At 46.1% G+C, this 576,716-nt stretch overlaps 2 protein-coding genes and 1 pseudogene across 7 annotated transcripts; 2 read left to right on the top strand and 1 right to left on the bottom strand.

Annotated features, from left to right (window-relative positions):
* The first annotated feature begins 317 nt into the window (after positions 1 to 317).
* On the top strand, positions 318 to 313,827 carry LOC146861665 (uncharacterized). 6 transcript variants are annotated; one of them, XM_085646016.1, is made up of 7 exons: positions 318 to 620; positions 42,273 to 42,393; positions 107,530 to 107,640; positions 151,998 to 152,105; positions 181,893 to 182,006; positions 246,644 to 246,742; positions 311,775 to 313,827. In XM_085646016.1, the coding sequence occupies exons 1-7, from the start codon at positions 600 to 602 to the stop codon at positions 312,449 to 312,451; spliced, it is 1,251 nt and encodes a 416-aa protein (XP_085502142.1). In that variant the 5' UTR covers positions 318 to 599; the 3' UTR covers positions 312,452 to 313,827. The 6 variants fall into 6 exon arrangements, with proteins under 6 accessions (XP_085502142.1, XP_085502143.1, XP_085502144.1 ...); XM_085646017.1 differs by having other exon boundaries at positions 399 to 620; positions 311,778 to 313,827; XM_085646018.1 differs by lacking the exon at positions 246,644 to 246,742 and having other exon boundaries at positions 399 to 620.
* Positions 313,828 to 333,077: 19,250 nt separating this feature from the next.
* On the bottom strand, positions 333,078 to 334,593 carry LOC146861666 (E3 ubiquitin-protein ligase Hakai pseudogene; annotated as a pseudogene).
* A 42,501-nt stretch (positions 334,594 to 377,094) lies between these two features.
* Positions 377,095 to 402,197, top strand: LOC146861667 (uncharacterized). The gene is made up of 4 exons (XM_085646260.1): positions 377,095 to 377,878; positions 378,551 to 378,651; positions 381,247 to 381,740; positions 402,122 to 402,197. Exons 1-4 carry the CDS (start codon positions 377,095 to 377,097, stop codon positions 402,195 to 402,197), a joined length of 1,455 nt encoding a protein of 484 aa, XP_085502386.1.
* Positions 402,198 to 576,716: the final 174,519 nt, after the last annotated feature.

Genomic DNA, 576,716 nt, shown 5'->3' on the forward strand with positions numbered 1-576,716 from the left:
TCTCCTTTTCTTGTTCGTTCATTTCCCATTGAATTGTCGCCTTTGTCTCACCACTTCCCAGCATAAATACACACTTTTTACCTTTTCTGAGGCGGACAACGCATGATATAGTCAGAGGTAAACGTCAGGGAATACAAACCGAAACCGCACATCAGAGACCTGTCTTTTGTGATCCTATAAGAGAAGAGAAGGGTGTGTTTGCGAAGCTTCTCACGTGTTTTACATTTTCAGCAGCAACCAATGGACTGCAGGCTTTCAGCCAGTCCGAGCAGGCCCGTTTTATGAGGCTTCTTAATGCGCAAGTCTTCATGGCTAGTGTTTCTGTCTTGAGATAGCTTAGCGAGAGAGATGTGAGTTTACTGCTTGGTGACCTCTGTCTCCCTACTGAGCACGCTATTGGGGTTGTATAGGCGCATGGCTTGAAGGTCTGCGGCTGCCTATGGTTTATTTTTGTAGCGGTAGAAATATTTAGAGTTTATCCGTAGACTCAGGGGAGAGGCCTTACCTACATGAGATTTCAAACAGGCATCCTTTCTCGCAAGTTATTACGCATACCCTGAACAGTAATCTCAGCCGCAGCAACGCACATCAACAGAACCATGCGGGAGGATTCAGATACGGTGAGCCTTGGTTTAAGCGGTCTACAAGCAGGTAGCCCTTTAGCGTCCCTCATCCCATACTCTCCATCTCAGGTTCTTCCCGAAACACTCCACACACCCCTGCTTGTGATGAGGTTGAGTATTCTCGTACACTGCCTATACTCTCCGCCTCACATCACCCGCCCTTAGACGAGCTTCTGCTGGGCGCCAACTTGGAGGGCACAGGCTTGTAAGTAGGTACATTTGTTTCAGATACGTAGGGGACAACTTTGTGTTTATTTGCACCCTCTTGTTTTCTCTTTTATTGTGTTAGGATGCGAGGCCCTCAGCCCTTTTTAAGTCTGTAGGTAAATGGGAGGAAATATGATGGGGTGTTTATTACCTGGCCATTAGGGGCAGTGAAAACTGTTCAGTCTGTCGCTGTGGCGACGGAATACTCATTCATCCAAAATCTAAATCAACCCCTTGGTGGTCGCCATGATGTACTTTTGTCACAAAAACTTGTCAGAGGAAAAGTTTCTACCCCCATATATGACATGTTTGTGTGCTGTACAGCTTGTGCCTTGGTTTGAGTGCTTGGAATTGTGGGCCATAACATTGACTGACACTCCTGAGTCAGTGAGGGTGGTGACCATCGTCCCTTATCTGTATATATCGCTATGGTTATCGGTTGAGCCATCCCCCCCCGAATTGTTTATGTATGACGTGAAGATGTCCCCTTCTTCCACATCAAAATCACTACGAGCTATCAACATGCAAATTGATTCTTCTTGTTTCTCGGTTCTTAATAAGATGATCCGTAATGATGAGAATGTGAACACTCATACTGTTTGACCCCACCCTCGTCCTCTACTTTCTCAGATTCATGCGAATTGATTCATTTTCCTGTGCGTAGAGCATGACTTTCCTTAGGTGGGATATTTCAGGGGCAGGTGAGGTTTCTTGCACCACTTCCTGCAGGGCTGGCTTTAGAGTTGGTGGCACCCAGTGCGACAATGTTTGTTGGCGCCCTGTTGTATTCTTCCCCTCCCTTGGTACGTTCCTTCCACTCCCGCTCCCTTTGAAATACCCTTAGAATGTTGGTTTGAAGGCAGCCTTGGAATTTTGACAAGGTGGCCTGTCATATGTTTCCTAGCGACAGCAAGCTGAGGGTGCTTTCTTCTTGTATCATAAATAAACTACTTTAAGACTTACCTGCTTGGAGTTTATTTACTACAATTTTGGCGACGAGTTACGGGATGCTGTGACAGGGACAGCGCTTCACCCTCCCCTGTGTCTTTTTCATCTTGCTGGTCGCATGTTGGAACTTCTTCGGAGCTGAGCCTTGCTGGTGGTTTTCGTGATCGGACAACTTGAACTGGACTCCTCTCATGTTGTGAGGTTTCTCTATCAGATTGTGGAAGATGTCCGGTGGAACCAGCTATTGCCTTCATCGTTGTTCTGTGCTCCTGTAGATCGTGACCTGCCTTCACAAGTTTAAGGGGGTGGACGGCGTGTCTCCTGTAGCTCCTCAGGTACTTTAGATTATTCTGACGCTTTGCTGGATATAAGGAATTACTTGACGGGGGAGAGCCCATTAATGTGGCGTTCTCTTGCCAGCTTTGCTTTTCATCTGCCGTGTTTCACGCTTCGCTCTGGTCACGCTGAGACATTTTGTAGTCTGTTAGTTGGTGACCGCCTTCCTCTGGCACGGTTCACGGCTTGGTTGGAGTTCTTAAGTGGCTGAAGTATCTTGGGAGATTCCTTGCTCTTCCGTGTTTCCAGTCAAGGGCGGAGCGATCCGTGTTTTGAAGTCACCGGACGAAGCTCGTTTCTTCACACAGCGAGTGGACGTCACTTCGTTCCAGGCATACGTTCATGTGTGGAGCGGGAAGTTCCTAGATCTCGACGCTCGCTTCTTCTTCATCTTTCAACGTTTGTGGAAACACCGGAGGTTATCAGCGAGCGTCTTGTGTGTGCTCACAAAGACTCACGTTTTTTTTTTATCTTGTCTCCGCTGTAACGAGGAATCTTATTTGGTGAAACCTACGTTTTCTGCTGCCTCTCAGCGTTTTTCAACGGAAGTACTGCCTCCTTTGACTAGTCTGTTTTTCATAGTTTGTAACTTTCACAGTCATAAAAAGAGGACTGTTGCAATCCAATATTCAGGGTTTTAGCAGACCTTCAGGGATACTTGTTTTTGCTTTGTTTTTTTTTCAAGTGACATTTCACTTGGTCTGATTTCAATTTTGTATCATTAGTATTGCTCTTATTTTTTGTTATTCTCTGTGGTTCATATTGTTTGCACTTCATTGTTGACTGGTTTTAGTGCAGTGCTGTACTTTATATACAATTGACAAGAATGGCTGGTGCAGGCATGAGTCAGCCACCCCCCTTTTGGAAGGAGTTAGGTGAGCCAGATATACCCTGGAGGAGGTGGGAAGGTATTTTCAAATCTTACCTTCTAGCCATAGGGGGTGGTAATTTTTCTAATGTAAGGAAACAACATATACTGTTGCACAATTTGGGTATTCAGGGAAGAAAAGTTTTTGAGGATATAACCGGGAGACTAGTGGATGAGGAACCTTTGGAGGAGGAAGCTGGTGTTGATGTTTATGAATACAAATTAAGAAATTTTGAGGAACATTTCAGAGTTAAAGTGGTTTTTGAAAGACCTAAATTCTTCAAAAGATGCCAAAGGAAGGATGAGAAGGTTTCCTCTTATTGTAGCTGTGTCGAGAGGTATGTCTGCAACTTGTGAATTTGGTGCGCTGACAGACTCCCTTATCAGGGACCAATTAGTCAGGTGCACAAATGATGGGAAGGTTCAAGAGGAATTATTGACTACGAATCCTGACCTTAATGAAGCTATTAGTATAGCAAAGGGATTGGAACATACTGCGCTATGTATGAGAGAGATGAAAATTGCTGAGGGGTCAAAGGAGAAGAGTGAATCTAAGGCGTCCAATGGTGAGGAAGCTGTTTGCAGAGTTGGTAGTAAAAACAGAGAAGTGCCTAGCAAAAAATTGGAAAATGTACAGTGTTTCAGATGTGGTAGCCATAATCACTTGGCAAGTAACTGGAAATGCCCTGCTAGGAACATAATATGTAGAAAATGTAATAAGTGGGGTCATTTTTCGAAAGTTTGTAAAGCTTTTAGTCCCAATGTACATGTTATTGAACAGCAGGAGGTAGAGAATGATGGGGGAAAAACTTTTATCTTTCAAATTGAGGAAGAGAGTATGGAGGAGAAAACTCAGTATCCTACATGTGAAATTAGTCTTGATGGTGAAAAATTCATGGTCTACGCTGACTCATGTTCCACTTCTACCCTAGTGGAAAAGAGAGTTTTCAATGAGAAATTTTCTAAACATAACATCAAGTTAGAAAATGCTGATATAAATCCTTCAGGATACAATAGAGAGCTGATTCCCTTAGAAGGCATGGTGATAATGAGAATCTCTTTTAAAAACAGACACCCAATGGGGAAGGTTTATATTACCAAACAGGGCTCGAGTCTTTTAGGATGGAAAAATCAGAAAGAATTAGGGATTACTTTGATTCCCAAGGGTTAGTGACAATCTCACTAGAGAATTTCCTGAAGTTTTTAATGAAAAATTGGGTTTGTCGAAAAATTATATGCATAAAATTGTTCTCAACGAAGGTTCCGTCCCTGTTACTCACAAAACACATTCCATACCGTTGCTAATGAGAGAACCCTTCAGATTAGAATTGAAGAAACTGGTCAACCAAGGAGTCATCCAAGAAAGAGTCATCCAAGAAATTGATAGTTCTACATGGCACCCATTGTAATCCCAACCAAGGACAAGGGACAGAGTATTAGACTATGTGTGGACTTGAGAGCCTTGAATGCCAATATAGTAGTTGATAGACATCCTTTGCCGAGGATCCATGAGATGGTTAGCACTCTTCAAGGGGCTAAGTTTTTCATTGTACTCAATTTTTCCTCAGCATATTATCAGATTAAGTTACATCCAGAATCACAACCTTTGACAGCATTCACCACCCCTTTTGGCAAATTAAAATTTTTGAGGATGCCTTTTGGGTTGGCGTCTGTAGCCTCAGTATTTCAAAGAGCAATGCAACATGTTCTTAAAGATTGCCCCAAGACATTATGTTTTCAGGACGATATTTTGATCTATGGTTCAAGTGATTAAGAACACAATGTTAATGCTAGTTTCGTTCTCAAGAAACTAAGAGAAGTGGGGTTCACCACTAAAGAAAGCAAATGTAAGCTGGGCGTTACATCAGTTGATTACCTAGGTCACACTATCTCAGAGGAAGGCATTAAGCCTAAGATAGATCTCGTTGAAGCTGTGAGAAAGGCACCCACTCCAACGAGTAAAGAGGAAATTCTGTCTTTTTTAGGTTTGGCTGAATATATGGCTAAGTACATAAGAAATGTTGCCATGCTTGCACAACCCCTCCGAGACCTTGTAAAGAAAGACTCCACGTTCAGTTGGGGCAAAGATCAATTGGTAGCCTTTGAAAGCATCAAAGAAGGTATCATGTCCGCCCCATTCATTGGTAATTTTGATGTTGATAAAGACACTATCATTTCCACGGATGCCAGTGGGAGAGGAATAGGAGCCACCCTATCGCAAAGATCAGATGACAGAGTAAAGGTGGTGGCTTTTGCTTCTAGATCTCTGTCTAAGGCGGAGTCAAATTACTCAACTGTAGAAAAGGAGGCGTTAGCTGTGTTTTGGGCAATAAAACACTTCAGTTTCTATGTTTGTGGCCTACCTTTCGAAGTTTGTACTGATCACAAACCCTTATTGTCATTGTTCACTAAAAAGGACATTGAAAACATGACTCCTCGCATTGCAAAATGGGTAATGGGTCTTCAAGGATTCAATTTCAAAATGGTTCATGTTCCAGGTCAACTGTTGCTGACTTTTTATCTAGAGCACCAATGGTAACAGAAAGAGAGGAAGCTTCTGTGACTGAATGGGTTCTAGAGGTAAAGCTCCCTGCAGTAACTAAAGAGCAATGGAACGATTACATGGAGCAGAATGATATCATCAGCAAAGTTAAGAAACATGTAGCAAATGGATGGCCCAATAAGGTCAAAGATCTTCATGAAAATATACAACCTTACTGGAATGTAAGACATGACTTGTCAATTGAAGGGAATTTGCTTCTCAAGTCAGGGAAAATTGTTCCGCCAGAGGGGTTGAGAAATCAAATTATTGATCTCGCACATGAAGGACATTTAGGGAGGAGTCTACGCAAGGCAAGATTAAGATCTGAATATTGGTTTCACCGCAAGGATCAGTTAATGGAAGATAAAGTGAGGGACTGTTATGCTTGTGAGATGAGCGATAAATCCAGAAGTACCAGGCGTTCTCCTCTCAATCCTGTTGACATTCCTAAGTCTCCTTGGGACGAATTGGGTTTTGACATCACTGGTCCCATACGTGCAAGGGGACGACAGGACTGGTACCTCCTAGTTCTCATTGACTACTACTCGGACTGGATTTCATACAAATTTGTAAATTACATTAACACAAAACCCCTAATTGAGTTTTTGAGTGAAGTGTTTTCCAAAGAAGGTATCCCCTCCAAAATAATTACTGATAACGGAGTGCAGTTGGTTTCGGAGGAAATGAAGGAGTTTCTAAAGGACATGTCCATTGCCCACATTTGCACTCCTTTGTATTGTCCTAAGGTTAATGGTAAAGTGGAAAGGGCTAATCGCATGATTAAAGAGTGCATTCAACTGGCTGTTAAGTCGGGGAAACCCATTGAGTCAGCCATTAGAGATATGCTTTGGTCATACCATACTACACCTAGTCTCACCACTGCTCATAACGCCTTTTGAACTTTTGAGGGGGAGGAAAGCGGGCTCTAAGTTGTCTTCCAACTGGCTGTGCCATAAAGATAAGGTTGTGGTCAATCGGGAAGAGTTTTGGAAGAGGGTGGAATCCAGACAAAAGAAGTACAAGGAATGGTATGATAAGAAATGGGGAGTGAAGGACAGGTTTCTCAGTCCGGGTCAAAATGTTTTCATCAGAAAGGTAAAGGCGACAAATATTATTCTCCTGAGAAAATAAGAGAGGTTAAAAAAAATGTGGTCATTATGGAAGATGGGAGAAAATGGAGCATGGACCGTGTTGCCATAAGACCCAAAGTAGGGGGACACTGGGAGAACAGAATGCCCCTTGCCCAGTGCGCCAGGCCTGATGAGGTTCAAATAAGAAAAGGATCCAGACTCAGAAACCCTCCTGCTTGGCATGATGAGTACAGAATGGTCTGAGCATTAACTCGATGTTTCTTAAGGTTTTTCTTTTTTAGCTCTTTGTGCCAAAGTCAATGTTGTCATATTTCACTTTTTCCACATTTCTTCTTTTTCTTTATCTGTTTTTTTCTCTATCCTCTCCTCCACTTCACCCTGCTGTTTGACAGTTCTCCTCCACTCCACTCCTTCCCTCTCTTTCTTTTATCCTTTTCTTCCTTCTTTCTCTTTCTGTCTCGCTTTCTCTTCATTTTATCTCTTTTCCTTTCCTCTGTTCTCTTCTCTTCTCTTCTTTTCCTTCAGGGAGGAAGATGTGTTGTATTCTTCCCCTCCCTTGGTACGTTCCTTCCACCCCAGCCCCCCTTCCCTTTGGTATACAATTAGAATGTTGGTTTGAAGGCAGCCTTGGAATGTTGACAAGGTAGCCTGTCATATGTTTCCTAGCGACCGCAAGCTGAGGGTGCTTTCTTCTTGTATCATAAGTAAACTACTTAAAGACTTACCTGCTTGGAGTTTCTTTACTACACGCCCCCCAATGACCACCTCCACCACAGATTCACTCGCTACCAACCTTTAACGGTGCCCAAGTCTCCATAACCATTCTCTCTCAGATGCATATATAGCACCACTCATACCAGTGTAGGGTGTCAAGGCACTTTACATCACAAACACATTACACAGAGACAATCAATCATACGTGTGTAACTCAGTGTTTATAATAATAAACAAGTTTTTAAAGCGTATGGTTACACTAGCTGTTGTGTTTACATTCTTAGTGTGTTCTTAGTTCTTAATTCTGTATGATGACAGCTTAGTGTTCTTAGTAGAACGTGTTAGGTCATTACGGAATGTATCTTTTGTATTGTTAGACAGTTACTAGACTTGAGGAGGACTGTTTGTATGCTGGTCTGCTCTTCGAGTTATTAAAGGACATTGCTACCTTTATCCTGATTCCTGCATCTTCATTACACTAGCTAGTGTGTCCCTGCGCTGCGGCAGATTAGACCATGTTTGGGCAGTGCAGAGAAAGAGAGGGAGAGATTAGACGTGAGGGCTTAAAGATGGAAAGAGCCAGGTCTTTAGTTTTTTTCCAGAAAATTGTCTCCGAAGATTCCAGCCGGAGCCCCGAAGGGAGTTTATTCCAGTGTTTGGCCGCTAGAAAACGGAAGGAGCGGCCACCCATCCTTGCTCTTCTGATAATCGAGATGCTAACCTGCCCTGTCCCACTTGATCTGAATTGGCGGATGGAGAGTAGGGGGCGAGTAGGTTATGCAGATAGCTGGGCCCTTTCTCTGAAGAACGGGGTGGCTGACTCACAGGGCTTTAAAAATAATTTGTTCCCTTACCGGAAGCCAGTGAAGGGAAGCGAGGGAGCTCTCCTGGGTAACATTAGAACAAGACGAGCTGCTGCATTCTAAATGCGTTGGAGTCTTTGCACACATTTGAAATTTGCTCCCAAATAGAGGGTGTTCCCATAATCCACGCGTGACGTCACCAGAGCGTGGACCATAGTTTTCCTCGCTGTAACAGGAAATACATCAAGGGTCTTCCGAAGTCCTCGTAGTACCCCAAAACATTTTCTCACCACTCGCCTGGTGTGGTTCTCGAAGGATAATTTAGGAAATGTTACATTAGACAGAGGACTACAAAGTGTAGGAGTCACATGTCATCAATACTGGTAGGCAGTAGTTTAATAGTCTAGAGAAACACAAACCCTGAGTTTAAAAAGGAACCCCATAGTTGGGTGTTCTCTTTAATAATGAGAATAGATTTCTGCCCAAATTAATCCTTTGCAACATTAATCTTTGCTCAAATCTATACTTTGCAGCATGCATACAGTTCTTTGATAAAAGTTAATAGTTCAGTACAATTACAAAGTGCATAGAATGTAAATAGGTCAGTGGGATACTGCTGTTAAAAGAGACATCATTTTGTTACTTGCAATTTATAAGTGCAAATCCTATATTAGGATTTTAACTTATAAAATGCTAGTAACAAAATGTTGTTTCTTTTAAAAGCAGTAACCTACTAACCTATTTACATTCTATGCACTTGGAAATCTTCTTGGTGTTTGTTTTCTGCAACAGGCATATTAACCCTTTTCACTACTTTATAATGAGTCAAAACCCTAATTAAACAAAACTCCGATCTCTGTTGAGGAAGAACATTAATCACAGGATTCATCCTGACATTTTTTGTTGCTCGGAAATTGCTGGAGGAAATGAACGCAGCAGCAGGTGCTTTAAAATAATAATAAACTTGCAAACACGGTGACCCTCGTAAGCCAGAGCCGGCCCTGACTTCCTGCATATGTTGGTGGTGGGCTTTTCTCTTCTTGTATTCGTGGTGCTTTGTCTGGGCCCTGATAAAATAAACACTTTCGTTAGGGCTGTTTCTATTTGCTCTACTCATCTGTTTGAGAACCTGTGGGCTCTGACTAATATGAGCATGGCAACCGGCTTCATATTTGGTTCTCTTCTTAACAATGAGGATGTGCTCTCTTGAATTATCTGTGCTCGGATCTCCTTTGGTGGGTTGTCTTGAGTGCATGTACTGGCTAGTTTGGGAAGCTTTATTGAAAAGGTCAGTTAATCACATTGCTTTTTTGAAGTTTGAACTTCCCATAGTTGGGGTTTAATTAAGGGTTGAAGTAGGTTTTGAGGGCTTCTATGCCTGCATCATAATTAGGGCTCCCGGTTTTATGGTATTTATTTTTAAAACATTTCCATCTGTATTTATCCATATTTATTTTCTGTTTTGCGTATAAATGAAGTTGTAAAACTGCACATTTCCATATCTATTTAACTGATCGACGCGCACTCATACTTTAATGTCTCTTGTGTTTTAACTATTTAAGCTGCCAAATATTACATAACCATATATCCACTGGAAAATACTAGCATTATACGACAAATGTTTATTGCCACGGCCGTTATTTAAAGCAATTTCATCCTGTTTTTTTAAAATTTCCCATGATGTCCATTTGCTCAGCTGTTGGGCTATAATTCATAAAAGACAGTGCAGAGAGTCACTTAAAAAGCAACCCAATTTTCTGTCTTGATCCACTTTTAAAAATAAATGCAGGCAGAAAACACATTGTTTTCTGTCTGCCTTTATCTGTAAAAATCCGTAAAAATGGAAAACATTGAGCCTTAATCATAATCATGTTCACCTCCGGTGTTGGGCAAAGTTACTCTCCTGCAAAGTTAGGCAGCAGTGCCACCAGTCTCACAGGTGACTCGGAAGTAATTGTTTAATCTTCCGAGCCATGCTTTCCAGCTGAATGTTGCAGTGGCTGGGTCTCTCAATTCACGGAAAAGTGACAGAGTAGCCATTGACGAATGTTATCATCTATGGCTGGGATCCTATGTGGTTTTTGTTGCTGAGGCTCCATCATCTGTTTTTTTTGAGTCCGTTTCCCTTCTTTTTTGGTCATCCTCCATAGTTATCATCTTTTGCGCTCATTTACGCTCGCCTCTTTCCCCTTGTGTTTTGTGGGTGCTCTGTCGCGCACTACTTCTCTTTTCCCTATTTTTTTTTTGGAATCCTCTTTTTTCTTTTCTCTTGAAACGGTCCCCTTTTTTATGCTATTAAATTCCTTTCGTTTCTTTCTCTGCCCAAACGTTTCTACTGTTGCTGTTTCAAATTGAAGGCAGACCTATGGTGCTTTGTAGGAGGTGCTGGAGCACTGGAGCAGCTCTTTTTACTGGCTGTTGGTGCCATTGCTGCTGCACAGGTTGATGATCCACAGTGCCCTGTGAGCCTATCCTCCTTGCCACTGTAAGGACCGGCACATTGTGACCTGCAGAGACCATGGCGAGTGCAAAGTAACCGACATACACAAAATGATCATATGCTGGAGCAAAGCCCACAATCAGTGTTGGCTCCCTTTATTTATGACCTTGGCCGCAAGGTGTATGTGACATGGGTTGTGTTCCTCATAGTGGCTGGGTGGCTCACTGCACAATTGCAGACTGGGTTTGTGTAGGTCTTTGGTACTTTGTAGGGATGGACAGTTCTGTATAATTGTATAAAGGCCACGGCCGAAGTCGCTCCAGATCAAAGTTGAAAGCGAGTACCTGCTCCTGAAGAAGTTCCTATGCCAGATCTTCCTTGCAGTCAGTGTCTTCAGTTAAGTCAAAGAAGAAAAATAAGAAGTCTAACATGACTCTGCCTCTTCCCACCACTCTCAAGAGAAGTCGCGGGGACATCACTAACCTTCACGTCTCGCACCAATCCCCATCAGAGCCGATTCCATCCTGATCCAATGCATCCAGAATTCCCAGGCCCATTGCTGATGTCCCAGCAGCTCGAGGGCTGTAGAGGGGCCATGCTGTGCATCTTTGGTATGCTTCCGGCTTCCTCTAGTGCACCTTCAAGCCCCAAGGATCTGCAGGGACACCCAGTTGGGTTATTGCCAGCAGGTTAGTCCTCGGTACCGTCTGGGCCCCGCTTTCAGGTTGTATACCAGCTTTTTGACCGGTGTCGAAATCAGCACTGGTTCCTCGACTGACACCGGTGACGCTGGAGGAAGGCCAGCAACCCATCGTGGTGTCCATATCTGAACTGGCATAAACTCGACTGAGGCAAAAAGAACAATTGATGGACAGAATGCAGAACAATGTCATACATTCACCCCAGTACAGAGATCTGGGCCTATATATATCGTTTTTTGCTCCCCATGCCCTTCCAGTTTGAACCCAGTCATATGCAAATCAGTCTTGACCCTACACCCAATGGGAACAGTCCAGCCCAAACTGCCAGGCCAGGTCCTCCCTGGACTGTAAACAAGCATCCTAGGACCGGTTTTGGGGTTTCACCCCTCATCAGTCAGGATAGCTTGACTCCAGTGGCATGCAGAGCATGGGACCCACATCATGAGGCACAGGGTCAAGACAGATTTGCATATGGCTAGGTCTAAACTGGGGTGGCATGGTGAGCAAAAGAACTATGGATTTAACCCAGATCTATTGACTGGGGGAGAATGTTTGATTTGCTCTGCATTCCGTCCATCATCAGTGTGTCGTTTGCTTATAAACTCGACTGAGGCCATGATGTGCTACAGTCTCAACAGAATCCATCTGACTCGGATTTGATCCCACTGAGCTCAGTCAATCACAAACATTGCACCAACGTATTGGCTTGGATTCTGACCAGAGCCAGCCTTTTGAAGATGACCGTAATGGCGATGGGGAAGAGTTTACCTCACCCTATGATAAATTCAATTGGCACATGGACCTCAAGGATGGCAGTGGGCTGGGCACCTCACCTGGTACTGGGCTATTTTCCCCATTGGCCAACAACAATTGTTAGTTGCTACAGTTATTTGAAAAACTGCTGAGGTCCTTGACACCCCCCCACCCCCTCCTTCCCAATATGTATGAGAAAACAAATGTGTCGACAGAGATCCTACAGCCTGGCCAGGCACAGACCAAACCTCTTTTGCGCTTCAATTAAGCTCTGACTGACAATCTGCTGGACACTTTTGCAAAACAATATTCTGGTCCCTGAGTTAACAAACCTGTCGCCTGCCCCCATTCACCTGTTCCAGGAGACCCAGACTTCTTAAAACAGCATTTAGCTGCTAAACGTCTGGTGGTACAGGCATCCACCAGCAAAGTGAACAATAACACCTTTCCCCCATGCCCCCCTGACGTAGTTAAAACGAATGGCTACATTTGCCAAACATATGTTCTGCTTAGCCAGCCTTGCCTTGAGGTCGGTGAATGCAAGCTGTTTGCAAGGTCGATACACCCATGCTTTGAGGGGCATGGTGGGTGAGATCTTCCCTGCGGTCCTAGAAGACGTATGGGCTTTCTTAGCCCAAAGCATTAAGGATAGTCTGGATGTGGCCAAATTAATAAACCTTTTGGGCCTGAACACCTCAGATTGTCTAGGTAGGTCTATGGTAAACAGCGTGGTGCTTCAACACCTTGCAGATTTGAGGTCCACTGGCTTCTCCAGAGACATCCAGGTGTCCTTGATGGAAATGCCTTTCGATGGCTTACAGATTTTTGGTGAGAAGATGGATTCAGCCCCAGGAGGTTTTAAGGAGAGCTGAGCTAAGCATGCTTATTGGCCCTTTCAGCTCACCTGCATTACAGGCCTTTTAGTTCTTTTGGGGCCGTGGGCCCAACAGGCAATGACCTGGCCATCAGGGGTAGCAGTCATCTTAATCTTTAACCTTTCTGGCCATAACCTTGATTGGGGTTTCTGATTACCCACCTCAAGGAATAATCACAACCCTTGTCAGGATGAACTCTTTAAGTCAATAAATTAGCTTGAGCTCAGCCCCCTGCTAGTTATGGCAAAGAACAGACCGGTTTAACTTCGGACAATATGTAAGGTATTTATGCAGTACCAAGAGAGTAATAAGGTCAAAAATGCAGAACTATAAAAATCCCAAGCCAAATTACAATTTTTTTTAAATTAATAAACAAAATGACAAAAATCCAATAAGGGGAACTGGAAACATGAATTTTTAAAGTGGTAAGTAGGAATAGTGCCTAGAAGCATAAAGCGCCAATGATAGTTAATGGTTGCAGTAGGCCAGGACCGTGGCTTAGTTTGAAGCTGTTAGCAATGGATTGCGGGTCTGCTACGCCAACCACTTTTGTCCTGGTCAAAGATTTTACCTTTTTAGCGCTTTTGAGTCCTTATCCACCGCAGAAGTACTCTTCAAAAGCCCTCAGGAGGGAACTTAGAGACTCACAGGTTGTCTACAAGTAGAGGGCAAAAGGTCCAATCCTCCAGGGCTCCTCTCTGGTAATAGTTAACAGGTCCAGTCATCTTCTGTTCTTCCTCAGGCTTAGGAGTGTTCTGAATTGGTTGCCTGGAGAATCCACATCTATGCCTGGCATGAGCAAGTGGGTGGAAGGACTCCTGGGCACGCCCTATCCAGTGAGGTAAAAATACTTGGGGCTAGCCCTATCCACTTTGGGCATTTTCAAGTTGATGAAAGTCTTTGGCCTCACTAAACATAGGCTCTGACGGATGGGGGTGTGTATGGGGAGTGTACGGTGGACATCCTAGTGCCTTCCCATCTTTTGACACTAAAATCCAGTTTGAACCAGACATTTCAAACTTCAACTTCAGAAGTCTGATAGAGCATAAGAAAGGTTTTCCAGCAACCGGACAGTAGACACACAAGAAGTGTCTTAGCTTCCTGTTTCCCTTCCTTTCAAGTGCTTCCCCGGTGTTCTATGTAAATTGAGTAGGTCTATCAAGCAGGAGTTGACACTGTAATGTCAAAACGGATGCTAACAGTTCCCACCCTGTATATTCTGTGAGATCCAGAGGAGTCATCTTTGCCTATTGAGGCTAGCCTATTGTTTGCTCCTCGGAGGCATTTCACACCAATTCAAATGCTAAATACTGATTAGGAGAAGTTGCAGAGCAAATGCAAATGCAAATTTATCTTCCGGGAACTTCAGACAGGGTTAAAGTAGCTTTCTAAAAGTTCAGTTTTCCTAATATTTATTACAAATCTAACTTTACTATTACATTAAAATTTTAATACATTTTAAAAATAGTTGTTTTATTATTTTTCTAGCTAGTCCCATTCCAGAGATCCAGTATTGGGATTTTAATCTGTGCTCGTTTTCTACACAGGACAGCTAGACCCGCTACAGTGAAAAATAGTTTTAGGGGCTTGTCACAGTAAGGACATGTCAATACTACATTTCTAGATGTCCTACTTTTGAATACGATGAACCATGCTTTGTGAACTACAAGGCCTACATATGGTTAACATTAATATTTAAAAGGAAGATTTTAACCTGTCAAAATAGTTTATTTTGGCAGGTTGAAGTGCAGTTTTTAGACTTCTACAGTCATGGTACACTGGTAGCTGAAGCCATGTTTTACACTGTCGCAGTAGTTGATGGTTTTCTATGCATGGACGATACCGGATTGACAACGTGACGCTCCTGCACACCGAGAAACCCTAATTATAAAAGGGACCATTGAGGTTGCAACCGGAAATTAACGCGTTCAACCTAATCACGGAAGTTCCTAATAGGAAGAATTGCTGCACTTATTAGACTGGTGTCAACTACGCCTAAGATTTAAGCGAGTCTCACGTCAATCATCTAAATTCTGGGTCTGTACAGGGTATTATGAAGATATAGTCCACATTTCTAACCTGGACACTAGTACTGAGGACCGAGGTATATGCCCTAGACTGCCACTGCAACTTTATGTTCTAGAGGTCCTTGTACCCTCCTACAATTAATATGAGGTGTTTTAATGGTTCAGTTAAAACCTGTTTGTGAGAGTAAAAATTTCAGTCTTGATACAGATGGTATTATAAGGTCTCCATCGAAACACGGCGACGCTTTGTAATAGGAACATAATCCGTGAAGAGACTGGGACCACTGAGTACTTATCAACACTACAGTACCGGGTTTCAGCCCTAATATTAAGAGATCACAGATGTGGGCTATTCTATGACATATTTTCTTGTCTGTTGTATGTACTCTCTTTTTAATTTTTAATTTGTAATATGTTTTTAATGTGAATATGTACTAGCTTGAGGGGTTCATTATTTGTATACCTCTGTGAATCAATTTCTTGTGTTATTTGATGAAACAGTACAGCTGATTGTCTATACACTATTAGATCCGTGAATTTTATGATATTTCTGACCAATAAATACATTTGTATTTTTTTAAAGAAAATTACTGTTTACATTGTTAGCCTTGGGTATACGGGTATATTTCCCTTGCATGAGTGAAGTGAGCTTGAACGAGTGAGATTTAGGTGCATATTGATACACAGAGCGAATATCATTAGTCCTGAAGTACATTCTAAAGGAAACTTTTTTTTTGGATGCAGTTGTGGATGGCACAATAGGTGCTGAATTCCACTGGCCCCTGGGTATAGTTGGTACCATATATTGGGGACCTAAAGGCAAGTTAAATATACCAATTAGGAGTATTTCAATTTCATCATGTTGAAATGAAGAACACCGGCACTTTACCTGTGTTAGCAGGGGCAAAGTGTGCAGAGTTCAAAAGCCAGCAAAAATATAGGATCCAGCAAAAGATGACAAATCCAAGGTGACCATGTAGAAAAGACAGATTTCCTACACTGTTTCTGGTGGATACTCTATCTACCCACATATTTCACATCTCCCTCATAAATCCCTGTTCTGTTGAATGGTATCTTTCATCTAAAAAGATCCCACTCTTGGAATCTGCACGCTGATTTGTTCAATTTGCTGATGCTCTCAATGTCTGAAGACGCGAAAGAGTTAATGAAAGAAACTGAAATCAGAGTGCATGGGAGACTCTGATATACAGCTCGTCACTTCCTTAACAACCCCGCGTTGATGCGAAGTTTCATGGCACCACCGACCGACGTGCAGGAGCACTGATTTGAGTTTTCCAGGTTCCATCTGTTAACTGGAGGAATTTTCAAGCTGGGGAATCTGTGTTTAGATACCGTATCCACTAGAAAGAGCATTCCCTGCAACTGAAAGTGGAGGGAATAGAACAGTAGGCATTGGACATTTATGTAAGTGGAGAACAGATCCACCTAAGAGTTGCCTCATGGGGCAAAGATGTTCTGAACCATCCAAGTGGAGGCACCACTTGTGGTTTCCAAGAGGACGCTGACTCAGGCTGTTGGCTATATGATGCGATGAAAAGACACTCCATCACCTTCCAGATTTGTTGAATAGATAAAGTTTATTCGGAACAACAGCCTGACGTCAGCCCTCACAAGATGACAGGAGCAACTGACATACTTGGAATGCTGTGCGCCTTACAATTTAACATGGAATGAACTGACATCATAACACATCCCCATTCCTAAAAGAACAAGCAATGACATAAATAATAGAACGAAAAGAAATAAAATCCAAGCACCAATAAAACCCACAGCAACCACACAGATCACACCTCATAGTCTTTCAGATCTGTGGGTGGTCTCGGAGACCTGTTACTCTGCCTAGCATCCCCAGTACCCTCTCTCACACGACCACCAGAACCTCCTATACTTTTCACAACAGGACCAACCTCCACATCACAGGTTTCACCAGTCACCTCATGGTCATTCATAAATATAGCACCTGAGCGTTCCTCTTCCTCTTTCCTCATGCATTGTCCTCTTTTTATACAGGACAGCATTCCTACAATTCAATTTTTCTCAGTTTTCCAAAGTCACAGAGAACCTTCCGATTTTAACAATCCGCATAGTACCTTTACATTTATAAAGACCCTTCACTGTCCATCCTGACCGAACCTTGAACCAATCACCTACACCAAATCTGCAGCATATCACCCTCTCAGGTTGTACCTGACCATCATTATGAACCCACCCTCTCAACCAGGAGGGAACTGTTTTGGCCCTGTAAAGGTCCACGCATATCCTGATCAGAAATCCTTTGTTTGTGTTACACTATGACTATGTGCAGTGGTCCCAAACACCTGCACCATATTACTCCCCATGGTCCCCACATCCTTTTGATTGGCAATGGCCAATTGTATGGTACCCTTAACCAACCTGTTGACCTTCTCCGCTGAATCGTTCTTGTGGGGGTTATATTGTGAGGTGTGAGAATGTCTGATACCACACAGTTTAAGAAACATTGTCATCTCATGCAAAATTAACAGAGTGCGATTTCCAGTAACCAACACAAGTGGGACACCTTCTTCCTGAAAAATCTCCTTCAGCATTGAAATGGTGCTCCTTGTAGTAATGTCCTTCAAAAATGTAACAAAAAAAGTAGAATAAACGTTGACCACAATGGCAGCAAATCTCATCATCCCTAACAACTCCCCCATTGGACCAATGAGGTCCAAGCACACTGTATGCCACAGTTTACCAGAGTCATAAATATGCCCCTGCACACTTTTCCACCCCACCCCACCTTCAACTTCTTCTTCCTCTCCTTGCAACTGCCACAGCACTCCACCCACCTTTTCACCTGATCAATACTTGGCCACCAAAACTCATTCTTGAGCCTCCTGCTAGTCAAGCCTTGTCCCGAATGCCCCTCAGGTCAAATAACTTGTGCCTCAACCCAACAGGAGGAATAAAGCGATCCCCCTTCATGATGACACTAGAACCACACACCGACAACTCCTCCAGTACCATAATATAAGGCCACACAGACAGAGATAAGGTACACTTCCTTGTAGCTCCACCACACATCAAAGAAAACACCTCTTTCAACTCGTCCTCCCACTGAGCCATGGTGAACGCACCAAAACCACTCACCACCACATCTTACACAGAGGCCACCCCTCCTTCCACCTGAAAATTAAAGACAAACTCACAATCCACAGTCTCCCATGGCAAAGCGAGATTTGACAAACAGTCCGCTTGGACATTCCTCCACCCTTGCACAAATTCCACAGTGTAAGAATATTCCTGCCCTCGCCTCCCATTTTCAAAACTTGATCAAAGGTTTGTGATAAATTCGCATAATGAAAGATGGCCCCCACACATACACCCTAAAATATTCTGCCTCATGCAGCAGCTAAACGCCTCACGCTCTATCACCGATTAATTCTTCTCGGCTTGAGTCAGAGTGCATTAGGCAAAAGCCAACTTTCCTTCCTACCATGAATCTGCAAGGTACTACACCCAAACCAGTGGCACTGGCATCAACAGTGAGTATATATTTCAACCTGTTCTCAAAAAGCAACAAAATCCCTGCATCACATATAGCAGTCTTAAAGCTGTCAAAACACTTCTGTTGTTCACATCCCCACACAAATTTCTCACCTCTCCGCAGCAGTCTCCTCAAAACGTCTGGCCTGTCCGCAAAAATGTCTACAAATTTGCTATAGTAGTCAAGTAGCCCTAAAAAGGACCAGAGCTGATCTTTCTCAATGGTTACAGGTGCTCCCTTTATGGTTCCAACAGAGATCTCATAGGCCTCACCCCGCCATTGGATATGGCATATCCTAAATATTCCACTTGCTCACACAAGAACACACATTTATCTTTAGTCAAGGTAAGACCAAACTCCTCCAGTTTCTTCAACACTAATCTGAGCATAGATGTTGTTCTGAATATAAATGACGTCCTTCACTCACTCAAAAATCTTTGCCATCATACGCTAAAAGACCCTCATCGTCCATGCCAAAGCAAACCGCATGCGAGTGAACTGAAATGTGCCTTCAGTATTAATAAAAGCTGCCTAAGCCTTAGAACAGGGGTCTTCAAACTAGGGTGCGGGACCCCATAGGGGGGCCTCAAGTGATTCCAGGGGGAATGCCAGGCTCTGGCAAAAGAAAGCATTATGCTCATAACAGTAATTGTTTTAAGTGGAAAAAATGAGGGATAGTAAGCTGCTCTGTAATGGCCCATCACTAACACCTTTTCTCTTTCATATCCTAGCTGGGAGTATGTGTCAAAAGGGAAGTGACTCCAAATATGCTTCAAGCCCCTACCTCCATTTCTAGTAATCACACTGTGGATACCTTTGCACATTGATAAGGCCTGCCTGACCAGAATAGTGTATTTAGCAATATTATATTTAATTACATTTTTAAAACGGTAACAAAACTTAACTGCAATGTTTTAAGTAATTCTAGACATATTTAAACATTGCCAATTTTAATAGAATTGTGAAACATTCTAAGGGGAGGCCTGATCATCTTTTTTTTTTCCCACACTGGGAAAGGCGCAGCATGAAAATGTTTGAAGACCACTGCCTTAGAATCATCATGCAGCTTGATCTGATGCTAGGAACTGTTCAAATCCAATTTTGAGAAATACCTACGCGGGGATGCGTTCTTGGAAGGGGCCTGAACTCAATTGCCTTTCCTGTGATGCAAGGGTAACGAGAGACCTGCAGCCATTCCCAGAAGGGATCACAAGCAGGGGACACTTACCGGATAATCTCCAGGTCCGCCGTGAGGGGAAGGGCTTCACTTACAACAACTACAGTTCCCAGGCTCACCCGACCGGCGCTCGCAGGTGACGTCAGTGGCAGGCGTCACCTGCCTACATCAACGCTGCACGCCTCCCGCAGCGCGGGACGCGTTCTTGGAAGGGGCCTGAACTCAATTGCCTTTCCTGTGATGCAAGGGTAACGAGAGACCTGCAGCCATTCCCAGAAGGGATCACAAGCAGGGGACACTTACCGGATAATCTCCAGGTCCGCCGTGAGGGGAACGGCTTCACTTACAACAACTACAGTTCCCAGGCTCACCCGACCGGCGCTCGCAGGTGACGTCAGTGGCAGGCGTCACCTGCCTACATCAACGCTGCACGCCTCCCGCAGCGTGGGACGCGCGCGGGCAGCGCCCGGGCGAAGCCCGGGCCAAGGGCGGGCCCATCCTTGCCCGTCGAAGACCGGACAAGACTGGACTGGGCCACCCCCCTTACCTCCCAAGTAAGACCCTGTGTTAAACCAAACGCAGAATTGTGCAATTTCCATGTGTTCATGTATGCCATCGTCTATGACTATAATGGTTGTAGTGTCCTGAACTGCAAACTCAAGATAGCTACTATTTTGCAGGGGGTGTGCGCAATCTTGAGCCCTGATAAACTGACTGGACCCCCAATACCTGACCGGGACTTTCTTCCTATACTGCTATATAAGACATACTGATAGTCTAGTTTTTCTCCACACTCTTTGGTTTTATTCATTCTTTGGAAATTGGTTAAAGAGTTATTTTGGCTGTGGGGCAAACAGTGTTGCTCTATCGACGGGGCTGTGATGGGAAAGCGGAAAGCCACTGAACCCATGACTGGGAAGAAGAAATTAGCCAAAACGCAAAAACAAGTAAAAACAGTTGTAAATAATTGTACATTGGCTGAGATCGATAATTTAATAGAAGAAGTGGAGACTATGTTGTCTAGTGACAAGGGGGTTAACAATAAGGGTAATAAAATCTCATCTTACTACGGCAAAAGAGAGAAGGTGCCAAGGGTAAAGCCCCCAGAATCCATCGTCATAGTACACGAACCCCATTCACCTCCACAAATACAGACACAATCTCAATCCTTAATTCCCCTATCCCCAATGCAAAGAAGGGGGCCTACCACAAAGCCTCCCTCCGGCACAGAAACTTCTGATACCACGGAGGTAGTGGCTAGGCAGTCAGACAGTCCCAAATGTAGAGAGGTGACCACAGTTGAGTGCTCTAATAGATTTGCACCTCTGTGCGATAACTTAGTGCCGGACACTTGGATCTCCGCGAGAAGTAGTGACGAAATAACTTCTAAACATCTAGATGTGACGGGGGCTCATTCTCGGGTACAGCTACCAACCAATCCAGTAACATTTGATACTCACAGCTTAGTGACTACCCTAAACACCAAACTGGATGTTCTCCAAGAGGAGGTCAGGTCAATTAAAAAAATGCTTGAGACCTTAACGTCCTATTTACCGAATTACAAAGGGGCCTTATTCCCAAACATGGGAGAAACTGCTGCTCCCGAAATTAAACTAGTAGGTACGACCAGGGGTAGCCAAATGATAAAATCACTGCCTCGAGCACCCAATAGTTACCTTAAGCACCAGAAATTTACGCATTGTGAAAATCCAAGTACACACACATCTTCCCAGACCAACGAAGATAGAGCACAGCACAATAACATCAAAAATCTTATTCCCCAACACCAGGCCAGACATACTCCGGCAAACCCGAGTATCTACCATAAAGACAGACCTCCACGTTCCACCTCCTGGAGAGGGTCTATGGACAATGAGCCAGTGTATAATCGATATTTAGACCAGGCCAACTATCCTGTAACAAGGGAGGACCCAGAGCAATGTTGTTTATTCCTTACAAATGTCCCAAGACTGAAGGCGGGCAAAAGGGAAGACAAGGATTCCCTACTAAATAAAGTAGTCCACTGGATCAGAAAGGAAAGGCAGTGTCTATCCATAATAAGATCTGACTTAAAAAATGCTGAAAGGATCCAACAAGATATGGGTGACCTGGATGATATTAAGCTAATCTTCCACAATAAAAATATCGCAGACAATTTAATAACTATGAATCTGAGATCCCATTCTCTTTTTAATTCCAGCATTGGTATCAGACAGAATAGAACTTGTCTAGTTGGCAGGGACACAGCACATCATACCTCAGGGGGGTTCTCGAATTTAGCAGACCCAGACTGACTGATTCAAGAGTGGACTGATAACCTATTAATAAGGGTGAAACCTTCTATAGTCTTGGCACAACAAATTCCAACTGTATTTCCTCCCGTATCTGAGAATGATACACATTGTGAAAAATCTTATTCTGTGGAAGGATCAGGCTTAACTGTAGAGGAAGCGGGCAATGTGGATAACATCACTGAGACATCATCGTGCCATATCCAGTCAACCCAATCTGTAGTAGACTGTAACCCCTCCACTTATACTACTTTAAATGCCGTGAAGATGGTAAGCTGGAATATAGCCGGCCTCACAAGGAAGTTGCAGGAACCTGACTGGCATGAATACATAGACACTTTTGATCTTTGTTTATTCCAAGAAACGTGGGCCAGGGAACCTCTGTATAAGGCGGGCTATAGAACTTATAGTGTAGAGGCGCGGCAATCAGCCAAGGGTAGACCATCAGGAGGTCTCCTTATTTGGGTTGCAAATAGTATCAATGCCTCAATTGGAATAATACGATCAGACTCCGAGGATATTCTGGGCTTAAGCTTCAAATTTAAAAACGACTTGGGCTATCCTTATTTAATGTATATATTAGGCCCAGAGACAATTCTAAAGAATCAATGATAGTACAGTTATTGGAAGATGTCCTAGCTCCCATACTCCCTTCTGGTCCCATTCTAATTGCCGGTGATTTTAACTGTTGCTATGAACCCCTGCCAGGCCTGAAAGAAATTTTTGAAGATGAAGACACTGCTATGGGCATACCCCTTCTGGGAATAGTCAAATCCTGTAGAAGCTCGCAATCCGCACTACAGTTACTGAATTTTACCATAACAAATGGTTTGAGATCATGCAATGGTAGAACACCTTCGGACCCCCTTGGATCAAATACCTTTTCAAGGGGGTCCGCGACATCCAGGATCGATTACATTATGTTAAGTTCGGCTTATTGGGCTTACGTCAAAGACTTTAAAATAGACGCCAGAAGAGAAAGTGACCACTTCCCACTCTGCTTAGACCTTGCAGAAGAATCGTTTCAAAAACATCCAACGATCCATTTGGGATCTGGCCACGAAGCAATTCAGCCCATAGTGAGTAACAACAGAAGGGCGGTAAAATGGCCGTCTATAATGGGGAACATTGAATCACTTACTCACATTTATAACAGTTTCAGTGATCTTGTGTCGTTGCATCTAAACAAACCTCTAGGGTCTACTTTGATAACGCAGACCCACTTAAAACTGGTAAAGAGAATTGAACCAGATCTGACAAAACCTGGGCTTGCCAAGATAAAAAATTGTGTTAAGGCGGTGAAATCAAACCCCTGGTTTGATAAAGACTGTGTAGAGAAAAAACAACTTCTAATGAAGGCACTCCATGTAAAGGATCCTTTGCTCATCAGAGAAGCAAGGACATCATACAATAAAACTCTGAATGTAGCCCGTAGAAGTTGGGAAGACTCGAGCTGGGGAGAACTACTAAAGGCAGCAAAATTGGGCGACCAATTCTCATTTTGGCAGATCATCGCAAAGGGTAAGAATCCAGGCACCCCGGCCCCTGATTTTAACCTGGATCCAGGCACCTGGCATAGACACTTTACCCACCTATACGCCTCACAAGTCCCTACAACGGATGGCCACAGCAGTGCCACTGGTAGTCTTATATCACCAACTACGATTGCTCCATTGTGCTTCAGCATCGAAGATACTAGATTGGCCCTGGATTCAATAAAGCCTTCAAAAGCTCCGGGTCCTGACAAAATACCAGGCGACCTTTTTAAACACGCACCAGATGTATGGGTACCTTACATCAACCTGCTAAGTAACACAATTGCAGGAGGCGAGCCCATTCCCGATTCCTGGAAGGGAGCAGAGATTGTTCCAATATACAAAAAGGGTGGCAGAGATGACCCGGCTAATTACAGGCCTATTAGCTTGTTGGACATACTACAAAAACTCTACGCAAAACAAATTCTGGGAAATTTAAAAGATTGGATATTTGTAAATAACATTATTTCTCCCTACCAAGCAGGCTTCAGGGAACGGACAAGCACTATAGATCAGGTGTTTCGTCTGATAGTAATAGCCTGGAAATATACCAGGCTAAGAGATGGCCATTTATACGTGGCCTTTATAGATCTAAAGGCCGCTTTTGACTCAATCCCCAGAGAGCTTTTGTGGTCAAATTTGCTGCAACAGGGAGTTCCCAAAAACATCTTAATCCAGCTGGTCAGGCTCCATGAGAACAATTATGCTAGAGTACGTTGGGGTCAGGCGGGTGAACTCACCGAAGAAATACCAGTGAATAGAGGTGTGCGCCAGGGATGTGTCCTGGCGCCAACACTCTTTCTCCTTTATGTCAATGACATGGTTGAGTTCCTCCAAAGATCTAGCCACGATTCCCCGAAGCTGGGGGGGAACCACGTTTGTGCTCTAACATTTGCAGACGATACAATATTACTATCGCAAACACCAAAGGGCCTGCAAAACCTCCTGAATTCACTTAATGACTACTGCACTTTAAAGGGTCTGGAAATCAATCCCGCAAAGACCAAATACATGTCAATTAGACCCCATAAATGCTTTAAGCGTAATCTCAAATTGAACGGAATGAGTCTAGAGTGTGTCCCTAATTTTATTTATCTTGGTGTGAGCATTGACTCCAAACTTTCTTGGAATCCACAGATCATTAAATCAAGTACAATTTTAACGCAAAACTCAGCCCCAATTTAAAAAAAACTGCACGCAACCACGTCCAGGGCAATTACCCCAGCACTGGAAGTCTACAAGGCAAGGGCCCAATCTGCAGCGCTGTATGGCTCAGAGCTTTGGGGGGGGGGGGGCCTCGCTTAATGTCTTAATTAAGGGGGAAAATAAGATATTGAGGAGATTTGTCACACTTCCACAAAACACACCATTAACCCCCCTCATGATGGATCTAGGTATTAAACGTTTGGGCCACAGAGCTGTGTGGATGTCCCTGTCTTACTGGATAAGAATCTGGACGACAGAGGAACTCTACATGTATAGACAATCATTAATCGAACTTCTGGCCCTAGACACTAACCTTAGTTTACCGTGGTTGGCACACATTCGCAAATGGCTGCTGGATCTGGGTCTGAGCAGATTCTAGGTTAACCAGAATCTGCTCAATTTTGACTCCAAACAGGAAATAAAAAGTATCCATTGGAACTTTATCATGCACAATGTTGTCTTGAATTCCGATGCTGGTCCCCTTACCTCCCAATTTATGATGTTCAAAACAATCCCCCGTTTTGAGCAATTTCTGGACGAGATTGAGCCTCAGCTCGCTAATGTGTTATACCTTAAATTTAGGTACGGCACTCTCCAAATTAAGTCGTTCACATCTAAATGGGGGCCTGCCCAGAGAGAGAGAGGGGAAGCTGAAGACAGGTGTTCCCAATGCAACATAGGGACTAAAGAGGATGTCGCACATGTTTTATTTTTCTGCCCTCTCTACAGAGTACCTAGAAACAAATGGATAAAACCCCTGGCTAGGAAGTTATGTGTTGGAAAATACCTTGAAATGCTGTGCATCTTAAAAACCGACTCGTCAAGACTCATTGTGTTTGGTACTAGTAGATTTTTACTGTCAGCCTATTTTATTAGGATCAAAAAGGGACTTGGATTTTAAACTTATTTTATTGAGATCTGTGGGAATTTTAAAATTTGTAATTAGTGTGTATTTAAAATTTATGATTGAATGTAATTATTTTAGGGAAGTCATGTTCACACGTTTTTAAAATCTAGCACTTTATGATAAAGCACCTTGCACTTTGCATTCTGTACTCTATGAAAGTTAATCCTGTTCATATATGAATACTTAGTCTAGAAGTAGGTAACAAGCATCTTATATGTCATGCTAAGGACCAAATATGTTGCATCTTGTATTATCATGGGGTTTTAAATGCTGATAGGTGTATTTCCACGAAGGATCATCTCTATTATTGTAAATAGATCTCAGATATTTTATCTTTATTGTTGTGTAATGCTTTTATGATTCTGTGAATCGAATAAAGATCTATTGAAAAAAAGAAATACCTACCATCTTTCACCAAAGACAACAACTCATTAATATTTAGGAAGGGGAAAGACATCAGACACATTCTCTTGGTTGAGGGAACTTAGGTCCACACAGAATCTCAGGCGGCTGTCAGATTTCTGAGTAAGAACAACCAGTGAAATCCATGGTGAAACCTCTACTGATTCAAAGATCCCTTCTTTGAACATATCATCTAGCAAAGACTTAACACCTGCTCTCACAGCAAGTGGCACCCTCCTAAGTTTATGCTGCCCAGGTTCAGCACCCTCCTCCAACAAAATCTTATGCACATACCCCTTCAAACATCCAAGCGACCCTCCAAATACACTTTCGGCATACGCCAGCACATCCGCCAACACAGTATCATCAACTAGCATAATTTGGTGACCTGCTCTGAGATTGATCATAATATTCAAATCAAATTGGTGCATCCATCCAAGAAACGGTGGGCCATCCACCAACACATATACTTCGCCCCTCGTGCACCATTTGCCATATTGAATATTACCCTCCGTATGCCCAACTATATCAATGGGTTCGCTTTGGTACCCTCCCAGGTTGATATCTCTAGGCAACAACTCCACACCACCCCAATGCAATGTGAAGATTTTCTGGGGAATGATGGTATACATTGAACCAATATCAACCATCAATTAAGTCTATTTCCCGCTCACAGAAAACACAGCCATGGGTCTGCACATCCTTCTGCAGTCACTTGCTTGACCATCCACATTGGAACCATCAACCACAAGAACCTTGTCTCCCAACTCGTCTTCATAGACCTCCTCCACACTGCCCACCCTTGGGCTTGTTTTCCTTGCTCCCAGCATTGGTTACTTTACACATGCGGGCATATGAGCTTTACGCCCACACCTCATGCATTCTTTGCTCACTGCAAAACACCGTTTAGAATCTGAAGAAAGATACCTACTACCACACCATGTTAGCTCGCTCGCCTTATTTTTAGCACCAAATACAGTTACACCTGTGCCTTCTATTTTCTTTTTCTCACAATGCACACCTCATCCTCAGCACCCGGGTTGCTGTATTTCATGTTAGCAATATAATTCAATTTTTTAGTGAGTTCTTTCATGCACTTTTACAACTCTTAAATAACTTTAGCCATCTCTTTAGCACTTTTAAGCGATAGGCCCTTCGCTGCCCACAATCTCTCCTGGATTTTTTTTTATTCTTGCATTGGTCAAATCATCTCTCAGGTCATTGCGCCAAAACGACATTTGATGGAAAGTTCGCCGAGTCTTTCAACAAACTCATCAATTGATTATTGTTCAGATTGCGGTTGTGGATTGAATCTGTAGTGTACCATAATTAGATTGAGTTCCTTTGCAAGCCTATTCTGCAGGGATTTGATTGCTTAGTTTTAAACATCAGCAATAGGCTGACCATTCGGACCAATCGCTGGTGGTAAGTACTTGAATACCCTTAGACCCTCATTACCTAAAGCACTCAATAAGAACGCCTTCTTCTTAGCAGGTGCAAAACCCTGTCCATCCAATGCTGTGATATAGTTTTCTAACTTCTGTACCCAATCCGCCCCCAATATCGCCGAGGAACCAGGCTGAGAAAGAAAAGGTGGGTGAGTAATGCTATTGTGCGCTGTCGTTATCCCCACAAAAGCACTAACCACCGATCACCCCAAGCTCCAGGCTACACAATGCAGTTAAAAAGTACATAAATAGCATAGCTGAAGAATCTTTTACTGGTGTGCCAGTCACCTTTGAAGTGGTACTGGCGCCAGCACTGAATAACGCTCCTACCGAACTGCCGTCAAAATTCTTGAGTTGTAAACCTGACAAGGTATTGCACAACGTATCTCAATCACCAATGAAGAGCGCTGCCGCCAAAAACTGCGAGAGGCACAAGGCACCTCCGCTGCTCCGTTTTGCAGAGATATCCAAGACTGCCGCACCACGCACTCTGACGTTATCGTGTAGCTTAGCGTTCCAGTGCCTCTGTTGCCAGCAAGCATCGTGCTCGCCGGAATTACGTCAACGAGCACCACACAGAGATGCACAGGAACATTCACGATCATGAGGACCCCTCAATCCTAAAGTTCCACACGAGTGCTCTCACAGCAACTTACATCAGTAAGTCAAACACCCCCTAACTAACAGGTAGTCGGAGGGATTTCCTTTCCTGGCTTCCACAAAGGCTTCCCCAGTGACTCTCCACCAAGGCCCGAGGCTGCCAAAATCACGATCGGTCTCAAGAAGTCACACAAACCCCTCTCAGGGCTACCCAGGCTGCGTTCACATCTCTTCATAGTCGTAAATGAGCTGCAAGCTGTCGCCAAAATGATGTGATGAAAAGACACTTCGCCACCCTTCCAGATTTGTTGAATAGACAACGTTTATCCGGAACAACAGCCTGGCGTCCGCCCGCACCAATATACCAGGAGCAACAGACATAGTTGGAACGCTGTACGCCTTACAATCTAACATGGAATGTACGCCTTACAATCTAACATGGAATGAACTGACATCATAACACTATCCTTGTTCAGGAAACCTACAAGATGGTTGGCTAACACCCAGATCCCATGCGCCTAAGCCCAGACCCACAGAGTCAGAGCTTCTCAGTAGAGAAGATGAAACCCTATAACTCTCTGCTTGTTCACCTACCACATCATGGTTGTGTTGTTCATCAAGATCTGGACAGATGGACCACAAAGTGAAGGAAGGAAGGCATAAAAGGGCCAGGTGAATAGCTCAGAGTTCAGGCATGTTGATGTGCAAATGTTGCTCACCGGGAGGACAGAGTCCTCTGATGTCTAGTTCCTCCAGGTTAGCAACCCACCGTAAAACGTAGGCACTGATGGTGGTAGGTTAAAGAACTTCATGTACCAAAGTTTCTCCTCGACCCACTACCACTAAAAATCCATTGTGGTTTCTAGGAGGATCCTGATGATGTCTGCTAGATTGCTCAATGCTGTAACCATTGACGAGCGAGACACCATTAGTGAGCCTTTGTATATCCCTATATGTGGGGTCATTAGTATGCAGGAAGCCAACAGACTCAGTTGACGGAGGACCTTCAGGATTAGAATCCAACCACCCCTCCTTAAACATGATAATTGTTAGACCTGTCAGCCCTTTGGGTGGTCCCTCCTCATCATTATTTATTTTGTCCCACTTTTGCCTCATCCCTGTTATAATTTTTCCTTTTTGGGAACCACCAGACTTTTTAATGTTGATGCAGGGTCAGGGAGCCATTTTCCCTACCCCTGGAACTTCTGTCTGAGGGCCTGAGCCACAAAATGGTGGCCACCCATTGTCACCTGTGACATCACCAGAACCCACTGGAGGTTTCTAGAACCTTCTGTAACATTCCAGAACCCTGTGACAGTGGGAGGCAGTTTAGAATGTTGGGAGGCCATCTCAGAGTGGCAGTTGGCAACTGACTGGAGAAGAGAGAGGACAGATATAGAAGGAGGTCGGAGTAAGGCAGCAGGGGTGGAAACCAGTGCTTGGAGTGAGGTCCAGAAACCCACCCTTGATGCTAGTCCCTACTGACCAAGCCCAGCCTAAAGCCCTGTGTGGGACCAAGACCAGAAGAACCATCTTTAGGAACTGAACATTTGAAACAGGCCTTAAAGAGGAAGAACAGCAAGTTCCTGACCTGTTCAGTGGTGTCCTCCTAGAGTCCTGACGTCGAGAAGCCTGGAGACCTGGGGCCTGAGGTAGAGAAGCGGCGCTGACAGAAAGCAGACGTCGTACCCGGAGCCGCCAGAGGTCGAGTGAGGGCGCCGACGGAGGTCGTGGAGAGGCGCCGGAGGTCGAGTGGAGATTCACCCGAGGTCGAGGTGAGGGCGCCGACGGAGGTCGTGGAGAGGCGCCGGAGGTCGAGTGGAGATTCACCCGAGGTCAAGGTGAGGGAGCCGACGGAGGTCGTGGAGAGGCGCTGGAGGTCGAGTGGAGATTCACCCGAGGTCGAGGTGAGGCGTCGACGGGGGAGTGAAGTCCGCCCACCGGAGTCGCCGGAAACTGAGGTGAAGCGCGCCGGAGGTCGGGAGTGGAGATCGCACTCCGGAGACACCCGGAAGCAGGGAGACCGTGTCCCTGCGACGCCGGAAGGCGACATCGAGTCGAGACCGCCCAGCGACATCGAGTCGAGACCGCCCAGCGACATCGAGTCGAGACCGCCCAGCGACATCGAGTCGAGACCGCCCAGCGACATCGAGTCGAGGCCGCCCAGCGACATTGATCCGGAGCCGCCTCACGGCGTCGACACGGTGCCGAGCAGAGCCGATCATCGTGAAAAGGGCAGTAAGTGGTAGAGGGGGCGTCTGAGGCCCCGTGGAGCCCTAAAAGACCATTCTAGGGGCTAGAGGGGTGTTAGAACCAGCCTGGGAGTGCCAGGGGTGAACTAAGACTGGTGCAGTGACATCTGTGAGGGACTGTGTAGTTTGGAGGGCCAGATCTTTAGGTTACCCTTGTTCTGCCTCAGCTTAGGCCCCAGCCTTGACCAATCTAGGTGGGACACCCCCATGCCACCCAAATGACCACAAGCTGTGTATGGGCAAAGTAAGACCAAGTTACCTCATGAAAGTGATCTGATCTGTAACTGTCATTGATTGCTTTTCCTTATTTATTGAGGGTGCTTTATTTATTGTCTTCCACTAATTTATTCTTGCACTGTATTTATTGTCTGACTGTATTTATTTGCCGTCTGTATTTATTGCACATCTATTTATTCTTTGCTTAACGAGGACCTGAACCTATTTATTGAAATTCCAAAGTAGCATTATTTATTTGACCTGCTCTTTTGTAGAAAAATCCTATTGTATTGTATTTATGTTATGAAATCTGCAACTAAGAGAAAATAAGATAAAGACATATATATTTTCAACTCCCATAATTTTTACGGTGTAGTGTCGTTTTTGGAACGGATGAACGCATGGTTATTGTGAGGGTGTGACGTACGCTTAACACGGTGCCTGACCCCCAACCGCTCGAGCCAAGCTACCACGGTGCTGGGAACCTGGTGACTGCTAACCCGGTTGCCCGGTTTCCAACATAAAATTGGTGTTCAGCGGTGGGATAGAGCTGTGCTTGCGTCTACTCGACAATAACTTTGGGTAGTCCATAGGCCTACACCGGGAGTTTTCTCCAAGCGGACTTCCTAATTTTGAGTTTTGTTTTTTCCAAATTTGCTTCTGGTGGTGGGAGGAGGTATTACAAAAGGTACCCCCCTGCATAGCTTCTGTAAGCAACTGTCTTCTATCCTGAGTGGGCAAAATGGAGTTTGTGTTGGAAGATGTGGAACCTTACACTGTGGCCCAACTCAGAGAGTTTTGTCAGCGAGAGGGGGTGTATTGTCCCCAAGGTGCAAAGAAGGGTGAGCTCCAGACCAGCTTGAGGGCTTGGGGGGAGGCACGACGAGAAAGTAAGGTTGAGAAGGAGGACAGGGATGGAGAGACTGACAGCGAGGGGGCTGGTTTGTACCAACCTGAGGTGGGGAACCTATTAGCGGAGCCCAGAACACTTTCAAGGAAGGGCAGCAGTGTCTCTAGCAACGGCTTATCAGAAGCAGAATTAACTGACCGGAGGGAGAAAAGACAGCTCACATGGGAGTTGGCGAAGCTGGTTTAAGAAAAGGAGAAACAGAGGATGGTTCACGAGTTGAGGCTCAGGGAGATAGATCTCCAGATCCTACGGGTCGGGGCGCACACTGTTCCTAATGGTGGCAGCGAAAACAGAAATCACCAGGGAACCCAAACCCTACCTGCCAAAAGACATAGTAGCCAGCTATAGTGCGGGAGATGACATCGCCAAGTGGCTAGCGGCCTATGAGGTCTCTTTAAGAGCCCATGGGGTTCCAGAGAAATATTGGGGAGGGGGATTGTATAAATACATGCCTCCAGCTGGCAGGGATACATTATTGGCCCTGGAGCAGGATGAGCAGACCCACTACCCCACCATGAAAGTGGCGCTCGTGAGGAAGTTTGGACTAACACCCGAGAAGTACAGACAGAAGTTCCGGGGTAGCCACAAACTAGGCACACAGAATTGGGTGGATTTCCTGGACTATGCAAAGAAGGCATTAGAGGGTTGGATACAGGGCAGCGAGGTGAGGGACTACGAGGGGTTGTTTGATTTGATGTTGAAGGAACACCTGCTCGAAAAATGTTTCCCCGAACTGCGTCAACACCTGGTGGATAGCAAGCTGACCAATCCCCGGAAGCTTGCTGAGGAGGCGGACATTTGGGCTAGTACCCGGGTGTCCACTAGGGGGACTGGAGGGGACTCTCAAAAGACCGGACAGGGCGCCCCCCAGAAGAAAGAGGGAGGGGAAAAGAAAACGGAGTTCTCTAAAGGCCCCCAAAATAGTTTCCAAGGGAAGGGAACGGGATTCACCCCTAGGGCTAACCCACCTAGAAACCCTAATCCTGGCCAGAGTCAGCAGCCAAGGGTTGTCCATTGCTTCGAGTGCGGTGGTGTCGGACACTATAAGGGAGATGTGAAGTGCCCGAAAAGACCACCCCCTCCCATCGGAGGAAAGGCCCCTGGAGTAGCTAGTGTAGTGCTCGGGGAGGAGATGCCTTTAGATAAGGGAAGGGAGTGGGCGGGTGTCACTTTAGTGTCCCTGGGAGAACGGGAGATGGTTCCTAAGATCCAGGTGCCCGCAAATACCACAAAGTATGGGCAGTGGGTCACCATCAACGGCCAAAGAGGGGAGGCTTTGAGAGACACAGGAGCCAGTATGACTATGGTACGTAGCCAACTGGTGTCTCCAGAGCAGGTGATTCCCAATGTACTCCACCCTGCCGCGATGGCTGACGGCAGAATGGGCCACTATCCGGTGGCCGAGGTTCCATTTGAATGGGAAGGGGTTGCAGGTTTGCTTCGAGTTGCCGTAAGCCCTGCCGTGCCAGTCGATTGTCTGCTGGGGAATGACATGGAGCATAATGCTTGGAAGGAGGTGGAATACCGGACTCATGCTGAGATGCTGGGTACACCTGACTGGGCCCTTGTCAGCACAGGGTCTGCGACTACCCGGAGAGGGAGTTCGTTTAGGCTGGAGCCTGGAACAAAGGCACAGCCGGCAGCCGACCAAGGGAAGAACCGAGGACAGGAGGAGCCTGCCTCGGCATCTGCGCCCCGTGTGACGGATAGGCCACCGGAGGTGGTGGACCAGGAGTCCGCGGAGGGGGATGTTACCGAACTGGAGAACCTACCCATCCCGGCCGAGTGGCACGTGGAGGGAGGGCCGACCAGGGAGGAATTCTGCAAGGGCCAGAAGGAGTGTCCTACCCTTGAGGGACTGAGGCGACAGGCCGAAGCCCAGGCAGCAGGGAACGTTGAGGGGGAACTACCACATTTACTGGGAGGATGGCCTCCTCTACAGTGAACCCAAGGCACCCATGCACGGATCGTCACGAGCCTTGGTTGTCCCTCAACGTTACCGAGCCTTTCTCCTGGAATTGGCTCATGAAATCCCCTTGGCAGGACACCTGGGGCAAGACAAGACCTTTGCCCGGCTTGTCCCACACTTTTATTGGCCTCAAATGAAAGTGTCGTCCGACACCTACTGCCGGACGTGCGTGTCTTGTCAAGCCAGTGGGAAAACAGGGGTGAAGCTGAAAGCTCCCCTGGAACCACTTCCTGTCGTTAGCACCCCCTTTGAAAGGGTGGGCATCGACATTGTGGGTCCGTTAGATCCGCCTACTACAGCTGGTCACAGGTTTATCCTGGTTTTGGTGGATCATGCCACACGGTACCCAGAGGCTATACCTCTGAGGACCATTACTGCACCTGTTGTGGCTAGGGCCCTGATGGGAATCTTTACCCGAGTGGGTTTTCCCAAGGAAGTTGTGTCCGACAGGGGGACCAACTTCATGTCAGCATATATGCGGGCGATGTGGAAGGAGTGTGGAGTGACCTACCGGTTCACCACTCCTTACCACCCCCAGACCAATGGTCTGGTAGAGAGGTTCAATAAAACCTTGAAAGGCATGATCAGAAGTCTGCCTGAAAGCCTGCGGAGGAAATGGGACGTCCTCCTACCCTGTCTATTGCTTTCTTACAGAGAAGTGCCACAGAAGGGAGTGGGCTTCAGCCCCTTCGAGCTTTTGTATGGGCACCCTGTGCGTGGACCTCTCAGCCTGGTGAGAGACGGATGGGAAAGAACTCCCAGAAAGCTTCCCCAGGACGTGGTGAGCTACATGCTGGCCTTCCGGAGCCAAATGGCTAAGTTGTGGAAGCAAGCTTCTGACCACTTGGAAGCCAGCCAAGCAGTGATGAAGGCGTGGTATGACCACAATGCTCATCCGGTGGAATTGGAGCCTGGCCAGAAGGTGTGGGTGATCGAACCAGGAGAGCTTAGCGCCCTCCAGGATCGCTGGTCAGGACCCTTTGAGGTGTTGGAGAAGAAGGGTAAGGCTACCTACTTGGTGGATCTGAAGACCCCTCGCCAGCCCCTACGAGTGCTGCATGCCAACCGCCTCAAACCCCACCATGAGAGGCCCGAAGTCATATTGCTGATGGTGACTGACGGAGCAGAGGACGTGGAAAGCGAGCCTCTCCCCGACTTATTTGCGTCTCAAGAGAAGGATGGGTTGGTGGAGGGAGTGATTCTCTGCCCGTCCCTAACTCCTGAACAGCAGGAGGACTGCCGCCAGGTCCTGGGGCAGTACTCTTCGTTGTTCTCCCTTGTTCCGGGTAGGACTCACCTGTGCGTCCATGATGTGGACACAGGAGACAGCCCACCTGTGAAGTCAAAGATCTACCGGATGACAGACAAGGTGAAGGCCAGTATTCACAGTGAAGTCACTAAGATGCTGGAGCTAGGAGTGATTGAACCTTCTAGCAGCCCCTGGTCCAGTCCGGTGGTATTAGTATCAAAAGCTGTACCACCGGGTGCCCAACCGGAACTGAGGTTCTGTGTGGACTACCGGGGACTGAATTCAGTAACCAAGACTGATGCTCATCCGATCCCGAGGGCGGATGAACTGATTGACCTGCTGGGAGCTGCCCAATATCTGAGTACCTTTGACCTTACTTCCGGGTACTGGCAGATCTCTCTGACTGATGGAGCTAAGGAAAGGTCAGCCTTCTCCACGCCCAAGGGCCACTACCAGTTCTGCGTGATGCCCTTTGGGCTCAAGAACGCACCTGCCACGTTTCAGCGTCTGGTGAACCAGATCCTCACTGGAATGGAGAGTTTCTCTGCTGCTTATCTGGACGACATTGCCGTCTTCAGTAACAGCTGGGAGGATCACTTGCGTCACCTGCAAGCTGTTCTCCAGGCCCTGAAGCAAGCTGGTTTAATGATTAAGGCCAGTAAATGCCAGATCGGGCAGGGGTCGGTAGTGTACCTTGGACACTTGGTGGGTAGGGGAGCGGTGCAACCCCTCCAGGCGAAAATCGAGGCCATCATGGCCTGGGAAACCCCCAAGACTCAGACTGAGGTCCGAGCTTTTCTGGGCCTCACCGGATATTACCGCCGCTTCGTGAAGGGGTATGGTACCATTGTGGCCCCCCTCACGGAGCTTACGTCCAAGAAGCAACCTCGACGGGTAGTCTGGACGGAGGCTTGTCAGCAGGCCTTTGTGAAACTGAAGCAAGCCATGTGCGAGGCCCCGGTCTTAAGGGCCCCAGACTTTTCCAAGGAGTTCATTGTCCAGACGGATGCATCGGAACATGGCATTGGGGCAGTGTTATCGCAACTCAATGAAGAGGGTCTGGATCAACCCGTGGTCTTCCTATCCCGGAGACTACTTCCCAGGGAACAGAAGTGGAGTGCAATAGAGCGTGAAGCCTTTGCAGTGGTATGGGCTCTGAAGAAGTTGCGGCCATACCTGTTTGGCTCGCACTTCCTAGTTCAGACCGACCACAGACCCCTTCGGTGGCTGATGCAGATGAAGGGGGAGAATCCCAAGTTGCTAAGGTGGTCTATCTCCCTACAGGGAATGGACTTTCAGGTGGAACATCGGCCTGGAGTGGACCACGCCAATGCAGACGGTCTCTCAAGGTATTTCCGCCTTAGTGATGAGAACTCCCAAGGGGTTGGGTAGCTCTCCCCACTTTCAGCTGGGGGGGACGCGTGTTAGACCTGTCAGCCCTTTGGGTGGTCCCTCCTCATCATTATTTATTTTGTCCCACTTTTGCCTCATCCCTGTTATAATTTTTCCTTTTTGGGAACCACCAGACTTTTTAGTGTTGATGCAGGGTCAGGGAGCCATTTTCCCTACCCCTGGAACTTCTGTCTGAGGGCCTGAGCCACAAAATGGGGGCCACCCATTTTCACCTGTGACATCACCAGAACCCACTGGAGGTTTCTAGAACCTTCTGTAACATTCCAGAACCCTGTGACAGTGGGAGGCAGTTTAGAATGTTGGGAGGCCATCTAAGAGTGGCAGTTGGCAACTGACTGGAGAAGAGAGAGGACAGATATAGAAGGAGGTCGGAGTAAGGCAGCAGGGGTGGAAACCAGTGCTTGGAGTGGGGTCCAGAAACCCACCCTTGATGCTAGTCCTTACTGACCAAGCCCAGCCTAAAGCCCTGTGTGGGACCAAGACCAGAAGAACCATCTTTAGGAACTGAACATTTGAAACAGGCCTTAAAGAGGAAGAACAGCAAGTTCCTGACCTGTTCAGTGGTGTCCTCCTAGAGTCCTGACGTCGAGAAGCCTGGAGACCTGGGGCCTGAGGTAGAGAAGCGGCGCTGACAGAAAGCAGACGTCGTACCCGGAGCCGCCAGAGGTCGAGTGAGGGCGCCGACGGAGGTCGTGGAGAGGCGCCGGAGGTCGAGTGGAGATTCACCCGAGGTCGAGGTGAGGGCGCCGACGGAGGTCGTGGAGAGGCGCCGGAGGTCGAGTGGAGATTCACCCGAGGTCGAGGTGAGGCGTCGACGGGGGAGTGAAGTCCGCCCACTGGAGTCGCCGTAACCTGAGGTGAAGCGCGCCGGAGGTCGGGAGTGGAGATCGCACTCCTAGACACCCGGAAGCGGGGAGACCGTGTCCCTGCGACGCCGGAAGGCGACATCGAGTCGAGACCGCCCAGCGACATCGAGTCGAGACCGTCCAGCGACATCGAGTCGAGACCGCCCAGCGACATCGAGTCGAGGCCGCCCAGCGACATCGATCCGGAGCCGCCTCACGGCATCGACACGTTGCCGAGCGGAGCCGATCATCGTGAAAAGGGCAGTAAGTGGTAGAGGGGGCGTCTGAGGCCCCGTGGAGCCCTAAAAGACCATTCTAGGGGCTAGAGGGGTGTTAGAACCAGCCTGGGAGTGCCAGGGGTGAACTAAGACTGGTGCAGTGACATCTGTGAGGGGCTGTGTAGTTTGGAGGGCCAGATCTTTAGGTTACCCTTGTTCTGCCTCAGCTTAGGCCCCAGCCTTGACCAATCTAGGTGGGACACCCCCATGCCACCCAAATGACCACAAGCTGTGTATGGGCAAAGTAAGACCAAGTTACCTCATGAAAGTGATCTGATCTGTAACTGTCATTGATTGCTTTTCCTTATTTATTGAGGGTGCTTTATTTATTGTCTTCCACTAATTTATTCTTGCACTGTATTTATTGTCTGACTGTATTTATTTGCCGTCTGTATTTATTGCACATCTATTTATTCTTTGCTTAACGAGGACCTGAACCTATTTATTGAAATTCCAAAGTAGCATTATTTATTTGACCTGCTCTTTTGTAGAAAAATCCTATTGTATTGTATTTGTTATGAAATCTGCAACTAAGAGAAAATAAGATAAAGACATATATATTTTCAACTTGTCTCCCATAATTTTTACGGTGTAGTGTCGTTTTTGGAACGGATGAACGCATGGTTATTGTGAGGGTGTGACGTACGCTTAACACGGTGCCTGACCCCCAACCGCTCGAGCCAAGCTACCACGGTGCTGGGAACCTGGTGACTGCTAACCCGGTTGCCCGGTTTCCAACAATAATCATATCTCTAATGTCTTGAATTCTATGGGGAGGAGAGAAGCCACTGAGAAATGATGTGTCCGATGCTGCCCCTGTGAATGGGAGGTGCTTCACAAGCGACTTGGGGAGATTGAATTAAAAGCCTATATCGAATAGTAGAGATGCTGGGGCGTTTAGTTGGTCTTATGCCTGTGGTGATACGCCTTCAGCAGGCAGTTGTTTAAGTATTTGAATATTGACATCCTCCAATCTGTACAGCTGTTCCTCAAGCATTGCCATCACCCTGATGAAGACCCTGGGTGCTGATGTCTGTCTGTATAGAAGTACCGTGAACTGGCAGTAGATGGGATCGTCCACAAATTGCAGGTAGCTCCTGTGATGTTGCAGGATAGGTACATGTAATTATGTGTCCTGCAAATCGAGACATACCATCCATTCTTTCAGTTCTAGCACCAAAAGAACCTGAGCTCAGGACAGCATATTAAATTCTGTTAAGGAAGGTATTCAATACCCTTAGATCCAGGGGTGGATGCAAACCAATGTCCTTCTTTGGGACATGGAAGTACTGGAATTAACATGCCTGCACAGTTTCTTGCTCTGGGATCAACTCCAGCACCCTGTTTTGGCAGCAGTTCTGCTACCTCCTACTGGAAAATGCACATGTATTCCGATTGGGAAAAGTGGACCTGGTGATTGGGGGAGTGAGGGGTTTCTGTTGAAACGGTACTGCCTAGCCTCTCTGCTCTTTTAAAGACCCTCTGCCGTAATGGCCTACCAGGCATGTTTATGGAACAAAACCCTTCCCTGGTCACATGTATTCCTTCAAGGGAAAACTCAAGCGGTCTTCCAGGTGGCGCGGGGCATGAGGTGGAGGAAGGCCTTCTGGGCCTCCCTGCTTATACCTTGCTATGGGCTCTGTACTGTTGAAGAAGCTGATTTGGCTGCTGGATGGGCTGGGAAAGGTGGCATGAATGTAACGTCAGTCCATTGCAATAGCTGGGAAACCTATGATACTGCCTTTTGAAATCTTGAGTCAGTAACACCATCCCGAAGTACAGAGCCTCAGCCATCTCTTGTTTGAATCTTTCTATGGCCATGTCTGCTTTGTCCCCAAAAAGTCAAGCTCCATCAAACAGCAAATGCATTGCCTGTTCGACCTCTGAAAATCGCTTTGAACTGAGCCGTGAGCTCCCCATTGGAACACCCCTTTGGCACTGACCCCTGAATGCATGGTGTTCAGGCCCGCACAAAGGGTCTGTTGTGCTGCATCCTGTTAATCGCCAAGAGGCATGTGGCATTCATGGACCTCTGGGCCAAACTCCCTGATAATGAAGAAAACTTTCTTGCCTTCGACTAGAGCTTTTTTTTACTTCTGCTCTGGGGATGTGGTGGGAAAACATTCAGGGTTTTGTTTTGGAACAAGATCATGTCCATATCACCACGCTCTCTGACGAAAGATGGCAGGATAGAACAAGCATTGGAAAAGCCAGTAGGCCATTGCAAAGCCCGAGCTATTGGCGTTGTCAATGTGAATGTCTTTTAGCCTTATTTAGTCCCCTATCTGATGTTACTGTGACAGTGTTAGTGTGTTAGTGTTAATGTTCGTATGACAGTGACCACGAGCAAAAAACAAAAGAAAACGGGAGTGCAAAGTGAGAAAAGAAGGTGCGGCAAAATAAAAGAACGTTAACTATAGAAAAGAAATCGGTCTAGGTTCTTGGGCAGGGCTAAACACAAGAATAGGCATGATGCATGCCATGGACAAATGGAGAGAAAAAATAGGAGAGCAACGATGGAGCCAGCAAATGGGAAGCCTGTGGCGGGCTGAAGCCCACAAAGTATATGCAACAGTTCTTGAAGAGGCAGCGCAAGCACTGTCTAGCCGCGACCTAGAAAAATGGTCCTCCCTCATTTTCTTCAAAACCTTTGAATAACATGAGGTACATATAGTTTCCTGTATTGTATGGTATTCTTGCTCTTGTTTACATCATGAAGTATGTGCAGCCCCTGCATTCTCACTTATCATATTTTTGTTTGCAAAGCAACCGTTCATAACCATGTTTCAAGTGACACAAGTCTTGGTAATGTCACAAAAAACATAAGTGCGTGTGTGGTCAGATGGCAAGTCACCTTAAGGGCACTGCGTGAACCAATGGGAAATGTGGAAATGTATGAAAAACTGGGAGTGTCACAACCGAAGAGGGTGTTATTTTTTCTGATAAAGTATGGGTAGGGACTAGGAAGTGACAAATGTCTATGTTCCCAGTCCCTCTAGGCGGACATTCACCTGTCCCTAGAGGCACCTAGCTTTATGTTCTCACTCTCCCAAGCTCAGTATTATGGTTTTGCGACTCCTATGAACTGACCAAACAAACCAGTTGCAGATCAAGTCTGTACTGGGTTACCTATTGACGGTTTCTACCTTATTTTCACAGGGTGAGCGCCTTGTACCCTGCCAAGAGGTTGAGCTCCACAGAAATATGCTATACTTGTTCCGGTGTTATTTTCAGACACTGGGACAAATTTTGCACATTTCTGTGATGGCAGGATAGACTGTGTCCACCCTGTGAAAAGAATAGGTAGACGCCATCTACCTGCGTGTACCCTCTACTTGTTTGTGCCCTGCCTTTAGGGCAACTCCTTTTCAAAAGTTTAGTAGATGGAGTCAAGAATGTGAAGAAGTCTGCCAGGTACAGTGACTACAGGCATTTAGTACCTGAACACAGGGCACAAGTCGAGGGTACACGCATGTAGACGGCATCAACCCTCACTTTTTTCATGGGGTGGGCGCCGTGTACCCTTCCAAGAGGTTGATCTCCACAGAAATATGCTAAACTTGTTCCGGTGTTATTTTCAGACACTGGGACACATTCAGCAGCGCCTGCACGTCGTTTGCTTCCGATCCAAACAGTAACGTGCAGGCAGGGAGGGGGCACATCTGATCCCAGTGGGCCCTCAACAGAGGTCGAAGTTTAGGGGCAATCAGGCCTCCTTTTGCTGGAGTATACTGGCTGGGAGCTATCCGAAGCCTCACTCCTAAATGGAGTGGAGGGGAGGGGGGGGGGGGGGGGGGGAAGGCACGCAGCTTATCACTTGGCAGGTACTTAAAGAAGGCATGCTTTTGACTTTGTGTAGCCCCTTCATATAAAAGATATACATGCAATGTAGGAATGTTGGTCTGTCTCAGTATTTAAACAAATAATTTAAATGCCACTATTGTGTTTTATTTATTTTATATTGCTATACGGTACTTATCCCAGTGCAGGGTGCCAAAGCGCTTTACATCAAACATACACAATATACATTGACAGAACATCGCATGTGTGTAAATCATTGTGTAGGATATGCACATAAGAGAGTTCGGGTTACAAGGTGTAGGAGACACATGCTCACTGTGTAATATTAGAAGGATTACAGTTCATGAACTGGAAGTAGCAAAATGATCTGTGTTAAAGCAGTATCCCTCTTAACCATCTATATAAAATAATAATATATCATCTGCATGTTACATATTGTGCTTTGCAGGAGACCTAGTAGCCCTCTCTGCTACTTTGATTCAAAACTGTGACTAGACAAAACACTGGTCTCTCCAGCAAATACATTAAACTCCGGTCTTAACTTACTAGTATTATTATTATTCCCTAAGATTTAGTTGGCACGCAAAGATCTCTGTAGCAGGTTCCTTAATGCCATAAGATATTTTAACCCCTTCCATGCTCATGACGGAACGATTCCGTCATGAGCATCGGTTGAGCTGTGCTCATGACGGAACCGTTCCGTCATGGTCCCGCCCGCGCTCGAACCCTTCAGCACCGCGGGGGAATCCGCGCAGCGCTGAAGGGGTTAAAATGCAGACTTTGCAACCAATTAAGCAGAACAGATTTACTCCTTGTAAATTTTTTTGTGGCAGGGTTTTAAAAAGTGAATGTATAAGTTGATGCCCAGATTTTCTGTTGGGGTTGCAACACTTTTTGGGCACAACTCCGACGCAAAATCTAATTTGTTAAATATTGTAATGTGCTCAGATGTACTCTGACCTAAACATTTGTGTGAGGTCTTTTAAGATCTGATGTCACTTCTTGTGATGTCACATCCTGTGAGGTCATCGGTTGTGACTCCACTTCCTGTGATGCCACATGTATTGTCATACGCCTTGATACACACTGTGATGTAATGCACCATGTCACTTGCATACTGCCTAACTTGGTTAGTCCCCCCCCCCCCTCCCCCTTCTGTTTTTAAGATTTGCGTCTTGCCTGAACACAGATGATATCGGACTAAATGAGCAGAATTTCTGTAACTGTAGGCATGTTGTAGAAATATACTCGGATTCACTTGTAAATGTTATATACAATTAGATTATTTTCTTTGCACAATGTTCTTGTCCTTTCAGGTTGCATTCTGTGATGTTGCTGCTTATTTCTCACAAGAGGAGTGGAAGCTATTGCATGAATGGCAGAAGGTGCTTTATCGAAACGTGATGAAAGAAATTCACCAAGCTTTGATCTCACTAGGTAAGTTTGTTCTATCTATATTTAGTCATTTTCCACTCTGCGTAGTTCTTGATTCCTATATTTTTAAAATCTTTTGTTTCTGACACTTCTGAAAGAATCGTAAGGTATAATAAAAAGGAGAGACACTTCAATTAATCAAAAGCATCACAGTCAATGTAAATGAGTATATGTTTGCTTCAACTCGAGGCTACTGTTATATATTTCAAGAATAACAAAACATTTCACAGGTGTTTACTTTTTCGACACAAAGCTGTATCTCTCCTCCTGTCCTTGCAATTTATAAATAATGGTTTCAGTCAAGGAATGCTTTGCCTGTATAAGCGCATCAACAAAAATGAATTAGACAAAGCTGTCAAAGTAAGTTTATCGAAACTGTTAAACACAGAGTCCCGTTGTTTGTTTTTTTTATCTAAGTGAAGGCTTCCACTGTCCAGATTTCTACCCTGAATGAACTGCAGTCTGTACTCATTCAGATGAATAAGGTGTTCATTTTAATTTCATCATCCATTGTTTAAGCCTCTGGAAAAATGGTGGACCATCAGTTATCCGTTCCACTCATTGATCTTTTTCGTCAGTCCTACTTCAGTCCAAAGCTTTCTTAAGTTGAAGAGTGCTTGAGCCCATTACCATATGCAGATATCCGGAAAGGATGCTTGTGGCAATCTGAATGCACCATATGCTTCGAAATCAGGGCAGCAATTCACTACCTGAATTCTGGAGAACACACTCAACTGGTGCACAGTTTAGCAGCAAACTTGTACATGAAGTGAAACCCTAAAGTAGCTGATGTATGCAATACTTCATTCACAGTCTTCTGGGTAAAAAGTTCCTAATGAAGACGACCAGTAGACATAATATTAGGCAGTTACAAAAATAAATGTAAAAAAACTTTTCTCCATCTTAGTTCAATTTCCAACTTACTATACGCTCCTCCAAATTTATGCTTCAAATGTTGTAGCAGGAATAACTTGTGTTGTATGTGTGTGACTGAAACTATAAGACTCCCGAACTTTATTCTGAGCCGGATCGAAGAGAGGATTAATGTTCCTTAAGTCATTGTTTTTTTTTTTTAATTGCCCTATCATTATAGCCTTTACCTAAATAATTATGCACATTTCATTTCTAGTTCTAATACTGTCGAAAAACACTATAGAGATAGATGTAATGTTTGAATTAAGCACCAATTATTTGATTTTTTTTTTGTGCAGTATTATATAACCATTCTTCCAGGATTCATTTTTACTTAAAGTGGTTGGCAAGAACTGAAGACTACGGGATCTTATAGAAAGGATTACAATGATGGCAACAAACATGGGATAAGTATTTTGCACGAACTAAAACAAGAAAATCAGATTTCGCACATACTAATTCATTTGCCACATCATGTATATATGCTAAGCAAACCTCAAGGGAGAGCAGGTTGCTCCCTTGTTGAAACAGTTACTTAGGTTTCTTGGCATTTTAATTATTCTGCAGAATTCAAAGTCAGCACGTCCTGACGGCTACTAACCTCCAGTGGAAAGTTGCATTCATAGCGAAATATCATGATGTTCAGGAGAGTACTTCAGTGATAATGGAACTGTATTAATTGTTTAAATGAAAGGAGATTGCTACATTTAAAATTGTAAAATATTTCATGCTGAAACAAGGATTGGAAACCAAATTAAAAATTCAAAGGCGTCACCTAACACAATGCTTTGGGGCTTACTGAAGGCCCACACCTATGATAAGTGCTGTGCTACTTTATCCAAGTGCTACCACACTTTGTTGAAGTGCAATACAGCATTAGGACCATCACACATCTGTTAACGTCTTCATTAACTGAAAGCTGATCTGCCTCTGCCATGGAGTGTAGTGTAGAGGTGTAGCATACTGTCAGGGGTCAGCACTGTTTAAACTGTGTAACCAGAGAAAAAAATATTGAAGTTCAATCTCCCAAACGTTAGGTCAATGAGGCGATTGCACCAAAGTAGTTAATTAGGCTCCTAGGTTGTCATTAATAAGAAGTCAGCACTTTCTTCCCTTTCTGCAGCATTGTTGGGTGTGCGACTTTCATCAGGCCAAGGTGGACCACTATGATGTAAAAGCTACAGTCCTTATGCAGTCATTGCCACAACATACCAGTTTGGGTATTTGATCTGGTTCAGTTACTTGTGTTGTAAAAAAACATTCACATTGTAACTGGATACATTGGCATCTGTGTTGCAATAAAAAAATTAATATCAAGCTATTCCAGTGCATACTTTATTGTGTGCTTATGTCTCCTGGTAACTTAAACCACCACAGAAAGTCTCCACATGTGTATCGGCACTGCAAATGAATTAATTCGTCTTATGTCATGATTACAATTTTCATGTTGGGAAATGCTTGCGAGAGGAAATTTTGGTTAATGCCAAAAAAGGAGTCTGTCAGACACTCTAGTTTATCTCAGCATGGATTATCAAATTTAGGAGCACATAAACAAAAAAAATGTAGAGCACCGAATTTCGATTTTTGCAGCATTTTGGAGGGACTTTATTTTACTAACAGTCCGTTTCAGCCTTTAAACAATGAAATCTGTTCTGTCAGAGTATTGCAACTTCGCATAGGCATGTTTAAAGTAATAGAGTGTGATTTTGTGTTGCACATCAATTTTGGGAGAACATTGTAAAGTGGAGATCAAGCCAAGCACAACAGTACATTGCCCCTGCACCCCACCTCAACCCCACATACACACATCCTGCCGGGGAGAAAGTAGATGGCTGATAGGAGTATGCTCGCCCACCAGGAAGTGGTCGGCAACTGAGTCGGATTTCTGCCATGGATGTAGCACTTTTGAAAATTGTCTACAGTTGTTCATAAAGGCAAAGAGAGAGAATTGGGTGGAAAAAAGCTGCTCGCCTGCCCACATATATTAATTGGTGATGAAAAATGCATATTCCGTGCTGTTACTCAGGAAATAATGTTTATTTCAAATGAAAAAACATTGTATTCTGTGACTAGTTTGTGAACATTGTGGGCCTGAATTACAAAGGTATTTCCGATCAGAAACATACGTTTACAGCCAAAATATCTCCATTTACTCCGGCCAGATATCTACAAAAGGGTTACTGGCAGGTGTAACATTGCGGGCATAGCTTTCATTTGCTGATTTTGCTGATTGCAAAATCTTGGAGGCTCTTTACTGTGTTTAAAACTTGTCTCAGGAACAAAAATAGGTTATTGTAAAGTTTGGAATTTAAAACCAGATTAAAATTGCTAAATGCATTAAAAGCAATAGTTCTTCACTCTGTATCTGGGACATCTCCATAACCACTCTTTGGTGAGCTGGTAGAATGTTGACTTCTAACTAAAAGTCTGTAGAGAGCGCCGTAATCACAAGGACTTTTCCAGTGTGTGAGATTTAAAGTTTACTTACACGTGATGACATCACCTCACTAGATATGCCTCCTGGGACTTCTGGTTGTCCTTAGTTAGTGTGTGTATTCCAAGAGTGCCATAGTTCTGCCTTTTTGTATGTGTAACCTGCTTGCAAAAATAACAATATCATGGGGGCATTGACTTCTACAAGTCACACATACAAACAGCATTTGGCCTGCTCACCAAACAGTGGCTATGAAGAAGAAATCCTTCCCATTGCCCATTAATATGCATTTTACTCCTTCCCACCTTGGAAAGAGATTTACACCTGCCCTTGACAGCAAGAAGTAAACCTCTGACATGTACATGAGTAAATCTCTGACCTTTGCAAGGTGGAAAGTTGTCAGAAAATAATGTGAATTCTGATAAATGAAAGTTTGATGGGTATTTACACTTAAAGAGGGATTTGTGCCCTATAAGGCCTACTTCCCTTTACTTTTGCCCTGTTCCAGCTTTACTCTGAGATAATGGACATATTCAAAAACTAGAGTCTGTAAACACTCTGGTCTACCAAGTGTTCAGCGTAATTGGTGTGGATGTGAAACATCTCCTTGAGAGTAGGCTAGACAACACTTTTTGTGACTTTGGCACTGCAACATATTTCATGGTAGAATGCTTGCCACTTGGTAAGCAAAGAAATGCTGAGGAGCAAATTTTATTTTACAATGCATGAGAAATGACAATGATGCATAAAAAATTCCCTTTACCGACGATGGCATTTGAAGTCAATGAAGCTTCATTGTGGTACTCGTCCCAAGTTCTAGATCCTTTTCGTAAAGTGGAATTTTCTCTGGACTTTAAAAAGTACTGCTTCATTTTTGACCGCTTCAATAATTCTGAGGGCACATGCGCCCAGTTCAACGCATATGTCGCAGAACCCGTCCCAGAGAATCGCAATCTTCAGGTGCACCAGTATTGGCATGGAAAGCTATGTCAGTTGCCAGAGTTAGCAAATTGTGTACTGGCTGTTATGGCGTTGCCCATCTCAAGTGCCAATGTTGAGTGGGCCATTTCACAGATAATAGTTTAGATGAGAGGGAAAGAGCAAACCGTATGACGAAAGACTCACTGAAGAAGTATTGTATGGTGTACTACAATACGTTTGATTTGTCAAAATGTATTTGGACTTCATATGCACTGTACTTACACTGTCGTCATACCATGCACTATTGATGCAGGAAGCAAGCAATGATAAAAGCAAAACTTTCTATAAAAACTAGAAAAACACTGATTCTGTTTTTTTTAATGGTGCGAAAATGTGTAACCACTGATAAGCACAGTTTTTTTTAAAGTATTGAAATCACTGAAAAAACCCCGGCAGAATTTACCAAAAATAGAAACTGAAAACAGGAAAGCGTAATAATAACTGAAAGTTATTAGCATTTTATTTTTTCTTATGCAGGCACGGCACCTTTGCCAGGCGGGGCAGGGCTGCTCTGCTGATAGAGCAGGGTGGGGTAGGGGGGTTTGCACTCCCTAAAGTGCCCATGAATATTTGGTCGGCCACACATTAATTCGCTCCTAGCATGTTCTCCACCCAGGCTGCAATACAGCTTGGGTGGAGAACATGCCCAGACTCCCTATCCCTGTGGTTTAGCGCTCAGATAAATTGCAGTGTTGTGTTTGGCTCAGGGGAACTTCAGCTTGGGTGCTTCCAGTGCCTTGTTCCAGCCAGCAGAGAAGAGACGCGGCAAGGGAGGATGCCGCGAGGAGGTAAGTTTAATTTAATTTTTCGTTTTCTTAATTTACATCTTGTTCCTGCCTCACTGAGTCCCTCTGCTTGGGCTGCTGTCAGCTGAGGGACAGCCACCCAGGAAAATAATTCTTCCGCCCTGTGTTGCTCCCTGAGGTTGAGGCAGTATATACCCTGTTGAGATGATTATGCAAGAGCTGGGTAATAGCTGTTTGACCCATAACCAGTGCCCCATTGGGTCTCCGGTAGGTAAGAATTGTTGCTGGGGGATGTTCTCTTGTTAGTGGCCAAGTCAACATTTGTCCTGACTTATCACCATCTCTAGGGAGACCTTGCCTGTAGTCCTTTTGGACATGGCAATCCAGCCTGTCCCAGACATTTGCCACAGCCCTATAGGCTTCTGTCAGTGATATGTCTTCCTGCCCCTGCATCTGACTCTTCAGTTCTGCCAGCTGTTCTCGTTGCCTCCCAACTCCCATTCTAACTTTCTCCTAATACCATACATCTTACCAATGCTTGCCCCTCAATGACCACTTTTAATGCCTCCCATTCCGCGACTCGTGAAGCTGCAGATGTTCAGTTCGTGTTAAAGAAACCCTGGAGTGTGTCCTGCATATCAGTAGCATATTCCAGGTCCCCTAGGGCCTCGAGCCTGAACCTCCACAGGGGGATAATAGGTCAGTGATTTTTAACCCCACAGTCCAGAATCAGACAGCCATGATCCGAAAGGAATCGTACTTGATAGCACGCTTTCACAATATCGAGGACCCGGTCATTAGCGAGGAGAAAGTAGTCAAATCTACAATGTGTACCATGTGTGGGAGAGTAATACGAGTATTCCTGTGCCACAGGGTGGAGCTCCCGCCACATATACTCTAACTGAATCCAAGCCATACCCAGCCATAACCCTGTCGTATTGCAAGGCTTTATGCTCAGTTTGGGCGGTTGTCTATCCAGTTATGTTAGGTACGTTTTTTGGTAAAGGATACAAAACCTCAGGAGCGAAGAAGATTCTCACCACTCTCCCCAGAGCTAGCCCCGTCTCGACTAAATTCAAGAACCGAGCGCTAGCCCCAAGGGGAGGGAGGAGACAAGGAAGGACCACCAGGCGTCAAGGTTGAAAGGCAGAAGTCTCAACTCCCAGGGATGGGTAGGGGGCGATCAGGAAAGGTATGATGTCTAGGGAAAGAGAAAAGAAAACAATCTGTAAGTGGAATACTAAGGCCAGGATATCTATCCCCGCACCCACCTGTTTACACTAAGTCCTATCGTAACTACCTCCCCTCCACCCTAGGTTGTGTGCTCCCTCAGACTCACCATGATGCTTTACGCAGAGACTCCACGCTGAACACAGCAGGTGCCAGGTAACAGGCCGTAAAAGGAAGGTCTATCCACAGGGGCGGAAGCCACAATGTAATGAGGTAATTCCTTTGCTGGTGCGATCTAATAGGAAGTCGTAGTCCCGCAATCCGGGGGGAAATTGGCGCACCACACTACGTCCTGCCAACGAGCGTTATATGAGTCCTAGCACAGAATATCACAAGGAGAAAGTAGGGGTGTCTGCCATAGGCGTGGGAAGAGGGTAGAAAAAGAGCGGAGAGTCCCACGACGTGAACTGCAGCAGGGGGATTTAAATTCCAGTCTGTATTGAGACGCCCGCCTGATGCGTGAGGAATGTTACCGATGCACCAACGGGGGAGGCGGAAATGAATCCGTGCAATGGTTCCCTCGGAAAAGTTCGAAATGCCTCCAGACAAGCAAGGGATCTGAAGAAGGGGTAAGGAATGGAGCGAGACTGCAGAGAAACAGAACCCAGGAAAGGGAATACCAACGCGGGAACACCAACGGGTTCAAACAAGGAGATCCGCAGCAAACGTACAGCACGAAGCGTAACAGCCACTAACTATACACGGAACAGCTGCGGGAGGCGTGGTCCAACACAAGGAAGGATTGTCAAGCACCGCCGTAACGTCTCGCGACGGGATTTAACCGCCTTGACCATCAGGTGATCCGCTGCGAGTGCACACAACCCCGCCCTGCCCCACTACCTTCTGGGACCTGTAGTGTACTACTGAAAACTAGTTTACGTAGTGGGTCGCGACACTGCTCGTCATACTAGCAAATAGCCCCAAAGAATTCTGGATAATGTAGTGGCAGCGGTGAGTACGCCTATGCCACGAGTATGTGAAATAATGCCATCCCTGGACACGTGTTTCGAGGTAATTGCCTCTCGTCAGCAGGGAGCAGGTAGGTATGCGGGGTGCCAAGTAGACTGCCAAAATATATAGGTAAAGTACCTTTCAAGGCGCGCAGGTGCAGACACCAGGCTCGTCAGCCCAAAGTCGCTCGAAAGAGCTTTAAATAGTTTACGTAGTGGGTCGCGACACTGCTCGTCATACTAGCAAATAGCCCCAAAGAATTCTGGATAATGTAGTGGCAGCGGTGAGTACGCCTATGCCACGAGTATGTGAAATAATGCCATCCCTGGACACGTGTTTCGAGGTAATTGCCTCTCGTCAGCAGGGAGCAGGTAGGTATGCGGGGTGCCAAGTAGACTGCCAAAATATATAGGTAAAGTACCTTTCAAGGCGCGCAGGTGCAGACACCAGGCTCGTCAGCCCAAAGTCGCTCGAAAGAGCTTTAAATAGTTTACGTAGTGGGTCGCGACACTGCTCGTCATACTAGCAAATAGCCCCAAAGAATTCTGGATAATGTAGTGGCAGCGGTGAGTACGCCTATGCCACGAGTATGTGAAATAATGCCATCCCTGGACACGTGTTTCGAGGTAATTGCCTCTCGTCAGCAGGGAGCAGGTAGGTATGCGGGGTGCCAAGTAGACTGCCAAAATATATAGGTAAAGTACCTTTCAAGGCGCGCAGGTGCAGACACCAGGCTCGTCAGCCCAAAGTCGCTCGAAAGAGCTTTAAATAGTTTACGTAGTGGGTCGCGACACTGCTCGTCATACTAGCAAATAGCCCCAAAGAATTCTGGATAATGTAGTGGCAGCGGTGAGTACGCCTATGCCACGAGTATGTGAAATAATGCCATCCCTGGACACGTGTTTCGAGGTAATTGCCTCTCGTCAGCAGGGAGCAGGTAGGTATGCGGGGTGCCAAGTAGACTGCCAAAATATATAGGTAAAGTACCTTTCAAGGCGCGCAGGTGCAGACACCAGGCTCGTCAGCCCAAAGTCGCTCGAAAGAGCTTTAAATAGTTTACGTAGTGGGTCGCGACACTGCTCGTCATACTAGCAAATAGCCCCAAAGAATTCTGGATAATGTAGTGGCAGCGGTGAGTACGCCTATGCCACGAGTATGTGAAATAATGCCATCCCTGGACACGTGTTTCGAGGTAATTGCCTCTCGTCAGCAGGGAGCAGGTAGGTATGCGGGGTGCCAAGTAGACTGCCAAAATATATAGGTAAAGTACCTTTCAAGGCGCGCAGGTGCAGACACCAGGCTCGTCAGCCCAAAGTCGCTCGAAAGAGCTTTAAATAGTTTACGTAGTGGGTCGCGACACTGCTCGTCATACTAGCAAATAGCCCCAAAGAATTCTGGATAATGTAGTGGCAGCGGTGAGTACGCCTATGCCACGAGTATGTGAAATAATGCCATCCCTGGACACGTGTTTCGAGGTAATTGCCTCTCGTCAGCAGGGAGCAGGTAGGTATGCGGGGTGCCAAGTAGACTGCCAAAATATATAGGTAAAGTACCTTTCAAGGCGCGCAGGTGCAGACACCAGGCTCGTCAGCCCAAAGTCGCTCGAAAGAGCTTTAAATAGTTTACGTAGTGGGTCGCGACACTGCTCGTCATACTAGCAAATAGCCCCAAAGAATTCTGGATAATGTAGTGGCAGCGGTGAGTACGCCTATGCCACGAGTATGTGAAATAATGCCATCCCTGGACACGTGTTTCGAGGTAATTGCCTCTCGTCAGCAGGGAGCAGGTAGGTATGCGGGGTGCCAAGTAGACTGCCAAAATATATAGGTAAAGTACCTTTCAAGGCGCGCAGGTGCAGACACCAGGCTCGTCAGCCCAAAGTCGCTCGAAAGAGCTTTAAATAGTTTACGTAGTGGGTCGCGACACTGCTCGTCATACTAGCAAATAGCCCCAAAGAATTCTGGATAATGTAGTGGCAGCGGTGAGTACGCCTATGCCACGAGTATGTGAAATAATGCCATCCCTGGACACGTGTTTCGAGGTAATTGCCTCTCGTCAGCAGGGAGCAGGTAGGTATGCGGGGTGCCAAGTAGACTGCCAAAATATATAGGTAAAGTACCTTTCAAGGCGCGCAGGTGCAGACACCAGGCTCGTCAGCCCAAAGTCGCTCGAAAGAGCTTTAAATAGTTTACGTAGTGGGTCGCGACACTGCTCGTCATACTAGCAAATAGCCCCAAAGAATTCTGGATAATGTAGTGGCAGCGGTGAGTACGCCTATGCCACGAGTATGTGAAATAATGCCATCCCTGGACACGTGTTTCGAGGTAATTGCCTCTCGTCAGCAGGGAGCAGGTAGGTATGCGGGGTGCCAAGTAGACTGCCAAAATATATAGGTAAAGTACCTTTCAAGGCGCGCAGGTGCAGACACCAGGCTCGTCAGCCCAAAGTCGCTCGAAAGAGCTTTAAATAGTTTACGTAGTGGGTCGCGACACTGCTCGTCATACTAGCAAATAGCCCCAAAGAATTCTGGATAATGTAGTGGCAGCGGTGAGTACGCCTATGCCACGAGTATGTGAAATAATGCCATCCCTGGACACGTGTTTCGAGGTAATTGCCTCTCGTCAGCAGGGAGCAGGTAGGTATGCGGGGTGCCAAGTAGACTGCCAAAATATATAGGTAAAGTACCTTTCAAGGCGCGCAGGTGCAGACACCAGGCTCGTCAGCCCAAAGTCGCTCGAAAGAGCTTTAAATAGTTTACGTAGTGGGTCGCGACACTGCTCGTCATACTAGCAAATAGCCCCAAAGAATTCTGGATAATGTAGTGGCAGCGGTGAGTACGCCTATGCCACGAGTATGTGAAATAATGCCATCCCTGGACACGTGTTTCGAGGTAATTGCCTCTCGTCAGCAGGGAGCAGGTAGGTATGCGGGGTGCCAAGTAGACTGCCAAAATATATAGGTAAAGTACCTTTCAAGGCGCGCAGGTGCAGACACCAGGCTCGTCAGCCCAAAGTCGCTCGAAAGAGCTTTAAATAGTTTACGTAGTGGGTCGCGACACTGCTCGTCATACTAGCAAATAGCCCCAAAGAATTCTGGATAATGTAGTGGCAGCGGTGAGTACGCCTATGCCACGAGTATGTGAAATAATGCCATCCCTGGACACGTGTTTCGAGGTAATTGCCTCTCGTCAGCAGGGAGCAGGTAGGTATGCGGGGTGCCAAGTAGACTGCCAAAATATATAGGTAAAGTACCTTTCAAGGCGCGCAGGTGCAGACACCAGGCTCGTCAGCCCAAAGTCGCTCGAAAGAGCTTTAAATAGTTTACGTAGTGGGTCGCGACACTGCTCGTCATACTAGCAAATAGCCCCAAAGAATTCTGGATAATGTAGTGGCAGCGGTGAGTACGCCTATGCCACGAGTATGTGAAATAATGCCATCCCTGGACACGTGTTTCGAGGTAATTGCCTCTCGTCAGCAGGGAGCAGGTAGGTATGCGGGGTGCCAAGTAGACTGCCAAAATATATAGGTAAAGTACCTTTCAAGGCGCGCAGGTGCAGACACCAGGCTCGTCAGCCCAAAGTCGCTCGAAAGAGCTTTAAATAGTTTACGTAGTGGGTCGCGACACTGCTCGTCATACTAGCAAATAGCCCCAAAGAATTCTGGATAATGTAGTGGCAGCGGTGAGTACGCCTATGCCACGAGTATGTGAAATAATGCCATCCCTGGACACGTGTTTCGAGGTAATTGCCTCTCGTCAGCAGGGAGCAGGTAGGTATGCGGGGTGCCAAGTAGACTGCCAAAATATATAGGTAAAGTACCTTTCAAGGCGCGCAGGTGCAGACACCAGGCTCGTCAGCCCAAAGTCGCTCGAAAGAGCTTTAAATAGTTTACGTAGTGGGTCGCGACACTGCTCGTCATACTAGCAAATAGCCCCAAAGAATTCTGGATAATGTAGTGGCAGCGGTGAGTACGCCTATGCCACGAGTATGTGAAATAATGCCATCCCTGGACACGTGTTTCGAGGTAATTGCCTCTCGTCAGCAGGGAGCAGGTAGGTATGCGGGGTGCCAAGTAGACTGCCAAAATATATAGGTAAAGTACCTTTCAAGGCGCGCAGGTGCAGACACCAGGCTCGTCAGCCCAAAGTCGCTCGAAAGAGCTTTAAATAGTTTACGTAGTGGGTCGCGACACTGCTCGTCATACTAGCAAATAGCCCCAAAGAATTCTGGATAATGTAGTGGCAGCGGTGAGTACGCCTATGCCACGAGTATGTGAAATAATGCCATCCCTGGACACGTGTTTCGAGGTAATTGCCTCTCGTCAGCAGGGAGCAGGTAGGTATGCGGGGTGCCAAGTAGACTGCCAAAATATATAGGTAAAGTACCTTTCAAGGCGCGCAGGTGCAGACACCAGGCTCGTCAGCCCAAAGTCGCTCGAAAGAGCTTTAAATAGTTTACGTAGTGGGTCGCGACACTGCTCGTCATACTAGCAAATAGCCCCAAAGAATTCTGGATAATGTAGTGGCAGCGGTGAGTACGCCTATGCCACGAGTATGTGAAATAATGCCATCCCTGGACACGTGTTTCGAGGTAATTGCCTCTCGTCAGCAGGGAGCAGGTAGGTATGCGGGGTGCCAAGTAGACTGCCAAAATATATAGGTAAAGTACCTTTCAAGGCGCGCAGGTGCAGACACCAGGCTCGTCAGCCCAAAGTCGCTCGAAAGAGCTTTAAATAGTTTACGTAGTGGGTCGCGACACTGCTCGTCATACTAGCAAATAGCCCCAAAGAATTCTGGATAATGTAGTGGCAGCGGTGAGTACGCCTATGCCACGAGTATGTGAAATAATGCCATCCCTGGACACGTGTTTCGAGGTAATTGCCTCTCGTCAGCAGGGAGCAGGTAGGTATGCGGGGTGCCAAGTAGACTGCCAAAATATATAGGTAAAGTACCTTTCAAGGCGCGCAGGTGCAGACACCAGGCTCGTCAGCCCAAAGTCGCTCGAAAGAGCTTTAAATAGTTTACGTAGTGGGTCGCGACACTGCTCGTCATACTAGCAAATAGCCCCAAAGAATTCTGGATAATGTAGTGGCAGCGGTGAGTACGCCTATGCCACGAGTATGTGAAATAATGCCATCCCTGGACACGTGTTTCGAGGTAATTGCCTCTCGTCAGCAGGGAGCAGGTAGGTATGCGGGGTGCCAAGTAGACTGCCAAAATATATAGGTAAAGTACCTTTCAAGGCGCGCAGGTGCAGACACCAGGCTCGTCAGCCCAAAGTCGCTCGAAAGAGCTTTAAATAGTTTACGTAGTGGGTCGCGACACTGCTCGTCATACTAGCAAATAGCCCCAAAGAATTCTGGATAATGTAGTGGCAGCGACTTTGGGCTGACGAGCCTGGTGTCTGCACCTGCGCGCCTTGAAAGGTACTTTACCTATTATTTTGGCAGTCATCGGCACCCCGCATACCTACCTGCTCCCTGCTGACGAGAGGCAATTACCTCGAAACACGTGTCCAGGGATGGCATTACTTTTGTATACTCGTGGCGTAGGCGTACTCACCGTAGCCACTACACTGTCCAGAATCCTTTGGGGTTATTTGCAGTATGACGAGCAGTGTCGCGACCCACTACGTAAACTACTACTGAAAACTAGATCGGAAACGTGATCGGGAACGGGTTTTAAAAGGAAGGTTAATGGGGTAAGGGCAATAAAGGAGTTTAATGTGTAACAGTTCCCCTCCGTAAAGACCTCCTCACCGGTCTGGGTTTGTCAGGGTTTTGGAGGTGAAATCGCCGAATCAGAGTAGGTGCATGTACATGTGCCGCAGGTTCCCATGTTCGGTCCTCGGGGCTATAGCCTACCCAGTCGACTAAGTATTGTAGCTTACCCTGTACTCTTCTAGAGTCTACAATACGTCTGACTTCAAACTCTTCTTCCCCATTAATGATAAGTGGTGGAGGAGGTGGTTCTGTACAGGAAGGCACTAAATAAGGTTTAAGCAAGGAAGTGTGGAAAACAGGATGAATCTTCATGTCCTCAGGGAGGTCTAACTTGATGGCTACAGGATTGATGATCTGTTTCACCTTAAAAGGGCCAGTATATCGAGGTTGCAACTTACGGGGGCCAGACATTCTCAGATTTTTTGTGGTTAACCAAACCTGATCCCCTTCTTGGTACTCAGGAGCCGGTTTTCTGTGTATATCAGCCTGTCTCTTCATTCTGTCTTTAGCTACCTCGAGCTCATGTATTGCTTGCTCCCATATCTGAGTCAGTAACTCATGATGTTCTGTTACTGCCGGGAATTTAGCCACACTGGGGGGAAGAGACAGAGGCAGGAACCTGGGATGATAACCGTAGGCAAAAAAAAAAGGTGAGATCTTAGAGGCAGAGTGGTTTGCATTGTTGTAGGCAAATTCAGCCAATGGAAGTGCTTGTACCCAATTCTCTGTGACCGTACTCAACAGACACCGTAGATACTGTTCCAATGTCTGATTAGTACGTTCCGTTTGCCCGTCAGTTTGTGGGTGGTAAGCTGAAGACAGGCGATGATCTATCTGGAGGGCTGTACATACTCCCTGCCAGAATTTGGAAACAAACTGGGGACCTCTATCGGACACAATAACTGAAGGCAACCCATGCAACCTTATTACATGCATGATAAATGCCTCTATTAATTCCTTGGATGAAGGGAGTTTCTTAAGTGGTATAAAATGCGCCATCTTTGTTAGCATATCCACGACTACTAGTATTGTGGTACAACCCTGACAGTGCGGTAAGTCAGTGATGAAATCCATACTGATGGCTGACCATGGGCGTGAGGGTATAGGTAAGGGACAAAGCAACCCTGAGGGAACAGTGTGAAGAGATTTCTGTCGTGCACAAACAGGACAGGCTTTCACAAAGTTCTGAATACTCTGAGACATGTTAGGCCACCAAAACCATCTTTTACACAATAAGAGAGTCTTCTCACCCCCTGGATGTCCTGCAAGGGGAAGAGCATGGCACCACTGGGTTATTTCCTGTTGCAACTGTGTAGAAGGAATATACAGTACTCCATCATGAAAGTATAGGGAATCCTGGATCTTATTTAAAGGGTCTAGTAACCATTCCTCTTCTTTCAGGCCTTGATATGCCAGAATCAATCTCTCCAAAAAAGGAGATTCTGCTTCTTCTGATTTGACACCTACTGCTAGAATCTTGGAGGGGGGTATCAATGGTATAGGTTCTTCAGGAGTTTGTGTGGTGTCTTTACCTAACCTAGACAAGGCGTCAGCTCTGCCATGTCTTGCCCCAGGTTGGAAATTTATGACAAAGTCGTACTCACAAAAAAAAGACACCCATCGCATCTGGCGTGGTGTGAGTGCCTTTGCTGATCTAAAGAACTGCAGGTTCTTGTGATCTGAATAGATGGTGATTACATGAGGAGAACCCAATAAATAATGCCTCCACTCTTGAAAAGCCAATTTTATTGCTAAGAGTTCCCTCTCCCCTATAGTATAATTTCGCTCAGCGGGGGCGAGAGTTTTTGAAAAATAGGCCACAGGATGGAGGGTGCCTGTCAACTGGTCTCTCTGCAATAGTACACCACCTACTGCGTATTGAGAAGCATCTGCTTCCACATAATAGGGTTGAGTTTCATCTGCATGTCTCAGTATAGGGGCTGACACGAATTTGTCTTTTAAGGTTTGGAAAGAGTTTTCAGCCATATCATCCCACTTGAAGACTACTCCCTTTTTAAGTAGTCTGGTGATGGGGGAGATGAGATCCGAGAAATGATCTATAAAGCGCCTATAAAAATTGGCGAAGCCAAGGAAGGATTGTACCTCCTTGACAGATGAAGGACTGGCCCATTGTGTGATAGCGGAGATTTTAGCTGGATCCATATAAATGCCATCAGGGGAAATCACAAATCCTAAAAAATTTACTTTTTCCACGTGAAATAGGCATTTCTCCAGTTTAGCAAACAAATGGTTGTCTTGGAGTATCTGGAGAATTTTCTTTACATGAGAAACGTGTTCGTGTATGTCTTGGGAATAGACTAAAATGTCATCGATATATACGATGACACAGACATCCAAATACTCCCTCAGGATTTCGTTGATAAAATACTGGAATGCTGCAGGAGCATTACAGAGGCCAAACGGCATTACGCAGTATTCATAGAGTCCGAACTTTGTGCGGAATGCCGTTTTCCATTCATCTCCCTCTTTCACGCGAATGAGATGATATGCTCCGCGTAAGTCTAACTTAGTGAAGATCTTCGCTTTTCTGACTTGATCTAATAGTCCAGGAATCAAAGGGAGAGGGTATTTATTCTTTACCGTCACCTTGTTAAGTGCTCTATAATCTAGGCAAGCTCTCAAACCCCCTTCACGTTTTGGTATAAAGAAAAGTGGGGACGAGACTGGTGAGGTGGAATGGCGAATGAACCCCTTCTTTAACATATCATCCAAATATTCTTGCAAATATTTGCTCTCAGGTTCTGTCAGTGCATAGATTCGACTCACCGGTAAGTCAGCACCGGGTATTAAATCGATGCGACAATCGAATGTTCTATGTGGTGGCAGCGCCACTGCTTTGACTTCATCAAATACCGTAGCATATTCTTGATACTCCACAGGTAGAGTGGTGGAAATATCCTCTGTTAGTGCACAGGTAACAGAGGTGGTGGAAGGCGTAGTATCCTGGTAACAATGTTGTAAGCAATAGGGAGATCTAAAAGTAACCTTCCGTGTGACCCAATCAATGTGAGGGTTATGAGTCTGAAGCCAAGGCACTCCCACTATGGCACCGAAGTTTGGAGCTGCAATTAAGTCAAACTGGATCTGTTCAGTATGTCCGTTTTCACACACCATCACCATCACTGGTGTCTGATATGCGATCTTGCCTGACGTTAACTCAGTACCATCCACTGCTCTAACCGTTTCTAGATGTGGCTTGGGTAGGAATTTTATCCCTAATCTGTGGGCTAACGTAATGTCTAGAAAATTTCCAGTAGCCCCGGAATCCAACATGAGTGCCAGCGTGGTCTTATCAGTAGAGGACAAAAACAATACTACTGTTAAGGTCAAATGCTTGGGCATAGAAGAATAGGTATTGGCCAAACAACTAGAGACCAAAGAGATGAGCGGACTTGAAGAACTGGTCTCATATTTCTCCAAGTCAACTAGTTTTCCGACTGCACCGGGGTTCCCAGTTTACCCATTCCTGTCTTAGCGCTATGCTTGGGTTTAACCGAACACTCCTTGGCGTAATGACCTCCTTTCCCACAATATAAGCACAGATCTAATTTTCTGCGTTTTTCTTTTTCTTCTTTACTCAATGGTCCCCGGATGCCTCCGATTTGCATCGGTTCCACTCCATCTTTTTTGTCTTTTCTCTCTCTGGTGACCAGTAGGCGTGAAAAGTCACCTTTCGAGCGTTCTCCCTTCCTCTCGCTAAGTCGATGGTCCAGTTTCACTACCAAATCAATGAAAGAAGGACAATCTTCTGGCGGATCTACAATCTGCGAGAGTGTGTCCTTCAATTCATCTCTAAGTCCTCTATAAAATAAAGATGTCCGTTTTTCTTCGGGCCATTGAGTCTCGGCCACCAGCCGATTGAATGTAGTGATATACGTCACCAGATCTTTGGAGCCTTGTTTTAGCCCTAATAGCTCGTTATCACTCGCCTGCATATATGCGTGCCGAGCAAAAAGACTTTTCATCTTCTCTTGAAAAAGATGTAAATTGTACAAAACAGGGTCATCATTTTCTATTAGTGGTACTGCCCATAAAGCCGCATTGCCCGATAAATAAGATATGATAAACGCCACTTTAGACGCATCATCTGGGAAAGATGCCGACCTACATAGAAACTGTAAGTGGCATTGGTTCATAAACACGGCATATTTATTACTTTCTCCCGAGAACCGTTCGGGCATAGCAAGAGGGGTCTGTGGTGGGGTCAAGACCGTAACATTCACTGGCGTTGGATTGACCCCTCGGGCGGGGTCTACCGCCGGAGAAGGCATTTGAAACCGGGCAGGCTGAATATACGTCTTCTTTTGCCTGACTGCCCCCTCAGAGTCCCGGGCATGGGGCAAGGATTGACTTTTTACCGCGTCCAATTCCAGGTGGAGACGAGTATTTTCGTTTTTTACTTGCTGGAGCTCCTGTCGTAAAGAAGTGACTAACACTACTAACTCTGCGATATTGCCCTGATGACTGGGGTCATCCATGGCCCCAGCCATACCTATCATGTCCTTTTCCATCTTCGCTCAGGGGTTTTGAAAAGAACGTGGGCTTGACAATCTGTTAGGTACGTTTTTTGGTAAAGGATACAAAACCTCAGGAGCGAAGAAGATTCTCACCACTCTCCCCAGAGCTAGCCCCGTCTCGACTAAATTCAAGAACCGAGCGCTAGCCCCAAGGGGAGGGAGGAGACAAGGAAGGACCACCAGGCGTCAAGGTTGAAAGGCAGAAGTCTCAACTCCCAGGGATGGGTAGGGGGCGATCAGGAAAGGTACGATGTCTAGGGAAAGAGAAAAGAAAACAATCTGTAAGTGGAATACTAAGGCCAGGATATCTATCCCCGCACCCACCTGTTTACACTAAGTCCTATCGTAACTACCTTCCCTCCACCCTAGGTTGTGTGCTCCCTCAGACTCACCATGATGCTTTACGCAGAGACTCCACGCTGAACACAGCAGGTGCCAGGTAACAGGCCGTAAAAGGAAGGTCTATCCACAGGGGCGGAAGCCACAATGTAATGAGGTAATTCCTTTTCTGGTGCGATCCAATAGGAAGTCGTAGTCCCGCAATCCGGGGGGAAATTGGCGCACCACACTACGTCCTGCCAACGAGCGTTATATGAGTCCTAGCACAGAATATCACAAGGAGAAAGTAGGGGTGTCTGCCATAGGCGTGGGAAGAGGGTAGAAAAAGAGCGGAGAGTCCCACGACGTGAACTGCAGCAGGGGGATTTAAATTCCAGTCTGTATTGAGACGCCCGCCTGATGCGTGAGGAATGTTACCGATGCACCAACGGGGGAGGCGGAAATGAATCCGTGCAATGGTTCCCTCGGAAAAGTTCGAAATGCCTCCAGACAAGCAAGGGATCTGAAGAAGGGGTAAGGAATGGAGCGAGACTGCAGAGAAACAGAACCCAGGAAAGGGAATACCAACGCGGGAACACCAACGGGTTCAAACAAGGAGATCCGCAGCAAACGTACAGCACGAAGCGTAACAGCCACTAACTATACACGGAACAGCTGCGGGAGGCGTGGTCCAACACAAGGAAGGATTGTCAAGCACCGCCGTAACGTCTCGCGACGGGATTTAACCGCCTTGACCATCAGGTGATCCGCTGCGAGTGCACACAACCCCCCGCCCTGCCCCACTACCTTCTGGGACCTGTAGTGTACTACTGAAAACTAGATCGGAAACGTGATCGGGAACGGGTTTTAAAAGGAAGGTTAATGGGGTAAGGGCAATAAAGGAGTTTAATGTGTAACAGTTCCCCTCCGTAAAGACCTCCTCACCGGTCTGGGTTTGTCAGGGTTTTGGAGGTGAAATCGCCGAATCAGAGTAGGTGCATGTACATGTGCCGCAGGTTCCCATGTTCGGTCCTCGGGGCTATAGCCTACCCAGTCGACTAAGTATTGTAGCTTACCCTGTACTCTTCTAGAGTCTACAATACGTCTGACTTCAAACTCTTCTTCCCCATTAATGATAAGTGGTGGAGGAGGTGCTTCTGTACAGGAAGGCACTAAATAAGGTTTAAGCAAGGAAGTGTGGAAAACAGGATGAATCTTCATGTCCTCAGGGAGGTCTAACTTGATGGCTACAGGATTGATGATCTGTTTCACCTTAAAAGGGCCAGTATATCGAGGTTGCAACTTACGGGGGCCAGACATTCTCAGATTTTTTGTGGCTAACCAAACCTGATCCCCTTCTTGGTACTCAGGAGCCGGTTTTCTGTGTGTATCAGCCTGTCTCTTCATTCTGTCTTTAGCTACCTCGAGCTCATGTATTGCTTGCTCCCATATCTGAGTCAGTAACTCATGATGTTCTGTTACTGCCGGGAATTTAGCCACACTGGGGGGAAGAGACAGAGGCAGGAACCTGGGATGATAACCGTAGGCAAAAAAAAAAGGTGAGATCTTAGAGGCAGAGTGGTTTGCATTGTTGTAGGCAAATTCAGCCAATGGAAGTGCTTGTACCCAATTCTCTGTGACCGTACTCAACAGACACCGTAGATACTGTTCCAATGTCTGATTAGTACGTTCCGTTTGCCCGTCAGTTTGTGGGTGGTAAGCTAAAGACAGGCGATGATCTATCTGGAGGGCTGTACATACTCCCTGCCAGAATTTGGAAACAAACTGGGGACCTCTATCGGACACAATAACTGAAGGCAACCCATGCAACCTTATTACATGCATGATAAATGCCTCTATTAATTCCTTGGATGAAGAGAGTTTCTTAAGTGGTATAAAATGCGCCATCTTTGTTAGCATATCCACGACTACTAGTATTGTGGTATAACCCTGACAGTGCGGTAAGTCAGTGATGAAATCCATACTGATGGCTGACCATGGGCGTGAGGGTATAGGTAAGGGACAAAGCAACCCTGAGGGAACAGTGTGAAGAGATTTCTGTCGTGCACAAACAGGACAGGCTTTCACAAAGTTCTGAATACTCTGAGACATGTTAGGCCACCAAAACCATCTTTTACACAATAAGAGAGTCTTCTCACCCCCTGGATGTCCTGCAAGGGGAAGAGCATGGCACCACTGGGTTATTTCCTGTTGCAACTGTGTAGAAGGAATATACAGTACTCCATCATGAAAGTATAGGGAATCCTGGATCTTATTTAAAGGGTCTAGTAACCATTCCTCTTCTTTCAGGCCTTGATATGCCAGAATCAATCTCTCCAAAAAAGGAGATTCTGCTTCTTCTGATTTGACACCTACTGCTAGAATCTTGGAGGGGGGTATCAATGGTATAGGTTCTTCAGGAGTTTGTGTGGTGTCTTTACCTAACCTAGACAAGGCGTCAGCTCTGCCATGTCTTGCCCCAGGTTGGAAATTTATGACAAAGTCGTACTCACAAATAAAAGACACCCATCGCATCTGGCGTGGTGTGAGTGCCTTTGCTGATCTAAAGAACTGCAGGTTCTTGTGATCTGAATAGATGGTGATTACATGAGGAGAACCCAATAAATAATGCCTCCACTCTTGAAAAGCCAATTTTATTGCTAAGAGTTCCCTCTCCCCTATAGTATAATTTCGCTCAGCGGGGGCGAGAGTTTTTGAAAAATAGGCCACAGGATGGAGGGTGCCTGTCAACTGGTCTCTCTGCAATAGTACACCACCTACTGCGTATTGAGAAGCATCTGCTTCCACATAATAGGGTTGAGTTTCATCTGCATGTCTCAGTATAGGGGCTGACACGAATTTGTCTTTTAAGGTTTGGAAAGAGTTTTCAGCCATATCATCCCACTTGAAGACTACTCCCTTTTTAAGTAGTCTGGTGATGGGGGAGATGAGATCCGAGAAATGATCTATAAAGCGCCTATAAAAATTGGCGAAGCCAAGGAAGGATTGTACCTCCTTGACAGATGAAGGACTGGCCCATTGTGTGATAGCGGAGATTTTTACCTGGATCCATATAAATGCCATCAGGGGAAATCACAAATCCTAAAAAATTTACTTTTTCCACGTGAAATAGGCATTTCTCCAGTTTAGCAAACAAATGGTTGTCTTGGAGTATCTGGAGAATTTTCTTTACATGAGAAACGTGTTCGTGTATGTCTTGGGAATAGACTAAAATGTCATCGATATATACGATGACACAGACATCCAAATACTCCCTCAGGATTTCGTTGATAAAATACTGGAATGCTGCAGGAGCATTACAGAGGCCAAACGGAATTACGCAGTATTCATAGAGTCCGAACTTTGTGCGGAATGCCGTTTTCCATTCATCTCCCTCTTTCACGCGAATGAGATGATATGCTCCGCGTAAGTCTAACTTAGTGAAGATCTTCGCTTTTCTGACTTGATCTAATAGTCCAGGAATCAAAGGGAGAGGGTATTTATTCTTTACCGTCACCTTGTTAAGTGCTCTATAATCTAGGCAAGCTCTCAAACCCCCTTCACGTTTTGGTATAAAGAAAAGTGGGGACGAGACTGGTGAGGTGGAATGGCGAATGAACCCCTTCTTTAACATATCATCCAAATATTCTTGCAAATATTTGCTCTCAGGTTCTGTCAGTGCATAGATTCGACTCACCGGTAAGTCAGCACCGGGTATTAAATCGATGCGACAATAGAATGTTCTATGTGGTGGCAGCGCCACTGCTTTGACTTCATCAAATACCGTAGCATATTCTTGATACTCCACAGGTAGAGTGGTGGAAATATCCTCTGTTAGTGCACAGGTAACAGAGGTGGTGGAAGGCGTAGTATCCTGGTAACAATGTTGTAAGCAATAGGGAGATCTAAAAGTAACCTTCCGTGTGACCCAATCAATGTGAGGGTTATGAGTCTGAAGCCAAGGCACTCCCACTATGGCACCGAAGTTTGGAGCTGCAATTAAGTCAAACTGGATCTGTTCAGTATGTCCGTTTTCACACACCATCACCATCACTGGTGTCTGATATGCGATCTTGCCTGACGTTAACTCAGTACCATCCACTGCTCTAACCGTTTCTGGATGTGGCTTGGGTAGGAATTTTATCCCTAATCTGTGGGCTAACGTAATGTCTAGAAAATTTCCAGTAGCCCCGGAATCCAACATGAGTGCCAGCGTGGTCTTATCAGTAGAGGACAAAAACAATACTACTGTTAAGGTCAAATGCTTGGGCATAGAAGAATAGGTATTGGCCAAACAACTAGAGACCAAAGAGATGAGCGGACTTGAAGAACTGGTCTCATATTTCTCCAAGTCAACTAGTTTTCCGACTGCACCGGGGTTCCCAGTTTACCCATTCCTGTCTTAGCGCTATGCTTGGGTTTAACCGAACACTCCTTGGCGTAATGTCCTCCTTTCCCACAATATAAGCACAGATCTAATTTTCTGCGTTTTTCTTTTTCTTCTTTACTCAATGGTCCCCGGATGCCTCCGATTTGCATCGGTTCCACTCCATCTTTTGTGTCTTTTCTCTCTCTGGTGACCAGTAGGCGTGAAAAGTCACCTTTCGAGCGTTCTCCCTTCCTCTCGCTAAGTCGATGGTCCAGTTTCACTACCAAATCAATGAAAGAAGGACAATCTTCTGGCGGATCTACAATCTGCGAGAGTGTGTCCTTCAATTCATCTCTAAGTCCTCTATAAAATAAAGATGTCCGTTTTTCTTCGGGCCATTGAGTCTCGGCCACCAGCCGATTGAATGTAGTGATATACGTCACCAGATCTTTGGAGCCTTGTTTTAGCCCTAATAGCTTGTTATCACTCGCCTGCATATATGCGTGCCGAGCAAAAAGACTTTTCATCTTCTCTTGAAAAAGATGTAAATTGTACAAAACAGGGTCATCATTTTCTATTAGTGGTACTGCCCATAAAGCCGCATTGCCCGATAAATAAGATATGATAAACGCCACTTTAGACGCATCATCTGGGAAAGATGCCGACCTACATAGAAACTGTAAGTGGCATTGGTTCATAAACACGGCATATTTATTACTTTCTCCCGAGAACCGTTCGGGCATAGCAAGAGGGGTCTGTGGTGGGGTCAAGACCGTAACATTCACTGGCGTTGGATTGACCCCTCGGGCGGGGTCTACCGCCGGAGAAGGCATTTGAAACCGGGCAGGCTGAATATACGTCTTCTTTTGCCTGACTGCCCCCTCAGAGTCCCGGGCATGGGGCAAGGATTGACTTTTTACCGCGTCCAATTCCAGGTGGAGACGAGTATTTTCGTTTTTTACTTGCTGGAGCTCCTGTCGTAAAGAAGTGACTAACACTACTAACTCTGCGATATTGCCCTGATGACTGGGGTCATCCATGGCCCCAGCCATACCTATCATGTCCTTTTCCATCTTCGCTCAGGGGTTTTGAAAAGAACGTGGGCTTGACAATCTGTTAGGTACGTTTTTTGGTAAAGGATACAAAACCTCAGGAGCGAAGAAGATTCTCACCACTCTCCCCAGAGCTAGCCCCGTCTCGACTAAATTCAAGAACCGAGCGCTAGCCCCAAGGGGAGGGAGGAGACAAGGAAGGACCACCAGGCGTCAAGGTTGAAAGGCAGAAGTCTCAACTCCCAGGGATGGGTAGGGGGCGATCAGGAAAGGTACGATGTCTAGGGAAAGGGAAAAGAAAACAATCTGTAAGTGGAATACTAAGGCCAGGATATCTATCCCCGCACCCACCTGTTTACACTAAGTCCTATCGTAACTACCTCCCCTCCACCCTAGGTTGTGTGCTCCCTCAGACTCACCATGATGCTTTACGCAGAGACTCCACGCTGAACACAGCAGGTGCCAGGTAACAGGCCGTAAAAGGAAGGTCTATCCACAGGGGCGGAAGCCACAATGTAATGAGGTAATTCCTTTGCTGGTGCGATCTAATAGGAAGTCGTAGTCCCGCAATCCGGGGGGAAATTGGCGCACCACACTACGTCCTGCCAACGAGCGTTATATGAGTCCTAGCACAGAATATCACAAGGAGAAAGTAGGGGTGTCTGCCATAGGCGTGGGAAGAGGGTAGAAAAAGAGCGGAGAGTCCCACGACGTGAACTGCAGCAGGGGGATTTAAATTCCAGTCTGTATTGAGACGCCCGCCTGATGCGTGAGGAATGTTACCGATGCACCAACGGGGGAGGCGGAAATGAATCCGTGCAATGGTTCCCTCGGAAAAGTTCGAAATGCCTCCAGACAAGCAAGGGATCTGAAGAAGGGGTAAGGAATGGAGCGAGACTGCAGAGAAACAGAACCCAGGAAAGGGAATACCAACGCGGGAACACCAACGGGTTCAAACAAGGAGATCCGCAGCAAACGTACAGCACGAAGCGTAACAGCCACTAACTATACACGGAACAGCTGCGGGAGGCGTGGTCCAACACAAGGAAGGATTGTCAAGCACCGCCGTAACGTCTCGCGACGGGATTTAACCGCCTTGACCATCAGGTGATCCCAGTGCACACAACCCCGCCCTGCCCCACTACCTTCTGGGACCTGTAGTGTACTACTGAAAACTAGATCGGAAACGTGATCGGGAACGGGTTTTAAAAGGAAGGTTAATGGGGTAAGGGCAATAAAGGAGTTTAATGTGTAACAGTTCCCCTCCGTAAAGACCTCCTCACCGGTCTGGGTTTGTCAGGGTTTTGGAGGTGAAATCGCCGAATCAGAGTAGGTGCATGTACATGTGCCGCAGGTTCCCATGTTCGGTCCTCGGGGCTATAGCCTACCCAGTCGACTAAGTATTGTAGCTTACCCTGTACTCTTCTAGAGTCTACAATACGTCTGACTTCAAACTCTTCTTCCCCATTAATGATAAGTGGTGGAGGAGGTGGTTCTGTACAGGAAGGCACTAAATAAGGTTTAAGCAAGGAAGTGTGGAAAACAGGATGAATCTTCATGTCCTCAGGGAGGTCTAACTTGATGGCTACAGGATTGATGATCTGTTTCACCTTAAAAGGGCCAGTATATCGAGGTTGCAACTTACGGGGGCCAGACATTCTCAGATTTTTTGTGGCTAACCAAACCTGATCCCCTTCTTGGTACTCAGGAGCCGGTTTTCTGTGTGTATCAGCCTGTCTCTTCATTCTGTCTTTAGCTACCTCGAGCTCATGTATTGCTTGCTCCCATATCTGAGTCAGTAACTCATGATGTTCTGTTACTGCCGGGAATTTAGCCACACTGGGGGGAAGAGACAGAGGCAGGAACCTGGGATGATAACCGTAGGCAAAAAAAAAAGGTGAGATCTTAGAGGCAGAGTGGTTTGCATTGTTGTAGGCAAATTCCGCCAATGGAAGTGCTTGTACCCAATTCTCTGTGACCGTACTCAACAGACACCGTAGATACTGTTCCAATGTCTGATTAGTACGTTGCGTTTGCCCGTCAGTTTGTGGGTGGTAAGCTGAAGACAGGCGATGATCTATCTGGAGGGCTGTACATACTCCCTGCCAGAATTTGGAAACAAACTGGGGACCTCTATCGGACACAATAACTGAAGGCAACCCATGCAACCTTATTACATGCATGATAAATGCCTCTATTAATTCCTTGGATGAAGGGAGTTTCTTAAGTGGTATAAAATGCGCCATCTTTGTTAGCATATCCACGACTACTAGTATTGTGGTATAACCCTGACAGTGCGGTAAGTCAGTGATGAAATCCATACTGATGGCTGACCATGGGCGTGAGGGTATAGGTAAGGGACAAAGCAACCCTGAGGGAACAGTGTGAAGAGATTTCTGTCGTGCACAAACAGGACAGGCTTTCACAAAGTTCTGAATACTCTGAGACATGTTAGGCCACCAAAACCATCTTTTACACAATAAGAGAGTCTTCTCACCCCCTGGATGTCCTGCAAGGGGAAGAGCATGGCACCACTGGGTTATTTCCTGTTGCAACTGTGTAGAAGGAATATACAGTACTCCATCATGAAAGTATAGGGAATCCTGGATCTTATTTAAAGGGTCTAGTAACCATTCCTCTTCTTTCAGGCCTTGATATGCCAGAATCAATCTCTCCAAAAAAGGAGATTCTGCTTCTTCTGATTTGACACCTACTGCTAGAATCTTGGAGGGGGGTATCAATGGTATAGGTTCTTCAGGAGTTTGTGTGGTGTCTTTACCTAACCTAGACAAGGCGTCAGCTCTGCCATGTCTTGCCCCAGGTTGGAAATTTATGACAAAGTCGTACTCACAAAAAAAAGACACCCATCGCATCTGGCGTGGTGTGAGTGCCTTTGCTGATCTAAAGAACTGCAGGTTCTTGTGATCTGAATAGATGGTGATTACATGAGGAGAACCCAATAAATAATGCCTCCACTCTTGAAAAGCCAATTTTATTGCTAAGAGTTCCCTCTCCCCTATAGTATAATTTCGCTCAGCGGGGGCGAGAGTTTTTGAAAAATAGGCCACAGGATGGAGGGTGCCTGTCAACTGGTCTCTCTGCAATAGTACACCACCTACTGCGTATTGAGAAGCATCTGCTTCCACATAATAGGGTTGAGTTTCATCTGCATGTCTCAGTATAGGGGCTGACACGAATTTGTCTTTTAAGGTTTGGAAAGAGTTTTCAGCCATATCATCCCACTTGAAGACTACTCCCTTTTTAAGTAGTCTGGTGATGGGGGAGATGAGATCCGAGAAATGATCTATAAAGCGCCTATAAAAATTGGCGAAGCCAAGGAAGGATTGTACCTCCTTGACAGATGAAGGACTGGCCCATTGTGTGATAGCGGAGATTTTTACCTGGATCCATATAAATGCCATCAGGGGAAATCACAAATCCTAAAAAATTTACTTTTTCCACGTGAAATAGGCATTTCTCCAGTTTAGCAAACAAATGGTTGTCTTGGAGTATCTGGAGAATTTTCTTTACATGAGAAACGTGTTCGTGTATGTCTTGGGAATAGACTAAAATGTCATCGATATATACGATGACACAGACATCCAAATACTCCCTCAGGATTTCGTTGATAAAATACTGGAATGCTGCAGGAGCATTACAGAGGCCAAACGGAATTACGCAGTATTCATAGAGTCCGAACTTTGTGCGGAATGCCGTTTTCCATTCATCTCCCTCTTTCACGCGAATGAGATGATATGCTCCGCGTAAGTCTAACTTAGTGAAGATCTTCGCTTTTCTGACTTGATCTAATAGTCCAGGAATCAAAGGGAGAGGGTATTTATTCTTTACCGTCACCTTGTTAAGTGCTCTATAATCTAGGCAAGCTCTCAAACCCCCTTCACGTTTTGGTATAAAGAAAAGTGGGGACGAGACTGGTGAGGTGGAATGGCGAATGAACCCCTTCTTTAACATATCATCCAAATATTCTTGCAAATATTTGCTCTCAGGTTCTGTCAGTGCATAGATTCGACTCACCGGTAAGTCAGCACCGGGTATTAAATCGATGCGACAATAGAATGTTCTATGTGGTGGCAGCGCCACTGCTTTGACTTCATCAAATACCGTAGCATATTCTTGATACTCCACAGGTAGAGTGGTGGAAATATCCTCGGTTAGTGCACAGGTAACAGAGGTGGTGGAAGGCGTAGTATCCTGGTAACAATGTTGTAAGCAATAGGGAGATCTAAAAGTAACCTTCCGTGTGACCCAATCAATGTGAGGGTTATGAGTCTGAAGCCAAGGCACTCCCACTATGGCACCGAAGTTTGGAGCTGCAATTAAGTCAAACTGGATCTGTTCAGTATGTCCGTTTTCACACACCATCACCATCACTGGTGTCTGATATGCGATCTTGCCTGACGTTAACTCAGTACCATCCACTGCTCTAACCGTTTCTGGATGTGGCTTGGGTAGGAATTTTATCCCTAATCTGTGGGCTAACGTAATGTCTAGAAAATTTCCAGTAGCCCCGGAATCCAACATGAGTGCCAGCGTGGTCTTATCAGTAGAGGACAAAAACAATACTACTGTTAAGGTCAAATGCTTGGGCATAGAAGAATAGGTATTGGCCAAACAACTAGAGACCAAAGAGATGAGCGGACTTGAAGAACTGGTCTCATATTTCTCCAAGTCAACTAGTTTTCCGACTGCACCGGGGTTCCCAGTTTACCCATTCCTGTCTTAGCGCTATGCTTGGGTTTAACCGAACACTCCTTGGCGTAATGTCCTCCTTTCCCACAATATAAGCACAGATCTAATTTTCTGCGTTTTTCTTTTTCTTCTTTACTCAATGGTCCCCGGATGCCTCCGATTTGCATCGGTTCCACTCCATCTTTTGTGTCTTTTCTCTCTCTGGTGACCAGTAGGCGTGAAAAGTCACCTTTCGAGCGTTCTCCCTTCCTCTCGCTAAGTCGATGGTCCAGTTTCACTACCAAATCAATGAAAGAAGGACAATCTTCTGGCGGATCTACAATCTGCGAGAGTGTGTCCTTCAATTCATCTCTAAGTCCTCTATAAAATAAAGATGTCCGTTTTTCTTCGGGCCATTGAGTCTCGGCCACCAGCCGATTGAATGTAGTGATATACGTCACCAGATCTTTGGAGCCTTGTTTTAGCCCTAATAGCTCGTTATCACTCGCCTGCATATATGCGTGCCGAGCAAAAAGACTTTTCATCTTCTCTTGAAAAAGATGTAAATTGTACAAAACAGGGTCATCATTTTCTATTAGTGGTACTGCCCATAAAGCCGCATTGCCCGATAAATAAGATATGATAAACGCCACTTTAGACGCATCATCTGGGAAAGATGCCGACCTACATAGAAACTGTAAGTGGCATTGGTTCATAAACACGGCATATTTATTACTTTCTCCCGAGAACCGTTCGGGCATAGCAAGAGGGGTCTGTGGTGGGGTCAAGACCGTAACATTCACTGGCGTTGGATTGACCCCTCGGGCGGGGTCTACCGCCGGAGAAGGCATTTGAAACCGGGCAGGCTGAATATACGTCTTCTTTTGCCTGACTGCCCCCTCAGAGTCCCGGGCATGGGGCAAGGATTGACTTTTTACCGCGTCCAATTCCAGGTGGAGACGAGTATTTTCGTTTTTTACTTGCTGGAGCTCCTGTCGTAAAGAAGTGACTAACACTACTAACTCTGCGATATTGCCCTGATGACTGGGGTCATCCATGGCCCCAGCCATACCTATCATGTCCTTTTCCATCTTCGCTCAGGGGTTTTGAAAAGAACGTGGGCTTGACAATCTGTTAGGTACGTTTTTTGGTAAAGGATACAAAACCTCAGGAGCGAAGAAGATTCTCACCACTCTCCCCAGAGCTAGCCCCGTCTCGACTAAATTCAAGAACCGAGCGCTAGCCCCAAGGGGAGGGAGGAGACAAGGAAGGACCACCAGGCGTCAAGGTTGAAAGGCAGAAGTCTCAACTCCCAGGGATGGGTAGGGGGCGATCAGGAAAGGTACGATGTCTAGGGAAAGGGAAAAGAAAACAATCTGTAAGTGGAATACTAAGGCCAGGATATCTATCCCCGCACCCACCTGTTTACACTAAGTCCTATCGTAACTACCTCCCCTCCACCCTAGGTTGTGTGCTCCCTCAGACTCACCATGATGCTTTACGCAGAGACTCCACGCTGAACACAGCAGGTGCCAGGTAACAGGCCGTAAAAGGAAGGTCTATCCACAGGGGCGGAAGCCACAATGTAATGAGGTAATTCCTTTGCTGGTGCGATCTAATAGGAAGTCGTAGTCCCGCAATCCGGGGGGAAATTGGCGCACCACACTACGTCCTGCCAACGAGCGTTATATGAGTCCTAGCACAGAATATCACAAGGAGAAAGTAGGGGTGTCTGCCATAGGCGTGGGAAGAGGGTAGAAAAAGAGCGGAGAGTCCCACGACGTGAACTGCAGCAGGGGGATTTAAATTCCAGTCTGTATTGAGACGCCCGCCTGATGCGTGAGGAATGTTACCGATGCACCAACGGGGGAGGCGGAAATGAATCCGTGCAATGGTTCCCTCGGAAAAGTTCGAAATGCCTCCAGACAAGCAAGGGATCTGAAGAAGGGGTAAGGAATGGAGCGAGACTGCAGAGAAACAGAACCCAGGAAAGGGAATACCAACGCGGGAACACCAACGGGTTCAAACAAGGAGATCCGCAGCAAACGTACAGCACGAAGCGTAACAGCCACTAACTATACACGGAACAGCTGCGGGAGGCGTGGTCCAACACAAGGAAGGATTGTCAAGCACCGCCGTAACGTCTCGCGACGAGATTTAACCGCCTTGACCATCAGGTGATCCGCTGCGAGTGCACACAACCCCGCCCTGCCCCACTACCTTCTGGGACCTGTAGTGTACTACTGAAAACTAGATCGGAAACGTGATCGGGAACGGATTTTAAAAGGAAGGTTAATGGGGTAAGGGCAATAAAGGAGTTTAATGTGTAACAAGTTACCCATCCAGAATACAGTTAAAATCTCTCGCCCAAACAATCAGCAAGCCAGTATAAGGGATCAGCTTACCCTCTAGCAATTAAAAAAATCCTCCATCATCATTAGGAGCATAGGTATTAAGCATACATAACTTCAGTCCATCCGGTATACCATGCATACATAATATAGCGTCCTTCCACATCCGCTACCTGCCCTTTTAACTGGGAAGGCACTCCCGGGGCTTCTCATACAGATACTCCCCAGGCATAGGAGGAATAAGTAGAGGAGTACAACCATCCTTGCCGCTAAGTTTCTGAGCTTCAGCCTTCAGAGGATGTGTCTCCTGTAGGAATGCGATGCGCACTCTGAGCTGTCGGATGTAAGTTTGTGCCTATATCTTTTCAGAAATTAGGTGAGCCCTCGCACGTTCCATGTTAACCTTCGTATTATGTCAGCCATACCACTCCAAGCAGTCAGAAGAAAAGCAAACACTAAGAAAACAAAAACAGTCCTAAAAGGATGAAAGAGGGATAGACAGTGTCTGTGTCCCATGTAAATTAAGTGGTCACGTTCGTTCTTCTGCCCCATTTCCGCATAGAGTCCGGACGGCATCCCAGTGTCTCGAATTCAGAAGAGCTACACCATGTCCCTACAGGAGCCCCCTTGCCCAGCCCCCTGACTTGTGTCTTCAACAGCCACATCTGGTCACCCACAGTGTTCTTCCTAATCAAAAAGGGCCATTTTCAAGTGTTTGAGGACAATTTTATCTCGGAAAGAATGCCTGTGCGCTGTGGGGTTCCTCAGGGATCTTCTCTGAGCCTCACGCTTTTCAATGTGTATATGCGACCTTTGACAGAAGTGGTCAAGCCTTTTGGGGTCAAGATCGTCTCATACGCAGATGATACGCAGTTAATTGTGTCCCTCAATCAGATGAATGATAAGCAGTTTTGCCTGGCCAATTGCCTGGAGCAAGTGTCCGCTTGGATGAATAGCTCCTTTCTAAAATAAAATGCTGCAAAAACTAAACTGATGTTTTTGGGAAAACCCATTAATATCAACCCTGGTGTTTTTTGGTCTAAATGTCTTGGAACTATGCCCACACCCAAAGAACACATAAAAAGTCTTGGTTTGGTTCGATCACAAACTAGAGTTTAAGGAGCAGGCACGTAAGGTAGCTGCTACCTGCTTTGGAATCCTCAAAATGATTAGGAAAATCCTTCCATTGCTGGTGCAGGCCCTGATTTTGTCATGGCTCAACTACGCCAATGTGCTCTATCTTGGCTCCTCGGGTGCTACCATTAAAAAGCTTCAAATGGTGCAAAACTGTGCTGCATGCTTCCTCATGCAGACCCCTTATCGGGCATCGGCAAAGCCCTTGCTTATCTCTCTTTACTGGCTGCCAGTAGCAGAGAGAATTCAGTTCAAGGACCTGTCCATTGCTCACAGGGTTTTGTCCCCTATGGCACCTTCGATACTCAGGACTATCATTACCCCCTACCTCCCAAACAGAACTCTACGCTCAGGAAAGAAATGTCTTGCTACAGTCCAGAGAGTTAATCGAGCTCGGAGTGGTGGTAGGATGTTTTCTATTATATCATCGAAAAGCTGGAATCAACTTCCAGACCATGTTCGGCTTGAGACTACTCACCTTTCCTTTCGTAAATCTCTGAAGACTCTGCTGTTCCCCTGATGCTCCTTCTGTCGGTAATTGTTTTTTTGTCGTTAGCGCTGGGAGGCCTTTGGTAGCCATGCGCTTTACAAGTACTTTTTCATTTTTTTCATTCATTCATTATCTCTTACCATACCCTATTTAGGTGAGCTGTCGCTCACATGTTTCAAACACTACAGCCCCAGTTCTCTCATATTTCGGCAGTATTTGCCCGTAAGTCATCCTCCTCATCCTGTAGCTATGAGTCAACACTGGATCACACTACAGATGTGACTGTCTCCACCTGTGCCCTGGCCTCTGTTATCTACTGTTGCTGTGATTCCAGAGTGATGTTGCCATCCGTTACCACCACCACACTCCCACTTTACGGTGTTTTCCGTCTGTGTCTACTTATTTTCTGTGGCTGTGTACTCGTTTCCACCTGGCTCGTGAGATGCATCATGTCTCCCTCCAGATGATGTATCCTGCATGCGGTCGCCGCTCCAGACCTCCAGCCAGTCCCATGCTTCTTCCGGTTTCATAAAGAAGTAAGTGCAACTGTCGTGGATCACTTTTAACTTGGCAGGGTACAGCAACATATATTGCAATCCCATAGCAGCCAGTTTTGTGCTTTACACCTAGAAACAACTGCCTCCACAGTTGCACAGCTCTTGTGTAGTCCAGAAAGATGCGGATGACGATGTTATAAAATCATGGGCCTTCTTGCTTTCGAACCACCTGAATGATTTTGTCTCGATCCTTGTAGTTTAGGAATTTGGCGATCACTGTCATTTGAGGAGCACCAGATCGCTGGGCCGGAGCCAATGCTGTATGCACTCTCTTCATTGCATAGAAGTTGGAAAACTGTGTGATTTACTTAATCCATTCCTCCAGGAAGGGTTCTGGTCTGCCTTTCTTGACGTAATCTGGAAACCCCACAAAGCGGATGTTGGATCTACGTGAGCGCCCTTCTGCATCCCCCATTCTGGCCTCCATTTTAGTAGAGATTCAAGAACAGTGACAGTCTTCTTTAATTGTGACTTCTTCCCTCAGTTCAGTGACCTGGTTCTCCGTCTCTACCGATCTCTCCGCCACCTTACACAGGTCAACTCTCTGCTAACTCACATTGATCGGTCACATTCAGGGGTATAGCCCTTTACACTGACTGCTGTCCATTGTTTATGTCGGGCGGTGTACTGATCCATTTTCGTTTGTTGCGTGGTCCGGGCCGTCTGATCCTTACCCATGGTGCAAGTGGTGTAGGCACTGTTTAAGCAGCACAATGGCTTACTGCATATAGACACCCCTGTTATCAACGTTCAACCTATAAGAATATGCTGTGGTCAATTAATCTGCCTTGCTGTGCGTCCTTTGAGCAAAATCGTTCGCCTACCTGCACCGTCTCGTTCTCTGTGTCTCAGGGACATTACTTACTGCACACACCTCTAAGCGAGCTTGCACCAAACCACAAGAGAGGAGCAAGCTTCAGTTTGTGTAGTCCTAGAGGGAGACGCAGATGCAGAAGCAATAGTTAGGTGGCGGTGCAGCCAGCAACCCACAGGTCTATCAATGGTGCAGGTGGAGGTGAATTGTATATACTGGATGGTGCTGTGCAGATTCGTGGTCGCTCTCCGATTTTACTATGCAAAGTTACAAGGTGCCATGCGCCAGCGGGGTTGGACAGGGACCACCATTATGTAAGCCGTTGAGTCCACCCTGTTACACTCCCACCCCAGTCTCAGTAGGTCGTTGGGGGCCAGGTGGCTGCCAATACATCAATTCACTGTAGGCCAGTTAGAGTAAGCACTTCAGGCCTGTCGGGCCCCACTGTGGCAGCACAACTTGCTCATCAACACGGGGAGCGGAAAAGAGGTGTCCAAGGCACACCCAGTGTAGGGCCTCTAAGAGACCGTGGGGGTGGGGGGAGTGTGTCAATCCCCCCCGAAACATAAACAGATCAAGCCTCAGATCTTCAACTCAGGAGGCGCTGGCACCAACAGTTCATGGAGGAAGCTCCCACAGGATTTTAAAAACACACAAAGTCCTTAACCCAGAGCAAAGGCCCCGCAGGCTCCTCTTACACCAGTCAGCCGCCTTCAGCCTGGTGCCAGTGTGTGTTGCAGCCCCAGTGCACTGCAGGGCCTAGCAGGTGTTCTGCACCCTTCTGTCTTGGTGCCGCATTAGGCACCCTCTGTTGCTGCATCCTAAGCGGGAGGGGCCGAGGCGAGTAAGCCTCTGATTGTCCCCACTCTGGCCTCCTCCAGTTACAGCTGCTCCTCCGCGGCAGCACAGCACAGGGCCGCAACGGGCACCACCTTCTGCGTTGTCCCACAGGCCTCAGTGCTCGCCCATCGTGTGCCAGAGTGGCCGCAAATCTCAGGTCAGTTCTCCGCTGTCACATGAGGCCTCCAACCGGTGAAGAGGTCTCCCCTCTCTGTCCCAGCGAGCCCCACATCGCTCCATTCGCCACGGGGGAACATCAATCACTCACATGTCTGGTCTGGCAGGCACCGTTACTGGTGTGATTGGGGGCTCAAACAGTTCCGGGGGTCAGAGCGTGTTAGTTATGCCACTTGGCCATCTTGTTGGCCACGCCTCCAACAAGCAAAAGTTAACTTAAACACTGGTGATCCAGCACGTGGTCAATACCTGATCAGGGATCAGTATTCAATTCATACTATTACAATGGTCCATACACATTCACCCAGAATCCCTGATGCGCTGGGGTCAATTTATTCATGTTCAATACTTTCTTTTCTGTAGACCATGTATAACGTCATTAGAATGCCTACTAAGTTTATTAATCAACTTTCCTTCTACTTGGTCGATGGACCAATTAGTTCAATAGTTGATGATAATGATTATACTTATCTGACTCAACGCTTCAGTTAGCTAAATAACCACAGACACTCGGTATATTTTACAAAGTTTATCTCAATTATTATGTAATGCTCAATGCATACAGTCACAGATGCAAATAATGAACTCACAAAGGAGGGAAACATCAACAATTTCAAATGAATACAAGCTCATCTCTTAAACTAAGAGACAAGTTTCAGCAAAAAATATGTGCGAAACATAAGACACCTAACAGAGGGGATAGATGAAGAGACAATAGTTTCATCTAAAATAATATGTTAAATATAACAATAACAGAGTGGATAGGTGAAGAGACAAAAGTTTCAGAAATAAAATACATTTGCAAATACATTTGCATGTGTGAGTCAGAGACAGAATACAAACCTGTAGGAAAGCCACCCCCTCGGCCTAGGGGATGATGGTGGTTCCCGGAAATAGGATCAGGGAACAAAGATTAAAAGGACCGGAACAGAACAGGTGTGCAAATCGACGGACAGCGACGCATCTCCCCTCTTTCTCTCCTGCCAGCCTAAGCGTAATCCACACCCCTAAAGGCACCCCAATTATACCCTAAAACTGGCATGTCCATCTCACATTTGTTGCAAACTTTCATATAAATCGCAAGTGGATTGTTGGGCTTGGGAGGTGGCGTTGTCACTCCATGGTGACTTCATGTACAATTTAGTTAATTTATTGTTCTACATTCATTCCCAGGGTTTGGTTCATAGCTCGTTCTCACGATTTCTGGACATGTTACATTTAACAAATCTTTATTCATAAAATTAACATCACCCGCAGAACAATTCTCCGGTCCCATGACTGGTCATGGCACTTGGCAGTCAGTCGTCACCTCGTACTTCAACTTACACATTTTGTTTCTGCTGTGCACAGCACGTCTGTCTTGCCTCTGACAGATCGGACACACTCCTCAGCTGACCCCTCCCACTTCAGCCAACTTAATAAAGATGGAGGTTCATCCAGCACACTATAGTGAATGGTAAACAAACAATTATTAATGATATGACAATATAGGTTTCACTGTGTACCCCCCTCTTTTTCACTATTCTTATCAGTGTTACCTAGCATAATCTTTTAGCAGAAAGTAGCATTATTCTTTGTTTAAAGCAAGATGCAACATGCAACTATGGAATGCACATGCGGCCTAGTCATGCATTATTTTCATTTTTCTCCAAGCACATTATAAATACAGTTTTAGTTCTTTCTTATATTATTTCATATTAGTGCATTCATGCGCAAAACTATTTCCCATGTGTGTGTAAGGTGCAAGTTAGTTTATTTACTACTTATTATTATTACGTATTATGGGGGTATTTATTCGAGCAGTTTTCTTTTTCGAACTCCTGCCCCATCAATTCCCCCCTCTTATGGCTTTCAGGAGCCATTCTAAAATACCTACCATACCTAGTGCCATCTTCTTTTTATCTCATAACTCAGTACTCGTCTCTCTTTTTATGGCACCCTCATCTAAATCTTTCATCCTATCGTAGTATTTCCCTTTCGTATCTTCTAATTCTATTTCTTCTCTTTTTCTTGATCTCCGTTCATTCTTTGATTCTGTCCCTTCTCTTTTCCCACGTTTACCCTTACAACATTTATATGTTGTTTTTATAATTAAAGCTACTATGGCTACAGAAACTATTGGCATTATTATTTTCCCTAATAAGCTACTTCCCAAGGTAGAAAACAACTTACTCACAGAGGAGAAACCCTTAACAAGTTTCTCCCAAACACCATCAACCTCCAGTTGGGTCAAGTCCTCGTGCAATTTAGTAATATTCTTTATATATCCCTCAATTCCTTTACTTTTATCCGAAATATATGTACAGCAGTGTTGGATTTCCAACATGCCACAGACTCCACCCTCTTTAGCCAACAGGATATCAAGGGCAAGTCTATTTTGCAAAACCATTAAAACCATTGATCTGACCGCCACCATTTCGGTGTCAATCTTCAAGAATCCACCAGCAGTATCTGTTGATAAACGATCAACCACTGTGGACAACTTCCGAATTTTATGTGAATTCAGGACGACTCCAACTGAGGATATCAGTGCACCAAAAATATCACCCACTATTTCTAAGAAACTTGCTCTTCTATTGCGTGTTAGTCCTTGCTTTACTTCATTGAGTTGATTACTACTTCGGTCCATGTGGTAGACCTTAGGAAAGACAACAGCAAAATAACAACTTCCATACCAGTGTGCAGGTAATCTATAACAGGCCTTTCTACCACACACATAATAGACTCCTGGGAAGACAGGATCAGTTCCACCTTTCATTCCCCAACCTCCAGTAATTTGAAAAGTATGCCACATTTACTACTACCAATGAAGTAATTGTTTGAGTTTGTCTTTGTTCTAAGCAAACATATTTTCCTTTTCTGGGCCCAGTCCAGGGACATTGTAGCGTATGTTTCGCCCTTCTCATAATTTCCTTCTCTAAAAGCCCACGGCAGTACCTGTGACTTCTGTTCAGCAGCCTTTCTTTCTAAACTTTCTCTTCTACTTTCTACCATTTCTATGAAGACTTTTTCTTCTATCCTCAAACTACAAGTCAGGTTGTTTCTATAAGCATATTTTACGTCTAAAGTTTTAGTGATATGGAAGAACTCTCCCATACAGCGTGCATTTTTACTACTTAAAACCTTATTTAGTTCTTTAATAACAGGTATTTCTGAAAATACTAGATCTATATTGGAGAAGAAATATTTGAATTTCCCCGTCGCATAAAACAGGCTGGTTAGTATACTGCAAGACACACCATAGGTTAAAGGTAGGTGGTGGTAAGTCACCTCCTCTGAGACAGATTAATGTAATTTCATGCACACATAACAATCACTCACATTCATGGTTTCTATATACTTGTACAACAATTTATTAAACACATTTAACGAAAAATTAGTCATTGATTTATCATGATTGGGAATATTTCCATCAAATGGTTCTACTTTAGTATTAGGGGTTTCATTAGTGACATCACTCGTTCTTTCTCTTGTTACATCATTAGTATTATTTCCATCATTAGTTAACATTAGAATAGGTACAAGGACAGTTAGTAATATCCACATAAAAGTTAACAACAAGACACTACATAAGCAAGCTTTAATACATCGACATTTTAGAATAGATTTTGGATGTTCAGTCACTTCGGCTTTAGCCATTTTGGTTTCAATAAAAAATAAAAATCTATCTTACCCTAGGAATACTAAATAAAAAATTCAGGAAAAATAATAGTGTAATCCTACAACTACAGGCTTTCTGCTTTACCCCTTTCTTTTCTTATTCTTTTGATCTTCTGAGTCATTCAGTTTTTCTTTTCTTTTAGTCACCAATTTTCACCACTTAAAATTTTTCACAGTTCTTTAAGGTGGTCTCAATTTGCTTTCATCAACTTGCTCAGTGTCAGAACTGTCTTTTTCTTCACCTGGATCAGCGCTTTCGTTTTCTTCCAAATGACATAGGTCCATTCTGGTGCTTTGTATTTTCTGCTTGGAATTCTCACTCTCCTGGATTTTCGTACTAGTTCTTCTTCTTTTTTTTTTTTTTTTTTTTTTGTTCAAATCTGTTTTTATTAATTTTGTAACCATAGTTGCAAACTTACAGCACACTGGCATATGTATTCCGTAGTCGGAACTCTTAGTGTCAATAGCATTATACATCGCACGTGCCAGGAACGTGGTCATATAACAGCTCCTCGACTGATAGCTCTATCCAATTCCTCAGGACCCCTGTCACAGTTCAAACTTTAAACAGTACGATGCACAACCCACCATTCCTCTGCATTAGTCCATCGAATTGTCCCAGTAAGTCTCTCAACCAGATCCGCTAGTTCTTCTCTTGACTCTTCTTGTTCTGTTTTACTTGAGACCTCATTACTTTGTTCTGGTCTTCTTTTTGACTTTCTCCTCACTAAAGTATATTTGAGTCTTTTCACTCCACCTGGCCAATTATCACCTTTTCTTGGTTTCTTGTTTTGAACTACTTTTTCACCTTCTGTGTCTAGTTCATATGTTCTTTTATTTGCCCTTACTTTGATCTGCTCTTCTTCCTGATCTTTGGCAACTTCTGGTTCTGCTGTCTCAACAGTAACTTCTCTTTCAACTGTGAACTCACTTCCTTCTGGCTCAACAGCAGTTTCACTTGTTTCTGGTTCAGCTGTGAACTCACTTGATTCTTGATTGGCAGTGAACTCACTTTTTTCTGGCTCAACATCAGTCTTATGAGACATTGTATCTGGTGTCCACTTTACTTGACTGGTGCTCGGCTGTTCATCATCCGGTTGATTGTCAGAATCTGTCACTCTAGATTCATCAGCTTCACACACTTCAACCACTGGTCTTACTCTTGCTTTACCAGTTGCTGCACTCCTTGTCATTCAAGTGGACCTAGGACTCGTCTGGTATAGCTCGCATGGATCCAATTGGGCAAACCACCACACTTCACTGCCGTTGTCGTCACACGTATGACTTGATAGGGTCTGTTCCACCTGGGTTCTAAACACGATTTCCTTACGTGTTTCTTGACGAGAACCCATTCGCCTGGACTCAGATCATGAGCTTGTTTTGGTTGTGTTGTTGTGGCATCTTCTCAAGCCTGGTGAGACACAGAAAGTACCAGATCAGCCAATCCTCTGCAATAATCGAGTACCAGATTGTACTGCTCGATTTTCCCGGCCCTATTGTGTTGATGGGTGATTAGGGTGACTTCAGTCTCCCACCATTCAAGCCTAAGGGTTAGAGTAGTGAATGAAGTCTATTTACTAGGCACTTCGACATGATCCTGTGTTCTTCCCCATAGACTAGGGCTTGCACACATATCCTAGGGGATAGATTCGTTAGTATTAGGGATAACCTGCCCTGTAGTGAGGGTATTTCATGGAGCCGTGCTGAATTCAGGCCTGGTAGGCCTCAAACGGGAGAGACTCCATCTTTCTTTCTGCTCTGGCAGCTTGAGATGCTTCTAGGTTAAAGGGGATGTTTTAGTTATGAGGTGTTATTCGCTTGGAGAGAACCGGTTCAGACCGGCCCTTATCGAAGGATTGTATTTTTCTTCATGCCGAAGACACTACATCAGGCCGGCCGGCTGGGAAAGTGTCCTTGGTACGGGGAGGTACAAGAATTTGGTGGGCGGCAGGTTACGGGCCGGAATTTTCCATGAGGAAATGCACCTCTATATTAGTGAAAGTCTGAGGCAATTACGAGGCACTTACTTCAGTCCGTAGGCGGCATCTAGCCGTTAGCAGTAAAGCTACTACTTATTCCAGGGAAGACAGATGATAAACTTGAAGGCGGAGAAAAACCCAGAGACAGATACTGTTCTAGCAGAATTGCCAGAGAGGAGAGAGTAGCCGATGAGGAAGAGGTCCCAGTGACTCGGAGAAGGGAGCTGTGACTACGGAGGTGTGACCTCCAGGCGAGCCGAGGCACAGACGAGAAGGGAACCTAGATGACCACTGAGTGCAGGCTGCACACGACTAAGGTGATGTCGACCCCTTTCTTATCAGAGTGTACAACCTAATCTTTTACTTTTCTTTGCAGGTTATGTGTTACACAGTAATGTTATGTGATTGCGTATATAATAAATAATAAAGTATCCAGTTTGTAGTGAATCAACATGTGCTGCGTGTTCTTGTATAAGAGGGTAGCCTATTCTTCTAGTCAGCTGTGACTTGACATGAACAGATGTTAACCCTGATCAGGTAAGTGGTAACTGAATAAGGGAGAGAGGAACCCCTCGAACCAGAGAACAGGTTGTGCTCAAACTGGCAGTTCTTGTGTGATCTGATAAATAGTAAAACTGATTCCCCTGTTGTATGTTATGGTAATCATAGGATGAACTTGTATTGAGGCTGCCGTCTGGGTAGGAAGTCCTGGGTCCGTCTGGGACCGCGAGGCTAAGGCTGCCGTCTGGGTAGGAAGTCCTGGGTCCGTCTGGGACCGCGAGGCTAAGGCTGCCGTCTGGGTAGGAAGTCCTGGGGCCGTCTGGAACCGCGAGGCTAAGGCTGCCGTCTGGGTAGGAAGTCCTGGGTCCGTCTGGGACCGCGAGGCTAAGGCTGCCGTCTGGGTAGGAAGTCCTGGGTCCGTCTGGGACCGTGAGGCTAAGGCTGCCGTCTGGGTAGGAAGTCCTGGGTCTGTCTGGGACCGCGAGGCTAAGGCTGCCGCCTGGGTAGGAAGTCCTGGGTCCGTCTGGGACCGCGAGGCTAAGGCTGCCGTCTGGGTAGGAAGTCTTGGGTCCGTCTGGGACCGCGAGGCTAAGGCTGCCGTCTGGGTAGGAAGTCCTGGGTCCGTCTGGGACCGCGAGGCTAAGGCTGCCATCTGGGTAGGAAGTCCTGGGTCCGTCTGGGATCGCGAGGCCGCCACTTGTATTATAAGAGGTCTAGATATATATATATATATATATATATATATATATATATGCCGCTGAGTGGTAGTCCTTTCTTGAGTAGCACTCGAGAGAACGGCGGAGGTTACCAGCCTCAGTCAAGGGTATGGACAGCTTCGTATTGGCAGGTTGGTTAAAGCAGCCTTTGCAATGCCTGACGCGTTTCGCTGTATCGCTTCTTCGGAGGCTTCAAAGGAAGTGCAGCGGTGTGCCTGCTCCCCCATTAATTGGCCCACAATGACACGCCCCTGATTGGAGCATCAAATCAAATGCTGTTATAGGCATTATGGGGGATGTAGTGCAATTTATTTCACCATTTTAAAATTATCATTTGCACAATTACTGCCAGGGATAAAGTCCTTAGTGAACCCCTGCCATGAAGAAACGTCCTCAATCCCACGCCGCTCCTCCGTTTCAGGGCCGGTGTATCCGACCTCACGGCCCCCTTTCACACGGGGTGGTGCTCTCTCGACGGCCGGACCGCCGTCTTAGTATGCCGCTGAGTGGTAGTCCTTTCTTGAGTAGCACTCGAGAGAACGGCGGAGGTTACCAGCCTCAGTCAAGGGTATGGACAGCTTCGTATTGGCAGGTTGGTTAAAGCAGCCTTTGCAATGCCTGACGCGTTTCGCTGTATCGCTTCTTCGGAGGCTTCAAAGGAAGTGCAGCGGTGTGCCTGCTCCCCCATTAATTGGCCCACAATGACACGCCCCTGATTGGAGCATCAAATCAAATGCTGTTATAGGCATTATGGGGGATGTAGTGCAATTTATTTCACCATTTTAAAATTATCATTTGCACAATTACTGCCAGGGATAAAGTCCTTAGTGAACCCCTGCCATGAAGAAACGTCCTCAATCCCACGCCGCTCCTCCGTTTCAGGGCCGGTGTATCCGACCTCACGGCCCCCTTTCACACGGGGTGGTGCTCTCTCGACGGCCGGACCGCCGTCTTAGTATGCCGCTGAGTGGTAGTCCTTTCTTGAGTAGCACTCGAGAGAACGGCGGAGGTTACCAGCCTCAGTCAAGGGTATGGACAGCTTCGTATTGGCAGGTTGGTTAAAGCAGCCTTTGCAATGCCTGACGCGTTTCGCTGTATCGCTTCTTCGGAGGCTTCAAAGGAAGTGTAGCGGTGTGCCTGCTCCCCCATTAATTGGCCCACAATGACACGCCCCTGATTGGAGCATCAAATCAAATGCCGAAAACCCAAGCAGAACACAGATCTTCAGATAAACTCATCAATTTGTTTGCTGGTATGTATGCTTGTCCCATTGCTCTTCCCATGAAGATCTTGTGAGGACTCAATCCTTTCTTTTTGTCAGGAATACTTCTTAGACTCATCAGTACAAGGGGTAAAGCGTCAGGCCATTTTAGTGATGTGAGCGCACACACCTTCCCTAAACTGGATTTTATAGTGCCATTAATTTGCTCAACCACTCCAGATGCTTTGGGTTGATAGGCACAATGCAGCTTCTATTCAATTTTAAATGCTGCACAGATCAGCCAAATTATCTCACTATTAAAATGGGTTCCTCTTTCTGACTCTAAAGTGACTGGAATTCCAATACCTAGGAATTAGTTCTCTCAAAAGTAGTTTAGCTACTGTCAGGCTGTCATGTCTTCTCTTGGGATAGGCCTCTACCCAGCGAGAGAACATGCGGACAACAACTAGTAAATACTTCAGCTCATTACATGGGGGGAAGCTCGATAAAGTCAAGTTGGGAGTTGGGTAAACGGTCCTCCTCCTCTCCCAATTCATCCCCAACTAACAGCTGTCTTTCTGCCTGGATTTTGCTGCTGGAATGTAATGCACTTCTGGCAAAGGCTCTCTGCAATGACCCTGAACTTTGGGTTGTACCATGACTGCTTGAAGAGTCTGATCATTGCATCTCTTCCAATATGCACAATTCCATGGTAAATTCTGGCCATATGAGGAAGTAAAGAATCTGGTAAAACTAGTCTGTCATCATAATAGACCCACAATTCGTCCTCTGTTCTCTTTCTACGACCTGAATTACGCCAAATTTATTTTTCCTCATCACGTGTCTCTTCTTGCATCAGCCTAACTTCTTCCCATGTTCCAAGTGTTCTGGTTGTAAACATAAGATGGCATTCGGTATTTCCTCTTTCAATTGATTTATTCAAGGCCATTGTATTTTGTGCACAGAAACGCGCAATTTGGTCAGCATATCTGTTGCCCTTAGTCACATAATCATCTCCTGATTTATGTGCGGCACATTTGAATACTGCAATTCTTTTGGGCAATTGCAAAGCATCCAATAATTCTTTTACAGTTTTGCTTTTATGGATTGGGGAACCTGAAGAAGTCAGAAATCCCCTCTGCATCCATAGCTGTCCAAAATCGTGGACAACCCCGAATCCGTATTGGCTATCAGTGAATATGGTTACCTTCAGGCTTTTGGAAATTTTACACACTCTAATTAGCGCTATTAGTTCAGCAATTTGGGCGGGGTTTACCCCTTTTAAACAGGAAGCTTCAAGAACTCCCGCTATGGTGCAAACAGCATAGGTAGTACATAGTTCACCTTTTCCATTTCTCAGGCATGACCCATCCACAAATACCTCACAATCTGAGTCTTTCAACCGAACATCCTCTGCCAGGCCTGGGTTTGGCCACAGCTCTGTCACATCCAAACAATCATGATCCGCTTCTTCCCTCACTTCCTCACAGCGAGAATTTGGCAACAGGGTTGCCGGATTCACAGTAGTACATCTTACCACAGTCACATTTTCAGCACCCAGAATCACTCTCTCGTACTTAGTCAGCCGACTAGAAGTTAGATACTGTGTACGAGTCAGAATCAAAAGAATTTCAACAGAATGTGGCACATACACTTTGACTGGTTATCCCATCACAATCGGTTCACTTTGTTCCAGACTCATACAAGTGGCGGCTACTGCTTTCAAACATCCTGGTAATGCTGCAGCCACTGTATCCAAAGTTGCAGAAAAAATATGCTACTGGTCGTCGTGCCATTCCATGTTTCTGGGTTAGGACTGAAAGTGCACACCCATCTCTTTCACAACTGTACAACACAAATTCCTTGGTATAATCTGACATTTCCAATGCAGGTGCATGACAAAAACTACTTCTCAATTTTGTAAAAGCTCCCATACTTTCATCATCCAAAACAATTGGATCTTTTACATCCTTTCGGATCGACCTCTGTAGAGGTTTTGCAATTAGTGAGAAACCACTGATCCACTGTCGACCGTATCCAACCATTCCCAAAAACATTCGTACTTCTTTCTGAGTTTTGGGTGGACTCATCTGTTTGATCACTTTAATTCTTTCTGGGGTCACTTTCCTAACTCCTTTCTCTATTTTGTGTCCTAAGTACTGGACTTCTTGCTTCCAAAATTGTAGCTTTGCTGGGGACACTTTGTGTCCTCCCTCTGCTACATGGTTCAATAGGGTAGTTGTGTCTGTCACACATGCCTCTCGTGTCTTTGATGCTACTAATAGGTCATCAATATATTGAACCAAAACCGAATTTCCTGGCATGACTAAAGTCTCCAGACACTTTTTCAAGATTTGGTTGAAGATTGAGGGACTCTCTGTGTACCCTTGAGGAAATCTGCACCATGCCAAAACACGGTCTCTGAACCGGAACGCAAACAAATACTGGCTTTCCGGGTGTAATGGATTCGAGAAAAAGGCTTGGCACAAATCAATAACTGTGTACCATTCAGTGTCTCAGGGAATCTGATAGAGTATCACTGCTGGATTTGGTACTACCGGACAACAGGGTACTACTATTTTATTGATCTTTCCCAAATCCTGCACTATCCCGTATTTTCCACTGGGCTTTTTGATACCTATGATGGGCGAATTACAAGGACTACTCAGTATTTCTTTTCCAATTCTTTGTTTCAATCATCTGATCAATCACAGGAGCAACTTCTGCAATTACTTCGGGACTCATTTTGTACTGAGGCGTGCTTAGGTATACAGCACCATCCTTCACTGTAATCTGGATTGGATCTACGTTTGTCATTAGGCCAATTTCTTTTCCTGAAAAACCCAACACATCTGATCTCACTGTACTTTTGAATTCTTCAGGCAAATTCTCTTCTGTCAGAAGTGAAAACAACTCATCCACCTCTGTTCCTTGCTTTGCTAACATCATTTCAAATTCAACATCCTCATCAGGTGTCTGAAATGCAATTCCATCTGGCGTACAATAGATAAGTGTAATTAATCTTGCATTGTAAATCACTTCCCAAGAGATTTACTGGACTTGAGTCACACACCACAAACCGATGCATGTTTTTGAAGTTACCAATGTGAACTTCTATTGGATTTGTGACTGGCGTTCTAATATGCTTATTTTAGACTCCTACAACTTGGATTGTTTCTCCCGAGAGGGGTAGGTTTGGAATTTCTGCTGCTCTCAAGTAGAAAGGGTAGCACCAGTGTCCACTCAGAATGTAATGTCATTCCCTTCCACCTTTCTGTCAACAAATGGACCTAACTGATCTACTGTCAAGGATGCGCCAAGTACGCACTCCTCTCCCCTCAGGCCCCGTCATTGAGATGAGTCCAAATCATTCTCATTGCACTGCAACCAATATTGTGGAACCAATGTATAGTTTGATTCGTACGACCTTGGACACCTCCGTGAAATCCCGTATTCACACTGTACCTCTGCACTTCAGCATTCACTTTATTTAGCATGGGAGCTTGTGGCACCTGTGACTGTTGAGTAACTATCTGCTGCTGTTGATTTACACCCATCTCATTCTGCATCTGTGGAATTAAATTTTAATTTCCCCGTTAATCTTTTTAGCAGATCAACACTTGTTCTTCCAATGTCCAAGCTTTCCGCACGCATGACAAGGACATTTCTTCATAACTTCCTCTTTATTCATTATTCCCCTTCCTTTACCTACACTGAAATTCTGTCCATTTTGACTCTGACCACCCATCTGATTACCAGTTTGAGGACTATTATTCGCTTCTTGTGTTCTGCCACTTTCACCTGTGCCCACATCATTTTCTCTTTTAACTTTTTATGTCTTGATTCAATGTCATCACTACAATATTTGGCATACCTCCGAATTAAGTCTATCGTTTTGCTTTGCCATCAAATTAAATGCTGTTGTATCATATTACTAATTTCTGGTTTCAATCCAAATGCAAAACGATACACAAAAAGTCCAATATCCTTGTCTCCGATATTTTCAAATCCACCTCACAGCCTGCAACAACCTTTCATAGTCTGCATGTACTGACACTTTTGGATGCTGGGTAGTTCTGTCAATTTTAACCCAATCTGTTTCCTTAGGGGAAATCTTCCCCTTCAGAAACGTGATTACTTGATTGTATTTTTTCATCACTTCATCAGACGGTTCACCTGTTTTTGGGTCTCTAGGATATTCTTCTTTTGGTCAATCAACAGTGATCTTACACTCTGACCATAAATCTGCTGGAACAACAATCTCAAACAACCCATCTAAATCCTTTAGCAGTACTTTCGAGACCTTTACAAATCTTTCTACCTGTTTATACCATTCAACTGGTTTCTCTCTCAACCTGGGAAAATAGTTTGTGAAGGACAGTATATCCTGTCTTTCATGAACATATCCACCACCTGGTACTTCTCTCATCGGGCACACCCTTTCAACCTGTTCTGTCTCTTTTAACGGAAACATAGATGCTCCTTTACTTGCTGCTCCTTCCTTCCTTCTTTCTCGACCATCTTTTTTTCCATCGATCCACATCTTCCCATTTCTTCAAGATATTTATTAATTATTTTATTTGCAATCTTTTTCCTGACACATTCAAACTCTCTAGATCCTTGTCAGTGAAAGCTAATCTGTACGATTTATGCAACACTTTTGACTTTTCTATGTCTACCCCGTACTCACTAGCAGCTTTGGATATTTTCGCATGTAAATTCTTCGCTCTCCAGGTAATGCTTTTACACAAAAATAAGAGTTCGTCATCTCTGTAAGTCCCTAATCTGTCTGTATTTATGGTACCAATAATCCTCTCCTCCAAATTTACTTTCAACTGACTCACATTTATACTCTGTGGTTGAGGTTTTGGCTTTGTCATTTCTTTTATACAATTATTTAATTCTTCTGTTGAAGGACCTGCTGAACTCCCAGCTACTGGAGTGACATTCGGCCCTATTTTTTTTGGATCTTTTTGTATACCTCTTCAAAGAGTCTCGGTTATTAGCTCACAAATCGGAAGATCTAACAAAGTATTATTCACATTTGCCTGTCCATCCTCATTCGCTCCACTCCTGATACTGCTTCCTGGAACAGCTAACGCATGTACTTTTGACACAGTTTGCTTTTCTCCATATAATGGAACTACAGGACCGACTGTTACGGGTACCGTCAGTGCTTCTGCATTCAAACTCAACTGATTCAACTCCTGCATCTGCTCTAACTTTGCCTTATTCAACAGATTCAATGAATTTTCCCGCACTACTTTCACTATCTGGGACTTGTGGAGTTAACGGGGTTCCCATTTGTGGTGCACTTGGAGTCACTACCTCTAAATTCTCTTCATAAGGCGGAGGTCTTTTGTTCATAATGACTTCTAACAATTCATCATCATCAGAATCGTTCATATCACCATCTACACTCGGAGTCTCTATATTTTTGTTTTTCTCTTTACATTTGCCTTCAGTCTGTTCATCATTGGTTAAAACTGGATACAACCCTTCCGTTACCACGGCTCTCCTCCATCTTTTCAGCTTTTCTTCCCTACTCTCAAAAGGATAACCATGCCTCCAACTCCTATATCTTCTGTTCCCTCCTCTATATTTCTCTCTCTCAAATGCCTTAACCTCCCATTCTTCTAAGGCTTCGTACTGCGTCAATCTAGGATTTGGCTCTAATGCATTCATTCTATACCTCAAATTCTGCAATATCCTTACATTGAACGTACCATGCTGTGGAAGAGCTCTGACACCATCATCCTTTGTATACTCAACCCAATTCTCTAACCACATACACGTATGATATCCTCACTCCAACATCATATAAGAAGCAGGCGTTTTTGGGGGCGGAATGGGAATTCCCTCTCTTAGTCACAATCGGTTCATCCTTATTGAAAAAAAATCTTTATTTTCTTTTGCAGCTTCATCTTTCTGACCCTTTACGCTAATGTACCTCACCAAAACAAACAAAGAAAATCCTTTCTTAATTCTACGTATTCTATTTGTCAGCTTCCGTCCTATACCAGCACGACTCTCACTAACCAGCCAATCAGAGCACTGCTACGTAAGCAAAGTCTCAACCAATGCTAGCGTGGTTTACACCAACCAGCCAATGACATCTCAATACACGCCCGCTGTCTGACCAATGCCAGCGCTGCTTTTTCTGACTTCAGTATTACTCCTACTGACCCTCCCTTCACAAAAATGTTACGGCAAAACATTTTTAAAGTTTTTCTTAATCAAAAATTCTGTTAGTGACAACACACAATAATTGCTACCGTGTCTGTTCCTCTAAATAAAGAGATAGTTTTCACCCTTCAAGAGATTTTTCTCACTAGGAGTCCTAATAACGACCAGCGTTATTCTACCTTTCAAACCAGCTCAGGGAGGACCTATTAATGGTCTAGGGATAAGGCCAAGATTTCACAAGAGGACTTTTTGGTGTGAAAACGCGTCTTGTTACTCTCCTGGGGATAAGGCTAGAGTTTCGGAAGTTGACCCTTCGCTACTTCAGTCACTCCAGTTATATATGAAATTTCCTAAATATAACACCCACAGCCCTCCGTAGCTTTTATGTATTATTACAACAGACAAAGTACTTCTGCAGTGTGGCTTCGTTACCACACTCTTCTTCTGCCTATTTCAGGCTAAATTCCATTCCCTGGATCCCTCAGGTATCTCTGTACCTGTACTTCTAGACAACATAAAACAAGATATTAACTTTTCGTGTTAAGTACATATAATCAGTAACCACTACCAAACTAATCAATATTGAAACCGTCCTCTGCTGCCAAGAAACTGATCCAGCGCATGGTCAATACCTGATCAGGGATAAATACTCAGTTCATACTATTACAATGGCCCATACATATTCACCCAGAATCCCTGAGGCGCTGGGGTCAATTTATTCATGTTCAGTACTTTCTTTTCTGTAGACCATGTATAATGTCATTAGAATGCCTACTAAGTTAATTAATCAACTTTCCTTCTACTTGGTCGATGGACCAATTAGTTGATGTCAGGCTCACCTGAGGTCTCCGCAGGGACGAGAGGCAGGAGATTGATGAAAGGTCCCAACTTCCCTCCACCACCAGCCTTCCCAAATAAGTCAAAGCAGCACAGGTGAATAGGGGGAAGAGGGAAGACAAGAGAGGAAGGAGAGAGAGGCAGGTCCAACACACGTCTCACACCGCTGCAGAGTCACTGGGGTCCAGAGGAATTCCTGAAAACAGAAGGTTGAAACAATAATGGACTACGCTGTGTTTGACATAGTATATAACTGTGACTCTTCATAACATTCTACCTGTTAATCTCCCCTCTTCCGCGTGTATCCACAAAACATGCAGGGCGTAACCAGCTATGAACACTTCCTAAATACAGACAAAAAGAACAATTAGTATTGCTTGTACTGATTCAGGAGTATAATGCCTTTTAATGGCGTATTTTGAGTAGCTTACCTCAGACCTATGAGGAATTTGGTTATTAGGCAGCCTTTATAGGAAAAGAATACTGAAGTGGGTTGTTAACAGCACAACTCAAAGTAAAAGCAAATCCCAATGTGTGGCCACCTAAAATCTGTAGAGCCAAGCTAAAAAAGGAGTAGAGATTCCTGCTAGCTTGAATATTCCGAAACGACAGCTATACTCCTTGCCTCAGGAGTTGATATGGCTGACCTTACGTTGTGGAGATACATGCTACTATCAATACTGCCAACACTGAGAGTGATCACCTACTAGGAGATAATCATAAGGACAGTGCAGATTCTCAGCGCGCAAACCCGAATGCGCCCCTGCATAGCAAACAAAAGAACAAACTCTAGAAACTCACTGGTGCCAGCGCAAGCGCGTTACCGCCCAAACAATGGTATCTCAAAGGCAGGGGCCAAGAAGAGCAATCATAAGCCAAGGAAGATCCCCACACTGCCAACAGGAATGTGGATTGCAGGAGGACGCAGAATAACAGCAGTTTCCCCAGCGCGGCGACTTCGTGGACGCGACGCTCCCGAACCAGAATGTGGTTTGCAGGAGGACGAGGATCAACAGCAGTTTTCCCAGCGCGGCGACTTCGTGGAAGTGACGCGCCCGAACCGGAAACGAAGACCCGGAAGCACCTTAGCTGACGCGGGCGAACGAACTCTGGGAAACAACTAGAACGCGAAGCGACAGCGCTTTGCTAACGTCTTCTTTATACAGGCTGGGACTCCGCCCCCGCCACTTAGCCCACCACTGTGCCGGACTGGGCGCAGCCATGACAGTTGAATAGTTGATGATAATGATTATACTTATCTGACTCAACTCTTCAGTTAGCTAAATAACTACAGACTCTTGGTAAATTTTACAAAGTTTATCTCCATTATTACGTAATGCTCAATACATACAGTCACAGATGCAAATAATGAACTCACAGAGGAGGGACACATCAGCAATTTCAAATGAATACAAGCTCATCTCTTAAACAATGACATTATGCATGAGGGAGTGGATAGATTAAGAGACAAAAGTTTCAGCAAAAAATATGTGCGAAATATAATACACCTAATGGAGGGGATAGATAGAGAGACAATAGTTTCAACTAAAATAAAATATTCAATATAACAATAACGGAGTGTATAGGTGAAGAGACAAAAGTTTCAGAAATAAAATACATTTGCAAATAAATTTACATGTGTGAGTCTGAGACAGAATACAAACCTATTGGTCTGTAGGAAAACCACCCCCTCGGCCTCTCTCCTGCCAACCTAAGCGTAAACCACACCTCTAAAGGCACCCCAATAATACCCTAAAACTGGCATGTCCATCTCACATTTGTTGCAAACTTTCATATAACTTGCAAGTGGATTGGTGGGCTTGGGAGGTGGCGTTGTCACACCATGGTGACTTCACGCACATTTTAGTTGATTTATTGTTTTACATTCATTCCCAGGGTTTGGTTCATAGCTCATTCTCACATTTCTAGACATGTTACATTTAACAAATCTTTATTAATTAAATTAACATCATCCGCAGAACAGTTTTCTGGTCCCACGACTGATCATGGCACTAGGCTGTCATTCGTCACCTCGTCCTTCAACTCGCACCTTTTTTTTCTGCGGTGAACAGTGCGTCTGTCTTGCCTCTGACAGATCGGATTCACTCCTCAGCTCACCCCTCCCACTTTGGCCAACTTAATAAAGATGTAGGTTCATCCTGCACACTATAGTGAATGGGAAACGAACAATTATTAATTATATGACAATATAGGTTTCACTGTGGTTCTTATTAGAGTTATCTAGCGTAAGCTTTGAGCAGAAAGCCGCATTATTATTGGTTGAAAGCAAGATGCAACATTCAACTACGAAATGCACATGCGGTCTAGTCATGCATTATTTTAGTTTTTCTCCAAGCGCATTGCAAATACAGTTTTAGTTCTTTCTTATGTTATTTCATATTAGTGCTTCATGCGCAAAGCTATTTCCCACATGTGTGTGTATGGTGCAAGTTAGTTTATTTACTACTTATTATTGGTACATATTATGGGGGCATTAATTCGAACAGGTTTCTTTTTCAAACCCCTGCTCCATCACTGGTTCAATGAATGGCCGATCTAAGAGCAATATTGAACTCCATGATGGCAGGAGCATTTCCTTCTGAGGAGAAAGTTTCAGCTATCCAGGACAAATGCCACATCCTAAGATTAACCTCATAGCAACTGTCAGACAGATAGACTAACTACTAATCTCTATAGCTTCTTGTATACACATTGTCCAAATGCAAGGTTGCATATGAGACTTCTCCAACAATGTCTAGAGGACCAATGGTGTCAGACAGAAAACAACTTGATTCTGACTATAGCAGCAAAACAATCACTGGCACGATGGTGCGAAAGGCACAAGTTGCTCTTAGGGAGATAATTTCCATGTCAAAAGATAATAGGAATAGATGGCTTCTTTGCGGAATGGGGAGCTTATTTACAAGATCTGATAACTCTGGGGCAGTGGGCAATGGGGGAAAAGTTGTACGAAATAAACTACCTCAAACTCAGAGTGGTCTATCTAGGTCTCAAACCTTTCTCCCATCTTTTAGAGCATTGTCAACCATTCAGAGGCAAACAGATAACACCACCACCAGGCATTATTTAATCGTACAAGTAGGCATCGGATCTAGACCACTGATGCTGGCTCAGTTTATCAGGAATAGGTCTTTGACCAACAATCTCAACCTAACAGCAGTGCACATTCCAGGAAAAATGAATGGCCTTGCAGATTTTCTCTGTAAATTCTACAAAGAATCTCACAAATGTGTACTGCACAACAAAGTACTAAACAACATTTTCCAAGTCTAGGAAACACTTCCAATAGACCTCTTCCCAACAACAGAAAAATAAAAAATGCAGAAACTTCACGCCCAGACTAACAGAACAGGTTGTTTCAGGCAATGCTTTTTTGATCACATGGTGGAAGCCATTTCTTTTCGCGTTTCCAACGCTCCTATGAATTCCATCTGTGATAATGAAACTTTAAACATTTTCATTTAAAGTAATTCTGAAAGCTCCAGCTTTGCAGACACAGTGGTGTTACCAGAACGTACTTTAAACGATCATACAATCACTCAAGAGGCTGCTGTTGAGACCATACCTATTAATGAGACTTCAGGGTCAAATCCAACACCCAAGCCTTACGTCATTGATTTTTGCTACAGGGCACAGGAAGTCACAGTATCGCCACTTATCTCTCACAAGTCAGTGCGAAGATCTTGAAAGCAGGTAAATGTCCTTGTACAAGCCTGTGTTCTTCTTTAAAGTGGAGGAGATTCTGTGTTTGATGTCAAGAAAAGAGACAAGAAGGTCATATTTGTTTCATTTAGCTTCACACAAAGCTCCTATTGCCATCAATAAATATTCATCTGATAGGGATTACATCATACAGAAAGTCGATTGTCCTGTTTTTTGAACTACTAATCCTCAAAGATTTTTGGAAGGACTTAAATGCCTTTTCTTTGATAAGACACCTTTCTCTGCCCTGGGAGTTAAAACACTGTCCTATTAAAATTAATGGGATCGCTTTTGAGTCTATACACAAAACTACATTGCAGCGTTTGCAATGTAAAATACTCTTCTCAATAGCTCTCACCTCTGCTGGAAGGTTAAGTGAATTACAAGCCTTATCTGCAATAGAACCGTATACTATTTTCCACTCTTAAAGGGTATTAATAAGAGCCCATCCTTCATTCCCCCCTAAAGTAGTTTAGGAATTTCATGTTAACCAGACTATTACTTTTCCTACCTAATCCTATTACTCCTGCAGAATGTGGCCTATGCTCTCTAGATATCAGAAGGATTCTCAGTTTCTGCCTGGACAGAACTAAGGAAATAAGGTTGACAAATCAACGTTTCATTAATTATGGTCATATTAGATCATGCATGGTCATATTCAAACAATACATAGCTAGATGGATAGTTTCTTTTATCAAGTTATGCTATCCATTGGCAAACAACATGCTACCTGACCTACCTAGAGCTCATTCTACAATAGGGAAATCAGTTACTATTGCTTAGATTAGACATGTACCAATAGCTGACACATGTATCACAGCTACATGGAAGTCACTACATACATTCAGAAAACATTGCTTGTAACTGATGCCCAAGAGGATGCTAAAATGGGTCAAGAAAACCTAAGCAATCTCCTTAGAGTATGTTTTCACTGTATTATCTCTTATACACCACCTTCTACTATTGTTTCATGCGATTCTCTTTCTGCTACCCAACAGCCGCAATCTGATGAAAGTTTTAAGCTTCTTATTCAAATATAGCATTTATGACTATCCATGAATTTCCTACGATGCAGTAGAAAAAGTTACTAACTTGTAGCCCTCGTTCTGCATCCTAGGAATCTTCATTGAAAATAGAAGTAACCCACCTGCCTCCTCTGCTGAGTAAAGCTGGGCAAAAGGTAATAAAAAGTATAAAACCTTGTAGTGGTCAAGTCCACTCAGTTCAGGTGATTCAAAGAGGTTTATTACAAGATGGTACAAGATCACAGGGACACCATAAGTAGATCAGATAAAGACCCCACCAGGAGCAGCCAGCAGGCAGCTCAGCCAACTGTGACTCATTTGACTAACAACATTCCAAACCATGTCATCACTGTAAGATTCTACAGGCAGGGCATGCATAACAATGAAGTCAGGATATAACAAACCTCATCACCTACCTTATCTTAAAAAACAGAACTGTCTCTCTTAGGTAAATGCCTGTAGAGTGGTTTATGGGGAGAGAGGAACCTCCTGGACTCCTAAAGGGACAGGTTCTGTCTTTTTCTCATTCTACACACAAAGCCTATCGGGCTGCATTTTCTTTTTCTTCTTTTCATACATTTATACCTTTCTGCACGTGGAATGCATGCTGCAACGCAGGCTGGAAAATTAAATTCAGATTCATCATATTCTCTCATAACAAGGAATTAAGGCTCTGATAGGTTGTCACAGCGTGGACTCCTCCCAAAGAAAAATGAACATTAATATCTAGTGTGTTTTTTTTTTTTTTGTGCGGATTTTTTTGTTTTTGTTTTAAATGAAGAGTAAATATGTAAGGTTTATTATAGTGTTTATACCTTCCTTGAAAATTCCTACGATTCAGAACTGGTACTAAAATTAAGTAACCTTTTCTTTGATCCACGCAGCTTCAAATAATAAATGTATTTAAATAGGGAATATATAAAGCTACATGGCTACAACGTATTTCATGTTTGTGATGGATATCAGGAACAATTGAATGATTCTAGATCCAGAAATGTAATGGCTAGAGAGTCAAATAAAATATCTATCGACCATAGTCAAGGGGACACTGCACGGCCTAAGATTAGGATAAAAAGTGTGTTCTTCTTGCTCTCTATAGGGGCAGACAGGAACTCCTATAAAGCTGTGGATGACAGCAGGTGAGCGACCGACAATGTATCCGTACTGCGCTTAGAGGCCTACCATGATCTTAGTAGGTGCTCGACCCTCTAGTCATACTTAAGCAAGATTGCAGGCAGGGCTGCTCGGGACAACCTCCACGTGAACATACCAGTTATAGCTTGCGTTTGTCGTTCTCGGCCCTGGCCTGCCCCCCCCCCCCTTTTTTTTTTTTTTTGAGAAAGGGCGGTGCTTGTCCTCTTCCACAACAAGTTGCACCAGTTCCTAGACCTTGGCCTGGCTTTAAGTGGGAAACTGATAAAAACAAGCCATAACTACCAGAAAGCCATCAAGGGTACAGGTGGTTTGTGGAATTGTATTTTGACCGCGTTTATCGTCTTTCAGTGTGTCGTGTTTGCCTAAACTCTCTTGTAGCGCTTATGTTCATGATCTGTTTCTGACTGGACTAGAACGTCCATGCAGCACCTAGATTCACTTACTCTAAATAATCACCAAGCTGGCTTTATTTAGACTTGTTCTAATCCTCCTGTTTAGGAACCATCGTCTTAAAAAAAAAAAATCACAATGTTCCACTTTTTCCAAGGTAGATTACAGATGGTAGAGTTTTTCCAAGGTCACCATGTTTGTCCTAGGCCACACACAGCAACATTCAGAGTCATATGTTCCTGGCAAATGTCCCTCTGTCCTGGCATTTGATGTGAAGACCCAAAGGTAGCTGCATACTGGTTGTCACAGCCAGAATGTTCAATGACAACCTGAAGGAGAACCTATATTTTGTGAAAGAGTTACTCTGTCCTATATAGGACACCATTTACATCACAAAGCATGCTATTGCTTGGACCTGTATCTACAGACAGATGAGGACCTGGTGCTACTCATCATGAGAGCTGCGATAGCTCAGCTGCCTCAAGGCATGCAGTATCTTCTGCCTGATAAAAGGAATAGCCCACGAAAGAAGTGCTACTGCTGATGCCCAGCTCGATCCTTCATTTTTGCTTCTACTGCTATCAGTAGCAGCCACCATCCAGCCCAAAAAGGTAAGATTTTCATCCACAGCTCGAGTTTTATGAGTTGATATCTCCCCCTTTATTGGGGATCCAAAAGTAGACTGTGCTCCCTGCAGGGAGGTGGCCCTTTTACTGAACTCCTATCCGACATCAATGTATCCATGTGGATCTTGAATTTCCTTTCACCCGACACTCCTTCTGAAGAACACAAGATCTGAACACCATCACATTGAATGCCTTATCCTGCAATTCAGACCCCACAGCACTTGGTCCACAAAGCGAGACCTAACAAACAGGTGTTGCCTTTGCTCCTCTTTTTAACTCATATGCAACACAATTGCACTCGATGATATAAATCCAGATTTTTTTTTTTACTGCTCCAATTGCTTCGTCATTAAACTCTTGAGGCTAACAGTAAATAGAATTCTTATTCTTTTTTGTAAAGCTAACACTTACCGGGCAATACAGTAATTCACTGTTTGTGATGCCCCACGTGTATGTAGACCTGGTAACCATACATACGAAGAGCTGACTTTGACTGTACGACCTTCCCACCCTCTCTCAAAATTAAAGCCTAAAACTGAGGTTTTTGGAAGTTGAGCTTGCGCACTATTATCTAGTTGCTAGAGTTACAGAAGCAACAGACACAAGTAATGTTCACCAGGCCATTTGGTGTTAAAGCCAGTAGCTCCTTCAGCTCTAGAACTGTTATGTCGGACTGAGCTTTCAGACTAATGACCGTTTGCATGAGGGCACGAAAAGAAGTGATGTGCAATACACACGTCTGTCGTCGTTCTTCATACACAGCAGGTCTCAAAACATTTTTATCTATATGGGATTTCTTGCAGGCTATGACTAGCAATTGGATAATAAATCAGGGATTATTTATTCATTTAAACAGTTTCATATAGTGCTCTTGCACTACAGAGAGTATTAATGCACCTTTCATAGAACTCTTTAGATAACATCATAGTGCAAAGGATAACATTAGGGCAAGAATAGGCCGGAGCAACTGTAGTAAATAGTACCTTACATATGACTTTGGTTGAATATCAATCAGATACTGTATGAAACACAAATCGCACAAAATAAATAAAGCAATGTTCGATGAGAAAGATCGTTACTTAAGGAAGAGAATGGAAAGGTGTTTTTTGTATTTTCCTAAAAATGGAACGGGTAGGTTTCATTCTAACATTAGGGAGCAGAGAGTTACAGGGGGAGATTGAGGTGCCAGAGAATGTGTGTTTTGAGGTGCAAGATATTTGTTATTCATTTCTACATGTTTGGGGAAATGTAACCTCTGAGCCAAGAGTTTTAAAGGTGTAGCCTTCAGTTAGTTTGGCCACCTTCCACTGCCCACAATCTACAATCAATCTCCTCTAAATCCCCTCCCAGTGTCTACATTCCTTGTATGTGTTGTCAGGATTCTTTTCTCACCAGGCTGTTGATCTCTTAATAGTTTCCAGCCCTCGCTCTTTGTATGCCGGCAGCCACCAGAGATCTGTTAGGAGCCAGGTCACACTTGCCAGAATCCTTCCTCATTGTCCTCAAGCCATGTTGTTCCTTTTTCACCTGGTGTGCAGACTGCTTGGGGAACACAAGTATTACATCGAAGCACAAACGCCACATTGCATTCATTCTAGAAACTTGTCTTTTTGCCATCTTCACCACTCCATCTCTTGACCCTGTGCAGCCTTTCTCCCCAAATATTCCCACTTTCAAGAGTGTCTTCACTAGCTGCCCCTGCACTGGCCATGACAAAGTGGACAGGTCAAACTTGTCAGACTGCATGAGCAAGTAAGACCTAGAGAGGCACTTGTCGTGAAACATTTTTTGCTGGGAACCTGCGCCCACACTCTTCAAGGTCTAGCTTTGCTACTTAGGCCCCTTAAACATTTGCAGACAGCAGCTACCTCAAATTATATGTTGCTATAGCAGGGAGCAGTGGTTAAAGCATTTGGTTAAATCATCATCAAATCTTTATTTCGGCCACTAAGGACCATAAAAGAATGCATCATATATACATTTATGAGTTAGATAATAAAAGGTTACAATTTAATGATTAAAAAAGATCCATAAAACAGTCATGTAAAAAATCATTTCTAAATTATCATGTACAATTGTTGGACATAGAGAGTCGATTACGGATAAACCACATAGATGTTAGAAATTTGGCAACTGCAAATACAGTTGGGGCGGATAAATCTGACTTTAAAATTCTATATGCAGGATAATAATTTCTAAATCCTAAATTCCTAAGGAGTGGGACAAGCCAATAATTCCGGGGTGTATTATATGCTGGGCAGAAAAAAATAACATGCAAATCATTCTCTCGCGAGTGTGGGCATACTTGACAATTCACTGAGGAGTGTGTTTTAGACCAGTGTTTAGTATATGCCATCAAGGGGAGAGTTCCATAACGCCACTGCATATATAACTTCCTTGTTATTGGTGGACCCACGTCGTCAAAAACTGGTTCTAAATGATAGTGATCTTTAACAACGAGGAAGTGTTCGGATAAAGATTCCTGGCGTGTAGACTCAGTTGTAACCCGTAACTTGTGCTCATAGTACGCCTTTGCTAGGGATCTACGAGAGATCCTACTGCAAGCATTTTCCGGGTTGAACCACAATTCCGGCCTGCCCATAATTTCGAAAGTGTGCTTAATATATTTAAACCATGGTATTTGAAGAACTTTGGGAAGGCGCAAAATTTCTGCAAGTTCAGCCCTATAACTGGATAGCTCCGACGAGCTCCATAGTCTACGCCAGAAAGTCAATGGTTTAAGTCCCAACTCCTCGGTAATTGGCCTAAGGCCAAGGTCAAATCTTAGCGGGAGAAGTGGGGCACTAGATGGTAGTGCTGCCAATTGCCTTATGAAATTGTTCTCAGTTATCTGTAATTTCTGGCCGGCTGTATGCCCCCATATCTCACCCCCGTATATTACTGCCCCTCTTGCCTGAGTTTTGTAAATGTGGAGGGGTGGGTCAAGTGGTTTATAAGACGACCCGGATAGCATCCTGCATATGCCGCCCGTTAGCTGGACCAATTTCAGATTTGCCTTGATTGTGTGCGAATCCCAGGTCATAGATTGATTAAGGGTTACCCCCAAATATTCAAAGGTGGTAACCCGGTCTAATCTGACAGGCCCTATCACGGGGTTTGGGCGGGTTGAGAGGGGTGGATTGAAAATCATGTACTTAGTTTTAGTCGCATTGATTTCCAATCCACGCCGCTCACAAAAGATCGCAAACCCGTCCAACACCCGCTGTAGACCCATAGGGGATTTAGAGAGCAGCAGGGTGTCATCCGCAAACATAATTGCAGGCACCCTGCTGCCATTCAACTTCGGGGCATCGGTATTACTTAACCCTGTTAGAAAATTAATGACCCCGTCTACGAAGAGGCAGAACAAGGTCGGTGCGAGCACACAGCCTTGTCTGACCCCCGTGTCTACGGGGAAGCCATCAGAAAGGGCTCCCCCTCTGCCGCACCTCACCTTGGCAAAATTGCCCTGGTGTAATCTCATCAACATTGATAAGATGTCAACCCGGACACCTAAATCCTTTAGTACTATCCATAATTTGTCCCTTGGTACCAGGTCAAACGCCGCTCGTAAGTCCACGAAGACCGTGTACAAAGTGCCGCCCTCAATTAATACGGTCTTCCAATATAAAAGATTAAAACGGAAGATCTGGTCTATAGTTGAGACACCCTCTCTAAACCCAGCTTGATACGGGCTCAATATCTCCTGCTCCACAATCCAGGCGTGGAGACGATTTAATAACAGTCTACCGAAAAGTTTTTGGGAGACATCGATAAGACTGATAGGTCTATAATTGGATGGGAGCAGAGGAGATCCCTTTTTGAATATTGGGACAATCTCTGCGCCCAGCCAAGTTTTTGGAACCTCCATACCGCCAAGGATTTAGTTAAATAGGGTCAATAAGTAGGGAGCCCAAACAACAGGTTCATATTTAAATAGGTCACCCGGCAGACCATCTAGACCGGGAGCCTTGCCTGGTGCCAACCTTCCTATTGCATCTTGGACCTCAATAAGTGTAAATGGCGGACCATTCGATTCATCTCTATCTAGGTGAATGGGGTTAGATCGAACGCCATTGGATACACTGTACAAAGACTTAAAATGATTTTGCCATGCCGTGGCTGAAATGTTGGGCTCAATTGCACTAGTCTGTAATTCAGTTCCTGTATTCACAAGGCGCCAGAATACGCGAGAATCTCCTCGTGCCAGAGTGGTAGTGAGTTTCTCCCATTTGTCATATTCCCATTCCTTTTTTGCATGACCGGTCAAGTGTTTATAAGCGGATCTTATGGCCCTGATGTCCTCGATCCCCTTCCCCTCCTTTATTGCAGCCACGAGATCGGTTTTAGCCTTGCGGCATGTGTTGTTATACCAGGAGGGACAGGGAGGACGTCTATTAACCCCTTGTGGGGTAGAAAAGAGGATATCGGACACTGCTAGAATTAAATCCTCATGTAGCGTGCCCCAAGTTTTGGGAATGTCATGGATGCTATCTTCTTCTAATAATACGAGGGCTTTTGCGAGCATTGGAATAACCCGGGCGTAAAGCCTAGGTAAATTCTCTGGGTTGGAAACTAATCTCTCCCACTTCACTCTGCGTCTATTGCTCGTAAGGACTAAGCCCATCTCAGGAGTCAACCTCTGTTCACTCCTGGCCGCGTGAGCGGGGAGGTTGTATTCCAATTCCAAAGCATCATGGTCACTATCCAGCCTTGGGAGAACCCGAAAGTCTTTAATAAGTGGCCAGGATGCCAGGGGAACAAGGATATAATCCAATCTTGATTCCCTGCCACCTCTATTATATGTATGTCTTGGTGGAATGTCGGATTTGATCCGGCCGTTGCAGGCCCGGACACCAAATTTTAGAGTTAATGAAGTAATTTGGACAGCCAAAGGTGTCCATATTCTTGGGCCCGGTGCCTCCAAAGGGGGTATAGACCAGAGCGCGTCCTCCTCATAAGCCAAACCATCCAGTGAGCCGTAAAGTGGCTCGTAGTGGCAGTTTAGATCTCCACCAATTAAAAAAGGGGTACCTGCAGGGATTTCGCTTAGGACGTCCTCGAGTTCCTGTATAGTACGAGATTCATGCCCGGTGTTTACTGGACGAGAGTAAACGTTTACCAACAAAAGCCTATTTAAATTTGGCCATTCCAGTAAAACCAACGAGAATGTCCTCCTTGCTAAGTGGAAGTAGAGCAGCCCTGCATCCCAAATCTACCATCACCCAGGTTGCGAGTCCACCCGAAGGACGTCCCTTGCCCCCCCATTTCACGGGTATAGTAAATGTGGCGTAGCCTGAGTGAGTCAGCCCTGCACACGCCCAGGTTTCCTGGAACATACATATATCTTTGCCCTCGACATAAGTGTTCCATTCTGGGCAATCCAATTTGTTGCTCAGGCCCGCCACATTCCAAGATAATAATTTTAGTGGAGGGATAATGCCAATATCAGTAAATGCATTTGAGAACAAATCCCTACTTGATTGTGGGCCCGGGAGTGTGCTAGTATGTGTATTCGAGTTTTGGGAAATCTCCAGCTCCCCGACAGGTACTGGAAGGGGAGCAGGCCAGTTGGCTATGACATTAGTAGCGGCAATCTTCTCGGTATTGGGTTTAACTTCGACAAAAGGTATGCCGCTATTATCTCTGCTGCCCTTCCTGCACTGTCAATCTACCATGTCTAAGTTGCTGTATCTATTCTGAGTGGGGAAGTAGTCAAAATAGGGTGTTCTGGATGGACAAGGGATTCTCCTTTCTCTAATGCCCCGCTTGCTGCCTCTCCTCTGTACTAATTCCCAGCCGTCGTCATCCTGGTCTTGTATTAATGGTGGGTAGAAGAAGGATAATGGAAGGACTTGAATTAAAGTCCCCCTATCACGGTGTGGCCAATTGGATATATAAGAGACGGTCAGGGGGTCCCTGAAATTAACCAGGACACAATCTCCGTCGATGGATTTTCTAGTACCACCCAGCCACGGAGCTCTTCTAACCATCAGGACTTCACTCCTTATTCCTTCAGGGAGGGGTCTATTTATAGAAAGCCAGTTAATGACCTTATTTTTAAGGGCTTCCCCCGATTCTTGCATAGATTGTTTAAGTTCGGGGATGCCTGCCAAAATGATTATATATGGGCTAGCCTCCGGTGGTAAATTAATTATCCTATGCTTACTGCCATTATCATTACTCAGGCCCTCATTTGTGGTCGAGATCAATTTCTCCTTCACACTACTGTTTGCTGCCTGACTTAAGGCCGGTGGATGGGGTTGTAGGGAAGGGGGTTGAGTTTGTATAGACAAGACTCGTTTCTTTAGCTGGGGGGAGTGTTTTTGCCAACACACTACTATGGTTCAACCCTAAGCCTGATGATCCGATGTCTTTATTGCGGGCGGCTGATAAATAAGCCATTTCCTTTTCGATGTTCTGCAGGGAAATCTCGATCTTTCCTAACCGCGCTTCCAACGGTTTAAACATTGCCCTCATCAAGCTGCGAATGTCAGAAAAGGTAATGTCCTCCTCCCCAGAGTTTAAGCAAGTAGAGGGGGATTTCTCACTTGGTGCGTGGGATGGTGGTAACCTTTTTGTTTGTAATGGGGTTTGCCTTTTATTAATTATACAATTTTTACCCCCCTCAATTGGGATTTAATTTTTGGCAATTTTCCGCTTTTTCCCATGTGGACTCAGTACCCTCTTCTTACTTTTTTGAATGGCTCCTTCCCTCTCCCCTGGTTTATATAGTACAGACTTGTGAGCCCCGGTAGTGGTTTCCTCCCTATCGTGCAGGAAAGTGTTAGAGACAGTTTTGGGTTGGGAAGGCTTTAGTGGGGGTAGTGATATTATACTAAGATCTGCCGGGGAGAAGATTGCACAATCGACATCAGGTGCAGTAGAGCTACTTAAACCAACTATAACAGGCCTAACATCTGAGCTCCTACCCCCAACTGCTGGTGATCTACATTCCAGTCTTTGTTCAGGGGTAGTTGCAGTAGCCAGGGGACCCAGAGACGATCTCCTTACCCACTCGATTTCTTGGGAAATACGTCGTTCTAGTGTAGTAATGTCCTCGATAAGTAATGAGCCAGCCTTAGCAAAATAAGTGTCCAGAGTACATTGAGGCTTCCCAGCAGCCATCAGGGTCTTGCTTCTTGTCTCTCTCGAGGTCATTGTCCACGTGAAGTCTTTAAGTGGGAGAACACAACTAAGCGGGTGGCCCTAGCCCGATCTCGTCCGTTCTCGAACAGCCTCAAACGGCCCGCTCTTTGCCCGGTCTTCGCCCGCGCGCTTCCCGCTTACGCGTGGTCGACGGGTGGATTTAATAAGGAGCGGGCGCGGAGGAGGAGCTAGCGGGAAGAGGCCCCAGGTGCAGCGGTGAGTACCTCGCTGTGCACACTGGACCTCGCAGTCCCGCCGGCAGAGAGGGCACACACACGAGCTCCCAAGGTGTAGGCAAAGTCCGTTAACAGCTGGGTTGATGATCCCGAGGGGCTCCAAACAGCACAATCCTCAATGTAAGAGCGGCGAGCGGCAGTTCAGTTGTATTAACCGCAATGCCTTTGGACTATTCCTCCCAGAATGCACTGGATTGTAACAGAGCGCCTAGAAATGATTACCCTCCATCGGTTGGTCCAAATATACCGTAGTTTGTAGGTCAGTGCAGAGATGTTTGTTGACATGAAATAAACTTTAAAACTTTTTAACTTTAAAACAAAAACTTTAAAACAAACCCTATAATATAGTTATTAAAATCTGAAAGCAGCCCATGCGTCTAAATGCTATGTCCGAAATATGCACGCTGCGTAACCACCGCTTTTCAGAAAATGGAAAACCTAATTGCCTCTGAAAGGGTGAGACAGTCTCTTTTCACCCAGACGGCCCGGTGCTGCGTTGTGCCTTCTCCCTCGCGGTCTACCCGAGTTATCGCTCACTCACCGCTGTGCGCGTGGCTGTGGGCAAGTCCTCCGGCGCCGCTCTGAGCAAGCAGTCCCAGCACCACCGCACTCGCTGTTACACAGAGCGGCCTCACAGGTACGTGCGACCGCCCGCTCCCTCCGCTTTAACTTGCGGCTCTGCAGCGCATCCACACAGCGGGAGCCAGCACAGGTTCCCACACGTCCTCCAGGGTTTGTACACGTCTGTGTCTCGGGTCTCACCACCAATGTCTGGTCGCTCGGCGCCCAGTCCGCACGCCTATCTTCATCGAGCTCCACAGACGTGTCCGAGAGCTGATGTCTCTGTCTCTGCGGCTGGTTCCTCGCTGTGTTCGCTCACACCCAGGGGGCTGCCGTGGATTCCCGACCCGGAATCAATTTCGAGAACTTCCGTCAAAATCAGCAAATGAAATCTGGGAAATCCTATTTAAAAGAACCCAAAGAAAAAACATTTCTCAGTGTGATAATAAATCATTGCAACACAGTTTCCACTTATGTAGGACATTTATAATATTCAAAGCAATGGGTGTAGAAAAGCAAAAAGATAAATGACCAGTGGCCCTAGGTGAGTACTTAGATAGCAAGTAAGATCAGCTATGTATTTCAATGCAGTTTTTCGAGCAACTCCTAATTTAAGTATATCCAGTATAGTTTTATGTGCAGGACTCATACGACTCTGCCAATACTACGCAAGTTAGAGGATCAGATCTTTAAAAAAGACTATGCACCATTGGATCCTACGTCAGTGGCCTTATGTGCTTGTACTCAGATTGAACCCACAACTACTAACTTAACTAAATTAGTTGCAGTAGCTGTCTGTTTCCTCATCTCATGTATTGTATTTTGCTACATCTTATCATAACTTAAACATTTTTTAAACGGTTGTGTTTTTCTGTCTTCTTTTAAATATAGGACCTCTTATTACGAACACTGTCAACACATTAAGAGCCAAAGAAAAAGAAGAGCTGTTGTCTGTGGACAGTGACTACGCTAAAGCAAGACCCAGAGTACATCGTTTGCCACGTGAGTTTGAAGTGCTTGTCTACCACATAACCAATACACACTCGCTTACTTTCTGAAATAAGCACATATAGATGTACATATGGCATATATCTGCTTTTGAGGTAGTGATATTGGTAAGAGCGGGAGAATGAGGTAAGGTCCACCTGATCTCTTCTTGGGTCATATTCAAAATATAACGATCTAGTGGGAGATAGAACAAGACTTGTTTGTCCACAGAAGTCACAAGTTATAGCAGGGAAGTGGGCCTCTGTAATACCGCTTCTGATCTGACTAGGTAACAGTAAAATGACACAAAATGTGTAAGATGTGTCAGAGATTATGACTTCTTTAAATTCCAGCCTGGGTGCATACTGTTTAAAAGTAGGACATGTAAAAGCTTAATGTTGAACATATTGGTACAGTGAAAATGCCCTCAAAGTTATTTTCACTGTACCTGATTTGTCTGTTCCATAGTTAAACACTGGGATGCAATATTAAGTACTAATACTGTATCTCGAGAATGGAACTAGTTAGAAATGTAATTAAACATTTGTAATAGTTGTTAATACTCCAATTATATGGTGAAATCACATTTGTTCTAAATATTACCTTTAACATCATTTTTAAAAGCGGTCTTTTCCCTGCCTGAAGCCTCTGGAGGATAAATCTGCATTTTGTTGTACCACTTCAGACAGCCAGTAATTAACAGTTAAATACGCACAAATGAGGTGTGAACTTGCTTCTAGGAGAAAAATAATAAGCTGACCAGAAATGGTTCCTCTGACCCAGACAGAATGTGCATGGGGGCTGGGAGGATCCTTTTTGTCATTGAAGTGTGACGTTCTGCTCGAAAGTCACATCCTGGTTGCCAGGTCTTCTGTTGCATTTCATATGACACTTGGGGCTCACTTCAAAGATGCCTCCCCTCTCACAAACGAATGCTAGCTGTCACCTCAGCAGGGCCCTTCTGTTGTCTTATCAGCCAGTCAGGACTCAATCACCATGAACTTCTTTTGATATAACAGTATCACAGACTGTTTAATAGGTCTGCTAGCTTTACATATAACATTTGGGACACGCTTCAAAGAAGGAAAACAGAATGCCAATTTTTTTGTGTGTATCCACGGTCTAGTTGCTGAAAGCTCAGCCTTGTTATACCAGACTTCTGTCTCTGAGATAGTTGTGGTACTGGGACTGCATCAAACTGTATTTTTATGTTAGATGTGTGAGGGCACCGGAATAACTGTATTATACAACCCCTTCCTCCACATTCACTTGCATCCAGAGGCCAAGTTTAGTGTGGCCGAACACGGGGGTAAATGAGGACACGGCCTCCCATCCCAGTACTCAGTTTCTCTGTTTCATTATGGTAAATGGAGTGCATGGTAAAACTTACTGCAGTAAAAGTCTTCAGTTTTCAACATTGTTGATGCACCCAGGGATGTGTACATCTAAATGTGTTTCAGGATAATTGTCTTTCATCACTAGAGAGTAGCAAGTTGTTTTAGAGATGCTAGAAATTAAGTTCAGTCTTATGAGGTCTCTGAACCACTCACTGACCGCAGTTGTGTCAACCAGAGCTCATCCGCTGAAGGAAGTATGTGAGGAGCCAGTGCTAAGCATCTCTGGACCCTTGTTTCTGGATAATTGTCCTTCACAAGTAGAGAGTAACAAGTTGTTTTAGAGGTGCTAGAAATGCTGTTCATAGTCTCCTGAGGTCTCTGAACCACTCACAGAGCGCAGGTCCATCAACCATAACTCATCGGCTCTTGGGAGCCTTATCAGACACAGTGGTAAGGTAGCAAACTGCCTCACATTCCAGCACTCGGTCCCTGAGGTGCAAAATGGTAAATGAGTTCATGTTAACATTTCAGTAAAAATCTTTAGTTTTCACCATTATTGGTGTGTCCAGCATGAAAATGCCCAAAGTGGGTAGGGTTAGCCCTGGGAACCCTTCCTACATTAGTTAGGGTGTGTCTGCTGGTCATTTCCACCCACTAGCTTGTGCCAGGCATAAATGTTGCACCTCCAGGCACCCACTCCACTACACCCATGGACCGGAGGAAGATCAGAAGAGGACTGAACCTCCTGTCTGCAAACTGAAAAGAGCCCTCTCCCTTTCACCCAGAACAAATAAATGGACTGCAAGAGTCAGAGGCTGACCTGCTGCTAAAGCTTTAGGCGCATAACAAGCTACAAGAGTTCTTTTAATGCAACTGCCTCGCTGACCAGTGACAATTGGACCCGGACTCTCCTGTTGAGCTCAGCCTGCCACACTGTTAGTCTCTAAGGCCTTAGGGACTTTAGAAGTGTACTTGAACTGACCTCCTGGTCAGAGACCTGCTCTCTCCCCTAGCAGCTCTGCTGTTGTGCTGTTGACCCCGCCTCACCTCCGCTCGTAGGTTTGAAGCCTCTGTCTTTCTCTTTGCCCATTTACACTGGTTATTATTGTGCCCTACTATTATGCCAGTTTTACTGGTTGTTATTGTGCCTTTTCTCTGTTTTCCCTCTTATTAGGTCACGCCTGCGAACGCAGCGCGAAACGCTGCTGTCCGCAGCGAGATCTATTGTTGCTGACTTGCCTCGGAAGTGGGACAGGAGATGGGCACGCGCAAGGCTTTTGGCGGATTTGAGCCGGTGTACGCGCACGTGAACACGCACGTGCACACACGCAATGTGCACATCTCCTGTCCCGCTTCCGATAACATGCCAGCCCCGTTGGAGGCTCCGTGTGGGCTATTGTTGCCGTAAAGTGTAATTCTGAGCAACAATAGCCCACACGGAGCCCCCCAGCCCTTCTTTACTCACCGGGCTGCTCTTCTGGGGGGGGGGCTCCTCCTCACGGCTGCAGCACTTCTGTTGCGGGGCTTCCCTGCACTCCTGGGAGCCCACGCTGCTGTGGTCATCCTCGGCCGCCGCATTCTTCACCCGGGCCCCCTCCTGGGACCCGGGGCTTCTCTTCACTCTGGCCGCCACCGCGGGGCTCTGCCTTCAACATGGGAGCCCCGCGTTAGCACGGCACGCCGGTTTCTGTTTTTGCCGGAGCAGGCCCAGCCCACGTCCCGGGCAAAGGCGCCTGACTTCCGGCTTGTTTGCTTTTGTTAGAGAAAGTAAGCATTACTTATTAGGATGGGTACGTCATTGCTTAAGTAACTGCAGCAAAAGTAGCCACTTCCAGGGTGTGTAACCGAACATAACTTCTGTGCTCTGATCGCATCCTTCCTGTCCCGCCCAGCGCCGCCCGCCAGAGCTGGGTTACGTAAGAGCGTCAGCGCGCATTCACCTTCCGATTACATGATCTTGCGGGGCTAATCACCCTGGCTGCACGCGACGCCAGGGAGACCTGCTAAGCTTATAGTCCACCGTCGTCTCCTGCATTGTTCAAGCACTGAAGAAATGTGTCACGGTTCAGCCCGCATCACCCTGGAGGAGATGACTGCACTGTGAAATGTGAGAGATAATACCTTAAGAGACAAAAAGGGCGGCAGCAGAGGGGAGGACCAGGTTTCCTGCTGAAGATTAAATCTCAAGATTAGATGCCAAAAAAGTATTGTAACAAGGGAGGTCAAACGTGGTAAGATCTAGGGTACAGCTTGTCTGCTTCACATACGTCTGGGATGAGCAGTGGCCATTTCTACCAATGTAGTTGGTTGTTACACCGATCAAGCAGGTTGGTGGGAACAAAAGATCAACCATAACCTTTGTAGCAGGCGCGCAACACCCATTGGACTCAAAGGGCTTCAGCCCCCCCCCCCCCCCCCCCCGTCGTGTGTGGCCGCCTGGGATGAGACAGCTTCCCGGCGCACACACAGCCGCACCCGAGCACTTCACAGGTCTTTAAAAGACCATTTGCATGTTAATGAGGCCTCGCTGTTGTTTCACCCCTTCTAAGAGCCCCTGCAGTTCCACTCTGCCTATGGCTTAAAATATTCAGCCCCCCCCCCCCCCCCCCCCCCCCCCCGAAATTTTTTCTTAGACCCTCCCCCCCCTGAAATTTGGCTCTAGTTGCGCCTCTGCTTTGTAGTACATTTCGCTCTTCTACTTGTTCAGGCATTTCCGAATTTCAGAGGCATCTATGTGTTCCATGTGATTGACCAGAACCGCAGCGGTTCCATTCAGGGTATTGTGTCTTTTTTCAAAACCCGCCTTCAGTTTTTAAAGTGTTATAAAACGATGGTGGGGGGTTTCTGTAAAAGAGGCATGTTATCTTCACTTCACTAAGATAAAAAACAAGCATTTGCAATGCAATAGATCTCGCATTTACGCGAGTTTGAGCTATTGGCATTGTAAATGACAATGCCTTTTATTTATGTTTTGGTTTTTAAACCATAAATAAAAGGCATTGTCATTTACAATACTAATAGCTTAAACTCTCGCAAATGCGAGACCTATTGCATTGTAAATGCTTGTTCCTCTTGTTGCCTTTTCCTCTGTGCCAAGTTCTTTCCCCCTGCGCCGCTGCCCCTCCCCCCTGCCGATTCATACTCCCAGCTGTGCTTCCCTCCCCCTTCCCTATTTATTGGTGGCCGCTGCGCGGCCGTTGGCGCGCCAAAGGCAAACCCATCTGCGCCCGTCCGCAACCAGCGGCAGAGACCCTGGATCTCCCTCCACCCACTACTACGACACAGCTGCCCTCTTCGCACTCAACCCCGGAACTGACAGCTGGCCACGCCGAACACCACCTATGGCCAGTTCTCTTGCTGCCACTGCCACCAGACCTTCATCACCCTCCGCACCCCTACGGCCACCACACGCCAGCACCACCGAAGCCCTGAAATGCATCCTCCTCAACGTGCGCTCCCTGCACATACACGCCATAGATATCTAGGACCTCCTCGACACCCCCTTGCCAGAGGAGGCCTTCTTCACGGATACCTGGCCCAACGCCTCCTCTGCCCCTGACATCGCTACCGCCATCCCTGACGGATACAAGATCCAGAGGAAAGACCACCCTGACCGCCCAGAAGGAGAACTCGCCATCGCTCACAAGAGCTCCCTCCCAACTTACCACCTCCGCTACGAGCGCTCACCACAGAGCGGGTAATTATTTTAACGTTTTTGATTTTTATCAAGATTTCTACGATGCAGAACCCGGACTACAAGTAAATAACAATTTCTTATGTAGCAACCACCCTCTAATGCTTCTCACCATGATCTGTGATTTTGTGACCGGAATGAGACCAATATTTTTCAGAATGTTCTGCAATGGAGACAAATCCGTAACATTGGCAACTGAAAGACAATAGGGGCACCTTCACCTGCTTAGAATCTATTAGCTGGGACGTTCTAAAATGGAGTGCAGTTTAGACTCTGACAGATGATGGGAAAGAGCAGTAACAGGAGTACTCTGGTACTGTAGTGATTAGTGGAGCTAAAGAATATAATTGCCTCAATGTCAGGAAAAGCTGGCAGGAATTAGGGCAAGGAGAAAATCTGTAGAAAAGCTGATGTGATGCTGCAGTTATGATGCTGCCTGGGGTCGTTGGATTAGAAGATGCCGAAGACGAGGCAAAGAACTGCAATATACCGTCTAGCCAGAATTCTTCACCTTTGGATGCACATAGCAGGGTAGCGATAATGGAATCAAAGAAATTCAGTAGGGTAAATAGAAGAGAAGGTATGGTTTGTGTAATATCCACAGATCTGGAAAGTGCAAATAGTTACCAGTATGGGGCAGACAGGGATGGGATAATATTGTGTGAAAGAAACCAAAGGAAAAACTCATAGCCATTGTCAAAAGATGGAGGTGAAAATATGCAACAAGCTTACTTGACTTATGCCTACTACCCCTCCTGGAGTATAGGCCATCAACCAGGACTCTCCAGCTATCTCTTTCCTAGGCTTTTCTTTTAATATGACTCCAGGTGTAACCCATCTTCTTGCAGTTAGCCTAGAGTCCTTGGCGCCAGGAGTTTCTTGGCCTTCCTGTTTTACTTTTCCCTTGAGCGCTCCAGGTCAGGGCTTGTCTGGTGGTTTTCGATGCAGGCTTTTGGAGGTTGTGACTTATCTAGCCCCATTTTCTTTTCATGGTTTCTTCATAAGCAGGAATTTGGAAAGTCTGCTGCCATAAGTCATTGTTGCTGATAGGGTTTGTCCACCGGATTTGGAAGATTTTTCTCAGACCGTTGTTGATGAAGGTCTGGACTTTGGTGGTGGTGGTCACTGTTGTCGTCCAAGATTCTGCTCAATACAAAAGGACCAATTTTATATTGGTGTTAAAAAGGCTGATCTTAGTTTGCAGTGTTAGGTCCTTGGAGCTCCAGATTCAGATCTGAATGAAGGCATGCCTTGCTTGACGATTCTTGACTCGACATCCGTGTCTGTACTCACTGCTTGTCTGTGACACTGCCCATGTAGATGAAGTGCTCAACCTCTTCCAGTACCTTGCCTGCAATAGTGACTGCAATTATGCTGGCCGTATTAGCCTTCAGGATCTTGTTTTTTCCCCTGTGGATGTTGATGCCAAGTTGTGCTGGTGTGGCTGTCACATTGTCGGTCTTCTCCTGCATCTGCAGATGTGTATGGGAGAATAGGGCCATGTTGTCTGCAAAGTCCAGGTCTTCGAGCTGCGTCCACTGAATCTAATTTCTTCTCTTTGCTGTGGATGTCTTCATGATCCAGTTTATGGCCAGCAGGAAGAGAAAAGGCGAGAGCAAACAACCCTGACAGACTCTGGTCCTCACTTGGAAGGCTACTGTGAGTTGTCCTTTATGGATAATCTTGCAGGTCGTTCCCTTGTTAGAGATCCTGATGATTCTTAATAGTTTATCTGACACACCACAGTAGCAGAGAAAGGGTCTCTCTGCCCATGCTGTCAGATGCCTTCTCATAGTCAATGAAGTTGACACAGAGGGGGGAGTTCCATAAAATCGACTGCTCAATGATGATGCGCATTGTTGCCATCTGGTCTGTTCAGGATTTATTTTTGCACAAGCCAGCTTGCTGGTCTCACAACCGAACGTCTGCTTGTTTCTTCTTCTGTTCAACATGACTCTGTTGAAAACTCTGCTTGGGGATGATAGAAGAGTTATGCCTCTGTAGTTTGCGCAGTTAATGCAAGATGCTTGGGGAATAGTAAATGAGCAAAGGTCATTCCTCTCTGCCACATAATAAAATTCCTTCTTTGGTATCCAAGTTGATATTTGTTTTCCCTAGTCATTGATAGAGGTTTCAAGCAATGTCCCTTTCTCCAATAATGCCTTATCAGTTTTTAGTGCCTCAGTGGTGTCAACGTTCATAGACGGTGGCTTTTCAGTGGAGGAGGTCTTTAGAAGTGAGCTCCTACCCCTAATTCTATATCCGTGTTTTAGAATACTATCTACTGTCAGCTTGTTGTTTCAGTGGCATCTTGGTACTGTTTGCTCTCAGTAGTTTCATGTTTTTTAGCGGGGAAGTAAAGTGGGAGAGAGAAAATCCTAGTTTAGAAAGATAGACTGGCATCTACAGAAGCAGACCCAGAAGTACTCAGAAAATGCTACAGGGGCGTTACTCAATGATATAATGACATGTTTATGCAATTGGGGGAGGGTCTAGGTATTTATTGAGGAGAAATTTAAGTTTCTTCCTGAAGTGAGGGAATGACTGATTGTCACGTAGATCCTGAGGCAGAGAGTTCCAGATTGTGGGAGCGTTCCCGGAGAAGGAGTGATGCAAGATTTTTCGTTCTTAAATTTGGGCGGAATCAGCATTTGAAACGTTCTCTTTGTGTTGGCTTGTCATCGTTTTTTTTGTGAGGTAGACTGTTTTTATTGAGTAGTGAGCTTTGTAGAAGCTAGTTTTGAGTATACATCTTGCCTCGATTGGTAACTAGTTGAGTTTCTTGAAAGTGGAAGTGATGTGGTCAAAGCGACTCTCACCTAACAGTGATCTGGCCGCCACGTGGAGTGTAGCTTTTAAAGGGATGATGTGTGTCTGTGGGGCGCCCGTGATCGTTGCGTTACCGTAGTCCAGCTTGGAGAAGACTAAGGATTGTACCACATTCTTTAGGTCTTCGATGGGAATGAAGGGTTTGATTTGTAAAGATGTTTCAACATGTAGAATGCACTTTTACCTGAGGCATTGATGTGCTCTTTCATGTTCCGTTTTCTGTCAAGTGTAACCCCCATAGATTTGACGGAGTTAGAAAGGGATAGTTTGCAGTTTAAAGCAGTGTGGTTTTCGAGCCCGATATCTATTGTAACTAACTTTTCTTCTAGTTGGATGAAGAGTAGTTCGGTTTTGCTGGGACTGAGCTTAAGATGGTTGTTAGCCAGCTAGGATTAAACTATGGAGAGAGTGCTCTTTAGGTGCTGGATGTCTTTAGCTGACGACATTTTAAAGTAGAGTCATCTGCATAGAGATAATAGTCAATTTGCAGCTTGCTTTAGGATCATTGTAAGGAGTTCCAGATAGAGGTTGAATAGGCCAGGAGACAGAATTGACCCTTACAGGACTCCTTGTGAGACTGGTGTTGCTTTTGAGGTGGAGTTATTTAGTTCGATTTGCTGTGAGCGTGTGTTGATGATTTTGGTTCATGTAGGAGAGATGAGGTGATTGAGATTCTTGACAAGCGCAGCAGAGAGGGGATCGGAGATATGAAATGTTGGTTTCATGCAAACAAATCATTTGAGGAGTTCTTCAGGGGTATAGTCAAATGCAGTCCACCTTGCATATTTTTCAATTGGAAGGGGTTGAGGTTGTTGTTCTGGATTACTGAGAGGAGGAGTTTGGTGAGATAAGCATTAGTTGTGGGTAGGGCTTTGAGTTGACCTTTTTTGCTGGGTGGGGCATCTTTGGTGTAGGGTAGGGAGGTGGGTTGGTCAAGAAAGAGTTCGATTTTTTTTCGGAGAAGAATGTTCTTAACTATTCACAGTGCTTTGTAGTCATTGTGTGTTGAGGTAATTAGGAGGGTTACTGTTTGCTGATGATAAAAAGGTATTTAAGTCTGTTCCTATACCGGTCATGTTAGGCTGGGAAGAATGAGGATATTTCTGTAGGTTTGTATATTAGGCATTCAGCTCGCAGGATCGAGAGATGGGCTAACAAGGGTTGTTGTTGCCAGTTTTTATCCAGCCTGCTGTAGTTGGAGGAATGAGAGGATTCAGGTGTGATAGATAAGTCAGGTTGAGCAGTGGAGGTGTGCCATGGAGAGGAAGAAAGTAATTCTGGTAGCGAAACTGAAGCTTCATGGAGTCTGGGGATGGGAGAGGCTGTAGGGTGGTGGAGGTGGGGATAATGCGACGGGGATTGGTAGTAGAAGGTCCAGCTATTAAAGGAGGTGGTGCATGGCTGGGTATTCTGGGAGAGGGTGGAGGGGTGGTGGTGGGAGCTTATGGCATTGTGGCGCAGACAGCTGGGAAATGGCAATCAAAAAGGGATAGGTCTTGTTCAGTGGCTTGGATTAGGATGTTCCCATTTCTGTAAATGGTTGTGGGCAGTTCTCCTCTAAAGTTCTGGGATGGGGATATAGTGAGTTTAGATCGTTAACGTTAGTAGTATTAGTTACATGATGGTGTAGGAAGTTTTCCCTCCACTTGATAGGTTTCTTAGTGTAGAAGATAAACTCTGTTTTAAGGCATCCATATGTTGGACTGTAGAAGATGTCTGTTATTAGTGTCTCTGGAAGGTCTTTAAGGATTTTGGGCCAGATGTACGAAGCGTGCATTTTGCGACTCGCAAATTGCGGCGCTTTGCGAGTCGCAAAATGCAACATACAACAGTGTCATAGACACTGTTAGCGATTCCCAATAAGGTCGCAAATTGCATGCCTCATCAATATTCTTGAGGCAAGCACAATTTGCGACCCCATTGGGAATGGCTAGCACTCCCAGGGATGGTGGCCTGCTTGGGTCAGCAGACCACCATGTCTGGGACTGCTTTTTACTTCAAGCAGTTTGTTTTTTTAAATGCAGCCCGTTTTCCTTAAAGGCATTTAAAAAAGAAAAATGAAACTTTTCAGTTTCGTTTTTTAAGGGCAGCCAGTGATCCCTGGAAAGGAGCTGTTTTCAGTTCAGGTGGCAGACAGTTCCATTGTAGAGTGGTAGCTCTGAAAAAGCTTCTTTCACCCCAAGTGGCAGGTTTGAAAGAAGCAAACTTTATAAGTCTAGCTGCACTGGAATGGAGAGTTCCACCGGGTAAGTGCCACTCAAGGTTTTTCTTACATTAAGCTGGGGCTTACCCGTAGAGTGTCTTGTAGGCTAGACAAAGTGCCTTAAAGGTGTTGTGATGGCTAACCGGGAGCCAATGAAGGTGCCTAATGGCTGATCTAGTTGTTTGAGATTTTGGATTTTATTTTAAGGAATCGAGCGGCCATATTTTGAAGAGTTCGTAATTTCTTAAGTGGACATTTTGGAAGGTCCACATATAGATCATTACAGTAGTCCAGTTGCGATAAAACTAAAGCAATGATTACAGATTTCAAGAGATATGCAGAAAGAAATGTTTCCTTTTTTTGATAGTTCTAAGTAAGAAGAAGTGATGACCTTGTTGTAGTCTTTATATTTTAGCTCCCTATCCATCAGCATCCCTAAATTCTTTACTTTTGCTACTGGCATTGGTGAGTTGCCCAGATCAGATGGCCACAAGTTCTAAGACCAGAGGGATGGATCATTGCTGAACAGGATGACCTTTTTGTGGAATTGAGTTTCAAGCAATTACTAGCCATCCATTTGCTGACTGCTCTCATGCAGTTATTGACAGTGCTACCAGAAAAGTTTTTACTTTTTGCCAGTGAGACTATTGTTTGTGTCTCATTGGCGTATGACGCCAATTACCAGCCAAAGGATTTTATCAGGGAGGCAAGAGGTGTAACATAAAGATTAAATAGGATAGGGGATAGGGAAGAGCCCTGTGGAACCCCACAGGGTTAAAAGAATGGATCTGAATTAAATTCGCCCAGTGACACCACTTTTCGGCATCCCGTGAGGAAAGATTTTAGTAACGCCAGGACTGTATCTTTAATCCCAAGATCCTGCATACGGTCAACCAATATTTCATGGTTAACCGTATCGAAAGCTGCTGAAAGATCCAGCAGGATAAGGACCGCATTGCCCCCTCTGTCAAGGGACGCTCTGATTTCCTCTGTAGCTGTAATCAGAGCAGTTTCGGTACTATGATTTTCTCTCAAACTGAACTGCGTATCATCTGAAAGATGATTATTCTCAATAAAGGAGGGAAGTTGGAGATTCATGATGTTTTTCTGCTAGTTTGGCTGGGTATGGAAGCCGAGCTATAGGTCGATTCTTTTCGGGTCCAGAATATTAAGATTGGGCTTCTTTACAAGAAGAAGCACTGAGGCTGACTTCCAGGGTGTAGGGAAGATCCCTGTGTTAAACATGGTAGAGAAGATGACAGATAGATAACATGCTATGACTTCTGGAACCAAGTGAACACTCTTTTTGTGGGTCGTGGAGAGATCCTTCTTTGATCTTTGGAATAAGTTCTGTAATCTGCGCAGCTGGAAGGGCCGTGCAATGTCCAAAACTGATTGACTTGATTCTTAATTTTTTAGATAAGTTATCAGAACAGCTGCTGGTGAAATTTTTAAAGATGTTCATAACTTTTTCCTGGAAGAAACAAGCTAGTGAATCACAGAAATCTTTGTTATAAACTACTATATTATTTACCGTGGGGTTTATTAATTTTTTTATAGTTTGAAAAAGGGTTTTATTTACGTCATTAGCTATTTTTATTTGTTCTGTATATTATTTAGATTTAGCCACAAGGATTGATTTTCGTTTTTATAACTTCCTAAGCAGATTTTATATTTTTCCCTCTCCTCTACCGTATATTCCTTGCACCATTTGCGCTCTTGTCTTCGGCAGTCCTGTTTGATGGTTCTAAGAGATTTGTCAAACCAGAGTTGAGACATCTTTGTTTTATTTTTAGCCAGACCCTTAATAAGAACAATATCATTAAGGGCCCAGCTGATCCAGTTATAATAATCCTCTGCCATCTGATCCAAATTAGTGTCGTTTATAGAAAATGATTGTGATAATAGATAATCCAAGTCGGTAGCTTGGATTTTATGCCACGCACTGTTATCCTGGTGTGGATTGCGTGCTATTGGAAGAGAGCTACCTTGTAGTCTTAGGTTCCACATTAACTCATAGTGATCTGTCCAGCTTAGTGGCAGAATTAATGTTAGGGTTGTTGGTGAAAATCCACCTAGCAAATGACCTGCACGTGTGGGCCCCTTCACTATTTGAACGATGCCGAGACATGACAGAGGGCCCGATTCACAGAACTAACTTAAGACAAAATCCTAAACTTACTACCATTTTCGTATTCACAGAAGGCACTTACTCATTTTGGTATTCACAGAAGACACTTACTCACTTCGGTATTCACAGAAGTTAGGAGTCCTAACTTTAGGACTCCTAAATGCCTTCTGTGAATACCGAAACTCTTAAAGTTAGGATTTTTCTCAGTTTAGGAGTCCTAAAGTTGGGACTCCTAACTTTACTACTACTAAACTGAGAAAAATCCTAATTTTAAGGCTTTCAGTATTCACAAAAGGCATTTAGGAGTCCTAAAGTTAGGAGTCCTAACTTTACTACTACTAAATTGAGAAAAATCCTAATTTTAAGACTTTCGGTATTCACAGAAGGCATTTAGGAGTCCTAAAGTTAGGATTCCTAACTTCTGTGAATACCGAAATGAGTAAGTGCCTTCTGTGAATACCAAAATGAGTAAGTGCCTTCTGTGAGTACCAAAATGGTAGTAAGTTTAGGATTTTGTCTTAAGTTAGTTCTGTGAATCGGGCCCAGAGTGTCTAAAAGGTGTTCTGTATCGGCATCAGAGCCATTTTCCAAATGAAAATTAAAATCCCCAATAACCGTAAAGTCAGATTTCAATAAGAAGACTTCCAGTAACTGACTGAGGTTTATTGCAAATTTGCTCTTTGTCCAGGGGGATGACAAATGAGCATCCCATTAAACGATTGGGTCTTTGTGACTCCAATATTGAATATCACCCTCAACAGTGCCTAGGTTAAAGGCCACTAGCAAGTGCTTTCGATAAATGTCCCTGCTGCGGCAGGACATTGACCAAGCAGTAGGGTCCCGAACTTGATGTGATACTCTGAGTTGTTTCTGGGGATAACCAAAGTTAGACTTTAAGAGAAGCCTTCCTAGGCGTGCATAGGGGTCAAGAGGCAGGCTCCAACAGAGTTGAAGATGGCTTTATACACCTGGCAGAAGGACTTGAAAATGAATAGTTCACTCACTGGCATCCCCTGCAGAAATATCCCTTAATTCCAATCCCAGCACAAGCCTTCAGCAAAAGTTATAATGTGGTGCACTTTATTAATCTGCAACTTCAGCAGGTGAAGATACACAGCATTGTAGTAGTTTAGGTAAGTAGGTGCCAACTTGGTAAGCCAGAATGAAGGCTTTCAAAACATGGACTTTCTGTGTTTACGAGATCAGATGCAATATGTGTCAATATTTACCAAAGGCTAAGAGTTCATCAGACAGGGTCAGGACAGAATCAGTCTTGCTGTCTAAATTCTTTACTCCCAGCACCAAGGCAGAATTAGAACCTAATAAAGAACCCTAAAATGAAAATATAAAAAATGTGATAGTCTGCGAGTGGAAGAAAATCTCCTTTTATCACTGTTGAGCTTAAGATGGTTGTTGCTCCTCTAATGTACAACTTGAGAAAGGCATTTCTACACGTGGACATCAACACTTGTAGTTGTCAGAGACTCTTTCAAAGGTAGATGTATTGTCTGCATCGAGGAAAAGATTAAAACTAAAGGCCTGGATCAGGTGTGCAAAAAGGATAATATAAAGATTGAAAAGCAAACAATACAATATAGATCCCGGTCTTCCTTCAGGGCAATTGTAGGAATACAGCTCTCCGCCCTCCCCACCTTAGCTCCTACATGGATGGATGTTCCCAACCCAGTGGCTAGAGAATCACCTGAAAGAGAAGTGATGCGATTTTTGGGCAAAGATGTTGGGTAGGGTATCTGTGAGATTACTTTATTTAAATAACCATACATAGTTATGCAGAGTAAGGCAACGGATTCTACTCCTGCAAAAACTGGTATGAGTAGAATACAAAAAAATTTATTGCTGTGCCTATTAGGTGGAAACCGGGTTAGCTACATTTCTTCTTTTTTTAAACTTTTTTATTTATTTGCAACAAAATTGCATCGGTGCATAGCATTGTACAATCGTATTGGTATATCCAAAACAAAACACTGGCATCATCCCATTCCATACATTGGAGTACATCAGTTCACTGCCTCTGGAAGGCGCCCACTCCTCTATATAATACATCACTAAACCAGGCTGGTAAATACTATGATAAGATGAAATGATAGGGCCAAACAGACACAGTTGTATTAGCTTGCCAGTGGGGAGGATTCAACTTCATCTGCGAGCTGGGCCATCAGTGTTTGTCTCTCACACCGTAATTCTACAGTAAGGGAGATGCAGATGTCACCTCTATATTTGTTCCACTTTCCCCATTTATGATCCCATTTCCTGGGGCATCCTCGTCCCTTGAATACCGCTTTCTCTGGAATCAATGCGCTATCCATGTCTTTTGCCCAATCACTTACCAGGGGGATCGCGGCCACCCCCCATTTCTGTGAGATGTTGTGATAATCCAACCCATCGAGGCCCACGCCTGCTCAGCTTGGGAGAGGTCAGTAGCCTCCCATACATTGAGGAGGCAGAGTTTGGGAGAGGGCCTCAGGGGTTTGTCACATGTCCTGTCAATTAGGCGAGTCACTTTTTCCCAATAGTGCTGTATGTGTGGGCATTCCCAAAGTATGTGTGTAAAGGTGCCGGTTTGTTTGCAGCGTCGGAGACAGAGCGGATCAGGCTGCCTACCCAGTCGAAACAATAGTTTAGCGTCAAAGTAAACCCAGTGAAGGATTTTAAGCTGGATGAGGCGAAGGCGCATGTGAATTGCTACCTCTCTGGGAGAGGTCAGTGTTTTAAGTTTATTTTATTTTTGCATTGTTAATTAAAACCATTGCAATAAAACTATTCAAAAATTCATAAAACATCCATGTTTAAAACCAATAAAAACCAAAGAGTGAAAAATTAATTACCGTTTAAAATGATAGTTCAATTGCGCTAGTTAGAGATAAACATTAATTCACTGGATGCTGGAACGTGCGTATGTTAAATTTGCCTTGCTCTTGCCCAGCATAACCATTTGTCGTGTCTTCCACATGGACTCTGCTTGTTGGAAAATTTGTCCCTCTGCTGCTGGCAGTCATCCTTGATAAGGTTCCGCTAAGTCCTTTTGCCCGTCTACTGGTCAGCTTGGATCAGCGGGTTTTGTAGAGCATTTTTTGATATTTTTGGCATTCTCCGTTCAGCCACCATCAGAAATTGTACAAATCTGCAATTTAGTTTGATATTTGATGGGTTAAAGCAGGCCAGCACCGCTTGCCTTCTGGTGCGGATGCCTTTCTGCTTAAATGGCTCTTTAAGGAACTGCTGCCGTGCTTGGTGCAACTCTTCACATAGGCAGATTACGTGAAGGATGTCGCTGTTGTTGTTACACAGCCTGCAAGTATTTTATCCATTTGTCCACAGCCATGGTGGTTGGTGCTCAGTACATGGAAGAATCCCCAGTCTGTACCTTAAAAAGTTCATTTTTATGGCTTTGGGATAGCCCTGATTAAAGTATGTTTGTGGAGTTAGTGATTTGTAGGAGTCGAGGGTCATCCATGCGTGAGATCTTTTTGAGAAACTCGCCTTGTCCTCCAGTAAGGAGATTGATTTTACGTTTTTCCAGACTAATTTTTTGAAGTTGGGGTGACCAAGTTGTGCATTTCAGAGATCAGAGAGTTTGGTGGCTTCCAAGGCTAACTGAAGATGGCTTCTCGCCTCAGAGAAATCCCTGTGTTCTATGTTGCGCCACAGCAGATAGTTTAGCGTGTTTGTAGTGGCGCTTCTTATCTTGTGCCAACAGATGATATATGCCCCGTACCTGGCTAAAACTTGTTTTTGAAGGTCAAACTCGAGCCTTATTTGAGCCAATGATGTATAAAGCGGGAGGCAGAACATAGTTCTATAAGCTTTAACCTGCATACTATCCAGGTCTTTAGCGTCGCTTCACCGCATCGCCTCACTACCATAAGTGATCGAGGGGAGCAGTTTGGCCTGAACTACCTTCAGTAGCGGGGTCAAAGCAGGGCCCATCAGTTGGTTTGCAAGGTTTTTCATCGTCATGGCGATCAGTAGACCTCTCCTTCTTATTTCCTGTTTCTGACGCACAAACGACCCTTCCTTGTCGAATGTAACTCCCAAGTACTTATAGTCACAAGCTGGGTCAATTTTTGTGCCGCCGAGGAACCAGTTCCTCTGTGGGTTCTTTTTGTTATTTATTGACATTGTCTGTGTCTTGCTAAGATTTATGTTTAGGTTGAAGGCCGATGTGAGTGTGACTGAGCAGCACTATGTCATCTGCATACATGAATGGTCAGTGAGTCTCTCCAGTCTTCGTCATCCATATTACCCAGGTCAGCCTCCCAGCTCACACGTAATTTCTGCATCGGATCAACACGATTATTTACCAGTTTCTTATAGTTGAGGGAAATAGCTTTGTGGTCCATTGGAGCTAGTAACAGCCGATCCTCTAAGGGGGAAGAGTCAGGGCGAGGGATTACCTTTGGAAGGGCAGTAGAAATAGCGTGGCTGATTTGGAGATATCAAAAGGTTTCTGAAGGTTTAAATTGGTACCTAGTCTGGAGGTCTGCAAATGTGGCCAATTTCCCTTTCACCCACATGTCCCCAACTGTGGAAATCCCAATATTGTCCCATTTATCAAAACCGGGGCAGTTGAATAGTCAACCCAATATGTCAGGTTCCCAGAGAGGAGTTGCTTTATTTAGATGGTTGTGCCACCCCAGCTTTCTCGTGACTCCATGCCACACCTCAACCGTACGGGCCAGTCAAGTTAAGTTTACAGGGATTGGTATATAACGCCCTATTATAGCCACCCTGCCCCATGAGCCAGTGAGCAGTGCGGAAATTGGGATCGTCGTGTGGACCAAACACCCATCTATTAATCGCAGTCAGTTGGGAAGCTTGATAGTAGTCATATGTCTGGCAGCCCTCTACCCCTGTCGTACCATCCCATGATGAGTTTGTTCATAGCGATACCTGGCGGGCGGTCCTCCCATAATAATCCCCGCACCACGCCATCAATTTGAGAAAACTATTAGTCTGGGATAGGGTTAGGAGCATTTTGCAGTGCATAAAGGAAGCGCGAGCATCTTAAACAGGGACGCACGTCACAGGAGGGTGAGAGGGAGAGATCCCCAGTGTCGGGTGTCTGATTTTAAACGTTGAAGGGGCTCCAGCAAGTTCCACTCGAAGAAAGTATTAACATCTGTAGTGACAAAAACGCCCAGGTATCGAAAGCCTTGGGTTGTAACCGGGATCTCATAGCCCCGTGGATTGAATGGGGGCTCGCCCCACAGGACATAAATCTGGGATTTATGTCCTGTTTATCCAGTATCCCGAGTATGCACCAAATAAGTGGAATATATGGAGTACCCTCCTCAGCGAGCATGCTGGAGAGGCCAAGTAAAGAAGAATATCGTCCGTGTATAGTGAAATGCGGTCCTCATGGTCATTCGCCCATTTGAGTCCCCGTATACCTGGATCTCCCCTGATCCAAACGGCCAGTGGCTCCAATACCAGGGTGAAAAGAAGCGGGGACAACGGGCAACCCTTCCCCGTGCCCCGTCGGAGGGAGAAAGTGGCAGATCTATGATTGTTTACGGTTGTATATTTTTTTTATATAGCGCGAACTCGACCCGAAGGTATTGGAGCGCTTTACATGAGCACCGTATTTACATTACACATTCAAGCATGGGGAGATTAAGTGATTTGCCCTGAATCACAGGATGTGGACGCGACCTCGAGGTTTGAACCCTGGTTTCCTGCCCCAAAGTCGTCAGTTTAAGCCGACGGACCACATCCTCTCCCCTGGTGACGTGTGCTGTAGGTTGTGTGTACAGTAGCCTAATCCATCCAATCAAGTGGGGTCCAAATCCCATGCGAGTCAGCACGGCAAAGTGAAAATCCCATTTGATGGTGTCAAATGCCATGGTGGCATCTAGGGACAGTAGAATTGCTTCCACCTCGATGGTACTAAGTCTACCCAGGGCCCCATGCACCCGTCGCAGATTCCTGGCCGTATTTCTTCCTGGCATAAAGCCGGACTGGTCTGGATGGATCAGTTTGGTGATATAAGGAAGGAGTCGATTGGCCAGGAGCTTGGCAAAGATTTTAGCTTCAACTGTAAGAAGGGAGATAGGGCGGTACGATTTACATTCTTCTGCAGGCTTGTTAGATTTGTGAATGACTACTATAGCTGCAGTGCAGATATCAGCAGGGAGGAGTCCCGACTCGTACCATTCCTTATACAGGCCCAACAAGTAGGGCGCTAGTTTGGCTGCCATGGGTTTGAAGAGCTCAATGGGAAGTCCATTTGGACCCATCGCTTTGCCTGATCGGACATCATGTATGGCTTTTTGAATCTCCGCCTCAGTAATGTCCACCTCCAAGACTTCCCTATCGTGTGGGGAAATGCACATCACATTGATGGTGGCCAGGAGATCAGCCGACAGCGAGGCTTGAGAAGTCTCCGGGACCTTATAGACCTCCTCAAAATGAGATGCGAAGGTATCTGCAATTTCCTGGGGGTCAGTAAGAAGTGCACCATCTGGACCAACTATCGCATGGACCCATCGCGCTGCCTGCTCCTTGCGTTCCAGTCACGCCAGGAGTTTGCCTGTACGCTCGCCCTGTTCATAGATCCGATAGCAGGTAGATAGGGAACGCATCGTGGCCTCTTCCAAAAGGAGCTGTCTATAATCCTGTCGTTTAATTTTAAGATTGTGCTAAATAGTGGTATCGGGGGTTTGCGAGACGGCCTCCTCCATGGCCAATATGTCCACCTCCATTTCGACCACCCTCCGGGAGCGCTCGGTCCTATGTCCCACCATTAATGACAGCGCCCTGCCCTTTAAAACCGCTCCAAATACCTCCCACAGCGTCGCAGCCTAGGCAACCTGTCGTAAATAATTTATTACGCGTTCAGAATTTCTAGATATCAATATAATTATGCATGAAGCAAGAGGCTGAGTCCGTGGTGTCAGGTTCAAAAGGGCTTTATTCAAATAACTCGAGTTATAGGGAGAATAGTTCCATCACCACAAGGGATCAGGACCAGGATTCTCAAAAAGGTATATTCAAACTTTATTCACAGAGTACAGTATATATATTTTTGTAATAATATACGTAAGCAAGAGTGCTTCAGGCGGAGCAAGAGAAAATGAGATAAGAGCATGTGGGTGTGTAAGTGGGCGTCCACTCGATGATAAGAGGTGAGTGTCATAGGTGGGTGGATGCCTAGAGGGGGTTGCGTGATCAGCTGGAACTTTACTGGAACTTTGCCTTACTTGTGCTCAACTCGAGCGTGACGTGTAACTGACGTGTGAAAGGGTTGCTATGCAACCGGGGAGTCTGGAGTCTAGAAGTGAGGCCTTCAGTGTCAGGTCGACCAGCACATCTTGTATTATCTGGTATCTAAAGTCTGGAGCAGGGACTGATTCGTGACATAGGTTGCCCATCACCAAGGGCCAATGTGGCATTTATTTCTTCGTTTACTACTGAAGTCTTGCACGGGGGCTATGGGCTTTTCACTGACGTGAGCTTTGTAATCCCACAAAAAGAGACAGAAAGGCTGGGCTTTCTCCTTTGCAGATGGGTCATGTTTATCCCTCCTTCTCCAGGCAGGAATGTGGTTTCGGTAGGAGTAAGCAGATAACCGTGCTCAATACTGTCTCGGACAGGGCCCCTTTGGCTGAGGCCCAAGTGTGCAAGGCCAAGGATACGCAGCTACAGCTTTCAGAGCGTTCTGAGGCCTGAAGCCTCTTTTTGGATCTGGCTGGGCCACAATAATGGAAATGCGGGAAAACATGATGCAAAACGTGTAGGCCTCAGAGCAGATTTGTCGTTTCTCTCATGGGAGACTAGATTATGGCAGGCCACGTTATAGCATAAGCATCATGATAGACAGGCCATGGAGGGGAAATACATAGGTTACATGTATGTGCACAATATGTGGGGGAACACACGGGGACACATATGCCTCATGATATTTTATTTTCCTCATTCCCTCCTTGTCCCTTTAGTGGACCCTCATGTCATATCCATTCTCATGAGACAGTCAATCTGTTCTTGCAGCATTATTTTACCATTTTCAAAGCTCTGTAAATGGGGATGTGGAACACATGCAGTAGCACACAGGCCGCAAATGGCCGGGCCACACTGCAGACATAGGCAACAACTGAATATCATCAGTAGTATTAGTCCACAGACTGTCAACACTTTCCATCCCCATGCTGATATTATTTCCCAGAGCCAACTGGACCAAGTCCACGTGCCTGGGTCTTGGTGTATGCTTTGGGCAATCTTGTGGAGCCTTGTTATTGCTTTGTATACAGACGGTGCGTTATTAGGTATGAAAACGCAACAGCTGGAACCGATGACCCTACAGGCCCCGCCCCTATCCGCTAGGATGACGTCAAGAACAAGACGATTCTGAAGAACGACCATTCTCATAGCAGACTGTTCCTGGGTCAAGTTCCCCAGGGCTGATGCAGTCTCATTAGCAACTGTTTCTAGAATCCTTGTTAGTCTGCGGATAAGTTTACTATTCTGGACGGGACCTATGAAGAAAAAGAATCCTTTGTTGAAATCTGTATATTGCTCCCAAGCTGTTTCAGTCTGGTCAATGCCAGAGGCATCGAGTCCTCGTCTGTGTCTGATAAGTGCTAGTTGAAGATTTTGATGATAGTTCGATGGGGCCAAGAAAACGGGTGGTAGAAGAAATGATATATAGCACGTCCCACCCCAGTCTAAGGGCAGTTGTACATAGGCTGTCTGGCCACAAATAAAATAGGTGTGTCGTGATGCTCTGAAGTAAGACTTTCCTTTGTCTTTGAACACTAGTATAGTGTTACACTCGCTGTGCCCCAAATGTCCAGAGCCTTCTTTTCTGACACACAAGTTCCCTTTTACTGGCAGGACTGTGATTGAGGATGGACCTAAATTGTGTATGGGCTTGACATTCAACACTATAAAGTCGAGGGTCGCATTTCCTTGCAGATACTCTTCATTTTCTAGATCGGTACCTTTCCTTTGGGGAAGACCTTCTTCATCTGGGAAACATGCTTTATTGATGACTTTGTTCAAGTTACCCCATACCCAGTCGCCCCTACACTCCATATCTTGACATTCTTTGGCATCACCGTTGATGGATGTCATTAAGGCAAACCATGCTCCGCAAGAACCATTATGGGAGAATGGAAAAGGGAAAAGAGGCAACACTCCCTTCACCTTCTGATACGGGGGAAATCGGCCACTGACCCAGCAGTCTGTAGTATTGCTAGTCTGATGTGAATGGTGCAGCATCTGAATAAAAGTATTGTTGCGTAAGGCAAGTCGATAGCTCATGGGATGGCAGATCACTAAATGTGTGCTTTATGGTATCATTGGTAGAGTGTAAGAGGGAGGCAATAGGAGGAAAAATAGCATGTAGTATTAAGCTGATACATATTATCGTGATGCACAGAAGAAATAAAAATATCAGAGTCACTATACATCTACCACGTAATATTTTACAGTATTTGCTTTTCATCTTGCTCTTTTTCTCATCCGCGGTATCCAAGATCTTATGCGAGCCAGAATACATGTTCAACCGCTTCACCACCTAGTGGACTTAATTGATCAAACGGGTTCTGACTTGTTAGATCTAAGTTTGGTTTTGTACTTCTGCTGGGAAGTCTCCTCTAGTAAAGGGGGCTCAAAGTCTGAAGTCTTTATGTCTTTTTTAAACGAATCGTTATTTCCAAAGTAGCGTTTACAATGATGAAGATGAACCCATCCTTTCCGTCCTTCGACTTTAACAGCGGTCCTCGTAGTTAATAATACCAATTTAGGCGTCTTCCACCTTGGCTCAAGAGGGCTCGTTCTATCAAAGTTCCTTATGAGAACATAGTCCCCAGGAGCGAGGGAATGTTCCTTGACCTGGGTGTTGTCAGGGAAGGCGGCAGCAACCTGCGAACGACAAGAGAGTAGTGCAGACATCAAGGAAGCCAGGTAATCTGTCAGCATGTTACTATCAACATCAGTGATTTGTTTAGGCATTGGAGTGCCCCACATATTCGGTGGTCTACCAAAGACCACTTCATAGGGAGATAAGCCTGTTCTAGAATGGGCTACCATTCGCATGTAAAAGAGGGCAACCGGCAGGGCTACCATCCAATCTACACCTTTGTCTGCGCAAATCTTTGCTAGTTTTATCTTTAGGGTCTGATTATGTCTTTCTACAAGGCCTGCTGCCTCAGGATGTCGTACACAATGGAACTTCCAGGTATACCCTAACAGAAGGGACACCTGTTTCATGAGTTCAGAGGAGAAAGGCTGACCGTTGTCGGAATATACGACACGCGGTAATCCATAACGTGGGAAAAACTCTCGCACCAGTTGTCTGGCAGTAGTTACAGCAGTATAATCAGGGACTGGATAGGCCTCTGTCCATCTTGATAGGGAACATACTACTACTAGGACATATTTGTAACCTCTGCATCTGTCCATTTGGATATAATCCATTTGAAGGACTTCAAAAGGATGGTCAGGTGGATGGAAACCACCTTGTTCCATTGGAATGCCTTTACCTGGATTGAATTGGCAACAGATCATACATGTTCTGACCTTTTGTTTCGCTGCTGTACGCAGGTGCTTGTTGAACCATATATTCTGTAAGCTGTCTAGCATTGCTCTCTCTCCTAAGTGTGCAGGACTATGTGCGGTATTTATGATCACTTGTACCATCGAATCAGGAAGAAACCATGTTTCTTTGCCCTTAGACATCCAACCCTGATCAGTCAGTACCCCTCCTTGTTCCGACCATTTCTTTAATTCGTCTAGAGTAGCATGTGTCTGAATGTCTTGTACGTCCTTGGAAGGATCCCTAACTGTCATGGCTTTGGACATTAAAGGTACCTGTGATTTCGTCATGTCTAGTGGGGTCTGAGCTGTCTGTTTAGCTGTTCGGTCTGCCAGATCATTGCCTTGAGAAATGGTATGTGGCTTTAGTATGTGCTTTGCATTTCAGGATAGCTATGGCTGTTGGTAAATGTATAGCATCTAGAAGGGCTTGAATAAGGGGGCCATGCTGTATCTTGGCCCCGTGAGAAGTCAAGAAACCTCTTTCCCTCCATAGGACGCCGAAGTCATGAACTACCCCATATGCATATTGTGAGTCAGTGTAAATGTTTACTCTCAGGTGCTTAGCTCTTATGCACGCTCGGGTCAGAGCAATGAGCTCTGCTGCTTGTGCTGACAGTATGTCTATTCTTTTAGTCTCTATGATTTCAGTAGCAGTGGTCACTGCATATGCTGCCACTAATTCTCCCGCCCCCGTCCTCATACATGAACCGTCAACATAGAGAGTTAGGTCAGGGTCTGGGAGTGCAACATCTGTCAAGTCTTGTCTTGGTTTAGTCACGGTATGTATCACTTCAACACAGTCATGTGGGGAAACGTTTTCTGTACTGGAGGGCAAAAGAGTTGCAGGATTCAATATGTTGCATCGTCTGATCTCTATGTGTGGTTGAAATAACGTCAGCTCATAACCTGTCAGTCTCGCTACAGTCAGGTGTTGTGTTTGTGTTCGGTTCAAGAGAACCTCTACTGCGTGTGGTACTTGTACTGTCAGGGGGTGGCCCAGCACTATCGAGTCACTTTGTCTTATGGCTAAGGCTGTTGCTGCAACAGATTTTAGGCACGCAGGCAAAGCCTGTGCTACTGGGTCCAATGTACTAGAGAAATAAGCACAGGGCTTGTGTTTTACTGCATGATCTTGTGTTAGGACAGATAGTGCTGTTCCATCCCGCTCTGTCACAAAAAGCATAAAAGATTTGTTGTAATCAGGGATCGCTAAAACTGGTGCTTGACATAAAGCTCTTTTTAATTCTTCAAATGCCACAGTGTGTTCTTGTGTCCAAGGGAGGACTTTAGTAGAAGCTACCTCCTGTGTCGTCAACTGTATTAGGGGCTTGGCTATGTGAGCATACTGGGGAATTCACTGCCTGCAATATGAAGTGAGGCCAATGAATGCACGTACCTCCTTTTGTGTCTTGGGCTGTGAAAGGCCAGAAATCAATTGGATACGTTCTGGTGTCAGTCGCCTACCCTCCTTGGATAGCAAGTGCCCAAGGTACGCCACTTGCTGTTCACAGAATTGCAACTTTGAAGGGGACACTTTATGCCCCTTGTCAGCCAGGAAATGTAAAACAGTCAGTGATGCATTTTCACAGTCAGTTTCCGATCGTGCAGTAATGAGAATGTCATACTGTATCAGTGCTGTAGTGGTAGGCATATGAATACTGTCTAGTTGTCGTTTGAGTGCCTGACTGTAGATGCTAGGACTTTCCGTGAAGCCCTGTGGTGCTCTTGTGAATCTGAAGCTGCGGCCTTTTAAACTGAAACCAAAAAGATATTGGCTGTCCGGATGTATTGGGACACTGAAAAAGGCGTTCTTCAGGTCGATAACTGTAAAGAACGTAGCCTTCGCATCAATGGCAGTCAATAATGAAGAAATGTCCGGGACCACAGGGTACTGCGGCACCACACATTTGTTCAATTCTCGCAGGTCCACAACTAATCTATAGACAGGTGATGCATTGGGATCAGTTCTTTTAAGAATAGGAAGAACAGGTGAATTGCATATGTTTGACTCTGTCTCTATCACCACCCCTTGTGCAATGAGTTCATCGATAATTTTCAGCAACCCTACTTCAGCTTCAGGTGGGATTTTGTATTGTCTAATCCGTGGCAGCACCACGCCTTCCTTGAGGGTGACCTGGTATGGTGTAATGTTCATGAAACCTACGTCAGTCGGGCCTTGTGCCCATAGGTGCTGTGGTACATTTTGAAGCCTGATGTCAATATCTTTCATAACAAAATGTCCCTTGAAATCACGTAAATACAGTCGCACTCCTTCTGGCGAGCAACAGATGACTGCTCCCAGTTCCTTTAATGTTTTTATGCCAAGTAAGTTTTCTGGACATGATTTAGTAAGCAGTAAGTCTGTTGTATGTATTAGTGGACCAACTCCTAAAGAGACTGGTTCTGAAACCTCATTGATAATAGGCTTTCCTGAAAAGCCCAGGGATATACTCTTTGAGCCCGAGAGGGGTGCCCCTGGAACCTCAGAATGACTGATGGTAGTTCTACTTGCCCCGGTGTCAATCAAAAACTTTTTATTCTTTCCTAGTAAACGTGCATGCACATAGGGACCCGCTTGGTCCACAGGAACTGGAATAAGGGGCAAGTCGAATTCCCTCTCTGGGCTTCTTCACGAATATGCTTGGTATTCTGGGTAGTTAGTCTGAGCGTGCTCATACATTTGTGCTGTGGCGTGGGCTGGTGCAGGTGCATGGACAGGCGGCGGCGGCGGTGGAAATATATCTGATGTCTGATGTGTGTTATTTTCTTTGGGAGGATAAGGACGTGGCTTAGTTTTACCTATCGCTATATTGTGTTTCAGGACCGCACATTCATTTACGAAGTGGCCTGGCTTCTTGCAATAATTACAGGTCCCATTATTTTGTTTCGTGTTCCTCTCTAATTCTGTTCTGGTGGTATTGTAACATCTGTAACATTTGTGAAGGGCTGTTTGCTTGCCAAGTACTCTCAACCTTCAGTACCCTATACTTCACTTCTGGTAGGGAATTTTCTACTAGTTTGCTCACGAAAAGATGGGGATATGAATCACTACCGGGCTTAAGACCACTATTGATAGTGAAACATTTCTCAAACCTAGAGTAAAAATCGCTAGTGTCTTCGTCTGGTTTCTGTTTACAGGCCGAAATAGCATCCCAGTCTTCCTTCTTGGTAATTAGTAATCTGGGCAAAACTTGTACAAGGAGTTCAGGTAGTTCTTTAGCTCGGGGACCCAGACCAACCCCCGGGCCTCTTCCCACTTCCTTTCTTTCCAACAGATCCCAACTGAGCCTTTTCTCTCCCACCTCCCAGTCCTGTCCTTTCAGTTTCTCGTAAATACCAGCAGGCAATAGTACTTTTAATAACTTTAGAATGTCAGCATATGTATATTCTCCTAAGCGAAGAATGTCCTTTAGTTCTCGGCGAAAACCCCCCGGGTCTTTATCATGGGATGGTAACATTTTCTTCATTTCCAGTATCTCTAATTTCGACAAGGGGGTGTAGACATACACCCGTTGCAGGTCATTGTTTGCATCCTTTACAGGATGAACCTCTCGTAGGGGGTTCAGCTTGTCGTACGACTGTTCCTTAACCTGGGGTGGAGCGGGAAGCAGGGATCTAGTCACGTATACTATATACTTGTGTCGCTGATCCAGAATGACATTAATCAGTTCAGTACCCATGTTCATCCACCTGTCTAGTATGATGTCGTCCAGCAACTTATACAATAGACCAGGACCAGAATATTGACTCTCATATAACGTGATCAAATGTTGGACCATGTAAACACCAGCTATGCGCTGTTCGTTTGGTGGGAGGCTCAAGAACGTTTGGGCTACGATATCATTATTATATATATCATATTGGGATACCCACAGGGTGGCTGATCGTGCTAATTCATTTTCGGTCGGGGTGAGGGGCTGATCATTACCCAGCCATTTATTCACCTCTTTTTCAGTGATCTGGAACAAACTTTCTAGGGAATATCTTTCCTTTATGGCAGTCCCCTGTTTACGGTGATTGAGGCCCTTGGGCCTTTCGAATCGCCGGGCACGGCCCACATAATGTATTCTGTCTGTGTCCCCTGCTTCGTCATCAGATGATAACTCAGCTGTTTCGTTCGGGCCTCTTTCGTGTGATGCTATTATTGCCTTTCTGATTTTGGTCAACATGTTGTCTGTTTGGCCTGATTTATCATGCTGACCGGCATCTATGCGATCACTCCAACCAATATAACAACGGTCTACGTCTCCATCACCTTCGTCTTTTTCCCTGATCAGACAATTAATTAGGAAGCGAAGGATATAGTTCTTAATAATTACCTTTCTATTTTGTACGGCTTCTGCTATACACTCAGGACCTTCCCCTGTTCTTATGAATGTGTAAATTTTCTTTAAATGTTTATCCATATCTGGTAATTTTTCCAAATCTGCGACTGCTCGTCTAAGCCGTAATGAAAACACAAGCATTCTGCCCTTTCCTGGATCTGGGTCATATATACATTCAGAGATTTCTACTTTTACTGTCGGCCCCCCTCCTGATGTTGCCCTGGATCCTCCCTCCCCGCCGTCCTCGAGCTCCTGGAGCTGTTCTTGCGTTGGGGGTGCAGGGAATATTCCGTCCACGTATGATGGTGGGGGTTCCTCTAGGTAGTTGTTAATGAACGTGTCGGATACTGTTTGTTTTATTTTTCGGGGTACTGGCGGAGGCACTCTAACTAGTTTTTCTACTGGGGCCACTTTTGCTAGTTCCTCTGAAAGGACGGGATAAATACCAGCAACGGCAGTATTTCTTTCTCTTTCAGCCTGCTCTCTTTTTACCCGCTCCCCTTCTTCCTGTAATTTTTCTTCTTTAGCTTTTTCGGACTCCTGTCTACTTCTCTCTGCTTTGTGGAACTCTTTCTCTGTTCTTCTATGTGATTCCTTGCGCCATAACTCAATGGCATCCTTCTGAGCAGGTCTAGATTTTCTCTTCCATATCTCTTCCTCTACCTTCATGATGCATTCCGCATCCCACGTTCCCGTAATGGGCCATTTATACTTCGTCTCTAAATCCTTCGTGTAATCCACCCAAAGTTCTAAAAACAACACGGCATCTAAACCATGCTTACAGTACATGAAATGTCCAGGCGTGTCTCTAGGCGGAATGTTAACTGGTTCCTCTAGTACACCTTTCCTGGTACCTATCTTACGCAGTTTTGAAAATAACGGCATGTTGGAATGTAACCGAAAACAAAAATCACAATGAACAAAAAACCCAAAAAATCACAATGCAACAAACTTACACACAAACCTGACACATTCAAACCTAACTGAACCTAACTTAAGAAGATAACATTCATACAGTTATATCGGTGCACCTGAAAACTTGGCCTCTAAATCTTGAAACATTAATTCTTGAATGCATGCTCTTGAACATACCGGTCTCACAAGTGAGACACGTCTTTACCGTGTTCATTAAATGAACCCGTCATGATTGCAACCCCCATGAGAAACTCACCGGGAAGCAGAACTTGAACTTGAAGGCCTCGGACACTTGACGCTGCGCAGGGAATGGCGTATCTTAGGTGGATCTCTAGAAACCTCGGACACAGCTCTCTCGCAGGTGGGCTCTGGGTCGGGACGATCCGCAATCCTCACCGCCTCGTATGGATGCCTGGTCGCAGTCCGTCTCCTTCGTCGGCCTGAGGGAGTTGGCGGGAAAACCCGCGACGTGTACACTCGAAGTCCGTCACGGCTGTGGAAGGGGGCAAAACTGGACCTTCATCTCCGGCGCATGGGGAAAGATTTGTCCCTATTCGGGCGCCATTAATGTCGTAAATAATTTATTACGCGTTCAGAATTTCTAGATATCAATATAATTATGCATGAAGCAAGAGGCTGAGTCCGTGGTGTCAGGTTCAAAAGGGCTTTATTCAAATAACTCGAGTTATGGGGAGAATAGTTCCATCACCACAAGGGATCAGGACCAGGATTCTCAAAAAGGTATATTCAAACTTTATTCACAGAGTACAGTATATATATGTTTGTAATAATATACGTAAGCAAGAGTGCTTCAGGCGGAGCAAGAGAAAATCAGATAAGAGCATGTGGGTGTGTAAGTGGGCGTCCACTCGATGATAAGAGGTGAGTGTCATAGGTGGGTGGATGCCTAGAGGGGGTTGCGTGATCAGCTGGAACTTTACTGGAACTTTGCCTTACTTGTGCTCAACTCGAGCATGACGTGTAACTGACGTGTGAAAGGGTTGCTATGCAACCGGGGAGTCTGGAGTCTAGAAGTGAGGCCTTCAGTGTCAGGGCGACCAGCACATCTTGTATTATCTGGTATCTAAAGTCTGGAGCAGGGACTGATTCGTGACATAGGTTGCCCATCACCAAGGGCCAATTTGGCATTTATTTCTTCGTTTACTACTGAAGTCTTGCACGGGGGCTATGGGCTTTTCACTGACGTGAGCTTTGTAATCACACAAAAAGAAACAGAAAGGCTGGGCTTTCTCCTTTGCAGATGGGTCATGTTTATCCCTCCTTCTCCAGGCAGGAATGTGGTTTTGGTAGGAGTAAGCAGTGCCAATACTGTCTCGGACAGGGCCCCTTTGGCTGAGGCCCAAGTGTGCAAGGCCAAGGATACGCAGCTACAGCTTTCAGAGCGTTCTGAGGCCTGAAGCCTCTTTTCGGCTCTGGCTGGGCCACAATAATGGAAATGCGGGAAAATATGATGCAAAACGTGTAGGCCTCAGAGCAGATTTGTCGTTTCTCTCATGGGAGACTAGATTATGGCAGGCCACGTTATAGCATAAGCATCATGATAGACAGGCCATTGAGGGGAAATACATAGGTTACATGTATGTGCACAATATGTGGGGGAACACACGGGGACACATATGCCTCATGATATTTTATTTTCCTCAAACCGGCCCCACATTTTCCGCGAAATAATATTCAGTATCCTTCAGGAGATTCTCTTTGATGTGAGGTGTCTTTAGCGCCCACGGCTGTATCATTATTGAGCCGGTGCGTCTGGCGCGTTGTATGCCAAAAGTTGTAAGGATGGGGGAATGATTGGATATCCCTCGTGACAGACATTGGGAGTTAGTAAAAGCGTGTATATCTTGAGCATGAGTAAACATGTAGTCAATTCGAGATTGACTACCGTGTGCTCCCGATTGAAATGTGTAGTGTGTGTGCAAAGGGTTCAGCCACCTCCATATGTCAACCACACCCAGGGCATTGGCGAATTCTTGGAGTTGCGAGCCTCGTGGCGGTTCGTCTCGGGGTAGAAGTCGGTCCCGAGAACCATCCATCGTTAAATTAAAGTCACCCCCCAATATTAACGATCCCACGGGGAGTTCCATTAACAACGTCCCCACATCACGTAGTGTCAGTCGCTGTAACCGTCAGGGGGCATACACGGAGACTACATTGAGGACACATCCCCCCCAGGTGCCCGTGGCAGCTGAGTATCTGCCCTGAGCGTCTGTCCAGTTGTTGTGAACAATATAGGGACAGCCTTTATGGAGGAGAACTCCCACCCCCCTGGAGCCCGATGTGAATCCAGAGTGCACTATCATGCGATATCCCTTTCTGTTTAGAGCCATGCATGAGTTTCCTACCAAATGTGTCTCTTGAAGCATTACAATATCAAGTTCTTGCCTTTTGACATAGTGTAAAACAGTACCCCCCCCTTTATTCTTGTCCCCTAGACCATTGACATTCCAAGTGGACACTTTAAGTCTTAGACCAGTCGCCATCAAAACCTTTTGGTGGGAAAAACAAATCGTGGTTGGGCCTATCCATTGGGGGTTCCCGGAGTTCCCCCACATAGCAAAACATAGGTCAGTAAATTGCCAGAGACAGCTTAGATAGAGTTCACATGTACGAAAGACTTTAGGACCAAGCATGATACCAGAATACCAAGTGTTGCAACGCACCGATGCAAAGAACAAAAGCAACATACTTAACAAACCCCTCCCCCCTGACCAAACTGCATAATTCCCGTAGTCCGTAGGGCGAAACATAAATGATTAAGTGTTTTTAGGGTACACATATCAAATATGAAGCAAGAACCTTAAATATACCCGTATATCAGCAAGTCAAACTAAGAGAACATCAAAGTCCTTAGGCAGAACACAAATAAGAATAATTACAGCTGAAATATCACAATCATACCCAGTTGAGTATGAGAGGCCAAAGGATTACCAAACGGTCCCCCTCTATAGAGCGGTTTTCATAGTCACCCTGTGGGACCTTGAGAGTCTGAATCAGAGTGTGGAGGGGAGCGTCTCTGTTGCCGCCAGTCTCTGCTTCCATCTGCCCCGGATGTAGATTTAAGCGATTTCTTATCAACTGTACACCAGCCATCGAGCCAGTCCCAGGCATCCTCAGGCCTCGTGAAGAACCACAGTTTGCCGTCTGATTCCACTCGGAGTTTTGCTGGGAACAACATGGCGTCTTTGATCACCTGGTCTCTGAGGGCTCGTTTTACTTCCAGGAAACTACGGCGTTGTTTCTGGACCCTTAAGATGAAATCCGGGAAGAATGTGACCCTGCTATTTCAAATGTCAATGGGGGGACCGCTCCCGCAGTCTGAAGGATCAAGTTGCGGTCACGAAAGTTAAAAACTCGGTCCAGAAGTGGTCGGGGGGGAGCACCCGGCTTCGGCCTACCCCCAGGTACACGATGAGCTTGTTCAATGGAAAAATATTTAGACAGGCCTCGTGGTTGAAGGCGTTGTAGAATCAGCTCTCCAACGAACAGATCAGCTGCTTGCCCCTCCACTCGTTCCGGAACGGCAAGTATACAAACGTTATTTCGCCTCATCCTGCCTTCATATTCGTCCAGTTGTAGGGCCATTGCTTCGTGAGAGGTGTGCAGTTCGGTTACCTGTCTTTTAACGAGGGTGGTATCGGTCACAAGTTCTGTAGTAGTGTTCTCAACTGTACTCACACGATCCGCCATCTTCCTCATGTCCTCCTGAATTAAGGCCACTTCCGTGGCGACTGTGTCGATCCGGTTTTTGAGAGAGGTCAGTACTGTGGTGATCACCTCAAGGATATCTTTGTTCGTAGGGTCAGAGGTCTCGCTTTGGGCCGCGGCCACTCCCCGGTCCTCCTCCTGGTGTTTATGCCATGCAAATTTATCTAGTTTGGCCTGCGTTGCTGTTCGTCCGCTACAGCATGTCGTCATGTCGTCTCCGTTAAAGTGGCAGCGATGAAGGGTCTGGATGCAACCGCTACTCACCGCCGCCTACAGTGTTACCCTCCACCCGGCCTGTCGGCTTTAGCGAGTGGCACCCTAACCCCCGAGTCAATGCCGCACCAGTAGGTGCCCCACAGAGGGGCCCAAGACGCTCTCTACTTCGCAGTTTTTGAAGGACTTTGTCAGGAGCAGTGTGACCTGGACCAGATAGGTCTCCCTTCTGTCCGATCCAGGGGAGTTCCTGCGTTGTCTAGCCCCGGGACCGGTTACCGGCTGGGGCGTCAATCCATGACGTAACAGGAGGCCCCGGTGTCCTCGTAGTCGGTAGGCCACAGTATGTATTGTCCCCCTCTGGGATGCCCCAATGAATCCCTGTTAAGGCCAGCCCCAGGGCCGAGCATAGGCTAGAGCACTCCTCGTGCTCCTTCCAACTGAGGTCAGTAAGGGCCGCCCGCCAACCCCTCTTATCAGTTGACAAGGGCCCCAAGGTCCTCCGGGCCCCACGGATTACTCGCACAGAGGCAGGTGAATTGGTCTGGGCTGCACTCAGAGCAGCCTGGCTCCCCGGTATCATTGCGGCACCACTCCCTCCTCTGGGGGTCACACGCGCAAGCGGGTAAATTGTCGGCTGTTACAACGGCCCTCAGGTCCGCTCGCGAAATCGGAGGGGCAGGCGAGGGAAGGACCGCTACAGGGTCAATGGCCTCGGTGAAGTATGCCTCAGTTCAGGAGCCCCTGTCTCAATGCGGGCAATAATGGCGGATCGGGGGGTCGGCCTCAGCCAGTGCTAGACCTCCTCTATTCTCCCGGCATCCACCAACCTGCTGGGACACACCGATGGATGTCCTCTGTGTGCGTCGTCCCCAGGATGTTGGCGCCGCCCGCTCACCACTTTCGGATCCGGCCGCAGCCCAGGACGCAGCCGTGGCGTTGCGTGGAGCCCGCCTGAGCCAGAGCGTTCGACGGTAGCAGCCTCACCCGGACTCCTCAGATCTCGCTCAAACTTCGTCCGCTTCTTGGATAACAGCAGCCAGCTTCATTAGACCCCTTGGAAAGGAGTTTTGGCTGGGGCGGATGAGTTAAAGCGGATATTTCGGGAGTGGTGCAACGGAGCTCGGCTACCGTGCGGCGATTCCCGTCGGCAGTTGGCCACGCCCCCCATTTCTTCTTTTTTTAAATAATCTTTTTCTAGAGTATTTTGCATACGTTTACAAGAAAACAAATTACAGATTCCAGAGTAACTTGTAAAATATCAAATTAATACACAGATCAGGAGCACACACAGTCGTAGAAAACATCATGGTCTGGAAATAACAGCATATACATTCGAAAAAGAAATAATTGATGGACAGAATTCTGCACAATGCAAACATTCACCCCCAGTCACATGGATCTGGGTTTAATCCATCATTCTTTCGCTTGCCACACCACCCCAGTTTGACCCAGCCGTATGCAAATCAGTCTTGGCCCTGTTCGTTATGGGAACAGTCCAGCCCGAACTGCCAAGCCAGGTCCTCCCTGGACCGGAAACCAGCATCCTGGGACCGGTTTCAGGGCATCACCCTTCATCAGCCAGGCTAGCTTGAAACCAGTGGTGTAGTGAGCACGGGACCCACGTCTGGGCATACCCTTCCCACTTAGGGCAACATATGCAATAGAAACAATTGATGGACGGAATGCTGGACAATGCAAACATTCACCCCCAGTCACAAGGATCTGGGTTTAATACATCATTCTTTTGCTCACCACACCACCCCAGTTTGGACCCAGCCATATGCAAATCAGTCTTGACCCTGTTCCTTATGGGAACAGTCCAGCCCGAACTGCCAAGCCAGGTCTTCCCTGGACCGGAAACAAGCATCCTGGGACCGGTTTCAGGGCATCACCCTTCATCAGCCAGGCTAGCTTGAATCCAGTGGTGTAGTGAGCACGGGACCCATGTCTGGCCTGGCCAGGCAGTTCGGTCTGGACTGTTCCCATGGGGCACAGGGTCAAGACTGATTTGCTTATGGCTGGGTCCAAACTGGGGTGGCGTAGTGGGCAAAAGGACGATTGATTTTACCCAGATCTTTTGACTGGGGGAGAATGTCTGCATTGTCAGCATTCCGTCCACCATTTGTTTGCTGTAACATTTATACATTCGAGTCATCTGATAATCCATAATCACATGCATTCTCTGTGTCCAAATACCAACCTAGAAAGCATATCGTAAAATTACTCAAAAAATGTTCTATGAGTATTGCAATGTCTTTCACTGGATGCCGCTGTATGTTATGGTTTGTTTTTGAAAACTTCAGTAAACACATTTAACCCCTTCCCCGCTCATGACGGAACCATTCCGTCATGAGCCACGGTTGCGCTGTGCTCATGACGGAGTGGTTCCGTCATGCTGCGGCCATTGGCCGCCGCTCCGCCCACGCGGCGCTAATTCCCCGCCTGTGCGGGCGATTAGCGCAGTGGGCGGAGACGTGACGGAACCACTCCGTCATAAGCACAGCTCAATCGTGGCTCGTGACGGAGCGGTTCCGTCACGAGCACAGCGCCACCGCGCTGCCCCCAAACCCCCCCCAGCGCCGCGGCGGAATTCCTGCCGCGGCGAAGGGGTTAAATATAAAAAAATGTTCATGCCTCTCGGTGCACTTTATGTTGCTGTCTGATGTTGTGGGCCTAAGAAATCCTGGAGGTTTCTATTTATTTTCGAAAAGTTGGGATAAAATGCTCAGAGAATACAAAATAAACCTGCAGCAAAACAAGAAATGGATAGACAGACTGACTGAAGCTACACAAATATTTAACAGTTCAACATATATCAGCATTTTAAAAATATTACACAATAAATCAAGATAATCCGGATGAATAAATTATAAATACCGGAAAATTGATCTTTAAAGAAATCATATGTGTCTAAGGACTAGATGTCCGAAGCATTTTTGCAGTCACAAATGGCTGATTTACAGAATTGGGCCGTTTGTGACCTATAAAATGCTTTTTGGAATGTACAAAGGGGTTTTGTGATGCGGTATTTGGAAGGGGAGTGTTGATGTAGCCCATTCCTAATACCGAATTGAAATGGTATGTACGAATGATTTGCGGCCGAAATGCAGTCGTAAAACATTTGCAATTTCCTGCTATTTGAAAAATGGTAGTAACCCATTCGTCAATGGGAAAGGATCCCCAAGGTACCATTTCCGCTTTGAGAATGGTTGACAAAATAGGTTTTAAGAGCTTGCAGTGGTCCCACGTACCAATGCCTACTCTAAAAAATTTTTTACAAAAATACACTTCAAAGTCATTTTTTTCTTTTTAAACGCATCCCATTTGCCTTCAAGGAAAACGGGGTGCGTTAAAATAAAAAAAAGATTGCTTTATTTAAAAGCAATTACAGACATGGTAGTCTTCTGACCCCAGCAGACCATCATCCCTGTGATGACAGCAATTAGTAGTGGGTTGCAAATTGTGACCTATCTCATTAATTAAATATGGATGAGGTAAGTCTATAAGTGGAGTATGCAAGTGTCTGGAACGGCAAAACAGATTGATTCTGGGAAGTATGTTTTTCCAAAATTGACAGTGTTCTTTACAATAGGAAAACCAATGTGAGTAATCAATAACTTATTCTCCACATCTAATGCAAGAAAATGCAGGTGTAAATTGCCTTTGAATAAGCCAATGTGGAGTGTAGTAAATCCGAACAATTGCTCAAAAGCTCTGAATATAGACTTTCACTGGCTTAAAAAACAATAAATATTAATAGGTGCTTTGGAAATGATTGCCTGTTTAACATTGTTTTTTAATTCCTTTGACCAAGGTAAAGGTGGTCTATGTTGGCCTTATATGGTGTTATCTCATAGAACACAATAATAATTTGTAATAATATGAAATTCAGAAAAGACTTGCACTTCTGTGTTACCCTCTGTGCAAAACTAACCATTATATTGTTGTCGAAAGCAAGTTTTAAATCACAGACATTTAAACGATTAATCCGTGTTATAGTGTAGTCTTAATGCCTCGAAAGAGAGAAACCGATAAACTTCTGTCAGTCGACTACTCCAAAGGGCCCCTTTTTGATCCAACATGAAGAAGGCTTATACTTATTTATTTTTTTATTTGTTTTAACAAACTTTATTGAGCAATTAGTAAGAAGGCTTATACTTAATGTTAGCTGAAAAAGTGGATTGACCCTGATTGGAAATGAATGGCAATCCTTGCATTTTAGATATTTAAAGCCCAAGCTGTTTTTAAAAAAAAAAAAGTGATAGAGATTAATTTTACCCAGGGATCTAAATGTTACATACGAAGAAAAGAGAATTTTTTATAAAAGAGAATCATTTTCTTGGATTGTTGATATTTAATATTTTGTAAATCTAACTTCCTAATGACTGCCAGTAATCCCATTTAAAATTGGAAAAAATCAACCCACCCTCTAAAATTACGAGGCCTAATTTCTTCTAGGTATGTGGTGGTGTTCAGATTGCTAAATAGAAGATGTAATAATACTCTTTTTTTTAATGATGAAGGAATAGTGCAAGTCAAGGTATGAAAAAGATCAAGATACCCCAGGAGAGTAATCGTTTAGACTAAATAAACTCTCTCTAATAGGGAAATTAGTACATTATGCTACTTGTTTAAAAGTTGTTTAGTTTTCATGAACAAAGACTCAAAGTTAGTAGCCAAAAGGGGGCCGTAGCTACTAGCATCTTAAACACTAAATACTCCACTATGGTTTTAACTGGGAAAACTGCTGCTGTAACATTAGACAGTAAGATTGCATTTTATCAGAACTCATTTTGTAACCTGAACTCTGGTCATATTCTGCAGCCAAGAATTTAATTGTGAGCTGTTGCGATGGAAGTGTACTATGCATGGTATACAGGTGTGTATCCTTGCTCTAAATCTGCATGCATGAGAAACTGGGATTCTGTCTTCGTACTGGCGGGGCTAACCCTTTAAAGTTGTGTGGGCACTGAGGCGTTGACCTGCCCAAGGCAATGTCAGAGCATGCTCTGTGACCTTAAGGGATGCATTAAGTGTGCCCTCTTTTGTTGCTATAGGATTACCTGCTCATGATCTGTGTTGACATTAAGTGGCGGGTGCAACATACTAATTTTTATGAACTAATAGACTTGAACAGGCTTTTTTTCTTTGTTGTGGAGGAGTGCGGACTACCGGCTGCACTCATTCAAATTTCAGTTTCATGTACCATCCAAACCCTTGCACTTGCATTCAGTTTGAGGATTTTCTGACAGAATATCCAAAACAGAATTATTGTGTGGACATAATATTGTGTCAAAAATATCGAGGACCAACATATTGAAAAGGTAAGTGCAATTAGGTAAGTAAAGATTCACTATTCTTAACTCCACATCTGTGTACCTTGAAGATATATAAATCCTCAAGGTATATTTATTTATGGATTTATATATAGTAAAACATTCCTCACCTATAGAAAGTTACTTACATTATGTTTTTGTCCTCTGTATTCTGGTGTACTTTGTACCGCAATATTTCTGTTACCAATATTCTATCTGAATACCTTTGTGTGAATGTCTCATTAGCAGGTGCATGGTGAATGATTGACATACATATGTTAGCACATGTGGCTAGGTTCCATTTGAGATGTGAGTTTGTTTGTTGGGACTAGTGAGATCAATTTTCAAATTCCCTTGTTTTAACATAGCACAAGATGGAGGAAGGCTACAGCTTCCCCAGACCTTTGAAGTGTATTATCTACATTCATGTGGCTGATGGGTGGAGACCCAGACACTGAAATGAGGGAGGATGGCTAGAGAGAGGAATATCCTCCAAAAGTCTGTGAGTACCTTCCTTAGTAAAAGATTTCTGATTAGATTTTCTTGAGCAGTGCCATTTGCTAGATGTAATGGCAGAGTGGGTGAGTCAGCAGATTCTGGGCCTGATTCATAAAGGTATAAGTTTACTATTTTTTTGCTATTCACAAACTGCTCGTTAATAGTACGTTTAACACCGTAGAGCTCCGCAGTCTTGGCCGAGCACTCCACACGTAAAAAGATAGGTGAGGCTTATCCTTTTATGTACAGAATTCTACGCCCCGAGTGTGGAGTCTCTGCAGTAGTAAATTTACTTGTAGTTTGTAAATAGCTTAAAATAGTAAACTTACACTAAAGTGCACGTTTACATTTGTCAATCAGGCCCTCTGTTGTAAAGTGTGAAGATGTTTCTAGGCAGGGCCTGCTCTTTTATCTGTCTCTGATTGCTGCTTCAGGAATGATGATGACAGCCAATTGCAGACTTGCAGTTTAGCTCGGCCCATCTTATGATACTCCAGCTTGGAGCCAGCATCATGACTACCTGCTGTGAGACTGTCACCTTAAACAAATGTGTCTACAAAGCAGGCAAAAAAATTAATTTGAAAGGGAACCATACCAAACCGGATCCAGGAGCATACATTGGATCCCCATACCCCCATTTTAAAAATGAGTATACAGGAGGGATCCACACTGCCCCGCTGTGTTCCATTTTCAAATTCTTCTTGACCAAAGAAGGGAAGGAAGCACTCTGCAAGTACTCAGAGGGCTTCTGCGAGACCTGGGGTGGTGTCTGCATGACAGTCAGGCTCTGGGAAATATGGACTGAGTCAAGTTGTGGAGGGTCATCCAGTCTTCAAGAACAGGGTTCATATGGTGAACTGCTTGAAGAAACTAAAGCCAGACCAACAATATGCCATTCATCTCTCCTGCAGCAGGCCTGAATCAGTGTTGCTGCAGCAGCCTTACCTATACGTTGCACAGAGCTGGTATGGCTTCCAAAGCATAAAACATGCCCCATGGTGCAGGGCCTTAGCTTCCGAAAATGAGCATTTACCGATTAGTCCCGCAGTGGTGATCACTTCAGTGGCCTGAGGGAGGAGTGAGGCAGCTAGCTGTGGTCGGACACCCCCTGAGAAAACACCATAAGGGAGATTCTCACAAGCACACCATCCAGTGCTGCAGCTGACATATTACTGGTGAGCAGGTGACACAAGGCCTAAGCTCGAAAGGCTATGAGTCTAAGACTCGAATGCACAAAGATAATTATACTGGTAGGTGAAGTAAAATCTTTACTACCAAAACATGCAATTAAACCAGTTCCTCCATCTCACGAAGGAAATGGAATCTATTCCAAGTATTTTCTAGTTCCCAAGAAATACACTAAAAGAGCACTGAGGCTGATCCTCGTCCTAAGACAGCCCAACAAAGATCAAGAAGCAAACATTCAGGATGCTGGCCCTGCACCAGATATATCAACAGTTTATGTTGGGAGACTGGATGTGCTCTGTGAATCTACCGGATGGTTACTTTCACATACGAGTGGCACTAAATAAGTTTCTAAGATTCATAGTAAGCAAGGCTCATTATCTGTAGAGAGTTCTACGTCTTGGGCTAAAATCTGTCCAGAGGACATTCTCCAAATGTATGACTTTGGTCTGATGGAATAAGATCTACATTTCTACTCCTCTGTACGATAATGACAGTCTGCTTATCAGGTGAAGATGGACTTCCACAATCAATTTAATACGATGCCTGGTCTTTTGCATCATCCTACAGAAATCAAGGTCTTATCAGTACAGCTTTTAAACTATTTAGGAGCCACTGTAGACATTCAAAAGGGAGAAATGTGTCCTTCAGAGAAACAAGTGTGTATCATTTTGCAGAAATGTAACCGATTGCTGAAGACGCCACATCCAACTACTTAGCAGAATTAATCTCTGCTAAATCTATAGTGTAGGAATATCTCCCAAGCAGTGAAGTAATGAAAGAGTTCACAGTAAAGATGATGGAGGGTAGAGTAATTTATTCCAACGTAAGGAGAGGAAAACCCAGCCAGCTCCCAACAGCTTCTCTAGCCAACTGTCCCTCTCGCCCCTCAAGGTTCCAGTCTGACATCCATATCATTCCATGGTTTCCCTAGGCATGACATTACCATCCATGACTAAGATACCACATATAGCATAATTTATTTTTCTAGTTCCCAGTGCACATCTTTATATGAGGCCATTACAGCATTGCCTAAGATCAGTGGCCCTAGTTGAAAGATGACTGAGAGGACAGGTAAATTCTGACACCGCAAGTCAAACAGTCTTTGATTTGGTAGTGCAAGAAAAGCAGTCTACTAAACGGAATATCTTTCTAGCAGTGTCTACCAAGCTAGATGATTATGAGAGATACTTTCCTCACAGAACGGTGTGCTCATCTACAAGATCTTGTGGTGCAAGGACTATAGTCAGACACCCAACAGCTATACCACATAGAGGTCATGGAGTTGAAGGTAGTCCATCTAGCCTTGAGAGCGTTTCAAGATTTCTAACTTCAAACAGAATCTTTATACAAATGGACAATACAGCCATGATTCACTATTAAAACAACCAAGAGGGCACCAGATCAAGGACTCCTTAGTGTCTCAAGCATTTGGCATGGGCTACTGGTAAGGCACTTAACAATTCAAGGGATTTATTTGCCAGGTCTGCAAAACTGTCAAGCATATTTTCTAAGCAGATTCTTCGTAGATACCTACAAATGGTAATTGAATGATGCAGTCTTGCTGGATATTTTCCAAGACTGGGGTTTCCCGGTTCTAGACTTATTCGCCACAGGAGAAAACCCAAAATGCCAAACCAGGGTTGTTGGGCAGTGGCCTTTTGGTCAGAAAGTTTCTCTGTGCTTTCCCTCTAATTCCATTAATTCCATCCGTACTGTTCAAACTGAAACTTTCGAGTGGCAGAATAATTTTAGTATCACCAGAGTGCCCGGAACAGTGGTGGTATTTAGAGCTACTTCATCTCTCCATGAGACCTCACAAGAAGGTGCTGTGCAAACAGAACCTTCTATCGCAAGACAAAATCAATCACCCAACGCACAGTCATTGAATTCCATATGGACACTTAAAAACCTTCCACCAGAGTATGTGAACATTTGCAAAGAGGCCAAGCATCTTTTCACAAGGGCATCTTATTCATTTAAGCGGAAGAGATTTGTCATTTGGTTGAACAACAATCATAACCCTATAAACTCCCAGGAGAATGTAAGCATCCCTATTTTCTTGATTTGGCCGAATCAAGCCAGTAGTTTGCTTCAATTAAAGTTAATCTTCTGACTATTACAAAGTATTGGAAGGGTCAACACAAAGATCCTTCTTTACAATGCAAGTCATAAAAGACTTTATGGAAGGATTGAAAAAGACTTTTCCACCAGCTAGATGTCCTCCTCCCCATTGGAGTTGAATCTGGGCTTACCCAATGGCTCCACCATTTGAGCCCATACATAAGGCCTCATTGCAGTGCCTTTCATGGAAGTTAGTTTTTTATGGCAATTACCTTGGAGAGAATTGTCAGTGACCTGACATTTTTTTCCTCAATAGAACCATGCACAGTATTTTACAGCAATAGGTTGGTGTTTTTTTGGGGGGGGTTCATTGTTTTGTTTTTTTACCTTCAGTTGCCTGCAATTTTCATATAAACCAGACGGTCACTACCAGTATTTTTTAGTGATACTTTCTCTCCAGCAGAAAGAATGTTTCCTTCCTTAGATGTTAGTAGAGTTCCTAAATTTTATTTAGACTGAACTAAATATATCAATAAGACAAACCAGTTAATTTATTAACTATGGCACTCTCAGAACTGGTATGGCTTTCTCAAAACAAAATATAGCCTCTTCCTAGATCTCCCTTTCTACGAGGCAAGGCATTATCTGCTGACCGGTAAAGGAATGTATCTTTGACTGAAATTCATAAGACATCTGGAAATTAGTATGCACATTTTCCAAGCATTACTGCTTGGATGACAACTCGACTGCCGACACTTTAATATGTCAGACAACACTAAGGAATCCATTTAGCTGAAAAGGCTTTGAGATTACATATCTCTTGTTAAGTTAAGTGTCTGGTTGCTGCTTGTAGTTTTGTATTTGCAACAGCAGATTGGGGAGTCTTCTATGTCTGACCATCATTGAGGATTCTATGCTACAGAAGGAAATGTTGCTGATTTGTAATCTAGATCTGCATCATAGGAATGCTCATTAAAGTAAAAATAAAATCCTCCCTCCTCAATGGTTGTCAGTACTACTATTAGCATTTCCAGCTACTACACATTACTGATTGTCGTTCAAAAAGAACTGGGGCTCTGAGGCTAATTGGCAGTACTGTACATGCTGGGATGGAGAAGCTGCTGGCTTCTCTAAGAAACAGTGGAGATTGTTCTTCACCTTTAGCACTTTTATTCTAACAGACCCAGTTCCCTTCATTTTGCTCTCCCTCGGAGTGTAAATTGCAAGTTCTTTTGGTTAGTGTAGCAAATTTTCTTTAGTTAGGTGCTTGCTATGTGGTCATACTGCTATAAAGATGAACCTTTTTCTACTCAAGAAAAATACAGTAAACACAAACCATGTCCTGCTAATTATGGAGGTATGACCAGCCAATGAACACAGGGGTGTCTACCTCCAACTATAGATTGACTATTATACTGGTATATTATACAGGTGTCACAACGTTTATGACTTCAGTGAGGATTCCTGTGATGCAGAACTCTGATTACACTTAAGTAATATTTCTTTTTAAACAATGACAAATGGGATCTCACACTGTATATGTCAATTTGCTAAACCCTAGCAAGTTGAATGCACAGTCCAATTCTTTTTCCAAAGGCTATATCTCCTGTTTTTTTTACATCCTCTTGCAAAGGTCAAAATCTTTGTCCTACTGACGTGAACATCCATACTGTTCGCCATATTGTAGATATCAAACCCATCAAAAAGCACATAAAAGGATTTCAAGGGCTTCATCTAATACTAGTGTATCATTGGGACATTACAAGACTTCAGTCTGCACTGCCCCTAGTTTAGTCAGAAAAGACTTGACTTTCATCATAGCTTGGTCAAGATCTGCAATGGAACTCCATCAAAATGTATAGACTTCGGGCCTGATTTGGAGTTATTTCAAGTGCATTATATCCAAATGCACTTGTAATAAGGCAATCAGGATATCAGTTCGTTAGATAGAGTATCCGTCTGCCAAACTAAATCAGGCCCATAGAACTGACAATCTTAATTTCAAAAGGCTGGATAACCCTTCCCTTTGCAAAGTCCTCACCTTCTTCAACCCCAACAAGTGGTGCCACAGACCACAGGCCTCTCAGTTGAGGGTGGAAATTGTATTGCCTACACTTTCAGGTTTCTAAAAAAAAAAAAAGCAGTTGGCAACCTAGATGATTTTTCTCCAGCAAGGTCTTGTCTGACAGGCTTGATGGGGAACCTCACGGGTCATTTGTCTCATAGTTCGAGGGATATGCAGTGGCCAGTGCCTCACTTTAGGTTGAGTTTCTGCAGCCAATTCACCTCTCCAGAAGTGTATCAGCTATATAGTTGGGACCAGGCATGAGTAGAAGACAATCAGTATCTTCACCCAGAAGATCCTGTCTCCAACCTCCTTTTTGCCATCCCCTCCTGGAGACTGATATCCTCCCATCTAGTCCATAAGGTGGAGATAAAGCTCAATCCATTGAACATCATGGGGTCAGTCACTTCAGTTTCACTCCTAACACTTGACTTTGACACCAAGGGTGGTGACCCACTACCGCCCCTGTTACATAAAAGGGCTTACTTGAAATCTAACCTTGGTCCAAGCAAACCTTAAACCGGGAAAATAAATTGGCAAGTAGCATGCTCAATGAGCCTATCCTGGCAGGCTACAACCTCTCCTTTTTAGCAGGATCGCCAGGGCTCATTGCTTACCCTACCCTGAATTGGTTACACTGGAGAAGTGCAAAGATTCACAGTACTGGAGTGCAGATGTGCACTGTGGCTCCGTGGCTTGGTCTGTGGGGCCAAATAGCAGAAGAGACCCCCCAGAATCCTGATCCTATTCATTCATATTAAAACACCAACACTACTCTATCTCACACACACTTTCCCCTGCCCTCAACCTCATGTGAGGTGTCAGTGTCTTTTTAACATTCACTACAACTGACCGGGGCTGAGGCATGTCTACAGTGGCCGTTTTGGACCAACAAAGTAACGCCTCTCTTCAAGGGCTTAGTGAAGCCCTCCAGCCTCCACTAGGGACCTCGGTAGTACACTTAGGTGTCCCAGCAGCAGAACCAAAGAGGCAGATAGAGTTGCTCGCAGGCCCAGAAATCTCATCTAGGCCGATCCAGCACCAGGCCTGAAAAACTGAGTGTACCAAGAATCAGCCCCAGATGTCAGCCTTACGTGGCTTCTGCAGTGACATGGCAGGTGCTCCATTCTGAAGAGGAGAATAGGCCTGGTGTATTTGCATAGCTCCAAGTGTCAGTGGTGAAATATGCGGTTGCAAGTGTACTTTGCTTCCCCTCTGAATGGATATCAGCCCTATTTTGGAATAGGGCTGAAAGTGAATACATAAAATGACAGTGTATACATGATGCGTTTGTGTCCGTATTTTCCAGGTGACGTGGATGCAAATGACTTACTCCAGACAAGTGCAAATGAGAAAGAATATCTGAAGACTTCTCAGTACACAGAAGGAAAAGATCAGATTGACTGTCTCAGTGCAGGTGAGATGGAGGGGTGGTGTCGCTGTTACGCTTTATAAATACAATACCATCATACTACCCTCCTTAGCACCAATATCAAAAACATGCTTTCCTAAGAATAAATGGGGCCCAATTCTAAAATAAGCAAATAAATAAATAAAAATAATCAATCATCAAAGCAAGTTTATGCTTACAGTCAGAGTAGATTTATACATTTTTGTGAACAATTCAGAGTGTACATAGGTACAAAAAATTCCCACTAGACCTATATTTCATTTTTGTACGTTCGCTACAGCTCTATGGGGCTATTTGCAGTGACCACATGACAGCATAACAAACTTGCAGTTTCTGAAGCTCATGTTTTTTTAAATTTTTATAGAATTGAGTTTTATACATAGTAGTTAATCAAAAAATCATTATTTGTATTAAAAAAGAGTAAAAAAAACCATAGATTTTTTATATAAAACGTTTTCCTTTTTACATTTCTTTTGTATGCATATCCGATAATTTCATCTGTTGCAAGAAGTCTACATGTACATAATTCTTTGACATGGACAATATTATCTATTTAATTTCCTTACATTTGTGTGACCCCTGTTGATTGATCAAACTCTCATACTGGCCTCTCACACCAACAATCCTACTCTTTCAAGTGTACATCTTGGAAATAGTTGCGACTGTGGCAGCTTTCTTGGAGTTTCTAGGAGCTCTTGCATGATTACAGATTTATGCATGCGTAATGCTTAGCAGAAGTGCATTTGGACATGCTGTTAATTTTTCTCCACATATGTCGAACCCTGTCCCAGAGGCCACTGCATTTGCAGAGGATATTAGACCGCATTCGTGGCCCTTTGCTTCTGATGTTATGGGATCTGTTCTAGCGCACCCAATCTGCAGTTCGACTCTCAAGTTTTGCGAGGCTTAGTAGTCGGTTGTTTCTCAGGGAGGTACCGTGGGAGGCAGAGACTCTAAAGTCCGAGTCAATCATCAGATACAATAACTTATTGTCCAACCAAGAGATTGCCTTAATAAAAATAGAAGTACTTTAATATCACAGCAGAATGAAGTACTTTACATGTTAATGGGGGCTCAGCTATTGTGTTCTACAATCCCTTTTATGGGGCTCAAGCCCAATGACATTTCTCCCACCATCCACAGTGGGTCTAGTATAATTGCTACAGTTCTCACACCAGTATTGCATTCTAGTATCATTGCTACCGTTTCCACACCCATTCTAAGTACTAGCAGAAAATGAAAGCCCGGGTTCAAGAATCAGCACAGGGGCAAGTTCACTGTTTGGTGTATGCAGCCTATCGCCTGGTTTGGTAATTCATAGGTCATTTCAGTTCATATCTTGCGAAGCACTGATACTGGCATTTGTTATTTCGAACAACCCAAATCGATCTTTTTAGCACAAAACAGTCTCCCAGTCTTTCTACATGGCCTCATCTTAATTGTCTGTGGGACTCGGCTCGGCATAGAGGTTGTTGTGGTGCGCCCTTCGCAGTAGCCTGATCATCATTGGTTGGTGGGCCAGTGTTAGACCTGTCAGCCCTAGGTTGGTCTACCCCGTTTTTTGTGCCCTTGTCGCCTCACTTTTGCTGCCATCTTTTTGTTGGCCCTAGGTCTCTGGGCGCCTTACCACTGCTAAACAGTGCTGAGGTGCATGTGCTCTCTCCTAACAACATGGCTGCCACAGGCCCCTGCTACTGCGGAGTGGCCATTGCATACACACACTAGTGGTTAGGAGCAGACTGGGACATTTTGACACAGTATATTTTCTATCCCGCCTTTTTGTCCCATAGACAGCTATGTGGAAGCTCCTGGAACCTTCCAGCCCTGGGAGGGATTATGCTTTGCAGCCTTTGCAGGAGGGTCACCTGACCTGGGGGTATAAGAGGAAAGGAGGGAAACCTGACTAGTCAGTTGGGCCACCACTGGACCTGGGGGAACCTCTACTCTACTGGGACTGACTGAGTCTAGGCCCTGCTGTACCCAAGTTAAATGAGGGACTCTGCCTGCCTGCTGATCTTGCCTGGTGAGGGGGTAACCCAGGGGACCATCTCCAGTGTGCTGCAGGGACCCACCCTGCCTCTGATGCCTACTAACTCGACCCCCTTCTCCCCCTAATAGGCCTACCAGGGGGCCCTGCCATCACCTTTCCCCCTAAGACAAGTGCTGACCTGGTCTGTCTCTGCGGGCCCTACAAGAATTACAGGTAAAGCGCTGTGTCCCTTCCAAGCGCTGTGCCGCCAGAACTGGGCCTCTGCTGAAGAAGCTGTACCTGCCAAGCACCATATCTATCTAGCACCAAACCTGGCGAGCGCTGTGTCACCTCTCAGCGCTACTTCTCTGCCCCATCCCTGAGCTGCTGCTGTACCTCTCAAGCGCTGTACCTTTCCAGCACGGTGCCTTCGAGACGCTGTGCCCCCTAAGCGCTGCAAGCTTCCGAGATCACCGCCGCTGCCCAGAATGACCTGCTGCGGGGCCCCTGCTTGCCGTGGCCCCCAGAGTTCAATCGCCCCGTGAGGTCCCCTCCCCCTGGTGAGCGCTGGGCCAGCGTGCTCGCGGAGTGCCCAGCGGCGCTGTGGAATCGAGCGCGGGCTGGCCAAGATCACCGCCGCTGCCCGGGTACCTGAGGGTGGCGCTGGAACTGTTGGCCGTGCCACCGCCGGAGGCGCTGCGACCACATCCATTGCAGCGGTCCCAGGACTGCCACCAGTACAGACCCGGTGGTCCAGTTCACCGCTGCGGCCCCCGGAGGTTGGAGAGGGCCGCCGCAGCGCTTGAGAAGGCCGAGGAGCGCGCGTTTCGTGGTTCCCGGGGCCCCGGCCGCGTCATAGGCCGCGCCCCCGGAACGCCGCGACCCCATTGGTTGTTGCCCCCGGAGCTGCGGAAGAAGACCGGAGCCTGGCCGGGCTGCGCCGAAGATCGCGTGAGGAAGAGCGGTGCCCGGAACAGCCCCGGCCGGGCCCACCCCCCCGCGGGGCTACCCCGTCGGACTTCCACCAAGGAGCGGTGAGTACGGGGAGGCTGGGGCCTGCTTGGGTGCCCCCTCCCCGGTTGAGAATAAACACTGCTACCGGTCCTCACAGTAGACGGGGCCCCACGGGACAAGTTGCAATACCTGCCTCCCCAATACGCATCGTAAGAACTGCCTCCCCCTAGGGGAGGGGGGGAGTCCAAGAGTCAACAACCGGGTGGTGCCCCCTGAGGAGGGACGCCTTTATTGAGGGTGCGCCAGGAGAGTGCGCTGAAGTTCTTCTTACGCTAGAGTTGCTGAATGAATTAATTGATGCCCTCGCATGAATTTATGCCCGTTGTGAGCCAAAGTGAATGCCAAGTTGCCCTGAGGCTTCCTGCCCTACTCCCCTAAACGAAGTTGCGCACATGTTGGGGCTGGAATAAGTTGCTTGTGGCCAAGAGGTCAATGGTGATAATCACTTGAGGGAATTTCTACCTGGTTTCACCCTGAATTAATTGATTGTTGCCCAGAAATGCACTGATTTATTTACTGTGATGAATTGACTGTTGCCCTGCGGTTATCTGGGACATTTACTTGAATGAACTCATGGTTTTTTGTGATCGTATCTGCATTATTCCTGAAATGAATTGATTCTCCCCAACTTGAAGTAGATAAAGAATCTTGTTTTCATCAAACCACTTGGTGTCGTGTCCTTCATTGTGTGCGCCAGGCTGAATCCGTGAGAGTGAGTGCTGCACAACTGCTTTACACATTGCCTTCGGGTGCCTTCCTACCTCGCGCCAAGCTACCACGTCGAAATTGGTGACCCCAGTTCTAACATTGGTGTTCAGCGGTGGGATTGGGACTTGCGCTTGTACAGCACCCTACAGGGATTCAGTGTGCGCAGCAATTGGACACCGGTTGTGTCGCAAGCCTAACAATTTGCCTTCACTGTCTGCTTGAGTGTATAGGCTCCTGTTTCTGAACCTGTTGCCTACGTCCTAGTAATTGTTTTCTTTCTTCCTTGAATTGTCTGGGGCCTCACCTGTCAGGATGGAGTTCGAGCTGGCCAAACTAGAAATGTATACCGTGGCGCAGCTGAAGGAGTTCTGTCAGGGGATGGGGGTGTCCGTCAGGCGAGGCGCCAAGAGAGAGGAGCTTCAGAAAACCTTGAGGGCATGGGTAGTGGCCCGCCCGGGAGGGAGAGGGGACGAGGGACAGCGGGAGCCGGGCGCTCGAGGGCGAGCGGGCACTCCAGGAGAGTTGGTCCTACTGCAGGTTGACATGAGTGACAATGTTTTGCCAGGAAGACGTTCCAGGGCAGGCAGTAGTGTTTCAGCAGGGAGTGTGTCCGTAGAGGAGTACGAGGACAGGAGGGAGGAGAGGCAATTGAGATTGGAGCTTGCTAGGATGGAGAAGGAGAGAGAGGAGAAGAGGCTAGCCATGGAGGAGAGGAAGCTTGTGCATGAGCTCAGCCTAAAGGAGATAGAGTTGCGGGCATTGCAGCTAGGGGCGCAAGGCAAGAGGAATGGTGGCAGCGTACCTGCTGAGGCTCCACGAGAGCCTAAGTTCTATCTACCAAAGGAGGTGGTGGCCAGTTTTAGTGTCGGGATGACATAGATAAGTGGTTGGCGGCATATGAGGTGTCCTTGGTAGCCCATGGGGTGCCCAAGAGTTTTTTTAATTTTTTTTTATTTTTAAACATACTTTATTGGTTTCCTTAAGATTACAACTTCCGCCATCATCAGTATACAGCATAACATATCAATACCGACAGATTCATCAAAGAAGCTCCAAAATAGTAAGCAGTGAGACAGATAGCTATAAGTTACCAATGAAGGAATCCAACACGCGTCACCTGGAAGCGTCCAAGTTGTTGCAGCATCCATAATCCTGTTATTAGGTTGTCACCAATCTTGCCTCACACCTCTCAACCAACAGTTCCACATTTAGTCCACCTCTGCGGAGATCGAAGAACAACAATATGGGCGTTCAACACCTTGGAGAGTCCATTATCTGCAATGTTTTACATTCGATGTCTCGTTCAATTTGCATTATCCAAACCAACTTTAGAAAATTCCCCCCTCCCACCTCCCAGCCCCTTCCCCCATCACAACTCCACCCCCCCCCCCAGCCCTCCCCCCCCCCCCCCTCTGCCGGGTCAACGTAACTCAAGGTCTATGTATCTAAATACTCATACGGGGCTACCTTCAATCTCCCTCCCCTGACCTGGGGTCTCCCCCACTCTAATGGACATCTCAGCTGTACTGGATACCGTGACCTGGGAGGCCTGTCCCGCTATTTCCTGCATCATTTCCCCCCACGCTAGTAGCACCTCAGGCAGTTTGGCGTCCCTCCTGGTGCTCCGTATGTGCCCCTCCTCGGCTAGGGCCCACTCCTGTAAATCTGACCTCCACTTTTCCAATAGCGGTCCTTGCTGTGTTAACCAGTGGATTGCTATACGCCTCTTGGCTATAACTAGCCCCAGGACCAGAAACCGCCTGCTTATCTTGCGCTTCGGGTCTCGCGGAATCAAGCCCAGTAGACATACACGGGGATCCAATGCAATAGTCCATCCGGTTATCCGGGTCAGTTCCTCACTACGTCTGGATCGATGGGCATGTCCAGACCATATGCAGAAAATCTGCTGGATCATAACGACATCTGGGACATTGGGGGTCTCTGGCGCCATCAATGGCGTGCAACCTTCTAGGGGAGAGGTACGTCATATGTATTATGTTGTACTGGATTTGCTTAAAGCGATTGCTCACTGCCACCTTCCGCACACTTTCGTGTATTCGTACCCAGTCTCGCAGCGTAAGCTCCTGTGGACACACCTGCTGCCATTTTTCTTCTATTTTTAGGGGGCCGGTCTTTTTATCATCCCTTAACGCTCTATAGAGGTGAGTAACACATTTTCGCCCTCCCGCCATGGCAATCATAGTGACCAGAGTCTGGGTGTGCCCCGGGGCCTCCGGAAACGTAGGCCACAGTTGTCGTGCTGTTGCCGCTATTTTTGCATATTGCAGAAACTGCCCTGCCCCCAACTCAAAGGCGGTCACTGCCTCCTGACACGTGATAAATTTACCGTCCGGGTACAGGTCGGCCAATATCAGGCAGCCCCCTGACTTCCACGCCTCCGTTGACATTACTTGTTCAATCCGAGCAAAGGGCGGCAGCTGCCAGAGGTCCGCCTCCGGGGCAAAAGGTCTGTCCTGAATAATTTTGCGAACCACTAGAGTCCAAATTGCAGCCCCTAGCCGCACCAGAGGCGGACCGGGTGCCTCCAGCCCCCCAGCCCGCCACAACAAAGCCCCGAGTTGTCGGACCCCGTACGTACCTGCCTGCAGGGACCTCTCCCAAGAGGGATCTGCATCCAACCAGGATATGGCATGTTGCAATTGCGATGCAAAGGAGTAAAGTTCCAAATCCGGGATCACCAAACCCCAGCTACGTTTCAGGACTCCTAAACTGACCCTGCAGCGCTTCCTGTTCCATAACAGTTGGACCAGGAGTGAATCGAGTTCCCGAAAAACCCGGTGTGGAATTTCAAAAAAGGAACCTTGCATGGTATAGAGGCATGGGGGCAGGACTACCATCTTTACGAGTGCAATCTTTCCCATCAGGGAGAGGTTAAGAGAATTCCAAAAGGTAATACTACCCTGTAACCCACGGATTATCCTCCCCATATTACGCTGATAAAACCCCGCCTCGGATCTATCGAGCCATATCCCTAGGTATCGGATCGTGTCCTCTGCCCAAGGAAGTTCCAGCTCTGGTCGATGGTCCGCCTCCCAGTCAACCTTTGAGTCAATCGTGTAGAGCTGTGACTTCGTTCTGTTAATATAGAGTCCGGAGGCATCAGCGAATTGGGCCAGCGCTGTTAATAATCTCGGCAGTGATTGGGTCGATCGACTCAAGTATATTAACGCGTCGTCGGCATACAGTGACACCACATGCTCCGTATTCCCCACCCGGATGCCCTGTCTCATAAGTATCCTGCGCAAATGACACGCCAAAGGCTACATTGCCAGGGCGAACAGCAATGGGGAAAACGTGCAGCCCTGCCGCGTTCCCCTCGCTATGTTAAATACATCCGACACGTACCGACCCGTACGGACCCGTGCCATCGGCCGAGCATATAATAACATGATCCAATTAACAAACCCCTCCCCCAAACCCATTTTAAGCAGAACCTGCCAGAGGTAATCCAACCTGATTGAATCGAACGCCTGTTCGATATCAAGGAACACCAAAGTGCTCTGTTGGGCCCGTCCTTCCACAGATTGCATAATGTGCGCCAGGCGACGAATATTCCCCAGTGTATTTCTGCCCGGTATAAAGCCGGACTGATCATCATGGATCAGCCGCCGAAGATAAGGGAGGAGCCTAGACGCCAACACCTGACTGATAATTTTAAGATCCACATTCATCATGGAAATGGGCCTATAAGAGCCGGGGATCCCTCCCAGTTTTGGGGATCATCACAATCAATGCTTCCCTCATGGAGTCTGGGAGCATACCACGTGTCTCGGCCTCCATCGTGGTCTCTAGTAATTTGGGGACCAGCAGTCCACCGCACTCTTTATAAAGTTCAGCGGGTATGCCGTCCAAACCCGGGGATTTTGCAGTTTTTAGGTGGGCGATAGCTGCCCGTAGTTCTTCCCCCCCCCCCCTAAGGGGGCCTCCCAGGGCTTCCTGGTCATCTGCGTCTATGCTGGGCAGTTCCAACTCAACCAAATAGGCCTCCACCGCCTCAGGGGCCGAGGGAGACTGCATCTCAGAGTATATTTTACGTAGTTGGGCCACGAATACGCTATTTATTTCATGTTGGGTATACACCATCTGTCCCAGGTCATTTTTAAGTGCCCAAATCGGGCGCGGCTGAGTCTCCGTCCGAATCAGGCGCGCCAGCAGCCGTCCTGCCTTATCCCCTTCCGTGTACCAGCGACGCCTACTCGCAGTTCTAACATATTTGCCTAACGAGTCCCATAGGTCTCCTATCCGCCGCCGCACTTCGTCCCATTCAGCCGACCTCTTATTATTCGTGGGGAGTTCCTTTTCCAACTCCTCCAATCGTACCTCATGCCGCCGCAGTTCACGCTCCAACACTTTTTTGACCCCTACCTCCGTGGACCGACATATCCCCCGAACCACCACTTTCATGGCGTCCCACTCAGTCGCTCTGTTGCTAGCGGAGCCCCAGTTGATCTCCATATAGTCATTCAGCCCGGTCGAAATGGCGTCTTTGTAAACCGGGTCGCCTAAGGCTTCAATATTGAGCCTCCAAAGCAGTACCTTCGATCTTGGTCGGGCCAGCGAGTAAGCCATCAGGAGCGGGGAATGGTCCGACAGACATCGGGCTAGAGATTGAGTCTCCGTTTCCCGATAGATCGCCGTCTGTTGGATGAAGAAGTAGTCCAATCTGCTAAAGGTATTGGCAGCAGGTGTGTGGCACGAGTACACTCTACGACTAGGGTTACGGTGGCCCCACACGTTCAGTAGGCCATAATTAAGAAGCATTTGGCTCATTGCTTCTCTGACATGGGGCTTGGCATCCGGTTTGGGAGGGAATCTGTCGAGCTCCCCATCCAGGGCACAATTGAAGTCCCCTGCCACCACCAGTTCTGTATCAGGGTCTAGATCCAGCACTCCCAGTACACGGCTTAGAAACCCACCCTCGTCACTATTCGGGGCATAGACATTCACCAGGCAGATACTGCACCCATCAAGGGTCCCCTTCACCGCAACATATCTCCCCTCTGGATCCTGTTTAACATGCAGAGCCTGGAAGGGGACTCCCGGTGCCACCCATATTAGCGCACCCCGGGCAAACCCCGAGTAGGATGTGGCAAAGAACTGACCCCTCCACCTGCGTTGGACAAATTTAAGACAGTTTTCCCATAGGTGGTTTCCTGGAGTAGAGCTACACTGACCCCATATCGCCTTAGGTATGATGCTACCCGGATCCGTTTCACCCTGTTATTGAGCCCACGCACGTTCCAAGTAATTAGTTTGTAATTCTGATTATCCCCTGTCATGTGTGAACAGTTGTCGGCATCCCAGTTCCCCGCCTGTGGTGCGCGGACCCCCCATCAATGCCATACCTTGCCCCCGCCAGGGACCCAAGACTTCGATCCCCTGTGTGCCAACATGAAACAGACCCGGCAGCAACCCCAACAAACCCCCAACTGTAAACCCCAACTCCCCCCACCCACAGGCGGTAGCCCGTCATTCTCACAACCGGTCCCGGTCTGAGGACTCAGAACCCCGCACCAAAGCTCCTCCCACCCCTCAGGATACCCCTTTCAGCTTAAAAAAAAAGAGCAGTTACAACTTAACTTATCCACCCAAATCCTTATAACCTTCCCACCCTCCTACAACTCTGTGAATCAGCCGACTGCCGGGCACCGCGCAACCCCGCCTGACCAAAGTCTAGCCGGGCCGCCTCTGCACTCCACAGCCGGCACACCTAACCAGCGTGTAGGCGTAATAAAGTACCTTCTTCCAGCATGTCCTTAACCCCCCCCCCCCTCCCGCCAGTTCAGAGGGCTCAATGTTCGTGCACCATCGTCTCCCAGGAAAGTCAAGTGCCCAGTGGGCCAGACCCGGTACTCACAGTGTCTGTGGCGATCTATCCCTGAAGCACAGCATCAGGGCTCTCCCTCACTTGTTTTCGGAGCCTACCACATCCGGGCCGGTGGCACCCTCCAGGTCCGACTGTGTTTCCTGCACCAGACAGAGTGGGGAGAACTGGTTCTGCGTCTGGATACCCTCCCCCTCCGTGAGGAGCGTTCCATCCGGTCCCACCACGATACGCCCCTCATCTGCTCGATCTCGGTCGCGCCTCTGTCGTCCTTCATCGTGGCGCTGCCGGCTCCTCTGTCGATTGCTCCGACGTCTCTGCTCCTGCCATCCCTGGTTTTGGTCCGGGCCGGCCAGTCCCAACGAATCCATCCAGTCGGCTGCCTCCGACGGGGTACCAAAGAAGAGGACTTTGTCAGCGTGTTGCACTCGGAGCCTGGCTGGGAACATCAGGCTATATTTTATATTATGGCTACTCATCCGTCGTTTGACACCCAGGAAATCGGTCCGCAAGCCTTCCACTTTTTTAGTATAGTCAGGATAGATATGAATATCTTGGCCTTCAAATCGAGGAGGCCCTTTGGCCCGAATATACTGTAAGATCATGTCCCGGTCCCTAAAGTTGAACAGCCGGGCAATCAGGGCTCTAGGCGGGGATCCCGGTTTGGGCGGCGGCCCCAGCGACCTATGTGCCCTTTCCACCGCAAACATTTTGGATAGTCTCAGCTGGGGGAACGCTCTGCCAATCCAGTCCTCCAGAAAGAGGTCCGCTGCCGGGCACTCCGCCCTTTCCGGAAATCCCAAAAAACGGAGATTGTTTCGCCGAGAGCGTCCTTCGGCGTCTTCCGCCCTATCCTCCAGTCGGACAGTATGGTCCCGGAGGGCCGTTACCGTCTCCCGCAGCTGCCTGACCTCCGACTGCAGCGTGTTCAGATCTCCCTCCGTAGTGATGACCCTGTCCGCCACCTTCCTGAGATCCAGGCGTAGATGATTAATGTCCATGGCCATCCCATCCATTTTAGCTTCTAACGCCATCCTGGAGTCTCGAATCGCTGCCAGTATATCCGCTTTATCCCGTGCGGCCGAATCCTGGTGGGCTCCCTGTTCCATATCCGCCCGAAGGCGATCCGTCCCCGTCTGCCCCGGGACCGTGTATTGGACAATTTTGTTCGTCTGGGCGCATCTCAAGGCACGGTCCTTCCCCATCGTCCGCAGGGCCGTCTTCAGGGACACCGCAGTGGCCCCTCCGCCCAACCAAACCAGGGAAGGGGTTCCCTCTAGCAGTCCACCTTCTCAATGGGGGCTCAGTGTCGTCTACACCAAGCTGGCCATCCGTCCTCCGCTCGTAGCAGCTACCAGGCCATCCGCCTCCTTTCTCCAGGCACTCCGGGCTGGTCCAGTGGGGTATCCCCGTGAGCCCGACCTTTGTACACACCAATCGAAGGAAGGGGACCCCTCACCTCACCTCCTGGGCCACCACCTCCAAGCGCACAGCGCACCGCTGCCCAGCCCTCCGCGCCGTCTTCCAATCTTGGTACCGAGTTCCTCGTGGTAGTGGAGGTAGGCCGCACCTCGCCCCCTCCGCCTCAATCTGGGCGCATCTCTGGCCGCACGTTTCAGCGATGCCGGGCTTCCGAGAGGCAGGCCCCGCCCTGGACCTGTACGGGCAGCGCTCCTTCGCCGCCGCGACCGAGCTGGAGCCCTCAGATATCCGGAGCCCGCGACTCGGCCTTGCGTTGGTGACTTCGCCGTCCCGTGAGGTCCCGTCCCCTCCCTCCCGTCCTGCGGTTCTTCCTCACCGGGGGCTGTACTATAGGTGCCGTTGCGCAGCCCGCTGTCCAGAGCAGGAGCACTACCAGTCCTCGTCTACCTCTCCATCAGGGCCAAGCCAGCAGGCCGCACCTTCCCCCTAGGTAGATCAGGGCCCACACGCTACTTTTGAGGGATGCACCTGTAATTATCACCGTCGTTGCCGGCCACTTGTGTCCCAAAGCAGATCGTCTCGCCGGCAGCCATCCTCTCAGCATGAGGCTTGCCAGTATTCTCCCTGGGTCCCCGCTCGGAGCCAGCCATCCGTCCTCCTCATGCCTCTGGCCGGGCTCACCCCTACCGAACCTCGCAGGGAGAGCCCTGGCCGCCAGCCACTGCCGCAAAGCGACGGCCCAGCTCGCCGCGTCCGCTGGCCGCCCCCGGGGGTGGTTGGTACACCTCCAAACCGTGAGCCCAGGCCCACAGTCCAGACGCTGCCACACCGCTTGGCCGCCACACCGCCGCCACCCCGGGCGATTCCAAGCTCATGCAGCGGGATAGCGGGTGGGCCATTCACGGCGTATCTCCAGCACCGGGCTCGCGTAGAGCGCACCCCCGGTCTCCAAGTTCAAAGCGGCCAGCGGAGCCGCCGCATCTGCTCACCTCCGACTTCCACCTCCAGGAGGCCCCCGAGGATGATGGCTCTGTCCGGGTCCACAACTCGGGTCTCCACCCTGGAGCCCCTTAGAATCGGCCGCACTGAGACTTCCCCGATCCCCCGGCAAAGGCCGGCGCCGCCATCTTGGATTCAGGCAACCCGGCGCGTCTCCGGGTTTCTATAGACGATTCCCCCTACTGCGGACCGACTTCTCACACTTGGTCAGGGACCCTCAGGACAGGGGGGGGTACCGATGCCAGCGTTTGCAAACATAGTCAGATTCCACCAGGATTACTGCAGGATTTTGTCATACGGGGCAGGAGCTGCGCCGAGATGCGTCTAGCTGGCCATGCTGTCAGGCCACGCCCCCTGGGTGCCCAAGAGTTACTAGGGGGGTGGCCTATACCGGTACACGCCTCCCGTGGCAAGGGACACACTCTTGACCTTAGACAGAGAGGAGCGAACAGATTACCCTGTCATGAAGGGGGCCCTGCTTAGAAAGTTTGGTTCCGCAACAGCCATAAGCTTCCCACACAGAACTAGGTGGATTTTTGTGATTATGCACGTAAGGCCTTAGAGGGTTGGGTGCGTGGCAGCAAAGTGAGCGATTACGAGGGGCTGTACAACTTGTTTTTAAGAGAGCACCTCCTCGATAAGTGTTTTCCAGAGCTGCGTCAACACCTGGTGAACCGCAAGCTGACCGACCCTCGGAAGCTAGCGGAGGAGGCGGATACCTGGGTTAGCACTCGGGTGTCCCACAAGGGACCCGGGGGAGACACCCCGAAAGGCGGACAGGGCGCACCCCAGAAGAGAGAGGGGGGAGATAAAAAGAAGGAGCTCTTCAAAGGCTCCCAAAATAGACCGCAGGGGAAGGGGGTAGGTTCCCCACCCCAATCTGGATCACCGAGACCCACTTACCCTGACAAGAGTTAGCAGCCCAGAACTGTCCGTTGTTACGAATGTGGGGAGGTTGCGCACTACAAGGGGGATCTCCAGTGTCGCAAACGGACCCCAGCCCCCACAGGAGGTGGCTAGCGTAGCGCTGGGGGAGGAGTTGTCCCTAGATGAGGGGGGTGAGTTGACAGGCTTGACCCTGGTTTCACTGGGGGATAGGGAGATGGTCCCAGTGACGCAGTTGCCCTCGAACACCGGCAGAGGGTACAGGTTAACGGGGAGGAGGTGGAGGCTCTGAGGGACACGGGTGCCAGCATGACGATGGTAAGACGTCAGCTGGTGTCCACAGAGCAGGTGATTCTTGAAGTATTCCACCCGGTGGTAATGGCTGATAACAGCCAAAGTCATTACCCCGTGGCCCAAGTTCCCTTTGAGTGGGGAGGAGTCTCAGGCCAGTTGAGAGTCGCCGTAAGCCCTGCCTTGCCAGGGGACTGTCTGCTCGGAAACGACTTGGAAGGAAGTGGAGTTCAACGCTCATGCTGAGATGCTGGGGTTACCAGGGTGGACCTGCGTGGTAACGAGGTCCATGGCTGCCCGGCAAGGAACTCAACCCGGGTTGGAGCCTGGAACAATGGCCCAGCCCATTGCTGGTCAGGAGGACGTCATGGAGGACGCACCCTGCGAGATGGATGGGGAGCCCGTGGAGGTTACCCCGGAGTCCGCGGTTGGTGGATGTTGTTCCCGTGGGGGACTTGCCGACCTCTGCAGAGTGGCAGGTGGAAGGAGGGCCTACCTGGGAGGAATTTTGTCGGGCACAGAGAGAGTGCCCCACGCTTGAAGGTATGCGGCGGCAGGCCGAAGCCCAAGCGATGAACCAAGAGACCAGTAATTACCATATTTACTGGGAAGATGGCCTCCTCTACAGTGAGCCTAAGGCTCCGGTGCATGGGCCATCAAAGGCCTTAGTGGTCCCCCAATGCTACCGGGCCTTTCTGCTGGAATTGGCACATGAGATACCACTAGCAGGACACCTGGGCCAGGACAAAATCTTTGCTCGTTTGGTCCCACATTTTTACTGGCCCAGAATGCGAGTCGCCTCTGACACCGTTTGCAAGACCTGTAAGACTTGCCAGGCGAGTGGCAAGACTGGGACTAAGTTGAAGGTCCCTCTGGAACCGCTCCCAGTTGTCGGTACTCCTTTTGAGCGGGTAGGCATTGACATTGTCGGGCCGATGGACCCGCCGACTTCTTCGGGACACCGGTTCATCTTGGTGTTGGTGGACCACGCCACCCGGTACCCGGAGGCGATCCCACTGAGGACCATCACTGCACCTGCGGTGGCGCGGGCCTTGATGGGGATTTTTACCCGTGTGGGATTCCCTAAGGTCGTGGTGTCAGATAGGGGCACTAATTTCATGTCGGCCTACATGCAGGCTATGTGGAAGGAGTGCGGAGTGACCTACCGGTTCTCCACTCCTTACCACCCCCAGACTAACAGGCTCGTAGAGCGCTTCAATAAGACTCTGAAGGGGATGATCCGGAGTTTACCCGAGGACTTGAGACGGAAGTGGGACGTCCTCTTACTCTGTCTGCTATTTTCCTATCAAGAGGTGCCGCAGAAGGGAGTCGGGTTCAGCCCCTTTGAGCTGCTTTATGGCCACCCCGTTAGGGGGCCCCTCAGTCTTGTGAAGGAGGGGTGGGAGAAGACTTCTACAAAGCTTCCCCGTGACGTGGTCCGCTACATGCTGGCATTCCGCAGCCAGATGGCCAAGCTGTGGAAGGAAGCCTCAGACAACCTGGAGGCTAGTCAAGCCGTCATGAAGAAGTGGTATGACTGCAACGCTCGGACGGTGGAGTTGGATGTTGGACAGAAGGTGTGGGTCATGGAGCCCGGAGAGCTTAGCGCCCTTCAGGACCGGTGGGCTGGACCATACGACATTGTGGAGAAGAGAGGCCAGACCACTTACGTTGTCGACCTCAAGACCCCCCGACAACCCCATTGGGTGTTCCACATCAACAGCCTGAAGCCGCACCATGAGCGATCCGAGCTTGCTCTCCTTATGGTGACGGATGATAGCGAGGAGGAAGAGAGCGAGCCTCTTCCGGACCTTCTGCCGGCCCAAGAGAAGGATGGATCGGTGGAGGGAGTGGTCCTCTCCCCATCCTTGACCCCTGAGCAACAGAGGGACTGCCGCCAGGTCTTGGAGCAGTACGCCTCGTTATTCTCCCTCACTCCTGGAATCGCGCATCTGTGTACCCATGATGTGGACACAGGGGACAGCCGGCCTGTGAAAACCAAGTCTTACCGGCTGTCCGACAAGATCAAGACCAGCATCCAGAGTGAGGTGACCAAGATGTTGGAGCTGGGGGTGATTGAGCCTTCCAGCAGCCCTTGGGCTAGTCCAGTGGTGTTGGTGCCGAAAGCGGCCCCACCGGGCACCACACCGGAACTTAGGTTCTGTGTGGATTACCGTGGCTTGAACTCCGTAACCAAGACGGATGCTCACCCGATCCCTAGGGCAGATGAGCTTATCGACCGACTGGGAGCAGCCCGGTATCTAAGTACCATCGACCTGACGTCAGGATATTGGCAGATTGCCAAGGCAGACGGAGCCAAGGAGAAGACTGCGTTCTCCACCCCCGAGGGCCACTTTCAATTTCGGGTGATGCCCTTCGGCTAAAGAATGCTCCGGCCACTACCCAGCGGTTGGTGAACCAGGTGCTTTCTGGTCTAGAGGCCTTCTCAGCTGCCTACCTGGACGACATAGCTCTCTTCAGCAGCAGCTGGGAGGACCATCTGGAGCACCTCCAGGAGGTGCTACAGGCTCTACAACGGGCTGGCCTGACCATCAAGGCTAGCAAGTGCCAGATTGGACAGGGATCTGTCGTCTACCTGGAACACCTGGTTGGCGGGGGTAAGGTGCAACCCCTCCAGGCCAAAATCGAAACCATCTTGGCCTGGGAGCTCCCCAAAACCCAAACGGAGGTCCGGGCTTTTTCGGCCTCACTGGTTATTACCGCCAGTTTGTCAAGGGGTATGGAACCATCGTGGCCCCCCTGACTGAGTTGACCTCTAAAAAGCAACCCCGTAGAGTCATCTGGACGGCTGCCTGTCAAGAGGCCTTTGAAACCCTGAAGCACGCGTTGTGCACCACTCCGGTGCTTCGGACTCCAGATTTCAACAAGGAATTCTTCGTGCAGACAGACGCCTCCGAGCATGGCATTGGAGCTGTGCTCTCTCAACTGAATGAGGAAGGCCAAGACCAGCCAGTGGTCTTTATTTCCCGAAGACTGCTCCCCCGGGAACAGCGGTGGAGTACCATAGAACGCGAAGCTTTCGCCGTGGTTTGGGCCCTGAAGAAGCTGAGGCCATATCTTTTTGGCTTTCACTTCCTCATTCAGACCGACCACCGACCCCTTTGCTGGCTCATGCAAATGAGAGGCGAAAACCCCAAATTGCTGAGGTGGTCCATTTCCCTCCAGGGGATGGACTTTAGAGTGGAACATCGACCCGGAGTAGACCACGCCAACGCTGACGGCCTCTCGGTTCTTCCGCCTTAGTGATGAGAACTCCCTAGAGGTTGGGTAGCTCTCCTCACTTTCGGCTGGGGGGGACGCATGTTAGACCTGTCAGCCCTAGGGTGGTCTACCCCGTTTTTTTTGCCCTTGTCGCCTCTTTTTTGCTGCCATCTTTTTGCTGGCCCTAGGTCTATGGGCGTCTTACCACTGCTAAACAGTGTTGTTATGTTATGTTAGGGTGATTTATAAAGTGCACGATTACCCGAAGGTGTCCTGGCGCTGAAACACTTCTCTCAAGACAAGGCTGGGCCAGCGGGATTATTTATCAAAAAGCCAAGTCTTCAGGTCTTTTCTGAAGCTTAACAGATTCTTAGCATTTTTCAGATGGAATGGGAGCTCATTCCAGGCCTTAACGGCACAGAAGGTAAAACTTCGACCACCCCAGTGGGCTTTTTTTATTGGCGGAACAGCGATCAGTTTTGCTTTAGAAGATCGAAGTATGCGCATAGGCTTATACCATTGGAATTTGCTTTTGAGGTGGTCCGATCCTTCTCCATGCAATGCCTTGAACACTATACATAGTGATTTGAAGCGAACCCGATTTCTAACAGGGAGACAATGCGGTTTTTTTTTATCACACTAGAAATCGAGGCAAATTTTGGGGTACCTGTGAGGAGTATAGCCGCGGCATTTTGGAGCATCTGGAGCTTGTACAACAGCTTTTGTTGGATGTTCAAGTATAAACTGTTGTAATAGTCCAGTCTTGATAGCACCAAGGCCGTGACCACTGTTTTGCGACCGTCCAGCGGAAGGAGGCTTAATACTTTTCTCACTATTCTTAAAACGTACCTTGTTTTGGAAACAACCGTATTAACCTGAGCTCCCATAGTGAGTTTTTCATCTAACAGTATCCCCAGATTTGTAACTTTTTTTGCTGGAATGGGCAGAGACCCCATTGAGGACGGCCACCATGAAGGGGTCCAAAAACTGGGGTTGTTCCAAAACAGCATCACCTCGGTTTTATCCGAGTTCAGCCTCAGGCAGTTCCCTGCCATCCATCGTCCAACTTTTTCCATGCAAGACTGGAAACGGCTATCCAGCCCGGTTTCTTTCCCAGGTAGTAATGCTACCACAATTTGGGTATCTTCTGCGTACGAGGTGATCCCGAACCCAAATGCCCTAATGACTGATGCCAAGGATGAAACATATATATTAAAAGGAGTCGGGCTCAGGGATGACCCCTGCGGGACACCACATGGCAGTGAGAAGGGTTTAGATTGAGATTTCCTCAATGCTACTCTCTGGCTTCTATCAGTTAGAAAAGAACGCAGCAGCTCTCAGGCTTTGCCGATTACACCACATTGTTTTAAACGGTCCATCAACCTCCCATGATGGACAGTATCAAATGCGGCTGAGAGATCTAACAGGATCAGGGCTGCTCTACCTCCCTGATCCAGAGATGATCTGATATCCTCTGTGGCTTTTATCAAGGCCGACTCAGTACTATAACCCTCTCTAAAACCGTATTGGGAGGGGTCCAGCACTTTTGCATTCTTCAGGAATGAACTGAGTTGTCTATTCATGGCCTTTTCCACAATCTTCGCGGGAAGAGGGAGGCGGGATATTGGCCGAAAATTGTTGGGATCAAGTGGGTCAAGGCTGGGCTTTTTTTAAAAGAGGTAGAATGGAAGCTATCTTCCAAAGTTTAGAGAAGAGTCCTTCTTCATACATACCGTTAAAAGTAGCGGTAAGACAGCATGCAATGGGGACAGGGGCCAGTTTAATAATTTTCAAAGGGCATGGATCCAGAGGTGAGCCGGATTTTGCACCAGTTAGCAGGTTCAAGGTATCCTGCACCGTCATAGGTTTAAAAACCTTCATTGTTGCCACTGGAAAATGTGTATGTACCAAATCAGTATCTTCTGCCACGGCTGCCTTATTTTGATCAGCAAGGTCAGAAAAAATATTTGTGACCTTTGTTTGAAAGAACGTGGCGATCTCTTCACAGAGCTCGGGGCTAGACTGGATCATGGGAGATATCAGAGTCGCCAATTTGGAGACCGTATAAAAGAGCTCTCTGGGTGAGTTCTTTGCCGATTCTATTTGAGATGAGTAGTATGCCTGTTTGGCCAACCGGACCTCTAACTTATATCTTTGCAGGCTGGCTTTATATAGTTCTCTGTCAGTGTCTAGGTACCCTTTCCTCCAGTTCCGCTCCAGTCGTTTACACAAACACTTATGCTTTTTTATTTCCGCTGTGTACCAAGGGGCTGAGGGGAAAGCTCTTTTCATAATAATACATTTTCGAGGGGCTAGCTCCCCGCATACTTACGAGAGCAATTTTGTGTATGATGCTACCGCTTCTTCAGTGTCTGGTGCTACATGGCAGGCTGAAGTGGTCAGGGCTTCATGCCGGTTTCTCGCATCAACCCTACTACAAGCTCTAGTTTCGATTCGTTCTCTGGAGTCCCTGCCCTTAAGCATCTGACTCTCCAAACTCAACTCAAATATAGCCGCTGCATGATCAGACCAGACCAAGGGCAGTAGTTCCACAAACAACAGTCCTGGGTGATTAGAGAAAACACCGTCCAAAGTATGACCTGCTAGATGGGAGGGTCCTCTCACATACTTTGTGAGCTCTGCGGTGTCCATAAATTCCAAATTCTGGGTCATTAGAAAGTTCAAGATGGAAGTTAGTCACCCAGAATAGTATATGAATCACACAGAAGGGCCTCTTCCAGGAAATTTCCCAAGGAAGAAAAAAAAGCATATCTTGCTCCTGGAGGCCTATAGAGTAATGTGCCCTTGAAGGGGTGAGAATGAGTTAAACTAAGGTTAAAAGCAAGTGCTTCACACGTAGGCAAATTTAAAGGTTTAAAGATTCCATGAATAGAATCGTGGTAAATAATAGCCAGCCCGCCTTCCCTCCTGTTTAGTCTGTTAAGGACCTCGCACATAAATCCAGGTGGGGTCGCTTTCACCAGATCCGGACCGGAGGCCTCATCTGTCCATGTTTCATGAAAGCTACCTTAATAGCATTCTCCTCCATCAAGTTAGCACGTTCAATGCTATGTTTTACTAATGATCTTGCGTTCATCAGAATAAATTTAATAGTTGTTGCCAAACAGCCAACCCGAGTATTTTGGACCTTCTTGGTTTTGATCTGCTGATAGACAATGTTAGGGAGCATCCTGTTACAATTCAGACAGGGCCCCCTTGGCATGGGAAGCCCCGAATCCAAGGCCTAACCGAGGCAATCGGCATTATTACGTGACCCCTTCAGCTCCAATAATGCCTCTCTAGAGTAGGCGAACTCTGCATTCTTATGGATCATAACAGATCCAGGATTTGGGGCGCAGTGTTGAGGTGCAGGTGCTCTATCCTAACAACATGGCTGCCACAGGCCCCTGCTACTGCGGAGTGGCCATTGCATACACACACTAGTGGTTAGGAGCAGGCTGGGACATTTCTTTTCTATCCCGCCGTTTTGTCCCATAGACAGCTATGTGGAAGCTCCTGGAATCTTCCAGCCCTGGGAGGGATTATGCTATGCCGCCTTTGCAGGAGGGTCACCTGACCTGGGGGTATAAGAGGAAAGGAGGGAAACCTGACTAGTCAGTTGGGGCACCACTGGACCTGGGGGAACCTCTGTCGGAGCGTAGGCGGTTGGGCCTAGGGGAGAAACCTACACTACTGGGACTGACTGAGTCTAGGCCCTGCTGTACCCAAGTTAGATGAGGGACTCTGCCTACCTGCTGATCTTGCCTGGTGAGGGGGTAACCCAGGGGACCATCTCCAGTGTGCTGCAGGGACCCACCCTGCCTCTGATTCCTGCTAACTCGACCCCCTTCTCCCCCTAATAAGCCTACCAGGGGGCCCTGCCATCACCTTTCCCCATAAGACCAGTGCTGACCTGGACTGTCTCTGCGGGCCCTACAAGAATTACAGGTAAAGCGCTGTGTCCCTTCCAAGCGCTGTGCCGCCAGAACTGGGCCCCTGCTGAAGAAGCTGTACCTGCCAAGCACCATATCTATCTAGCGCCAAACCTGGCGAGCGCTGTGTCACCTCTCAGCACTACTTCTCTGTCCCATACCTGAGCTGCTGCTATACCTCTCAAGCGCTGTACCTTTTCAGCGCGGTGCCTTCGAGGCGCTGTGCCCCCTAAGCGCTGCAAGCTCCCGAGATCACCGTCGCTGCCCAGAAGAACCTGCTGCGGGGCCCCTGCTTGCCGTGGCCCTCAGAGTTCGATCGCCCCGTGAGGTCCCCTCCCCCTGGTGAGCGCTGGGCCAGCGATCTCGCGGAGTGCCCCGTGGCGCTGTGGAATCGAGCGCGGGCTGGCCAGGATCACCGCCGCTGCCCGGGTACCTGAGGGTGGCGCTGGAACTGTTGGGCGTGCCACTGCCGGAGGCGCTGCGACCACATCCATTGCCGCGGTCCCAGGACTGCCGCCAGTACAGACCCGGTGGTCCGGTTCACCGCTGCGGCCCCCGGAGGTTGGGGAGGGCCGCCGCAGCAGTTAAGAAGGCCGAGGAGCGCGCGTTGCCTGGTTCCCAGGGCGCCGGCCGCGTCATAGGCCCCGCACCCGGAACGCCGCAACCCCATTGGTTGTTGCCCCCGGAGCGGCGGAAGAAGACCGGAGCCTGGCCGGGCCGCGCTGAAGACCGCGTCAGGAAGAGCGGTGCCCGAACAGCCCCGGCCAGGCCCACCCCCCCTGCGGGGCCTACCCCGTCGGACTTCCACCAAGGAGCGTTGAGTGCGGGGAGGCTGGGGCCTGCTTGTGTGCCCCCTCCCCGGTTGAGAATAAACACTGCTACCGGCCCTCACAGTAGACAGTGCCCCACGGACAAGTTGCAATACCTGCCTCCCCAGTACGCATCGTAAGAACTGCCTCCCCCCAGGGGAGGGGGGAGCCAAAGAGTCAACAACCGGGTGGTGCCCCCTGAGGAAGGGCACCTTTATTGAGGGTGCGCCAGGAGAGTGCGCTGATGTTCTTCTTACGCTAGAGTTGCAGAATGAATTAATTGATGCCCTCGCATGAATTTACGCCCGTTGTGAGCCAAAGTGAATGCCAAGTTGCCCTGAGGCTTCCTGCCCTACTCCCCTAAACGAAGTTGCGCACATGTTGGGGCTGGAATAAGTTGCTCGTGATGGTGATAATCACTTGAGGGAATTTCTACCTGGTTTCACCCTGAATGAATTGATTGTTGCCCAGAAATGCACTGATTTATTTACTGTGGTGAATTGACTGTTGCCCTGCGGTTATCTGGGACATTTACTTGAATGAACTCATGGTTTTTGTGATCGTATCTGCATTATTCCTGAAATTAATTGATTCTCGACACCTTGAAGTAGATAAAGAATCTTGTTTTCATCAAACCACTTGGTGTCGTGTCCTTCATTGTGTGCGCCAGGCTGAATCCGTGAGAGTGAGTGCTGCACAACTGCTTTAAACATTGCCTTCGGGTGCCTTCCTACCTCGCGCCAAGCTACCACGTCGGAATTGGTGACCCCAGTTCTAACACCCAGCATCTTGGATCTTGCTGCTGAACATAAGCAGCATATTTTTAAAGAACAAGAGCAACCAATATGTCCATGTGAACTCTGTATTAAGCATTAGCTTTCAATAACTGTTCACATGGAACTCATTTGTAAAGACCAACTTCTGTTGTCACTGAAAGTTTCCTTGTGGATTTATACCAAAGCAAAAAGATTCAGAGTATAGAACAGTATTTGTCTGCCATAATATAAAATGAGAATGTATTTTTTTTTTTTTTTACAGTTCTGTGGTCTGATCCAAGTTGTCATAGCACTCAGTTCAGCTGAACTGAGTTATTTATTTTGTTATTACTCAAGAATTAAACACAAGTATCTACATATATACATATACATATACATAGTTGCACGTATTAATTCAATAATGGGTGTTTTAGGAAGTAAGTGATAAGAAGCCCCTGGTGAAGTGACCATAATCAAACATCTAGAAAAAGTGACGGGGAAGTGACTCATAAAAATACAGCAACTTCATAAGATTTTTGTACATTGAAGGATCTCTAATGCTTATTCAGACAATGGAGAAAGAGCTACCAGAACGTTTTTGGCTGCCTTCGCCTTAAGGCTGTCCTTTTCTTGGCATCTACAACGTTTCAACCCTGTTTGGAATAGGAGGGACTCACAAGGACTGTAATGTCCTGGGGCCTACCAAAGGCGCCATCTTAGATTGAATTAGAGCTTAAGGTCAGACTGGTATGGTGACAGTTTATTGCTGGGGAAAGGTATGCTTACCCAAGGATAGAAGGCAAACATAAGTTTCTTAGTATCTTCTGGGGAATTGCTGTTTTTTCCTGGATGAGCAGTGTCAGGAATCCTTTCTTATTTAGAATGATTCAATGAACTGGTCTTCCTTCTAAAAAGCCTGTGTATCTGAAATGGATAATTAGTGGCTGATATTGGCCATCATGTAAGCCATATTATTTGAAACGCTCGGCAGTGGGCCGTTTGTGATGGTGAAAATAGAAGTGAAACTCATTGTAATGGAAGTCGGCAATCTATACTCCCGAACTTCAAGGTAGCTCCGTGGATAAAGTTCTTCTAATCCGCAAGGCCTGGAAGTCTGAAAAGTATAAAGAAGGGCTGTGATTTCTCATCATGCCGGCTGCGCTTCTTGTTACTGCAGCACAGAGCACTATGAGGGTGAAAATAGAGGTAAAACTCTCTGTAATGGAGGGGAAATCTATACCGGCGAATTCAAGTAAACTCTGTGGGGAAGGTTCTTCTAATCAGTTCCAATCTCTCCAAAAACGCTAAGAAAAACTTTAAACACAAACTACTTATTGGTCATCAGGAAACCCTATTTGTCGATAACTACCTTAGCCTCTCCTCCATATTAAAAACCAACTACATTTTTTACTCCAAACGTCCCTCCAAATGGAAAAGCATCTTTCTCCGCCACCTCCCCATTACTAAATCATGCAAAATCCCGTATGGTTTCAAATTGTCCACCTCCCCTTCCCCTGCTTTCCTCGGTGAAATAGACATTTCCATCTTCAAATCCGGTAACTTCCTAATCCAAGCTTCTGAAAACCATCTCACCATCTTTGAACAACACTTCGGCACCCTATCCTACCTACTTTCCATCCCACCTACTAACACTTCACCCTCCCAACAGATTGACGTCCTCTCACCCTCCCCTTCCTTGTCCCCAACCCCTCACCCTACAGGCACTTATACTATGTGCGATGACTCTCAAACCCAATACTCCAATTACCCACCCTCGCTAGCAATCCTCCCTCATCCGAACACCTCAACAGCATGCCCAGTTTCCCAAACCCTTTCTCTCTCTTATGACTTCTCCCCACCTACCCCCTCCCTCACTTCCCCCTTCCAGCACCCTCCTCCCGATATTCCTATTATTCAACTGCCTGTACCTATTTCACCTTCTCCTAACTGCCTTCCCCCCTAGCCAAGATGTTATTAGCCAGGATGTTATTTCGCCTCTTCCTCCTCAAGACCCCTTACCATCTCAGGACACCTATTATGACTCCATGCACTCCCTCTCTGAATACACAGACCTCCCTCCGTCCACCAACCTGAGAACGCCTCTCCACCACCCCCCTGAGCTCCCAACCCAAACACTCCTCAGACCGCTCTCCCCGGATAACTGATCCAAATTTAGCACAGACCCTAGCTAACATTGAAAGCTATATTCTGACCTTGTAGTCTGAACTCTCACAGCTCAAAAAAGTTATTTCCTTGTCGTCTGAACTCTCTCACCTCAGGAAAGACTTTAACTCCCTCTCCTCTGAAATACTTCTTAACCGCGCGATTTCCCCAAACCCTGACGCACAAAGCAACTCCAACCCCCTACAGTGGAGAACATTCCCCCGCTGCATCTGTTCTCATCGCCCCCCCCCCCGTGCCCAGAGCCCTCTCTCCCCCTCTGATCTCCTCGACCTTTGTAACTCCTACCTCCCTAAATATCCAATTGACCCGCCCACACCCCACTCTACCATTCCCGTGATCCCAGGGACGAGCAGAATCCCTTCCTTCTCCCGTCTCCCCCAGGCCCCAACATAACTTACCACTATCCAAACATGCCTTCCCCCAATAAACAACCCAAAACCCCTCCCATGCATGCTGGTCAATTGCCGCTCAGCTGTCAGGCATGCGACTGAAATAGCTGAAACCATTCTCTGCAAAGACATTGATATTGCCTTCCTTGCGGAAACTTGGCTCAAGGCCCACTCTACATCTATCCTTGACCTACTATCCCCCCCCTCCGGTTACTCCATGCTTAGAAAAGATAGACTAGATAAAATTGGAGGTGGTTTAGCTATCATCTTTAAAAACAAACTTCAACTCTCGCTTGTCAAGAACTCTGACCCTGCCACCTTTGAATACCTCAGAGCTGAACTTAAAATTCAGAACGCCCCACCGATTCACCTACACAATATCTACCACCCTCCTGGCGAATCCCTTCCCTTCGCTGAGGAACTTTCCAACCTCCTCACCCAATCCTCACTTTCCAACTCTAAAAATCTCTTCCTTGGAGACTTCAACCTCCACTGGAATGATATCAAGACCCAGCTGTTAATCTCCTCAAGGATCTTCTGGAGATCAGTGACCTTAAACAAATTTGTCTCTCCCCAACTCACACCAAAGGGGCTACTCTTGAGGCCATCATCACTAATAATGATTTGGCCTCCCTTTCCAACATCATCCCCATTGACTGGTCCGACCATCACCTCATCCTCTTCACAATCACCACTACAGCCCCTCCCCTCCAAGCCAAAAACATCAAACTCAAGAAATTGACCAGAAACCATCTCATCCCCCCCCGGCGAGCTAGAAACGAAACTCAAAGCCCAATTCTTGCTAACTTCCCTCTCCCAAAATGCTAAAACCCTCACCGAGCACTACAATAAATCAGTTACTGAGGTCCTAGATCAAGTGGCACCTCCCAAACTAAAAACCCAATGAAACATACCTTCCAAATCCTGGTTCAACTCTGATCTTAACAACGAAAGACGCTCTCTTAGGCAGGCCGAAAGAACCTGGTGGCAACACCCTTCCCCCTCCCATCTAGCCCTCCTCCAATCCGCTAGTTCCAACTACAAAAAAACACATCCTCAATGAAATGGCCTCCTTCTTCCGCACACAGCTTGATAGGGCCAATAATAGACCTAGAGAACTATTCAGCATCATCAAAAACCAAACTTCTTCTGCCCCCCTTAAGCTGATAGCCACTAACGAGAAATGCGAAGTAATTTCAAATTTCTCCTCTGATAAAATCACCAAAATTGATCAATCCTTTCTCTTAAATTCCTCCCCCCCAACCCACTACTTTCTTATGACATTTCTCCTGAACCTCCATCCTCATCTAATCCTCCCCAGGTCCCCTCCCGTCTCTCATCCATCACCTTCTCACCTGAATCCAACCCTTTTCTTCCCCAGCAACAAAAAAACAATGGCTCCTGGCATCATTTTCACCCTTTCACAGAACATGAAGTCTATAACATCATCTCTAAGCTTAAACCATCCTCAAAGACCCTATGCCCTCTAACCTTGTCCTAGACCTTAAACATATCATTGCCCCTCTCTGGACCACCATTATAAACTCATCCCTGACAACCGTGTGTGTTCCCGCCTCCCTCCAACTGGGTCAAATCACACCCATCCCCAAAAATCCCATCGCAGATCCCAACGACCTAAATAACCTCCGACCTATCTCTAACCTCCCTCTTCTCTCCAAAGCCCTTGAAAAGTGCGCCCTGCTCCAACTGGATAATCACATCAACACATTCGACCTCTTTGACTCACTGCAATCCGGCTTCAGAAAAAGATGCAGCACAGAATCTGCCATGCTGAATATAGTGTACGACATTAATCACTCACTTGACAAAGGTGAGTCTTGCCTACTCATTCTCCTCGACCTCTCCGCTGCTTTCGATACTGTTAACCATTCTGCCTTACTTAACACTCTTAAAGTCCGCTTTGGCCTCAACGGCCATGTCCTCAACTGCTTCACCTCCTTTCTCCAACACAGAACCCAACAAATCAAAATTGAAAACTGTCTTTCCAACCCCACTCCAATCTCCCTCGGTGTCCCCCAGGGATCCATTCTCTCTCCAGCGCTCTTCAACCTCTTCATGGAGCCACTCACCCTCATTCTCAAACAAGCAGGAATCAATTACCACCTCAATGCCGACGACACTCAACTTTACTATAAAATTAAATCCCACTATGATGTCCTACACCTCAATGACACCCTGACCAAGATCCAAATATTGGTTCCACCACCATCATCTTAAACTCAACCCTAAAAAACCGAAATCATTCTCTTCGTCCCTAAAAACAACCCTCCCCCCATACAAGACTGGATATCCGACCTTAATGCACTCAACTGCTCTCTCACCACTTTCAATTCAGTTAAATCCCTAGGCATTACCATTGATTATAACCTTGTTCTTACCACCCACATAAAAACCACAGCCAAAGGACCGCTCTTCACTCTCTGCCATCTCAATAACAATTAAACCCTTCATTCCGGCCGATGACTTCAAAACTGTTGTCCAATCGCTGGTCCTGTCTAGAATAGACTATGGTAACGCTATCCTCTCTGGAACACCTAAAGTCCATCTTTTACCTCTCAAATCTGTGCTCAACCTAGCTGCAAGACTTATCTTTGACTACAAACAGTTCGACTACATCTCCCCCACACTTAAAACACTCAAATGGCTTCCCATCGAAGGCAGATCCACCTATAAGATTGCATGTATCACGCACAAAGCACTTCACCAAAACTTCCCACGTTACCTCTCAGACAAACTCCACAAAGCTGGCTGCACCCGACCAACAAGGAGTACCAACGCCCTCATACTTATTCCCCCATCTGTTAAAAAAAAAAAAGCACACAGGCTGGATCCTTCTCTGGAAATGCTCCTTCCATCTGGAACTCCCTGCCTAAAGACCTGTCCTACATCAACTTCAAAAGAGACCTCAAAGTGTACCTCCTCAAAAAATATTGGGGTCAATAATACCTACCTCAGACACCATCTCTCGCTCTTCGCCCCATCAGGCTCCCCTCTTTTGCCCTCCAACTCTCTCCCCTCCCCTTTCTCCCTCTTAGCTCCCTTCCCTCACGCTACTACTTCCCCTCCCCCTAACCACCCTCCCTGCCCCTACCTTTAAGCATGACATCTAGCCTCTAGCATGGCCTCACACTGATCTCCCATTCCCCTATTCCTCTAACTCCCACTCTCCGTATCTCCCTCCTTTATCTTCTCTTTTTCACCTCCTCACACCCACCCTAATCTAATCACCCTCTACCCACGTGAGCTTATCATTGTACTCTAGTAAATAGCACTCGTATTTATCTACCTTCCCTGTTATATTGGTTCGTATGGCAATGTTTTTGACCTAATGTATCAATTACTGTACGTCCTTGTACTCCTGTAATGCGCTCTGATACCTCTGGGTCTAGCCAGCGCTATATAAAACCTTTAAAATAAATAAATAAAACAGTTAGGCCTGGAAGTCTGAAAGGGATAAAAAGTGCTGTGGTTTGTCATCATGCCGACCGCGTTTTGTGTTACTACGACACAGAGCACTGGAAAGTATGTGTGGTCAAAACTCAGGCAATCTATTCATGCACCCGTAAGTAACGCAATCGCTTGTATGGGTACTCTCAAGGCGTACTCGCGATCGGAGAATCGCCCAATGTATTCAGAAGCGCCTCCCGCACTCGGTCATATATCTGGTGTTTAGTCTCAGTAATGCCGGGAATGCAACACTAGACCGGCTAGGCTGCATCCCCACGACAAATGCATGTTGTGCATGCGCTGGTTATGCGGCAATCTATCTCTGCTCGGGTGATCTAGTCTGTGACACTAGAGCAATAGAGTACAGTAAGGACTCCTCATTTCTTTTCCGTCTCATTATATCCAATGTTTATGCCTTTTTTTTTTATACATCAGTAAGCAACATGAATAATAAACATCTGCAATCAACAAATATGAGGACCATTTCTGCAGGAGAATTTTCTTTCCTGTGTTCATCATGGATTGTGTAGACACATACATTATAAAAAAAATAAAAAATGACAAAAGTATAATTTACATAAGGACACATACCAGAATTCTCAAGATTACATTTTTTCGTAGTGTAATGTAGAGTATACATTGTATACTCCGATTAAAAGGTGATCGGTTTCTCACATTTTATTTAATGCAATACATTTTTAGGAAAATACTTTTTTTGCATAGTTGGGCAGATGGGTTGGCACTCAGTCCGCTAGGGTTCCAAAATTGTGCTTTTCCTCCATTGTGTTTAATCCTTGTCTGATAGAGTTACATCTATCAATCCATTTGCATTCTAACCTCTATAAAATGGAAGTAACATCTCCACCTCTTTGCGGTTGGTTAGCCTTCTCAATGATCTGCCATCTTACATCATCTGATGTGTGTTGTTTCTCAGTGTAGTGTTGTACAAGGAGCGCAGTTTCAATGTGACAACGTATCCTGCTTCTGTGTTGTCCAATACTGGCCTTAATCGATTGTGTTGTCTGTCCAATATATATTAAATTACACGGACATCATATGCAGTAAATGGCGTTCTTTGAAGCACAGTTGGTCTGCTGCTATAAAGTCATTTTGACAAGTCATGCAGTTGCCACATTTGTAGTGTCCTTTGATGGGGGCAAAACCCCACACTTCTAGTATGGTATTTGAAGTTTTTGTCATATTTGTATATGAGTGTACTAGGTGATCTCTGATGTTTTTCCCTTTTCTACACGAGAACAGGGGAAGTTCCTTAGAGATGCTCATAGTGTGGATAACTGGCCAATGTCGTTTGATGTATACAATAAGTTGCCATCTCAGACGGATTTTTTTTTAGGTTCATGAAAAAAAAATGTAAGTTGCCCACTATGGTTGCAAGTGCACATATTGTGGATATTTTGTAGTTGTTTTTCTTGACATGGCCATAGTGCATGCACACTCGTACTCAGAGGCTATCTTTAATGATTTTTCTTTCTCTTTAAAAAAAATCATTTAACTATTGCTGCCGTACCTGCATCTTAATGCAAGTTTGGCAGAAATGTTAGGGTGAAAAACATTATCAAAACCAACACGTTTTACAGGTGTGTCCTAATGCCTTTTAAAATGCTTGTTGCAATTTGCAGAGATAACAGATTGTGTATTCTCGCAAGCAATCTATACTCTTCAACATCAAGATTCTGTATCTTTTTCATTGAAGCTTGAAGTGCACATAGCATTGAACCGGGTAGAATTGCAAGCCTTCATTACATATACAGTCTACCTTATTGAAAATGTAAAAAAATGATTTAGGAGTCACGATTGATGGATTTAAATTCATTTTGCAATATTTAAAATCCACTTCTCTTTATTTTCTGAAATATAACATTCAATAATTTGATTCACAGATTTTCAGATTCATGCTACTAATCCCAGCTTGGGGAAAGATGAAAAAAGTGTTTCAATTTTCATTGATCGTTTTGGTGTGGAGATTGAAGAAAACAGTTCTGACCCCAACCCGGGTAAGTTATAAATACTCCTGAGTTGCAGATATGGTCTAGAAGTAACTCCTTTCAGTGGAATATTGATGTCTCAGAGTTGTTGCATTACTTAAATATTAACTGATTCACCTCCGGCAGGAGTCTCACCAGTAAACGACCATACCACATTCAATGAGGTAGTGGTTAGAGAGGCTGCAAAATCAAATATCACAGTGCAAACTCAGACCACAACAACCTCAGTGATATTTGAAATGCTACATCAAAAAAGTACATCCAAACCTCTTCTTCCGCTGGGTCCTGGGTTACTTGAACGTTCTATGCAATTATTTTTTTAACACCTGCTTCAATGAAGTCTGCCCTATCTAGACTTTCAAAGAAGTACAAACCACCCTATCAAGACTCTCTCTTCCTAAGAACATACCCTTTTCCGGACTCTTTTTGCGGCAAAGAAGTTGCATATAATTGCCCCTTCTTCTGTTTCAGTCAGCAAAGAGAGTAAGATATTGTATTCCATTGGAAGAAAAAACATTGGCCACAATAGGGAAATCTGTCAGTGCCTCTGTACTTGTGGGGAGATCAGACTTATGCTCTGGGAGTTACCTAAGAGTCAGTGAGAAACTACCAAAGGAAGTCAGGCAGGATTGTCAAGAGATCCTTAATGAGGTTAGGCTTGTCTCCAATCAGATGAATGGTAGTGGCAGACACTTTGCACCTGGCTGCCCATGGATACTGCCACGACATCTGTCTCAGGAACATTTGATGGCTTTGACTCAACGGCTTAAACCTGAAGCTCAACAACAAATCCTGCGTTTATATTTGTAATGAATACTTCTAACTGAAGATTCCTCACCTTGTAAATATTCCCCAAGCGACAGACTGGATCTGGAAACCTTTAAAGCAGTACTCCTGCCCACAAGTAGGTGGCATCGTGCTGCTCTGTGCCAAAGTCATTCCACTCAGGAAGTGGCAAGCAGAGTGGCATATAAGCATCACCCATGCATGCTGATGTCAGATCCTGTCTTTCCCCACTTTTTTTTTGTAATCTCTTTTATTAGTTTTTACAATCAAACAATATTATAGAACGGCCACAATAATAACATCAGCATCAAGCAAGTAGACTACAGATGTTTAAGTCTGTGTTGCATCAGTGATGCTTATCAGTCTATTTTCAGAACCACTAGCGTCCATCCGGTTCCACCGGCTAATAGGCATATACATTATCTATGAAAGAAAAATAGAAGAAGGGGTCAGGCCAGTGGTGACATAATAACATAGATAGTGACACATTGTCTTCTCCTTGTACTGCAGTTTAAAAAAAGGGGAAAACAATAACCACAAAATGAAGGAAAAGAACAGAAGGAAAAACAGGGGAAATATCCTAAACCCAAAAAAAGGGGGGTGGTCCCGGTAGAGAGGGGGGTGTAAAGGGAGTAGTTCGCACACTGTCCTGTTTGGGGATGTCCCCCAACTCTGGCCTCAGGAGCAATGTTCCCTCTAATTGTTTTCTTCTGTGTGCAGCAGTATAAGGTCTCTGTGCCCTGCAGCCGAGGCAATATGCGCAAAGAACCCAACCGCGTGTGTGGGTGCAGCGAAAAATAGTCCAAATATCACTCAAACATTTGCCTAATAAAGTGAAAAGACAGTGTGTTTCTACACACACAGCACCACATGCAGGGTCTTAAGGTAGGTTTGCAATATACAACAAACATAAAAAGGATACAGTATTCAAAAGCATATTCTCCATTAAAAGTCTTTTAATGTAACAATATATCCCTTACTATCACTTTTGTCAAATATGAATGCTACATCCCTGAGAGGTGTCTGCGTTATTCAAGATTGCACCACAATGGAGTATGTGAAAATGCATTGTTGTGTCCTATCCTTAACCAACCACAGAACATTCCTTATATGCGTTTTATCTCCTGCTGCATTTCTTGCATGCCCTTTGCAGCCCTGCCAAGCACCATGCATCAGGCTTAGACTAACGCATTTTAGTGTGGTGGTCTGCATCACCACACTAAAATGCACTAATCACAAATTTGTAGCGCCTTGACAACACCTGCGTGCTGTGAGGGAGAAGCTGGATCTGCAGCTGCAAAGTGCATTGCATGTGAATTATTGCAGTAGATAACCGTGTTTTATTCAAGCTGCCAGTTTGTGGTCTCATTGTGCAATATACGTTTGATCATTCGGATATTCTTCTGCTTCCGACACTACTAGACCAGTAGGCATAATCGGGAACAATGAAACAAATGGTAGCCATATCTAACCACCAGCATACTTGCGTCTTTTTTCTAAATCGCTAAATCTAAGTACATACTGGCTGTTGGATTGCAGAAAATGCCGCTCAAATTAAGCGCTGGGGTGAAATTCGCAAACAAAGGAAGTGTTGCTGTAGAGAAGTAAGATGGTTGGTATGCGACGGCGAGGTTAAGACCCTAATCTCTTTCTGTTCTGGACGTGTGGGCAGCCGGGGCCTGGCTGTGTGCCTGGAGGACACTTGAGCCTGTCTGAAAGGGTAGTTAGTGCCCTGGTAGTGATGCCCCACTGGAAGCATAAATGCAGCAAATACATGATGGGTAGCACTGCAGGAAAGGGTCCCCTCTGCTGTGGGGGACGTGGTGGCCTGTCACTTGGGGGTGCTCAGTAAGGGAAGCATCCAGGGTCCACTGGGGCTTCCCCCGACCCCGCGCTTGGTGTGAGTTAGAATGGAAGGACCCATCAAATATTCCACTCAACTCCTGGGCGCAGTACCCAAATACAGCTTAGCTGTCTGCTCATTTCCAGCACCGCTGTTGCTGGGAACACTCCGCTGCGGAGCTCCACCTTGTTTGAGGACAATTTGTGTTGCCCATTGTCTGGACCACCTGGGGAACTGACAGTCTTTGGAATGAGTGAGTGCCTGATAGTCTCTTAGTGAGAGAGCAACAAGAAGTGCGGGCTATTTCCCACAGGAGTAAGAAAAGCCCACAAGGAAGAAAGTAAGGAGAGCTCAGTGGAGAGAGAGTTTAAAGGTAGGAGAAACACAGGAGTGAGAAAGCAGCATGGAGCAGTTGAGATTGCAGGGAAAAGCACAAGAGGGACAGAGAACATCACGGAGAGCAGGAGTGTTTTGCAGATGGAGAAACACACAGAGAGGAAAGCAACATGGAGCAGGAAAGCATACAAGGGAAAGAGCAACACAGAGTGCAGGAGGTAGTGCCTCAGTGACTCTGCTTTAAAATGTTATTAATAGATATAGCACGCCGCAGTGGTGCCGTTCCGACTACCTCATACCTAGATTTTGCTCGCGAGAAAGTGTCAGTCATAGTCATTGAAATGGCACTCATAATACACTGAAATTAAGAAAATGTTACACGTAGCACTCTGAAACCATGGGAGCTATGCATTTGTTAATAAAGCTAGGCAGATTGTGTACCTTTTTGAAAGTTTTCATGTTAATTTCAGCACCCGTCTTCCCTATACACAGCGCTGCAATTAACTTGAATACTTTAAAAAAAGACACCTAATCTATACCGATCTATCAATAGGTTGACCATACATCACGGATTTGCCAGGACAGTCCTGGTTTTTCACCATCTGTCCCAGTAGATTTCGGTAAATTTGGCTCATGTCCTGGTTTTTAGAGAGGGTCAACTGAAAACGGTGGGAGGTGCCTTTTTATGTTTTTCATAGCAGGGATAGTTAGCAGCTGTTATAAAAAATCAATTTAATTAACTGGCACGATACTGGCTTTAAAATCTTTATTCTATCAATATTTTTACTCCCTCTTCTGTTATTCTATGCTGATGAGCTCTAATATTCTGTGTGCTCCATTAAAGTAAAAATTGTAGTCAGCCCTGCCAAATACCACGCATCAAAATTGTAGTCAGCCCTGCCAAGTACCACGCATCAGGCATTACACTAACGCATTTCAGTGTGGTGATCCGCATCACTGCACTGAAATGCAAAGTCACTCGTTTATAAATCCTACTCCGATGTCAAGCCCAGTGCCAGCTGGTTAGTAGCACCACTTACAGAGAGCTGGCAGTGCGTGGTCAGCCCTGCTTGCGCAGACTTGGGGGTTAGCTCAGCTAGCTTTGGGCTGTCTTTAGGGGATACATTGTAACAACTTCACCTGTAGTGGGCTGGCACTGCATTCAGCCTTTCTGAACTCATGTGACAACGTGAGCAAATCAGTGTCTGCGTAATTTACCCTGCGCCCAAGGTCCAATACACTGAAACCGACTACGCACCTACCTATACGCGCCCTGCTGTCTCCGGTGCCAGCATGCGGCATGACAGTCAGTTTACATTTGGCAGTTGTGCAGACCCGCGTGGCCCTAATGTGCCTATAGTCGCCCACGACCCGACCCAGACTGCGGCCGCCGCGGAAGTGGTGCTACTTCATGTTTAGCAGACAGCCTGCACGAGTCGTCGCGTCCTGGACCGTGGCATCTGCCTGCAGCTTGGCCCGTGCAGGAGGAGTTGTCATGGCATGCTGCTGGCATCTTCAAAAGTCACAGGTGAGACACCGGGGTGCAACTAGCCTTGATTCTGGTATGTTGATAGTAAACCCTGCCCACCCATACGCATACCAGACATGGTATTGAAGCGGCATAAGGACGTCGGTCGTAACGCAGGCTGTAAACATCGAGGACCATGATAAAACCTTCCCAGCACTGTGACATTTGAATAAACAAAGCGCACTTATGAATGCTTTTTCCTGTGCAGCATTTCATTCCCGTCACTTGCAGGCCCTTGGTAGACTGTGCTGGAAACTGAGAAAGTGTGGCGCAGCCCAAGATGGCAGTCTGAGTGGGTCATAGCCTTGAGAGCCTGTGGTGGAAGTCCCAGAACCACAACCCTGGGAGTGTTCGAAATGGGAAACCCTATTACCTCTTTGATGTGACTCAGCATCTCTTTCCAAAAGATCATCAAGAGTAGGCATGACCACCATATTTGGATGAATGACTCCGTGTCTGCCCTACACCGCCAACACAGAGGTGTGGAAGTGGGGAACATTTTTTGGGGGTGAAGGGGGGTATAATACCAACGCGTCATCAATTTATAGGCCAACTTGTTGTGTAATACTTTTAAAAGTGTTGGGAATGTCTCTCCATAGCTGTTTCCAATGCTCGGGGGGGCATTCTCCACAATATCCATATGCCACTTCTGTTGATAAGAGTGGAGAGGTAGAGGACAAGAATGTTGCAAAACCTTGTATGTTCGGGAGACCAGGCCCCGCTATCCATCAAACGATCGTACTAGCAATTCAAAGGGGGTCAGTGGGCGCGTGGCTCCCAATGTGTTTTCAGTAGTACTGAAGGGGCGTCCTGGGCAGAAGATGGTAATCTTGTCTACATTGGACAGGTATTTTAAAAGTCTCTTCCACAAAGAGGTCCGCTATTGTGTGACATTCACCGGCCTCCCAGGCTTGAAAGGAGTTAGGCTGAAGGGCCGGGAGAAAGCCGGGGTTACGGGCCAACGGTGTGTTAGGGGAGGGGAATGAGATAAGTCATGACTGATAGCTATCTTGTCTCATACCTCCATGACCGTTTTTATGGGGGGTAGCGATACATGCACTGCGAGGACTCTCTCTTCTTGGTAGCCAGGCCAGGTCCCATAGGGGGCCGACAGGTCACCGCCCTGTCCATGTGAAACCAATGTTTTTCACTTACACAGACTACCCACTCCGCGATAAAACGCAGGTGTGATGCCCAGTAATACAACTAGAAGATTGGGGCATGCATGGCCCCAGATACATTTTTTTACCTCAGCCTGAAAGCTTAGAATGTCCCACTGGGGGATAGAAGTCAGGAGTGCCTTAAAGAGGTACAGTAGCTTAGGCAGAATAGACATTTTGACGACCCAACCACGATATGGGAATCGATTTCCATCGTCTAAGGTCCTCTCTGACAGAACTTCTATACTCTGGACATTTTGCCTGAGTCCAAGAGTCCAGTGTGGCTGTGAAGTTAATCCCTAAATATTGTATAGAATGAGGGGACCACTGGAACGGGGAATATATACCCAATTCTGCAATCTCCTGAGGGGAAAGGGTAAGGTTTAATGCCTGTGATTTGTTAATGTTAATTTTTAGCCCCGAGACCTTTTCGAATTGAGACAGTATGAGAAGCAGGGCAGGGAGAGAGCTCTAGGGGTCGGTGACAGTCCGGAGCAGGTCATTGGCAAAGAGAGCAGTCTTATGCTCAAGTCCCGCAAATGGGATGCCCCTAACCACCAAAGACTGGCGTATTGTAATTGCCATGGGTTCTATGGGCAGGGCAAGAGCAGGGGCGACAAAGGGCATCCTAGTGCGTTCCCCTGTGAATCTGGATTGAGGGGTCAAGTAGGCCATTAATTTGAATTTGTACAGAGGGCGGTGTGTAAGGAACCATTATGCGAGATATCATGACTGGTCCCAGCCCTATCCTCCGCAGTACTGCTCTGAGAAAGGTCCAATCAACCCTATCGAACGCTTTCTCAGCGTCGAAGGAGAGCAAGAGTACTGGAATATTTCACTGTTGGGCTTTCTCCACCAAGTGGGATATCAGCCAGATGTTATCTGCCCTGTCTTTGATGAATGAAGCCTGTCTGGTCTGGGTCCACCAAGCCAGGGAGGAACGGTGCCAGACGATGTGCCAACATTTTTGTAAATATTTTGACATCGACATTAAGGAGGGAAATAGGATGGTAGGATGCACAGGATGCCGGGTCTTTTCCCGGTTTGGGGATAAAGGCTATTTCCGCCTCGGCCATCGTAGGGGTGACGCTGGCAGTGTACCTCCTTCATAAAACTTCTGTTTCAACACAAGGAGTGAATGTTCGGGTTGGAGTGCTTTTAGTTGGCTCCGGAGCGAGGCTAAGCATTTGTAATGCTGTCTAGAGGGTGCAAAATGCTCCTGTCTCTTCAATGCCTTAATATCACGAGAGAGGCCAGTTTGGACCAGGCGAGATTCACCTGTTTGGGCGATTAAGATTGAGGTGATAACGCCTCTAATGGTTGCCTTAAAAGTGTCCCAGAGTACATGGCCCTTGGTGTCTGGGAGGTAATTTGTTTAAAAGTATGTTTGAATTGCCTGGCGAATTTCCGCTACGTTGACCTAGTCCCGTAGAATATGTGGGGGGAGCATCCAGCGAGGGATAGAGCGCACTGTCGGACCCAATCTTACCAGGGTAAATTCAAGATGGGCATGGTCCGAGATTGATATGTCTGATTTAATTGCGGACTCTAGCAAGCGAATAAGTGGTTGAGATAAGAAAAAGTGCTCTATACATGGGTATGATCGATGAACATGCGAATAAAAGGTGTAATCCTTTGTACCTGGTTCTGCATAACGCCACGCATCTAGAAGGCCCAGGGTCTTGAAGTCCTTCTTGAGCGCTGCAGACATAGCCCCTATACCTTGAAAAGAGAGCGAACTGCCATCTAGGTTTGGGTCCCTGACAAGGTTTAAGTCTCCCCCCCCCACCACCCCCACCTGAGAAGGATCGAACAAGTTTCCTGAGAAACCAGCTCCTTTAATTGGTTCCTAATGGTTGGGGGCATAAATATTGATCAATGTGAGGGTCCTGCTGTTGACTAATGCCCTAAGCTATAGGTACTACCCTCCTTATCTTGGACCACCCAGGCTCCCTGCATGCATATGCCTGATTTAAGGAGAATGGCCACACCTGCTGTTAAGGAGGCCCATGCTTGAGCAGGGTATTTAGGATGTGTCATGTGTTTTGTGTCTGCCTGGAGAAGGTGAGTTTCCTGCAAAAAAACATGATGTCCGGGTCTTGAATCAGAATGTAGCACCAGACCTGTCGCCGGTAAATAGGTGCGTTAAGCCCCATCACGTTAAGGGAGAGACATTTAATCTGCGCCATGGACATTCATGCGCGTATAAGAACACCATTCCAAATCAGTATCTCCTCCCATTGCTCCCAGGAACCCCCCCCCACCCCCACCCAGCCAGTAAAGCGCAACAGGGAGATGGAGACTAGGAGAGAGGTATGCCTACTAGTTTAGACCCCTGATCCCCATTCTCTCCGAGGCCAGGGATCATTGGCAGTAAGGAGGCCGGGATGTGGGGTGAATTACATGTATCCCCCTCACCCCCCCAAGAGACCCACAGGAAGAAGAGGGAGGAAGGGAAAGGAAAAGAGGAAAGAACAATTCAAACAAAGAGGCCAACTGGGCCATAGTAGACCATTCCAGTCCTGGAGAATCCCATTGGTATGGACTATGGCAACTGTGTGGAAGTCCCTCCTCATATGGACCAATTGAATGGCGGGGGGTGCCAGTAGGATCAAGTAGTTGGTCGTTACCGCTCCGTCTCGCGGCCGGCCCACTGTGTACTGACGGGGAATAAGACTTAGTGCCCCCCCCCCACCCTCCTCCCCGAGAAGTTCTGGGGATTCTCGTTACAGGGTCATGGCTGGAAGTGACTTTACACAAGCTCAAGAGGGTTCCTTGGTCGACCAACCACACCCACGACTGAAACCAATGTCCCATAAGAAGTCGTATACGTACAGAGTTAGGCACTCACTACTCTCCCAGCCGGGGGTTCCAAAGCATTCTAGAGACTGTGTTTCCCTGTTCAGGAGGCAGCTGGGGACAAGGGCACAGAAGCAGACCAGGGACTGCGCCCCACTCATGGATTGAAGATGGTGTATGATGTTCTGTTAAGTCTGCTGTTAAGTGTCACTTGGCCTCTGGGCTCGACCCCGAGGGGGTGCCACAGTAGACCACTCCGGGCGGAGGAGGGCCCTAAGGCGGGCAGAGGAGCGCCCTAAGGTGGGCAGCCCCCGTGGTTGAACTAGAGGGCCATTAATCTGACTGTAACTGGAGCAGTTTTTGAGCCTCCTTTAAGGATCTGAAAGATCGCCGTCTAACCTCCCACTTGAAAATCAGGGAGAAAGGGTGCCCCACTGATATTTGATTTTTAGTCCCTTCAATTTGTCTGTAACTAGCTTAAATTTCCTGCGTCGTCGCAGAGTGACTGGGTCTAAATCCTGGAAAATTTGAATTTCGTGCCCTCTGTAGGATAGGTCTGATTTTTCCCTGGATGCACGGAGGATTGCCTCCTTCTTGAAGAAGTGCAATCGGGTTAAAATATCAGGGATTAGATTCGGATTGGCTCAGGGGACTGGCACTTGGTGTGCTCTATCTAGTGTAGGTGGGGAGGCGCCTCGTCGCCCGATCTCCTGAGTCATTATGTCCTGGCTCTCCGCGCCCCTAGGGACCCCTCAAATGCGTAGGTTGTTCCTACGGCTCCTATTAAGTCCTCTTTTTTAATTTGAAGTTTAATGTGCTGGTCTTCGAGAGTTGCCATGCAGCGCCAGAGTTCCTCCTGATCTTCCGTCTGTGTGTCAAGTGTTCGTTCGAGGTCGTCGACTCTGGTTCCGTCACATCTCGCCGGAGGTCTTGCAGGCAGGACTTTTCCGCTTTTATCTCCTGACGGAAATTGGTCATGAAGGCTTGTGCGAGGGGGCTCTCCACAGTACTCGTCGAGGGGGCCGCCATCATGGGGGTCTGTTGGGACACTGCGGTAGCAGGTGGTTTTGCCCAGAGGGAGGCGACAGTTGGTTCTTTAGAAGCACCATGAGCAGTGTCCTTTCCCACTTTAGTGCGGGCATTCTTTGGCAGGGAATTCTGTGAGGCTGTATGGTCTGTCCTCTGGGGCAATTTTCACTTCATTAGTTCAGAGGAGGCAGAAGAACCTCCCCCGGAGCCACCCAGTCGAGGGTTATCAAGCAGAGCGCAAGGGGAGGCGGCAAGGAACCACCGCAAAGAGAGTGAGGCGCAGTCTAGAATCCAGAGGAAGGATATTGGGTGGTCACACTCCTGTCACCCAGTGCCACAGCCAGGTTTCATGTGGCGGGGGGGACCATCTCGAAAGCTGATCCCGCCACAGCCGCGACACCAGAGTACCTTCAGGTGATGGGGGAGGCAGCAGGGGCGACAGGGCATGGGCGGTGGCCAACACAGCCCAGATCTACAGGTCCAGATCCCGCTAGGGGTCAGGGGAGTAGAGAAACGCAGGGAGGCTCTAGTTCGCTGCCCGATTATGCAGCCGATCTCCTCCAATGTTCGTCCCAGGGTGATCAACCAAGTCTTAGTGGCAGAAGGATAGGGGCCATGGATCCCACCACACCACCAACAAAAGTCAAGATTAGGCCGAGAGGCGAAAGGGGGCTGAATTAGCTGGCCGGTAGCACAGCTGATCCTCTCCGCCCCGCAAGACACACCAGCGGTTCCCCTTCACCCAGGCCAAGGGCCCCAACCTCACCTCTGCTCCTACCCTCTGATGTCATCCAGGCGGGCCCGGAGATGACCTCTGCTCGCACCTCGTTCTCCGCCGCGGTGCTCGGGTCCCCTAGGTCCAAGGGCGGGGACACTGGAGGTGCTGCAGCCCAGTCCCAGCGACTGTTTAGCGGCGGTCTCGCCTCCCCTCGGAGTACAGGCGCACAAGATGGAAGCTCAATTGAGGGCCCGCCGGCCGCATACAAACGGCAAGTTTCCAGGAAGGGGCCCGGTGCCTCAGGGCCCCTCCCCCGATGCAGTGAGTCCGTGCGATGTACTCTGTCTGGGAACGCTGTAGCCCAGCCCCAGTCGCTGCCGTGTGGCAGGCTCTCCTCGCGGAGCCTGGGCCCACAAGATGGCTGCTCAATGAAGGCCCACCGGCTGCAGGAAAGCGTTTACCTGCCAGGGAGGAGCCCGATCCCTCAGGGCTCCCTCCTCGATTCCCTCAGTCCATAGGGCAATGAGGAGAGGGCCCGGTGCACGGTGATCTCGCCGGCTTCCAGCAGGGAGTTTCTGCCCCAGGGTGATCGTAGGACCAGCGGACCACCCCCAATGCCGCCGACTTGAGCAGGGTTGAGCGAGTAGTGTTCGGGGCCCAGTCCGCGGCCCCCTGCAGCCAGCCTCCGGGCGTCGGGCCAGGAATCTGGTCACTTCTGCGGAACTCCCAGGCAGCGGCAGGATTGTCTGGCTCCATCAAGGCCAGGGACAAGATGGCGAGCGAGGCAACACTCACCAGCGAGTTTCGCTCAAGAGCCCCTGGCACGGGACTGCATCCTGCCTCGGGACAGGCAGTTCGGTGCGGAGGGGTCTCTCGTGCCCCCAGATGGAGCCAGGCTGTGTCCCTGTGGCCGCGCAGCTGTTTCTTGCATTTGGTCGGCTGCCAGGAGACGGAGCAGACCCGAAGTGTGTCTTACTCCATCGGAATCTTGGCCACGCCCCCTTGCCCCACCTTTAGACATGGCTCTGGAGCTACTCCTTGGTCTTTTCAGACAATTTTCTTGTAATTTCAACACTGGTGTTGGAATGCGATTCCAGGGCCTGCGACAACTGCTTTCTGATGAATCCGAAGGCATTGGAAGACTCCACGTCGTGAGAAAGGAAAGGTCTAGTTCCTGTTCCCAAAGTCGTTCCTACGGTAGATCATTATCGCAGGCAAAGTCTTTGGGTAAGTCCAAAAAGAAACATAAGGAATCAAAGCTGGAATGTCCCACCTTCCCACTACTCCAAGTAGGCAGAGGGCGTCAGCGTGCCTCCTGGTCTCACACATGAGCTCCATCACAGCTGATTCTGAGTCTAGTACAAATGCACCCCAAATTCCCTGGTCCATTGGCAATGTTGCCGTAAGTGGAGGCCCTTAGGAAAGCCTTTTTTAGCACTTTACCTGTTCCGTCTGGCAGACCTTCTGGCCCCAGTGATCCGCAGAGGCCTCCAGTCAGGTTTCCCCTGGTTTGCCTGCCTTCTGCACCATCTGTGCCCCTCAGTAGGTGCACACTTTGGTTGTGATACCACATGCTATACCAGCTCTCTTTGCATCAACACCAAAGTTGGGGGAGGACTTGCAGTCCATTTTCCTTTCCGTTTTGGAGCAGATTCCTTCACAACCTCTACCAAGACTGTGCCTGGCTCTTACAGGAGTGCAGCTATCAGGCAATCCTCTGAGTCTGACCGCAAACCCTCTATTAAGATCTTTGCCCTCGTAACACCTTCTTGCGGAGGGAGAAATTCATGATGCTCACATTTGCTATGTTGCTGTTTGTCCTATACCTGGGAAACTGGATTGTGGCATTGGACATGCAGGACACTATCCGCGATTCACAGTGGACCAGAAGTATTTTCAGTTAGCAGTTCTCCCTTCCAGCCTTGCCAGTGCCCCTGGAGTGTTCACAAAGTGATGCCGGTGGTCGCAGCACACCTTCAGAAGTTGGACGGTACCAGTCTACTCCTACCTTGACGACTGACTGCTTGGGCAAGCCTATCTCCAAGAAGTGATCAGCTACCTCAGGACGATATTTAACCTCTTCATCTCATTGGGGTTCAATATCAACATACTAAAGTCACACTTGACTCCTTCGCAAATGCTCCATTTCATTGGAGCCGCCCTGGATACGCTACAGTTTTATGTTTTTCCTCACGGAGCGGATGTCCAAGGCATTCCAAGCTATGATTTCTGTCTGCTCCATTCTCTTTCCTGGATCTCAGTGTGGATGGCTCTGAGGTGGCTAGGTCTGTTGGACTCCTGAATCCTGATGGTGAGGCATGCCAGGTGGTATATGCAGGTTCTGCAGTGGAACCTGAAGCATCAGGGAATCTGTCAGATTGTATTCAGACTTGAGAGGAGGCTGCAAAAGATGTGTAGTGGTGGCTGCTTGACAGCAGTTAGGTCATTGGCAGACTCATTTCCTCACCCTACCCAGGATTGATAGTGGCAAGAGATGTATTGCTTCAAGACTGGGGAGGCCATCTTGAACAGGTGATCAGAGGTGTCCATCGAAAGCTCAAATTCCTGTCAATTTGTTGAAGTTGAGAGCTGTTGCTTGGCATTGAAGGCCTTACTGACCACCATCAGAATAAGGCTGGTGCAGGTACTCATGGACAACACCACCACCATGTGGTACTGCAACAAGCAGGGCAGGAAATAGTCTTCAGCAGAAATCATGCTGGTTGCTAGGAACACCATTTCACTCGGTCCCTCGCCCCTGCAGCATCCGCTTCCAAGCCGCTTTAGTTTGCCCTTATTGGCACACAGCTAGCCTATGGGAGACAGGATCGGACATTTTCTTCTAGGGTGGCAGGGCATCATTTCCAACTGATTGGTCCTCCAGATCGTCCAGCATGGCTGTATCCAACCATTGCTTTCTGACCCACCTCGGCTTCCTCCTACATTAGAATGACTTTCAGGGGATCTTCTCATCATCCTGCTGCAAGAGGTGCAGGCTCTACTTGCTTAAGTGACCATCAAGAGGGTGGCACCCTAGGAAGTAGGGATAGGCTGTGCCTCTGTCCCATCATTTCCTTGTGCAAAAGAAGGATGAAGGCCTTCGTCCTCTTTAGATCTTGGTCTTCTAAATGCCTTCTTATGGAAGAACAAATTCAAAATACCTAACTTCTGCCTGATCTGGGCTTTTGAATTGTGGCCTTGGACCTGATGGACACGTACTTCCAAGTGCCTGTCCTACAGTCCAACAAGCATCACCTGCAGTTCAAGGTTGGCCAGAAGCATTTTCAGTTTGCCGTACTCCCTTTCAGCCTTAACAGAGCCCCTCAAGTGTTCACAAAAGTGAATCTGGTGGTCGCTGCTCATCTTCAGAGGTTGGGGATACTAGTTTTCTAATGACTGACTGTTGAAGGCAGGCTCACCACAGTCAGCCGTTGACCCTCTCCAGATGATGGCAAATCTCCTGATATCGTTGAAGTTCTCGATCAACGAGCTGTAGCCACACCTGACCGTCACAGAGGCTGGTGAAGTTCAGGGCTTTTCTTATGTCACAGCGAGTTTTGGGCATTCAACCTATGATCCTGATGTTTCAGCCTCAGACCTGGATCTCAGTGAGAGCATCTGTCACACCTTTTGGCATAGTGATCATCTGCGTAATTCAACAGGTGGCATATGCAAGCTCTGCACAGGGATCTGCAGTCCCTTTGTGCCCAGCACCAATGATACCTGACAAATGGTGCTGAACTCCTTTGTGCTGTCAAACAGGGGGAATGGGAATGCCATGAGGTACTGCAACAAACAGGGCGGAGTGATGCCCTGGGTCAGGAGGCCCTGTGCCTCTGAAGTGTCAGGGCATTTCCCTGATCTTGAACCATCTTATGGGATTTTAAATGCCAGGGTGGACTAGCTCCGCCAGCAGCGCATTCGATCACAATTGTCAGTTGCACTTTAAGTGGTGGTTGTACTCAGAGGTGGGACTTCCAGCGTTTTTTGCTCTACCTCACCGCTTGAAAGAGAAGGAGAGACTCCATTGCTTGGATCCCAAGAGCGCTTTAATCCTTTATCTTGATCACACCAAAGAACATTAGGTAGACAAGCAGGTCTTTGTGGGATTCTCTAGTGAAAACAAAGATACGGTGGTACAGACTAAGACTGTCATGGTGGATAGTCCTCTGCATTAAGACCGTGTATGCAATGGGCAAGAAGCAGCATCCAGAAGGATTGAGGGCTCATTTCACCAGGGCCGTGGCTGCTGCCACTGTAGGGGCACATGGGAGTGTCTGTCCTTGACATATCGCTGGCCGTAACGTAGGCTTCAGTGAACACTTTCACAAAATACTCCTTCCTTGACAGTCAGGTCAGACGGGAAGGACATTTCGCTCAATCAGTCCTCCTGGCCTGGACTCTTTGGTCAGAGCCCACTCCACAGGCCCTCTACCTTGTGGAGTTACTACTTTGGTATCTATTCTAAACGTGAGGATTCTGCAGTTAGAATTATCCATCAGAAGAACAAGTTGCTTACTTTCAGTAACACTCTTTCATGTGGGTACTTTAACTAACCAGGGAATTCCTCACTGCCTGCCCACCTCCCTGTTCTTTGAAGTGCCCTCCTTTTATCTTCTCAAAAGATCCTGAGTTAGACATCTGCACACTGGTACCGCCAATTATCTGTCCTCCAATTATCTGTCCTTCGCTTCTGAGGATGGGGAAAGAATCAAACAAGAAACAGACTTTTATGTTCAGGGGTGGTTCTTATATGCAGCTGTTCTCCATAACTTTCAAGCTGGAACCACATGAGAGCAGAGCCACATTGGCGGCACCTATCACCATACGGGAGCACTACTGTGAAGATTTCTTGGTCCATTTGGCACTTAGGTTTAATATAAAGGTGAGAAATCTGTGGTTACAAAGAGTACCCTCCAGAAGAGCATTACCGAAGCTAAGTAACTTGCTCATCTTGATTTAGATTCTAGAAGAGATGAACAAGTAGGGCAGGCCTCCAAGATCCTCAGAAGGAGAAGAGACAGTTTCTCACCTGCAATCATAGTTCTCTTTCAGGGCAATCTCTATTGACATTATAAGCAACCCACTATCCTCCCCAGTGAAAGGGGAAAAGATGATTATTGTACTGTATGCAGCCTGATTCCTTGAGGCAACTGCCACCTACAGGGCCTGAGCCGTTAAAAATGCAGTGTCGCTTTCAGCTTAGCATTACTGCAGCCTATTTGGCAACATTGTCATTATTTTTTTCCCATCATTTACTTAAAAAAATAATTGTGAAAGAGGTTTTAAATGTCCCATCCTGTTCTAGGATGTAGATATAATTTGACAGCAAACGATCGGTATCGACAGTTACTTGTTAGTTTACTGACTTCAAAAACAACTTTTTCACATCATATCCGACCATCGACCCCACATCGACGATGGAATCGAGGACACCATTCAAGCGGTGTCCTGTTTGCAATGCGAAATATCCCCATGTCGACGTCCACCCGGTGTGCAACAAATGCCTTTCACCGGATCACGACGAATCCACATGTATAGCCTGTGCCCGATTCCGATCCAAAAAGACTCTCCGGAATCGACGAGCAGCGAGACTTGAAGCGCAGCAAGCGGCACCGGCCCGACCAACATCTTCAGCGCCGAGGACGAAGATGTGGAAGGCGTGGAGAACCTACCCTCCAGCCCCGCTTCCGAACACGATTCCGGATCGGAAGACATCGAAGAACAACTCTTTCACAGGGAAGAAGCCGACACCGAGGTAGGAGACTACGATGAGGCCTTAGGGGCCGAAGAAAGTAGCTCCGGTGACGAGCAAGGCCTACCCGTACAGACGGAGGATATCCCAGTGCGTCAGTCTATGGCTCCGGTCGAGGGATCGCCTTCGGGCCTTACCCAAGACCTATCCCGCAGTTCTTCGGCCCCGCCCTCTGGCCCGGCCTCGGACATTCAGCGACAGCCATTAGTACCCAAAACGACTGGTTTCCCTTCCTCGAAACCGAAACCAAAAGTCGTATCGGTTCCACAGAAACCGAAACTGAAACTGAAACTGACACTGGTCGGATCGAAGCCCACTACACCTTCGACGCCAGCCAAACCCGTCGGCACCGACCGCACCAAACGGGACTTCGGTGCCGAACTCGCAGCAGCCGACGTCGGCGCCGACACACGGAAAAAGGCCATCGGTACCGCCAAACCGCCTCGGCCCCCGGCACCGAAACAATCGGCTCCGGCCACGAAGGTCAAAATGGCCGCTGCGTCGCACACCACTTCGAAAGCAGCACCGAAGGCCCAATCATCGACGCCGTCGACAGCTACTACCTCTCCTCGACTCGATGACCCCGTGGCCCCAAAGAAGTCCACGCCTGCCTCTACAGAACCGCTCGGCGCCAAAGAACCGTCGGCGTTACAGGTGCGTCAAGTTGCAGCGTCCAAAGAAAAGGCAGCCCTCCAGGACACGTCGGGCTCCGAGCAGAATAAAGCTCAAAAAGCTTCTCCAGCAACACCCAACATCACTTTTGGACTGCCTCCATCCACGGCGCCCAAACTGTTTGAAATCAGGACACGTGTCACCCAAACTAGGATCACACCTGCCGAACGTTCTCCTACGGAGACGTCACCGTCCCACATCATCGATGCCGACACCGGCAGAATTATGCTCCACAAGCGGAGAATATCTTCCGAGCAGGCTTTGGACTCCTACCGGATCCCGCTAAAGAAAAAGCTGCCAGCGGATTCGGAACCAGTTCTTTACGAACGTCTCCATACCTCTTACCTAGATCCACAACCCTTCTCTCCGACACCCTCCGAAACCGACGCTTTGGAGGACTACATGGGTGACGACGTCCCCTACCCCAGAGAGATGGACCCTGAAGGCCAACAGGACCCTGACCAGGCTTGGGATGACCCTGTGGACCCGGGTGCACCTAGGGATACACAGGACACGCAGCTATATGGCGCGAAAACGTCTCCCACAGAGGACACTGCCGCATTCAACGCCCTCATTGAACGTGCTGCGGCCAATCATGGTGTGCAACTCCACTCTGACACAATCGAGGACGATTTTCTAATGGATACTTTCGCATCCTCAGAAAGGAATATCAAAACTCTACCCATGTTGAAAGGTGTCCTCAAACCAGCAAAGGACATTTTCAAAGAACCCACTAGGGCAAGAGTAATAAACCCCAGGATCGACAAAAAATCTAGGTCGGCGCCTGGGGACCCTACGTACATTAGAGGCCAGTTGCCCCTAGATTCCATCGTAGTCGCTAATGCTCGCAAACGGGCGCACTCGCAGACAACTGGGGACGCTCCTCCCCCGGACAAGGAGTCCAAGGTGCTAGAGACCTCCGGCAAACGGGTTGCAGCCCAGGCAGCTAACATATGGCGTATTGCCAATACCCAGGCGCTCCTAGCTCGCTACGATCGCGCACACTATGACACATTGGAAACCCTACTCCAACATCTCCTTGACCAATACAAAGAGGGAGCAGAGATCCTCATCAGGGAGGGACAACTCCTCACGAACGCATCCATTAAGTGTGCACTGGATGCCGCAGATACAGCTGCCAGAGCAATAAACACCAGCGTCATGTTACGACGACACGCCTGGTTACGAATCTCCGGATTCAAACCTGAGGTTCAAAATAACATCCTCAATCAGCCGGTCAACCCCGACTACTTGTTCGGACCAGAGGTTGACACCACCCTAGAAAAAATAAAAAAGGACACAGACACTGCAAAGTCCATGGGGGCTCTCCAAACGCAGACCTTTCGGAGTGGCTCCTTTCGTCGCCCCGGAAATAGAGGAGCCGGTAGAGGACAGGGGTCACAGCAAACCTACAACAAGGGCAACACACAAAGTACCTACGATAAAAACACCCGGGGTGGATATCGTGGCTCCAGCACAAAGGGCAGAGGACGCGGATAAGGCAATACCAGGTCCTCCCCCAAGAACAAACAGTGACGCCCTCTCCCTTCCTCCCGACCACATAACACCTGTCGGGGGAAGGCTACAAAGGTTCCTGTCCACGTGGAACTCCATCACCACGGACAGGTGGGTCGAAGATATTATCAAACACGGTTACTGCCTAGAATTAACCTCCACTCCACCCACAATACCGCCAAAACACCGTCCTATGTCCTCAGAGCACTTAGCGCTATTACAGCAGGAAGTGCTAAGTATGCTGAAAAAAGGCGCAATAGAGGTCGTACCCGTCCACGAGCAAGGTACGGGGGTGTACTCCCTGTACTTCTTAATACCAAAAAAGGACGGGTCACTCAGACCTATACTAGACCTGAGACCCCTCAACCGCTACATTCTCTCAGAGCATTTCCACATGCTCACCCTACAACAAGTCCTCCCGCTGCTCAAACAGGGAGACTTCCTGGCCACGCTAGACCTCAAAGATGCGTATTTCCACATACCCATTCACCCCTCACACAGAAAATATCTCCGGTTCACTATTCAAGGGCAGCACTACCAATTCAAGGTTCTTCCCTTCGGCGTGACAACAGCACCCAGAGTTTTCACAAAGTGCCTAGCTACTGTGGCTGCACATCTACGGAGGCAACACATTCACGTCTACCCTTACCTGGACGACTGGCTTGTTCAGGCAAAGTCAGCCCAGCAATGTGCCAGCCACATGTCCCACACCATTCACCTTCTTCACAGTCTGGGGTTCTCACTAAATTACCCGAAATCACATCTCCAACCCGCACACGTACAACAGTACCTAGGTGCGACCATAGACACTCTGGCAGCCACAGCTCAGCCAAATTTAGTGAGGATCAACAGCATGCAAATGCTGATTTCCAAGTTCAACCCCCAACACTCCCTTCCCGCGCGAGTGTTCATGCAGCTGATAGGCATGATGGCCTCCTGCATTTTCATAGTCCCACACGCGAGACTACATATGCGCCCGCTTCAGGAGTGCTTAGCACGTCAATGGAATCAGGCTCACGGGCAACTAAAAGACCTAGTGTTGGTGAGCGGTCGGGCATACAACTCTCTGCATTGGTGGAATCCACAAAACCTTTGCAAGGGCCGACCGTTCCAAGAGCCTGTTCCACAAATAATACTGACAGCGGACGCGTCTCTCCAGGGATGGGGAGCTCATGTACTCAATTACACAGTGCAGGGACTATGGACAATACAACAAAAGAAGATGCACATCAACCTTCTAGAACTGATGGCAATCTTCCTGGCAATGAAAGCATTCAAAGTACACTTGTGCAACAAAGTCGTGTTGATCCGGACGGACAACATGACTGCCATGTACTACATACAAAAGCAGGGAGGAACACACTCTCCACAGTTGTCTCATCTGGCTCAGAGCATGTGGAAGTGGGCCATTCAGAGGAACATGTTCCTCATGGCGGAACACCTCCCCGGCAAGGACAACCAGATGGCGGATCTGCTCAGCAGACACAGCCACCAGATGCACGAGTGGGAGTTACACCCATCAGTACTCCAACCGTACTTCCAGCAGTGGGGTCATCCAGAGATAGACCTATTCGCCACAAGCGAAAACGCAAAATGCCAAAGCTTTGCCGCCAGGTTCCCACATCCGCAGTCGCAGGGCAATGCGATATGGATGAACTGGTCCGGCAGATTTGCGTACGCTTTTCCCCCAGCACCATTGATACCGCTGGTGGCACGCAAACTCAGACAACACTCACTAACACTCGTCCTGGTTGCTCCAACATGTGCACGCCAACCATGGTACACCACCTTTCTCGAACTTTCTGTGGTGCCGCATCATAGGCTGCGGATCAAACCCGCGCATTTGACGCAGAACCATGGAGAGATTCAGCACCCAGATCCGCAACAGCTGAACCTGGCAATCTGGCTCCTGAAGTCCTAGAGTTTGGCTACCTAAACCTGCCACCTGACTGTATGGACATCATTAAGGAAGCTAGAAGACCCACTACCAGAGCTTGCTATGCAGCCAAATGGAAAAGGTTCGTCATTTATTGCAATAACAATGACATTAACCCGCTAGACGCGTCCATCCAAAACATAATTTGTTACCTCTTACACCTATACTGATGCAATCTGGCATACACCTCAATACGTGTCCATTTGACCGCAATATCAGCCTATCTCCAGAACAGGCAGCACCTCTCTTTATTCAGAGTGCCTGCCATCAAAGCATTCTTGGAAAGACTCAAACGAGTAATTCCTCCACGCCACCCACCAGCTCCAATGTGGAACCTCAACTTGGTCCTCACACGCCTGATGGGTCCACCCTTTGAACCTCTACACTCATGCGAGATTCAATTCCTCACCTGGAAAGTAGCTTTCCTAGTAGCAATCACTTCTTTGAGGAGAGTTAGTGAACTCCAGGCACTAACCGTTCAAGAGCCATTCATACAGGTTCACGCCAACAGGGTCGTACTACGTACCAACCCCAAATTCATGCCCAAGGTGATATCGCAGTTCCACATGAATCAAACTATTGAACTGCCTGTTTTCTTTCAAAACCCACAAACTGTCGCAGAAAGAGCACTCCATACACTGGATGTAAAGAGAGCCCTCATGTACTATATAGACAGGACTAAAGTCTTTAGGAAAACAAAACAACTTTTCGTTGCCTTTGCCCCACACCACAAAGGTAACGCCATCTCCAAAGCAGGTATAGCCAGATGGATCGTTAAATGTATTCAAATTTGCTATCAAAAAGCTAAACGCACATTAACGATTCCCCCACGAGCCCACTCAACACGTAAGTTAGGGGCCTCCATGGCTTTCCTAGGAAACATTCCTTTGCATGATATATGTAGAGCAGCCACCTGGTCCACTACACATACATTTACCAAACACTATTGTGTAGATGTGCAATCAAAACAGCAGGCAGCTGTAGGACAGGCTGTTCTCAAAACTTTTTCAGACCGCTGCAGCTGGCACTGGTAGCCGCCGCTAATAGAGGGTACTGCTATATATTCTATGCACAGATATGAATTCAGCAGCCCACATGCCTCGAACTGAATATGCTACTTACCAGTATGCATCTGTTCTTGGCATGTAGGGCTGCTGACATTCATATCGCCCACCCTCCTCCCCGGCGCCTGTAGCAGCTGCAGCTCTCAGAATTACTGTAAGCATGGTCATCACTTTCTGTATCTACTCCATCACTGCCACAATGGCGAAAAACAATCTGAGGATGGAGAGGATGCCCATGCGCACTGTGGTCCAGGGGAGGAGTCACCTATCTCAGGATACTTCGAAGACTCTTCCAGGACAACAACGTGCAAACATCCGGACCCAACACTAGGCGGCGATCTATGCACAGATATGAATGTCAGCAGCCCTACATGCCAAGAACAGATGCATACTGGTAAGTAGCATATTCATTACTGAGGGCTAGGATTACAGGCTAGAAACGGTTCTATCCACTTGCCTGCCTAGATAGCTGACCTGAATGTGTTTTCCATCCTATATGTGATTTACTCCATTGCCAGCTTGGTCAGGAAATTAAGCAGTGGATTATAGATGCTGAAGTTGGATGAAGACGCCTTTCCAAATATACAAGTGTGGGCAGATTGTGTAAGCAATCTTAGAAGTCCTGTACTTGCAGGGTTCCCTAGCACGCCTAATCAAGATCTTAGCATCTTCCAAAAAAAAGCTCTTGATTTCCTAGGTCAACTGAAATCCTTGCCTCAGATCCCCTATCTTGGAAAGTAGGACTGGTGAGTCCATAGAGAGTTCTAGAAAATCCAGAACCCAAACTTGAGCACTCCACATCAATGTAAACAGAAGCAAGTTGGTTTCCTGAACTGGCACAACATCCTGGATTTCTTTTTGAGTGGGATGAAAGCTCAAATCATCTGTTGACCCCACTCCTAAACAAATGCAGCTGTCTCAAACAATTGTAGGCCTGACCTCCAAATGAAGAACTCCCTCATGTACTTGTTCAATCTGGACACAGAAGAATCGGATAGCTGAGCCTGTAGGACTCCTGCAAAACTCTCACTACCATAGATTTAATCCTTCAGTGTCTGTAATGACAATCTTACTCTCTTGTTGTTCTACCACCACTTATATCATAAGTTTCATGCAGAGGTGCAGAAAACATTTTGTTAGCACTTCTAGCGCGAACAGTTTTGTTCTTCTCAATTGGCTGACATAGCTTACAGTGGAGCACAAAAGAGGGCGTTCTCCTTGGGGATAAAAATAAAAATGTATATTTTAGTCAACAGTATTATTAATTTATTGGACAGGCCATATTATTCGGCTGTAAATGTTATTTCCAGAAGCTAGTGCACACAATTCTTCACAAATAACCCTCCGTGCATCAATGTGTAAAATGTCCACAATGCATTTTTGTTACATTCAAAACCACTGCATTTTTATTCATTTCAACAAAACCTAATTTAACTTTGTAAAAGTCCAAAGAACACCTTTTTCTTACTTTTTAAAAAAAAAACTTTATTGTGCAAACTAGCATCGTTACAAATATGGGCCTACAACCACCAGGGCCGGCCGCTAGTATATGCATGTCAATTGCGTGACATCACGAAGCAGCGACTGATCCCCAGAGGCTCAGCAGGGTTACAGGAGATATTCTCGGTAACTCAGAAGCTAGGCAGGATACAAATATTTTAAATTTTAAAAGAAAAGAACAAACAAAGAAACAATAAAACAAAACTCAAGGCGATTAGCAGTCTAGATGGTGTCGAGCGCCGATGGGGGGGATCCCACCACACCAGGTAGAGAATCAGGAGGACAATAGAGATGACCGGGGGGGGGGGAGGTGGGGGGGGAGGCAGCGGGGAAGTCAGAACAATCAGCCAAAAGGGTACAGTATTCCAGGAACCTCAGGATCAGGGGGACAGAGAAATGTCCGGGGTATCTACAAAAGGGGGCGTACAGATGTTACCTCGGTAGGTGTTCCACTGACCCCAAATTCTACCCCACGCCCCAGGCTTGCCCCGAACCAGGTACACCGTCTTCTCTCTGAACATGCACCAGTCCATGTTCTCCTTCCACACTGACACGGTGGGAGGCCGTCGGGAACCCCAAAGCTGCGCAATATCCCTCTTTGCAATCATGTTCCCAAGCGCCGCCCACCGGGCCTGGGCGACGTTGTAGTCATTCGGCTCCCATACATTCAACAAACATCGACGAGCCTCAGGCAACAGAGCGACCCCAGTGACACACTCCATTACAGCATGCACACAGTGCCAATACGCCGCAACCTCACGGCACTCCCAAAGGATATGAAGGAAGGTGGCGCTCATTCCACAGCCGCGCTTACACAACCCGTCCGATGAGGACCCGTCACATAAACACGGTGAAGAATTTTGAGCTGGACGAGACGGAGACGGGCAGGAATGGCAACCTCTTTCGGGGAGGACAGTGCGGACTGCCAGTCTTCGTCATCCAACTCCAACCCGTCTCCGGTCCAGGCCTCCCTAAGACGCACAAGGAGGTCCGCCCGATTGTTGATTAATTTCTTATAGATCAAGGAAATCGTACTATCTGGCAGATGACCATCAAGTATACGGTCCTCGAGTGGTGAAGATGCAGGGACTGTGGTACCGGCCTCGAAGACCGACAGCAAAGCGTGGCGAACCTGGGCATATCTGAAGAACTCCCTCTCACTCAACTCATACTCACTCTGAAGCACCGCAAAGGATTTGACCGCACCTTTCACCCAGAGATCACCCACTCTGCTAATGCCAATCGTATCCCAGTTCTCAAAACCTTTCGTTTTCCAGAGGCATCCCAATCTGTCCGATGCAAACAAGGGGGTTGCTCGTGTCAGGCGATCATTCCATCCCACAGCCACATTGGCATCCTTCCACACACGTACTGCAATCTTAGTAGGTCCCGTTAGGTTCCTCCCCGCCGTCCGAGAGTAGAGCGCTCTGTTGAAGTTGCCACCAGGCAACTGATATTTATCCATCTCGAAAGCCGGATTTGGACCGGTTGCATACGTAGCATGGTTGATGGCGGACAACTGGGAGGCCCAATAATACCTCCTGATGTCCGGGAGCGCAATGCCCCCGTCATACCAGGGGAGAGTCAGTTTTGCAAGAGCGATGCGTGCGCGACCGTCTCAAACAAGTCTCCTCTGTAAACCCTCCACCTCCCGAAAGTAGGCCACCGGAATAATATCAAAGGAGTTCTGGAGTGCGTAGAGAAATCGGGGCAGGGACATCATTTTAAAAAGTGCCGCTCGACCGAGTGGCGACAACGGCAATCTACGCCACCGAGCAACGTCCAACTTCAATCGCCGGAGAGGGGGAAGGAGATTATGCTCGTGGCGGACTGCCGGGTCCAACGATACGTAGACCCCCAAGTACTTGAAACCGGAGTGCGAAATTTGAATGGAAACCTATTCGGTAAGGGGGGAAGGCCACCGGAGATAACATACACACGCGATTTAGACCAATTAATGATCAAACCGGAGTTTTTACCGAAGGAAGTGAGGAAGTCAAATAGGACGTTAAGGGATTCACGCAGGGAGGTGAGGTACAAAAGAATATCGTCTGCGTACAACGAAACCCGGTCTTCAAATTCAGGGGCCCACTGAATGCCCTTTATCGATGGTTCCCATCGGAGCCAGGCTGCAAGCGGTTCTAGAGCAAGAGCAAAGAGCAGGGGGGACAACGGACACCCCTGCCTAGTACCCCTCCCGAGAGCGAAGGGCTGGGACACCCTACCATTGACAACAACCTGAGCTAGCGGATCCGTATATAGAAGTCTCACCCAACTAATAAATCCCGCACCGAAACCGAACTTCGCCAGAGTGGCCCAAAGATATGGCCATTCTATCGTATCAAAGGCCATCGTGGCGTCCAAGGAAGCCAAGATGGCCGGATCGGAGAGAAACTCCGCCCTGGCGAGAACGCCGTGTAGGCGCCGCTAGTTGAGAGCAGTGTTCCGTGCGGAATGAAACCAGATTGATCCGGATGAATCAGGTCACAGATGACAGCGAGTAAGCGATTAGCAAGGACCTTGGCGAGAATCTTCGGTTCAGCATTCAATAGGGAAATAGGCCTGTATGAGGCACAACGATCACGAGGCTTGCCCTCCTTAGGAATCACAACTATAGTGGCCAGACGCTGGTCGCAAGGGAGGGAACCAAGCTCACGCGACTCCAGAAACATATCACGGAGAAACGGTGCGACTTTATCCGGGCGCAACTTGTACAATTCAATAGGCAATCCATTGGGGCCCATAGCTTTGCCAGAACGAAGGGAATGAATCGCGGTAGCAATCTCGTCGGCCGACAACGACGCCTCCATACGCTCTCGATCCTCTGCAGACAGGCAGGGCAGCGCAATATCCCTCAACAAGGAACGAGAGCGATCCTCATCTCTATCGGACACTGGGGAGTAGACCACACGAAAATAGTCAGCAAAACACTCCACAATCTCGCCAGGGTCAGTCACATGCACACCGTCAGAATTCTGAAGCACAGGGACCACACGGTTCGCTCTCTCCTTCTTATCAAGCCATGCAATCAATTTACCCGCCTTATCCCAGACATCATACAGTCTACCTTGCTGTTCCCTGTACATTGTCTTGGCCGCATCCGTAACAAGGGATTTATATTCAAACTGTTTCAAGCTAAGGGCGTGGAGCCTATCCTGGGTGACACCTAAGTCTAGATCAGCCTCCAACTCCAGTATTTCGGCCTCCAGCTTCACGACCTCCCCATTCCTAGCTTTCTTGGTCTCGACTATTAAAGATAGGGCCTGTCCACGAATAACGGTTTTGAAGGCTTCCCAAAGGGACACTGAGGACAAAACAGACCCCTCGTTCTCCAGGAAGTAGTGGTCGAGCGACTTAATGAGGCTGTTGCGAGTCTTGGGGTTGCGCAGATGCCAAGGGTTAATAGGGGCGATCCGCCCCGCGGCTTGAGTCCCCGTGTCGAAAAGAAGCCACACAGGGGAGTGATCTGAAATGCCCCGGGCCAAGTGTCTTACCTCCCCAATGTGGGGGGACTGGGCCGCGGGCATGAGGAAGTAATCAAGCCTGGAGAGACTCCCATGAGCCCCGGAGTGGAAGGTGTATTGACATTGCGTCGGATGCATTAACCTCCAGCAATCCACCAAACCAAAGGTGTCCAAGAACCCACCAAGCCATGATTGGGAAACGGGAAGGGCCCTGGGGGGGTAGCGATCCAGATCGCCGGACAGCACGGAGTTGAAGTCCCCACCCACAAGGAGAAGACTATCGGGGAGTTCCAGCAACATCCGACCAACATCAAAGAAAGTGGAGGTCTGGAGGAACATATATCGTGGCTAAGGAAAGAGTCTTACCCTCCCACCTACCGTTTTTTTTTCTTTCTTTTTAATCATGTTCCCACCGGACCTGCCCTGGACCCTGATGTTGACTTTTGCTTGAGTGAGTCCTGACATCGAAGTGCTTTTCCTGAGGCCCCGGAGCCCTTGGATGTATCTGGCTGGACTTCTCTTATCACCCCTGAAAACCCGGGACTTAAAAACATTTTCTACTTTAAGGACTGGGACAATGCTGCCAAGCTGATCCACTCGGGGTGTTTTGCAGCTGGGCTGAAGATTCCGGTTTCTCCCGCTCTGACCTTCTCTACAGGAGCTGATCTAATTCTGCGAAACCTCATGCTGAAGGTATTCAGTCTTGTGGAGCCCTCTTCAGCTAAAGCCTGCAGGCTTGCTGACCTCTGAAAACGAGACTAAATAGTATCTGTACGGTGGAGGACCCTCTGGGTCTGAAATTTGAATTTCTCCCACTTGGAACTTTAACATCAAACCAACTTAGGACCATGTCTAACAGTTATCCAAGCTTGTGGAGTCCTCCCTGGCTGTCACCTGCTGCCTTGCTCCATTGAAGACTTTGGACTTTTATTTTTGAGAATGTCACAAGTTAAAACCTCTGACTAAGGTGAACCTGGTGCTCCATTATGCTCGGCCACCAATTGCACGTAGGGTCCAGTCTACCCTGACCACTTGACTACAATTGGCGCTTAACTTTTTTTTTTTTTAACAAATTTTATTGAGGTCTATGTAGAGATTCTAACACGGCCAAAATGGCCCATAAAACAAAATCACAAGCGCAATAAAACTAACTTTGACATAAGATACAACAGTCTTGCTATTCTCTCCCCATCCACCTTCAAAAGGAATAACAGAATAAAAGCAAAATCGCTCGACAGCATAACCGATTATTGTCCATAGTTCAGTGTGATATGGTCTCTTTTTGACCTTGGAATGTCTTAATTTATTCTTCCAGGAGTTGGTAAATCTGATGGACTGGCACTAATTCAATTCCTCTATATTCCTCCCACCTTTTCCATATCTTTTGGAGTTTCTGGGGGCAACACCTAGCTTTATACACCACAATCTCCATTCCCATGCAGTGGTCCATTCCCTCCTTCCATACCGATCATGATGAAGGGACCAGTCTTCCACTCCTTGACGACATCATGCTTAGCAAGCGTCAGTCCTAGACTTAGTAGGGAGATTTTATATTTATTCCCACCCACTTCGTCCATAAGGTGTAACTGCGGGCTACATGGGATCTGCCAGGATAGGACTTTTGGGCAGCTCCACACCGTGTGGAAGACTATGCCTTCCTCTGTGCCGTAGCGGAGACGGGGCAGATGGGGGAGGTAATCACCCCATACGCCATAGCTGGTGATGCGTTAGGTAGACCCTGTGTCTAGGTATTTAAATTGAATCAGCTGGAGCTTTGCCACTATGCTCCTCTATGGGAACCTAGGACCTCAGTCCAGTCTTCATTCTCTAATGCACGCACATTAGTCTCCCATGCAGCGTGTAAGGCTCTAAAGGTATCAGGTTGGTTTGAGATTAGGGTCTGGTAGACTTTGGCAATTTTATGGTCACCCCAGTCTTCTACGAGAAGTTCACCTTCTAAGGGATTAATTCTGGATGGTCAGGCAGTTCCTTTGTATGGGGCCAGTGCCTGGAGGAACTTGTGGAACTGGCTGTGATGCAGCTGGGAATTGGTCTGAAGTGTCTGAAAGAACTTCAGGACCGTGCCTTGCATGACATCCCCTCATGTGGAGATCCCAATAAGATCCCATTGCCGTAATCCCTCTAATACGGCCACTTGTGGGAGCATGACTCCACACCATAGTGGCATCTGTTCTGTCAGTCTGCTCCACCATTTCAGTCATCGAAGTGTCGACCGCCACGAATCCAGGACCACTTCAGCTGCCGGAGGAAGAGTAGCGCCCCCCAACATACAATTGCACCCAACGCCATTTTGTCAAGAGCGTACGCGAGGTCTCCCTGTATATCAAACCACCTATCGTTTAATATCTACAGGTGTACCGCCTGGTAATATATGACTCGACATCTGTTGCTGCAATTCCCTCACAGAATGTTGATTGGAAGCATTTGTTGAGGGTCAGGTGGGGAATACCTCGGTCCCATGAAAAGGCATTGAGGATGGAGTTCAGTTCATGAAACCATTTTCGCTGGATATTTAACGGGAAATTTCATTCAAATCTTTCAAAAAAATCATATTTCGGATTCTCCTTATTGGATTTCTGCTGTTTTGGTGTAATTTTATTTATAAAAATTGCACTGTATGTTTCTAATTCGACTTGGGATTTTTATTGTGTTGTATTTTGACTTTACGCATTGCCATAAGTTAAACCTGTCTGCTCTGTGCCATGGATACCAAGGGGTTTTAGAGAAAACACATACACTCACCTACAACGCTTGGCCGGGGAGGGCAGTAAATAACAAAGAAGAGTAACTGAATGGGGAAATGCGAAGGAATGGAGGCGGGAGTGGGAAAGTGAGAGATGGGAGAGGAGAGGTGTGAAGGGGTGGGGCAGGAGGAAGGATAAGGAGGAGAGGTGATCAGGAGACAGAGCTGTGCCCATCAATTTCTCGAGGCAGGCCTATTAAAGAGGAGAGCAGTGAGGTTGTAATCATGTTATGATTGTGTTGGCAGCTCCTTGACTGTCAGTCTAAGCACCCTGAGATACATTGGGAAGGTGAACTCCCAAAAATCGTGGGTTTAGGAATTGGATGAAAGAGCTCCACATCTTATTTAACGGGGCAGTGTTCCTTCCATGAAGGCTGTGACCTTCTTCAATGCTAAGGTAACCCACAGTCTATGTAGCCAGTCTGAGTGCATTGGCACAGTATCCATCCCCCAGTTCCACAGAATTGCTTCTCTAGCTGCCCAGAGGGATTAAGGTGATTGTGTTGCCCCCAGTGAAATTAGGTGGATTGGTCAGTGGGTTAAGGAGCCCCAACAGAATGTAGCTAGGAAAGCTTGAAATGTCAGTGGTAAAAATCTCATCTATGTCTCTGAAGACCTCCTCCCAGTATCGCTGTAGTTTGGGGCAATGCCAATGAGGGTGGGTAAGGGATCCCACCTGCCCACAGTTGCGCCAACATAGAACTATGTCGTCGACCTTCCAGAGCGTTACTCTAGCTGGGGTATAATACAAAGTAGTGTACCGTTTTCAGCATGACTTTCTTCCCTGCCATGCTAATAGAGAAGGTTTGGGCTTTAAAGAGAATATCAGACCATTCCCTAAGTGTAAACATGCGCTCTAATTCGGCCTCCCATCGGGTCTGGCTGGGGACCTGTTGTCTGTGAGTGAGTTCAAAACTTTGTAAATGTTATAGAGCAGGTGTTTTAGTTTCGGTCTTGGTGAATAACCATTTTTCACATCTTGTAAGTGGTTTGCTCATGTGTGGTTGGATTGATGGTTGTGAGACCCAGTACTTAACTGCTGCGTAGTGCCCAAACTCACTGTCAGGATATCTGTAGTTTTTTTGGACCTGCAGAAAGTCTAGTGCCCCTGTATGATCATACAAGTCAGCAACGCTTTTGCAGTTGGCTGTTTGCCACACATGATAGTCTGTCGCTGTGAATGCGGACGGGAATGCCGGGGTTCCCTGTAATAGGAGTGAGCGGGCAAATTTAGGAGCACAGTCCTCTAATCGCCATCACCCTGTCCCACGCCAGCATGGCCAATCTAGTGATGGGGAGATGTATATTTCCGCTGGACGATGTTTTTTTGGGGAGCCAATGGACCTTCCAAATATGAATTCCCGCTATGGCTTCGTTGATAAAGTACTAATGCTCTTCAGTCAGGGAGGGGCCTGTTCCATTCGACCATGTATCTATGTTGGGTGGCTAGATAGTAATGTGTGAGCTGTGGCGTCCCAAGGCCACCATCTGTGACAGAACAATGGGCTTGTTTTCTTACCATGCAGGGTTTCTTACCATCTCAGATATATGCCTCTATTGTGTGCTGGAGCTTTGTTAGCGCATGTGATGGTGGGCTCAGAAGGGAGCGTCTGCATGACATATAGGAGCTTAAGTAGCATTGTAATTTTTACTGAAGCAAGTCTGCCCATCCAGGACAGGCTGCCTGCTTTCCAGCTCTAGAGGTCTTTGCGGGCTGTTTCCAAGATTGAACTATAGTTGCATTCTGTCATCTCCCGAAGAGAGGAGCATAAAGTAAGCCTCAGATAGGACAGTCTTTTACGGGCCCATTAACAGGACAAGCATTGTTCCAGCCTGGCTTGGTCAGGCCGTGGGACGGTTAGGCTAAGAACCTGAGTTTTTTTTAATGTTCACCCTTCCAAATGCCCTAAAGATATGTCATGAGCGGGGAGAGTGAGATATAGGGTTGAGTAAGTGAGATCATAACATAATCAGCATATAAGGCCAGTTTATGTTTTGCTTACCAAAGAGGATACCTTTAATCAATGGATTTGCCCGTATCTGATCTATGGGGGTCCATGTATAGCCCAAAAAGGATAGCGGACTCCAGGCAGCCTGCCTGGTTCCCGTGGTGATTGTAAAAGGCCAAGATAAGACACCGTTGATTCTCACCCAGAAGCTTACTGGTGTAATTACTCCACACCCATATCAAGAATTGCTGTCTTATTCCTGTCGTTTCCAGAACCAGTCGAAGCAATGACCAGTGCACCCAGTCAAATGCCTTTGCAGCGTCGATGGACAAAAGCAGTGCCGGGGCGCGTGATTGTGCTGCCTTATCCGTGAGATGGAGGAGGCGTTTAGTGTTATTGCTGCAACGTCTTTCAATAATAAAGTCGGTTTGATCCGATTCGATCAATCTCTGCATGTAGGGGTTCAACCAAACTGCCAGGATGCCCGTGAAGAGCTTAGCATCAACATTTAAGTGAGCAATGGGGCAGTAAGAGGCACATTGTGTGGGGGTCTTTCCCCGGTCTTGCTATGACCGTGATAAACGTCTCCCTCATGGAATGGGGCAGGTTGCCCAAGTCTCCTATGCAATTATAAAGTCGGACAGGTATCGGGGGCACGGTGAAGCCCAAAGAATTTGTAGAATTCCGGTGTGAAACCATCAGAGCTGGGGGCCTTATCAGGCTGGAGCTTGAATATTGCGGTAAGGACTTCTTCTATGCAGATATCTGCCTCAAGCGCGAGGTTGTGATCATCGGGAAGGCAGCATCAGAGGCAAGAACCCCTGACATTCCCCCATAGTCCTCTCCTCAGCTTTGTATAGGGTAGTGTGAAAAACCCTCTTAAGGTCTGAGCGATTTGCTATCCTGGCAGATTTTAGAGATCTGATTATTTGAGATTGTTCTCATAATTTGTAGGCCAGCAGCTGCCCTGTCTTATCACCCTCTGCAGAGTTTGTTTGTTTTGTTTGAAGGAGGGCATATTCTACCCTATCCCAGTTCAGAACTTTAAGTTGTCTCCTAGCCAAACTCCGTTGCCTCCGTAATCTATGGGCTTCCATGCATTTGTGAGCATCTTGTAGGTCTCTTAACCGCACTTCTAAGTCTCTCCTCTTTTCCCTTCACTCCTTATTGAGCTTTGCGGAGATGACAAGGAAGGCCTCCCTAACTACCACCTTCAGAGTATCCCAAAGGAGGGATACAGGCATGCCTGGTGTGTCAGTATCTCAGAGGAAGTGTCTTATTGTGTCCTGTTTCTCTTGTTTTCTTGAGTCGTAGGTAAGTATTTTTTCGTTGAGTCACCAGGTGTGGCCTTGGACCCCGCCACCAGAGAAATGTGAGTGTGATCGGGAAGTAGTCAGGTAATGCCACCACCTCAATGTCGGTCGGTCACAGGGTCATCAGAATATGCTGGGAGACTAGGGAATAGTCAATTCGGATATAGCTCTGGTGCATGGTTGAGAATTTCGTGTGCCTTCTCGAAGTGGGATGCGTAGTGCGCCACACATTTACTAGATCTCTATATTGATATGTCGAGGGCAGTGTCGTGGGCTAAATTGAAGTTGCCCCCATCACTATATTAGAACCAGAAGTAGCTGTTACTAGTCCCACAGCCTTAAGTGTAATCTGTTCTTGGTGGTCATTGGGAGTGTAGAGTGTGGCAAGGATGAAAGTGTAAGAGTTCACAGTTAGACAAATAGAAAGAAGCCTCCCCATAATCTCCACCTGTGTTTGGATGACTTGACCAGGAAAGTAAGTAGCAAGGAGTATTGCCACCTCTGCATTCTTACCGGGCCAGAAGAAAAGAGTTGTCTATCAAACCAGCGGGAACGGAGTCTCACCCAGTCCTTTTTAGGAAGGTGTGTCTCTTGCAGAAGGGCAATGTCACATTGGGAATCTTTGTGGAAGGCCAGAAGAGCCAGTCGGTTAGCTGGGGAACTGAGGCTCCTGATGTTGTAGCTTAGTAGCTTGATCATCAGGAGAAGGAAGGGGGAGGAAGTGTCATCGTAATCCTAGGGGTTGGTGTCCTATGCAGCTTATAACGGAGCCATTACCATTTCAAGCCAGCACAGACCACCGTGCATGGGATCTCCTTTTCAGGGAGGGTGACATCCTTTTGTGTAACACCAAAACAGCCACTCCCTGCATGGAAGTATCAATGGTCACGGCAGCGACTGCTTCACAATGTGTGGGGTGAACTGGGTGTGGTTGTTGCCCCACCATCCTGTTGCATGTCGTAAACAGCTATGTTGGCAGTGGCGGCCAATCTGCTGTGTTGTGGCAGCAAAACATTCCTGTGGGGGGGCCAAGTGCAGTCATAGTCAGGATGGAGGTGGGAGAGTGTCAGTATGATGTGGAGTCCTGGGTAGTGTCCTGATCCCGGAGCTGCTGCATAAGTACATTGGCTTTAGTCCAGTGTGGGTTTGGGTGTGGCTATCTGTGTGTGGCGCTGCTGCCTGTTTTTGGGGTGAGATGCTGCACTGGGAACTGTCACGGCTATCCTAGGGAAAGGCATCTCAGATGTCTGCAGTCCTAGGATCTCATTGGCCTCCTCCACCATGTGGACCATGTGTGTCTCGCTGTTCCAGACATAGATCAGGTGGAAATGGTTGCCCCATTTGTATTTGATGGCGTGGTTCCAGAGAAAAGCACCGATTGGCCTAAGGAGGCGACTTCGCTGTAGAGTAGTAGGGAACAAATCCTGATAGTCACGCTTTAGTTCCTTCGAACATAATGGGACTCTGGTCTGTGGCGGCTGCCATTATAACTTCTTTCACTTTGTAACTCTGAACGCATGTTAAAATGTCCTTAGGTTGCCCTGGTGTTGAAGCGGGGCAGTGCGCTCTGTGTACGCGGTCAAGCACGATCTCTTTCTCTGGCAGATCTGAGGTTCCATGGCAGAATGAGATAAGAACATAACCCTCTAGATCACAGCGTCTGCTTGTAAGGGAGCCCCCTTACTACGAATTTTGTATTGGCGCGATCTGTTCTCCAGACCCTCTACATGGAGCTGCAGGTCCAAATTCTGCTTGCGAAGGTTCATCTGTTCGCATCTGTGGTTCTCCAGTTTTTCATCCCCGGCATCCCCACCATTCCCCAGTGCTGCCACCAACTACCTAGGTCCCACACATCCTTCTTAACCACCTCCTTGATGTCCACTGCCACATCATCTCTGAACGCCGCCATGTCTTCATGGAGCCTGGTGAAGAGAGTCTCTATGAACAGCCTTGTGACTGGGGTTAGGAGGTCCTCCATGCTGGTCCCTGCCTGTGGGTCTGCTGGGAGGTCTGTTGTGAGCTCCTCTGCGCAGGGTTTGGTCTTCTTTGCAGCCACCTTTGAGAGCATGTCATTTAGCGTGTAATCCTTCTTTGCTGCCATATTGCTGTTGCTGGGGGTGAAAGTACACTTCAGATGTTCTCAGTGCTAGGGGCCTCCGTGACTGTACTCCACACCTAGCCCTGTATGTGAGAGTAGCTCACTCTGTTCTCTTTAGCCTGATGTCTTAATTTGGGCACCACGCGCAGAAGCGCACCCGGGCAACACAGTGCGTGGTCTCTCCCCCAAGCACAGGTGGAGGAAAAGGTGGGTGCCTCCACCGCTCCTTGCGAACATCCAGGGTCCCGGCAGACCGCAGGCCTCCAGGTAGTTCAGGCTGAGCTCCAACAGGGTCTGGTGTGCTGCTGCTGCTCGTCCTCCCCTTCAGGTTTCCCCAGTGGATCACCGTATCAGGTCCCACAAAGTAGGGCGCTTCTCCTTGCCCTAGACTCACCCATGTGCGAGCCCTGTCCTCAGTGCTGTCCACCGCTCAGTCCGGATAGCAGAGGGGGGGGGGCAGGTGCCCTCGACAGGCGGCTGCTTAGTGCGTGGTGGCATGCAGAGAGGGGATGATGGTTTTAGCAATGCAAGTTCTCCATAAGGCCCAGCGCTCTTGGTGTCCCGCGTTCCCTGACTGGGGGTTGGGGCTGCGGGAGTTAAGCCCCTACAGCAGCCTCCTCTGGCCCTGGAAATGGTCGCTGATGCACAGCAAAGTGGACGGGGACCAGGACGGCAGCAGCGCAGGGGGCTACTCACAAGCCTTCTATGCTCCGCAGGTCACTGCAATCCGGTCAAGCAGAATCCAAGATGGGGGCACCGCCTTGTGAAGAGAAAACTGTGGCCGCTGGTGGCAGCTTGGGGAGTTTAAGGTGTGCCCGCAACTCCTGGGGAGACTGGGGATGCGCAAGCCCACAACAGCGTTTCCGACCCGGTGGATGGGGTGTTTTCAGGCTGGGGAACTTCGTGGAAGAGCTCCTAGCAGTCCCCCGTTTTGGCCTAGCCCAATGGTTTCCTGAATTTTAGAGATATTATGAATTAATTATTTGATCTATTTCTTGGTTTGGCCATAGCAGGTCTTATAACGTATCCATCTTTCCAACATGAGATGTAGTCTCCATCAGAGGTGAGCACTTATTTCATAGGAACAAGGTAACGTGCTCCACCACTGGTCAATGTTTGTAACTGCGAAAACCGAGCATTTATTATGGAGATTATCCGAAATGTTGCAAGTATGTTCACTGTCTGGCTTGTTACAACAGTGCTGGGACGTGTTCAAGAGGGTAATCTACTCTAGGTAGAATCCCTTCCAAAGTTTCCAAACATAAACCACTATAAGGGAAATGAAAAAAAAAATGGACAACAAAATATACTATCTGAGTTGTTCAGGCTGGGGGAGGAACTATTGCAGTAGACACAGAACATTGACTATGAGTATGCTTGTTATATGTTAAAGTCAAAGAGGGATTTTGTGAAGTGCTTCTGTTCTACTCCCGTATATGATACTTAGATCTTTGGCGCAGGAGAGTAGTGGGGATTATCGGCATTGTATATTCTGATGTCATTGGCCATTTTAGAGGCGTTACCGGCCCTTAGTTATAGTACGAATTTTGTAGCATCAAATGTGGGTCCCTAGAAGTGAAGGACGTCGTTAAGCAATTCTACTGAGTCATGTTGGGACTGATTGCACTTTTTCCTTAAGATCTAACATACTTATCCTTGCTCGATGTGACCTGGCCATACGGCATGTGGAAAAAGGGTATTTTCTGGCATTTCAAGAGTTTAAGGAAGTCCTCCATAAGTTTTAAGAAGTCCTCAGGTGGTGGGACTTTCGTCAATGTTAGGACATTCCTCCCCTAAGTATATAGCTTGATAGATAGGTTTCAGCTCTTGGATGTGCCTTCTTTTAAGGCCATCCTTGCTTCCACTAAATCGGGGTTCCCAATGGATCTATGCCACCCAGCAATTCTGAGTAAGCTCTCCTACCCTATTTCTGGAGCACTTTCCCTATTTAATGAACTTAAGTCTGCCGGAGGGCATGGTTCCTAAAAACTGGAAGTCTTCTTTGGTCACCCCCGTACTGAATAAACTCAAACCTGCACTCTCTTACCTGGTCTAATTATAGACCCATGTCTTTCACCATTTTTCTAAGGTGTTGGTAAAACATGTTAACCAACAACTTACGCATAAGCTGAACTTAATGGTTCTTGCCTGGCGTTAGCAGCGCGCATGCGGTGCTCTCGCCATGACGAGGGCCTTTTGGAATCGATTCAGTTTGGAAGCTGACTTTAAGCCATGCCCTTCTTTTGAATTGGTTAGCGTCTGCGTTTATGTTAAACGCTGGCTCGTGATTGGCAATCGGGCTTTTGGGTTACCGCCTTTTCCACTTTTAGGACGGCCCATGTGGACAGCCTGGTGCCATCTTTGTTCCCGTGACGTGACCAGAGGAGAGCGCTGTGTGCCATTGTCGCTGCCGGTCCGGCGGCGGCCCAGAGTCCGCCGACATCAGAGCAGAGCTGCGCTGGGATTGTCGCGAGAACAGAGTGTCACCCGGCAACGAGGGGCTCTTTTATCAGAGGCTGCGCGATCCTCAGGCTCACCAAGCCCCGCAGAGAGGACCTCCATGCCAGCCTGTGCCGGGGACGAACGCTCCCCGCAGTCCAGGTGAGGCCTGGGGGAGGAGGTCACCCACTGTGGAAGGAGAGGTCAATGACAGGAGAGGTGCTCACTGGTGCCTATGAAACACGGGAGGGAGAAGGAGATGGTGGCTCTCCAGCATGGGATGCAGGAAGAGGATTGCTGAGGTCCTAGCCTAACCTTAAGAGGCTACAGCACTATGGGCCTGGGGTACTAATGTAGTTGGGTGAAAGAAGCTGCCATGTGGTGGCTGCAGCGTGGCATGGGTGATGCAATAATTCAACCACTCCTACCTGTTTGGACTACAACATGTTGATTTATGGGACTTGTAGTTTTTGCCTTTAACATTGAAAGTGTGTCGTGCAGAATACCACGTTGCGTAGTATTGTTTGTTGTTCAAAAAGGTAGGACATGTAAGAAGTATCTTACGTGCCGTGGTGCCACTTTGCAGTTTCTAGCCAGGTGCAGGTTACTAGGTAGTAGTAGGGGCACTAAGAGACATGCTGCAGTGGGTAGAGAGGCCTGGCTTTCTAAACCGGAGAAGTCGTACATCGGAGATGACAAGGAAGGCCTCCCTAACTACCACCTTCAGAGTATCCCAAAGGAGGGATACAGGCATGCCTGGTGTGTCAGTATCTCAGAGGAAGTGTCTTATTGTGTCCTGTTTCTCTTGTTTTCTTGAGTCGTAGGTAAGTATTTTTTCATTGAGTCACCAGCTGTGGCCTTGGACCCCGCCACCAGAGAAATGTGAGTGTGATCGGGAAGTAGTCAGGTAATGCCGCCACCTCAATGTCGGTCGGTCACAGGGTCATCAGAATATGCTGGGAGACTAGGGAATAGTCAATTCGGATATAGCTCTGGTGCATGGTTGAGAATTTCGTGTGCCTTCTCGAAGTGGGATGCGTAGTGCGCCACACATTTACTAGATCTCTATATTGATATGTCGAGGGCAGTGTCGTGGGCTAAATTGAAGTTGCCCCCATCACTATATTAGAACCAGAAGTAGCTGTTACTAGTCCCACAGCCTTAAGTGTAATCTGTTCTTGGTGGTCATTGGGAGTGTAGAGTGTGGCAAGGATGAAAGTGTAAGAGTTCACAGTTAGACAAATAGAAAGAAGCCTCCCCATAATCTCCACCTGTGTTTGGATGACTTGACCAGGAAAGTAAGTAGCAAGGAGTATTGCCACCTCTGCATTCTTACCGGGCCAGAAGAGAAGAGTTGTCTATCAAACCAGCGGGAACGGAGTCTCACCCAGTCCTTTTTAGGAAGGTGTGTCTCTTGCAGAAGGGCAATGTCACATTGGGAATCTTTGTGGAAGGCCAGAAGAGCCAGTCGGTTAGCTGGGGAACTGAGGCTCCTGATGTTGTAGCTTAGTAGCTTGATCATCAGGAGAAGGAAGGGGGAGGAAGTGTCATCGTAATCCTAGGGGTTGGTGTCCTATGCAGCTTATAACGGAGCCATTACCATTTCAAGCCAGCACAGACCACCGTGCATGGGATCTCCTTTTCAGGGAGGGTGACATCCTTTTGTGTAACACCAAAACAGCCACTCCCTGCATGAAAGTATCAATGGTCACGGCAGCGACTGCTTCACAATGTGTGGGGTGAACTGGGTGTGGTTGTTGCCCCACCATCCTGTTGCATGTCGTAAACAGCTATGTTGGCAGTGGCGGCCAATCTGCTGTGTTGTGGCAGCAAAACATTCCTGTGGGGGGGCCAAGTGCAGTCATAGTCAGGATGGAGGTGGGAGAGTGTCAGTATGATGTGGAGTCCTGGGTAGTGTCCTGATCCCGGAGCTGCTGCATAAGTACATTGGCTTTAGTCCAGTGTGGGTTTGGGTGTGGCTATCTGTGTGTGGCGCTGCTGCCTGTTTTTGGGGTGAGATGCTGCACTGGGAACTGTCACGGCTATCCTAGGGAAAGGCATCTCAGATGTCTGCAGTCCTAGGATCTCATTGGCCTCCTCCACCATGTGGACCATGTGCGTCTCGCTGTTCCAGACATAGATCAGGTGGAAATGGTTGCCCCATTTGTATTTGATGGCGTGGTTCCAGAGAAAAGCACCGATTGGCCTAAGGAGGCGACTTCGCTGTAGAGTAGTAGGGAACAAATCCTGATAGTCACGCTTTAGTTCCTTCGAACATAATGGGACTCTGGTCTGTGGCGGCTGCCATTATAACTTCTTTCACTTTGTAACTCTGAACGCATGTTAAAATGTCCTTAGGTTGCCCTGGTGTTGAAGCGGGGCAGTGCGCTCTGTGTACGCGGTCAAGCACGATCTCTTTCTCTGGCAGATCTGAGGTTCCATGGCAGAATGAGATAAGAACATAACCCTCTAGATCACAGCGTCTGCTTGTAAGGGAGCCCCCTTACTACGAATTTTGTATTGGCGCGATCTGTTCTCCAGACCCTCTACATGGAGCTGCAGGTCCAAATTCTGCTTGCGAAGGTTCATCTGTTCGCATCTGTGGTTCTCCAGTTTTTCATCCCCGGCATCCCCACCATTCCCCAGTGCTGCCACCAACTACCTAGGTCCCACACATCCTTCTTAACCACCTCCTTGATGTCCACTGCCACATCATCTCTGAACGCCGCCATGTCTTCATGGAGCCTGGTGAAGAGAGTCTCTATGAACAGCCTTGTGACTGGGGTTAGGAGGTCCTCCATGCTGGTCCCTGCCTGTGGGTCTGCTGGGAGGTCTGTTGTGAGCTCCTCTGCGCAGGGTTTGGTCTTCTTTGCAGCCACCTTTGAGAGCATGTCATTTAGCGTGTAATCCTTCTTTGCTGCCATATTGCTGTTGCTGGGGGTGAAAGTACACTTCAGATGTTCTCAGTGCTAGGGGCCTCCGTGACTGTACTCCACACCTAGCCCTGTATGTGAGAGTAGCTCACTCTGTTCTCTTTAGCCTGATGTCTTAATTTGGGCACCACGCGCAGAAGCGCACCCGGGCAACACAGTGCGTGGTCTCTCCCCCAAGCACAGGTGGAGGAAAAGGTGGGTGCCTCCACCGCTCCTTGCGAACATCCAGGGTCCCGGCAGACCGCAGGCCTCCAGGTAGTTCAGGCTGAGCTCCAACAGGGTCTGGTGTGCTGCTGCTGCTCGTCCTCCCCTTCAGGTTTCCCCAGTGGATCACCGTATCAGGTCCCACAAAGTAGGGCGCTTCTCCTTGCCCTAGACTCACCCATGTGCGAGCCCTGTCCTCAGTGCTGTCCACCGCTCAGTCCGGATAGCAGAGGGGGGGGGGCAGGTGCCCTCGACAGGCGGCTGCTTAGTGCGTGGTGGCATGCAGAGAGGGGCTGATGGTTTTAGCAATGCAAGTTCTCCATAAGGCCCAGCGCTCTTGGTGTCCCGCGTTCCCTGACTGGGGGTTGGGGCTGCGGGAGTTAAGCCCCTACAGCAGCCTCCTCTGGCCCTGGAAATGGTCGCTGATGCACAGCAAAGTGGACGGGGACCAGGACGGCAGCAGCGCAGGGGGCTACTCACAAGCCTTCTATGCTCCGCAGGTCACTGCAATCCGGTCAAGCAGAATCCAAGATGGGGGCACCGCCTTGTGAAGAGAAAACTGTGGCCGCTGGTGGCAGCTTGGGGAGTTTAAGGTGTGCCCGCAACTCCTGGGGAGACTGGGGATGCGCAAGCCCACAACAGCGTTTCCGACCCGGTGGATGGGGTGTTTTCAGGCTGGGGAACTTCGTGGAAGAGCTCCTAGCAGTCCCCCGTTTTGGCCTAGCCCAATGGTTTCCTGAATTTTAGAGATATTATGAATTAATTATTTGATCTATTTCTTGGTTTGGCCATAGCAGGTCTTATAACGTATCCATCTTTCCAACATGAGATGTAGTCTCCATCAGAGGTGAGCACTTATTTCATAGGAACAAGGTAACGTGCTCCACCACTGGTCAATGTTTGTAACTGCGAAAACCGAGCATTTATTATGGAGATTATCCGAAATGTTGCAAGTATGTTCACTGTCTGGCTTGTTACAACAGTGCTGGGACGTGTTCAAGAGGGTAATCTACTCTAGGTAGAATCCCTTCCAAAGTTTCCAAACATAAACCACTATAAGGGAAATGAAAAAAAAAATGGACAACAAAATATACTATCTGAGTTGTTCAGGCTGGGGGAGGAACTATTGCAGTAGACACAGAACATTGACTATGAGTATGCTTGTTATATGTTAAAGTCAAAGAGGGATTTTGTGAAGTGCTTCTGTTCTACTCCCGTATATGATACTTAGATCTTTGGCGCAAGAGAGTAGTGGGGATTATCGGCATTGTATATTCTGATGTCATTGGCCATTTTAGAGGCGTTACCGGCCCTTAGTTATAGTACGAATTTTGTAGCATCAAATGTGGGTCCCTAGAAGTGAAGGACGTCGTTAAGCAATTCTACTGAGTCATGTTGGGACTGATTGCACTTTTTCCTTAAGATCTAACATACTTATCCTTGCTCGATGTGACCTGGCCATACGGCATGTGGAAAAAGGGTATTTTCTGGCATTTCAAGAGTTTAAGGAAGTCCTCCATAAGTTTTAAGAAGTCCTCAGGTGGTGGGACTTTCGTCAATGTTAGGACATTCCTCCCCTAAGTATATAGCTTGATAGATAGGTTTCAGCTCTTGGATGTGCCTTCTTTTAAGGCCATCCTTGCTTCCACTAAATCGGGGTTCCCAATGGATCTATGCCACCCAGCAATTCTGAGTAAGCTCTCCTACCCTATTTCTGGAGCACTTTCCCTATTTAATGAACTTAAGTCTGCCGGAGGGCATGGTTCCTAAAAACTGGAAGTCTTCTTTGGTCACCCCCGTACTGAATAAACTCAAACCTGCACTCTCTTACCTGGTCTAATTATAGACCCATGTCTTTCACCATTTTTCTAAGGTGTTGGTAAAACATGTTAACCAACAACTTACGCATAAGCTGAACTTAATGGTTCTTGCCTGGCGTTAGCAGCGCGCATGCGGTGCTCTCGCCATGACGAGGGCCTTTTGGAATCGATTCAGTTTGGAAGCTGACTTTAAGCCATGCCCTTCTTTTGAATTGGTTAGCGTCTGCGTTTATGTTAAACGCTGGCTCGTGATTGGCAATCGGGCTTTTGGGTTACCGCCTTTTCCACTTTTAGGACGGCCCATGTGGACAGCCTGGTGCCATCTTTGTTCCCGTGACGTGACCAGAGGAGAGCGCTGTGTGCCATTGTCGCTGCCGGTCCGGTGGCGGCCCAGAGTCCGCCGACATCAGAGCAGAGCTGCGCTGGGATTGTCGCGAGAACAGAGTGTCACCCGGCAACGAGGGGCTCTTTTAGCAGAGGCTGCGCGATCCTCAGGCTCACCGAGCCCCGCAGAGAGGACCTCCATGCCAGCCTGTGCCGGGGACGAACGCTCCCCGCAGTCCAGGTGAGGCCTGGGGGAGGAGGTCACCCACTGTGGAAGGAGAGGTCAATGACAGGAGAGGTGCTCACTGGTGCCTATGAAACACGGGAGGGAGAAGGAGATGGTGGCTCTCCAGCATGGGATGCAGGAAGAGGATTGCTGAGGTCCTAGCCTAACCTTAAGAGGCTACAGCACTATGGGCCTGGGGTACTAATGTAGTTGGGTGAAAGAAGCTGCCATGTGGTGGCTGCAGCGTGGCATGGGTGATGCAATAATTCAACCACTCCTACCTGTTTGGACTACAACATGTTGATTTATGGGACTTGTAGTTTTTGCCTTTAACATTGAAAGTGTGTCGTGCAGAATACCACGTTGCGTAGTATTGTTTGTTGTTCAAAAAGGTAGGACATGTAAGAAGTATCTTACGTGCCGTGGTGCCACTTTGCAGTTTCTAGCCAGGTGCAGGTTACTAGGTAGTAGTAGGGGCACTAAGAGACATGCTGCAGTGGGTAGAGAGGCCTGGCTTTCTAAACCGGAGAAGTCGTACATCGGAGATGACAAGGAAGGCCTCCCTAACTACCACCTTCAGAGTATCCCAAAGGAGGGATACAGGCATGCCTGGTGTGTCAGTATCTCAGAGGAAGTGTCTTATTGTGTCCTGTTTCTCTTGTTTTCTTGAGTCGTAGGTAAGTATTTTTTCATTGAGTCACCAGCTGTGGCCTTGGACCCCGCCACCAGAGAAATGTGAGTGTGATCGGGAAGTAGTCAGGTAATGCCGCCACCTCAATGTCGGTCGGTCACAGGGTCATCAGAATATGCTGGGAGACTAGGGAATAGTCAATTCGGATATAGCTCTGGTGCATGGTTGAGAATTTCGTGTGCCTTCTCGAAGTGGGATGCGTAGTGCGCCACACATTTACTAGATCTCTATATTGATATGTCGAGGGCAGTGTCGTGGGCTAAATTGAAGTTGCCCCCATCACTATATTAGAACCAGAAGTAGCTGTTACTAGTCCCACAGCCTTAAGTGTAATCTGTTCTTGGTGGTCATTGGGAGTGTAGAGTGTGGCAAGGATGAAAGTGTAAGAGTTCACAGTTAGACAAATAGAAAGAAGCCTCCCCGTAATCTCCACTTGTGTTCAGATGACTTGACCAGGGAAGTAAGTAGCAAGGAGTATTGCCACCTCTGCATTCTTACCGGGCCAGAAGAAAAGAGTTGTCTATCAAACCAGCGGGAACGGAGTCTCACCCAGTCCTTTTTAGGAAGGTGTGTCTCTTGCAGAAGGGCAATGTCACATCGGGAATCTTTGTGGAAGGCCAGAAGAGCCAGTCGGTTAGCTGGGGAGCTGAGGCTCCTGATTTTGTAGCTTAGTAGCTTGATCATCAGGAGAAGGAAGGGGGAGGAAGTGTCATCGTAATCCTAGGGGTTGGTGTCCTATGCAGCTTATAACGGAGCCATTACAATTTCAAGCCAGCACAGACCACCGTGCATGGGATCTCCTTTTCAGGGAGGGTGACATCCTTTTGTGTAACACCAAAACAAACAACCACTCCCTGCATGGAAGTATCAATGGTCACGGCAGCGACTGCTTCATAATGTGTGGGGTGAACTGGGTGTGGTTGTTGCCCCACCATCCTGTTGCATGTCGTAAACAGCTATGTTGGCAGTGGCGGCCAATCTGCTGTGTTGTGGCAGCAAAACATTCCGGTGGGGGGGCCAAGTGCAGTCATAGTCAGGATGGAGGTGGGAGAGTGTCAGTATGATGTGGAGTCCTGGGTAGTGTCCTGATCCCGGAGCTGCGGCATAAGTACATTGGCTTTAGTCCAGTGTGGGTTTGGGTGTTGCTTTCTGTGTGTGGCGCTGCTGCCTGTTTTTGGGGTGAGATGCTGCACTGGGAACTGTCACGGCTATCCTAGGGAAAGGCATCTCAGATGTCTGCAGTCCTAGGATCTCATTGGCCTCCTCCACCATGTGGACCATGTGTGTCTCGCTGTTCCAGACAAAGATCAGGTGGAAATGGTTGCCCCATTTGTATTTGATGGCGTGGTTCCAGAGAAAAGCACCGATTGGCCTAAGGAGGCGACTTCGCTGTAGAGTAGTAGGGAACAACTCCTGATAGTCATGCTTTAGTTCCTTCGAACATAATGGGACTCTGGTCTGTGGCGGCTGCCATTATAACTTCTTTCATTTTGTAACTCTGAACGCATGTTAAAATGTCCTTAGGTTGCCCTGGTGTTGAAGCGGGGCAGTGCGCTCTGTGTACGCGGTCAAGCACGATCTCTTTCTCTGGCAGATCTGGGGTTCCATGGCAGAATGAGATAAGAACATAACCCTCTAGATCACAGCGTCTGCTTGTAAGGGAGCCCCCTTACTACGAATTTTGAATTGGCGCAATCTGTTCTCCAGACCCTCTACATGGAGCTGCAGGTCCAAATTCTGCTTGCGAAGGTTCATCTGTTCGCATCTGCGGTTCTCCAGTTCTTCATCCCCGGCATCCCCACCATTCTCCAGTGCTGCCACCAACTACCTAGGTCCCACACATCCTTCTTAACCACCTCCTTGATGTCCACTACCATATCATCTCTGAACGCCGCCATGTCTTCATGGAGCCTGGTGAAGAGAGTCTCTATGAACAGCCTTGTGACTGGGGTTAGGAGGTCCTCCATGCTGGTCCCTGCGTGTGGGTCCGCTGGGAGGTCTGTTGGGTGCTCCTCTGCGCAGGGTTTGGTCTTCTTTGCAGCCACCTTTGAGAGCATGTCATTTAGCGTGTAATCCTTCTTTACTATTTGTGCTGCCATATTGCTGTTGCTGGGGGTGAAAGTACACTTCAGACGTTCTCAGTGCTAGGGGCCTCCGTGACTGTACTCCACACCTAGCCCTGTATGTGAGAGTAGCTCACTCTGTTCTCTTTAGCCTGATGTCTTAATTTGGGCACCACGCGCAGAAGCGCACCCGGGCAACACAGTGCGTGGTCTCTTCCCCCAAGCACAGGTGGAGGAAAAGGTGGGTGCCTCCACCGCTCCTTGCGAACATCCAGGGTCCCGGCAGACCGCAGGCCTCCAGGTAGTTCAGGCTGAGCTCCAACAGGGTCTGGTGTGCTGCTGTTGCTCGTCCTCCCCTTCAGGTTTCCCCAGTGGATCACCGTATCAGGTCCCACAAAGTAGGGCGCTTCTCCTTGCCCTAGACTCACCCATGTGCGAGCCCTGTCCTCAGTGCTGTCCACCGCTCAGTCCGGATAGCAGAGGGGGGGGGGGGGGGCAGGTGCCCTCGACAGGCGGCTGCTTAGTGCGTGGTGGCATGCAGAGAGGGGCTGATGGTTTTAGCAATGCAAGTTCTCCATAAGGCCCAGCGCTCTTGGTATCCCGCGTTCCCTGACTGGGGGTTGGGGCTGCGGGAGTTAAGCCCCTACAGCAGCCTCCTCTGGCCCTGGAAATGGTCGCTGATGCACAGCAAAGTGGACGGGGACCAGGACGGCAGCAGCGCAGGGGGCTACTCACAAGCCTCCTATGCTCCGCAGGTCACTGCAATCCGGTCAAGCAGAATCCAAGATTGGGGCACCGCTTTGTGGAGAGAAAACTGTGGTCGCTGGTGGCAGCTTGGGGAGTTTAAGTTGTGCCCGCAACTCCTGGGTAGATTGGGGGTGCGCAAGCCCACAACAGCGTTTCCGCTCCGGTGGATGGGGTGTTTTCAGGCTGGGGAGCTTCGTGGAAAAGCTCCTAGCAGGCCCCCGTTTTGGCCTTGCCCAATGGTTTCCTGAATTTTAGAGATATTATGAATTAATTATTTGATCAATTTCTTGGTTTGGCCATAGCAGGTCTTATAACGTATCCATCTTTCCAACATGAGATGTAGTCTCTATGAGAGGTGAGCACTTCCTTCATAGGAACAAGGTGTTCGAGGCATGTGGGCTGCTGAATTCATATCTGTGCATAGATCGCCGCCTAGTGTTGGGTCCGGATGTTTGCACGTTGTTGTCCTGGAAGAGTCTTCGAAGTATCCTTGGATAGGTGACTCCTCCCCTGGACTACAGTGCGCATGGGCATCCTCTCCATCCTCAGATTGTTTTTTTCCGCCATTGGGTGCGGATGTGCTATCTTAGCTCAAGTTAGGAAAATATTTTGTCGAGGCCAAAAGGCCTTTAGTTTGCGTCGGTACTGTTTATCGATCGGGTTTCGATACAATCCTGTTAGTTTACTAACTTTCAGCACCGACTTTTTTCGCATTTACCTGTCCATCGACTACTTCGACGATGGAATCGAGGACGCCCTTCAAAAGGTGTCCGGTATGCAATGCGAAGTACCCACACATCGACGTCCATCCGGTGTGCAACAAATGCCTTTCGCCGGACCACGACGAATCGACATGCATGGCCTGTGCCCGGTTCCGTTCCAAGAAGACTCTGCGGAATCGACGAGCGGCGAGACTCGAGGCGCAGCACGCGGCACCGGCCCCAACGGACATCTTCGACGAGGCCGAAGACGTCGAGGAATTAGAAGTCTTGCCCTCCAGTCCCGTTTCCGAACACGAACCCGGATCGGATGAGGTAGACGAGTCACTCTTCCACAGAAGTGAAGACGACACCGAGGTAGGAGACGACGAAGAGGCCTTAGGGGCCGAAGAGAGTAGCTCCAATGATGAACAAGGCCTACCTGTTCAAACCGAAGAAACACCAGTGCCACAGCCTATGGCTCCGGTCGAGGGATCGCCTTCGGGCCTTACCCGAGACCCATCCCGCAGTTCTTCGGCCCCGCCTTCGGGCCCGGCCTCGGACGTTCAGCGGCAGCCATTACTGCATAAACAGGCTGGTTTCCCTACCACAAAACCGAAACCGAAAGCTGCTCCGGTTCCACCGAAACCGAAACTGAAAGTGGCGCTGGTCGGATCGAGGCCTTCGACGCCAGCGCAACGCGTCGGCACCGACCGCACCAAGAGAGACTTCGGTGCCGAACTTGAGGCGGGCGACGTTGGAGTCGACAAACGGAAAAAAGCCATCGGCACCGACAAACCTGCTCGGCTACCGGCACCAACGACACCAAGGGCCGTACCGCCTGCTGTGTCTCGCATCGCTCCCTCGACGACACCTAAGCCTCACGTATCGAAGACTTCGACGGTGATCTCCGCACCTCGAATCGATGAACCGCCGGCGCCGAAAAAATCCACGGCCGCCTCTACGAACCTGGCCGGTGCCAAAGCCTCAAAGGCGCCCCAAGTACGACCTGGTGCGACGCAAGGCAGCAAAACCACGGCTGTCCTCCAGGACACGCCGGGTTCCGGTTCGATCGGAGCTCCAGCAGCCTCTTCGGTGCCGGCCAACATTACCTTCGGCTTGCCTCCGTCAACAATCCCAAAAATGTTCCAACTCAGGACACGGGTCACCCAACCTACGGTCACACCTGCTGAGACGTCTCCGGCACGTATCATCGACGCCGACACTGGCAGGATGATTCTCCACGACCGAAGGATAACTTCGGAGCCGCCATTGGACCCTTTCAGGATCCCACTAAAAAGGAAGTTGCCTGTGGAATCGGAACCTCTCCTTTATGAACCCTTCCATTCATCCTACCAGGATCCACACCGGTTCTCCCCCACACGCTCCGATACGGATGCATTGGAGGACTACATGGATGACCAAGTCCCCTACCATGTAGACACGGACCCTGATGACCAGCAGGACCCTGATCAAACTTGGGGCGACCCTGCAGACCCCAGTGCACCTCTCGATGCACAGGACCAACAACTCTATGGGGCAAAAACATCTCCTACGGAGGATACTGCGGCGTTCAACGCTCTTATTGAACGTGCTGCAAATAACCATGGGGTACAGCTTCACTCTGATACCATCGAAGATGACTTTCTAATGGACACCTTTGCATCCTCAGAAAGACATGTAAAGACTCTGCCAATGTTGAAGGGGGTCCTCAAACCAGCCAAGGACATTTTCAAGGAACCCACCAGGGCACGAGTGATAAACCCCAGGATTGATAAAAAATACAGATCAGCACCTGGGGATCCTACTTACATCAGAGGACAATTACCACTCGACTCCATCGTCGTAGCGAATGCACGCAAGAGGGCACACTCGCAAACGACAGGTGACGCTCCTCCCCCGGACAAAGAGTCCAAGGTGCTAGAGACCTCTGGCAAGCGAGTTGCCGCCCAAGCTGCCAACATATGGCGCATAGCCAACACTCAAGCGCTCCTTGCTCGCTATGATAGAGCGCATTATGACACACTGGAGCAAATATTCCAACATCTCCCTGACCAGTTCAAGGAAGGCGCAGAAATGCTCATCAGAGAAGGACAGCTACTCACGAACGCTTCCATCAAATGTGCACTAGATGCTGCAGACACGGCTGCCAGAGCCATAAACACAAGCGTCATGCTGCGACGACATGCCTGGCTACGGATCTCAGGATTCAAGCCTGAGGTACAAAACAATATACTGAACCAGCCCGTCAACCCAGACTATTTATTCGGGCCAGAGGTTGACACCACCCTCGAAAAGATAAAAAAGGACACGGACACTGCAAAGTCCATGGGCGCCCTACAAACTCAGTCCTTTCGGAGCGGCTCCTTTCGTCGCCCCGGAAACAAGGGAGCAGGTAGAGGACGGGGTCACAACAAACATATAACAAAGGCAATACACAGACCACCTACGATAAAAACACCCGAGGTGGATATCGTGGCTCCAGTACAAAGGGCAGAGGACGTGGCTACGGCAACACCAGGTCCTCCCCCAAGAACAAGCAGTGACGCCCTCTCCCTTCCTCCCGACCACATAACACCTGTCGGGGGAAGGCTACAAAGGTTCCTGTCCACGTGGAATTCCATCACCACGGACAGGTGGGTCAAAGATATTGTAAAATACGGTTACTGTCTGGAGTTAACCTCCACTCCACCCACAATACCACCAAGAAGCCGTCCTATGTCCTCAGAGCACTTAATGCTCGTACAGCAAGAAGTGCAAAGTATGCTTCTAAAAGGCGCTATAGAGGTCGTACCCATCCACGAGCAGGGTACGGGAGTGTACTCCCTCTACTTCTTAATTCCAAAAAAGGACGGGTCGCTCAGACCTATATTAGACCTGAGACCCCTGAACCAGTACATTCTTTCAGAGCACTTTCACATGCTCACTCTACAGCAAGTCCTTCCGCTTCTCAAACAGGGAGACTTCCTAGCCACACTGGACCTCAAGGATGCGTACTTTCACATACCCATCCACCCCTCACACAAAAAATACCTCAGGTTCACTGTTCAGGGGCAGCACTATCAGTTCAAAGTCCTTCCCTTCGGCGTGACGACAGCGCCCAGGGTTTTCACGAAGTGCCTAGCTACGGTGGCAGCACATCTACGGAGGCAGCATATACACGTCTACCCCTACCTAGACGACTGGCTCGTTCAAGCGAAGTCAGCCCAGCAATGTGCAAGCCACATGTCCCGCACCATTCACCTTCTTCATAGTCTGGGATTCTCACTAAATTATCCAAAGTCCCATCTCCAGCCCGCACACGTACAACAGTACCTAGGTGCGACTATAGACACTCTGGCGGCCACAGCTCAGCCAAATTTAGTGAGGATCAACAGCATACAACTGCTGATCTCCAAGTTCAAACCCAATCACTCACTTCCAGCGCGAGTGTTTATGCAGTTGATAGGCATGATGGCCTCCTGCATCTTCATAGTCCCGCACGCGAGATTACATATGCGCCCACTTCAGGAGTGCCTAGCACGTCAGTGGAATCAGGCTCAAGGACAGTTGAAAGACCTAGTGTTGGTGAGCGGTCGGGCATACAACTCTCTGCATTGGTGGAATCCACAAAACCTTTGCAAGGGCCGACCATTCCAAGAGCCTGTCCCACAGATAGTACTGACAGCGGACGCGTCTCTCCAGGGATGGGGAGCTCATGTACTCCACTACACAGTGCAGGGACTATGGACAACACAACAAAAGAAGTTGCACATCAACCTTCTGGAACTGATGGCAATCTTCCTAGCCATGAAGGCATTCAAAGTACATCTATGCAACAAGGTCGTGTTGATCCGGACGGACAACATGACCGCAATGTACTACATACAGAAACAGGGAGGAACACACTCTCCACAGTTGTCTCATCTGGCTCAGAGCATGTGGAAGTGGGCCATTCAAAGGAACATGTTCCTCATGGCGGAACACCTCCCTGGCAAGGACAACCAGATGGCGGATCTGCTCAGCAGACACAGCCACCAGATGCACGAGTGGGAGTTACACCCATCAGTACTCCAACCGTACTTCCAGCAGTGGGGTCATCCGGAGATAGACCTATTCGCGACAAGCGAAAACGCAAAATGCCAAAGCTTCGCCGCCAGATTCCCACATCCGCAGTCGCAGGGCAATGCGATATGGATGAACTGGTCCGGCAGATTTGCGTACGCTTTTCCCCCAGCGCCATTGATACCGCTAGTGGCCCGCAAACTCCGACAACACTCCCTGACACTCGTCCTAGTTGCTCCCACGTGGGCACGCCAGCCGTGGTACACCACCTTCCTCGAACTTTCCGTGGTGCTGCATCAAAGGCTGCGGATCAAACCCGCGCATTTGACGCAGAACCATGGAGAGGTTCAGCACCCAGATCCGCAACAGCTGAACCTGGCGATCTGGCTCCTGAAGTCCTAGAGTTTGGCTATCTCAACCTGCCACCTGACTGTATGGACATCATCAAGGAGGCCAGGAGACCCACTACCAGAGCTTGCTATGCAGCCAAATGGAAAAGGTTCGTCATTTATTGCGGTAATAATGACATCAACCCGCTGGACGCATCCATCCAAAACATCATCTGTTACCTCTTACACCTATATCGATGCAATCTGGCGTACACCTCTATACGTGTCCATTTGACCGCAATCTCAGCCTATCTGCAAACCAGGCAGCACCTCTCTCTATTCAGAGTGCCTGCCATCAAAGCATTCTTGGAAGGACTCAAACGAGTCATTCCACCAAGCCACCCACCGGCTCCAATGTGGAACCTCAACTTGGTCCTCACACGCCTGATGGGTCCACCCTTTGAACCTCTACACTCATGCGAGATTCAATTCCTTACCTGGAAAGTGGCCTTCCTTGTAGCGATCACTTCCCTAAGAAGAGTTAGTGAACTCCAGGCACTAACCGTTCAAGAGCCATTTATACAGATTCACACCAACAGGGTCGTACTACGTACCAACCCCAAATTCATGCCCAAGGTAATATCGCAGTTCCACATGAATCAGACTATTGAACTGCCAGTTTTCTTCCAAAACCCACAAACTGTTGCAGAAAGGGCACTACATACACTAGATGTACGGAGGGCCCTCATGTACTACATCGATAGGACTAAACCCTTCAGGAAGACAAAACAACTGTTCGTTGCCTTTGCCCCACACCACAAAGGTAACGCCATCTCCAAAGCAGGGATAGCCAGATGGATAGTTAAGTGTATTCAAATCTGTTATCAAAAAGCAAAACGCACATTAACTATTCCACCACGAGCCCACTCAACACGTAAGTTGGGGGCTTCCATGGCCTTCCTAGGAAATATTCCCCTGCATGATATATGCAGAGCAGCCACATGGTCCACTACACACACATTTACAAAACACTATTGCGTAGATGTGCAGTCAAAACAGCAGGCAGCTGTAGGACAGGCTGTTCTCAAAACACTTTTTCAGACCGCTGCAGCTGGCACGGGTAGCCGCCGCCAATAGAGGGCACTGCTATGTATTCTATGCACAGATATGAATTCAGCAGCCCACATGCCTCGAACTGAATATGCTACTTACCAGTATGCATCTGTTCTTGGCATGTAGGGCTGCTGACATTCATATCGCCCTCCCTCCTCCCCGGCGCCTGTAGCAGCTGCAGCTCTCAGAATTACTGTAAGCATGGTCATCACTTTCTGTATCTACTCCATCACTGCCACAATGGCGAAAAACAATCTGAGGATGGAGAGGATGCCCATGCGCACTGTAGTCCAGGGGAGGAGTCACCTATCCAAGGATACTTCGAAGACTCTTCGAGGACAACAACGTGCAAACATCCGGACCCAACACTAGGCGGCGATCTATGCACAGATATGAATGTCAGCAGCCCTACATGCCAAGAACAGATGCATACTGGTAAGTAGCATATTCAAACGTTCTCCACCACTGGTCAATGTTTGTAACTGCGAAAACCGAGCATTTAGTATGGAGATTATCCGAAATGTTGCAAGTATGTTCACTGTCTGGCTTGTTACAACGGTGCTGGGACGTGTTCAAGAGGGTAATCTACTCTAGGTAGAATCCCTTCCAAAGTTTCCAAACATAAACCACTATAAGGGAAATTAAAAAATAAATGGACAACAAAATATACTATCTGAGTTGTTCAGGCTGGGGGAGGAACTATTGCAGTAGACACAGAACATTGACTAGGAGTATGCTTGTTATATGTTAAAGTCAAAGAGGGATTTTGTGAAGTGCTTCTGTTCTACTCCCGTATATGATACTTAGATCTTTGGCGCAGGAGAGTAGTGGGGATTATCGGCATTGTATATTCTGATGTCATTGGCCATTTTAGAGACGTTACCGGCCCTTAGTTGTAGTACGAATATTGTAGCATCAAATGTGGGTCCCTAGAAGTGAAGGACGTCGTTAAGCAATTCTACTGAGTCATGTTGGGACTGATTGCACTTTTTCCTTAAGATTTAACATACTTATCCTTGCTCGATGTGACCTGGCCATACGGCATGTGGAAAAAGGGTTTTTTCTGGCATTTCAAGAGTTTAAGGAAGTCCTCCATAAGTTTTAAGAAGTCCTCAGGTGGTGGGACTTTCGTCAATGTTAGGACATTCCTCCCCTACGTATATAGCTTGATGGATAGGTTTCAGCTCTTGGATGTGCCTTCTTTTAAGGCCATCCTTGCTTCCACTAAATCGGGGTGCCCAATGGATCTATGCCACCCAGCAATTCTGAGTAAGCTCTCCTACCCTATTTCTGGAGCACTTTCCCTATTTAATGAACTTAAGTCTGCCGGAGGGCATGGTTCCTAAAAACTGGAAGTCTGCTTTGTTCAAAAAGGTAGGACATGTAAGAAGTATCTTACGTGCCGTGGTGCCACTTTGCAGTTTCTAGCCAGGTGCAGGTTACTAGGTAGTAGTAGGGGCACTAAGAGACATGCTGCAGTGGGTAGAGAGGCCTGGCTTCCTAAACCGGAGAAGTCGTACACGGGAATCATTCTTAAGATAATGATACTGAAAGTTTGCGGACGAGGTCAGTGTCATCGAGGGCAGGCAGTAGGAATACTAAAAGTGGTTCTTTGGAACCTGGTATTCTAGAAAGGACAGACTGCATGAGATGGGTGTGTCGCTTTGGTTTTCAGACCACTTGTAATATTGCATGTTTTTTTTCGGCACCACAATCATATCAGGATAAGTTCCAAAAGGTTGCAATAGAGTCGATACTCTGAAGTTGGGCTGCCCGAATATGGGGATGTGATCGCTTGGGGCAGCATGTACAACATATTGATACCTCTTGATAAATCCGAAAGAATCTAATATCTAAAGAACACCGAAGCCTTGTGCCTTTGGCGGGACCTTTTTGTCAGCAAAGATAATATATAAATGGGGTCCAACATTGTCAAACGAGTATTTGCTATCAATGTTAGTTTACCATTCGAAATAAGTGCATGCTTGTCAGCGTCTCTGAGATGCATCGTAGAGGGACCGCTAACAATGAGTTAACCTAAAGATTGTTGGCCAGGGGCAGCTGCTTGTTACAAGGGATCACTGACATTAAGTTAACATGACTGTTTAAGGGGAGGCACTAGGTAAAGGGGAGCAGTAGCATTCGGTTACATTATATTTAGGTAAAGGGGAAGGAACTGGCACTATAATAACACAGACCTTGCTGAAGAATGTCACCAACATTGAACTGTTCTAAAGCTTGGTAGTGGAGGGCCCTGATATTAAGTTACCATGCATACTGTGACATCAAGTTATTTTAGAACTTATCAAAGGGGGTGCTGAAATTAAATTATCATACAGCTTTTTAAATCGCAACTTAGTTACTTTCTTGCTAACAACATCCCCCTGCCCCCGCTGTGCTTCCTTGGAACCTTGTGTAGCGCTGGATACCGCAGTGTTTGCACACTTTTAAATATTTTAATAAGTAAACTGCGGGTGGGAACATTGAATCGACAAGTACCTCATTAGCTTTAGTAGCTGAATAAAAAATATTTGCAAATGCTTGCTGTTTTCATGTCCGGGACCGACGAGACAGACCATAAAACAGGCCCATGAACAGCCAAAACAAGCATTGAAAATGCAATAGGTCTCGCCTTTAATTAAGTTAAAGCCATTTGCTTTGCTAATGGTATTGTATAGCAAAGCAAATGGCTTTAACTTAATAAAAGGCGAGACCTATTGCATCTTTAATGCTTATTTTGTTTACAGATGTTATGCAAATTGTGGTATCTCTGTCAACTAAGGACAATCATAACGTGAAGGCCCTGAACTTTGGTCTTAACCAAGTTTCATCATGGATGTGCAGCAACACCCTGAAATTAGACGGGTTCTGCTGATGGGTAATCCCCCTACCCCCTGGTGTTCGTACTTATGATCTTCAACTATGGGCAGTCCCCCTAGCCCGGTGCCGGTTGTGAAGAACCTGGAAGTGTGGCTTGATGACAACTCACTATGAGTCATAAGATTACTAAGGTGGCAGCCATCTGTTTCAGCAACCTGAATTGGTGCAGGAAGATTCTTTACTGTCTTCCCACCTCGGCCCAGAGAACCGTGGTCTAGGCCTTGGTCATCTCTAGACTGGAATATGGAAATATTTTATATCTGGGGTTGGCAAAAATATTACTAAAACTCCTCTGGATTGTTCAAAATGCTGTTGCACGGCTCTTGCTCCACTCTCCTAAGTTCACCTCCACAGCTAGTATGCTACAGACCTTACACTGGTTACCCTCGAGCAACGGGTACATTACAAGGCATTGTGCAATATGCGCAAATGCCTTTCTAACACCGGACCCATCTATCTTAGAACCTTGGTCTCTTGGTATGCTCCTGCGCGCTCATTGCACTCCAGTCATCAGAGGTTGGCCGTAATTCCTAGAATTAGGAAATCCAGCAAAGGAGGCCAAGCTTTCTTTTTCCTTGAACCTAGAGTCTGGGATGATCTACCTCCAACATTAAGGAAGTGCCAGTCTGTTTCTCTGTTTCGTAAATCCTAAAAAAACATGGCTGTTTCAACTTTCGGATTCTTCCTAATTCTGCTTCTCCTTTTATAGTACTTTGGTCGATCTATTTTCCGTAACCTAGCCCGACGCTGACAAACCTTTTTTAGGTAGCCATGCGCCCTACATTGCGCATAATATTATCCTGTACATAAAGAGGGCTGCCAGTAGTATTTCATGAATAGATGATCATTAGTTTCCAGGAACACAAAATCAGGTGCCTTCCAAGTGCAGCCAAAAAAGAAGAAACAGCAATTGCACCAGTAGAGAAAATTGTTACTGAAATGCGTAGATTGATTGTGTCAAGCAGGTTATTGACAAGGAGATTTGTGATCAGTATTAAATGTCTGCAGACAAAGGGGTTCACAGTAGATCTTCAAAATATTTTGCTGAGATTTTATTTCAGAATGTAGTGGCATATGCAACTGCCGTGTCTCCCTTTTCAAAAACTTTGTATTTGTTAATTGTTAAACAATTGGTCACATAAGGTCCGATTTATATTTTGGCGGACGAAGGTGTTGCAGACAGGGCCATCAAGGTGGTTCCTGATGGTGCTTTTTGCAGTTTGGTGCAGGGCTCCATCAACATGACAGGGCCTTGCACCAAACTTGATTTATTTTTTGTTTACAAAAAGAAAATCCTGAAGCAGGATTTTCTTTTTGAAGATAAAAAAGTAAATGTCCCACTCGCCTTGGGTGTTATCCCCTATGGCGAGGGATCGTAATTTTTGTTTTTTACTTCCTTTTAGTGCCAGGGTTTTCCTGGCGATGATGGGAAGTAAAAAACGGCTATATGTTCCCCCATCCTAATTAGGCGGAGCAGTTTGACCACATCGGAGATGGAGTAGTTTCTGCCGTGGTCAAACTATGGTCTGCCCCCGTTTAGTTATGGCAGGTGGACCAGAATGTTGGCAGTAACACACTCCGTAGCCGTTGTGATGGCGTATGCTTACTGCCAACATTTAAATCGGGCCCATAGTACAGCTTTTCTGAGATAAAGTTATCAAGGAGGATTATTTTAATTCCAACCTAAATGGAGCCTATTTCTCAAAACATTTGTGAAACTGAGTAAGGAAGGCAACAGAAGAATATGGCATTAAATATTTTAGAAGGCTGAGTTTAGAGAACTGATTGGTACAGACCATTACCGCTGCCGTGCTATAAATAGCCCTTTTTTAGAGACAATTGGGCCCCAACATTGGAGGCTGCTATTACTGAGAAAGTGGGTGGTTCATTTTTCAAACATTTATTCTAATCCTAGTTTATTGTTTTGGGCAGGAGGCCACCAAGCTAACTGACTCTATGGATCTTTTTTGCAGCATATCCAACCTCATATTTTCTGTAGACGAGGTAAACGGGGCCATTATGGCCAGTAAGGGTGGTAAGACCCCAGGCCCTGATGGCATTTTGATCGATCTTTTTAAAGCCAATTTACCATTAGGGGGTCCCGTTTTAACTATGGTTTTAAGGGCATGTTGTGGCTGAGGGTTTGTGAGTACCTGGTCTGATTTTTTAATTGTCCCCATTTACAAGAAAGGTGATTGCTCCAACCTAGCCTGCTATCACCCTATCTCCCTATTTAACTTTGGTGAAAGTCGTAGGGAGAATTATACTGAATAGGTTGGAGGAGTGGGCTGAAACCAATGAGATACTGTCTGATATTCAGCATGGTTTTCGGAGAGGTTTGGGGACGCTTGAGCAGGTCCTGAATCCTATTATGTTTATTGGAAAGTATACACTGGGCAAGAAGGGTAACATGTTTTTAGCTTTTGTCGACTTATCTAGTGCCTTTGATTGCATTAATCATGACAAATTGTGGTCAATTTTGGCGGAAATCTGAGTAGACCCATTCATAATAGCATTTCTTAGAGAATTGTATTCAGGGAGTAGGGCTAGAGTACGGTACAATTTTAGGGGCAAATGTACCCGCTCTTTTAGAGTGGAGCGGAAGGTCAGACAGGACTATTTGTTGGCCCAGTTCCTTTTTATCCTGTACATTATTAGATTGGCGAATGTTCTGGCACAATGTTGTAGGGATCTCCTTCAGATTGGTCAGCACCCAATTCCTCCCTTCTCTATGCAAAATATGCCATTCTCATGCCTTGGACCCCTATGGGTTTACAACGCTTACTTTCCTGCTATGCTAACCATATGCAGAATTTGGGCCTAACTATCAATCTGGGCAAGGCATTAATCATGAAATGCAGGAAGGGCAACGTGCGATGTCGCAATCTATTCGTCGATGATGCACAGCTAAGTTTTACCACTTCGTTTTCCTACCTGGGAATTTTGTTCTCAGATAATGGATCATGGAAACACTCTATCAACGCTATTCAGTTGAATTTCACAAAAGCCACTGCTGCACTGTTGAATTTCTCACGCAGGCTTGGGAACAAACCTGTGAGCAAAATGCTGACCATATATAAGGCAAAGTGCATCTCTACATCACTGTGCCTGGCAGGGATCTGAGGTCCCAGCAATATCAACCCATTTCAAGAAATAGAAGTGCTTTTCTTTTAGATTTTTATTAGCAATGCCACAGGGCTGTTCTTCTCAGGTCTGCCATGCAGAGCTCGAGGCTCCATTCATAACCGACTTAGCTTGAACTTACCCAATTCTTTTGTGGCACAAAGTGTGGTCTTGTGACGACACTCTCTTAAATCGTAAGGTGATCAATGATTGCCTTAAATTGTCGTCACCTCTCGGAATTCAATTGCTGAACTTTGTCAAACCGATCTGCTTCAATTTGGGGCATGCTGAGTTTGCTCCAATATTTTAGTCTTTCTCGAGGAAGGATCTAAAAAACTTGTGCCTATCGCTGTTTGAGGAAACGAGGTTGGCCACAGAATTGATAAAACCCAGTGTTGTTAAAAACCAACTGATCTTGGTTACTTTTGACTTGCAACCCTACCTTAAGTCTATGTATAATACTTACCATAGGTTTGTTTTGACCCGCTTCAGACTAGACATTTTCCACCATTTGGTAACTTTTCCCACCGTTAACCACTGGTGTATGTCTCAGCCAAATGTCTATGCAATAATTTGTCTGTTCAATCTACCTTACATATTCTTTTTTTTGTTGTATTTTTTAATAAGGACTTGAGAAAGCTTTTTATTTGCCGTATTCTGTGTGATTTAAATTTCAAGCAATGTCCCTGCTTATTTGTTCCAACAATTGTTACCGTACCTTTTGATCTGATGTTTGTGGACAGGTATTTGTGTAGTGTGTTACAACATAGGAAACAATTGAATGGTCCTATGGTGATTATTTGTATTTCCTTTTTAGTGGCATTTGCACTTTCCTATGACATTTAACACGTTTGGATGTTTGTTTATCCCTTATGCGTTTTGAATATGAAGCCTGATAAAGGATAATATTGTGTTTTTACTTCTGTATGTTTTTATGCTATTATCATTTTTAACATGAACTCGAATAAAGCAGCTTTGATATGAGTAAAGAAAGCAACAGTAGAATATGACCTAAAATATTGTAAAAGGCCGAGTTTAGAGGACTGAGTGGTAAAAAGAATTATGTGTAATGAAAAAACACCGCAACCATTTTCATGAATGACAACGGCAGAATTAAGATCTATAATTACAATTTTTGTATTCCAAATCACCTCTCTCCTGAGAGTAATGCTAGCTCTAGATTTCAACTTTTTATCGCTTCAGATGCTTAGCACCTCACAATACTGATTTCATGACCACTTACAGCAAAACGTTTAATGAAGGATGCTACATTAGTACCTTTATTGGTCATCTGTAGTTCTCAGTGATGTTGATCTTTGATGTTGATCTTTAGCTTGTGTGCACTGAGTGGTAGGTCTTAGATGGCTATAGTTAACAACATATAGGCCATTTTTAGGGGCGAGAGAATAGAGACCAGAGCCTGAAGGGATGGTGTTGCATTCTGTGGGCTTTCTGTGAACAGAGAAACCAATATTCTGCTTTGATTAGTATCCTCCCACTAGGAAATCATACATGTGCTTTGAGGCATAGTAAACAACACCCTAGGGCAGGACTAATTACTATTTCTGTGCAAAAGTTGTTAATTGGATCATCAATTTGTCAGTGCCAAGATTTGATTCCAGGTTGTTACTGTGGATGAATGTTTTACCATACATAAACATTATGGCATAAGCAGTAGTCAAACCCACTTCAGTTCCTGTAAGTTGCAAGCATACCATTTTTTTAAATGTGATACAGTTCCATGTACAAACAGCTGTAGTGATTGATTAAGAAATCTTTAATCAGGTGACATATCACATCCTTCCATAGCTGTCCTGAAAGCTTTGAGACTTCATCTTGACAGATGGATGTGAATACACTTGTGACATGAAAAGCTACAATGTTGTCAAATAGATCAGTGGGAACATTCTGTATTTATTTAACAACATATACGTTTTTTTGCCTGTAATTTAGTGTAGTTAATGAGAGTTGAGGATTAAGGCCCACATGTATCTACACAATGCACTGTAGACCTATAATGTGCAAAATCCTTTGATGCTTCAGGCCCCAAGATGTCAGATTTAAAAAGAAAGAAAAAAGAAACAGTTACTTAACTTTGGTAATGTTGTTTTGGTGTATGTTCGATCTAACATCAGATTCCTTGCTTTGTGACTCCCCAGGCACCAGGCTGGATGTGGAAAGTCTTGCAATATATTGCCTCATTATGCTTCAGACCCTAAGATATCAGATTTAAAAACAAAAAAAACAAAAAAAGTTGCTTAACTTTGGTAATGTTCTTTGGTGTATGCTCTATCTAACAGTAGATTCTCGCCTTGTGACTCCCCAGGCATCAGGGTGGATGTGGAAAGTCTTGCAATATATTGCTCCATGCGCCAGCAGGTGGCCTCATCAGTCTCTGTCTGTGCGACTCCGTCCGGCCTGAAAACAAGATGACTTAGAGCCGCAGTTTCTTCATTAGTCCCTTCCGCACCCTCAGACATAGAACATGGCTTGCATATAGGGAACATTGAGAGCATGCAAGCCTTTCTTGAACCTCATTCTCTTCCAAAAGTCAAACCCACAGAACGAGGAGTAGGGCGGGTGTTCCAGAAGGTAAGGAACTTTTCTTCTGATGGATACTTTCAACAGCAGATTCTTTACCTTGTGGATCAATACCACGGAGTTAGGTCTGAGAAGTGGACTTTAAACCAGGATGTTCCTACTGGATTGAGCCCCGAAGGCCGAGACATAAATGCCAGCTCCCTGCATCATCCAGTGTGCACATTGTTCAGTGGATGAGGAAGAAACCTCGTTGACTGGTTAATTTGTGACTGTCAACAGTTGGTCTATCCACTCAGGGTGAACTTCCCTAATCATGTCTTTGTTGAATTCTATGCATTTGACCACACAACGTTACGACATTCAGGAAAGCCAGATATGAGATGGTAGAGGTGTTGAAAGTAGTTCTTCTGTGATTGATACCCCATCCAGTATAAAAAAACCTTCCTGAAACAGCCAGTGCCTACACATCCAGCACCCTGCAAAAAGACACAAAGTAGAAGTGCATGGGTAAGTTAGGCTGAAAATGGAGGGTTTGAATATTTAGTTTTTCCCGGGACCAAATCTGAATTCCTTGCAGCAGCTTGCACACTATTGGGTGCTCCTGTGCAGTAATTCACTAACTTGCATATGGTCAACAGTCCTTCAATAGTCCCAGCTTACCCAATACTGAAAGAAATTTTAAGATGTGGATCCCTCGCCCACACGGAATCAAACCACAAACTGCAAGGCAGCATGACTACTATTACCTAGCTGAGCAGTAATGCTAGAATGGAAGATGAAAGTATCTGAGATGGTAAAAGATGTTGCTTAGGCTCATTAACGGAAATAGTTACCATACCGTAATCTGAGGATTGTCCAAGGTTAGCTGAGGAAACCCGCCTTCAACAGACAGTTGTCAAGGTAAGGGAATATGTGGATTCCTGACCTCCATAGATGGACTGTGACCACTGACTTGACCTTTTTAAAAACCAGAGGCTGGTGTTAGTTAAACCAAAGGGCAGAACGATCATGCTATTTTTTTAATTTATCAATGCATGTATACCAAGCCTTCTTAGCACTATTGAGGAACAACAGGTGATAGTAAGATATATAGATATATATGCTAAAACCAAAAAGCAATTGTGGTAGGAGATGAGAAAATATAGGTCTTTAGTTTCTTGCAAATATCATGCAAGGAGAAAACTGCCCACCAGGCCAAGGTAATGTTTTTCTGCTCCCTTTGTGATTCCACTAGCTAAATCTCATTAGGAGCTAGGCGGCCACTTCAGCACCATTTGAAGACATTGCAGCAATTTGTCAGAACAACCAAAGTAGACGGAGGTACTGAAGTTCAGTGTAAAGAAGAATTTGCTTAAAAAGGTTTAACTGCTAGAACTAAGAATTTGCTATTGTAGAAATCAGGGTCTCTAAAGAAAGATTAGGATCAATAAGTATCCCGAAGTTTGGAACCACTTTAACAGTAGTGGGAGAAGCACCTAAGGATTCAGGCAAGGGATTAGGTGTCCATTTAATCGATGTTCTTGGTTATCAAAAGCCTGTTTTATTTGGGTTTAGTTAAGAAAAAACTGAGGTCATCCTGTTTGAATGGTTGTTAAAATGGTGGGAAAAAAGTTATGGATGCTGGTAAAAGTGGAAGAAGATTTCCTAGTTTCTGATCGTTTAATAATCATCTGAGTGGTTGTCTTCATATGTATTAAAGTGAACTGCCCTGAACTGGAGGGCATGGGCTAACAGAAGCATATACATGTATGAAATTGTAGTAGGTAGAGTTTCAGTCCCTGTAAAGCACCACATATGACTGACTTTCTTGTAATTTGAAAGATAGAAGAAAGATTACCTGGTAACATTCTGGGAGTAAGGATCTAAACCACTCAGGCCAATCGCCTGGACCTTTTCAAGAGGTAGTGTTTGGTCAATAAAGTCAAAAGCTGCCTAGAGGTCTTGCAAGACCAATGCCCCAACACCACTTCCATCCACCAATCTTCAGTGAATTGCTAGTGTTGCAATCCCTTTACAAAGCAGAGATACTTCCTATGAGACTACAGGAATAGCACTTGAAAGTATGCAGGTCCAGGAACAACAAGAATTCCTTAGGGTTCAAGACCAGCAGAACATAAGTAAGTATGAGCCTTTTCAACTTCTTCTTGAGGAATGAGTTAAACACTGATGTCCAAAAATGTGTCTCAGGCCGCCTTCATCTTTGGGGACCAGGAAGTACCTAGAATATTAACCTAGGCCCCTCTCTGCCCTCAGGTATAAGTTGCCCCTGTGGCAAGTAGCATCATTACTTATTTTAAAAGAATAGCTCAGTCATCCATCAATGGCTTAACAAAAACTGGAGGAACGCTAAAGGGCGTGCTCAGGATCAGAAAGATATGACCTTTCTTAACAAGTTGGAGGACCCATTTTTCGAGTATAATGAATCAGCAGTGGTGTAGGTAGTGCTGGATGCGCCCACATACTTTCCCCATGTTGTCGAATGAGGGAACATGAAAGAGGCAGTGAACGAAGGGTAGGAACAGGGCAGCTTCTTCTGCTTTTGGGCACCTCGTATCCTATTGCTGCCCCTACCCTTGGAGTCACAAACATGATGCACTGGTTGCTGGCTAGGCTGTGGGGGTCACCTTTTGTGATAGGCTAGGCCTCTCAAGTACCTATAAGAAACAATCGGTGGACAGGGGAAAGCAACCCCAAGGATTTAACCTTAGCTCTGCTGTCTTTGAAGTGTTCTAATGCAGAATTATCATTTTTGCCAAACTATCCAGCTCCTTCAAAGGGCATAACCATGTGTGAGGCTAAGATGTTCCTGGAAAATCTAATGGCAAAAATCCAAGCTTTTCATCTGATTACAACAGTGATGGTCGTAGACAAACAGAAACTATTGTATCCAGGTCAGACTGTAAAATATATTTCACTGCATCCTGGCCACTCTCTAGCGACTGGGTAAAGGAACTATCTAAATCTTTAGACAAAGCAGTTAAAATTTCACTTTCCAATTCCAAGAGGGCTTGAGTGTAGCCGCCAGAAGTCAAAGTGCTAGGCTGGCCGATGAAAAGACCATTGTGCCCACAGACTCTAGTATTTGCATATCTCTATCTATTGGAGATGTGGAAATTAGTTTGGAGTTACTTTGCATGTAGAAGACTGTATTATACGGCTGAGAACGGCTTCGGACAGTCTGCTATGAGGAAAGAAGTCCGGGGTTTGTTAAAAGGCAGGAAAGACTTCAAAGTAGAAGGCCAGTGCTGGAAGCTTGGCCTTAGACTCCACTGTAGAAAACACCAAATTCCATGCGTACGCAACTCTATGAACCACAACTGCAAAATAATCACTTTCTTCTATTTGGGTCCCTAAGGGCTCCTTCTAGCCTGTCCCTTCTGAAGTGTCCATGTCATTGGCTTTTTGGAGACCGAAATACAAGCCGGCATCAGTATAATGAGGATGCTCATCCTCATTATCGTTTTCATTATGAGGAAGACACCAAAGGCATAGAGCATCAGAAACTACATCAAAGAGGACCCACGGAGTAAAGACTATGAGACCTCTCCTTGGAGCAGGAGCCTCGAGAACCTGAAGAGGTTCACTTGGACCTCTTGCGTTTGTGTTATTCTTGAGCTAGACTCTTGACTTAGTTTTCTTTTTTAATCCCTGAAGATGGTGAACTAGAAGGACCTCATGAATAGACACATTTCTTGTAATGGAAGATTATGAATTTAGCTTCTCTCACCCTGATGGCATTTTAAATCTTCAAGGAGCATTTGTCACAACATTTGGGGCCATGCTTGCTGCGAAGCCACCAAGACGGATAATGTGGGTCTATGACTAACGTATGTTTGTGACACATGTGGCAGTTTACACCCTGAGGTTTGTGTTGCGTTTTCATCCCTGTATACTGTAAAAAAAAAAATTGGAAAAAAAACCCAACATTTTCTGCAAGAACTGAAAGAATGGTAGGATTGGGTCTCTGTATCTGTGTACGAATGTTCTGGAAAAAGAGCAACTGATGCCAGTGTACGGGGCAACACCTGTATGCAGCTCCATATCATCATGTCCAAAGGCTTGACATAAGCTGATGTTACCACTTGATGGCATGCAGGAGCTATTGTTAAAGTTTCCAGATTGAGTCTGGCACAGGGAGAGATTCGCAAGGTGAGGAATCTTCTCTTAGAAGTATCCATCAGTAAAATATTTCTATGTCTTGCAATATATATATATATATATATATATTTGTATGTCTGACAGGCTTTGAGGATGTTTCATTCACAATAAAGGATGAGAATGACACCTACTGTATGGAGCATAAGGACAGAAAGAGAAGAGAACGTGTTCGCAGTCACACATGTGAGTAAATATATATATATATATAGTTGTTTTTTTTTTGCTACCTGTAATGGGACATTTTGAAAAATGTGTGAAATGTTACAAACGTCGTTATAGTATAGCACAGCAAATACTAACCTATAAGAACATGTGCAAAAAAAGTGTCTGCTCTTGCCGTTGTTATTATTCGCTTTATACGTCGAAGCCCCCCTGACCAGCTAGTTAAAGACACCAGCAATTTATCACAAACCATCACTGTGCACTTCCATATACACTAGAAATGTGCCCTGCCCCTGGCTTTAGCCTGTGAATGGCTTTATGAAGATTTATTGGTGATGATCTTTTTACTGTCTAATCTCATGCCTGAAAAGTTTATATATGCAGTCCTCAATGAAGATGTTAAGATATCAAGAGTGTGGTTCAGATTGAACACCACTGATTTAAAAAGATTATATAAAATAAAACAGATTATTTCACAGATTGATCTAAAGATAATAAGCTGAGAACTGCATATCTTTACACAATGACATAATGCTTATCTTCAGATCCCATGTCAATTAGACAATCTGCCTTAAGGTCTTCTAAATGAACTCTCTAAGATTGTGATGGGGACCAAGATTTTGGACAATAGCACACTCATTTTGTGGAGATTTATAAGTGTCTTTCGGCCCAGAACAAATCAGATTTTTGTTATGTGGTAGTAATTTAGCATAATTTATGAACCTTCAAGTAGATGTTTATACCTGAAAGATACGTTTGGTGGTTGTGTCCTTCTACTAACATATTACCACTGACAATAGGGAGAGGCTGAAAGGGAATTGCTAGAGAACACAGTGTATTTGACTTTGAAGTACTTTTTTCGTGTACTTCATAGGCTGTTGTGCAAACTCTGTGTGCTTGCTGTTTTTGCAGGACCTAAAAAATTAATTGACTGGAAACTGACCTTGGGATGCTGTTTCAAAATATGTCTTTTGGTGATCCACTTTATATAAAATGTGCCTTAGTTGTCTGCACTTTTGCATTTTTATGGATTTTATGTTGTCTTTAATATAATTAACAATCTGATTAATTTTTTTAAAGTATGTGTTGCTAACGATGTAACACCACATGAAAATCTATTTGAAAAGGTCCTAACAAAACTGGGTTAGATTGAGACTGAAAACATCCACTAGATAAAGTGGCCCTCAGTTTGCAAATGTATGCAACTTTTAGAGCATGTCTGAGGGTACGTGTTAGAAATGGAGCCTCTAGTTGGGAAAGGAATGCCCCCTGTCCAGTAGGGGCCACCACAGTAGTCCGTGTAAGCTAGATGCACACTAAAAGATAACCTGTTCTCACCTCTGTTGGCTTGTTACAAAGCAGTCAGGCTTATATAAAAAGGCAATGTGTATAGTATTTGTGCAACACACACACACAGTAACACATTGAAAACACCACAAAAATACTCCACACAGTATTAGAAGAATCGATAATTCTTAACATGACCAAAACACCCAAAATCCAATAAGAAGAACCGGAGTTATGAATTTTTAAAGATTAAATCAAATTATAGTGCTGAGCGTCATGAAGCGCTAACCGGGGACATCTGGCTGCGTTAGACCGGGGTAAATTCAAAGTTCTGGCCAACCACGATGGCGGGTAGGCCGGCTACAGGACTCACGTACGTTCCACTGAAAAAGTACCTTGTATAGAGGAAGCTTCGATATCGAAGACCTGATGCAAGGAGCAGATGTTACGATGCATCATTGTTGATCCGGTATATGGAGATGCGCTGGTTCAGATCCATGCAGTCTATGAAGGCTTTGTCAACGAACCCTTTTACAGTGCATGTGTTGCGTCATCATCAAGTCATGCAGTCCGTCATAGTCATGCAACTCAGTCTGTTGAAACGATGTCGTTGGGAAGCAGCTGCATCGAAGGGAGATGCGTCGGTTCCAATGGGCCCAAACTTGTCTATGCGGGTATTCTGCTGGATCAGTACAGAAAAAGACACTTCCAAGGGTCCAGGGCGGGATTGGTATCACTTGGCAAGACAGGACTCGCAGATGTCAGAGTCCAGGTGTTGTTGCAGGGTTGGAAGAAGTCTTTGAGGGCCTTGGGACTCCAGAACAGGGGGCAAGCCCTTGGAGTCACTCTGGGTTCAAGTGAGATGGGTCCAGTCCTTTTCCTCAGCAGGGCCGAAGGCAGCAAGTAGCAGACAACAGGCAGCACATCAGAGCAGAAAAGCAGTTCTTCTAGAGCAGCATTCCAGCAGAGTGGCAGTCCTTGTAGCAGAGGAAACACTAGGAGATGATGGCGGAGTGCTGAAACTTTTCAAACACTCACTCCCAGTCACAGATCTGGGTTGAATCCATCATCATTCTTTAGCTCACTTCGCCACCCCAGTTCAAACATAGCTATATAAAATATAAAAGTTTCAGCACTCCATCCATCATCTCCCTGTGTTTGCCTAGTCCTTGTAGCAGCACAACAGTCCTTCTTCCTGTTAGAGTTCTTAACAGGTCCAGTAGTGTTCTGTCTTGGTAGGGTCAGAGACCCAGTACTTATACCCAGTTGTGCATTTGAAGTGGGGGGGACATCAACGGAGGGTCTTTGAAGTGCACACAGGTCCTTTCTACCCAGCCCTGACTCCAGACTATCAGTAGGGGCTAATCAGCCCTTTGTGTGGGAACAGGAAACTGCCTATTCAGGTGTGTCCGCTCCTCCCTCCCTTCCTGCTCAGGAAGAGCCATCAGAATGCAGATGAGTATGCAGACACACCTAACCTTCATGTGTTTGTGGCTGCCTAGAGGGAATGCACAAAGTGAAGCTTTCACCCACCCAAGACGTGTATTGAAGACCAGCAGCAGGCACACAGAGCAGTAAGAGCAGTGAAATTCTCACTTTCTAAAAATTGGATTTCTAAAATAGTAATGTTAAATCCCACTTTACTAGTAAAGAGGATTTATCATTACCACTCCACTGATATAAAACATGACACAGCTACTCCTTTCTAATCAGGAATAACAGCTTTAATGTGTTTTAAGGAATTCTCAATGTTAACCTATGAGAGGAGTAGGCCTCACAGTAGTGATAAATGAATTTGGATGTTTGTTATTACCAGGATAAGTAAAATTTAAAAGCGCATGTCCTGCCTCTTACTTATGCAGCCCCCCACCCTATCGGCTAGATACGGCCTACCTTATGGGTGACTTATTTGTAATGAAAGGTCAGTTTAAGACTTGGCAAGGGGTTTTAAATGTCAAGATGATGTAGCAGTGAACTGCATATGCAGGCCTGAGACAGATTTATGTGGCTACTTGTGTGGGTGGCACCATCAGTGCTGCAGGTGCACTAGTCTTATTTAATTTTACTGGTCCTAGGTATATGGTATACCACTTTACAAGGGACTTTCAAGTACATTATACAAGTCAATTGTGTATACATCAGTGTTACCATAATAAGGAGGGAAGCACATTCACTTTAGCAGTAGTCAACTGTGGTAAAGTGCTCAGAGTACTATCGTCAGCAAAACGAATCAACAAAAATAGGAGGTAAACGGACAAAAAGTTTGGGGGAAGACCACCCTAGGGATGACAGGTCTAACAGTACGCATAGTATGAATGATTGATTTAAAAGAAAGAGTGATTTTGTTCAGGGTTTGGATTACGTTCTCAAACCATATTTGGACAAGTCTAATGTCTTTGTTTGAGAATTTTCAAGTTAAATTTAACCATCTTATTCAGGGGGTCAGCAATTATGGAGAGGGCCCAAACCATCCTTTAAGTTGTGAGAGAAGGGGAAAAAGTATCTGTTTTTGGTGTATTTTAGAACTCCTTTCTATAAAGAAGGCGATGCTCCAGTCCAATTAAAGTTCTTGGCTAAAGTCACTGTGAGGTGAGTCGCAGTTGGAGGAGAAAGGAGCTGGGCAGGAACACATATATCAGGCAGCTCATGTTGATTAATAATTTGCAATTCAGTGTGCTGCCCATTGTGGGCATGCAGCCTTGTGGGATGCGTCCACTATGTGCTTAGTGTTGAAAGGCCAGGCATGTGTGCCACTAGTGATAAATCAACCAAAATATACATTGATTTTAAATTATAAATACAGGTTGGGGTGAAAACTGCTTACTGACCTGCCACTGGTTGTGACCCTTGAGACATTGGCCTATTATGTAGTGAGTAGAGGCAGAAATATAGTGCATCAAGCAGTACATACAGCAGAGAAGCCAAGAAGTATCATTGGTTGACTGAATATTGGCCTGTGATAGCCACACTGTACTTTCCTATTTTCCAAAAATATTTTTATGATTTTCATGTAGGTGAGGACACAACAGTCATTGTCAGACATTTCAGAAATAAGCATCATTATTGGTGCAATAAGAACAGTACAGCAATTAAAAACCAATAAGTCCTCAAAGAGAATGCTCTTAAAACACCCCACGCCTGCATCCTCTCTACAGATAAGTGAAGTGTCCCGATTCGTCGCCTACTCATACTGTCCTTCGTCCACATTGTATTTTAGAAAATCTGTCCTTTTTAGTTTACCTATTTGTTAATTGTGTTTTGGAAGCTTTAATTGCATACTTCTGGCTAGACAACCAACGTCACAGTCCTAATAACACCACCTTGTCTTTCTTATGCTCAGTTCGATGAAGAAGTGCCTTCTCTGCATGAAAGGAGCCAAAACTGTAATTTTTGTAAAAGAGGGACGTGAGCTCATCCCACTATACTTTTAACTGGTCGCATGAATTCCGAACCCCCCTTTTAACTGCACCAAAAACCAGAATCCTGTGATTGGCTTGAACCCCATCTCCCAGTCCACTCCCTCCCCCCCCCACGGTCAGATTTACAGTCTCCCCACATTTACAAACCACCCATTGTGGTGAGATGTCCAAAGTTCTTGTCATAGCACTCCTGAGCTACTGTTAAATCATCTCCAGTAACCTAAATGCCATATTGTAAAGGCCACAGCTGTACGATGTTAATGCCTTATGTGCTCTTAAGTAATGGAATGGGAACAAGCTACACCTTATAAACCTCCTAAATAAATAGCTCCGATAATTTTCTTTAAACATATCTTTATTGCCATTTTATAATATACATTGCTATAATACGATTGTTTCACTGTACAAGGATTAATTCAACCAGGTGTTGACACTGTTACAAGTAGAGGAAGCGACCCTGCTGGGACCACCAACATGCATGTAAAGGAGGAACCTTACATTTCTCTATACTTCAAGCTATCAGTATATGATGTCAAAGCAGGTCTTCTGTACTAAAGGGGTCCGTTTATTCCCGCTTTACCTACTCAGTTGCGTTGCCGTCTATTATCTATTCCCCACTCCTTTTTGTTTTATAACATAGTTTCATTTTATATGCTGCATTGCAATAAAATGATCTCAACACTTTACAGTATCAGATTCAACCAGATCCTGACATTGTTACAAATGAAGAAAGTGACAACATTGAGGCCACAAATATATATCAGATAATTAAAGTTATATTCCTCTTTGCCCCAATTGACCACTACCTTATGTCTGAACAGGTCACCAGTATTGGAGGGGCCTATGTAACCTCTTGGATCACTTTACATTTCTATCTGATTAATGTCCCACTCTGTCACCTTGCCCTACTGTCAATTACACCCTCTAATGGTCCACCCCTGTTATACCCCTGCTGCCAGCATACAGTGCAGGGCCTTTCATAAATTTTCTGTGCTATATAGGAGCATTCAGAGAAACCACTGTAGTGGCCTTTGAAGATAAACAGAGAACAACAGCGGTAACATAATCAAATTGTCTTCGGGGGAGGCGTCACTTTGCAACATTTGGAGCTGGTGTAGGGACATAGCACCTGGCAACTTCAAAAAGAGAGGGACGTCTGTGTTGGGGCGCATACATAGAATATTAAGGCGTACCATCCATGCCTGTTGTCCTGGGCTTCAACTTAAGAGAAGGCGTGGGGTCTGTCCTCCCAAGTGCAGGTTTATAGAGTCTAGAACACCCAATTCCGAAGCTCTACGAATCTGTGTCTCCTGTATCTGGCGCATTCTTCAGAAGGTCTCCCCCCCACAATATCCCCTCTTTCATCTGCGGTTCTTTCAGCGTCCGCAGCTGGTCTTTTCCAATTCCCACGTTTTTCTGACCACAACCCTACAAATCGGCGCCTGCGTATACCCCTAGCATCCTCCTGAACGAGTGCTCTCTCTTCCGCCCTAACTCCGATCCTGACATCTCTTAGCCACATTTCTAACTTTCTGATTTCCGTAGTAGTGCTATGCATCATTTGGCTAGGGCCAGTGCTAAGTCCCAAAACTTGGTGACTACTTTCTTCACCTTAGGCCTAGGAAATAGCCCTAACAGACAGATATCTAATATTCATGGGAGTGTGTGGCCCAGTGTGTTGGCCAGCCTACGTACCACTCCCTCCCAAAACGGTCGTAGCCGGGGGCAACTCCAAGTCATATGTTTAAATCCTGCATTTTGTACATCTAGGAAATGGTCGTAGTTCCCCACCATAGATGACCTGAAGTCTAAGAGGTGTTAAATACGTCATGTGTACATAGTTGATTGGATAAAATTCAGTCTTGTATTCCTTGATATCCGTTTGGGGCACACCATAACCCTACTCCATTCCCAGTCCGACAAGTCACATCCCATCAAAGCTCCTTGTTTGCCCCGTAGAGCCGTAAGTGGCCGTTGTCATTCCCAGCAATGCTCTATAGAACCATTTCACTATTGCCGCAAGGTACCCATGGTCAGCAGGAGGTTGAGCACCGCATGGGTTTTGGGTTCCTATCTACCACTAACCAGAAATCCCAGAACAATAGCGATAGTGCTTCATAAGTCAGGAACTGACCTGAGGGTAGTTGATAGATAGTGTCAGTAAGTCTTCCAGTGAGATCTGTGTGCCCAACTTGAACCAGTTGACCACTGTAATTAATCCTGCCTTCGTCCATGATGCCCTCTGAGTGGCCGTATAGAATGTAATTGGGTCTCCCCACCAATGGTAATGCCGGGCAATGCAACGGGGTCCCTGCAGTTTTATGCAGACAGTTTTTTCAAATGTTCCAGTGCCACCGACAGCAGTACTCCCGGCCATGGAATCTCAACTTTCTGTGATCAGAGTTTTGCCATTAAAAACCCTGGTGAGCAGATCATATCACCCGGCCTAATTCCTCCTGGTTGGAACCATTCAGCCATTCCATCACCCACTGTAACCTTACACAAATAGTAAAGCTCAAAATCAGCAGCCCCTAGGCCTCCCTCGTCAGTGGGACGCTTGACATCCTCCAATGACACCCTGTGTCGGCCACCATCCCACACCAATTCCCTAAGCAGGGTGTCCAATTCTTTAAGCCAGGAACCGGTAATTTTGACCAAGAGGCTAGTAAATAAATTTAACAGTCGTAGCAACACAACCATTTTCGACAATTAAATTCATGCCATGATGTGTAACTTCAGAGAACGCCAAAAAGGCGCACTGGATTTAAGTGACCGGTGAGCATTCCCCAAGTTCCCTTCCCACAGAATAAAGTAGCGTGAGTGTGGGCCAGCACATCTAGGTGATACAAGACGTGATACAATCTTCGGAGGTTAAGGGAAGTACTCCTTGCCGGAATAAGTCAATTTTGATCACTATGTATCAGTGCTAGCATATGAGGCAGCAGTCGGCGTGCTGAGGACCTTGAAGTCTATATTTAACATGGATAATCAGAACGCAGAAACGGGGGCATTCAGTTTATTGGATTTGGGGAGGGGAATTACTATAGCTTCCCTGGTGAATTCAGGTAAGGAACCCCTACATAATGATTCGGTGTACAGGGCTTCCAGTCGAGGGGCCAAGGGTCCAGGAAAAGCAGAAAAAAACATTCTACTGGGAGACCATCAGACCCCGGGGGCTTCCCATTGACCACGTCTTTAATGGCAGCTCTAATTTCCTGGACTGACACAGGGCCTCCCAGATCTTCCCAGGCTTCAGGGCCCAGCTCCCTTAGTGGTACCCTGTCTAAAAAGGCAGACAAGTTCTCCAGGGCCACTGGCTCCGGTCATCCATAAAGGGATTCATAATATCTCGTAAATGCCATATTGATTGCACTTGGTGAATAACGTGGTGTGGCATCGCTTGAGCGGATCTGGGAGATAAGCGCCTCTCGAGATTCAGGTCTGATAAGCCACCCCAGAAGTTTGCCAGGTCTGCCTTCCTCATCGTCTTCCCTCACCATGTAATCTTTATAGTCATGACAACGTAAGCACTTGAGTGTTTCATTATAAAGTTCTCTGGCCTCCTTGAGTCTGGTCCGTGAGTGCTCATCTGCCCTGGTAGCATTATCTAGTTCATGGAGCCTGAAGTCCAGCCGGGGGAGCTCATATTGAGCTCCTTCCGTAATCCAGCTGTGACCCACACATAGTCCCTGTACTTCTACCTTTAACTCCTCCCACACCACTAACTGTGCTGGCAGAGCCCTGATTACATGTGAAGTAGTTAGTAATAGTGGTTGCTAAAATTTCCCTTAAGCATGTATCCTCCAGGGACAGGGGGGTTAAGTAGCCACGTGGGAATCACCGGGTGATCTTTGATTGGTCTCAACTTCAAGAGGAATGGGCTGTGAACAGGTAATATGCGTCCCAGGTTTTCAGTGTGTTGTCCATTGACTAAACCTATTGGAGCAAATAAACATGTCTAGTCTAGTATGTAAGTGTTATATATGACAGTGAGAAGTGTAGCCTCTTTCCAGTCCATGTTGTATCCACCAAACGTCTGTCACCTCCAAATGCTCCAGCGATTCTCTAAAGTCCTCAGAGGTGCTATGTGTTAGTGCTCTGGCAGAGGGGGAGTGGAGCAATCTAGTACAACATCAGTCACACAATTAAAGTCTCCTCCCAAGAGGAGATCATTCACTACCATTGGGGCCAGTTGGGTTGGCAGTGTCTGTTTAGAAAAAAAAACACCTGATCCTTGTTGGGGGCATATTGTAAGGATCTTACCAGGTATTGATTCTGCAGGAGCACCGTGGAGTTTGGCGAAGTCGTTGCTAGATTCCTACCTTCCACCACCACCACCTAATGCCTCTATCAAACCCTAGAGGGCACAGGTAATAGGGGAAAGCAGGGAAACAAAACAAGGAAGGAGGGGGAGAAATCTCTGGAGCTGCTGCCTGCTGCTTCTTCTGTATGTGGGAATGTAGATTGTGTCTCGTCTCTGCTGTATTCTCTGGAGAACTGGGGATAGTGTATCTGAAAAGAATATCAGAACAGGATGAGTGGACCGGGAGAGGAGAGATGAAGCACAGTGGTATCCACCAAGAAAATAGGGGTGCAAGTAATAATACCTAGCTTCTACATAAAGATGACAGTGAGAGATGCTCCATGCAACAAATCAGGAAGCGAATACAGAACTACTGGAGGTGAGATTTATGCAAGCCAGCCTTGGAGAAGTTCTTTTCTTCTACAATAAATGTATCCTAAACATAGAAGAAATATAAGGGTGAGATTATATTTTAATCACCTTCCCCCCTCCCTTTCTAAATCCCAATACCCCGTTACCGGCTCTTCATGCAGGAAAATGTCCACTGTTCAGTGTAGCATCGGAGTATCAACAGTCTGGTGGAAGAGTGCCTCCTGTTGTCTGCGTAAGGAAGCAGCAAACTGTACGTCCACACTTGATCAGTAACTCTGCCCGGCCGTCCCTCGGGAATATATCCGGAAAGGCAGGCGGAGCGCATCTTAACTGTTGAGGTGAGTTCCAGAGACGTTTAAAGGAGGGAACGAGAGGCCATGAAAAGAGGGCAAAGCACACTAAGACACCCGGCCGGCCCTCGGGAAATGTCCGGAAAAGGCGGGCGGAGCGCTCAATATGCGGTATTGGCCTCAGAGAAAGCTAAAACAGGTGCCGGAGCACCTGTGGAGGCGGGTGGAGCCCGCAAGGGTGCCTGGCCGGCCCACGGGAAACAATCCAGTAAGGCGGGCGGAGCACGGAACAGAAGCAGGGGTTGAAAGGGGTTCAAAAATACTATGCGAGTTGAACTACGCGGTCGGAAATCAACCGGGAAGATTCCCGCAAACAGAGCTCTTGGGAAGTGTCCAAGAGAACAACCAGGTCCCAAGCACGAAACGCCGAAAGGCGTCGGAGTCACTAAACGGAAACAGGAAACGCCAGACAAAGCTGCGGGGCAACACTAGAACGCGAAGCCCCGAGCTCATCGTACCTCAGGCTTTTCTACAGTGTTGACGCTATCGCGCATGCGCGATAGCGAGTCACCGATCTCGACATCCTGCGCTCGGCAATCATGACACATATATGCTCCCCAATGTAATATCTTGGACTAACAATCTACCTTTTAGCACAACATAGCGACCCTCGTTATCAATTTTGGAGTGTGTGTGTTCAAAAGGTGTCTCTCCCCTAATCAAGATGAGTGCACCTCTGCCATATGCCGAGTAAGTGGTTGCAAAGATTTGCCGTCGCCATCGACGCCTCATGCATTCCACTTTGCTCCAATAAGGTGTGTTTCTTGTACCATGGCTATTTGCACTCCCCACGTTTACAGATATTATGAATGTTGTGGCGTTTTGAGGCCGATCTCATCCCCCTAATATTCCAGGACATGAAATTGACAGTGAATGTAGGGTTCCCCACCTACATCAACATCTAGTGCTGTTTCCACACCCCTCCCCGAAACTCCCTACCACCCCCTCATCCAAAATAAATGACAGACAGTGCATTCCCCGAGACACATTAACAAAACCCCCAACTACAATGTCCCAAACCCAAGAGCAGCACAGCAACGGCTGACCTCCTAAACATGTAATTAAAAAACATTGTTAATAGTTTGCCACCCCCAGAGTTCTGGAAAGGGCTAAACTGAGTGGGGTGACCAGTGTAAAACGGACGGACTCAATACCACAACAGTCCAATGCTCAAGATGTGCCCAGACATTTAAATGCCAGTCACAATATTTAAATACATAATGTAACCCAAAGCAGGCCGTAATTTTCTACCCAATGATCCAGCAAACCCACAAGGGTAGGAGCACCCGGGTTGCAAAAAAATACTCAACTTGAAGACAAAAGGCTAGGGTTCATATCCTCCCCTCAGATTGCATCAAATCAAGTCCTTGGCAGTCTGAGGAGTAATTTGGGTGAAAGTGTCTGCATTGAGTATGGAGACCTCAGAATCCAAACCCATCAATTCATGAGTCCCGAGTTCCTCACTTTGCAATTTCAGCCACAGCAAGCAACACCACTGCCTGTTCCTGCTCCGCCTGAGATGGTGACAGTTTTAACAGAGTGTTGCCACTCAAAGGCCTTCTGGATCACTTCCTGATTCGCAGCCTTGTCGTGGAGGCCGTTGGCTTCGGCCTAGGGAGGGACGCTCCCGTTGTATATGCCTCCAGCCAAGTCCAGTCAGCCTTGGGATCATCGCAGAAGTGGGTTTTGCCATCCAATATAATTCGCAAGCTGGCAGAGAACATAAGGGAATATTGTTGTCTTGCCTCACAGAGGGCCTTCTTGACTTCCATGAAGGAGGCACTTTGTGCGTGAACCAGGGCCGTAAAATCCAGAAACACTGATACTTTGATATTATCAACAGCGAAGGGCCCCAGTCACCTAGCTTATTGTAGTATAGTGTCTCTGTCCTTATAATGAAGTAGCCTGGGCACCACTGTGACGAAAAGGACGGCCAGGAGCCAAGGGGCGTGCCGGCACTTTATGTTCTCTCTCCAGGGCCATTAAAGGGGTCAGATGGTTCGGAGCCTCCTCCGTCCGGTCCCAGGTCTCCAAGTACGACATGATGTCTGATCATTTTACACCTTCAGGTAGTCCTACCACCCTAATGGTATTATGGCGATTTTAGCCTCTGTGTCCTCAGCTTACGGTTCCAAGGTGCACACTCTATCCGGGAGATCCTTCATCTTGTGTGCCAACACCTTTTATTCGGTTGTAACTCGCTCTGGGATGTTTCGACCTCGCCCATACGGTCTGCCAGCTTGCTGTGTTATGCTCTTAGCTGCCTTAGCTCCACTGACACTGCACTCATTTCTTGTGAAGTGTAAGTTTGGTATCCGCAATAGCCACCAACACCCTATCAAAATGCAGCTGCATGGAGTGCGCCGGGAGGGACCCGGCCTACCTCGTCCTCAACCACTGGCGGGAGGGCTTCCATGTACAAGGCTGTGCCGTTGTTTGTTTGGCCTTTGCTTCCCCATCACAGCCCTGCAGCCAATCCCTGCAGGAAAATATTGAAACCCAGGTCTAACCGGTACTCCACCGGTGGACCAAGCAGGCTCTCGGCCACCCCCAGTCAGAACAAATAGAACAGGCCAGGAACGCAGAGAGCCTTCCCCGTAGCCCTCGGCTACTTGCCACCAGCTACTTGCCACCAGCGGGGGCCCTGGAGCACAAGACCCTCAGACAGCGCGCCGCTCAGTCTGGCTCAACCAACCAAATAGAAGGAGTGGCTCTCATTGTCCGCTTTATCCCCCAAGGTCCAACCAGGGGCTTCACCCCACAGAGAGGCCCTGCACTGCTCAGATATCACTTGTGGTGTATACCATCCCCAAATGTCCATGCTGTGTCTGGAAATAACATGTGTTAGAGACTTCACGAGCTTACAGGAGCTTATGGGATGTCGCCTGTGTGTGAGACTATGCCCCAGTGACCCCTCTGGTGTGAAGCCCGCCCCATAGACAGGGTGAGAGGCACACTCCCAGGTGGGTGAAAGGCACCTCCGGGGTCTGTCTGCAGTGCAGGGGTTCAGCCAGACCCAGTAATAGATAAGGAAAGTGTCCTTGGCGCCGGCTAACACTGAGCACTTGTATAAAGAGGCTTACACCTCTGGGTGCTCCGGGGAGGAGGAGGCCACCAGTATTGGTAGTTCCGAATGAGATAGAAGTGGTAGGCGAGAGCTTGTGGTTCATCATCTGGCTGGACGTTAACTGTCCTCCCAGCCCGCAATTCCCCCTGTTAGACGGACCGGGAGGGTCGGCCGAGGACAATGGGAGAGGTCTCCGGGGAGAGCCGTCTCCAGCGATCGTACAGATAAATAACTTCCCCCCCACAGACAGACACCACACAAGGAGAAGATTCAGCGTTCTTTATAGGTAATTTCTTACGGTACGATGAAATGGTACAAGGAGGTCTGGACTCAGGGGTCCCCTCGATTCAAGTCTCTCAAGGTGGGGAAAGGGGGTAGCGGGACAGTCTGGTTACCAGTCTGGTAGTTGAGGTGGTATGGTGGTTAGCTCACAATCCTCGAGCTCGGTGTTCTAGCTGGGACGGGCCGCGACAGCGCCAGCAGGTCCCGGTGAAGATGGTCGATACACGGTCCGCGGCAGCGCCAGCAGGTCCCGGTGAAGATGGTCGGTACACGGTCCGCGGCAGCGCCAGCAGGTCCCGGTGAAGATGGTCGTTACAACGGGCCGCGGCAGCGCCAGCAGGTCCCGACGAGGATGGATGTTGCAGAAGGCCGCGGCAGCGCCAGCAGGCAGGACGATAGTTCACAAGGTAGGGCTACGGTAGCGCCAGTAGTCCGTCAAGGCTGAGTTCTCTCGGTGTCTCTCGACTCCAGGATACAACTGTCGTCCTGCTCCGGAGCTGCCCTAGTTATAGGTCTGGCGCCCTTTGATGTCCGGACCCTCGCACTTGGAGGTCGGAGGGCCCGGGATGAAGGTGTCCAGACACCCAGCAGGGGGTGGAGCCAGTGCCTGGGGGAGCTGGAGGCGATCGGCACCTGGCGGGGGAGAGCCCTTGACGCTTCGTTCTCCCATTGACCTGCCAAGTGGTCCGCTCACCTCCTGGGTGGATGGTGGTGCCGGAATGTCGGGGCCGGCCAGGCCCAGGGTTAGGGTCGGGTGGAGGCCACGCGGCCTCGTGGTGCAGGGCCCAAGATGGCGGCTTGAGCCGGCCGGGGGAGCCGGTGGTGGCTCGGTCCCGTGATACATGGAGGTCCGGGGGCAGGAGCTCCGTCGGGGGACGGGGTGCGGGTGATTCTTGTGGGTCACGCCTGGCGGGCCGGGGCTTGGGCCCTGTCTTGCGGGGAGGGAGCAAGCCCTTCGGGTGGCCTGTCCAACATGCGTCCCCCCCAGCTGAAGGCGGGGAGAGTCACCCATCTTCCTGGGGACTCTCCTCGTCGAGGCGGAAAAAGCGTGACAGGCCATCGGCGTTGGCGTGGTCTTGGCCCGGTCGATGTTCCACGGTGAAGTCCATTCCCTGCAGGGAGATGGACCAGCGCAATAGTTTTGGGTTCTCCCCCCGCATCTGCATCAGCCACTGCAGGGGTCGATGGTCAGTTTGTACCCGGAAGTGGGTACCGAAGAGGTAGGGCCGGAGCTTTTTGAGGGCCCACACCACTGCGAAGGCCTCCCTCTCGATTGTGCTCCAGCGCTGTTCTCGGGCCAGGAGACGTCTGCTGATGAAGGCCACCGGCTGGTCATGACCCTCGGGGTTCAGCTGGGAAAGAACCGCTCCGATGCCGTGGTCGGAGGCGTCTGTCTGTACAATGAATTCCCGACTGTAATCGGGGGCCTGGAGCACAGGGGCAGTGCACAGGGCTGCCTTCAGCTTTTCGAAGGCCGCTTGACAGTCGGGGGTCCAGTTAATCCGCTTCGGCTGGTTTTTGGACGTGAGACCCGTGAGGGGCCCCACAATGCTGCCGTAGTCCCTCACGAACCGCCGGTAGTAGCCGGTGAGCCCCAAGAAGGCTCGGACCTCGGTCTGGGTGACGGGGGGCTGCCAGGACTGGATGGCAGTAATTTTAAGTTGCAGCGGGGCCACCAGCCCGCTTCCCACCTGGTGCCCGAGGTAGGTCACGGACCCTTGACCAATTTGGCATTTGCCGGCCTTAATCGTGAGGCCGGCCCGCTGGAGGGCCTGCAGGACCTCTTGGAGGTGGAGGAGGTGGTCGGACCAGTGGCGGCTGTACACAGCGATATCGTCCAGGTAGGCGGCGCTGAACTCTTCGAGCCCCGCCAAGACCTGGTTCACTAGACGTTGAAAAGTAGCGGGGGCATTCTTCATGCCGAAGGGCATGACCTTGAAGTGGTAGTGGCCATCGGGGGTAGAGAAGGCGGACCGTTCCTGAGCCCGGGGTGTGAGACCGATCTGCCAGTAGCCCGCTGTTAGGTCGAAGATGCTGAGGTAGCGGGCGGCCCCCAGCCGGTCGATCAATTCATCCGCTCGGGGGATAGGATGAGCGTCGGTCCGGGTGACAGCGTTCAAGCCCCGGTAGTCGACGCAGAATCTCAGTTCAGGTGTGGTGCCGGGGGCAGCGGCTTTGGGGACCAGTACAACCGGGCTGGCCCAGGGGTTGTCCGAGGGCTCGATGACCCCGATCGTGAGCATTTTGGCCACTTCCTCTTGGATGCAGGCCCGTACCCGATCTGGCACGCGGTAGGCCCGGTGTCGGATAGGGGGACTGTCCCCGGTGTCCACGTCGTGCACGCACCAAGGGGTGATCCCGGGGGTGAGGGAGAACAGTGTAGTGAACCGCAGCAGGAGGTCCCGGCAGCCCTGGCGTTGCTCTGGGGTGAGGGCATCGGAGAGCCTGACCCCGTTCACGGAGCCGTCGTTCTCCCCATGTCGATGAGGTAAGTGACGGGGCTTTTGCGCTCGACCACTTTGAAGGGCCCCGTCCACTTATCTTGTAAGGCACATGGTTCGGTGGGGGACATCACCCACACTTGTTGACCAGGTTCGAACTCGACGGAGGAGGCATTGTGATCGTACCATTTTTTCATGTCCTCCTGACTGGCCTCGAGGTTCGCCTTGGCCATCTCCTGGAAGCGCCGGGTCTGATTGCGTAGGGCCAGGAGGTACTTGAAGACGTCTGGAGGGGTCTTTAGGGGGGCCATCTCCCAACCTTCTTTGACCAGGCTGAGGGGCCCTCGCACAGGGTGCCCGTACAGGAGTTCGAAAGGGCTAAAGCCGAGGGACTTCTGGGGAACTTCTCGATAGGCGAAGAGGAGGCACGGGAGTAGTACATCCCACTGGCGACGGAGGGGCTCTTCCAATCCCCCAATCATCCCCTTGAGGGTGCGGTTGAATCGCTCCACTAGTCCGTTCCCTTGGGGGTGATAGGGGGTCGTGAATCGGTAGGTGACCCCGCACTGTTGCCAGAGGGACTTCATATATTTTGAGATAAAGTTCGTGCCTCGGTCGCTGACGACTTCTCGGGGGAAGCCCACCCGGGAGAAGATCCCCATTAGGGCCCGGCCAACCACCGGAGCTGTTACAGTTCGTAGGGGCACCGCCTCGGGGTAGCGGGTGACGTGGTCCACCAGTACCAGGATGAACCTATGTCCTTGTGCCGTGCGGGGGTCCAGGGGCCCCACAATGTCTATTCCTACCCTCTCGAAAGGGGTGGTGACCACTGGGAAGGGTTGCAGAGGGGCTTTCAGCTTACGGCCGCTCTTCCCACTGGCCTGGCACGTGGGGCAGGACCGGCAGTGGTTAAGGACGTCGTTCCGCATCTTCGGCCAGAAAAAGTGAGTCACCAGGCGACTGTAGGTTTTGTCCTGGCCCAGGTGTCCAGCCAGGGGGACATCGTGGGCCAGAGTTAGTAGGAAGTCTCTGAAGCGGAGAGGTACCACCAGCACTCGACTGGCCCCTAGCTCTGCGATTCTTTGTTCGCTGTATAGCAGGTCGTTATCCCAATAGACCCAATGAGTTCCGGTGGAGTCCCCTGCGCTCTGGGCGCTGGCTTGCCGGCGGAGTCCCTCGAGGGAGGGGCAGGTCTTTTGCTCCTGGCGGAACTGTTCTTGGGTGGGCCCCCCCTCTTGACGCCACTGAGCCAGGCCGGGAAGGTCCGGGGGTTGCGCGACCCCTTCGGCCGTTGGTTCTGGGGGGTTGGCCTCGTCGTTGTCCTCTACTGGGGCGACCGGGGGCGGAGGTGCTGGCCATTCGGGTTCTTCTGATCGGGGGACGGCACGGGCGGCCATGGACCGGGTGGTTACGCAGGCCCAGTCCGGGAGGCCCAGCATCCCCAGGTGCTCTCTTCTTTCGACGGTGGCCCACGGGGAACTCTCAAGGTCATTCCCCAGGAGGCAGTCTACGGGGGCATCATCCCGGACCGTCACCTTCAACAGGCCGGAGACCCCTCCCCATTCGAAGGGGACGCAGGCCATCTGACACAGACTTTCGGAATTGTCGGCGGAGCGGACGGGGCAGAGAATGTTCGGAATGATCTGCTCGGGCTTCACCAGGTGACAGCGGACGGCCGTCACACTGGCGCCTGTGTCACGTAAGGCCTCGGCCCGACGTCCATTAATGGTCACCCACTGGCCATATTTCCGGGTGTTGGCGGGTAGGGGAGCCCGCGGGACCATGTCTTTTCCCCCTAGGCACGCTAGGACCATGGCGGCCGGTTCCCACTCCTGCTGGGCCGGCTCATATTCTTCCTGTTCCTCTGATAGTCGTTCTCCCCCCAGGACGGCGGCAGCTACCTGGCGGGGCTTTGGTGTTTGGTTCTGCGGGCAGCTCGGGTCATTGGCGTAGTGGCCGACTCGCTGGCATCGGTGGCACGTGACGTTGGCTCGGAACCCCGGGCGCATCGGGGGGTTGCCCCGGCCGGCCGGGGGCGTGGTGCTGGCCACGGGGGTTGCCGGGATGGTGTCTCTCCCTCGCCCCTGGCCTCCTCCTCCTCCCCGGGGACGGTGCTGGCCTGGGTTGTTTCGGTTTTGCTCGTGTGGTCCTCTCCGGCCCACTCGGGTGCTTTCCCATCGGTCAGCTTCGGCGGCGAGTTGCCGGGGGTCAGTCAACTTACTGTCGAGGAGGTGCTGCCTGAGCTCGACGAAACAGTTGTTCGACAGGTGCTCCCACACCATAAGGTTAAAGAGTTGCTCGTAGGTCGTTACATGGCTCCCCTTGATCCAACCCTCGAAGGCTCGGCTGAAATAGTTGACGTACTCCACCCAAGTTGTACCCGGGATCCGGGTGCAGTCTCTGAACCTCTGGCGGTACATCTCGGGCGTGAGGCCGTAGCGGGTGAGGAGGGCAGCCTTCATGTGGTCGTAGGACGACATCTGGTGATCTGGGAGCTGCAATAGGGCATCGCGGCCTTCGTTGACGAACCTCCCCCATAGTCCGGCTCCCCAATCACTCCGGTCGATCCGGTGGGAGGTCATGGCGATCTCGTAGGCTTTGAACCACTGTTGTATGTCGTCTTCTCGGACATATTCTCGGACAACATCCTTGGGGATGTGGACTTTTTTCTCGGTTGCTCCCGGGGTGTGCGGTCGCTCAGGCACCCCCGGTTCTTTATTCTGTTTCCGAAGTTCTATTTCCGCCAGTTTGCGCTCGTGTTCGAGTGTTATTCTTTTTTCCTCGAGCTCTCTCTGTCTCTGTTTTTCTTCTCGTTCTTCTCGGAGCCGCAGATGTTCTAGATTTAGTTTCTGCTCGGCTAACTTTAGTTCACCGTCCATCTTGAGTCGTGCCATTTCCAACTCATGTAATCTGGTTCTTTCTCTTTCTTGGATCTCCTCCTGCGAGAGGCCCGTTCCCCGCTCCTCGGGAGCCGTGGCGTTCCCCTCTGGTGCGACACTGTTTTGGTCGGGTGATCCGGTGACCCCAGTTTCTGCCCACGACTCAAGGGCGCGCTTCAAATCGTCTTTGGTACTCAGGCCGGTGGTAGCAATGCCTAGTTCCATGCAGAATTGTTTAAGTTCGCGGTGGCTATATTCTTCCAACTTATCCATTTGGAACTTGTCAGTGGAACCGCTATCTTTGGCTGACATCGTGGTTTTGTTGTGGGGTGAGCTACTCTCTGTATGATTACGCGTTGATTCGGATCGCGCCGCTGGCCACCAATGTTAGACGGACCGGGAGGGTCGGCCGAGGACAATGGAAGAGGTCTCCGGGGAGAGCCGTCTCCAGCGATCGTACAGATAAATAACTTCCCCCCCACAGACAGACACCACACAAGGAGAAGATTCAGCGTTCTTTATAGGTAATTTCTTACGGTACGATGAAATGGTACAAGGAGGTCTGGACTCAGGGGTCCCCTCGATTCAAGTCTCTCAAGGTGGGGAAAGGGGGTAGCGGGACAGTCTGGTTACCAGTCTGGTAGTTGAGGTGGTATGGTGGTTAGCTCACAATCCTCGAGCTCGGTGTTCTAGCTGGGACGGGCCGCGGCAGCGCCAGCAGGTCCCGGTGAAGATGGTCGATACACGGTCCGCGGCAGCGCCAGCAGGTCCCGGTGAAGATGGTCGGTACACGGTCCGCGGCAGCGCCAGCAGGTCCCGGTGAAGATGGTCGTTACAACGGGCCGCGGCAGCGCCAGCAGGTCCCGACGAGGATGGATGTTGCAGAAGGCCGCGGCAGCGCCAGCAGGCAGGACGATAGTTCACAAGGTAGGGCTACGGCAGCGCCAGTAGTCCGTCAAGGCTGAGTTCTCTCGGTGTCTCTCGACTCCAGGATACAACTGTCGTCCTGCTCCGGAGCTGCCCTAGTTATAGGTCTGGCGCCCTTTGATGTCCGGACCCTCGCACTTGGAGGTCGGAGGGCCCGGGATGAAGGTGTCCAGACACCCAGCAGGGGGTGGAGCCAGTGCCTGGGGGAGCTGGAGGCGATCGGCACCTGGCGGGGGAGAGCCCTTGACGCTTCGTTCTCCCATTGACCTGCCAAGTGGTCCGCTCACCTCCTGGGTGGATGGTGGTGCCGGGATGTCGGGGCCGGCCAGGCCCAGGGTTAGGGTCGGGTGGAGGCCACGCGGCCTCGTGGTGCAGGGCCCAAGATGGCGGCTTGAGCCGGCCGGGGGAGCCGGTGGTGGCTCGGTCCCGTGATACATGGAGGTCCGGGGGCAGGAGCTCCGTCGGGGGACGGGGTGCGGGTGATTCTTGTGGGTCACGCCTGGCGGGCCGGGGCTTGGGCCCTGTCGTGCGGGGAGGGAGCAAGCCCTTCGGGTGGCCTGTCCAACACCCCCGAGTTCCAGCGAGCAAGTGTGGGCTCACTTAGCAGTCCAGCTGGTATCCAGGTGGTTGGGCCTATATGGAGGGAAGGGGGAGTGTGTGTGTCCAGTGTTCTGCAAGTCTCCTATGTGCTCCGGCGCGCTCTCTGACCTAGGGAGGAAGTGGCCGTTACGCATTGAGGGTCCCCTCCACCCCCGGGCTGCACAACCCTTAGGGCAAAGCAGGGAGAGGAAAGGCCCCCAAGCGCAGGGATAGGAAGAACGCCATGTCCCTCACCTCCGAGTAGCCGATCAGAGTTGAGTGTGTCCGCTGCCACACACACCTGCTGTCCCGCAGCAGTCAGTGGCCGCCGCGCTGAGGCCAAATGTTCACCACGTCTGCGCTCCACCTCCGTGCCTCAGACGGTGAGCAGAGTACGGCCGAGCTGCCCAGCTGCCTTCGGGTGGAGACATTCCCCTTTGGAGCCAAGCAGGGGATGAGGGACCCGCGGGTGTAGGGAAGAGGGGATCCTTTAAGTGCTTCACACCGGTGGGGGGGGGGTCTGGAGCAGGGCTGTAGCTTGCCGCAGGGCTCACCGGCTCGCTCTGGCACTTCCTAAATTCGGTTGCAACCCAGAGCTGCATCTGCACCATCAAGGGCCCTCCACGCTGGCAGGCATCCACCAGTCTCGGGAGTCAGTGGAGGCAGCGGAACCCCCTCAATTCTGAGGCAAATAGTACGCCCCTCTCGTTGTCGGCGCCTGGGTGTAGCAGGTCAGGTCCGTTGAGGAGGCGTAATGCAGGATTTTAATGGGCTGGTGGCAGAGCTTGTCTAAGCTGTGTCCAATAATGTCGCCATCTTGACCACACCCTCTAAATAGCTCCAATCATATTGCAGTTTCACATATATACTAATCCCAGATTTTGCTATAACATCAAATTGTTCACTTAAAAAGCAAAAAGAACAAATGATGGACGAAATGCTGAACAATGCAGAAATTCAACCCCAGTCACAAAGATCTGGGTTTAATCCATCGTTCTTTTGCTCACCACGCTACCCCAGTTTGGACCCAGCTATATGCAAATTAGTCTTGACCCTGCTCCTAATGGGAACAGTTCAACCCGAACTGCCAAGCCAGGTCCTCCCTGGACCATAAACAAGCGTCCTGGGACAGGTATCTGGGCATTACCCCTTATCAGCCAGGGTAGCTTGAATCCAGTGGCGAAGTGACCATGGGACACATGTCTCGGCATGCCCTTATCATTTGGCGACAAAAGCAGAAAGACCAAATTATGCATTCAGGCCCAAATCTCTGTACTGGGGTGAATGTTTGATATTGTTCAGCATTGTGTCTCTCAATTGTTCTTTTTGCATTTGTCACCCCCAGTGGGACCGGTATGCCCAGATGTGGGTCCTGTGCTCAATATGTCACTGCAGCGAGCAAGCCTGACTGATGGGGGGTGAAACCCCAAAACCGGTCCCAGGATGCTCGTTCCCGGTCCAGGGAGCACTTGACCTGACTGTTGGGACTAGACTGTTCCATGGGGAGCAGGGCCAAGATTGATTTGCATATGGCTGTGTTTAAACTGGAATAACTTGAGGAGTAAAAAAACGATGGATTTAGGCTCAGATCTCTGTACTGGGGTGAATGTTTGACATTGTTAAACATTCTGTCCATTAATTGTTCTTTATTGGATCAAATTGTTCACTAGCATACGTTGGGCTCTTTAATACCACATTTTACCAAACCTGAACTCATTTATCATAGATTGATGTCCTGCTTGGTCTAACGTATGGTATTTATGATGGGGTATATGTGTCTATCCATGCTTTTAAAGCACTTAATTAAGTGCAGTTTTTGCCGAACAGTTACTTGGTGCACATTGAACACAGCAAGATGGATAAGAAAGTGTTTGGAAAGTAAGAAACTTTTTTTCAGCAAATAAGGCTGTTTTGTGCTTATTCTGAACAATGGGAATGTATTACAGGAACCTGCTGAGAGATGAAGAGATGTCCATGACACAGGAGCCAGGACTTCGAAAGCCCTGCTCCTTTTCACATCTTTAGGGCCTAGGTGCCTGTAAGATGTGATGGTGGGCTAGCCTAGGAGCTTAGGATGCATGCTAAAGATCCAGTGACTCTGAATGGTCAGCGGAGCCTTTTGTGTCTAATTTGAAATCAATACCTAGACTCTTTAACTGACTTATGATCTGGACAGGAAACTTCTTCCAAATGCATACATCTCTGGAAATATTACATATGCACTGATGAATAACGCAAAAGTCATAAAACGTATCGGAATGAGAAGTATCGGACTGACATTAATTAGAGAAATGCTTTATTCACTTCCATTTACTTGTCTTCCTTATACGTATCAACAAGGCACATAACCTTTTCACATGCAGGGACATCAGTTAGGGATAGCTAGACGCAACTGTTGCTAGCCCTACCTTACCATTCTGTATCTCTGGCACTGCCCTTGCTCCTCCTGGTATCAAAGAATCAGAAGGAAATATATTTATAAGAACACTATTTACTTAGAAATTCCACACCTTGCCTTTCTCCTTGACGTCATTTGGATTACCTCTGAAAAACATTACGGTTATTCATTGCTAATAGTCTATGGGTCTGATGTACAAAGGCTATTTATTCTCAAGGTCACATTTTCCAATGCACAACGGAGTGCAATCCAGGAAAAGGAGAAGCAGAGTAAAGTTAGTAACTGTTTGGACTACAGTTCCTTAGTAATGACCGAAAAACTATTGCTTATTCTGTAGTAACCACAAAACCCTTTTGCGATTTGCTATTTACATGTACATTAAAAGGCTTACAGAGTGAAAATTGTTTAAAAAAAGGTACAGGCTTTGCACCAGGACAACCCAGGGTCAAAGAAAGTGAAAACACTAAAAGGAGGCCCTTTTATAGTTTGTAAATGGACAAAGTGGCTGCAACCTACTCTTCTCTTCCAGGGGATCTTCATCAATAGTTATAAGCTCTAAATTGTACAGCCCATGTGCAGGACCCAGAAGCACTTCACAAAATATATATCTATATATGCGCCAGCTCTTTTAGAAGACAAAAAGTGCATGTAAATTGTACACAATTGACATTGCAGCCTAAAAAGGGATAAAAATAGCCACATTTCATTTATGTTTCATTTTGAACAATAGCTTCAATTGTAACAATGCAGTCACTAAATCCAAAGTGACTAGAAATATCAGTCACAAACCTCTTTTTTAAAAGGAAAAATAAAGGGAATATAGGTCAATGCTATTACATAGGCTGCACAGCTAGGGCATTGATAACTGGCACTGCACCTTTACGGGCTTTACATTTACTTCAGTGTCCCGCTGTTCATATGAGATGTGTTAGAAATGGGGTCTCTAGTTGGCAGTGGTTTGCACCCTGTCCAAATTTGGACCCCCACTCTAGTCGGGGTCAGTGTAGTAAACACTGAACTTACCTGTGCTTGCCCTCTGGTAGCATGGCTCAGAGCAGTCAGGCCAAGCTAATGTGTAAAGTATTTGTGTGCCAACATAGTAACACAGTGAAAACACCACAAAGATACTCCACACCAGTTTTGAAAAATAGCCAATATTTATCTGAGTTAAACAAGGCCAAAACAATAAACATCCAACATTCACAAGTCAAGATATGAATCTTTAGAGGTTAAATGCAGTTATAGCGGTTACAAACACAATAGCTCCGGTCAGGGCTATCACGACATGCTTGACAGAGTTGAATCCACAAGTTCTGGCTGACCTCAATGGCGTGAGGGCCGGCTACGGAGTCAGGCAGACCTAGTGCAGTACTTTGGAGACGATGAGAATCAAAGACGGTGTGAGGCGCCGGTGAGGTGAGGCGAGGCGTTCGCTGAGGCAGTTACGGCGTCGGTTCCTCACTGCTATGCAGCTCATCGGCACTCGGGGGTAGTGCGTTGCACAACAGAGATGAGGCATCAGTTCTTGGAGGCGGTGCTGAGTCATTGAGCCGCTGATGCCTCGGACATTGCAAGACGCTGGGTAGGTGATGCGGCTGTTGCAGCAAGGCATAGGTGCCACTGGTGGTGTGGTGTCGAAGCGTTGAGGGTCAAGCCATGAGGTGTCGATATTGCGGCTTCTATGTCACACCACTGGACCACAGGTACTGCGGCACAGTCGGATGTCAAGTACTAAGGTGATGCAGTACACAGGACCCACACTGTGGTGGTTCTTCAGAGGTGCTGCAGCAGCATCGAGCCTGTGTTGCAAGTTGTGGTCGTTGAGTTGGACTGTGGCTTTGGTGCAGGCAGCGGCGCTGTGTTGGAGAGTGGTACCAGGTCCTTAGTCACACTGGAAGTCGATGGCGCGATTTCTTCCTTTTTGCACAGAAAACACACTTCCAAGGGCCCAAGGATTGGATTTGGCACCAATGGGCACAGTAGGGCTCTCAGGAGAGGAGCCCAGGTGCTGCAGGTGTAGTCTTTGTTGACCCTGAGACTTCTAACAGGAAGGAAGCTCAGCTCAAGCCCTTGGAACACTTGAGAAAGCAGAATGCAGATAACAAAGTCCAGTCCTCTCACTCCCAAGACAGAAGCAGCTGGCCAAAGTCCAACACAGCAAAGTGGCAGTCCCTCCGGGCAGCACAACAGCTCTTCTTCCTACCAGAATGTCCGCAGTCCAGAAGTGTTCTGAGTATATGGTGTCAGAGGTCCAGTAATTGTACACATTTTTAGACTTTGAAGTAGAGAGACTTCAAACAAAGGTCTTTGTAGTGCACAAGACCCTGCCCTTCCTAGCCCTGACTCCAGACACACTACAGGGGGCTGCAGCTCTTTGTGTGAGGACAGGCACAGCCCTATTCATGTGCAAGTGTCAACTCCTCGCACCACTCAAGTTCAAGAAGGCCCAACAGCCTGGTGATGGGCCATCAGGATATGCAGGGCACACCTCACCTCCCATTGTATGTGACTGTCTAGAGAGAATTCACAAAGCCCAGCGGTCACCCTGACCCAGACTTGTATTCTAGGGACTGGCAGAGTCACAGAATGGTTAAGAAAGAAAATGCCACCTTTTTAAAATGGGTCCCGTGCTCTCCATGCCACTGGAATCAAGCTATCCTGGCTGAAGAGGGGTGAAACCCCGAAACCGGTCCTAGGATGCTTGTTTCCAGTCCAGGGAGGACCTGGCTTGGCAGTTTGGGCTGGACTGTACCCATGAGGCACAGGGTCAAGACTGATTTGCATATGGCTGGGTTCAAACTGAAACGGCATGGTGAGCAAAAAAACGATGAATTTAGGCCCAGATCTCTGTACTGGGGTGAATGTATGACATTGTTCTGCATTCTGTCCATCAACTGTTGTTATTGCATGTGTCACCCCGAGTGGGAAGGGTATACCCAGACGTAGGTCCCGTGCTCTCCATGCCACTGGAATCAAGCTATCCTGGCTGAAGAGGGGTGAAACCCCGAAACCGGTCCTAGGATGCTTGTTTCCAGTCCAGGGAGGACCTGGCTTGGCAGTTCGGGCTGGACTGTACCCATGAGGCACAGGGTCAAGACTGATTTGCATATGGCTGGGTTCAAACTGGAACGGCATGGTGAGCAAAAAAACTATGGATTTAGGCCCAGATCTCTGTACTGGGGCGAATGTATGACATTGTTCTGCATTCTGTCAATCAACTGTTGTTATTACCTTTTTAAAGGATCATTTTCAGACCGGCAATCTAAAAACCCACTTCACTAAAAGATATGTTTTTAAATTGTGAGTCCAAAGACACCAAAGTCCAATTTTCTATCTCCTCCCAATTGGAAGATACACTTAAAGTGTTATAAGCCAGCTCCAATGTAACCGATCGGAGAGATAGGCCTTGCTGAAGTGAAAAACAAATGTTAAAGTTTTTCACCATCAGGACATGTAAAACTTAAGAGTACATGTCCTAACCTTTAAATTCATAGCACTCTGCTCATGGGGCTATATTGGGCCTACCTATGGGGTGACTTACATGCAAAAAAAGGGAAGGTTTGGGCCTTGAAAGTAGGCGAACTTCCTAGGTCAACATGGCAGTTTAAAACTCCGTGCACAGGCTCTAGGTGGCACAATCAGTGCTGCAGGCCCACTAGTAGCATTTGATTTACAGACCTTGGGCACATGTAGTGCTCTGTACTAGGGATTTACTAGTAAATCAAACAATTTTGATAGAGATTGTAAGAAATTGGGTTAATTGTATAGGGGGTGAAGCAAGCAAAAACAACAATCCTTGTCAGAGTGAACCACAAACGTCACTACATTAACCTGTTATGTTACCAAGTATTTCTATAGCGTGATTACACCAGAAAGGTTTCATGGCGCTGGGGCAGAGGAGGCAAAAGACTCGGAGCTTATACATAAGCCTGTCTAAAGAGCCATGTTTTTAGCGCGGTCCTAAAGCTCATATAGCAAGTTGTGGCTCTAATGTATTTGAGAAGAGAATTCATATGATTGGGGCAGTCATGGCAAATCTTGTGCTGCCCAGTCTCTTTTTATTATACTTGGGAACCACGGGCAGATATTGATGAGCTGATCTAAGGTTACTTTTGAGGGTTTCTGGAGTTCACAAAGGTAGGTTTCTTGCCATGGCAAGATTTAAAAACAATGCACCCAGTTTTCAATAAGGTTCTGCCGGCGTCAGGCAGCCAGTGTAATTTTGCCATCAAAGGTTTAGTGGAACAGTGTCTAGGGTGGCACCAGACTATACTGTGTTTGAACTAGCCACAACATCTGACTCAGTCCCTTAGCTGAGTAACGAAGAAGTAAAATGGGGCGGTGGTTTGTCAGGATGGAGGGATCTTCCCCAGCTTTTTTTTTTTTATTATGGGATGACTACTGCCTCCTTGAAGGTTTGGGGGACATTGCCCTGCCTTAGAGATAAGTTGAGCAGAGATATCACAGGATCAGGCAAATATGAGGAGATGCCTTTTAGGATCCATTGAGGACAGATGTCTTCCAGAGAGCCGGATTTGACCTTAGTCATCAATTTCAACAGGTCATCTTTAGTAATGGCCGTAAAAAACTGAAAGTTTTATAGGATTCGCATCTTCCGAGCCTGTATTGATAGTTAGAGGGCTGGGAGGAATACTGTCTTTAATCAACCGTATTTTTTAGATGGAAAAGAAGCTGTAGTCATCACACACATTTTGAGTGGGGACTAACGCCATACTTGAGCGATCAGGGTTTGAAAGTTATCTAATCAAATACACTATCAAATATTTCTTTAGTTTTGTTGCCAGAATTTAAAATTTTATTTTAGAAATAGGTAGATTTCGCCTCCTAAGTTTATTTCTTGTAAGCTTTTAGTCGCACAATGAAATGAAAATGTCCTTATTCTCTGGAGTGTATGTTTCCTACCGTTTTCACTCTGACTGGTGTAGCTCAAGGTTGGCTTTTTTTGGTTCCTCTGTGTACCATTTTGATGCTTCAGGCGGCGAATTGGTTTTGTTTTCTGTCTCGAGTGTATTCGTTACAGGCTTCTCTGAGCCAAGAGGTTATAGCCTTTTCCTAAAAGTCTGTTTTTTCCCTATATGTAGGTATAGTCGCTGCTAGAAAGTCACATAAATTGTTTAAGTTAACGTGGGTCCAATTCCTAGATTAAGTGCCAACGCCAGTAGGGGGGTTTCCTGGCAGTGATGATGATCTGACCAGGTACGTGGGGAAACCTTGAAGGTAGTAATGGTTAAATTCAATGACCAGACCTGATCTAGGGCATGGCATTTAATGTGTATAGCTGTGATTACCTTTTGGTCAAAGTTCATACTATGTAAAAAGTCGGAGAGATTTAAGGAGGTGGAGCCTCATTTGTCCTCATTCATCCAGTGGTTAAAGTCACTAAGGAGTAATATTTTAGCATGATCAATAACTAGGACGGATAGATGATCTGCTAGAAGTGAGGGGAATTGAGGCATGTGCCCTGGAGGTCTGTTCAAAAGAATGCAAATTAGGGGATAGATAAGTGAATCTAGTTTAATTATAATGTTCTCTACCATTGAAATTGGTAGGGGAGTAAAGTTTGTGAAAGAGAGGTGGTTTTTTTGATGATTGCAGCCACCCCTCCACCTTTTTTCCCGGGAAGTCTATTGGCATTTAGCATGTAGTAATTCTTCAGGAGTGCGCTAAAATATCTGGCATAGAGTCCTCTCTTAACCAGGTTTCTGTAAGGAACAGTATATCTGGGAACTCAGTATCTAGGCAACAGAATATCTCAAGTTGGTGTTTGACCAGCAATCTTGTGTTGTGATAGAAGAGGGTTAGATCTTTTACTATAGGTGTTAACCTTTCCTGCACACCCTTACCTATGGTGGGTTTAGGTGTCTGCAGACTGTCCATTTGTGGAGCGTCTAGCTGGCCAGACTTCAGTATCCCAGCCTGTCGTGTTTTTGTAAGAGAGGGGCATCTAAGTGGTAATAATTTGACAACCAGCTTTTAACAATATTTGTGGTGTGTGCTTGGATTTTACCATGGTGGCTGGCTTCTGGCCCCTCATAGATGCGAACGGGTGAAAATAGGCTTGCCTCCGGCTGCACATCTTTGATGCCGCCAGCTTTTGTCAGGTTTTCTGTGCTTAGCCCTCTGGTAGCTTGGCACAAAAGCAGTCAGGCGCAACGTAGAAGCAATGTGTAAGATATTTATGCAGTACAAAAACCGTAATAAAGTGAAAAAACAACACAATAAAAAACCTCAAACAAATTTAGAAAAATAGGACAAATTTTAATAAATAAAGTGCCACCTAAATGAATTAAATCCAGTCAGTACAATCTGAGGTAATCATCTTTAAAGTTTTTAGTGAAAAATAGTTTGTAAAAGATCAAAAGCACCAATCGTGGGTATTTGGTCTTGTGAGACCGGGGCAAAGTCAAAAGTTAAGACCCACCATGATGAAGCACAGGTGGAATATACGAGGTGGATTTGGTTCGTTCTTTGCTTACCTTCGCTGAAAGTCTGAAGAAATGTTCCGGCGAAGGTAGAGTTCAGCAGGGCAAAGCAGCAGACTGCGTCTGAGGAAGAGTTGCCAGAGAGCCCTGGACAAAGCCTCAGTGATGCTGTTGACAATGACGGGGAAAAAGCTCTGAGTGAGAGAAGCCATATATCCAGATCGAGGATGTCATCATCGTTGATTGGGAGCCTGTCACAGTCGAGCCCTGAGAGTTAGATAGCTTCTTGGGAGTCGAAAACAAAACTTCCAGCAGGATGAAGCTGCAAGCTGTAGCTGACAAGGGCTCCGCGCTGAATAGGATTTGCTGCTGCAAAGAACGTAACAGGAACTCCTTCAAAGTCAAACCGACCATAAATGAGCCTTTGCCAGATTGGCTGGCCAGTAGGTCCCTATGTTCTGTCCGCTCTTCTGGTAGTTTTTGCTGACATTTATTTAAGTCCCAACATTTAGGGTTAGGCAAGAGCAGCATATCTAACATGACTTCCAAGAGACAAGGACCTGTGGGGCACCACTTGGGGGGGGGGGTTAGGGGTCAGTGCCATCAGAGGCCAAGTCCAGGGTTCAAGGTCTCCAGAGCTTGTTATGTCCCTGTACCTCACACAGGGTGCTAGCCAACTAGACCCTTGAGTTACTCTGGTAGTCCTGGGTTCAAGCAGCAAAGCAGGACTTGAGCAGCAAAGTAATACTCTGGGGAGCAAGGCAGGCATCAAGCAAAAGGACAGTCTTCTGGGAGCAGCAAGGCAGTCCTTTGGGTAACAAGGCAGGCCTCAAGCAGCAGGGCAGCCTTCTGGGTTTTGGTCACGCCTTATAAAGTCTTCCACATGTTCAGGAGTGTAGTGGAGAGGTGTTCTGGGTGTTCAATATTTATACCTGGTGCCAGCCTTTGAAGTGAGGGGAGGAGAAACCCTGGCCTACCCCCACATCTAGTTCTGGAATGTTCCTTCTTTCCCCTTCCAAGGCTCCAAGAAGCCTGGAGTGACATAAATCCAGTGTCCGGTTCATTGTGTGTGTGCTGGAGGCAGAGTGTAAGTAAGGCAGAGAACAGCTCCATGCACAGCAATCCTGCAGGATGGAACATCCCACCAAATCCTCTTTTGTCTCACTGTCTTGGAGCAATACACAAATCACAACAGCTAATCCATTCACAGGCATGTGACCCAGGACCCTGGCAGCAGGCACCAAACGGTTAGGAAAAGTAACTAACAACTTCCTAAAAGTGGCAATTCAAGGATTTCGGGTTAAAATCATCTGACTTTACCATTAAAGAGTATTTTAAATTGCGATTCCTTTGAGTGCAAACTTGATACCCTATCTGTTACCAATCAAAGGTTAGCACTTAATAAATGTAATAAGGTAACCCATGTTATCCAATGGGAGAGATGGTGTTCTGCTCTGGGTTTTCGGATCAGATAGAACCCGCTCAACAGAGCCTCTCTAACCCAGCCAGAACTTTACCCCCTCCCTAGGGCCTATCCACACCTAAGAAACCACATATATATATACCACCTAAGGACAGGGAATTCCTAATATATAAAAATATATATATATATATATATATATATATATATATCTATATCAAGACCTCTTAGAATACAAGTGGCGGCCTCGCGGTCCCAAATGGACCCAGGACTTCCTGCCCAGACGGCAGCCTCAGCCTCGCGGTCCCAAACGGACCCAGGACTTCCTGCCCAGACGGCAGCCTCAGCCTCGCGGTCCCAAACGGACCCAGGACTTCCTACCCAGATGGCAGCCTTAGCCTCGCGGTCCCAAACGGACCCAGGACTTCCTGCCCAGACGGCAGCCTCAGCCTCGCGGTCCCAAACGGACCCAGGACTTCCTACCCAGACGGCAGCCTAAGCCTCGCGGTCCCAAACGGACCCAGGACTTCCTACCCAGACGGCAGCCTCAGCCTCGCGGTCCCAAACGGACCCAGGACTTCCTGCCCAGACGGCAGCCTAAGCCTCGCGGTCCCAAACGGACCCAGGACTTCCTACCCAGACGGCAGCCTCAGCCTCGCGGTCCCAAACGGACCCAGGACTTCCTGCCCAGACGGCAGCCTTAGCACAAGTTCATCCTATAATTACCACGACATACAACAAGGGAACCAGTGTTACTATGTATCAGATCACACAAAGACTGCTAGTTGAGCACAACCTGTTTCCCCAGTTCGAGGGGCTCCTTTCTCCCTTATTCAGCTACCACTTACCTGATCAGGATTAACATCTGTTCATATCAAGTCACAGCTGACTAGAAGAATAGGCTACCCTCTTATACAAGAACACGCAGCACATGTTGATTCACTACAAACTGGATACTTTATTTAGTCACTACATACACGCTCACAGAACATAATACATATTACATATGACCTGCAAAGAAAAGTGATAGATTAAGTTGTACACTCTAATAATAAAGGGGTTGACATCACCTTGGTCGTATGTAGCCTGCACTCAATGGTCATCTAGGTCCCCTTCTCGTCTGTGCCTCGGCTTCGCCTGGAAGTCACACCTCCGCAGTCACGGATCTACTCCCTTCTCCCTCTCCGAGTCACTGGGACCTCTTCCTCATCGGCTACTCTCTTTTCTTTGGCTATTCTGTTAGAAGAATATCTATCTCTCGGTTTTTCTCCACCTTCGAGTTTGTCATCTGTCTTCCCTGGAATAAGTAGTAGCTTTACTGCTTAACGGCCAGGTGCCGCCTACGAACTAAAAAGCAAGTGCCAGTATCTGCCTCAGACTTTCACTAATATAGAGGTGCATTTTCCCATGGAAAATTCCAGCCCGTAACCTGCCGCCCACCAAATTCTTGTACCTCCCCGTACCAAGGACACGTTCCCAGCCGGCCGGCCTGATGTAGTGTCTTCGGCATGAAGAAAAATACAATCCTTCGATAAGGGCCGGCCTGAACCGGTTCTCTCCAAGCGAATAACACCTCATAACTAAAACATCACCCTCGACCTAGAAACTTTCCAAGCTGCCGGAGAGGAAAGAAAGATGGAGTCTCTCCCGTTTAAGGCCTACCAGGCCTGGATTCAGCACGACTCCATGAAATACCCTCACTATAGAACAGATTACCCCTAATACTTAACGGATCTATCCTCTAGGATATATGTGCAAACCCTAATCTATGGGGAAGAACACAGGATCATGTCGAAGTGCCTAATAAATAGGCTCTATACACTACTCTAACCCTTAGACTTGGATGGAAAGAGACTGAAGTCACATTAGTCCCCTTAATCACAAGAGAGCCGGGAAAATCGAGCAGTACATTTCACCCTTGACTTCAGTCTATTATACATTCATTAAATGGAGCTAACATCTGTGGAAGAATAATATGAAACAAAGCTAACTGATCTATGTCTAGTACCGAGTGTACAGAATTGAAGCAGTGAAGGAATACACTGAATAAAGCAACAGATAGAAATCAAAACAGCAACAGCAATCAGAATACCACCTAATGTTTGACGTAGCATGTGTACGTCAGGCAACCAATTAAAGAGCCAGTCAAACCAGCCCTGGTCAACGTGTTTTCTAACTTCTTCCGTTAAATCACGCAACTTGTCAATGTGTGCATGAATGGATTGTGTATGATCGGACAAGTTAAAACAACAGAGACCTTCAAAATCGGAGCAATCATGTCCATGTTTAAGCAAAAGATAATCAATGGCCGCTCTGTTTTGCAAAATGGCCCTACGTTCACCCTGGGCATCTAGTAACATGTCGGACAGGACTGTAGAAGTATGATTAATGGATTTCACCATCCAACAGGCCATTTTCCCAATGGATTTGGCATTATAAACTGCCAGAGCAGGAACACCAATAATTGAAATAGCTAGGCTAAGGTATTCAGACTTGGAATATAAATGCAAAGATGAGTCACAATCCTCCTGTAACATCACAGTATCTCGAATCACACGAGAGTTGGCATTCGGATGTGATGAAAACATTAACAAACTGAGTCTCGTAATAGCACAAGGGCCTCCGGAAATGTTTGCAGGGACATATGGCCAGGAAGTATTACCACATGAGAAAAGCCATCCGGCAGGTAGTAACATCGTGCGATAATGACTGGGGGTAACTACCAAACTATTGCAAGTCATATTGTTCTGAACTGAAACACATGTGGTCGGTGTCCTTTGAAAGCACAAAGTCCGTTCATGAGCGGTAAATGAAGTGGCGCCTTTTAGTTTGAGGCGTAGACATTCAGAGATCGCACTAGGATTACACGTAAGAAAGAAGCATAAATCACCTTGTGTGATATTATAGGTAACTATTTGGGACTGGATGGGGGGTGGCTCGTTCGGCAGTTCAGTACATAAAGAGCAATATACATGGGTAGCAAAATCACCCAGGAGAACATTGGGACGAGCCTTTGAAACATTAAAAATGTGAATTAGGGTTTCCAACGAGGCAGGGACAGCAACCAGACAGGTCGCCAGAATATCATGTACAGATCTCATCGGTGTCAAACAGAAGTGAGGGGCATCAGTCACCCTCTTGGCCAATGATGTCCAAAAGTTCGATGATGAATCCCACGCAGCGAAGGAACGCAACACTCGGGTTCTCAGTTCATCCCGGGTTGACGGGATCCCTCCTTTCTCGTCGTGCCATCTCAAAAGGAGTCCAGTACCGACACATCCTGCAGCAACAGTCCAAAGAATGATCTGAAAGAGAATCAAATACAGGCATTAATCATTCTCGTAAATAACATTTGTCAGCCGGGACCGCCTCCCAGCTATCTTTCCCTGGTCTCATAACCAAAATGGTATTGTCCTGACCAGTGGCAATAACCTCTGCTTGTTCAGGGGGATTTTTAGGCGACTGCACCCAAACCCTAGCCCCAGGGTTATCCGTAGAGCCAAAACCTTTCTGGCCTCGTACAGTTAGCAAAGTTGGGGCAGTGCCTTTCATTAATGTACCACTGAAAACAGGCATAATGAGTAATTGAGCCACTCGGTCAGTGCGGTGTATCAGTAAGTCAACCTCACTGCTTTTCAGCAGGAGCACCTTAATCTCTCCCTGATAATCACTGTCAATTATTCCTCCAAGCACCTGAATGCCTTTTACAGCCAGCCCCGATCTAGGGGCGATTAATCCGAAATTCCCAGGTGGTATATGAATACCAACACCGGTAGCAATGATGACCCGATCCTTACTTTTTAAAACGGTGTCATCCATGGCATGCAAGTCTAAACCTGCCGACCCTGGAGTCGCTCTACATGGAGCCAAAGCTCCAGGAGTAATTTCCCAGTACATCACAGTCTCTCTTATTTCATTGAGCTTAGCATCAACATTCGGAGGAAACAAACGCATAAGTGGGGATTCAGCATTTAGGAAAGGACGGTTATTCAAAATCAATAACGCTTGAGGCAAAACGTCTCGCCAATTCTTATACTTGTCATTTGTTAACTTACGCAGCTGGTCCTTTAGCAGGCCATTCAATCTCTCCACCAGGCCCGAGGCCTGTGGATAGTAGGGTATATGGAATATCCATTCAATATTGTTTTCCGCACAGAATTCCTGTACCAATCTTCCACGAAAATGGGATGCATTATCAGATTGAATTTGGAATGGCACACCATAATACATCATAATCAATTCTAATGTTTTAATGGTATTCAATTGGGTAGCTTGCTTACAGGGAAGGGCCACCAGCAGGCCACTGTATGTATCAACAATAGTGCAAACATATTGACAATTCCTACTCATAGGAAGTGGACCAATGTAATCAATCTGCCAAATTTGAGCGGGCAGTTTTCCGCGATGTAAATGACCTTTAACAATTTGGGGCACTTTACGCTGTCTGATATGTTGACAAACGGGACAGTGTAAGATAACATTTTTAATTAAATCTAGGGGAATATAAATTCCTCGATCAGCAGCCCACCTGCTAGTGGCCTTCTCTCCAAAATGTCCTGCCTTCTGGTGTGCCCATTTCGCCAATCCCACAATGTCAGAATCTTGCCTGTCCACCACTGCCTCAGCAATTTTAGATTTCTCATCTGCAATGTTATGAAAAAATTTGTCAAGAGAATCTATCGGGGTGTGAGCATCCACATGGAAGATTGTAACAGTACTCTGTGGGAGCATCTCCCAAATCTCTTGCCATAACTCTTTTCCCCACAATTCCTTGGAATGTAACTTCCAATTATGGGAATGCCAAGTCGGCAACCAAACAGCCAGTCCATTGGCAGTAGACCAAGAATCAGTGAAAATATGACATGTACCAGGTAACTCTTGTTTCAAAACTTGATAAACAGCGTACAGCTCGGCAAATTGGCTGCTTTCACCTTCACCAGTTGTGCTCAACAATTTCTGTGTGACCGGATTATAGGACACCGCCTTCCAGTGCCGTGTCGTCCCTATAAACCTCGCTGAACCATCCGTGAACCAAACATGGTTTCTGTCCGCTGCGGACAAACCATCAAAAGGCTTACCCCACTTGACAGGAGACTCCTGTGCTAAAGGTACGGAACATTCACTCTCAGTCTCAGTCGACGGCGCTTGCGCCACCTGCTCATGTAAAGAAGCAACTCCTTTCGGGCCCACACGTGCCCTATCTTGTATATACCATTTCCATTTAATCACACTCGCCTCTTGAGCATGTCCAATTCGGTGAGTTTTCGGCGAACTCAGAACCCACTGCATGATGGGAATTTCAGGGCGCAAAACTATATCATGTCCCAAAGTCAATTGCTCGGTATTCACCAGAGCCCAATAACAAGCAAGTAACTGTTTCTCAAAGGGTGTATAACGCTCACCAGCATCAGGTAACTTTTTGGTCCAAAAACCTAACGGTACTCTACTCCTGCCTTGTTTCTGCCACAAACTCCAATTTGCATAAGGGCCCTGTACAGAAACATTCAAATCCACATCACCATCACGTACAGGCCATAAATCCAGAGCATGTTGAATTGCTTCTTTGGCCAGACTAAACGCATCTTGCTGTGGTTTATCCCATTCAAATGCATTCTTTTTACGCGTGACCCGGTACAAGGGGGCCAATATTTGACTCAAATGAGGAATATGCTGGCGCCAAAAACCAAACAGGCCAATGAAGCTCTGGGCTTCTTTCCTATTCCTCGGAACTGCAAAATCAAGAATCTTCTGTTTAACCTGAGGGATCACTTCACGGTGCCCTTCATGCCAATTAATACCCAAAAATTTTACAGACTGGGACGGACCTTGCAATTTATCTGGGTTGATTTCCCAACCTTTCCCACGCAGGCACTCAATGATCCTGTCCAATTGGGTCTGAACTTCCTCCTGTGTATCGCCTTGGATCAAAACATCATCAATATAATGACATATCTGAATTTGGGAATGAACCGGTACCTCAGCCAAATGCTCTGCCACCAGCCGGTGACATATTGTAGGACTATGCACATAGCCCTGAGGAAGACTCCTAAACGTCATCTGACGCCCGTTCCACGTAAAACTGAACTGTTCCTGACACTCAGGGGCAATTGGAATAGAGAAGAAAGCATTAGCAATATCAATGGACGCATACCATGTACCTGGATGCTTTTGGATTCTTTCAATTAGGGTAATAACATCCGGCACTGCAACAGTCAAAGAGGGCGTGTGTTTGTTCAATTCTCGATAATCAACAGTCATGCGCCAAGAATTATCACTCTTACGTACAGGCCAAACAGGATTATTCCAAGCAGAAGTAACCGGGGTTATAACACCTGCATCCACCAACTCCTGAATAGTGATACTAATCTCCTCATGGCCACCTGGAATACGATACTGCTTCTGACAAACCACTTTTGTCGCCTGGGGAACTTGTATGGGAGGCATTCTTAAACGACCAACCCGTATAGGTCTGGACGATATATAATGCGTGGTTCCAAATTGGTAACACCCATCATCTAGATGCAACGTCATTCCTTTCAAGATATCAATTCCAATTATGAATTCTAAGAGTGGCACCACTAGTACAGAATATTCTTTTCTAGGGATTCTACCTATTCTCATTTCAAGCAAAGTTTGAACTGCAGGGGTTTCTTTTCCACCTAATCCGGTAATAGTAAAAGGCTGACCTGTAAACTTCTTTGATTTTCCATGAATAAGAGTGGCCTCCACTCCTGTATCTACCAATGCTCGGGCCCTTTGGATATTACGATGTCTCCAATAAATATCAATATCTACATAGGGTCTATTATCTCTGTGAGCCCATCTGTGTACCGGAGCTTGACCTATTTCCTAGTCATTCTTACTGCATTCTGTGTACCAGGACAAATCAGGATAAAGGCTCTCACGTTTCTTAGGTATCGGTACCTCCTGTTCATATCCATTCCCCGTACGGAACGGACTCGAGTCTTCAGCATTGTACTGCGGGTTACGATCGACCAAACTGTGACGATCCTCTCTCCTCCTCAAGTCAGGGGATTGATCCCTATCATCTCTACGTCTGCTGTTAACATAATCATTTCTCCCCCTTTCTCTTTCCCCCTCTCTCTCCCTGTCTCTCTCTCGACGGGGGGACACATCACGTACATAACGTCGATCATCACGACGAACAGAGCGCCCACGGCGGTCGTCATCACCGCTACCGTCAGAACCACCACGATCACACTCAGTGGTCCGAACACGCCGGGCACCCTCCTTCCGATCCAAACCACGTTTGCGAAACAACTCCCACAAACGAGCGGTAGTCTCACCGTCAATGTCCTCCCTACGCACACCATCAGTTAGAAGACCAGAAAAGATATCACGCCTAGTAAGTTTATTTTCACCAGGAGTACGGGTGTCAGGCCGGGACTGACGTTCAGGTTTAAACCACTCACCCAACTCACCGAGTTGGCGTACCGACTCCAGTACCGTAGATAACACATTACCAGTCTGATTAATCAATAAAGTCATCATGACCTGCTTATAGGCAACAGGGGAAGACCGAATAATGCGATTCCGCACAGAAGATGTCAACAAACCATCAAGCAACCTGTCAGCAGTACCCAAAAAAATTGCCGTTTTCATCACCTCCTCTTTGAGACGTTGTGCAGCGTCGCGCAAAGTATACCACGGTTTGTCATTCACAGGCCAATCAGACTCAGTAGGATACTTTTGATTACAACCCTCAGTCGCCAATTGAAGTAAAGAAATTTGACCACCACCATTATAGTTACGAAAATGATCCTGTACAGTAGAATCCGAACTCAAGGAACAAAACTTCAAACAATCGCCAATATCTAACATAATGCCAGCAGCGCCCAGTTCATAAAGGCGCACCATCCATGTGAGCAAGGTCTCACCAGCTCGCTGCCGAAATCGCTGCAAAATGTCACTAATTTCCTGTTGAGTAAAGTCCTCTAAAGAGTCCAAAGAAATACCCTGCGGAGCAGCGGGAGACTGCTGCAACTTCCGACGAAAAACTGGATGCGCAGAGACCGCGGGACGAGCATCACAAGGAGCCCGATCAGTACTCGTAGAGGGATAATCAGTGTAAGAGGTATCGATCCCACCCGAAGAACGAGCGTAATCACGGGGTGCACCATCAGAGGTGCGAGAAGCAGACTTACAATCATGACGGGAACGAGAAGACTCGCGCTTGGCAGACTCCTCACCCGAGGAACAAGAATCACTCGAATTCCAGATATTACCATCCCATTCATCAGGATTCCAATCCAGTCCGGCTTTCGCCACGACCAGACGCACCTTTCGCGTCGAAACCCGACCACGCCGATTCTTGTATTTATAACGAGCAATTCGCACAGCCGCCCTTTCGGCAATAGTTTGGTAAGTCTCCAGTTTATCAGCAAGCAACTTATTTTGACACCGCAACAAAGTATGAGAATTCTGAATCTCAACAAAGTGCGCTTCCACATCTTTAAGAGATATCTGTAATTTCAACAATCTCTCATGTAGAATCCGATACGCAGACAGAACAATCCAACCTCTGCGCCCCAAAATAGGAATCTCTTCACCCTTCGATACGGGTGCCTTCTGCAAACAAGTAATCACATTAGCCGGCTCCGCCAGCTCCAAAGAAGAATTCCAATTCTCACTCAAACCAGTAGAATCAGCCCACTCACGGGCCAAGGCTTCATAAGGCGTTGAATCCCATCCGGGAATATCAACGGGCAACTTAAAAGTAGATTTAGATCTTCTAGAAAACATCGTGGAAAAGAAAAAGAAGAAAAAAAAGAAAGAAGAAAAATAAAAACTATATACACAAGTATACAAAAATAAAATGCAAACAAAACCACGCACGCGCCGAAAGCAAACACAAGACAACCACAACGCACACAGGTTTCGTAAACGGTTCGTGACGCCAAATGTTCTGCTCTGGGTTTTCGGATCAGATAGAACCCGCTCAACAGAGCCTCTCTAACCCAGCCAGAACTTTACCCCCTCCCTAGGGCCTATCCACACCTAAGAAACCACATATATATATACCACCTAAGGACAGGGAATTCCTAATATATATATATATATATATATATATATATATCAAAATCTCACAAGTCGGCGCTGGAAGCAACCAAACAATCGCCTTTCCCTTGCCTCTTACGATGGCGGTCCGTGGAGAGGAAGCGAACCTCAAAACATTCAACTCATGCTGATTTTCCCGTTCATGAGAAACCAAGACAGCAACCACGGACACTTTCGATCAAAATGCGCTATTTAATTGTGCAAAACAATGGCCACTCGACGCGTTTCGGGACCGATCCCTTGATCACGAGTGTGGCAGTCCTCTCATCACATTGTTTAAATAAAGTACATTGAATACAAACGTGTAAACACAAAAAGCAGACTGTGTGAGTTAGAGTTGACTCACTCCCTATTTTTACAGTCGCCATCTTGAAATGGTCAAGGAGTGTGGCTAAAAGCCTAAACATGGTAAATCTCCTGAATATGCTGTCATTATACGAATCATTAACGACCCAGCATTAAAACCCTCACCTGTATTAAATTAAATACAGTGTTATCTACAGCCTCATTCATGGCACATTTCCGTGCTAAAAATACTAATGAATTGTACCCAAGTGGGTCAAAAAATTAATTAAATGCTGCAATAAATATACAACGAGGGTGACGCTGGATCTCTAGGAAAATAATTTCGTGACATGCATAAGATACCTAATAACTTTACAGTATCAAAATACAACCCAAGTGGGTAAAGACTAATGACCCCGTCCTGACCAAACAGATACTTAATCATATTTGTGGCAACAATCCACCATTACTTCAGTTTTTTGAATTCTTCCAAGAGTCAATCAGTTTCTGTGAAAAAAGAACAGAAAAAAGAACATTCCTGTTACTAAAAAAATCTCTAGGACAAACATACTGATAACTACCACAATAAGACACATCATAGAAAATTGGATATGTACAATAAAATCATGAAGCATATTATACCGGATGGAAAGACGTTCAAAAAATCATTCTACAAAACATCTGTAAACATTGCAGGACAAAATACAGTAAAAGCTACCCCAAATGGACTTCCATTTCCTCATCACAATTGTGCCCGTTAGGCACTAAGGTTTTGTATTGAATGATAAGCTTTGATTCAAGGCGTCTAAGGTCTTGTACCCTATTCCCGCCCCTTTCGTTAAGTCTGACTGAATCAAGTACACAGAAACTGAGTAATGAATTATTCTGTTTATGTGTGCTCTGAAAATGTCTCGCCATGGGGTATTGTTTGTCGCCGTTCTTAATTGCACGAAGATGTTCTAATACCCTTTTCTTCGCCTTATGAATTGTGCTCCCAATGTACGCTTTGTTACACGGGCAAAAAAGGGCATATACTGCAAATTCTGTGTTACACGATGTGTGTTTAGTGATTTTGAATGGTCTACAATCAGCTGTTAAAACACATTCTTTCATGTGACGGCTATTTCTACACGCCTTGCAATTACGACAAGGATAGAACCCTTGGATCCCCAAACTCTTATTTTCCGTTGGTACCACTGCTCTACATAGAGTATCCTTTAGAGATCTGGCTTTTCGAAAAGTGATTTGTGGTAAAGTTCCAATGTTGTTTGTGAGGTCATTGTCTGTATGTAAAACGGGCCAGAATTTGATGATGCTTTTTCTAACCTCATGTGCCTGTTTACTGTAAGTAGTGATGAATCTGATTTCGGAATCTTCACTAATTTCTTGTGTTTCTTTTTCAATGAGTAATGAGGCTCTAGTTCTTTCTTGGACTTTAACTTTGGCTTTCTTAATCATCAGTCCCGAAACGCGTCGAGTGGCCATTGTTTTGCACAATTAAATAGCGCATTTTGATCGAAAGTGTCCGTGGTTGCTGTCTTGGTTTCTCATGAACGGGAAAATCAGCATGAGTTGAATATATATATATATATATATATATATATATATATATATATATATATATATATATATATATATATATCAAGACCTCTTAGAATACAAGTGGCGGCCTCGCGGTCCCAAATGGACCCAGGACTTCCTGCCCAGACGGCAGCCTCAGCCTCGCGGTCCCAAACGGACCCAGGACTTCCTGCCCAGACGGCAGCCTCAGCCTCGCGGTCCCAAATGGACCCAGGACTTCCTACCCAGATGGCAGCCTTAGCCTCGCGGTCCCAAACGGACCCAGGACTTCCTGCCCAGACGGCAGCCTCAGCCTCGCGGTCCCAAACAGACCCAGGACTTCCTACCCAGACGGCAGCCTAAGCCTCGCGGTCCCAAACGGACCCAGGACTTCCTACCCAGACGGCAGCCTCAGCCTCGCGGTCCCAAACGGACCCAGGACTTCCTGCCCAGACGGCAGCCTAAACCTCGCGGTCCCAAACGGACCCAGGACTTCCTACCCAGACGGCAGCCTCGCGGTCCCAAACGGACCCAGGACTTCCTGCCCAGACGGCAGCCTTAGCACAAGTTCATCCTATAATTACCACGACATACAACAAGGGAACCAGTGTTACTATGTATCAGATCACACAAAGACTGCTAGTTGAGCACAACCTGTTTCCCCAGTTCGAGGGGCTCCTTTCTCCCTTATTCAGCTACCACTTACCTGATCAGGATTAACATCTGTTCATATCAAGTTACAGCTGACTAGAAGAATAGGCTACCCTCTTATACAAGAACACGCAGCACATGTTGATTCACTACAAACTGGATACTTTATTTAGTCACTACATACACGCTCACAGAACATAATACATATTACATATGACCTGCAAAGAAAAGTGATAGATTAAGTTGTACACTCTAATAATAAAGGGGTTGACATCACCTTGGTCGTATGTAGCCTGCACTCAATGGTCATCTAGGTCCCCTTCTCGTCTGTGCCTCGGCTTCGCCTGGAAGTCACACCTCCGCAGTCACGGATCTACTCCCTTCTCCCTCTCCGAGTCACTGGGACCTCTTCCTCATCGGCTACTCTCTTTTCTTTGGCTATTCTGTTAGAAGAATATCTATCTCTCGGTTTTTCTCCACCTTCGAGTTTGTCATCTGTCTTCCCTGGAATAAGTAGTAGCTTTACTGCTTAACGGCCAGGTGCCGCCTACGAACTAAAAAGCAAGTGCCAGTATCTGCCTCAGACTTTCACTAATATAGAGGTGCATTTTCCCATGGAAAATTCCAGCCCGTAACCTGCCGCCCACCAAATTCTTGTACCTCCCCGTACCAAGGACACGTTCCCAGCCGGCCGGCCTGATGTAGTGTCTTCGGCATGAAGAAAAATACAATCCTTCGATAAGGGCCGGCCTGAACCGGTTCTCTCCAAGCGAATAACACCTCATAACTAAAACATCACCCTCGACCTAGAAACTTTCCAAGCTGCCGGAGAGGAAAGAAAGATGGAGTCTCTCCCATTTAAGGCCTACCAGGCCTGGATTCAGCACGACTCCATGAAATACCCTCACTATAGAACAGATTACCCCTAATACTTAACGGATCTATCCTCTAGGATATATGTGCAAACCCTAATCTATGGGGAAGAACACAGGATCATGTCGAAGTGCCTAATAAATAGGCTCTATACACTACTCTAACCCTTAGACTTGGATGGAAAGAGACTGAAGTCACATTAGTCCCCTTAATCACAAGAGAGCCGGGAAAATCGAGCAGTACATTTCACCCTTGACTTCAGTCTATTATACATTCATTAAATGGAGCTAACATCTGTGGAAGAATAATATGAAACAAAGCTAACTGATCTATGTCTAGTACCGAGTGTACAGAATTGAAGCAGTGAAGGAATACACTGAATAAAGCAACAGATAGAAATCAAAACAGCAACAGCAATCAGAATACCACCTAATGTTTGACGTAGCATGTGTACGTCAGGCAACCAATTAAAGAGCCAGTCAAACCAGCCCTGGTCAACGTGTTTTCTAACTTCTTCCGTTAAATCACGCAACTTGTCAATGTGTGCATGAATGGATTGTGTATGATCGGACAAGTTAAAACAACAGAGACCTTCAAAATCGGAGCAATCATGTCCATGTTTAAGCAAAAGATAATCAATGGCCGCTCTGTTTTGCAAAATGGCCCTACGTTCACCCTGGGCATCTAGTAACATGTCGGACAGGACTGTAGAAGTATGATTAATGGATTTCACCATCCAACAGGCCATTTTCCCAATGGATTTGGCATTATAAACTGCCAGAGCAGGAACACCAATAATTGAAATAGCTAGGCTAAGGTATTCAGACTTGGAATATAAATGCAAAGATGAGTCACAATCCTCCTGTAACATCACAGTATCTCGAATCACACGAGAGTTGGCATTCGGATGTGATGAAAACATTAACAAACTGAGTCTCGTAATAGCACAAGGGCCTCCGGAAATGTTTGCAGGGACATATGGCCAGGAAGTATTACCACATGAGAAAAGCCATCCGGCAGGTAGTAACATCGTGCGATAATGACTGGGGGTAACTACCAAACTATTGCAAGTCATATTGTTCTGAACTGAAACACATGTGGTCGGTGTCCTTTGAAAGCACAAAGTCCGTTCATGAGCGGTAAATGAAGTGGCGCCTTTTAGTTTGAGGCGTAGACATTCAGAGATCGCACTAGGATTACACGTAAGAAAGAAGCATAAATCACCTTGTGTGATATTATAGGTAACTATTTGGGACTGGATGGGGGGTGGCTCGTTCGGCAGTTCAGTACATAAAGGGCAATATACATGGGTAGCAAAATCACCCAGGAGAACATTGGGACGAGCCTTTGAAACATTAAAAATGTGAATTAGGGTTTCCAACGAGGCAGGGACAGCAACCAGACAGGTCGCCAGAATATCATGTACAGATCTCATCGGTGTCAAACAGAAGTGAGGGGCATCAGTCACCCTCTTGGCCAATGATGTCCAAAAGTTCGATGATGAATCCCACGCAGCGAAGGAACGCAACACTCGGGTTCTCAGTTCATCCCGGGTTGACGGGATCCCTCCTTTCTCGTCGTACCATCCCAAAAGGAGTCCAGTACCGACACATCCTGCAGCAACAGTCCAAAGAATGATCTGAAAGAGAATCAAATACAGGCATTAATCATTCTCGTAAATAACATTTGTCAGCCGGGACCGCCTCCCAGCTATCTTTCCCTGGTCTCATAACCAAAATGGTATTGTCCTGACCAGTGGCAATAACCTCTGCTTGTTCAGGGGGATTTTTAGGCGACTGCACCCAAACCCTAGCCCCAGGGTTATCCGTAGAGCCAAAACCTTTCTGGCCTCGTACAGTTAGCAAAGTTGGGGCAGTGCCTTTCATTAATGTACCACTGAAAACAGGCATAATGAGTAATTGAGCCACTCGGTCAGTGCGGTGTATCAGTAAGTCAACCTCACTGCTATTCAGCAGGAGCACCTTAATCTCTCCCTGATAATCACTGTCAATTATTCCTCCAAGCACCTGAATGCCTTTTACAGCCAGCCCCGATCTAGGGGCGATTAATCCGAAATTCCCAGGTGGTATATGAATACCAACACCGGTAGCAATGATGACCCGATCCTTACTTTTTAAAACGGTGTCATCCATGGCATGCAAGTCTAAACCTGCCGACCCTGGAGTCGCTCTACATGGAGCCAAAGCTCCAGGAGTAATTTCCCAGTACATCACAGTCTCTCTTATTTCATTGAGCTTAGCATCAACATTCGGAGGAAACAAACGCATAAGTGGGGATTCAGCATTTAGGAAAGGACGGTTATTCAAAATCAATAACGCTTGAGGCAAAACGTCTCGCCAATTCTTATACTTGTCATTTGTTAACTTACGCAGCTGGTCCTTTAGCAGGCCATTCAATCTCTCCACCAGGCCCGAGGCCTGTGGATAGTAGGGTATATGGAATATCCATTCAATATTGTTTTCCGCACAGAATTCCTGTACCAATCTTCCACGAAAATGGGATGCATTATCAGATTGAATTTGGAATGGCACACCATAATACATCATAATCAATTCTAATGTTTTAATGGTATTCAATTGGGTAGCTTGCTTACAGGGAAGGGCCACCAGCAGGCCACTGTATGTATCAACAATAGTGCAAACATATTGACAATTCCTACTCATAGGAAGTGGACCAATGTAATCAATCTGCCAAATTTGAGCGGGCAGTTTTCCGCGATGTAAATGACCTTTAACAATTTGGGGCACTTTACGCTGTCTGATATGTTGACAAACGGGACAGTGTAAGATAACATTTTTAATTAAATCTAGGGGAATATAAATTCCTCGATCAGCAGCCCACCTGCTAGTGGCCTTCTCTCCAAAATGTCCTGCCTTCTGGTGTGCCCATTTCGCCAATCCCGCAATGTCAGAATCTTGCCTGTCCACCACTGCCTCAGCAATTTTAGATTTCTCATCTGCAATGTTATGAAAAAATTTGTCAAGAGAATCTATCAGGGTGTGAGCATCCACATGGAAGATTGTAACAGTACTCTGTGGGAGCATCTCCCAAATCTCTTGCCATAACTCTTTTCCCCACAATTCCTTGGAATGTAACTTCCAATTATGGGAATGCCAAGTCGGCAACCAAACAGCCAGTCCATTGGCAGTAGACCAAGAATCAGTGAAAATATGACATGTACCAGGTAACTCTTGTTTCAAAACTTGATAAACAGCGTACAGCTCGGCAAATTGGCTGCTTTTACCTTCACCAGTTGTGCTCAACAATTTCTGTGTGACCGGATTATAGGACACCGCCTTCCAGTGCCGTGTCGTCCCTATAAACCTCGCTGAACCATCCGTGAACCAAACATGGTTTCTGTCCGCTGCGGACAAACCATCAAAAGGCTTACCCCACTTGACAGGAGACTCCTGTGCTAAAGGTACGGAACATTCACTCTCAGTCTCAGTCGACGGCGCTTGCGCCACCTGCTCATGTAAAGAAGCAACTCCTTTCGGGCCCACACGTGCCCTATCTTGTATATACCATTTCCATTTAATCACACTCGCCTCTTGAGCATGTCCAATTCGGTGAGTTTTCGGCGAACTCAGAACCCACTGCATGATGGGAATTTCAGGGCGCAAAACTATATCATGTCCCAAAGTCAATTGCTCGGTATCCACCAGAGCCCAATAACAAGCAAGTAACTGTTTCTCAAAGGGTGTATAACGCTCACCAGCATCAGGTAACTTTTTGGTCCAAAAACCTAACGGTACTCTACTCCTGCCTTGTTTCTGCCACAAACTCCAATTTGCATAAGGGCCCTGTACAGACACATTCAAATCCACATCACCATCACGTACAGGCCATAAATCCAGAGCATGTTGAATTGCTTCTTTTGTCAGACTAAACGCATCTTGCTGTGGTTTATCCCATTCAAATGCATTCTTTTTACGCGTGACCCGGTACAAGGGGGCCAATATTTGACTCAAATGAGGAATATGCTGGCGCCAAAAACCAAACAGGCCAATGAAGCTCTGGGCTTCTTTCCTATTCCTCGGAACTGCAAAATCAAGAATCTTCTGTTTAACCTGAGGGATCACTTCACGGTGCCCTTCATGCCAATTAATACCCAAAAATTTTACAGACTGGGACGGACCTTGCAATTTATCTGGGTTGATTTCCCAACCTTTCCCACGCAGGCACTCAATGATCCTGTCCAATTGGGTCTGAACTTCCTCCTGTGTATCGCCTTGGATCAAAACATCATCAATATAATGACATATCTGAATTTGGGAATGAACCGGTACCTCAGCCAAATGCTCTGCCACCAGCCGGTGACATATTGTAGGACTATGCACATAGCCCTGAGGAAGACTCCTAAACGTCATCTGACGCCCGTTCCACGTAAAACTGAACTGTTCCTGACACTCAGGGGCAATTGGAATAGAGAAGAAAGCATTAGCAATATCAATGGACGCATACCATGTACCTGGATGCTTTTGGATTCTTTCAATTAGGGTAATAACATCCGGCACTGCAACAGTCAAAGAGGGCGTGTGTTTGTTCAATTCTCGATAATCAACAGTCATGCGCCAAGAATTATCACTCTTACGTACAGGCCAAACAGGATTATTCCAAGCAGAAGTAACCGGGGTTATAACACCTGCATCCACCAACTCCTGAATAGTGGTACTAATCTCCTCATGGCCACCTGGAATACGATACTGCTTCTGACAAACCACTTTTGTCGCCTGGGGAACTTGTATGGGAGGCATTCTTAAACGACCAACCCGTATAGGTCTGGACGATATATAATGCGTGGTTCCAAATTGGTAACACCCATCATCTAGATGCAACGTCATTCCTTTCAAGATATCAATTCCAATTATGAATTCTAAGAGTGGCACCACTAGTACAGAATATTCTTTTCTAGGGATTCTACCTATTCTCATTTCAAGCAAAGTTTGAACTGCAGGGGTTTCTTTTCCACCTAATCCGGTAATAGTAAAAGGCTGACCTGTAAACTTCTTTGATTTTCCATGAATAAGAGTGGCCTCCACTCCTGTATCTACCAATGCTCGGGCCCTTTGGATATTACGATGTCTCCAATAAATATCAATATCTACATAGGGTCTATTATCTCTGTGAGCCCATCTGTGTACCGGAGCTTGACCTATTTCCTAGTCATTCTTACTGCATTCTGTGTACCAGGACAAATCAGGATAAAGGCTCTCACGTTTCTTAGGTATCGGTACCTCCTGTTCATATCCATTCCCCGTACGGAACGGACTCGAGTCTTCAGCATTGTACTGCGGGTTACGATCGACCAAACTGTGACGATCCTCTCTCCTCCTCAAGTCAGGGGATTGATCCCTATCATCTCTACGTCTGCTGTTAACATAATCATTTCTCCCCCTTTCTCTTTCCCCCTCTCTCTCCCTGTCTCTCTCTCGACGGGGGGACACATCACGTACATAACGTCGATCATCACGACGAACAGAGCGCCCACGGCGGTCGTCATCACCGCTACCGTCAGAACCACCACGATCACACTCAGTGGTCCGAACACGCCGGGCACCCTCCTTCCGATCCAAACCACGTTTGCGAAACAACTCCCACAAACGAGCGGTAGTCTCACCGTCAATGTCCTCCCTACGCACACCATCAGTTAGAAGACCAGAAAAGATATCACGCCTAGTAAGTTTATTTTCACCAGGAGTACGGGTGTCAGGCCGGGACTGACGTTCAGGTTTAAACCACTCACCCAACTCACCGAGTTGGCGTACCGACTCCAGTACCGTAGATAACACATTACCAGTCTGATTAATCAATAAAGTCATCATGACCTGCTTATAGGCAACAGGGGAAGACCGAATAATGTGATTCCGCACAGAAGATGTCAACAAACCATCAAGCAACCTGTCAGCAGTACCCAAAAAAATTGCCGTTTTCATCACCTCCTCTTTGAGACGTTGTGCAGCGTCGCGCAAAGTATACCACGGTTTGTCATTCACAGGCCAATCAGACTCAGTAGGATACTTTTGATTACAACCCTCAGTCGCCAATTGAAGTAAAGAAATTTGACCACCACCATTATAGTTACGAAAATGATCCTGTACAGTAGAATCCGAACTCAAGGAACAAAACTTCAAACAATCGCCAATATCTAACATAATGCCAGCAGCGCCCAGTTCATAAAGGCGCACCATCCATGTGAGCAAGGTCTCACCAGCTCGCTGCCGAAATCGCTGCAAAATGTCACTAATTTCCTGTTGAGTAAAGTCCTCTAAAGAGTCCAAAGAAATACTCTGCGGAGCAGCGGGAGACTGCTGCAACTTCCGACGAAAAACTGGATGCGCAGAGACCGCGGGACGAGCATCACAAGGAGCCCGATCAGTACTCGTAGAGGGATAATCAGTGTAAGAGGTATCGATCCCACCCGAAGAACGAGCGTAATCACGGGGTGCACCATCAGAGGTGCGAGAAGCAGACTTACAATCATGACGGGAACGAGAAGACTCGCGCTTGGCAGACTCCTCACCCGAGGAACAAGAATCACTCGAATTCCAGATATTACCATCCCATTCATCAGGATTCCAATCCAGTCCGGCTTTCGCCACGACCAGACGCACCTTTCGCGTCGAAACCCGACCACGCCGATTCTTGTATTTATAACGAGCAATTCGCACAGCCGCCCTTTCGGCAATAGTTTGGTAAGTCTCCAGCTTATCAGCAAGCAACTTATTTTGACACCGCAACAAAGTATGAGAATTCTGAACCTCAACAAAGTGCGCTTCCACATCTTTAAGAGATATCTGTAATTTCAACAATCTCTCATGTAGAATCCGATACGCAGACAGAACAATCCAACCTCTGCGCCCCAAAATAGGAATCTCTTCACCCTTCGATACGGGTGCCTTCTGCAAACAAGTAATCACATTAGCCGGCTCCGCCAGCTCCAAAGAAGAATTCCAATTCTCACTCAAACCAGTAGAATCAGCCCACTCACGGGCCAAGGCTTCATAAGGCGTTGAATCCCATCCGGGAATATCAACGGGCAACTTAAAAGTAGATTTAGATCTTCTAGAAAACATCGTGGAAAAGAAAAAGAAGAAAAAAAAGAAAGAAGAAAAATAAAAACTATATACACAAGTATACAAAAATAAAATGCAAACAAAACCACGCACGCGCCGAAAGCAAACACAAGACAACCACAACGCACACAGGTTTCGTAAACGGTTCGTGACGCCAAATGTTCTGCTCTGGGTTTTCGGATCAGATAGAACCCGCTCAACAGAGCCTCTCTAACCCAGCCAGAACTTTACCCCCTCCCTAGGGCCTATCCACACCTAAGAAACCACATATATATATACCACCTAAGGACAGGGAATTCCTACTATATATATATATATATATATATATATATCAAGACCTCTTAGAATACAAGTGGCGGCCTCGCGGTCCCAAATGGACCCAGGACTTCCTGCCCAGACGGCAGCCTCAGCCTCGCGGTCCCAAACGGACCCAGGACTTCCTGCCCAGACGGCAGCCTCAGCCTCGCGGTCCCAAACGGACCCAGGACTTCCTACCCAGATGGCAGCCTTAGCCTCGCGGTCCCAAACGGACCCAGGACTTCCTGCCCAGACGGCAGCCTCAGCCTCGCGGTCCCAAACGGACCCAGGACTTCCTATCCAGACGGCAGCCTAAGCCTCGCGGTCCCAAACGGACCCAGGACTTCCTACCCAGACGGCAGCCTCAGCCTCGCGGTCCCAAACGGACCCAGGACTTCCTGCCCAGACGGCAGCCTTAGCACAAGTTCATCCTATAATTACCACGACATACAACAAGGGAACCAGTGTTACTATGTATCAGATCACACAAAGACTGCTAGTTGAGCACAACCTGTTTCCCCAGTTCGAGGGGCTCCTTTCTCCCTTATTCAGCTACCCCTTACCTGATCAGGATTAACATCTGTTCATATCAAGTCACAGCTGACTAGAAGAATAGGCTACCCTCTTATACAAGAACACGCAGCACATGTTGATTCACTACAAACTGGATACTTTATTTAGTCACTACATACACGCTCACAGAACATAATACATATTACATATGACCTGCAAAGAAAAGTGATAGATTAAGTTGTACACTCTAATAATAAAGGGGTTGACATCACCTTGGTCGTATGTAGCCTGCACTCAATGGTCATCTAGGTCCCCTTCTCGTCTGTGCCTCGGCTTCGCCTGGAAGTCACACCTCCGCAGTCACGGATCTACTCCCTTCTCCCTCTCCGAGTCACTGGGACCTCTTCCTCATCGGCTACTCTCTTTTCTTTGGCTATTCTGTTAGAAGAATATCTATCTCTCGGTTTTTCTCCACCTTAGAGTTTGTCATCTGTCTTCCCTGGAATAAGTAGTAGCTTTACTGCTTAACGGCCAGGTGCCGCCTACGAACTAAAAAGCAAGTGCCAGTATCTGCCTCAGACTTTCACTAATATAGAGGTGCATTTTCCCATGGAAAATTCCAGCCCGTAACCTGCCGCCCACCAAATTCTTGTACCTCCCCGTACCAAGGACACGTTCCCAGCCGGCCGGCCTGATGTAGTGTCTTCGGCATGAAGAAAAATACAATCCTTCGATAAGGGCCGGCCTGAACCGGTTCTCTCCAAGCGAATAACACCTCATAACTAAAACATCACCCTCGACCTAGAAACTTTCCAAGCTGCCGGAGAGGAAAGAAAGATGGAGTCTCTCCCGTTTAAGGCCTACCAGGCCTGGATTCAGCACGACTCCATGAAATACCCTCACTATAGAACAGATTACCCCTAATACTTAACGGATCTATCCTCTAGGATATATGTGCAAACCCTAATCTATGGGGAAGAACACAGGATCATGTCGAAGTGCCTAATAAATAGGCTCTATACACTACTCTAACCCTTAGACTTGGATGGAAAGAGACTGAAGTCACATTAGTCCCCTTAATCACAAGAGAGCCGGGAAAATCGAGCAGTACAGATGGGCCTTAAATAGTGTGAAAAACAAATGTAGGAGTTTTTCACTACCAGGACTTGTGAAATTTAAAAACACATGTCCTAGTATTTAATTACAATTTTCCCTGCCATATGGGCTGTTTGGGGCCTACCTTAGAACTGACTTAAATGTATTAAAAAGGAAGATTTAGTTATGGCTAAAGGTTTTTTTGCCGTATGGAATTGGCAGTTTAAAACTGCACTACATGCTGCAATAGCAAGCCAGAAACATGTTTGAAAGTGCTACTTTAGGTGTTGGCATAATGAGTGCTGTGGCCCTACTAGTCAAGTCAAGTCAAAAAGGCTTTATTTCGATAAAAATTATCATAAAAGCATCACAATTTAAAAATTTACAGAGAAATTTGATTATACTAGCATTTACAGTACCTGGATACATGCAGTATCCCCATTGCCCCCCAAACTACGCCATACAATTAACTGCTCCATCAAGACCGCCACCTTCCCTGACAACTGTAAACATGTCGAGATCAACCCACTACTGGAGAAATTGTCCGCAGACCACACAGACCTCAAGAATTTCAGACCTATCTCCCTGCTCCCCTTCCCAGCTAAGGTCATCGAGCAGGCCCTCAACGCCTCAAGTTCATTGAAGCCCACTACATCCTGGACTCCTCTCAACCCGACTTCAGAAGCAACCACAGTTCAGAGACCACCCTCTTCACTCTCACTGTTGACATTGTCCCCACCTCGACTGGGGAGAAATAGGAGACCTCATCCTCTTCTACCTCTCAGCCGTCTTCGACAGTCTCCCACCACACCCTAATTACGAGACTCCACAATGCCGGCATCTGCAACAAAGCCCTATACTGGATCCGTTCCTTCCTCACCGGTAGAACACCGAGAGTCAGACTACCACCGCTCTTCCCTGAGCCCCACCCCTTCAACGTCTACATGGCCCGCTCGCTGCCGTAGTCAGGAACCACAGACTCAACTTTTGTCTCCTACTCTGACGACACCCGGCTGATCCTCTCCCTCACCAATGAGCCCACAATTGCCAGAAATAACATCCACGAAGGGGTGAAGGCCCTTGTCACTTGTATGAGAGACAGCTGCCACCTGTATGAGAGACAGCTTCCTCAAGCTCAACTCTGACCAAACTGAAGTCCTCATCCTGGGGCCCAACACCTCCGCTTGAGAAGACTCCTGGTGGCCCGCTGCGTTAAGAGCCCCCCCACGTACCACGCACGAAACCTCAGCATCATACTGGACTCTTCGCCTTCCATGAAACTCCAAATCAACGCATCTCCTTATCTTGCTTACACACTTTTTGCCTGCTTCTAAAGACCTTCAGATGGATCCCCACTGAGGCCAGAAAGACGGTCGACTAAATACTCATCAGCAGCAGACTTTACTGCGGCATCTCACTCTACTTGGGCGTCCCTCAGAAACTCCTCAGGAAACTACAGAATGTTCAAAACGTCGCAGCCAGACTGGTCCTCAACATCCCCCGCCCTCCGCCACATCTACGAACACCTACGAGAACTCCACTGGCTCCCAGTCAACAAAAGAGTCCCCTACAAAACCCTCCTCGACGCCAGACCAGCATACCTGAACCACCGCCTCTCATTTCACATACCCACCAGAGCGTTCCGCCCAACTGGCCCTTGCCACTGGCACTCGGACCCAAAAGACCAGGACCGGAGAAAGATCCTTTTCCTAACTCATCGCCGAAACCTGGAACACCTTCCTCTCCACCTCAGGCTATCCCTGTTGCTGACCCAATTCGGAAAGGATCACCAGACCGGCTATCCGACTGAACCGCAACGCCCAGGGGGGACCTGCAGCCCCAGCGTCCCCAGTGCCTTGAGACCCTCACGGGTGAGTAGTTGATCATAACAAGTACTGATTGATTGATTGAATAATAGGGCTTTACTAGTAAATTACATATGGCAATCAGGTGTAGGCCAATTTGACCTTGTTTCAGGGAGTGAGCACAAGCACTTTAGCAGTGTTTAGTAGTGGTAAAGTGCACCAAGTCTTAATGCCAACAAAAACAAATTCAAAAAGCAGGAGAAGGGAACATTTTGGGGAAGACCACACTAAGGATGCCAGGTCTAACTGAGATCATGGGCATAGAATAGAAACATCTGCTTTATACTCTTGTCTGGGGAGGTGGGAGGGATGCTTTTTACTTAGATAAGGATTCCCCAGTAAGAGAACTAGGATTACGGGTAAGAAACTCTTCCTTTACTTCCAAGTTATCATCATCGATAGTCAAAAGCAATGTGACTCATCTTACCTGATGGGTTGTGAGAGTTGGTGACTAGGGACTTGTACACTCTTGAAATGCTTTTGCTAAGATAATTTGGATTCCCGCGTGTTGAATTCTGATACCTTGTACAAGGTAAGCTTCTGTGAATTAAGGGCATAATGTAGTAGTAAAACATCTAAATACTGTGTGTGGTCCAGTTGAAATTTGTCAGCAAATTGTTCAAAGGATGTAAGATGTGAAAACATAACAGTTCAATATCTCAATCAGGTTCCAGCCCCTGTAGCCCAGAAGTTTGGACACATGCAGAAGCCATGACCCATACCAGAGGGCAATCTCTTTACTCGAAGTACCCAATAGTTGTATGCGATTAAGGCTTTGTGCTAGAATATGAAGGACAGCTTGAGGATCTTTAGCAACCTTTGTGGGTAACCTATACCATACAGTAGTGTGTCCCGGGATTGTCAAGTATTCTAAGTTCTAGCCAGATAAAGTCCTGAGGGTCAATAAAAAAGCCAGTCATTGATGGAGAGCACTTGGAAAGCTAGGTAATAAAATTGGTCATCTGCGGTGCTCAGCCTTCCATCATATTGTGGTTTGAGTGCACTACTTGAAGGCGATTGTAGGTATCTTGTCTGCCCATAAGAACCCCGTGACCATAGCGTGCAATTCAGTAAAGAAGGTATCTAGGATCATTTAGGTGTAATTTTTTAATACATGTAAGACTCTAGGAAGGAATATGAACTTGAACAGGGCAGACCTCCACATTATTGAGATCAGAAGGCAGGCCCATCTCTCCAAACCTTCTTAGTGCTTTTTAGAAGGGATGTGACATTCTGGTCCCAGCTACTCTACTGGCCCCTAGTTATCTTGATGCTCATGTAAGAGAAATCATCCCTGACAACTGTAGTTGGGTGTATGTTAAGCAGTTTGGGGGCTGCTACCACAATGTTCCATGAGGCGAACTGTTCCAGTTTTCCTACAGATCTGACAAGTCCTCTGAGATTATAAGTATCTGCATCAGCTTGGGAAGGATTTGTTTCGGCTTCTATATGTAGAACAGCATATCATCAGTGTATAGCATCACCCTTTCTTCAAATCTCTTGTCCCACGAGAAAACTATTATTTGGGCTTCCCTGCTCATCCACTCAGCCAGCGGCTTCACGGCTCAGGGCGAATAGCAATGAGGAAAGAGGGCATCCCTGGTGTGTACCTCTCCTAATAGGAAAGCAGTTAGATAACATTCCTTTTGCTAGCAACTGAGCCTAGGGGTATTCATATAATGTAGTAATGCATTTGAGGAATCAGTGGCCAAGGTTCATTTTTTGGACTATTTGGAACATGAAGGGCCAGTGGACCTATTCTAAGGCCTTCTCAAACTCTACAAAGACTAAAGTAGCTGGCCCCTTCAGTATAGTTACTCTTGCAAGAGCCACCTGTAGACGCCACAAACACTGTTGGGTGCTCCTGCCATGCATGAAACCATTTTCGTCATAATTTATCAAGAAACGTATGACATTCGCCAAACAGTTGATGAGGATTTTTGGGAGGATTTTAGCCTCTATATTGATTAAATAGATTTATTGATAAAAACACACTTGCTTGCTGGGTTACTGGGTTTCAAAAAAAGTGATATTGTTGCACCTCTGAGTTTGTAGGGGAGCAAAGACACGACAACATCCTCGTCAAACATCATTTGCTGGTTAGCACAATAAGTGAGCAATACTTTAAAAAGAATTCGGGAGGGAAACCATTTGGGCCTTGCATTTTGCTGGAGGCATGTTAGCATCCTGTATCTCTTCAACTGATATAGGGGGTTTGACTGGTTTGAATGTACCAGCAATCTCACAGGCAGGTCCGCTCCTATGGGTTGTACTAGTTGTAGGTGTGAAAGTTGGTTAGCCTTGTAGAGGTTCTGAAAATAAGTGACAAATTTGGCTGTGAATGCCCAGAGTCAGAGAAATTGCTACCATCTTCTACCTGCATTAAAGGAATGGTTCGGAGGCCAGCGCCCCTATTAATTATCCAGTGCAGGAGTTTGCCAGACTTCGGCTGTGATAAAGTTCACACTAGCTTAGTCGTGTCAAGTAATTTAGTTCTCTGCAATGCTTGAGCTAGCTTAGGCAGAGCATGTGTATCAGTGTTGAAAGAAAATAACAGTTAGCTTTCCAGCTGAGCAATATCTTCTTCTAAAGATAGGATGTCATATACCCTCTCCCTTTTCTTCCTCGCCAAAAGCAACCACCTTAAAAGCCTGCCAGAAGTTGTTAAAGGTTGTGCCTGATTTGGTATGAAGCCAGAAGTATTCCTCTGTGACCTCCTTTAAGTGGTCTGCAAACTGATCCTCCCTCAGCCACCATGCATTCAAGCGCCATATGCCTCTACATCCCAGCTCGGGCGGCCATTCATCATCATGTCCGGGTCGGAGAGCCAACAAAGTTGTATCTGGGTGTCCGTCACCGCCCCTAAATCGGCAGCTGTAAGAAACAGGTAGTCTAATCTGGAGGGACTGCGGTGGTGTATGGAGTGATTAGTGTACTGTCTGGCCATAGGGTGCAACCTATGGGCCCATATCACAGATACCCATCAAGTCTGCCCATTAGGCCAGAGTCCCGAACTTCAGGTCCAAGGATGTGGTATCAGTGTCCGAGAAGGGGTCATAACTGCATTGAAGTCCCCTTCCAACACTGTCTTGCCCGCTAGTGGGTCCAATAGCAGCTCAGTTAGTGCAGAAAGAGTACTGCCAGTATGGCATGGGTTGGGCTTTACTCATTTGTTATGGACCACACCATGCCCTCCATTGTACCTGTAATTATTACAAATGTCCCTACAATGTGGAGGTTTGATACCACCAATGGGAAGGATTGTGTAGAAGTATAGTAACCCCTTTGCAGCCCCTAGTGAAGCCTGCATAGGAACACCTTGGTGTATCCCTGTCTTCCTTTGAAGCCACACTGTGTCCCCTGTAAGTCCGTCTCCTGTGAGAGGAGGACATTGGGCGTGCCTTTTTGGCACATAATACATCAATGCACCTCTTTTATTATCGTTGTGAAGACCGTTGACATTTTGCGTCATGATATGCTTTTGATCATGTGATTGGTTGGGCATAAATGTGAAGGTCATAACACATCAAAAAAACATAACTCTTGCCTGCCCCCCAACTCTGCTCTCACTTTATACTTGAGAAGCATCTGTTGCTCTAAATAAGACTGTAGCTAAAACTCCTAAACTTTGTAAAGGGGGTGCCTGCAGAAACCTAAACCATAGAAGCACCCTTGCGCAAGCACCCGTCCCCTATAGTACCCACAAAGCTGAATGTCCCCAGTTGGAATCTAAGACCAGTGAGGGACACCTAACATGCCATTATGACTACCCCTCTCAAGTAGCACTTCAGGGAGCACAAGCACCTGCATTTCCAGGTGAAGTGTACGGAGCCGGAGTCAGGGCCTTGGATGTGTCCATGGCCGGCGATGCAGCCCGCTCATAATCAGTAAAGACAATTGAGGGGCAGGGCCTTTCTTCCTATTGGTCTAAATCATTCACATTTCACAATTGAGGTCCTCAAGGTGCCTCACTTTTGCCTGTATTATCAACATCTACATCAGGGCTCTTGTGGACATTATGAATATTTTGGAGTCAGAGCAGTTTCTTATGCTAATGATACGCAGATTATCCTGAGGCTTGACAAACCCCCATCAGATTATGCTGAGGCTTGATGAGCTTATCTCAGAGAGCCAAGAAACCTTGTCAATTTGTTTTTACCTTTCTGTGCTGGATTAGCAATAACTTTTTTTTTTTTTACAGCTAAACATCTAAACGGTTCTAAGGGCCAGATGTATGACCATTTTTTGCAGTCGCAAACAGGAAACAGGCCCATGTACAAACCCTATTTTGCCAGTCTGTAACCTATTACTGACTCGCAAAATAGGATTTGCGACTCGCTATTAGGAAGGGGCGTGCCAAAGGAGTCCCATCCTAATAGCGAGTCCCAATGGTCCGTACCATTGTTTTGCAACCGCAATTGCGGTCGCAAAACACTTGCAGTTTACCACCTACTTCAAGTAGGTGGTAAGCTGCTCTCAGACAGGAAGGGGTCTCCAGGGGACCCTTTCCGCTTTGTGAATGGATGCGAAAATATTTAAGAGCTGGCAGTGGCCTCATGGACCATTGCCTACTCTTAAAAAATTAAACAAACGTTTAATTTTTCTTTTTTAAATCCATCACGTTTTCCTTTAAGAAAAACGTGCTGCATTTACAAAAATATACAGCAAAAAGCCCCTACTTTATTTACAAAAACAGTCACAGACATGGTGGTCTGCTGACCCCAGCTGGCCACCATCCCTGGGAGTGCTAGCCATTCCCAATGGGGTCGCAAATTGCACCTGCCTCATGCATAGTAATGAGGCAGGCAATTTGTGACTCCATTTGTAATCGCAAACAGTGTCTGAGACACTGTTGTACATTCCTATTTGTGACTTCATTAGTGTTGTCAGAATCAGCTTTTAGCTCTGTTAACATAACATATTCATGTCTCTGTGGGGATAATTGAAGTACCTTTTATAATCTTCCTTATTTCCGGTGATTTCGTTGAGTGCGTTTGTTTCAGTCTTTCAGTTAACTAAAATAAAAATGTTTAGCGAATCGCTGCATTTTATGTTATCTGAAAATTATGTTCAAGGCATGTATGCTGTAGATCACATGCTGTCCATAAGTATGCCATCTAGTGTTGGGCCCTGACGTTTACACTTTGTTTTTGTTCGAAGAAGTCTTTTCCAGTACGAGGTAGGTGACTCCTCCTTTCGGAGATAGTGCGCATGGGCATCGACTCTATTGTTAGATTGTTTTTTTCCGCCATCGGGTTCGGATGTGAATTGCTGCGCTCCAGTTCGACACAGTTCTCGGTTTCCCCTCGGTGCGCAATCCACTACCCTCGACGGTATTGTTTCTCGATCGCGTATACCTGCCATCGAGTTTCGTTTCCATTTAAAAAAACTCATGCAAGGCCCTTGGCCCTTGGCCTTGACCAAGTTCGCAGTCAATGGAACGGGCTCCATTTCAATTCTGCCCCGGGTGCCACTCCAAGTACCCCCGAACCGATCTGGAGGGCGTGTGCAATTTGTGTTTATCACCCAAACACGACGAAGACAACTGCGAAGCCTGCCGATAGTTCCGATCGAAGATGACACTCCGTGACTGTCTGGCTCAACGTCACTAGATGCATCAACACAAGAACTACAAAGACTCTGTTCCAGACATCTACGGAGAAGATGTCGACCAAGAGCTCTTCGAAGCACATGAAGCTGAGGCAGAGGAGGAAGAGCAAATTTACGTGTCCAAGGAAGACTCTGACATCGAGGAAGACATCACATCCGGTCAGCGTACAGTGAGTAAAGATACACCCCTGCCCCAACAACTACCTGTTGAAAAGGCTCTGGTCCCTCCTCTGCCTTCGGGCCAAAGTCGGCACTGAGGTAAGGTTTCGAACGCCCCGCCTTCGGGCCCGGCACCAAAACAAGTTACAAAGCCTTCCGGCTCAGGATCGAGTTGACCTTCAGGGACCAAACCCAAGACTTTGGCACCGAAAGATAAGCCATGTAGCCTTTAAAGGCTTCGGCACCGAAACATACTTCAGCTCCGGAATCATAGGACCCCAAATTCGCGGTCCGAAATCCTCGGCTCTGAAAATTCTGGCCCCATAGGACAAAACTGCTCCTTCTCCATCCAAGGAGACTTGTTTGGAAGTTCCTACTAACACTGACCCCAAACAAAAGGAGCTGGTTATTAACCCTAACCCTGGACACCTTTATGCAAAGCTGCCAGGGAAAAGAAAGCCAGAATGTGAGGAATCTTACCATATCTCTTTAAAGAAAAAGAATATGGGGACTAATACTGCTTCTCCACCTTTTACCTTCCTCGCCTTCTCCACCTATTGATCCTAACCTTCTCATAACTCCCACAACTTCGCCTCAGCCACAATCTCCAGATCAGCAGGATGAGGGGGTTGGGGATCTAGATGAGGACACACATTGCCACAAGACGATACTCCAGACCCCTGGGTCGACTATAACACTCCTAATAATGACAACGATCCAGACCTATACCCATCTAGGCCTTCTCCTCCAGATGATTATGTGGGGTTTACTGAGTTGCTTAATAGAGCTGCACAGTATCATGGAGTGCAACTCCATAAGGAACCTCTTGAGGAAGATTTCCTATTTGAGACACTAAGTGCATCACAAAAGTCAACACATACACTACCTATGCTCAAAGGTATGTTAAAACATGCAGATGAGGTATTCAAAGATCCAGTGCGAGCTAGGGTAATCACACCTTGAGTGGACAAGAAATACAAAGTGGCACCTACAGACCCAATTTTTAAAATGGGTTAGGTTCCTCTAGGTTCGTTGGTAGTATCAAATGCTCGTAAACAAGCTAATTCTCAGTCAACAGGAAACGTTCCGCCTCCCAATAAAGAGTCCAAGTTAATTGATGCCTCAGGCAAAAGAGTGGTAGCGCAAGCAGCCAATCATTGGCGCATAGCTAATACGTAAGCACTCTTAGCAAGGTATGACAGAGCTCATTATGATGAGCTAGAATAACTGATGCAATATCTGCCCGATGAGCATAAATCCAGAGCTCATGACCTCATCCAGGAAGGGAAGCTTATTTCCAATGCTTCAATAAGGTGTGCTCTAGACGCAGTAGATACAGCTTCACGTGCTATTAACACCAGCATCCTTCTCAGACGGTACGCTTGGCTTAGGGTATCAGGTTTTAAGCCGGACGTTCAAGCATCTATTTTAAATTCACCTTTTAATAAGGAGCATTTATTTGGTCCTGCAGTGGACAATTCATTAGAAAAAATGAAGGACACTGAGGTAGCCAAATCTATGGGAGCGTTACAAACACCATCCGACCGTGGCTCCTTTTGCCGATCTTTTTACAGGGGAGGTTCAAACTCCATGACTACTGATGGGTCCTCTACCTCATATAGAGGCAATAGTCAATCGCCCTCTACCAGAGGTTATGTTCAAGGTGGATTTCGAGGAAACAATGGCAAAGGAAGAGGGAGAGGTAATACACCCGTACTTCCCCAGCCACAAATAAGCAGTGACTTGTTTCCCCTTCCTCCTGATCATTCAACATGTGTCGGGGTACGTCTCACTCAATTTCTCCCAGTCTGGAATTGAATCGCGTCAGACAAATGGGTTTTACAAACTATCCAATCTGGTTACTGCCTGGAGCTTACCAGCAACCCTCCAAACATTCCACCACAAACACACAAGCTATCTCCAGAACATCTCCACCTACTCAAACAAGAGGTCCAATCTTCTGTAAAAAGGAGCTATAGAACCAGTCCCACTACAATATCAGGGGACAGGGGTATACTCTCTGTATTTATTTTCTAATTCCCAAAAAGGACGGTTCTCTCAGGCCTATATTAGACCTCACAGAATTAAACCTATACATTCAATCAAATCACTTCCATATTGTCACTCTCCAACAGGTACTTCCTCTGTTACAACAAGGCGACTTTATGTCCACTCTGGACTTAAAGGACGCCTACTTCCATATTCCAATACATCGTGCTCATCGCAAATACCTCAGGTTTGTAATAGCGGTAAAACATTACCAATTCAAAGTGTTCCCATTCGGGGTCACCACTGCTCCCAGAGTATTCACCAAATGCCTAACAGTAGTCACTGTACATCTGCGAAGACAACATGTACACGTCTTCCCATATCTAGATGACTGGCTCATCAAATCCAGCTCTCTCACAAAGTGCCTACAGCACACTCAAACAACAGTACACCTAGTACACAACCGTGGATTTAAAGTAAATCTGTCAAAGTCCCATCTTCAACTCTCCAATACACAAACGTACTTGGGGGCCACTGTAGATACACAAAAAGCTCTAGCCTGTCCCAATCCAGTCAGAATTCACAATATTCAGGTTCACTCACTCACTACCAGCTCAGGTATTCATGCAACTACTAGGAATGATGTCATCTTGCATCACGATAGTTCCATATGCAAGACTTCAAATGCGTCCCCTTCAAGAATGTTCAGCACACCAGTGGAATCAGTCTCAGGGTCGATTGACAGATCTAGTGTTGGTAGACGGCTGCACTCATCGCTCTCTGCAGTGGTGGAATCCACAGAACCTTTCAAAAGGGCGGCCTTTCATCGACCCAGTTCCACAGACAGTCCTAACAGCAGATGCATCGCTCAATGGTTGGGGAGATTGCAGATCTCCTCAGCAGACACAGACAACAGATTCACGAGTGGGAACTTCACCCTCAAGCTCTCTTCTCGTTCTTTCAGATTTGGGGTTTTCCAGACATAGATCTGTTCGCCACACACCAAAACGCAAAATGCCCAAACCTTGCCTCCAGGTATCCACACCCATTGTCCAAAGGCAATGCTCAATGGATGAACTGGTCAGGGATATTTACTTACGCTTTTCCACCTCTCCCACTCATTCCACTAGTGGTTCAAAAGCTCAGGCAAACATCCCTCACACTAATCCTGGTAGCTCCAACTTGGGCTTGCCAGCCCTGGTTCACTACCCTGTTAGAGCTCTCAATAGTTTCTCATCAAAAGCTACATCTCACACCCAGACTCCTCACGCAGAGATAAGACATCCAGATCCCAAACCTCTCAACCTTGTGATCTGGCACCTGAAATCATAGAGTTTGGTTATTTGAATCTTCCACCAGACTGTATGAATATTATTAAAGAGGCCAGAAGACCTACTACAAGAGCTTGCTATGCAGAAAAATGCAAGTGGTTTGTTATTTATTGTAATACCAACCATATCAACCCATGTGATGCTTCCATTCAAAATATCATTTGTTATTTACTACATTTACAACGTTCAAATTTAGCGTACACATCTATACGCTTACATCTCGCTACAATAGCCGCTTATCTTCAAAACAGACAAGACCTATCCCTTTTCAGAGTGCCTGTTATTAAAGCCTTCATGGAAGGACTCAAAATAGTTATTCCTCCAAGACTTCCACCTGCCCCAGTGTGGAATCTTAATATTGTCCTTACTAGGATAATGGGTCCACCCTTCGAGCCTTTACATAAATGTGAACTACAATTTCTCACTTGGAAAGTTGCTTTCCTCATTGCTATCACATCACTCAGGAGAGTGGGTGAGCTTCAGGCATTAACCATTGAAGAACCATTTTTACAAGTACACCACAACAAAGTGGTTCTTCACACTAATCCTAAATTTTTACCTAAAGTAGTTTCTGCCTTCCACATCAACCAATCTGTTGAGTTGCCTGTGTTCTTTTCTCAACCAGATTCTGTGGCAGAACGTGCTCTACACACTTTAGATGTTAAGAGTATTGCTGTATTACATAGAAAGGACAAAACCTTTTCATAACACTAAATAACTTTTGTTGCTTTTGCACCACCACACAAAGGCAATCCCATTTCTAAATCGGGTATTGCACGGTGGATAGTTAAATGTATTCAAACATGTTATGCAAAAGCAAAAATAATTTTACTAATTCCCCCTACAGCACATTCCACTCGCAAACTGGGTGCTTCTATTGCTTTCTTAGGAAATATTCCCATAGCGGACATCCGTAAAGCTGCAACATGGTCTACACCACACACATTCACAAAACACCATTGTGTAGATGTGTTAGCCAGACAACAAGCTAATGTAGGCCAGGCAGTTTTACGTACACAATTTCAAACAACTGCAACAGCTACAGGTTAGCCACCACTTTGGGACAATACTGCTATATAGTCTATGCACAACATGTGATCTACTGCTTACATGCCTCGAACGGAAAATGCTACTTACCCAGTATGCATCTGTTCTTGGCATGTAGAGCTATAGATTCAAATGCGCCCACCCACCTCCCCGGTTACCTGTACCTGTTCCAGTACTATCTTACTTAGATACTTACACATGGACATCTCTATTCTACTCTTACTAACTCCATTCTCCCCATCTGCGGAAAAACAATCTAACAATGGAGTCGATGCCCGTGCTCACTATCATCGAAAGGAGGAGTCACCTACCTCGTGACTGGGAAAGACTTCTTCTAAGAAAAAAAAAGTGCAAACGTCCAGGCCCAACGCTAGATGGCATACTTATGCATAGCATGTGAATCTACAGCTCTACATGCCAAGAACAGATGCATACTGGGTAAGTAGCATTTTCCTTCTAGAGCGCATGTACACCGATTGGTTTCTTGGCACTAAGTATAGGAGTAGATGAGCCCTGGTGAGACAATTCATATGCCTGAACAAAGACCCATGTCTTAAGGAGTCTCCTGTATATAAAAAGGTCTGTACATGATCTAATACCATAGGGAAAGCCAACACCAAACCTGCTGCCACCTAGTCTCTTCCGTTTATGGGGTGGTATGACCAGTAGATTCATGTGGGCAGAATGCAAATTGCGAGTGGTTTTATGTCTCTTGATGTCTAATGATTTTGTTTCTTGGTCGCAAATCTGTATCATTTGTAGTTTGTCTAAAAATTGCTAATTTTGTGAGTCATGAACATTTTTACATATGGTTTGTTTTAATGTGAATTGCTGTCTAGAAAAATCGGAATCGTTTCTGCCAAGGAATTCATGCTTTCACTCCATGAATAAATGCATTGGACCTTCATGATTCGGCCTGTACATGTGGAGGGAGCAGTGCGTGGCCCTTTTACCCCCTACATTACCAGAATTATTTACACACCTATTGCAGCTCTTCATTTAGAGTGATAATAATGCACCAAGTAAATACCAGTACCTCTTATTTTCTAGGTGTTTTTTACCTATGCATTCAGAGTTCCCCACCTTGGAATGGGGTAAAATGGCATCAATCTGAATGTTTCCCTTCTCCCGAGCTGTAACACTCGGAACCGTGGTGTTTCCCTGCTCAAATGTAACCGATTTACCTGGTGATTTATGTGTAGTAAAAAGTGTGGTGTTAACAGCACCAGTTGTAGTTTCAATTCGAGTGCCAAATGTTGTTTGGGTTTTCGTTCCCATCAGAGTGAGGTCCTGCTTGGGCTTAGACAGCATCACAACTAAACCGCTTTTCAACCTTTTGCTATTCAACTAATACATTTATTGCAACTATTTAACTATAACTTTAATCTGTTTCTTGCATTTGGATCAGTTGTCGTTTGACACTTGTGTTCATTCAGCAGGTGGTGGACCCTTTAACAAAAGAAGCACACTGGAGAAGTCGGGAAAATGCGCAGGAAAAACATCATTCAAAACGACATTAGGAAAAGGAAACGCCCAGGTGTTTTGTGGCCCTCTGAAGGAAACCAAACATACTAGCAAGCTGTTGTCGGGAACTTCTCAGGAACAAGAATATTCTAACACATGTCCAAGCGAAAGTGTGTTCAGCCTATATCCAGAAAGTATAACAGTTGTGAGATCAGAAACATTTAATGAGTGGACGACTGCACAGAGTCCTTCGTCGCTTCTGTCATTGCAGCCTGGTCTGCAGCAGCACTCGGCTCCATACTCCTGCTTTGAAAGGGAGGAAAGTGGCGGTAAAAAGGATCATTTGATGCAACCAAAGATAGCGCACGTGGCAGCCAGACCGTACCAGTGTGCTGAATGTAAGAAAAGCTTCAGCACAGCAGGTACTCTCATCATACACAAGAGAACACATACAGGAGAGAGACCTTATTGCTGTGGTACATGTAAAAAAAGTTTCAGTCAGAAGGGAGTGCTCAATAGACACCTAAGAATACACCTGGGTGAAAGGCCGTACCAATGTACGGAATGTGAGAAAAGCTTCAGTCAAAAGGGGCATCTTAGTAAACACCTGCGAACACATAATCAAAACAGATTCTCATCACACATATAAAGATCACAGAAAAGCTGCTTGGGGAAAATACTTTAACTGTGCTTTCCTGCCCAGTACTAAATCGACTCACCAGTTTGATTGGAGCACTATGTACGTGTTTGTAACTTGACTTCACCAAAGAGCAGCCAGTGCAAAACATTTCCCATGTGGCTTATGGGCACCTATAGTTTAATATAGCTCTGCTAAGAAACATCTGAACGAGCAGTTGAAAGTTTCTTAATATTTCTCCGATTGCATCTCTGTAGCCTTATACCCTATTGCAGTCTGCAGTGGGCCCTAATAGCCCACCCCCACAAGTATTGGATCGCGTCACAGCAAGAGACAAACACCCACTGCCTTCACCTGCATAGGTCTCTGCTACGCTCTTTCCTCTATCAGAGGATGGCATAGAATGCAGGCAAACAATAAAGCACCATCATGCAGAGAAAGACATTCCTAGATTGTTTGTGTCTGAAGTGGGAAACCACAAGTTGTTTATGAGTGCTATAAAACATCTATTAACATATATTGCGTAATTCTATTTCAAATGAAAGTTTGCAAGAATGTTTATTTATTTTTTTAACTTTCTCTAGAACGTGCAGGCTAGACCACACTGTTCTGTACTGCATAGAAAGAAAAAGTAAGATATTGGCATCAAGATACAGTACATTAGATTAATTAGTGGAGAGGACAGATGAAGGTGGGTCGGTCATTAGAGAGTGGTGTCCAAAGTTTTCCATTTCATTTGAGATGCATAAGATTGCAAATACATTTTGTAATACATATAGGAGGGGTTGGGGAAAGGGAATGAATGGTACAACGCAGGAGAGAGTAGTGAGTGGAATGGAAGGCAAGAGTTGCTAGTGGGTGGGGTGAGGGAGTACTATAAGGCAATGCTCTGTTCACAGCTGTAAGGAAGATGAAATATGGTAAGGGACGATAAATGCAAGTAGTTTCTTCAGGCTCATGGGTTAAGGCGTTTTCCAATGAGCACACTTGTTTGTTATTTCTAAAGCCAGAGACAGAGGTGACATTTCTGGAAATGAACAGATGGACATTCCTTATTTTTGGTGCATTGCCAATTCGGGACCTAGCCAGAGTGCTCTGTTTTTCAGAGAGGGGTGTTGAGTAAGAATTTGTATTAGTTCCAGATATAGCTTTGGTGCAGATTTTTGTAGATTAGACAGCATCATGTTTTGTGCGGCCTATGAGACCATGAGCAATAAAGTGCTGAACAGACATGAACTTTTGATTGAAATGTTAATTGTTCGTGGTTTTTGTATCGTCTATTCTTTCTTTGCACACAATGTAACCTTAGCGACATTTAACATGTTAAAGTTTAAAACTGTTGTATCTTGTGCAAAATTATTATTAAAAAGAGAATTCCAAAGAGATAATAAGAGCTAAATATTATTATGAATTCAAGAGTTCGCTCACAAGTATCTACTTGATTCTCAAGAGACAATGCACCATGAAAACGGAACAAGCTAACAGAGCAGCATCAACGGAAGCAGGCATGAAAATCTAACAAATATTTTTACAGGATCTGTGTTCTACCGCTCCACACTATTATGATGAGTGTAAGTTCTTGGAAATGAATTAACATAAAGCTACTTCTGATTCAATTAAGACACCTCATCTGTAAACTGAGGTTTCCTAAGTTGCAGTAATGTTATGTTCTCTAGAGACTTCTAAAGTCCCAGGTTTCAGATTTCTGACCACTGGCATTAAGGTCTCAGTCACTCTGCCAACACAACTCTGACGTCTAGTTGAACTGCAAACCATACACAACCCGCTGAGCAATGTTTGTTTACGTAAGATGTTTTTCAGGTATTGTGCATTCTCTTGAGACTTGACAGGGTCATTTAGTGAAACATCAAATTCTCTTTCATAAATGAAAAGCATTCTCAAGCATCACTAGAAAACGGAATGTACATTTTAAAATATTTATTTTAAAACTGAAAACCTAATCTAGTGCACACTATAAGTTGTTACCATAATGAATAGACACATTAAGAGAGCCCTGAAGTTTGAGCAACCTGAACAATAAAAAGACTCCAACATTATTGTGTTGGATTCTGTAGCACTATCACCCTATTTTACTATTTCTAAGCACAATAGTAGCTCTAGCACATGAGTAGCACTTTATTAGGAAAGCCTTTTTTGAGGGTCAAAGATGTTTCACACCTGCGTACCTGACTCCAGAACAATAAGTTCTATTTTCAGCTCACAAAGGCAGCTGTGTGTGCTCATGAAGCACAATCAACAGCACTACCGACCAGACGGCTAGTGAAAGCCGACTGCCTCCCAGCTGTGGTTAAAGTGGGAGCGCAACTATCCTATTATCTTACGTGGAAGATCCTCTCGGACTTTTATCTCTATCTCTAGCTTTTATAAATTGATCCGGGATTTGTTGAAAACAGTCAGCATACACAAAATGGTGTAATGCCCTTTCAGCTATTTTCACTCTATCAAGCAATGTTCTTCTTAAAAAGACAACATACTGTAACACTTAGGTGTCAACTTCCTAAAACAATTTATCAATTCATGATAATAAAATATAAAAGTGCTCACAAGCAATGATTAAATACCACAAAAATATTTAATGGAAGTATAATTATCATATTTACAAGAACAGAACCTTTTGTGAATAAATGTGCACTTAATCTAATCACACAAATTCACTTTTGAATAATTAGTTAGCACATGTTGTTCTGTCGTGTAGTTCCCACTAATCAGTAGGATCTGCGCGTTTGTTGGACAACAAACTTTGGGTGTGGCGCTAGACTGATTCCAAGCACCCCGCAGTATATGTTGGCCTAGAGACCAGCTAGCTCACAGTGTCACCATAAGCCCCCCTAACCCTACCAGTAGGTGAATGGTTTCTGGCAACCAGTGATCATGACAACCCTGACTCCTCAGTGATCATGGTAACAGAACAAAACCTCTTGCTCAGTCACTCGTGCTCTTTTGTTCTCAAAGAAATATACAGAGAATACACAGTGGAACGTTTTCAATAGATTTATTGAACCAACGCTGTTCTTGTATAAAATACATGTTCTACGATAATCAGTAGACAGATGCAGTTGAAAGTGATGATAAGCACCAAAAGCGTAAATAGCAGCTATAGTTCTACCATGGTGCTAAAACAGTGTGCATATGCAGGCATACAAAACCAGGTCGTAATTGGGCCTTCTCCTACTATGCAAACCCTACTCTGTGTTTGTCTAAGAGTGTATGTAGGTGTAGAGCCAAGAAATCCCCCCACGGGACAATCCATACCCATTACCTGGCGGGAGAGAATGTAGGACCCCGTCTTGGTCAGGAACTGGAAACTCTTCACAGAGATGTCAGACCAGTGTGGTGAAGTCTCAGTATGCAGGGACCCTCTGTGTCAGCTGAAGTGGCTCCTCTACTAAACCTATGAGATGCTGATTATAATATAAAGCATCCTTACAATAAGCGTATATATTAGAAATTTTATGGATATGTAGATTTCCCTGTCGCCCCGTGAATGAAGATAGAACGACATTTGTACATTCGTTTGTAAAGGTCTTGTAATTGGTGTTTGAGGCAACATGTTAATGTTATGCAAAGCTAGATGTATAAACAGAAGTAGTTTCAGAGAAACAAATACAACATTGTCAGGCAGGCGATTATGTGCAAACGGTCACTGCAGTCATGTTATTGTGCAGAAAGAGGACAATGTAAGAAAATGTGCAGCTAAGTTATATGGGCCTAACCCGGGCACATAACCGTTCTCAGAAGGGAAATTCAGGCCTTAAAAGGGGAAGACAAAACCTGATTTTTACAACATTCCCAAAATGAAAAGAAAGATGTACAATGAATATATGTGTAAGATAATTTGTGCAATGATGAAGCTGAAAGAAACTAAACTAAGAATATTTTCTTTTTATTTATTTATTTATTTATTTATTTTAACTGACAACACATGATGACATACATAGCTGTGCGCCTACAACCCTGAGGCCGGCTGCGGTGTTACGAACGGTCACGCCTCATCACAGCTTATCCCACATCCCGGAGGCTGGGCATCACTGTGTTCAAAAGTTGCATTTCGATATATCTTCAAGGTTTGCATTCCTGTATGCTATTTCTTGTAGACTTTTCCCCCGTGTGGGGGCACAGATTTTCTACTAGAAACAAAATACCCAAAGAAACCTTACCCCCGCCCCACACCCCTACTCATAACTGTTGAGGTGTCCTATCAGCAACCCACCTAGAGTTTATCTGTGCACTCAGCGCCAGTCGTCACATCTCTTCCAAGAAGTGGCTTAAATGCCTATTACGCATCTCAGACCCAAGCACGTCAGTGAGTGGACTTTGTGCCTTCCTCACTACCATCCATCCCCGGTTAGTAAAGGGGGCTCCCCCCCCCCCCTCCCACTGCAATACGGTTCTACGAGCTCCTGCAGGGCTCCCCTCGGATCACTCAGGCAATGGCTGCGCTCGGGATCCCCGCATCATCCGTCCCCACCGCAGTCTCCGTAGCCCCACCACCCCTCCCGAGAAAGTCGGTGTATAGTCCCCAAAAATTCTTTGGTCTGCTGCGCGTAGGAAGCAGCTCGCTGAACCTCTCCGACTGCGTGCAGCAGTAGAGCACGTCTCGTGCCCACTGTGCTACTGTAGGCAAGGTGCCCCGCATCCAGCAAAGTGCTACCCTACACTTTGCTATGAGCAAACCCATGTCCACTAGCTGTCGTGCTGCCTTGGGTAGCACTCTAGAGTGTCCCAGCAGGGCCACTGCAGGATCTGGGGTAAGATCTCATTCTACCACTCCTCCTATCTGCTGATAGATCGCTTCCCAGAAGCTGCGGATACCATGCAAAAACAACAATCGATGGACAGAATGCAGAACAATGTCATACATTCACCCCAGTACAGAGATCTGGGCCTAAATCCATCGTTTTTTTGCTCACCATGCCATTTCAGTTTGAACCCAGCCATATGCAAATCAGTCTTGACCCTGTGCCTCATGGGAACAGTCCAGCCCGAACCTTTCGGATACCAGGGCAGTACCACGCTAAATGGATAAAGTCAGCCACTGGGTGGCTGTATCTCTCGCATGTAGCCCCCTCCCATAGGCCATACCGGTGCAATCTCACGGCGTGTAGTAGACTATATTTATGAACTTAAAATGAATCAGCCTGTGCTTGCCGTGTAAAGATATGCGACGAATACCAGAACAGCAGTACGTCCACATGGCATCGTCTATTGCGGTGTCAAGGTCCCTCTGCCAGGCTAATCTGGCCTTAGTATATTCCTGCGATCTCTGCGACATCGCCATGCCATATAGTTTAGACATTAGCTTATGGGGACTTTTGTGTTTGATGAGAAATGATAATTCCAGAACCTCAGGGTGTTCGGCCATGTCTCCCCCTAGGTGTTGCCGCCATGCCCTTCTCACCCTATGGAACTGGAAACGCTGCAGTTGTGTGGTGCTGTCCACTGTGACAGCGACCTCTTCCCATGTCTTAGCGACCCCGTCCGAAAACAGGTCCCCCATCGAGTGTATACCCAGCTCCCGCAGGGACCGCACCAACCCGCTATCCCTGCAGGGGGACAACCAGACCGCCCAGTCGAGTGGCATTGCTGGGGAGTATAATAATGCCCCCGCTGTTTGCTGCAATATGATATTCCATGCATGCCGGGTTGAGATTAGTGAGTCTAGGAATCCCGTTCTACGGTCCGGCGCCTCAAAAATAACCGCGGGAGTGGTGCAGCAAACAGTTTCTCTAACTTTAGATATGGGACTGATTCATCGCCATGAATCCAGCTGTGCGCCTGGGCGCCTTGTGCAATCTGGTAGTACAGCTCCAGATCAGGCGCCCCCAGGCCGCCCAGATGATAAGGCAACGTCAAGACGCGCCAACTAACACGTGCGTGCTTACCCGCCCATGCCAGCCGCAACAGGGATTTAGTAAGCCTAGCGAAAAAGGCGCGCGACAGCACAGTAGGGATGTTAGCAAACAGGAATAAAAATCTGGGAAGTACCACCATCTTCATAATGGATATCCGACCCACCAGTGACAGGGGTAGTCTGATCTAGGTCTCCACATCATCTTCAAGTTTATCAATGGCCCTACCGTAGTTCTCAGAGAGCACCACCTCGGAGTCCATATGCAGTTGAATCCCCAGGTATCTGACCAAGCCGTCCGACCACTGGAGCGGATACTCCATCTCAAATGGGGTAGTGATCGGGGTTAACGGAAAAGCGATGGACTTAGTCCAGTTGACCTTCAGGCCAGAGAGCGCCCCAAAATGCACCACCTCCCGCAGCACCGGCGCTAAGTTATTCCCCGGGTCCCTGACATACAGCAGGGTATCGTCTGCATATGTGGAGACCGTGATCTTGTATGTAGGGAAGCTTTCTCCTCTGAGGCTGTGGTATTCCCGAAGGGCGCACGCCAAAGGCTCCGCCACCAGGGCGTACAGTATAGGCGACAGAGGGCAACCCTGACACGTTCCCCTCGAGATGGGAATAGCATCCGTAACCAGGTCGCCCAGTCGTATCCTCGCAGTGGGTCCCCCATACAGCACCCCAACCATTTGCAGGAAGACTGGGCCCAGCCCCATTCTTGTCAGAACCTGTCGCATGAATGGCCATTCTACCGCATCAAAGGCCTTCTCCATGTCCAGGAAGACTGCAAGAGCCCGCGTGTCCCTACGTACATGCTGCATAGTGCCAAACACTGTTCTCAAATTATAAGTGAGGTTTCTGCCGGGCACAAACCCCGCCTGTTCCGGGGCAATTAGCTCCGAAGTGAGCAGGGCCAGGCACGTGGCTAAGACTTTCGCAAAAAGTTTGGTATCGACATTCAGCAGTGACAGCGGTCTATAAGAACTGCATTCCTCCGGCGCCTTACCTGGCTTGAGGATCGCCACTAAAATAGCCTCTCTCATAGACTGTGGCATGTGCCCCTTAACACACATATCATCAAACAGTGCCGATATATGTGGGAGTAGCAGGTCTATGAAGGTTCTGTAAAAGGAAACCGTAAGGCCATCCGCCCCCGGGGCGCTATGCGCCTTCATGCCCGCCAGTGCCTCAAGGATTTCATCTTTCTCTATGGGGAGGGCCAGAAATTCCCTATGCGCATTAGCGAGGAAAGGCAACTTAATGTAATCCAGATAGTCTCGAATGCTCTCTTCCATATCGGTCTGTTGGGAAGCGTAAAGAGTAGTGTAATACGACTGAAAACGTGCCGCAATGTCGGCCTCTTCCGTTAAGAGCACTCCTTCCTCCGATCGAATCTTGGTGATAGCGGCTCTACCCCTCCGAGCTTTTAGTATATTAGCAAGTACCGATCCAGGCCTGTCGCCCTCCCCATATACCCTGGCCGTGGCGTACTTCCCCAGGTGCAGCACTTCCGCATCTGCAGCCTCATGATATTCCGCCAACAGAACCTTCAGCTCCTCTGTGGTGTCTGCTGACGCCTCTGACTGCTGCCGAGACTCCAAGTCCCCCAACATGCGCTCCAGTGTCGAAAGTCTCTGCCGGATATCACGCAGCACTCCGGAATGTTTGGCCATTTCCTCCCCTCTAATATAAACCTTAAATGTTTCCCAGATCAACTGAAAGCAGTCCACGGAGCCCATATTGGTTTCGAAGAACAACGTGATCACCTCAGCTAGTTCTTCCTTAAAAAGGGGGTCTAGCAGTGAAAATGGGGGGAACCGCCACAGGAATGGTGGGATGGACTTTCTGGGTGTTGCCAAGATCAGCAATATGGGGGAATGATCAGAGAGTGCGCGCGGCAGCACCTGGCATGCCCGGACTTGTGGGATAAGAGACGTTGATGCGAGCCAGTAATCGATGCGCGTGTGTGAGTTGTGATAGGAAGAGTAGTGCGTGAAGCCCCCCAGAGTAGGATTAAGCATTCTCCATACATCAGCAAGAGCCATACAGAGCATTTCCCGTCCGATAACTTTAACTGCTGCTGACTGCGTTCTAGCCGGGCCTCCAGATCTGTCAAGCTCAGGGTTTAGGACCATGTTAAAGTCTCCTCCCCACAGCATATGCTGCACCCCGCATTCCCTCACCGTTTCTGCCAGCGCTGCATAAAATTCCGGCCAGTCATAGTTTGGGCCATAGACATTAACCAACAATAAGTCCAGTCCTCTGCCCTGACAGCGCGAGAGCACAAACCTGCCTCCATCGTCCGCAGCTAGCAAGTGCAACCTGTAGTCCGACTTAGGGTTGATCCAAGTCATCACCCCCCTGGTGTGGGTGGTGAAACCAGCTACGTGTGCATGACCCGCCAAGCCTCTAGAGCGCAGGATGGGACTATGGTTAGGGAGATGCGTTTCCTGTAAGAAAGCTATACTATAGCGTGCCTATTAAGGTAGTGCAGGACTTTGCGTAGCTTCCGATGGTCATTCAGGCCTCTGACGTTCCAGGTCAGCACTCTAACAGAATCAAGCGCCCCGCGTGTAGCTGTGTTACTAGGCATTGCTATTCCATCTGAAACACATAGCGTCTACCTCTGAGTGCCTCATGCAACATGTATGCTGAAGGATGCACCACATAGTATACCGACAGTCGAACTTCATAAAATGAAAAATGGAACCCACCACCCTCCCCCCACCCACAGCAGACCCCCGCAACTCGGCCCTGCCGTGTCCCCTGTAGGGACTACCCGCACCTCCTGCCACCCTGCCCCAAACAAATTAACCCCCCAAGTTGTGGTATTCACTCGCGGGCGAAGGTCACTCAGTTTTTAGTCTATAACGGGTTATCACCTAGTACCCAAGTGCGACCTCCAAGCGCAGCAAGTGAATGTCTGCCCCCACGCCATACCATGACCACATCACACCACTCCGCACACCACATAATCCCCAACTGCGCGACCAGCCCAAGTACCCCTCCTGCCGCCCCTAACAGGATATGTTGCCTGTCGGGATAAGTCCCATGGGCCAAAGCTCCCTACACCAGGTACAGTCTGTGAACGCTCCACGGGCCCGCAGCCCAGCAGCCTATTAGTGAGCGGCTATCCATTCCTACCTTTTTGCATCCCACCCCATCCACTCCCCCCAATACTTCAACCCACTCCAGGCTGCTGTGTACCCAATAAATGCGACACAGTCTTGCCGGTCAGCCAGGGTCAGTCCTGATCCTCCAACGAGCCATCCACTACTCCCCCGGCAGCTGCCTCTCTAGGCTCCGCTTCTGCTCCTTATTCCAGTCTTTCAACGCTTTCTGCAGAGTCTTAGGATCCAGGAAGATGTGAGATTTCCCTTGCCTGTTGACTCGCAACTTGGCCGGGTACAACATCGCGTAGTCCAGCCCCAGTTCCCGCAATTCTTTTTTAGCCGGGGCAAACTGCTGCCTGGCCTCCTGTACTCTGGCAGTGAAATCCGGATAGAGCGAGATGGTCGACCCTTCATACACCAAAGTCTTCTTCTCACGCGCCACACGATCCTGTCCCGGTAGTTCAACAATTTCGCTATAATCGGGCGCGGTGGTGCTCCTGGAGGGGACCTGGGTCCCAGGGATCTGTGCGCTCTCTCCACTACAAACATCCCTGAAAACACGTCTTTACCAAGCAGTTCTACCAGAAGCGACTCCACAAAACACTCCATTCTGCCAGTTGACGTCATCTCCGGCAGGCCTGTAATAAGCAAGTTGCACCGACGCGTACGCGCCTCAAGGTCCTCTGTTTTATCCTGCAACACCTGCATAAGTCGCCCAAGTTTCTTTTGGTCCGAATCCAACGAAGTCTGAGCCTCTTCAACTTCCGCAAGGCGTTGGTCCGACTGGTCCAGTCGCTCCGCATGCTTATCAATGCGCTCCCCCATACGATCCATCCTGTAGGAGAGAGCGTCAATCTTGACGCCCAAGGAGGTGATACTGTTTTGCAGTCCTCTCTCCATGGAAAGCAGCAGGCCCCGGATATCCTGTTCTTCTTCCGGCGGGACAGGGGTGCCACCGGCCGCCCCCTCCGCCGGGACCTGAGTTTTGGGGCGCTTCTGCTCAAATGTCAGTTTAGATTGGGACTTGTCGGACTTACCCATCGTGGGTACTGCCACCGCGTAGCTTCGTACACCACGACCCAAAAGTCAGCTAGCAGTGCCAACCAGGGCACACCTTCGTGCGAAGTATCCCACCTGGAGACGCTCCAGCCGGGCTCTTTACCTGGGACCCAGCTCCAATTTCAGGAGTATCGCCGTCGCCAGCAGTCCCCTCCACTGGTGTCTCCGCTCGGCTTCCCAAATCAGGCCCACCGTTCCGCCATGCGCGTAGCGACTCTTTTCCTTCACCGCGCCTCCAAGTTAGAGACAAATGTATCGGGCGGGGAGGCGGGGGAGGTCGCCACATTGTCTCACGCCAGCTCCCCGCACCTCGCAGCCCACTATTCAGCAGCACTGCGACAGAGACTGCACTCTATCCTCTTCCCCAGGATGTCGACTGAGGGCTGCACTCCAGGCCCCTGCTCACTGCACACCTCGCAACTTACTGCGGCCAGCGCCCCAGCGGTGGTCCCAGCTGCGGCCTCAGGCCGACACTCCAGCACCCAAGGCGCTCGCCGCTCAGCTGCTCCCTCTGGCTGGCGCGAACCTCCAGATAGCGCTCTAGTGTGTGCCACCACACTGCGGTCCACTGCCGTCTTCGCCGCGCTTAAGCCGGGCAACCTGCGGCTAGGAACCTCCTGCAATGAAATCACCGCCGTCTGCCGCTCAAGCGTGTTCACGCCTTGCCCCCATATATGGCCTCCAGAATTTAGTCTCTGCGGGTACAGCCCCATCCGCCGCGTCGCGCCTGTCAATGGCGATCGCAACTCCTACGATTTAGGCCCTTCGCGGCCCGAGTTTCTACATGCATTGGGGGAGCCCGCTGTCGAAATCGCCCCTCCCGTCATCTCCGTGGCTTGGGCTGCACTGCAGGTTACACTACACCGTGCCACTCCCGAGCCTGGGCTGCGAAAGCTGGGGTCATCAGGAACGGACCGCGTCCTCGCAGTCCCGCAGGCCGCACGCACAGCGACGCAAGTCCGTCTGTGCGCGCACCCGAGGTCGGGGATCAGCGGGCCAGCTCCACCTCCAGAGCCGCCGGCCACCGCACAGTACTTTCAGCGCACACCGGCGCAGGAGTCGCGCCGTCGGGCCGCACTCTGAGCACGGCGTCAAAGTCTCCGCGCTGGCTGCAGTCTCAAGGCGTGTGGGGCCGGATAATTGAAGGATTTGTATGCCGCTTGCCGGAGCTCAGGGCTCAAGCAGCCATCTTCGCTGCGAGCTAAGCTCTGCCCCCAACTAAGAATATTTTCTAAATATTACGGCTGGGTACAAAATATGTATTGCAAAATTGTTCGAACGGTCCCTTTGAAAAAGAAAAAAATAAACTTTTTCCTAATGTAATTTCCAAAAAAGCAAGAACAGCTCTTTGTAAAATGTGATGCAAATAAAAATGTGGAAGTTGAAGGCATGGAAGACTCATGAACTATTTCTTTTAAGGCTAGAGCTGTGATGCCTTGCAGAGCAGCATCAGCTGAATTTGAATTATTAAAACAGAAGATGAGTTATGCACATCATAATTCTCAATAAAAGCTCTGTGGGCTGACTCTTGCCAGAACTGGTGACAGATCAGGTGTTGAAATAGGTGTTGGATTAGGTGTTTTTGGTATTGATGTCCCATTATATTCTGCATAATTTAAGATGGGCTGTCGCAATTCAGTGCAATACTCCTTGTGCATTCTTAATGCATTAAAATATGCAGTGGGTGGCATTTGCAAGGGAACATTCAAGCAGATTGTTTCAAAAAAGATAGTGCACTAAAACGATGGTCTCACTTGAGGAGCTCACATCTTGCAAAATAGCAAATCCGAATATCCACTGATTCCTGACAACAAATTACAACAAAAGTAGAATACCATATTTTCTTGGCACTACTACTTTGTAGAATACTCACACAATCCTTTTGTGTTGGCGTTCATAACTATATTTCTTTACTAGAAGAAAAATGAGAATTCACAATCATCAGAACAGTAGTTGAAAATCTGCCAAATATCCTGGGGAACCATGAACTGATGAATGAAAGAATAGAGCTAACAAATTGTCGTAACACTAGTCAAGAAGCCAGTCCCAATCCTTTTGAATACATGTGTTATGCCTGTTGTGTTTGAAGAATGAAAGTTGGCTTTCAAAATACATTGAACATTTTGCATGATGGAGTCTGACAGAGCAGGGTGATGGTAAGGCAAAAGTTTCTGCAGGCAAAGCACTTTATTTTTAGTCAATACTATCGCAGCAAGCTTATTTAGTTTATCAAAGTGCATATTTATGATGTGTATTTTTAGCCATTGAACAGTTTCAAACAAGCTCCATGAAGGACCCAACAAAGTGATACCAAAACATTACACTTCTTTGTGCTGTTAACCTGAAGGTAAACCGAGCTGACATTCATGTTTGTTTGTTTGTAAAATATTTATTCAGTTATTAGCAGATAATCATAAAAGAGAAAAGCATGCAATCATTGAAAATATTGATGTTAAAAAAGAGCATAGAAAGGCTGGCCTTTGTTGACGTAAGCCACAGGTTCTAAGAATTGACAGCAAGTGTCTACGACAAAATGAAGCATAGTACACACAAAATAAAGTAAAATGCTCAAGTGATTGGAGAGAGAGATGCTATCACACAGACTGGGCTGGAAGGGGGTAAAATCATGTTGGTTAGCTGGAAAGCAGAGAACCTCTAAAAGAGCCTTTTGGAAGAACAGGGAACTTTCCCAGGGATTCCTTACAAAAGACTGGTAAGGCTCAGGCCTGGCACTAGTTCTAACTGTGAAGTAATCTCTCAGTATAACTTTACTCGGGGCCAACCTTTCTCTGGATTCCATTGCGCCCAGAACATATTTCTCCCTAAACTTAGCAGGCTCTCCCTTACTTATCACCTAGGGGGAGGAATATAATTCAGGCCTGCTCACTAAATCAGCCAGTCGCCTAACGTGGACAAGCCAAGGAATCTTGTGGCCTTGCTCACAATTTAGTTAATCCTCATTCACGCTGCGGATGAGTGAATCCTTTTCTGGATTCACATGCTGTGCATCATTCCGCCATCTAGTGGTCGCGTCCGGAATAGTCTTTGTGGTTTTTTTCTTTTCTTGTTACGACCACCATTTGGTGCCAGGTACGTGACGTCAGTGGTGGCCATCTTCAGATTTTTTTTTCCGCTGTTGGGTCTGGAATCAAGACTGGAAGCTCTGAAGAAAGTTTCGTTTTTTCCCAAAAAGCTTATGAAAAAAAGAAGATTAAGGAAGAAATTCATCGAACATTGACATCAACGAAGAAATACCATTGATCATCGTCCACAAATGGCGAGGTAGGGGCCATGGAGAACACACCCTTCAAGTTCTGCCCCAAGTACCATTACAAGTACGCTCAACGCGACTCACACAACGTTGTATCCAAAACAAAGTAAATGTCAGGAGGTCTGTCAGTCAATTTGACAGTCTGTATCAACATAGCATTGTGACATTTCAAAGAAACATTTGTAGTTATGCAGCTGGTAATCAGTCATTTGACATCTAACAGCATATGAAAGGTAAATCGCAAAATACTAAGAACCTCAGTGAATCTCAATACATTATGTGACAATCAAAGACAGCATATCAAAAATAAAAGCACTTCAAATAAGTGCATACAAAACCAGAACAGCACTTCAAATGAATGCATATAATGCAATACCAACCCCCTCCTTGTTGTGAGTAGGTGGACACCTATTCACATCTTGAGACCACCCTTGGTGTCCAGCAGGAGGCATTGTACCAGAGCCGACCGCTCTCTGGCTACACTAGTGTGGCTACCAGCTCCAACACCAAGGTTGTCACAAAAACCGATACCAAAGTACCTGTTACAACAAACAGGGGAAAGCACTACCTGCTAGCACTCCTATGATATCGTAATGCACTCGATACCAGTGCCAAACCGGGGAGCAATTCCTGCATCAACCCTAAACCTGGGAATCACTACCTGCTATCTCTACAACGCGAAGCAATACCTGCTACTACCCAAACATTGAGGAGGGGAAACCTCCTCCAGCACTTGCCTACTGACTTCCCGTCTGGGAATGCCCACCAACCTCTTGTGCTACTCACGACTGAAGCCTTCGGCCCCTGGCTGGGGAGTCTCCGCTGGCAAGACAGGGAACTGCAGTACTTCACTCTCTCTGACCCACCGTCAGTCAAAGGGCTGCTTTGAATCAGAGAGTCACCGCTGGCATGGGAAAATCCAGAATCGTTTGCCCTCTCCAGTGTTCAGGGGTGAAGGCAACAGCTCAGTGACTAAACTCCAAATTTAAACACACCTCATTAAATAAGGAAACAAATGGTCAGACAGCATAGACCGAGAGAACTGTACCAGTAGTGCAAAATCAATGGGTCCTGTGACCCAACGGTCGCCCAGCGTCAATGACAGCAGACAGAAAAAGAGAGGTAATAAAACAAAGGACAGCACATTCCGAGGATATGCATGGGAAAAATCCCAAAACCGAGACCAAAACAAACCTCCTTCCCCTTGTAACTGGCCCATTGCCAGGGACAACCGAAGGGAAACACTCAGGGACACGGCAACTGTGTCTGCCAGAGGCTAGAGGCAACAAAATGGTGCAGCACTGGCCCTGTGCCAGAAGTGCACACCAGAGAAGAAACAAGCCGGCGCACACAGCGCGAGGAGGCACAGTCACCAACAGAACAGTCATTGAAAGCGTGGCGTCAAACCCAAAAATAAAAAAACCTCAGACACCAATACACCCACCAGCAGGGCAACCACAGATATAACACAGTGCCCAAAAAAAAAGAGAACGAGCCCACGACAATAGGCACAACAGCCATCAAAGCAGGCTCACAAAAGCCATCATTATGTGCCGAGACAACCTGGGGAAACATGGAGCAAGAGCAGCCCAGAGATGTGACAACTACTCACGACTAGTGGCAACATCCAGCCCAGAGTGGAAGGAGAGAGCTAGACTTCGAAAGCAGGGAAGTGTCTTGGTCTGACCTCATACCTCCATTTGAAGGGGAAGGCAACAGCCTGCCATAGCAGAAGTCAGGCATTCTGGATTCGCATTCTCTCACCAAATGTAGAAACCTAAAACAAAGAATGAACAAATAATACCAACTCTGTCAGCACATAAGATGAATAGAATGTATTATACGTCAACAAAATAATACAAATACGTGCAGCATAGAGATAGTCAGCACAGCCACTAAGTGTCCAAAGAGGAGCCGATTCTAACAGGTTTTATTGATTCAAACCACAAAAGGAAAAGCGTCACTATCCATGCAAGAATATCAGTAAAAGTACAGGATTATGACACTTCTTGAGAAATTAAGCAAAGAGGCGGCTTCTGCCCATCAATAGCCTCAGCAAGTTACACAAGTATAGAATTCTAGGCCAATCAGAAGAGTCCAACACTGTGTGATAACTGCATAGTCTTCATCGTCTGAGGTGGTATGACTAGTTGCTGCTCACATGTCCTGAGTACGTGACAATTTTGGGACTTTCCATTCTAATGAAATGTATTAGCCTTAGTACTTTTACTTAGAAATAATTGCAATATCCAGCACGTAGCAGGGCTATTTCTAAATATGATGTGCTGAAACACTTGCAGCCAAGCTAGCATCCTATGCTGTTCTAATGTAATTCTTGAGCAAGCCTTGCGTTACGAGAGCAGCTTTACTTTGAGCCATGGAAAAGTACTAGCATTTGTCTAATGATTTTATGTAAACTTTGCGAGGGCCTAAAAAGAGAGACATTTGGTATCAACCCAAAAAGATGGTTTCCACAACCTCTGTTGCTTCCGTTAGCCTTAGCATATGCCAGTCAGCCATAGAAGAACTACTTATTACACCTAGTTGATCTGTACAGTACATGTCATTATAGTTCAGCATATATTGTAGAGAGGTGATTGGCAAGGACCTTCATGAATGATTGGTGTTGATATTAAGTAGGGAAATGGACATCAAAGATGTGCATGCCTCAGGTGGTTTCATCTGTTTACAATTAAGTACAATAGCTGCCCTTTGGAGCTTTGAAGGAAGACATTACTCTCCCCCTCTGCCTTTTGTATAGCATGAGAAACATGGTTTGAAAGAGTGCAAGATACCTTCAGTAACGATTTTCTGGTAGAGTCTATCTAACCCCAGATTCCGCAACTTTTGAATTTCATCAGGCGCCATACTGGATCCGGAGATTTTTTTTATAGCAATTTCCTTTTGCTTCAGTAGTTGGCATTGTTCATCTCCACGTTTGGTCCGTCCGGCCTCGGGTCGACATCTGGGCCACAGTATTTGTGCCACCTCAACATGCTGGCATCAGTTTCTGATCTCTGTATGTGCTCTCGGGTGCGGAACCCATAGTAATCGAATATATCAGTGTGCAGATTTCTAGGATAGGATCTTATTAATGGGCTATATGAGTCTGTTCCAAGGAATGGAGATTAGGGTGGTTTGGTGAGGAATCTGCGGTTAGTCTCTTCCAGAAAAGGCGTTACTGAAAGTAAGTACCTTGTTCTTGTGGTAGAGACTTCCAACCGCAGATTCTGCACCTTGTGAATAGGAACCAAAGCAGTAGCTCCCCAGGAGGTGGGTCTTTGGAATGGCTCAGACCAGGAAATCCTGCAGGGTAGATCAGACAAAATTCCCGTCCGGTCGGACCTGGCTAGTAGTAGCCACCTTTGCTCTGGTAGAATAAGCGCACAAGCCTTCTGGGGGCTGCTTTTTGGATAGCCTATAGCAGATATTAATGCATAAACCAATCCCATGAGAGATGGATCCCTTTTGTAATGCCTTCTCATTTTTGCTCCGGAGAAGCCTTGAAAACGTTGATCACTGAATCGCTGGTCCCTTGTCCGATCGATGTAAAAGCTAAGAGCCCTCTTTGGAGCAAGACTGTGGAGCTGGTCCTCCCCCCTTTGAGGATTGAAATGGAGAGCAAAAAGCCTGCAAACTGGTGGATTGCCCTATTTGGAAGGACGTGACTACCCTTGGCAGGAATACCCCTTTAATCCAAAGGACCAACTTGTCTGGCAAGACAGTTGCATGAGGTTGTTGCATGGACAAAGTCTGGATTTTGCTCACTCGCCTAGCAGATGTTATGGTGATGAGAAACACAGTTTGGTTGGTCAGCAGGTGAAGAAAGCAGCTTTCCATCTGTGGAAAGAGTGTGCACATCAGGTACATGAGAATCAAATTAAGGTCCCACTGTGGCATCACAAAAGCTGTTGGGAACACATTGATCGGCTCCTTCAAGAAACAAAGCAACATGTGATTTAAATAGGGTGGCTGATCTGGCAAAAGTAAGAAGTCCAAAAGATAATTGGTAGGCTAGAGAAAGGCAAATCATTAGGATGTGAAATGGCATGGTTTTGTGAGTGTTGAATGTCACTGGAGTAATAGCAGAAAACACACTTCTCCCAGTGCATGCATATACAGTTTTGGCTGCCAGGATGACATCAACCTCTTCAGTAGGAAGATTGAAAACCATCAATTGTCACTGCTCAGTCTCCATGCATGGAGGTGTAGTTTGTGCAAGCTTGGGTGCAAGGCTGGTTCCTGCTGTTGCAGGACAAGTGACCATGTACCACACTCCTCACCCAGTCCAGAGCTTCCAGAATGATTTGGGCATGGTCTTTCTTGATCTTTTCAGTACTGTGGGCAGGAGAGGGCTTAAAGGCATATAGGAGTCCTGAACCCTATTATTTCTGAAAGAATCTGTAAGGGAGAACCAACCTGGGAACTCCAGCATACAAACTTTTGGAGACTGTGCGCTCTCAGCGGTGGCAAATAGAATCAGGGTTCTCTCTTTTGCTACCACAGAGTCTAACCGTCATTCGTGATTCCCTAGGCATTGGAGGATGAGTTTGTCCCCCTGGAGTTTAAAGGTCCTGTCAGGTATTGGGCGACCAGGGAGATGGTTTGAGCATTCAGCCTGTTCCAGAGACGTAGCACTTTGTGGCACAGGACTCCCCTCCCACACCTCCCTGTTTGTTGTACTGCCACCTGTTGGTCATTTTGTCTGTGAGATCCTGTTCCCGTTCCTCCCTAATGGTTGAGAGAAACACCTTCAGGGCCAACCGAATTACTGGCAACTCCAGCAAGTTGATGTGGATGCGAGAATCTGCTGAATACCAGTGTGTTCTGATCGCCACCGCTCCCAGATGACCTCCCCAGCCCAGCAACGTTCCATTCATCACAACCATTACCTCTGGCTGGGAAAGAGAGTGGGGTCTGCCACTGATCCGAATTGCTGTCAAGCAGCCACCACCGCATGTCTCTTGCAGTCTCCGATGATATCTGGATTGACTCTGATAGGTTCCCTTGGTGTTGATCCCATTGAGACTCCAGATCCCTCTGCAGAGCCCTAGTGTGCCACCTGATGTAGTCCACAAGTAGGATGCAGGAGGCCAAGAAGCTTTAGAACTGTTTTCACTGAGATCCAGATCAAGGGCTGAATTAGAGCCTGAATGTTCTGGACCTGTTGAGGTGGAGGGAAGTCTTGGAGAAACACAGTGCTCAAGATGGCACAGTGAAGGGGAGCCATTATTAAAGTCAGGTTTCACTTTGGCACTTTCAAAGAAAAGCCCAACAATGTCAGCAGATTGTCCGTCACCTGGAGGTGGCTAACAGCTGTTTGAGGGGTATATGAAGGCTGGTATTCCTAACCTCTGCAGATTTTGCTGCTGGATACTTCTACCTGCAGATTCCTCAATTGCGACCAACACCATCACCTTTGTGAACATCCACGGTGCATGAGTAGGGCCAAAGGGGAGAACAAAGAAACAAAAATACACTTTCCCTACCTGAAACCACTGGTAATATTTGTGAGATTGCTAATTAGGAATGTGAAAATTTGCGTCCTGCAAATCCAATGCCACCATCTAGTCTCCTGATCCAGGGTAGACGGAACTCGGGCCAGGGTGAGCATTTTCAAATTGTCCATCCGGAGGAAGAAACTCAAAGGGCTCAAATTGAGCATTGGGTGAAGGTCTCCATTCTTTTTCTTTTTGCACCAGAAAGTAATGGAAGGAACAGCCTGTCCTGATCTCTATTGCTGGCAACTTCTCTCTAATTATATAGTGTATTGCTTGCATGGTTGTTGCAGTTTCTTGAGGGGTGATGATGGGCCATATGGTCAGGGTTGTCCTCTGACTGTTGGTAGAGATTGGCAGGAGGGCTGCGAGGGTGGAAGCATCTAGTTGGGGCTCGAAGTTTTCTCAGATGCCCAACAGTACATCAGTAAGCACCTTATTAAAAGGCAGAAGAGGTTCTTCGCATGTTTGTTCTGGATTAAGGACCTCAGTAACCACATTTTTCTGATGGATTCTTCTGCCTGCAGAATCCTCAACTGTTGAATAATGCTAGGCTGGATCCAGAAACCTTGAAGTTCTCACATCTCCGGTATGGGGTGCTGGCTTCGTGTTGACGCAGGAACTGGAGTCACAGAAGCCATATAGTGCTTGCTCTGGTACAACAAAGTCATTGTCCTTTTTTCTGCACCTTCCACGCAGATCCAGAGCTCACTCTCTCCTGACAGTTGTGAGTTTTCTTCACGGAAAGTTCATACTCGAGTGTAGTGCTATGTTGCCTCCGAAACGTTCAGGCTTTAACATTTGTAGGTAATGCGAGGGACTGTTGCCCTTTCACAGATCCACTCTCTATAGTCTTGTGGTGCATGGGATCGGACCACGATTCCCTTTTCTGAGACACATGCTGTAGTATGCATCCTAAGCCCATCGTAGAAAGGGAGGCAAAGTTCTTTATGGCCCGGGCCAGTGAGGACTTAGAGTCATCAATGCTTAAAGGCCTGTTCCTGATCTCCTGCCTCACAATCTTCAGGAATAAAATAGAAGCAGCATACGATGCGTAAGAAACAAACTGGAAAAGTCTCCCAAGTGACCGCATTCTTTCACAGGAGAGCCAGTATTAGTTGAGGTGTAGCCTTCTGACCCTGCTCCGGGCAGATCTGTGCCTGTCCTTCAACTGGACCTGACTCTCATGTTGGTCATCCTTTGCATTGAGAACTGCAATGCACTGGCCAGGAAGGATCTCCAGAATAAATCAGGGTGCATCATACCAGGGCCAAAGCAACCACTTCTGCTCTTGCAAGAGGAGTTCCAGTTGCAGAGATATGTAAGGCAGTCACATGGGCATCTGTGCACACGTTCTCCAAACTTTATATCCTGGATTCAGAGTTGCTCAGATGGGTCATCTTACCACATTGGTCTTGCAGGATTTTTTTCTTCTTTTTTTACATTTAAGAGTATTTAAATGTTATGATACACAGGTTACCAAGAGTATTACAAGTGAAACTAAACATTGCCTTTATTAATTACATTCAAGAAAGTGGTACTGTGCACTTAGTTTCTATTCCACAAATTAGGAATTTGCGCAGATCATAAACACTGAGGCAGTTGTTGCTCTAGAAAACTTAGTGACAGGTAAAAGTAAGCTGAAATTTTACTGCGCTACAAATCCTAAGACTGGGGTTTAAAATATTGGAGATTTCTGGCCCATGCGTGTCTAAGTCCTTTCAACTAGATTTGCAAAAAGTCACATTCCTTAAAAGAGAAAATATGTACTTCAAAAAATGTGCAGCTTCATATTTTCCACTTAGCATGGAATTGAAATATCCCATCACTGATAACCGGGTCAATATCTAGTTTGATCTGGGTGACTTGGTCCAGGAATAGTGGCTTTAGACGGAGGACCTTGCATTCTTGGAGGTGGCCCTCTTGGAGCAGGCCACATGCCTGGGCTCATTCTACTAGGCTGAGTAAACGGAGGGCTTAAAGTTCCTTGATCTTCATTTAAATGTGGCAAAGAACTGGGATTATAGTGGTGGGGAGGGGGTGTGTTTACAGGTGGACCGCTATGTTGAGGGGGAAGTCCAGGAGGTGGATGATTCATACACAGTGGCATTTGAGGAATAATATGTCCAGGAGGAGGGTTGATGGGTGGGGGAGCACTTGTCATTGGTAGAAGCTGAGCTTGGCTATAAACTAAATGAGAAGTGGCCGCTACCTGGCGAGGATGCTGCATTGGATGACTAATAGGTGGCGGTACATAATGTTATTGTGGAGGCATAGTGAGATGAGGCAGAGTTACCACCGGTTGACCTGGATATTCCAGATGATGATGAGGCAGAACAGGACTGTGTGGAAATGGTTCACGGGCGTTTAAACTTGAATGATCCTGAATAGGTAAAGTTATCAAATTGCTGTGTTTCCTTATCCGGTAAGGTCTTGACTAACAGAGCGAGGTCGTGGTGGAGCCATGGATATCTCGGTCAGGGGTGGCCGAATATCCTCTTGCTGCGGATTATTATGCTCATGTGGCACATGCTGTACAGGAGGTGGTGGCATCAAATTAGGTGGCTTTGTTGGAGTATGGTTCATGAGAAGGTTTTCTGGTGGCATTATGAAGAGATCAAGAATTGTGGTGGTAGCTGGGACTATTGGAGGATGAACAGGCTTAGGTGGAGGACGGCTCACTGGTTTTCCTGCTCTCATGTGACAGTGATTGATGTGAGCCTGCAAGTCCCTCTTAGACAGGTATGTTCTCTCGCATCCTTGAACAATGCTACACATGAAGATGGCCCCTCCTGTACACTGCTCAATTCACTGGACAGGGTCATTGCAGCTCTGGGTCTCCTTTGTCCCTTCCCCCCAAACCCTTCAGCGACTCCAAGGCAAACCTTGTCCCCTTTTGTCTCCTGCTGGATTGCACAGCCGAAGACTTGGTTGCATGGTATCATATGCCCATAAATTTTGATTGACAGCCTACACTGATCACAGAAATGCACAGGTGTGTCATCTTTTTCTCCAATCAGAATTATTTTATAATCCCCAAAAAGGTGTCCAGGAAATCTCTGATTCATAAACATGTCACCGACTTGCAATCATACATTTCCTCTTCACTGTAATCAAATCCTTCTTCGTCACCAGATTGCATCTTTGCAGCCACTCTGGGCATCTTCCTTGGAGAATGGACTAGAACTTTGCTTTTGTTATTCTTGTTAGCACTTGTGGTGGTGCTTACTGTATGTAGTCTGTTTGGAAATTAGCTTTATTGGAAATCGCCAATAAACATCAAGACCACCAAGCGATCCTGAACTGTTTGTGCCTTGCAAATCATTGTCACAGTGGTCCATGATTCAAAGCACCTATATAGCTATCCATCAACCCTCTTCTTAGGTGGATATGACTATGGAATCTTTTCTAAAGATGAGGAATCTGCAGCTTAAATTATCTATCAGAAGAAAAACGTATGTGTGATAACGATCAGATAACGATCTTTTTGGGGAATGCTCTATCTGTCTGCAGATTCCTCACCGATCGGCCCTCTTCCCTGTTTGATGGATAGTTATGTTATATAGAAAGTTAATTAGATCCGAAATATGCATATATTTTGTCACTGCACTACTCTATTGATCTCAATCCATCCTCTTGCCTCAAAGGCTGGGAAAAAATGGACGGACATTAGCATTGCACCGGAGCGAGGGCTATATGGTTTTAGTGACGTCAATTTGGACACCACTTCCAGTCTCGATAGAAAGCTTGCGCCCCCTACTGACTACATTAGAGCTTTGAAGTTTCTGGATTGTCTGGTGCCTGTAGTTATTTGTTATAGATTAAACATAGAAAGATGCTGTTCCTCCAGGGAAAAGAAATTAAGGAGGAGAAATGATTTGTCTTCTTTTGAAGTTCCACGATGACTAGTTTGGCTTCACAGCCACAAATGGCCTTGTGGTTCATTTTTGTGCAGCAATCATGTGACGTTGACTCTTGCTTTGAGTTAGGCACCAGAGTCCGACATCAAGGGTGTCTGTCAGAGAAGGCTGGAGATGGTAGTCCCTACAAGGTTTGAACCCTACAGTGTCCCTTGCACTCTGCATATGTTTTAGGGAACAATATCTGTCAAGTCAACAGCATTTGGAGGAGCTACAGATTTGCCCTGGTAGCTGCAGAAAGAGAGGAACTGACGTACGTGTGCAGAGATGTTGCCGATATAGTGGCACTGACATCAAATCCGAGGTGGATGGACCTAACCCGGAGTCATACAATTCCACCCACTGACGTGCAAGGAGGGGTTGCTAGCAAAAATTCTCCAGATCCAGTCTGGCACCTGGGGAAATTCAAAAGGTGAGGAATCTGTGGTTAGAAGTCTGTCATGGTATTTGAAAACTCTTCCAGGAAACATTGGAACTATGGGTCTTCTCTAATTCATCAGTGTCAATCTGCCTATAATCTCTTCCACCCTAATTTTTCAGTCTAGTGACTCCTCTTCTGTAAGAGATAATGTCCGATAAGAGTTTAACAAAGCAGGGGCCTGGCTTAGGGTGTCAAAATGGCAATTGCACTCTTAAGAGTGCTCCGGACCCCTCCGTCATTCACCGTCATCACCCACTATTATCAAGTTTATCCTACCTCTCCGACTTCTGCTTGAGATTGGTGTAACCCCAGGAGCCGTAACTGCAGCTGTTTGAGACCTGGGACGACCGTGAGGCAAGACTGGGGAGAGGATGTAGCCTTACGGCTAGAGCGGTCCACCCCGAAGACTGGGAAACGGGATTGAGTCTCTGCAATGGAGCTCAACATCCTGTGATTCTGGGCAAACCACTTAATCTCCCCGTGCCTAAAAAAAAAAATGAATGTGTGCATCTGTAACGAAACTGGTGCTCATGTAAAGCGCCCTGATATCTTCGGTCTAGTTTGCGCTATATAAAACAAACAAAAAAACTAAAAAAAGGCACAAGCTGAGCGGATGCTGGCCAACTTCATGATGGTGGGTCCTGCCAGGGAATGATGCCACTGTGAATTTGTCGACACGCGACTGGCCTACTGCGGATCAAGAGTAGTATTATTGTGAGTGGCCATCCCTGATGGCTGGGGATAGTCTGACGCCTGCCGGCTTTACCTTCACTGGGTGCTGGGGTGCAGGGGATGACCACAGCAGACCTGCCTGATGAGACCGCCAACGCTGGGTCACCTCCCAACAGTCTTGCTATGCATGCACAGAGTACTTTTAGCAATAGGAGATGCACCGAACACATCACATATAGTCCGTTGTTATTTCATCAATTACTTCTTTTATTTCAAAAATAGTTCATAAAATCAGCCAATGTGTTTCGTTGTCCAAAGATACAACCTTTTGGAACTTCATCATGGCTTATACAGCAAATTCTGAAATTCAAGATATATTAGAAAATGCTGTTCTGGGTTTAAAGATCCACCAAAATTGTAATACGGCAATGATACTCACCTTTTCAAATGGATTAATATCAAAACACCAAATAATGGAACACAATAGTCCTTTTGCATAGATTAAGTTTGTTCAGATTTTGATAGCAAATATAACTACCGTTATGTCGGATTGAAATTAAATATCAAAGGAAATGGCTCGGACACAATCCTTTTGGTAAGAGGTAAGAAATTCAACCACCGTAATACATGGCCGCCTCTTCTTCCCATAGTTATATTTGCTATCAAAATATGGTCTGTCTGAACAATGAAGTGAGTGCCAAACAAGTATGGCCTCAACTTCTTCAGAGCCCAAACCACAGCAAAGGCTTCCCTCTCAATAGCTGACCAAAGTTTTTCTGTGGGAGTCAGCCTTCTGCTTATAAAAGCTACTGGCTGATCCTGACCCTCTTCATTCAGTTGTGATAACACAGCCCCTACCCCCAACTCAGATGCATCAGTTTGAACAATGAATTGTTTGGATTAGTCAGGACTTTGCAGAATGGGAGCAGTGCACATGGCCTGCTTCAGGTCATCAAATGCCTTTTGACAGCTAACTGTCCACTGAACTTTCTTAGGCATTCTTATGGAAGTTAGATCATTCAAAGGGGTCACTATGGAGCCATAACCTTTGACAAACCTCCTGTAGTACCCAGTCAGGCCCAAGAAAACTCTGACCTGAGTCTGGGTGGTTGGAGCAACCCAATCCATGATGGTTTGGATTTTGCTCTGCAATGGTGGAACCTGTCCTCCACCCACAAGGTGGCCTGGGTACACAACCTTACTCTGCCCTATCTGCCACTTTGTGGCCTTGATAGTGAGGCCTGCCTTTTGCAGGACCTCCAGAACATTTCTCAGGTGGATGAGGTGATCCTCCCACGTGGAGCTAAAGACAGCAATATCATCTAGATAAACTGCACTGTAGGCTTCCAGACCTGTGAGAACTTTATTCACCAGCCTTTGAAATATGGCAGGTGCATTCTTCAAGCCAAAAGGCATCACCACAAATTAGTAGTGCCGACTAGGGCTTGAAAATGCTGTTTTTGGCTTTGCATCCTCAGCTAATCTGATTTGCCAGTAACAAGCTTTTAGGTCAAATGTACTTAAGAACTTGGCTGAGGCCAAAGTATCAATTAGTTCATATGCCCTAGGAATTGGATGAGCATCAGTCCTAGTGACTGTATTGAGTCCCCTGTAGTCAACACAGAACTGCATCTCTCTCTTACCACCCTGGGTGTGAGGGTTTGATACTAAGACTACTGTGTAGGAGAGTAGGGTCTGCTTTCTATGTTCACCCCCACTTTTTGCTTTTGCTTTACTGGTTTTCGACTTAGATGTGGCTGTGGGCCTGCTAATCAGACCCACAGCCCTGCTGCTCTCTCTCTAAATTGATACTATGTACTTTAGGTGCATAACCCATTTGGATAGGATCACCTTATTGGCCCCTGTACAGTGTACCTTAGGTACCCAGGGCATAGGTGTACCCTAGGCCTACCAGGGGCTGCAGCATGTATTATGCCACCCCTGGCCTGGCATTCCATTATGACACAACTGGCTGATCACTCAGCTGGGGCAAGGTCGTGTAATCACCCCTTGCTTAGGTGTAGTATTCCTATACCTATCTTACATATAGACACATGTGTACCTATCAGCCACTCCTATGGCAGGCCTTAACAATCCTGGAGGCAGAGTGCTTGGTAACATGTGAGATGGTGCTCTAGCATGAGCTGAGCCTGTCTGCAGCTTTCGGAACCATGTCCTTATAGCTGTTCTATGATATAGCCTACCATATACTCTTAAAGTGCCTTATAATCTTAAACGGTTATGGTAACTATGGTTTGGCTTTATCAAAACATGTCGTGTAAGGTGTCTAACACTTTGGAATAATACCCCCATCCCATTTCTGGGGATGAGGATATTATCCCTCCCTTGTAGAGGGAGAAGACATGTTGTAACCTACTTACCCGGTTAAAGTTAACCAGAGCCCCAGCATCACAAAATGGATGCTGCTGCCACGACACATGTCTGACCACCTGCTGCTGGGAGTGATCCCGGCAAGGGAGGCTTGGACAATAGGTTTCCTGCCTTGGGAGGTGCGAGCACCACCCCAGACAGGCCTTAGTGTATTGGGGCAGGGAGGGATGAATGAAACGAGACACTGCCTGGGGCACACAAGGTGCTCCATGCATAGTCCAGTTCAAACCGGTGCTGGGGCACTCCAGCCCCAGTCCTGGCGCGAAACTGGACAAAGGGAAGGGGGTGTAACCACCCCCCTCCCAGGTCCCACCCTTAAGGCGTGACCTAGCAGGCAACCCAGCCCCCCAGATTTGGATAAGAGTGGTAGCTGGGCCTCAGGAGATTGGATTATCCTGAACCTGCAACTTGAACAGAAACTCTGGACCTTCGACATTCGACGAAAGAAGAAGGCTGAAGAATCTCCCTTGTGGCCAAGGAGTGGCTACCCTGTGCAAACAGGCACCATCAAGAGACTACCCTTTGCTTTGCTGAAGTTCTACGAGGGACCGACTGCAGAGCCCGACCAGAGCCTTGACTTCCAGACTTCTCCGACCCACATCCACAGCCGTGCTGAGATCCGTGGAGGCGACGAGAGACTTGGGACCGGCTACCTGGGAAAAGTGGCGAGTATCTTCCAGCGCAGCTTCTGAGGTACCCTCGAAGTTGTGCACCGGGGATTGAGAAGCCCCAACCCCAAGCACCATCTGCACCGAAGATCAGCCCCCCACACTCCACAAGTCCTGCGTGGGGCCCTTCTGCATTTTCCTGCTTGCTGCGTCTGTCCGGTTGCTTGCCCGTTGACTAGCGGCCTCTGTGACGACACACCTTTGAATCTTCACTGCTGGTTTGGCTCCTCCAGACTGGCTCCCGCTTCTTTGCAAAAGAGAAGCACCCCAGACCTTCCTGGTCTGCACCAGAAGCAAGTCCTCCGTTCTTCGTGGGTTCCGCTTGCCAAGGCTTGGTGAGTCGTAGTTCGACTTCGAGGCCGCCGACAGCAAGAGCCTCCGTGGGACAGCTCGCCTCCTGGTCCTGGTCGTCCTCGACGTCTCCTGGTACCCGTGGCTGCAGCGACAAGCTTCACCCTTCCCCTGCAATCTTCACGACATCGCCTGGTTCCTTCCTGGTTCCACGTGGTCACTGGCTAGTGACCTTGACTCTGTCCCTTCTGCTTGCAGGTACCCTTCCTTCTTGATCCCAGCCTTGGGATCCACCGGACACTCTTCACTGACTGCCTGTCAGCAACTTTCCTTCAGGCATCCATAGAAGTCCACGACGAAACCAGACGCAAGTTCACACCTATGCACCCGCAGCCCGTGGGCTAGGTAACTTGGGTACTTCGGTGCTCACAAGGGTATTGACTAGCCTAGGGTCTAGTTTCCGAGTCTCGACTTTCTAGCTATACCAGAAGTGTCCTAAAACTGCTTATTTCTAACTGCTAGTGATTCTATTGACTTTTACGCGAGTGTTTCCACTCTGCACCTGAATCCCGTGGGCCTCTCACTTCCTAACTGTTGCTAGTGTAGTGTAGCCCCAGCGATTCCCTAGGCCTAGGCCTATTCTATTTCCGTGACAGTGGTCCTTATACCACTTCATTAGTATATGGTTTGCGTGGCCCCTAGGGCCTAACTGTATTACTTACCTGTGTGACTTAATGTATGCTTAAATAAGACTGTGTTGTACTTACCTCTAATCTCATAAAGAGTGCTGAGGGTTTGACTAGAATAAATACACTTTATTTTATATATATATCTGTTGTGGTGTCCTTTCATTTGGTATTCAAGGGATTATATATGGTATCACAGCTGGCTTCACATGCCATTCAGAGTTTAGCCTAAGACTGCTCTTGTCCATGCTACCACTAGGATAGCTGGTCTATAAGGTTGACTTTACAACCAATCACCATAAGGGTTGTTTGGACTGATATAAGGTGTAGACTAGAACTAGTGACATCATACATCAGGCCAACTTCTCACATACTGGACTAGTCCAAGGGCTATCTGAGGGCTCAATCACTCCCAGTTCCAACATCTTCTGGACTTCAGTCCTGATACAGTCCCTGACATGATCAGGTTGCCTGTAAATCCTATTTTTAACAGGCAGACTCTCACCTGTGTGCAACTCGTGTACACCAGGTAGTCTAACTTGGAGTCAGTGAAAACATATGTCTGTACTGATTGAGGACTTTCCTACAATCAGTCTGTTGCTGTTCAGTGAGGCTGCCTACCAAGGCTACACCATCAACTGAACCATCATCAGGGTTCTGTGAGAGGAAATCAGGGAGTGGATCACTCTCTTCCTCCTGTCCCTCATCAGTAGCCATAAGCAAGCCCATGTCTGCCCTGTCCACATATGGCTTGAGCCTGTTCACATGGAGCACCCTGTGGGGGCTCCTGGGAGTTCCAAGGTCCACCAGGTAGGTAACCTCTCCCTTTTGCTCAAGAATGGTATGGGGCCCACTCCATTTGTCTTGGAGAGCTGCTGGGGCACAGGCTCCAACACCCATAACTTCTGTCCTGGCTGATTATACAGTTAAAACAGGCTTTTGGTCATGCAAGGCCTTTTGAAATTTCTGGCTAGCCTCAAGGTTTTTGGATGCCTTCTTCATGTATTCAGCCATCCTGGAGCGGAGACCAAGTACATTGTTCCCTATGTCCTGTTTAGGTGGTTTGAGAGGTAACTCCCATCCCTCCTTAACCAAACACAAGGGACCCCTAACTGGATGTCCAAACAGAAGTTCAAACGGGCAGTAACCAACCCCCTTCTGAGGAACCTCTCTGTAGGCAAAGGGAAGGCAGGGCGAAAGGATTTCCCATCTGCGCCTAAGCTTTTCAGGGAGACCTTTTATCATGCCCTTGAGGGTTTTGTTGAATCTCTAAACTAACCCATCGCATTGTGGTAACCAGACATGAAGTTTGCCCCTCTGTCTGATACTACCTCCATAGAGAAACCCACTCTGGAAAAGATTCCCAGGAGAGCTCTAGCCACAGCAGGAGCTGTGGTAGTCCTACGGGGAATTGCCTCGTGGCATGGACCACCACCACTAGTATACATCTGTGCCCAGATGCAGTTGGAGGCTCCATGGGACCATCAATGTCAATCCCAACCCTCTCAAATGGAACCCCCACCACAGGTAGTGGTATCAGGGGGGGGGGGGGGGTTTGTAGTACCACCTGCCTTACCACTGGCTTGGCAAGTGATACAGGAGCAACAAAACTCCTTTGTGTCTTCTGACATGTGAGGCCAGTGAAAATGAGGGACAAGCCTGTCCCAGGTCTTGCTTTGGCCTAAGTGTCCTGCTAATGGGATATCATGTGCCAGTGTTAATAGGAAGCCTCTAAACGTCAGGTATAACCAACCTCCTGGTAGCACCAGGCTTGGGGTCTCTACCCTCTGAATATAGAAGTGTATCATCCCAGTAGATCCTGTGGCACCCACTGGCACTCCCAGCAGCCTCAGCAGCAGCTTGCTGTCTGAAGGGTTCAAGAGAGGGGCAGCTCAGCTGCTCCTGGCTCAGATCTGCCCTGGAAGGGCCCCCTGTCCCCAAGAACTAAACCTGGTCATGTTCAAGTTCCTCTGAGACAGTTCCTTTAGAGGGACTGAGGTCATCTCCCTCAAGAGACTGATCCACACTCTGAGGCAGGGGGGAAGACACTGCCTTACCCCTTCTGCTCCTTCTCTTGGAAGGCACCTGGTCCATCTTTTCAGGATCCAGGGCCTGTTCAGTGGAAGACATGTTTGCCTGTGACCTAGTCTTGGCAAACACATCTGCAGGGATGCCCAGCATTTCTGCATGTGTCATGAGTTCCACTTCAGCCCAAGCTTAAGTTTCCAAACCATTGCCCAATAAGCATTCTACAGGGAGGTCTGAGCTAACCACAACTTTCTTAGGACCAGTTACCCCTTCCCAGGTGAAATTCACAACTTCCAAGGAATGGTCTGTATTGATTTTGCTTGCATTGGTCACTTTGTACATCTCACCAAGTATGATCTGTTCAGGGTCCACAAGATCTGTTGTCACCATGGTGACTCTTGCACCTATGTCCCTGTATGCCATGGCCTCCTTACCATTGATCAAAGGCTGTTGATTGTACTTACCCAGATTATTGGGACTGACAAATAAGGAGGCAATATCCATGCCTCCATCACAGACCAAAACAGCCTGAGTTGGAATTCAGACTAGGCCAGAATCCATCTCAGATCCCAAGGTTAACCCTACTATACCCTTGTTATGTACACTACCACTTGGAACTGAGCTAGGGGGAACAGTTGCCTTAAGGGCAGTGGTGGCTGGAGTGGGAAACAGCGGTTTCAACGCGGTTGTTACCACGCAGGTAGGTAACAACGCGGTCATTACAACGACCACATTGTTACCACGCGTGGCTTTACCTCGCACAGCATTTATACGGCTTGCGCTAGGTGGCGTGCAATACCAGGGAATGTGTTGGATTTTAAATCCAACACATTCCCTGCTGTTGCACTAACTGGAGTAGGAATAGTAAATTATACTATTCCTAAGTCCAGGGCGCCATCTAGCGCAAGTCGTAGAAACGACTTGCAATGTAACGCCATGCGTGGTAACAACGCAGTTGTTGTAACAACCGCATTGTTAACTACCGCGTGGTAACACCACAGGTTGTAAAGAGACATATTCTGCTGGAGTAGATCCCTTGGACAACTGGCATATCTTGTTCAATGTGTCTTCTCCCTACAGTTATGACACCATGGTTTCTTTTTGCCTTTTCTTTTGTTAGACTGTAACCCCTCCCCCCCCAGATGCAGGTTTTTGGGTCCCTTGTGAAGACTTCTGGTCTTTACCCTTCTCCCCACCCTTATCTGAGGTTTTAGCATCTTGCTTCCTTTGGTCACCACCTGGATTCTGAGTTTTCTGCTTCACCCTGCTTCTGACCCATTTGTCTGCCTTCTTTCCCAATTCTTGGGAGAGGTCAGATCATAATCAATCAAGTGCTGATGCAACAACTGATTTTGGCAATTATTATGGATCTGCTCCCTCATAATTGTACAATCCTTTAAAATCACACACCTTACTTCCAAGTAACAAGCCTTCTAGAGCCTTAGTAGCACAATCCAAAAAATCAACCCAGTCCTGAGTCTGTGCCTTCTGGGTGTCTCTGAACTTAATCCTGTACTGTTCAGTGGTTAAGCCAAACAAATCAATCAGCGCACTCTTCAAGACTGAGTAATTATCTGCATCCTCTTCTCTAACAGTGAGGAGCTTAACTCTACCTTTGTCAGCAAAGGAGAGCCACAAGATAGCTGCCCACTGCTCCTGAGGGACCCTCCGTACCTTACAGGCCCTCTCTAGTGCAGTTATCCATTTGTGGATGCCATCCCCACTCTGATTGGGAGGGACTATCTTGATCAGCTTCCTATGATCATAAGAATACTCTCTAGCTCTAGGGACACTGTTGCTGCCACCATGGAACTCTAGTCCCAATCTTCTTGTTGCTCTTTGGAGCTCTAGGGATTCCCTGTCTAGGGCCAATTGCTCTTTCTTGATCCTGAGCTTGACTCTCTCAAGCTCCAGAAATTGGCATTGCTTATCATAAGAGGATTCCCTCTTGTTTGATATGGAAGTCCCTAGAGAAGTTCTTGAGTGATTAGACTCCACAGAGGGAGTTCTGGATCTCCTAGGTACACTTTGTACTCTTCCTGGTGGAGTAAAGAGAGGGCCACTGGAGCCTTCCCTCCACCTGCAGGAAGATATTGGTTGTCCAGGTTAGAATCATCTTGATTCTCCTGGTCAGGGTTTGATTCCAGGTCAAAGAAGGTTTCACTTCCTGCCCTTTCCTCATTCCCTGCCCCACCCACTCTGTCTACCTCATCAGACCCTGGGTCTTCCTAAGGTAATCTAAGAGCAAAATTTCAATGAGACGTTGGGTGTTTGCTATTCTCCCTGTCCTCAACTTCCTAGATGCACACATGGCCCTCAATTCTGGAAATGAGATGCCATTGTATCTAGTTAGCAGAGAGCCACTGGCTTCTCCTCTATAAGACATACTAGTGTTATGTGATGTAGGCACCTACCTAACCTAGCGGAGACTAAACTCTCTTGAGTTGGAGAAAGGGTGTGCTAGACCCTTGGCTTGCCCAACTCCAAGTTCAGTAGAACTTACTTTATTCTAATCTTGATTGTATTATATGTACCTAATACTTAGTGGTTTTCAGTTAATCATTCAATGAGATTTATCTGGTAAAACAATAGCAAGCTTGAATCCCAACTGCTGCACACCAATGTGAGAAGGTGGCCTTATATATGTGGTCCACTAATTAAAGTGGGCACACTGTACCAGTCCACACGACCCTTGTGATGTATGAGGTCAAAGATAACCTTATTAAAAGCTATCCTAGTGATAGCTATGGAGAGCAGCCTTCAAGCTTAATCTGGAAGGAATGTAAAGCAGCTTGTTTTACCAGAATATCACTTCCTAAATGGCTAAATGAAAGGAGAACCACACAGTGTATATTGAAAATATGTATTTATTAATATAACACTCTCTACTAGTCTCTATACGAGACTAGGGCACAAAGCACACAATACTTAATCAATAGAACATTCGTAAATAGCAGAATACACAGCGGGCTCCAGGGGGAGACTGAACCATATACAAAACAAGATGGGATAACGACTTAACTAGACACAGTGCCTAGAGCACGTAGAATCACTGGGACCCCAAGGAACCACCCAGAGGAGTGACACAGGGAGCCCATGGAGGACGGGTGCAGTGAGGAAACAGACGCGTGCTCCGTACATCTCTATGAGAAAGTCGCGGTTGGAAAATTACAAGTTAAGGACACTTCTAAGAGGGCTTCAAGCAAACCCTTTGGAATTTAGGAGCTTTTAAGGCCAACCCACCAGTGAGTACCAAAGTACCTGTAGAAAGGGGAATGGGACAAAAGAGAGGCTCCACTTCTGTGCCTTTTCCTAGGACTTCTTGCTAATCCTCTCGGCACCTATAATACAAAATGACAACATTAATACACCTAAAACTCGCCCTGATTTAAATACTCTCAGGAAATATATTTTTCTTTTAAACTATCTCATACCTGAGCTTAAACAGAGATTAGCCCCTTTCTTATATAGTAGCTGGTGTTTATTTAATATCTTTTCAATACTCTCTCTTATGATACTTTCTCTTGCACTTTGTTTCATTTGGCAGACGATGCAATGGGCGGTAAGTATAATATATATATATATATATATATATATATATATATTGCTACCTACTTATGACAACTGAAGATATTGAGTCTGCCAATTCAATTCTGAAAGTCTTTTTGTATCTCTGTGCAGAGAAACTACTGGTATTCCTCCTGATGGAAATAGTCTCTTCCTTGTAACATTTTATAAACTAGGAAAGCGCTAATTATCTGGCAAAAAATTAAACTCTCTCTCAATACTCCTGTTAGGCATCACAGGAAAGAAAAGAACACTGGGCCAAAAAAAAATATAAATAACTCTTTTACAAGGAACAACAGCTGCTTGAAAAGTCTCTGCAGAAAAACAGTAAGCTGCTGACTTGCCGGTAATTACTAAATAAGGACTGAGTCTGAGCGGAGCTGAGCGCTCGCAATTAATCTCTTGTTACTTCAAATGAGCCAACACTTCTCAAGGTAAATGTTCAAAGAACTTACTTTCAGAGAGAGGGGGAATAGCAACCCTCAACTCACAATACTGGTAGGCTTAGGTAACTGAAGATTTTCTTATTCTTCAGAGATGCTTCCGAAGATACTGTGCAGACGCACTGAAACTCCTCCGGAGCACACACTAATTCAGACCCGCTGCAGGACACCAGAGCTATTAATTTTCAAGCGGCGAACGAGCGCAAAGAAAATATGCTCCGTACGCCCTAAATTGACGGTCGAAGTGCACCGCACCTCCGGTGCGAGCGCACGAAGCAACAGAACCTTCCTGATTAGCCCAACACTAGAACGCCTACCTCCAGACACCGCCATCTTGGGGAACTAAGCACTACCTGAAATGAATTAAAAGAAGATTCGGCAAAGCTGATTCCAAGGGTAGCAAAGCACCTTCTTACGCCTATCACGGAATTGGGGCTAGGTTAGATTCCTCTTCAGGACAGTCTTAACAGTACCCCCTACCAAAACCCCTCCCCTCCTGGGTTTATGTGGATGAGCTTTATGGAATGCTTGAATCAATCTGGGAGCATGAATGTTCGAGTTGGGTTCCCAAGGTCTGTCTTCAGGACTGAAACCCTTCCAATCAACCAAATAGAAAATCTCCCCTCTCTTAATCTTGGAATCTAAAATGTATTTGACTTCAAACTCCTCTCCTGACAGACACTGAATTGGAGCTGGTGGTTGTGCCTTCCGCAAATTTATAAGATTTATTTTGACTAATGAAACCTGGAACACTGGATGAATCTTGACCTTTGAAGGAAACCTGATCTTAACACTGACTGGATTCACCATTTTGTCAACGTCCTAGGATCCCACAAATCTAGGTTGGAATTTTCAATTACCTTTTAATTTCATTGTCCTAGTGGAAATCCAAACCTTATCACCTGTTTCAAAAACTGGGTTTTCTCTTCTTGTTAACCTGCTTCTTGTAAGAATCCTTAAATCTCCCACCACCTCCTCTTCTGGGGGTACCTCACTCACTGTTTTACTCACCATTGTGTTTGGGTGCCTGCCTGCATTTAGAAAGAATGGGGGGTATCCAGTGGACGAGAGAACAGCGTTATTATACGCAAATTCAGCAGCCCAAATTAAGTCTGGCCAATCCCCTTCATGATCCATCAAATAAAGGCGGAAATATTATTCCAACTCTTGATTGACCCTTTCAGTCTGTCCATCAGTTTCTGGATGGAAGCTGAAAGACAATCGAGAATCCACTGCTAATCTCCCCAAAAAGGCCCTCAAAAACCGGGAAATGAATTGAGGTCCCGATCTGAGATCACCACCTTAGGAATGCCATGAGACTTCACTATGTGTTTTGTGAATAATGAGGCCAGTTGGGTAGAATTTGTAAGTAATTTTAATGGGACAAAATGCCTCATTTTGGAAAAATTATCTACCAAAACCCAAATGGTGGAATATCCCTGACTAGAGGGGAGATCTACAATGAAATCCATAGAAATAGTATGCCATGGATACGGGGCTATGGGCAGAGGCATGAGTAAACCTTGCGGGGCCTGTCGATTAGTCTTTCCTTTAATACATTGTTCACAAGAGGCTACATACTGTATCACCTGAGTCTCTAAATCGGGCCACCAAAATTCTCATTTGTTCAGTTCCAAAGTCTTCTTCTCTCCCTTGTGGCCTGCCAACAGATTATCATGACTGTGCTTCAGAATTTTAAGACGCAAATCCTTGTCAGGTACGTAAAGATTTCCGTGGTGGTAAGGTCTGCCATTTTTAATTTCTCTTCCAACTTTCTTCCTTCATCCACACCATCATTTCTTCAATGGAAAGAGACCCCTTAATCTTGTTCTCCACTTCAGAATACAAAATGGTGCTAATGATTTTCTCTTCTGGAATGATGTGACCTACTCTACTCCTTCTTGTTCTTCAGCATTGAAGTGAGACAGAGCATCGGCCTTTCCGTTTGCAGAACCAGGTTTATAGGTCAAGACAAACTCAATTCAATTCAATTCAAATTTTCTTTATTTCGGCCGATTAGGCCATAAAAGATACAATCATACAATATCATATAAAACAATCACTTAGAATAAAAACAATTAATAGAGTCAATAAAACCAGTGTACAGAGGATTACGGACATATAAGCAAATGGAATTTGTTAAACAGAACTATCATTAATTAATTTAGACCTTATCTGCCACATAGCCGTTAAAAATTTTGCAACTGCAAAGACTATGTGCGGAGCAGTGTTCGTTTTCAATATTCTGTACACCTGAAGATGACTCCTTATGCCCAAGTTTCTGCATAGCGGAACTAGCCAATATTTTCTTGGTCTATTATAAGCTGAGCAAAAAAACACAATGTGAGTTTCTTCCTCATCGTGAATACAGCAACCTGGACAGATTTTATCATTCTTTTTTGTCCAGTTGTGGGTAAAAATGTTAATAGGGAGAGTCCCTAGCCTCCATTGTATGAACAGTTTTCTAGATAAAATAGGGAAGATGATGTCCATAAAACCCTCAAACTGATAAGAGTCCTTGAAGATCAAGAATCGATCAGTCAGGGACCCTTTGTTAGGTGCAGAGACCAGGGAAGCAAAACGTTTCTCCCTGTATATACCCACGAGGCGTTTGCGAGAAACCCCGTGACAGCCTTGCTCGGGCGACTCCCATAATTCGGGGAGTCCCAGCCGATAAAGTTCTTTCTTTATAGAGGCTAGCCAGGGGATTTTGTCGCAAAGGTTCAGATTCATGACATGTACAAGCTCTTGTCTATAATGTGAGAGCTCAGCAGTAGACCAGAGCCTATGCCGGAACCTTAGTGGCATAAGTTCCAGGTCGTCTTTTATAGAGGGTAGGCCCATATCTAGTCTTGGGGGAAGAAGGGGTGTACCTCGGGGGAGGGCCAGGAGACGCCTTAAGAAATTATTTTCTACATTAATAATTCCTGTGCCCGCCTTGTATCCCCAGAGTTCTCCACCGTAGGATGCAGCTGCTTTGGCTTGAGACTTGTACATTTCAACTGCCGGGCTAATTGGTTTATAGGTAGAGGAATTTACCACCTTCAAAATTCCCCCCGACAGTTGAGAGAGCTTTAAGCGACTGGTTGCTACATGAGGTTCCCATGATAGGTTCTCATGCAGCGTTACCCCTAGGTACTGAAAGGTTTTTACTCTCTCCAGTGTTACTGAACTCAGGGATGGGTTTGGTCTAGTTTTAGCTGTGGGATTAAATATCATAAACTTGGTCTTCCCTGTATTTATTTCCAGGCCATGTTGGCTACAGAAAAGGCCAAAGCCATCTAAAATCCGTTGGATCCCCATCGGAGATTTGGACAGCAGGAGGGTATCGTCCGCAAACACAATAGCCGGTACCCTCCTGCCGGCCAGGGACGGGGCATCATTATCATGAACAGTGTCAAGATGTGCAATTACATTATTAACATAGAGGCAGAACAGGGTTGGGGCAAGGACACAGCCCTGTCGGACCCCTCTAAGAACTGGAAATTTAGATGTCAGCGCTCCCGTCCTTCCATACCTAACCTGTGCAAAATTGTTTTCATGGAGCCTAATAATGGCATTTAATAAATGGAGTGGGACTCCCAGCCCCATTAGCGTCTCCCATAATTTCTTCCTGGGGACCAGGTCAAAAGCTGACCTCAGGTCCACGAACACCATGTACAGCCTTCCCCTCTCAATACTCACAGTTTTCCAATATAGGAGAACGAGGCGGAAGATCTGGTCCATGGTGGACGTGTTTTTCCTGAAGCCAGCTTGTAGAGGGCTGAGAATTTTATTTTCCTCCATCCACTCCGTGAGGTGGTTTAGGAGTAGGCGAGAGTAAATTTTTTGGGGGACATCTATGAGACTTATTGGCCTGTAGTTGGCTGGGAGTAGAGGAGAGCCCCCAGCCAAGTACAAGGAATCTCCATCCCACCCAGAATGGCATTAAAAAGGGTGAGAAGATAAGGGCCCCATATCTCTGGGTGTAAACGAAAAAGATCGCCAGGCAACCTATCGAGAACAGGGGCCTTCCCCCTCGCCAGGGCTACAATGACACTGACCACCTCAGAAAGAGTGAATTCCAAGACTGGTGCTGGGGCAGGGGCAGCAGTAAAAACCATGTCCCCGCCACCGACATTTTGAGGTGGTTCCTGGTATAGTTGGCCGAAATGGGCCTCCCAGATAGATGCTGCAATGTTTGGCTCTATTGCAGCTTTGGGATCTGCCAGGCCAGTATTTACCAGGGACCAGAATTTCCTCAGATCTTTCGCTTCCAAGACAAACTGGTAATCAGCAAAAAATAGAGACCATCTCAATTGACGCGGCGTGAGACAGGCTGCTGACTTCAAAAATTGCACAATGCGGTGGTCAGTAAAATCGGTGACCACGCGCTTAGCACCTAATAAGTAATGCCCCAATCTTGAAAAGCATCCTTAACTGCAAGCAATTCCTTGTCTGCAATGGTGTAGTTAATTTCAGCTGCAGACACTTTTCGAGACCGATAGGCCACTGGATGGTGTTGCCTGTGATCTTGTTTCTTTGAGACAAAATTCCTCCAATTGCACCACGAAGAATGTTTCCTCAGGGGTTGGATGCTGCAAAATAGGGGTGGTAGTGAAAAGTTCTTTTAAATCTTGAAATGCCTTTTCCGTCTCCAAACCCCACAAAAACTTCTCTTTCTTCTTAAGGAGTCGAGTAATGGGGGCAACCTTTTCTGAAAAGTTGAAAATAAAACACCTATAAAAATTGGCGAACCCAATGAAACTTTGGATTTCTTTCACATTACGTGGAGGTGGCTAATCCTTGATTGCTTTCACCTTAGACTCATCCATTGACACACCATCGGGGGACAACACGAAGCCCAAGAATTCCACACGATCTGTGTGAAAAATACATTTCTCCAATTTCATAAATAGTTGGTGGTAAAGTAATTTCTGTAGGATTGCTCGCACATGCAGTACATGTTCTTTTAAACTGGATGAAAAAATGAGTATGTCATCTATGTAGACCACAGCAAAGCGATCCAATAGTTCACGTAGGACATCGTTGACAAAATGTTGGAAGGCAGCGGTGGCGTTACACAGCCAAAGGGCATGACCCGATACTCAAACAACCCAAAGCGAGTTCGAAATGCAGTCTTCCATTCTTCTCCTTCAGCCATTCTAACCAGGTGATAAGCAGCCCTTAAATCCAATTTGGTGTAAACTTTGGCCTCCTTCACTTGATCCAAAAGCTCTGAAATTAGCGGCAGTGGATAACGATTCTTCTTGGTTACTGCATTCAAAGCCCGATAATCTATGCAAGTCCTAAGTTTTCCATCTTTCCTCGGAATGAAAAGAGCGGGGAAGAAACTGGAAACTGCGAAGGCCGAATGAACGCATTGGTCAAATATTGATCTAAATACTCCTTAAGGTGACGGTTCTCGGTTTCAGAAAGAGCATAAATTTGACTGCAGGGTAATGAGGCTGCAGGTTCTATCTCAATCTTGCAATCATACTCCCGATGGGGAGGTAACTTCTGGGCCTCCTGCTCATTGAACACTGCCTTCAAATCTTGATAGTCCACTGGAATTTCTGGAGTTTCGACACCACAAATCACCAAAGAAGTTTCTGCCAGTAGAGATGATTGATTAGTCAGCGGATCAGATTTCCTAGAATGAAAGTAATTCTCCTTGCAATATTCTGAATTCAGTTTGAGAGTCCTTTGGGCCCAATCAATTTGAGGATTGTGTTCGGTCAACCACGGGAGACCTAAAATCAACTGGAATTGAGGGGAATCAATAATACTGAATTTTAAATAACGTTGGTGAGACCCTGGAACAATTACTACTAATTCTTCTGTATCAAAAATAATAGGTCCAGAAGACAAGTTAGTACCGTCGACTGCACGTACCGATTCAGGCTGGTCTTTCTTAAGAAATTCTATACTTAAAGACTGAGCGAACTTGATGTCGCAAACATTTCCAGTCGCCCCAGAATCTACCATGACGGAGATCCATCCACCTCTGAGGTACCAAACTTAATCACACTGGAAATAATAAGATGAAGGGCTGCTGATTGTAAAGTGTTTGCTACCAATTGAGAATTTGGAGTTGTCTTATCAGAAGCTCCCACTAGAGCAACTCCTCTTACTGATGGGGCTGGTCATTTACCCATGTACTGGTCTTGGGCTTCTTTGGGCACTCCTTGACAAAATGCCCCAGATTTCCACAATACATGCACAGCTTACCACTTCTGCGCTTCTCTCTCTCCTCCTTGGTAAGAGGGCCTCGCACAGAAACAATTTGCATGGGCTCCTCTCCAGCACGTGTCTCACTGGGTGTTACTGGTTCTGGTTTTATTCTGTCAAAATGTGGAGGGAAATTACGAACCTCTTTACGACGTTCACTCTACAGTTCATTCAGCCGTTGGTCAATCTGAAGCACCAAATCAATTAACTCAGAACCTTCGGTAGGTCTCCTGGGAATCTGAGCCAGACCATCTTTAAGTTTATATTTAAGGCCTCTATAGAAGATTGCTGCTCTCTTTACTTCAGGCCATTTGGTTTCAACAATTAATTTATTAAACTGAGCTAGGTAGGCCACCAACTCACGATTCCCTTGTTTGAGATCTAAACGTTTATTGTCAGTGGTCTGTGAGATGGATCTTCGATCGAATATCTGTAGAAACTCAGCTTTAAATTCTTCAAAATTGTAAAGTATGGAGTCACTACTATTCACCAAAGGCATAGACCACGCCACTGCATCACCACTCAGGTAAGACAGTAAAAAGGCCACCTTGGACTGATCCTCTTCAAAGATAATGGGTTTACATAAAAAGTGTAAGGAACATTGGGTAAGAAACACTTGGGCCTTGTGGGGGTCACCATTAAATCTCTCTGGGGCAGCTAATGGAATGGTGGGGGACATTGCATGTATGACTTGTGTGGTCAACTCTGTTGCTGAAGGAGAAGGGGAAAAAACTGGTGGTTTATGCTCTTTGTGCATAGGATTTGACCCAGAAACAAAGTCATCAATACGCTGCCTGAAAAAGCTATTTTCCTGACTAGATTTTCTAACCTCCTCCCGCAGATTTTTATTATCTTCCATGGTCTCACTAAGCTGCTTTTGTATCCCTTCTAAAACTGCTGCTAAAGCCTTGAGCTCTAATCCCGCCGCCATTCAGCCCAGATGGAAGTAGTGATTGGCACTTCAATCTATAAAGTACCACGCACCTGAACACCATAGACTTCCACAGGAGCAGATGACTATTTCTCCAATCCCCTACTCAACTAAAAGTGAATGATTACTTTCACTTCCAGCAAAGAGGGGAAGAGGGGAATGGGACAAAATAGAGACTCAACTGCTGTGCCTTTTCATAGGACTTCTTGCTAATCCTCTCGGCACCTATAATACAAAACGACCACATTAATACACCTAAAACTCACCCTGATTTAAATACTCTCGGGAAATATATTTTTCTTTTAAACTATCTCATACCTTAGCTTAAACAGCGATTAGCCCCTCTCTTATATAGTAGCTGGTGTTTATTTAATATCTTTTCAATACTCTCTCTTCTGATACTTTCTCTTGTTGTACTTTGTTTCAGGTGGCAGACGATGCAATTGGCGGTAAGTATTATATATATATATATATATTGCTACCTACTTATATGACAACTGAAGATACTGAGTCTGCCAATTCAATTCTGAAAGTCTTTTTGTATCTCTATGCAGAGAAACTACTGGTATTCTTCCTGAGGGAAATAGTCTCTTCCTTGTAACATTTTACAAACTAAGAAAGCGCTAATTATCTGGCAAAAAATTCAACTCTCTCTCAATACTCCTGTTAGACATCACAGGAAACAAAAAAAAGAAAACTGGGTCAAAAAAAATATAAATAAAGGTTTTACAAGGAACAACAGCTGCTTGAAAAGTCTCTGCAGAAAAACAGTAAGCTGCTGACTTGCCGGTAATTACTAAATAAGGACTGAGTCTGAGCAGAGCTGAGCGCTTGCAATTAATCTCTTGTTACTTCAAATGAGCCAAGACTTCTCAAGGTAAATGTTCAAAGAACTTACTTTCAGAGAGTGGGGGAATAGCAATCCTCAACTCACAATACTGGTAGGCTTAGGTGACTGAAGATTTTCTTATTCTTCAGAGATGCTTCCGAAGATACTGTGCAGATGCGCTGAAACTCCTCCGGAACACAAACGAATTCAGACACGCTGCAGGACACCAGAGCTATTAATTTTCAAGCGGCGAATGGGCGCGAAGAAAATACGCTCAGTATGCCCTGAATCGACGGTTGAAGTGAGACGCACCTCTGGTGCGAGCGCACGAAGCAACAGAACCTTCCTGATTAGCCTAACACTAAAACGCCTACCTCCAGACACCGCCATCTTGGAGATCTAAACACTACCTGAAATGAATTACAAGAAGAATCAGCGAAGCCGATTCCAAGGGTAGCAAAGCACCTTCTTCCACCTAGCACGGAATTGGGAACAGGTTAGATTCCTCTTCAGGGCAGTCTTGACATACAGCAAGTTTGCAAAGTACCAGCCCACAGGACACTCGAGGAGTGGAAGCCGGAAATCTTTGGTGCAAATACTGCTCGGGTCGGGACTACACGGAGTCCAATGCACAAGCTCGGGAATCGTCACTAAGCATATGCAACTGCAAATGTACGGTGTGCACAGGGGTCGGTCCCCGCGAGGGATACTGGTCTCAGAATTGCTGAGAGTGCAGATCGACCTCAGTGACCTTCGGGAAGCCACCTCCTGTTTTGCTGAAATCTTCGGAGTCCTCAGGAGCTCGGGAGAAGCAAACCGGTCAGATGCGTTTAGGTGCCTGCTTTTGCAGGGGAGTAACTCCTTTACTCCAAGGTAGATTCTTTAGTCGTCCAGCGTCATGCAGGCAGTTGAAGTACTTGGTTTCTTTTTAGCAGAATCTTGTCCAGGTAAAATCTAAAGTCCTGTAGCCAGGTTACCTACTTTATACCCATGGGAAGGGGTTGGAAAGATTCTCTGGACCCTCCTAGGGGAGGGGCAGGACAGAGGGGTGGCTACACCCATGTCTTTTGTCTAGGTTCGTGCCAGAGCAGAAGTAAATGGCTTCCAGAACTGGATTGAGCTGGACTATGCACAGGGACACCAAATGTGCCCCTAGTGCAGACTTTCTGGCACTCTCAGGGTGCAACCACCCAGCTCCAGTACACTAAACCCTGTCTGAGAGGTGGTCACACCTCCCTGTGACAGGATGCCTATTGTCATGCCTTCCTCTGCTCGAGCTTGGATCAGCAGCAGGAGAGCAGAATCGTGTCTGTGGCTGGCAGCGTCCATTGTGTGCTGCCCAGGTCGAGAAAGCTGGTACCGGGTAGACCGGTGACCCACGGATGTCCCTCTAGGAGGGTGGAATCATACCTCCCACACCAGCTACTGGTGTGAAGGTATGATTCCAAGGTGTTTGACACCAAACACGACATGTTTCTAAGCAGCCGTTTTAAAGTTAGCATTTACCGCGAGGTTTTAATGCACTTAAACATATAGGTCTGGCTGCATCACAGACAACCCCGAAGAATGGTCTCCGAAGGCTGCAGAGGGGCTTTGCTCATGCAGGGGCGCACTCTCACGTAAAACCCAGCACCCTGCCTTCAGGATTGTTAAGGCCTGTCATAGGGGTGACTGATAGGTATTTAAGTGTTGTGATTCAGATAGATATAGTGAACCTATATCTTAAGTAAGTGGTGCAAGCACCAGCTTACACAGTCTGCTGTAGCAGGCTTGTCGTGTCAATTTGAATGGCCTCTCAGGGGTGGCATTATACATGCTTCAGCCATGGGAGGCCTCTGGGGTTCCTATGCCCTGGGTACATGGTGTACCATATACTAGGGACTGATCAGGGTACCCCAGTATCCAATCTGGAGTGTACCTAAAGAATATGCATTGCATTTTAAGGGAGAAAGCAGATAGACTGGGGTCCTGAATAGCAGGATCACAGTCCCGATTAGGCCAAAAACAGTGTGACATCAGCAAACATTGGGGGTAATCATAAGAAGCAGATACTACTTTCTTACACCAATGTTGAGCTTTCTTCTAAGAAATAAAACTTTTGTACAGGGAGATATACTTTGGGTAATTAGGTGATTGTTAGTAACCAATGTTGAGCCTTCTTCTCTATCCAGCTGCATGATCACATTAAGGGAGAATTAAGTTTACTGGCCTGAGAAATGGAGATGACTCTGTGGTAAAATAAAAGACCAAAGTACATTGAAGCACAAGTATATGGGGATTCTTCATATTATGAAGAAGACCTCGAATGAACAAGAAGACACAGATGCTCATCATATCCTACTTCTCCACCTGGTGTGGGCTCAGGTAGAACTGCTGAAAAGAGCTGCTGTGCCTAGTGGATCCCATGCTCAGTGTCACTGGAACCAAGCTGTACCTGGCTGCTGGGCCAATAACTAGGGTGAAACCAGTCCTGGTTCCCTTGTGTTCCAGTTAAGGGAGGACCTAGCTTGGCAGTTTCGGGCTGGACTGTTCCTGTGATAAACCGAGTCAAGACTGATTTATATATGAATGGGCCCAAACTAAGGTGACCTGGTGAGCAAAAGAACGATGAGTTGGAGTGCTACCCGAGCTAGTAGCCTCCCATCACCTTTTGTGTGTTTCATGTACCACCCTAAGTGGCATGGGTATGCCCAGATGGGGGTCCCATGCACACTCTGTCACTGGAACTTAGCTGTACTCCGCTGATGAGCCCATAACTTGGGCGAAACCGATCCTGGTTAGCTTGTGTTCCGGTTCAGGCAGGACCTAGCTTGGCAGTTTCGGGCTGGACTGCTCCCGTGAGGAACAGGGTCAAGACTGATTTGTATATGGCTGAGCCCAGGAGGTGGGGGAGGAAAAGATGCCACAAAAGAAGGAATGAATCCTCTTACTTTTCCTGCTTGGCATCTCCAGAGGTAGGCCCAGCTTTTGGGGTAAATAAAATATGTTTTCTGAGAAGAGATGGGGCAGATCCTAGATCCTCTTTAAAGGAACTTGGGTTTTCTTCAGGCAGAACGAAATAGGAAATAAGCCTGAGCCTTGTTTCCTTAATGTGAGATAGATCATTAGGTCCATCACTTTCGCTGTATAAGAAACTAGATCACTGAATTTGCAGTAATGAAAAGGCTTGGACCATGTGGCTCTACCCTGGTTTATCAGAAAATAAATGTATTGGTGAATTCATAAGACAGCTTAACATATGCCTTGAAAATTGATGCCATGCTGGTGTCCCTGAATAGGAGAACTTATGTCTGGCTAGAGGATTACATTCCTGGGTATGCAGACAAAATGATTGGAAACTCCCTGAAGAAGTAGCCACACGTGAGCAATAACCAGGCAATAAGAGCAGGTACTTGTGCAGCATACATTCTTTTGTCCCTGGTTCGTGGTTTTGACATTCTGGGAGGGCAGTGCAGAAACAGGAGGACTCCTTTTTGCCTCGGATGGAACAACAGACCATATTTCTATCTGATGTGTTGTGTTATTGTCTAAGAACTACTGTCATGGCTTCTTCAGGGACAGTGATAGCATGCTGGCATATGTGGCTTAGGGACAAAAGGACAGAAAGTGCTGAGAAGATTTCATTTTTAAAGATCCCACTTTTGGGAGGAGTTGGGATCTGCTTTGAGGGGTTGGGGACGATTTACGAGTCCACCATGGCATCAATAGCAAAAAGTCTCAGGGTACTGACTCTAAACGTCAAGGGCTTAAACAATCCAGTTGAAAGGGGGGCAATACTTTCCCACCTGGAAGAGTCACAGGCAGATATCTGCCTTCTCCAGGAAATGCATCTGACATGCGGGATTGGAATAGACTAAAATCCTGGGCTTTCCCACAGCAATTTTTTTCCTCCTTACCACATTAGAGGGCAGGGTTGCATTGTTGTTCTGTCGCTCTTTTCGAGAGAAAGTTGGAATGGAGATAGAGGAGATTAAGGGACGTCTATCGGGGTATCGAGTCCAATTTGGGGCACATTCCATCGTCCTTGGTTAAGTATATGCTCCTAACGATGGGCAGGAAAAGTTCCTGCAGGAAGCGGTAGCAGACATCTTGGCCACGCAAGACAGATGAGTGGTCCTGGTGTGAGACCTGAACCTGGTATTTAAAAACGAACTAGACCGCTCAACCCAAGGGCAAGGAGCAACCGGAGAGGTCAGTCCAGGGGGAGCCCTCATATTGCAGGGACTGGGATTGAGGGATATATGGCGGGATCTACACCCAGATGCAAGGGATTATACATTCTACTTCCACACACACAAATCCTACGCCAGGATGGACCACTTCCTGGGTTCTAGAGAAATCCTGCAGCGACGCGGTCGGAGGAATTCGAACCCCGTTCCCTTTCTGACCACTCGGCAGTTCTTTTAGATCTCATCCTCCCCCTCCACGAACAAAAGCCTCATTCCCGGCGTCTGCAGGAAACCCTACTCTATAGGCCAGATATAGTAAAGTAGATAGACAATTCGATTAGAAGGTACTTGGAAGCCAATGACAACCCAGAGACCTTGATCGCAATGGTATGGGATGCATTGAAAGCAGTACTTAGGGGAGAGCTGATAGCCATATCTGCGGCAGATAATAGGGAAACTCGCCGAGCAACAACAACAACAAATGCGCAAATTAGAATGCATTCACCTCCAAACCTGGGTGCCCAGGGTGTGGCAACAACTAAAGGCGGCAAGGAAGCAGTTGGCTAGCCTAGATTTAGATCATGCGGAGTATTCACCACTGCACCTTAAACATGCGTTTCACGTGGGGAGGAACCAATGTAGGAGAATGTTAGCGAACAAGCTTAGGGGACAATGTCAGGCCAACGCTGTGAATGCCTTGCTCACCGAAGATGGGACAGTGTTAGAGGAAGATGAGGCGTGGCAGAAAGATTTGGAACCTTTAAAAAGGATCTATATTCGACGTAGGACCTTCCATCCCCTGCTATTGCTGAGTACTTGGGAAATGCAAAAGTGACCCACTTAACAGAGGAACAGGTGGATGGCCTGGATAACCGTATTAGGATAGAGGAAGTAATTTCTGCAATATCTAGATTGAAGCTACACAAATCTCCTGGCCCAATGGATTTCCGGCCAGCTGCTAAAAAACCATTTGCAATTTTTTCGCCCCTCTCCTCACTATAGTGTTTAACGCAATTACGAGTCCAGAGACACTCCCATCTTCAATGAGAGAGGCCTTGGTGGTGGTTATAGCAAAACCGGGGAAAGACAATAGACTGTGCGGGTCCTACCGACCTTTATTGCTTTTGAATATAGATGCTAAACTTTTTACAGGGATTCTAGCGACCCGCCTTGGTGCTTACATGCTTGGTTTAGTGGACCTGCATCAATCTTGATTTATCCTGGGCAGACAATGCTCAGATAACACCAAGCGGATCCTCCACTTTCTAGACAAAGAGAACCGCTCCCAATAGATGCGGAGAAGGCCTTCGACTGTGTGCACTGGCCTTATTTGGAAATGTTATTGAAACGCTTTGGTTTGTGGGACAGGTTCTGCTCGTGGGTGCTGGGCGGATATAGAGAGCTGAGGGCCATGGTCAGGGTGAATGGTAGATGATCAGGGAGCTTCCCCATACAATGTGGAACACGACACGGATGCCCACTATCTCTGCTTTTGTTTGCGTTCTATATGGAGCCGTTTTGTGCAGCGCGACCGGTATGACCCAAAGATCACGGGCATTAGATTTGGGGAGAGGAACATCTAATAACTTTATACGCGGATTATGTTATAGTGTCCATAGACAGCCTTCGAGAGGCTGTACCAGAGTTTGGGACAGAAATAGAGAGGTTTGGGCTGTGTTGGGATTTCAGATTAATCTTGCTAAATCACAGGCACTCAACCTAACAGTTACGCGAGACTCAAAGGAATTCCTCACTCAGGCTCACTTCATTCGATGGGAGAGGAGCATATCATATTTAGGCACCCTTCTCATATTGACTTTTCAGAATGTGGTAGAGATTAATTATCGAGGGTTGGTCAAAAGAGTACAGACCAACTTGGATAAATGGCGACTCTACCCATTTTCATGGTTCTGAAGAATTGCTGCTCTGAAGATGGCAGTCCTCCCCAGAATTCTATACACCTTTTTGACTCTACCTCTGTGGCCCCCTTCGGAGAGCTTCAGACCATACAAAGAGCCATTCAAAACTATGTGGGGGTTGACTAGCACTCCTGCATGCCCCGGGATCTTAGCTGGCAGGCCCCGGCGAATGGGGGCCTGGGTATCCCATGTATCCAGCAGTACTTTCAGGCAGCGCAGATTAGGTTCTTGGTGGAGTGGTCGTGCCCGGGATAAGAAAGTGAGATGGCTTTTTATGGACAGGGCACTGGCTGGAACGTCCCTGTGGAAGGTTCCCTTTCTGGGCAGACCGCATTCCCCCCCTCCCAGTCTCTACTTGTCTGCGATCATGGTGCCTACCCTCCAAGTCTGTGATGCAGTAGCCAAGAGGCAGGGCCTATCGTCGTTCTCCTCCCCGCTCTCACCGGTGGTGGAGAACCCGAACTTCATGCCAAGACTAAATGAAGTGGCTTTTAGGGAATGGCTGAAGTCAGCATGTATATTAATAGGCCATTTCTTTGACTAAGAAGGCCCCATACTTTTTTACACCCTAAGGGCAGACAATGCCATCCCTGAAAGAGATTTTGTTATACACAGATTAGACATTGGTTGATGCAGTCAGAGATAATAGAGGCAGCACAACGTCCCTTGACTAAATTTGAGAGATGGCTTTTTAGCAAATAATCAGTCGAGCATTTAGTATAGGATTTATATAAGATGATGATAAACAAGGCCTCCGACACTAGGTCCCCAGCTCAATTGCGATGGGAGCGGTAACTTTCAACCCAGGAAGGGAGAGATATCTATTATCAGGCAAGGCACACAGCGTCTAACACATCGAGCATAGAAACTGCAACAAAAATTGTTACTTACTGGTATCTCACACCGGCTCACCTTCACAGAGGAAATCCGGATCGGAGTGAGTGGTGTTGGAGATGTTGTGATATCCCTGGGACACTAATACACATTTTATGGGAGTGTCCTAAATTGGTCCAATTTTGGGATGAAACTCTGACAGAAATCTATCAGCACTTTCGCACTTAACTCCGCCAATACGTGATCCTGGGTTTCAGTTGACCTTCCCACGTAAATCCAGAAGAGGCAGACAAATTGCATTAGCACTATGGGCGGAGCACCAATCAATACTGGCACTTTGAGGCACTGATAAAATCCCAACCTGACTGGGTTGGCTTCATCGTATTTGGCACGTATTGGGGATGGAGAGGCTTACGTCTACACTCATACCACAGGGGGATACATTCATGGATTTTTGGCACCCATTTATTACCCTCCTCTCCCGGGCATTCACAGAGCTCACTTGCCCTAAGTATTTAAAACTACAACGCCTCACACTTGGACTTCGCCTGGAACTGAGACTGCTTCAAGGAAGACTCCTACTGCTCCTGGTGTCGCCGTTCTGCAAGTCTTCTTCTCGTCTGTTCCTGTGCTTCTTCTAGGATCTTCAACAGACCTGTGGGCATCAAGGACACCTGAAGTAATCTCCCTTGGAGTGAAGGAGTCACTCCCCTGCACCTGTAGGCACCGCAACGAAGCTGACCGGTCTGCTGCTCCTGACGTCCCAGGGACTTTGAAAGGCTCAGCAACACAGGTGTTGGTTCTGCAACTCCCTTAAGGCCTGACCTGTCCTCTATTCAATTTTGAGGCCAGTATCTCTCTTCAAGACCTCTGGGACCGAACTCCTGTGTACCGGTCGACTTGCCATAGCCAAGGCTTGTTGGCTGTGCACTCCAAACATCTTCGGGCTACAAGAACTCCAGCCTTCAGCATCTCTTCCTGCTAATATCTTCGACCTCACCACATCCTCTACACCTTGGCCCTTCATCTTTGGGGAGCTGCTTTGGCCTGTGGGTCCTCCTGAGGGTCTTCTCTTGCTTCCGTGGGCTCCCTTGTATGATCGGGGTCTACTCTAACTCTCTTGCACATGGTGAGTCCCTTGGACCTTGCTGGTCCCAACGTTGCTCCTTCTTCGCTTTCCACACTTGTTGCAGCTCCCAAGGCTTGTTGCTTGTTGGTGCTCCCGCTGGACATCAATCCCCTTGTTCTCGATTTCAGACATAGGACAGCTCAAGTACGGCTCCTGGTCTTCCTCAGCGTCCCCTGGTCATCACTTCTGCATCAACCGACATCGGTGGGCACTACTCTTCCGTGCCTCTTGGTCACCTCTGAGTGGCATAGACTCTGTCCCGTCGGCTTGCAGGTTCTTCAATAATCCACCTTTGGATTCCACAGGACTCTGTCACAGTCTACGCCAGCGACATCTTTACTGATCTACGGCCGATTCTGAAATCACTTCGCACCTATGTACCCGGCTTCCCTGGTGTAGGTATCCTGGTTCCTTTGGCATCCATGGGCGGGTTGACTCTCCAACTTTCTGTCTTCCACAGGGTTTCTTCAGGGTTCACTGGGAAGAGTTCTTCTTCAAAAGAACAACCGCTACTTTCTCGTTGACATCTATTAAGTACATGGCTATGTTTCAACTTTGCTCACAGCCTCCGTGGGTTTCCTGGGTACTTACCTTGGGTGGTTCCTTGTGTCCCCAGCTCTTCTGAGTCTCCTGGTCTACGTTCCGACTTCAGTCGCAGTTCGCATTCCACTTTCTTAGTATATGGTTTGATCTCCCCCTGGAGACCACTGTGTATTGTGCTTACTTACCTCTTACAATTGAAGTATTCTTGTGTATTTGTGTTGATATCTCTGGGTAGAAAATATATACCTGTGTGTTAGTGAGTGTTGTGTAATACAGAGACATATTTTTACAACTACACCCTGTGGTTCTTTTTCATTTAAGCTACACTACATTGTATTGTAATTGCATTTATATAGCGCTTACTACCCCATGCGAGGTATCAAAGCGCTTTTTCGGTGAGTAGCACTCTACTTTGTAACCCAGAGAGGATTAGTGGTTAATTAGTATAGTGAAAATATGATAGTTATTTGAGTGGTGGATATGTTAGTCAGTTATTTGGGTTGAGAAGGATAGTGGAGGGATACAGAAGGGAAAAAGGTTATGCATTTATATAGCGCTTGCTACCCTTGATGGGGTGTTGAAGTGCTTTTTAGGCGAGTAGTACGCTACTTCATAAACCATAAAGGATTAGTATAGTACAATAGGAAATTAATTTGTGTGGTGGACATGTTAGTCTGTTATTTGGATTAAAAAGGATAGTGGAGGGATTGAAGGGTGAACAATGATAATGCTTAGAAAAATCTCCCACCTGCGCCAGGTAAGATACAAGAATGAACCCATCAGGCTATTGTACTATGACAAATAGAGTGGACTACTGCAATATTTATTATATTGAGCACACAATAAAGATATCCTCAAATTACAGAAGATGTAAGTAAAACCTTTGTTTTAGCTGGAAGTGATCGGATCCCAGAGCCTAAAGCAGCCCTGGCAAATTTTGTCGGACCAGCCCCCTCACTGCATAGTCAGTCTCAGGCAGCTCCATTCGGCTGCACTGAGGCTTGTATTTTCATTGCACTGCACTGCTAGAATTACTGTGTCCCGAATAAGCCTACAGTGAGAGCCGCCCATAAAGGTGAAAATCAGCCAACCTTAAGTGAAATTCGGCCTTCTGGCCTTCAGCCTACCCAATGCCCAGTATGGCTAGTCCGGCCCTATCTGACCACAGGCCCGGTTCTAGCGGGTGGGCCGGGTGGGCCAGGCCCATCCAAACATGAGCCTAGCCCACCCAAATATGAACCTTGACCCTCGCAGTGACGTAAGAAAGGGCAACAGAAAAGGGCCACTGCAATTTAAAACGTTCCTCTGAACGTTATTTTTCTTATTAGGTCTCACCTGGCGAAAGCAGCGCATGCGCTGCACTCGTCAGTGAGAACTTTTCGAATCGATTCTCCCCAACGCTTGCATGCACGCATCTGCATGGACAAAGATGGCTGCTCTTGCCATCTGTCTAATGCAGACAGCATGCGGGTGTCTGTGGGAGAGTGGACAGTCCCACGCCATTTTGACTTCCCGTCGCACACGCGCGCGCGCATGGCAGCGTGCACTCACGCGCGCATGGCGGCGTGCTTTTAAATAGCGTGGCCTTAGCGCGATAGCTTTCACTTTCGCGTGGTTGCCACTTAGGATTTTTACCCCGGAAACTTCCACCTCAAAGTGCAGCAAAACCCAGCATCATACCTTAAACTCGGCCAAGGTGAGTCCTCGGTTGAAGCGCTTCTCGGAGCTCTATGGGTTCAAGGTGCTGCTGACCGGCACTGTCACCGTGGGTGCAGAGTGCACGACTGGCCCACTCATGGTGTCGAAGCCTGTTACTACAGGTGAATGGACGATGAATGCAAATGGGGCTCTTCAGCTTGGGTGGTATAAGAGCAGGATCCTAATGTCTCAGCCGGTGTTTCAATAACATGTAGGTGAGCTCGGAAGGCTCTTCCGATACTTTCTTCAGTGCATGCTGTGGTCTTTGAGTCAGCTTCTACTAGCCTCGCCCAGTTCTACCAAAAGCAGAATCTGAAATAAGCGCAATCGTCGGTCAATATAAACTGAATCCTTAAAACAACTACAAGCGACTACAAAAGGCAGAGCTCAAAATATGCATAACTAGTGATAATATTGTATTTGAGTTGTTTTCTTTCACGCAGATCTCAGGTAGGTCATCTATATGGAGAGTGTATGGAGTGCTTGTGTTAAGCTTGTCATTCACTCTGGAACCTCTTACTTCACAGTTCATTGTGTGCTCGCTTTAATGTTTTTGCATATTTTCGATTTTCTTTTAAGTTGTATATAGCGTGAACTCGACCCGAAGGTATTGGAGCGCGTTACAGGAGCACCAGTTACATTACACAACAACTTATTCATTTGTTTTTTCATTGTCTAAAGCACGGGAGATTAAGTGAAGTGCCCAGAATCACAGGATGTTGAGTTTATGCCGGGATTAGAACCTGGCTCCCCAGCTCCAAATGGGGCAGCTCTGGCCGTATTCTGTTACGTTGCCTATGTTGATGCTCACTGGACATGCGATTGCCTATTTGCATGTTGCATGTTTTTTCTTTGTACTTTGGTGTTCATTTCGCTTTTCTTTGTTTTGTTGTTCATGGTTGCTGCGATACCTTTTCTGCTACCTTCGTATCTGTCTCATGTATCGTTGCCTATCTTGTATACTCTGCTTCCCTTTTACATTTGAAGCGCTTTTTGCAATGCCATTCTTGCACTCTACCTTTTCTACTAGGTTACAACGTTTGATACTATTCCTTTCTTGCATTAGTTTCCATTTGAACATTTGTTCTTTTCTATTGTTGCCCTTTTGGGTGTACTTGTTTTATCAAGAGATATAATTATTAATCAATTTTATTTCGTGTCTGATAGAACAAGTAATATTTCAAGAAGCTTAACATGCTTCATAACATTCATCGGAGGACTCTGTGAACACTGTTTTGGTATTGAGTCTGCAATATTTATTATGCTTAGCTACGAGCCTAAAGTAAAACAAAACTGCCCGAGGTGAAAATCTTGTTAAGATGGATATGTGAAAACACTTCAAGAAAACTCACTTATATTTTTGTAATTTTCATTCTACTGACCCGCATGAACTGAGACGTTTTTAATAACTTCCCCTATTTTCAGATCAGCTGTGAAACTGTCAAAACAGCGCTATGCAAGCTAATACTTGCAGACACATCTTTGAGTGACTTGCTGTGAACCCTACTTAATGGAAAAATTCCAGCGCTACCTGCTGAACATTAACATTAACTTTTACAACACTGCAAACAGCGTTCAGATTGTGACCCAGTGCAGCAAATCCAACGTGCATCACTCACAGAAGCTTAAAAACAAATATGTTGCCATTAGTGGCATAAAACAAAATGATGACCTCCTTCCCACTCCCCCCGGCAGAATATCTGACAGACTGTGCTGCAGGAAGCCTAAGGAGGGCCTGACTCCTCTTCAGGCTGCAGTGGTACATCTGATACTGCTTCCTACCTCCTGCCACCTACAAGGTCACCTACAAGTCTCCTTTTCCAAACCTTCTTGCATTTCTGATACCCATCACATCTTCATCTGCTGGTTAACTTCAGTGAGAGACTGCGTGATTTTCCATTTTATTAGCACCCTGTGTTTGGAGAGGGGTTGAGGAGCTCTGTGGGAAACGTGCCCATTTGACCGAGTAAGGGAGGCAGAGAAGGAGGACTGTGCCTGAAACGTATATGCCATTTTGTTTATAGTTGGACCTGATTACTTCATGGGCACTACAGAAGTGTGCTCATCCCAGGAAGCAGCTTATATCTGGTTTTGAACGCTGGAAGCTGCCACTAGAATCAGAGATTGCCATTCAGACTGGCACCAGCTCCCTCGTTACCATCACCCTAGAGGTTTGGGTAGTGTGCTGAAGCCTGTTTTGGCAGTCTCCCATGGTTCACCTCTCGAGCTGTGATGGTGCTTTTTGTCTCACCTGTGACAGGTATTGTATGGAACAAGGGGCTTGAAGCCCACCCATTGCTTACAATGTGTTGGTTTCATTGTTACTTTAATTTTCTGCCTCCTAATTGGGCAGCATGTATCAGCTTCACTTTCCCTTCTTTCCCCAGGAGCATGGACCAAGTACAGATATATGTCTTTGAATAACGTCCTTCCACTGCTACTCACACTGGGATTGGGGTACTTTTTTCTCTTGTTCCCCCATTGTTGCTTGTGCATTGTTGATTGTCCCCATTGTCTGTGTTTCTTTTTCCTTTCCATCCCCCAATTTTCCGTGTTGCTTTTTCCACCTCCAATCTTCCATTGTCTATGACGCTTTTACCCGCTCCCACCCTCCATGGTGTGTGTAGCATTTACCCCCTCCCACACCTCATTGTCCTAGTTGCTTTTAGGCCCTCCTACCGCTGTTGCCTGTGTTGCTTTGACCCCTTTCCACCCATTGTTGTCTGCGTTGCTTTTACATCCTCCCCCCTTTGTCCATGCTACTTTTTTCCCTTCCCACTTCCCCGTTGTATGTGTCGCATTTTCCCCTCTCCCGCTCTCCCCTTGGTTTGCCCTGTCCTCACCTGCCGTAAGAAAAACAAGCATTGAAAATGCAATAGGTCTCGCCGTTGATTAAGTTAAAGCCATTTGCTTTGCTAATGGTATTGTATAGTAAAGAAAATGGCTTTAACTTAATAAAAGGCGAGGCCTATTGCATTTTCAATGCTTGTTTTTCTAGGATTTGCGTGATTGGGCCTGTGCTCTTTCTCACAGGCACCCCCAATCACGCATCTCCTTTTAGAAAGGTGGGTTCTGTCCCCGCCCACTCGTGCAGGTACAGGGGTATGGTGAACAGGAGAAATCCTATTTGGCATCGGGTAATCTGTGCATACTGTCCCGCTGCGTGGATATATCCTTCCTTTCAGCGATGGAGAAAAGGAGTTTGTTGATCCTGATTCATCTTTCCCGACCCCTTCAGCTGTTTATGAGATCCGGCTGTGACACAGAGTTTGAACGGAGCAGGTAAGAGTATGTGTGGCTATTGTTCCGTTTTTTAAATTCTGCAAAGGCCCAGCTAGATACATACTTCGTGTATGCTTCGAGGATGTGTGTATATTAGTTATTATTTTAAAAATCTGTGAGGCCCCACCAAGACACATACTTCGTGTATGCTGTGTAAATTTAATTTATATCGTTGTATCGTTATCATGGCTGATGCAAGACACAACTACTAAAATGTCCAGAAAACTCTGGTGATTAATGATCCTGCTGGAGAGCAATATTTTGTCTGTGCGTAATTTTTAAATGCGGATAAACTGTGTTTTATGTGGATAGCTCAGTGGTTTACTTGCAGCACAGAAGTTACAATCCTTTGTAACAATTCTTCATGCTTTCTGATCATGTCCATTGAACTGCCTTCAGTTGGTTGTGATTTTTTTTTCGATATTGCTCTGATCATTACTTTCAGTGTTTTCACATTGGTCTTTGCATGATCCTCGTCATCTTGTAAAAAAGCAATGGTGATTTTATATGTGATTAAAACAAAAAAAAAAGGTGTGACCACTTGCCATGGTTTCCTTTTAATAGTCTTAATTAAAGTCTGGATGGATTTAAAAAACAAAAAACAAAAGTTACAATCCTAAAATAGGACAGTGACCTATGAACTGACATCAAAGAGCTGCATACAAACCTGAATGGTATAATTAGAACTTATTTTTTTTTGTGTGTTATAATACAGTTAGAATTTCCCCAGTCTTTCATTACTCTAATGTTACTATTGAGAGTTTTTTTGGGCAGATATATATTTTAAATAGTAAAGCCAACCCCGCAACCACTGGGGTATGCTTTAAATCCTGCGTTTGTGCATCTCCAGACCAAACCCACTTAGAACATACTGCCCACCAGTATGGATGACATGTGATTCCTACACCTTGTAATCCTCATTGGCCTATGTGACATTTCCTATAGGCTGATTTACATACTTGTATGATTCATTGTCCCTGCATAATGTGTGCATGATGTAAAGTATTGTGACATCCTACATTATGAGTAGCGCTATACAACAAATGAAATCGAATATGAGAGAGCGGCTACAGAGAGATGAAGGACACTGTTGGAGGGTTGCAATTAGGGAATCCGAGAAGGAGGTCATGGGGGGGCTATGGAAAGATGAAGTGCACTGTTGGAGGGTAGTAATGAGGGAGTCTGAGGAGGAGGTGTAGAGGGGGAGAGGCTATGGAGGGATGAGGGTCACTGTTGGAGGGTGACAATTAGGCAATCCGAGGAGGAGGTCATGGGGGAGAGGCTATGGAGCGATGAGGGGCAGTGGTGGAGGGTGGCAATTAGGGAATCAGAGGAGGAGGTCATGGGGGAGGGTGGGAGATACGGAGAGATGAGGGGCACTGGTGGAGGGTGGTAGTGAGGGAGTCTGAGGAGGAGGTTAGGAGGGGGAGGGGCTATGGGGAGATTGTGAGGGGCACTGTTGGAGGGGTTGGCGGGTGGCAGTGAGGGCATCCAAGGGAGGTCATGAAGGGGAGGGGCTTTGGAGCGAAGAGGGGCACTGTTGGAGGGTGGCAGTGAGGGAATCCAAGAAGGAGGTCATTGGGGGAGGGGCTACAGAGGGATGAGGGGCACTGTTGGAGGGTGGCAATGAGGGAATCTGAGGAGGAGGTCAATAGGGGGAGAGGCTATGGGGCGATGAGGGGCACTGGTGGAGGGTGGCAATGAGAGAATCCGAGGGGAAGAGGCTATGGAGAGATTAGGGGCACTGATGGAGGGTGGCAGTGAGGGAATCTGAGGAGAAGGGCATGAGGAGGAGGGGCTTTGGAGAGATGAAAGGCACTGTTGGGTGGTGGCAGTGAGGGAATCCGAGTAGGAGGTCATGGGGGGAGGGTGGAGCTACGGAGAGATGAGGGGCACTTGTGGAGGGTGGCAATTAGGAAATTCGAAGAGGAGGTCATGGGGAGGGGCTTTGGAGTGATGAGGGGCACTGGTGGAGCGTTGCAATCAGGGAGTCTGAGGAGGAGGTCATGAGGGGGAGGGGCTATGGAGAGATTGTGAGCGCCACTGTTGGAGGGTGGCAGTGAGGGCATCCGAAGGAGGGGTCATGAGGGGGAGGAGCTTTGTAGCGATGAGAGGCACTGTTGGATGGTGGCAGTGAGTGAATCCAAGAAGGAGGTAATTGGGGGAGGGGCTATGGAGCGATGAGGGGCACTGGTGGAGGGTGGCAATGAGGGAATCCAAGGAGGAGGTCATGAGGAGGAGGGCCTTTGAGGGTGGCAGTGAGGGAATCTGAGGAGGAGGTCGTGGGGGGAGGGTGGGAGATACGGAGAGATGAGGGGCACTGGTGGAGGGTGGTGGTGAGGGAGTCTGAGGAGGAGGTCATGAGGGGGAGGGGCTAAGGAGAGATGGAGTGCACTGTTGGAGGGTGGTAGTAAAGGTATCTACAGAAAAGGTCAGTGGTGGGGTACCAATAAATAAATCTCCACATGCTCTGTATACACACGGAAGCAATAGTGACTGTTTGCAAATAGATATGATGTAATCTATGGCTTTTAGACTACCTCCAGAAGCAACCAATTGGGCCGGTAGTGGCCTACCCGAACACACCCTTGACCCACCCAAATAAAAATTCCTGGAGCTGGGCCTGTCTGACCACATGAAGCCAGCTCCCAAAAAACTTCACTGACTCCCTCTGCTCCGGAGATTCACTTTAAAACTCCTCTACGGTAAGGTTAACCCTGCAATACATGCACAGCCGCATCCCAATATTTGAGAAAAAAAATCTGATTGTTGAGTCCAAGCTCACTCAGAAGATACTACTAGAATCCTAGGGGTCCATCCCCGAATTCACTTAGCCTGGACATGGGAAACCAACAAAATTCACAATCAGGCAAAAGATGTCTGAAAACGACGTTTTTTAGAGTCTTTTTCTGTCTCCGCATATATCACAGGGATCACTTTCCCACCTGATAGAGGTCAGGGCTTCAAGAAGGACAAGACAATCTGCCACAGAGCTCAGCAACATATAGACATGGGTGTTCAACTCGCCGAAGCTACTGAAGTTTCGATCCCTGTAGTCTCAGGGATTAGACCAGGAAACGTAATCCATGGCTTGAAAAGACCCAGATCTACGAAGTGGCGTTTGTATCACAACCAAGTGCCATAAAATCAACAGTATGAATAAATAAATAGGAGCTGGTATTTTTGAAGGTACTATGTCTCCTCCTTTCAAGAAGTCCCCACCGGAACTGAATATTTTGTGTTCTGAAACAAAGAACAGGCACAATCGGCTGAAGACACACCACACCGTACATGTGGGAACTGCCGAAGCTGCGGTCCCGGTCGGTGTCACTTCTCCGCTCACCCCATTCCTTTCAAGCTATTCTTCATCTGCCCTGCATTCTGTCCTGTTCTTATGAATTACTCTGACTGATAAACAGATTGTGATCGCCCCAGGCACAAGTGCATGTTAGCAGTGTCAGGGTGGTTAGCAGATAACTCCTTAACATTTACTCCGAGAAGTTGGAAATGATGATTGTCTGTGACCGGAAATCTTTCCTGTCTCCTGGACTGTTTCTGACCCAGTGCCTTGTGGACGAATCCGAGTTGGCTTTAAATGACGAGGTCCATCATCTGTCTTCGACATATTGTCGCTTCTTGAGGCATTTGAGAAAAATTCTCTCATATCTTCTAACCAATACTCGCCCTTGACTGGCACAGCCAACGTTCTTAGTTGCTTGAAACTATGGCAGTTACTTTTCTCTGGGATGTACAGTGGTACAGATGAAGCAGCACTGTGTCCATATGAAGGCAGCTAGACTGGCCCTTCAGCTTCCCAGACACTCTTATGCAACATTCAACTCTGTGCATTGGTTGTCAAACCCTCAAAAAGATGGTACTCAATGTGTTTAGTTTTTACAGCATTTTAAAAACCAGGCCCCACCTATGTGCAAGATAGGTTTAGTCATTATTTACCATGCTACCACTTCGGTCTAGATTTGCCAACTTTCTTGTGATTCCTGGAGTCAAAAAGACTACAATCAGGGGCGTATGAAGGTGGGTGCCAGCCGCCCCGGGTGTCATCACTGAGGGGGTTACAAAATGGCAAAAATATGTGTTTTAAACACATATTTTTGCCATTTTGTCAAGCCAGGAGTGACAAGAAATTTTCCTCACCGGGTACTACCTGACCTTGCTATGCCACTGTCTACAATGAGGGGCTGAACTTATTCAGTCAAGGCTACAAGAGGCTCGAATTTCTTACTGCCAAATTTGCATTCCATGCCACAGGTTGTCTCTTTCTCAAAGGCCCTGAAAACATGGCTCTATAGATGCAATTGAAACTTTGATTAATCTATCAATCAATCAAAACATTTGTAAAGCGCACTACTCACCCGTGAGGGTCTCAAGGTGCTGAGGGGGGGTGGGGGTGCTGCTCCTGCTCGAATAGCCAGACCTTGAGAAGCTTTCTGAAGGTTAGTAGGTCCTGGGTCTGCCGTAGGAGGATGGGGAGGGTGTTCCAGGTCTTGGCGGTGAGGTGGGAGAACGATCTGCCGCCGGTGGTTGCTCTTCGGATGCGGGGGACAGTGGCGAGGTCGGCGGAGCGGAGCTGTTTGTTCAGGGTGTAGAAGGTGAGTCGTCTGTTGAGTTATGCCGGTCTGGTGTTGTGGAGCGCTTTGTGTGGGTGGATGAGGAGCTTGAAGGTGATCCACTTGTTGACGTGCAGGTCTCTTAGGTGGGCAGTGATGTGGCTGTGGCAGGAGATGTCGATGACGAGGCGTGCGGAGGCGTTCTGTATGCGTTGGAGTCTTTTCTGAAGTTTGGCTGTCGTTCCCGCGTAGAGGGCGTTGCCGTAGTCCAGTCTGCTGCTGACGAGGGCCTCGGTGAGCGTTTTTCTTGATTCGGTGGGGATCCACCTGTAGATCTTGCGGAGCATGCGGAGGGTGTTGAAGCAGGAGGACGAGCGTTTACTTGCTTGGTCATGGAGAGTGTTGAGTCGAGGATGAACCCCAGGTTGCGTGCGTGGTCGGTGGGAGTCGGTGCTGCTCCCAGTGCGGTCGGCCACCAGGAGTCGTCCCAGGCTGAGGGGGTGGAGCCGAGGATGAGGACCTCTGTCTTGTCCGAGTTCAGATTCATACGGCTGTTCTTCATCCACTCGGCGACAGCTTTCATTCCTGCGTGGAGGTTGGTTTTGGTGGTGAGGGGGTCCTTGGTGAGGGAGAGGATCAGCTGGGTGTCGTCGGCGTAGGAGATGATGTTGAGGTCGTACAGTCGGGCGACGTGGGCGAGCGGTGCCTTGTAGACGTTGAACAATGTCGGGCTGAGGGGTGATCTTTGTGGTACGCCGCAGGTGATCTCGGAGGCTTCGGAGCAGAACGGGGGAGGCGGACGCTCTGGGTTCTGCCGGAGAGGAAGGAGGTGGTCCATTCCAGGGCCTTGTCTCGGATCCCTGCGTTGTGGAGGTGTGTGCGAAGGGTGCGGTGGCAGGCAGTGTCGAAGGCGGCTGATAGGTCCAGGAGGATGAGGGCCGCGGTTTCGCCGTTGTCCAGCAAGGCCCTGATATCATCGGTGGCGGCGATGAGGGCCGTCTCGGTACTGTGGTTGCTGCGAAACCCAGACTGGGACGGGTCCAGGATGTTGTTCTCCTCGAGGTAGCGGGTCAGCTGTCTGTTGATGGTCTTCTCAATGACCTTCGCCGGGAACGGGAGCACTGAGATGGGCCAGAAGTTCTCGAGGTCCTTCGGATTTGCCTTGGGTTTCTTCAGTAAGGCGTTGATCTCAGCGTGCTTCCAGCTCTCCGGTAAGGTCGCGGTCTCGAAGGAGATGTTGATGGTCTTGCGGAGATGGGGTGCGATGGTGGCGCTAGCTTTGTTGAAGATGTAGTGTGGGCATGGGTCTGATGGAGTGCCGGCGTGGATGGTGTTCATGATTTTGATGGTGTCGTCATCGTCGTTTATGTTGGTCCAGGTGAGCAGGGGATCGATTGTGGGTGGTGGCTGCGGGGTCTGAGGTGTCGGTGGCTGCCGGGGCAGTCAGGTTGTTGAAGTTGTCATGGATGTCTACGATCTTGCGATGGAAGAAGGTGGCAAGGGAGTCGCACAGGTCTTGCGATGGTGGGATGTCGTTGGTGTTGGAGCTGGGGTTGGAGAGTTCCTTCACGATGTTGAAGAGCTCTTTGCTGTTGTGCGTGTTGTTGTCGAGTCGGTCCTTGAAGGAGGCTCTTTTGACGGATCTGATGAGGTGATGGTGCGGATGGCGTTCTTGTGGGCTGCGTAGCTGTCTGGTGTTTGTTCGCGGTGCCATTTCTTCTCTAGTGTACGGCAGGTTTGCTTGGAAGCCTGAAGGTCTGCGGTGAACCAGCTGGCTTTCTTGTTGGTGTGTCTGTTGGAGGGTTTCTTGATCGGGGCGAGAGTGTTGGCACAGTTGTCGATACAATGTCTGAGGTTGCGGGCGGCGGTGTCAGCGGCGGTGGGGTCGGTGGGTGAGCTTCGGGCAAGGGTGGTGTTTAGCTGGTCTTCGGTGATTTTGCTCCAGCTGCGGCGGGGGATCTGTTGCGTGCGGTGGTGCGTGGTGGGTTTCCGGTAGGTGAAGTGGATGCAGCGATGGTCGGTCCAGTGGAGTTCGGTGGTGTGGCTGAAGGTGACGTGGGGGCTTGCGGAGTAGATGGGATCGAGCGTGTGGCCGGCGGAGTGGGTGGGCGTTGTGACGAGCTATCTGAGACCGAGTTTGGCAAGGTTGTCAATCAGGGTGGTGGAGTTGATGTCGTTGTTGTTCTCGAGGTGGAAGTTCAGGTCTCCGAGAAGGATGTAGTCTGCGGAGGCCAGGGCGTGCGTGCGTGCTGACTAAGTCGGCGATGGAGTCGCTGAACTGAGGCCGGGGTCCGGGGGGTCTGTAGACGAGAGTTCCTCTGAGGGTGGTGTTGGGATCGGTGTGGATCTGGAAGTGCAGGTGTTCGGCGGTGCTGAGGGTGTCGTCGGTGCTGGTTGAGACGCTGAGGGTGTTCTTGTGATGATGGCGATTCCCCCTCCTACTCCGTTGGTGCGATCCCTGCGGGTGATCTTGTAGCCGTCTGGGATGGGTATGGCGATGTCGGGTGCCGAGGAGGCGTTCATCCAGGTCTCTGTCAGGAAGGCGACATCCGGGGAGGATGTGTCGAGCAGGTCCCAGAGTTCGACGGCGTGTTTGCGTGCGGAGCGGGTGTTCAGTAGAATGCATCTGAGGTGGTTGCGTCCTGTCACGGTGGGCGTTTGGTGGCTCGGAGGCTGGTGAAGCTGCAGCCCCGGCAGGAGAAGGGTCCGCGTGTTGAGCACGTGGAGGGAGTTGGCGTCGTAGCGGCGTCGGGTGTCGTGGTGTTCGCAGGGGCCAGGGGGTCTGGCGCTTGGCACGGTGCAGGGCAGACGGGCTTGCCTTAGGCGCGCCTTTGGCGCACCTGCTGCACGCATCCGCTGCGCGTCCGCGCAGCGGCCACCATAAGTAGGGGAGGGGGGCTGGACAGTAGGTAGGGAGGCGGGAAACTGGGTGGGGCCGCAGGGAATAGTGGCGGTCGAGGGTAGAGGGGAGAATTAGCACGAAGCCCAAGTGGCAGGGCACTAACAAACAAGTAAGAAAACAGTACAATATAGGCAGAGATAGTTAAATTAAAAAGGGGTACTAGAGGCAGAAATAGATTAAATTAGAAGGGGCTCTAGAGGCAAAAACACGGGGCACTGAGGGAAGGGTACAGCTGGGTGCGAGCTGCAGGCGCGAACACCAGGCTGCAGGAGGGCTCAGGACGCTGCCCTACCACGTGGAGCTGCTGGGGAGAGTGCTGACCTGGACCAAAGTGTCCTCACAGTTTCAAACACTTAATCAGGATTAGATCTGGTAAAACAAGCTGCTTAACACACAATGGCTGGACTAAGCCTGAACGCTGCTCTCCACAGCTACCACTTAGAAAGCCTTCTAAGCTTATCTAAGACCACTAAAACCACCATAAGGGTTGTCTGGATTAATGCAAGGTGCTTCGCTTAAATACGTGTGCACCATCTGCTAAGCCAGTCTCCTACAAGGACATTAGTGCATTTCCACCCTCAGGTTCTCAGGAGTCCAATAGGTATCCACATTAGGCATCCACATCGAAGAAGGGGTTTTAACCACGTCCAAGGAACAAAGGGCCAGATGTACAACCCATTTTTGCATGCGCAAACGGGTTTGTGACCCGTTTGCACATTTGAAAATACCAATGGGTCATGTACAAACCCTATTTAGCGAGTCGCAATTTATTTGCGAATCGCTAAATAGGATTTGCGACTCGCTATCAGGAAGGGGCCTGTGATACGGACAGTGCCGGAAACGCCTTTCCCGTGCCCTTCAAGATGGCGACGTCCAAATTCCAAGCGGAGGACGGTGGCGGTCTAGTCTTCCGGGTAGGGGCGGATGTGACGTCCCGCACGAAGACGAGAGACGCGAGGGAGGCGGAGACAAAAGGGGAGGAAGAGGAAGCGAAGAGGAGGTTGGAGACGACGGAGGAGAGTGAAGGAGTGACGGATCCAGAACTGGTACCAGGGAGAGAACAAAGGACCGAACAGCAGAGCCGGAGTAGCAGAGAAGAAGACGCGACGGGCGGCGAGGCCCCAGCTGGTACCGCTACCGTGTCCAGTCGTCCCCCGGAGAGCCAGGACGCCGAGACACCCAATGCTACGGTCCTGGAGGACTGTAGCTCCAGGTCAGTGTCTTTCTTGAACTCTTTAAAACGCTGGACTGGGAGGGCGAAAGCGGGGAGAGCAAGTAAAAGCGGGCACTAGTTAGGTCCGTCCTGCTCCTCACATTTCCCTTCCTCACAAACCCTGGTGAATAGATGCATAGGTGGTGGGTGAATCACACAGTCACGAGAGTCAAGACTTTGTTACTGACGGGTGGTTCTTTCTGTGTTTCCTTTATCTCCCGGGGACGCCAAAACAAACCTGAGGACCTCTCAAGGAACTGACCTGAAGTTGCTCACACCAGAGGGACCTGCAGAAGCGGCTACCGGACCTGTTGCTTTGTCTTTATATATTCACGAACTTCTGTTTCCCCTTTCTTTTGATGGACTTTATCAGTTACCCCTAAACAACCATACCCTTTACCTGCAATAAACAACCAGCATAATAACTTCCGTGTCGTTAGCTCTTGTCCTAAAAGGGTCGATCATAGGTCAGGGTGGCCAAACAACTTACAGTGGTGTCAGAAGTGGGATTTCATCTGAGGCTTGAAGATGACACAACCCGTGACCCTACAGGACATTATCACACAGCTAGCTGAGGGTCAGCGACACTTGCAACTAGTCCTGGAACAACAAAATCTAAATGCACAGAAGGAAAGGGAGTCATTTCAGAAGGCCATGACCGACCAGGCGTCGCTATTAACAAACAACCAACAGGTGCAAGACACAGCTATACTAAGACTTACGGATGTGATAGCCCACACCAGGGTGCATCCGCACGTCCCTGGGAGTGTACTACAGAAATTCCAAGAAGGGGAGGACCCTGACTATTTCTTTACGAACTTTGAAAGAGTAGCTACTACTGCTGCTTGGCCCCCAGAGCGGTGGGGTCAGTACATCGCCCCACTGTTGTCAGGCGAATTGCAGGCAGCCTACCAAGCGGCCAACCCTGCTGGTGTGACCCCCTATCAAGACATAAAAAGGGCCATTTTGGAACGACTGGGATGTGATCACGAATATTATAGAGCCCGGTTTCGCAAAGAAAAATGGGTGACTGGTGACAATCCCCGAGCCTTATTCTACCGCATTAAAGATTTGGGGACACGATGGCTTCAACCCAGCACGGCCTCAGTAGAGGAGGTGGTAGAGAAAGTGTTCTTAGAACAATACTTGGAAGCTCTACCATATAATACGAGAGCCTGGCTGAAACAGCATTCGGCCTTGACTCAACAAACAGCCATTGAACTTGCGTGTGCATACCACAGATCACCGGACTTTAAAGCTCAAAACCCTAGAGTCCCGATGACTTCCCTCAAAACCGCTACCAAATCCACCAGTGAAGGAGACAGACGACCCTTGTCCATTACAAAACCAGTTCCCAAATCCACTCCAAAACCAACGTCAGCACATCTAGGCCCTCAGTGTTTTCGGTGTGCTGAGTGGGGGCACATAGCTCGGAATTGTCCCTTGAACACCGATCACCCCGAGCCCATGGAGGTCGGGTGGTCCCGAGGAAGGGTGTTACTAACAGGAGGCACTAGACAGAGATACAAGAAAGGTGTTAGGATAAATGGGAGACCTAGTGACGCTTTATTAGATACGGGTTGTCACCATACAGTCGTGGCCAAAGAAATCCTTCAGGGAGCAAAAGAGTGTGAGGGAGAAACGGTATTAGTCTCCTGTGTTCATGGTGATGTACGGTCCTATCCCTTAGCTGAAGTCTTACTAGAAATAGACGGATACCCCCAAGTGAGAAAAGTGGGAATAGTACCTGGGTTACCCGAAAAAGTATTGTTAGGTACCGACCTTCCCCTTTTCCATGAATATTTAGCCGGGCTCATGCAATCGGGAGACGAACAGGACTGGCTACACAAAGCCCCGTTCCGTACCGAACCTATATCCCAGCCCCAAGACAGAGAAAAAAAATCCCGTAGCGAGAAAAGAAGGGACAGAGAAAACTACGCTCTGACCAATCCTGGTATGTTTTCATGTATGCTTTCTTCCCCAGATGACATCAATACTCCTGCCCGCAGCTTTCGAGCGGCACAGAAAGATGACAGCACCTTGGTACAAGCCTGGAAGCACGTTCAGGAAGTTGACCCCAACAAGGTAGGCCCATATTTTTTTATAAAAAAAGGTCTGCTTTATAGAGCCGTTGGTGGTCCTGGACGGAGGTGTGATCAATTGTTGATACCGATAGCATTTAGAGAACAGGCCCTACAGTTAGCACACAGCCAGACGGGAGGGGGTCATTATGGCCAAGAACACACCCTGAAATACCTGTTAGAACGGTTTTATTGGCCAGGGGTATATCAAGAAACCGCTCGATTTTGTGCAGCTTGTCCCAAATGCCAAATGATCAACCCTTCCAAAGACAAAAAGGTACCTCTGTGTCCGTTACCCATCATTGACATTCCCTTCCAGCGGGTAGGCATGGATCTAGTGGGTCCCCTTATTAGATCAGCAAGGGGACACCAGTATATTTTAGTCTTGGTGGACTATGCAACTCGCTACCCCGAGGCTATACCCCTCACCAGCATGACCACTACAGCCGTAGCCCAGGCCATGGTATCATTCTTTTCTCGAGTAGGTTTCCCGTTAGAACTGTTAACAGACCAGGGAACCCCTTTTATGGCCAGATTGATGAAAGACATCTGTAAAATACTAGGGGTACGCCAAATCCGAACCTCAGTGTACCACCCACAAACGGATGGTCTGGTGGAACGGTACAACCGAACCATCAAGACTATCCTAAAGAAACTAATTGGGGACACCGGAAGGGACTGGGACCGGAAGTTACCTTTGGTACTATTTGCCATCAGAACACACGTACAAAAATCCACAGGATTCAGTCCTTTCGAACTCCTGTTTGGACGTACACCTCGCACTCTATTAGACATGGCCGCGGAACAGTGGACGGAAGAGGAGGACGAAGGGAAACCTGTGTTAAGTTATGTACACACCTTGAAGGAAACCTTAGCGACTCTATGGGACACTGTCCATCTAAATATGAGAAAGCACAGGCTAACCAAAAAGAACAGTATGATCGTGCCAGCCGAATGAGGGAGTTGAAAGTGGGAGATAAGGTGTTGATTCTGTTGCCCTCTTCAGATAAGAAACTGTTGGCAACATGGCAAGGCCCCTATAGCGTGACCCAGAGGGTCACTCCGGTTTCTTACAGAATAGCGATACCCCACACTAACAACCAAGGGCAAACATACCATATAAACCTTTTAAAGAAGTGGGAGGAGAAGCAGGCCTGTACCGGAGAGGATAAAGGGATACAACCGGTGTGTCAAGTGACCCTCAATAAACCATTGGAAATATGCATGGAAAGGGAGGGGATGTCCAGAGAAGACATGCCCCAGATGGGATCTAAAACAACTTCCAAACAAAGAGCACAAGTATGTGATCTGTTGAGTCAACACCCAGGGTTAAGTTCGGGGAGCCCAGGACGTACCTCAATAGTATCACATGACATTGTTACACAGGAAGGAATAGTGGTGAACCTCAAACCATACAGGATACCACAGGCTAGGAGAGAAGCCGTAGAAGTAGAAGTAGAGTCCATGCTCCAGGCGGACATAATCGAACCGTCTCACAGTCCATGGCGGTCACCCATTGTATTAGTGCCCAAACCGGACGGAAGTCTTCGCTTTTGCATAGACTTCCGCCAGGTGAACGCCCACTCCAAATTCGACAATTACCCAATGCCCCGGGTGGACGAATTAATCGAGAGGTTGGGTGGGGCACGAGTCATGTCCACCATCGACCTGACAAAAGGTTATTGGCAGATTCCGTTAACAGAATCAGCCAAGGAAAAGACTGCATTTTCAACCCCGTCCGGACTCTATCAATTTAAGGTGATGCCGTTTGGTCTCCACGGAGCACCTGCAACGTTTCAGAGGCTTATGGACGTTCTATTGAGAACACACCGGGACTACGCTGTCGCCTATTTAGACGACATAGTGGTGTATAGCCCCGACTGGGACACACATTTAGCTCATCTCAATAACGTTTTTAAAACCTTGAGGCAAGCGGGTCTTACTCTAAATCCAAAGAAGACCACTCTAGGAACACACCAAATCGAATACTTGGGCTACACTATCAGAGAGGGCTCGATTCTACCACAACACAACAAATTAGAAGCTATACAGAAGATTCCCCGCCCTTCTACAAAAAAAAGAAGTTAGAGCTTTTTTGGGACTGGCGGGTTACTATCGCAGGTTCGTCCCACAATTCTCCGAGCTGGCGAGCCCCCTCACGGACCTCCTGCAGAACAAAAACAGCAAGACCAAAATAGAATGGGGAAGGAGGCAGGAAGACAGTTTCAGCGCACTAAAGACTGCCCTGTGTAGTGCCCCGGTTCTGTCCTGTCCGGACTTCAATAAGTCCTTTGTACTACAAACCGACGCCTCGGATAGAGGGATAGGGGCTGTACTTTCTCAACCAAATACTCAAGGGTTCTTACAACCCATATTATTTTTGAGTCGGAAATTATTCCCCAGGGAAACCCGATATGCCACCATGGAGAAAGAATGCTTGGCCATTAAGTGGGCCATAGAATCACTACAATATTACCTGTCGGGAAGACATTTCTTTCTCCTAACGGACCATGCACCCCTGACCTGGTTAGCCACCAATAAGGACACCAATGCCAAAATACTGAGATGGTTCTTAGCATTACAACCTTTTTCGTTTCAGACTATACATATTCCCGGGCGTTTGCAAGGCAATGCGGACTACCTCTCCCGATTTCCTGTAACTGAATGGCCCGATCGGCCATCCCGGGGAGAAAGGCAGTGTGATACGGACAGTGCCGGAAACGCCTTTCCCGTGCCCTTCAAGATGGCGACGTCCAAATTCCAAGCGGAGGACGGTGGCGGTCTAGTCTTCCGGGTAGGGGCGGATGTGACGTCCCGCACGAAGACGAGAGACGCGAGGGAGGCGGAGACAAAAGGGGAGGAAGAGGAAGCGAAGAGGAGGTTGGAGACGACGGAGGAGAGTGAAGGAGTGACGGATCCAGAACTGGTACCAGGGAGAGAACAAAGGACCGAACAGCAGAGCCGGAGTAGCAGAGAAGAAGACGCGACGGGCGGCGAGGCCCCAGCTGGTACCGCTACCGTGTCCAGTCGTCCCCCGGAGAGCCAGGACGCCGAGACACCCAATGCTACGGTCCTGGAGGACTGTAGCTCCAGGTCAGTGTCTTTCTTGAACTCTTTAAAACGCTGGACTGGGAGGGCGAAAGCGGGGAGAGCAAGTAAAAGCGGGCACTAGTTAGGTCCGTCCTGCTCCTCACATTTCCCTTCCTCACAAACCCTGGTGAATAGATGCATAGGTGGTGGGTGAATCACACAGTCACGAGAGTCAAGACTTTGTTACTGACGGGTGGTTCTTTCTGTGTTTCCTTTATCTCCCGGGGACGCCAAAACAAACCTGAGGACCTCTCAAGGAACTGACCTGAAGTTGCTCACACCAGAGGGACCTGCAGAAGCGGCTACCGGACCTGTTGCTTTGTCTTTATATATTCACGAACTTCTGTTTCCCCTTTCTTTTGATGGACTTTATCAGTTACCCCTAAACAACCATACCCTTTACCTGCAATAAACAACCAGCATAATAACTCCCGTGTCGTTAGCTCTTGTCCTAAAAGGGTCGATCATAAGTCAGGGTGGCCAAACAACTTACAGGGCCTTCCAAGGGCGTTCCTTCCTAATAGCGACTCGCTATCCTATGTAAGAATGTTTTGCAACCCCAATTTCGGTCGCAAGAAACTCGCAATTTACCGCCCTCTTCAAGAGGGTGGTGAAGCACTCGCAAAAGGTAAGGGGTCCCCAGGACCTCCAGGATTCTTTTTACATATTACAATGATTTCTCTGGTCTGTGGTAGCTGAGCATCCTTTCTAATTCTGTGTTCTCCTCTTTGTGCTGCAGTGAACACCAAGACTCTTGCTTCTCTTGTAGGTCCACTTCAGAATCATGGAATTCCTCTCCATCATTATCTAGATGATTGGTTGGCCTACTACCATTAGAGTGATCGGACTATTCAGAATATGTGAATAGTGGTTTACCTGCTTCAGATGCATGGCTTTCTAATCAACTGGGAAAAATCATCACCAGATCAAATGCATGACATTGAGATCATAGAGACCAAATTGTGTACCGGACTGCAAGATATAAAAGCTTTATAGTCTAATATATTTCCAACTGCATCAAGATCGATCCTAGATACTATTATGGTTGAAGGCGCAGGGCAACATTACAGCAACCTTGGTAATGATTGCTAGGGCCTGATTTCATCTAGGTCTGGTGGTTTGCCATGCAATAGAGTTTTTGAAACTCAGCTCACATGATTTCAAGATATGCTTTAGACTAGATCTAGTCTTTTGAAAGGAATGTCTCTGGTGGTTAGAACCCCAATTTCATCAATGAGGAATGCCTTTATATTCTTTTTGCTTCACAGATGATGACAATTGATGCCAGTTGTCGGGATGGGGAGACAGTCTGGAGTCCATATCTTTGCAGGCATGTCGGTCTTCTATAGATTTGAGACACTCTTAGAAATGGATATAGTTGAAAGCCATTTGGAAAATTATTTTGAGTTTTGCATTAATGATGTTCAGAATGGACAATATTACAGTAGTGACAGTTATAAACAGCTGGGGTAGACTAATTTCAGGATTCTATTAGGCATTGCCCTTCAATATTTTGCAGGGTGCTGTGCAGCATATGATGTTCCTCAAGGTGATTTACATTAGGGGGTACACGAAACAGTGGACGAACTAAGCAAAGTCCTTCCATCGTCTCAAGGCTGTTGTTGGAGTCTGGACGTTTTCAAGGTAACTTGCAAGAGATGGGTAGTACCAGGAAAGGACTTAATTTGCAGATCATGACAATGTTCTTGCCCCCCTCTTTTGTTTCTGATTTCAAGTGTAGGGAGCTTGGGGGCAGGTGTCCTGGTCAGCCCTAAGCTGGAGGGTCTCCCTTATGCCTATGACCCTTTTTTCTCTGATTACAAAGGTGTTGACAAAGACCAGAAGGGAAAGGGCCTTTGTCATCCTGATTGTTCCATCTTGCTCTCAACTGGTTTCTTCTTTATTGTCTGATGGTGAAGGGAACGGAGTGGATATTTCCAGCTATACCCTTCTCCTCTCCTCCTCCCATCCTGATTCACCTCCTCTATCTGCTTAGAAGTTGAAGGAGTAGGACTGAAGAAGAAGTGTTTACCTAAGGAATTGATTATTACATATTATTTAGGGTCAATGAATGGATTGACGAGTTTCAGGTATTATCTATCTATCAAGCTGGCTTTCGGTCACATGTAAGCACAATTGACCAGGTATTCAGGTTTATAATGATTTATTGGAGAACGGTCATTTTATCGGGGGGGACTCTGTTTGCAGCTTTTGTAGATTTAAAATCTGCTTTTGATTTAGTGCCCCGTAGCAAGTTGTGTGGGATTTTCTCAAGGAGGTAGGTATGCCTTTGGCGCTCCTATCCCTCATCGTCAAACTTCATACCTCTAACTATGCACAAGTTAGATGGGGACAACAGGGTGAGTTAACCGATAAATTCCCTGTAGATAGGGGCGTAAGGCAGGGGTGCGTTTTAGCACCGACACTGTTCTCCTTGTTCATTAATAGGGTATTTCCTACTTTGCAAACTATCCAACCGATGCTCCTTCATTAGATGGCTCTAAGGTCCCACTTCTTATGTTTGCAGATGATACGCTTATATTGTCTAAAACACAATCAGGTCTGCAGCGGGCCATAGATAGATTTATGGTCTTTTGTAATAATCATGACCTGGCTATTAATGTTGACAAGACTAAGTATATGGTGATGCATAAAAACAAAACAATTAAGAGTAAAATGTCAATGAATGATATACCCCTAGAACAAACTGACACATTTACATATTTGGGGATCACCGTGGGCAGAAGGTTGACTTGGAAGTCACAAATAGATTTACTTGTTCTCAAACATAACCAACTAGCTGGTGCCTTACTGAAAGAACATAGAGCTTCGTATACAAAACCGGTGGGGCCTGCCATTGCCCTGTATAAAGGGAAAATAAGAGCATCAATTATTTATGGGGCAGAGATATGGGGTTTCGATAATTTATCCCCCTTAGTCATAGCCCAAAATAAGTTTTTGCGCTCATTGACCGCCCTTCCTCAGTCAACACCCATTCAGCCTTTATTGTTAGACTTGGGCTGTAGGGCGTTTGACGATGATGCTGGATTTAGACCTCTCTCCTATTGGAGAAGACTGTGGACTACACCTGAGCTTCTATCTTATACTAACGCAATCTGGTATATTAAAGACCTAGATAAGCATAGGAGAATATCCTGGCTCCAATACATAAAAAGTGGTTTGCATGATATGGGACTGGGCCACCTGTGGTTAGATTCTAGGGGCAACCAATTTCCTAACAAATTGGATTTCAAAGTCTTATATTGGGAATCCAGGCTTAGGAAATCATGGTCAGTGACAAACAGCAGTTCACTATCTGGCCTCTTTATGGATCACAAGTACATAAGTAGTTTTGAACCTTACTGGAATTTTATCTCCAGACCAGATGATCGCACACTATATCATCAATTTAGAGTGGGGTCTCTCCCTCTCAACTCTTATAGGTATAAATGGAAGGGTGGTCATGATAGGTTTTGTCCCACATGTTTAACACAGGAAGAGTCAATTACTCATGTTCTGTTTGTGTGCCCTGCCTTTGTCCATCCCAGGCGTAAATGGCTTAAGCCGATTTGTTCTAATTTAGGCACTAGATCGCATAAAACAGCATTGCGTATTTTGAGAACTAATACTCGAGAGGACATAGTTATTGCAATGGCCAAATTTTTGAGCTGGTCATGGGTCATTCGCAGATCTATTGAGAAGAGGATTATTCCTCCAGAACTCCCTATTCTTGATATTTAATTGTATAAGCGGCCCAGTCATTTTTAGTTATTATTAATTTTATTATGCAAGGAAAAATCGCTATGCTGGTTTATTTATGCTCTAGTAGTGCTCTCTTGGGCTGGACCCAGATAGAGATATTCTATATTTACAAGGACTTTAGACATTGTGTCTTTTTTATCTTAAATTTACATTTGTATTTGCATTGGCACTACTTCTTATTTTTCCTTTTATTCTGTCGCAGTGTATCTTTCATGATGTAATAATCGAATAAAGATTCTTTGATGATGATGATGAAAACACAATATCACCTGCAAGGGTATCCTGGCGCAGAGCAGGTGTGTGTGTCTCTAGCCCTGCCTATGGTAGGTTGGATAATTGAAAATCCAGGTCTTCAGCTTCTTGCGGAGTCCGAGAAATGAGGAAGAAGCCCTTATGTGGCATGGGACACCGTTCTAGGCTTTAGGAGCAATGTAACAGAAAACCTGTCCTGCTGAGCAGAGATATTTAAGTGGTTGATGGAAGGAGATGCGGCTGTTATGGTAGGTGGGGGATAGGTTGTGTAGTGCCTTCAATGTGTGTGCAAGGAGTTTGTATTAGGATCTAGGGGAGCTTCAGAGGTGTAGTGTGATGTGAATTCTATGTGGGAGGTTGAGGATGTGTCTGTCTTCCAAGTTCTGGATGGGTTGTAGTCCTCTAGTGAGTTGGTTGGTGATCCCAACATAGAGGGTGTTCCCATAATCCAACTTACTGGTGGTTAAGGCGTGACAATTTTTCCAGTGGTGCTTGAAAGATCTTCTTCAGCATCTTCAGGGTGGGGAAGCAGGATACAGTGATTACATTGACTTGAATGGCCATGTCAAGTTGGCTGTCAGTGATTATTCTGAGGTTCTTGGTGTGGGTGGGGTTCCAAGTTCAGCCAGCCACCAGTTGGAGTCCTAAGGCGACGTGTTCTTGCTGATTCCGAAAATCACTACTGTCTTGTTGGCGTTGAGCTTGAGGCAGTTGGCTTTCCTACAGTTAGTGACTTTGATCATGCTGGTGTTGAACTTGTTTCTTGTGTTGGGGCTCTTGTCCGGTATGGGAAGAGTATGAGTTCCACTTCACCAGCATAGTAGAGGATGTTGACGTCATGTGTGTGAATGACATTGGCCAGAGGGATAACTTACATGTTGAAGAGAGTGTGGCAGAGAGAAGAATCTTGAGCTACTATGCAGATTAGTTTGCGGGCTTCCGAGAAGAAAGGTGCTAGGCTAACAGTTTTTGGTCTACACGTTAAGAAGGAGCAGATCCTATTTAGAATGGGTCTTTGGATGTCTGTCTTGTGCAGGTGCTTGATGAGAATGGGGTGTGAGACGGTTTAAAATGCTGTAAAGAGTTACAGGAGAATGAATGTTGCCTTGTCTCCTTTGTCAAGGATTATGGGGATATCTTTTTTTAACACAAACTTTATTGCATTTTTGTTATGGTAAACAGTTGACATTACAGGAGAATGCTGTCCATCACATGAGCATATACAGTATAATGCAATGTATAACAATAATTATCGTATTGTAGATGTTGGCCTCCAGGCTGACTCGTATCAGAACATATACAGTAAGAAACAAAGGACAAACAAATTATGTAATCAAAACACCCCCACACCCAGATCCCAAACCAAATAAAACTCCTAGGTGTCACCTGAGTGCCATCACTACAAACAAGAAGTGGGGGAGTGCCAAAGTGGGTGTAGTGCAATATATTCATGGACTTAGTGAATGTCCGTGTTGATGGGCCTTTTATATACTGAATCCCCCAGGGTATTATCTCTTCTGGACAAATGGATACATTCTCATTGGAAGTCTGTAACACCTCCAGGATCTGGATCTTGTGCCTTAAAGCTCTCTAATAGCATATCACATTCCATAGAAATTGGTGATTTGCAGCGTTCCCTATACTCCCGCCAGAGGGCTAAGCTTTCGGCAAGGCCCCACTGATGAAGTTCCTCCTGCCGTTCTTGTGGCCATACAGGACTTCAAGCATCTGGTGAGAAGGCGCTTCGCCAGCAATAGTGCCAAGTTTGTCATTGCACCCCTACTTTGAAACCTCTAGGGCTCATGGGCAACCCAAGTATGCAGCATTCCATAATATCCCATTGGGCATGGCCTGTGACTTCACCCAACGCAGTGGCTACTCCTGCACAGAATTCTGATAGTTGTGGGCAGGCCTATAGTATGTGGAGCAAGTCCACCCCCCTCTACCCGGCAACGGGGGCATATCGAGTATGCAGCAGAGTATATGCGGTTGATTTTATGAGGCGGTAAGTATGCCCGGTGTAGAATGTCAAGACACTTTTTTAGGGTATTCTAGCAGAATCCCTCATTCCATGTCAGAGACTGCCCTGCCTAAGTCCATCTCCCATCTCTCCCTTAGTGTTGTAAGTGGTGTCATAAGTTGGTCTTGGAGGCCTCACACCGAGTTTCGACCATGCCCCATTGTGTGCAACGCCCACAGTAGCTCATGATCATCTGCTTCCCAAAGTTTACGTACGTATCACAAGAGACTGGCATGAGTTAGGAAGAGGGTGTCTGGGAGGTTGTATGTGTATGAAGTCTTCGTGTGTCATAAGAGAGCTTTCTGCAAACAGGTCACCCACCGTGGTGATCCCTTCTCATTTCCAGAGTGCAAGCCCCTTACTCGTTAAGGTGTCAAAGGCCTCTCAGGGGTACGTTGAGTGCATAAGGCGCCTGAACCCAGTTATACCTCATTGCTATTTTCTAGTACGTCATTTGCAATGTGTAACAGTAATTTATGTGTGGGCAGTGTCGGGACGCCAGGGCACAGCAGGCAGTGCAGCTGGTCACGCTCTAATTGTGCCGCTGTAAAATCAATTTCCAACAGATTATGGCCAGTGAGCCAGTATGACAACCACTGCAGTTGCCCGGCTATACAGTACGCTTTAAAGTTGGGAGCCCCTAGTCCTCCTTTATCTGTTGGAAGTTGTTGGAAGAATCATGTAGGGATTACAAATGGTAAATTCACAAAATGGTATAGAAGGCGTTGCAACATAACCATTTTGGCCAGTGCCAGCCGTCCAGCCACGGACAGGGGCAGTGCATTCCAAAAGGCCACCTGTGATCTGAGCACAGCAATTGTGCATTAAAGGTTGCCTTCTAACGAGTCAGGGCCATCTTTGTATATATGAATTTTGAGGTACTGGAAGGTTGCAGGAGCTACTGGTATTGTGTATTCCCCAAGGTACAGGGTAGGCTCTGCAAACATGCCCGTTAAGGAGTACACATACGATTGACCCAAAGGTAGATAGCATTTGGGCCATTTCTATCTGCACTTCTCGGATGTCATTGAAATACACAACCCTTTTGTCTGCATATAGCTAAATTGTATAGACTCTGTTGTCCACTGCAATCCCTCTATGCCCCACTTCCTGTCTAATTCTTTAAAAAATAAAATGTATAACTCTTTCTTGCAATGTGCTCAGCATACATTACCAATCCAAAATACTTTATTGCGATTGTTTAAAATCATAAAAGTACAATCATAAAACAGAATTCATTTAGAGTACATATTCCAATTAATACAAAAGGCCAGTGTCAGAGGTCAGGATATCAAGGTAATTTATCAGTAGGCTGACCCCTTTTAAAACCAATAAATCAATCAGTATTATTGCTTATTAATTTCCTACGAATTATCCACATTGCAAACAAAAACTTAGAAACTGCAACCACAACAAGTGGATTTGTATCGCTTCTCAGAATCCTAAAGAAGTCATGGTAACTCCTAATACCCAAGTTTAAACATAACTGTATGATCCATTTTTTTCCGAATACCGACATATGCTGGGCAGAAAAGCACGACATGGATCATAGTTTCCAGTTCGGTTGAACAACCAGGGCAAGTGTGCTGGAAACCGCCCACCCATCGATCGGTAAATGAATAAAGAGGGAGGGTTCCATATGTAAACTGTAGATATAGCTTCTTTGCTAGAATTGGCTGGATAACATCAAGGTCGGGTACAAAGGCGTAGTATGATTTAACATCTAAGAAAGCATCAGTCAGACTAGATGGTTTAACTGAACTATAAACTTTCATTAAAAAGTAATCTTTAAATGTTAAGGCAAGAGATTTTTGGGAGATGCCTAAAGTAGAATTCTCTGGGTTAACCCAGAGATAAGCAAGGTCAATGTGAGTTAGTGTCTGCCTAACATACTGGAGCCAAGGGATCTTATCGGCCCCAAGTGAACCCAGGATTACTTTCAATTCGTCTCTGTAGCACGCCAGCTCAGGTGTACTCCAGAGCCTTCTCCAGTACATCACCGGCCTGGCGGCAACGACCTCTGAGATGGAACGGATGTTGAGATCCAACCTCAGTGGCATAAGCGGCGTGTTGTTTGGAAGGGTTAAGAGTTTCCTGATAAAATTGTTTTCTGTACTGACCAGGTCTTTTGCACGGGTATGGCCCCATAATTCAGCCCCGTACAGTGTAGAGGACCTAGATTGCACACAGTAGATTTCAAGAGGGGCACTTATGATTTTTGAACGACATTTCTTGTAAACTTTGAGGATGCCCCCCGCAGCCTGATTAAGTTTTAGATTAGCTTTACGCATTTGGGGGGACCATCCCATTTTATCGTTCAGGGTCAGACCTAGGTACTCGAATATGGAAACCCGATCCAGGGCGATACCTTCCATTTTGGGGTGTGGATAATTGGAGGATTTTACGTTAAAAGCCATATACTTTGTTTTACCTATATTGACCACCAGGTTCCTTTTTTTACAGAAATTGGTAAACTGGTCCAACACCCGCTGCATACCCATTGGGGATTTTGACAGCAGCAGGCTGTCGTCTGCAAACATAAGGGCAGGATATTTTCTAGAGGCCAATTTTGGTGCGTCAATATCAGTAGTGTCCAAAAGGTCGTCAATGAGCCCATTAAGAAAAAGAGAAAACAGGGTTGGGGCAAGGACACAGCCCTGTCATACTCCCTTTTCAACTGGGAATGGGCCAGTCAGGTTGCCGTATTTTCCATAGCGGACTCTAGCGTAGGTCCCATCGTGGAGAATCTTCAATTGGTAGCATAAGTATGGTGGGGCCCCCATGGCTAGCAGTAGGTTCCATAGCTGATTACGATCCACCATGTCGAATGCAGATTTCAAATCCACGAAGGTCATATATAGACTACCCCCATCCAATATGACATGTTTCCAATAAAGGATCTGGGGCCTAAATAATTGGTCCATGGTTGATATTTTGGACCTGAATCCCGCTTGAAGTGGGGTTAGGGTATTATTCTCTTCTATCCAATTCTGTAGCCGTTGCAAGAGGAGCCTAGAATAAATTTTCTGGCTCACATCTATAAGGCTTATAGGCCTATAATTACCTGGATCAAGGGGGGATCCCTTTTTGAAAATGGGGATAATTTCCGCACCCTTCCAGGTTGATGGTACCGGTAAGCCTTGCAAGATGGCGTTAAAAAGGATTTGAAGGTAGGGGGCCCAGACCTTCCGTTCGTCTTTATAAAGGTCCCCGGGAATCCGGTCTAACCCGGGGGCCTTGTTCACTTGGAGCTGATCCAGTGCCAAGATCCACTTCTGATAGCGTCCAAGGGGGAACAAGCCAAGATGGATCCATGGCCATTAAGATAGCGGGGGGATCATCTCTCCTAGTTGTATTAATGGAATACAAATTTTTAAGATGAGAAGCCCAAGCGTCTTCAGAAACATTGGGATCAATCAAAGTGTTGCCCTCCGGTTTCCTGAAGTGGACAAGGTTCCAAAAGGATCTTGAATCTTTTGCCACAAGAGCTGATCTCATAGCAACCCATCTTTCCTCTTCCCACTCGGTTTTAGCAGTAAGAATTATCTTTCTATATGCCCGCCTTGCTTCCAGGATGAGTGGGAGGTTGCCTACCCTAATGGCCTGTAATAGGTCCTGTTTGGCTAGCCTGCAGCCCTTTGTGAACCAGGGATTTTTATTACCCGGCTTCTTTACATTGACTGCGCCTATAGTGTAGAAAAATCCACGCAGTGTTTCAACAAGATCCTTGTGTATTTTAACCAAATCCATGGTTCCATCAGCTACAGAATTATAACCATCCATTTTAAACACCTTTTCAAGTAGAGGGAGTATTTTTAGATACAAGCTGGCAATTTGCCATATCGGACTGTTTTATAGTAAGCCAGCGAATCCTCTTCCCCCCTTGAATGACTCTTAGGTTTCCTGCTGGGAGGGGGTCTATAGCTGACCCTATGTTCAGTAATTGAAAATTTAAAGCAACTGTCAAGGGATCATGGTCACTCTCAGTTCGTCTAGTTATCTTAAAATCCAACACTTTGGGCCACAGATCTAGACTGACCAAGACGTAATCAATCACAGATTCGTGACCCATTCCCCTGTAGGTTGACTGCCCCGGTATATCCCCGTTAAAACGTCCATTACACGCTCTCAAAGAGAATGAGTAAATAAGGGAGGTAAGCTGAAGGACCAAGGGGGTCCAACGTTTGACTGCATACATACTAGTGGGTGGTATAGATCTAACCTCATCTTCCTCGAGTGAAATTGGGGTTTCTCCAGACAGGGGCTCGAAGTGACAGTTAAAGTCTCCTCCGATCATCAACATAACATCGTCTGGGAAGGATTCCAAGAGGATTGACAAAGAATCGAGAGTAGATGATGTACCACCCCCACGAGTAGGGCGCGAATAAATGTTAATAAGTGCAATCTTTGGGGTCTTTCTCCCAATTCTCCCAATTTTGAGTCAGTATGATTGTATTACTGGGCAATCTCACAACAGGTGGTAGAAAGTCCCTTCCCACCCACACCCACAGAGAGCGCTATCAGTGTGGCCCAGTTGGTGTAGCACTGTCCTAGCGTAGTAGGTCCGGTGTAAGACCTTATTGCTACCTCTCTCAGGCCCCGTATCACCTCCACCCAGTCTTCATCGTCTAGACGGCCCAAGTCGCCCTCCCATGCAATCCTCAATGGTCCCAGGAGGTCTGGGGAGTTATTTGTTATAATCCTATAAATTAACCATATCGCTTTTTCAGCTAATGGGTCTGTCAACAGGTGGTCTTCTAAGGGGGATGTCTCTTTCAGTTCTTACCCCTCTCTAATATGTCCCCGAAGGGCGTGCCCCAGTTGTAATTATTTCAACCAATCACCCTTCCCCATATCATATTCTTGTTATAAGGTGTTAAATGTGATATATGCCAGCACGTGCCACATGTCACCGAGACATTCCAGGCCCAGCAATTTCCATTTACAGAAACTGCACAATTCTTCACTTTTCAAAGTTGATCATAGTCCCATAGCAGGGTCATCTTTGTTAATTTCTTCTATCCTAGCCCAGGAAATTTGTTTGCCACGTGCCATACTCTTACCACTATCTGTCTGTGAATCGGGAGCCCCTGGGTCGTATCCCCATTTTATAAAAGGGGGAGGTACCTCCCGGCTCGCATAGCCTCTCTATCCAGTCTCCATGCTGGGTCTGCTCGATCTCCAAATGCCCAATCATTTACCGAGACTAGTTGGGAGCACTGTTCCCGTTAAGGTGCGCGCACGCACCTCTGTTAACGTGAGCGCGCACTGCCGTATGTGCAGCGCGCACACACCCACGACATCCCGCGAGTGAATCGCGCTGCTGCTTTAAAAAAGCGAGCAGCGCGAAAATCACTCACTTCCTGGATGCGGTGTCGGGAGTGAAGGTAAGGCGGGGGTTGGGGGCTTGCGGCTGTCGGCACCTGCGGGGCAGATTGTGGGCTTTTAAGTATTCATGTTAATCACAGCCCCATCACGAGCTGTGATTAACATAAATACTTAAACAAAAGCCCACACTCTTCCCCACCAGGCCCGGTTCCAGCCAAACAGGAGCCTTGGCCCTCGCAGTAAGGGCTTGACGGCATGCGCGCAACGCCATGGGGCTCAAAGTGCTGCAACCCCCCCTCGTGTGTGTCAGCCCGGGACGAGACAGCTTCCCGGGCGCACACAGACAGCTTTAGAGATTATCGCAGCCACACCCGAGTACTTAACAGGTCTTTAAAAGACTATTTACATGTTAACCTGGCTTTATTTATTGTTTCACCCCTTCATCTCCACATGGCGAAAGGCGACAAATCCTTTCTTTGACAATGGTAACCATTGCCTACTGTTCTGCTGCGTGGATTTTTCTTTTTCTATGCAGCGCAGGAGAGAAGAAGTTTATTTATACCTATTTACCTTTCCTGACCCCTGCAGCGGCTTATCACATCAGGCTGTGACACAAAGTTTGACTAATAGAGTAGGTACGAGAATGTGTTACTACATTTATTTTCTTTTTAAAATCTGCACAGTGTGTGCTTCATTTAAACAGTTTTTATCATTATCATGGCCGATGCAAGACAACAATAAGACAGTACACAATGCCCAGATAACACTGGTGATCCTGCTGGAGAGCAATCATTTGTCTGTCTGATGAACTGTATTTATGGGGATAGCTCGGTGGGTTACTGCCTTTGTCACAGAGACCCTTGTGTTACTTGCAGTTCAGAAGTTACAATCCTAACATAGGACAGTGACCAATGAACTGTCATCAAAGAGCTGCAGACAAACATGAATGGTTTAGTTAGAACTTGGCTTTCTTTTGTTTTGTGATATAGTTAGAACTTCCGCAGTCTTTCATTATTCTAATGTTGCTAAAATGAGTATGTTCGGGCAGATATACATTTTTATCAGTAAAGCTGACCCCCATGGAATACTCTTTAAATCCTAAGGTTGTGTTTCCCCAGACCAAACCCTCTTAAAATATACTGCCCACCAGTATGGATGACATGTGATTCCTACACCTTGTAATCCTCATTGGCTTATGTGACATTCCCTGTAGACTGATTTACATACTTGTATGATTCATTGTCTCTGTATAATGTGTGCGTGGTGTAAAGTACTGACACACACTACACTGATATGAGTAGCGCTATACAACAAATGAAATGCATATGAGAGAGGGGCTAAGTAAAGATGAGGGGCACTGTTGGAGGGTGGCAGTGAGGGAATCCGAGGAGGAGGTCATAAGGGGTAGGGGCTATGGGGAGATGAGGGGCACTTGTGGAATGTGGCAGTGAGGGAATCCGAGGAGGAGGTCAATAGAGGGGGCCATGGAGGGATGAGGGGCACTGTTGGAAGGTGGTAGTAAAGGTATTTACGGAGAAAGAGGTTATTGGTGTGGCACCAAAAAATACTTTCGTATCAGCGCTGAAGCCGGCCCTGTCATGGCCTTTCTGTTTTTGTTTATTTAATTAGCAGTCGGGTCATAAGGGCTACTGTGGAACATACTTTAAAGTGTGTGCTAATTATATTTACTGCTATATTCAATGTTTTAAGTTTGTAGGCGATTTTTACTAATGTTTTTACCGGGAAAAATGAAAGTGGAGTCCTATGGTGCCTGATATGGGGCCAAGGTCAGCTGTGAGATAAGGTGCACTGGAGAGGAGTAGTGGATAATCAAGCCTGTATGGAGTGCGTTGCATAGTCTGGGGTCAGGCGGAGGTAGTAATGAAGAGTGATTCTCTCTGAAGGCTCGCACAGAGGGAGCCCGAGAAGTGTCACTTGCCTGATACTCCCACCTCAGAAACCTCCTCTTCCCAATAAAGAAACATTACATGGAAAAAGCACTTTTTGAGAGTGATAATATTTAGAAATTGATTTGGAAAAAAGTGCGTTATACTGGGCCTTGTAAGACTAAGGAGGGGCCGGAAGCAGGCCTGCCTAGACATATATGCGACAAATCAAGCCCGCAGTGGCCCACCCAAATGCACCCTTGGCCCACCCAAATAAAAATTCCTGGAGCCGGGCCTGTTCCCCACTTGGCGCTTTACAAACAAAAGAGTAGAGCAAGTTTAAAAACCCAGCATGTACTTTCAGAAAGTACACGTTGTGTTTTTAAACTTGCTCTTCTCTTTGCAAGCTGCAGCCCCTCTCCCCTGTGGTACCTACAGCATAGCAGGAGGTATGGGGTCGAAAATGCAGAGCTTGAATTCTAGCTAGTCACTTTGTGGTTTGAGACGTACAGAGGTTGGCTGTTATTTAGGCATCTATTTTAGTATTTGAGGAACTCCCTTGAATCGGCTGCCCTACTGTTCCTTGTTCTGTGTTTTGTTTAAACTTATCTTCAATTAAAGCATGATTGAAGGTTATTCCTCTTGATGCTGATTTTTAAATTTCAGGCTGAATTTTTCTATTTACTGTTCAAAAACACCCTTACGTTCTTACAATCAAAAGCTATGTTACTCTTCCGCTCGAATGGTCTGTCGCAGGTTTTCTGCCATTGCAATGAATGGAAATGCAGCTCTTTGATAGTTAATAGCTTACTGTTCTATATTAGGATTCAAACTTCTAAACTGCAAGTAACAAAAGGGGCAACATTTCCCCACCCAATGAACAGTGCTCCAGTTAAGAATCTTTAATAAAATCTTATGATGGTACCACCGTTGGGGGCATATTATCAAGAATGGCGTTAAAATTATCGCCGCTTTAGCAGCAGGAAACTACCGCTAAAGCGGCGATAATGGGCTTGAAATTATGCCCTTGAGCATTCCAATAGAAGCCCAGGTTCACACCAGAACATGGGCTTCTATTGGAATTCTCAAGGGCATATTATCAAGCCCATTATCGCCGCTTTAGCGGCAGTTTCCTGCCGCTAAAGTGGCGATTATTTTAACGCCGTTCTTGATAATATGCCCCTTGGAGTCTTGTGCTTTTCTAAACCTGAAGTGTCCTTGCCTGTGTAACCAATTAATGTCATGGAGTGTTTATCTAATTTGCAAACCGACCTTAAGACCCTTAACATGGTGCTGTATGTGTAAAAATGCATCATCTTTTCACTTTTTAAAGTAAACGTCTGGAGTGACATTTGGCGCTGCACACGCGCGCGGTCTGGTTCCTGGCGCACATAGCCAAGGTTGCAGCGCACAGAGACCCTCCACTGCCGCACACAGAGGAAAAAAATTAGAGGGAACATTGGTTGGGAGGCCCGGTAATAAACTCTAATATCAGGAACTGCTAGCCCCTCTTCATTAACCCCTCTCAATAATTTAAAGTAGTGCTATGCGTGGGGCTCCTCTGCACCACGGCAAGGATCGAAGTTCAGCTTCCACCCATTGAAAAAAGGTGCGTGGATCTCATAAGGTGTGTTTTGTAGAATATATAGCAGAAACTGGAGTACCATCATTTTAAATAGGCCTGACCAACCCATTAGTGTAAGTGGTAATGTCTGCCAGCGCTTTACATCTCCTATGAATCTGTCTAGTTGTATCTGTATGTAAAACTCCTGGGTGTCCCTAGATATTTGAAGCTCTGTGTCTCAACTGAAACCTTGCATCTAGATGTCTTATCAGGAACTCCCCCTACCAGCAGGAAAAGCAGGGATTTATCCCAATTTATGAGGTATTCCGAGTAGTCCCCATAGATATGGAAAATCTGGAGGATCCTATCGATGAACTGTCTTGGTTTTGTTCTATAGAGTAAAATATCGTTTCATATAAGGAGATGTGTTCATCCCACCCCCACCCCCCCCCCCCACCCCGACCGGGATGCCCCATATGAAGGGATCCTGCCATGTCCAGGCTGCCAGTAAGTCCAGTGCCAGGGCAAACAGTATAAGAGACAGGGGGCATCTCTGCCTCATCCCTTTCTGTGGAGAAAATATCCTAGACAGTGTGGCGTTAACACATACTCTTGCCAGTGGTTGGTGGTAAAGAAGTTTAACCCAAACGATGAAATTCCGTTAGAAGTCCTTGCAGCCCAACACAGCAAAGTAATTCCACTACACACTATCAAAAAGCCATTCTGGCGTCCAAGGATAAGACGGCTGCCGGGTCAGGGAGACCTGGGTCTATCATTTGAAGGACCCCGAACAGTCGTCATGAGTTCAGTCTAGTGCCTCTATGAAGCATAAATCCGGATGTATGAGGGAGGTAAGCACTTTGCATAAATGTATGGATAGGACCTTAGCTACCACTTTGTCCTCGTAATTAAGTAGGGGGATTGGTTGTTAGGACCCACAATCTAACAGGGATTTAGCTTCTTTGGGAATTACCACCATGACAGCCGTCCTTTGGTCCTCGGGTAGGATACCTTTAGTTCTGGACTCTGTGTACATACCAAGGAGATGTTCCGCTGTTTTATTCAGCATTCATTTAAATAACTCTATCAGCAAGCCCGTTGGTCCCAACGCTTTTCCTGATTGTAGGGAATGTGTCGCAGCTTTAACTCCCTCAACTGTCTAGTCACCCTCCAGCATTCCCATTTCCTTGGTGGACAGGTGTGGTAGGTCTATATCCCACAGAAAGTCTCTACAGTCCCCTTCTGTCTTTCCCGATGAGGAGGTCTACAGTGATTCATATTATGTGGCAAATGCCTCTGCTATCTCTTTCCCAGTCTGGTAGCTTCGTCCAATACTATCTCAGGGAACTTTTTGCCACTCGTCTTCATCTTGTCTAACCACAGCAGTAGTTTGCTGGCTTATCCCACATGTCATATAATCTATGCTGGGTAGCCAATGCCTGCTCTTTGGAGCTTTCCTCCAGCAAGTCTCGTAATTCCAGCTGATGCAGTTTTAACTGATGTCTCACTTCTGATGACGTCGCCCCTCTCTCTCCCACCCGGGTCTCTAAGTTGGATATGGTGACATCTAGGGTTAGGCACTGTAGGGCCTGGGCTTGCCCCTAATCACTGTTTTAAACGCCTCCTAAAGCGTCACTTTTGAGTCCACAGAACCCACATTGTCTACAAAGAAGTGCTCAGCACCTTTTCTAATTGCGGATTTAAATGTATTGTCTAGTGGTGGGATGATGACGTCTCCAGATGTTGCACAGACCCAAGGTCACGAGAAAGTCTCCCAGTGGGCCCACACTCCTCCCCAATGCTGCTCCCCCCAGAACATCCATCTCAACTGACAATATATTGTTAATGTCTCCCCCTACAATCAGTGGGTCACCGGGAATTTAAGGAGCCAGGGACCCAGCACGTCCAGTGTGGAAGTCTGTAAATCTAGTGGGATGTATACCGAAGACAAATTAAGCTTCCGCCACTTCCACTGGCCACTCACTGCTGCAAACCTACCTAGGGGGTCTGTACACGTCTTTATCAGGATGAAAGGGAGTGCTGTCTTACACAGTATTCCCACTCCTCTGGAGGGTGTTATAAAAGAATGGGACAGATTAGCTCCGGATCTAGCCCTTGTGCTCCGTGACAACTCAGCAGGTTGTGCCCGAATGTATGTACCCCACAAACCAGGAACCAACACGGCAATTAAAGAAAGCGCCCGAAAACTAAACGCCTTACGTAGAACACACAGAAAAACCGGCTCTGACCAAGACAAAAGGCGATTAAAAACAGCCGCAAAAAATCACTCAAAAATGGTGTGGGCTGCTAAGCGCGAACACTTAGATGCTCAATGGCTGCGGATTTTTGATCTGTTAAGTCCTTGTAAAACCCAAGAGTTCTGGAGCTATTTAAACACCCTTGCTCAAGGTCATAATCACAGAGAAAACTCTCTTGATGCACGTTCTTGGATCAGTCACGTACAGACATTATATCAAGACGACCAACATAGTCTCCACTCAAATAATGACCATGCTGGGACTGGCGAACCAGACTCTTCCGCCAAATTTAAAGTTGACCTTGAGACAGCTTCAGTCACCAGAATTTTAAAAAAATCAGACACAACGGAGCTTCGGGTCCCAACGGCTTGCCCGGCTCTCTGTTTAGGGCACACATAGAATTCTGGTCCGCGACTCTGACGCTTCTCTATGCAGAATGCCGGCTTCTAGGGGATGTGCCAGACTCCTGGAGAGGGTCGCTCCTTCACCCAATCCAATAAGAAAGGCCCAAAATCCAACCCGAACAATTATCGCATGATCGCTCTTCTGGACATCGAGGGCAAGGCCTACGCCAGTTCCATCTTGGTAGAGTTAACCCACTGGGCAAGTTCCGAAGGTCTTTTACCATTCTTTCAAACAGGGTTTAGATCTGGGGCATCGACGATTGATAACATAATAGCCCTTTCTTACCTGGCCCATCAAGCAGTTATTCGCAAAGGCCTCCCTCTTTTCGCATGCTTTATTGATTACTCAGCAGCGTTTGATGGTGTAGACCGAACAATCCTTTGGAAGAAGCTGGCACTTTGGAACATTAAACCTGTGCTGTTGAAAGCTATACAATCATTATACCATAAAACGTGGGTCAGAATTAAACTCTCCAATACCTCAGCAACAGAGAAAATAAAAACAGACCGGGGTTTAAAGCAAGGGTGCGTCTTAGCTCCGCTCTTGTTTAATTTGTATACCGCCGACATGGGCCAAGCCTTGACAGGAGCAGCACTTGCCACGCAGAGGATCGGGGACACCAAGATACAGCTCATCCAATATGCCGACGACCTGGTACTTTTAGACCACACCAAAATAGGTCTACAAAAAGCTCTGTCGGCCTTGGCAATCTACAACGCGGCCCACAAACTGGTGGCCAACCAATCCAAATCTAAAGTTGTCATCTTCGGCCATCACCCGAAAAAGAAATTAGCAAGATGGAGCCTTGGCCAGCTGACTCTGGAAAGCGCACAAAAATACAACTACCTGGGCGTTTGGCTCACCGAATCCGGGCGTCCGTGTGCTCAACTGCACAAAATTCAAACAAAAGGGAAATGTATTACTTACGCTCTCTGCAAATTACAAGCTACTTTGCACAGCCCAACCACGACGGCCATCCGAAGAGTCCTACGCGCAAAATTAATGCCCGCTCTCACTTACGCTCAACTAGCATTCCCTGGAAAACTAACGAAAGAACTAGAAAAAATTCATTGCATTGCTCACAAAAGGTTGTTTCACCTACCTGCGTGCACCCGAAACACATTGGTGCGCCTAGAATTCTCTTTGAACCATCAAATGCTGGAAGAGACGGCCTCTCTGTGTAAATACTACTTTCTTACTATTGCGGCCCAAGAGAAATCTATGAAGGCAGTTTTAAAACATATCTTCTGCGAACCTGGGAACCCATGGTCAACTGCCCTCGCAGCCGAAGCAGTCCAGCTCAAATTAGCCTTGGAGAATTGGAACCCTAAGATCATTATGTACTCCGCCATCAAATGCACACTTAAAAAACAAGTTCGCATCCTCTCTCGCGCTCTAGACCTGGAACTGTTGGACAAAAAAGGCCTCCATGAAAGTCAAACCCTGCCACAAAAAGGGTTCAACTCCAAACACCATCTCACGCAGGCCGTGGGCAGAGCAGCCTTACTTAGGATCTTGGCATCCAGATTACATCCTCTGCCACTTCAAGAAATATACAATACCAAACGGAGAAAAACGGCGACCAAGGGCTGCCGGCTCTGCAATTACAAACACGAGTCTTTGGCCCATCTTTTATTTTGTTGCCCGGCCTTGCACACAGCCCGCAGTCTCTATCTACGGCCAATTCTATTACAACTGGGCACCCGTACAGCCAAGGAGGCGATCTCTCAATTGTACACATTGAACACAGTAAAACACATGACTTCGTTTGGCAAATTCATCAAACAGACTCGATTATTGCTTACGGCTCCACCACTTAGAGACCCAGTCAATTGCAAGCCTGCTTGACGTCCACGGATTTTAATTATTGCCTTCTTTTAAATGCTGCTATCTTTTTTACAACTTTGTTATATGCTAAAGTTTTATGTTATGGTTTTAAGTAACCAGCAATAAAATATTCATTCATTCATTCATTCATTCACTCCTCTGGAGCGCGCCAACAGTGTATAGCCAAATCTATCCAGTGCTCCACAACGATTACCTCGTAGATGGGTTTCTTGCAGCAAAATATTATCTGGTGCGTGTCTCCTAATAAATTGCATTACCACTGTCTGTTTGATCCTGCCATTAAGGCCATTGACGTTCCCGGACCACGTTTTTATCATGTTTACTTGGGTTTCAGGGATCCTCTGAGTCCATGGTAGCCCCATCTCTATCGAGCCCTCTTTGTATTGTGGTATAACTGTTTCCCCTTAGTCCCTCTCTGAGCACTTAACTTTCTCTTTTTCATATCACAGTAACAACGCAAACTAACCCAACAGTCCCCCCCACACCCCACCAAGCTGCCCTGATAAATTGTCTGTGAATTCCCCAACTTCCCAACCTACAGAGTGCCTGTCGCCCAACCAACAACATACTCCAAGTACAATAAGGGGTGTCTCGGCCACGCCAAAAATCATCTAAAACAGTTACATGTGTTATGCCCCTGTTGAATCAATCATCATTTTGCAGTCTCCCTGGTACAGGGTTTAACACTTCCCCAGTCATGTAACTGCTTACAGTACCAGTGTCCCTGTTATTGCCCTTACTTCGCTCCAACCCCAGTTCTGGGCACTCTTACCTGCTGGACGGGCATGTTGGTCAGTTCGTGTGATCCCCACCTGTACTCTGATGAGTCTCTGGAGCATGCGCCGCCTCTTGCTGTTCCGACTGCACCCCGATCTTCCTGCTTTAATCAGGTTCTCCTCCGAAGCGTTTTGGTCCCTTGCCTCTTGTCAACTGACTGTACGCCACCCCTCCAGCCACACCCAAGCCTCCTGTGGAGAGACGAAATGTCAGGTTTTATCCTCGGCGATTATACGGAGTGTCACCAGAAAAAGCATCATGTATTTGATTTCTTGTTTTCGAAGTTCCCTCTTCACCGCCTTGAAACTCCTCCACTTTCATTGGACCTGCAAGGTGAAGTCTGGAAAGAAACTGATCTGAGTGTTCTCAAAGTGTATGTCTTCCTTAGCTCTGGCTGCCTGGAGGATTGCATCGCGATCACAATAGTTGAAGATCTTCGCGATTATTGTTGTTGTTGGGGGAGCTCCTGGTTTTGGCGGGGGGAAAAGGGCCCGATGCCTCCTCTCGACCGAGAAGAATTTGGACAGTCTCTTAGGCCACAGCGTGTTCAGTATGCAGTCCTAAAGGAAGAGGTCCACACTTGGGCCTTCCGCCTCCTCCGGGACCCCACCACCCTGATAATGTTCCTTCTCGCCCTCCCTTCCTGATCTTTGAGCTTGAGTGCCATGGTCTTACTCTGTTGAGTCAGAGTTTGAACTTGCGTTTCTTGGCGTTTTGTCGAAGACTGGAGCTGGATTATCTGGGTCTCGAATATTGCGACCTTCTTGCTTAATTTCTGAAGGTCCGTTCTAATCAACTTTACCTCAATGGTCACAGTGTCTATCTTGGGCTCTAGTGTGCCTTTCAAGTCTACTATGGCTGCCATGATAGCTCCCAGGGAGGTTTCCGCTTCTGCTTTCCCTTGTACTGCTTATAGGGGCCTCATGATTGCATAATTTTCATTTTATTTGTTTGAGTGGCTCCCGACCCCTTTAGGTTTCACCATCTTTTTTGTGCATAGCTTTTGACCTACTCACCTTGTTGGGCCTGGAAGGTGCGTGTCTCTGTCCTCGTCCCGCCGAAAGACGTTCTATGCTGGTGGAGAACCGGAGTCAGCGGCCAGGCTCACTCTTTCCGCCTCAATGGAGGGCCCTCCTTCAGAATAGTTCTGGACTCATCTAGACCCCCAACTGGCTCCAGACCACTCACCCGCCATGCACGGCCCCCCCGCCCTCTCCTCCAGGCTCCTTCGGGTCTCCTCTGTGTCTCCTCTGCCCTTATGGGTCTCCACATGGAGAGCCAGGGTCTTGATCTATGGCTGTTCCACCATGGGTAGGGCACCTGCAGCCTTAGCTCTCCGGACCCGGAAAGTGTTGAGGTCCCTCCCCTGGGGCCCAAGGCCCTATTGAAATTTACCGCCGTGAAGGAGAGGAGTGGGAGGGGGGAGCCTATACCTCACGGATCCTTGGGAGGGGGGGGGGGGTCAGTCCATTGCACGGCAATGCCGGCTCCCTCCTCAGTGCATTTGGCAGATCTACAAAGCCATCTGCGTGCCTTGCTCCTTTCCGGGCCACAACTCGGCAGTCGGCCGCCTCTCCCAGCCTAGAGCCAGCGCAGTGGTGGGGCCTAGAGCCAGCGCAGTGGTGGGGCTACCTCCATTGCCGCCTCATGTCTAGCGGGCGGCCCAGTCCTCCTTTGTCGCTGCCGTGAGCACCTCCACCCTGGTTGACATGACCAGCAAGGGCCTCAGGCTCCTCATGTCGTCGCGGGGGATCCCTCTCCACCACCGCTTACTCCACGTCCTGATCCACACAGGGCCGGTCAGGTATGTTACTCGCTTCCCGCCACCAATCACGGTTATTCTATGGAGTCTGAAGAGGCCCCGGGACCCCTTCGGCCTCTCAGCCCCTTGTCCCAGCCGTCACCCAGCCACCGGCTCCAACAGCCACCGTTGCCTTCGAGTTTCTCCAACGTCATTGTGGGGTTGATTATGGAAACAGGGACAAGTCGTCCTGATCCTACTCTATTCCAATGCACGTTCCCATCTCTGGGATTTTCTCCTGATCTCGAATAGAGGGACGGATTTCGGGGTCTGCTTCGTTAAGACTGGAGCTTTGTTTAGGGGCGGCAATTTTCGATTGTGGCTAAGCCACTCCTCCCTATCTAATTCTGTATGCTATGGGTTCAATTGTGAGGTAAAGAGGAGCAGGGAAAGGGGGTAACCCTGCCTGGTGCTGTGCCATACCGGGTAGGATTGGGATATATGGGGACCTGTTCTAGCCTGAGCTGTGGAAGCAGTATAGAGTAACTGGTCCCATCGGATGTAGGCCTGAGGTGTCCCGAATCGAGTCAAGGTGGCAAGCATAAAGTCCCAATCTAAGGAATAACCCCTGGCCAATGTCCTATGAGAGACAACCGGCATGGGGTTAAAGGTCTCGGCTGAAATCCATGTTCTGGAACAACTGCCAGATATATAATGAGGTATTGCAGCAAGGTCCAAACCCACACTGATCAGGGTGTATCATTAGAGGGCGCACCAGAAGCCGTTTGCAAGCAAGAATCTTACGAAGTATCTGGTACTTTGTGTTTAATATCATTAGCAGGCGGGTTGAGGATAACTCCTGTGGGGGCCTTCCTGGGTTTCAGTAAGGATGTGACCAGGGCTTCCCTGGTGGAGGAAGGAAGGAGGCCTGTGTCTAGGGATGTATTGTACAATTTTTCTAACCGTGGAATAATCTGAGTAGAGTAAGTAGAGTAGAATTCCACTGGGAGTCCATCAGATCCCAGCGTTTTATTATGTGGCAATTCCTTCAGGGCCTCTCTAATTCAATTCACCGTAATAGGAGCAGAAACGTCTTCCCTATCTGCTGCCTGCACCCTGGGAAAGCGCACCCCGCCAAGGATCTCTAGCTGCTCTGTAAGGTTAGGAGTGGGGTGTGCAGGGTATAATTTTGTTTAGTAATCCGGAAATGCTGTATTAATCTCAAGCTGTGTGACCACCGTTCCCTGGGCCAGGGTATATAGTCCTAGGATTGGTGTGATAGAGAGGTCTAGACATATCATATGCGCCAAGAGCGTACCCGATCGGTTCGCCTCTGCGTATGCCCTCTTTGTATACTGGCAATAGTCCACCACCCGGGAGCGTTCCATCAGCTTGGCATACTGCACCTTGGCCTCCTGTAATCAAGATGCTGCATCTGTGTTTTCTGACGCTGCCTTCTCAAGGGGCCCCAGTGAGTCTTCTACTTTTTTGAGATCCCAGAGAATCACCTTCCTACCACCGAATTATTAGCAGTGCCACGAATCACTACCTTAAATACTTCCCATTCTATGATGGGTGAGGAAGCAGTGCCAGTGTTTGTTGTACAATATGCATCAAGGGCAGGTGCCAGGGTGTTGCGAAAGAGTGTCTTCCAATAGGCCAGGCTGGAGCCGCCATGTGGGGATAGGAGCTGGTACCCGGCCCCATGCTAGTGAAATCACCAGGGGGTTATGATCTGATATGGGCTTGCCTAAGTAAATAGCAAGGGTGATATTCGGTTGGTGGTGCGCTGGGCATAGGAAGTGATCCACCATGTGTGCAAGGCATGTGGATGCGAGTAGAAAGAATGTTCTCTCATACCTTTGTTGCGACCACGCCACATATAGAAACAATTCCCAGTCTTACACCCATGGATAGAGCATTCCGGCCCTGCAGGCCGGAATGGCCCCAGGCAGCGGGGGATTTGATCTATCAAGCTTAACATTTAGTCCCACATTAAAGTCTCTCCTAGCACCCATTGGTAAGGAGCCCAGTCAGCTAGTACAGCTGACAGGTGTGTATAGAAGGCATCCTGCTCTGTATTACGTGAATATATACATCCTAATACTATCATGTCCCCGATCTAGAGTGCCTATCACCAACACAACGGCCCAGTGTGTCCACCCACGAGTAATGAAGCCTAAACAACACCCCGGCTCAAGCCAGACTGCTGCCCCAAATGAGTAGACTGAGTAGGACGTGTGGAATAGTTGGCCTTGCCAACGCTTGTGTAATTTGGAGGCCTCTGCAGCATCCTAGTGTGTTTCTTGGAGAAAGGTAATATGGGCCTGGTGCCCATGTAGCTGGGCTAATATTCTATGCCTTTTTTGTATGGATCCCTTACCGCGTACATTACAGGTTACCAAATTGTATTGCTTTGTCACAGATGCCATCTGTATATATGTAAAATTGAATGCACACCTGGGCGCAGTGCACCTTTGAACAGCCTCCCGTCCCCAACGATGGAGGTGGCCCAATTAAACATATTAAAACTGTCTCCCAATACTTGGTCCAGTGATTGTAGATCGTTTGACCAAACCTGTAAAAAAAAAAAAAGGTTGACAATACAAACAATATGAACCAGATGCACCTGCTATAGGGGTGCCAACAGTCCAACCGGTTAGACATGTTATAGTGGCTCAGCACAGTGCGGAAAGCAATTGAAGACTACCTAGTACCCGGGCCCTGAACCCGCACCAAGTAGGGGTATGTAGTATTTCAGTGCCATCTCAAGTTGCCTCTCACAGTTCATCATGGGGAACAATGCAGTAGTATTAGTAGGCAGCATCTAGCCCCAACTTGTGGGAATGTCCGTTCACCTGGCAATCAAGAAAATATGCATAAAGATGTGGTTTTTGATATCAGTGTAGGGCACTGCCTCGTGCATTGAGCTTCGTGTGGCATTTGTTGCAAGGTCTTCCCCTACAAGTCATCTGCAGTTTATGGAGTAACTGTCGGAAACAGCACCAAACTTCCTGTTGTATCGGAGTCAGAGGCACTATTCTAGGACATGCTGGAGCTGATGAATAGATGCCGTGTCCACAGGGTGGTCGCAGACCGAATATCTGCTTGTTGTCCCTCCAGTGCCTGCTGTGGGGAGGGAGTCCCTCGGTCACTGCTGCCCCCCTGAGTATTAGGTTCCCTCCACCTCCTTTTCATCCTACGTTTCGCCTCAATGACGCTGCACCTGTCCGTTCCGCCTTTGGGAATCAGAGAAGTGTTGGCCAACCCATTCCAGGACCTGTTCCGAGGCATCGAAGAAGTGCGCCTGTTCATCACTCAGTACTTTGAGTTTGTCTGGAAAGAGGAGGTCGTTTGTTGGGCCCTCGTCTCAGAGCCACCTTTTGGCTTGCTGAAAGGAAGCTCGCCTCCGCTGGATAGCAACGGTGTAATCTGGGAAGAGAGAGACACTCGCATTGTCTACCAGAATGGGTGCTCGGTCCCTGGCTGCCTGCAACAGGGCATTCCGGTCTCAATAATTAAGGATGTTGGCCACAATTGGCCTCAGAGGCGCACCGGGGATAGTTTTCTTGGTAGGGACCCCATGGGTCCCCTCAATCACAAACATTTCCGAGAGCCCCGTAGGAGATGCAGCAGTTCAGAGCCATTCCACTATGAACTGGGTGGCGCATGCCCGCTCCATGAACATTATTGTCGCAAGCCCTCCCCTCCGCGTCCTCCACCCGGTCCTGTAGAAGACCCACTCGATGCTGCAGTTGGGCCACTTGGGTAGTAAGTTGTTCATGACCTGAAGACAATGTCGAGAGTGTCAGTTCATTTGCTTTAACCCTATTGGATAATTTGCAATGGCCGTCTTTTAACAGTGAGCCTGTTAAAAGATGGCCAAGGTAAATCATCCTATAGGGTTAAAGCAAAAGAGTCTTTGGTGATGGACCCCAGGCATTGCTCCATCACCTGACACAATTCCCTGCAGGATTAAGTCCAATTTGTCCACTGGAGGTGTCGCCTCCGAATTGACCACGTTGGTGTCCAAAGCCTTGGCTTAGGAGCCATCCAATGGAGATGATAGGGAGCGAGCTGGTAATACTGGCTTATCTGTTTTAGTCGGAGTGCGCCTCATGTTGGCGTGGAGGAAACTCACCCAGTCACTGGGGTAATCCCTCCTTAACATGAGTACATCTGAGAGCACCGCCTGAGAAGCCCAAATCATAACAGCAGGGAGTCAATATACTGTCAGGGTGCCAACAAGGCTCTGACACCACCCCAGACGAGACTGGCGGGTTCCACTCCCAGCTGACCAGCCCACCAGGTTGTAAAGTAGGGGGGTGGCTCTCCTGTTCACCACCAGCCTGCCGCCGACCAGGCCCTACCCCTTTGCCCAGCAAATAGTCATGTTCACCAAGGCCAGTAATCTTACCGTACTGCTGGGGCCACCAAACCATCCAATTGCAATAGTGTTGTAGCCAGAGGACTCCCTCTAGGGACCACCCCCAGTCTTTGTGCCCCCAATGGGTTCTCAGATAGAGGACTGCGGGCCCGGGCTGTTCAGGCCACTACTCTAGGGGCACCAGGGCCCCCTCACCAGTCAGTCGAACTCGGGCAGTGCCTCCAGGCCCATCTACCTTGGGCTGTGGCCTCTCAATTGCTATTGCTCTGCCAATCACTGTTGGTGCCCTCTTGGGTCTCGAGTCATGGTGCTCCCCGTCCCTCTCAAGGCTCCCCCCCTCCTCAACCACAGTCACAGTATCTGGGGAGAAGTTGATCCCCAGTGATAAGCCGGCAGGGGAAAGGAGGCGATAAGCAGTGGGGGACCGCTGGGACACAGGAAGGGCTGCTTCCTCCACTTGCAGTTCACCCTCAGGCTCTCCCCCTCACTTCTCAGGCTTCAGGGGTAATGGAGCGAGATGGGCGCTTCTCATCTCAAGGCCCAGTGAGGACACCTGGTTGGTGTGAATCGCCGGTAGCCACCTCATCCACCATGCCGCCAGTCTGGCTCGCCACCCAGGGGGCCAGGAGCTTGTCACATGTCTCTCCCTGTGGCCGACTGTCCATCAGGGAACTCAGCCCCCATCTTGTTTTCTCTGCGCGGTGGCCTGGGCGGGGACAACCAGCCTCCTTAGCGCCCAGGCCACCGGCCGCCTGGTCCCCCTTACCATCATAGTCGGCCAGCAGCAGAGGGTCTGGCAGCTTCAACTCTTTTCCAGGGTTGCAGGCAGTCACCATTTTGCAAGGTCAGCCAACGTCTGCCATTTTGTCAGCATGGTGCGTGCCGCTGACCAGCTCGTCCTGGGAGCCGCAACTACACCCCTCATCTCAACATCGGGGTGTTACTGCATAGTACCATGTCCCCTGGTGCTGCTGCTTCAGAGCAGGCTGCTGATGGTACTGGTCAGGGTGAGATTAAGGCCGGATTACAGGTCCCGGGCACAGGAGCTCTCTGGCTAAGTGTCTGCCATGCTCAGGTGGTGGCCCTGCCTCCATCATGCTGATATCTTTGATGGCGATGAGTGCTGTTTCTATACTGTTGTGTTTTGAATCCAAACTGTGTGGCTTCAAAGAGCTGGTGGTGGCTGAGATGGTCAGTGAGGCATTAATTGATTCATTTCTCTAAGACCTTTGCCGGTATGGCAGAGGGAGGGTCTGTAGTTGGAAAGCGTGGCAGCATTAGCAGATGGTGTCAGATGGTGGCATGTTTCCAGGTGTCCGGGAATGTGGCTGAGTCTGTTGAGGCATTGAGGATGGATATTAGTGGCGGCTCAGTAGGTGACCTTTGGAGAAGGCATGTTGAAGGCAAGGGTCAGATAGGGCCCTGAGTGGAAGGTCTTCATTGTAACAGCAATTTCAATGGTGGTGACAGTGGGCCATGAGGTCAGGGTTCATTCTTCAACTATAATGGGAAGCTGAGTTGCAACAGTGACAAGGTCTAGTTGAGCATGGAAGTTGATGGATCTGGAGGTGATTTTGTTACAGAACAATTCCAAGAGCTTGCTGCAAAGTTCTTGTGCTGGAGTGATGTTGCAGGAGGTGACAGAAGGTAACTGAAAATCTTCAATGATGGCAAAAATGTCCTTGCTGCTGTTAGTGCCAGTGTCAATGTGATCAGCAAGAGCTGTGCACTTGGTGTTCTGAATCTGCTGGTGGTAGTGTCTTAGGACTGATTTGAAGATTCCTTTATCTGTAGTGCCTTGAATTTTATCCATTTGCGCTTCAGTTGCTTGCAGTGGCGTTTCGTCAGCCTGAGTTCCTCTGTGTACCAGCTGGCTTGTGGCATGTCTTCTGCCATTGGGTTACTATTTAAGGCAATCAGTGTTGGTGCAGGCAGTGATCCAGCTGTTGAGGTTCTTGATGGCTTTCAGCAAGTTGTTGGTGGGCTTGGGCCGGTGCATGGCGAGAACGGGACTCGCTCCTCTTCTGTGATGCTTTTGCAGCTGCAGTGGGTGGTTTAATTGGTGGTAGGTCTGTGTTAGTGCGAGATGGGTATGCTTAAACTGACAAGGGCATGGTCTGTCCAGTTCATAATTAGTAGCTTGCTGACTGTGATGTTGCTGATTGAGGAGAAAAGCGGGCCAAATAGGTGTCTGGCTGCGTGGGTGGGTTTGGTAACCTGCTGGGTGAGGCCTAGGTTTCCGAGGTTTTCTAGAACAGCTGTAGAGTTCGGTTTGGTGCGGTCTTATAGGGGAAAGTTAAGGTGTTGGAGGAAGATGAATATGCTGGTGTTGATGATGGGGGTGCAACAAAATCCATTATGTCGCTAGCGAAATTGGTGTGGGGTCCTTGTGGTCTGTATATGAGTGTTACGCCCAGGGAGAAGTTGGCTGTGATGCGTATCCTGAGCGCGAGGTGTTCTATGTAGCTGGTGAGGAGGTCCTTGTAGTGGTGCAGCCAATATTAAATGTAATAGCGACTCCACCTCTGGGCTTATTCTAAAAGTCTTGCCTGGTAATCTTGTAGCTGGATGGGATGGCTGTAGCAGTCTCTGGTGCAGAGGTTGGCTTTAGTCATTTTTTTCAGTGAGGAAGAGCAGGTCCAGAGCATGGTAGTGAAGAAGGCCCCATTTTTAGGTCTCGCCTAGGCAGCGCGCATGTGCTGCTCTAGGAGATGACCTTTAGAAATTGGTCCGCTCTTTTCAAGCACTCGTGCTTGTGCTGGCATCCACATTGCGGGAGCGAGCAGCGGCGCGAGTGCTAATTAAAAACAGATGGCCTGCGTGCCACTGCTCGCTCTCGTGGATGCCAGCACGAGTGCTTGACTAGTCTTGTCATCTCTGCACGGCTGTCCTTGCCCTCACTTCATCTGCCTCCCAATGTCCGTAAATCCTCACCAATAGCGCGCACAAGCTAATATGCATGGCCATCCCCTCACTTCAACGCACTAATCTATCTAGTCTGGCAGTTAATCCCCCGCTCTCTCACCAGTCCCCCTTTCCATCGCTCCTTCCTTACACAAATATTTACACCCTTTCCCCTCCCTTTCTCTCCATTTAGTCACCCTTTTTGCTTTCTTAAATTTTATATTTAGTCACTGTAAAACGCTGGCGCTTCACTCTTTCTGCGGCAAAGCAAAGCCTGCACCAGCCGTCACCCTCTGATGCAGCGCCAGTCCCCGCACCTCTAAACCTTCGGGACACGTGTGTGCCCTCCCGCGCGGCTCCCTCTCCAGCATGGCTCGCTCTGTACCTCCCCTGGTTGGCCCCTGCATTCATTAATGTTACTGGTGCTGCTCCTCTGAGGCTGAACTGAAACTGTCCAGCGCCAAGAGCCAGGCGGGCAGACTTCAAGGCGCATGGTTTTGGCGTTTACAAGACCTCCTATCAAGAAGCTGCTTGGGGGAGGGGCTCACACAGCCCAACGGGTCAGGCTGCACATGTCTTCCGTCTCGTTTCCTGTATTCTGCGATAGCGAAGTAGTTTTATTTTTTATTTTATTCAGTTCTCCCTCCTCTCTGATAAATCTTTTTTCTCTCTCTGTGATCCTACGCCCTATTGCTTCGCTCGCTCGACATTGTCATGTCTATTTCTTGCTGCCATCTCTTCCGTTCTCACTTATAATCCCTCTCTTTCTTTTCTTTTTTTTTTTTTTTAATTTTATTAGTCCTCATCTCACCAGTAAACACTTGCGGATCTTATGAAGCCGCTTAAACGATCTATGGGGGAGGAGGCCCACGGCTTACCACATATGTTTCCGTTGGTTAACCAGTCCCTTGTTTGTATGGGTAACTTGTGTAATCATTGTACAAAGGTGTTTAGTCGTAGATTATGACCCCAGTTCATAAAGGGATGCCAGAGATTAGTAGACGCATCCCCTATTCCATCATATTCCAGATGGGCCATGGCGAAGGAAACCTTAAGCCAGTCTTCTCTGTTGGGTGGTTGATGATCTTTCCATCTCTTACATATTTCCCTTCTTGCAAGCAAAACCAAGTATAACAATAGACCTCGTTGCTGTTGTGACGCCTTGATGCAAAATAGGCCATCGTCCCCAAAGAAAATCAGTGACATATTGACCTCGATGGTAGAGTTAAACACATCTTTGAGAGTGTCTCCGATTTCTTTCCAGAAGGTCTTAACTTCTGGGCACTCAAAAAATATATGTAGATCATTTGCTAGGGGAAGCTTGCACCTATAGCATTTCGGAGTTGGTGCTGGGGCAAATTTCGCAATTCTAGCTGGTGTATAGTAAAGTCTATTGACAACAAAAAAGTGGTTCTTTTTTAGAGCTGCAGGTTTGATAAATTTATACAGCAGCTTCAGTGATGGTTCAAACAATGCTTCTATTGTTGGCTCAAAGGGGGACTGCTCCCATATTTTGATCGATGAGGGTGTTTCCGGGTCTACGGCTTAGAGGGCTAGGTTGTACCACACTGATACCTCTTTTTTTAGGGCCTGGGCAGAGCTATCTCCCAGTTTCCTTTTACTTGCTCTTTCTCTGCCTCATACCACGAGGCAAGCTGTAAGTATTTCAACCTGGAGAAACCTGTGCCAATCCTGGCCCTCAAGACCTCTCACGGAAGGACCCCCTCGGTGTCCCCCAGTTCCGACCAGATTGTAATTCCAGCCCTCTTAATGGGTAAAGCCAGCCCGTCCTTTAGACAATGAGGTGTCCCCGGGGAGTCCCAAATGGGGGCATGGTGTGAATAATACCCTATCCCCCATATAGTTCTTACTTTAAGCCAAAGAACTAAAGCTGCCCCTAGAACCTTCAAGTGTACTTTTTTGAAGTACTTTGTAGCACCAAACTTATGCAAAAATGCCTCTACACTTCCTCCCTCATCTACTGTACTTGTCATTTCATACAGCAGTTTCCCCCACGCCGAGTCTTCAGGTCTCTTCAGTAGCGATCGAATAGCTTTTAACTGGAAAGCCACTGCGTACCAGCATATATCCGGGAGTGCCAGACCCCCCTTGGCGAGTCTACGCCTAAGTTTTTTCCAAGATAATCGGGTACCTTTATCTCCCCAGATAAAACTCCCGATCTTACTCTGAACTTTGCTTATTAAGTTTTGGGGGAAAGAAAGAGGAATAGCAGAGAAGACATAGGATAGCTTGGGGAGAATGATCATCTTCACCAGATTAACTTTCCCGTATATGGTCAAAGGGAGATTCCTCCATCTAGAGAAGAGGCGATCGATTTCCTTAATTACTCTGGACAGATTTACAGAGGGGACTCTAGCAAGATCTTTGACTATGTAGATACCCAAGTACTTTAGTTCTACTGAGTCAACTGCTCCCCATTGTTCGACATTCCAGCCCATCACCTCCGTCTTAGATTTATTTACCAGATAGCCTGACAAAGCCCCAAATTCCTCCGTAATAGACTCTAAACGGGAGAGCGCAACACCAGGATTGTTCGTAAATACAGTCAGGCCATCAGCATACAGTGCTAATTTGCAACTGTAAGATAGAGGTTTGAAGGGATGAATATCATTATCTAGCCTGATGGCTTGGGCTAGAGGTTCAATGTAGAAATTAAACAAAAGTGGGGAGATCGGGCAACCTTGCCGAGTCCCTCTCTGAATGCTAAAACCTGGTGTAAGAGTCCCGTTCAGTAGGATACGAGCAGTTGAGCCTTGATAGCAATTTCTCAGAGTTTGGATGAAGATTGGGCCAAACCCTAATGTTGCCAATACCTCCCATAGGTAGACCCAGCAAACTCTGTCAAATGCTTTGGCCGCATCCAAGGCTATTATAGCCAAAGGGTCAGATCTTATAGTGGCCAAATCGATGTTACCTATCATTAACTGAGTTTGCTCTTGGATCTGCCTGCCTTCTACGAACCCCTTTTGGTCTGGGTGGATCAACTTGGGGATCAGCTTCGCCAGTCTCCCTGCCAACACGCCCATAAAGATCTTATAATCGGCGTTAAGCAGGGAGATAGTACGATACGAATCAGCGCTTAGTGGATCTTTACCTGGTTTGAGGATCAAGACTATAGTTGCCTCTTTCCAAGACTCTGGGACCCTACCAGCAGGGCTATAGACCGCATTAAACAGGGAACACAGGGCAGGAGTCAGTTCTTCCGCCAGAAGTTTATATACTTCGTTTGGGAGTGAGTCTGTACCGGCAGCTTTTTTATTCTTGCTTTTATTGATTTGCCCACTTATTTCTTCCATCCTAATGGGGGCCTCTAATTCCTTTCTGCATTCCTCTGTTATAGAGGGAAGAGATTTAGTGCTTAACCAGGCTTGAACTGAGCGTGGGGAGGGCTCCAAAACCTCTTTATACAGATCTGAAAAGAGGGAAAGTAAGCAGGATTGGAGATCTTCAAATCTGCTTGAGGTGTCCCCCGTACTGTTTATTGTCAGTCTATTAATGTTATTTTTCGCTCTATCTGTTTTGGCCTTCCATGCAAGTAGAGCCCCAGCTTTTTCGCCGTACTCAAAATTCTGCATGTTCCTTGCATGCCATTGTGCCCTGCACTTTGATTCTAACTTCCCTCTGTATTCCTGTCTTACATCTTCCAGATCTTTTAAGACTTGCAGTAGTTGCTCCAAATCTCCCTGGGGAAGCCTGTTCCTATCCCTCTCCAACTGACTGATTTTTGCCTCAGCAGATTTCAAGGCACTAGCTTCAATTCTGTTTTTAAAACAGATGAGGCTATGAAAATTACCTCTCAAGTTAGCCTTATATGCATCCCAAATAAAATCCTATGACGTTGAACCCCCATTTAACTCAAAGAAGTAATTAGAGGAAAGCTTAACAGCCTTAATGATCTCAAGATCGGACAACATCGCTCTATTTAGTGTCAATCTTGGCTGTAATGCCGTCTCTTTGGCTCTATAGACAATCTGAATTGGCGCATGATCGGAGAGGTGACTAGGTTTAACTAATATATCCTCGATGTTATTGAGGGATGGTAAATCTGCCAGAACATAATCGATTCGGGAGGAATGTCCGTACTTTTTGCTATAGAATGTGAATTCTTGCAAATCACATTTCTTTGCCCTCCAGACGTCTGCCAAGTCTAAGTCATTTAATAAATTGATAAAGGCCCGACGGGATTTTGGGGCACCGATGTAATAGCTCAGATTGGATCTATCCCTAACTGGGTCGAGGAGAAGGTTAAAGTCACCACCTATGATAAAAGGAGGCGTTGCCAGAGTTAAAATCAACTGAAGTTTACCGATGTAGGAGGGGTCGTCAGTGTTAGGACCGTAATATGACACACAGGTTAAATTAGTGTCATCAATGGACAGATTGGCCACCAACCACCTCCCGGATGTATCAGACTGGGTATTTGTTATAGAGCAATGTAGGCCCTTTTTAACCAAAATTGCCACCCCTCTGTTGTGTGCTGACTGCTGAGAGGTACAAAAACAATCTATCCAGGAAGCCCTGGAGAAAAGGAGAGAACTTTCCGTTTGACTCAGGTGAGTTTCCTGTAAAATACAGACCTGGGCTGAGGAAATCTCAAGATATTTTAAAATCAACCTTTGCCTACGGGGGCACCTTAACCCATTGACATTCCAGGAAGTGAAGATGACCCTTCTCCCCCCCCATAATCCCTCTCTTTCTAACCACGTACCATTTATTCCTCTTTCAGTTTCAATAGCAGTTCTTTCTCAGCCGCACTCCTCCTCTGCTGCCCGCATCTCTCTCTTGCCCTTCACCCTCACCCCAGTCGCCCCCTGCACTTTCACAGCATCTCTTCCCTCACTCGCCATATCTCCTTTTTAAAGTCTTTGAAGCCCAATCTTGCTGTATTCGTTCCTTGTAGCCCATGCTCTCGCATCCCAGCTCTAAGCACACCCTCCTTTATTGTACCTTCTACTTCCGCCCTATCCCTCTGAATGATGCTTCTGGCTCTTACACTTCAATGCCCTCCCTTCTTCATTTTATTGCCCTCCCCCAGTCTACCTCTCTCCCTCTGGTCTCTCTTTAAGGCCCCTCTCCCAGCCAGCCCCCTCCACCTTTATACATATGGTTTTGCCTTTTATCCTCACTGCCAGTGCTCACCTCCCACCACATTTTCTTCCTCCTCCCCCCTGGCAGTCCCCACTCTCTCCCATTCCACCCAAGGCCCCTCGCTGTCCTCACTCACTCTCTCGGATCAGTTTCTTCCTATGGTCTTCTCTCTGCTCCTTTCTCTCAGTCCCATTCTCTTCCTGCCCTCTTGTATCTCATCCTCGGACCTATGCTCTCCTTTCCTAGCTCCCCACACTTCACCTCAACTTAGTGCTCCCCTTTACCAGTCCCCCTCCACTGTCCTTCCATGCTCGCTCCTCTGTCCTTCTCTTTCTACTGACCCCCTTCCCATGCCTCCTTCTGTGTTGCACATTTGACTGTATTTTCATATATGGGATTCGTAGCTACATTTCCGTGGGTTTTCGTACATTTTCATGTTTTGTGAATACATTTTATAACTTTTTTAGCACATATGACGTCATGTATTGTCTGTACAACATTGCTGCGTGCTCCAGACACATTTGGTATTTTATATTGGAGATTGCTCAAGGAAAACATAACCATGGCAGGTTTATATATTATAACTTTACAACATGCTGTACAACAGCCACACTACTCTACAACATAGCTTAAATTCAGTGGCAAAGCCAATAGCTCTGACTAAACACTTATAAGATCCCAAAGGCGAGACCTATTGGCTATGCCAATGCTCGTTCTCTGGTGTGTTTGATGAGTGAGCGGGTGTTGAGGAGCATGCATAAAAGCATGGCAGGTTGTGTTGGTGATGTTTGCCTGTGTGAGCATGCTCCTTCCAAGTTGTGTGGTGTGGCATGGTAGTAGTGCTGCGAGTGGCAGCCAGGGTTGGGGGCACAGGAGCATGGTAAGAGAGCGGTGGAGAAGTAGGGTTTCGGGTGCTGGCCATGGTAGGCACGGACGGATGCAGGCAGGCTTTGCCTATTGTTTGCCAGTAGCGCATCCACACTGCAGCGCAATTAAGTAGGCATGAGAAAGCAGGCCTGAGCCCCCCTACTAATCACATGAATGTACCCGAGTCCATATCGCTGACAAAGCTGGAACACCTGTAATAGAAAGAGAGAAAGGGCTTAATCAGGAAGAAACCAACGACTAACGACCCTAACAAAGGAACTGTAGTTTTGGACAGGGAGGCAGTGTTGCCAGATTGGGCTATTTCCCGCACAATTGGGCGACTTTTTTCCCAGTTGTGCGGGAAAAACCCATGCCTGGCGGGGGCTACTTTTTGGGCTAGAATTAAAAGGGTGTGCGCAATTATACTGGCCTGGACGGGCACCAACCACGAGGAGTCCGTGGCGCTATGGTGGCAGTCACTGTCAGTGCTACTGCTACTCATTGGAGGTTCGATCCTGGGCCTGCCTGTGTGCACATGATGACCCCACCCACCCTAGAGCAGCAGCCAGCCAGCAGGCATGCATCATGACCATGACGGCGCAGGTGATATTGTGCAGAACGCTAACTTGTTACGTTTTGTACTGTAGGTGCACTCACTCTTATTTTGCACATGCGTGCTGCACCACTGCACGCACCACCCAGAGGGGTCACCTAGCTTTTTTGTTGTGTCAACTTGTGTGTGTGCGGGCACTGCGGGCAAATGTGGGGGTCCCCCAGGGCCGTCAATCCTGTAGCGCGCGAAAATGCTACCAATGACGGCCCTGGGTATCATTTTTTGGCCAGCCCCTGTGGTTCTCATATAATGCTGGGACTGAGTGACGTGAGTGAGCTTTCTTTTTCGGCGTGGCGCTCTGCTCAACGGTGGACGCCTGATCATCATCGTCGTCGTGAGGAGTCGGATGCACGTGGTGTCACTGCTGCTGCCGCCCACTGTGGTCCACTGGTCACCTAGGCCACAGTCAGCGGGCGGTGCTCGCAGGCAGCGCTCTCTGCGCAGCGCAGGCTAGCCAGCCCAGTGACAGTAAGCCCACCACCAGTCGACAACACAGCCTGGAGTCACGCAGCACAGCAGCAGGCCGCGCGGCGGCGCCCGCAGTTGCTGAGTCCGGACTTCGACGCCCGACCTCAGGTGAGTGAGAGTGAGTCAGAGGCGCAACTAGAGCCTAATTTCGGGGGGGGGGGGGTGAGAAAAAATTTCGAGGGTGTGCTGAATCTTTAAGCAATAGACAGAATGGAGATTGGGGCAGGGAATTAAGGGCGCGTGCATTTGTAGGAAGTGATGAATATTGAGAGATGCCAGGAAGTTGACGTAGGTAAAGAGAGTGTTTTAACACCCAAACCAAAACAGACCACATCGGTTGTTCGTAGGCCAGCCCAGCTTCGAAAACGGTTGTGCCGTGGCCACCCAACCTCGCACGCACCTGATGGCAGCACCGCGTGCGTCTATTTACCACTGTCCTGGCATGGATCTGACACTCCGTGCTTCACCACGTTGCTGATACCAAGGCGCGCACTGACGCACTCTGTTTGCCGCTCGAACTGGAGCTGATTTTGGGGGGGGGGGGCTGAATCTTTAAGCAATAGGCAGAGTGGAGCTGCAGGGGCTCTTAGAAGTCACAGTGAGAACTGGTCTTAAAAATTAATAGCATTAAGGCAGGTGCCCAATTAACACCCTCCCACCATCTGTATATTGAATAGAATGTATATTTGCCGTTAAAATTGTTTCTGATGACAATTTGTGCATAATTGGAGACTTGCTAATTTGGGCTTGTTTTTGGCCTGAAACTGGTCTGATTGGGCTTATTTTGGGCTTATTTTTGAGCGGCTTGGGACGGGTCGAAAAATCTGGCAACACTGCAGGGAGGCAGAACTACCACAGGCAGGAGCCAATTCCTGGGATGAGGAGGAGAAAAGGACGCTACCGCAAGAGGGAGGGAGAAAGAGAGAGAAACCGGAAAGGAGGAAGAAGGAGGAAATGAAGTGCGACCGAGGAAGAAGCTGTCCAATGAAGCAGGTGTGTCAGAAGACGCAGCCGGTCTGGACCAGAGTAATGAATTCTTGAGTGAGGATTGGTGAACTCCGCCAGGGGACACTGGAGAGCTCTCCTGAGTTGCGGTGTAGCGGGTGAGTGTTGAAGCGGAGGGTGTGTGATTGCTTGGGGAAGGAGGGGGAGAGATCACGGTGTGGGATTGTGTTTGGGGTCGCACAGACTTTTGTTTCCTTTTGTATACCTATATTTTACCTGCACACCGGACCTTTTATTCCTAAAAGCACTGGCACATAGCAATAAGGGAAATGAGTCCTGTGATCCGGATGAGGGTAATCTGGCACAAATTCTAAACACTGTGACATTAAAAAGTAAGGGGGGGAACCCGAGGCCTGTAGGAACAGGCGCAATTACAAGCCAAACAACCCCAAACACCCGCAAATACGAGTGTGGTGAAGGATAAAAACGGAAAGGATCATTTCCAACTATTTACTTACCGCTGTTTTTTTTCTTTGAGACCCCAGGTGGCGCCCTCCTGGAGACCTTGTGGAAGGAAAGGTGACCAACCACATTTCAGTATTGAATACAGACTGACAACTGTGTTGTCTATTGGCTGCCGTCCTCCTTATTAAAACTTTTGTTTCTTTACCTAGTTTTACAAATAAAGATCAACATTCAGAAGCCTACCCAGCCTCCACATTTGCATAACCGCCAAGCCTTCCCACAGTAGGTCCTCTGAGGGTAGGAGGAGCGCAGGGTGCTGTGGGCAGGAAACCAGTGATGTTGCTTCCTGTGCACATAGATGACAGGACACCCAGTGGTGTCAATTCCTGTGCAGATGAGTGTAAGGAAATTAAGTCCTCTTGTTTGGTTTCTACTTTTAAAGACAGTTTTGGCAGGAATTAAGTGATGCCAATTCCTGTGCGATGGTTGATGGTAAATCCAGTGATGTCACTTCCTGTGCAGAAGGATGATGGGAAATGTAGCCTATTCTCACCTCTGCATTTCTTTTCAGAGGTAGTGTGACAGACAAGTCAGTGCTTAATTTATAAAAGAATAAGTGCCAGGGCCAAAAGCTCTGCTCAGAAGTTCGTGGCAGGTGGCACCGAAAGTCAGGGTACTGAATATCAATAATGTGCAGTTTTTGATTCCGCATCACACCTCATGAAGGATTTAATCTCACCAACAACGGCCTCAAACTTGATTAGCCCCTCACAGGACCCCTCCAACAATTTCTCTCTATTCAGCAACAAAATCATCTCCATTTATAGGAACTTTAACCTGCAACAACTAGACCTAACAGACCTTTTGAAACACCTCCCGATCTTATCCAAAGAACCAATGCTAACCACATAGCCCATCATCACCCACGAAGAAACCGCAGCTACCATGAAGTCCATCCACTCAGGGGACCCATTGGACCCCTGTACCCTGAACTTCCCAGACACTTGGAAACAGGGAGTTGCTCTCCCATTGCTGAAGACACCCTCCGCAGACCCTGCAATGCTCATTAACAGGCCAAGCTCCCTGCTACCATTCGCGATCAAAGTCTTCAACAGACACATCACTGATTACTCCGATGACCACCAACTCCTTGCCACCACTCAATCTAGTTTCTGATGCAATCATAGCACAAAAACTGCCCTCATCACCACCACATATGACATCTGCATTACTCTGGCAGAGTAGACAGCGGCCCTCATCCTCCTGGACCTCTCCACAGTATTTGACACGGTCTCCCGGCCTATCGTCATCCAACGCCTACATGACATTGGAACCCTAGGACATGCACTCAGATAGATCTGCTTGTTCCTGACTGGAAAGACCCAGTCAGTCAGCATGGTACCTTACATCTCAGACACCCGAAACCTCGTCTCTAAAGTTCTGCAAGAATCCTCCCTGAACCCAACTCCCTCTTCAATATATAAATGATCCCTCTATCCGGCATCATCCTTTTTCACAATATCAACATCCTCTTCTACGCCGACAACATGCAACTCATTCTCTCCCTCACAGACAAGATCGGATCAAGTTCAATACCTGCATGACTGAAATCACCCACTGGATGAAGACCAACTGACCGAAGCTGAACATCGACAAGACCAAAATTGGGATCTTTGGTAAGAGCACTTAATTGTGGGACTCCCCCAGATTGCTAACAGAGCTAGGAAAGTCACTCACGACAAGAACTACTTGATCAACATTGACAGCAAACTCAACATGACCAGCCAAGTCAGCCTTGTCACCTCCTCATGCTTCCAAACCTTGAAGATGCTGAGGAAGAATTTCAAATGGCTCCCAGTTAGCATCCGGAAAACAGTCACACAAGCTGCACAATGAGAACACCTATGCTGGGGTAAACAAATAACTCACCTGAAGCCCATTCAGAACTCGGCAGCCAGAATTACTTTCAACCTCCTACACCGAACTCAAATCACACCACACCTGAAGGACCTCCACTAGCTCTCCATTCACAAAAGAGCACAATTCATACTCCTCACCCACACTTTCAAGGCACTACATTACGCTAGTCTAGCATATCTCAACAATCGCATCTGCTTTCACAAACCTTCTAATCACCTCCGCTCTTCTGGACTTCTGCTTGCGAATATCCCAACCCTACGAAACACCACATCGAGCAGTTCAGCCTTCTACATGGCTCCAAAAGTTTGGAACGACCTTCTACAACACATAAGAACCCCCTCCTCACTTCTTGAATTTGGCAAGAATTTGAAGGCCTGACATTTCAAGTAGTCCAACTAGGCCCTAGGTTTGGCTAGACTCACACCTGTTTAGCTCTAGGGTGATAGTGTGCTCTACAAGTCTGCATAACATAACACATGCCTCTAATCCACTATCGGACACTTCCTGCACTTCCTTCCAGGTTCTTGCATTCTCCCTGTGTGATGATTTTTCCATCTTTCTCTTCCTACTCCTTTCCCCTTTGTGTATTTCCATTGTTTGCTCTCAGTAACTTATTAGGAAAAATAGGTGTGGTTTCACAAAAATTTGTGCTGGTGAGCCCCACAGGCAATCACGGCTCAAATTAAGCACTGAGAGGAGTTGATAGTGCTGGAGAGGGTAGTACAAAATTTTGTATACCCCCCCCCATTTTGCATGTTTATATTAATCTGAATAATCAACTAATAGTAATTTATTAATTTGTTTGCAGTGAAAGACCAATTATATTAACAAAAGAATTACACGTGGGAATTGCACTTTGCATGGCTAAACTAATTGTAAACGAACATATGTACGCATACTAATAGTAGAAAATTAGAATATTGCATGATATATGTTGCTTTTGTGATGTAATTGTAAGGTGCGCATCATTGAGTGAGTATAAACGCTTTGAATGTTGCAATTCTGCTAGATAATTACTTACACATAAGGGAATTAGTGAGGGTTTAACATTTTATTAGCCAGTTCTATGTTTTAATTACGTTTTTGTGTTTGTTATGCTTAAGTTGACCATTTCGGCCTAATCCAAGATGGCTGAACGAGACGTATAACGTGACTGCTCCTGACACATGAGGTTCTGGGTGAAGTGCGCATGCGTCACCGCCAGCAACAATGGCCTAGTCCTGACCCCAGGAGAAGATGTTCTTATCAAGGACACTCTGGGAGCTTCGCCAACGATAATACAATGAACTGTCTTAAAACCGGAACCAGCAAGTGCGATGACTTCATTTTGCGGACTATGTGAGAACTTTACCGGACGACCCCAAGTCCACCAATGAGAACTTTCTAAAACCCCAATCTTGATACATTTTGACATTAATTTCATTATAAAAGTAGGTAGGGAAATGAACTAAAAAAACTCTTCTTCTTTGACGAACTCGATTTCCTGACGTTATGCTGACGGAGAGGACGGTGACACTGCTGGACAGCTGTTATCCTGAATCTTTGAGAGACTGAATTGCGGCCTGACTTTGATGAACTTTAAAGGTTTTTCCACGACTTGACTGACTTAGAGGACGACTCTTAGCCAGATTAGGTAAATATAATGTTCTATGGTTTGGATGATGATTCTAATAATTTGCAATTTTCTTAGATAAACAATATTTGATTAATTGATAAATGTGTTGTGTCGATTATTTGAAGAAGAAAACTAGGATAAAGAGTAGAGTATAGATAAATGAATGGTTTCGCTAAACTACAAAACAACTAAATGATTCATCTCCCAATGAGGGGAATATCACAAGGTTGGAGTCAATGCATTCAGGGTTAGGTAAAGATATTCCTTTCATGTCAGCGTTTGGAAGCCTATTCCTCTAGGGAAGCAGATCAATGAAGTATGAGTGTTGGTGTTATGGGCCCACCAATGAATGTATTTGAGTGAATTTGCTATTGAGGTATTTGGTCTGCGACAAAGGGGGAATTCGATGTTCCACGCTGCAACAGTTTTTCTGGTAGCAGAGTTATGGTTTTTATTGTTTTGGTTTGGTGAATATAGCTTGTAAATTGCTTATTGATTATTGGTTATTGGTTTATGTACTAACACTCTATGTGAGTCGTGTTGAGTTTTATGTTGTTGCACGGCTTCTGGGATGTAGGAAGTCGGACGTTTGTAACGGTTCCGTAGTAGAGCAGAGGTAAGCGCTGCTCTCAGGAAATACGGAATTGTTGTTACCCTGTAGGTACACAGGGAGAAACGTGTAACGATTGAAGTTGCATGACGCATTGTCTGGGTTCGATTCAGTGACATCGTCGTGTGTTACCATTAGAGACATTTTCTGTGTGAGAGAAGTGTGTATGATAGCGAAGGTCACCTGTGAAATTTTGGTCTTAGGTACCAGGAGTCCAAATGGCATTCCAATAACGCTTATCACTGGAAAGGTAACAGGTGTTCTCTGAGCTTGCTAGAAGGACAAAGTAGAGGGAAGCGCTGCTTTGTTAACGTATGTCATAATTCTGTAGTAGGACAGACTGTTCGCTGTTCTCGGGAAAGACAGGATTCTGTGTGAATGTACTGCATTTTTCTCGTATGAAAGTGCGTGAATGTAAAGGCATTCGGGTTAATTGTGAAACTCTAGATTTATTTCTCAGGAGCATTGGGTCTCCAACTATGTGTCTTAATTCTGGAGAAACGGTTAGCTAATGCCTGCTAGAAGGGTAAGGTAGAGGGATGTGCTACTTTATCAACGGAAGTAACGATTCCGTAGGAGGGCAGAATTAAGCGCTGCTCTCGGGAAAGACGAATTCTCGTGAGAAAGGTCTATTGCGATTCTTTGGTTAGCGAAGCGGACAATGGTGGTGTTTTTATGTTGTTACTAACAGAATTGTAAATTTGAAACAAAAACTTACTGAGTGGATTTTGTAAAGGAGGGTTAGACAGGAGCAGGACCTGCGGCAGCGGCTGCTGACGTCAGAACGACCGCGCTGGGATTGGACAGTTGGTCAGAAACGTAAAACGCTCCAGATTGGTGCGTTAGTGTGCGCCGCGCTGGGAGTGGAGAAGTACAGGGTGACGTAGACGCTCCGTATTGGTGCGTTAGTGTGAGTTGCGCTGCGATTGGACAGAATAGTGGTACAGTTGTAAGAAGAAACTAGTGACACACACGAAAGACAGGAAAATGTATTAAGATCCACCAGAAAAGGAGAAAAAGTTTTGGTTTGGTAGAATTAAGAAGTGGTTTAAGAAGGACAAACCGATTGTAACTAGGGATCCCTCGACCACTCGCAATCCGGTTTCCGAGCCAACCACAGCACCGAGACCGCCCTCATCGCAGCCACAGATGACATCAGATCCATGCTCGACAACGGGGAAACAGCGGCCCTCATCCTCCTGGACCTCTCCGCAGCGTTCGACACTGTCTGTCACCGCACCCTAGTGCAGCGCCTCAGCAACATCGGAATCCAAGACAGGGCACTGGAGTGGATCATCTCGTTCCTCACCGGAAGAACCCAGAGAGTCCGCCTCCCCCCATTCGTATCCGAGGCCACCAAAGTCATCTGCGGCGTACCACAGGGATCTTCACTCAGCCCCACCCTCTTCAACGTCTACATGAGCCCCCTCGCAGCCATCGCATGCCAACACAACCTCAACATCATCTCCTACGCCGACGACACCCAGCTGATCCCCTCCCTCACCAACGACCCCGCCACCGCCAGAACCAGCCTACACGATGGGATGAGAGACATCGCTGAGTGGATGAAGAACAGCCGCCTGAAACTGAACTCAGACAAAACGGAAGTCCTCATCCTGGGATCATCGCCCTCCACCTGGGACGACTCCTGGTGGCCCCCTGCCCGGGGCACCACTCCCAAACCAACGGACCACGCACGCAACCTGGGCTTCATCCTGGACTCCTCCCTCTCGATGACCAGACAAGTCAACGCCGTCTCATCATCGTGCTTCAACACCCTGCGCATGCTCCGAAACCAGGAGGACGGTCACCCAGGCTCTCGTCACCAGCCGCCTGAACTACGGAAACATCCTCTACGCCGGAACCACAGCCAAACTTCAGAAAAGACTCCAAAGCATCCAGAACGCCTCCGCACATCTCATCCTGGACATCCCCCGTCACAGCCACATCTCCGGCCACCTGAGAGACCTGCACTGGCTCCCCGTCAGCAAGAGGATCACGTTCAGACTCCTCACCCACGCACACAAGGCCCTCCACGACCTGGGCCCCAAGTACCTCAACAACCGCCTGAACTTCTACACTCCCACCCGCCAGCTACGATCAACCAGCCTCGCCCTCGCTGACATTCCACGCATCCGCAGAGCCACCACCGGAGGAAGATCCTTCTCCTATCTGGCAGCCAAGACATGGAACTCCCTCCCCATCCACCTTCGGCTAACCCAGGACCATCTCTCCTTCAGGAAGCAACTCAAGACCTGGCTTTTCGAGCAGTAACGTTCCCCTCTCCCCCAGTGCCTTGAGACCCCTCCGGGTGAGTAGCGCGCTATACAAATGTTATGATTGATTGATTGATTGACAGTTACTTCCTCCACCAAAAACCCCTGCATCCTTTATGGTTGCAAAATATGGATATCACACCTTTATTTGGTTAGACAATTGGGTCAAGTATACCGAAAAGGACGGAGTGTTGGCTTTTCCAGAACATGGTTCATTTAATTTGGCAGTTTTGAGAAATTTAAGAGAGAAAATGATGAATTTAGAACCAAGACCTAGACCGACCCAATTCGAAGCCTTGACGGAGTGCGAAGATGAGATGCATGACCGAGAAAGACAGAGAAATGGTAGAGGATATTGGTACATGTTTGGTAGGTCATACGGACATGAGACTCATGATGATCGAATGAGACGGTGGCGGAATGCGAGTATGACTGAGGGTTTGTTTCCCGTAAGAACTGCAGGAGAGAATGAAGGAAGAAAGTGTGTAGAAAAGAGGCATAATGTGGAATCGAGAGGATATGGAGTGAATAAATCAGAGGATGATGTTCTTGATGACATGTTCTATAAAAACCACCCCCATATCGACCAGAACCAGAAATATTAACCCCAAGTGCCCCAGTGAAAGAAACAGTACGAATCATAAAATCTGAGCCAGAGTTCCAAGATTTGGGAAGAAACAATTCCATTAGAGAGGTAGAGAAGAAGTCTGGAGGTAAAATAAACGATGAAAATTCAGCAGAACTAGCAAAAACGACCCTAGAATTGACAGAGAAAATAAGAGAATTGACTAAAAATCTGGAAGCGGCAACAGTTCCAGTAACGATAGGTCCAGTAATGCCTATTTTTGATAAACAGAAAGATAGCAAACATAGTTTGACGATCCCTTATAAAAGTAATAAACCGGTTGAACAACCAAGAATGAGTCAGAATGATAATCCATGGAGACAGACTATGAGTATGATTGAACCGAATTTTTCAAATAACCCGTTTGTAGGCCAAAACTTTTCAGAAAGGTGTATGGCAATAGTGGAGTCAATATCAGAAACACAAAAGAATTTTGGACAAGGAAATGTAGAGAAGCCAGTAGGACCATCTACAGAGGAATTGAGTGAATGGTTGAGAAGCTTGCAGAAGAAAGACAAAGAATCTCAGTCTATAGATGTGGCTAAGCTACGAATGGTACTGGAAGAATTAATAGTAGGAACTATCCCTACGGAAAAATTAAAAACTTACCAAGATGAGGAGTTGTTATTTCTGTGTAAAAGCGTAACATGGAGAGCAAAAAGTCTCCATGAAAGATTAGAAGAAGTGGCAAATGAAATGGGTATTGATATTGAAAAGGTAAAAGCTAGGGGTGGGCGGAATTTGCGAAATTAACTTTCGCAAATTATCGTGAAAATGCTTAAAATTATCGCAAACAAGCGGAAATATCGCGAAGATGCGGAAGTTTTTTTCCGGCATGTTCGCGAGATTTTCTGCATGGTTGCGGGTCGCCAACTTACCCATGTGGTGCTTGCGGGCGCGGCCATCTTGTTTTGAGTTTTCTCGCGGTGCATGATCACGAGAAGAAAGACGTGATCGCGCGACGCATGACGTCACTGCGGGCGCGAACTGTCGCGAGACAGCGCAAATGGCTAAAAACAATACAACATCTCATGGAGAACGCGACCGGATGAAGAAAACTTGTCGGCGAACGTAGGGATTCAGGTAAGGCGATCGCGCGCGCGCGAGAATGTATTATTTTATAGCGCGAGCAAGAAACAAATTATCGCCAAGCTGCGGAAACCAGAATTTTTGACATTTTCGTGCTCTCCGCGGAACGCGAAAATGTCAAATTATCGCAATTTCCGCGAACGGAACGAAATTTTCCCCCAGGCCTAGTAAAAGCTCTACAGAAACCCTATCGGGTAGACTTCACTGAAAAAGACATTACAACATGAATACCACAGGACGAATAGGACAGATTAAAGAGATAATTATTTTGTTGAGAAAATGGGGAGATGTGGACAAATGGAAAAGTAGATGGTATCGTAAACGAGATGAAGTTTCAGATAAGACTTTTTCAGCTTTCCCTGTCAGAGAGAAAGAGAAGGTTGTGACAGAATGCCCTATGAGAGAGATTCCAGCAGGAGGATATGTACATGTCCCATGGACTAGACAGGATATTTTGTCATTCACAAATGACTTCCCTCGACTACGTGAAATACCCGTCGAATGGTATAGACAGGTGGACAGATTTGTAAAATTATCCAAAGTATTGAGGATTGATCTAAATAGCTTGTTTGACATAATAGTACCAGCAGATCTATGGACAGAGTGTAAAATCATGATAGATTGGCCGACACAGGAATACCCAAGGGATCCAAAAACAGGGGCTCCAGACCCCGAGGTAATGAAGACATACGAACAGGTCATAGCATTTTTGAAAAACAAGGTACCTCCTAAAGAGACAAACTGGGTAAAAATTGACAGAACACATCAGGAAAGCAAAGAGTCAGTACATGCCTATTATGAGAGATTAATTTTGGCCTTTAAACAATTTAGTGGAGATGAAAATCTAAGTGACAAGGATTTGAGTCATTTTGTATACAGATTTGTATATGGTCTTCGTCAAGAAATTAGTGAGATGATAAAACAGCATACCGTAGACTGGCAAAATAAGAAAATAGACGAAGTATTAGGACATACTAAATATTTCAGTGATGAAAATGAAGCAAAACAGCGAAAATTGAAAGAAAAGACAATGTGGGCACAAGTAAAGGTAGCAGAGAGACAGGAAGCTCAATTAGCAGAACAAGCAGGGTCAAGACAAAATTTAATCCTGGGAAAGGTAAAGGAAATATCGAGGAAGCTAAATGGAAATTTCCGTGTCATAATTGCGGTAGGATAGGGCATTGGAAATCCGAGTGTAAATTTCCTCCGAGTACTAACGATGAAAATGCATCATTGAATACACAGGTGCAGAATGAGGTGAGTGGTCAACAGCAACGACAACAACAGGCTGTAACACAACAGAATCAGGTGCCAAAACCACCTTTTCCACAGAACAAAAATTGCCAGAAGTAAAGTAAAGAGAATGGATTCTACAACGAAGAACAGGTAAATAAGCCGCCACGCGCTAGCTCTGCTTCACAGTATTGGCTGCAACGCAATGAAAGAGATTCAGAAGAGGGTTATTGACGGTGCCGAAGGGAGGAAGAAGAGTGCCTGCTTGGCGCAACTCTAGATGTAGACCAGACAGGCCCATTTGTAGATGGAAAAGTTAATAATGAAAATATTACTTTCCTAGTTGATACTGGTGCTACTTGATCAACTGTTAGATCAGCTGGTGTCAAGAATCTTCCTCTCTCGGATGAAACGATCCAAGTAGTTGGTTTATCCAACAGACAGATTAAAACTTACCTTACAGAACCAGTGAAAGTTAGCATAGGGAAATTCTCTGAAATGCACCGATTTGTCGTGTGCGACACCAGTCCTGTGAACTTGTTATTTATTGTGCAAGATGAACTGCACTATATTTTGTACTCCAGATGGAATAGCCTTTGAAACCCCAGATGATGATGTGCTGTATAAAATGACAATGGCAAACAGGGAGAAAGAGGTTACTGGAACCTATGCTGTATTTAACCCTGACGAATTACCAAAAGAATTAAAACAATCTGTTAAAGCAGAAGTTTGGGATTTCACAGGAGAAGACGTAGGATTGATGAGAAATGTAGACCCAGTAAAAATAACTGTAAAAGAAGGAGTAAGTTACCCAAATGTCCCACAATATAAATTGACACCTGAAATAATCGAAGGAGGTACTCCTGTGATTGAGAAAATGATAAAACAGGGAATTTTGAGAGAAATAATGAGTAGCCCATGTAATTCACCAATAATGGGATTGAAAAAGCCTAGTGGGAAGTTCAGGATAGTGCAAGATCTGAGAAAGATAAACAAAATGGTTGTACCATGTTGTCCCATTGTACCGAATCCATCTGTGATTTTATATCAGATCCCTCATGACGCAGAATGGTATACAGTGATTGATCTGTGCCATGCTTTCTTTTCCATCCCTTTGCATCATGACAGTCAGCAAATTTTTGCATTTCGTTTCGGTGAGCGTATTTTGGCATGGTGCCGAATTCCACAGGGGTATACAGAAAGCCTCTCAATATTTAATCAGCTATTGAAGAAGTCTTTGGAAAGTCTAGAAATGCCTGAAAATTCTGTATTGGTTCAATACATCTATGACCTGCTTGTGGCATCGAAAACTCGTGAAGCCTGTGAGGTAGACACGGTAGCCTTGCTGAATCATTTGGCAGATGGAGGACTAAAAGTGTCACCATCAACATTACAATTTTGTAAGAAGGAAGTACAATATTTAGGACATAACATTGAAAAAGGACTGAGAAGAATAACCATAGACAGAATCAGGATCATAAAGAGAATGAGTCCACCAATGACCCAAAGAGAAGTGAGAATGTTTCTGGGAATGGTTGGATATTGTCATCAGTGGATTAGCAATTTTTCATTGATTGCAAAACCTTTGGTACGATTGACAAGAAGTGATGTGAGAGATCCAATTGATTTGAACAAAGAGGAATTGACAGCATTCAAAAGATTGAGAGAAGGATTGTGTGAAGCACCTGCATTGGGAATGCCTGATTATGAGAAGGAGTTTGAGTTGTATTGCAGTGAGAGAAATGGATGTGCACTCTCTGTTCTACTACAGAAGCATGGAAAACTGAGGAAACCAATTGCATATTTTTCATCCATGTTGGACCCAGTAGCTGTAGCCCTTCCTGGGTGTTTGAAAGCAGTAGCTGCTACATGTCGAAGTTTGGAACAGAGTGAGGGAATTGTGATGGGATATCCTGTGAAAGTGTTTGTACCTCATGATGTGGCGATCCTTTTAACAAGGAGTCGTACTCAGTATATGATGCACAGCCGACTGACTAAGTATGAAAAGGTCATATTGGGTGCAACAAATGTAAGTCTAGTGAGATGTGTGAATGTGAATCCTTCAACACTGTTGCCAGACGTAGAGAATGTGGAAGTAAGAGATGAAGCAGATCATGACTGTTTGGATGTACTTGATTTCTGTACAAAACCACGACCTGACATAAAAGATGAACCCTTACCAGAAAGTGATTATGTTATGTTTGTTGATGGATCCTGTTTGAGGACAGATGATGGAGTGTTGAGTGCAGCATATGCGGTATGTACAGTTGCAGTAGTGATGGAAGCATCCTATTTGAAAGGAGTAAGATCAGCCCAAGTAGCTGAACTTGTTGCCTTGACAAGAACATGCAAGATTGGGAAAAGTGTGAGTGACTGTGATAACTGATAGCCAGTATGGCTATGGAGTGGTCCATGACTGCGGCCAAATATGGCTGCAGAGAGGTTTCCTAACTTCGAGTGGAACTCCCATTAAGGATGCTGAAGTGGTTGGAAAGTTGCTTGAGGCGATACAGCTGCCTAGGCAATTGGCTGTGGTAAAATGTGCTGCCCATAGTCGCAGTGGTGATTATATTGCCACTGGTAACAAATTTGCAAATGACATGGCGCAATACTGTGCACGAAATCAGAATTCTATCAATCGGGCAAAGGAAAAGGAGTTGATTTCTTGTTTCCCAATGTTTACTAACACAGTGGGAACATGGGAAGAAGTAAGACAATTGCAGGAAGAAGCAGGAGAGGAAGAAATAAAACAGTGGGTAAAAGCAGGATGTGCACCAAGAGAGAAGGATCATGTGTGGGTCTATAGAGATGGAAGACCAGTTATGCCTGATAGCATGATGTCTGCCATGGCACGGATGTATCATGGGCAGGGACATATAGGGAGAGACGCTATGATTAGGTCCTTTAAACAGACTTGGTATAATGCAAAATTCAGACTTGTAGCAGAAAGTCTTTGTAAAAGATGTCTAATTTGTCAGCAATACAATCCAGGAAAAAAAACAGTAGTGAGTCTAGGAACAATAGGTCGAGAAGGAGGGCCTTTTACCAGAATGCAAGTGGATTTTATTGAAATGCCTCCATGTAACAGGTTGAGGTAGGTTTTGGTCATGGTATGTCTGTTTTCCAGGTGGGTAGAGGCGTTCCCAACAAGGAGAAATGATGGGATGACAGTGGCAAAATTACTTTTGAGGGAATTTATCCCTAGATTTGGGTTCCCAGTGACAATTGAGTCAGACTGAGGAAGACATTTTCATAATGAGATCATAAAACTGATTTGTGAAGCATTGAATGTACGACAAAAACTACATTGTGCCTACCGACCAGAGGCTTCTGGTGTAGTAGAACAAATGAATGGCACTATCAAAAACAGAATAGTGAAAATGTGTTTAGCCACAGGTATGAAATGACCTGATGTCTTGTCTCTAGTACTCATGACTATTAGACCAATTCCAGACAGAACTACAGGGTTGAGTCCACATGAAATCATCATGGGACGAGCCATGCGCCACGTTTTTATACCAGTCAACAAGCTGATGACTATAACTGATGACATGGTGTTGGAATACTGTAAAAGCCTGGCTGACGCAGTTCATTCTCTGTTTCATCAGGTTGGGTGGATGCCACCACCCTTGAAAAGAAGCCAGTCCATGATCTAAGCCCAGGGGACTGGGTAAGGATAAAAGTCCACAGAAGAAGAAACTGTTTGGTTTCCAGGTGGGGAAAACCAAGACAAGTCATCTTAACCACAACAACAGCTGTGAAGTGTGCTGGATTGGATTGAAGAACTGGATCCATGCAAGCCACACTTTGAGAATTCCAAATCCAGTTGAAAGCAAAGAAAAGGAGTATTTTGATGAATCAGAATCCAGTACTGAGTCTGATGACGGAAAGCCAAAAGACAAAGAAAACCCTGAAAGGGGGGAAACAGAGCCGAGTCTAACTTTTGTCCCCAGAAGTAATTCCCGGGGGAGAAGGTTACAGATTTCTGATACCAGTTCAGACTCAGAGACAGAACAAAGAGCACATTCTTCCAGCAAAGAACAAGGGAAGAACAAAGAGAAGGACAGTGGAGAGACGATGAAAGAAATTCACGAGAAAGAAGTACAAGATGAAAGATTGAGAGAAATTCCACCTGAAACAACACATTTAGATGAACAGGTGCCAGATACAGAGCGAGAGGGAAAGATTATTTCGGAAGACCCCCGAGGAGGTGTAGGTGTAACGCCCTGAACGTCTCAGGATAGTTTAACAGACACGATAATGAGAACACAACCACTTGTGAAGGTTTAGTTATTTTAATGAAGGCAAAAATAATACAAGGAATAAACAAAGGTTATAGTCACTGGTATCCTCCAGGCTAAGTACGTTACCAGCCCACAGCACGGATGGTCCTAACCGTCCTCTGCATATACGCCGATCCCGGCGTATGCCAACAGAGGGCAGAAATGAAATGGCCGACAATGCCAATCGGTAGGCTGTGAGGGGCACGAAGAGTGTTGGGGAGAATCGAGGAGTCAGGGAAACACCCAGCCGGGGTCTCTACCTGAAGGGAGCAGCCGCTCAACCTCTTCCTCAGACTGCACCGGGACGCGGAGTCACCTCCTGGTGATGCGTCACCGATACCCCAATCACAAGCAAAGAAGACTGAACCGAGAGCAGCCGCTCGATCGATCCCGTGGACTTCCGAGTCTGTAACGCGGCAAACACCTCCTGGTGTGCGTTACAGCTGGCAGTCCCTGTATCTCTGGTCGGGCTGGGAGTTACGACTCCAACCAGCAAAAGCGCCACTGCGCTTTGACTCAGCCGAGTCAAAAAGGGAAGCTCAATGGTTATCCGGTAGAGCTTCCGGGTCCTTCACAGGTGACGATGGGGCAAGACACGGCCCAGGGAGTAACGACTCGACCTACCTCCGTTCTTGCCTTACTGGAGCACCACTCCAGAACACTGCTCTTCACTAAGCAGGTACGTCGGTGTAAACACAATATCCGACAGCGTTGTACCTCCCGGTTCCTCCCTTTATAGGGCGTGTTTTCCTTGAGTTATGTAACAGTTCTCCTGTTTACATAAGGGCGTGTTTTCCTTGAGTTATGTAACAGCTCTCCTGTTTACATAAGGGCGTGTTTTCCTTGAGTTATGTAACAGCTCTCCTGTTTACATAAGGGCGTGTTTTCCTTGAGTTATGTAACAGCTCTCCTGTTTACATAACCTCTCAACCGCTAAGCATCCTGGGAGATGTAGTCCGTTTGCGCTGGTTACCGTTTTCCTCCCCTCGCATGACAGTAATTCTTGACAGTAGGGAACTCCAACATCCAGTTAGAAGCAGGGACAAGTAGTCAGCAGGAAGATTGCGTGCCGGAGATTCGAGGAGGGACAGAAGTAGGTAAAACAAAAGAAGTGGTGGAAAAAAAAACTGTTGAGAGTAAAAAGCAAGTTGAAACAGAGTCAGAGGAAAGCGAAGATGAAGTTCTGAGAAAGAGAGCTTGGAGGACTGAAAAGAACGATAAAGGGAATAAATTGAAAAGAGCGGCAAAAGACAATGTTTGGCCAAATAAAATAAAAAGATTGAGATATCGATTGACACGAGTAAATTCGCCAAGGGCTGAACAGGTGAATGAGGTAACGAGTCAGGTGAAATCAAAAGAAGAGGAAACAATTGTGGTTAAAGAAAGCAAAAGAACAAGGAAGCCTAACCAGAAGTATAAATCACCGGAATGGACATATGTGGCCCTGCCTGAAGTAAAAGAAGAGGCGGATAGCCAATGAAACCCAGAGGTGGTTGTACCGGAAGTGGTTGAGGAAGACAAAGAATCAGAAATCCTGAGAGTTATCTTGTCCGAAATTGGAGAAGAAGCGGATGTTCAGGACATTCTGTATCCTGAAAACAAAGGAAAAGTGAAAGATGATGAGATGCCAAACTGAATGAGACAAGAAAACTACTGATGGAAAGACAATAAAATACTGAAAAAGACAAAAACTGGTAGAACCACGTAGGCGCTTAGAGCCTTGGGTTAGAAAACTAGTTGTGAAGTAGAAGAGGCTAAGTCAAAAGACACGGTCCATTTTAGCTAAGATGGCAAACATAGATAGTAGCAAAGGTAGATGTACATTCTTTAGAAGATGGTGTAAAATGTGTTGTTGTTGTACAGGATTATTAATGCTTCTTTGGAGTATACTTGCTCTACTAATCTCATTTAAAGTTACTATAGATACATTAGAAGGACATAGTGATAACATAACTAATATAGGGAAGATTCAAAAGGTAGTTCCGACTAGAATAGATAAAAATTATTTGCATAAAGACAGATCTATAACAGATTTTTCTCATAAAGTGTTTTCAAAATTATTGTATGAATATGTAAAAACAATGGACGTAAGGGATTGCTACGTATGTATGCAGTTACCTGCATCTGTATCTGAAGGAGTGACTTATCATCACCTTCCAGTAACATATGGAATAACATGTAGTGTACTAGCTAGTTTATTTTATCAAACAGGTAAATTAGAGTATTATTTTTCAGATGTAGCTACTATATTTTCACAAGTACCGGCAATTAACAAACTAAACAAGGTAAAACCTGCAAAGGTATTAGGTGAATTTTTCTTAGAGACTAAAGAACTAACATTAGAATACATATTTAGAAATAACTTGACTTGCAGTTTAAAGAAAGAAGAGAAGACATTTTTAGATATGGTTGAAGAAAGAAGATTGAAAATGCAAAGAAAGGCTTCAGAAGGGAAAGTGGAGAATACAGTTTGGGATGTAGAAATGGAGAAACACTTGAAAGGGGAAACAATTCCAACTATGGCTTTACATTGGCCTCAGAAAGGGAAATTGTGTATAAGAAGGAATCAAACAGCGTATGATAATTATTTTGTAGGGAATAGTGAGTGCTATGATACATACCGAATCATGGGAGGATGGGGATTTAAAGGTGGAAGAGATCCAGTCTTTCCAGGACTGTATTTCATTTGTGGGAACAGGGCATATGTTATGTTGGCCTGGTTTTTCCAAAGATTTTTCATATGGATAGAGGAGAAGACGGTGTACATAGTTTAGGTAGTTAGCACGTAGTAAGAGAGAATCTTGGACAGAAATTGTGGGTGACATTTTTGGAGCACTGATACCCGCCATGGAAATGTCTCTGAATGCAAACAAAATTAGAAGACTTTCAACAGTAGTGGATCGCTTGTCAACAAGCACCGCTGGAGGATTCTTATTGGTAAATACTGAAATGGTTGCTATGCGTGCTATGGTAATGCAAAATCGACTTGCCCTTGATATATTATTGGCAAAAGAGGGTGGAGTCTGTGGAATGCTGAAAGTTCAACATTGTTGTACTTACATTCCTGACGAAAGTAGAGATTTGAAAATTTATATTAAGAATATTACAGAATTGCATCACAAAATTGCACCACTGGAGGTTGAACGTGTTTGGGAGAAGATTGGAAAGAAAATATCAGCTATTAAAGATTTTGTAGTTAAACTAGGTAGTACATTTTTAGGTAAGATATTATTTCCATTAACCTGTGTGATTTTCTTAGTATTAATAATTGGACTAGGATGTATTTGTCGTAGAAAAGATAAAAATCAGAAAAGATTAAAAAGAGAAAACTTAAGGAGAAGAGATAAGAAACAAGAAAGAGAATTTGAAGAAATAGAATTGGAAGATATCAAGGAGAGTATGTATAAAACAGCAAAAAGAGAAGAAACAGGGGAAACTGAAATATGAATAAAACAAGAAATCACTTTGAAATTCCATAGAAGGGAATACAAAATTTTTGTTGGTATGGTGATATAATCACCAAAGGGGGGGTTGCTGGAGCGGGTAGTACAAAATTTTGTATACCCCTCCCATTTTGCATGTTTATATTAATCTGAATAATCAATTAATAGTAATTTATTAATTTGTTTGCCGTGAAAGACTTACCAATTATATTAACAAAAGAATTACACGTGGGAATTGCACTTTGCATGGCTAAACTAATTGTAAACTAACATATGTACGCATACTAATAGTAGAAAATTAGAATATTGCATGATATATGTTGCTTTTGTGATGTAATTGTAAGTTGCGCATCATTGAGTGAGTATAAACGCTTTGAATGTTGCTATTCTGCTAGATAATTACTTACACATAAGGGAATTAGTGAGGGTTTAACATTTTATTAGCCATTTCTATGTTTTAATTACGTTTTTGTGTTTGTTTTGCTTAAGTTGACCATTTCGGCCTAATCCAAGATGGCTGAACGAGACGTATAACGTGACTGCTCCTGACACATGAGGTTCTGGGTGAAGTGCGCATGCGTCACCGCCAGCAACAATGGCCTAGTCCTGACCCTAGGAGAAGATGTTCTTATCAAGGACACTCTGGGAGCTTCGCCAACGATAATACAATGAACTGTCTTAAAACCGGAAACAGCAAGTGCGATGACTTCATTTTGCAGACTATGTGAGAACTTTACCGGACGACCCCAAGTCCACCAATGAGAACTTTCTAAAACCCCAATCTTGATACATTTTGACATTAATTTCATTGTAAAAGTAGATAGGGAAATGAAGTAAAAAACTCTTCTTCTTTGACAAACTCGATTTCCTGACTTTATGCTGACGGAGAGGACGGTGACACTGCTGGACAGCTGTTATCCTGAATCTTTGAGAGACTGAATTGCGGCCTGACTTTGATGAATTTAAAGGTTTTTCCACGACTTGACTGACTTAGAGGACGACTATTAGCCAGATTAGGTAAATATGATGTTCTGCGGTTTTGATGATGATTTCTAACAATTTGCGATTTTCTTAGATAAACAATATTTGATTAATTGATAAATGTGTTGTGTCGATTATTTGAAGAAGAAAACTAGGATAAAGAGTAGAGTATAGATAAATGATTGGTTTCGCTGAACTACAAAACAACTAAATGATTCATCTCCCAATGAGGGGAATATCGCAAGGTTGGAGTCAACGCATTTAGGGTTAGGTAAAGATATTCCTTTCATGTCAGCGTTTGGAAGCCTATTCCTCTAGGGAAGCAGATCAATGAAGTATGAGTGTTGGTGTTATGGGCCCTACCAATGAATGTATTTGAGTGAATTTGCTATTGAGGTATTTGGTCTGCGACGAAGGGGGTATTTGATGTTCCACGCTGCAACAATAGCAAGTGAGTGAAAGAGGTTCATAGCTTACGTTTGCTTCAGGAAGGGTTTCATTTTTGTTTATCTGTAGCTACCCTTAAGCTGCAGCAGGTTTCTCATAAACTTTTCGGCAACCATGGCGAGGAATGAAGGCTTTTGAGCCCTATGCTATAGGCCACTTGAAAGGGTTTGCAATTTGCTATCATTCTAGAAAGATTCCAGGTCTAAATTGAGACATAATTAATTATGGTCATATAGGCATTGAAGTATGATCGCTTTGAAACTTTTGAGTCAGCGGGCCTTCCGTTTATTGGATGGCAAGTGTTTTGCCTTCTGGAAATTACTTCAGCCAGGAGACTTGATGACATTGGTTCTTTGTTTTGGAGGCTCATGTTCCTGAGGTTTTATTTCCTGACAGATTTGTGTTGAGGTTGTGTTAGACTTTCTTTCAGTTCCAAGGTGGGCTGAGCGTTTCATTTTGAGCAAAAGATGTTCTTCCTTTATTCTTCTCGATCCTTTCATTTCCAGAATACATTTTGGTAGATGCCCTTGATGTTATAAGAGCCGTGATGATTTATTTGAAGAGTGTGTCTTTTCAAAGAGCTGTTTTGTTGTTTTTGAATTTTGGTCCTGCTAGGAAGTGCTGCAGCTTTCCACAATCAGGTGGGTTCATTCCACCATTTTTAGCAGCCCTTAATGATAGGTTATGTGGCCAGAGGAGGGTGCAAGGACAATTTACAAAATGCTTTCTGGAAGAAGGCCAATGGCAGCCACTAGAACAGTCATTTTCTCTTTTGTCAACCATTATACCATCTGTTGTTAATATAGTGATTGTGGGGATTTTGGCAATATAAGTTCTCTCTGCTATGATGTACATATGCTAGAGAATTATCTGACTATATGAAACTTTAATAAAATTCTGCATAGGGTTCGATCATTTCTCCGTTTTGGTCTTTGTTGGATTCAGAAGAAAGACTATACCAGCCGTATACTGTTTTGGCTTGGGTTTTATTAAATCTCTAGTAATCCCATTACTCTTGTTCTCTCATCCTAAATCCAGTCATTCGAAAGGATCACTCACTGAGGTGATCCGGATAGAGTGTGATTGAGGACTTTCAAGTTGTCCTAGAGAAGTGGAGTTTTTTTTGTAGAGATAAAGAAAAGTCTGTCTGCATCAGGGCGTCTACCTTCGTCATAGTATACTGGTCCAAGTAAGAAAGAAGAGTAGTGGACCTTTTGGTAAATAAATTAAAATATTAGATCAATGTTCTCTAATTATTCTTCAACAGCAATAGACTGTTATGCACACTTTTTTCTTTTGTGTACAGCCGAGTGATGAGATGTGCAAACATGCAAATCAACTAACTACTATTTCTATGTAGGAAAGCAGGATGTTCTAGATTCTATTTTATCCAAATTTTCTTTCATCTGTAAAGATCTATATACTGACAGAGGCACAAAAATGTGTCAATCTGAAAGAAAAATGCCAAAGCACAAATATTGACCATTCAAATCTATCTGCCAGGATAAATAGCAAGTATCATCCGTATCTTATGACAAAATGTGCAATTATCATCATACTATACCCCTGTATATCCATGTAAAATATGGCAAATTGCTATGTTTCCTCTATGCACATCAAAGTGCATGTGTGAAATACTTGTTACACCATTTGCTGGCGTGGTAGTATATACAAAATGTAAATATCCATCTAAGAATGCCTTAACAAAGATTCCCTCTTGATACCCGTAGCCCAGTAAACAAGCATAACAGTTTCTGTGCTTGTCTACTAGCTATTTGGTTACAAAAAATACGGCCTTCTGATATTCTGAAACAATTCTGCGTATACCACTTAACTGTTCCAGTTTATTTGTGCCGCGAAAGGCCTGTCCCACTTGTTACTGGGCCGCATAATATCTGATCACCAAGCTCAAGGCCACATTAGTGCCATCTGGTATTAGCCCATCATGAAGTAGCCTGTCATCTATTACGGGGCTGCATGATGCTTGCCTATCAGTCAAAGGCTACAGAATGCCTGAAACAACCAGTTACTGGGGGGGTGGGGGGGGGGGGCTAGCAGCGGAGGGGTTAATTACCAATATACATTTCATTTTACATTTTGTTTGAAACACTTTCAAATCGGCAAATATGAGGTGTTAGGGGAGAGATTAGTTCACAAAACCGGAAGAGTCCTGAAGAAGGCTGGCGTGACCTCTATCGTAGGGGACAGACACATGGCCGAAACATGTCGACTATCTGGCAGTAAGGAGGGGTGTAAGGAGCACATATATCTCCCTATCACCACCATCCTTCAAGTTCTTAATCCTGGCCGGAGGATCTAGAAATAAAGTATAGGTATAGAGACACCCCTGAGGTAGTTTTAAACCCACATCACTCTGCACTTTCCCTTCCGGCGCTCCCAGTCACTATTGAAAGCATTGTTTTCTCTCTTTTGTGCTGTGTTTGTCTTCCCCCACCCTATTGCTCATCCCCAGGCATTGGCTGCGCCGGGGTGTATTGTAAGCAGCCCTATGATGAAGCATGCCACACACCTGTGTGAGTGAGGGCAGTATTGGGACACACAGCACGTGCCACCACTAGACCACTACACCACGATTTTACTCCCTACTCCTTTTGGTGTGTATAAATATTTGACAGGGGTTCGGAGTAGGGGAGTCCCGTACCAACTCCCCTTCCATTTTGTGTTTAACAACCTGGATGTGGCCTGAATGGGTGTGAAATAGGTATGAAAACTGCTCGCAGAGCAGGGACCATGGCCTGGGAGTGTGGAGGTGTTTGTCTTCTGTTGGAACGAAGAGCACCAGCATTGGGACTAGTCATAAGTAAATCTCAGGTTACACCTAGAAAGGCCCCAGCCATTGGTCCCCTGGTCAGGCTGGCATCAAACCTAGGAGCATATTTACAAGCATATTTACAAGCATATTTACAAGTAAGTGACCGAGCGTGGCGTTAGCCTTCCTGGCTTAACGCCACACTCCGCCACTTCTGAAAAGCAGGGCTGCAGCGTATTTACAACAATACAGTGCAGTCCTGCATTTCAGTGTGCGCTGCAGCTAAATTCTGCTGCCTAGCACCAACGTAGACACTCTTGCACCATTGTGCAAGTGTGCCTGCATTGCATGGTAAGATTGTTTATGTGCAGGAAGGTGTCCCAAGGCAAAATGAGCCTTTGTTAATTGTTAAGAAAAAAATACTTTCCTAGTAGACTGCTACCGAAATTGTTACTTTCTGAGAAGAAAAATCCTCCCCAGTGGGCCACCGCTGAAATTGTCTTAATCAAGTCAATTTAATGTCAAAGACGTGATTCTTGTCAGAAAGTTTTCACATGAAGGCTAGTATTAACATTCTTTTAAGACTAGCTGTGTGGTACATACCAATGCATTTCGGGCTATAACAGTAGCCCTTCATCAGGGGTATCTATAATTAAAAACATATATATGAATATTCTATAAACATTGAGCACCTACAAATATTGTGTATTAAACTTCATGCCATGACAATTCTCAATATGTGTGGATGGAGAAGACCGCCAACCATCACCAAAATGAAATGTGTGTTCCAGGTGACAATTCATAACTGTATTGATTGCTTGTAAAGCAACGGTGTGCTCTGGAAATCAGCTCATTAAAAATAAACAAAGAGGACACAATGTGACAAAAAGTGTCAGTGCACCATAGATATGGCTATAAGTGATCCTCCTGTGACCCACCTAAAAAGACACTGAGAGTTGAATTTTAGGATAACATGGGTCAATCTAAAAGCATTAATCAATCTGAAAGACAGTCGTGCATATTCATGCAAGAATGTGTGAGCAAGAAAAAGGGAAGGAAGCCACCAATTCCAGCTTAATTTTCATGCATTCTAATCCAGTGGTGCTGAATCATGCTACCTCGTAAATATTCAATCGCTGCTGCAAAAGCAGTGATTCAAATCATCGTCAAAAATTGGTAGCTCGCAAAGTCTGTCCCTGCTTCTACACAAAACATGTTGAAAAGGTTATGGAGTAACGAAAGTTCCGACCACCTCTTAGCCCCAAGAAAAAAAACCTTACCTTAATCGGGTGTGGTCTGCAAGACGATATATGTTTAAAGCCTAAGTTCAACTACTGGAAAGCAAAGAAAAACAGAAAAACAAGCCGCTTAGGACTACACCCAACATAACAGTAAGGATGGAAAATAAAGCATAATGCATGCAAACTAATTTCCTATAAAAAAACCACACCCGAATGCTTAAAAAAAAAATGGGTCAGAAGAAACTGTACCATTGGAAATTACTAAAAATAACGTGTTGGGTACATATATCCAGTGCACAAAAAAAGGTCATAGAAACCAAGTAAAATGCTTGGTAGAGGAGTCCAGTAATGCAACTCAATGAAGTGTTTCTTCTGACACCGCATTAAACTAACTTTATTGATCGCTTCTCCGGTCAGTTTCACAATATGGAGGTCTATTCTCTCTTTCCGATGCATGGTTTCACTTAAACACGCTACTCGCCACACGTTTTTCACGTCTTATTAGCAACACCGCGGTTCACACAAGACTTCTTCAGGAGGACCTGTTTTTGAAAGCATTCCAGTAAGATTTTTGCTAGGAAATTAGCTGAAGTTCACATATTCATGTTCTAATTAGATTATATCCCTGCTATGAGAAATTGTATTGCACACTGTGTCTAAAGCACTCGTTCTAGGTACTTTCTTGACTTCTATTCGGGGACAAGGGTGGAACCCCCTCACAGTGTGCACACAGAGCTTTTCTAATTAGTTGACTAGTGTCTAAGCCAGCACAGCATTTTGAATCATTTGGGAGTGCAACACAATGTTCCCTTTTTTCCATTTTTTTAACCTACAAAAACTGCCAGGAAAATGCTGGACTATGGAGACCCCCCATACAACACATGCAAAAGACTATTACTGGTGATTAGAAAAGGTTACAGAAACACTGTAAAGAATGATTTAAGGCAAACCAGAGACACACATACCATTGGCCACAGGAAGGGACATTTGATAAGATATAAGAACATACTGCCAAACACTCCAAAAGCATATATACAGAAGTTAAGTTGCAGAAGTGAGAGGCTACCTTAACCTTGTGGCGGGTCTTTTGCGAGAAATCTAAAGACTCTTCAAGTACTGGCACATCTTGTACCCCAACTGCTCTCCCGCCTCCATATGACACTACAAATAACTCTCCCAAGGCGCTCAGCATCTATTCACTGGTGCAGTTACAGAACTGCGGTGGGGTTTGAGAATCCTGAGGTTGTGACCCCTCAACCATCTCTGAAGGGACCCCCCTAGTGTTGCCCTAAAGATACCAAGGCCAAAACACACAAGTAGTTCCAAACAGCAAACAAGGATGGGAGACCCACGGTGCTCATGACATTTGGAAGCACAGTTCACGTTACATTTAGATCTGGTCTCTCCCCAGGAGGTCAGAGATGAAGGGCAGGGTACAGGGGAAAATGATGATCAGTCATTTATCTCCTCATCAACGTCACACTTAATATAAAAAAGAGACATAACAGGGAGGGTGGTCAAGGAGCGGGTGCTCACCCCACAACAGAGAGATGAAGACAATGCACGGTAGAATGATTATGTAAATAGGGCCGTTAGTATGACCCAATGGCCAGTACCTCGAGAACAAAATGAGGACCCTAAAAAGACTGAGAATAATTTGCCACCATGGCAGAGGGAGAAGAGAATTGTTATAGTTCCACCAGAGAGCATTCAGGAATGGTTGTAACGAAGTGGCGACTGAAGAGATGTGAGGGACTCTGTGAGAGAAGGACATTGCGATCATATATCAGGACAAATTCAGGAAGTTTTGGGAGGATGGCAGACAGAATAGAATCAATACATAGGCAAGTAGATAATATGGGTCAAATACTTCAATCACCAGAGGCTAGATGCCCCACTTACATCAATGCAAACACAAGGATATGATGGACGGAGCGCTGAAACTTTTCAGACACTCACCCCCAGTTACAGATCAGGGTTGAATTCATCATCCTTCTTTAGCTCACTTTGCCACCTCAGTTCATACCCAGCTATATGCAAATCAGTCTTGACCCTGTGCCTCATGGGAACAGTCCAGCCGGAACTGCCAAGCCAGGTCTTCCCTGAACCAGAAACAAGCATCCTGGTACCGGTTTCTGGGTAACACCCTTCATCAGTCAGGCTAGCTTGAATCCAGTGGCAAAGTGAGCAAGGGACCCACGTCTGGGCATACCCTTCCAACTTAGGGCGAACAAAGCAAACACAATGAGATGATGGACAGAGCGCTGAAACTATTCAGACACTCATCCCCAGTCACAGATCTGGGTTGAATCCATCATCATTCTTTAGCTCACTTCGCCACCTCAGTTCAGACCCGGCTATATGCAAATCAGTCTTGACCCTGTGCCTCATGGGAACAGTCCAGCCAGAACTGCCAAGCCAGGTCTTCCCTGAACTGGAAACAAGCATCCTGGGACCGGTTTCTGGGTAACACCCTTCATCAGCCAGGCTAGCTTGAATCCAGTGGCAAAGTGAGCAAGAGACCCACGTTTGGGCATACCCTGCCAACTTAGGGCGAACAAAACAAACACAAGGAGATGATGGATGGAGCTCTGAAACTTTTCAGACACTCACCCCCAGTCACAGATATGGGTTGAATCCATCATCATTCTTTAGCTCACTTCGCCACCTCAGTTCAGACCCAGATCAATAGCAGATCAATAGCACCTGAGAGAGGCCCCTCATCGACCTTGACCATGGGGATAGGTTAATGGGATCGCTCTGCCACACTAATATGTTTATAAAAAACACTAGAGAAGGAGAGCAGGGCACTTTCTCCAATACTAGGAGACCCTGTGTGCCAGAGTTCAAACAATTATGGTTCCAGGGAACACATGGTCAGCCATATCCCAAAATGGGATCTTATGAGGCCACCAGGAGATTGCCTCTATGTGACTGACCAATACAACAGTGTTCATTCGACTCCATACGCCAACGACCTCACCTCAAATAAGATAGTTGCCCAAGGGGAAACTGTAGGTATAACATCGTACCTTATACAGACAATTTAGCAGAGTGAACTGAAGGTTTAGCCTCGCAGATGATGTCAGAACCATACTGAATTCCCATGCCGAAGCCTGTTCCATTTGCTCAATGTATGTAAATAATAAAGTACATAGAGAGCGAGGTTCTTATGTTTCCCGGATCTTAAAACAAAGAAAAAGGTCCAAGATGGCCGTTGAAGGTCAGCGGACTAGGGTCTCTGAGCAGAGAAGCAATCATGTATTTCCAGGTAAAGTGCCCGCTGAAGTGCGCACTTCACCTGAAGACATGACAGAAGAATGTTTGACGGTTTGGAGCGGTGCGAAGTTTAGTCAGGGGCTTTCGTTGCGCTAACCTTCGTCGTGTCACCAGTTTTGGAAGCAGTTCTCGGTCATTCGTTCAAGCGCTTGGTTAGCGCTAGCAGTAAGCCTGATATCGAATGAAATTTATAGTTGTTTAGGAGCGGTATTCTCGCTTGTGTTATATTGAAAGTATAGTTGTTATTCTCAGGCGCTGTAAGCGTTTTATCTGTCATACCAATTCAAGTGTATAATTCTTTGACAATTGCATTTATAATGCAAGTTATTTACGGAGTGCATTCTGGAAACTCCTAGTCTTCAGGTACGGGTTATTATAGTGTTAAACAATGTTGCAACATATTTTTTCCAGAGGGTCAGGCGAAGCATCAGGGGGTGACCCGGAAGGTAGTGGCTTAGGTATTTCCCAACCAAGGGTGGTGGGAAAGGTTTGTGGTAGCCCAGATAGGCCCCGATGTCATGGGAAGGGTGTAGGGACTCACATCCTGTCTCCGCGGAGAAGAAGTGGGAAGGGGCTGAGGCCCAAGGTGCCCGAAACCCGGTCCCAGAGCCTGGGTGGTCCCATGAGGGAACACCAGGTGGGGAGCCTAGGCGGTACTGGAAGGCCACCCATTGAGGGGGATTCCCTAGTGTCTGGGGTACTGGGGGGACTGCTGTAACCAGCATCCCACCGGTTCTGGTGTCTGGCAGCACTGCTCCAGGTGAAATGAAATGAAATTTTGTACTTGTATAGCGCACTGCTGCCCCAGCAATGGGGCGTCCTGGCGCTGTGGAACCCTTCCTGGCTTTCCCTGTGAAATGTCTACTCCTGGGCACCCCCAAGGTGAAGCCAGGCATCCCCAGCGCTGTTGGGGCCGTTGTGGAGATTAAGCAAACTATTGCCCAGAGTTGCAGAGTGGGACACAGGATTAGAGTAGGCACCGAGGCGAGAATTGTCAGGTCCGAGGAAATTGAGCCCAAGACCCGCCGAGGCGGGAATTGAACCCTGGTCCCGGACCAGATCTCTGCATCAGGGTCTGCCGCTCTAACCATTGAGCCACACTTCTCCACAGGGTGCATGAGTCCAGACCAAAGGGTGGGGGGGACGCCGTCCCCAGTAGAAGGACCAGTGGGTTAGGGGTTGCCAGCCCTGAGGTCAGAGCACCCCAGGACTGACCCTGGTGAGGCCTCTTCTGGTCTGGGGGGTCTTCATGCTCTCTCAGGTGGACAGGAGGCTGGAGACATGCGCCAGGCAGACTCTCGCACAACTCATGAGGAGTGTTTTTCCTTTGGAGGGGGTTTGTGTACTCCGACGGAAGTCCTGAGTTGCCAGGCACAGGTCCAGCCTAAGGGCACAGACCCTGGGTTGGAGGGCCAGGTTCAGGGTGTCCCCTCTGACCTGGGGGGAGGGGTGACTGCTAACAGTCCCCCTACCAGTTTGTCTTCTGGGGGTGCCGCTCCAGGTGGGAGGGTACAGAGCCCCAAGGAGGAGGACTGGGTGTGGGAGAGTCCACCCCAGTCCCTGGTTGAGTTCAAGGGGGAATTAAAAAATGTCTTTTAAATCAAGCAGCAAAAATAGAAATAAAACGTAACTGGTCAATTGCACTTGAATGTAAACCAGGCAACAACACATCTGTGGGATAAGTATACTCAGTATCTTCAACTGGACCACCAGCCAGTGGAGGCAATAAAGGATTAGTAACTGTATGCATCTCGATGGCAATGTCAGGCATGTTGGTTGTTGCCGGAGCCAAAACAGAATTTCTCAGCATTGCTGGACAAGAGATCGCTGGAGTCATACTAAGAAGAATCGGCCACTGGTTATAGTTTGACATTGTCAATGGAGATGTACCTGTTATTCTTGTGACCAGGAAGTGGAGGTAAAATGACTGTTCTTGTACCCTGCACGCCAAGCACTGGTACTGGAGTACGATAAGAGGGGCCAAACTCCTTCTTGTTCTCCACCTTCTCACGGACCAGGTCACCAACTCGAGGTAGCCAGCCAACTACCGGAATCTGAAGCGCAGCATCAGTTGTGGAGGGCAAGTGTTCCTTTGCAAGACTGTCTCTTGTATATTCTGTAATACAGCAGAGTGATCATCTACGTCAAAGGGTACGGCCGACGCCGCCATGTCTAGACCACAAGGTCCGGGACAAACATCTTTATGCCAAAGAGCATTTCGTATGGGGTCTGCCCACCCAGAGACCTTCTAGGAAGATTATTAAGTGCACGTTGAATGCTATACAAATGGGCCAACAAGTTCCTGCCAGTACCTAAAACCCTAGCTGTCAGGGATTGCTTTAAGTCACGGTTCATTCACTCCACAACACTATTGCCCTCAGGCCGGTATGGAGACGAAAATTTGACTTGGACCCCCAAAGATCTCATGGCATCTTTGTACGCCTTAGAGGCGAACGCTGGACCTTGGTCAGAATGAAGGGTACCACATGCAAAAATTCCCACAAAGCCACTCAAATCCCTGATGACAGTTCGAGCATCAGCACTTCGTTGTTGCCAGACCCAAAGAAAACGTGTGCATGAATCCACTGCACCTAAGATGTACTTATACGCAGTATCCGAGGAGAAAGGACCGCAGTGATCCAAATAAACGCACCCAAGTGGTTTATTAGATATGTACAACTGGGTTTAAGGTGGGCGCGCAGCAGTCGAAGGCTTTATCTGCTGGCAGATGTCACAATTAAGAACATAGGCACAAGTCTGTTTATACAATCCGCGCCACCAGTAACGTTGTTGTAAGAGAGTAACAGTCGCCGAAATGCCGGCATGGGCAGAAGCCATACCTTCGTGGGCCGCTGTTATCAAAGAAAGTCTGTAGTCCGCGTTGGGAATCAATCTGTCACCAACGTCGGTAATTCTCACATAGGGAACTTTATAAGGACTTAAATGATAAGAGTATTTAGAAGGGAAACCCCAAGGGTAATTATCACACTTCTCTGTCGCAGCAATAGCTGCCAAGATGTCATCATCAATCTTACTTTTGAATCTTGTAACTGCTGCTACGAGAGATGTTGCCACTGCTGTTTTCGCTGCTTCGTCAGCTAAGTTGTTTCCGACAGCGTGGACACCTACTCGCTGGTGCCCAAGAGTATGAATTACATTCACTAGCGGCAGACGTTGTTTAAGGTCTGTGACTCGAACCCAAAGCATTTTATGCTTGATTGTGCTACCTTTGGAATCACGATATTCATTTTGAGACCGAAAACAAGAAATTGTGGTTGAAAGACTGAACACAGTAAAAAGAGTCACTAATTAAGAGTAGTAACTTGAGGATCAGCAAACTCCAGTGCAAGCACCAGAGCACGTAGCTCTGCCAACTGGGCGGTTCAATCACCCAATGTCTGTGTGTGCATGACATTAGATTTGAATTCACCATTAACGAAAGTACCAGCCACTATTGCGCAGGCTGCCGAATAGTCATACTTAGATTCCGTCGCCGGTTGCGCTGAACCATCAGTGTAAATGATACAATGGTAATCCTCAAGCGGGCACAAGGACAGAGGAGCTGGATGAACAAATTCATACTGCAAGTACTTCTGAGTCTGCAATGAGGCATCAAAGATATAAGTGTCATCCGGTGATGTCAAAGAAGTGGCCCATTGTTTCCAATGTGGATGCAAATCTTTAGAATTAGGTACACTGGCTTACGTTACTGCCTCCAGGGCAGGATATGGTGTAACAACCAACATGTGTTTCCCTTGCGACAGCGCTCTCTCCTTCAGAATCGCCATCTGCACTGCAGTCAAAACTTTTTCGACAGTGGAAAAGGGCATTTCTTCCAATGTGTACAAGTGCGATTTGTAGGCAATGGGGACTGTGTCGCCCTCATTGAACGTTAAGTACGTGAAACCCACTGCACCAGGCACAATTCTTGCAGGTTAGTGTGGTTATTACGCGTCAGTAAGTATTTTGAAGCAAGAAGATCAGCCTGCCAAGACTGCAGCATAGCCGAATGTTCTGGCAGCCAGCTCGATTTGTAAAATGTAGGTTGTACCTAGGCATATAGGGGCTTGATACGCTGGGCATAATCGGGAATGTAAGTATGCCCAAAATAAAAAAAAAACAGCAAAGATTGTAATTTTTTCAGAGTTGTTTGAGCACGCAAACATGCACACGTCTCCAGGAAGTGAGGTGCTAAACCTCGTCCTTCGTTGTTGAGTTTATAGTCCAAAAACATCACTGTATACTCTGCAATGTGTGACTTTGCAAAGTTGAATTTCTTAACCGAAGTCCGCAAACATGACAATGATGTGGTCAACGCGACACAGATGCGGCCATAATTAGTCGTCTGTGAGATAGATATCTTCAACATACGAGTACGCATCAGGGTCAATGCTCTCTAACAGAGAGACTACACGAGCGGCAAAGACACCTGGACTATTTTTATAGCCCATGGCTAATCTTTTAAACTGTTTTTGTTAGCCGCCAGAAGTAAAGGCTGTCCATTGACTACTAATAGAGGACAGATTATGGCTATAAAAGCCATTGGAGATGTCAAGTGTGGTCTTAAACCTTTTTCTCACGAGACTATCCACCAGGGCAGAACTGTGGGTATTCTGTACTGTGCACGTCCGACAATGAGAGTTCAAATGCCGGTAATCCAAAACTAGGCGTACGACCTATCAGGTTTGGTTACAGTGAATAGAGGATTATTCATGGGTGACACACATGTTTCAATAATACCTTGATATTCCAATTGTTCAAGGATTTCAGCGACGTGAGATCTAGCTTCGCGGCGCATGGGATATTGGGGTTGTGGCTGGTGCATAGACCTTAATCGAATCTCATGGTTTGGCGACAATTTATCCCACCCAACCTGAGTACGGTACAACGCCGGAGCAAGCACCTGAGCCCACTCTTCTGCAAAGTTCTGAGCCTGATCCTTCAGCACAGTGTGTGCGATAGATGGGAGGATTACCTCCTCCCCTCTAGGAGCGGCCAAAATGAAAGCTGGGGGCAAGTCTGCCTCTGCTAACAGAATGTCATATGTAGAGGTCAGATTTTTCCCAAAAATCCCTTTTATGGTATGTTGTACGTCACCTTCAATTAAAAGGACTATGTCATATAGTCTGTCAGGGGGAGCCACTCTAGTATCAGCAGTTTCTACATTAATAAATATGTCAGTTGCTGTCGCCTTCAGATATGGACGCAGTGCTTGCCGTACTACTGTAACCTCTGCTGCGCTTTCTAGCAGTGTTAGGGCCATGTCAGGTTCCGAAGCTGCGTTCTCACTATCTGTGGCATACCTCGCTATTAGTGCAGCAACTTTCTTCTTTTGAAACGGGGGTCGTTGTCGTGCAAATTCGTCCGGCTTGCCTTTACCGTCAGCCTGACGGGGCTTCTCACGTCCTTGTTGGGCACCCCGACCTTTGCCACATTCTCCTCCAAGGGACTGTGAGACTGATATTTCCTGTGAAGAACGAGGAGACCTAATCCTAGTGCGATCACGCAAATCATATGTGCGTTCAGTAGTCGCTTGAACTGGCGACGCGGTACGAGACCCCTGTTTCTGCAGCTGCTTCTCCTGTTTTTTAGCTTTCCAATTTTGTTTAGGAAAAGCTGGACGGTCGTCTTTAGAAGACATCCCCGTCTTAGTTTGCGGTTGCGTTGTTGTTTGAACAAAAGGCTTAACCGCTAAACTATTGTGGCCGATGGTCTTATAAGCCTCCGCAATAATCTTTGGTAACTGCCGGGGTTTATCGATGTCGGCGACGAGGTGCAGCTCATTCGACACTTGAAAGTTTACCGCATCTCCCTTGACGTTAGCAAGGATGAGTGTGGCCACTACGTCGAACACGCCGACAAGCCTCATCCCTAACTCGACCGCTGCCTCCGGACCGTGTTGATTCTGAACATGCTTGATCACGGAGGGCAGTACAGCCATAGACGGTGTGCCGAAGCACTTCGAGTAGACTGCCGCAAACACTTTACCCCAGTTATCACAATCAGCTACCTCCGGGACTAAGTCTTTCTGCAAACTAATGGTGAGGATCCTGTGTGTTTTCACAGGAGTAGAATTCGGAAATACTGCTTGCAGCTGGTCAAATTACTCAGCAAGCCAATAAGGCATATCGTCCTTATTCTGGGGGCGCTTGCCCATTACTGAATTAACCATGACGAGACTAATAGTAATCCCGGCCGGGCCAGCTGGTTGCACCGCAACTCTGGGTGCCCCCACCTGGACATTGCGTGAGATGTATTGCACTAAAGCCCTATGTACCGTAATTAAGGCGGTATGGAGCTGACGTAAGTCATCCATCGGGGCTTGCAAATAACGTGGATGTGGTGTAAACCCGGCCAAGACTGGCCAAGTGGCCCCTGGAATGGACAAGGGACCCAAACGCACCGGTGTAACCGTATGGGGAGGGCGCCATTGAACCAAATACGATGCTGCCAAGCAGAAATTGGAATTTCCTGCGTCCTATATGGCGTGTAATTAGCCAGGACTGCCGTAGGAGTGTAAGTGTGAAACGTATCATCATCCGCATTCACCGCCGGCAAAGTAACCCAAGAGTAAAATAGCTCATAGGGATGCGATGCATCGGCACTCACTACAAAGATAATAGACATCCCATCGTCAGGCACCCCGAACTGCGTCAAATGACGCCGGAGAGGTGCGCGACTATGCGCTGCAGCCATAAAGACACAGAGAAGAAAAACAATCTATATAAATAGTAGCACAAAAAGGGTATAATATAAAATGAAACCTTTTTAATTGTCAAGCTTGAGAGAACCTAGATAACTATTTAGGTAGGTTTAAACCGTCACTCTAGTCAACCGGAAACAAGAGTGAGGGTATTGTGGACTAATATAAGCACTACTAAGGCGTCTCAATCATAAGACCAAACGGTTAGGTGCACCATGTTGCAGGGATTCTGCTCATGCACAGAACTATGTGCAGGAAACCAGGACCTCAGTGAATTGTGGTGTACCAAAAACTCACCTCAGTACCCAGAACCCCTATCCGACTAGCATCAGTGTCTCATTCGTTCTCCGTATCATCTCGAAGCTACCAATGATTAGACAACCCAGAACAAGCGACTTAGAGTACTCTCAGGAATGGTGGGAATCAGGAACACCTTTTCGTTATTATTCTCATATCAGTCCACAACAAGAGCAATTAGAGACACGGTAAAGTTTAAAATGTTTATTTTTTAACTACGTGCTCTAAGGTGCAGTACTTTGGCCAACATAAGCAGACAAATGATTAAAAACAAAAATCAGCATTGTTACAATACCATAGAAAATGAAGGCAGAAATCATATTACAAATGATAGTGGAAAACAACCACCCTCCCTTCGCTAGTAAACAGATCGTCTCTAGGCTTGAATGGGGAACCCCATACCGTAAATATCAGCTTAGGTGAATCACATCACAGGATCAGCTCTGTTCTCTGTGTCTGGAAAGGTTTTCTCCAAGTGTCTGAATCATGCATGCAAATGCAATATTAAAGGCACCCGAGTTTCAGATATTTGCAGCTGTGTGCGTGTTATGTCTAGAGCGTGGGCCGATCAACCTGAATTCAAAAGCATATTTTGACCTTGACGGCTTCTTCACACAGTGTTCAGACTAAGGTTGCGGTGCACGCCTAGGGATGTGAACAACAGACCGTTCTCATGTGAAGAAAAAGCAAGCAAGCAGTTTTTCTTGTAATAACAGCTACCTGCAGTGTCGTGTGCAAAAGCAGCAAAGTGGCAAGATGGCGTTTTACATTTAATGCATTTATGCTAACATAGTAATGTGTGCACATAGACCCCGTCTCCACTACATTACGTTTCCGACTGGCTCCTCTTTTATTTTACCAATAACCATCACCACAAGTTTTCCAATAGCGCCACATTTATTTCACTAGGTTGAATGTATATATTATAAATTCAAAGACAGTGAATATTTTATGCCACAAAGTAAGTGGCAATCACGATGGTGCTGATCATATTTGAGCGAATATGTGTATGGTAATTGGTGAGCCATTATGATGTCACATAGTTCTTGGGCATATGTAGTTTTACTTTTTTACTGGCTGCTATGAAAATCGAAAGAAAGAGAGCCTATGTGTCCTAAATAGAATTGAAAATTCTTGACAAAATGACTAGAATTATTTTTATTCCCTTTAAAAGAGTCACAAATTAAATTCTACAAATCTCATATTGGATCTGAGGGGCAAGTTACTGATATGATGATCGATTGCAGCTATATCGGGGTTAATGAGGTATCAAAGCATGACATATTAACCTACAAAGTTGCAAATTCCCATTACAGTTTCTTAATTTATAATGATTCTAACTAAAACAAGTCACAGTGGGTTTGAGCGGATCCTGTAGGATCCAGCATCCTGTAAGTCAGAGAAAACAGACTTTTCCTATATATGAAATTGTGGGCGAGAAAGGTAGTGTTTCTGTTATCTCCAATAAGATGCCTATAAAGCTAAAATGTCCCCAATATTTTATGAGTATACTCACGACAGTTCATGAGGAGTAGTTGTGAATTGAATTGTAATAGGACTTAATTACTAAAATTCAATTACATGTGTGAACAAAAAGCAGCTGAGTCTGAGAGAAAATAACTTTTTATGATCATTCTCATAAGAAACAGAGTTTATCTTTCGGTATCAATGGGGTTCTGTGAAGTGAAAGGTCTACCATCATGATATGGCCCACTTCAGCTTACATAGAGAAGTAATGGCTTCTAACACAAGCCCTAGTTCCCTTGGTGTGCTAGTTTAATGGTACGAAATAGAGGCCTATCCTTGGACTAGCTCCTCCCTGAGGCTACCCTTGAGAGAGATTTAATCGCTGGTGACTCTCTCTAGACGCCTGGGATCTATCTCTATCCTTCTGAGCAGTGCATCATACTGGAGCTCGACTCTGCCCTCCCTTTTTTTACCTGAACTGTAAAAGAACTTGTATATTTATTGGGCAAATACCAAAACGTCTGTCCGTGACCAACAAAATATTTCAATGTACTTCTTTTTTGTATATTCATGTGTGTAACATATTGCTATCCTTCTTTAGAGGAACACCTGAATAAATACTCATTTATTTAGTGCCCATCATTGTGACCTTACTATCATTGTGAGCCTTAGGGAAGACGATGTGAAGATGTATTGGGAAAGCCAATAGATCTAACATCGTCTGCCAGCTCTTTAGCTTTGCCAATGCCTGTTTTTTGTCACTCTTTTTAAAAAACTTTATTGCCGGGGAAGAGGTTGGCCATTATCAATCCAAACAGCCTGACCCGTTGCCACATGGTGTATGCTATTTTGGGCAGAAGATAAATGTGCATCACAGAATAATATACCAATTGATGAAGGGGCCTCGCTGAAAGCTCCTTTAGGTAAGTTTATTATATATAGGGCTCCCGGGTGTATGGTATTTATATTTCTGGCATTTCCATCTTTATTTATCTATATTCATTATATTTAACCGATAAATATGCACTCATGCTTCATTGTCTACTAGGTTTCAATTCTGTAAACACCCACAAAAAATAAATCAATGTACTCATAAGAAAATATGCATATTTCAGTGTCAACTTTATGCATATGTACTGGTGTCTAAGCCTCTTTACTGAAGTTCCCTTTTTTTACCCCCCCTTACCTATCAATCCACACAGCTATTGGCCTGGCAGTCATGGCAGACAGTATTTAGAATTAATGAAAAAGCAACCCACTTTCCGTTTTTATCCACATTTAAAAATAAATACATACAAGAAAATAAATGTTTTCTGTCTGTAATTATCTGTAAAAATCAGTAAAAACGGAAAAAACAGGGAGCCTTAATTATATATATATATCATTTTTGTAAAATCAAAAGATCTTGTCTAATGCCAGACCTAAAAATAGTATAGGTCCGCTAAAGAAAGGAAAATATTGTCTATTTATCAATACCATTTTTATTCTAGAACATAGTAAATATAATTTCCTACTCCCATATCAAATGCTTTTGCCAATATATATGTATGTGCTGTGCACCATTACAGTCCAAGGTTGCCCCCAGCAGTTGGAAATTGTAGTTCTGTTCAACCCTAATTCATATAGAGTAAATAATCAAGCAACAGCTGGAAAAAAGCCAAGGTATATATATCAACAGTAGAGTTTGTTAACACATTGTATCTGTACAACCACTGTTTTATATATTTTTTTCATGTTTAAAATAATAGGAAAAGGGAACGGCGCACGATGTGACCCAAGATGGCCGCCTGGCTGCCTAGCTCCGCATCGCGTCAAGAACCGCCGATGTAATTCCTGCGTTTAAAAAGTGATTTTCGGCTGCCTGCGGGCATTTTCAGCTATCGGAATACCTACTCCTCAAGATGTTGCCTTCAACGTCCAATTACTCCCTTGATGGGCTACCTTATCACAGGTGATGTATTTTTGTTAATGCAGCAGCCACAATTTTTTATTTTAATCGGTGCATTTTTCACCTCAAGAACACTATACTCTATTCAGGAATGCCGTTTTCTACAGTTTTTTAAGCCTCAATTCCTATTCATCTTTTTTTCTTTTTTCATATTGCTGTATGACATTTTCTGCCTGCTGAGTGATACTGCAGTCTGCATAGATTTTGCTACTAGTGTGCTGTTTTGCAACTTTCTTGAACTTTCTCCTAATCTGTTACTACTGAGTGATATTCTAGATTAAAAGTAGCATCTACCTGTGGAGATTTCATCTTTGACGCAGTGTCCTTCACTATTTGCTTTAAACTGCGACATAAGGAATTCCTGTCAGTTTACTGCGCTAGCTCATGGGAAGAAGCAAAAGTCCATTACGTTCTGCCAACGGCCATTCTCCCAATAAACCAGCCTCTCGCTCTACCCCGAATATACCCTTACATAGTTCCTCACAGTAATTTTAGGAAATGGCGCAGTCGGCATCTTCTCGTTCTATGTCTCCGCCTGCTTCTGCTTCTAAGGCACAATTGCCTTCATCTACAAATAAAAGTCAAACAAGAGCCACCATCTCCCCCTAAGTCAATGTCCCCTATCTCGTTGGAAACTGTACTGGAAGAGATACGGGCATTGCGACCTTTCATTGAGGACACTAATTCTTGCTTACAGACTTTGGATAATAAATGGTCAGATATGGACTCTCGTCTGTCTTATGTGGAACAACAGATAAGTGACATAGAGGATTCATCGATTAGAATTTTCCATTTGGAGAAAGAGGTGTGGCAACTTAAAAAATCATCTGAGGGCCTAAAAAATAGAAACCGACGTAATAATCTTCATTTGTATGGTCTTCCTGAAGGTCTTGAAGGAGATGACCCTGTTGCTTTTTTCATCACTTTCTTACCACAGCTCCTTGATCTCTCCACATCAACCAAGTTGAATGTCCAGCACGCACACCGATTAGGTCCACGCTTGTCCTCCTCCTCTGCTCCTTCTAAACCTCATGGAGTAATTCTTCTATTTTTGGAATTCACTGATCTTTTAAAAGTCTTAAATGTGGATAAACTCAAAAAACTGTTTTTCTGGACTGGTACCAGACTGTTCATCTCTCAAGATGTCTCGTCAGTTACCGCCAAACGTTGCAAGGAATTTCTGGATCTTCACCCTTCTCTTCATTCTCTTGGTGCACGATATGGATCATTTTACTCTTGCCTGTTTAAGGTCACATTCTTGAATAAGACTTCTTCGTTTGAAAGTCCCATTGATCTCAGAAAATTGATTCACTCTCATTCTCCATCTTCAATGGAGATTGCTGGTCCTTCATCTCCAAATTGAGTTTTGTTATCTTGTTTATTGTATTTGTTCCTTTTTTTTTTTTTTTTTTTTTTGGAAAACCTTTATTGAAACATTACGGTACACAGCAGAGAGCCTACAACCCAGCGGGCAGGCCGCGAGAAACACATTTGGGTGTATATCTGATCACACAGCCCCATGCCGTCAACCCGGAGGCACGGCGGCGTTAAGGAGTGTACACGTACCGTGAGGTAGAAGAGAATGTCACTTGTCTCAGACTTAAGCAAACAATCACCAATTAGGTCAGGTTGCCCAGGATGCATAAAGTGCCGAAACTTCCAACTCCCCCCCCCCTCCCCCTCCCGAAACATCGGTCAGCACTGCGTTGTCATGTGTGCCCTTGGCTAGCGAGCACCCTCCTATCCCTCTCCCAGCTCCCCGAGTCGCGATAACACGGGTCTAATCATCTCCGGGTTCATCTTGCACAGTGGAAGGAGGTTCGCAGATTCCCCCCCTAAAGTCATTCCACTTGGACCACACCTCAACCCACTTGCGCGGGCACCCTCTGGCCACATATACTGTCTTTTCCTGCAGCATGCACCAGTCCATGTCGCTGGTCCAGTCTGAGAGTTTCGGTGGAACAGCGCTGCCCCAGAGCCTGGCAATGTTCCTTTTTGCTACCATTTGCCCGAGTGTCACCCAGATCCTCCCTTTTGGCGGCAGGTCAGTTGGTTCCCATATGTTGAGGAGGCACCTCTTGGCTTCCAGGCGAATCTCCACCTCCCATACCTCTTCCATCTCCCGCACCACCCTCCTCCAGTACCTCTGAACCTTCGGGCAGTCCCACAGCACGTGAAAAAAGGTTCCCTCACCTCCGCACCCTCTCCTACATAACGTTGTGTCAGCCCTACCCATCATATGTAATCTTGTGCAGGAAATATAAACTCTGTGTAGGATCTTCAATTGGATGAGCCGCAATCTGGCCGATATCGCGACCTCACGTGGAGAAGCCAAAGCGTGCATCCACTCCTCGTCATCTATTTCCAGCCCTTCGGCGACCCACTTGTCTCTGAGGGGAAGGAGCAAGTCTGGGGGGTTGTTAACAAGTTTTTTGTAGGTGAGGGATATGGCATGTTCCGCGAGGAGTCCGTCAAGCAGTCTATCCTCGAGCGGGGAGGCTGTCGGCAACTTGACCTCCGGTGGGATGTTCGCCTGCAAGGAGTGGCGCACCTGCAAGTATCTATAATATTCGGCATCTGCCAGTTCGTAGGCTTCCTGCATTTGGGAGAATGAGCGGACCCCGGCAGTTCCCCACATGTCTTTGATTTGAGAGATGCCGATAAGATCCCAATTACGGAATCCTTTGGTGCGTCGCAGATTTCCCAACGCTTCTGAGGCCCATAGTGGCGTGGCCATCGTGAGGACTCCGGACCATCCGAGCTTTTTCTGTGCGATGTGCCACAGCTGTACCGAATGCAGTGTCGGGCCAGTGAGTTTGCGCGCCCCCCGTCTAGAGTAGAGTGCTATTTCATAGTTCCCTCCGGGCAGCAGCCATCTATCCATGCCGTAAGCCGGGTCATTCCCGTCCCCGTATGTCCCTTGGTTGATTGCGGATAGGTGGGCCGCCCAGTAGTACTTGCGGATATCGGGGAGAGCGATTCCGCCATCGTACCACCCCAGTGTTAGTTTGGCCAGTGAGATTCGGGGCTGTCCGGCCCAGAGGAGGTCGCGTAGCGCAGCTTCGATTGCTAGGAAGTAGCTGTTTGGGACCAGGTGCGGGTAGTTTTGAAGTGCGTAGAGAAACCGCGGGAGCGAGAGCATCTTAAATAGGGCTGCCCTGCCCAGCAATGACAGGGGCAGATGCTGCCAGGATTTCGCCTCCCGTTGAAGCCGAAGGAGCGGCGGCTTGAGATTGTGCTCGTATAGCAGAGCCTTATCAACAGTAATATACACTCCGAGGTATTTAAACCCGTCCTCTGCCACCCGAATAGGGCAGGAATCAGGGAGCCTGGGAGGGTCCCCACGGAGGACGTATAGATGCGATTTGGCCCAGTTGACTCGGAAGCCAGAATTGCGACCGAAACTGTCCAATATATTCAGCGCCGCGATCAGTGACCCACGCGGCTTCGAGAGGTAGAGAAGTATGTCGTCGGCATATAAAGATATCTTATCCTCCCATCCCTCCGCCCATGTTATGCCCTGCACGGTGGCCACCTGTCTTATCCAGGCCGCGAGCGGTTCGAGGGAAAGGGCGAATAGAAGGGGGGACAGGGGACAGCCCTGTCGAGTTCCCCTGGCCAGCGTGAATACTTCAGACACTTTATTATTTACCAGCACCTGCGCCAGGGGTTCCGCGTACAGTAATCGCACCCAAGCGATAAACTGGGGTCCAAAGCCCAGCTTGCGCAGGACAGCGAACATGTAGGGCCACTCTAGGGTGTCGAAGGCCATGGTGGCATCCAACGAGACCACCACCGCGTCCTCTTGAAGACTGTGGCACTGCCCTAGCACCCCATGCAATCTCCTAATATTGAGGGCCGTGTTGCGGTGGGGCATAAATCCCGATTGGTCAGGGTGGATTAGCGACGAGAGCACCGGCTTAAGCCGATTGGCCAGCGTCTTGGCAAGTATTTTAGGTTCCGCGTTTAGAAGCGAGATGGGTCTGTATGATGCGCAAGCGTCTTTGGGTTTACCTTCTTTCGGAATCGCCACTATAGTCGCCAACCGCTGGTCCCGGGGCAGCCGCCCTATTGTTTTACTGCACTCGAACATAAGTTTGAGGTGCTTACTGGTGACGTCTGGCTGGAGTTTGTAGATCTCTATGGGTATGCCGTTCGGACCGAGCGCTTTACCAGGACGGAGGTCCCCTATCGCCTGCTGGAGCTCAGTCTCGGTGAGCGGGCTGTCAAGAGCCTCTCGATCTGTGTCCGAGAGAGTAGGCAGTCGTATGTCCGCGAGGAGGTCCATGGAGTCCTCCTCCGGCCTGTCCGACTCTCGCCTGTAAACCTGCCGGTAATAGTCAGCAAACTGTTGTACTATTTCCCGGGGTTCCGTGAGCACTCTCCCCGATTCAGTGTGCAACTCCGGCACCACCCTGCTGGCCTGTTGTTTCCGCTCAAGCCAGGCTATAAGTTTCCCGGCTTTGTCACCCTGATCATATATCCTGCCCAGTCTATGCCGGGCCATCGTCTGGGCCTCCTGGGACACCAGCGCTCTGTACTCTGCCGCCTTAAGCTGCATCGCGTGCCTGAGCTCCCGGTCGCCGCTGGTCGGTGCCTCCCTTTCTAGTTCCCCAAGTTGCTCCTCTAGCGCTACGGTCTGTTGGGTACGTTCCCGTCGCCGAGCCGCGATAGCCGACTGAGCCTCGCCTCGCACCACAGTCTTAAACGCCTCCCACAGGGTGGCAGGGGAGGCGACCGATCCTTCGTTCTCTGTGAAGTAGCGCGTGATTGAAGTGGATATGTGTTTTCTAGTGGCCTCGTGTTTCAAGTGCCAGGGATTAATTGGCGCAGTGCAGCCCTCCCGTCTACTTCCGAATATAATCTGTGCAAGGAGCGGTGAATGGTCGGAGATACCCCTGGGGAGGAATTCGGCCTCCAATACCGTCATGTCGTGCTGGAGCAGGGTGAGGATGTAGTCCAGCCGGGAGAAGGAGTGGTGTGCCCCGGAGAAGAAACTAAAGCTACTTTCAGTGGGGTGGAGTAGGCGCCAAACGTCCGTCAGCCCGAAGGACTCGAGGAAGTCCGGCAGCCACCGTTGCCCTTGGGGCAGGTCTCTAGATGGTAATCTGTCTTGGGCTCCCGACGCCACAGCGTTCAAGTCCCCTCCCAGAACGAGGCGACCCTCAGGTAGCGATAGTAGGAATGAGCCCAGGTCTGCGAAGGCCCGGGCCTGTAGGCCTGGGGGGACATAGACTGAAAGAAGATTAAGCGCCTGGCCCTCCCAGCACCCCGACACAGCCGTGAAGCGGCCCTGCGGGTCGGTCTTGGTGGTGTCTACATGAAGGGCCAGCGAGCGGCGCAGGAGTATACCTACTCCTCTCGATCCAGTGGTAAAACCTGAGTGCGCTGCTAGAGTGTACCCATATCTATTGAGGGCGCAACAGACATTCCCCAATAAGTGCGTTTCCTGCAGAAGCACCACATCTGGCTGGTGCCGTTTGAGGAACTGCAAAACTATAGTACGCTTGAGTCTGTCCCCTAGACCGTTGACGTTCCAGCTGAGAATCTTCAGGCTTTTTTCCCACCGTCTAGCCATTGCTGTGTCGTAAGAGGGTGTCTTGTCCCACCACCCGGGCATCAGTTGTGTGAGAATAATGTGCGTGACCGTAAAGAATCCCCAACTCCCACCCCTCCCTGAGTCCCACCCCACAATGATAAATCATACAAATGACAACAATCCCAACAGGCCGGACGTTCAACTCCCTCCCTCCCGGAGCTGGCCCTGACCTCCCGGCCCCCCCATCCCAAAACAACTCCCCCCACCCTGCCCCCTGCTCCGTGGGTCTAGAACTGCCCACCACCCCAATTAGCAGAGCGCCTGTCGCCCCACCCCCCCCCCGGTGAACCCACCGAGAAACTCAACTTGGGAAGTTCGTGGGCTAGTCCCCTTTGGTCGCCCGCCCGCGGTGTCCCAGTTCGTTCATCCCCCTCGTCACGGAGTCACCCATAGAGGGAAGCCACCCATGGAGGCAGCGAGGCGGCCAGGGTACCCCGGAATTAACAAGTCTCAAAGAAAGGCACGTGAGGTATACGTTACTGTCTGATGTCTTCTAGCGCTATTGCTCGTGGTCTCAGCGTGGCGTCCCTTCTCTGGACGAGCCCCAGCGGGGGCTGTTGGACCTGGAACGCCAGGACCGCTGACTCGGTGCGCCACCCGCAGGGCGGCCTGACGCCGACTCCGTGGCAGGCAGGCCCGCATCTTGCCGCTGTACTTCACCACTCCGGGAGTCCTGCGTCGCCTCTCCCCCATCCATCCACTCCTGCACCGCTTCCGGCGTGGTGAAGAAGAGGGATCGCCCATCGGCGATGATCTTCAATTTGGCGGGAAAGAACATCATATATTTGATCCCACGCTCGCGGAGCGCCGCCTTGACCCCTTGGAAGGAGCGCCTTTCCCGTTGGACCTGGAGCGTGAAGTCGGGAAAGAACCGGATTGTGGCCCCCTCATATCGTAGGTCACCGTGCTGTCTTGCCGCCTGAAGAATTGCATCCCGGTCCCGGAAGTTCAGAATTTTGGCTATGATCGTCCGTGGCATGGCTCCAGGCTTGGGTCGTGGGATAGGGGCCCTGTGCGCCCGCTCAACGGTGAAGAGATTCGAGAGACGCTTGGGTTTAAGGTGTCGTAGGATCAGGTCCTCCAAGAAAAGCTCCACACTGTCTCCTTCAAGTCCTTCCGCCACCCCCACGACTCGGATATTACTTCTCCGAGCCCTTCCTTCTTGATCATCGAGCCGCAGGGCCATTAGGCGGTGCTGGTGTACTAGTTCATTCACCCTGCCCTCAAGCCGCTTCTCCGAGTCCTGTAGGGCCTTAATATCGACTTCATTAGTCTTGGACCGGTCAGTGGTTTTCCCTAGGTCAGCTCGGAGCAGGGCCATTTCAATAGTGATCTTGTCCATCTATTTGTTCCTTTTTGTCTTTACTGTAACATGATTCCTCGTTAACTGGACCTCTCTTCTTATTCTGTTTTTCCCATTATGTTGTATTATTATTATTGTCTGTGTCAGGATTGCCAGGTCTCACTACACTAAAAGACACACAATCAGCACCTTGGTGAGGAAATGTAAGTTTAAGATCCAAGGAGAGCAAGGGCGGCACAAAACATGGTCTAACGTATTTCCTAAGATGGCCGCCAAGAGTCGACTGTTGGGACAATAGGTTAGCGTTCTAGCTACCAAGAAATTTCGCCTTGATTCAGGTGGGGCGCCCGTTCTGTGGCGCACTTCACCTGAAATCCCCGGAGTGTGAAGTATCGTTCAGGAAGCGTCACGAAGTTAGAACAGGGTTGAAACTTCGTCGCGCTTCAAAATTGCCACAGAAGGAGGAGTACAAGTTCGAGGAACTGCTGAGCCTTAGTAAGAATTTTCCATTATTTAAAGTCGGAGCAAGCGCAACACTGAGGACTATTAGGAGAAATGCATGCGCATTGAGTTCATTCGTACTGGGCATGTGCAAGCAGTTGCCGCTACTTCATGTTGAGGAGAAGTAGAGTCAGCACAAGTATCGTCACCTTTTTTCTGTGAGAGAAAAAACGCGCTCAGTTCTTTTCATTAAAAAATCTAAGACTGTACGTAATGTTGGGTTCCTGAGAGAATTTATCTAAAAGATTCAACCTTAATAGTTATAGTAACTCATACAAGAATATCTACACGACAAAGATAAGAGTGAGCAAGAAACAAATACAACATACTTACCAGTAAAGATTTTGAGTACTTCTGCTGTGACAGGAATAGGTGAGAAGTCTGTGGAAGAAATAAAAGGAAAGGTTAGAGAGTTGGTAGGAGGAGCCTTTTGTGAAAAAATTAATGATTGATTGATTTTAGTTGCAGCATAAGAAGACATCACTACACATATAAGAAGAGAGGCAATGGACACACCAAGACGGGGTAGGTGAGCAAGAGAGAGATTACATTTAGACATCTAGGATTAATAGTTATGTTAATTAATGTGTTTCTTTAAAGTAAGCTTACACCCGCATTAGCCAGAAGAAGGCAAGAAGAATTCGACAGCTGAAGAAAGAATCAGACGTGGTGCGACTGTCTCTTCTCTGTCCCATCCCCTTTCCCCCCCTGGGGTTCTTAGGCATGCATGCTAAGATTGTGTGACGCTGAGGAATCTAGGAGGGGCGTTGGGAACTTGCGACATTCTGCTCCTGTGCATTGGAAAGGACGCACGCTCTGACAGTCTGTTTACAGATTTCATGGAATTTGGTTTATATTCGCCTCATGTTCCTGATCCTATTGGTGTTACGGATGGCGCTCTGATGTGGTGCGTTGCCCTCCCTGTTGGGTGTGCTCTCTGTGTTTTGTCCGTTGCCACCCCCCATTTTATCCTTGTTCCTCTGTAAAGGTACGTATTGCAGTCATCAGACTTCTGACATGTACTGTCTCTTCTTGTTTTTACTTTTTTCTCCTCTTTTCCTCGTTCCTTGCAGTGATGCTTTCCCTTCCCTTTCCCTTATGTTATTCCATTATTTCTCTATTCTATCTCTCGCTCAACGATTATGCTCCTTTCTTAGCATGTTCTTTAAGCTCATATATTATTGTTAACTACATGGAATGTAAAAGGTTTTAATAATCCTATAAAAAGGCAGAGAATTATTTCCCATTTGGCCTCCTACAACCCTGATTTAGTTTTGTTACAAGAGACCCATTTAACGGATATTGAGGCACTTAAACTTAAACGTAATTGGGTTGATTCAGTTTTTGTTTCTCCCACAAATATAAAAAAGAATGGTGTCATTTTTTTATGTCAAAAAAATTGAAATGCTCTATTATTGCACAAGAAATAGATACTGAAGGAAGATGGATTCTGGTTAAATTACTTGTTAATAACATTCCTTTAACTGTATTTAATGTTTATGGTCCAACACAACCAGACAATACTTTTTGGCCTACTATTACAAGTAAATGTATTTAACATAAAGATGACTTTTTTTATAATTGTAGGCGATTATAATCAGATTATAGACCCCACAAGACCCACAAGCAATTTCAGAGTACAATCACACAGACACACCTTGTGGATGCTTGGAAACTCAGTAACCCTAATCAGACAGAGTTTTCTTTCTTCTCCCCTCCACATGGCTCCTTAACTCGTCTAAACCTTTAGTTCAAAATCGTATTTCTTCTTCGATTGAACCCATTTTGATTTCTGATCATGCTCCTGTGACTTTGATCTGCTCCGTTCGCAATCCAAGTCCTCTAGATGGAGATTCAATAATTTCATTCTACAAGACCCGGCTTTTTCCTCCTCCTTCACTTCAGTTTTAAAGCTACTGCTCGTGGGTATATCATTGATTTTGTTTCCAGGAAAAAGAAGCAGATTCTTAGTCAACATAAAGCCCTGTTAACCAATATAAAACATTTGGAACATCAATTCTATATTTCTTCCTCAGATTCAACGCTGCAACATCTTGTCTGTGCTAAACTAAACTTTAATAAAATTTCCACAGATAATGCTTCTTCTACTTTACTTTGAAGTAGTGCCCGGTATTACGGTGGACGGAATAAGGTTGGTTCATTCCTCGCTAATTATCTTAAATCTAGGAAAGAAAGGGTATTGATAGACTCTATCCAATCAGCTGATGGTAAACATTTATTTAAAGATCAGGACATTTTAGATGAGTGTAAAAATGTTTATGAGAATGTATATACTCCAGAAGTATCAGTCTTGGATGCTTCCATTGATACGTACCTTAGCAATATTCCCCCTCCTTCTTCTACGGATCTTGACTTTTCTTCCCTAGACACTGATCTATCACTTCAGGAAGTTTCTACCTCCCTTAATTCTCTAAAGAAAAATTAATCCCCTGGCCCAGATGGTTTTTCGGTTGAGTTTTACCAACATTTTTCCAATTTGCTATTCCCAAAACTTTTTAAACTTCTCCAGTATTTTTACATGACTGGTAGGGTGAGCGGTACCTTCTTAGATGCTTCCATATGTCTTATCCATAAAGAAGGAAAAGACCCCAAATTCTGTAAGAATTATCGCCTTATATCTTTGATAAATGTTGACTATAAAACTTTTGCTAAACATTTAGCTTTACGTCTTGACTCCTTCCTTCCACATTTAATTGGTCCAGAACAGTGCAGTTTTGTCAAAGGCAGATTAACTACTGATAATTCCCGACTATTTTTTAATGTTTTGAACAAGGCTTCTTCATTATCTTATCCCTTAACCGCGATATCTTTAGACGCGGAAAAGGCCTTTGATAGGGTTGATTGGTCTTTTCTTTTCAAATCACTTAGTTGGCATGGCCTAAGTTCATTCCTCTTGTCTCCTTACTTTATTCCGCACCTATGGCTTCCACTATAGTTAATGGTCTTGTTTCCAGTCGTTTTTCACTTCATCGTGGTGTCCGTTGGGGTTGTCCCCTATATCCCCTTTTATTCATTTTATCTCTTGAACCTTTTTTATGTCGGATCTGCCACAACACTTCTATTTCTGGTTTTCTTTATGGGGATCATCACTTGAAACTTTCTGCTTATGCAGATGATATTCTATTTTTTATTTCAAACCCAGAGACCTCTCTTCCTTCGTTACTACAAGAAATCTCAGATTTTTTTGTAGTATCAGGATTCAAAATAAATTCAGACAAAACCAAGATTCTTCCTATTTCTAAGTTCTGTCTTAAAGAGCAATTTGATATAACCGGTTTTCATTGGAATAGTTCCAGAATCAAATACCTTGGTATTTGGTGTACGAATTCCATTTTCGATTCAGTTAAAATAAACATGAAGGATGCTCTTGACCGTATTTCCAAACTTCTTTCTTCTTGGAATCCTCTTTTTCTTTCCTTGTGGGGTCGTCTCGATTCTATTAAAATTATGATTATTCCAATCTTAGTGTATTTCTTTTCAATGATTCCAGTTCATTTTCCTTTTATCTATTTTAAGAAAATAGACTCTATAATATCCAGATTTTTAGGGAACAACAAAAAACCTAGGATTTCTCTATCTCATCTTAAAAAGCCTAAATCTTCTGGTGGTGTGAACTTCCCAGATTTTCGTTTTTATCATAAAGCCTTCTGCCTTAAACAAGCTTCTTTTTGGCTCCTTGCAGAAACCCCTCCTACTGCTCCATTATGGGTTAATATTGAAAGGTGGTTGTTAACCCCCTTTTTTTTAAAAGAGATTCTCGTATTTACTACTAAGGTTACTCTCACATCTCTTCCACTATTTAAGCATACATGTTCTCTATTAAGTGACCATTATCAACCAAATTTTGTATCTAGAAACATGTTCTTACGCTGCCCTATCTGCTACAATCGTCTTTTAACTACCAATAATAGACCCTTGTTTTGGGCTTCCTGGAGAGATAGAAACATTATTTGGGTTCAAGACTTGTTTGATGGTATGTCTCCTTGCTCCTTTCCTCAATTCCAAGCTACTTTTAATTGCCCTCATTCATTTTTGCGGAAATTTTTAATTCTTATGGAAGTGATTCTAGATGTTTTCTATTCTCTTCCTCCTGAAAACTCTCTGTTTACACAAAATCCACTCCTTAAACTTTTACGGGCACTTCCAAAAGCTTCCTTGATTTATAAATATTTTTATACCGTCGATCCAAAAAGATCCAAGACTAAAATGGAGACTGCTTGGGAGATGGATTTGGGTTGTGAATGGTGCGTTGATTTATGGAATAAGATCTGGGCTAGATCCTTAAAAATATCTAGATCAGCTTCTACCACTCAATCTATGTTTTATCTCTATCACAGACTATTTTATACTCCCATCTCCATAGCTAATTTTACGCACACTAACAATAAGACTTGTTGGTCTTGTGATTCTCCTCTAGCTGATTTATTTCACCTTTTGTTCTTATGCCCTCCTGTAGCTTCCTTTTGGCTACAAATCTGATCCCGCATGTCAACCATTTTTAATTTACATCATCCTATATCAAATACTCTTCTTTTTATGGGGAGCTTATCCGATTCTTTAAGTTTATCATCTCACGAAAAAGGATTGTTTGATTTGATGTTATCTTTAGCTTTTCAACATATTACAATGAATTGGAAATGTTCAAAAAACCTTTCTATCAAAACCTGGTGGAACATAGTTTCTCACTATCACAGATTGGATACTGCTTTTGCCTTCCATTGTAATCCACATGTAAATAGAGACCTATTTTGGTTACCAAATATCTCGCAGTTGTTGTGAAAATTTCCATCCTCCATGATTTCGTTTTTACTCTCTGCCTTTTTCTCTTTATTTGCTTACCTTTAAGATTGTTGCATTAATATACAATTAGGATATTATAGCTGTTTTGATTCTTTAGAGTTTTATTACTATTTATTCTCTTGCTGCAAAGTATTTTCTTTTTGATATCTCTCTCTTTCCCTCCTTTCTTTCCCCCCTGCTCCTATGTAATCTTTAAAATGGAAACAGCTTTCTACTATATTTTATTGCCTCTTTGTGTCTCATATGTTAATTATTAAGTTGTTGGCTTCTGGCCTATATTTTATGTATAACATTTATTCAATAAAGCTTGTTAAACATAAAATAATAGGAAAATCATCCACTTAAATTTTAACATTGTAAATCCTGTTGAAAGAGACAGAATGATCCCTGGCACATATTTTATGTTTAACATGAGGTAAAATAAGTGTGAAGTGTGCATGAGAGAGCCACAGGCCGAAATCATGGGGTTGACTGGAGGGCAAATAAAGGGTTGTGCACAGTGAGAGTAGCATACGTGATGAAACCCCTAGTTCTGCATAACCCCCTGACCAAGATGGCACTGATTTGCCTTTTAAGGGCTTGATTCACAAAGGTAAACTCACATCTTTGTGTAAGTTTGCGATTGTTTACTTTTCACTAAGGTATTTTAGAGACTTTGCAGTCACACAGCCGCGGTGCGTCCATTGGGGCGTAGGGGCGTAGCCCCACCAGCCGCGGCTGCCGAAATGTACGTGCTATTAATTAAAATAAATGTACGTGCGTGCTTTGTACGTGCTTAGCACGATATTTTTCCGGCGCGCACCCGACTGAATCGGGAGTGTGCGGGGGGCGGTAGTTGGTTTCCCGCATGTATGCTTCGGGCAGCAACTTGCCCGAGCATGCGCATTAAAATCGGCCCCATTACATAGCTAGTAGGGGGGGGGGTGCAGGTTATGCTGGCGGCAGCCCCTGGCAGCAAAAGGGTGACAGGGCGAGCAGTTAGTGTGCCCTCCAAGCCAATCCTGGCGCTGCATGCAGCGCCAGGATTGGCCGGTCACCGCGCAGCACAGCAGGGGCAATCCATATTGGATACCGAGCGTGGGTGGTTCAGCCGCCCTGCACAATGGCCAATCACTGTCTCTGACTTAATGTAGTCATGCAGTGATTGGCCATTTGTGGCGCGCGGCGCTGTTGGGATCCGGTTCTGCCTGGTTACAGGTAACGGTCGGGTTCACTCCTTGCCTGAGTCGCCTCGTGGATTGAAGTCCTTCGATTCTGCCAGCAAGCGAAGGTAAGTAAGTCACTGCATACTCCTAAGTTTAGTGACAGCAAAAATAGAAATAAAGTACCTTTTCCAGAGAGGAAAATCAGATCAAATCTTAGGAAACAGGTCAACTTAAAGTACAACATATCAATGTTCTGCGTGGTCGGTCTGTTTACCTTCAAATAATAAGATGCGGTTTTGATATTTCTGGAAGCTCCCTGTAATGTATTTTCCATTTCCTCATTCATTGCCAATACTTACAAACAGTACTCTTGGGACTGTTGCTGGTCCTTAATGATGGCTGTGTTCTCATTCCTTCCGCCCAGCCTCACTAATCAAACCAAAAATATGTTTTTGAATTTCTTTGCTGTGCTACCGCCAGGTATCGCGAAATAAATCTGTGGCCTCATGCGAAACTCTTCCTCCGCTGTGCTTGACAGGCCTTTGCAATGTGCTTCAGAGGTACCTGCCTTAGTGACGGCCATTTCAGGCGCACGTCACAGTGAGTGGAGTCATTTGGAATGATGACCTGAAAACTAACTCCATTACTGCATGGCCTGCAGAGAAGTGCATGCAGAGATAAAAGAAGGGGCAGCGCTATCTTCCAAGGGGTCTCTAAATCACCCACCGTATGCGTGAGGGGCGGCGGGAGGTTCGTTTAATCAGTCGAAATGGGGCCGGTAGTATGACACCTGTGCAGATGGCTAAGGGCCTGAAAGTCACTTGAACCCTGATTCGAAGTCACCAAGGAGATTGTTTTCACCATGCCCTATTTAATTTAGTAGATTGCATAACTACTCTCTACGGCGGGGCCAGAAACGTGATCAAATTATTTAGGTCTTTAAAGTTTCAAGGTTTATAACCAATTGCGATTCATGATCATGATTGTGTTGAAAAATGATTTGCATTTGTGTATTCATAACGCCTGTACTATGTGTAGACATCCCCAAATTGTGGTCTATTAGCAATCCGATTTTGGGGGAACACAGGAGTTTGTGCCACAGGCGAGATTCATAGTCAAATCGTGATCAGAGCTCTAACATTATATATAACCTTATACACAAAGCAATCTATGAAATAACAATGCGTGGGCTATACTTTTATATTTTTGGTTGACTGAGATGAGTAGTATTTGCTAATTTCGGAATTTAAATTGGAAATCTTAAATTTGCGAGTATTAAATGGTTGATTTGTCAAATGTTCAAAATGAGGTCCCCATTGGGTAGGTCAGGAGCGAAATAGCAGATAGCATTCAGCCCCCCCTTCAAACGGTGGTCACTGATAAAATGCTCAGAAAGGAGGACTCTTGAGGGCATTGAAAGCACTACATCCACTTAGAACTGTACAATACCTTTCATTACATCTGTTATTCAGCGCCAAGATACCCGTAGTGGTGAACGTGCGCTTTACAAATACTTATGTTATGTTATATTGGCTTCTACTGCGCATAATCTGGGAGCTGTTCTGCACATGGTCACTCATTTATTCTGCTGGGACACCCTGCACTGCTAATCCGAAGTGTATGTTAATTGGTGGTTTCTTTTTATCCTTTTTTGACACATCGTGACCTGATGGGTCGATATGTATCGTGATACCTGTGCAGTATTGAATAACAACAAGTTTAAAAAAACGGTACATTACCAATAAAAATCGGTTCATTCTTCCGTTCTCTGCATCTACACTGCTCACTCCATACGTTATCACAATTAGATTATTGTTGCTCTTTATATGTAAGTGTTCCTTAATATGCTTATGCTTTGATTCCATTTCAGTCTTTTCTTTATTCTTCTCTGCGAATCCTTTTTTTTCTCTCTAAGCGCACACTCTGCCTCTTAGCTAGTTGGTCATTCATTTTTTGTTTCTTGGAAAGATACTATAGTTTTTCAGTCGTCAACTACAGTCTATTGCATGCCTCTGGCCTTCTTGGTTCTTTTCTTTTTAGTCTATTGCACTGCCTTCATTTCAGGTTTCTCAGCTGGCACAGGTCAGAAAACACATCCTCTCAGTCAGTAAATAGAAACATAATTAATAGCAGATGCACAAGAGCCACGTGAACAGGGAGACGGCGCCGTTGAGCACTGAAGTGTGAGAATCGCAGCTCCAAGGCGGACAGAGGCTGCCGAGGTGCAGCCGTCTGAGGAGATGTGTGGAATCAATAGCCATCTGTTCTTCTGGGAATGCCCTATCTCAGAGTGCGCTCCCTGTATGTACATCATGTTTGGGGGCATCCCAGGAAGCGCGAGGAGTAGGAAGCAGAGTGGAAATAATCACGGTAATGGAATGGATGCCGACTCCATGCTCGGCTCACTTTGCAGTTATTTAAAGCAGGGAGATGAGCCGCAAAGGGCTGTCGTTTAAATAAGGTTTTGATTGTGATATACAATATGTGTTGGGAGTCATGGGTGAGAGAATTCATTTTCCTAGCTCCTGGGTGACACGGCGTCTTGCCAGTGGCTAACACAGTCTGCTGCATCCCCCCCCCCCACACCCCCCCTCACACCCTCCCCATGCCAACCATTCAGGGGCCCACTCAGTCTGAGATCTACGGAAGTTTCGGAGGTGGGGGCGGTAGAGGCAGTATTTTGAATTACGCCTCGTGTTCTGTGTGACACATTCGGCCAATCCCGACTATGAAACCAGCATCACGTTGCATTAGATGAGCGCCCGGAGTCATCAGGAGAAAGTTGGGCCAACTAGTTGGGAAGGAGGAACGCACCTATGCTAATTTTAGGGGGGCTCTCACTGAACTCAACGACCGGAACTGAAAGTGGTAGGGTCTCCTATAATTAGGAAATGCGAAGAGGGTGCGAATATTTCAGTACTGCAGGCGAAAGCCCCTGCCTTGATTTTCCACTTGTGCTCGAGGACTCCTGGTTGAAAGTCCATTCGGTGTCATACCCACATTCCATTGAATAGAAGCCATGGTGAATGATGCGCGGTGGAGGGCTTGTGTGGGTGGTGGGGGGGGGGGGAACTTGAGTCTTACCCACCCCCGTCTGGCAACACTGCTATTAGGAACGATGGGTCCTATATCACACAGTCGGAAGTGAAGGGACCAGTGGGGTGGGTGTAGGAGCAAGGCTGCAGCTTCCACATGCTGCTGTCAAGTCCATAGTGCTTAGGGCTGGTCATAGAAGCGCATCTCTCCAACTGCGTAATACTAATATCCACATCGATCTGTGTATGTGCCCTCAGCACCTTTCCACCTAACATTTCAATCAAGCCGTATACTAGAAATCACCTGTCCTTAACCCACCCTTCATATCCAGTTTGTCAAATCGCCACCTTAAACCGTTCCACGTCAGTTTTTTTAACGCCTAACACTAGTTATTTAAAAGTTGTACGTCATTGGCACTCCTTTCATTCAAATAGTGAAACAGATCGCTCGGTTGCTGATGACATACATTATTTTTTCCCAGAGCCGCAAGTAAATCTAAACTTAAATGATTTCCTGTGCCCTACTCTGTACCTTAGACTAACACTCTTCCATCCCCTTTTCACTTTGCTTAACGTTTCTTTCTTGAGTTAAACTCCCTTTCGGAAGCCATGCCACATTTGCACCGCTGCACCGTGAGACACAGGCTGTCTTCGCGCTAATATATATCACTTTGATTCTGTTTCATTTTGCAACTGGCGGCTAAATGACCATCAAGCAGAACACGCCACACTTAGGTTAGAGTCCCAGGTAAAACAAAATGCTTTATATTTTTAGCTTCTGCTTCAGCATGGGTCTTTGAGCTGCAATGACTCGCAAGTTGGGTTTCATGCGTGTGTGGCGCGGGCTTAGCTTCTGGTTTGGTTTCTTCTGCACTGTTTGTGAAGTGAAAAATGACTGCTCTGTGTTGAATTGCGGGGTTGAACTGAGCTCTTGAACACTTGCCACGAGTTAGAAGCTTCGGTCATGTGGAAAAACGCGGCTGTGTTTTGGCTCGTGGTCAATGAACTCCCCCAAACACCTTCTGCGGCTGAACGCAACCTCTAAGGGAGGTGGAAGCTGAGAGACAGGGGAACACACCTGAGGATTTATCAAACGAGACCATACGGTCTCGTTTCCGTTCTGTGACAGAGTGGCAAGACACAATAAACGAAAAAAAAAAACGGCAGTATTGTTGGTAGTTTTATAGAAGCATGTGTAGTGTGGGACATTGCGTAAACCACATGGTTGCAGGAAAGAAGCTGCAGTCTGGGGGGTTACAGAGGAGAGGACACAGCATGTAAGAGTTACTGCCATTGAATGGGATTTTGCCAAAATAGTGTTTCCCCTCCTAAAAGAGGAGGATTTCTGGAGATTTAAAGATGGGCGGTGTAAGCTCGGGCCAATCCTGTTTGGAAATCAGTCAAAAATAATTTCTTCGCTATATAAAACAAAAAGTAGAAACATCAGTTGTTGGCCTATATATGTAGGAGCCTTCTACATATATAGGCCATCAATAGGAGCGTTGGCAGTCTGCCAGACTATGTTTGTGGTCCCAGTAGTGAACTAGCAGCAGGCGGCAGCGCAGAAGCTTAATGTGCCTGCTGCAAAGAACATATATACCTGATGCAGATCACAAAATGCATATGATGTAAATAGGTCAGTGAAGCACTGCTTTTGTCAGAGAGATCCTTTTGTTACTTGCAGTTTCTAAGTTAAAATCCTAACATACAACAGGCAGCTATTAACTGTCATCTAAGAGCTGGATGCAAACTGCAAGGAAAGAATTGGAACGTTATGTTTTTTCCCCACAGTCTTTGTTTCATTACCCTACTGTTTCAAAAATAAATTGTTATCTTTTCATTTTCAGCACCTGACAACCTGAAACATTACCGCATTTTGGGGCAATTTTCCAGCAAACAACAAGAGGACCCCAACCTCCTTTGCTGCTCTCTCACCCGACCCCGGCTACAACCCAGCAAACACCAGTGTTAAAGGTAAGGAAACTGATGCTATATATTTTTTTACATGGGAGTTAGGGCTATGTATGTATGTGGTCACTCTCAAGGCCCTCAAGCAGTGTCTTTCAGTGCCTCCAGCAACCACTATGGCACAGAGAGGCAGGAGGCAGTACGGCTCTATTTTTAGCAGTCATTTGAGATGTATTAGGATAATGCACAAGATATATGTATAATGTATTTATACTGAAATTTCATATTATTGCACTGCACCTTATACGTTGTACTTTGATTATTGACAGGTTTCTTTAATATATATATATATATTGGTAAGGCCAGCAACACCCCATCATGAATACAGTACAAGAGCTGATTACAAAGTCATTCCAGTCACGGCCACTTGAACAAAAACTACAGTTAAAACAATTGGGAACTCAGCCTGAAATAAACCTACAGCAAACTAACCAGGACAGAGGAAAAATGTCAAAACGTACATTCTCAAATGCCTGGTACACAAAAGCTGATTGGCTTACAGGGTGCCCTATAAGAAATTCTCTGTTCTGCTTCCCCTGCTTGCTGTTTGGCGGTGACTTTTCTTGGACACGGCAAGGAATGGTCGACCTGAAGCACATCGCTGAAAAAATAAAGAAGCATGCGCTCACAAGAAATCATCTGGAAAACCTGACAAGACTGGGAATGTTGGGGGAAGACGCACCAATTGAGCAGCAGATAAATGATGCGTATCGCAAATCCATTCAAAAATACAATGAAGCTGTTGATAAGAACAGACAAAATCTATCCAAGATCATTGATTGCATTCGTTTCTGTGGTGCTTTTGAACTGGCATTGCGAGGCCATGACGAATCAGAAACTTCCTCAAAACCTGGGATCTTCCGAGGCCTAGTGGATTTAATGTCAACCATAGACCAGGATTTGGAAAGACATTTAGCACATGCTACAGTCTTTAAGGGCACCTCTAATACAATACAAAATGAATTCCTTGACTGTATGCTTGAAATTATAAGAAGCCATATTGTGCAAGAGTTGCGAAACACAGACTTTGTGGCTATTCAGGCTGATGACACCACTGATGTGTCCACTCAAACACAGTCTGTGTTAGTGTTTCGGTACCTTGACAGTGACAGAAACATTGTGGAAAGATTTTATGGCTTCACGCATTTAAGTGACTCTAGTGCAGCAACCATCACTGAAGCAATACTGTGTCAACTGGACTTAATTTTCCCGGACCTGCCTCAAAAACAAAAGCTTATCGCACAAAGCTATGACGGTGCATCCGTAATGAGTGGGAGCCTTAGTGGAGTTCAGAAGAGAATTCGAGATGTGTACCCTAATGCTCATTTTGGGCACTGTTACGCCCACCAACTCAATCTTATTATGCAACAGGCGGTATCAAAGATCAGAGAGACACGAGTTTTCTTTCAGGATATCGGAGGCATAGCAGCATTCTTCACACGTTCCCCCAAAAGAACAGAAGCCCTTCATGAGATTGTGGACAAAAGCGTACCAAGGGGATCCTCAACTCATTGGAACTTTCACATTCGTACAGTCAACTTAAGCTTTGAACAGAGGGAGGGCCTTGAGAAATGCTTTGTCGCCATAGCATCCAGAGCAGACTTTGATCACACAAGTCAGAATGAAGCCCATGGCTTTATTAGAACACTACAAGACAAAGAGTTTCAGTTCTTACTGTTTTTATTTCATGACATAATGATTCCTGTTGATGTGTTATACGATCAGTTGCAAAGAAAAGACCTAGATACTGTCTCTGTGAAAGCCAATACATCTGCATTTGTACAACAGATTATGAAAGTGAGAGATGGGGTTGAAGATTTAGAGAGCAAACTGCCGCAGCATTCTGTTTTTGCAAACCGCAGACAAAACATCACCTCTCTGGTTCGAATTGGAAAGGAGATATGTGACATTGTAATTGTGCAGGCGAATGAACGTTTTTCGTTCACAAAACATTTGGTGAGTGCGACTTTATTGCAAAGTAAAGAGTTTGCACAATATGATGAATCCTTCCCTGAGCGTGCTCTGAATCAGGCTGTGGAAGCATATCCTATGCTCAAAAAAGAGCAGCTGAGAACTGAGTTAACTGTACTCTACGGAATGCCTGTGTACCGGAAGGCCACAAGCGCCTTGACTTTGCTGAGTTTAATTCATAAACTGCATATGGAAAACTCACTTACAGAGACAGTGACTTTACTAAAAATTGTGATTACGACTCCAATGACAACAGTAGAAGCTGAACGATGTTTTTCAGCCTTAAAGCGCATAAAGACATTCCTCAGGAACACCATGCTAGAGGAAAGACTAAATGCTTTGGCGATGCTATCTGTAGAGAGCAAGCTAGTCCAAAAGATACCGGACTTCAACATGAAAGTAATTGACAAGTTTGCTACACTGAAAGACAGACGTGCGGATTTCATCTACAAAAAGTGAATGCTGCTACTTGTTTGAATACAAAAAATTCTGATTGAGGTAAGAAATGCATTGTTATCTCTGTTTTTAAAAGTTTTGTAGTGTTTGTTCTATTTGGAGACTACACAGATTTGCTCACCTTTGTTCACTTTCCGGACCTGTCTCCCGCAGGGTGAACGATTCGTTGCTTGTGTTGCCTATCAAACCTTTCCCCTTGGCAAATTGCGAAAACCTTTATACCATTTATATTTGGGGTACTTGCGTGGACCTATGTGAAGTGTGTGTACAAAGTTCAGCTCAACCAGAATCACGGTAACAGCGCATTGCGCTGCCTCTTTTATATTCAGTATATTGTAAGACTGTTTTTCTTCCCCCGCCTTTCCTTGTTTTGTTTCCCTGTTTTCCCCTTGCTTGCCATTCGTTACTCTAGAGTCTAATATTCAGTATGTTGTAAGACTGTTTTTCTTCCCCCGCCTTTCCTTGTTTTGTTTCCCTGTTTTCCCCTTGCGTGCCATTCGTTACTCTAGAGTCTAATAGAGTCGGAAGGCCGTAGGGGAAGACTGTGGACTTTTCTTCAAGTTCCTGACGCTCCTGCGGGACGAGCCTGGCATCCATTACACTGCTGTGCAACTTCTTCTACTCTTAGAGCTGAGATTTCCATGAGTCTTATAGTCTGAATTCAGCACCTGAGCATAATAGGACAGAATGTATGAAGCTCTGTGGTAATACTGAATAAGCAGCTACCTATGTTATGCCATCTATTAATGTAATAACTGCACTTTCACAATTGCTTTATTAACCTTCCTGCTTTCTCAAATTTGCTTGAAAATGCACGATTTTTCTTCTTTTTTTTCAAAATTTTCTTGGGGGGGGTAACCTCCCCAAAACCCCCTTTTGGGGTTCGGGCTCGCTCGCTGCGCTCGCTCGCTACGGTGCTGTATGCTAATTCGTTTGCGCCCCACCACTTTAAAATCTCACCCACCGCCCCTGAGTCACAACTATAGTACTGGTAAAATATCATTGTGACTAGTAAGTAATCGTAAACTCACACAAAAGTGTAAGCTTGCCTTTGTGAATCAGGCCCAAATGTCCTGGTGGAAATATCACTAAGATTACGATAATACTTCGAGTCAGATATCTCATTTAATATTTCATGCTTCTGTTTCTACTGTACAAATTTAGCACCTGGTGTGTGCTCTGCCTTCACAGAGCTGGACCTGTAGGTTTCTAATGGCTTTGAAGTCACCAAAGCTAATGAAGTTCTGCATTCTGGAGTTTTCTTAATGTTCTTAACCAGACTCATGAAACTGTATGAACAGTTTCCTTCTAGGAGGAAAGAACTAACTGAAGTAAACGTTTCCAAGTATTCAACCTATGGCTATCTATGGTAGTAAGCTACTTTAGAAACCATATTTATTACGAACCTGGTGCTGTGTGTTCATTACTCTAAAAGTGCAGTTTTCACTATTGTCTCTGTGACCTATCCCAGTGCCTGGCTCAACCAATTCATCCTGTCCATTATCTGAGAGCATCACTTTCTTGTTCCTTTTGAAAGCTCGATTGTGCCAAAGGAATATGATGACACAATTCACAGAGGTGTTATGCTCAGGGTGTTACTCTTGCCTAATATGATATAGTAACGTGTTAATGAAGGACACAAATGTATACCGCACGCACTTCTCCCTAACACAACACAGTTTTGTGCAGAGGGGATATTATCTTCCATCTAAAACCAAATATTTGTGTGCAGGAATGAGTGCAGTTTCAATGAGAGAAAATGGTTTTACAACAATTACGATATTTGTGATATTATACAAACCCACAAAAGAGAACGCATTAATATTTACTTTTTACAAAGCAATTTGAATGGGAAGAATGAATGCTAATTTGTAGGTTTACCTGCTCCTAAGAAAGTGTTTATAGAATTATTAATCTAAAATCATATGACATCACATAACTAGGCCACTTGATACATATTTAAGAGTGATATTCGTGAATCTAGTGTTGCTACATTGATATTCTAGGGTCATTTTGTGATAGAAAGTAATTGCTAAGTGTTTTTGTGGTCATTATAATACATTAAATGTTGGTAATTGCCTAATGATATTCAGGGGCAGATTTACTAAGGACTTGGTAGTCCTTGTGTGACATGACTCGCAAGGAAATGTAGTTCCTTAACTGGAACTTCCTATGAAACGCAAAGCCACTTTTCTTGGTTTAGTGAATACAGAGTAACACAGCACAGCGCATAGCACTGCCTTGTGTAACTATGCGTCAGGTAGGCATTACAGGGATGGAGCATGGGTTTTCTCATGCATCTGCCTATGTATTTTGATGCAAACACTGATCTACAAAGACTGATAAACCTGGGCATGGGGCAAAATGCTCCATATCTTTGAAAATATGAATCATTTCTGCTCTCTCCCCTTCATACAACACAGCGCAGGAAGCTGCCTGCATTGCGTTGCATGAAAGAATGGTCATCGGAACCTCTGTTTTTAGGTCTCGCCTGACCCAGCGCATGCGCTGGTCTGGCGAGACTTATTGTGAGGGCTTCAAAAAGTGCTACCAGGCCAGCCTAGAGCTACAGTGCATGTGCGGGGGCGCGCGCGCCTCTTTTACCACGATTACTTTCACTTTCGCGGCCGCAGGGCCGCTTTGATGTTTGCTCGCGATCGTGATCACTTTCGCGGCTGCACGGCCGCTTGGCATAGCCTATAGGTCTCGCCTTTGGGACCTTATAAGTATTTAGTTATGCAACTGTTGCATGGCTAAACACTTATAAGGTCCCAAAGGCGAGACCTATTGGCTATGCCAATGCTTGTTTATTTATAGTGATGGAATCACTAGTCAGGACTGGGTATTTGCATTTGACAAACTGTTCTTCCTTTCCAAAAAATGTCTGAATCAATTATGATGTGTAAAAGTGGTGTCTTATTGGTAACGTTTTGCTAAACGTAGTTTTGTTATACCTTCATAGGGCTATTTGGAAACCTTTAAATAAAGTAACGAAAACATGCAAGCTATAAAGAGCATAAAACAATCCATATAGGTCAATCTATAGGCGCTGTGTCAGGAGCCATTCTGAAGCAGCACTTTACATGCAGTAAGGCTTCGCCCAAACCCTTCTTGAGCCTGGGACTACCTATGATTAGGATCACTGAATTAAGGGATGGAAAGATGGAGACTAAACAAGTACATACTATGTATGCATTCTCTCCTCTTTTCACAACTCGCAATATTAAGAAACTCTGACACAGGTAAAACAAAGCGCAAAGGATGAGGAGCGACGTAACTGTTTTGAGAGCGCCCACATGTGCATCCTGACGGGGCCTCCTGAAGCCATCAGCGTTCTCCGCCATCTTCTTCATGTGTCTGCTGAGTGAGGTGATAATCATAAGCGCTGAGAGCACCATGAAGGCGAAGGCGAGGACGAAAACGGAGACATATGTTACAACAAGCATTGTCATAGCCAATAGGTCTCGCCTTTGGGACCTTATAAGTCTGTGTTTAGCCATGCAACAGTTAATGTTGTTGCACCAAGGATATTGTGCTGGAAAACTAAACACTTATAAGGTCCCAAAGGCAAGACCTATTGGCTATGCCAATGCTTGTTAGTATAGCAAGGCTCAGCGGATTTCAAAGCCATTACACTAGTACCTAGTGTTCAAAATGGGGGCAAAAAGTAGGGGTAAACCTGAAAAAAGCCTGTTGCTTTGCATGATTCTAAGTTCTTTGAATCATCCCCATGCCAACCATTCAGGGGCCCACTCAGTCTGAGATCTACGGAAGTTTCGGAGGTGGGGGCGGTAGAGGCAGTATTTTGAATTACGCCTCGTGTTCTGTGTGACACATTCGGCCAATCCCGACTATGAAACCAGCATCACGTTGCATTAGATGAGCGCCCGGAGTCATCAGGAGAAAGTTGGGCCAACTAGTTGGGAAGGAGGAACGCACCTATGCTAATTTTAGGGGGGCTCTCACTGAACTCAACGACCGGAACTGAAAGTGGTAGGGTCTCCTATAATTAGGAAATGCGAAGAGGGTGCGAATATTTCAGTACTGCAGGCGAAAGCCCCCGCCTTGATTTTCCACTTGTGCTCGAGGACTCCTGGTTGAAAGTCCATTTGGTGTCATACCCACATTCCATTGAATAGAAGCCATGGTGAATGATGCGCGGTGGAGGGCTTGTGTGGGTGGTGGGGGGGGGGAACTTGAGTCTTACCCACCCCCGTCTGGCAACACTGCTATTAGGAACGATGGGTCCTATATCACACAGTCGGAAGTGAAGGGACCAGTGGGGTGGGTGTAGGAGCAAGGCTGCAGCTTCCACATGCTGCTGTCAAGTCCATAGTGCTTAGGGCTGGTCATAGAAGCGCATCTCTCCAACTGCGTAATACTAATATCCACATCGATCTGTGTATGTGCCCTCAGCACCTTTCCACCTAACATTTCAATCAAGCCGTATACTAGAAATCACCTGTCCTTAACCCACCCTTCATATCCAGTTTGTCAAATCGCCACCTTAAACCGTTCCACGTCAGTTTTTTTAACGCCTAACACTAGTTATTTAAAAGTTGTACGTCATTGGCACTCCTTTCATTCAAATAGTGAAACAGATCGCTCGGTTGCTGATGACATACATTATTTTTTCCCAGAGCCGCAAGTAAATCTAAACTTAAATGATTTCCTGTGCCCTACTCTGTACCTTAGACTAACACTCTTCCATCCCCTTTTCACTTTGCTTAACGTTTCTTTCTTGAGTTAAACTCCCTTTCGGAAGCCATGCCACATTTGCACCGCTGCACCGTGAGACACAGGCTGTCTTCGCGCTAATATATATCACTTTGATTCTGTTTCATTTTGCAACTGGCGGCTAAATGACCATCAAGCAGAACACGCCACACTTAGGTTAGAGTCCCAGGTAAAACAAAATGCTTTATATTTTTAGCTTCTGCTTCAGCATGGGTCTTTGAGCTACAATGACTCGCAAGTTGGGTTGCATGCGTGTGTGGCGCGGGCTTAGCTTCTGGTTTGGTTTCTTCTGCACTGTTTGTGAAGTGAAAAATGACTGCTCTGTGTTGAATTGCGGGGTTGAACTGAGCTCTTGAACACTTGCCACGAGTTAGAAGCTTCGGTCATGTGGAAAAACGCGGCTGTGTTTTGGCTCGTGGTCAATGAACTCCCCCAAACACCTTCTGCGGCTGAACGCGACCTCTAAGGGAGGTGGAAGCTGAGAGACAGGGGAACACACCTGAGGATTTATCAAACGAGACCATACGGTCTCGTTTCCGTTCTGTGACAGAGTGGCAAGACACAATAAACGAAAAAAAAAACGGCAGTATTGTTGGTAGTTTTATAGAAGCATGTGTAGTGTGGGACATTGCGTAAACCACATGGTTGCAGGAAAGAAGCTGCAGTCTGGGGGGTTACAGAGCAGAGGACACAGCATGTAAGAGTTACTGCCATTGAATGGGATTTTGCCAAAATAGTGTTTCCCCTCCTAAAAGAGGAGGATTTCTGGAGATTTAAAGATGGGCGGTGTAAGCTCGGGCCAATCCTGTTTGGAAATCAGTCAAAAATAATTTCTTCGCTATATAAAACAAAAAGTAGAAACATCAGTTGTTGGCCTATATATGTAGGAGCCTCCTACATATATAGGCCATCAATAGGAGCGTTGGCAGTCTGCCAGACTATGTTTGTGGTCCCAGTAGTGAACTAGCAGCAGGCGGCAGCGCAGAAGCTTAATGTGCCTGCTGCAAAGAACATATATACCTGATGCAGATCACAAAATGCATATGATGTAAATAGGTCAGTGAGGCACTGCTTTTGTCAGAGAGATCCTTTTGTTACTTGCAGTTTCTAAGTTAAAATCCTAACATACAACAGACAGCTATTAACTGTCATCTAAGAGCTGGATGCAAACTGCAAGGAAAGAATTGTAGCGTTATGTTTTTTCCCCACAGTCTTTGTTTCATTACCCTACTGTTTCAAAAATAAGTTGTTATCTTTTCATTTTCAGCACCTGACAACCTGAAACATTACCGCATTTTGGGGCAATTTTCCAGCAAACAACAAGAGGACCCCAACCTCCTTTGCTGCTCTCTCACCCGACCCCGGCTACAACCCAGCAAACACCAGTGTTAAAGGTAAGGAAACTGATGCTATATATTTTTTTACATGGGAGTTAGGGCTATGTATGTATGTGGTCACTCTCAAGGCCCTCAAGCAGTGTCTTTCAGTGCCTCCAGCAACCACTATGGCACAGAGAGGCAGGAGGCAGTACGGCTCTATTTTTAGCAGTCATTTGAGATGTATTAGGATAATGCACAAGATATATGTATAATGTATTTATACTGAAATTTCATATTATTGCACTGCACCTTATACGTTGTACTTTGATTATTGACAGGTTTCTTTAATATATATATATATATTGGTAAGGCCAGCAACACCCCATCATGAATACAGTACAAGAGCTGATTACAAAGTCATTCCAGTCACGGCCACTTGAACAAAAACTACAGTTAAAACAATTGGGAACTCAGCCTGAAATAAACCTACAGCAAACTAACCAGGACAGAGGAAAAATGTCAAAACGTACATTCTCAAATGCCTGGTACACAAAAGCTGATTGGCTTACAGGGTGCCCTATAAGAAATTCTCTGTTCTGCTTCCCCTGCTTGCTGTTTGGCGGTGACTTTTCTTGGACACGGCAAGGAATGGTCGACCTGAAGCACATCGCTGAAAAAATAAAGAAGCATGCGCTCACAAGAAATCATCTGGAAAACCTGACAAGACTGGGAATGTTGGGGGAAGACGCACCAATTGAGCAGCAGATAAATGATGCGTATCGCAAATCCATTCAAAAATACAATGAAGCTGTTGATAAGAACAGACAAAATCTATCCAAGATCATTGATTGCATTCGTTTCTGTGGTGCTTTTGAACTGGCATTGCGAGGCCATGACGAATCAGAAACTTCCTCAAAACCTGGGATCTTCCGAGGCCTAGTGGATTTAATGTCAACCATAGACCAGGATTTGGAAAGACATTTAGCACATGCTACAGTCTTTAAGGGCACCTCTAATACAATACAAAATGAACTCCTTGACTGTATGCTTGAAATTATAAGAAGCCATATTGTGCAAGAGTTGCGAAACACAGACTTTGTGGCTATTCAGGCTGATGACACCACTGATGTGTCCACTCAAACACAGTCCGTGTTAGTGTTTCGGTACCTTGACAGTGACAGAAACATTGTGGAAAGATTTTATGGCTTCACGCATTTAAGTGACTCTAGTGCAGCAACCATCACTGAAGCAATACTGTGTCAACTGGACTTAATTTTCCCGGACCTGCCTCAAAAACAAAAGCTTATCGCACAAAGCTATGACGGTGCATCCGTAATGAGTGGGAGCCTTAGTGGAGTTCAGAAGAGAATTCGAGATGTGTACCCTAATGCTTATTTTGTGCACTGTTACGCCCACCAACTCAATCTTATTATGCAACAGGCGGTATCAAAGATCAGAGAGACACGAGTTTTCTTTCAGGATATCGGAGGCATAGCAGCATTCTTCACACGTTCCCCCAAAAGAACAGAAGCCCTTCATGAGATTGTGGACAAAAGCGTACCAAGGGGATCCTCAACTAATTGGAACTTTCACATTCGTACAGTCAACTTAAGCTTTGAACAGAGGGAGGGCCTTGAGAAATGTTTTGTCGCCATAGCATCCAGAGCAGACTTTGATCACACAAGTCAGAATGAAGCCCATGGCTTTATTAGAACACTACAAGACAAAGAGTTTCAGTTCTTACTGTTTTTATTTCATGACATAATGATTCCTGTTGATGTGTTATACGATCAGTTGCAAAGAAAAGACCTAGATACTGTCTCTGTGAAAGCCAATACATCTGCATTTGTACAACAGATTATGAAAGTGAGAGATGGGGTTGAAGATTTAGAGAGCAAACTGCCGCAGCATTCTGTTTTTGCAAACCGCAGACAAAACATCACCTCTCTGGTTCGAATTGGAAAGGAGATATGTGACATTGTAATTGTGCAGGCGAATGAACGTTTTTCGTTCACAAAACATTTGGTGAGTGCGACTTTATTGCAAAGTAAAGAGTTTGCACAATATGATGAATCCTTCCCTGAGCGTGCTCTGAATCAGGCTGTGGAAGCATATCCTATGCTCAAAAAAGAGCAGCTGAGAACTGAGTTAACTGTACTCTACGGAATGCCTGTGTACCGGAAGGCCACAAGCGCCTTGACTTTGCTGAGTTTAATTCATAAACTGCATATGGAAAACTCACTTACAGAGACAGTGACTTTACTAAAAATTGTGATTACGACTCCAATGACAACAGTAGAAGCTGAACGATGTTTTTCAGCCTTAAAGCGCATAAAGACATTCCTCAGGAACACCATGCTAGAGGAAAGACTAAATGCTTTGGCGATGCTATCTGTAGAGAGCAAGCTAGTCCAAAAGATACCGGACTTCAACATGAAAGTAATTGACAAGTTTGCTACACTGAAAGACAGACGTGCGGATTTCATCTACAAAAAGTGAATGCTGCTACTTGTTTGAATACAAAAAATTCTGATTGAGGTAAGAAATGCATTGTTATCTCTGTTTTTAAAAGTTTTGTAGTGTTTGTTCTATTTGGAGACTACACAGATTTGCTCACCTTTGTTCACTTTCCGGACCTGTCTCCCGCAGGGTGAACGATTCGTTGCTTGTGTTGCCTATCAAACCTTTCCCCTTGGCAAATTGCGAAAACCTTTATACCATTTATATTTGGGGTACTTGCGTGGACCTATGTGAAGTGTGTGTACAAAGTTCAGCTCAACCAGAATCACGGTAACAGCGCATTGCGCTGCCTCTTTTATATTCAGTATATTGTAAGACTGTTTTTCTTCCCCCGCCTTTCCTTGTTTTGTTTCCCTGTTTTCCCCTTGCTTGCCATTCGTTACTCTAGAGTCTAATATTCAGTATGTTGTAAGACTGTTTTTCTTCCCCCGCCTTTCCTTGTTTTGTTTCCCTGTTTTCCCCTTGCGTGCCATTCGTTACTCTAGAGTCTAATAGAGTCGGAAGGCCGTAGGGGAAGACTGTGGACTTTTCTTCAAGTTCCTGACGCTCCTGCGGGACGAGCCTGGCATCCATTACACTGCTGTGCAACTTCTTCTACTCTTAGAGCTGAGATTTCCATGAGTCTTATAGTCTGAATTCAGCACCTGAGCATAATAGGACAGAATGTATGAAGCTCTGTGGTAATACTGAATAAGCAGCTACCTATGTTATGCCATCTATTAATGTAATAACTGCACTTTCACAATTGCTTTATTAACCTTCCTGCTTTCTCAAATTTGCTTGAAAATGCACGATTTTTCTTGTTTTTTTTCAAAATTTTCTTGGGGGGGGGGTAACCCCCCCAAAACCCCCTTTTGGGGTTTGGGATCGCTCGCTGCGCTCGCTCGCTACTGTGCTGTATGCTAATTCGTTTGCGCCCCACCACTTTAAAATCTCACCCACCGCCCCTGAGTCACAACTATAGTACTGGTAAAATATCATTGTGACTAGTAAGTAATCGTAAACTCACACAAAAGTGTAAGCTTGCCTTTGTGAATCAGGCCCAAATGTCCTGGTGGAAATATCACTAAGATTACGATAATACTTCGAGTCAGATATCTCATTTAATATTTCATGCTTCTGTTTCTACTGTACAAATTTAGCACCTGGTGTGTGCTCTGCCTTCACAGAGCTGGACCTGTAGGTTTCTAATGGCTTTGAAGTCACCAAAGCTAATGAAGTTCTGCATTCTGGAGTTTTCTTAATGTTCTTAACCAGACTCATGAAACTGTATGAACAGTTTCCTTCTAGGAGGAAAGAACTAACTGAAGTAAACGTTTCCAAGTATTCAACCTATGGCTATCTATGGTAGTAAGCTACTTTAGAAACCATGTTTATTACGAACCTGGTGCTGTGTGTTCATTACTCTAAAAGTGCAGTTTTCACTATTGTCTCTGTGACCTATCCCAGTGCCTGGCTCAACCAATTCATCCTGTTCATTATCTGAGAGCATCACTTTCTTGTTCCTTTATGAAAGCTCGTTTGTGCCAAAGGAATATGATGACACAATTCACAGAGGTGTTATGCTCAGGGTGTTACTCTTGCCTAATATGATATAGTAACGTGTTAATGAAGGACACAAATGTATATCGCACGTACTTCACCGTAACACACCACAGTTTTGTGCAGAGGGGATATTATCTTCCATCTAAAACCAAATATTTGTGTGCAGGAATTAGTGCAGTTTCAATGAGAGAAAATGGTTTTACAACAAGTACGATATTTGTGATATTATACAAACCCACAAAAGAGAAACGCATTAATATTTACTTTTTACAAAGCAATTTGTATGGGAAGAATGAATGCTAATTTGTAGGTTTACCTGCTCCTAAGAAAGTGTTTATAGAATTATTAATCTAAAATCATATGACATCACATAACTAGGCCACTTGATACATATTTAAGAGTGATATTCGTGTTGCTACATTGATATTCTAGGGCCATTTTGTGATAGAAAGTAATTGCTAAGTGTTTTTGTGGTCATTATAATACATTAAATGTTGGTACTTGCCTAATGATATTCAGGGGCAGATTTACTAAGGACTTGGTAGTCCTTGTGTGACATGACTCGCGAGGAAATGTAGATCCTTAACTGGAACTTCCTAAGAAACGCAAAGCCACTTTTCCTGGTTTAGTGAATACAGAGTAACACAGCACAGCGCATAGCACTGCCTTGTGTTACTATGTGTCAGGTAGGCATTACAGGGATGGAGCATGGGCTTTCTCATGCATCTACCTATGTATTTTGATGCAAACACTGATCTACAAAGACTTATAAACCTGGGCTTGGGGCAAAATGGTGCGCCTATTCCACAGAGATGTAACGAGGAGAAATATTTGTATTTCTCTTTGTTACTTCCTCTTTACATGTGTGATCCATTGTTGCAGCATGCAAAACAATTGGAATATGCGTCTAAGGATTGTTTTGTGCAGGAAGGTGTCGCTTCCCGCACCAATAAATTCCTGCCTGTATTGCAGCCAGACTTGCACTACGGTGCAAGAGTGCCTGTGTTAGAGCTGACAGCACACAGTCCGCCAGCGCAAGGAGAGGGAAGAAATGCTCCACATCTTTGAAAATATGAATAATTTCTGCTCTCTCCCCTTCATACAACACAGCGCAGCAAGCTGCCTGCATTGCGTTGCATGAAAGAATGGTCATCGGAACCTCAGTTTTCTATTTATAGTGATGGAATCACTAGTCAGGACTGGGTATTTGCATATGACAAACTGTTCTTCCTTTTCAAAAAATGTCTGAATCAATTATGATGTGTAAAAGTGTTGTCTTATCGGTAACGTTTTGCTAAACGTAGTTTTGTTATACCTTCATAGGGCTATTTGGAAACCTTTAAATAAAGTAACAAAAACATATGCAAGCTATAAAGAGCATAAAACAATCCATATAGGTCAATCTATAGGCGCTGTGTCAGGATCCATTCTGAAGCAGCACTTTACATGCAGTAAGGCTTCGCCCAAACCCTTCTTGAGCCTGGAACTACCCATGATTAGGATCACTGAATTAAGGGATGGAAAAATGGAGACTAAACAAGTACATATTATGTATGCATTCTCTCCTCTTTTCACAACTCGCAATATTAAGAAACTCTGACACGGGTAAAACAAAGCGCAAAGGATGAGGAGCGACGTAACTGTTTTGAGAGCACCCAAATGTGCATCCTGACGGGGCCTCAGTACTCTCCGCCATCTTCTTAATGTGTCTGCTGAGTGAGGTGATAATCATAAACGCTGAGAGCACCATGATGGCGAAGGCGAGGATGAAAACTGAGACATATGTTACAACAAGCATTGTCATAGCCAATAGGTCTCGCCTTTGGGACCTTATAAGTGTTTAGCCATGCAACAGTTAATGTTGTTGCACCAAGGATATTGTGCTGGAAAACTAAACACTTATAAGGTCCCAAAGGCGAGACCTATTGGCTATGCCAATGCTTGTTAGTATAGCAAGGCTCAGGGGATTTCAAAGCCATTACACCAGTACCTAGTGTTCAAAATGGGGGCAAAAAGTAGGGATAAACCTGAAAAAAGCCTGTTTCCTTACACTTAATACAAGTGCTTTGCATAATTCTAAGTTCTTCGAATCATTGCAACAACAAACAAGCGTTGGCATAGCCAATAGGTCTCGCCTTTGTGACCTTATAAGCGGACTACTGGTAACAACATTTGCAAAAAACTAGAGCAGTAGAGACCTACCTTTCTAGGTAGAGAAAAGACATTCCAAGCATACGAAAATACAGACTGAAATGACACGACCTAATCCCTGAGTGCAAGGAAGGATATGGACCCCCTGTCTGCTGTTTGAAGGCTAAAACACAGCAATAAATAGGGTTCAGTGGTGGGCCCCTCAGGCCTTTCTGTCCCGGTGCAACTGCTCCACCATTGAAAGCTACGTACTTGGCATTACCCCCATACGTTCCATGGTTTCTGCCAAGCTGTAATGTAACTTATTAACATACTGTTATCTCAAGATTAATAATTACTCTTATACTCAAAAATCCAAAAGCATGTCCTCTGGTGATGCCCAGAGTACATTTCTAACTGCACTGCTGAATGCAGATGGCACCCTTAAACTAGTGCCTCGGGGCATCACAGGGCATTCTATGAGGGCACAAGTTGTGACAAGCTATCTGCGTACTTTGAGGGAAGTCAGGGGGTATAGGTGGTCATCTGACAACATTCGTCTACACGTATTCACTAGTTTAGTGATGGGTACGGGGCCAGCACCCCTACAGCAGCTGCTAGAACAGATTAGAATGTGTCTGCCAGGGCTGTGAGCCAAGGCAGCGGCGTGCTGGGCGACCCACAGCACAGGAGGTGGGGTGGGGGGGAGACGAGGGGGTGGAGAGAGCCTGAGGGGAGAGCGGAGAGTGAAGAGGTGTGGGGCAGGTTGTAAGAGGGAGCGAGGAATGGCCAGAGAGAGAGAACGATGACACGTGAGGCGGAGGGAGGTAAGTGGGCGAAATGTGAGGGAGGGAATTGAGGCGGACAAAAATTGCTGGAAAATAAAAGGGTGCCAGGTAGGGGAGAAGGGGGGGGGGTCGTATTTGAAAGGGGGAGCGGGATAAGGAGGCTAAAAAGCGAAGGGCAAAGCATAGAGGTGAGGGAAGAAGGTGTGAGGGGCTGGGAGCTGAGGGAAGCACGGAAGTTAAGTGAAGCAATGAAGATAAGGATCAAAGATCAGTGGGAGAAGTAAGATGAAGGCGTAATAAGAAAGTGGAGGGGCAAAAGAGGCATGGAGAAGCAGAGGAAGTAAGTTCAAGGAAGCAAACAAAGGAAGAGAGGCGAGAACGACTTAAATGCAGTCACGGGAGAGAAGGAAGAAACTAAGAAAGAGGGAAGTGGAAAAGCAGAGTGGAGAGATGGTGGAAAATAATGGGGGAGAGGCAGAGTGTGGGAAGGGAGAAAAGTGGGGAGGGAAGAGATACGTCAGGACCTGGAGGTGAGATGGAGTAGTGAGTGATGAGAGAAATTGCACGGGAAAGAGAAGAGGGATGTGGAGATGATGGAAGGAGGGAGGGTAGAAGCGATGGAGAAAAATGGAGTGCTGAGGCAGAGAAACAAGTAACAGGTGAAAAACCAGAGCGTGAAATGGCAAACTACGGGAGAGAGAATGAACCTGAGAAAGAGAAAAACAGAAACGGGGGACGCAAGAGAGAGTAGGACGTAATTAGCTGGGATAATTAAGTTCTGATTTTACAGCCATTTTTCGCCTAATTCAATTATCGCCATACATATTGTATATACATATTTATGCGTTTTCAGACGTCTCTGGGGTTCTCTTCGCCATATGTCTCTGTTGGAATAGAGCATGTCGAAGAGTGGAGCGGAAGACCAGCGGATCCCACAGCTACAGCGCCGCCTACAGGCCGACCAGTGCCAGCTGACGAGGAACCTCCAGCCGGCCTCATTCACATTAGGGAAATGGCCCCACACGAGTGCACACCCTTGCAGGGTCCCAATGTTTGTGTGCTTGTTAATTCTGTACTGGAAGCCCCGGCTAATTTTTCAGTTTCTTCGTTGTTCATTTGGAAGGGGGGAGGGGAATGATGCAATAGCCAGCTCCGAAAGGCCAGTGTCCTGAACCTGGAATTGCTGGGTTCAGGAGCTCCAGGTTCAGGGTGCGAACATATGCACTATATAGACATGGAGGCTCTTTGGCTGGCAGTAAGTGAAGTCCGTGTCACCCTCTCTTGAACTGCGGAGGGGTGAGGGAGGGGTGATATGCAATGCTTCCTCCCCAACCCATGATCTTGTCCTGCCCACGTTTACCTCACACCCCGCTCCCCACCCCCACCCCCACCCCGCCCCAATTTGCATCTGCTTGGAGCAGGTGAGAAATGGGAGTGTTAAACACCCTGCAATGGTGGTTTGGGGGGGGGGGGGGGTGTGGTACTTTAAAATTTGGGACCGCGTAGGAGGCAGGGCCCTACCCCTGTCTATCCCGGTATTAGTGAACCGCGAATGGTCAATGCGGTATGTACAAGTGCTTTTTGTAACGTTTTAGCTGTGAATGCACTGTGTATACGATATTATACATCAATACGTGGGTTCCATCTTAGAGCGGTGGCCATCCTATAGTTGCCCTCACATAGGCTACACTTTATGAAGCAAATACGGGCCTTTAGAGCACATGTGTCTTCCTTTGACTTCTCTGTGACCTGGGCAGCTTGGCTCTGCTGCCCCAGGTCAGTCCGGTCTCACGAGCTCCCCGTCCTCTGGCCACCTGTGATTAGCATCAGGGTTTGACACACCATAAAGCCTTTTCATCCCACACAAGCCTCCGGCTAATCTCTTTCACACCTGACTGTTCCTGCTTTATGGCCTGTTTTGCAAACAGGAGCTGCCCGTGTTTATTGGGGTCTGCTGATATCTGATGAGGGATCTGAGCCTCGCTGGGTAAATAATTGTGGGCTGGTTGAACAGGAATGTGGGATTGTCACCATGACTCTGCCTTTTCTTTGAAGCCAAAATATGTGAATGACCACTTGTAAAACAGGGGCGGTGTTGCCCAAAGCGCAATATTCTGTATAAAATAGAAGACTGGTTTTTGTTCTGGAGACTGCCTCATTCAGTTGCTAAGGCTTCTGTGCGACGTAGTCTCACTCATTTGAGTTTAATAAAGATGTCTTTTTCATATTTCAACAAGGGATTTTGTTCTAGCGAGATTCAGTTCAATTATACAGTACAAAGTAATCTTTACATGAGTTCTAGATAGAAACTCAACCAAACGTTATTCAATTGAATTCAGTCAATGATATATAGCAACACACACGGGGTATTTTTTAAAGTGAAATAAATCACTAGTTTTTTATGTAGAAACAATTCATAAAAAGGAGTACAGAAAACAGGTAAATGTATAATGTAACATGAAGGGAAAAACAACTTAATATTATCCACAAATCATGACATTACAGATATCCAATCCAATAAAGTAAACAGAGATCTATGTCATATTTAGAGAACAATCAACTGTGCAGGTATGCTGTGGAAATGGAAAATACAGTCGACGTTTCGGTCTGTTGGGGCGTCAGTCGGTCAGACCATCTTCAGGACAGTTGAGCAATACAAAAAGACTCCTGCATAAATATGGTATCAATTAATTACAATGAAAAAACCATAAAATTCTCTTCATAATTGATAGAGAAATTAAAGGGATAGCCCGTGTGTGAGAAAACAATCTTGTCTAAAAAACATTGTGGAAGAAACACCTTATACCAAAGAAGAATAGCGTTGTTGCATTACTGTATAATTCAGTGGAAAGGGGTGAAAGAATACGTTGATAATGGTGTGCGCTCAAATGAGACTGACAGAAGGAAATTGCGCTTACTCATAATTTGTTGTACGAATTTAGAGGAGTAATCACTTCCTCATTGGAGATAGATTGTACTTCATCTAAAAAGCGGAAAACAATGGTCACGGTGTGTCTTTAAATAAAACGTGTGATAGTGTATTTTTCTATCAATTTATATAGCATACCCGGTCTTAGTTGGATGGGTGTATACCATGCGAGTGCCCGTAGCAGGATGGGCAACAATGGAATTCAGAATGCTGACTATTCTGATTTTGTATAGCAAAAGAAGGCCAGTTGGTCCTTCGTTGACAAATTTCTTCACTCAGGGAAATCTGAAAGATGAAAGTTAGGCATGCTGTGGTTTAAATAATAAATGGTTGTCTTATATGGTCAAAGGTAAGTTAGACGCACATGATGTGCATTGAACCATTTACACTAAGAGGTGTACTAACCAGGGTTAAAGCCTATTCCAAAGTTAGAGACGGGCAGGTTTACGAAAAAACCGCCGACTGACAAGACAATAAATGTACAGAACCACCCACATTTAAAGAGGTGCTTACGAGGGAAGGCAGTCTATTTAAAAACTGACGTGTTTGTAAAAACAAACAACCTACTGAAAAATAGGGAGCCGGCAGCTATTTGTACAACACCGCGGCTAAGCTTAACACTACGTGGTGAAATGGTAAGGTCTGTTACTCACGATTTTAGTCTCTCGAAGCCGTAGGGAGTCAAGGTACCTTCCGTCGATAGGAACTCGAGCAATTTGCAGAGTTCAGCGGCGTGTATTTAAAGGTGGTTCGGTGGCCACAGCTGTTCGAGATTAAGGTACGAACCGGGCAAGACAAAAACTACTAAAAATGTGGCGGACATCTTATAGTGTGTTTTTTTGTGTACAGATGAATGTCTCAGTAGCAAATTTCTACACATTGCCGGGAATTAATGCCCTCGTCGAGAATGGCGACTACAATGACTCACATGGTCGTGGACTCACCCGATCGTTGACGGTCAAAATGTGGAACGTTAAGTTTAGTGATTGCCGAAAAGAGGCGGACATCTTGAAGAGGTGTAAATCTACAACTTGGAATTACTTAAGAGAAGCGCCGAAAACGGCAGACATCTTAGAACGATGACAATGTCACGATTTAAGGTTGGATTATTGTATAAGTATGACTCAGGATGTTTGAATCATCAATTGCATGTTGTTAAGAGTTGTAATGTTCGCTTTAGATCACAGTGCAGATTGCAGTGCAGATTGCCGAAAAGAGGCGGACATCTTGAAGAGGTGTAAATCTACAACTTGGAATGACTTAAAAGAGGCGCCGAAAACGGCAGACATCTTAGAACGATGACAATGTCACGATTTAAGGTTGGATAATTGTATAAGTATGACTCAGGATGTTTGAATCATCAAGTGCATGTTGTTAAGAGTTGTAATGTTCGCTTTAGATCACAGTGCAGAGCAGCAGAACTAGTCAGTGAGAAAGAATAACAAAGTACACATTAACAACAACACAAAACAATTCTACTAACAATCACAATACTGACCTATTAGATAATACTGTGTGGTAAATCGAGATGTTGCAAATTAAACATCTTATGGCAGGTCAACAAATTGTCAAAGGAAAGTCTAAATAGTTATACATAGATGAACAATATATCTAAAAGAATACAAAATGTTGCGACAAATACAGGCATTTTACAGATAATTGTCCAAGGTAGTTAATGACAATATTGTCTTATGTTCAGAGAAATGTGCCATATTGTATAGAGTTACTGGACACTGGACTGTTAAACACCTCATATATACATAAAAACATAAATCAGGTTCAGTTAGATTTTCGGTTTTTACAGAAAAAGAATCAGAGTAGAGACTTTATGAAAGAAGATCTAAGTGAGACATGCCAAGGTATGCCACTCTGTTGCCGTGTTAAGACCCTTCTTGATATTATCACTCTTACAAATCCATTGATTCTCTTTGATCGTCAATATGCGATCAACGTTAGCCTGTCTGATAGTGGGTTTTACCACTTCAATGATTAACCATAGCATCTCTTTCTCCGTATGTCGAAATCGTGTATAATGCTCCACAAGTGGGGCATTCTCGACTTTGCATCTAATTCTAGATTGATGTTGTAGGATGCGTGTTTTGGCCATCTGGGTTGTCTTTCCTATGTAGTTTAAACCACATGGGCATTGGATGCAATAAACCACGTTTCTGGTGTTACAGTTGGAGAAAGATTTGAGTACTATAGAAGATCCATTGAGATCAAAAGATTTCAATTTCATGGTGCTAGGACATGCTGCACAGTTGCCACATTTATGGTGTCCGACTAGAGGTATTATTTGTTGCATACCATCGACAAGATGTTGTTGCGGTGTGATATACGTGTGGACTAGTCGATCTTCGATATTAGGCCCTCTTTTAAACGAAAAGAGTGGTTGGTCTGACAGCTCAGGTAAGGATGACAAAAGTGTCCAGTGTTTTTTTACAATTTTCTTTATTTTGTTTGTGGCAGTCCCAAACGTGGTTACACAAACTAACATTGGGTCCGGTGTCTTTTGTTTGACTTCAAGAAGGGCATTGCGGTCATTATACCAGGCTCTCTTAAGGGATTTCTTAAGCAGTTTGTTTGGATACCCTCTTGAGTGCAGTTTTTCTTTAAGTTTCCTGGCCTCAAGGAAGTCATCTTCCCTTTTGGAGCAATTTCTCCGTAACCGGAGAAACTGTCCAAATGGGAGTCCATCCTTCAATGACTGTGGGTGGTGACTGTCATATTTTAAAAGCGTGTTGCGTGCCGTAGGCTTGGTGAATAGAGTAGTATAGAGCATGTTGTCTTCACCTGCCTTGATCGAGATGTCTAGAAAATTCATGCTTCGATTGTTGGAATCAATTGTGAATTGCAGGTTTGGATTTCTGGAGTTTAACCAGTCATGGAATTCAGTGAGTAGCTCTTCGCTGCCTTTCCAGATTAAAAAGACATCATCTATATATCGCAACCAACTGGTTATGTTGGCTGCAAAAGGATTGAGTGGGTTATAGATGTGTCTTCGTTCAAAATCAGAGACATAGATGTTAGCTATGTCAGGGGCATAAACTGCCCCCATCGCGACACCTTTGAGTTGTTGGTAGAATGTACGTTCGTACAGAAAGAAATTTTCACATAGTGAAATTCTAATACATTCGACAATGAATTCAGTTGGAACCGCATGTGGCCTGGGTCTGTTGTTGAGTAGGTCTTCAATGATCTCCAAGATCTCTATCTGCGGAATGTTAGTATACAAGCTCTCGATATCCATGGATACCAAGAGCTCGCATTTGGGATCAAAGCTGTGTTTATCCACTACATTGATGACTGCAGTGGTGTCCCTGATATACGTATTCGTTTCTGTGGCAAAGGGTCGAATGAAGAAGTCAGCATACTGGGCCAGAGGTTTTAAAATTGAGTTGCAGCCCGATACAATTGGTCTACCGGGGGGTATCGTGGTGTTCTTATGGATCTTTGGTAATATATATATTACCGGAACCGTGGGGGATTTGTTTATTAAGAATGCTGCTTCCTTTTCACTAAGCCAACCTCCTTCCAGACCCATTTTGCTAAGTTCTGAGATCATTTTCTCAAGGCGAGGAGTGGGGTTGCTAGACAGTTTTTTGTAGTTAGACTCAACCGAAAGTTGTTTAGTTATTTCGGTTTTATATGCTTGTGAGTCCCAGAGGACAATGCCTCCGCCTTTATCGGCCGGTTTTATGATGGTGTCAGGCAGTGCCTGGAGATTCCTCAATGCCAAATGTTCATCTTTAGTGAGGTTGTATTTAACCCGAGTTGGTGTGTTAAAAAGGTTATCGATTTCTGTGAGGATGGCATTTTCGAAGGTGATAATTTCTTTGGCTATCAGTGTATTTGGCGGGAAGAAAGTGGACCGATTGTGCAGTCCAGTTGTATCAGAATCACGTGGTATAGTTTTGTTGGCAAAAAAATTCTTTAGTCTAACTGAGCGAAAGAATTTAAATAGCTCAAGTTTGGTTTGGAAAAGATTGTTTTTGTTGGTGGGGACAAAAGAAAGTCCTGCTGAGAGAACTGATATTTGTACCTCAGATAGTTGGTGTTTGGATAAATTGAAGATGGGTATTGTTTGAGTAGGGTTTACCACTCGTAAAATTGATTCCGGGTTTGACGATAACCTGGTGTATACTGGTTCCGGAACCATCCTCTCCTGGTTGCTCGTGTTCTCCGTGGGTAAGGAGATCCTCTCCGATCCTGTCCTAAAAAAGGCTGTCGTGATGTGGAGGGTTGTTGGTCATGAAAATGTCTGTGGGTGTTATCTGACGCCTGATCGCTATCGGTATCAGAAGTGGTGTCAGAAAAAGTCACTTTCTTCCGTTGTTGGTTTTTAGGTCCCAGATCGGACCCCTGTGTTTGATAAAAATCTTTGTTTAAATATGGATAAGTTTTTTCCTTGCTATATTTCCTTATGTCTTTCTGTAGTTTATCTGTTTTCTTGTGGGAGTTAAATTCTTCGAAGTCTTTTATGGTTAAGGCAATTTTATCAAGTAGTGCTTTCGCATTAGTGATATTGGAGTCGGTGTTAATCTTGTTCTCCAAGCTTTCTATTTCCTTGGTTAGTGATTTAATATGTTTTATTGCCGTTTCTATGCTAAGGACCATCCAAGTGCGGGAGCATTTATTGGATGCAAAACTGAAACTTATTTTGAAATCTTCATCTTCAATGAAGATAATAGGGATGTTTTTAATCTGAAGTCCTGTTGGAATTATGTTTGCATTTAGGCAGTCGGTGAGGAACTTCGCATGTAGTTCAGTACGAACTAATTTCTTTTTCAAACGTTCTAGGTGATTGAGATCAGTTTCAAATGGTGAAGATGTAAGGGGACCTCGGGTGCCTAGCAGCGAAGGACCCGCAGCTATTTTTAACATATATTCATCGGTGTATGATAGGGTTTCAGCTTCAGACATGGATAAGGCTGGAAACACTATTGTTTGGGAATATGTGATCTTAAACACTATTCTGAAATACCACTTAAAAAAGTGACCCGAAGCAGACAGTCGTCTGCGCTTAAAATATTTGAATTCAGGGGTAGCACCCAATATACCCTTGAGGGCTTGGGCAAGTAGAATGTAATAGTGGAAGGCCAACAAGGGATTTTGTTCTAGCGAGATTCAGTTCAATTATACAGTACAAAGTAATCTTTACATGAGTTCTAGATAGAAACTCAACCAAACGTTATTCAATTGAATTCAGTCAATGATATATAGCAACACACACGGGGTATTTTTTAAAGTGAAATAAATCACTAGTTTTTTATGTAGAAACAATTCATAAAAAGGAGTACAGAAAACAGGTAAATGTATAATGTAACATGAAGGGAAAAACAACTTAATATTATCCACAAATCATGACATTACAGATATCCAATCCAATAAAGTAAACAGAGATCTATCTCATATTTAGAGAACAATCAACTGTGCAGGTATGCTGTGGAAATGGAAAATACAGTCGACGTTTCGGTCTGTTGGGGCGTCAGTCGGTCAGACCATCTTCAGGACAGTTGAGCAATACAAAAAGACTCCTGCATAAATATGGTATCAATTAATTACAATGAAAAAACCATAAAATTCTCTTCATAATTGATAGAGAAATTAAAGGGATAGCCCGTGTGTGAGAAAACAATCTTGTCTAAAAAACATTGTGGAAGAAACACCTTATACCAAAGAAGAATAGCGTTGTTGCATTACTGTATAATTCAGTGGAAAGGGGTGAAAGAATACGTTGATAATGGTGTGCGCTCAAATGAGACTGACAGAAGGAAATTGCGCTTACTCATAATTTGTTGTACGAATTTAGAGGAGTAATCACTTCCTCATTGGAGATAGATTGTACTTCATCTAAAAAGCGGAAAACAATGGTCACGGTGTGCCTTTAAATAAAACGTGTGATAGTGTATTTTTCTATCAATTTATATAGCATACCCGGTCTTAGTTGGATGGGTGTATACCATGAGAGTGCCCGTAGCAGGATGGGCAACAATGGAATTCAGAATGCTGACTATTCTGATTTTGTATAGCAAAAGAAGGCCAGTTGGTCCTTCGTTGACAAATTTCTTCACTCAGGGAAATCTGAAAGATGAAAGTTAGGCATGCTGTGGTTTAAATAATAAATGGTTGTCTTATATGGTCAAAGGTAAGTTAGACGCACATGATGTGCATTGAACCATTTACACTAAGAGGTGTACTAACCAGGGTTAAAGCCTATTCCAAAGTTAGAGACGGGCAGGTTTACGAAAAAACCGCCGACTGACAAGACAATAAATGTACAGAACCACCCACATTTAAAGAGGTGCTTACGAGGGAAGGCAGTCTATTTAAAAACTGACGTGTTTGTAAAAACAAACAACCTACTGAAAAATAGGGAGCCGGCAGCTATTTGTACAACACCGCGGCTAAGCTTAACACTACGTGGTGAAATGGTAAGGTCTGTTACTCACGATTTTAGTCTCTCGAAGCCGTAGGGAGTCAAGGTACCTTCCGTCGATAGGAACTCGAGCAATTTGCAGAGTTCAGCGGCGTGTATTTAAAGGTGGTTCGGTGGCCACAGCTTGTGGAGCATTATACACGATTTCGACATACGGAGAAAGAGATGCTATGGTTAATCATTGAAGTGGTAAAACCCACTATCCGGAACCAGTATACACCAGGTTATCGTCAAACCCGGAATCAATTTTACGAGTGGTAAACCCTACTCAAACAATACCCATCTTCAATTTATCCAAACACCAACTATCTGAGGTACAAATATCAGTTCTCTCAGCAGGACTTTCTTTTGTCCCCACCAACAAAAACAATCTTTTCCAAACCAAACTTGAGCTATTTAAATTCTTTCGCTCAGTTAGACTAAAGAATTTTTTTGCCAACAAAACTATACCACGTGATTCTGATACAACTGGACTGCACAATCGGTCCACTTTCTTCCCGCCAAATACACTGATAGCCAAAGAAATTATCACCTTCGAAAATGCCATCCTCACAGAAATCGATAACCTTTTTAACACACCAACTCGGGTTAAATACAACCTCACTAAAGATGAACATTTGGCATTGAGGAATCTCCAGGCACTGCCTGACACCATCATAAAACCGGCCGATAAAGGCGGAGGCATTGTCCTCTGGGACTCACAAGCATATAAAACCGAAATAACTAAACAACTTTCGGTTGAGTCTAACTACAAAAAACTGTCTAGCAACCCCACTCCTCGCCTTGAGAAAATGATCTCAGAACTTAGCAAAATGGGTCTGGAAGGAGGTTGGCTTAGTGAAAAGGAAGCAGCATTCTTAATAAACAAATCCCCCACGGTTCCGGTAATATATATATTACCAAAGATCCATAAGAACACCACGATACCCCCCGGTAGACCAATTGTATCGGGCTGCAACTCAATTTTAAAACCTCTGGCCCAGTATGCTGACTTCTTCATTCGACCCTTTGCCACAGAAACGAATACGTATATCAGGGACACCACTGCAGTCATCAATGTAGTGGATAAACACAGCTTTGATCCCAAATGCGAGCTCTTGGTATCCATGGATATCGAGAGCTTGTATACTAACATTCCGCAGATAGAGATCTTGGAGATCATTGAAGACCTACTCAACAACAGACCCAGGCCACATGCGGTTCCAACTGAATTCATTGTCGAATGTATTAGAATTTCACTATGTGAAAATTTCTTTCTGTACGAACGTACATTCTGCCAACAACTCAAAGGTGTCGCGATGGGGGCAGTATATGCCCCTGACATAGCTCACATCTATGTCTCTGATTTTGAACGAAGACACATCTATAACCCACTCAATCCTTTTGCAGCCAACATAACCAGTTGGTTGCGATATATAGATGATGTCTTTTTAATCTGGAAAGGCAGCGAAGAGCTACTCACTGAATTCCATGACTGGTTAAACTCCAGAAATCCAAACCTGCAATTCACAATTGATTCCAACAATCGAAGCATGAATTTTCTAGACATCTCGATCAAGGCAGGTGAAGACAACAAGCTCTATACTACTCTATTCACCAAGCCTACGGCACGCAACACGCTTTTAAAATATGACAGTCACCACCCACAGTCATTGAAGGATGGACTCCCATTTGGACAGTTTCTCCGGTTACGGAGAAATTGCTCCAAAAGGGAAGATTACTTCCTTGAGGCCAGGAAACTTAAAGAAAAACTGCACTCAAGAGGGTATCCAAACAAACTGCTTAAGAAATCCCTTAAGAGAGCCTGGTATAATGACCGCAATGCCCTTCTTGAAGTCAAACAAAAGACACCGGACCCAATGTTAGTTTGTGTAACCACGTTTGGGACTGCCACAAACAAAATAAAGAAAATTGTAAAAAAACACTGGACACTTTTGTCATCCTTACCTGAGCTGTCAGACCAACCACTCTTTTCGTTTAAAAGAGGGCCTAATATCGAAGATCGACTAGTCCACACGTATATCACACCGCAACAACATCTTGTCGATGGTATGCAACAAATAATACCTCTAGTCGGACACCATAAATGTGGCAACTGTGCAGCATGTCCTAGCACCATGAAATTGAAATCTTTTGATCTCAATGGAACTTCTATAGTACTCAAATCTTTCTCCAACTGTAACACCAGAAACGTGGTTTATTGCATCCAATGCCCATGTGGTTTAAACTACATAGGAAAGACAACCCAGATGGCCAAAACACGCATCCTACAACATCAATCTAGAATTAGATGCAAAGTCGAGAATGCCCCACTTGTGGAGCATTATACACGATTTCGACATACGGAGAAAGAGATGCTATGGTTAATCATTGAAGTGGTAAAACCCACTATCAGACAGGCTAACGTTGATCGCATATTGACGATCAAAGAGAATCAATGGATTTGTAAGAGTGATAATATCAAGAAGGGTCTTAACACGGCAACAGAGTGGCATACCTTGGCATGTCTCACTTAGATCTTCTTTCATAAAGTCTCTACTCTGATTCTTTTTCTGTAAAAACCGAAAATCTAACTGAACCTGATTTATGTTTTTATGTATATATGAGGTGTTTAACAGTCCAGTGTCCAGTAACTCTATACAATATGGCACATTTCTCTGAACATAAGACAATATTGTCATTAACTACCTTGGACAATTATCTGTAAAATGCCTGTATTTGTCGCAACATTTTGTATTCTTTTAGATATATTGTTCATCTATGTATAACTATTTAGACTTTCCTTTGACAATTTGTTGACCTGCCATAAGATGTTTAATTTGCAACATCTCGATTTACCACACAGTATTATCTAATAGGTCAGTATTGTGATTGTTAGTAGAATTGTTTTGTGTTGTTGTTAATGTGTACTTTGTTATTCTTTCTCACTGACTAGTTCTGCTGCTCTGCACTGTGATCTAAAGCGAACATTACAACTCTTAACAACATGCACTTGATGATTCAAACATCCTGAGTCATACTTATACAATTATCCAACCTTAAATCGTGACATTGTCATCGTTCTAAGATGTCTGCCGTTTTCGGCGCCTCTTTTAAGTCATTCCAAGTTGTAGATTTACACCTCTTCAAGATGTCCGCCTCTTTTCGGCAATCTGCACTGCAATCTGCACTGTGATCTAAAGCGAACATTACAACTCTTAACAACATGAAATTGATGATTCAAACATCCTGAGTCATACTTATACAATAATCCAACCTTAAATCGTGACATTGTCATCGTTCTAAGATGTCTGCCGTTTTCGGCGCTTCTCTTAAGTAATTCCAAGTTGTAGATTTACACCTCTTCAAGATGTCCGCCTCTTTTCGGCAATCACTAAACTTAACGTTCCACATTTTGACCGTCAACGATCGGGTGAGTCCACGACCATGTGAGTCATTGTAGTCGCCATTCTCGACGAGGGCATTAATTCCCGCCAATGTGTAGAAATTTGCTACTGAGACATTCATCTGTACACAAAAAAACACACTATAAGATGTCCGCCACATTTTTAGTAGTTTTTGTCTTGCCCGGTTCGTACCTTAATCTCGAACAGCTGTGGCCACCGAACCACCTTTAAATACACGCCGCTGAACTCTGCAAATTGCTCGAGTTCCTATCGACGGAAGGTACCTTGACTCCCTACGGCTTCGAGAGACTAAAATCGTGAGTAACAGACCTTACCATTTCACCACGTAGTGTTAAGCTTAGCCGCGGTGTTGTACAAATAGCTGCCGGCTCCCTATTTTTCAGTAGGTTGTTTGTTTTTACAAACACGTCAGTTTTTAAATAGACTGCCTTCCCTCGTAAGCACCTCTTTAAATGTGGGTGGTTCTGTACATTTATTGTCTTGTCAGTCGGCGTTTTTTTCGTAAACCTGCCCGTCTCTAACTTTGGAATAGGCTTTAACCCTGGTTAGTACACCTCTTAGTGTAAATGGTTCAATGCACATCATGTGCGTCTAACTTACCTTTGACCATATAAGACAACCATTTATTATTTAAACCACAGCATGCCTAACTTTCATCTTTCAGATTTCCCTGAGTGAAGAAATTTGTCAACGAAGGACCAACTGGCCTTCTTTTGCTATACAAAATCAGAATAGTCAGCATTCTGAATTCCATTGTTGCCCATCCTGCTACGGGCACTCGCATGGTATACACCCATCCAACTAAGACCGGGTATGCTATATAAATTGATAGAAAAATACACTATCACACGTTTTATTTAAAGGCACACCGTGACCATTGTTTTCCGCTTTTTAGATGAAGTACAATCTATCTCCAATGAGGAAGTGATTACTCCTCTAAATTCGTACAACAAATTATGAGTAAGCGCAATTTCCTTCTGTCAGTCCCATTTGAGCGCACACCATTATCAACGTATTCTTTCACCTCTTTCCACTGAATTATACAGTAATGCAACAACGCTATTCTTCTTTGGTATAAGGTGTTTCTTCCACAATGTTTTTTAGACAAGATTGTTTTCTCACACACGGGCTATCCCTTTAATTTCTCTATCAATTATGAAGAGAATTTTATGGTTTTTTCATTGTAATTAATTGATACCATATTTATGCAGGAGTCTTTTTGTATTGCTCAACTGTCCTGAAGATGGTCTGACCGACTGACGCCCCAACAGACCGAAACGTCGACTGTATTTTCCATTTCCACAGCATACCTGCACAGTTGATTGTTCTCTAAATATGAGATAGATCTCTGTTTACTTTATTGGATTGGATATCTGTAATGTCATGATTTGTGGATAATATTAAGTTGTTTTTCCCTTCATGTTACATTATACATTTACCTGTTTTCTGTACTCCTTTTTATGAATTGTTTCTACATAAAAGTCTAGTGATTTATTTCACTTTAAAAAATACCCCGTGTGTGTTGCTATATATCATTGACTGAATTCAATTGAATAACGTTTGGTTGAGTTTCTATCTAGAACTCATGTAAAGATTACTTTGTACTGTATAATTGAACTGAATCTCGCTAGAACAAAATCCCTTGTTGGCCTTCCACTATTACATTCTACTTGCCCAAGCCCTCAAGGGTATATTGGGTGCTACCCCTGAATTCAAATATTTTTCATATTTCAGCTTCTTCTGCCAAGTTCTTTGTTACATTACCATGAGAGCGTCTTTCATAATACTACAGCAACAGGATAACCCGAAGTCATAGGGTGCTACCCCTGGCACCGCTGGGGTCCTAAAATCCCCGGTACTTCAGTTGGCGCCCGACAGCGCGGCATCAATACAAGTGACTATCTGGAGGAGCGATCTTGTCAGAGGACAGAAATCTACTGGGGAGAACAGGACAGAAATCCACTAAGCAGGTACAGAGGTTCTGGGGGATTCTTTGTCTCTGCAGCCCAGTATATACCTTTGATCTTTCCGACTTTGACTCTCCAAAAGATGTCTCTCCCGATTAGAACCCTTTTTGGCGTGAGTATTATAAAAGACGTTTTGTTATGAAGAACTTGACAGTTAGAATTTGGATAACCTTTTGATTAATAAAAGTAAGAGTTAAGTATAAGTGGGTCGCTCCCACTCCTTTGGTTCTTTGGGTCTTTGATTTGGTTATCGCAATTACCAAAGCCGAGGGGTTGGTTTCTTGGTTTTTAATTTGGTCATTGCAATTACCATAGCCAAGGGTCTCGTATATTTGCGAGTGTATTGATAGAGATAACCCCTTGAAGTTTGAAGTTAGATTAGTGAGCTATAAGATGCCTGATCTTAGCAAGTTTGAAATGTAGAAATTTGTGTTGGCCAACTTTTGGTTTGTATAGGTTTGGATATGCGAATTGCAATTTGTGTAGGCAGGTAATGAGGAGATATTTCTCCATTTGGTTTAGTTGCATGCCTGTTTGTAAGCTCACATGGAAAAATGTGTTGCTTTTTTGGACGGTACCATAGTTAAAATCGGTTAGATTTGAAAACATATTTCTTCCTTGGTGATTTTGTATCCCCAGGGAATTAAAATATGACATAATACAAAACAAGGATCCTTCGTTCTGCGCAGTTTCATGAATAAAGATATGCAGAACGATTTTGTGTGGTGTTCTGCTAGGCAAAGCTAGTGAATTGAGCGCACTCACTACTTCTTGGACATACATCTGTCTGTTGGGCTGTTTATGCAGCCTTTTGGAATACTATTGAGAAGCGTTTCTTGTAAATATGACTTACAACTAGTATTTGCAAATGGTTTGGTTCAAGTATAGTCTGTGAGCTGTTCTTTCTTTCTGTCATGCGTATTGATTTGCAAGTCAACTGTGTGTTTAAATGTCTATGTGGTTTTCTCATTAGTGCAACTTCCGTAAGTAAATTGCGACGGCGCTATTTATGAAAAATGGCTAAAGCACGCTGTATTCCGTTTATGTCTGAAATGAGCTCAATATGTGTTTGTGGGTCTTCTGATGTGTTCAGTCTGTTAAGCAAAATGTTGGTTAATTAATGTTAAGTAGAAACTTAGGAAAAATCCAGAAATGAACAATGTGATGTGCTAAAATAGCTATGTGTTGCTATTTAATTTATAGAATGAGCAGTTGTGCACATATACAAAACTGCCGTTAAATGCTTCAAGGATAAAATTAGAACCACATTCAATAGATATAAATAAGGCCCCAAAAACGAAATTATCTATTTTTGCAAAAGTAAATAAATTTACAGCATTTTCCTTAGATGCATTGTATTAGATGTTCACAGGCAAACTTTTCAGCTGCAGTATATTTGATAGGAATGTTCATTCAGCCAGCACTTTCCCAGTTAAACACGGGTGGAATTTTGCATAACCGTCCTTTTAAATGAAAGTGGCGCAAAAATGTGACGCGTTTCAAATTGGGCTTATGCGCTTAGGCTTGTGAGTTAAATGTGTCCAAAATGATAGGCAAGGGATGCAGCTTGTTTTTTATACATGGAATTATCACAAAAACGAATAATTGGGATTTTTTTTTAAAGAAAATTATTAATCATGGAAAAATTATTTTAAAAAAATAAGTGCTTTTCAAAATCGTTTTTTGATATTTATAAAGCTTAATACTCATACTATGGCCTCCTAGCATTAAAATTTGATTTGAGTTGTGTTGCATCACTAAAATGGCAAGCATTCGTGTGTACAATTTTCCCTTGGCGCAGGCGCAAACAAGCTCATTTTTATAAAGTATAAGTTATTATTTCCAATGCCTGACTCATGGGTTATGTAATGGACATTCTGGTAATGCATATTATGTAGGATACTCATTTTTTAATGCCTAAAATATCAAAGTCGAATTTGGGTAAAAGCGCTGTTTTAACTGCATTTTCTTTCATTCAGAGTACTTTTTAAAGTGTCTCAGGCTTCAGTAAATGCATACATTTAGGTTTGATATATATATATTTGCAGGTTGTACCTTCTTATGATTCAATGAGTTAATATGCCAGTACAACGGCTTGTTTTAATATCAGGGTTGAAGGTTCTAACTTCATCTGGGCCTACCGAGACGTTCATTCATTTAAGATTGATGAAATGTGTACCATTGCATAGGATTGCAACAAGCATTTATTCTAAAAACTGGTATGCGTGTTATTAAGTTTTGTGAATTATTCACAGTACATGTAGTTTAACAATCTGGGAATAGGGATAATTTTTTTAGCGCCTAAAAAGGAGAAATTATTTTTCAAAATAGAGTGAATTATTGCAAGTTAGGAGGAATTACGAAGGCCTTCTGGCTTTGACAAATTCAGAGTGGCAGAAGCTGGGGGCTGGGAGAGCTGCAGAGGCTGGCTCGGTCACGCTGCTGAGATGCTATCTTTCCCGTAAACAATGGAGTTGACATTTATGACCTTTTAAATTAGGGCCTTGCCTCTGTGGAATGCAGAATGACCTTGCTACACGAGCCTCTGAAGGTGGGGTTTCTGGTTTCTCCATGGCAACATCACTAAAACTAAAGAACTTAATTCCAAAGGGAAAATATAGAAAAGGGGTTTTCTTTGAAAGCCTAAACATCATGTTAAATGCTTTGCAGAACTACACAGTGGAAATTGTAGGTGCCAAATTAATATGGAGTGTCATGTAACGATTTTTACTTTCAGAAAGGTAAAACTACGGTGGCTTGATGAGGATAACAGTTAAGTAATGGAAATTTATTTTTGTATATTTGGTCCTATCATGAATTGTTCTGGCTGGTCTTGTACGTTAGAAGAGAGACAGTAAAGTTATGTTTGACAGCAGATTTCCATTGACTGGGGATCTACTGTCAAAAAGGAGGGTAAGGATTTTAAACCTGACAAATTAAACAGGCCCAAATATTGGGTTTTGGGCTGCAGTTTTACAGTGCATAAAGTACATGACATGGTGTCTGTGTGTCACCGCTTACTCACATATGCTATTGAAATTTGCCTATGCTTTTTGTGCTTGATATACAGCAAGTATATCTGATGGCTTGACGTTTTGTGCGTTTTTTATTTTTTTTTGCATGTTTTCGTTGTTTTTGTTGCTGCTTTTGATACTATTACAAGTTTACCTGTGTTGTGAGGGGATGGTCATGACGATGCCCATCGCTACGCAACAATTGGTTGAACTTGTTCTGGTTACTAAATTCCACAGCTAATGATATTTCATGCTGTGAACATGAGACAAAACACTTTACCAGTGCATGTCTATTTGGCTATAATTGTATTGAAGGGAAATAAAAGAGATATACAGGATCAAAGTGTGTCACCTGTAGTTAGTCACGTTACTGCCCCTTCCCTTAAAGGAACAGGCAGCCTTACATTTATGTATCCTTGATTGGACCTAAGGATGAAATTATAGATCTGTGACTCAAGGTGGCCTAATTTCTATATTACATTAGTTTATGATGTTCTGTTTCCTAAGTAGCATATGGCTCTTGTTCCTAAAAAAAAAACAGGTTTTCATTTTTTCCTGAAGAAGGAACTGGAATATTACCTAGGAGTAACGTATATGGTGTAGTCGCCAGCGATAGAGTTAAAATTTGTGTAACTTTGGCCTTTTGTGAATCACCCGCACTCTTGGTGTTGTGTCACATGCCTGACTATCACCCAAGTAAATTCTTGTCCTTGATGCTTCTCCCCTGACCGATGTCGCATCATGCTTAGTTATTGTGGATTTTAGTTGTGTCCTAGTTCCAATTCCCTTTTCCGTATTCCTTTCACCAGTCAGCCCATTTATTATTGTAGGTGTATTGTTCAGGTACACACTTCCAGACTACAGTGATGTACCAGGGACCCCCATATTATGTATAATTCCCTATTGTATGACCAGACTGGTTTTCAAGAATTTTCCTTAGGCCTGCTTCAATGTTTTCCAGCCTGACTGTCAGAGTAGCGATAGACTGGTTAACTGACTCAATATTATAGTAAGACAAGTTTTCCATCTCAAAAGGAGATATCTTACGTTTACTTTTTGAACATGACGAATTTTCAATGTCTATTTTTAATGTGGGTTTTTACCCTTTTGTTCCTGCTGCTTTAATTTTTGGTGGGATCAGATGTGTTCTAATCATGCAAATATCAGGACCCTCTAGTTCTTGTCTTTTGTTTGCATATTTGACTATTAGCCTGTGTATTGCATATTGCACCTGATGTGAAAGTTTTCTACATGCCCATGATAATCTGTACCATGTGATTTCTCTATTGAGATGTTCTAGATAAGGAATTTAGGAACACCTAATCATTGAAAAAAAAATGTGTTTGCCCCATTACACAATGCCACCATATGTGAAGACATCCATGTAGACAGAATTCTCGTGTAGTTATCTACCCTTAAATGATGGAGGCTCTCACACGGAAACCCAATTGAAAAGATTAGAGACGCTGTTTTACCTACTGCCTTTATATTTGTATTGCTTTTTGAGAATGACAGTGTATTCTAGACCAAAATTGTCCCATGGCGTGTGGCCACTCCTTAGAAAGACCGCAGGCCACCTGTTTGCAGTCCCCTTGTTATACAATGAACTGTTTAAAGCATTGCACTTGCTTCATCAGAAGGCGTTCAACATCAGAAAAGATGGAGGAGCTGGTTTTGCCAAAGAACTAGAATTTCAGTGCACAAGAGTGCCTGTCATGTGCTGGTAACCTCTGACAGTGTGCAGTCCCTTGAGCCCCTGGGCCTGAGTTTTTGGCCACACCCCCCCCCTTTCCTTTGCTCCAATGGAAGTGCAGTGCACCAGCGGATCCAAGATTGACAAAAGGCACTAATTCTAGGGCCCATGGAAGAACAGCCCGAGCGTCCTCTGACACTGAATGATGAGTGTTGAAGCCTGAGGATGGTCCCGGGTCTGTACGAGATGACCTATGCCCTTGATCAATGGAGAGCACACTACCTGTAGTGCCTGCCGCAAAGGAAAGATACTGGCGCACTGCCTTGAGACATTGAGACTTTCGTGTGAGCTGTGGGTGTTTGCCAGGAGGGCACTCCAACTAAATAGTATTTCTCTCATGAAAGGCTTGAATGAAGAGGCCCATGAGAAAGAAAACAACAAAAGAAGATTTGATGGACAATAGAAGCCTGCCAGAGAGGCTTTTTGAACGGACTCTGGGCATAGGTGGTTTCACAAGAGGTTTCCGTGTGATTGTATAGAGTAGGTGTTAAGGAGACTGATTGTTTTGCTGGCATTGTTTTAAAGTACTATTCTGTTTAGTATAAGCAGAATAAAGTCCATTTTCTGTGGAAAGAGTACCCCCTTTTCACCTTAGAGCATTGATGAGGGTCACCACTGTTTCACCTGAACAAACAAGAATTACTGAAATTACTGAGCCCTAAAAATGTTACTAGATAATTTTGGGATTTGCTTTTTGCTTAGGGTTGTGAAAAACTATTATTTCATTTGCAATAGTGGTTACTACTTTCTCCCGTTGTTTAAATGTTCTTAATAACGTGTTTTCTAGTGTCTTTTCAAGCATGACATTGTCATTTATGGGTGGGATCGTTTTTCTCTACTCAATTGACTTCTGCACCCGCTTCCCAACCTATGTCTTTTCCTACCACTGCTTCTTTGTACTCTTTTCACCCTATCCTGAACATGGGCAGGTTAAAAGATTAGAATTCGTAAGCAATTCTTTTGTACAGCTTCTGCATCAACACTAGTTAGTAATGACCATCACTAATTATTGGGTGTGTGATCTTATGCCGCCTACTACAGACAGAGGTATTCCTTATTTTGTCCTGCCATATGTGGCCTTTGTGCTACTACATGTGTAAGGAGACGTGTCCCGTGAGAGTCGCTAAGTAATAGGATGATGCTACAGCAACATCTCCATGACTTCATGAATGTAGACCTGGACTCGGATTGATATGAGTATAGTTATTGCCTATGTAAGGGCAAAAGGAGGGTCTGTGGTACTTTAAAATTTGGGACCGCGTAGGAGGCAGGGCCCTACCCCTGTCTATCCCGGTATTAGTGAACCGCGAATGGTCAATGCGGTATGTACAAGTGCTTTTTGTAACGTTTTAGCTGTGAATGCACTGTGTATACGATATTATACATCACTACGTGGGTTCCATCTTAGAGCGGTGGCCATCTTATAGTTGCCCTCAAATAGGCTACACTTTATGAAGCAAATACGGGCCTTTAGAGCACATGTGCCTTCCTTTGACTTCTCTGTGACCTGGGCAGCTTGGCTCTGCTGCCCCAGGTCAGTCCGGTCTCACGAGCTCCCCGTCCTCTGGCCACCTGTGATTAGCATCAGGGTTTGACACACCATAAAGCCTTTTCATCCCACACAAGCCTCCGGCTAATCTCTTTCACACCTGACTGTTCCTGCTTTATGGCCTGTTTTGCAAACAGGAGCTGCCCGTGTTTATTGGGGTCTGCTGATATCTGATGAGGGATCTGAGCCTCGCTGGGTAAATAATTGTGGGCTGGTTGAACAGGAATGTGGGATTGTCACCATGACTCTGCCTTTTCTTTGAAGCCAAAATATGTGAATGACAACTTGTAAAACAGAGGCGGTGTTGCCCAAAGCGCAATATTCTGTATAAAATAGAAGACTGGTTTTTGTTCTGGAGACTGCCTCATTCAGTTGCTAAGGCTTCTGTGCGACGTAGTCTCACTCATTTGAGTTTAATAAAGATGTCTTTTTCATATTTCAGCTTCTTCTGCCAAGTTCTTTGTTACATTACCATGAGAGCGTCTTTTATAATACTACAGCAACAGGATAACCCGAAGTCATAGGGTGCTACCCCTGGCACCGCTGGGGTCCTAAAATCCCCGGTACTTCAGGGGTGCTGCAGACTGCATAAAAGGCCAGGGGAATCCTGGGTGTGCAGGTTATTCTCCATCCCAGGCACTTTAACGCATGACCCGTGTCCCCTGTTAAATCCTGGGGAGTCACCTGCTGGTATCGCCCTCGAAGTTAACGAGGACCTCTTAATGAGGCCCTTATTTTGGCAGAATGCAATATTGCGTAAGTTATAATAAACCTTGTAAAGTTGATATCGGATTTAAACTAGTTCAGTTTCATGTTTTGCCCAGGACTCAACTCTCCTTGCCCTCAGTGAATTCTACCCTGATCACGCTGCAACGTGTCTAAGATGCAGATTGTCAAGGGTTTCTTTTTCCTTATGATGCAGCCAAATTTACAAATTGTGAGTTGGGTAACAGAAACGCCTGATACCTCAGTGAGTGTTATCCAACATTATGGGATTGGAATAGTGGAGAGATTGCTTTGTGTCGACTTAGCTTTTCATTCTTCTGAGTTCGATACAATGAGTACAATTGAGTTGGGTAACAGTAAACATCTGATATTCAGTGCCAAGATACACTTGAGTGTATGTGCGCTTTACAAATGCACGTTATGTTAGTGTGTCGGATCATGCACTTGAGTGTGACCCCGTGACATGTTAGCTGGGTCTGCTTTCACAACGAAGGTGGTGGAAAGTTAAACATAAAGTGAGAAAGCGCACTCTGCTTTTCGTTGTGTACATTGGAGACGAACGTGTAAAAGACCAAATGATAAAAACAAGCGCGCTGAAAGTAAAAAGGAGCAGGGGAGGGGATAGAGGAGGGAGCCTGGGCCTGTTTCCCTTGCGGGAGCGAGCGAGTTAAGTACAAACATATGGTTTGAAAGCTCGCTCCCGCAAGGGAATCGCCAAACGTGCACGCGTTGCCATTCAAAGCAAAGCAACACGTGCACGTTTTTGCCCGCAAAGCTGTGCTGATTACTAAAGCTCTTTTTCCTATGCAGCGCATGCGCGCTGAGTAGGCGAGACCTAAAAACAGGAACTGAGGAAAAAGTTCAAAATGTGATTGCCTAAGACCACGCAGTTTGGTCACATGGTGAATCTAGGATTAGATATCAAATCCGCAAATATTAGGGCTTGAAGTTAGAACCTACCTACTCGACTGCATCTTGGTGGGACTGGGGTTGTAGTCACTGCATTCCTTTGAATTGCCCACCATGTTGGGTGTCCTGCCTGTGTGTTTTCATAGCACTCAATAACCTAATTGCATGTGTATCCAAGCACGTCTAGTGTTTCAGAGAAAGGAAAATAAAGGTGTTTGCAAGGCTTTTTGTCTGGGGCAGTAGGTGGTTCATGGACGGCAAGAGTAACATTCCGCCAGACTTGGTATCCAATCTCCAGTCATGGGGTCTGTTTATATTGTCAGTTGGGTGAAGGCTGTGACGTGTGCGGGAGAGGAGGGCCGAGCAGGTGCCTGCAGTCAGTCACACGAGCGCCACAGCTCCCACACCCCGCAGGGCTCCACTCAAGGGGGTTGCTACGCAGCCGTGTTTGTGCACCGTGTGTGACACGGCTGCCTTTACGGCACAACAACCAGTCCTACCTGCGCTGCGTGTCACTCGCACTCCCTTTCCGCGCCAGGGAGATGCTTCCGGCAGCCGCGAAACGAGCTCCCTGGTCCGGGTCGAGGCGAAACAGAGAGAACTCCGCGCTTGCGACCACCTGTGCCGGCCTCTAGGCACTAGATAAACAATGCGACGCGGCAACCACAGCCAAGGGAGAAGTGCTCTGAGTTAAGGTCAGTCTCTGCTTGGCATTTAGGGCACTCATTTTGTGGAGGAAAAGTGTGCACTTGAAACCAATTTGATATGGCAGTTTCGTGTTAAGTCTTTATTAGGCTTTCTAATAGGGCTCGCAGATATATTTAATAAATGCCTTTATTTTCTGTGTAGCGCCATTTAACTTGCGAGGTGTATTGACATATATTTCAAACAAGAGGTGCTGGTGTGGACGATGCATGTCTATTGTTTCTGGTAGTGGGGCAGTGTAAAGATAAAGCGACGCACTTGTTTTCCTTCCCAGTAGCAGTAATAATGAGGTTGACGTGGAGCGGGGCCGGAAGTCCATGGACAGCCTTTCCCTTGCGGGAACGAGCAGCGCCAGGAGCGATAATTGCTAACACATGGCGCCAAAGCTCACTCCCGCAAGGGAATCGCCAAACGTGCACGCGTTGCCATTGAAAGCAATGCAACACGTGTACGTTTTTGGGGACAAAAGGGGATTGATTCCAAAAGGTCCCCCCTATGTAGCGCATGCGCGCTGTGTAGGCGAGACCTAAAAAGGAAAGCAGAACTGCTGTCGGTTATAGGTTTACTTGTGGCACCGTTACCAGAGACAGTGAGCGTTGTGTTGGCCTTGGACGCTCTGCGAAAATCCCATAGTCGTGGAAGACTGATAAACAGAGATAAGCACTGAATAAAGAATCAGCCAGGGCACCATTCTGGGGAATTTCATCTTTAGCTGAAGGAACAACGGTCGGTTGCAGTTCACGATCTTGACACAGTAGTGCATACACAGCCACGGGGAGGACAAGACGCTGAGCGAATCAAAGATACATTTAATGGTGAGAAAATATTGGAGTGCTGGAGTAAGGAGAAAGTCTAGATTGATTGTGGAGCACAAATAACTTGAAAAGAAAGCACACTGAAGGCAAATGTTAGAAGCTGCCAGGCTGGAGATGATCAGGTCACAGGAGGTTAGATTGGTGCTCTTGATCCAGTCCACAACATTCTTAGCCAAGATGCAGGAGTTTCCCAGCAGACCGGTCTCAAAGGTTATCATGAAGAGAACTAGCAGTACTATGTCTGCTGGTGAGAGCATATTGCCTTCTGCACTAAGCCGTGACAGTAACTCTATGAGTTATAAACTTCTCTTTGCGTATAAGAGAGAGCTGATTGAGTAATTCCACCTTCTTTCTCTCTGTTTCAATCATGGCATTTGATGCCAGAGCTTCAGTATGCAACATAGGTTCCCTGTATGGAAAATCTCATATATTAATGGTAAAGATGCAAATGTGAATGACCTCACAGGGATCATGTTACTAGTTCGGAGAGCAGATGTTGAGATCTATATGCATAAAAGAATATTTGCATCCTAGTTGCACCTGCTAATGCGGTCCTCTTAGAAGCAGTATTTCCTCATAAATTGGCTTCCTTGTACTCCCACACCAAAAGCCCATGCCTCTTACATTGGTGTTTCCTTCTGTTCTATATTCAAATTTATATATAAATGCACACACGAAGAGATTTCTAAACCACATAATGTCTGTCTGTAATCTTTTTAGGTCTCGCAGACCTAGCGCTGGAGCGAGCATGCGCTTCTCGCTCTGCGAGGCTTATTGTAGTCGAGAGGATTTCAGAAGGGGACTTGAAGCCCCGCCCATCATTCCCATTGGCTGGCGTCATCATTTATGCTAAACGTTGGTCTCCAATTGAAAACAAGGCTTTTTTTGTTACCGCCCTGTCTCCTTCTTGGCCAGCCCATCCGGACTGGATTGTTTGCTTGCGGTGTTACACGATCTACCTTAATTAGTCAGTACGCACTTTTTTTTTTCATTCGGCTTTTGCCGAATGAAGTTCACAAACTTGTCCTATGTCATCATCATGAGCCGTGCTCCTGAAGGGGGTGAAATGAGCAGGAAAATAGTGTCTCCAATTTTGCTCTAATGAACGCCGTGATTCAGCTCCCGGTTGGGCCGTTCAGGCTCTTATCCTGCTAGGGTCAATAGAAGCTACCCCAATGAGTCGGGGAAGAGCAGCATTCATAAGAAACTTCCTGGAGATAAGTGTCAGATGTGCGCGGTCATCTTTCTGGGGTCCGCAACAAGCGCTGAAATGCACGACAGTTACCAAAGGCCGCATAGTAAAATGTTCTGTTAACCATACATTGTCATTAATAAATCACCTTGAAAAGTCCGGTCAATCATCTTCAGTCGCCATAAAGTTTTCCGTAATAAACTAGCATTCACGAGCTCTATGAAAATTCCATCTTGAAGTCACAGTAAGACGTCTATCAAAATCACCACGAAATGCCTTTATGTCGTAACGGCAAAGCACCTCAAGCACTCAGTGTAACCGTTGTGCGCCCTCCCTCGACAACCTTTACACGTTCTATAAAATGGTTTAAAATGCAGTCACTTAGAACTGCTGTCCTGTAAAACACCACGCAATGCCCTACATTGTGACTGCAGTAGAGCCCAGTGTGAATGCCCCCTCATACACACACACGTGCACTTAGACGTTCGACTCGAGGACCGTTATATGTCCACCCAGAGAGTGAGAAATACACCTGTTTATACACAGGGCTGGCTTTAGCACTGGTGGCGCCCTGTGCGACAATGTTTGTTGGCGCCCCCCCCATGACCACCTTCGCCACGGATTCCCTTTCTACCACCATTTGACAGTGCCCCTCAATTCTCCATAACCACTGTCTCTTAGATTAATTTAGTTGTATAGCACCACTCATACCAGTTTAAGATGTTAGAACACTTTACATCACACATGCATTGCACAGAGACAATCTTACATGTGTAAATCAGTGTATAGGAAATGTTACATAAGACAGAGGCCTACAAGAAGTAGGAGTCACATTTCATCCATACTGATAGGTCGTATAATTTAAGAGTCCTTGGCCTGGAAAAGCACAATGTAATACCATTGTTAGGGGTTTTCTTCAATAATAAGAATTGATTTCTACTCAAATGAACTCCTTTTGCAATATTGGGACAACGAAAGACTGGGCAAAAAATATATAGTTTTGATATGCTCCTTGCAGTTTGCATGCAGCTCTTTGATGGCTGTTAATAGCTCACTGCTCTATATCAGAATTTTAACTTATAAACTGCAAGTAACAAAAGGATCTCTGATGAAAGCAGTAACCCATTGATATATTTATATTAAATGCACTTTGTGATGTGAAAGGGACACGTTCTTCGCAGCAGGCATGTTAACCCTCTGTGCTATGATGAGTCAAAACGTTCACTAGTCTAAGCTCCGCTCCCTCACCAGGAAAAAACATTAATCACCGGAGCTGTCATTTTTATTTATGGCCGAATATTGCTGGGACAATGTACCTGGCATCAGGTCTTTTAAAACGATGAATACGGTGCCCCCACCCCAAGTCAGCGCCCGGTGCGATCGCACCGATTGCACTGCCCTAGAGCCGGCCCTGTTTATACACCATGGAATACCCACGTGCAAACACCATTGAATGCCCCGTGAACTGTTTGCAGGCTTGCTCTGTCCTGCCAGTGTAGGCCACGTGCTGTGTCCGTGCTCGAACACAGTGAAATAGCTCTTGCCTCTAACTCACCCTCAGCATCAGTTTGTTGCACTACTGTGCACTCTCAAATTGCACTACCTGTGGTGCTCACCTCCTTGCCGGAAGAGTATGTCCTGTCGATGACCTTTGTTGCTTTGTAACATGCCCAGTTGCCACGTTTTCTTCGCTTTCAGTGGTTGGCCATTTTAAGTGTGCTTTGAACTCCGTATATTAGTAAGTAACAAAGTAGCATCAGATGAAAGGCTGAGCCAGCCCTTCTAGGAATCCAACCTGTCATGTGCCAGTTACTCAAGATCTATGGAGCAGGCATGCAAACCCACTGAGCTATCTTAGTGAAGGGTGACATTCCGTAGCCTACAACAAGCATTGGCAAATCCAGAAGGCCTCTCCGAAGGGGCCTATTGGCTTTGGCAATGTTTTTTAGCCATGCTGTACACAGTATTGCGGCTGCTGTGTGATGACGCAGCTGCTCCTTCATTTTGTAGGCGCATGCATGGCTTTAGAATGCATGCACGCGCTTGCAAAAGGACACTGGCTTCTTTTTAGGTCTCGCGCCTAGCGTTGCAGTGCAGAGCACTGCGCGCGCAGCGAGATACCTCTTGTACGGGGTTTTAAAATCGCCCTAGGAATCGCACATGCTTGTGTGTGTGCTTTTCCTTTTGGCTTCCGCGATTGGCCTTTGCGTGCATGTTTTTCACTAAGACGGCACGCAATAGGCCAAAGGCGGGCGAATTGCTCCGCCCATGGCCTATTGATGTTTATTACGTGCACCAAAGGCCACGTGGTTTCAATTATCATGCCCAGACACGGGCGCGATAATTGAAAACACATGTTTCGCTGTGGGGCACGCGCACCACTTGCGGGCGTGTTTTTTTTTTTTTTACAATAGCGATCGCTTTCGCGATTGCTTTCAGTGCCGCTTGTTCTATTTTTAATAACAGTCTTGACGGTGCTGCAAGGGATATTAAAAACCTTTGAAACAGTTATATCCATCCCTTGAACTGGTCCTTTCTCCAAACTTTGTCCTGTACTAAACCTGAAATCTCTTTAAGTCCTCACGAGTGAGGCTTTTCTTTGCTTTCAAACACACTACCCAGCTGGGAAACCACAATGTTGAATATATTCTGAAACCATGCCAATCACTACAGTCTAACAAAGGTAGACGCCAGTTAACATGGCCATATACTTTCTGTAATACGTTTTCACTTGGGAATCGTGTGGCAAGTGTAGAAAAATATCTGAATGTATTTTCGTTTCAGGATATAAGGCAACAAAAGGTAATTTTGAAAGTGGATCTAGACTCTCTATAGGTACTGTATCTGTAAACCTGGGTAAACATGCATGATTGGCTTCAGTAAATAAATATTTAAATCCATATATAAGCGCAAGGTCTCAAAGATGTCCTCTTGTCAAGGACCCCATGCCATCTCTTTCGGGTCTCAGTTATCATTGGTCATAGAAAATGCAAAAAGGTTACCCTTCCCAGGCTTTGGGACGGATCTGAATTTCAGAAACTTCAGAGAAGCCTACTACATACAAGTAGGCACGTGCTACGTAAGAGTATACTTTTTTAAAACACTACAAGAGTTACTGGATCTATAAGTATTAACTCAGGACAAATCAGTGTAGCATTTTTAACACGTTGACCTAACTGCCAGTAAGCTACAAAATGTATTTGTGATGTGTAAATGCATTCAGATGGTCACACGTTAAATCTGTCTTTAACAGAACAGTGACTTTTTTATGTCAGAACTCAACTGTAATAAGTTATTACAGTTAAGTTCTGACAATTTCTTTAAAATCAGCGACTAGGTGCGTCACAAGTTACCGACTGTAAAGGAATGCGAGGCAGGTTTCATACGGACACTGCAGAGTCCCACGCATCACAGTAAAATAGAGTCATCTCTGGAGAGTTTCAGACACCTACAAAAGGCAGGGTATGCAGAAGACATTTGCAGGGTCGCACACTCACCCAAGATCATCATGAAGTCCGTTGGAGCGCCGGTGATCCAACTTCTTATATAAGGGGAAACAACGGTTCCTGTGGACTCATAAAAAATGATTCAAGCAATATAATTTGCACAATCGCAATAAAAAGAGGGTAGAATAATGTCAGAGGGCAAGGAACCACCAACACATTTGTACAATTATGACTTGTTTTTATAAACACAACAGACTTATTATATACATTGTTCACGGTACATGAATCCAGTATAGCATTTCTAGACTTAAATATCAACCATGACAGTGGCACACTTTACACCTCCCTCCACAGAAAGACTACTGAAAGAAACACCCTTCTATCTTATCGCAGCCAACACCCCCGTGCCTTAAGAGATGGCTTACCATTTGGCTAATTTTTGAGGATGCGGCGTAACTGCACATATAAAGCTGACTATATGCGAGAAGCTAAAATATTAAGAATGAAACTAGTCAAGAGAGGCTATCCAAATAGACTAGTGAAGAAGTCACTTAAACGGGCTTGGCATTGCCCTAGAGAGGAACTGCTAAAAACAAAAACCAAACCAAATCTTGAAAAGATTGTATGCGTTACGACCTTTGGCACTCACACCAATCAGGTGCGCAACCCGTTCACAAAAAATTGGAACATAATCCAAAGTGTTGACCCCACAATAGAGACACCACTATTTGCATACAAGAGAGGGAAAAATATCAAAGATCATCTTGTCAGATCTGCCACAGATATCAAGATTAACAATACCAATACACTTATCAGCGCTTGGGGCCTTCCCAAAATCAAAGGGCATCACAAATGCGGCAATTGTGTCTCCTGTGATCTCACGTTTAACACTGCCACATTTGAACATGGCAATGTGAAGCATGATCTATTAACCTTTTCCAACTGTAACACACAAAATGTAGTGTACTGTATTTGGTGTCCCTGCGGACTCCCATACATTGGACAAACGCAACAACCGGTCAAAGCACGTATTAGTCAACACCGTAGTCGCATACGTAGATCGGTTCCCAATGCCCCTCTGGTGTCGCACTACAATGAGAAAAATCACTCTGCAGACGAACTAAGATGGCAAGTAATTGATGTCGCCACTCTACCAGAGAGGGGAGGTGACATTACACACATACTACAACGCAATGAGTGTCGTTGGATTGACAGGGTCAACTCAATAGATGATGGTCTTAACTCTGCTGAGGAATGGAGGGGATATGTCACCACCCTCCAATAAGAACTTAATATTGATTATTAGTGTACTAATCCGAGACCAAAGGTGAAATGCCATTTTGGTATGAAATATGAGGTATTTTAATGTTCACTGTTTAATTTTTATCTCTCACACTATTCCTAACAAATGGTTTTACTTATACCAAATCATATGTGATGTAATATGAAGTTCTCTCAAAAATATGATTTTTGTAAATGATGACTAATAATTATGATACTGTCCTTGATCAGGATCAAAATTCCTGTATCTGTTCCCTTTGCATACAAATTTAGTTAATGCCTCACAATATTACATGCCTCACAATATCACTTGCATTTAACAGCAGCGCAGCATTTACACTTGTGCCACAAGAACACAGAGGTCTTTCTTTACTTTCTATCCTTCACGGATACCGAGCACCGGATTGAATGGTGTTTTCCACTATCCCCAGCAAGGCCTGCCAGATCTCAATGCAAAAAGACGGGAAACACTGCATAAAGGAGCAGTCTTCCAAAGCAATCACTGTCATTCTACCGTCCTTGAAGCTGACTCACGCAGCTTGGGAATACCGATGCTGTGATTCTTCGCCCACAGAATATCATCCAGGTAAGAATAACTATAACTGAAGAGCGCAATACCTTACGCTCACCGCCTTCTCTAGAAACCAACCTCCCCTTTTATTAAATCCATAGACCTACACAGTGCATTGTCACTGTTTCCAGAACTTACCAGGCATTGACCATACCGCTATGGCTATAGCAAGTTGATGTAAAGAGCCGGTTGGCCAAACCGTACCCCTGACTGCCAGCCTTTCCTCACACTGAGGTGAGAGCACCTTTTGAATCAAAGTGCATCACATATCCTGCCCTATCTCACCGCTTTCCCTTAACCACACTCTCCTTCTTTCCCATTTGCCCCCGGCAGTACCCGGACGGGTCCTCTTGTGAGTAATACCCTTTCACTTCTGGCACATCACTAGTTCACAAGGCTGCGCATTAAGCAATCAAGGTAATTCACACTCCATGTCCCCCCTTTTTTATTTCTCGCATTTGTGCCGGTACATGGGCCTTATGCTCTTATTATTTCATTATAGATGTCCCTGCATCACTAGTCCTGAGGTGACCCCGTACTGATAGAGGGTCGAAACGCTGTCGACAAGCTGAAAGAGCGAATCATTGCCCAGCGCGTATTATTATATACAGTTGCTATTTACAAAGAAATTATACAAGAATGGTCGCCTTTTAAGATTTATGGAAACCTTGTATATAAATATACACCCTGTCACTTACGATTAGGTTCCATTTTTCACTTTGGGACACAGTGCACAAATATCTGTTCTATTGTGAATTTAAACAATGTATAGAATAAGTCTGTTGTGTTTATAAAACAAGTCATAATTGTACAAATGTGTTGGTGATTCCTTGCCCTCTGACATTATTCTACCCTCTTTTTATTGCAATTGTGCAAATTATATTGCTTGAATCATTTTTTATGAGTCCACAGGAACCGTTGTTTCCCCTTATATAACCATTACCCTGGTTCCGTTAGTTAGTAGGGTTCCCCTGTCCTTTCTCTGGTGATCCAACTTCTGGCCCTTCACTACTTAGCGCCAAACTCTAGAGAGGAAGCCCCCTGTATCCAGAGCCTGCCGGCAGGCTCCTTCCAGAACAGGCAGCGGAGCTCTCAGCGAGAGCCAGCAGCACTGCGCGCCCAGCAGCACAGCACAGATTCCTTCCAGGAAGGGTTGCCTTCTCGCATCCGAGCCCTCCCTACCCCGTCCTTATGTGCTTATTAGAGGTGTGGGGGCTGTGCAGGTCTGCACTGATCGGAGACGCTGGCCGCAGATGTCCCTGCTGTCACCACAAGGCCCTCCTGCGAAGAGAACAGTTGAGAAGAACGATTGTCAAAAAGGCAAAAAAGCAGCGCCTTGCAGGTTGGAGGGCTCCGCTTCTGCCCCCTTCCTCGCGCGGGAAGAGGCAGGGCACCAGAGACACTTATGCCAGCGCATTGGCCATTGGCTGCATGTGCGAGCCAGGGAATCCAATCAAACGGGACTGAAATAACCACCGCAAACCACACATAAAACTGAAGAGGTTGGAACAAAAATTCCTCGTGTTACCTGGACTGCCCACCTTCGGGGAGGGGACGTAGCTTCCAGGCTACCTGAGAGGTGCGCTGGATCGCGTGTCGAGCCACGGCCGAGCCTCTTCGGCCCCCAGTGGGCCTGGGGGGTGCCTGCAGGAGACGCTTTGAAGGTCACCCCGCGGGAAACAGAAGGCTTCAGTCCTTCACCTCAGCATGGAACCGGTGTAGCTTGCGCACATTGCTTGCAGCTGGTGCCTGGAACCTAGGGTAGGACCCCCAAATAGACAGCTGGTTCTTGGGGTCGGGAGGACCCGTCTTTGGGCATCTATGTGTTCAGATACCCACTGCACTCCATTGTTGTTACTATATGTTTTTTTAAGGTTGTCTACAGCGCTCCTGTTATCTTAACTGCATTGCATGGCTGGACACGTCAAAACGGGTCTTTGAATATTTAATACATCTGACAGAGACTGGCCGTCAGTGGCACACTGGCAGATGCTGAGTTCATTATTAGAGCAATTCAATATACAAGATATAATCACCGTGATAGAACGAGTGCCTGCCCGCAGCACCTGTTCGTGCCTCAATTCTGGGGTGAAATCCCACGATAAGGAGCTGTGCGGCAGCCAATGTCAAGGAGACCGTGCCCTTTCACTGGAAGTCGAGGGGCTGCGAGTCTGGCGGGTACTGCTGTGCTCCCCCAGAGAGAGAAGGGGCTCCCAAACTTGTCTCTGGGAAGCCGGGGGCAGAGGGAGGTGTGAAGGAATCTCTCTACTAATCCGCCACGGAGCCCCATTCCCCCCTCCCCCGCCCTTCCTTTCTACAACAAGCATTTGCAATGCAATAGGTCTCACATTTGCAGGAGTTTGAGTTATTGGCATTGTAAATGACAATGACTTATTTCTGTGTTTTCAAAACCTGGAAGCAGTGTGTAAACAAGCACTTTAAACTTATAGTCCTTGCTTATGAGAAGCAAGGCTGGCAGTAAAAGAGGTGCAGTTACTGGCAGCATTGCTTCTCCTAAGCAACGACTATATGTACAAAGTGTGTGTTTAGGTCTCGCATTTGCAAGAGTTTGAGCTATTGGCATTGTAAATGAAAATGCCATTAATGTATGTGTTTTTAAAACCTGCAAGTGATGCGTGAACACCCACTTTGTTCTTATAGTCCTTATTTAGGAGAAGCAAGACTGGCAGTAAAAGAGGCGCAGTTACTGCCAGTCTTGCTTTTTGTAAGCAACAACTATAAGTACAAAGTGTGTATTTTCGCACAGCTTGCAGGTTTTTAAAACACATAAATCAAAGGCATTGTCATTTACAATGCTAATTGCTCAAACTCTTGCAAATGCGAGACCAATTACATTGCAAATGCTTGTTTAGATTTTGGGTCAGAGACTTGTATGCAGACACAAGCCTGCGTAAGGTATTGGTGCTCGTGTAATTTACATGAAACACTAAGGCTCCTGTTTGGACTGATATTTATTACACCTGATGAAATTAAACACTGCTGTGTTGAGATTATTTGCATGTGATAAATAGCACCAAATTTACAGTAAGTCTTCAATAATGGGGAATAACTTGCAGAATCTGGTTCCTACCGCACCAACATCCGCATGTCCCAGGAATCATCTTGAATTTTTTTTCCCTGATTAAATTCTGCATGTTTGACCTTCCAAGCTTATGATTTTAATATGTGGAGTAACAATAGTTGCCGCACAAGCCCGAATGATCCTAGTCACTTGTAATGAGGGACTTAGGGTCAAATGTACGACTGTTTTTTGAGGTCGCAAATGGGAAATGGGCCTGTTTGCGACCGCAAAAAAGGGTCCTGGCATGTACAAAGGCTATTTTGCGAGTAGGTGACTTGCAAAATAGCGCTTGCGACTCTCGCTATCAGGGAGGGGCGTCCCTTCCTAATAGCGATTCACAATGGAATGTACCATTGTTTTGCAACTGCATTTATGGCCGCAAATAACTTGCAGTTTTCCACCTACTTCAAGTATGTGGTAAGTCACTCACAATTGGGAAGGGTTCCCCTTTGTGAATGGATGCGAAAATATTTTTTACGAGCAGACGGTGGTCCCAGGGACCACTGCCTGCCCTTAAAAATGAAACAGAAACGTTTAATTCTTCTTTTTTAAGTGCAGCCCGTTTTCCTTACAGGAAAACAGGCTGCATTTAAAAACAAAAAAAAGTGCTTTATTTAAAAAACAAAGCGGTACAAAAGGGGGTGGTGATGGACAGAGCATCAAAACCAATCAAACACTCACACACAGTCAACAGATCTGGGTTTGATCCATCACCGTTCTTTAGCCCACTCTGCCACCCCAGTTCAGACATGGCCATATGCAAATCAGTCTGACCCTGTGCCTCATGGGAACAGTCCAGCCCGAACTGCCAAGCCATGCCTTCCCTGGACCGGAAACAAGCTTCCTAGGACCGGTTACTGGCATTTCAGCCGTCTTCAGCCAGGCTTGCTTGCATCCAGTGGCAAAGTGAGCAAGGGACTCACGTCTGAGCATACCCTGCCAACTTATGGCAAACAAAGCGGTCTGCTGACCTCAGCAGGCCACTATCCCTGGAAGTGCTAGCCATTTCTAATTGGGTCGCAAATTGCACCTGCCTCATGAATATTAATGAGGATTGCAATTTGTGACCCCATTATGAATCACAAACAGTGTCTGAGACACTGTTGTACATTCTAATTTGTGAGTCGCAAGTTGCGAATCGCAAAACAACGCAATTTGCGACTGGCAAATTTGTAGGATCGTACATCTGGCCCTTAATGGACAAAAAAACATAAGTGTCAACTCAACTAGAAAGCAGGGGTTTGTTACTGAAAAGCCAAAAATAATGTCCCTGACTCGAAGAGATTTTTTAGGTCTCGCCTGAGAGCGAATGCACTGTTGCTTGCAAGGGATTTTGTTTACTTTTTATTTATAAAGGGCTTGGAGCCATACGTTGTCCTTGATACAAATTCAGTCCGCCTATAAACAATTCATCATCTCTTTAATTAATGAAATGAGAAAGAGAGTGAAATGTTTTTGAGATGAAACAAACGTATCAATTGTTAAGATTTTATTATAGATAATGTTGTTCCTGACTGCACTCATACCTGGTTGATTGACCAAATTGATTTGAACATGTGAGGGTAGCGCCAGGAGATTATAACTAATAACAAGGCGGATCACTAAGTAGGTTTTTGTTTTCTAGGTATGAAGAGCCTGCGCTGCTACATACAAAGGTTACAGATTTTTGTCATTGGGCGTCAACATCAAGTTTGTTCTATTTTTTTTATTTATCAATTGTACTTTTTTTTACTGTGTACTTTATGATTTTCTATATCTAAACCGAATAAGGAAACAAAATGAAAATCCTGACCGCATCCCAGGCCACAGAATTCTTAGGTTTCCAGATAGATTCCCTTCAACATTAGCTGTGTTTCCCATCTGTCAAAATAAAGAGGATCAGGAAGGAGTTGTAATTGTTCTTGTCCAGACTGTATCCTTGAGACTGTTGGCCTGGATTGTCCGCCTGTTGGCATCATCAGTCCAAGTGATATTTTCGAGATCCCTGCATTATCATACGCTGCAGTGCAAGAAAATTCAACATCTATGCAGGGCCCTGTCGTACGCAGATTAAGTCACTCTGTTGGCAGAAGAAAGTGCAGAGCTAACTTGGGCACATGAATGCCTGGAACAGCAGAGCCATGTTTGGATGTTGGCCAGAGACTACAATTTTATCTGATGCCAGCAGAAGGGGCTAAGTGCCCGCTGCGGGTCAATCTCTATAGGCGGCAGATGGTCAACAGAGGAGTAAAAATCTCCACATCAACTGTTTCAAACTCTTAAAGGGTTTGTTAGCCATAGGACCTACTCCCTCAGAGACCCAGTTGCTGCATCTTACTGATAGTCAACATATCAGTGGTCCAACAAGTTGGGCGGCACAAGATCACAGATGTTATTGGGATTGCCACTGACATTTGGCATTACTGTTTTCAGCACCACATCTCAGAGATAGCAGAATTTCTTCCCGGAATATAGAATACTATTGCGGATTGGAATTCTAGACATTAGACAGACAACAGTGACTGGAAGTTGCATGTCATGATCTTTCAGACTCTGGACCATATGTTGGGCCCTTGCAGTTGGGATCTGTTTGCATCCAGACTGAGCAGTCAACCGGCTGGTTTCTACAGCTGTAGTCTGGATCCAGCCAGCGGTCATAGCGCAAATGGCGTTCCTGCAAGACTGAAGTGAGATGCTCTGTTACACTTTCCCTCCCGTCATGATGATATCGAGGGTAATAGCTCAGGTATGGCATCAGGAAGGGGAGGTGACTCCAATTTGGAAGTCTCAATCTTGGTTCCTGGTCCTTCTACAGCTCTTGTGGGATCTCCTGTTGCAACTTCCCATTTTTCTCACACTACTGCTGCTCCCAGTAGGGTGTCCACATCCTCTAATCCTCACAGGCATTCTCAAGTTAATGACTTGGAGGGTTTAAAGAGTCACTGGCAGACTTTTTCCTTCATTCAGCAGGAATGGTCAGTCGGTACATATTAAAAATATTCTTCGACCTGGGGTAGATGGTTATCTCGGTGTAATGAATGGAGTTTTCATCCCCTGGCAGTTGAACTGCCAATGGTTGTATATGTATTGTTTGAAGTGGCAACCACTGATCTGGTGTACAGATTGATTCATAATTTTCAGTCTGCAATTTAAGCTGGGCATTATCAGATGGATGGTAATCCAATTGGTTAGTATTCTCTCGTGTCTGAGCTCATGAGGGGTATTAGATACGCCAAGCCTCCTTTACCACAATATACCACTTTATGGGATGTGAACATTGATTTGAGATTCTTGGTGCGATGGCCAGGTACTTCTGACATTTTGAGAAAGGAACTTTTGGAAAACGAGAATATTTTAATGTTTGATCACTTGCAAACAAGTGTTTTTATGTGCATGGTCTGAACCTTCCATGTAGAGTTTTTTCCCTTGAGGGAGTTTTCTTTCATATTTGGAAATGCACAAAAATGAATACTGAATCTATTGTATTTCTGGCTTTTCCTAAATAACGACAAATTGTTTGCGGTTTGCTGTTTGAAGGAGCATGAAAGCGTAATTACAGAATTCCGCTAGGATTCTGTAGGGCAATTTCTTATTGCTCTCCAGAAGCATTTCAAGCTGGTGTCAACAGCCACCCTCTCTATTTGGCTTCAAAGTATTTTATCCAAGGCTGACATTGATGTTGTCACTTTTGGAGCACATTCAGTAAGGGGTGCTGTGACTTCCAAAGCATATGCTTTAGGTTAAAGACTGGAAGATATTATGAAGGCAGGGGATTGGTCCTCAAGAAGACTCAACATTTAAAATGTATTGTAAACCAATTGGTGATTTAACATCTATTGTTGTAGGACAGCTTTGTTCAAGCATAATCGGTGCCTCCGTACCTCACATAGTGTAGGAGATTGGCATCGACTGCATAGTTGCCCCCAACTTTTTGCTGATGTTTTGACTGTTTTTTTACTCTAGCCAGTCTGTGGCCCTGCTATCCAGGACCCCAGCCTATCTGCTTCCTCTCTAAACTAATGTGAGTACCCTAGGTACATACCAATTGGATACTGAGGACACCCTATGAGCCCCTTGTAGATGGTACCCTAGGTACCCAGGGTATGGGTCCCTCAGAGGCCTTTCAAACAACAAGGTAACAGTTCCTATAGCGGGCAGTCCCAGTAAGGTATACTGCCTAAAGGGTGGAGAAAAAGTGGTCGAGGAGGTTCGTGGTGATGTCTGAGATGTAGGCCAGATACTCCTGGGTGGTGTTCCAAGTGCCCTCACACACCCTTGCGGGTGCAAAGCATCATCATAGGGCGTTGCTCCTCGTGGGGGTGGCGCTGCAGTCCCTCACGGGCCCTTCAAGAGGGCTCTCTGTCGGAGATCTTTTTGTTGGAGTAGCCGTAGTTGTGCGTGCGGGTGTGTGGGGATAGTGGGTGATGTGGTGAGACTAAAAAGACCCTCAGGTACCCCAAACGGTTTATTAATGAGTCCGTAGGGTCTGGTTAAAATCTAACGGGGAGTGGTGCCTGAATAGCACTCTAAAAAGTAGGGGAAAGGTAGGTAGTTCTGCTACTCTCAACCCGTGTGTGAAAAAATTAGAGTGAGAGTGAGAACGTGAGGTGGGTGGTCAACATGTTTCGCGCTGCCCGTGGTCCCTAATGGATCCGTAGCGCTTCGTCAGGACCAAAAGTGAGAAATTATAACAAATTACTGAGATATAGGAGCAAATGTATCCTATAGTCCCATCTTAGAGGGAACACGTATTGTTCGTGTCCCAAGGAGCGAACCCAATATTAAGTGGGTCCAGACTGTACCGGATAGAGATCAGCTGGGGCGGGGGCGCCAGTTAAGCCCCGGGTAAACTATTCGGAAAACCTACGTGCCTCCAGGATCGCCGGATCCCTCAGAGGCCTACCAGGGGCTGACGCACTCATTGTGCCACCCCTGGGACAGCCATACAAACTGACACCACCAGACCACTACTGTAGTCTGGGTAAGGTGGTGCTTGCACCCCTTATAGGGATATAGGTATCCTGTATCCCACTTAAATACAACACAGGTATCCTCATAAGTCACCCCTAAGGCAGGCCTTGCGAATCCTACAAGGCAGGGTGCTGAGATATGTGTGAGGGGGAACCCCTACCTGAGTAGGGCCCCTCTGCAACTTTCATGAAAACGAATGCGAGGTTGTTTGTAGTGCAGCCATACCATATACTCTTAAGCGCATTATAATCAATCGCGATAGGATGCTAACTTGAGAATGGCTGCACAGAACCATGTCGTGTTTGGTGTCAAACATCTTGGAATCATACCCCCAATCCAGTCATTGGAGAGAGGGCATGATTCCACCCTGCTAGTAGGGTGATATGGTAAAAGCGGTTGATTTTAGACACCAATTTAAAAGAGCACACGTAGTACAAAATGGATGCTACCCGCCACCCACATGCTTCTGGCTGCCTGTTGCTGGGCAGAACTCCAGCCACGGCAACTGGAAAATAGGCATCTTGTTGCAGGGAGGTGTCCTCACCTCCCCAGACAGACTATGTGGATTGGAACTGGGTGGGTGCACCTTAGGATGTCTTATAAACTTGCACGTAGGCTCCTCCAGTGACTACTTCTGCATACACCGGCTCAGACCAGTTCAGGGGCATCCTGTCCCCTGCCCTGGTGGGAAACACACAAAGGGGAGAGGGTGTAGCCACCCTTTCCCGCCTGAACTCCCATTGGTGGGCTCTGATTTAGACACTCCCCAGAGCCTCAGATTAATCTTGGACGAGAACTCTGCTTCAAAGACGGGAAACTTCGACGAGCTGCCGCTCAGCTGACGGAAGAAATCTCCCTTGGGTTAAAGGAGTTACCCCCCTGCTTGGCAGGCACCTGAAACACTGCAAGTGACCCGGTTGGAACTCCGCTGCTCCTACGGACATCGAAGACTCCTGCCTACCCTGAGGTGGGTTCTCAAGCATCCCAGAGGCCAGTGAGTGTGCACACAGCAAAGCTGAGCACCGTGGACCCTGTGGGTGCCGAGATACCCAATACCCCAGGACACCGGCCACCTCTTGCCCAGCACACGATCCCGACAAGTGGGGAAGTTGTGCTTTGGTCCATCATTGAGCCAATCTCTCAGCATCACCTGTGCCAAAGGACGACGCCCCAGCCCGCTCCGGCAACCCGTGGGCACATCTTTACGCACTCCAAATTGCTGCCTCCCGCGGTCCCTTGTCTCTCGATTGGTGGGTCCTAGCGGAGGTCAAACTTTACTTTCAAGGGCTTCCCTGGTTGCTCCAGGCCTGCTCTACAGTGTCCTCACTGGGGACCTCGCTCAGACCTCGTGGGTCTGCACCGTAGCTGTTTCTTGATCCTTGCGTGGGTTGCAGTTGCCAAGGCTTGGTGGATCCAATCCGATCACTAACACTGCTGCGGCCTTCATCCTTCGTGGGACAGTCGCCCTCCAGCAACTGGCCTTCCTTGAAGCCTCCTGGACCCCGTGGCTGCTGATCCAAGCTACTCGTCTTCAACCTGGAAACACCCGACATTGAAGGGCGCTTTCTCTGAGTCCCCTGGTCACTGGCTAGTGACCCAGACTCTGTCCCCTCTGCTTTCAGGTCCTTTACTTCAAGATCTACATCTTCAATCTGCACGACATCAACGACGCTCCTCGCCAGCAGCAGTTCTTTACGTTTTTCCATAGAAAACGAGACATCGACCCGACACCGAAAACGACCTATGCACCCGGCTTCCCTGGGGCAGGTAACAATGGTACCTCGGTACTATCGTGGGTGTGGGCCCTCCAAGAGCTTAACTTAAGACTCCTGAACTTGAACTCCTGCTAGAAGTGTTTAGATTCTTGCATTTTCCAACCGCGACATTTCCCATAGGGTTTAATAGGGATCCCGACTGTAGTTTCAACACTGCACATGCTCCCCGTGGGTCCCCTTCCTCACTACCTTGGGTGGTTTTGTAAGGGGTCAGCGATCCCAAGTGCCCTAGGCACTGTCTGCAGAACTGTCGTGGTTCTTATACCACTTTTTTAATATATGGTTTGGTCCCCCCCGGGGCCCTGTGATTCCAGTGCTATTTATTGTGATTATAATTGCTTTATTGAAATTGTATCTTTACCTCCAGCCTCTCAAGAGACTAGTGGGATTTGTTCTTGGAATAAATACATATATTTTGAATATATACCTGTGTGGACTACTCTTTCAGTTGGTCATTCAAGAGGTTATCCATGGTAAAACAATAAGCTTAACACTCCTTCAAGACTTAGCCTGAAGGCTGCTCTCCACAGCTAACACTAGGATAGCTTTCTTTAAAGGTTGTCTTTTTAACCTATCACCTTAAGAGTCAAATTTGACTGGTGCAAGTGGTCTCATATAACTAGTGGACAGCATATGCAAGGCCATCTTCTCACATTGGTGTGCAGCGGTTGGATTCAAGCTTGCCATTGTTTTACCAGATAACAAATTGAATTTCTAAAGTGAAAGCCACTTTGGTACTAGAGGTACATATAAATTCAGCATAGAATACAATAAGTTCTACTGAACTTGGAGTTGTGTGTAGAGGGCTTAGCACACCTTGACTTACAACTCAAGAAAGGGTTCAGTAGGCCACACCTAGTGCAGGTAGATGCAACAATCCACTAAACTAGAAATGTCTTCAGGATCAGGAGCCCATAAGGCCCTGGAAGGACCTCAAACCCTTTGAGAGGTATGACAATCTCACTTTTGCTGAGCTAAGGGAGATGTGCACTGCTAGACATTTGAAGACAACCAAAGGTGCCAACACACAACGTCCCAGAGAAATTCTGCTCATTGCAGACTTCAAGCAGACTCTAGTGTCTGATGGGGTAGACAGGTTGGGTGGGCATCCCACAGAAGAGGACACCCAGGTGGTGGACTCTGATGAGGACCAGGAATAGGACAATGAACTCGACCTGGAAGAACAAGACCACTCCCTACATGGAGGTGGGGACCCAAGGGGCACCCCCTCCATCCCTAATGGGAGAGTGGTGGATCCATACAGGAGGAACAGATCACCCTCATGGGGGGTCTGCCCATTCTGGGAGATCCAAAAGGACCTCTGCCTCTTCTCAGAGAAGAGACTCCTCTGAAGAGAGGAAATGCAGACTGATCCAGTTTGAGCAAGCCAAGATTGTGCCCCCCTATCAGACAGGGGATGACATCCATAAATGGATCACTGCACTTGAAAGGGCCTGTAAGGTTCAAAGGGTCCCAGTAGAGTAGTGTGCAGCAATCTTATGGCTCTCCTATGCTGACAAAGGAAGAGACAAGCTCCTCTCTGTTAGAGAAGAGGATGCTGATGATTATTATATCTTGAGGAGTGATTTAATAGATGGGTTTGGTCTAACCACTGATCAATACAGGTTAAAGTTCAGAGATACCCATAAAGCACAGAATCAAGATTGGGTAGACTTTGTAGATTGTGCTTCCGAGGCTCTGGAGGGTTGGTTAAATGGCAGTAAAGTAAATGATTATCAAGGATTATACAATCTCATCATGAGGGAGCAGATCCTTAATAACTGTCAGAATCGGCTATTGCATCAGCACCTAGTGGACTCAGATCTGACCTTTCCCCAAGAATTGGGAAAGAAGGCAGACAAATGGGTCAGAACCAGGATCAAGCAAAAGGTCCAGCCCTTGGGGGGTACAACTAAAAAGGAAGATGCCAAAAACTCTGAGAAGGGTGGGGAAAAGGGAAAAGACCAGCAGTCTTCAACAGGCCCCCAAAAAGCAGCATCTGAAAACTCCCAATCTAACAAAGCTAAACAGCCAAGGAAGCCATGGTGTAAAAACTGTAAGCAGAAAACCCATTGGACTTCAGACTGTAACAAGGCCAAAGACTCCACAGCTACCACTACACCTGCCCCTAAGGCACCTGTTCCCCCTAGTCCAGCTATAGGTGGTGGTACACAGAATAAGGGTTTAGTAGGGTTGACCCTGGGATCTGGAGAGGACTCTGGCCTAGTCAGAACGCCTACTCAGGCTGTGCTAGTTTGTGATGGGGACCTGTCCCTATTTGTGAGTCTCGGTGGTCTGGGCAAATACAAACAACAGCCTAGGATAAATGGAAGGGAGTCTCTAACATACAGGGACACAGGGGCTAGTGTCACCATGGTGACTAAGGACCTTGTGAATCCTAGCCAAATCATACTTGGGGAAACTTACCAAGTGACCAATGCGAGCAATGTCAGTACTAACCATGCTCTGGCAGTTGTTAACTTCTCTTGGGGAGGGGTAACTGGCCTAAAGAAGGTTGTGGTAAGTGCAGACCTACCAGTAGAATGTTTGCTAGGAAATGATTTGGAGACCTCAGCATGGGCTGCGGTGGAGCTAACTACCCATGCAGCAATGCTGGGTATCCCTGGAGAAGTGTTTGCCCTGACAAGGTCTAAAGCTAAGCTGACAGAAACTGAACAGGCCTTGGATCCTGGAAAAATGGACCAAGGACTTTCCAAGAGGAGGAGTAGCAGGGGAAGGCAGTGTCTTCCCCCCAGGATCAGTCTGAAGAAACTCTTGTAGCAGAAGAGGATCTGACCCCTGAAGAAGGAACTGTCTCAGATGAACTTGAGCCTGATCAGGTTGAGTTCTTGGGGGCAGGGGGACCTTCTAGGGCAGACTTGAGCCTGGAGCAGCAAAGCTGCCCCACTCTTGAACCCCTCAGACAGCAGGCTGCTGCTGAGGCTGCTGGGAAAGCTAGTGGAACCCATAAAATATATTGGGATGATGGGCTACTTTACTCTGAGGGTCGAGACCCCAAGCCTGGTGCAGCCAGGAGGTTGGTCATACCTCAGAGGTTTAGGGGTTTCCTGCTCACACTAGCCCATGATATTCCCTTAGCAGGACACCTAGGCCAAAATAAGACTTGGGACAGACTTGTCCCTCACTTTCATTGGCCTCAAATGAGTGAGGACTGCAAGAGTTTTTGTAGCTCTTGTATTACCTGCCAAGCCAGTGGCAAGGCAGGTAAGTCCACAACGGCCCCCCTGATACCACTACCTGTGGTGGGGGTTCCCTTTGAAAGGGTAGGGATTGACATTGTTGGTCCCCTTGACCCACCAACAGCATCTGGGCACAGGTTTATTCTGGTGGTAGTGGATCATGCCACCAGGTACCCAGAAGCTATTCCCCTTAGAACCATCACAGCCCCTGTGGTGGCAAGAGCCCTCCTGGGAATATTTTCCAGGGTAGGTTTCCCTAAGGAGGTGTTGTCTGATAGAGTTACAAACTTTATGAGTAGTTACCTCAAGGCAATGTGGAAGGAGTGTGGTGTTAACTACAGGTTCACCACCCCTTATCATCCTCAATGCAATGGGCTTGTTGAAAGATTTAACAAGACCCTCAAGGGGATGATCAAAGGACTCCCAGAAAAGCTCCGGCGAAAATGGGATGTTCTTCTGCCCTGCCTTCTCTTTGCATACAGGGAGGTGCCACAGAAGGGGGTTGGTTACAGCCCTTTTGAACTTTTGTTTGGCCACCCTGTCAGAGGGCCACTCTGTCTAGTGAAGGAGGGATGGGAGTTATCTCTCAAGCCCCCTAAACAGGATATTGTGGACTATGTACTTGGTCTCCGCTCCAGGATGGCCGAGTACATGAAGAAGGCAACAAAAAACCTTGAGGCAAGTCAGGAACTACAAAAAGCCTGGCATGACCAAACGGCTGTACTGGTGGTGTACCAGCCAGAACAGAAGGTATGGGTGTTGGAGCCAGTGGCCCCAGAAGCCCTCCAAGACAAAGGGAGTGGACACCATACCATATTGGAACAGAAGGGAGACGTCACCTACTTGGTGGACCTTGGCACTCCCAGAAGTCCCCACAGGGTACTTCACGTAAACAGACTGAAACCATATGTGGACAGGGCTGACATGGGCTTGATCATGGCAACTGATGAGGGACAGGAGGAGGAGAGTGACCCTCTCCCAGACCTGCTCTCTCACAACCCTGATAATGGGTCAGTAGATGGTGTAGCCTTGGCAGGCAGCCTCACTGCCCAGCAACAGTCTGACTGCAGACAAGTTCTCCAGTCATTCAGACATATGTTTTCACTGACTCCAAGTCAGACCACCTGGTGCACTCATGAAGTGGACACTGGGGACAGTCTGCCTGTGAAGAATAAGATCTACAGGCAACCTGACCATGTCAGGGACTGTATAAGGACAGAAGTCCAAAAGATGTTGGAATTGGGAGTTATTGAACCCTCAGAAAGCCCTTGGGCTAGCCCAGTAGTCCTGGTACCCAAACCTCACACCCAGGGTGGCAAGAGAGAGATGAGGTTCTGTGTGGACTACAGAGGACTCAATGCAGTCACTAGGACTGATGCACATCCTATTCCCAGAGCAGATGAGCTCATAGATAAGTTGGCCTCAGCCAAATATCTGAGCACATTTGATCTGACAGCTGGCTACTGGCAGATAAGGTTAGCTGAAGCTGCAAAAGCCAAGACAGCATTTTCAACCCCTGGTGGGCACTATCAATTTATTGTAATGCCCTTTGGTCTGAAGAATACACCTGCCACTTTTCAAAGGTTGGTGAACCAAGTCCTCACAGGCCTGGATGACTTTAGTGCAGCATATCTAGATGATATTGCTATCTTCAGCTCCACCTGGGAGGATCACCTGATCCACCTGAGGAAAGTTTTGGAAGCCCTGCAAAAGGCAGGACTCACTATCAAGGCTACCAAATGCCAGATAGGGCAGAGTCAGGTTGTGTACCTGGGCCACCTTGTAGGTGGAGGCCAGGTTCAACCACAACAGAGCAAAATCCAGACCATCATGGACTGGGTTGCTCCAACCACCCAGACTCAGGTCCGAGCTTTCTTAGGCCTGACTGGGTACTACAGAAGATTTGTAAAGGGATATGGATCCATTGTGACCCCCTTAAATGACTTAACCTCTAAGAGGATGCCCAAGAAGTTTCAGTGGAATGTCCGAAAGCTTTTGATGACCTAAAACAGGCCATGTGCTCTGCTCCAGTGCTCCAAAGCCCCAACTACTCCAAAGTATTCATAGTTCAACCTGATGCATCTGAGGTGGGGGTAGGTGCTGTATTATCACAACTGAATGAAGAGGGCCAGGATCAACCAGTAGCTTTTATTAGCAGAAGGTTGACCCCCAGAGAGAAACGTTGGTCAGCTATAGAGAGGGAGGCCTTTGCTGTGGTCTGGGCCTTGAAGAAGCTGAGGCCATACTTGTTTGGCACTCACTTCCTTGTTCAAACCGAACATAAGCCCCTCCTATGGCTAAAACAGATGAAGGGTGAAAACCCCAAACTACTCAGGTGGTCCATTTCCCTACAGGGGATGGACTATACAGTGGAACATAGACCTGGGAGCAACCATGCAAATGCAGATGGCCTCTCCAGATATTTCCACTTAAAACATGAAGACTCAACTGGTCAAGGTTAGTTTAATGTCCCTGTGTTTGGGGAAGGGTGATTATGTAGGAGATTGGCATCGACTGCATAGTTGCCCCCAACTTTTTGCTGATGTTTTAACTGTTTTTTGACTCTAGCCAGGCTGTGGCCCTGCTATCCAGGACCCCAGCCTATCTGCTTCCTCTCTAAACTAATGTGAGTACCCTAGGTATATACCAATTGGAAACTGAGGACACCCTATGAGCCCCTTGTAGATGGTACCCTAGGTACCCAGGGCATGGGTCCCTCAGAGGCCTACCAGGGGCTGAAGCACTCATTGTGCCACCCCTGGGACAGCCATACAAACTGACACCACCAGACCACTACTGTAGTCTGGGTAAGGTGGAGCTTGCACCCCTTACAGGGATATAGGTATCCTGTATCCCACTTAAATACAACACATGGTATCCTCATAAGTCAACCCTAAGGCAGGCCTTGCGAATCCTACAAGGCAGGGTGCTGAGATATGTGTGAGGGGGAACCCCTACCTTCAACTTTCGAGAAAATGAATGCGAGGTTGTAGTGCAGCCATACCATATACTCTTAAGCGCATTATAATCAATCGCGATAGGATGCTAACTTGAGAATGGCTGCACAGAACCATGTCGTGTTTGGTGTCAAACATATTGGAATCATACCCCCAATCCAGTCATTGGAGAGAGGGCATGATTCCACCCTGCTTTTAGGGTGATATGGTAAAAGTGGTTGATTTTAGACACCAATTTAAAAGAGCACGCGTAGTACAAAATGGATGCTACACGCCACCCACACGCTTCTGGCTGCCTGTTGCTGGGCAGAACTCCAGCCACGGCAGCTGGACAATAGAGATCTTGTTGCAGGGAGGTTTCCTCACCTCCCCAGACAGACTATGTGGATTGGAACTGGGTGGGTGCACCTTAGGATGTCTTTCAAACTTGCACGTAGGCTCCTCCAGTGCCTTCTTCTGCATACACCAGCTCAGACCAGTTCAGGGGCATCCTGTCCCCTGCCCTGGCGGGAAACACACAAAGGGGAGAGGGTGTAGCCACCCTTTTTCGCCTAAACTCCAATTGGTGGGCTCTGATTTAGACACTCCCCTAATCCCTGGATAAAGGTGGGTGCAGGGTCCCCAGAGCCTCAGAATAATCTTGGACGAGAACTCTGCTTCAAAGACTTGAAACTTCGACAAGCTGCCGCTCAGCTGACGGAAGAAATCTCCCTTGGGGTAAAGGAGTTACCCCCCTGCTTGGCAGGCACCTGAAACACTGCAAGTGACCCGGTTGGAACTCCGCTGCTCCTACGGACATCGAAGACTCCTGCCTACACTGAGGTGGGTTCCCAAGCATCCCAGAGGCCAGTGAGTGTGCACAGCAAAGCTGAGTACCGTGGACCCCGTGGGTGCCGAGATACCCAATACCCCAGGACACCGACCACCTCTTGCCCAGCACACGATCCAGACGAGTGGAGAAGTTGTGCTTTGGCCCATCATTGAGCCAACCTCTCATCATTACCTGTGCCAAAGGGCGACGCCCCAGCCCGTTCCGGCCACATGTGGGCACATCTTTACGCACTCCAAATTGCTGCCTCCCGTGGTCCCTTGTCTCTCGACTGGTGGGTCCTAGCGGAGGTCAAACTTTATTTTCAAGGGCTCCCCTGGTTGCTCCACGCCTGCTCTACAGTCTCCTCACTGGGGACCTCGCTCAGACCTCGTGGGTCTGCACCGTAGCTGTTTCTTGATACTTGCGTGGGTTGCGGTTGCCAAGGCTTAGTGGATCCAGTCCGAACACTAACACTGCAGCGGACTTCCTCCTTCGTGGGACAGTCGCCCTCCAGCAGCTGGCCTTCCTTGAAGCCTCCTGGACCCCGTGGCTGCTGATCCAAGCTATCCATCTTCAACCTGGAAACACCCGACATTGAAGGGCTCTTTCTCCTGAGGCCCCTGGTCACTGCTTTACTTCAAGATCTACATCTTCAATCTGCACGACATCAACGACGCTCCTCGCCAGCAGCAGTTCTTCAAGTTTTTCCATAGAAAACGAGACATCGAACCGACACCGAAAACGACCTATGCACCGGCTTCCCTGGGGCAGGTAACAGTGGTACCTCGGTACTATCGTGGGTGTGGGCTCTCCCAGAGCTTAACTTAAGACTCCTGAACTTGAACTCCTGCTAGAAGTGTTTAGATTCTTGCATTTTCCAACCGCGACATTTCCCATAGGGTTTAATAGGGTTCCCGACTGTAGTTTCAACACTGCACACGCTCCCCGTGGGTCCCCTTCCTCACTACCTTGGGTGGTTTTGTAAGGGGTCAGCGATCCCAAGTGCCCTAGGCACTGTCTGCAGAACTGTCGTGGTTCTTATACCACTTTTTTAATATATGATTTGGTCCCCCCCTGGGGCCCTGTGATTCCAGTGCGATTTATTGTGATTATAAATGCTTTATTGAATTGTATCTTTACCTCCAGCCTCTCAAGAGACTAGTGGGATTTGTTCTTGGAATAAATACATATATTTTGAATATATATCTGTGTGGACTACTCTTTCAGTTGGTCATTCAAGAGGTTATCCATGGTAAAACAATAAGCTTAACACTCCTTTAAGACTTAGCCTGAAGGCTGCTCTCCACAGCTACCACTAGGATAGCTTTCTTTAAAGGTTGTCTTTTTAACCTATCACCTTAAGAGTCGAATTGGACTGGTGCAAGGTGTCCCCTATTACTAGTGGACAACATATGCCAGGCCAACTTCTCACACATAGAATAAAGAAATGTCTATCTATTGTGTCAAAAATGTTCACTTCTATTCAGCACACAGAGCCGAGGATTATCCCACCCATTGGTATTTGCATAGGGTCAACTGTTTGATATAGTATTTAGCACTACAAATTGTTTTCATTTTGGACTTCTCTTCTCTCACTTTTGCTGCTAGTTATAAGAACTGTTTTCATTTTGTTTGGAGGCATGGTTTACACATGGTTTTCTTTCTTCTTAGTTACAGCACAAAAACAGATGCGAGTGGGGGTTCATTGGCCTGTTTCGTGAGATTCAGTTATTTCCGATTGATGCTTAAGTCCAGAGATGGTGGCACCATTGGATAAAGCAGCATCCTACTGTTGTTGATCCATTGGACGAGGAGTGATCGGCTGATGGCGTGGTTATTCCTAAACCGAAATATGACTTTTGTTTATGTGAATTGTACTGCTCACAAAGTAAGTGGCAATCAAGATGGTGCTGATCATATCTGAGCGAATATGCGTATGGTAATTGGTGAGCCATTATGATGTCACATAGTTCTTGGGCGTATGTAGTTTTACTTGTTTACTTTTTCATTGGCTGCTATGAAAATCGAAAAAAAAAGAGAGCCTATGTGTCCCTAATAGAATTGAAAATTCTTGACACAATGACTAGAATTCTTTTTATGCCCTGTAAAAGAATCACAGATTAAATTCTACCAAATCTCATATTGGATCTGTGGGGCAAGTACTGATATGGTGACTCAGAGTCCGAGCTGAGCGAATGAAATAGAGACATCATCATGACATAAGAAACTACACAAACAAAGAGTGGGTATATTAGAGGGGGGCGATGGGTGATGGTTACATAGGCTTGGATGTAATTATACAACAGTTTCAACAAAATGTCAGAAATTGATTAATATGACAACAAAATGTACCACACGGATGAAACATGTACTGACGAAAGGTGTACCTTTATTTTCTGTTTGTATTAATAAAAATTGTTTAAAAAAAAAAAAAAGTACTGATATGGTGATCGATTGCAGCTATATCAAGGTTAATTAGGTATCAAAGCATAACGTATTAACCTACAAAGTTGCAAATTCCCGTTACAGTTCCTTAATTTATAATGATTCAAACTAAAACGAGTCACAGTGGGTTTGAGCGGATCCTGTAGGATCCAGCAGCCCGTAAGACAGAGAAAACAGACTCGTCCTATATATGAAATTGTGGGCGAGAAAGGTAGTGTTTCTGTTATCTCCAATGAGATGCCTTTAAATCTAAAATGTGCCCAATATTTTATGAGTATACTCACAACAGTTCATGAGGAGTAGTTGTGAATTGAATTGTAATACGACTTAATTACTAAAATTCAATTACATGTGTGAACAAAAAGCAGCTGATTCTGAGAGAAAATATTGTTCTATGATTATTCTCATAAGAAACAGAGTTTATCTTTTGTTATCAATATGGTTCTGTGAAGTGAAAAGCCTACCGTCATGATATCACTCACTTAAGCTTACAAAGAGAAGTAATGGCTTGTAACACACGCCCTAGTTCCACTGGTGTGCTAGTTTAATGGTACGAAATAGAGGCCTATCCTTGGACTGTCTCCTCCCTGAGGCTACCCTTGAGAGAGATTTAATCGCAGGTGACTCTAGACGTCTGTGATCTATCTCTATCCTTCTGAGCAGTGCATCATACTGGAGCTCGACTCTGCCCTCCCTTGTTTTACCTGACATGCAGCAGAACTTGTGTATTTATTGGCCAAATACCAAAACGTTTGTCCGTGGCCAACAAGGTATTTCAATGTACTGCTTCTTTGTATGCTTATGTGTGTAACATATTGCTATCCTTCTTTAGAGGAACACCTGAATAAATACTCATCTATTTAGTACCCATCGTTGTGACTTTACTATCATTGTGAGCCTTAGAGAAGACGATGTGAAGATGTATTGGGAAAGCCAGTAGATCTAACATCAGCTTCTAGCTATTTGGCTTTGCCAATGCCTGTTTCTTGTCACCCTTTTTAGGTCTCGCCTGAGCCAGCGCTTTAGCGCTGCTCTGGCGAGAGCTTTAGAAAGCGGGATTTGGCCTCCTGCCCTGGACAGCGCACCCAAACCGACGGACCACGCACGCAACCTGGGCTTCATCCTGGACTCCTCCCTCTCGATGACCAGACAAGTCAACGCCGTCTCCTCGTCATGCTTCAACATCCTACGCATGCTACGGAAGATCTTCCGGTGGATCCCCACCGAAACCAGGAAGACGGTCACCCAGGCGCTCGTCACCAGCCGACTGGACTACGGCAACGCCCTCTACGCCGGAACCACAGCCAAACTTCAGAAAAGGCTCCAGCGCATTCAGAACGCCTCAGCACGACTCATCCTGGACATCCCCCGACACAGCCACATCTCCGGACACCTGAGAGACCTGCACTGGCTCCCAGTCAGCAAGAGAATCACGTTCCGACTCCTCACCCACGCACACAAAGCTCTCCACAACCAAGGCCCCAGATACCTCAACGACCGCCTTACCTTCTACACTCCCACACGCCAGCTGCGATCGACCAGCCACGCCCTCGCCGCCGTTCCCCGCATCCGAAGAGCCACAACGGGAGGAAGATCCTTCTCCTACCTGGATGCCAAGACGTGGAACTCCCTCCCCATCCACCTCCGCCTGACCCAACACCACCTCTCCTTCAGGAAGCAACTCAAGACCTGGCTGTTCGAGCAGTAGCGGACCCCCCCCCAAGCGCCTTGAGACCCTCCGGGTGAGTAGCGCGCTATACAAATGATTGATTGATTGATTGATTGAAGTGCAAACTAGTGCTTTTCAGGCCGCCAAATACAGTGCATGTGCGCCGGGCGCGCGCACCATTTGTCAGCCTGCTGATCACTTTCGCGGCCGCTTTGATGTTCTCAGTGAGCCGCGCGGCCACTGAGAACTTCAAAGCGGCCGCGAAAGTGATCACCATATGCCAGCCTTCCCTGTGTTGCTTGGGCCGCGCGCCGCTGCTGCCGCTGCTGCCGCTGCTGCCGCTGCTGCCGCTGCTGCCGCTTCATTCTTTCACCCTATTTGTTAGTCACAGAATGCCTCTTCCAGGCCCATTAGTAGTTTATGCAGTCTTCTTGAAAAGGGATTTAAGGGGCGCTTGGGACCCCTCGTCTGCCGAACCAACAGTCCTCCCCGCCCCGTGACATGAAGGAACAGCTTTTTCCTTGGTAGCGCCTCGCATCGGCAGTTTAGCGTCTTTGGCGTTCTCATGACTAGCCGCGCCGAGGGGACATGCTCACGCTCTTCAAAGAGCTTAGGCGGGGATTAGGAAAGAGATGAGCAACTGAGCAAATTCTGTGCGCGGGGCTCGAGGTGATGGCACTGGGGCAGCCCCCGAGCTAATTAAACCCGCTGGCTCTGCCTGGCACAGGATGGCTTCATCCCGATCCAGGCCTGCCTTCTGCGCAGGCCTCTGTGCCTTCGTGGCCTAGGAGCTCTGCCCGGCTCGAAGAAGCCCGACCCTCAAAGTGCAGCGATGCCCTCCCACCCACCTCCCTCCCACCTCCATCGATGCCCGCAGTGCCCCCCACCTCCCTCCCACCTCTAGCGATGCCCGCAGTGCCCTCCCACCTCCAGCGATGCCTGCAGTGCCCCCACCTCCCTCCCACCTCCAGCGATGCCCTCCCACCTCTAGCGATGCCCACAGTGCCCTCCCACCTCCAGCAATGTCTGCAGTGCCCTCCCACCTCCAGCGATGCCCGCAGTGCCATCCCACCTCCAGCGATGCCCGCAGTGCCATCCCACCTCTAGCGATGCCCGCAGTAACATCCCACCTCCAGCTATGCCCGCAGTGCCATCCCACCTCCAGCGATGCCCGCAGTGCCATCCCACCTCTAGCGATGCCCGCAGTAACATCCCACCTCCAGTGCAGTGCCCTCCCACCTCCAGCAATGCCCGCAGTGCCCCCCACCTCCCTCCCACCTCTAGCGATGCCCTCCCACCTTTAGCGATGCCCACAGTGGCCTCTGACCTCTAGCGATGCCCGCAGTGCCCTCCCACCTCCAGTGATGCCCGCAGTGCCCTCCCACCTCTACCGATGCCCGCAGTGCCCTCCCACCTCCAGTGATGCCCACAGTGCCCTCCCATCTCACTCCCGCACGGATCCTTTGGCACTCCAAATGCCCACTCACCCACCAAGTGCTCTTTCAGAAAATCTGCAGAGGGCAGGGTCGTGTGCACTAGTGACACAGGAATGAAAAGTCACATGAGTGCTCAAAAGCGCACAACTACAAAGAAAGTTCTATATATAAAAAAAATAGTGCGTTTCAAAGTAGTTTGCTTAGTGGCTTCAACACTCGTTGCTGACATCTGGTGTGGACAAGTTGAATCGCGTGAGCGCCGACTCTGCCTTTTATTCTTCTGAGGTTGATAAATTGACATTGTTAGGTTATTACAGCGCGTTGACATCCCAAGGTCTGCAGTATTCTGGAGTTTGTAAAAATATGCCATTAATACTATTACTGTGAAGACGAAAGGTATAAAATTGTACAGTGGAATGATGAACAGTTAAATGAATTTTTGTGCGCCAAGATCTGTACAGGGGTTATATATATAACCTTGTTGATTATTCTGTGTTTTTTTGGGAAATGCGAAGATTTGAAATGTGGCTCTGATTTGATATCAATAACTCGTCTTTTATATAACACTTCATACAACATTCCTAAAGTGTCTAAGCGCTGTTACTGTTACTTAATTAAATGATACGTGTGCACTAGTGACACAGGAATGAAAAGTCACACGAGTGCTCAAAAGCGCACAACTACAAAGAAAGTTCTATATATAAACAAGCATTTGCAATGCAATAGGTCTCGCATTTACGCAAGTTTGAACTATTGGCAGTGTAAATTACAATGCCTTTTATTTATGTTTTGGTTTTTAAAACATAAAATAAAAGGCATTGTCATTTACAATGCCAATAGCTTAAACTCGCGTAAATGCCAGACCTATTGCAATGCAAATGCTTGTTTAAAAACGTTATTGCCGGGGAAGAGGTTGGCCCTTATCAATCTGAACAAAATGGCTGAAAGCAAGAACCTTTTTGGTCCCAGAAAGCATGTTTTGCCATAGCAGTCGCTGGTCCTTAAATTAACTACTTTGCATGTTGAGGTGCTCCTTGTAAAAGAGCAGAATGGTGTTACTCATAGTGGAGTTAGCAAATGGATTGCGTAGACTGACCCATTGCCACATGGTGTATGCTATTTCGGGCAGAAAATAAATGTGCATCACACAAGAACATACCAACAGATGAAGGGGGCTCGCTGAAACCTCCTTTAGGTAAGTTTATTATATATATATTTTTTGTAAAATCAAAAGATCTTGTCTAATGCCAGACCTAAAAACTGTATAGGTCCTCTAAAGAAAGGAAAATATTGTCTATTTATCAATACCATTTTTATTCTAGAACATAGTAAATATAATTTCCTACTCCCATATCAAATGCATTCACCAATATATATCTATTTGCTCTGCACCATTACAGTCCAAGGCTGCCCCCAACAGTTGGATATTGTAGTTATGTTCACCGTAATTCATATGGAGTATATGATCAAGCAACAGCTGGAAAACAACCAAGGTATATATATCAACAGCAGAGTTTGTTAACGCACTGTATCTGTACAACCACTATTTTAAAGTCTTTTCATGTTTAAAATAATAGGAAAAGCATCCACTTTAATGTTAACATTGTAAATCCTGTTGAAAGATGGAATCATTAGTCAGGACTGGGTATTTGCATTTGACAAACTGTTCTTCCTTTCCAAAAAAATTCTGTATCAATTATGATGTGTAAAAGTGGTGTCTTATCGGTAACGTTTTGCTAAACGTAGTTTTGTTATACCTTCATAGGGCTATTTGGAAACCTTTACATAAAGTAACGAAAACATGCAAGCTATAAAGAGCATAAAACAATCCATATAGGTCAATCTATAGGCGCTGTGTCAGGATCCATTCTGAAGCAGCACTTTACATGCAGTAAGGCTTCGCCCAAACCCTTCTTGAGCCTGGGACTACCCATGATTAGGATCACTGAATTAAGGGATGGAAAGATGGAGACTAAACAAGTACATACTATGTATCCATTCTCTCCTCTTTTCACAACTCGCAATATTAAGAAACTCTGACACGGGTAAAACAAAGCGCAAAGGATGAGGAGCGACGTAACTGTTTTGAGAGCACCCAAATGTGCATCCTGACGGGGCCTCCTGAAGCCATCAGCACTCTCCGCCATCTTCTTCATGTGTCTGCTGAGTGAGGTGATAATCATAAGCGCTGAGAGCACCATGATGGCGAAGGCGAGGACGAAAACGGAGACATATGCTACAAAAAGGAAAACAGAACTGCTGTCGGTTATAGGTTTACTTGTGGCACCGGTACCGGAGACAGTGAGCGTTGTGTTGGCCTTGGATGCTCTGCGAAAATCCCATAGTCGTGGAAGACTGATAATCAGAGAGATCAGCACTGAATAAAGAATCAGCCAGGGCACCATTCTGGGGAATTTCATCTTCAGCTGAAGGAACAACGGTCGGTTGCAGTTCACGATCTTGACACAGTAGTGCATACACAGCCACGCCGAGAACCAGACGCTGAGCGAATCAAAGATACATTTCATGGTGAGAAAATGTTGGAGCGCTTGAGTAAGGAAAAAGTCTAGATTGATTGTGGAGCACAAATAACTTGAAAAGAAAGCACACTGAAGGCAGATGTTAGAAGCTGCCAGGCTGGAGATGATCAGGTCACAGGAGGTTAGATTGGTGCTCTTGATCCAGTCCACAACATTCTTAGCCAAGATGCAGGAGTTTCCCAGCAGACCGGTCACAAAGATTGTCATGAAGAGAACTAGCAGTACTATTTCTGCTGGTGAGAGCATGTTGCCTTCTGGGCTAAACTGTGACAGTAACTCTATGAGTTATAAACTCCTCTTTGTGTATAAGAGAGAGCTGATTGAGTAATTCCACCTCCTTTCTCTCTGTTTCAATCACAGCATTTGATGCCAGAGCTTCAGTATGCAACATAGGTTCCCTGTATGGAAAATCTCATATATTAATGGTAAAGATGCAAATGTGAATGACCTCACTGGGATCATGTTACTAGTTCGGAGAGCAGATGTTGAGATCTATATGCATAAGAGAATATTTGCATCCCAGTTGCACCTGCTAATGCGGTCCTCTTAGCAACAGTATTTCCTGATAACTTGGCCTCCTTGTAGTCCCACACCAAAAGCCCATGCCTCTTACATTGGTGTTTCCTTCTGTTATACATTCAACTTTATATATACATATATATATGCACACACGAAGAGATTTCTAAACCACATAATGTCTGTATTCTTTTTTTTTAGATTTTGGGTCAGAGACTTGTATGCCAACACAAGCCTAAAATAATGTCCCTGACTCGTAGAGATTTTTTAGCTCTCGCCTGAGAGCGGATTTACTGTTGCTTTCGAGACATTTTGTTTACTTTTTATTTATAAAGGGCTTGGAGCCTGCCCATTGTTTACCATTGGTTGGCTTTATCGTCACTCTAATTTCTTTGCTTGTCTTTGGTCAGGGTGAGTCAGCCTCACTTTCTCTTTGTGTGTTTGTTCCTCCCATGGGGCAGTGCACTGCTTTCTTTACTAGCATGTGCCCTTCCACTGGTTATGCTTTCCTAGGTACTTTGTTTTTCTCCTTTAGCTTGCCCCATTGTTTCTTCTTGCCCTGTTGTTGCTTACTCCATCCCTCCCGCCTGCTAATGTTTTGTTGGTTACCCTGTCTCCCCTCCCTCCTGCATTGTTGCTTACCCCCTCCCATCCCACCAGAAAAAGTGCTATAAGAAGCACCCAGGGCTGGCCTTGTATTGGCGTTTTAAAAAACAATAACCTTTGGCTATGCTGGACAGCAACCAAGATGTGTAGAACATGGCTAAATGATATTGACAACGCCAATAGCTCTCTTCTGCCCAAGAACTATTGGCTTAGCCAATGCTTGCATCACAGAATGATCTTTAATGTGACACTGCACCGAGAGACCACATAACAATACTCCACTGAGTGACCTCTCTCTCTCTCTCTCTCTCTCTCTCTCTCTCTCTCTCTCTCTCTCTCTATATATATATATATATATATGTATATATATATATATATATATATATATACACATACATACATACACATATATATATTCACTGAAAAAAACACAGGTTTCACAAACGTTATAGTTTGGAATTAGCATTTAAAAAACCTTGCAAATTCACTGAAAAAACCATAGGTTTCACACACGTTATAGTTAGCTGGACATTTCACTCGTACAAAACCATTGAAATTCCACCGTTATAGTTAGTTCAGCTAACTATAACTCGCGCCCCCGCAATGCACTGCTGATGACGTCACATATTACATCACTCATAACATGGTCAGTGACATCACTGATGACATCACTGATGACATCTCAAATGACATCACTGATGACATCACTGATGACGTCATCCATGTGAAAAATTACTGCATCTTCTCACACCCTAATTTAACCGTTGATACACCGACTCAAAATTTCAGACGCCCATTCTCAAAACCATAGATACTCCAATACCAATAACTACATACCCACTCATTGACTCTTAGATCTACACACACATCCACTCACTCACCTGTACAGTCACTCATACTTACAGTCACTCAGTACAGGACTATCATATGCATTTATACACCTACATAGACACTCACACACCACCAATCATCCATAGAGGTACTCTCACACCTAGTAAGTCATGCAAATAATTAATCACACTCCCAGTTACTCACCTATGCAGTTATACACACTCAAGTTCACTTACTCATAAAAATAGTACCACATTGTTACGCTCTTATACAATCATTGATACAAGCACACACTCATCCATACAGCCACTCTCACAATCACACACTCTCACATATACCCAATTATATACTCTTACACACATATATACTGCCTTTCACATATGTAGTTACTGACACATATACAACTGAGATATACATTCAATCACTAACACACTCATACATAGACTCACCCAACCATACAGTCCATCACAGTTGCACTCTTAAAAACATGCACCATAGAATCACCCACTCACACATCTATGCACAGAGTCACACACAGCCTACGCACACAAACACTCAGGCACCCATACAGATACTCAGACAACTAATCAATAACCCATATAGACACTCATATAGCTATTCGCAAAACCATGCAGCCACTTATACAGCAACACACAGACACATTCAGACATTCATACAGTTTAGTCACTAGTCTGTAGTAAGTTACATTTAATGACTCACTTATAGAGTCAGTTACACACCTACCAAATCATCCATTCACACACTTGTACACCCACTCATTCTTCAACAGACCTTTCCCTATATATATTAAACATATTAAAACTGTACAGAAACACATACTCACTGGATGACGTCATCAGTGATGTCATCAGTGATGTCACTGACCATGTCATGAGTGATGTAATATGTGACGTCATCAGCAGTGCATTGCGGGGGCGCGAGTTATAGTTAGCTGAACTAACTATAACGGTGGAATTTCAATGGTTTTGTACGAGTGAAATGTCCAGCTAACTATAACGTGTGTGAAACCTATGGTTTTTTCAGTGAATTTGCAAGGTTTTTGAAATGCTAATTCCTAACTATAACGTTTGTGAAACCTATGGTTTTTTCAGTGAATTTCAAAGGTTTTTTAAATGCTAATTTATGAATGTTTTATTATATTTTTTATATATTTCTATAACAAAAAGTGACCTATGTATATAGTTATAGATTATCTGTATCTTTTAATTTGGATTGCCTCAGCTTTTTTTTTGTTGAATTTGGATAAAGTTGAACAGCATAGTTAATATCTTCTATTATCTTATATACACTTTAATTCTTTCATTTTTTTTTAAAGGGTTTTTACCGTGCGCGCACCATGCTTGCACGGCAGCGTGCGCGTTCGGTGCGCGCACGGTGTACGCATGCGTACGTTCTCCGTGTGCGCATGCATACGTTTTCCACGTACGCATGCGTACGTCGTGTGTGCTCCGCGCGCTAAGTTCGCGCATGCGCACGTGCTACGTACGCGCCTGCTCTGTACGCTCATGCGCGCATGCTCCGTTCGCGCAGGCGCGCGTGCTCCGTGCGCGCACGGAGCACGCACGCAAGTCATGTGATGAAGAAACAACACTTTTCATTGGTCCATATTAGTTTCAGTTTCAGATTCTTCCAACACCACACCCACTCCCCTCATGGCAAGTCATGTGATTAAGAAACATCACTTTTCATTGGTTCATATCTTAGTTTCAGTTTCAGATTCTTCCAACACCACACCCACTACCCTCTTGGCAAGTCATGTGATTAATAAACATCACTTTTCATTGGTTCATATTAGTTTCTGTTCCAGATTCTTCCAACACCACACCCACTCCCCTCATTATTACTTCTGATTCCCTAGGAGAAGGAGCTGATCTGTTTTTGTGATACAATGGCAGAGAAGCAGCCATCTTCTAGCAGTGAGCAGGAGACTCTTGTGCCACAGAGGCAGAGGAAGCAGAAAGACTCCTTCATATGGCAGTTTTTCACTTTTCCTGAGGGGCAGAAGAAGGTAAATGCTCCCAAAGTCACCTGTACTATTTGTAAGCGGACCTTATCACGTGGAAATGCTAACAAGAAATACTCTTTTAGTATTCACACGATGGTAAGGCACGTGGAATTTGTACATCCTGTGGCTTTTGCTCGAGCTACTAGTGCAAACCCACCAGCAGCTCAGCCGAGCACATCCTCAGCAGCTCAGCCGAGCACATCATTGGCAGCTCAGCCGAGCACTTCTTCTGCAGTGGCGCCTTCACCTACTTCTGTACCTCTGGATATACGCCCTGCATTTGGTAGGGTGTATACACGGTGCTCTGAATGTCATGCTCTTATTTCTCTTGGTGAAACCAGTATTGATCTCATTCAGAGGAAGATAGAGCAGCACTCATGCCCCAGGCCATAGTTTTTTTCATTTTTTCGTTTTTCTGTTCCTCTGTCCCTACATTAACACAAGGGCTCTTTTTAGAGCCACCTAAAATCTAAACACAAAAACTTGTTTTTAAAATCTATTTCTCGAATTTTTCTTTTACCGTGCGTGCACGGTACGCGCACGGTATGATTTTTTAAAAAAAATTAATCGTTTTTTTCACCCTTTGTGATCCTTCAGGGACTCCCTGACAAAGACTAGGGGGTCAGGAAGTCTCTACCCTGCCTCCTTTCCATGTTCTCCACCTTTATTTTAAATGGAAACACATTTCTATTGCTTGCAAATTTCAACCCTTTCAAAATGATTCCTACTTCTAACCTGACTTCTACCTGCTAGCATAGCAACAGATCATGCAATACTGGTGTGACCAAAGAGATCAGAACTTCAGCACACAATGGGACAGATTTACAAGCCCCTTGCACCACTTTTGCGTCATTTTTTACATGGAAAAAGAGACGCAAAAGTGGCTCAAGGGGCTTGTAAATCTGCCCCAATGTTTCTAATCCAAAGAGCAAGAGTGCTTAACTTTTAAAATGTACATAACAGCAAATCCAAAGTAATGTTCAGTGGGAACACATTTTTCAGAATCAATACTAAACTTTTAGTGCCAACCACCATCAAAACAGTTAAATTTGATTTTTAATTCTTTTTTTTTTAAACGGGCATGAGGATTAGGAAATGGGGTAAGGGAAAGTGAGAAATGGAGAGTGAGGGGATGGAGGGATTTAGGAAACCTGAGTGAGAGAAAGGGAGTCAGGATGTCAATGAGAAAAGCAGAGTGACGGAGATTGAAGGAAAGAACGCAAAAAGGTGAAGGGGTGTGAGATAAATACAGGCGGAAGAGAAGTAGGAGAATAGGAGTGACTATGAGTAAAGGATAGTGACAGTTAGGGAAGGTAGGGGAAGGAGAATAACGGAGAAGGTAAAAAAATTAACATAGATGGAAAATGAGTGATGGAGAGAGGAGGAGTAGTAGAAACAGAGGGGCAGATTTATAACAAACTAACGCAGCACAGTGCAGCAAGTAATTTTGCTGCGCCTTGCTGCGTTAGTTTCGAAGCACAGAGATGCGACATATTTACAAGAATATGTCGCATCTCTATGCTTCCCCTGCGCTAGCGCACAAACTGCAGCCATGCGCCGACGCAAGCTCCCTTGCACCATGGTGCAAGGATGCCTGCGTGGTGGGGAGATTGTTCTTGTGCAGGAAGGGACACCTTCCTCAAAAAAACAATCACAAGAGGCTTTTTCCTCTTTCAATGCATGCTGTAGCATGCAGCACGCACTGAAAGAGGAAAAAATGAAGAGAAATGAAAACATTCCTCCTTGTTGTGCCTCACAACGCCACCTCTAGGGTGGCGTAGCATTCACACTCAACTTCAGACTTACGATTTCTTGTAAATCAGGAGATATGTGTAGTTCTATGAGTGTTGCGTGGGAACACAAACAACGACACCCATAGAATACCCCTTCAACACACAGTGCTGTGTGTGAAATGGCTGTATTTACGAGGAGAGGAAAAGTCACACAGGGTGGCTTTGCCTCTCCTTGTAAATATGGAGGAGCACCCTGCGCCACCAGTATGTCATGAAAAGTGACGTAGTGGTGGCGCAGGGGACTTGTAAATCTGCCCCAGAGATGTTAAGGAAATTAAGGGTAAAACAGACAAAGGGAGTGAGACAGAGAGCAAGGAACTGAGAAGGAGTAAGGCAGTTAGAATGACTGAGACATATGGAGACAGGGAGAGAAACATGGTTGAAAAAATAGTGAAGGAGGCAGTAAACCTAGGGGAGTAGTAGAGAAGGAGTGAGGGAGTTACGAAAGGGTAGTAAAGCAAGAAGAGAGAGAGGGAAGAGGAATGAGAAAAGCAGAGTGAGCAGAGGTGAAGAAAAGGAAGCATGAAAGGGAATGAGTGAGAAATACAGATATTTTAAACTTACCTGACCATCAAAATAACTTAATTAGAAATAAATGTTTTTTTTTAATTGCAAGTAAAATGAAATACATTTCCTAAATTTTCTTTCAAGATCTGAAAAAAAGAAAAAAAGTATTAATATTCAACAATACATTTTATTAAACAGTACATGTTTTTTCATATTTAACAAAGCAATTTTTTGCCCTTTTATTGCTGTTTTCAGAATGTATTGAATTCCACTGAAAATAGTGATATCAATTGTATTCATCATTTAACAGCGGGCAAAAAAAAAAACAATCTGAAAGATTGTTTAAAAAAGCCCCGAATGTATCCTCACTAAAACATACCTTGATAGAAATGTCACATATATATTAAAAATACCTTCTAAGAACAATAACAATTTGCAATAAATAACGTCTGTAAACCTTGTTGCATAAGCACATACACCAAAATAATGTCTGTCAAAGAAGTCCACAATTGGTACCTTTACCTTTCCATGAGGCCAAATGGTAATTTTAAAATCCTTTTTAAGTGAAATATCCAATCTTAATCCTTTAAAATTGAAATAATGGTTTCTTCAGATGCTGGAATTTGTATCTTAAATTTTGGTTTTAGAAAAATTAAGTAACAATTTGGTAAATCATAAGGCAAACGTTGCTTGAAAATCAATTGAGAATCATTACACAGTGTCCATCCTTTTTCACATTTAAGATAAACTGTGTAATGACCAGAAGTTATAGAAGGACCATCATGAAAAATTATTGCAACTGCAACAAAAGTTTTTCCAGAAATTGGTAATTGATTACCTACAAACTTCTTTAGTAAAGTTTCCAATTTTGTTCCATCTGCTCTACAACATTGTATCATTAAAATTACATACTGTCCATATTTCTTAAAAAATAACGTTGATACTTCTACCCCTTCATCTTCCAGTACCATAAGCATATACATTCCTGTGCATCTTGCTGGACATTTTCTTTAAACTGTGTACATCCAGAACATACATCTAAAAGATTTCTAACATCAGTAGCACTTTCTATTTCAGTTTTATCATTACTCAGCTTCTCATAAAGGAGCCTCAGCAGAGAACAGAATCTTTTTCCATGATTTAGTATTATCTGCTCTTGCAAAATTTCAAGATAAAATACAACATTCAGTACTACATTTGCGTAGCAGTTGACACCAGAGCTATTTTCAAAATGACAACCAACAACCTCTTCAACACTGTGCTTTTTCTTTTTGCTTGCAATCACATCACTCTCTTTTTGTTTTCTCTTCTGTACATCCTCATTACAGATATTCTCAATCCTCCTTTACCGACAAACAACACGTTTTTCAAACACAGGATACTGACCTAAATGAGGAGCATAGCTTCTTCTTAATCTATTATACTCCTTTACACAGTTTGCATCAGCACTAACTTTTGAGTCATCAAAGTCTATCATGAATAAACCAGATAATGTTTTCACGCGTGACAAAGCAACATATGTCATACCTTCTTTAAACACACTAGATCCAATGTTTACAAAAGCACTATCTACAGTTAATCCTTGAGACTTGTGAATAGTTACAGCATATGCTAGAGAAAACGGAAACTGCTTCCTACGTACATATAAGTCTTTCACTAGCAAAAAACGAACTGAACAACGACTAATGTCTTTTACCTCTTCAATCTGATCAAATTTTATTTTTAAAAATTGAATTCCATCTTTTTTCTGGTACTTTACAAAACCCACAACTTTACCCATAACTCCATTCACTAAACCTTTTTCTACATCCAAATTACGTCTTAAAATTACTCTACAGTTCATACATACATAAAGATTCTTTTCCAAACCAGCTGTTTTCGAAATGTTTTTCTCTAGAGAATCCAATTTAGTTGCCAATTTGCCTGTCAATATAATAGTTATTCCTTCATGTTGTATTTTATCCACAGCTTCCAGTTTTATAATCTCTTCATTTTCCAATTTCAAAAGTTCTTGATTGAATATAGAGCATTCATGTAGTGTTGGCATTAAGCAGATTACAGTATTTTTTCAGCAATTTTCTTGTATATTTTCTCTGGAACTATTTCTTCTGTTGAAAACAAATTACACAGCAATCGACTCTGTAAAGCTTTTCTGCCATGTTCTGTGAGTAGTCCAATTCTGATATCTTTGAGTCTACTTGCATAATCCTCATCAATGGCTTGCCTCATATTGGTAATGAGTTCTTTATACTCAAAGTATGTCCAAATATTCACATTACCTATACTTCCTAACGACTTTATCGTGTCTTCATGTGTAAGTGTATGGAATACTGGTTGTCCTTTAACTGGAGTAAGCTGCAAAAGATCCCCAAAAACTATCGACGTGTTTTCCTCCAAATAACACGTCATAGTCTGTCTTTAGAATTTGCTGCATTCTTAAATGCACAAAGGCAAGCATTAAGTTTGATACCATGCTTACCTCATCAATAATGAGTACTTTCATTTTCTTCAATACTCTTGAAACTTCAAAACATGCTTCTCCTGATAGCTTGTGGTATTGTATTTTGTTCTCATGCTCTACTGGTAACATTAGCAAACGATGTAATGTAACTCCTTTTATATTATACGCTGCTAACCCAGTTGGAGCAGTAACAACACAAGACAAAGTTAAATCCGTTTTGTTTTGTAGGTAGCTTCTAATTACATTAATTAAGAAACGTTTTCCAGTTCCTGCTTGTCCAATCACATACATTCTGATTGGTTCAAAAGATGTGCATGAACACTCTTTATTTTCATGTAGTAATCCGTGATCAATTTTTTTTCTGACTTCCTCATAAATTTGTTGTTGTTCATCATTCAGTGGTTGTTCCAAATTTGGTAAGTTTATTAAATCTTCCTGAGCTTGATTCATAGCTGTTTCCACTTCAGTCATGGCTATTGCAGCTTCATTTTCTATGATTGGTTGTCCTAGAGGATCTTGACTGAACGTCCCAGAACTTTGACTGTCTTGAGAACTGTCTCTAGCTACTTCAGCTGCAATTGTTGCTTCTTGTTCAATTTCTTCATTTAACATTTGAACATAAGTTGTGAAAGTACTGCATTCTATGCTATCTTTGCAAGCATTAAAGGAATCTTCTTAGCTCTGAAATTCTCCCAGTAGTTCGTCCTCTGAACGCCATGGTTTAAACAGCTGTAAAAGTGCCAAGTAGTAAAATTCCTTTTTGTCAGTAGTGTCGCAACTCAGCTTCCGATGATTAATCAAACTTGCTTTTGTTTGCTTCACCAAACATCCTTCCTCACCAGTGACTTTATATTTTCCATTGTTGATGTCTTTTGTGGCATTCCGTTTAAAAATGTAGTTCTGCAGCACTTCATAGAGACACATGTTCTCAAGATGATGACTTCTTTGTGGGTAATATGTGTCCAACATGTTTGTTCTTAAAATGTCTGTACTTTCTGGTTCGTACTCAGCTAAATATTCAATTTCTTGAATAGATTTCAATACCCGATTTCGCATTCCTGCAAGGCCTAAACTTACCCAAATTATTCTTCTGGAGTACAGACTTGCAGATGATAACCTATCTGAACATTCGTATGATCCAATTTCTCGATGCGATAACATCTTTAAACTGAAACTGTATAGCTTTTTACTGACAGTCTTCTCGTGAGAAATCTCTTCCCACATTTCTTTCAATTCCGTTTTCTCAGATTTTGTGATGTAAGATGTGACATACCGGGCAACAGCAATAGAATTGTCAGCTACATATTGAATATCCATGTTAGCATTCCACATGGATAAAATGACTGGGTTGTAGTCGTTTATGTATTTCGACTCTTCTTTTCTTCTTAGGTTGTATGTATTTTTCGGCGATTTTCTTGTAATAGTATGTCGCACAGCTGACATAAAACTGTTTACTCTTCCTTTTGAAAGAACAGGTCGTGGAAATCCAAATCGACATTTTGTGTAGAATTTATCTTTACTCTTGTACTTTCGTCGACAGTACTTTCCACACCGATGACTTTGGAAACGTAAAACTTGCTCTTTTAAGTTTTTTTCTTCTGTGCTTTTAGGTATAGCACATGTTGCATATTCTTCAATGAAAGATAAAACTGCTTCATCAGCATCTGTTCCAAATTTTGGAGCATCCTTGATCCACAACAGCATATAAATATGAGGAGCACCTCTTGCTTGGTACTCTTTTCTCCAAAAGAAATCCACAACTTCTCCAAGAGGTGGATTTTTTTTATTGCAGATGAAAGACATCATAGCCTCAAATCTGTGATTGAAATATCTGCAAACATTAACCGGATCCAATGAGCACAATTCTCCTGCTGTCTTGTATTGGATGTTTTCAATGTTTGAATTTGCCTCTCGAAGAAAATCCAGTAAATCATCCCAAGCGTACTCAGCACAGCTTAGGGTAAGGAACCATGTAGGAGTTTCTAAATTCCGTAACATACATTTCAATTCTCCATGGCGTCGGTACCAATATTCATTAGTCCCACGCTGACAAGCCATCAAATTAATCAATTGAGATTCCAAATGATCATCTCGCTGTTGCACTTTGTTGATAAAATCCTTTGCTGACACATTATGTAGATGTACTCCAGTTTTAAAAATGTGATTTACTGCATAAGATAGTGCAGACAAGTCACTTTCAAATAAAAGATGGAACAAATAAGGAATACTTTGACGAAATCTTGGATCTTCTGCATATAATCTTGTAGTCCGATACTCGGAAGCAGGAATCTGTACTGGACGTTCATCATATCGTCCACCCTCTCCTGTAGGAAACAGCTGGGGAAAACAACGAGCTTCCAAGCTCTCCTCCCATACACTCACGGGAGCTCCTTTTGCTTTTTTCATCTGAAACAGATCAATAGTGTTTCCCATAACTTCTTTGGAATGAAGAGGATGTATGCTGAAATGTTCATAAATTTCTTCTTCTTTTGACTTATCCACTTTTTCAATTTGCCCAGTTGGTATTCCTGTGTCTTCTAGTAAAACTTCTTCATCTTCATCCATATAAATTGATTCATACCATTTATTATTTCTTTTCAAATATAAATTTGCTCTTTGTACTTTTCGTACATCTACCAGCTCCTGCCAAATTTTCTTATTCTTTGTAGGTACACCATTAACCAAAATAACTAATGGTTCAGTTTCCAAACTATCTGCATCAATTGTTTCAATATTTTTTTTCAAATCCAATGGCAAATAGACAACTCTTCCTTTGAAACCTCTTTGTAAATCTGAAGGAGGTAATTTACCTGTGTTGGGCTCCATACGCACTATGGTCTGAAACGGATGGACACATTGAATGAGTATAGACTCATACGTATTTAAATCAGAAAGTTCTGCAGGAATATCAACCAATTCTAAATTATTATGTACAGCTCTAGCTGGCATTCTATTTTCTTCTAACTTGTTATAACAGTATTTACAAATACGCTGATCTTCACCCAAATCAAAACAATTTTCCAGAAATATATATGTTGCAAAATCCTTCCACTTATAATTATCTTCATTTTCACTTTTTTTATACAGATCAACATTCCTTGTTTGAATATTATAATGGCTTCTCCGGCAACAAATACAAGTAATATTTGGTCTTTCATTAGAGATGATAGTAAATTTTGTCATTTCATCTTCAAAATTTTTAGTAACAGTGAGTTCTACATTCTCTTCCACATTTTCCTCAATAAACTGTATCATTTCCTGCACTTTCTTGTTCTGGACCAAAGTAACAAAACTGAATATCATCAGTAACCTTCACTACATCTGATACAGATCCACGGAACAGAGCATTATTCAACTCATTTAACTTTAGTGCTGGACTTTTCGCAAAATACAATGTTCTCACAAACTTTCTCATTTCAGTATGATGTACTGCCAGCATCCTAAAATGGTGAAAAACACTTTGACAAACTTTCCTAGATAGACAAGCCACAGAATGTCCTTGCAAACCAGTATTCTCTCTCCCTCTGCATGGATCTAGTCGTTGAAGCACCTTAATCTTCTGTTTAACACTCTTTTTAATATATTCTCTTAGAAAGTCACGTAATATATCAATAGATTCCTGTCGCACAGTACAAATACTACTACAATTCCAAGTGTACACTGGGGCTTTAGGACGTCTCCCCATAACCTCATCAGCTATCACTTCTTCCTCATTTCTTGGAACCATTTTCTCCTTTTCCATTACACAACCATCTTTCACTTCATATGCACAACCAGTGGTGTCAACTGCATGCAACAAACTATTACTTTGAAGATAACTCTCTTCATTAAAAAATGGTTCAGTACTTGAACTATGCTTCCATTCTCCTAAGAACACTTTACAAAAGTTATTTTTTTAACTACTCTTTTCCTTTTGCTTTGTGACTTCATTGCTTTGACTAATTTATCTAATCTACGCATCCTATTCAAAATTAAAATGAACAGTTTTCTTTTTATTTCCAAAGCCTTTGTAACAATTGTTTCAATATATTTCTTTTTCTTATAAAATTTGGTTTTCTGCTTATATTTTTTCACATCCTTTAGCAAATTTAACATCACTCTTCTCTGAAACATTTTTCGACGAATGTTTTTAAAATCTACTTTTTGTGTTAAGTCACTCTTTCTTACTTCTGATTCTACATTAGCGTTTATTATTTTCTGTCGACTCTGATGTTGTTTTGTACTTGAAACACTATTTGCAGTGGATATATTTTAAACATTTTTCCTTTGTTTGAAGATGTTTTTAAAAAAATCCTTAGTCTGCTTACCAGAAGACTTTTTCTTTTTTCCAACATGAGGTTCTTCAACTAATTTTTTTTGTCCAGTTGTCTTCAAATATAGATGTTGTTGCTGTTCTTTTCTCTTTCTTGACTTTATAGGCATCTTTAACTTATTTCACTGTTGTTCAGCAATACCTGAAATAAACTAAAAAAAAAAATACCTTTATGTAATTTTAATACATTACGATTTTTTTTTGAGCTTTTCAAATCCTATCATAACAGCTGACCCTTTCCTGCGAGTGCAAGTCTTACAAAACAAAAGCAAAATGAATTAAATCTCTGACAGCAATTCCTGTGTGCAGATAGACTCATGGTGTGATTCTAGGCAGAAAACGATATTTGATTGGCAATTTCAAAGCACATTTACTACTGTGGTAGAGCAAGTGATAATTAATGTAACAGCCTGACACATTTTCCTTATAGTTTAGAGAGGCAGAAAAGAGCACATGTCCTAACAGCTACTTGAGACCATGAGCATGTGGAACCTGGGTGAGTGATTAGACTAGAGCAAAGGAAATGAGCCTTGGTGACGTTGAATGTGTTAGCGTTACACACTGCTATCTGAAATACCACACGGTGCTGAATAGTTAGCATGGGAGTGCAGGAGAAGCAGCTGCCTGTGTGCTAAGAGTGTGTTTCTGGAGACTGTGTATTGTCAGGTGCAAGAGAGATCTGCATGGACGCTTGCACAACTGCATGAAGACTGCAGAGATGTATGTAAGAGTTCATGTGTGGTAAGGGTTAATTGGAGTTTTTAACATGTAGGAATTACCTCACCCATTGCAGGAGTGGAAGGAAAATCTACCATGTTGATTTCAAATGTGTTAGCATTTGCCTCTCATTTGTGAGATAGTGATTTCTGCTGAGTGCTATCCATCACAGTTGAAGAAAACTAGCTGCCCCTTTCATGCGAGTGCAAGTCTAACAGAACAACAGCAACACAAATTAAATCTCTGAGAACAATTCCTGTGTGCACACAGACTCATGGTGTGATTCTAGGCAGAAAACGATATTTGATTGGCAATTTCAAAGCACATTTACTACTATGGTTGAGTAAGTGATAATTACTGTGACAGCCTGACACATTTTCCTTATAGTTTAGAGAGGCAGAAAAGAGCACATGTCCTAACAGCTACTTGAGACCACCAGCATGTGTTACCTTGGTGAGTGATTAGACTAGAGCAAAGGAAATGAGCCTTGGTGACGTTGAATGTGTTAGCGTTACACACTTCTATCTCAAATACCACACAGAGCTGAGTAGTAACCATGGGAGTGTAGGAGAAGCTGCTGCCTGTGTGCTAAGAGTGTGTTTCTGGAGACTGTGTATTGTCAGGTGCAAGAGAGATCTGCATGGACACTTGCACAACTGCATGAAGACTGCAGAGATGTATGTAAGAGTACATGTGTGGTATGGGTTAATTAGAGTTTTGAACATGTAAAAACTACCTCACCTATTGCAGGAGTGGAAGGAAAATCTACCATGTTGATTTCAAATGTGTTAGCATTTGCCTCTCTTTTGTGAGATAGTGATTTCTGCTGAGTGCTAACCATCACAGTTGAAGAAAAGAAGCTGCCCCTTTCCTGCGAGTGCAAGTCTAACAGAACAACACCAAAACGAATTAAATCTCTTACAACAATTCCTGTGTGCACACAGACTCATGGTGTGATTCTAGGCAGAAAACGATATTTGATTGGCAATTTCAAAGCTCATTTACTACTGTGGTACAGTAAGTGATAATTACTATGACAGCCTGACACATTTTCCTTATAAATTAGAGAGGCAGAAAAGAGCACATCTCCTAACAGCTTCTTGAGACCATGAGCATGTGTTACCTGGGTGAGAGATTAAACTAGAGCAAAGGAAATGAGCCTTGGTGTCGTTGAATGTGTTAGCATTACACACACCTATCTGAAATACCACACAGTGCTGATTAGTAACCATGGGAGTGTAGGAGAAGCTCCTGCCTGTGTGCTAAGAGTGAGTTTCTTATGACTGTGTATTTTCAGGTGCAAGAGAGATCTGCATGGACGCTTGCACAACTGCATGAAGACTGCAGACATGTATGTAAGAGTACATGTGTCGTAAGGGTTAATTGGAGTTTTGAACATGTAGGAATTACCTCACCCATTACAGGAGTGGAAGGAAAATCTACCATGTTGATTTCAAATGCGTTAGCATTTCCCTCTCATTTGTGAAATAGTGATTTCTGCTGAATGCTAACCATCACAGTTGAAGAAAACTAGCTGCCCCTTTCATGCGAGTGCAAGTCTAACAGAACAACAGCAACACAAATTAAATCTCTGACAACAATTCCTGTGTGCACACAGACTCATGGTGTGATTCTAGGCAGGCAGAAAACGATATTTGATTGGCAACTTCTAAGCACATTTACTACTGTGGTACAGTAAGTGATAATTACTATGACAGCCTGACACATTTTCATTATAATTTACAGAGGCAGAAAAGAGCACATCTCCTAACAGCTACTTGACACCATGAGCATGTGTTACCTGGGTGAGAGATTGGACTAGAGCAAAGGAAATGAGCCTTAGTGACGTTGAATGTGTTAGCATTACACACTCCTATCTGAAATACCAAAGAGTGCTGATTAATAACCATGGAAGTGTAGAAGAAGCAACTGGCTGTGTGCTAAAAGCGTGTTTCTGGATACTGTGTATTGTCAGGTGCAAGAGAAATCAGCATGGATGCTTGCACAACTGCATGAAGACTGGAGACATGTATGTAAGAGTACATGTGTAGTAAGGGTTAATTGGAGTTTTGAACATGTAGGAATTACCTCACCCATTACAGGAGTGAAATAGTGATTTCTGCTGTTTGCTAACCATCACAGTTCAACAACAAGCTGCCCCTTTCCTGCGAGTGCAAGTCTAACAGAACAACAGCAAATCGAATTAAATCTCTGACAACAATTCCTGTGTGCACTCAGACTCATTGTGTGATTCTAGGCACAAAACAGTTTTCCTTGGTAATACCAGTACACCTTAACTTATGGTGAAGACATACTCCATAATATCTTACAAGTTCAAGACAGTTAAATATCTTACTGATTTCTGCTGAATGCTAACCATCACAGTTCAAGAAAACAAGCTGCCCCTTTCATACAAGTGCAAGTCTTACAGAAGAAGAGCAACACAAATTAAATCTCTGACAACAATTCTTGTGTGCACACAGACTCATGATATGATTCTAGACACAAAACAGTATTCCTGGGTGATACCAGTACACCTTATCCTATGGTGAAGACATAATCCATAATATCTTACAAGCTCAAGGCAGTTAAATATCTTCCAAAACATAAAATGTAAAACACAACTTTAAAAGAAGAAACAATTTTCTATTATTTATATCAAAATGCACTACATACATCCCCTCTCAAATTCACAACTCACCTTTAAAAGTAGTTAATTGAGAAAGAAATGTGGCACTCACACAGCAAATTATCAGAGCCAGAATCTCAGAGCTGTACTCCTCTCACCAGAACCAGTAAATGGCAAAGTTTCCCTCTCTTTTTTCACACATATACATGTTAACTTCAAATCACATTGCTTCCCACATTTATTCAAATGGAAACACACATTTCTATTGGTTGCAAATTTCAACCCTTTCTAAGTGATCCCTACCCCCAACATGACTTCTGCCTGCTACCATTGCAACAGGTCATAGAACACTGGTGTGAGCAGAGAGGTCAGAAGTTCAGCACACAATGTTTCTATTCCAAAGAGCAAGAGTGCTTGACTTTTCAAACCTAACAGCAAATCCAAACTAATGTTCTCTTTGAACACATTTTTCTGAACCAATACAAAACATGCTTTTAAAAATGTAAACATACAACCTAGTTTTTAGTGTAGAATGGTTTGAAACAGCCAATGAGTTCTTTTTATTAAAAAAAAAGTATGTAAGCCTCCATTTTACAACTATCTTTCTTTTCATATTGCCATTCTACTGAAATACACCTTCTGAGTGCATCCAGATCTCCCTGGAAGATGTTCACAGTGTGGATTGTAGGTCACAGCTATGTCTTCTGGAGTGAAAAAATTGCAGAAAAAAGAGGTATTGTGAAAGACCTTGCTTTGCCAAATGTAGACATTAAATGGATTGGTCAGAGAGGGTTAAAGTGGCACCAATTAATGCCTTTGGTGAAATCCTTTCTTCATCTCCCACAGCCTAACCCAGTGGTTCCCAATCTGTGCGCCGCGGCACCCTGGTGCGCCATCAAAACTAGCCAGGGGCGCCGCAAACAGATACGCACCAAGCTCACAGTTTGAGAACCACTGACTGATACACAATAAGAGTCAGGCGCGCAATACCCATTGGACTCACAGGGCTTCAGCCCCCCCCCCCCTCCCCGTCGCGTGTGGCAGCCCGGGATGAGACAGCCTCGCGGCGCACACACAGCCGCACCCGAGCACTTCACAGGTCTTTAAAAGACCATTTGCATGTTAATGAGGCCTCGCTGTTGTTTCACCCCTTCTAAGAGCCCCTGCAGCTCCACTCTGCCTATGGCTTAAAAGGTTCAGCCCCCCCCCCCCGAAATTTTTTCTTAGCCCCCCCCCCCCGAAATTTGGCTCTAGTTGCGCCTCTGATAAGAGTAATACCTGCGGTGGAGGGCAGGATGCTTCAGACACTGATTTGTAATCGGTGGCGGTTTTGTTTATTCTTTCAGTAATGCATTTCAAAAGGAGCGGGGAAACTGGAGTTCAGGAGAAAGGTAATAAATCCCACACGCCTAGCGAGTGCACAATTCCCCTGCTCCCAGGGACCACTCAGCAAGGAGGGAGGAAGCCTTGCATAACACTCCTACAAACGGACGGAAACGTGCATGCACTGCAGCACCGTGATTAGGAAGTTCAGGCAGAACCATTCAAGGGGAGTAGGATGGGGCCTACGTGGGATACACAAGGACAGCAAGTTGGCAGACAGGGCAGCCAGGATTCGGGTCGGAGGTGTTACTTAAGAAGGAAATAAAACGTCCTGCGGCGCTCAAAGCGAAACTAAACATTTGCAGACAACCTGCTTTTACACACAACGCCCTTGAAGAATAATGATTCACAGCGCCGGGGAGCCCTCTCTGGTGCAGCAGTGCAGGCACAAGTGGGCAGGGGAAAACTCATGGCCACTAGCCGTGTTCTCAGATTTACACATATAATGGGAATTATCTCAGTTGGGAAATGTGCCAGCTGCTAAGAGCTGTGCAAAACCTGTGGGTCATAGAGAGTTTGGAAAGACTAATCCTGGATTATAGTGCAAATGATGTGCATTTGCTTCTCTAATTTATGGCTTGAGAACAATACTTGTCTATGTCTGCTGCTGTTCGTCATTAACATGACATTTCCTATTTGCTTTATCCATGTCCTCAATGCAAGGATCAAGTAGTATGTGCTGCCCTCTGGGTGTAGGCTCCACCACCCACTCACTGATCTCCACTTCCTGACATGCCACTGACGATTGTACTTTGTCTTTGCCTTCACAATTTTCTATTTTGCACAATGGGGTTGTGCAAGGACAGTGATTGCCTTTCAATATTCAAATGAGTCCTGCGCACTCAGACACAGCCAGCATTTCGCTCCTGATGTGTGCCACCGTGAGATTCAAAACAACCCTCTTGTTAGATTTTGCACAATGTCACCATAATAGTCCAAGGACATTTTTGTCTTATATATGTCACTGCTTTGAATGTCCTGTTCATACAAGTCATGCTTTTTAATTATGCCTCCCGGACTAGACTGATGCAAAACAAATGGGCTGCAAAAGCACCGTAAATTGAAATGTACATTAATACGGTATAGTTTACTTATTGTTTCATAATATAGTTTCCTGCATTAAAATTAACCTCTCCAATCATGCCTCTGTTGGTCCTGAGTTAGCCTTGATGCAGGCAGCACTGTGCTCACATGAATATAGAAGTCTATCTTTGACTCGCCCCAACTGCTTGCTGTGTAGACTCAGTGGAAATGATTTAGCAACGCTTATTGTGCAGTGTAGTAAACAAGGCATGGTGGGACACTGATAACAGGACAGGAGCACAACAATAAGCAAAACATTAAGTACTAAGGCAGCAGGGGGAAGCTTGCTTCAGATTCCATGGCTGGCCATGCACACCATAATACTGACAATGCGCATTCCAGATCTGTGAGCACATATGAGAGGGCTTCCAAAGCTCATTTCTGGGCTTGCACTGCCAATCACTATCCAGTGCATGCCAAAGAGCCCCCAGTGCACACTCCAGGTCTTCCAGTGCATCCAAGGAATATAAGGGCTGCTATGCCCTCTGCAGGATCTGAGTGCCCCTGGTTTGTTAAAGTGCAGCCATGCATCACTCCATTCTACACATATCCAATGTGCTTTGACGCCACAAATGATGAAACTCACAATAGCTGCACTCTTACACCTAGCAATCATGCAAAAGGTGCCAATGAGAATACGTTTTTTCATTCCCCCCCACCCCCATCATTCCCCCCCCATTTGGTTCGAAAGTGTGAGCCCCACATCAATCATTATAATACCTTTGCCGGCTTCATCCCAATTATTTTCAGGATGAAAAATGGAAGTACTCCTAAGGCTGGGTTTACATCCCCCCACCGCCAAAAGAATGTAACATATTGGGGAGCCGCAGCAAACGGCCAATAGGGCAAGGGAGCCGTGGGTGGAAAAAGTTTGGGAACCACTGGCCTAACCGTATAATTGTGCACTGTGGTGGAAATGACCTAGGCACTTTAACTGGGGTAGGTCTGGAAATGCTTGTTAAGGACACCTTTGTGCAATTGATGTCACTTTTTCCACAAACTGCCTTTGTATATTCTAATATATGCCAAAGGCAAAAGTGGAACTGGTCAAACCAACATTGTCCGCAGATTGACAAAGCAAGAAAGCATGTCAATAAGTCTGTTTCTGCTTTCCTCAGAGACTATGGTATGGGTTCTATCTACCACAACAACTTGCGATACAACATGCAAGACATTTATAGAGGAGATGGTGTACATTTTAATGATGAAGGGAACAGAGTCTTCCTCTTGAACTTCAGACTCTGCATTGGTACTTACTTGTAGGTACCAAAAAACACTCAATAAACACAACGGCTCTTTTTAGAGCCACCTAATATCTAAACACTTAAACTTGATTTTTAATTCTATTTTTGTTTAGATTTTTTTTCCGCCGTGCGCGCACAGTGCGCGCACCCCGCGAATTTAAAAAAAAAAAAAAAATCTTTTTTTGGGCCCTTCGGGGTCCTACTGTAACTCCCAGACAAAGCCTAGGGGGTCAGGAACTCCCTACTCTGCCCCCTGTTCACGTTCTCCACCTTTCCTTTTCAGTGCGACAGACAAAATGGCGGCCGACACTTCCTGATTTCGACCGATTCGAATGTTTACTGACATCAATCCACCAATCAGAATTACGCTCGCGCGCGGCACCGTGCGCTCACAGTGCAAGTACCGTGCGCGCACGGTGCACGCGTATAGATATTTATATGCTTTTAAATGCTATTTTCTCAGTTAATACAGAACACATTGACACCAGACCTGCAAAAGGCACTTCCCTGACCTGAGGACTACCTCTCTGCCAAATTTCAAGTAATTCTGTTCAGCCGTTCGGGCTGTACCTTCGACTAAAGGTCCTATGGGAAAGTGCATGGGGAAAACGTGTTTTGGGACCCCCCTTTTTTTCGGCCCCCGCTTGACGAATCACCCCGAGACTTTCGGGGTAGGAGCGGAGCGGAGCGGAGCGCCCCATTAGTTTTGAAAATTTCGCGAGGATTTGTCAACCGGCGCCAAAGTTATTCAAAATAGAATTTTCAGATTTCCTAAGGAAACACGGTCCTAACTATAACTATCTACTGGCGACCGCCAGTAGATAATATATCCATACATATATATGTATATACATATATATATGTATATACCGCCAACCCTGCAGGATGGCCGTGGCTGCGGTAATTTAATCCAACAAACAGAGGTGCCACAGCCCAGTTCCAGACTACCAAGACATTTATTCAGTATTGCAGGTTACAGAGATGCTGGAACTCATTCCTGATGCGTTTTGGCATGATTGCCTTAATCATAGGATATGATGTCTTCACAGGCCAAATGCGTTTAAATGATCTTGAGTCATGTGACTTAAGCTGACAACTGCAAGTCCCATAATGCTTTTTGCACTGCAAGACAATGTCCATGATGCCAAGTGGAGTTTGTCTCTTGCAGTGCCTGTTCTAGATGAAAAACACCCATATGCAAATAATGCATTGAGTCGGCTTGGTAAGGACCAGACTCAATGCATTATTTTTATATTGGTTATGGAGACTATTTTGTGAACTTTGACTTCTCCAAGTGCTGCATATTTCATTTATGACTTACCTTGCCTGTGTTTTTCATCTAGAACAGGCATTGATAAAGGCCAGGATGCCGAAACGCGTGTGTCAGTTTATTGTGGTTGCACTGGTTCATGAAATAACTAACTTTATTTAACTAGCCCGTGAGTGCCCGGTATTGTCTTCTTGACGGTTCCTTGGATATTGACCTGCTGAAACTCTACAGGTCCATCTAGACTGGCTGACTCCCCGTGCCCCCTTTAACCTTATGTGTTACCCCCTTTTTGACCTTATGGTTGTTAAATTACCTCATTTGTTCCATTTTATTGTTTTACACATGCTTTCACCACTGTGTACAGCGCTCTGATACCCGTAAGGGTCATGTTCGCGCTATATAAAACTTTTGAAATAAATAAATAAATATATATTTATATATATATATATCTCCTCTCTAGTTTTGTGGATTTCTGGCTCTTCAGACATCCACAAAACCAGAGGGGAGAGGTGAAAACTGGCGAGCCCCTGTTCATTGTATTCGAGGATCTATGGATAAAAGGGAAGAAAGTGGAAGCGTGTGTTCGCCGCACACATTGGGCAAATGTAAGCCCAAAAAACAGACACCCACCATCTGATTTTTTGCCGTACAAATGGGAAAAATATCGACCATTTGTGCGGGAAATAGCCCAATCTGGCAACACTCGTATACTTCCTGGCTTCCGTATCCTGTTTTTGAACGTACTTTACATACGTGATTCGTCTGTCCTTTACACGTCCTCCTTCCTGTCCTCTTTCTATAATATTACTTTTTTGTCTCTCCTGTCTAATGTTTTGTCTTCTTTTCTAGGTTGCAACTGCAGTGATGAGGCTGGCCACCCTGAGTCAAATTCGTCACTCCACTAGTTCAGCATTTTTTACAGTTTCTAGTATGTGCTTACAACTGTGCATTTCAGCAAAAACAGGAGAATGAACTTGTTGTGAGCCTGTACACGGACTCAGAAAACGTTCATGATACAGCTGTGTAGTGGGTCAACCCGGTACCACGTGATAAAGCCCAACACCATGTACCCAGTAGCAAACTGGATGCTGGCACACAGCGCTTCAGTACGGGCCAAGACCATGAGCGGTCATGCGCCCCTTCATTTATCCCCTTCGAGCGAGCCCCCGCTGCGGGGTGTTACAGCGTGCAACAGTGACTAGTGTGGGCTGTGTGGCTCTCACACTACATTCCTCCTTTTCTTTAGCTGCTCACTGTCCCTCTGCTCTGTGATTCTTCTCACGGCATGCAGCAAACAAAGTCTCAGAGCCTTTGGACTGGGCCAGGGTTCGTACGGAGACCATACGTCTGGCTCCAGAAGCAGGAACTTGGCCCTAACCTGACAGGACTATTGGAGAGGGTTGTGCTACCTTGGGTTGAGCGAGGTGAATCTTCAAACAGGACCTCACCTTCCTTTCGCTCAGTGTGGAGTAAGTCCCCACCTGCCCTTGGGACAGAGGACAGGGCCATGGCTTCTTCCTCAAGCACGTCCTGATCAAAGTCTCCTCCCCACTCCACCTGGGGCCCATCCACCTTGAACGATGATATGTTCCAGGTTATTGTATGCAGGCCCCTTTGGGCAGAGACCATGGTCCCTTGCATGTCAATGACTTCCCACACTTCTGACTCAAAGGGCGTTCCGAACTTCCACCTTGGATGTCGGTCTTTAACGATCACGTGGTCACACATGGAGGCCGGTTGGGCCTGCCGCATCATGCTTGCCTTTCGATTGGTGGCCCTTCTCCTTGCTTGAGCGGCCTCACTGCCCAGTTCCTCAGGGCGCCATGCGGGGTCCGTCAGTATGTCTCTCGGAGCATTTTGGAACAGCACTATCACACTTCCCTGATCTCAGCGCGCAGAGGCTCGCTGGCAAGAGATGGCGATGCGGTTGAAGTTATCTCCGTGTCTCGCCGGAACTACATTTTCCACGATCCTTCATGGTTAAGGTCATGCATGTGCAGTGATGATGCGCATTCCCGGAAGCCTCATAATCAGGGCGGTGACGCTAGTGCGGTGCTTTGTATTCAGCTGAAAGCAGATGCCAGGGCTGGAGTGTGGTATTTCGAAGAGGATTCTTGGTTTTGAGTTCGACGCTACGAGGGCGGTAAGGGTGACGTAGTCACCATTCTTGTGAGTCAATCTCTTCTGCAAAGTACAAGTAATTCCGGAGCCCTGTGAGGATATCACGAAGCATACACCCAGGTGAGGGTGCCCAAAGTGCTTTACAACCGTTCTCAGAAGATTCTAATGTGTGGTTGTATCTGTTCCGACAAACTATTACGTTATGTGACTTTACGTGGAATTACCATTGTGAATAGTGTGCTGTGACTTAACACCCAGGATCATAATAGGCATGAGCTGTTAATGTCGATCAAAGTGTATACATTCAGTGGCTTAATCTCCTCCGTCAAAGCTTTATGTGGTTCTTTGTTTTCTTTTCCTTGCAGGGGATAGTGCTGTGTGTGTCAAGTACTCAACCCCCCCGTGACGCAAGTTCCTTCAACATTGTGGTGGGTAATGAGTGTGCATGGGAGTGTGTGGGTTCTTACTCAGGTTATGTTTCACTACTGATTGAATGGTGTTTCTTTTTATGTTTAGAGAGCCTTCAGCTGAGAAGGTATTACAAACAATAATGTCCCAAGATACCAAGTTCTTTTTCTTTAGAGGTAGTTATAGCATTTAGTATATGGGTGTATTTTAGGTGATAAGATATTGGAGTTCGTACTATCTTCTAATTGTGATTTTTTGCATTGTAGGTCTCCCTCCCTGCTGTTCCCATCCTTTCCTTCCCTCGCTTAATCATTGCAACCCTCTGCGCTAGTATAGCATCAGAGAGTGGGGTGATTGGGAGGTGGACCCATTTGAACAACATGCCGATCCTGGGAGTTTACAACAAGCACGTGTGACGGGGCGCAACAGGTGATGCAGTGTGGGGTGTGGCGGTAAGCATTCAAGAAACATTGGAGACACTCTTCTACATCTTCCCCTCTTTCCACGCTGATCTGCAGTGCCCGAGTAAGGGTCCCCATGAGGGGCTCTACTTCACTGTTGGCCTGAGGCCACTGCGGAGTTATCTTGCGGTGTCGGATGGCGTGGGCCGCCAGATAGTCATGGAATTCCTTCCCTTGGAATGGGGGTCAGTTGTCAGACCGTATTTCATCGGGAAGGCCCAGCATTGTGAAGGTCCGGTCGAGGACAACCTTGACTTGCGGAAATGCTGTGGACGAGACTACCTCCACGATCAGGAACTTCAAATGCGAGTCTATCAGGACAACAGTGCTGCGCCCATCAGGGAAACATCCAAATTCAATGCTGACTTTTGACCATGGCTCACGGCACGGCTCTTCTGGGAGGACAGGATGAGGTGCTGGGTTGCCCCCGGTGATCGCGCATGAGTGACTTGCCCTGATAACTCCATCGACCATGGCATCCATTCCAGAGAACCACACTTTTCTGAGGAGATGGGCTTTCATCTTGGCTAACCGCTCATGTCCCTTGTGTGCTAGATTGACAACCTGCTCCTGCAGGCCCCATGGGACCACAATGGCTTGAGCTCTTAGCACCACCCCATGTGGGCCTTTGCTGAGTTCACTGCAAGCCCTCCACAACTGCTTTCTTGTTGCTTGATCTTCCATATTCAGCGCTTGGGCACCATCCAGGTAATTTTGCCACCTTCAGTTGGCCAGCGCCTCCTTGGCTTTTTCCAGATTCTCGTCCAGTGCTCTCACGCCACCTATCTCCTCCAGCATCAGTGCCTTTGGGCACGCTTCTTGCCTGATCATTTGCACAGGTTCTTCGGTGTTATATTTGTCTGCTGACACCAGCGGGGTTTTGACACATGATGGAGTGTCACGACAAGAAGTCGGCCAGGTCGTTGGCCCCTGGACGAAACACCACCTCGAACGATACGCCTTGGGTTGCACCGCCCATCTTTCGAGCCTCGGCAGAGCTAGACATGTCGTTCCTGAAAACAGAGGGATCAGAGGTTTGTGATCTGTCACCACTCGGAAGTCATGTTCATAGAGATATAGGTGAAAGTGTTGGCAGGCCCAATCGATAGCAAGGGCCTCCTTCTCTATCTGTCCGTAACTCATCTCTGACCCCAAAAGTGCTCTGCTGGCATAGGCCATGGGGACCCATTCCTTGCTGGAGTTTTCTTAGAGGAGGACAGCATCTAGCCCGACTGGCCTGGCATCAAAGACCACTTCAGTGTGGCGTCCTGGGTGGAAGTATGCCATCACGGCCTAGTCCAATAATGCTTCCTTGATGGCTTGCGAAGACGCATTGGCCTCAGCGGTCCAGTTGCATGGTACCCTATTCTTCATGGGGGCTCTTCGGGGCTCAAACAGAAAGCCAAAGTTCGGTATAAACCGGCCACAGTAGGTGGCCATCCCCAGAAAACTGCTGACCTCCATCGGGAGGTGTGCACTGGTGCTGAGCAGATGGCAACAGCTTTTTTCGGGTCCACGTGCAGCCCCTCGTGGGAGAAGATGTAGCCAAAGAAGTTGACTGAGTCCCAGTAGAAGGAACACTTGGCCTTGTTGAGAGTAAGGCCGCTGTCTGCAAGGTGCTGGAGCGTGTTCCTTCGGTGCATGTGATGTTCCTCCAGGGTCCATGAGAAGACGAGGATGTCATCACTGAGATTTATGACCCCTTGCAGTCCGGAGAGTGTCTTGCGGATGACGTTCTGGACAACCTCAGTGGCCGACAACACCCCGAAGCTCAGCCACTTGTATATCCTCAGCCCCACATGGGTGGTGAAGGTGGGTATGTATCTGCTCTCTCCAGGGGGGAGCACAAGCTGGTGGTATATGGCATTCAGGTCAAGCTTGGAAAACCAATTTGCTCCATTGAGATCCGCCACAATGTCATCCATTGTGGGTGTCAGATGTCACTCCCTCTTCACCTGTTTGGGGAGGCGTATGTCGACACACAGCCATATGACCTCCAGCTGATTGGGTTTGGGGGTGACGACCAGAGGTGATACCCAGGGGGTGGGGCCAGTGACCTTCTTTTTGACCCCTAGCTTTTCCAGCTTCTGCAGCTCTTCCTTGACCTGCGGGCACAGGTGGAAGGGCACTCGTCGGTGCCTCAGCACCATTGGCCAGACTGATGAGTCAATGTGTAGCTTAAACTGCTTGCCCATGAGTCATCCGAGGCCTTGAGACGGCATAGGGAATTCACGCAGGATGGCATCCGCGTGGGAGTCATGGACTTGGTTGGCGAAGAAGACCAGCTCCAGGTCTTTAGCTGTGTGGCAGCTGAGGAGGGTACCTTTCCTTCCTTCCGTCAGCTGCGGCCGCTGCAGGTAAGGGGGGTAGGGCTGGCTGGGGGGATTTTGAGAGACAACCATTCCCTTTTGGTTGTCTCTCGAAACCCCCCCAGTCTGCCCCACGGGACATATCTGCAGCGGCCTCGGCTGCCTTCCGTCACATGGAACCTCGCCAGGATACAGTGTCCTTCGCTGGTCACTTCTACCTCTATCACCGCCTGCAGGGGAAGTGGCTCCGTCCCGCCATACGTGTAGATCTTTGCCTTGGATGGCAAGAGGGGAGAAAGAGGCAAGAGACATTCATAATGCTTAAGGTCCATGACATTGACAGACGTTCCTGGGTCAATGTGCGCCTCTACTGCAGAGCCTGCCATGAGGATTGTGCACATGGGAGGCGGTCTGCGACGTCGATCGGCTCAGCTGACAGATGATACCATGATGATGTCATCATCCTCCGCTTCTATGACGAAGCCCGGGCCTGGTGGGGTGAGGTCCTCCTGCCCCAGGGGTCATACATGGATAACTGTTTGATGGTGGCCGACACCCCACGCGGACCTGTGGCAGTTGCTCTCGACCTTCCACTCCTGCATACCTTTGTGAAGTGATTTAACTTACCACACCTGGAACATGTCTTGCCCTTTGCATAGCAGGATTCGTAGGGGGTTGCTCAGTGCCACAGTTTCCACAGGGTCCTTTCCCGGGCTTCTTCTGGTTCATACATGTGGCCATTGGGTGCCTCTGAATGGTGTCCACCCTCTCTTTCTTAATGGGTGTTGGTTGAGGTGACCTGGATGTGGCTGAGTGCCTGTGTAGGACCGCTTCCATCTCATCAGCCCATGCATTTGACAGTTCATGAGACTTTGCCAGCACTAGTATGTCATCAAGCGACATCCCTGGTTGCCTGAGGATCAACCGGCGTAGCAGCACCGACCTACACCCTTGTATGAGCTGCACCCGTATTATCTCTCACTAGTCGTGGAATGTGCAGGTGCTTGCTAACTTACGCAGGCGGGCATCGAAGACGTCAACTGATTCCATTCCAGCTTGGTGGAGCTTGAACCGTTCAAAGTCCGGATTGATTTGAGGGTCGAAGTGTCGATTGAGCACTGCATTGTAGTCATCATTGACCCCAGTATTCGGAAGTGTTTCTAATAGATTGTACGATTGCTCCCCTCTGTAGCACATGAGTAGCGACCTCTTGACCGTTCCATACGTTTCTGTGCCTGTTAAGTAGTAATCTAGCCAACCAATCCACGATCTCCAGCGTGGAGCCGCCATTGTGGGGTTAGCGAGCTGACTGAACAGGGGAAGAGGCGACACTGCTGCGTGGCCATGATGCTGCGGGGGTTGTTGTGGTGGTGCTGAGGCACCTGCCTGCAGTCCAGCACCTCCTGCTTGAGCTGGTGCGCTCATGGCTCGGTGTTGTGGAGTGATAGTCTCCCACTGGCTCTGGAGTGGCGCACTGGCATCTTGCTCTGTGCAGCTGGTGTGCCTTACTGCCAAAGACCTTCACTGTGCTCCCCTTTTCATGCGAGGGTGGGGGAGGAAAAAGAAGAGCGTTTGGCTTTCTAACTTGTGCAGGTGCCTTTACTTTTACGTTTCAAATGTCTTTTCTTCTCTGTACTTTCAACTTTCTGTTCTCAGTGGTGCACATGCAATTATCCCCTTTTTAAAATTGTTATTTTCTTTCAGGCAGGGTTTCCGTTTTCCCTTCCTGTGGAGAGTAGAGAAGCCTGCCCATACTCCCAAGGGCCTCCTCGGTCATGCTGACTGTGGCTCCTGGGTCAGAGCATGCGAAAGAGAGAGAGCGGGAACGTGGCAGTGCCACCGCTGCATGTGCACATACAGATTCCCCTTCACTGACCTCGTGCTTTCAAAGGGGCTGACATGCATCTGCTAGTGCGGGGGCCTCAGAAGCCTGGCACTGCACTTGCCTGCCTGTGGGACACGCCTGAGCCCTGTGCGTTGGCTTGTCCTGCCCGCCTGCCACCGCTGGAGCCAGGCAGGACACGACCAAAGTCAAAGACTTCAGTGCAGGGAGTGACCCGAGCCGGGATGCTGGTGGAACGAGGCAGTGACAGTTGAGCATTTTGAAAAAGCACACCAAACAGGTTTTCCTTTACCAGCATAACTGCTGCACACTTTGGACTTGTGTTTAGATCACAACAATCTCTTTGTAGCCCTAGAAACTATGGACTTCATCATAAGCATTGATTACCTGCATTTTTGCCAGCTATTGCCTAATTGTATTTTTTGTCTTACGTTTGATGCTTGGGAGGTAGTGTGCTTGATGCACATCTCAACCTGATGAATTCCTCTTGTTGATACAGATATTTTATTAAAATCCTATGGACGCTCTAATGTCTGACGTTTTGTCCTGATGATGATGACCCTTTAATTAACAACGGGTTGAAACGCCGTCGACGCTAATATGTGGCTCTAAATGAAGAGGATACATTTCTTGTTATGTGTCTCAGTTTTGTTTTGAACCTTGGTTTTGTAGTTTCCCTCAGCCACTTTTTGTTTGTTTACACATGTCATTGTTTATACTTGTAACACTGTTTGTGTAACTTTGTGAGCGCCATTACTGTTATACGTATGACTTTTTGATAATAAATTTTTCTAATCAAAAGAAATTATCTATGCATGGGTTTTGGGTGTTTTACCAATTGGTCAAGCACTTTTCTTTGTTTTTCCTTCTCTCTCATTTTCTAATCAAAGTCGCCCGCCCGCCTCCTATTTCCCTCCTCCATATTACGATGGCGGGGGGACCCCGGCGGACGGAAAGGCCGTCCACCGGTTTTCAGGCTGTCGGCGAGTCGTCCGGCCGGAAAAGGGGCTGGATATGGTCACCGCCATCCATATTACAATACAAGTGGAGTAGTGCCTGAAAGGCATGCGGTTCCTGAATGTGGGGGCCCGGAACGGGCCCCCAGGGTGTTGGAGGGTGCACCAGGTACCCCCCCTACATTTGAATGCACAACGTGGCAGGCACCACGCGGTGCCTGCCACGTTGTGCATGCAAATGCACAAGGTGCATCCACAGCATTGTGGCGGGCGGGGCACCGCCCGACACAATGTTGTGGATGGGGGATGCCACCATGGCGGTGGCATCCTAATTGCCAGTGCGGGACCGACGCACCACTGGCGGCCGGTCCCAGCACCGCTAGGGTCCGCCCGCCATCCTAATTGACCCCTTAGTATTCAGTTTTTTATTTATATGTTAAATTGTTTGTCATTTTTAATGATGTACTTAAACCACTGTTTGGATTCCAGTATGATGAGTAGGTGGGCATGGAGAGGAGAGATGTGCAAGGTGACTGGTGGTGTCTTGGACAGTGGCAGCTGGTACAGATCGGGGTGGCGGTCAGAGGGTGTGGGGGTAGGGAGGTAAGGGGTAAAGAAAAAAATAAAACATACCTCTTCACACATGTCTCCCTCTTCACGCATGTCTCCTCATTGTACCTCGTTATTATCCATCCGCTCCGGCTGGAACAGGAAGTATCCAAGCAATGCAGTGTTGTGATTAGTCAAAGTGCTGTGGTTTGGCGCTCAGCCAGGGAGTGGGAGCCTGGGTATGTTCTCCACCTAGGCTGTAATGCAGCCTGAATAGAGAGCATGCAAAGTGCGCATGACTTTTTTGCCGGCTTGGGCGGCTGGCCAAACATTCATGCTCACTTTACGGAGTGCCCACCACTCCTCTCCCTGTTCTGGGCGCAGAGTATCCCCGCCCTGCCCCACCCAGCCAAGCTGCCACAGTAGGAACAAATATAATGATAATAACAACTAGTTATCATTTTATTTTTCCTTTATTTCCACTGCTGAAAGCAGTGGAGCGACGCTTCTCTGTCTTAGGGGAGGAGCCACCACTGGTCTTTGAGGCACTCCTCGATTCACCTCTCCAATCCTGGCAACACTTGTCTAGAGGTTAAGGCACTGCTGGTTACTTCTGGACATGGAGCTGGAGCCTAGACTACTTGAGAGTGAAGTGACACAGCAGGCCGCCAAGATGCTCCAACCCAACACACCCGGCCACAAACAAGCCCTTGGGGTAGGGATTAATTGAAGCAACCAAGGGGTCTGCGAGCTCCTAAGAACAAGCCAGCAGTGCTCGGGCTGCCCTCTGAAATACCATGCAACTGTCAGTGGAAGCGCTTCAATACCAGTCCGCTAAGATGGATATACAGCTCTCCTTATGAAACACCGCGGCTGTAGTCAGATTGTGGACAAACTATCGACCCTCCCCTCAATGCTGACCACCATGCTCACGGACCTGCAAAACGCACCAAGTGCCCTCACAGGCACTTCCTCCCTGGGCTTGACCTCCGAGCCCAGCCCTGGATGAGGGGAGCACGCCAACTTAAATAATCAGAACAACCAGCTGGAGGGCTCAGTCATCCAACAAAGTATGGGGGCTATCGGCACCTCCAAAGAACGACCTACGGTAGCCCATGCAGAAACTCACACTCTGTCAGGCAATGTCGTCGGCAGAAAAGGAAAGCCCACAACCAGAAACTTCTCCCAAACCAACCAGCCTTCTTCCCTATTTTCCACCAACAGGGCCCCACAACAGATACCAATTTTATTTTTTTTAAAACATTTTTATTGTTCTTTCATATTATTTGGTACTGATTACAGAAATCCAAAAGTTGTAAATATACACAGTGAGCACAGCCGTGCCAACACATAGGTAACAACATCTGAAATATGCATTGCCTGCCCTCCCCCCTACCTATGTACACAATAAATACAGCGCTATCATAAGGTACACCATTAGAGATAATGTCCATTAGTCACTCAGGTCTGGGTCCGAATCTTCGAGCAGCGGGGTATGGCTACTTCCCGTGGGGATGCAAGGGCCTCCTTCCAGTCCGTTTCGTCCAGTACCACCAGCTCAGCCTGCCATTTCTCAGGGAGGGCGACCGTAGGGTCCCGCCAGTTGTTGATTATTTTCCGATACGTCAAGGATATGGCCTTTTTGGTCAGGTAGTCCGTCAGTAGTCTGTCCTCGAGTGGCGAGGACTCGGGGAGATCGGTGCCTGGTGGAATAGTTTTAGT

Source organism: Triturus cristatus, chromosome 3_1 (assembly GCF_964204655.1).
Source record: "Triturus cristatus chromosome 3_1, aTriCri1.1, whole genome shotgun sequence".
In the NCBI taxonomy this organism is placed as follows: domain Eukaryota; kingdom Metazoa; phylum Chordata; class Amphibia; order Caudata; family Salamandridae; genus Triturus; species Triturus cristatus.

Coding starts and splice junctions, on each gene's coding strand:
- LOC146861665 (XM_085646016.1), top strand. CDS start 600: ATGCGGGAGGATTCAGATACG. Junction 107,641..151,997: donor CAGAGTACATCGTTTGCCAC/GTGAGTTTGAAG, acceptor CGTATTTTCCAG/GTGACGTGGATGCAAATGAC. Junction 182,007..246,643: donor CAGTTCTGACCCCAACCCGG/GTAAGTTATAAA, acceptor TATGTCTGACAG/GCTTTGAGGATGTTTCATTC.
- LOC146861667 (XM_085646260.1), top strand. CDS start 377,095: ATGACACAACCCGTGACCCTACAGGACATTATCACACAGCTAGCTGAG. Junction 377,879..378,550: donor AACCGCTACCAAATCCACCA/GTGAAGGAGACA, acceptor TTTCTTCCCCAG/ATGACATCAATACTCCTGCC. Junction 378,652..381,246: donor AGGAAGTTGACCCCAACAAG/GTAGGCCCATAT, acceptor TTTTCGTTTCAG/ACTATACATATTCCCGGGCG.